The sequence below is a fragment of the Patiria miniata genome, unplaced genomic scaffold (assembly GCF_015706575.1).
Source record: "Patiria miniata isolate m_02_andy unplaced genomic scaffold, ASM1570657v1 HiC_scaffold_1, whole genome shotgun sequence".
Classification (NCBI taxonomy): domain Eukaryota; kingdom Metazoa; phylum Echinodermata; class Asteroidea; order Valvatida; family Asterinidae; genus Patiria; species Patiria miniata.
Genome location: NW_024037047.1, coordinates 33,845,504 through 34,282,048, shown reverse-complemented (window position 1 = coordinate 34,282,048; position 436,545 = coordinate 33,845,504). Strand labels below are relative to the sequence as shown.

The window sequence follows — 436,545 nt, the reverse complement described above, 5'->3', positions numbered from 1 at the left end:
CGAGCGCTGAAAGAAATTACTCTGTTTTAGAACGAGAAGCATTAGCTTGCGTCTGGGCATGTGAAAAATTCCATATTCACCTTTGGGGTCGAAAATTCACATTGGTTACTGACCATCAAGCTCTAGTTACCTTGCTGAAAAAAGGTTCAGATCGCCAATCAATGCGCATTGCACGTTGGTCCGCAAGATTGATGAAGTATAATTATGATCTTAAGTTCAAAAGAGGTCAAGAAAACAAAGTAGCAGACGCACTATCAAGACTACCAGTTCCTGCTGAGACACAAGACTTTGACTCAGATGACACAGTTATTTGTCAAATTGCACTTGAAAATATGTGTAAATGTGTTTCCATTCGGAAATTACTAAACTGTACAAAAGAAGATGGAGTATTGAGAGAAGTTAGAAAATACATTCATGCTGGTTGGCCTAACAAGTTACGTAATATGAATCCTGAAAACATGTCAGTGCTCAAACCGTACTTCACTATCAAAGATGAATTAACAGTATGCGATGATGTTGTCATGAGAAATGGCAGAATTGTAGTTCCTAAGGAATTAAGGGGTTTAATGCTCAAATTAGCTCATGAATCTCATCAGGGTATGACACGCACTAAACAACGGTTGCGAGAATTGTATTGGTGGCCAGGTATGGATACACAAGTTGAACACATTGTTAAATCCTGTGTAACGTGTCAATTCAATGACAAGAGTGTAAAACAAACAGCCGCCCCAATGAAACCTATTCCCTACCCTGAGAGTGCATGGAGTAAACTTGGAATAGATATCGTAGGGCCATTTCAAAAGGGACCAATAGAATGTAGATACGCTATAACACTTGTAGATTATTATAGCAAATGGCCAGAAGTGTGTTTTACATCGAATGTAACAACTAAATCTGTGACTACATTTCTGAAGACAGTTTTCAGTAGAGAGGGTTACCCAGATGAAATAATCAGTGATAATGGTGTACAATTTACCTCTGCTGAATTTAACAACTTTCTAGATGAAAGGGGCATAAGGCATTGCTATACATCGTTGTATTATCCACAAAGCAATGGAGCAGTTGAAAGGTTCAATGGGGTTTTGAAAAACGCTATCCAAAATGCTGTGAACAAAAACAAGCCATGGAAATCTACAGTGTATGAATACTTAACTGTTTATAGGGCTACACCACATGCCACAACAGGTGTTGCTCCTAGTGTTCTTATACATGGTAGGCATATGCGAACAAAATTAAATATCTTGGGTTTGAGAATGCCGGTTCCAAAATTAGATGATGTCCAAACAAAGGTCCGTGGAAGAGTACTGGAAAAACAGTTCAAGTACAAACAGTATGGAGACAAAAAGAAAAATGTCAAAATCGTAAAGTTCCAAATTGGAGACTTGGTTAGAGTGAAGAAACCAGGATTTGTAGTAAAAGGTGACAGGAAATATTCTGATCCAATCCAGATTATCAAGAAAATCAGTCCATATACCTATGTTACTAGTGATAACAGAAGATGGAACGTAAGCAAACTCATCAGGGCTAGACAAACGGATCACTATGATACCTCTCTTCACTTTGAGTTGGAAGAAAATGAACACCCGGTTATTCAGACAAATAACACAGGACCTACCACACCACACAAACAGTTAAGACGCAGTGAAAGAGTGAAGCAAAAGCCAAAATGGACCAAGGATTATCTGATGTATTAAGTAGTTTAGTATTGATTTATTTAACATTTAAGTCACTTTAAAGATTTGAATGCATGAAGTTTAATTTTTAAGACATATAACTCAATCAAGTGTTGCAATGGCACAGTTGTAAAACTACCCAGATACTTTTCAATATATTGCATAAAACGTAATTTGGTTTTGGGTTAATTATAATGTAAGAAATATTTTGATAACAATTTAAATTATTTATTATGATCAAACTTTAAAACAACGAAATTGGAAATAAGTTTATATTACAGGACTTTTATTTTAAACAGTTAAATGATTTTTGCGCACCTTTTCTTTTTGACGTGACGGGGAAATGTAATATCTATTTATATGTAAATTGTGGGACTACTTTATTTAATATCCTTTCGCACATGATCTGGCTTGCCCCTATATAAAGGGCCACGTGAGAAAATTAAAGTTGTTGAGTTTTGTAACACCTATCGGCCGGTATTCTTGTTTCGTTCTTTGCGTTCATTCATTTATTACTACTACTACTACGATACAACAATTCTATCTACAAATAGAACATGATCCACAACTTGATCCACAAACTCCCTTCTCAACTTAATCCCCCTCCTTCTCAGATATCCACAACTCGCTTAGCCTTGGTCAATGCTCTCGTCGTTATTCGTCCCGTACGCGGTCAATCGTCGGCATACATGTATATCCTCACGCGCAATGCACATGCATGTAAAAATACAGCGCGAACAGCGACCTCACGCGGCCACCATTTTTATATGCAAATCAGTTGGGGACGATCGAGAGCCTTGGTTCAATCGTCCATGTGAGGTTTTGGGGGTGGTGCTCATTATGTTAATAGCCTTAGCTGACCTTAAATGTCGTTTTCTTGTTGGTCGATCGTTGCGTGGAAACTTGCATAGTGAAACGTGGCACCGTACATAATCCATACACGTACACGTTGTGTGTCTCTGCACACGGCACCAATGCACAAAAACTGTGGTTCTTGTCACGTCCGCAAAAGGCGAATAGCTGCAAATAATTTGATGACGTCCGGATTTACCAAGGTGTGATGGGACACTCCACATGTTAGCCCCGCCTACACTTATCTGTAGGTCGTGCGCTAGAAATCCAGCGCAAAATAAAGAAAAACATGAGCTTTTGCCGACGATTGAACCAGGGCTCGAGATCGTCCCCAACTGATTTGCATAAAAAAGTAGTGGCCGCATGAGGTCGCTGTTCGCGCTGTATTTTTACATGCATGTGCAAAGCTTGAGGATATATGCCGACGATTGACCGCGTACGGGACGAATAACGACGAGAGCATTGACCAAGGCTACAACTCGCTCCTCCTCATCACCAACTCCCTCCTCACAACTCACTCCTTAACTCACTCCTCCTCCTCACAAAATCCTCAAAACAATGCCCGATTTACCCCTCACCTACTACTCATCCTGTTGTTCACAATATGGCAATTATTTAACACACCTAATTTTTGGTCCATTCCAATGACATTACCACAGTTAAGAAACTTACACTGTACCTATTTGTGCATGAAATTCATGTCGCATTGTGTCCTAGTTCTTACCAACAAAAACATCAAAACACAGCACATGACAAAAGTGCAAACGAATTTGATGAAAATACCTTATTTTTTAGCTCAATTATCAACCTTCTAGGCATCATAAATATCTCAATATACATGTAATAAAGAAATTGCACAAATTAAAGACAATTTTACATAATTGACATTTTCTCAGCAGCCCAATGTGCTGTTTATATGATTTTTTTTGAACATGTATTTGGAAGAAAGACTCTCAACTTAATCTGAGATTTAAAACTTAAAACACACAAGTCGCGATTTTGAAGAAAAAAAACCTACCACAATGCATCAGGGTTGCATTTTTTGGGTCACCCTGTATAGGAGGCTATTCACCCATTTTTTTGACTGGGGGAGACCGTAAAAGATCGACTGAGATTAATAAAAAATATTCATTTCCGCCCTAAATTTGCCTTTAAAACGTCGCCATCAATCGAATATAAAATGCAATACTGAAAGTGTGTGTTTACAAAGTAGCCTGTAGTTAAATAAATAAAATAAATCAAATCAGGAAACAAAACGAAAGAAATGCCCAAATGCATTGTTCTGTTATGACACATTTTGTCTTTTCAGTATTTGAACTAAAAACCTCTCAGCTTTAAGCCGATATATAAAACATAACAACATTACAGATTGCGTTTTTGAAAAAAAAGGCAATTGTGTCAGAGTTCCATTTTTGGTCACCCTGTATAAGAGGCTATTTACCCATTTCTTTGACCGGGGCGGAAACAAAACGAAAGAAATGCTGACATGCATCGTTCTGTTATGACACATTTTGTTTTTCATTCGCGTGCACAAGTTTCTTTTTTACATTACATGACTGAGTGGCAAAAGGAAAACCTGTGACACTATCACATGCCAGCCGCAAGTTACAAGTTATAAAGAGGAAACGATAAATAATTGGGTGATTTGATATCAAATTCGAATAGGTATACATGTGTGTAGTGTTACTTATTCGCGCAAAAGCAGATAATCTAAGTCGCGAGCGTGCAGCGAACCACGCGAAACACCATGATGCTACTCAAGCAACAACAGGTACAATTTCAGCCAGCGTCTTGGAGGTACGTGTACTTCCTTCTGATGAGTGTGGTTTTGCTGAGTTGCATTCCTCGAGAAGTGACTCCTCTGTTTCTGACTAAAGGCTCAGCTAGTCCAGCCAGCGAGTTCATTAATATCACAGAAGGCAGTACACTGTCTATGAACTGCTCTGCCTCAGGCGAACATTTACATCGATTTTGGTGGGGTAAGTCAAATGGATCCGAAGACACTAATTGGCTTACCCAGAATTCCATCATTCAGACAAATGATCCCCGAGTTTCCATTGCAACTCGCTCGTTTGGCGAGCACAGTGCATATTCTTTGCAAATAACCGACATCACCGAATCGGATGCTGGAAGGTACACTTGTTACGCTACGTGGGGCGGTGCTAACTTGTTTGGATACATCTTCGTGTCGGTGCAGTACTTTCCGGTAGAAAACCCGATCTGTGCCACGATTGAAAGCGATGAGATTTCAACCGAAAGCATCGCCGTGTGGTGCGACACTGCGATCGGCAACCCTGAGGTAACCATCACTTGGAGAGTTGACCATTCTGACAAGGAAGGCACAGGTAGCGTCTACAGCACAGAACTTCCGCAGAACGAACGAGTAAGGAGTGTTGTTAAGCTCGGGCAGCACCTGCAGAATCAAGTCTTGGTATGCACGGTGACTAGTTCTGCATTTCCAGGACAGAATAGGAGTTGCTCTATCGGTCCTATCTTTCTAAATACCCCAACCGCCACTGGTCGAGTTCCAACAGCTGTTACTGTAGCTGCAGAGACTTCAAATGTCCCAAGTTCCAACGCTGGCATAATTGCAGCGGCACTGCTCACCCCTATCTTTATGATTGTCGGCTGTGTTCTGGTGATGTGCATCCTGAAACGGAAGAGGCATCGAGAACTCGAGAGTGAGAACACAAATGCAGGGATCTCCGGAGATAGGAGCGACGATGCGACGACCGGTGCTGCTTCTTTAATCCCTATCACAGTTACGGAATTGGTGCATGGGGCCAAGGGGGAAACTACCGCAGTGAGTTTGAAGCAAGGACGGAAATCGCAAAACTCCCGGGTCAAAGTTCAATTGGACACTTCTTGCGGATTAGTCACTTACGCAGACGTACCACAAATGGATGGGAGTGTGGAACACGGTCTTAGTGTCGTCCCGGACGACAATGTCTGCGACTTCGTCACTAAGGGGACACAGGACGATGACGCCGTGTACGAATATGTCAACTATAGCAGCAGCAGCGGTGTCATGGGGACTAAGGGAGGTGACACCGATGTCGTACCGGAAAGTGACAATGGCACTTCAAAGCCTGGAGGCACTCCATCGACGACTGGAAGATTTGATGAATTGATGGTGGATAATCCTATCTATCATCACTCAGCCGTGAATTAGAACAGAATGTGCATGGCTGATTGTTTCCTGTGAAAAAAATCATGCAGATCCAAAATTACCGTCTGCACGATTAGTCACTCAAAGATGGCCCAGTAAGACTGATCATAAAACCGAATTCATAATCGAATACAAATAAACGATACCAACCAGCAAACCAGGAAATGAAAAATACCGAGAATTTTATTTCAAATAAATCTTTCATCCACTTGTTAAATGAGTGATTGTCTTGACTTGACTTAATGCTGACAGCAGTTGGGAGACGACATAACCACTCAGCCATTTTTGAGGCATACTTCGATTTTAACACAAGTTTGAAAACAGTAACCCCGGCCACATATGTACACGGTAAAAATGGTACCTAGACTTTATACATTTTTGGGGTACTTACTTTTTTTCTTCACATGTACAAGGCATGTGTAATTTGTTTTTGCACAGTATGAAAGCCTGTTAGTAATGTCACGGTTACGCGTAGGGTAATTGCTGCCTAACGTGGTAAGTCCGCTTAATGATTAATCAAGTACAGATCTCATTGGCAATTAAAAGGGGAAAACAATCAAATGAGCACGAATTGAAGGCAATATTTACTGTCAAGATGTTTTCCAATGATTTAATAAAACTTAATCTTATTTGAGTAAATTGTAGATAATTAGTGAAAGAAATTAATACTATCCGGATATCAGCCAGTTAAAATATTCTAAGTTTGAGTAAAATATCTGTCACGTCAAATTAGTTAAAGGATGTTAACAAGTATTATGCTAAGACACAAAAGCTATAATAAAAAGCATATACCACAGCTTATGCCAAAGAATACCAGTGGTGGGCCACCAGCGACAAAAATATCAAGAATGTTTGGCAATATGTGTAGTATGCCAAAGATATGCTCAGCTATCACAGTGTAAATGTTCTACGTGTAAGCACTGTATCACTATATCAGTACAAATATTCAACTAAATCTGCAATGATGAACTATAGTAAATGTATTTCACATCAGCTTACAAGAATATCGTCAAATATTGAAATATGGTTATCTCACTGTCTTGCTTTGAACAAATATCAACACGTCCAGCAATATATATACCCAGATGTATGTACCCAAAATAATTATGGTGTAATACAGTTTAGGATATGAGCTATTCATGAGTTCAATCTCAATTATGAGCTATGGGCTTAATTATGATATGAGTAAAATATACTCTGAGTAAGGTGCACTCTTGAGCAAAATGTAGTCTGAGTTAATCATGAGTAAATAGTAATCTGAGTTATGAGCAAATAGTACTCAGAATTATGAACAAATAGTAATCTGAGTTATGAGCAAATAGTAATCTGTGCATACCCGCTCTCTCCACTTATAAAAGTCAACCTGTGTAAACAACACACAGAGCGAATACATAAATAGTCGTCGAGACCGTACATGAAACAGCCGTATGCTTCACGTAAACGTCACGCGATTAATCTTCACACAAAACTTCGCACACAGTTTCCCAGAAGTGCTTCACAGAAAAAATGTCCAAAATGACAGATTCTGATTTTGGTTTGAGTCCACACTCGGTCCACATGTTCTATGAACCTGCATTAATAACATGGTTAGCTCAAAATAAGGTATTTCGATGAATGAAATGTGCAAATAAGTGAGATTTGCAGAGAAAGTGGAACTAGTAAGAGGGGTATTTACTCCCCCCCAATTTTTTTTTGTAAAGACTGCCCTTTTCCATTCAAATTACCTTTTTTTTCACCACCGCTTACCCCCCCCCCCGCATTTGTAAAGAGTTCCCTTCTTTTGTTAACAAATGCTTTTATTCTGAACAGTAATATTGCCCTTTTTGGTAAGGTCACCAGTGGTTGAATATAAAATGTCCTATATATGAAAATCCTCTTTATAGCATGAATACCTTTCATTTAGACTTGCATTGTGAAAAAAAGATGGGGTTTAAAGAATAAATGGTCCAAATATCAATAAACAGGTTTACAAAGGTCATTTACCTCTCAAAGGTCACCAGAGGTCAGATATGAAATTTTTCCACATCTGATCATTGTTTTCATTGTATGAAGACATTTGGATCTGGATTAATACTGCAAGCAATCTCCCGTTATGGGATGTATATATTGCAGGCTTATGACATAGACTTTGGTCAAAGGAAAGTGAAGTTTTGAAGAACAAACGTTATGAATAGAGTGTAAAGTTCATTGACCTCTCAAAGAACAGCAGAGGTCAAATATGAAATGCCTTTGTATCTGAAAATTTTCTTCGTGGCATGAAGAACCAGCATACGAAGTTACATACTTTCATCACAATTTGCACAATCCTTTAGCATATTATGGCTATGCTGCGCCACTATCGGTTCTTTGTTAACAAAAGTTTCCCATGATAAATATCGGAAATGTAAAAAAGAAAAACATCCAGAATTTATACAGTCACAATACAATTATACAGGACGTGTCAAAAAGTAACCACTGTGCACTGCAGACTGTCAGATTGGTTCTGTTTGTAATCTAACCAATGAGATTACCTTTGTGCTGGTCCCAGAGGGCCAACCTACAGTCCTCTTTGTACCTATCTCACTGACTCACCCAGAGGGCCAACCTACAGTCCTCTTTGTACCTATCTCACTGACTCACTGACGGACTGGCACCTCTGAATACGATTTGTTAAAGCCTCACCTTGGCCCCCAAATATCACTCAGATGACTACTTTGACTACTTATACCAAGTTTAAGGGCAAGCTAAAGGGGGCTTGCCAGTTGTCTTGTTTTAATATTACTTCCTCGTCTTAACATTTAACATTATAGACAAAAAGAGCTTCACTTTGTAGCAATGTATAACCAAAGCTGCTGTAAATATAACTGCGTGGTTCGGTAACTTTCTTGACAAGCGGGTAAGAGGATTTCGAAACAGTTGCAGGATAATTCTGCCAGAATGGGAACTGAATTCATGTTCAGTTGTATGTACTTAAAAGGTATTTATTTATTTGTTTATTACATTTCTTTACCCACGGTATGTCCAAACAGTTTAAAACTGGTTTCCATTGGGGCCCTGCATACAATAAAAAAATGACTACAAATATGTATATATATTACGAATACAATACAATACAATTCAATAGAATGAGAAAAAAAGTATTAGTGTCGAAGCATGTAGCAGCTGTTTGTGCACAATGTACGCATGAACGGTGGACTTTGCAAGGACATACACGAAAAAAAATTATGATGTTTTTTTCAAATTTATTTCCTGTTTGGCATGTAGTTTATAAAATTATCAAAACATCTATTCAAGCAAAACATGTAACGTATACATTTCATCAAAAAACAAAAGTTTAAAATACTTATTCTTGTCTATTTGCAGACATTTCATAAAGCCCTAAGTATTTTAATGATTTAAAGAGTTTATTTCCAAAGCGCGCTATTTGAACAACGTGAACAATTTCACGATTATGAAACTTTGCAGAATAAAACTAGTATTACATTCTGTTTCTCAACTTCAGTTTTCGCTTTATTACTTTTAAGTAGGGGAGGGGGAGGGTGGGATTCTAAATAATAACAAAATGGCGTCTTTTGCGATTTGGTAAAAAATCTTCATTAATGTTCATGCTTTTGTTGCACCGATTTCGTCAGCTTATTACCTTACTTAAAAGATTATTATCACAAAATATAATTACTTCATGTTTAGCCAATAATCATGTGGTTTGGCAGATTTGCTGATTGCGACTAAAAATATTTTTTTCTTGAATAAAGTGTAATTATTTGGATCTCATTGGTTTTTGTGTTTTGTTTATTTGTACATGGACATAATTAGATGCAGTAGTGCAATGAGAAGACAATATTGTTTAAAGTATGGCCATCCCTTTAATTTCTTAACCTGGCTTCTTTGGTTTGATGAGAGCCTGTAGTTTCAGCTTGATGGGTCAGAGCAGGGTTTAATGATTGGATTGAGTCTTGCGTTGGGTTGGGCTGGACTTGTTGCTGGGCTGTGCTGGTCTTTGACTTGGTTGGATGTGGGTTGTATGTGGCTTGGATGGGATGGGCTGGGATGGGCTGCCTGGACTTCGATTGGCTGGGTTGGGTTGGGTTGGATTGGGATGGGCAGTGGGTTGGGCTGGGTTTGGTTGGGTTGGGCTGGGCTGGACTGGGTTGGGCTGGGCTGGGCTTGGTTGGGTTGGGCTGGGCTGATCTAGTATGGCTAGGCTTGGCAATTCTCGTCTTGGCCGGGCTGGGCTGGGGCTCCGTTCGGTTTGGCTTGTGCAGGCTCGGCTTGGCTCGATCCGGTACTAGGTTTTCTTAGTGGCAAGGTTTACGTAGAGATTAATTCTGCATTGCTCTGTCTCAACATACATGCTACAGGGAGTTTCGTGGGGAAAATTGAATGAGAAGGTCTAACAAACCAGTTTGGTATTCTAAATATAATGGTGGGGTTTCCTGCTACATGGGCGCGAATTGGCACAGAATCTGAAAAAAATATTTTCAATGAGGAATATTCTGCATTCACATTTCGAACGGAAAAACCCTAAATAAACTTAACAGTGTCTTCCTCGAAAACGTGATATCTGAATTGTTTTGTTTTGGATATCAAATTAAAGATGATTTTTTTTGTCTTTCAAATACTCAAAAATATCATGAAAACAGCACATCCTGTTGTTGAGAGTATGCCATTTTTTTTTAACACACCTCTTTGTTGGTCCATTCCAATGGCATAACCACAGTTAAGGGATTTACACTGTACCTATTTGTGCATGAAGTTCATGTAGCGCATTTCAAAACGAATTTCTTGGAAATACCTCATATTGTAGCTCAATTGTAACCTTTCAGCCATCACAAATATCTCAATTCATTAAAGAAATTGCACAAATGAAAGACAATTGCATAATGGGCGAACAGTATCATGTTTAACTGTTTGAAGCACCATTGGAAAGGAGTCAAAATCACTTCTTTTACATAATTGGCATTTTTTCAGCAACCCAATGTTTCAGCAACCCAATGTTTCAGAACATGTATTCGAGAGAAAAAAACCTTAGCTTAATATGATAATCAAAACTTAAAACACGCAGTTAGCGTTTTTGAAAAAAAAAACCACAAATGTATAAGAGTTCCTGGGGGGGGGGGGCTCACCCTGTATAGGAAGCTATTTACCCATTTTTTGACCGGGGGACCGTAAAGGACCGACTGAGTTTAACAAAAAATATTCATGTACGCCCTAAATTTACTTTAAAAACGTCGCCATCAATCAAATATGAAATTCAACACTGAAAGTGTGTGTTTACAAAGCAGCCTATAATTAAATAAATAGAATAAAAAAAATCAGAAAACAAAACGAAAGAAATGCATTGTTCTGTTATCACACATCTTGAGTTTTTAGTATTTGAACTAAAAACCTCTCAGTTTTAAGCCAATATGTAAAACATAAGAACATTACAGATTGCATTTTTGAAAAAAATGGCAATTGTTTCAGAGTTGCATTTTTGGTCACCCTGTATAAGAGGCTATTTACCCATTTCTTTGACCGGGCGGGGGGGGGGGGGGGAAGTAAGACCGTAAAGGATAGACTGAGATTAACACAATATATACATATACGCCCTGAATTTCCTTTTATTATTAAAAACGTCGCCATCAATCGAATATGAAATCCAACACTGAAAATGTGTTTACAAAGTATCCTGTAGTTAAATAAATAAAATCAATAAAATGAGGAAACAAAACGAAAGAAATGCTGACATGCATCGTTCTGTTATGACACATTTTGTTTTTCATTCGCGTGCACAAGTTTCTTTTTCACATTACATGACTGAGTGGCAAAAGGAAAACCTGTGACACTATCGCAACTTGCCAGCTGCAAGTTACAAGTTATAAAGAGGCAATTATAAATAATTGGGTGATTTGATATCAAATTCGAATAGGTATACATGTGTATTACAGTGTATAGTGTTACTCATTCGCGCCACAGCAGATAATCTTAGTCACGAGCGTGCAGCGAACTATACGACACATCATGATGCTACTCAAGCAACAACAGGTGCAATTTCAGCCAGTGTCTTGGAGGTACGTGTACTTCCTTCTGATGAGTGTGGTTTTGCTGAGTTGCATTCCTCGAGAAGTGACTCCTCTGTTTCTGACTAAAGGCTCAGCTAGTCCAGCCAGCGAGTTCATTAATATCACAGAAGGCAAGACACTGTCTATGAACTGCTCTGCCTCGGGCAAAGATTTATATCGCGTTTGGTGGGGTAAGTCAAATGGATCCGAAGCCACTAATTGGCTCACCCAGAATTCCATCGTTCAGACAAATGATCCCCGAGTTTCCATTGCAACTCGCTCGTTTGGCGAGCACAATGCATATTCTTTGCAAATAACCAACATCACCGAATCGGATGCTGGAAAGTACACTTGTCAAGCCGTATGGGGAGGTGCTCAATTGCTTGGATACATCTTCGTATCGGTGCAGTACTTTCCGGCAGAAAACCCGATCTGTGCCACGAATGAAAGCGATCGGATTTCAACTGAAAGCATCGCCGTGTGGTGCGACACTGCGATCGGCAACCCTGAGGTAACCATCACTTGGAGAGTGGACCATTCTGACAAAGAAGGCACAGGTAGCATCTACAGCACAGAACTACCGCAGAACGAACACGTAAGGAGTGTTGTTAAGCTCGGGGAGCACCTGCAGAATCAAGTCTTGGTATGCACGGTGACAAGTTCTGCATTTCCAGGACAGAATCGGAGTTGCTCTATCGGTTCCATCTTTCTAAATACCCCAACCGCCACTGGTCGAGTTCCAACAGCTGTTACTGTAGCTGCAGAGACTTCAACTGTAGCTGCAGAGACTTCAACTGTAGCTGCAGAGACTTCAAATGTCCCACATTCCAACACTGGCATAATTGCAGCGGCACTACTCACCCCTTTCTTTATTATTGTCGGCTGTGTTCTGGTGATGTGCATCCTGAAACGGAAGAGACATCGAGAACTCCAGAGTGAGAACACAAATGCAGGAATCTCTGGAGATATGAGCGACGATGCGACGACCGTTGCCGCTTCTTTAATCCCTGACACAGTTACCGAATTGGTGCATGGGGCCAAGAGGGAAACTACCGCAGTCAGTTTGATGCAAAACTCCCGGGTCAAAGTTCAGTTGGACACTTCTTGCGGATTGGTCACTTTCGCAGACGTACCACATATGGATGGGAGTGTGGAACATGGTCTCAGTGTCGTCCCGGACGACACTGTCTGCGAATTCGTCACTCAGGGGACACAGGACGATGACACCTTGTACGAACATGTCAACTAAAGCAGCAGCAGCAGCGGTGTCATGGGGACTAAGGGAGGTGACACCGATGTCGTACCGGAAAGTGACAATGGCACTTCAAAGCCTGGAGGCACTCCATCGACAACTGGAGGATTTGATGAATTGATGGTGGATAATCCTATCTATCATCATTCAGCCCTGTATAAGAGCAAAAGGTGCAGGGCTGATTGTTTTCCGTGAAAAAAATCATGCAGATCCAAAATTACAGTCTGCACGATTAGTCACTCAAAGATGGCCCAGTAAGACTGATCATAAAACCGAATTCATAATCGAATACAAATAATCGATACCAACAAGCAAACCAGGAAATTAAATGAAAAATACCGAGAATTTCATTTTAAATAAATCATTCTTCTACTTTTTAAATGAGTGATTGTCTTGACTTGACTCAATGCTGACAGCAGTTGGGAGACATAACCTCTCAGCCATTTTCGAGGCATAGTTCGATTTTAACACAAGTCTGAAAACAGTAACCCCGGCCACATATGTACACGGTAAACATGGTGCCTAGACTTTAAACATTTTTGGGGTACTTACTTTTTTTCTTCACATGTACAAGGCATGTGTAATTTGTTTTTGCACAGTATGAAAGCCTGTTAGTAATGTCACGGTTACGCGTAGGGTAATTGCTGCCTAACGTGGTAAGTCCGCTTAATGATTAGTTAAGTACAGATCTCCTTGGCAATTAAAGGGGTAAAACAATCAGAAATAAGCACGAATTGAAGGCAATATTTACTGTCAAGATGTTTTTTCAATTATTTAATAAAACTTAATCGTATGTGAGTAAATTGTAGACAATTAGTAAAGGAAATTAATACTATCCGGAAATCAGCCAGTTAAAATATTCTAAGTTTGAGTAAAATATCTGTCACGTCAAATCAGTTAAAGGATGTTGACAAGTATTATGCTAAGACACAAAAGCTATAATAAAAAGGCTATGCTACAGCTGATGCCAAAGAATACCAGTGGTGGGCCACCAGCGACAAAAAAATCACTCAGAGATATGCTCAGCTATCACAGTGTAAATGTTCGACGTGTATATAAGCACTGTATCACTATATCAGTACAAATATTCAACTAAATCTGCGATGATGAATTACAGTAAATGTATTTCACATCAGCTGACAAGAATATCTATCGTCAAATATTGAAATATGGTTATCTCACTGTCTTGCTTTGAACAAGTATCAACACGTCCAGCAATATATATAGCCCAGATGTATGTACCCAAAATAGTTATGGTATACAGTTTAGGATATGAGCTATTTATGAGTTAAATCTCAATTACGAGTTATGGGCTTAATTATGACATGAGTAAAATATACTCTGAGTATAAGGTGCACTCTTGAGCAAAATGTAGTCTGAGTTAATCATGAGTAAATAGTAATCTGAGTTATGAGCAAATAGTAATCTAAATTATGAGCTAATAGTAATCTGAGTTATGAGCAAATAGTAATTCGAGTTATGAGCAAATAGTAATCTGAGTTATGAGCACTGTGCAGACCCGCTCTCTCTACTTATAAGAGTCAACCTGTGTAAACAACACACAGAGCGAATACATAAATAGTCGTCGAGACCATACATGAAACAGCCGTATGCTTCACGTGAAAGTCACGCGATTTATCTTCACACAAAACTTCACACACAGTTTCCAAAAAGTGCTTCACAGAAAAACTTGTCCAAAATGACAGATTCTGATTTTGGTTTGAGTCTGCACTCGGTTCACATGTTCTATGAACCTGCATTCATAACATGGTTAGCTCAAAATAAGGTATTTCGATGAATGAAATGTGCAAATAAAGTGAGATTTGCAGAGAAAGTGCTACTTACTTCTTTACGAAGGGAACTCAAGTAAGAGAGGGGACAGTTTCGTACAGTGTGCCGAAGCACGTCGCGTAAGATTACAGTACTGGGCCTACATATCCGGCATAATATAACAATTGACAAACATTGTTTCGCTATTATTATGACAGGAATATTCAAATGCAATGATCGTGATTCATCACAAATATTGATTAAATGTCTAATAATTTGTATGGAGATAGATCAATTATATTTATGGGCTTATTTTACCTATGCGCATGCACGGCATGGTTGCAGTAATGTGGTCGCAGCGTTACACGGAGACGCTGTAAACAGTAAATAATAGACTGGTCTCAAGGAGGAGTGAAGTCTTGTTTCGAGTCGGATCGCCACAGTAACATCATTAATAACTTATGAAAAAGAAAAAAAAGTGTAAAAGTAGTAAGTGTTATTTCTTTTGCTTTTGTTATTTATGCTTGGTGGTTCTTTATAGGCTTTTCTCGTGTACCTAAACATGCCACATCCATAAACCTAAACAAGTCGTGTTATTAAATGCGTGAAAAAAAATAGGTGTTTTAGAGAATAGGCCTATGCACAAACTCTAAACACACCTTTTGCTGTGTAAGGTAACATGCATGCGTCGGAACCCCTCTCATAGGCGTAACCAGCGGGGTCGGGGGGAGGGAGTAAGAGGGGTATTTACTCCCCCAATTTTTTTTTGTAAAGACTGCCCTTTTCCATTCAAATGACCCTTTTTTTCACCACCGCTTACCCCCCCCCCCGCATTTGTAAAGAGTTCCCTTCTTTTGTTAACAATTGCTGTTATTCTGAACTGTAATATTGCCCTTTTTGGTGCCATCGGCCGTCTTTTTTTTGCGCATGTATCGCCCTTAAAAGCACCATATTATTGTCCGTTATAGTTGGGCATAACCGTCGGTTTTGAACAGCGACCCCACCGAAAAATGAAATCGTTGGTTTTGAACAGCGCCCTAATCGACAGATGGTTCCAGCCCCCCCCCCCCCCCCCCCCCCCCCCCTTGGCTTGGCTGGGCTGGGCTGATCTGGACTGTGCTGATCTAGTATGGCTGGGCTTCGCAATTCTAGTCTTGGCTGGGTTGGGCTGGGCTGGGATGGGCTGGTCTGAGCAGGGCTGAGCTGGGGCTCCGTTCGGCTTGGCTTGTGCAGGCTCAGCTCGGCTCAATCCGGTACTAGGCTTTTTTAGTGGCAAGGTTTACGTAGAGTGTTTTACGGATACACCATGTGAAGTAAATATCCGGAAAAAGTGAAGTGACTCTGAAAAGAACTGACGGTGAACACGGGATAGGGCCATTGGGGTTTTTTTTTTACATTCCTTGTTACGCTTTATGACGGGGTGACCATTATTTCCAGAGATAACTGGAGCTGCAACCTCCTATTCAATACTTGCAGTTGCAGCCTGTAAGAAACGCAGAATGGAAAGGTTTAACACACCAGTTTTGTATTCTAAATGTAATGGTGGGATTCCTGCTACACGGGCGCGAATTGGCACAGAATCAAGCCTGAGCCTCGTCATCACAACACTGCGCTGCAACAACCAAGTACAATTTATGAAGCACATAGACAACAAAGAACAATACAAACCTCGAACACGTGGGATAAGACATGAATTAGACATGAAAAAAAATGTGACAAGTTAACCCGTCTCAGTGGAAAGTTTTTGAATCATGCATATTTTATTTGCTCAGTCATGTATATTGACAAATAAAACCGGATACGTATACGATCGACAGATAACAGAGCAGAACCAGGAAATAAACATTATTCATAAATACCTCAGACAGTTTAGCTATTCCTATTGGTCGAGAGCCTGTCACGTGGCCGGTCTTAAACGGATGATAAAGACATGGCTAGCTGGTCTTAAACACTTTTCCAGTGTCACAATAAAATGTGGACTCCTAAAAATCCAGTGCCTCTTACCGTTCCATTGGTTGAACTTTCACCGTACTACGGTGGCTCATATTCGCCAATTTGTTGCGCAAGTCCCTTTTCCTTATGGCGTTATATCGCCGTACTATTGCGTTATATCGCCGTACTATTGCGTTATAACGCCGTACTATTGCGTTATAACGCCGTACTATTGCGTTATAACGCCGTATTTTATTGCGTTATAACGCTGTATTTTATTGCGTTAAATCGCCGTATTTTATTGCGTTATATCGCCGTACTTTGGCGATATATCGCTATACTACTGCGTTATATCGCCGTACTATGGCGTTATATCGCCGTAGCTTTGCGTTATATCGCCGTATTTAATTGCGTTATAACGCCGTATTTGTTTGCGTTATACCATTTGGTTACTACGAAAGCCTACGAAAGCCTACGAAAGCCCATTAGCGCCACTGCAAGTATATATGTTGCAGATTATTTAATTTGTTATAACGGATTATTAATTCGTTATTACGGATTATTTAATTTGTTATTACGGATTAGTTAATTCGTTATTATACAAATAACGAATGTTTGTGAGTGCGATGGTAAGAATAATTTCATGAGGTGACAGGTTGAATGTTCTATTCCACGAGGCGAAGCCGAGTGGAATAGAACATTCAATCCGTCACCGAATGAAATTATTCTTTCCATCGCACGAACGTAAAACATTCGTTATTTGTTTTATACAACACCAGAATAAATTCTCGTCTTTTGATTGGTAAATTATAAACTACAATTTATTTTGATTTTAAAGATGTTGAACTACCCCTTCACGAAAATGTTTGAACCCAACGCTGTAGCGCTGGCTCTTTGGAACAATACGCGCTACGCTGAACGCGCACACCAGCATGCATTTTGCACGCAAATACCGCGTCATGGAACAAGCGCAAAGTGAAACGGTATAACGCATGGGTATAATGCATGGTCGCACCGTGCATTATACCGAATAATAATATGTCACGTGATCTACAATTCACCAATCAGATGACGGGGATTTATTCAGGTGTTGTATAAAACGGATTATTAATTCGTTATTACGGATTATTTAATTCGTTATTACGGATTATTAATTCGTTATTACGGATTAGTTAATTCGTTATTACGGATTACATTTTTTTTCCAAGAGGGGGAAAACATATTTCTCAACATATTTTTTTAGAGGGGACAGGGACATTTCCCCCCCCCCCCCTCCAACCCATTAAATGTACCGCAATATTACATCGCGCCTCTTTTTCTTTCCTTTTTTTTCTCTTTGTTTTCCTTTGGGGGGGGGGGCAAGCCCCTCCTCGCGCCGCCCATGTCCAAAGCCTTCTATGCAGTCGTATCATTGTTGCGGCTGCCAACAGAAAAAAATGGGAAACGGATGATAGAGGTCACTCCAATGTCTTTTGAGTCTGAATTTATATCATGAGTGTAGAATAATAGTTGCAATATCCTTCCTTTGCACTCCTGTGACTTTGTTCACGAAAAGCTGGCGTTTTTTAAGAATATAAATGATAAATAGTGATAAATTTGTATACAAAGTTAACTGACCCATCTCAGGGTGCCAGAGGTCTGATATGCTACTCCCACATCTGAAACTATTTGAATGGAAACCCATATATCTGTAATACATGTGTGAAGTTTCAATTCAACCTGTTAAAATGATTTGTTGTCATGGTCATTAAAAAGTCGGCACTCTCGATCTCATGCGCACTCTCATGTTAATTAAGCATGGTCAATGTGATGGAAAAAGTTCACATTTAAGTCGACCTGTTTGGGTAAATGGACATTTTGCGACGAGAGTATGCCCTATTTACGTAAACTTTGTGTCAAAATAACCACAGGACATCCAAACAACTGTCAGAGAAACTTGGCGGGATTTAAAAAGTGCATTGCGACGATATAAGGAAAAAATGACCATGGAGGGGGTTGCACTCCCTCCCACTCCGTATTTCGCGCTGCTCTTAAGATAATTATTCTGACCTAAAATCACTCTTTAGTCATATTTTCATATTTAACGAGTGCCAAGGCACCAACACAAGCTGGTTTTTATTTTCTCCTCTACCGTTGTGTCGCAAGGGTATGAGCGAAAAAGAAAAGGTTGGGGTAAAGACCACGCCCCCCCTTACTACCAAATCATTTTGAAATACCTTGCTGGACTGTTAGTGAATGACAGTCTAAAGCATCCTGTAAAATCATGGCACCTGGTATACTGTCATTTTCAAGAAAAGTGGTATTTTTGTATCAATTTCCAACGCTGGTCGGCCGACCAGCGTTGGAAAAAACTGGCCTTTTTTCAAATACTGGCCCCAATTGACCATCGCACTTGTTTGCAATCGATTACACACCTATGAACGGGTACAAGCCAGCTAGACTGGTTCCCTGACCTTACAATTCCCCAATGTATGTAAACTGCTCTGTTTCTTCTTATATGGAGTCAGGGAACCAGACTACAGGAAAATGATGTTTTTCTTGGTTTTTATAGCATTTTCGAACCCAAAACCTCAAAAAAGTCAGCGTAACTATATTTGCTATATATTTCCAACCCCCCAATTCCATCCATTTCTGAAAATTACATCAAAAGCAAATGATGAATATTCCCTTTAAATGTAAAATTTGCCGCATGTCGCCAATGGGCCTTTGTCTTATCTGGCGAAACTTAAGACCGGCTATTCTGTGATCAGGGTCGATGATATTTGTTCTCGAAATTTTGCATTTTGATTAAACCCTATCCAGCTATCAGTGCATTCTGATCACGTATGTGTGAGTACCAGATTTATTTCGTAATAACGAATTAACAATCCGTAATAACGAATTAATAATTCGTAATAACGAATTTATAATCCGTTATAACAAATGAATAATCCGTAATAACGAATAAGTAATCCGTAATAACGAATTAAATAATCCGTAATAACGAATTAATAATCCGTAATAACGAATTAAATAATCTGTAACAAATATACTAGCAGTGGCGCTAATGGGCTTTCGTAGTGTAGCATTACAAAAATGGCGACGTCACTGTTGATTTTCGGCGTTAAGAGTACGGCGATATAACGCCATAGTACGGCGATATAACGCCATAGTACGGCGATATAACGCCATCGTACGGCGATATAACGCAATAAAATACGGCGATATAACGCAATAAAGTACGGCGTTATAACGCAATAAAATACGGCGTTATATCGCCATAGTACGGCGAGTTAACGCCATAGTACGGCGATATAACGCCATAAGAAAAAAGGACATGCGCAACAAATTGGCGAATACGAGCCACCGTACAATCCTCATGTAGGCATGCGCAACACTACAAGCGAGTCATAATTTTATAGTTCTAAATTCAAAACGCAACGCCCCAGGTGCGTTCTGCGCGACATCGCGCAGAACGTGCCACGCGCGCGTCAATCTCCATAAAAGGGTTGTTTACGTCTTAATCGCCAGCTGAACACTTCATTATTTTGCTAGAGGGATGTTTAAAAAAGCATGAAGTGAACTTCTTGAACAAAATCGGGATTTTTGATCGAACTTTTTGATATTTTTTTTTACCGAAAAGGTATTTATGAATGGGAATAAATATGTGCTCGGTCGGTATTTATCACTCTGTTTAAGACCGGTTAGAGTCTGGGTGCTGATAATTACCCTCGCCTCCGGCTCGGGTAATTATCAGCACCCAGACTCTAAGCGGTCTTAAACAGAGTGATAAAAACCTCAGGAGCACACATTTATTCCCTTATTAAATGGACAATGATGAGATTATTTCAAATAAATTGCTAACAAGAACGCGGATGTACCTCGACGGCGAGCGAGGAGAAGGACACGCGCGCGCGCAACTTGGATCTCCTCTGACATGCGCAGACACCGCCACCGCCGCCGCCGTCTTTATTCCATCTTTTCAGCGTGTATTATATCTATAAATAGAACTTGATCCACAACTTGATACACACAGATCCACAACTTGATCCACAAACTCCCTCCTCAACTTAATCCTCCTCCTCCCCACAGATCCACAACTTGCTCCTCCTCATCACAAATTCCCTCCTCACAACTCACTCCTTAACTCACTCCTCCTCCTCCTCCTCACAAAATCCTCAAAACAATGCCCAATTTACCCCTCACCTACTACTCATCCTGTTGTTCACAATATGGCAATTATTTAACACACCTCATTTTTGGTCCATTCCAATGACATTACCACAGTTTAGAGACTTACAATGTACCTATTTGTGCATGAAATTCATGTCGCATTGTGTCCTAGTTCTTACCAACAAAAACATCAAAACACGGCACATGACAAGAGTCCAAAGAATTTGATGGAAATACCTTATATTGTTAGCTCAATTATCAACCTTTCAGGCATCATAAATATCTCAATATACATGTAATAAAGAAATCGCACACATTAAAGACAATTGAACAATGGGCGAACAGTGTCATGTTTATTGTGAAGCACTATTGGAAAGGAGTCTAAATTACTTTCTTTTGCATAATTGGCATTTTCTCACCAACCCAATGTGCTGTTTTCATTATTTTTTTAGAACATGTATTTGAAAGAAAAAGTCTCAGCTTAATCTGATATTCAAAACTTAAAACACACCGATCGCGATCTGGAAAAAAAACCCGCAATGTATCAGGGTTGCATGTTTGGGGTCACCCTGTATAGGAGGCTATTTACCCATTTTGTTTTGACTGCGGAGACCGTAAAGGACCGACTGACTTTCACATAATATTCATTTCCGCCCTAAATTTGCCTTAAAAACGTCGACATCAATCGAATATGAAATCAACACTGAAAGTGTGTGTTTACAAAGAAGCCTACAGTTGAATAAATAAAATCAATTAAATCAGGAAACAAAACGAAAGAAATGCTGACATGCATCGTTCTGTTATGACACATTTTGTTTTTCATTCGCGTGCACAAGATTCTTTTCTACATTATGTGATTGAGTGGCAAAAGCAAAACCTGTGACACTATCACAACATGCCAGCCGCAAGTTACAAGTTATAAAGAGAAGCGATAAATAACTTAATATCAAATTCGTATAGGTATACATGTGTGTAGTGTTACTTATTCGCTCCACAGCAGCTAATCTTAGTCACGAGCGTGCAGCGAACCATGCGACACATCATGATGCTACTCAAGCAACAGCAGGTGCTATTTCAGCCAGCGTCTTGGAGGTACGTGTACTTCCTTCTGATGAGTGTGGTTTTGCTGAGTTGCATTCCTCGAGAAGTGACTCCACTGTTTCTGACTAAAGGCTCAGCTAGGCCAGCCAGCGAGTTCATTAATATCACAGAAGGCAAGACACTGTCTATTAACTGCTCTGCCTCGAGCAAAGATTTATATGGAGTTTGGTGGGGTAAGTCAAATGGATCCGAAGACACTAATTGGCTCACCCAGAATTCCATCATTAAGACAAATGATCCCCGAGTTTCCATTGCAACTCGCTCGTTTGGCGAGCACAGTACATATTCTTTGCAATTAACCGACATTACCGAATCGGATGCTGGAAGGTACACTTGTCACGCTACGTGGGGAGGCGCTCTTTTGTTTGGATACATCTTCGTATCGGTGCAGTACTTTCCGGCACAAAACCCAATCTGTGCCACGAATGAAAGCGATCGGATTTCAACCGAAAGCATCGCCGTGTGGTGCGACACTGCGATCGGCAACCCTGAGGTAACCATCACTTGGAGAGTGGACCATTCTGACAAGGAAGTCACAGGTACCATCTACAGCACTGAACTACCGCAGAACGAACGCGTGAGGAGTGTTGTTAAGCTCGGGGAGCACCTGCAGAATCAAGTCTTGGTATGCAAGGTAACTAGTTCTGCATTTCCAGGACAGAATCGGAGTTGCTCTATCGGTTCCATCTGTCTAAATACCCCAACCGCCACTTGTGGCATAATTGCAGCGGCACTACTCACCCCTTTCTTAATGATTGTCGGCTGTGTTCTAGTGATGTGCATCCTGAAACGGAAGAGGCATCGAGAACTCGAAATTGAGAACACAAATGCAGGGATCTCCGGAGATAGGAGCGACGATGCGACGACCGGTGCTGCTTCTTTAATCCCTAACACAGTTACGGAATTGGTGCATGGGGCCGAGAGGGAAACTACCGCAGTCAGTTTGAAGCACGGGCGGATATTGCAAAACTCCCGGGTCAAAGTTCAGTTGGACACTTCTAGCGGATTGGTCACTTATGCAGACGTACCACATATGGATGGGAGTGTGGAACATGGCCTCAGTGTCGTCCAGGACGACACTGTCTGCGACTTCGTCACTCAGGGGACAAAGGACGACGACACCGTGTACGAACATGCCAACTATAGCAGCAGCAGCGGTGTCATGGGGACTAAGGGAGGTGACACCGATGTCGTACCGGAAAGTGACAATGACACTTCAAAGCCTGGAGGCACTCCATCGACGACTGATGAATTGATGGTGGATAATCCTATCTATCATCACTCAGCCGTGAATTAGAACAGAAGGTGCATGGCTGATTGTTTCCCGTGAAAAAAAAAAATCATGCAAAACAAAAGTTAGAGTCTGCACGATTAGTCACTCAAAGATGGCCCAGTAGGACGGATCATAAAACCGAATTTAAAATCGAATACATGTACAAATAATCGATACCAACAAGCAAACTGCACCCGATTTCATGAAACTCTTTGTAACTTCCGATGCATTGCAGCGATGCGACACGTCGTATCCCTACGATGCGTCGCAGCTGCGACGCGTCCTGCGATCCATTTCACAAAACACGTCGTAAGTGCGACGCGTCGTAGGTGTATTTATAGCACAACTCGGTGACTGTTTTATGTATTAAGTCAGCGTACAGTAAATAGTCGTCTGATATACAAAAAATAGTCGTCGGATCTCAGCTCGAAATTTGTTAAACCGTAAAACAAAATGGCGGCCGTGCGATGCAATTTTGAAGGAAAACAAGCTCTCATTGGACTGTATAGCTACTTTGAAATTTCAACTTTCAATATTCCGGTCTAATTCATAGTTATTCAATGAATTTTCTATTTACAACTTTACACACATTGCCTCGGTATTACAATCTCGTTAATGTAATGTTCATGGCATAAAACTGGCTTAGAAATTACTCTTCTTATTTTGCGATGACCACTAGACACGTCGTAACTTGTGACGTGTTTTAAGCCGTTGTCAAGGAACTTACGACGCGTTCAACACGTCGCAACTTTCGTGAAACGGAAGATACGACGTTGCGACGCGTCGCAGCGCTTCGTGAAATCGGGTGCAGGAAATAAACTTAAAAATACCGAGGATTCCATTTCAAATAAATCTTTCATCCACTTTTTAAATGAGTGATTGTCTTGACTTGACTCAATGCTGACAGCGGTTGGGAGTCATAACCTCTCAGCCATTTTTGAGGCATAGTTCGAGTTTAACACAAGTTTGAAAACAGTAACCCCGGCCACATACACGGTAAAAATGGTGCCTCGACTTTAAACATTTTTGGGGTACTTACTTTTTTTTCTCCACATGTACAAGGTATGTGTAACTTGTTTTTGCATAGGGTAATTGCTGCCTAACGTGGTAAGTCCGCTTAATGATTAATTAAGAATAGATCTCCTTGGCTATTAAAAGGGAAAACAATCAGAAATGAGCACGAATTGAAGGCAATATTTACTGTCAAGATGTTTTCCAATGTTTTAATAAAACTTAATCTTATTTGTGAAAGAAATTAATTCTTCCCGGAAATCAGGCCGTTAAAATATTCTTAGTTTGAGTAAAATATCTTTCACGTCAAATCTGTTAAAAGATGTTGACAAGTATTATGCTAAGACACAAAAGCTATAATAAAAAGCCTATGCCACAGCTTATGCCAAAGAATACCAGTGGTGGGCTACCAGCGACAAAAATATCAAGAATGTTTGGCAATATGTGTAGTATGTCAAAGATATCCTCAGCTATCACAGTGTAAATGTTCTACGTGTATAAGCACTGTATCACTATATCAGTACAAATATTCAACTAAATCTGCAATGATGAACTATAGTAAATGTACTTCACATCAGCTTACAAGAATATCGTCAAATATTGAAATATGGTTATCTCACTGTCTTGCTTTGAACAAGTATCAACACGTCCAGCAATATATATAACCCAGATGCATGTACCCACAATAATTATGGTGTAATACAGTTAAGGATATGAGCTATTTATGAGTTAAATCTCAATTATGAGTTATGGGCTTAATTATGATATGAGTATAATATACTCTGAGTATAAGGTGCACTCTTGAGCAAAATGTAGTCTGAGTTAAAGGGAATATACAACATTTGCAAACATCGAAAAATAAAACTACCAAGTTTTTGCGAAATACCTTAATAGGATGTTGGTAAATGACAGTCTAAAGCATCCTGTAAAATTATGGCACCTGGTATACTGTCATTTTCAAGAAAAGTGGTATTTTTGTATCAATTTCCAACGCTGATCGGCCGATCAGCGTTGGAAACAACTGACTTTTTTTCAAATACTGGCCCCAATTGACCATTGCACTTGTTTGCAATCGATTACAAACCCATGAACGGGTACGAGCCAGCTAGACTGGTTCCCTGACCTTACAATTCCCCAAGATATGTTAACTGCTCTGTTTCTTCTTATATGGAGTCAGGGAACCAGACTACAGGAAAATGATCGTTTTTCTTGGTTTTAGTAGCATTTTCAAACCCAAAACCTCCAAAAAGTCAGTGTAACTATATTTGCTTTATATTTCCAACCCCCCAATTCCATCCATATCTGAAAATTACAGCAAAAGCAAATGATGTATATTCCCTTTAATCATGAGTAAATAGTTATCTGAGTTATGAGCAAATAGTAATCTGAATTATGAGCAAATAGTAATCCGAGTTATGAGCACTGTGCAGACCCGCTCTCTCCACTTATGAGTCAACCTGTGTAACAACACACAGAGCAAATACATAAATAGTCGTCGTGACCATACATGAAACAGCCGTATGCTTCACGTGAAAGTCACGCGATTAGTCTTCACACAAAACTTCACACACAGTTTCCCAAAAGTGCTTCACAGAAAACTTGTCCAAAATGGCACATTCTGATTTTGGTTTGAGTCCACACTCCGTCCACATGTACTATGAACCTGCATTCATAACATGGTTAGCTGAAAATAAGGTATTTCGATGAATGAAATGTGCAAAATAAGTGAGATTTGCAGAGAAAGTGGAACTAGTAATGTGGGGTATTTACTCCCCCCCCCCCATTTTTTTTTGTAAAGACTGCCCTTTTCCATTCAAATGACCTTTTTTCACCACCGCTTACCCCCCCCCCCGCATTTGTAAAGAGTTCCCCCTTCTTTTGTTAACAATTGCTTTTATTCTGAACAGTAATATTGCCCTTTTTGGTAAGGTCACCAGTGGTTGAATATAAAATGTCCTATATATGAAAATCCTCTTTATAGCATGAGTACCTTTCATTTAGACTTGAATCGTGAAAAAAGATGGGGTTTACAGAATTAATGGTACAAATATCAATAAACAGTTTTACAAAGGTCATTCACCTCTCAAAGGTCACCAGAGGTCAGATATGAAATGTTCCCACATCTGATCATTATATTCATTGTATGAAGACTTCTGGATCTGGATCAATACTGCAAGCTATCTCCCGTTATGTGATGTATATGTTGCAGGCTTATGACATAGACTTAGGTTATAGGAAAGTGAAATTTTGAAGAACAAACGTTATGAATAGAGTGTAAAGTTCATTGACCTCTCAAAGATCACCAGAGGTCAAATATGGAATGTCTGTATATCTGAAAATTTTCTTCGTGGCATGAAGAACCAACATGCGAAGTTTCATGCTTTCATCACAATTTGCACAATCCTTTAGCATATTATGTCTAGCCGCACCACTATCGGTTCTTTGTTAAAAAAAAAAAAAGGTTCCCATGATAAATATCGGAAATGTAAAAAGAAAAACATCCTGAATTTATACAGTCACAATACAATTATACAGGGCGTGTCAAAAAAGTAACCACTATGCACTGCAGACTGTCAGATTGGTTCTGTTTGTAATCGAACCAATGAGATTACCTTTGTGCTGGTCCCAGAGGGCCAACCTTCAGTCTTTGTACAAACCTCACTGACTCACTGACGGACCTGTAAATTAGACTTGTTTAAGCCTCGCCTTGTCTCCAAATATCACTCAGATGACTACTTTGAATACTTATACCAAGTTTAAGGAACGAGCTAAAGGAGGCTTGCCAGTTGTCTTGTTTATTATTTCCTCGTCTTAACATTTAATATTATAGAAAAAAAGAGCTTCACTTTGTAGCAATGTATAACCAAAGCTGCTGTAAATATAACTGCGTGGTTAAGTAACTTTCTTGACAAGCGGGTAAGAGGATTTAGAAACAGTTGCAGGATAATTCTGCCAGAATGGGACGAACTGAATTCATGTTCAGTTTTATGTACTTAAAAGGTATTTATTTATTTGCTTATTACATTTCTTTACCCACGGTATGCCCAAACAGATTAAAACTGGTTTCCATTGGGGCCCTGCATACAATAAAAAAATTACTACAAACATGTATATATAGAAGTAAAATACATTACGAATACAATACAATTCAATAGAATGAGATAAAAGTATTAGTGTCGAAGCATGTAAAAGCTGTTCGTGTACAATGTACGCATAAACGGTAGACTTTGCAAGGACATACACGAGAAAATCATGTTTTTCAAATTTCTTCCCTTTTTGGCATGTAATTTACAAAATTATGAAACCATCTATCTATTCAAGCAAAACATGTCGTATACATTTCATCAAAAAAAGCAAAAGTTTAAGATACTTATTCTTGTCTATTTGCAGACATTTCATAAAGCCCTAAGTATTTTAATGATTTGAAAAGTTTTTTCCAAACGCGCTATTTGAACAACGTGAGAAACTTCACGATTATGAAACTTAACAGAATAAAACTGGTATTACATTCTGTTTCTCAACTTAAGTTTTCGCTTTATTACTTTTAATAAGTAGGGGAGGGGGAGGGTGGGATTCTAAATAATAACAAAATGGCGTCTTTTGCGATTTGGAAAAAATCTTCATTAATGTTCATGTTTTTGTTGCACCGATTTCGTCAGCTTATTACCTTACTAAAAAGACTACTTAATCAAAAAATAAAATTACTTCATGTTTAGCTAATAATCATGTGGTTTCGCAGATTTGTCGATTGTCGACTAAAAATATTTTTTTTCTTGAATAAAGTGTAATTATTTGGATCTCATTGGTTTTTGTGTTTTGTTGATTTGTACATGGACATAATTAGATGTAGTAGTACATTGAGAAGACAATATTGTTTGGCCATCCCTTTTGATTTCTTGACCCGGCTTCTTTGGTTTTATGAAAGCCTGTATACGTAGTTTCAGCTTGATGGGTCAGAGCAGGATTTAATGATTGGATTGAGTCTTGGGTTGGGTTGGGCTGGACTTGTTGCTGGACTGTGCTGGTCTTTGGCTTGGTTGGATGTGGGTTGGATGTGGGTTGGATGGGATGGGCTGGGCTGGGCTGCCTGGACTTCGATTGGCTGGGTTTGGTTGGGTTGGATTTGGATTGGCAGTAGGTTGGGCTGGGCTTGGCTGGGTTGGGCTTGGCTGGGCTGGGCTGGGCTCGGCTGATCTGGGCTAGGCTGATCTAGTATGGCTGGGCTTGGCAATTCTAGTCTTTGCTGGGCTAGGCTAGGCTGGGCTGGGCTGGGCTCGGCTGATCTGGGGTGGGCTGATCTGGTATGGCTGACGGGCTTGGCAATTCTAGTCTTGTCTGGGCTGGGCGGGATGGGCTGGGCTGGGGCTCCGTTCGGCTTGGCTTGTGCAGGCTCGGCTCGGCTCGATCCGGTACTAGGTTTTTTAGTCGCAAGCCGTACGAAGAGTGTTTTACGGATACATCATGTGAAGTAAATATCCGTAAAAAGTGAAGCGACTCTGAGAAGAACTAACGGTGAACACGGGATTGGGGCGATTGTGTTTTTTTGTTACATTGTTTGTTACGTTTTATGATGGGGTGACCATTATTTCCAGAGATAACTGGCGTTGCAACCTATTCAATACTTGCAGTTGCAACCTGTAAGAAACGCAGAATGCGAAGGTTTAACACACCAGTTTAGAATTCTAAATGTAATGGTGGGATTCCTGCAACACGGGCGCGAATTGGCACAGATTCAAGCCTGAGCCTCGTCATCACAACGCTGCGCTGCAAAAACCAAGGACAATTTATGAAGCACAAAGACAATAAAGACTATACAAACCTCAAACACGTGGGATCGATATCAACAATGGAAAACAAGGAATCAAACATGAAAAGAAAGCCCGTCTCAATGGAAAGTTTTTGAACCATGCACATTTTATTTGCTCAGTCTTGTCTATTGACAAAGAAAACCGGATACGTATACGATCGGCAGATAAACAGAGAAGAACCACGAAATAAACATTATTAAATGGACAATGATGAGATCATTTCAAATAAATTGCCAACAAGAACGCGGATGTACCTCGACGGCGAGGAGAAGAACACGCGCGCGCGCAACTTGGAACTCCTCTGACCTGCGCAGACACCGCCACCGCCGCCGCCGTCTTTCTTCCATCTTTTCAGCGTTTATTCTATCTATAAATAGAACTTGATCCACAACTTGAGCCACACAGATCCACAACTTGATCCACAAACTCCCTCCTAAACTTAATCCTCCTCCTCCTCACAGATCCACAACTCACTCCTCCTCATCACAAACTCCCTCCTCACAACTCACTCCTTAACTCACTCCTCCTCCTCCTCCTCACAAAAGCCTCGAACAATGCCCAATTTTCCCCTCACCTACTACTCATTCTGTTGTTGAGAATATGCCAATTTTTTTTTAACACACCTCATTTTTGGTCCATTCCAATGACATTACCACAGTTGAGGGACTTACACTGTACCTGTTTGTGCATAAAATTCATGTACCGCATTATGCCTAGTTCTTACCAACAAAGCACCAAAACACGGCACATAATATGACAAGAGTGCAAACGAATTTGATGGAAATACCTTATATTTGAGCTCAATTATAAACCTTTCAGGCATCATAAATATCTCAATTTATTATAAAAATTGCACAAATGCAAAAACAATTGCACAATGGGCAAACGGTATCATGTTTAACTGTTTGAAGCACCATTTTACATAATTGGCATTTTCTCAGCAACCTAATATGCTGTTTTTATGGGTTTTTTTAACATGTATTTGAAAGAAAAAACTCTCTGCTTAATCTGATATATACAGATCGCGATTTTGAAAGAAAAAAACCCTCAATGCATCAGGGTTGCATTTTTGGGGTCACCCTGTATAGGAGGCTATTTACCCATTTTGTTTTGACTGAGGGAGACCGTAAAGGACCGATTGACTTTAACATAACATTCATTTCCGCCCTAAATTTGCCTTAAAAACGTCGACATCAATCGAATATGAAATTCAACACTGAAAGTTTGTGTTTACAAAGAAGCCTACAGTTGAATAACTATAATAAGGAAACAAAACGAAACAAATGCCGAAATGCATCGTTCTGTTATGACACATTTAGTTTTTCATTCGCGTGCACAAGTTTCTTTTCTACATTATGTGACTGAGAGGCAAAAGGAAAAACTGTGACACTATCACAACACGCCAGCTGCAAGTTACAAGTTATAAAGAGGAAACGATGAATAATTGGGTGACTTGATATCAAATTCGAATACATGTGTATATTGTTACTTATTCGCGCCACAGCGGCTTATCTAAGTTGAGAGCGCACAAGAAACCACGAGACACATCATGATGCTACTCAAGCAACAACAGGTACAATTTCAGCCAGCGTCTTGGAGGTACGTGTACTTCCTTCTGATGAGTGTGGTTTTGCTGAGTTGCATTCCTCGAGAAGTGACTCCACTGTTTCTGACTAAAGGCTCAGCTAGTCCAGCCAGCGAGTTCATTAATATCACAGAAGGCAAGACACTGTCTATGAACTGCTCTGCCTCGAGCAATTATTTATATCGAGTTTGGTGGGGTAAGTCAATTGGATCCGAAGACACTAATTGGCTCACCCAGAATTCAATCATTAAGACAAATGATCCCCGAGTTTCCATTGCAACTCGCTCGTTTGATGAGCACAGCGCATTTTATTTGCAAATAACTGACATCACCGAATCAGATGCTGGAAGGTACAAATGTCATGTAACGTGGGAAGGCGCTATTTCGTTTGGATACATCTTTGTATCGGTGCAGTACTTTCCGGCAGAAAACCCAATCTGTGCCACGAATGAAAGCGATCGGATTTCAACCGAAAGCATCGCCGTGTGGTGCGACACTGCGATCGGCAACCCAGAGGTCACCATCACTTGGAGAGTGGACCATTCTGACAAGGAAGTCACAGGTAGCATCTACAGCACTGAACTTCCTCAGAACGAACGCGTGAGGAGTGTTGTTAAACTCGGGGAGCACCTGCAGAATCAAGTGTTGTTATGCACGGTGACTAGTTCTGCATTTCCAGGACAGATTCGTAGCTGCTATGTCAGTCCCATCCTGTTAAATACCCCAACTACATCTAGTCCAGCTCCAACAATTGTGGAAGTATGCTCAACGCAAACCATGCTTCCTACTCGCGCAGTCACCAATGAAACTCAGACGGGGTACATCGTGGCTGCAGTGGGAATCCCTGTATCGTTCGTTGTCGGCTTTCTGGTTTCCCTGGCGTGCATAAGGAAGCGTCAACAGACAGTCAAGAGGCGAGGGAACGATCCAAAAGGGGAAATGGCTTCACCCGTCGGGGGAAATCAACGACCAGACACGGAACTTTCGGTCACTCCGTACACGGTAACAACAATGCGAGACGATGGCGTCACGGGGACAAGAGTCTCTGATCAAGAGTACGAAACGCGGATCGGACACGGAAAAGACACTGACAACGCCGCCTACCAGCAGGTGGATCGTGATATCGGCGAGAATGAGGTGACGAGTAGTTACCTGGAACTGCAATAGACCGATCCACTAATAAGCCCCTCCCCATAGCAGGCGCAGTTCTAGAACCAATATTTTTTTGGGGGGGGGGGCTAGCAGGGTGGATCCAGAATTTTTTTTCAGGGAGGCGTGCTGAAATGCAGACCGGTTATTTTCTCCAGACACTTAGGCCTCCGAAAATCAATAGGGGGGGGGGGGGGGGGGGGGGGGCTCATGCCATATTTTCAATGGGGAGCGCAAATAAAATCCTAAAATCATTCACACTATATTAACTACAAATGCACCCTTGTCACGACTATTTCTTTAGGGGGAGACCATTCGCATGTACATCATTTTGCTAATGCAAATTCTTTTTACGGAATTTATTTTTTTGGGGGGGGGGCTAGACAAAATTTTTTGGGGGCTAAAGCCCCCCCCCCCTAGCCCCCCCCCCTAGAACCGCGCCTGCCCCATAGTAATTTGACCAATTACAGCCACGATTCAAGTTTGACATGCGTACGCGTGCAGGTGCGTATGAGACGCGCACGTCTGGAACACGCATTTAGGCATCGGTGCACGTGCGCGGTGGGCGGGGCCTAAATATTTGGTATATTAATGAAGTCATCAACATAACACATACCCAAAAGGACTTGTTACTCATTGTTCGGTTCTGTTGTGAATTTGCGTACAAGCATTGCATACGCTGTGTGGACTTCCGAACAAAAAAGGTCCACATAAACCAGGTAGCAGCAACGATGTGTGGACTTGCCCACGTCCACACAATGTTTCCCCATTTCTGGAAAACAGCTTTAGAGGCATTTTTCGGTTAGGTTTATCGGTGGCAGAATGAAGAGAAACACTAAAGGGAATCATAGAATAAAATTGGGTTGAAAGAGTTTTCAGAGTTTGAGAAAATGAGTTTTTTTCACTGGTTTTTCTTAACTACACGAAGGCAATGGAAAGTCCACACAAGGTATGTAACGTAAACCTGGGCGAACCTTTGAAATTACATTCATTTCAAAAGATTCTTCGTAGTGGTGCGGCATAGGGACAGAATTGTGCATTTGTGATAAAAACATGAAACTTGGCATGTGAGGTCTTCAAACTATGACAACAAATTCAGATATGGAGGCGTTGCATATCTGACCCCTGGTAACCTTTGATGGGTCAATGACCTTTCAATGCCCTATTGTTCTTGAAAACATCACTTTCCTATGACCTAAGTCTGTGCATAGTCTTCATACAATGTAAATAACGACCAAATGTGAAAAAAAATCACAATTGACCTCTGATGACCTTCCAGAGGAAAATGACCTTTATAGTGTTAACTGCACTTACTCTATTTATAGTTATTAATACGATTTACCCTTTAAACCTCAACTTTTTCAAATCCAAGTCATCATGTAAAGTGGCTCATGCTATGAAAATAATGTAATGTGTAGGGAAACTCCTATCTGACCTCTGATGACCTTCAAGGGGTCAATGAACTTTGCGTATCCTATATAAGGATAATATTAAGAGGAGTAACTATTCAAAACACCACTTTTTATTACCCATATTTAAATTGTGGGTATTCTTGCCATGGTATGAATTTTCAGATATCCACACATTTCATATTTGACCTCTGATGCCCTCTGCGTGGCCAACGAACTTTGTATACTCTGAATGCCGTTATTTATCATCTTCCAAATGCCACTTTTTCATGACCCAAGTCTAATTACAGCAAAAGGCGTGTATTTGAACAATTATTATACATGTCATGAAGTCAGATCGCAAAGAATTTTCGCAAGACCTCTGATCTAAAGTTTCCTTTTAGTAAGGGCAGACGCGAAAGCATATAAGTGGCACATCGGACAAGCATCACTCTCTAACAGTGACCATTTGGCTTAGTAAAAAGGTTAAAAACGTAGTTATCAAAGTCCATCTTGATACAGCAGGGTGTAATAAATACACAAGATGGAATATTGCTTGAAGCATGTACATTTTCTATTACAAAACGGACCCACAAAATGTCTTTTGGAATCTCATCATATTGCGTCTGCCAATAAAACAAAGGAGAAACGAGGTCAGAGGTCACCTAAAAATTGTTTGTGGGGTCTGAATTCATAACATGACATTAAACTTATAGGTGCAACACCGTTTTTTTGGCACAATTGAGGCTCGGGTCACCATGAAATGGCGTTTTGACGAATAAATATGATAAATAACGGAAACGAGGAAATACAAAGTTCATTGACCTCTTCGAGGGTATCGCTACCTCAAATATGATGTCCCCACATCTGAACATTCTTTTCATGGCACAAAAAGTCAAGTGTAAGACTTGGGTCATGAAAAAAGGCATTTACAATTGTGTAAATCGTGTTAATATCTATAGGTAGGCTTTGGTTTTACAAAGGTCACGACCTCTCGTAAGGTCACCAGAGGTTGAATATAAAATGTCATATATATGAAAATTCTCTTATAGCACGAATACCTTTCATTTAGACTTGAATCGTGAAAAAAATGAGGTTTTAAGGATAAATCTTACAAATATCTATCAACAGGTTTACAAAGGTCATTTACCTCTCAAATGTCACCAGAGGTCAGATATGAAATGTTCCCACATCTGATCACTATTTTTATGATATGAAGACCCATGACATAGGGTCATAGGAAAGTGAAGTTTTGAAGAACAAACTTTTTGAATAGAGTATGTAAAGTTAATTCACCTCTCAAAGGTCACCGGAGGTCAAATATAAAATGCCTTTATATATGAAAAAAAGTTCGTGGGATGAAAAACCAACATGCGAAGTTTCATGCTTTTATCACAATTTGCACAATCCTTTAGCATATTATGGCTTTGCCGCGCACTAATATCGGTTCTTTGTTGACAAAAGTTTTCCATGATAAATATCGGAAATGTAAAAAAAAAATCCTGAATTCATAGTCACCATACAATTATACAGGGCGTGTCAAAAAGTAACCACTATGCACTGCAGACTGTCGGATTGGTTCTGTTTGTAATCGAACCAATGAAATTACCTTTGTGCTGGTCCCAGAGGGCCAACCTACCGTCTTCTTTGTACAAACCTCACTGACTCACTGACGGACCTATAAATTAGACTTGTTTAAGCCTCGCCTTGTCCCCAAATATCACTCAGATGAATACTTTGAATACTTATACCAAGTCTGCCGGTTGTCTTGTTTATCATTTCCTCGTCTTAACATTGAATATTATAGAAAATAGAGCTTCCCTTTGTAGCAATACGTATAACCAAACATGCTGTAAATATAACTGCGTGGTTAATTAACTTTCTTGACAAGTGGGATAGAGGATTTCGAAACAGTTGCAGGATAATTTTGCCCGATTGGGACGAACTGAATTTATGTTAAGTTTAATGCACTAATAGGCCTAATAGGTATTTATTAATTTATTTATTACATTTCTTTACCCACGGTATGTCCAAACAGTTTAAAACTGGTTTCCATTGGGGCCCTGCATACAATAAAAAAAAAATGACTACAAACATGTATATATACACAAATACAATACATTACATTACGAATACAATACAATGAGATAAAAGTATTAGTGTCGAAGCATGTAACAGCTGTTCGTGTACAATGTACGCATGAACGGTAGACTTAATTAGCAAGGACAAAAATGCAAAATCGTGATTTGTTTTTTGAAATTTCTTCCCCCTTTGGCATGTAATTTATAAAACCATCAAAACATCTATTAAAGCAAAACATGTAACGTATACATTTCATCAAAAAAAGCGAGAGTTTGAAATACTTATTCTTGTCTATTTGCAGACCTTTCATAAAGCCCTAAGTATGTTAATGATTAAAAGAGTTTATTTCCAAAGCGCGCTATTTGAACAACGTGAGCAACTTCACGATTATGAAACTTTACAGAATAAAACTAGTATTACATTCTGTTTGTCAACTTGAGTTTTCGCTTCATTACTTTTAAGTAGGGGAGGGGGAGGGTGGGATTCTAAATAATAACAAAATGGCGTCTTTTGCAAATTGAAAAAAAATCTTCATTAATGTTCATGCTTTTGTTGTGCCGATTTCTTCAGCTTATTACCTTACTTAAAAGATTACTTAATCAAAAATAAAATCACTTCATGTTTAGCTTATTATCATGTGGTTTCGCAGATTTGCTGATTGTCGACTTCTTATTTGGATCGCATTGGTTTTTGTGTTTTGTTGATTTGTACATGGACATAATTAGATGTAGTAGTACATTGAGAAGACAATATTGTTTAAAGTATGGCCGGCCCTTTTAATTTCCTAACCGGGCTTCTTTGGTTTGATGAGAGCCTGTAGTTTCAGCTTTATGGGTCAGAGCAGGGTTTAATGATTGAGACTTGGGTTGGGTTGGGCTGGACTTGTTGCTGGGCTGTGCTGGTCTTTGGCTTGGTTGGATGTGGGTTGGATGTGGCTTGGATGGGATGGGCTGGGCTGGGCTGCCTGGACTTCGATTGGCTGGGTTTCGTTGGGTTGGATTTGGATTGGCAGTGAGTTGGGCTGGGCTCATGGGCGGATCCAGGGGGCCAAAGGGGCCCATTGCCCCCCAAAACGAGTCCATTTGTTTTAAATTGACTTCGCAATAAAGGCAGGCAATGAGTACCGCACCATCTTTTCCTCAAAAAAACATTGGTTAAAGTGGTCAGAAATTGCCTCAGATCGCACCACAGAGCATCTAGAATCAAAAAAAAAAAAATGTCGGGGCCCTGAAGCGGGCCCCGAACCCCAGGTCGTAATTTTGTTGGACACACTTTTTGGGGGCAAAGTGTTTTTGGCCACCCAACAAATTGTGTTCTGGATCCGCCCTTGGCTGGGCTTGGTTGGTTTGGGTTGGGCTGGGCTTTGCTGGGCTGTGCTCGGCTGATCTGGGCCGTGCTGATCTAGTATGGCTGGACTTGGCAATTCTAGTCTTGGCTGGGATGGGCGGGATGGGCTGAGCTGGGGCTCTGTTCGGCTTGGCTTGTGCAGGCTCGGCTCGGCTCCATCCGGTACTGGGCTTTTTTAGTGGCAAGGTGTACGTAGAGTGTTTTACGGATACACCATGTGAAGTAAATATCCGTAAAAAGTGAAGTGACTCTGAAAAGAACTGACGGTGAACACGGGATTAGGGCGATTGTGTGTGTTTTTTTTTCATTGCTTGTTACGCTTGATGACGGGGTGACCATTATTTCCAGAGATAACTGGAGCTGCAACCTCCTATTCAATACTTGCAGTTGCAGCCTGTTAGAACGCAGAATGCGAAGGTTTAACACACCAGTTTTGAATTCTAAATGTAATTGTGGGATTCCTGCTACACGGGCGCGAATTGGCACAGAATCAAGCCTAGAGCCTCGTCATCACAACACTGCGCTGCAACAACCAATGTCAATTTATGAAGCACATAGACAATGAAACTATACAAACCTCGAACACGTGGGATCGATATCATCAATGTTAAACAAGGAATTAGACATGAAAAAATATGTGACAAGTTAGCCCGTCTCAATGGACAGTTTTTGAACCATGCACGTTTTATTTGCTCAGTCATGTCTATTGACAAATAAAACCGGATACGTATACGATAGACAGATAACACAGCAAAACCAGAAAATAAACATCATTAAATGGACAATGATGAGATCATTTCAAATAAATTGCTAACAAGAACGCGGATGTACCTCGACGGCGAGGAGGAAAACACGCGCGCGCGCAACTTGGAACTTCTCTGACATGCGCAGACACCGCCACCGCCGCCGCCGTCTTTATTCCATCTTTTCAGCGTTTATTCTACCTATAAATAGAACTTGATCCACAACTTGATCCACCACATAGATCCACAACTTGATCCACAAACTCCCTCCTCAACTTAATGCTCCTCCTCATCACAAACTCCCTCCTAACAACTCACTCCTTAACTCACTCCTCCACCTCCTCACAAAATCCTCAAACAATGCCCGATTTACCCCTCACCTACTACTGATCCTGTTGTTGAGAATATGCCAATTATTTTACACACCTCATTTTTGGTCCATTCCAATAACATTATCACAGCTAAGGGACTTACACTGTCCCTATTTGTGCATGAAATTCACCCAGTATAGGAGGCTTTTGACCCATTTAAAAAAAAAAAATTGGACTGGGAGGAGGAGACCGTAAAGGACCGACTGACTTTAACAAAATATTGATTTCCGCCCTAAGCTTTCCTTTAAAACGTCGACATAAATCGAATATGAAATCAACACTGAAAGTGTGTGTTTACAAAGAAGCCTACAGTTGAATAAATAAAATCAATAAAATCAGGAAACAAAACGAAAGAAATGCTGAAATGCATCGTTCTCTTGTGACACATTTTGTTTTTCATTCGCGTGCACAAGTTTCTTTTCTTCATTATGTGACTGAGAGGCAAAAGGAAAACCTGTGACACTATCACAACATGTCAGCCGCAAGTTACAAGTTATAAAGAGGAAACGATAAACAACTGAGTGACTCAATATCAAATTTGTATAGGTATACATGTGCATAGTGTTACTTATTTGCGCCACAGCAGTTAATCTTAGTCACGAGCGTGCAGCGAACCATGCGACACATCATGATGCTACTCAACCAACAGGTACAATTTCAGCCAGCGTCTTGGAGGTACGTGTACTTCCCTCTGATGAGTGTGGTTTTGCTGAGTTGCATTCCGCGAGAAGTGACTCCTCTGTTTCTGACTAAAGGCTCAGCTAGTCCAGCCAGCGAGTTCATTAATATCACAGAAGGCAAGACACTGTCTATGAACTGCTCTGCCTCAGGCAAAGATTTGTATCATGTTTGGTGGGGTAAGTCAAATGGATCCGAAGACACTAATTGGCTCACCCGAATTCCATCATTCAGACAAATGATCCCCGAGTTTCCATTGCAACTGGCTTGTTTGGCGAGCACAGTGCATATTCTTTGCAAATAACCGACATCACCGAATCAGATGCTGGAAGGCACAAATGTTACGCTGAGTGGGGAGGCGCTAACTCGTTTGGATACATCTTCGTATCGGTGCAGTACTTTCCGGCAGAAAACCCAATCTGTGCCACAAATGAAAGCGATCGGATTTCAACCGAAAGCATCGCCGTGTGGTGCGACACTGCGATCGGCAACCCTGAGGTAACCATCACTTGGAGAGTGGACCATTCTGACAAGGAAGTCACAGGAAGCATCTACAGCACAGAATTACCGCAGAACAAACGAGTAAGGAGTGTTGTTAAGCTCGGGGAGCACCTGCAGAATCAAGTCTTGGTATGCACGGTGACAAGTTCTGCATTTCCAGGACAGAATCGGAGCTGCTCTATCGGTTCCACCTTTCTAAATACCCTAACCGCCACTGGTCGAGTTCCAACAGCTGTTACTGTAGCTGCAAAGACTTCAACTGTAGCTGCAGAGACTTCAAATGTCCCACATTCCAACACTGGCATAATTGTAGCGGCACTACTCACCCCTTTCTTTATGATTGTCGGCTGTCTCCTAGTGATGTGCATCCTGAAACGGAAGAGGCATCGAGAACTCGAGAGTGAGAACACAAATGCAGGGATCTCTGGAGATAGGAGCGACGATGCGACAACCGTTGCCGCTTCTTTAATCCCTGACACAGTTACGGAATTGGTGCATGGGGCCAAGAGGGAAACTACCACAGTCAGTTTGAAGCAAAACTCCCGGGTCAAAGTTCAGTTGGACACTTCTTGCGGACTGGTCACTTTCGCAGACGTACCGCATATGGATGGGAGTGTGGAACATGGTCTCAGTGTCGTCCCGGACGACACTGTCTGCGACTTCGTCACTCAGGGGACACAGGACGATGACACCGTGTACGAACATGTCAACTATAGCAGCAGCAGCAGCGGTGTCATGGGGACTAAGGGAGGTGACACCGATGTCGTACCGGTAAGTAACAATGACACTTCAAAGCCTGGAGGCACTCCATCGACGACTGGAAGATTTGATGAATTGATTGTGAATAATCCTATTTATCATCATTCAGCCCTGAATTAGAGCAAAAGGTGCAGGGCTGATTGTTTCCCGTGAAAAAAAAATCATGCAGATCCAAAATTACAGTCTGCACGATTAGTCACTCAAAGATGGCCCAGTATAAGACTGATCATAAAACCGAATTCATAATCGAATACAAATAATCGATACCAACAAGCAAACCAGAAAATTAAATGAAAAAATACCGAGAATTTCATTTCAAATAAATCTTTCATCCACTTTTTAAATGAGTGATTGTCTTGACTTGACTCAATGCTGACAGCAGTTGGGAGACGACATAACCACTCAGCCATTTTTGAGGCATACTTCGATTTTAACACAAGTTTGAAAACAGTAACCCCGGCCACATATGTACACGGTAAAAATGGTGACTTTAAACATTTTTGGGGTACTTACTTTTTTTCTTCACATGTACAAGGCATGTCTAATTTGTTTTTGCACAGTATGAAAGCCTGTTAGTAATGTCACGGTTACGCGTAGGGTAATTGCTGCCTAACGTGGTAAGTCCGCTTAATGATTAATTAAGAACAGATCTCCTTGGCAATTAAAGGGAAAAACAATCAAATGAGCACGAATTGAAGGCAATATTTACTGTCAAGATGTTTTCCAATGATTTAATAAAACTTAATCTTATTTGAGTAAATTGTAGACAATTAGTGAAAGAAATTAATACTATCCGGAAATCAGCCAGTTAAAATTTTCTAAGTTTGAGTAAAATATCTGTCACGTCAAACCAGTTAGAGGATGTTAACAAGTATTATGCTAAGACACAAAAGCTATAATAAAAAGCCTATACCACAGCTTATGCCAAAGAACACCAGTGGTGGGCCACGTGCCAGCAACAAAAATATCAAGAATGTTTGGCAATATGTGTAGCCAAAGATATGCTCAGCTATCACAGTGTAAATGTTCTACGTGTAAGCACTGCATCACTATATCAGTACAAATATTCAACTAAATCTGCAATGATGAACTATAGTAAATGTATTTCACATCAGCTTACAGGAATATCGTCAACTATTGAAATATGGTTATCTCACTGTCTTGCTTTGAACAAGTATCAGCACATCCAGCAATATATATAGCCCAGATGCATGCACCCAACATAATTATGGTGTAATACAGTTATGACAGGAGTAATATATACTCTGAGTAAGGTGCACTCTTGAGCAAAATGTAGTCTGAGTTAATCATGAGTAAATAGTAATCTGAGTTACAAATACAAATATACAAATATTGATTATGTCTAATAATTTGTATGGAGATAAATCAATTACATTTATGGGCTTATTTTACCTATGCGCATGAACGGCATAGTTGCAGTAATGTGGTTGCAGCGTTACATGGAGACGCTGTAAACAGTAAACAATGGACTGGTCTCAAGGAGGAGTGAAGTCTTGTTTAGAGTCGGATCGCCACAGTTACATCATTAATAACCTATGAAAAAAATTAATAAGTGTAACAGTAGTAAGTGTTATTTCTTTTGCTTTTGTTATTTATGCTCGGTGGTTCTTTATAGGCTTTTCTCATGTACCTAAACATGCCACATCCATAAACCTAAACAAGTCGTGTTATTAAATGCGTGAAAAAATTAGGTGTTTTAGAGAATAGGCCTATGCACAAACTCTAAACACACCTTTTGCTGTGTAAGGTAACATGCATGCGTTGGAACCCCTCTCATAGGCGTAACCAGCGGGGTCGGGGGGGGGGAGTAAGAGGGGTATTTACTCCCCCACTTTTTTTTGTAAAGACTGCCCTTTTCCATTCAAATGACCCTTTTTCACCACCACCTACCCCCCCCCCCCCCACATTTGTAAAGAGTTCCCTTCTTTGGTTAACAATTGCTGTTATTCTGAACTGTAATATTGCCCTTTTTGTGCCTTCGGCCGTTATGGGTGTCTTTTTTTTTTGCGCATGTATCGCCCTTAAAAGCACCATATTATTGTCCGTTATAGTTGGGCATAACCGTCGGTTTTGAACAGCGCCCGCATCGACAAATGAAATGAAATCGTTGGTTTTGAACAGCGCCCTAATCGACAGATGGTTCCATTCCCCCCCCCCCCCCCCCCCGGCTTGGCTGGGCTCGGCTGATCTGGGCTGTGCTGATCTAGTATGGCTGGGCTTGGCAATTCTAGTCTTGGCTGGGCTGGGATGGGCTGGGCTGAGCAGGGCTGAGCTGGGGCTCCGTTCGGCTTGGCTGGTGCAGGCTCGGCTCGGCTCAATCCGGTACTAGGCTTTTTTAGTGGCAAGGTTTACGTAGAGTGTTTTACGGATACACCATGTGAAGTAAATATCCGTAAAAAGTGAAGTGACTCTGAAAAGAACTGACGGTGAACACGGGATTGGGCCATTGTGTTTTTTTACATTGCTTGTTACGCTTTATGACGGGGTGACCATTATTTCCAGAGACAACTGGAGCTGCAACCGCCTATTCAATACTTGCAGTTGCAGCCTGTAAGAAGCGCAGAATGCGAAGGTTTAACACACCAGTTTTGAATTCTAAATGTAATGGTGGGATTCCTGCTACACGGGCGCGAATTGGCACAGAATCAAGCCTGAGCCTCGTCATCACAACACTGCGCTGCAACAACCAAGGACAATTTATGAAGCACATAGACAATAAAGACTATACAAACCTCGAACACGTTGGATTAGACGTGAATTAGACATGAAAAAAATATGTGACAAGATAACCCGTCTCAATGGAAAGTTTTTGAACCATGCATATTTAATTTGCTCAGTCATGTCTATTGACAAATAAAACCGGATACGTATGCGATCGACAGATAACAGAGCAGAACCAGGAAATAAACATTATTCATAAATACCTCAGACAGTTTAGCTATTCCTATTGGTCGAGAGCCCGTCACGTGGCCGGTCTTAAACGGATGATAAAGACATGGCTAGCTGGTCTAAAACACTTTTCCAGGATCACAATAAAATGTGGACTCTTAAAAATCCAGTGCCTCTTACCGTCTCATTGGTTGAACTTTCACAATCCTCACGTAGGCATGCGCAACACTACAAGCGAGTCACAATTTTATAGTTCTAAATTCAAAACGCAACGCCCCAGGTGCGTTCTGCGCGACATCGCGCAGAACGTGCCACGTGCGCGTCAATCTCCATAAAAGGGTTGTTTACGTCTTAATCGCCAGCTGAACACTCCATTATTTTGCTAGAGGCATTTTTCCAAATGCATAAAGTGAACTTCTTGAACAAAATCGGGATTTTTCGATCGAAGTTTAGAAAAGGGATGGCACTATCCCATTCAGTGACACTTCTTCTCTGGTGACTTGTATGGCTTAGTATGGGTTGTAAGCATGACTGAGTCTTTGCCGGTTATGTCCGAGTGAAATGTAGAGTGGGCGGACATAAGAGATTAAGTGACTATGATAGGTTGGGTAATCAAATGTGATTAAAGGTGCGAGCAGAGGATTATGTTCGCAAATCCTCTTGTTAGCAATAGCATGCTTTCGTGCCTTGCTGTTGGGCACTCTTCAGTTGCAAATAGGTGATTCAAAAAAGAATCGAGGCTGACTCGCGGAAAAGTTGTGATTGGTTATGTTCCAATCATGTATCGTAAGTTTGAAGTGTTGTGGTTACAACCATGTGACTTTAGTTGGTTTCAACTTGTTCCTCTAGTGAGGAGAGCAATTGGGTTTGGTTAGTTTTTTGGAAGAGCCGGAGTAAATCGGGAGTGGGTTTAACTCTTGATGTTGTTTAGGTAGTTACTTCCGGATATGATTTATGGCTTTTCTGAAAGCAACGAATTATGATTCGGGAAATGTTTCCGCACAGTAGTTTGTTGCCTTGGATTATGTTCCAGTGGTTGTTTATTGCTCGATTTAAGTGACGGTGTGTTATGGTTGGGTTGTATGTCGTGGTGAAGACAGGTGGAGTTTGTTTTGATTTTTCTTCATCCTGAGATTGTCTATGTTAAACCTGTGGGCAAGTTTAAAATTAGTGGCTTCCGGGTATTTTCTAGCGTTTCACTAGAATATGATTTCGGATGCCAATTGGTGGTTGAAAGGATGGTTTTTAGAGCGTATATAATACGTTACGCATTATTAATGTAAATTGTAGTCTTCACTCGAAATAATTATTGATGCTGCTTACGAGTGATTGCGGTTTGGTTTAGCAGAAGTAGGTAAGATGTCGAGGCCTTGTCCAAAGAGCAAATATTTCGGTTTGCGATGGTTTTGCTTTGGATAGGTTGGTTATGAAGCATTGATATTTTGTTCTGCTAATGAGCGCAAAAGATTGGAGTTGGCTCGTTTGGTTTTCGATTGCATTTGTGAGAGAAATGGTTAGATTTCAGTTGATTTATTGGTCTCTTGGTTTCTTTGTTGGGTTTCCTTCTTGCCATGGTAGTTGAAGGGTTTGTGGTTGAATATAACGAATAAGGTAAGATGGGGTGGGTTATATTCCAGTTTATTTATAATAATAATAATAATAATAAAGGCAAGCTGATGGATATTTCTCTTTTGAGAGGTTGTGTTGGTCCTGAAAAGGACCGTTTGGTTTAGTAGTAGGAGACCGACTAATATTGTCGTTTTCTTTTGATGCCTTTCGATGGTTGATGGGGTCTTGTGAAGAAACTCAGTAACTGCTGAGCGGTGGTGTGATCTTGACCCTCGAAAGTAGCAAGCTGTTCTTGTGCTGAGCGTCTTGTGTTGGTCAGCTGGGCCTCGGTGTAGTGTAGTTGGTGCTGGTATTCCTCAAGTGTAATTCTTGTAAAGAGCAAGGACGTTCTCTTCTGGAGATTGCTCCAGCGATCCTGGAATGAACTCTGATATTTCAGAGATCTGTGTGGACGTGGTGGCCGTAGTTTAACCTCGATATAAGGTGGTGGGGTGTTAGTCTCGACTGACCGGGAAAGGAGTCGTATTTGGCGGGTGATGTGACCCTTGGCAGATGTCAATGTGTTGACGTTTGCTGACAAGAGTTTCACCAGTTTGAATTTTTCCTCGGATAATCTGTGTGAGACCGTGGTTGGTGTGGATCTTGATGTAGACGGGCCAGAGTCTAGTTCACAGGATAGAAGGAGTGATTCGTCGTCGCTTGGAATGCTGGTAGGAGACCGTTGTCCGCATGGAATACCGGATGAAGTGGAGCTGGATGGTGATGGAGGCGGCTGGCTGGACTTGCTCTTCTTGGACTTGCTAAGCTTCGACATCTTGAGAAGTGATGATATTTTTTTTTACCGAAAAGGTATTTATGAATGGGAATAAATATGTGCTCGGTCGGTATTTATCACTCTGTTTAAGACCGGTTAGAGTCTGGGTGCTGATAATTACCCTCGCCTCCGGCTCGGGTAATTATCAGCACCCAGACTCTAAGCGGTCTTAAACAGAGTGATAAAAATCTCCGGAGCACACATTTATTCCCTTATTAAATGGACACTGATGAGATCATTTCAAATAAATTGCTAACAAGAACGCGGATGTACCTCGACGGCGAGCGAGGAGAAGGACACGCGCACGCGCAACTTGGTACTCCTCTGACCTGCGCAGACACCATCACCGCCGCCGCCGTCTTTATTCCATCTTTTCAGCGTTTATTCTATCTTTAAATAGAACTTGATCCACAACTTGATCCACACAGAACCACAACTTGATCCACAAACTCCCTCCTCAACTTAATCCTCCTCCTCCCCACAGATCCACAACTTGCTCCTCCTCATCACAAATTCCCTCCTCACAACTCACTCCTTAACTCACTCCTCCTCCTCCTCACAAAATCCTCAAAACAATGCCCGATTTACCCCTCACCTACAACTCATCCTGTTGGTCACAATATGGCAATTATTTAACACACTTCATTTTTGGTCCATTTCAATGACATTACCACAGTTTAGAGACTTACAATGTACCTATTTGTGCATGGAATTCATGTCGCATTCTGTCCTAGTTCTTACCAACAAAAACATCAAAACACGGCACATGACAAGAGTCCAAAGAATTTGATGGAAATACCTTATATTTTTAGCTCAATTATCAACCTTTCAGGCTTCATAAATATCTCAATATACATGTAATAAAGAAATCGCACACATTAAAGACGATTGAACAATGGGCGAACAGTGTCATGTTTTTTGTCAAGCACTATTGGAAATGAGTGTAAATTACTTCATTTGGCATAATTGGCATTTTCTCAGCAACCAAATGTGCTGTTTTCATTATTTTTTGAGAACGTGTATTTGAAAGAAAAAGTCTCAGCTTAATCTGATATTCAAAACTTTAAACATACAGATCGCGATTTGGAAAAAAAACCCGCAATGTATCAGGGTTGCATTTTTGGGGTCACCCTGTATAGAAGGCTATTCACCCATTTTTGTTTGACTGGGGAGGCCGTAAAGGACCGATTGAGTTTAACATAATATTCATTTCCGCCCTAAATTTGCCTTCAAAACGTCGACGTAAATCGAATATGAAATTCAACACTGAAAGTGTGTTTTTACAAAGAAGCGTACAGTTGAATAAATAAAATAAGGAAACAAAACGAAAGAAATGCCGAAATGCATCGTTCTGTTATGTCACATTTTGTTTTTCATTCGCGTGCACGAGTTTCTTTTCTACATTTATTTATATGGTGAGTGGCAAAAGGAAAACTTGTGACACTATCACAACATGCCAGCCGCAAGTCACAAGTTATAAAGAGGAAACGATAAATAATTGGGTGATTTGATATCAAATTCGTATAGGTATATAATGTTACTTATTCGCGCCACAGCAGTTAGTCTAGGTCGCGAGCGTACAACGAACCACGCGACACATCATGATGCTACTCAAGCAACAGCAGGTGCTATTTCAGCCAGCGTCTTGGAGGTACGTGTACTTCCTTCTGATGAGTGTGGTTTTGCTGAGTTGCATTCCTCGAGAAGTGACTCCTCTGTTTCTGACTAAAGGCTCAGCTAGTCCAGCCAGTGAGTTCATTAATATCAAAGAAGGCAAGACACTGTCTATGAACTGCTCTGCCCCGAGCAAAGATTTATATCGAGTTTGGTTGGGTAAGTCAATTGGATCCGATGACACTAATTGGCTCACCCAGAATTCCACCATTAAGACAAATGATCCCCGAGTTTCCATCGCAACTCGCTCGTTTGATGAGCACAGCGCATTTTATATGCAAATAACTGACAGCACCGAATCAGATGCTGGAAGGTACAAATGTCATGTAACGTGGGGAGGCGCTAACTCGTTTGGATACATCTTCGTATCGGTGCAATACTTTCCGGCAGAAAACCCAATCTGTGCCACGAATGAAAGCGATCGGATTTCGACCGAAAGCATCGCCGTGTGGTGCGACACTGCGATCGGCAACCCTGAGGTGACCATCACTTGGAGAGTGGACCATTCTGACAAGAAGTCACAGGTATCGTCTACAGCACAGAACTACCGCAGAACGCACGAGTAAGAAGTGTCGTTAAACTCGGGGAGCACCTGCAGAATCAAGTCTTGGTATGCACGGTGACTAGTTCTGCATTTCCAGGACAGAATAGGAGTTGCTCTATCGGTCCCATCTTTCTAAATACCCCAACCGCCCCTGATCGAGTTCCAACAGCTGTTACTGTAGCTGCAGAGACTTCAAACGTCCCACATTCCAACGCTGGCATAATTGCAGCGGCACTACTCACCCCTTTCTTTATGATTGTCGGCTGTGTTCTGATGATGTGTATCCTGAAACGGAAGAGGCATCGAGAACTCGAGAGTGAGAACACAAATGCAGGGATCTCCGGAGATGGGAGCGACGATGCGACGACCGGTGCTGCTTCTTTAATCCCTAACACAGTTACAGAATTGGTGCATGGGGCCAAGGGGGAAACTACCGCAGCGAGTTTGAAGCAAGGGCGGAAATCGCAAAACTCCCGGGTCAAAGTTCAGTTGGACACTTCTTGCGGATTGGTCACTTACGCAGACGTACCACAAATGGATGGGAGTGTGGAACACGGTCTAAGTGTCGTCCCGGACGACACTGTCTGCGACTTCGTCACTCAGGGGACACAGGACGATGACGCCGTGTACGAATATGTCAACTATAGCAGCAGCAGCGGTGTCATGGGGACTAAGGGAGGTGACACCGATGTCGTACCGGTAAGTGACAATGGCACTTCAAAGCCTGGAGGCACTCCATCGACGACTGGAAGATCTGATGAATTGATGGTGGATAATCCTATTTATCATCACTCAGCCGTGAATTAGAACAGAAGGTGCATGGCTAATTGTTTCCCGTGAAAAAAAAATAATGCAGATCCAAAATTACAGTCTGCACGATTAGTCACTCAAAGATAGCCCAGTAAGACTGACCATAAAACCGAATTCATAATCGAATACAAATAATCGATACCAACAAGCAAACCAGGAAATAAAAAATACCGAGAATTTCATTTCAAATAAATCTTTCATCCACTTTTTAAATGATTGTCTTGACTTGACTCAATGCTGACAGCAGTTGGGAGACGACATAACCACTCAGCCATTTTTGAGGCATACTTCGATTTTAACACAAGTTTGAAAACAGTAACCCCGGCCACATATGTACACAGTGGCGTCACCAGACTTTTCAGTCTGGGGGGGCACAGGGGGGGCACCAGCATTTGATGGGGGGCACTTAGGTGGATACGGATCGCCGTCCTGGGGGAGGGGTCTAAGGGGAGGTCCCCTTTGAAAATTTTCGCATACGGAGGATGGGCTAGATGCAAAATGGTGCCACATTTGATGCTAAATTCGATCTGAAGATATCTCCAGAAATTGCTATTTAACCAACTCAGATGATGGGAGTTGAATATAACAAAATATATATATATTTTTTTACCAACCCAAATCTCAGATGGGGGGGCACTCGGGGGGGCACTAGGTTTTCCAGGGGGGGCACGTGCCCCTCCTGGCCCCCCCCCCCCTTGGCGACGCCACTGTATGTACACGGTAAAAATGGTGACTTTAAACATTTTTGGGTTACTTACTTTTTTCTTCACATGTACAAGGCATGTGTAGTTTGTTTTTGCACAGTATGAAAGCCTGTTGGTAACGTCACGGTTACGCGTAGGGTAATTGCTGCCTAATGTGGTAAGTCCGCTTAATGATTAATCAAGAACAGATCTCCTTGGCAATTAAAGGGGAAAACAATCAAATGAGCACGAATTGAAGGCAATATTTACTGTCAAGATGTTTTCCAATGATTTAATAAAGCTTAATCTTATTGGAGTAAATTGTAGACAATTAGTGAAAGAAATTAATACTATCCGGAAATCAGCCAGTTAAAATATTCTAAGTTTGAGTAAAATATCTTTCACGTCAAATCTGTTAAAGACACAAAAGCTATAATAGAAAGCCTATGCCACAGCTTATGCCAAAGAATACCAGTGGTGGGCCACCAGCGACAAAAATATCAAGAATGTTTGGCAATATGTGTAGTATGTCAAAGATATGCTCAGCTATCACAGTGTAAATGTTCTACGTGTATGTAAGCACTGTATCACTATATCAGTACAAATATTCAACTAAATCTGCAATGATGAACTATAGTAAATGTATTTCACATCAGCTTACAAGAATATCGTCAAATATTGAAATAATATCTCACTGTCTTGCTTTGAACAAGTATCAACACCTCCAGCAATATATATAGCCCAGATGCATGTACCCAAAATAATTATGGTGTAATACAGTTTAGGATATGAGCTATTTATGAGTTAAATCTCAATTATGAGTTATGGGCTTAATTATGACATGAGTAAAATATACTCTGAGTAACGTGCACTCTTGACCAAAAGGTAGTCTGAGTTAATCATGGGTAAATAGTAATCTGAGTTATGAGCAAATAGTAATCAGAATTATGAGCAAATAGTAATCTGAGTTATGAGCAAATAGTAATTCGAGTTATGAGCAAAAAGTAATCTGAGTTATGAGCACTGTGCAGACCCGCTCTCTCCACTTTTAAGAGTCAACCTGTGTAAACAACACACAGAGCAAATACATAAATAGTCGTCGAGATCATTCACGAAACAGCCGTTTGCTTCACGTGAAAGTCACGCACAAAACTTCACACACAGTTTCCCAGAAGTGCTTCACAGAAAACTTGTCCAAAATGACAGATTCTGATATTGGTTCGAGTCCACACTCGGTCCACATGTTCTATGAACCTGCATTCATAACATGGTTAGCTCAAAATAAGGTATTTCGATGAATGAAATGTGCAAAATAAGTGAGATTTGCAGAGAAAGTGGAACTAGGAAGAGGGGTATTTACTCCCCCCCCCTTTTTTGTAAAGACTGCCCTTTTCCATTCAAATGACCTTTTTTTCACCACCGCTTACCCCCCCCCCCCCGCATTTGTAAAGAGTTCCCTTCTTTTGATAACAAGTGCTTTTATTCTGAACAGTAAGGCCAAGTCGGTCTCTGGTCAACGCACGCGTCGATTTTAATCAAGCGCGTCAATCTTTTTTTTTCCAAAATGTTCCGCGGTAGCTCCAACAGCGCCCTCTATTGTCGCACCACCTCAATTAATTTTTACCAAAGAGCACCAAGGAATGGGAAATTGCACCAAGGCAAATGATCGAGAGCACCAAAGCAAATTATGGAGGACACCAATGTACAAGAGGACACCAAATAGCAAAAAAAATAGTACCCCACCTTGTCTGTACAATCCAAGCTTGAAGAAAAAAGAAAAGAAAAAAAAACAAAAAAGAAAAAATAAGCCGCATCCCCGCGTCAATTCGGGAACTTTGGTCTGACCAGAGACCGAATATTTTTTTTTTTGGCCTAATATTGCCCTTTTTGATAAGGTCACCATTGGTTGAATATAAAATGTCCTATATATGAAAATTCTCTTTATAGCATGAATGCCTTTCATTTAGACTTGAATTGTAAAAAAAGATGGGGTTTCAAGAATAAATGGTACAAATATCAATAAACACGTTTACAAAGGTCATTTACCTCTCAAAGGTCACCAGAGGTCAGATATGAAATGTTCCCACATCTGATCATTATTTTCATTGTATGAATACTTCTGGACCTGGATCAATACTGCAAGCTGTCTCCCGTTATGTGATGTATATGTTGCAGGCTTATGACATAGACTTAGGCCATAGGAAAGTGAAGTTTTGAAGAACAAACGTTATGAATAGAGTGTAAAGTTCATTGACCTCTCAAAGATCACCAGAGGTCAAATATGAAATGCCTGTATATCTGAAAATTGTCTTCATGGCATGAAGAACCAACATGCGAAGTTTCATGCTTTTATCACAATTTGCACAATCCTTTAGCATATCAGGGCTATGCCGCGCCACTATCGGTTCTTTGTTAAAAAAAAGTTTCCCATGATAAATATCGGAAATGTAAAAAAGGAAAACATCCTGAATTTATACAGTCATAATACAATTATACAGGGCGTGTCAAAAAATGACCACTATGCACTGCAGACTGACAGATTGGTTCTGTTTGTAATCGAACCAATGAGATAACCTTTGTGCTGGTCCCAGAGGGCCAGCCTTTACAGTCCTCTCTGTACCTATCTCACTGACTCACTGTTGGACTGGCACCTGTGAATACGATTTTTTAAAGCCTCACCTGGGCCCCCAAATATCACTCAGATGACTACTTTGAATACTTATACCAAGTTCAAGGGACGAGCAAAAGGAGGCTTGCCAGTTGTCTTGTTTATTATTTCCTCGTCTTAACATTTAACATTATAGAAAAAAAGAGCTTCACTTTGTAGCAATGTATAACCAAAGCTGCTGTAAATATAACTGCGTGGTTAAGTAACTTTCTTAACAGGTGGGATAAGAGGATTTCGAAACAGTTGCAGGATAATTCTGCCAGAATGGGACGAACTGAATTCATGTTCAGTTTTATGTACTTATTAGGTATTAGTGTCGAAGCATGTAACAGCTGTTCGCGTACAATGTACGCATGAACGGTAGACTTCGCAAGGACATACACGCAAAATCATGATTTTTTTTTTTACAAATTTCTTCCCCCATGTAATTTATAAAATTGGCAAAACATCTATTCAAGCAAAACATGTAACGTATACATTTCATTAAAAAAGTGAAAGTTTAAAATACTTATTCTTGTCTATTTGCAGACATTTCATCAAGCCCTAAGTATTTTAATGATTTGAAGAGTTTTTTTCCAAAGCGCGCTATTTGAACAACGTGAGAAACTTCACGATTATGAAACTTAACAGAATAAAACTGGTATTACATTCTGTTTCTCAACTTGAGTTTTCGCTTTATTACTTTTAAGTAAGGGAAGGGGAGGGTGGGATTCTAAATAATAACAAAATGGCGTCTTTTGCGATTTGGAAAAAAAATCTTCATTAATGTTCATGCTTTTGTTGCACCGATTTCGTCAGCTTTATTACCTTACTTAAAAGACTATTTAATCAAAAATTAGAATCACTTCATGTATAGTTTATTTATGTGGTTTCGCAGATTTGCTGATTGTCGACTAATCATTTGGATCTCATTGTTTTTGTGTTTTGTTGATTTGTACATGGACATAATTAGATGTAGAAGTACGTTGAAAAGACAATATTGTTTGAAGTATGGCCATCCCTTTTAATTTTCTTAACCCGGCTTCTTTGGTTTGATGAGAGCCTGTAGTTTCAGCTTGATGGGTCAGAGCAGGGTTTAATGATTGAGTCTTGGGTTGGGTTGGGCTGGACTTGTTGCTGGGCTGTGCTGGTCTTTGGCTTGGTTGGATGTGGGTTGTATGTGGCTTGGATGGGATGGGCTAGGCTGCCTGGATTGGATTGGGATGGGCAGTGGGTTGGGCTGGGTTTGGTTGGGTTGAGTTGGGCTGGGCTTGGTTGGGCTGGGCTGGGCTTGGTTGGGCTGGGCTTGGTTGGGTTGGGCTGGGCTGATCTAGTATGGCTAGGCTTGGCAATTCTCGTCTTGGCTGGGCTGGGCTGGGGCTCCGTTCGGCTTGGCTTGTGCAGGCTCGGCTTGGCTCGATCCGGTACTAGGTTTTTTTAGTGGCAAGGTTTACGTAGAGATTAATTCTGCATTGCTCTGCCTCAACATACATGCTACAGGGAGTTTCATGGGAAAAATTGAATGAGAGAGTCTAACAAACGAGTTTGGTATTCTAAATACAATGGTGGGATTTCCTGCTACACGGGCGCGAATTGGCACAGAATCTGAAAAGATATTTTCCATGAGGAAAATTCTGCATTCACATTAAATTAAAACGGAAAAACCCTAAATAAACTGACCAGTGTCTTCCTCAAAAACGTGATATCTGAATTGTTATGTTTTGGATATCAAATTAAAGATAAATTTTGTGTTTCAAATACTCAAAAATATCATGAAAACAGCACATCCTGTTGTTGAGAGTATGCCATTTTTTTTAAAACACCTCTTTGTTGGTCCATTCCAATGGCATAACCACAGTTAAGGGATTTACACTGTACCTATTTGTGCATGAAGTTCATGTAGCGCATGTGTCCTAATTCTTACCAAAAAAAACACCAAAAACGAATTTCATGGAAATACCTCATATTGTAGCTCAATTGTCAACCTTTCAGCCATCATAAATATCTCAATTCATTAAAGAAATTGCACAAATGAAAGACAATTGCATAATGGGCGAACAGTATCATGTTTAACTGTTTGAAGCACCATTGGAAAGGAGTCAAAATCACTTCTTTTACATAATTGGCATTTTCTCAGCAACCCAATGTGCTGTTTTCATATCATTTTTTTCAGTACATGTATTTGAAAAAAAAAAACCTTAGCTTAATATGCTAATTACAACTTAAAACACGCAGTTAGCGTTTTTGAAAAAAAAAAACCCCCACAAATGTATCAGAGTTCCTGGGGGGGGGGGGGGGGTTCACCCTGTATAGGAAGCTATTTACCCATTGTTTGACCGGGGGACCGTAAAGGACCGACTGAGTTTAACATAAAATATTCATGTACGCCCTAAATTTACTTTAAAAATGTCGCCATCAATCAAATATGAAATTCAACACTGAAAGTGTGTGTTTACAAAGCAGCCTATAATTAAATAAATAGAATAAAAAAAATCAGGAAACAAAACGAAAGAAATGCATTGTTCTGTTATCACACATCTTGTGTTTTCAGTATTTGAACTAAAAACCTCTCAGTTTTAAGCCGATATGTAAAACATAAGAACATTACAGATTGCATTTTTGAAAAAAATGGCAATTGTTTCAGAGTTGCATTTTTGGTCACCCTGTTTAAGAGGCTATTTACCCAATTCTTTGACCGGGGCGTGGGGGGGGGGGGAGGTAAGACCGTAAAGGATAGACTGAGATTAACACAATATATACATATACGCCCTGAATTTGCATTTATTATTAAAAACGTCGCCATCAATCGAATATGAAATCCAACACTGAAAAAGTGTTTACAAAGTATCCTGTAGTTAAATAAATATAATCAATTAAATAAGGAAACAAAACGAAAGAAATGCTGACATGCATCATTCTGTTATGACACATTTTGTTTTTCATTCGCGTGCACAAGTTTCTTTTTTACATTACATGACTGAGTGGCAAAAGGAAAACCTGTGACACTATCGCAACTTGCCAGCTGCAAGTTACAAGTTATAAAGAGGCAATTATAAATAATTGGGTGATTTGATATCAAATTCGAATAGGTATACATGTGTATTACAGTGTATAGTGTTACTCATTCGCGCCACAGCAGATAATCTTAGTCACGAGCGTGCAGCGAACTATACGACACATCATGATGCTACTCAAGCAACAACAGGTGCAATTTCAGCCAGCGTCTTGGAGATACGTGTACTTCCTTCTGATGAGTCTGGTTTTGCTGAGTTGCATTCCTCGAGAAGTGACTCCTCTGTTTCTGACTAAAGGCTCAGCTAGTCCAGCCAGCGAGTTCATTAATATCACAGAAGGCAAGACACTGTCTATGAACTGCTCTGCCTCGAGCAAAGCTTTATATCGAGTTTGGTGGGGTAAGTCAAATGGATCCGAAGACACTAATTGGCTCACCCTGAATTCCATCCTTCAGACAAATGATCCCCGAGTTTCCATTGGAACTCGCTCGTTTGGCGAGCACAATGCATATTCTTTGCAAATAACCGACATCACCGAAACGGATGCTGGAAGGTACACTTGTCGGGCCGAGTGGGGAGGTGCTATTTTGTTTGGATACATCTTCGTATCAGTGCAGTACTTTCCGGCAGAAAACCCAATCTGTGCCACGAATGAAAGCGATCGGATTTCGACCGAAAGCATCGCCGTGTGGTGCGACACTGCGATCGGCAAACCTGAGGTGACCATCACTTGGAGAGTGGACCATTCTGACAAGGAAGGCACAGGTAGCGTCTACAGCACAGAACTACCGCAGAACGAACGCGTGAGGAGTGTCGTTAAGCTTGGGCAGCACCTGCAGAATCAAGTCTTGGTATGCACGGTGACTAGTTCTGCATTTCCAGGACAGAATCGGAGCTGCTCTACAGGTCCCATCTTTCTAAATACCCCAACCGCCCCTGGTCGAGTTCCAACAGCTGTTACTGTATATGCAGAGACTTCAAACGTCCCACATTCCAACGCTGGCATAATTGCAGCGGCACTACTCACCCCTTTCTTTATGATTGTCAGCTGTGTTCTGGTGATGTGCATCCTGAAACGGAAGAGGCATCGAGAACTCGAGAGTGAGAACACAAATGCAGGAATCTCCGAAGATAGGAGCGACGATGCGACGACCGATGCTGCTTCTTTAATCCCTAACACAGTTACGGAATTGGTGCATGGGGCCAAGGGGGAAACTACCGCAGTGAGTTTGAAGCAAGGGCGGAAATCGCAAAACTCCCGGGTCAAAGTTCAGTTGGACACTTCTTGCGGATTGGTCACTTACGCAGACGTACCACAAATGGATGGGAGTGTGGAACACGGTCTTAGTGTCGTCCCGGACGACACTGTCTACGACTTCGTCCCTCAGGGGACACAGGACGATGACGCCGTGTACGAATATGTCAACTATAGCAGCAGCAGCAAGTAGTGGAGGTAGACTCCCTGGAACACTTTGACCTTTGGCATAGAAATATGTAAAGGTCACATACAGATGTAAATATGTAGATACAGATATAAATATGAATTAATGGGGTTAGGAAATTCTGGCACAGTTTGACCTTTTGTATGGATGGGATAAATAAGGAATTGATGAGGGTAAGGAATCGGGTACAGTTTGACCTGTTCTATGAGAAAGATTCCATATATGTATAGGGGAAAATATAAAAAGTTATAGTACAATTTGACCTTAGCCCTAACAATACAGTATACATGTAGTTATGTATCTACACGTACATTACATGCGGTTACGCAACCCTAACACGGCCACCTGTGGCCGCAGTAGTTAATCCTCTCGGATCAATAGACTGTTGACGTACACGTAGGTGGCCGGAAGTGAGAATCAATCCCAGATAATCTTTTCGGACAATGGACTGTTGACGCACGTGCGCTCTCGTGTGGCTAGTGTGTAATCTGTCGGACAATAGGACTTTAAGCGACCGGAAGTAATTATTGATAACTCCGTGCGGTTCTATAAAACGATCGATATTTCTCGAAAGGGGCCACCGTAGGCCGTGGTGTGAGGCATAGTGTTTGATAAATCGAAGGTCCAAGATAGCTAATAATCCATGCGTATGTACGGAAATTGGTTGTCGTTCCATGATGATACGCAATTAATTATCTCCGTGCACCTATATTCCTTTTGTTATTCGATACAATACCAATGGCACTATTCTACACTGCCACTAGAATCACCCAAGTAAAATATATATCTGTGCGCGGTGATCGTAGAAATGGAAGATTTTGGCGTCAGACAGAGCGAATGCTAGTACACTTGCACCTGTGACATTCTACTGTATACATTACACTCGTCCGATCGGATGTCGCTTTATCCATGGAAGCTTATTGATCGATTAGGCTCTATATCTTTAAGTCTACAGATGCGCGTACAATAAGGAATGGATTCATTGGTTTAAAAAGCGTCATTATAGCCATAACAAAAACGTTGGTTTTTAAAGGGACACTACGGCATGGACAGTGCCCGATTGAGCAATGCTTCTCGAATGATGTTTATCGGAAAGAGCATTGTATAACACAACCATCGTTTAAATCTGGGCGTTTTGATTTATTTCGTGCAAGAACGAATTTCAGGGTTCCCCATTTGCAACCCCACCCCCAAAAGAAAACAACCCAAGCTATATAGATAAGTAAAGTGCTCGCCTTTTGCGGACGTATGAGAAACCACATTGGCGTTCGACAGGAAAAACGTATGCGTACACCGTCGTGCATCCGTTTCTCAACTTCAGTTTTCGCTTTATTACTTTTAAGTAGGGGAGGGGAGGGTGGGATTCTAAATAATAACAAAATGGCGCCTTTTGCGATTTGGAAAAAAATCTTCATTAAAGTTCATGCTTTTGTTGCACAATTATTGTCCCTTCGCACTAAATGCTTCATCGACAAGCCCTGTTATGATAATTTAAAATGCCCTTTGATTGCTCAAACGTAAACGTGGGTGCAGAGGTGCGAAGCGTGGGCCACTTAATTCCCGTACTGATCGCGTCGTAAGACCTGCAGGTGTCAACAGGAATAATCTGACATTGATTACCAGAGCAATGTAATGTAATGCTGGGATTCCTGCTACACGGGCGCGAACTGGCACAGAATCAAGCCTGAGCCACGTCATCACAACACTGCGCTGCAACAACCAAGGACAATTTATGAAGCACATAGATAATAAAGACTATACAAACCTCGAACACGTGGGATCGATATCAACAATGGAAAACAAGGAATTAAACATGAAAAGTAAGCCCGTCTCAATGGAAAGTTTTTGAACCATGCACATTTTATTTGCTCAGTCATGTCTATTGAAAAAAAAACCCGGATACGTATACGATCGGCAGATATACTGAGCAGAACCAGGAAATCAACATTATTAAATGGAAAATGATGAGATCATTTCAAATAAATTGCTAACAAGAACGCAGATGTTCCTCGACGGCGAGGAGTAGGAGAAAACGCGCGCGCGCAACTTGGAACTCCTCTGACATGCGCAGACACCGCCACCGCCGCCGCCGTCTTTTTTCCCCATCTTTTCAGCGTTTATTCTATCTATAAATGGAACTTGATCCACAACTTGATCCACACAGATCCACAACTTGATTCACAAACTCCCTCCTCAACTTAATCCTCCTCCTCCTCACAGATCCACAACTTGCTCCTCCTCATCACAAACTTCCTCCTCACAACTCACTCCTTAACTCACTCCTCCTCCTCACAAAAGCCTCCAACAATGCCCAATTTTCCCCTCACCTACTACTCATTCTGTTGTTGAGAATATGCCAATTTTTTAACGCACCTCATTTTTGGTCCATTTTAATGACACTACCACAGTTAAGGGACTAACACTGTACCTATTTGTGCATAAAATTCATGTACCGCATTGTGTCCTAGATCTTACCAACAAAGCACCAAAACACGGCACATAATATGACAAGAGTGCAAACGAATTTGATGGAAATACCTTTTTTGTTAGCTCAATTATCAGCCTTTCAGGCATCATAAATATTGCAATTTATTGAAGAAATTGCACAAATGGAAGACAACTGCACAATGGGCGAACAGTATCATGTTTAACTGTTTGAAGCACCATTTTACATAATTGGCATTTTCTCAGCAATCTAATGTGCTGTTTTTATGGGTCTTTTAACATGTATTTGAAAGAAAAACTCTCTGCTTAATCTGATATATACAGATCGCGTTTTTGAACCCCCCCCCCGCAATTTATCAGGTATGCATTTTTGGGGTCACCCTGTATAGGAGGCTATTGACCCTTTTTTTTTTTTTTTAAACTGGGGAGACCGTAAAGGACCAATTGATTTTAACATAATATTCATTTCCGCCCTAAATTTGCCTTAAAAACGTCGCCATCAACCGAATATGAACTCCAACACTGAAAGTGTGTGTTTACAAAGTAGCCTATAGTTAGATAAATAAAATAAAATCAGGAAACAAAACGAAAGAAATGCCGAAATGCATCGTTCTGTTATGACACATTTTGTTTTACATTGGCGTGCACAAGTTTCTTTTCTATGACTGAGAGGCAAAAGGAAAACCTGTGACACTATCATAACATGTCAGCCGCAAGTTACAAGTTATAAACAGGAAACGATGAATAACTGAGTGACTCAATATCAAATTCGTATAGGTAAACATGTGTGAAGTGTTACTTATTCGCGCCACGGCAGCTAATCTAAGTTGAGAGCGCACAAGAAACCACGAGACACATCATGATGCTACTCAAGCAACAACAGGTACAATTTCAGCCAGCGTCTTGGAGGTACGTGTACTTCCTTCTGCTGAGTGTGGTTTTGCTGAGTTGCATTCTTCGAGAAGTGACTCCTCTGTTTCTGACTAAAGGCTCAGCTAGGCCAGCCAGCGAGTTCATTAATATCAAAGAAGGCAAGACACTGTCAATTAACTGCTCTGCCTCGAGCAAAGCTTTATATCGAGTTTGGTGGGGTAAGTCAAATGGATCCGAAGACACTAATTGGCTCACCCTGAATTCCATCATTCAGACAAATGATCCCCGAGTTTCCATTGCAACTCGCTCGTTTGGCGAGCACAATGCATATTCTTTGCAAATAACCGACATCACCGAATCGGATGCTGGAAGGTACACTTGTCGGGCTGAGTGGAGAGGTGCTATTTTGTTTGGATACATCTTCGTATCGGTGCAGTACTTTCCGGCAGAAAACCCAATCTGTGCCACGAATAAAAGCGATTGGATTTCAACCGAAAGCATCGCCGTGTGGTGCGACGCTGCGATCGGCAACCCTGAGGTCACCATCACTTGGACAGTGGACCATTCTGACAAGGAAGTCACAGGTAGCATCTACAGCACTGAACTTCCGCAGAGCGAACGCGTGAGGAGCGTCGTTAAACTCGGGGAGCACCTGCAGAATCAAGTCTTGGTATGCACGGTGACTAGTTCTGCATTTCCAGGACAGAATCGTAGCTGCTCTGTCTGTCCCATCCTGCTAAATACTCCAACCACATCTAGTCGAGTTCCAACAATTGTGGAGGTATGCTCAACGCAAACCATGCTTCCTACTCGCGCAGTCACCAATGAAACTCAGACGGGGCACATCGTGGCTGCAGTGGGAATCCCTGCATCGTTCGTTGTCGGCTTTCTGGTTTCCCTGGCGTGCATAAGAAAGCGTCCACAGATAGTCAAGAGGCGAGGGAACGATCCAAAGGGGGAAACGGCCACACCCGTCGGGGAAAATCAACCACCAGACACGGGACTTTCGGGAATTCCGTACTTGGTAACAACAATGCGAGACGATGACGTCACAGGGACCAGAGTCTCTGATCATGCGTACGAAACGCGGATCGGACACGGAAAAGACACTGACAACGCCGCCTACCAGCAGGTGGATCGTGATATCGGCGAGAATGAAGTGACGAGTAGTTACCTGGAACTGCAATAGACCGATCCACTAATAAGCCCCTCCCCATAGTAATTCGACCAATTACAGCCACGATTTATGTTTGACATGCTTGCAAATGCGTATGAGACGCGCACGTCTGGATCACGCAGTAAGGCATCGGTGCACGTGCGCGGTTGGCGGGCCTAAATATTTGGTATATTAATGAAGTTATCAACATAACACACCCAAAAGGACTTGTTAGGCCTACTCATTGTTCGGTTCTGGTATGAATTTGTGAACCTTGAAGTTACATTCATTTCAAAAGATTCTTCGTTGTGGTGCGTCTTAGGGACAGAATGGTGCATTTTGTGATAAAAGCATGAAACTTGGCATGTGAGGTCTTCATACCATTACAACATATTCAGATATGAAGGCATTGCATATCTGACCCCTGTTAACCATTGAGGGGTCAATGACCTTTGAATACGTATTGTTTTTGAAAACATCACTTTCCTATGACCTAAGCCTGTGCATAGTCTTCATACAATGTAAATAACGACCAAATGTGAAAAAAAATTACAATTGACCTCTGATGAACTGCACTTACTCTATTTATAGTTATTAATACGATTTACCCTTTAAACCCCAACTTTTTCAAGACCCGAGTCATAATGTTAAGTGGCTTATGCTATGAGAAGAATTTAATATGTAGGGAATCTCCTTTCTGACCTCTGATGATCTTCAAGGGGTCAATGAACTTTAATTGCGTATCCTATTTAAGGATAATATTAAGAGGAGTAACTATTCCAAACACCACTTTTTTATTACCCATATCTAAATTGTGGGTATTCTTGGCATGGTGTGAATTTTCAGATATCCACACATTTCATATTTGACCTCTGATGCCCTTTGCGAGGCCAACGAACTTTGTATACTCTGATTGCCGTTATTTATCATGTTTGATCTTCCCAATGCCATGACCCAAGTCTAATTAGAGCAAAAGGCGTGTATTTGAACAATAATTATACAACATGTCATGAAGTCAGATCACAAAGAATTTTCGCATGACCTCGGATCTAAATTTTTCTTTTATAAGGGCAGACGTAGACGCGAAAGCATATAAGCGGCACATCGGACAAGCATCATTCTCTAACAGTGACCATTTGGCTTGGTAAAAAGGTTAAAAACGTAGTTATCAAAGTCCATCTTGATATAGCAGGGTGTAATATATACACAAGATGGAATGTTGCTTGAAGCATGTACATTTTCTATTACAAAACGGACCCACAAAATGTCTTTTGGAATCTCATCATATTGCGTCTGCCAATAAAACAAAGGAGAAACGAGGTCAGAGGTCACCTCAAAATTGTTGGTGGGGTCTGAATTCATATCATGACATTAAACTTATAGGTGCAGTACTGTTCTTTGGCACAATTGAGGCTCGAATAAATATGATAAATAACGGCAACGAGGAAATACAAAGTTCATTGACCTCTTCGAGGGTATCGCTAATTCAAATATGATGTCTCCACATATGAACATTCTTTTTATGGCACAAAAAGTCAAGTGTAAGACTTGGGTCATGAAAAAGGCATTTACAATTGTGTAAATCATGTTAATATTCATAGGTAGGCTTTGGTTTTACAAAGGTCATGACCTCTCGTAAGGTCACCAGTGGTTGAATTTAAAATGTGCTATATATGAAAATTCTCTTTATAGCATGAATACCTTTCATTTAGACTTGAATTGTAAAAAAAGATGGGGTTTGAATAATAAATGGTACAAATATCAATAAACAAGTTTTGAAAGGTCATTTACCTCTCAAAGGTTACCAGAGGTCAGATATGAAATGTTCCCACATCTTCCCACTATGTTCATGATATGAAGACCCATGACATATGGTCATAGGAAAGTGAAGTTTTGAAGAACAAACGTTATGAATAGAGTATGTAAATTATATTGACCTCTCAAAGGTCACCAGAGGTCAAATATGAACACTCTAAAAATTAATTTGTCATTTTGACTAAAAAAAAAATGTCCAGTGATATGTCTCGTACGACTTACCTAAATTAGTCACAGAGTATTGATGACTAATGACTATAGATTAGTCAATAGTCAGATCCAGACTAGAAAATATAGTCATATGACAAGAATAGAAACCTGCTTGATACGACTAATTTGTAGTCAAGCGACTTGCGCGATTTGTAACTGAATTTCTGACTAATCACACTTTAGTCCAGACAATATCCACTGAATTAGCACTTTTTTGTGTCCGTTCTAGTGTCCTTAATGGTACACCATAATGTGTACATCTCCGAGTCACAATATATGGGGTCACAGCTGACTTGTATCTCACTCGTTGTGCAATTGGATCACAGGGCCAGTGTTTAGCTCCTTGCATCTAACGCTGCATGATCATGCTCACATCTGCAAAAGAAACACACAGAGAAAATCTTTCTTTATTTGTTGCATATTATTTATTTTTCTCCTCGTTTTTTTTTACTCAAAATTTAATGTCCATATTTCAAAATCAACAAAATTGTGGAATGTTCTTAATCATGTAATAGTTCCCCTCCTATCCTTAGTATAGGAATTGGTACATGAGTTGTTTGGCACAACAAACTCACTAGTGTGTTGCAAAGAAATTGCACAACGACATGGCTGATACGAATGTATTAGGCCTATAACCTACCGCATACGTTTTTGCAGCATAAAGATGTGCCTAAGTACAAGCATAAACTTTTGTAAGAGTCTCACTCGGTATCTATAGGCTACAGCTTATTCTTACTGATTCAACCCACTTCCCTCACAACCGTACTCTCATTTCATAACTCATGTCAATTAACAACTTCATACGAAATCATATTTTTCCTACCTTCGTCATGGTTAAAATGGAGGAAGGAAGATGTCCGTTTAATGGCTGCCTGACAAACTGAGTGTAACATATCCGTATACACGTACGTACGCCTAACATAGCGTCATCGATCGAGTCCAGTCCGTAACTAATGTACATTAGTCAAAATGACAACTTATTTTAGTCATCACTGACGGCAAATTAGTCTTCCATAACAAATAATTAGTCATTCAGCAATTACTAAACAAAGTTATTCATTTTGACAAACAAAGAGGCTTCAATGACGAATTAATTTTTAGAGTGAAATGCCTTTATATATGAAAAAAAATCGTGGGATGAAGAGCCAACATGCGAAGTTTCATGTTTTTATCCCAATTTGCCCAATCCTTTAGCATATCGGGGCTATGCCGTGCACTAATATCGCTTCTTTGTTGACAAAAGTTTTCCATGATAAATATCTAAAATGTAAAAAAAAATCCTGAATTCATAGTCACCATACAATTATACAGGGCCTGTCAAAAAGTAACCACTGTGCACTGCAGACTGTCGGAATGCTTCTGTTTGCAATCTAACCGATGAGATTACCTTTGTGCTGGTCCCAGAGGGCTAACCTACAGTCCTCTTTGTACCTATCTCACTGACTCACTGTTGTACTGGCACCTGTGAATACGATTTTTTAAAGCCTCACCTGGGCCCCCAAATATCACTCAGATGACTACTTTGAATACTTATACCAAGTTTTAAGGGACGAGCAAAAGGGGGCTTGCCAGTTGTCTTGTTTATTATTTCCTCGTCTTAACATTTAATATTATAGAAAAAAAGAGCTTCACTTTGTAGCAATGTATAACCAAAGCTGCTGTAAATATAACTGCGTGGTTAAGTAACTTTCTTAACAAGTGGAATAAGAGGATTTCGAAACAGTTGCAGGATAATTCTGCCAGAATGGGACGAACTGAATTCATGTCCAGTTTTATGTACTTATTAGGTATTAGTGTCGAAGCATGTAACACCTGTTCGTGTACAATGTACGCATGAACGGTGGACTTCGCAAGGACTTACGTGCAAAATCATGATTTGTTTTTGAAATTTCTTCCCCCTTTGGCGTGTAATTTATACAATTATCAAAACATCTATTCAAGCAAAACATGTAACGTATACTTTCATCAAAAAAAGCGAAAGTTTAATATACTTATTCTTGTCTATTTGCAGAACTTTCATAAAGCCCTAAGTATTTTAATGATTTGAAGAGTTTTTTTCCAAAGCGCGCTATGTGTACAACGTGAGAAACTTCACGATTATGAAACTTAAAGCTATAGTCCATCATTTGCAGCCATCCGAAAAGTAACTGGCGTAATTATTGTTGAAAAACAAACTTGGTTGAAAGATTGTAAGGGAACTAAACTCCCTGTGAAATTATTCCTTCTGAAAAGCTGTCATTTTGAGGTAATCAACTAAAGAAGGCATTTCCAACGGAGATTCTTAAGAATCACCGTAGGAAAATTTAAATTAGTAGTTCGTTTTGTTATTCAGCGCAGCGCGCACAAGTATTGGTACGACGCACACGCGCGCGCGGTTGTCATAATTCGTCGGATCAGTGCGCTACGTCGCGTATAGCTGCTCTTCAAAACAATTCAAAACATGATTCAGTAACTTTTGATTTGAAATTAAGATCTTAGAATGCTGTTTTTCTCGGAATGTACAGCTGAAGCTTAGCTGAAACTTCATCAGGTTAGTTGTTCAGTATCCTTCATTAGATTTTGAACCCTTTTGTTGCTTCAAACGAACAAAATGCACAAATTACAAATGAAAACTAGTATTACATTCTGTTTCTCAACTTGAGTTTTCGCTGTATTAATTTTAAGTAGGGGAGGGGGAGGGTGGGATTCTAAATAATAACAAAATGGCGTCTTTTGCGATTTGGAAAAAAAAATCTTCATTAATGTTCATGCTTTTGTTGCGCCGATTTCTTCAGCTCATTACCTTACTTAAAAGACTACTTTATCAAAATATAAAATCACTTCATGTTTAGCTTATAATCATGTGGTTTCGCAGATTTGCTGATTGTCGACTAAAAATATTTTGTTCTTGAATAAAGTGTAATTATTTGGATCTCATTGGTTTTTGTATTTTGTTGATTTGTACATGGCCATAATTAGATGTAGTGGTACATTGAAAAGACAATATTGTTTAAAGTATGGCCATCCCTTTTAATTTCTTAACCCGGCTTCTTTGGTTTTCAGAAAGCCTGTAGTTTCAGCGTGTTGGGTCAGAGCAGGGTTTAATGATTGGATTGAGTTTTGGGTTGGGTTGGGCTGGACTTGTTGCTGGGCTGTGCTGGTCTTTGGCTTGGTTGGATGTGGCTTGGATGGGATGGCTGGGCTGGGCTGGGCTGGGCTGCCTGGACTTCGATTGGCTGGTTTTGGTTGAGTTGGATTTGGATTGGCAGTGGGTTGGGCTGGGCTTTAGGGTGGATCCAGGGGGGGCCAAAGGGAGCCATGCCCCCCCCCCCAAAAAAAAAAACAACCCCGAATCCTTTTTTAGTGACTTCGCAATAAATGAGTACCGCACTGTCTTTTCCTAAAAAAACATTGATTAAAGTGGTCAAACAATATTACCTCAGATCGCACCGCAGAGCATATAGAATCCCAACAAAAACCTTTTTGGGACCAAAGTTTTTTGGCCACCCCAAGAAATTGTGTTCTGGATCCGCCCTTGGCTGAGTTTGGTTGGTTTTGGGTTGGGCTGGGCTGTGCTCGGCTGATCTTGGCTGGGCTGATGTAGTATGGCTGAGCTTGGCAATTCATGTCTGGGCTGGGGTGGGCTGGGCTGAGCTAGGGCTCCGTTCGGTTGGCTTGTGCAGGCTCGGCTCGGCTCGATCCGGTACTAGGCTTTTTTAGTGGCAAGGTTTAAGTAGAGTGTTTTACGGATACGCCACGTGAAGTAAATATCTGTAAAAAGTGAAGTGACTCTGAAAAGAACTAACGGTGAACACGGGATTGGGGTGATTGTTTGTTTTAGATTGTTCGTTACGCTTTATTTGGTTACTATTGTTTCAAGAGATAACAGGCGTTGCAACCTCCTATTCAATACTTGAAGTTGCAGCCTGTAGGAAACGCAGAATGCGAAGGTTTAGCACACCTTTTTTGTATTGTAATGGTAAGAAGCCTGAGCCTCGTCATCACAACACTGCGCTGCAACAGCGGTCTTAAACAGAGTGATAAAAACCTCCGAAACACACATTTATTCCCTTATTTAATGGACAATGATGAGATCATTTCAAATAAATTGCTCACAAGAACGCGATGTACCTCGACGGCGAGCGAGGAGAAGGACACGCGCGCACGCAACTTGGAACTCCTCTGACCTGCGCAGACACCGCCACTGCCGCCGCCTTCTTTATTCCATCTTTGCAGCGTTTATTCTATCTATAAATAGAACTTGTTCCACAACTTGATCCACACAGAGCCACAACTTGATCCACAAACTCCCTCCTCAACTTAATCCCCCTCCTCCTCCTCACAGATCCACAACTCGCTTCTCCTCATCACAAACTCCCTCCTCACAACTCACTCCTTAACTCACTCCTCCTCACAAAATCCTCAAAACAATGCCCAATTTTCCCCTTACCTACTACTCATCCTGTTGTTCACAATATGCCAATTATTTAACACACCTCATTTTGGGTCCATTCCAATGACATTACCACAGTTAAGGGACTACCACTGTACCTATTTGTGCATGAAATTCATGTAGCGCATTGTGTCCTAGTTCTTACCAACAAAAACACCAAAACACGGCAAATAATACAATAAGAGTGCAAACGAATTTGATGGAAATACCTTAAATTTTAGCTCAATTATCAACCTTTCAGGCGTCATAAATATCTCAATATATTAAAGAAATTGCACAAATGAAAGACAATTGCACAATGGACGAACAGTATCATGTTTAACTGTTTGAAGCACCATTGGAAAGGAGTCAAAATCACTTCTGTTACATAATTGGTATTTTCTCAGCAACCCAATGTGCTGTTTTTATGATTTTTGTTGAACATGTACTTGAAAGAAAAAACTCTCAGCTTAATCTGATATCCAAAACTTAAAACACACAGATCGCGATTTTGAAAAAAAACCCCGCAATGTATCAGGGTTGCATGTTTGGGGTCACCCTGTATAGGAGGCTATTGACCCAATTTTTTTTGGACTGGGGAGACCGTAAAGGACCGATTGATTTTAACATAATATTCATATCCGCCCTAAATTTGCCTTAAAAACGTCGACATCAATCGAATATGAAATCCAACACTGAAAGTGTGTGTTTACAAAGAAGCCTACAGTTGAATAAATAAAATCAGTTCAATAAGGAAACAAAAGGAAAAAAACTGCTGAAATGCATCGTTCTGTTATGACACATTTTGTTTTTCATTCGCGTGCACAACTTTCTTTTCTATGACTGAGGGGCAAAAGGAAAACCTGTGACACTATCATAACATGTCAGCCGCAAGTTACAAGTTATAAAGAGGAAACGATGAATAGCTGGGTGACTCAATATCAAATTCAAATAGGTATGAATGTTTATATTGTTACTTATTCGCGCCACAGCAGCTAATCGAAGTCGCAAGCGTGCAGCGAACCACGCGACACATCATGATGCTTCTCAAGCAACAACAGGTACAATTTAAACCAGCGTCTTGGAGGTACGTGTACTTCCTTCTGATGAGTGTGGTTTTTCTGAGTTGCATTCCTCGAGAAGTGACTCCACTGTTTCTAACTAAAGACTCGGCTTATCCAGCCAGCGAGTTCATTAATATCAAAGAAGGCAAGACACTGTCTATGAACTGCTCTGCCTCAGGCGAAAATTTATATCGAGTTTGGTGGGGTAAGTCAAATGGATCCGAAGACACTTGGCTCACCACGAATTCCATCATTCAGACAAATGATCCCCGCGTTTCCATTGCAACTCGCTCGTTTGGCGAGCACAGTGCATATTCTTTGCAAATAACCGACATCACCGAATCAGATGGTGGAAGGTACACTTGTCTAGCCGAGTGGGGAGGTGCTTTCTTGTTTGGATACATTTTTGTGTCGGTGAAGTACTTTCCGGCAGAAAACCCAATCTGTGCTACGAATCACAGCGATCGGATTTCAACCGAAAGCATCGCCGTGTGGTGCGACACTGCGATCGGCAACCCTGAGGTCACCATAACTTGGAGAGTGGACCATTCTGAAAAGGAAGTCACAGGTAGCATCTACAGCACTGAACTTCCGCAGAACGAACGCGTGAGGAGTGTCGTTAAACTCGGGGAGCACCTGCAGAATCGAATCTTGTTATGCACGGTGACTAGTTCTGCATTTCCAGGACAGAATCGTAGCTGCTCTGTCAGCACAATTCTGCTAAATACCCCAACCGCATCTAGTCGAGCGCCAACGGACTTGCCTCCTACTCGCGCATTCACCAATGAATCTCAGACGGGGTACATCGTGGCTGCAGTGGGAATCCCTGTAGCGTTCGTTGTCGGCTTTCTGGTTTCCCTGGCGTGCATAAGGAAGCGTCCACAGACAGTCAAGAGGCGAGGGAACGATCCAAAGGGGGAAACGGCCACACCCGTCGGGGAAAATCAACCACCAGACACGGGACTTTCGGGAATTCCGTACTTGGTAACAACAATGCGAGACGATGACGTCACAGGGACCAGAGTCTCTGATCATGCGTACGAAACGCGGATCGGACACGGAAAAGACACTGACAACGCCGCCTACCAGCAGGTGGATCGTGATATCGGCGAGAATGAAGTGACGAGCAGTTACCTAGAACTGCAATAGACTGATCCACTAATAAGCCCCTCCCCATAGTAATTTGACCAATTACAGCCACGATTTATGTTTGACATGCTTGCAAATGCGTATGAGACGCACACGTCTGGAACACGCAGTAAGGCATCGGTGCACGTGCGCGGTGGGCGGGCCTAAATATTTGGTATATTGATGAAGTCATCAACATAACACACCCAAAAGGACTTGTTACTCATTGTTCGGTTCTGGTATGAATTTGTGAACCTTTAAAGTTACATTCTTTTCAAAAGATTCTTCGTAGTGGTGCGGCATAGGGACATAATTGTGCATTTTGTAATAAAAGCATGAAACTTGGCATGTGAGGTCTTCATACCATGACAACACATTCAGATATGGAGGCATTGCATATCTGACCCCTGGTAACCTTTGAGGGGTCAATGACATTTGAATACCTATTGTTTTTGAAAACATCACTTTCCTATGACCTAAGTCGGTGCATAGTTTTCATACAATGTAAATAACGACCAAATGTGAAAAAAAAAATCACAATAGACCTCTGATGACCTTCCAGAGGTCAATGACTTTAATGTTAACTGCACTTACTCTATTTATAGTTATTAATTCGATTTACCCTTTAAACCCCAACTTTTTCAAGACCCGAGTCATAATGTTAAGTGGCTTATGCTATGAGAAGAATTTAATATGTAGGGAATCTCCTATCTGACCTCTGATGATCTTCAAGGGGTCAATGAACTTTAATTGCGTATCCTATTTAAGGATAATATTAAGAGGAGTAACTATTCCAAACACCACTTTTTTATTACCCATATCCAAATTGTGGGTATTCTTGGCATGGTGTGAATTTTCAGATATCCACACATTTCATATTTGACCTCTGTTGCCCTTTGCGAGGCCAACAAACTTTGTATACTCTGATCGCCGTTATTTATCATGTTTAATCTTCTCAATGCCATGACCCAAGTCTAATTAGAGCAAAAGGCGTGTATTTGAACAGTAATTATACAAAATGTCATGAAGTTAGATCACAAAAATTTTTCGCATGACCTCTGATCTAAATTTTTCTTTTATAAGGGCAGACGTAGACGCGAAAGCATATAAGCGGCACATCGGACAAGCATCATTCTCTAACAGTGACCATTTGGCTTTGTAAAAAGGTTAAACACGTAGTTATCACAGTCCATCTTGATAAAGCAGGGTGTAATAAATACACAAGATGGAATATTGCTTGAAGCATGTACATTTTCTATTACAGGCGGACCCACAAAATGTCTATTGCAATCTCATCATGTTGCGTCTGCCAATAAAACAAGGAGAAACGAGGTCAGAGGTCACCTCAAAATTGTTTGTGTGGTCTAAATTCATAACATGACATTAAACTTATAGGTGCAATACCGTTCTTTGGCACAATTAAGGCTTGGGTCACCATGAAATGGCGTTTTGACGAATAAATATGATAAATAACGGCAACAAGGAAATACAAAGTTCATTGACCTCTTCGAGGGCATCACTACCTAAAATATGATGTCCCCGCATCTGAACATTCTTTTCATGGCACAAATGTTGGACTTGGGTCATACAATTGTGTAAATCGTGTTAATATCCATAGGTAGGCTTTGGTTTTACAAAGGTCATGACCTCTCGTAAGGTCACCAGTGGTTCAATATAAAATGTCCTATATATGAAAATTCCCTTTATAGCATGAATGCCTTTCATTTAGACTTGAATCGTGAAAAAGTTGGGGTTTTAAGAATAAATCTTACAAATATCTATAAACAGGTTTACAAAGGTCATTTACCTCTTACAGGTCACCAGAAGTCAGATATAAAGTGTTCCCACATCTGATCACTATTTTCATTGTATGAATACTTCTGGATCTCGATAAATACTGCAAGCTATCTCCCGTTATGTGATGTATATGTTGCAGGCTTATGACATAGACTTATGACATAGACTTAGACTAAGTTCATTGACCTCTCAAAGATCACCAGAGGTCAAATATGAAATGCCTGTATATCTGAAAAATGTCTTCATGGCATGAAGAACCAGCATGCGAAGTTTCATGCTTTCATCACAAATTGCACAATCCTTTAGCATATTATGTCTAGCCGCGCCACTATCGGTTCTTTGTTAAAACAAGTTTCCCATGATAAATATCGGAAATGTAAAAAAAGAAAAACATCCTGAATTTATACAGTCACTATACAATTATACAGGGCGTGTCAAAAAAGTAACCACTATGCACTGCAGACTGTCGGATTGGTTCTGTTTGTTATCGAACCAATGAGATTACCTTTGTGCTGGTCTCAGAGGGCCAACCTACAGTCTTCTTTGTACCTATCTCACTTACTCACTGTTGGACTGGCACCTGTGAATACGATTTGTTAAAGCCTCGCCTTGGCCCCCAAATATCACTCAGATGGATACTTTGAATACTTATACCAAGTTTAAGGGACGAGCTACAGGGGGCTTGCCAGTTGTCTGGTTTATTATTTCCTCGTCTTAACATTTAATATTATAGAAAAAAAGAGCTTCACTTTGTAGCAATGTATAACCAAAGCTGCTGTAAATATAACTGCGTGGTTAAGTAACTATCTTGACAAGTGGGATAAGAGGATTTCGAAACAGTTGCAGGATAATTCTGCCCGATTGGGACGAACTGAATTCATGTCCAGTTTTATGTACTTATTAAGTATTAGTGTCGAAGCATGTAACAGCTGTTCGTGTACAATGTACGCATGAACGGTAGACTTCGCAAGGACATACATGCAAAATCATGTTTTTTTTACAAATTTCTTCCCCCATGTAATTTATAAAATTGGCAAAACATCTATTCAAGCAAAACATGTAACGTATACATTTCATCAAAAAAGCAAAAGTTTAAGATACTGTAACATTTGAGCAATTGACATAATTTGTTTTGACTTGGCGCGCCATAGAAAGCGATAGACGCGCAATTAGTTTGTCGCCGCCAGCGGGCTAGTCAGTTGGTGAACGCGACTCGTGCTGGAAGGACCAACCAAGCCTACCGGAGCGTCAATCCAAGGAGGCGAAAGGGCGTACTGCAGTAGGTATATGTGCCTACCTACCTTTAGCGTGGGGCATATAGCGGAGCCATAGGCGCGACTGTTGGCCGGACGCCTCGAGGGACGACGTACGCTAGCGAGCGTACATCTACTGAGGCGTCGGTCCGAGCACTGAGGCGCAGGGCTGCTGTAGGTACCGCTGGAGGCGTTAAGACTCATCGAGGAGTTACACGCTCCATATAAACCAGGCTCACGAGGAGCCTACCCCTTGGAGGCCCGAGGAGACGAGAGGCGTTGCCGAGGGAACAACTGTGCGCGACATTTAGAAGTGCATAAATGCGGCACTTGCGTGGTGAATAAGTGCAAACTAGTGGCGGCGGAGGCGCTATACACTCACTGGAGGCGCTATACACTCACTAGAGGCGCCATAGCAATCACTTGAGGCGCTATTAGGGCTTATTCACAAGTAAATCACTCTAATCATAATAATTGATCTAATAAAATAAATCAGTGAAACCTTCTTTCTTTTGTCATTGCGTCACAGTAATTTGTACATGTTTGTCAGTCTGTATTGTCTGTCTGGAAGCCAGCGATCAGTGAGTAGACTGAGTATACGTGGTGGTATATTTCCAACCGAACGGACCTGCACCTCGGCGCTGTTAGGGTTACTCGCCTTACCCGCGAGTGTTCGCCGAGGACAACCGACCTGGCAATAGTAAAATCCGCCACAAATGGTGGCAGCGGTGGGATTTGTATGCTCAGCTTATTACTGGACGCTTGGAACATTTTTTTGTGTGTGCACTGACCTCTTTACGAGCGTACGTGTAAACAGACTGATAACTAATCTTGATTGCATAATCAAATTTGGAGTTGATCAAGTGTTGCGAGTGATTAGACAAAGTTGGACACTCCGATTTTTGCGGAGGACTTGGAAGGATAATTCTCAGGACGCTGACACTGAATGGCCAAGGCCAAGTGTTCGGACGAGATGAGCAGTAAACAGAGAGAAAGCACGAATACGCTGACAGGCGAGCGTCCTGTGCCGATATTGCAGGAGGAAATTGACCTACTGCGTATGGAAGTCCAACTGAAAGAGGATCAGTTGGCAAACTCGATGAGAGAAAAGGAACGTGCCGAGACCCGGTTGGGGCAATTTCTGTCTCAATCCCCGGGGTCTCCGGAAGAAGAACACCACCAACGTGGGTGGATACACAAAAGGCCCGAGAGGGAAACCAAGGAAATCGAATTTAAGTATGACTTAACGCGTGACATGGAGACTTCTGGTTATGGTTCCATGTTTGGGCGCGTAAAACAGATGCAGCGAACCGGTACGGAGACAGGCCGGAACACATCTACACCGATGAGAACGATGATGAAGAATAAAACATACTTGCCACAACCACAGTCGACGGCACAGACACATCCGACTACTGATCGTGGAGGAGCTATAACGCCTCCGGTGGAGGGCACTCCAGAGAGTGGAGGCGCCACCCCCACAAACGACAAACACGGTGATGTGATGGAGGGCAGGCCAACCTCTCCTAGCACCCCGTGGCCATTGAAGAGAGAGGAGCGGATTCAATCGTCACAGGAGTGGCAGGACCGATTTGGAGGAAAAGCCAAACGACCTAATATTGTTCCGGATCGATTCAGCGGAAAACAGCCCTGGATAGATTACAGGGAACACTTCGAGTCTTGTAAGCGAGTAAATGGCTGGAATGATGAGGAAGCTGCAGCGTTCCTGGCCGCAAGTTTGCAAGGATCCGCTGTGAAAATTTTGACTAATCGCCAAGGGGAAGGACAAGCCCGGCGATACAAGTATACTGAACTAATTGGACTACTCGATACACGTTTTGGGCCGGGGCAGATGGCTGAGAACTTCCTTATGGAACTGAGAAACCGTCGCCAAGGCCCAAAGGAGACTTTACAGGAACTTGGAGAAGCAGTCCGCGAGTTGGCTACCCTATCATATCCGGAGTTAACGGAAGACAGTAGGGATAGATTGGCTCGTGGACATTTTTCAGACGCAATCGCCAGCCAGAGCATTCGGGAGGGAGTTTTCCGGTCAAGGCCGTCTTCTCTGAATGACGCAGTTCGTGCGGCGCTGGCGACGGAGAATTTTGAACGGATTGAGGAACAACGATGTGGAAAAAAGGACAAGAAATGCCGCATGGGGCGAGATGAGGAGGAGTACCGGGACACCATCATAGCTGATGTGGTCGACCATCTGAAGCAATACTACAAGAATATGAGAGACGAGCAGGCAACTAAGGAAAAGTCACCTCAGCCTGAAAAGAGAAGAGACACACGCATATACCACCCGAGGCCGCGTAGGATAGCCAACCAGGATGACAGGTGTTACGGGTGCCAAGGAAAGGGACATTTTGCAAAGGATTGCACAAACCCAACTACCCCTGCACGGAGGCGCTCGGGAAACGGCCGCCAGTCGACTCTGCGACCCAAGAGGAGGCTGGGCGAACAGAAGGGTCAACCGACAATGGACTCAGAAGTTCAACAGGACAAAACTCATCTCAACCCTGACGACAAAAGAGAAATATTTGCACCATTGGTTGTTCCAAAGCAGGGACTTTACGTACAAGGAGAGTTTCGGTCAGTCACTATCCCGTTCCTGGTGGATACCGGGACGACGGACACAATAATCTCGGAGGAGGTTTACTGTCAGATACCGACAGAGAGACGCCCACCGTTGGAGCAGGATGGCATCCGAGTCGTGCAGGCAGATGGTAGTGTCATGGAAACAGTAGGTGTGGCAAACATGGACTTGCGTATTGGAAGGACAGCGTGCCCAGTACGGGCAGTCATTGCCAAAGTCAAAACCAAAGGCATACTCGGGATGGACTTTCTGCTCCCAACTGGAGGGACACTGGATTTCAACAAGTGTGAACTTTTGCTTCACGGAGAACACATACGGTGCACAACTAGATGGGGAACTACCTTGCATGCCAGGGTGGTTGTGGCAGAAACGACTGTCATTCCGCCCGGACACGAAGCTCTTGTTCAAGGAAGAGTGACCCGTGATTTCGAATCAGGTGACCTGGGGATTATAGAACCGATTGAAGGAGGTGGTGAGTTGGCGCAAAAAGGCTTGATTCTTGCAAGAACGTTGGTAGATCCCAAGGAGGGAGTACTTGCCTTGCGGTTGCTTAATCCGGGCAGCCGAGAGTGCATGGTTCGGTCGGGCACGACAGCCGGACGCCTCACACCGGTGGTAGAGAGAGATGTGCTGCAGGCACATGCAGTTGAACCAGGAGATGAAAACAAGGATGTACATGTCCCCGGCCACCTTGAGGATCTCTGGAAACGCAGTGTGGAGAATCTGGATCCCTGTTATCACTACGCAGTGGCTCGACTGCTCACTGATTTTGCGGATGTATTTTCGGAGGGCGATCATGACATTGGGAGAAATGATTGGGTGAAGCACCATATCGACACGGGAGAAACACGACCTGTCAGGCAGAGGCCCCGCCGGCAGCCATTGTGCAAGCAACAGGAGATTGACCGACAGGTGCAGGACTTGTTGAAGAGGGGACTGATTACGCCATCAGACAGCCCCTGGGCCTCAAATGTGGTGCTAGTAAGGAAGAAAGATGGAAGCCAACGCTTTTGTGTAGACTATCGCGGACTTAACGAGACAACTATCAAGGATGCGTACCCAGTTCCTCGCATCGACGACACCCTGGATGCACTGTCAGGTGCGAGGTGGTTTTCCACCTTAGACCTCGCATCTGGCTACTGGCAGATCGAGCTCGATGAGGATGCGAAGCAAAAGTCAGCCTTCGTGGTGCGCGGGGGCTTGTACAGCTGGAGGGTCATGCCCTTCGGCTTGTGCAATGCCCCTGCCACCTTCGAAAGGCTGATGGAAAGGGTCGTATCCGGACTACAATGGGAGACTTTACTCGTATACCTCGATGACGTTATCGTGTACGGGAGAAGCGTCATGGAGGAGATACAGCGCCTACGCGAGGTGCTGCAGAGATTTAGATTGGCTGGATTGAAGTTGAAGCCGAAAAAGTGCTTTCTCTTCAAGGAGACCGTGAAATATCTGGGACATGTGGTTTCACCAGCCGGAGTTTCCACTGACCCGGACAAAATCGAGGCTATTAAATCATGGCCTACCCCGACAGATGTGAAGGGAGTGCGAAGTTTCTTAGGACTGGCCTCCTACTATCGCAGATTTATAAAGGGATTTGCAGATGTGGCTCGCCCACTCCACCGGCTCACAGAAAAGTCAAGGGAATTCCTTTGGGATGATAGCTGTGAGGAGGCATTCGTGACTCTGAAGAATCACTTACAGGAGGCGCCCATCTTGGCATACCCGGACCCAACAGGTGACTTTGTACTGGACACGGACGCCAGCGGGGAAAGCATCGGAGCAGTCCTGTCGCAGATACAAGAAGGAGAAGAACGGGTAATCGCTTATGCAAGTAGGACTCTTTCCCGTCCTGAAAGGAACTACTGTGTGACTCGCCGGGAGCTTTTGGCAGTCGTCTTCTACCTCAAGCACTTTAAACAGTACTTGTATGGGAGAAAGATTACCATCCGTACTGATCATGCCGCATTACGATGGCTGGTCAACTTCAAAGACCCGGAAGGACAGGTAGCCCGCTGGCTACAAGTGATTGGAGAGTACAACTACGAGATCATTCACCGCCCAGGCAAGAGACATGGCAATGCGGACAGTTTGTCGCGCAAGCCTTGTAGTCAGTGTGGCCTGGCGGATGATGTTAAGACAGAGGTTGGAGCCAAAGCTGAAGTAACTGACGTTCTGTCAGGTGAAGACAGTGTAGAACGAGAGGGGAAAATGGTGACCAGGTTGTTGCAAATGGAACCAACCATAACATTGAAGGATATCGCCGAGGCCCAGCTCCGGGACCCCACACTTTGCGGGATTGTTAACTGCAAGACAGGATCAGAAGAACGTCCGGACTGGAGCTATGCTCAAGCACGAGGCATAGTGGGCAAGATATACTGGGGGCAATGGGAACGGTTGGAAATAAGGGACTCAGTGCTGTGCCGACGTTGGGAGTCGCATGATGGGCGAGATATTGAGTGGAAGGTGATCTTGCCACGAGAATACAGGGAGGTTGTCCTGGAGGAGCTACACGCAGGTGTGACCAGTGGACACTTTGGGGTGGAGCGTACACTGGCGAAAGTGAGGACCAGATATTATTGGGCTGGGATGGCGGCGGACGTAAGGTCATTTTGCCGAAGATGCTTGAGGTGCGCCCAGCGGAAGTCCCCGCCCAGGAAAAGGCGGGCACCTCTTCAACAACACCAGGTGGACATGCCCATGGACAGGGTTGCTTTGGACCTCGTTGGACCATTACCGGAGAGTGAAAGCGGAAACAAGTGGATCCTCGTTATAGGGGAATACTTCACGAAGTGGATGGAGTCATATGCCCTTCCGGACAGCACTGCGGAGACAGTGGCAAAGGCCTTCGTGGAGAATTTTGTGTGCAGATTCGGAGTTCCGCGCGAACTACACTCAGACCAAGGAAGGAATTTTGAATCAGAAGTATTCGCAGAGATGTGCAAGATCCTTGGAATTGAGAAAACCCGAACGGTGGCCTACAACCCGAAATCCGACGGGCTTGTGGAGCGATTTAATCGGAGCTTAATAAACACTGTTTCAATGATGATAGACCCTACCAAGCACCAAAAGGATTGGGATAAACAGTTGGCGTTTGCTACATGTGCGTACCGGTCTGTTCCCCAGGAGTCAACAGGAGAAACTCCTAATATGCTCATGCTTGGGAGAGAAGTCAGGCTGCCAGTTGACCTTACCACGCAAACGATTGCAGTGGAGGGCAGGGGTCCCAATACGGACTATGCGGAAAACCTACGCCATCAAATGCAAACTGCCCACGACCGGGCGAGGCAGAAGCTTGGGACCAGTGCGAGACATCAGAAGAAGACATACGATAAGAGAACGGCAGGAACTGGTCTCGAGGAAGGCCAATTTGCATGGTTGTACGTCCATGCTAAGAAGAAGGGAGTTTCCCCCAAGCTAACATCTCGTTGGGAAGGCCCATATCTGATACTCACGAAATTGTCGGACGTAACTTACAGGATCCAGAAGAAGCCTAGGGGAAAGATGCAAGTAGTGCACTTTGATCGACTGAAACCCTACCAGGGTCCACAACTACAACCTTGGGAGCACCGCCCAAGGAAGGAGGTAGCAAATGAAGGCGTGACCCATGGTGACCAGGCAGTACCGTTGCATGAGGCTAATAATCGAGATAAACCAGAGGTGACTCCAGTTCAGGATTCCATTGGGGGTGGAAACTTAGAAGGAAGCTCCGAAGCTTCCAACAACTTGGCCCCTGAACCACCAGTGATGGAGGATAGTGACCAGAACAACGGCACAGCGCTTCCGAGACGTAACCCGGCTAGGATACGGAAGTTACCTTGCCGTTTCCGATAGGATTGCCAAGAGAGAGAGAAGGAATAAGGACTGTAAATAGCTGCATGGAGAAAGCAGAACTATAGTGTTTATATTTGATTGCAACTTATTTTGTGTTTTTGTGTGTTTTCCCCATTGCAGTCGAACAATGGAGAAGCCCAGACGGCAGGAAAAGAGAACCTTTGCCTGTGAGGAGTGTGAGGAGAGGTTCAACCAGAGGAGGAGCCTCTACCGACACATGCAGATAGCGCATGGTCCAAAGTTGTATTGCTGGTGTTTGCAATGCGACTTCTATTGCAACAGGAAAGATAACATGAGGAGGCACTACCGTCAGGAACATCCAAATCAACTTACTGAAGTGGAATCAATCTTGCTGGAGACGGAAACAGAAAGGAAGGACCGCAAACGCAAAGAGACAACATCAGGAGGGACAACACATCACCGTAACCCACCAAAGAGGGTTAGCAGCGCACATACCGAACGCGATCTTGGAGACGCCACCAGTTGGGAAGAGGTGGGAGAGATGCTGCGAAAGGAGAAACGGACGAGAGCACCGGCGGCTTGCAGCAAGTGCCCAGAGGAGCAACCGCACACGGAGGTGAAGCGAAGGAGAGTGGCTGACACGCCAGTGGAATCTCCTTGCACCGTCGAGGACTTTAGGCACGTCCAGGAGGAACCCTTGAATCTGACATGCCCCCAACATCCAGTGCCCCTGCAGAAATCTCATTGTCACCTGCTTCTTTGTCGCTGGTGATAGAGGAAACAGCGACTCCTCGTGGGCCACCTAGGACAAGTGGCAAACCCCTGGCATTGTTAGAGAGGATGCGCCAGGAAAAAGCAGAGGATGAAGCCAGCAGCCATCCCGAGGACTCGTCGGAAACCGAGTCACGCCCCAACGCGGAACCAAGAGAACCGCAGTTCCGGCCGGTAGAACCAATGGCCCTACAAGATGTCCTCCGAGGTCACGTCACCAGAGTTACAGAAATTAGCACTCAGACAACCTTCCAGGATGGGACCAAAGTCAGCGAAACCCGGGTAGAGCGAATCTACGAAGTCAACTTTGACCAGCTATTCGAGAAGAAATAGTCTTCAAGGCCAACCCTACCAGATGTTGCAGATCTTCGATTTCCACTTGTTTTGTTGAAGTTACTAGTTAAAAGGAAAAGAAATGTTTTTGTAGAATAGATTGTTCCCTAAAAATTGTTAGTCAGAGACTTGCCTCGTTTATATAACGTTTTGATAAACTAAATTTATGAGGAAACAGTGTCCTAAGTTATGAGACACTATGAGGCGACATGGGGCACTTGATGTTAGTCTACTTAAATTATTGATGGCGAAAAAGTGAGATAATTTAGAGACGTCGCCATGTTGTGTTTAGAAGCCGATCATTTTGAATAAATAAGTTTTTAGTGTTACTAATTTTGCCCTGCTAATTTCCTTTGTGCATAATTAAGTAGCAATTGCTAATGTTTGTAGTGATTTGTGTCAGCTGATTCTGAACGGGACGTTCAGGCTTAGAAGGAAGCTGTGTAACATTTGAGCAATTGACATAATTTGTTTTGACTTGGCGCGCCATAGAAAGCGATAGACGCGCAATTAGTTTGTCGCCGCCAGCGGGCTAGTCAGTTGGTGAACGCGACTCGTGCTGGAAGGACCAACCAAGCCTACCGGAGCGTCAATCCAAGGAGGCGAAAGGGCGTACTGCAGTAGGTATATGTGCCTACCTACCTTTAGCGTGGGGCATATAGCGGAGCCATAGGCGCGACTGTTGGCCGGACGCCTCGAGGGACGACGTACGCTAGCGAGCGTACATCTACTGAGGCGTCGGTCCGAGCACTGAGGCGCAGGGCTGCTGTAGGTACCGCTGGAGGCGTTAAGACTCATCGAGGAGTTACACGCTCCATATAAACCAGGCTCACGAGGAGCCTACCCCTTGGAGGCCCGAGGAGACGAGAGGCGTTGCCGAGGGAACAACTGTGCGCGACATTTAGAAGTGCATAAATGCGGCACTTGCGTGGTGAATAAGTGCAAACTAGTGGCGGCGGAGGCGCTATACACTCACTGGAGGCGCTATACACTCACTAGAGGCGCCATAGCAATCACTTGAGGCGCTATTAGGGCTTATTCACAAGTAAATCACTCTAATCATAATAATTGATCTAATAAAATAAATCAGTGAAACCTTCTTTCTTTTGTCATTGCGTCACAGTAATTTGTACATGTTTGTCAGTCTGTATTGTCTGTCTGGAAGCCAGCGATCAGTGAGTAGACTGAGTATACGTGGTGGTATATTTCCAACCGAACGGACCTGCACCTCGGCGCTGTTAGGGTTACTCGCCTTACCCGCGAGTGTTCGCCGAGGACAACCGACCTGGCAATAGTAAAATCCGCCACAATACTTATTCTTGTCTATTTGCAGACCTTTCATCAAGCCCTTAGTATTTTAATGATTTGAAGAGTTTTTTTCCAAAGCGCGCTATTTGAACAACGTGAACAACTTCACGATTATGAAACTTAACAGAATAAAACTGGTATTACATTCTGTTTCTCAACTTGAGTTTTCGCTTGATTACTTTTAAGTAGGGGAGGGGGAGGGTGGGATTCTAAATAATAACAAAATGGCGTCTTTTGCGATTTGGAAAAAAATCTTCATTAATGTTCATGCTTTTGTTGCACCGATTTCGTCAGCTTTATTACCTTACTTAAAAGACTATTTAATCAAAAATTAGAATTACTTCATGTATAGCTTATTTATGTGGTTTCGCAGATTTGCTGATTGTCGACTAATTATCTGGATCTCATCGTTTTTGTGTTTTGTTGATTTGTACATGGACATAATTAGATGTAGTAGTACATTGAAAAGACAATATTGTTTAAAGTATGGCCATCCCTTTTAATTTCTTAACCCGGCTTCTTTGGTTTGATGAGAGCCTGTAGTTTCAGCTTGATGGGTCAGAGCAGGGTTTAATGATTGGATTGAGTCTTGGGTTGGGTTGGGCTGGACTTGTTGCTGGGTTGTGCTGGTCTTTGGCTTGGTTGGATGTGGGTTGGGTGTGGCTTGATGGGATGGGCTGGGCTGGGCTGCCTGGACTTCGATTGGCTGGGTTTGGTTGGGTCGGATTGGGATGGGCAGTGGGTTGGGCTGGGTTTGGTTGGGTTGGGCTGGGCTGGGCTGGGCTGGGTTGGGTTGGGCTGGGCTTGGTTGGGTTGGGCTGGGCTGATCTAGTATGGCTAGGCTTGGCAATTCTCGTCTTGGCTGGGCTGGGCTGGGACTCCGTTCGGCTTGGCTTGTGCAGGCTCGGCTTGGTTCAATCCGGTACTAGGTTTTTTAGTGGCAAGGTTTACGTAGAGATTAATTTTGCATTGCTCTGTCTCAACATACATGCTACAGGGAGTTTCGTGGGGAAAATTGAATGAGAAGGTCTAACAAACCAGTTTGGTATTCTAAATATAATGGTGGCGGGCGCGAATTGGCACAGAATCTGAAAAGATATTTTCAATGAGGAAAATTCTGCATTCACATTAAATTAAAACGGAAAAACCCTAAATAAACTGAACAGTGTCTTCCTCAAAAACGTGATATCTGAATTGTTATGTTTTGGATATCAAATTAAAGATAAATTGTGTGTTTCAAATACTCAAAAATATCATGAAAACAGCACATCCTGTTGTTGAGAGTATGCCATTTTTTTTTTAAACACCTCTTTGTTGGTCCATTCCAATGGCATAACCACAGTTAAGGGATTTACACTGTACCTATGTGTGAATGAAGTTCATGTAGCGCATTGTCTCCTAATTCTTCCCCAAATAAACCCACCAAAACGAATTTGATGGAAATACCTTATATTTTAGCTCATTTGTCAACCTTTCAGCCATCATAAATATCTCAATTCATTCAAATTGCACAAATGAAAGACAATTGCACAATGGGCGAACGGTATCATGTTTAACATGCTTGAAGCACCATTGGAAAGGAGTCAAAATCATTTCTTTTACATAATTGGCATTTTCTCAGCAACCCAATGTGCTTTTTTCATATTATTTTTTTCAGTACATGTATTTGAAAAAAAAACAACCTTAGCTTAATATGATAATCAAAACTTAAAACACGCAGTTAGCGTTTTTGAAAAAAAAAACCCACAAATGTATCAGAGTTCCTGGGGGGGGGGTTCACCCTGTATAGGAAGCTATTTACCCATTTTTTGACCGGGGGACCGTAAAGGACCGACCGAGTTTAACAAAAAATATTCATGTACGCCCTAAATTTACTTTAAAAACGTCGCCATCAATCAAATATGAAATTCAACACTGAAAGTGTGTGTTTACAAAGCAGCCTATAATTAAATAAATAGAATAAAAAAAATCAGGAAACAAAACGAAAGAAATGCATTGTTGTGTTTTCAGTATTTGAACTAAAAACCTCTCAGTTTTAAGCCGATATGTAAAACATAAGAACATTACAGATTGCATTTTTGAAAAAAATGGCAATTGTTTCAGAGTTGCATTTTTGGTCACCCTGTATAAGAGGCTATTTACCCATTTCTTTGTCCGGGGCAGGGGGGGGGGGGAGGTAAGACCGTAAAGGATAGACTGAGATTAACACAATATATACATATACGCCCTGAATTTGCATTTATTATTAAAAACGTAGCCATCAATCGAATATGAAATCCAACACTGAAAAAGTGTTTACAAAGTATCCTGTAGTTAAATAAATATAATCAATTAAATAAGGAAACAAAACGAAAGAAATGCTGACATGCATCGTTCTGTTATGACACATTTTGTTTTTCATTCGCGTGCACAAGTTTCTTTTTTACATTACATGACTGAGTGGCAAAAGGAAAACCTATGACACTATCGCAACTTGCCAGCTGCAAGTTACAAGTTATAAAGAGGCAATTATAAATAATTGGGTGATTTGATATCAAATTCGAATAGGTATACATTGTATTACAGTGTATAGTGTTACTCAATCGCGCCACAGCAGATAATCTTAGTCACGAGCGTGCAGCGAACTATTCGACACATCATGATGCTACTCAAGCAACAACAGATGCAATTTCAGCCAGCGTCTTGGAGATACGTGTACTTCCTTCTGATGAGTCTGGTTTTGCTGAGTTGCATTCCTCGAGAAGTGACTCCTCTGTTTCTGACTAAAGGCTCAGCTAGTCCAGCCAGCGAGTTCATTAATATCACAGAAGGCAAGACACTGTCTATGAACTGCTCTGCCTCGAGCAAAGCTTTATATCGAGTTTGGTGGGGTAAGTCAAATGGATCCGAAGACACTAATTGGCTCACCCAGAATTCCATCGTTCAGACAAATGATCCCCGAGTTTCCATTGGAACTCGCTCGTTTGGCGAGCACAATGCATATTCTTTGCAAATAACCGACATCACCGAATCGGATGCTGGAAGGTACACTTGTCGGGCTGAGTGGGGAGGTGCTATTTTGTTTGGATACATCTTCGTATCGGTGCAGTACTTTCCGGCAGAAAACCCAATCTGTGCCACGAATGAAAGCGATCGGATTTCGACCGAAAGCATCGCCGTGTGGTGCGACACTGCGATCGGCAAACCTGAGGTGACCATCACTTGGAGAGTGGACCATTCTGACAAGGAAGGCACAGGTAGCGTCTACAGTACAGAACTACCGCAGAACGAACGCGTGAGGAGTGTCGTTAAGCTCGGGCAGCACCTGCAGAATCAAGTCTTGGTATGCACGGTGACTAGTTCTGCATTTCCAGAACAAAATAGGAGTTGCTCTATCGGTCCCATCTTTCTAAATACCCCAACCGCCACTGGTCGAGTTCCAACAGCTGTTACTGTAGATGCAGAGACTTCAAACGTCCCACATTCCAACGCTGGCATAATTGCAGCGGCACTACTCACCCCTTTCTTTATGATTGTCAGCTGTGTTCTGGTGATGTGCATCCTGAAACGGAAGAGGCATCGAGAACTTGAGAGTGAGAACACAAATGCAGGAATCTCCGAAGATAGGAGCGACGATGCGACGACCGGTGCTGCTTCTTTAATCCCTAACACAGTTACGGAATTGGTGCATGGGGCCAAGGGGGAAACTACCGCAGTGAGTTTGAAGCAAGGGCGGAAATCGCAAAACTCCCGGGTCACAGTTCAGTTGGACACTTCTTGCGGATTGGTCACTTACGCAGACGTACCACAAATGGATGGGAGTGTGGAACACGGTCTTAGTGTCGTCCCGGACGACACTGTCTACGACTTCGTCCCTCAGGGGACACAGGACGATGACGCCGTGTACGAATATGTCAACTATAGCAGCAGCAGCAAGTAGTGGAGGTAGACTCCCTGGAACACTTTGACCATTGGCATAGAAATATGTAAAGGTCACATAAATATGTAAATATGTAGATACAGATATAAATATGAAGTAATGGGGTTAGGAAATTCTGGCACAGTTTGACCTTTTGTATGGATGGGATAAGTAAGGAATTGATCAGGGTAAGGAATCGGGTACAGTTTGACCTGTTCTATGTGAAAGATTGCATATATGTATGGGGGGGGGGGAATATAAAAAGTTATAGTACAATTTGACCTTAGCCCTAACAATACAGTATACATGTAGTTATGTATCTACACGTACATTACATGCGGTTACGCAACCCTAACACGGCCACCTGTGGCCGCAGTAGTTAATCCTCTCGGATCAATAGACTGTTGACGTACACGTAGGTGGCCGGAAGTGAGCATCAATCCCAGATAATCTTTTAGGACAATGGACTGTTGACGCACGTGCGCTCTCGTGTGGCTAGTGTGTAATCTGTCGGACAGTAGGACTTTAAGCGACCGAAAGTAATTATTGATCACTCCGTGCGGTTCTATAAAACGATCGATATTTCTCGAAAGGGGCCACCGTAAGGCCGTGGTGTGAGGCATAGTGTTTGATAAATCGAAGGTCCAAGATAGCTAATAATCCATGCGTATGTACGGAAATTGGTTGTCGTTCCATGACGATACGCAATTAATTATCTCCGTGCACCTATATTCCTTTTGTTATTCGATACAATACCAATGGCACTATTCTACACTGCCACCAGAATCACCCAAGTAAAATATATATCTGTGCGCGATGATCGTAGAAATGGAAGATTTTGGCGTCAGCCAGAGCGAATGCTAGTACACTTGCACCTGTGACATTCTACTGTATACATTACACTCGTCCGATCGGATGGCGCTTTATCCATGAAGGCTAATTTATCGATTAGGCTCTATATCCTTAAGTCTACAGATGCACGTACAATAAGGAATGGATTCAGTGGTTTAAAAAGCGTCATTATAGCCATAACAAAAACGTTGGTTTTTAAAGGGACACTACGGCATAGACAGTGCCCGATTGAGCAATGCTTCTCGAATGATGTTTATCGGAAAGAGCATTGTATAACACAACTATCGTTTAAATCTGGGCGTTTTGTATTATTTCGTGCAAGAACGAATTTGCGACCCCACCCCCAAAAGACAACAACCCAAGCTATATAGTTAAGTAAAGTGTTCGCCTTTTGCGGACGTATGAGAAACCACATTGGCGTTCGACAGGAAAAACGTATGCGTACACCGTCGTGCATCCATTTCTCAACTTCAGTTTTCGCTTTATTACTTTTAAGTAGGGGAGGGGAGGGTGGGATTCTAAATAATAACAAAATGGCGCCTTTTGCGATTTGGAAAAAAATCTTCATTAAAGTCCATGCTTTTGTTGCACAATTATTGTCACTTCGCACTAAATGCTTCATCGACAAGCCTTGTTGTGATAATTTAAAAGCCCTTCGATTGCTCAAACGTAAACGTGGGTGCAGAGGTGCAAAGCGTGGGCCACTTAATTCTCGTACTGATCGCGTCGTAAGACCTGCAGGTGTCAACAGGAATAATCTGACATTGATTACCAGAGCAATGTAATGTAATGCTGGGATTCCTGCTACACGGGCGCGAATTGGCACAGAATCAAGCCTGAACCTCGTCATCACAACGCTGCGCTGCAACAACCAAGGCAGTTTATGAAGCACATAGATAATAAAGACTATACAAACCTCGAACACGTGGGATCGCTATCAACAATGGAAAACAAGGAATTAAACATGAAAAGTAAGCCCGTCTCAATGGAAAGTTTTTGAACCATGCACATTTTATTTGCTCAGTCATGTCTATTGAGAAAGAAAACCGGATACGTATACGATCGGCAGATATACAGAGCAGAACCAGGAAATCAACATTATTAAATGGACAATGATGAGATCATTTCAAATAAATTGCTAACAAGAACGCAGGTGTTCCTCGACGGCGAGGAGTAGGAGAACACGCGCGCGCGCAACATGGAACTCCTCTGACATGCGCAGACACCGCCACCGCCGCCGCCGTCTTTTTTCCATCTTTTCAGCGTTTATTCTATCTATAAATAGAACTTGATCCACAACTTGATCCACACAGATCCACAACTTGATTCACAAACTCCCTCCTCAACTTAATCCTCCTCCTCCTCACAGATCCACAACTCGCTCCTCTTCATCACAAACTCCCTCCTCACAACTCGCTTGAGGACTCACTCCTCCTCCTCCTCCTCACAAAATCCTCAAAACAATGCCCAATTTTCCCCTCACCTACTACTCATTCTGTTGTTGAGAATATGCCAATTATTTAACACACCTCATTTGTGGTCCATTCCAATGGCATTACCACAGTTAAGGGACTAACACTGTACCTATTTGTGCATGAAATGTATGTAGCGCATTGTGTCCTAATTCTCACCCCAAAATACTAAAACACGGCTCATAATATGACAGGAGTGCAAACGAATTTGATGGAAATACCTTATAATTTAGCTTATTTATCAACCTTTCAGGCATCATAAATATCTAAAATATTAAAGAAATTGCGCAAAATGAAAGACAATTGCACAATGGGCGAACAGTATCATGTTTAACTGTTTTGAAGCACCATTGGAAAGTCAAAATCACTTCTTTTACATACATGTTATTGGCATTTTCTCAGCAACCCAATGTGCTGTATTTATGTTTTTTGTTGAACATGTATTTGAAAGAAAAAACTCTCAGCTAAAACTTAAAACACACAGATCCCGATTTAAAAAAAAACAAACCCGCAATGTATCAGGGTTGCATTTTTGGGGTTGCCCAGTATAGGAGGCTATTTGTTTTTGACTGGGAGGGGAGACAGTAAAGGACCGACTGAGTAAAAAATATATTCATGTACGCCCTCAATTTGCCTTAAAAACGTCGACATCAATCGAATATGAAATTCAACACCGAAAGTGTGTGTTTACAAAGAAGCCTACAGTTGAATAAATAAAAAAAGGAAACAAAACGAAATGCCGAAATGCATTGTTCTGTTATGACACATTTTGTTTTTCATTCGCGTGCACACATTTCTTTTCTACATTTATTTATATGACTGAGAGGCAAAAGGAAACCTGTGACATTATCACAACATGTCAGCCGCAAGTTACAAGTTATAAAGAGGAAACGATGAATAACTGGGAGACTCAATATCAAATTCGAATAGGTATACTTGTGTATAGTGTTACTTATTCGCGCCACAGCAGATAATATTAGTCACGAGCGTGCAGCGAACCACGCGACACATCATGATGCTACTCAAGCAACAGCAGGTACAATCTCAACCAGCGTCTTGGAGGTACGTGTACTTCCTTCTGATGAGTGTGGTTTTGCTGAGTTGCATTCCTCGAGAAGTGACTCCACTGTTTCTGACTAAAGGCTCAGCTAGTCCAGCCAGCGAGTTCATTAATATCACAGAAGGCAAGACACTGTCTATGAACTGCTCTGCCTCAGGCGAAGATTTACATCAAGTTTGGTGGGGTAAGTCCATTGGATCCGAAGCCACTAATTGGCTCACCCAGAATTCCATCGTTGAGACAAATGTTCCCCGAGTTTCCATTGCAACTCGCTCGTTTGGCGAGCACAGTGCATATTCTTTGCAAATAACCAACATCACCAAATCGGATGCTGGAAGGTACACTTGTCACGCCCAGTGGGGAGGTGCTTACTTGCTTGGATACATCTTTGTATCGGTGCAGTACTTTCCGGCAGAAAACCCAATCTGTGCCACGAATGAAAGCGATGAGATTTCAACCGAAAGCATCGCCGTGTGGTGCGACACTGCGATCGGCAACCCTGAGGTAACCATCACTTGGAGAGTGGACCATTCTGACAAGGAAGGCACAGGTAGCATCTGCAGCACAGAACTACCGCAGAACGAACGCTGCAGCTGCAGAGACTTCAACTGTAGCTGCAGAGACTTCAACTGTAGCTGCAGAGACTTCAAATGTCCAACATTCCAACACTGGAATAATTGCAGCGGCACTGCTCACCCCTATCTTTATGATTGTCGGCTGTGTTCTGGTGATGTGCATCCTGAAACGGAAAAGGCATCGAGACCTCGAGAGTGAGAACACAAATGCAGGAATCTTCGGAGATAGGAGCGACGATGCGACGACCGTTGCCGCTTCTTTAATCCCTGACACAGTTACGGAATTGGTGCATGGGGCCAAGAGGGAAACTACCGCAGTCAGTTAGAAGCAAAACTCCCGGGTCAAAGTTCAGTTGGACACTACTTGCGGATTGGTCACTTACGCAGATGTACCACATATGGATGGGAGTGTGGAACATGGTCTTAGTGTCGTCCCGGACGACACTGTCTGCGACTTCGTCACTCAGGGGACACAGGACGACGACACCGTGTACGAACATGTCAACTATAGCAGCAGCAGCAGCAGCGGTGTCATGGGGACTAAGGGAGGTGACACCGATGTCGTAACGGAAAGTGACATTGACACTTCAAAGCCTGGAGGCACTCCATCGACGACTGATGAATGGATGGTGGATAATCCTATCTATCATCACTCAGCCGTGAATTAGAACAGAAGGTGCATGGCTGATTGTTTCCCGTGAAAAAAAAAATCATGCAGAACCAAAGTTAGAGTCTGCATGATTAGTCACTCAAAGATGGCCCAGTAGGACGGATCATAAAACCGAATTTATAATCGAATACATGTACAAATAATCGATACCAACAAGCAAACTGCACCCGATTTCATGAAACTCTTCGTAACTTCCGATGCATCGCAGCCATGCGACACGTCGTATCCCTACGATACGTCGCAGCTGCGAAGCGTCCTGCGATCCATTTCACAAAACACGTCGTAAGTGCGACGCGTCGTAGGTGAATTGATACCACAAAGAGTCGTCGGATCTCAGCTCAAAATTTGTTAAAACGTAAAACAAAATGGCGGCCGTGCGATGCAATTTTGAAGGAAAACAAGCTCTCATTGGACTGTTTAGCTTCTTTGAAATTTCAACTTTCAATATTCCGGTCTAATTTATAATTATTCAATGAAATTTATATTTACAACTTTACACACATTGCCTCGGTATTATAATCTCGTTAATGTAATGTTTATGGCATAAAACTGGCTTAGAAATGACTCTTCTTATTTTGCGATGACCACTAGACACGTCGGAACTTGTGACGTGTTTTAAGCCGTTGTCAAGGAACTTACGACGCGTTCAACACATCGCAACTTTCGTGAAACGGAAGATACGACGCGTCGCGAGTTGCGACGTGTTGCACGTCGTAACTCGAGTTGCGACGCGTCGCAGCGCTTCGTGAAATCGGGTGCATGAAATAAAATTAAAAATACCGAGGATTCCATTTCAAATAAATCATTTCATTCTCGCCGATAACACGATCCACTTGTTCGTATACGACGTTGTTTAAATCTTCTGATCCTCTGCTCCCTGCGATGTCATCGTCCTGAGACGTCGGCGTCATCGTCTCCTTTGGAATTGTCGTTACTGAGTACGGAACGACTGCAAGTTCCATGTCTGGTGGTTGATTTCCCGCGACTGGTGTGACCGTTTCCCTCTTTTGATCGTTCCTTCGTCTCTTGACTGTCTGTTGACGCTTCCTTATGCACGCCATGGAAATCAGAAAGCCGACAACGATGGCAGGGATTCCCACTGCAGCCGCGAAATATCCCGTCTGGATTTCATCGGTGCCTGCGCGAGTAGGAGGGAAGTCTGATGAGTGACAAATTCCACCAATGAAAATGCCTGATGTCGGGTGCGCTGCATCTGAGGAGGCTCTCGTGGTGATATCTGAAGCAGAGGAAGTCACAGCTGTTGGAGAAATAGAACAGGTCTGGCTCCGGCCCGGAAATGCAGGACTCTTGACCGTACAAACCAGGACCTGCTTCTGCAGCTCTCGGCTAACTTGGTACAAACTCCGGACACATTTCCGTCCGCTGGTATCCGTGCTCATTTCAGCGCTGGTGACCGAGACTACTTGGCCAGTCTCTTCATCCGTCCAGGTGATGTTCACGCCGGGGAAAGCATGCTCAGTCTTGCACAACGCCAAAGTCTGATTAGTGCAATTGCCCGTTGACCAGCAGTTAGGGATATCATTTTGGAAACCTTTCAAAGACACTGTCAACGCACCGTTAGCGTCTGTCATTGCGTTGTTATATGTACTTAGCTTCCATCTAGCCAGGCAAAAGTAATGTCTGGCGTCCGTCACTGCTACTGGACTTATTCGAATAGTGTAATTACGGTAATAAATGTTATTCCTGGTGAAGTTTGCGCTCCTAGATACAGAAACACGAGAATCATCCGTCAGTGTACCTTTGTTTTTGGTCAGATGCACAACACCGCTCTCACTTTCTTTTCCCCACCAGACTTCCCGCAACATGTTCGTTGAGACAGAGCAACGTAGAAGTAATGTTCCACGACCGTAACAGATCCAGTTGGTGGTCTCGGTGAGCTCCGTGTCAGTATCACAACGCCGTCGCCCAAGCCTTCATTGAAACCAAACAATGTCGCAAAAAGAAAGCATCCTAAAACAACTTGCACGTGAGACGGAATGATCACAGATGATTGATTCCGTGCCATATTCACCGCTAGGTTCCCCGATTAAGATGTTGCAAATCTCCACCAAATGTCTCTTTCCGAGCGGTAAATTACTGGAAAGAAGCCGACTGTCCAGGAAGAAAAAGGCTCCGCTACTTTCTTTGTATATATCTTTGTGATGTACTGTCGTACGTTCGTATGTACAGGTTTTGGACTGTGTTCACGTCGGGCCTTTGCTTTTTCTCTATGGACAGAATGGTACAATGCCTGAAGTATGAGCATGGACTCTGAAGACTATATGTAACGTGGTCGGGATACTTACTCATTTGAAATGATATAATCGAATGAGTATTTTCTCATAATTTTGCAAATTACATGCCTGACAGGAAAGGACATTGAAAAAAAATGATGATTTAACGGATATTGTGCGTAAACCTTATCAGTCAGCCGATCACGCTCAATTGACTTCGGCCAAACCGCAAGTCCCATCATAAGGAATAAGTTAACCATGTTAACCGGACCATTTTTTTTCCAAGAGTGTGTATCTAATGTTGTTGGGGAATGGATAGGTCGATACACAATTTGGTTGAGGACTGTGTTTACCGTGAATGTTTATTCCACAACAATATTTTAATACACATTGATTGATTGAACTGGTTACAGTGAACTGAGACAAAGAGAACTGGGTGAACCGAAATAGACTAAGAATGGAAATGGAACGGAATTGGAATTGAAACAGAATTGAAACAGAATGAGATACTGCTAGTGGAGCAGCACGTATATACTGGTGGAAACAGGAAGTCTTGAGAATAAGAAATACTTACGAATGGGAAAACTTAGTCATATCGTGGTTTCCTTGAGTCTCAGAAAAATGACTAGGAATGAGTAATATGGTTCCTCAAAACAATGATCTTGAAAATAACTTGGTCTTACTAAGAAACTGACCAAAGACTTGTGTGTGGGCAGTGAAGGTCATTTGCTCTGTATAAAAGTATAGGGACTACACATTGCATAGGTACTGTGTGGGTGTATGTGTATACAAGGAAAACAATGAGTGATGCATTCAAGAGAATTAATCATTAAAAAGTTCCACAGGAACATTGATAATTAAAGTGTGATAATTAACTAAAAATTAATACGAATTGATAATTGAGGATTGATAATCTGAAAACGCTACAACTTCATGTAAATATCTGCTCGGTCACCATGGCGTCTGCATATTACATCCCTATCCCCTGATGAGATTATGCATGCAGTATATTCCAACAGATACAGAACCAGAATAAAATGGCCGGTTTCGAAGAGCGCTCCAATGTTTGTAAACTTGGTACCAGCCCAGCCCCCCCCCCCCCCATTTGATTTTACGGAGGCCAAGTGTCCGTTGAAATAAAACATGTCGACATCAAGTTCAGAACGGATGTGCCCCCCCCCCCCAAAAAAAATCTTGATACGCTGCTACACCAACGGAAGATGCCTTTTATTGAGCAAGTGCCCCGGTGATGCGACTGTAACCGGTCAGTCCAAAAATTCAACCCCCAAAAGTGGGTGCAGTACATTTTGTTTTCGTCCTTGACAAATGTATATAAACAGGCAATTGTTTTCAACTCAAGTTGATCAGTATGAAACTGTGCCACCCCTCTAAGTAAGTCTCGTGACCAAAATGTAATCGCCCATCGGGATTACGTCATTAGCATTCTATCCGATTCTCATTTCTAACCCAGGCTTGTGCTGAATGCACATTATGCAAATAACGTGTTTAGAAGATTTCCACTCAGACTCCAGCCCTATTGTTACATTCATGCCTCGCTGATCACCATGGTACAGCGACCTAGCGTGCACGGGCTTTATCTTAAGCTGTTGTTTCGGTGCTGGGCTAGGCCTTCATTACTGTCGTTGTGCTCCTCACGCTCACTGCATGCAACTCATTACACTGTTCAAAATTATCATTTTGGCTCTGTATGAAATTGTTTATTATCATTGAACGTGCGCATTGTGTCCAATTTATATTGTATTAACGAAGACATCGTTACCATTTTCTCCAAGATCAACACCAAGAGGGGCGATGTCTTCAAGAGTAGAAAGAGGTACGTTACATGTCTCTGATTAATGTACATGTGTAGAGTTTTGTCACCTGAAACAGAGAACTCCTTAAATTTCATTGGATGTTAAAAAACGTTTACATGGAAGATAAATTACAGCAGAATTAAGGTTAACGAAAATGATTATTTAATTCAATAATAATGCAATGCAAATAGGAATTTGACACGTGCAGTGACATTGTGTTCGCACGTGTGTTAATTTGCATATAGGAATTTATAATTTACGTGCAGTGACATTGCGTTCGCACGTTGAGTATAACATTTGCATAGAAATTCGTCTGAAATGGGCAATGACATTGTGTTCGCACGTGGGGAGAAAATACAATTTCGAAAGAATTCGTCAGACACGTGCAGTGACATTGTGTTCGCACGTATTTGCATAGGAATTTGATACGTGCAGTGACATTGCGTTCGCACGTGGAACAGTTGAAGGGTAGCATTCCAGTAGAAGATTTTTTTTTCCAAATTGGTGTCCCTGAATAATTAAACTCACTAATTTACACCAGTATTTTCAATGATAAACCTGTGACAGCGTCTCCTTCATTGTCATATTGACTTGCAGGTCTTATGTAACTCCCTTTATGGAGAAAGTTAAAAGACGTTCTCCACCTCAGTCTCAGAAACTAAAAAATAAATTGAAACAATATAAAACCTAGTCAATATTCTGTGCAAAACGTTGGTGCAAGTCATGCAAACAATTAATTCGGTTTTTGTAGGTCAAGTTGGGAGGAGTGCAGACGCTGCAGGCGTGCATTATGCAGCATCCGCAAAGCAAAGCAGCTGCTGGATCTGTAGGAGTGTTATGATAATGTTAGTTATAAGCATTTAGATTCGTCGAAATATTCTCATAGGCGTTTCGAAACCTCCGCACCGCGTTCTATCGCTTTTACGTTCGACAGTAAGGCATATTCATACGTAGCCCCATAAATGTGGCCTATTTACTGGACTGCCTCCGTAAACATAGGCCACACATCCACATGTACAAAAATCGTGTCGACGGAGCCAAATTTTGATTTTCACATTTAGGCTTAGTTTGTAGGTTTTTTTTGCTTTAGAAGCATACTCACCCTCTTTATAGGCTAATCAGAAAGTGCTGCCTTTTTCAGATGTATATTTTTCGTGAAATTTCCAGATTCATTTTTACACGTTTGCGTATCAAAATTTCAACATGAAATTTCACAAAAATTAGACATCTGAAAAAGGCAGCACTTTCTGATTAGCCTGTAAAGAGGGTGAGTATGCTTCTAAAGCAAAAAAAACCTACAAACTAAGCCTAAATGTGAAAATCAAAATTTGGCTCCGTCGACACGATTTTTGTACATGTGGATGAGTGGCCTATGTTTACGGAGGCAGTCCAGTAAATAGGCCACATTTATGGGGCTAATTCATACGTAATGTTCGGCAAACACGTGTGTTTTTTTGTGGCTAGACCGGAGACGGTTTGGTACGAAGACCATGAAGGGACATGGGAGTTATTAAGGGTTTTTTTTTCATAATACTATTACGTATGTGATACTGTCACTTGAATATTATCACGTACGTAGGTAATATTATCACGTAGGGCCCACGTGATAATTATTACGTACGTAGGGCCCACGTGATAATTATTAAGTACGTATACACAACGTATACTCGTTTAAGGATACACGTATTATCACTTACATATGCAATACATGTACGTACGTAATATGTACTTATTTATCAGGTATGTACGCAATAATAATACTAATATTGCGTTAGTACGTAATATTATATTATCACGTACGTATGTGATCAATTATATGTATCACGTACGTACGTTATGATTGTCATATGTATAGAAGTAGGCCCTGAATAAGAACAATATGTTCATCTCCTCTTGGTCTTCGTACCCACGTATCCACATATCCGCGTACCTGCGTAATCGCGCGATTTCGTGTCCCATACTTCGAAGTGATAAAATCTAGGGAACTGTTTTAGCAAAGTGCAATGAACAGTGTTAGGGAAAATGAAGCAAACGAAAATTAGGGAGCAAGCATAGCCCGCTGCGAGCATGCGCACTTTGAGCCTGCAGGCACTGCGATGGGGAGTTTAGAAGTTTTCTAAACAAATAAATAAAAAAAAAGTATAAAAATAACACTAACTTAATGCAAACGAAAATCAGTCTAATGATTAACACTGTCCCCCTAAACTTGAAAGTACTGGTGTATTTTATTTTATATTCGCTATTAAGAAACTTCACTCGCAAATTTATAGTCGATTTTGTAGTTGATTGAGAGTCATTTTGTGATGTTTTATCGATCAACTGGAATGCTGCCCTCTATACGGACATTGGCTGGTACTTTGCCCAACTCAAAACAATAATTAAACAAACTTAGTAAAACAACTACAGAAAGTGGCAATGCCTGGTGTGTTGTCCACCAACGACGATATAATTTCTTTATAATTGTATAAAATGTTTAAGAACAAACAAGATTCATAAAATCTAGGCCATCGGCAATTAACAGTCACCATGCCTGGTGCAGTGTCACTTGTAAGGGATACCCTCTTCGGTGCATATTAGTAGCGCCGATTTCCAAGAGGCCCCTTCCTTCAGAAGGACTTGAACATTAAAACTTAAACCATTTAAAAAAAAAACACGGAAGGACGTTACCACAGAGAAAATGTTGGTTAATAATTAACACTAATTCCTAAATGAGCTCTCTGTTTAGGTGACATATACGCTCTTATAGTAACACTAAAAGGTCAAAAATGTGGGATTAACAGCGTCTGTAAAAGCGCCGCATTGTCTATACTTCGCTAGTCTGTGAGCAGTGAGGGCACAGTTGACAGTTGACCATATTTTAATGATCGTAGTAAAATCAAAAGTCATAACTTTGGTTAATTATACTTTGCATAAATTTATATAAAAGACATTTTTTTCTGTGAAGAGCTTTTAAGCTCGGTCCATTATTAAGTATTTAAAGATAAAATTATCTGTGAGTAAAAGAATGCTTACAGAGAGAATGACTTTTGGGGGAAAAACTCAAAAGTAGATTGTATTTTGTTTCATTGTAAATGTTGCATGTTTGATTTTTTGCCTTTGTGTGCATTGCTCTCTGTGTGGTGTGATTTTTTAATGGTATCCGTCTGTTGTCTCTGACAATAGACAAAATTAAAAAAGTTTAAATCAAATTAATCGTTGCGGCTACAAAAATGTCAAATCGTTAAGCAACTTTAAAATGTTAGGCAGTATGGGAATAAATAATACCCACCCGGATATTTACTTGACTACGCGTATGACGAAAACTGAAAACAAACTTCAAATCGGTCCAAAATAAATTGTAGCGAAAATCACATCGTCAGCGATTTTTTTTTCCGAAAAAAAAACAAAATCACTCCGCTTTCTACGTGTAGGCCTACACGCTAGGAAAATGATGAAAATAATGCGAGGAAAACATCACAGCGTTAGTGAGAGTAAAAATACCCGAAATCAGTATAATTTTTATTGCCACAAAGTAAACAAAATGGGTTATGGAAATAACAATCAAAATGACGAAAATAACGGCATAAAAATTAATCATCCGCAACGAGAGAAGTAAATACATGTACATGTACTTGCCTCAAAAAGTCGGAAAGCGAATTTTGGCAAACGGTGGGAAAATGACGGCAGCAAAAGAAAATGAAATTGACGAAATTACGAGAAAAAATATCACACCATAATGAACAAAATATCTGTTTAGAAAATGACTGAATTTCAGTTATATACAGCGGCATTTCAAAAACATCAAAATTGTTGGCATTGTCGAGAAGTGCCTTCAAAAAGACTTAACCCCCCCCCCCCCACCACCAAAAAAGGGTACAACTTATTGGCAACCTGCCGTTATCGGTGTCGGCACATGTTTGTGTGCATTATGACAAAAGAAGATCATGTCTGTTTTTAAAAATAAAAAGTGGAAACATGGGTAGAATCGTTTAGTTTCTATTTGGTAACAAGTGGCCTTAGTACAAGTAGGCTTAGACATACTGCTTTGGAATGTTTCACTTCAGTAACAAATGGGCTAGGCCCAGCGTTTTCGTAACCCTGTTCACTTAGGAAAGAGTTGCAGCTTTCTTCAAAGAAACTGATGATCTAAAAGTTGAGACTGCATGGATGAGCTAGGCTGCTTTGTCTGGACGAAAATCAACCCTCCAAGGCTCCAACAGCCTCATCACACAGAAACTCGAGGAACCGGAAGCAGGGAGGAGGACCGACAGATGAACGGATGGCCTGCTTGCTAGGCTACCCATTACTGATTCTTGAGGTTAGTTTACATGTTGGCCTCCTCTTCGCAGGATCAATCAAGTCACAGAACTCATCAAAATGGGCGATCTGACTCTGTTATAATGTTCTTCCACAAACAACGAGTTCTGGTAGCAGGCTTTGCTTTGTGGGGTTAATTCAATGTTTTCTTTCCCCTTTCTAGCCCTGGCACGAATACAGCTCAATAATTCAAATGTTTTCTTTTGTATCCTTTCAGAAAAATGAGGACCACTGACTGATGAGGGAATTGCTTTACTGAGATTAATGAGCCTGCCTGAAGACATCGTCAGGGCTCCAACAGCCTTATCACACAAACTCGAGGAACCGGAAGCGGGGAGGAGGACCGACAGATGAACGGATGACCTGCTTGCTGGGCTTCCCATTACTGACTATCAGGTTTGTGTACATGTAGCCTACTTAAACAGAAACAATCAAGAACTAATCAAAATGGGCGATCTGGCGCTCTTCTATATTCGTCCACAAACAACGAGTTCTGGTAGCGGGGCTTTGCTTTGTGGGGTTATTCAATGTTGTCTTTCCCCTTTCTAGCCCAGGCACAATTACAGCTCAATAAATTGAATGTTTTCTTTCGTCATTTGAATCCTTTCAGAAAAATGAGAACCACCGACTGATGAGGGAATTGCTCTACTGGGATTGATGAGCCTGCCTCAAGACATCGTCAGGGCTCCAACAGCCTTATTAAACAGAAACATGAGGAACCGGAAGCAGGGAGGAGGACCGACAGATGAACGGATGACCTGCTTGCTGGGCTTCCCATTCCTGATTATTAGGTTAGTTTACATTTAGGCCTCCTTTTAACAGGAACAATCAAGTCACAGAGCTAATTTAAATGGGCGATCTTACTCTGTTATTATGTTCGTCCACAAACCAGTTCTGGTAGCAGGATTTTGCTTTGTGGGGTTAATTCAATGTTTTCTTTCCCCTTTCGAGCCCTGGCACGAATACAGCTCAAAAATTCAAATGTTTCCTTTTGTTATTTGAATCCTTTCAGCAAAGTGAGGACCACTGACTGATGAGGGAATTGTTCTACTGAGATGAGGCTGAGCTTGGCTCATGACATCGTCGGGGCTCCGACAGCCTCATCAAACAGAATCCCGAGGAACCGGAAGCAGGGAGGAGGACCGACAGATGAACGGATGACCTGCTTGCTGGGCTTCCCATTACTGATTCTTGAAGTTAGTTTACATGTAGGCTTCCTCTTAGTCACAGAACTCAAAATTGGTGATTGGCGCTTTTCTGTGTTCCTTTCACATCGAGTGCTGGTATAGCGCTGTGTTGCTTTGTGGGGTAAAAATCGATGTTTTCTTTCTCCTTGCACATATTTCTTAATAATATTTCATATTTTTTTTTCGTCCTTTGAATCCTTGCAGAGAAATGAGGACCACTGACTGATGAGAGAATTGTCTTACTGAGATGAGGATGAGCCTGCCTCAAGCCATCGTAAGCTGGGAGGACCGATGATGGACTGACACCGCCTGCTGGCCTGGCCATTACTGATTCTTGAGGTGAGTTTACTTTGAAAACGAAAAAAGACCAGGGTATGAGGATTATAATTTGTTATTCCTCTGATTGTAGTTTGTCCCTCCTACGAAATCCACAGTGCTTGATTTCCTAATATATGTATTTTTTTTTAATTTCCTTGGTTATTTTGTCATGTTTAGGACATGAGGACCACCAAGCTTGGACGAGACTGGACAATGACGAAGCTGCTCTACTGGACAAGGATGCCCTCATCGGAAACTTGAGTTAAAAAAACTAGCTTGCACAATATGAAATGATAAATCAGACTGCATAATGCAACGTCATTAATGTTATACATTAAGGCAACAACACTAAAATAAAATGAAAACTAATTTTGATTTCATTAAATTATTTATGCCTCTTAAATAATCTTAAACCGGATACTGCAACAGACAGTTAACAATGGACAATAATGGAAACTTGCTGAAAAATTATTGTAAGGTTAATAATTTGTCACTGGCTTTTTAGCAGTGACATGTCTGGGAGAAGGGATGTTCCTTTGATCTGTCCTGGGTCATCCAAAATTATTGCATCTTTAAGTTAATAATTTCATACTCCTTACCTTTAATGCATTCAATTGGATCTTCTCGGTAAGTTATTAACGAGGTCTTGCCTAAGGCTTTCTATCAGCTTTTTGTTCAGTTGACAATGGAGAATTTTGCTCTATAAATTTAATTTGATATTGAAAGTGCATTTTTAAGAAAACCAATTTAAGTAATATGTGTTTTGAAAGATTTCAAAAAAGATTAATTTATTGTTTAAAAACTGAAGAAATGTAACAAACTTTATTTAAATTTAACGTTTTTAACAAGACGTTGGTTTAACTAAAACGTGACTTCCTTTCCATTGTATATTTATTAGAAAACACAAGAACGTTTAATTTTTAGGAAAATTTAAAGATAAACTGTTTAGGAACTTCTAGCCATCAAAATGCATTGCAACAGGTATAAGTGACACTCAAATTACATTTGCGTTTGTCCTTTTGTGATTTATTTCATTGCACTTTTTTTTACTTGTATTTTTTACTTCGTATGCACAATTGTTTTTCTTGGTGGTTTTGCATGTCTTTTCATTTTCTTATTAATAATTAACTAACCTCACAAAAGGATCAACGCAATTATATCGAGTGTTGAACTTGCCTCGCATCAAATATTTTTTTTCACATAAAAGCTAAATTAAACAAAATATAGTCCTGAAATGTTTCAAAATAATCTGGGAAATTTTTTTGGGAGGGGGGGCATTCCCAAGTTTTATCTTCCCTTTTTAAAATCTTATTCACAAAATGGCGAAATACAAAAACCTGGCTTTACCGTGTACAGTCATGTAGTCGTTGCTTATGTAATAATCATCTATGATATTATAAAGTGATTATTAATTTCTCAAATTTATTGGCCTTCTGCCAAACTTTTTTCCTCATTTGGAATCTTTTGTATTTGTTTGTATGAATTGGTTAAAACATTTGTATGTCAATAAGACTAAGGAATTAAACAAAATAAATAAAACTTGAAAGATGTGAGACACTTGATATCCTTGGAAGGTTGTCAGTATTTTACCTATTTTTGTTTTAGTTGTTGGCGGGGAAGGTCAAGCTACTACAAAAGTAAGGGGTGATTGGGGGCGGGGTGCACACATACAGGCACGTCAGGGAATATAAAATAATTAGGTGTTTTTGTAAGGGAAATCTTTACTCTTAAACGGAAATTAAAAAAAATCTCCTAGGCTCCTAGGTTCTACCTTTTAAGATTGTCCAACAAAAATACCCAAATTTGCATACGCCGGACAAATCACAATTTGCATGCCCCCATGGGCTTTTAAAAGGAACTTTTGCAAATGGGAAAGACACTTTGGAAACATCCAATCAGTTTGAATATGCTTCATGAATGTCTGAATAAACGAGCACATTTTTAAACGAGGAAATAATAAACAAGACTACAGGCAAGTCTGTCGCAAACCAACTTGGTATAAGTGGTCAAGTCATCGGACTTACTTTGGGGGCCAAGGAGAGGCTTAAACAAGTCTAATAAAGGATGAACATCTTGATCGTAACAATACAGTGTTTAAAGTGCGACAAATGCAATTCGAATGAAAATCAATGTGTATTTTTCGCGTGTAAAACACTAATTTGTTGCGATCATATTATTTGTTATAATGGGACTGTTTCTCATGATATTCAATACCCCTCTGTTTACACATCGTGGAAATTAATTGCACGAAATTTCAGTTTAATACTTCTTGTATTTCTTGATTTATTGATCGGAAACTGAGTTGTTATTCTTGTTCAATAGTGCAGCATCCGCACTTATATTCTTTTATTTAATAGAGGGCGCGCCACATAAATAGTGGTCTCGATAATAATCCACCACCAAACTCGTTTGGGGACAACAACTCCAGAAATAAAAGATGTTTTACATTGAATTCTCGTCTAGTGATTCGTCATTATGTTTAACAGAACAACATTTAATTTCATAAGAAAACGTGAAACAATGAAGCAATATTGACCGTAACAATACAGTGTTTTAAGTGCGACAAATGCAATCCGAAGGAAATCAATGTGTATTTTTCGCGTGTAAAACACTACATTGTTACGATCATATTATTTTTTATCGTTAGTCAGTTTCTCATGATATTCAATACACCTCTGTTACACATCGTGGGAAATAATTGCACAAAATGTCAGTTTAATACGTCTTGTATTTCTTGAGATATTGATCGGAAACTGAGTTGTTATGAGTTGTTTTTGTTCAATAGTGCAGCATCCCTACCGATATTCTTTTATTTAATAGAGGGCGCGCCACGTAAAATAGTGGTCTCGATAATAATCCACCACCAAATTCGTTTGGGGGGCAACAACTCCAGAAACACACGATGTTTTACATTGAATTTTTGTCTAGTGATTTGTCATTATGTTTATCATTACGAAATTTAATTTCATAAGAAACCGTCAAACATTGAAGCAATGTTGACCATAACAATACAGTGTTTTAAGCGCGACAAATGCAATCCGAATGAAAATCAATTTGTATTTTTCGCGTGTGAAACACTACATTGTTACGATCATATTATTTTCATTATGAGACTGTTTCTCATGATATTCAATACCCCTCTGTTACACATTGTGGGAAATAAATGCACACAATTTCAGTTTAATACGTCTTGTATTTCTTGAGTTATTGATCGGAAACTGAGTTGCTATTTTTGTTCGATAGTGCAGCATCCGCACCGATATTCTTTTATTTAATAGAGGGCGCGCCACATAAAAAGTGGTCTCAAAAATAATCCACCACCAAACTGGTTTGGGGGGGGGGGGGCAACAACTCCAGAAATACAAGATATTTTACATTGAATTTTCGTCTAGTGATTTGTCATAATGTTTAACATTAGGAAATTTAATTTCATAAGAAACCGTAAAACAATGAAGCAATATTGACCGTAACAATACAGTGTTTTAAGTGCGACGAATGCAATCCGAATGAAAATCAATGTGTATTTTTCGCGTGTAAAACACTACATTGTTACGATCATATTATATTTATTATGGGACTGCTTCTCATGATATTCAATACCCCTTTGTTACACATCGTGGGAAATAAATGCTCAAAATTTCAGTTTAATGCATCTTGTATTTCTTGAGATATTGATCGGAAACTGACTTGTTATTTTTGTTCAATAGTGCAGCATCCGCACCAATATTCTTTTATTTAATAGAGGGCGCGCCACATAAATAGTGGTCTCGATAATAATCCACCACCAAACTCGTTTGGGGGGCAACAACTCCAGAAATACAAGATGTTTTACATTGAGTTTTCTTCTAGTGATTTGTAATTATGTTTTACATTACGAAATTTAATTTCATAAGAAACCGTCAAACATTGAAGCAATATTGACCGTAACAATACAGTGTTTTAAGCGCGACAAATGCAATCCGAATGAATATCAATGTGAATTTTTCGCGTGTAAAACACTACATTGTTACGATCATATTATTTTTATCGTTGGACTGCTTCTCATGATATTCAATACCCCTCTGTTCCACATCGTTGAAATTAATTGCACGAAATTTCAGTTTAATGCATCTCGTATTTCTTGAGTTATCGATCGGATAGGCTGAGTTGTTATTTTTGTTCAATAGTGCAGCATCCGCACCAATATTCTTTTGTTTCATTGAGGGCGCGCCACATAACATAAAAAAGCGCCACTTTCGAGCTCCATTGCATCCAAAATGCTCAAAATCGGAAATCCCAAGTCTGGGCCAGAGGTTCATTGCCATATTTTTTCCAATTCCCCAATTTTATGCCTCTCAGAACTCTCTGATATAAAATATTTTGAGTGTATAACTCTTATTCATGAGCTCGGCGGATGGGTTTAGGCCTATTAACAGGTGTGCACCCTTACACGTCAATTTCCTTCAATATATAAACCCCCATTCTTTGGCGGTTCCTGTCAATTTTCAATAACTGTGTTTACATCTCGAACGGCCAGACGTAGGTCGGATCAGCGCGGTGAGCAATGTTTGTGTAGCGCGCCCTCTTTGTAAGAAATTGTTGCATGACGAGAAAATACGGAGTGTCCTTCATACTGCGATTTCCTTAAATTATATTTGATTCAGTTTTGGCGGTTCCTGTCAAGTTTCTAGATTTTCTTGTCAAATACCAAGACAAAATATTACAGGAAATTTCAATGCAAAACAATGTGTTTATCTTGAGTTCCCAATTTCACAATAACTGTGTTGACATGAGGAGAAAATAGGGAGTGTCCTTCATACTGCAATTTCCTTAAATTATATTACATACATTCTTCGGCGGTTCCTGTCAAGTTTCTAGATTTTCTTGTCAAATACCAAGACAAAATATTACAGGAAATTTCAATGCAAAACAATGTGTTTATCTTGAGTTCCCAATTTCACAATAACTGTGTAGACATGACAAGAAAATACGGAGTGTCCTTACGGGTGCAACAGTGCATTAAAATTCCCATAGACACTGGTGCTAAATGCCCATACTTCTACATTCTTTTTAAAAAATACTCAGAACTCTCACATGTATTTAAGCTGCAGAGAGAAATGGCGATCAATATGTCATCTTTTATTTTATTTTCAATTTTTGGTGGGTTGACCATTGACTCGTCGAGAAATTCTCACCCAATTCTCAGAAATTTCATTTTTTGGCAAAAATTGAACAAAATGCAAGGGGTTAGCCTTTTCTCAAAACAAGGCAGAAATTCTGAATGCAAGATGCAAGAGGATGCAAGAGTAACATCAATCAACACTCTAAGACACATAATTTTGAAGATTTGGGCAAAAATCGTCAATTTTTGGAGAAAACAAGTTATTTTTTGAGCGATTTTACCTTAATTTTTCGACAGAATTTTCACTTCAATAGCACATCTGTCCAGCAATCGATTTGAATTGCGTTCTAGGGGCCCTGAGGGCATCTTTCTAGCAACTTTCAAGAAATTTCATTTTTTGGCCAAAATTGATTAAAATAGTCAAAATCTGCCAAAAATTGATTTTTCTCAAAACAAGGCAGAAATTCATCTGGATGCAAGAGGAACATCAATCAATACTCCAACACACATAATTTTGAAGCCTTGGCCATAAATCGTCAATTGTTTTAGGCAAAAAAGATATTTTTGAGCGATTTTACCTTAATCTTTCGACAAAATTTCCCCTTCAATAGCACATCTGTCCAGCAATCGATTTGAAATGCGTTCTAAGGCCCTTCAGACATCTTTCTAGCAACTTTCATGAAATTTTATTTTTTGGCCAGCATTGAAAAAAATGCAAGGGGTTAGCCTCACATTTTAAGCCAAAATCGGCAAAAAATTGACTTTTCTCAAAAAAAGCCAGACATTCATCTGGATGCAAGAGGAACATCGATCAATACTTTAACACACATAATTTTGAAGCCTGGGCCAAAAATCGTCAATTGTTTAAGGAAAGAAGTTATTTTAGAGCGATTTTACCTTAATTTTTTGACAGAATTTCCCATTCTATAGCACATCTGTCCAGCAATCGATTTGAAATGCGTTCTAAGGCCCTTCAGGCAACTTTCTAGCAACTTTCAAGAAATTTCATTTTTTTTCAAGGTTGGCCAAAAAATGAAATTTCTTGAAAGTTGCTAGAAAGATCCCCTTAGGGCCTTAGAACGCATTTTAAATCGATTGCTGGACAGATGTGCTATAGAATAGGAAATTCTGTCAAAAAAATTAAGGTAAAATCGCTCAAAAAATATTTTTTTACTAAAAAAATTGACGATTTTTGCCCAAATCTCCAAATGTATATGTGTTAGAGTACTGATTGATGTTCCCTTTGCATCCAGATACATTTCTGCATTGTTTTGAGAAAAGTCAATTTTTGGCCGACTTTGACTAAAAATGTAAGGTTAACCCCTTGCATTTTTTTCAATTTTGGCCAAAAAATGAAATTTCTTGAAAGTTGCTAGAAAGTTGCCTGAAGGGCCTTAGAACGCATTTCAAATCGATTGCTGGACAGATGTGCTATAGAATGGGAAATTCTGTCAAAAAATTAAGGTAAAATCGCTCTAAAATAACTTCTTTCGCGTCAATCCCATCAAGTTAGCATTTCCCCACTCGACGTGTACCTTCCAGTATCCGATGAGGTGATGTCAGTTATTTGCAAAGAATATGCGCTAAGCTCGCCAAACGAGCGAGTTGCAATGGAATCATTTGTGTGAACGATGGCATTCTCCGTTAGCCAATTAGTGTCTTCGGATCCAATTGCCCCATCAAACTCGATGTAAATCTGTGTCCGAAGCGGAGCTGTGCATTATTGCCTTGCCTTGCCTTCTTTGATATGAATGGACTCACTGGCTGGCCTAGCTGAGCATCTTGTCAGGAGGAGGGGTATCACTTTTCCAGGAAAGCAACCCAGGTCACACTCATCACCAGGAAGTACGCGTACCTGCAAGACGCTCGCTGAAATTCTACCTCACCATTACCTCCATTCCGACTCACGTGAGATTGTATTGTTTAGTAGCTAAAGGTATGCCACAATTGAAAGAAAAGAATGCAATTCCTGCCTGCGTGCCCCTATAAAAGGCCCAACCACAGGCATGCTCACCAGTGTATTTTTAGTGGCTATCGCGTGTACATCGGTGCGTTTTCACGCAGCGCTCTAGCCAGTCACATTGAAAGTTGGACCACGAGCGTGGCCAGTAGTGTAGCAATGGCAGATGAAGCCATATTGCATATTAACCCCTCGGAAGACGAGGGCCTCATGGGTCAACTGGATGACGAGTTGTCATTTCTCACGCAGCTACCAATAGCGGAGACTGCATGCTCATCTTTAAGCAAACCAACGCCACCGGCGCCAGCAGCTAAAGCCAAGAAGCGAACTGCTAAGCGTAAGAATATAGATCAAGCAAATTCATGTACGCTGAACGAGCCGCCTAGTGCCGCGAAGAAAACTAGCAGCGACGATTCGGACTTGCACAAAGCAGTTTCTAGCTTGCAGCAAACAGTTGCTACTTTGACAAATGCGTTTTTGCACCGCAGCGATTCCGGTTCTAGCCATTACGCTAACCGCTTTCCAACTGAGGAAATATTAAGCAAGGGTGAAATCCCTGATGATAATTTGGTGGCATTAAACCTTGCAACGGAAACGGGCAATGACAACGCAATTGTTGGCAATAGTTATGTACATGTACCTGAAAAGGGCATAGACACTTTCACTGAAGGTGATTTAGATAACCTGTTGTGCGATACTGGCAACCAGGATGACTTGCTGACCGAAATGGCGGCCTTAATTGAGGGTGACGAAAAAGAAAGTTCAGCCCTAAATGACCAATTGGCTAAAACAGTAAATGCACTTGCTCAAGGCAAGATAAAGCCAGAAAAACTAGAAGAAAAATTGGGCAAATACAACAAACCAAGCAACTGCGGTAATCTTTGCCTAACTAGAGTGAACCCTGAGATATGGTCAATCCTAAAACCCACAACACGTGCAAGGGATGTTAAATTCCAAAAGGTGCAAAGCTCTTTTGTACGGGCATCAATAGCCATCGCAATGGCCACTGATCAAATGCTAAAAGCCAGAAATAACAATGAGACTATTGATACAGCTCAGCTTATTAGAATGCTGGTTGACGCAATTGCCATACTTGGCTCGGGCAACGCCCAACTCAACTTGCGCAGAAGAGACAGTATCCGACCTGATCTCAACCAAAAATATGCGGCCTTGTGCTCATCGCAAGTCCCGTGCACTAGTCTCCTTTTCGGGGATGACTTAGTTCAGTCATGCAAAACTATAGTGGAGACAAACAAAATAAGTTCACAGATGTTTGTAAATGACCCCAAACGTCGTAATACTAGACAGTTTTCAGGCCGTGGATCATCCCACCGTGCGGGGGACTTTCGCTCACGGGGTTTCCCGAAACAGCATTACGGCAGCCACCAGAGGGCACCTTATTACCCGAGAGGCCGAGGCTACTATCGTCGAGCACAGAGTCAGGGCCAGGGTTATTACCGTTCCGGCGGCAGCAGCGGTCATGGCAGTGGCAATTACCACCAAACCCCAAGCCAATCCACCAGCACCGGGGCCTCGACAGCCAAGAAAACGGTGACCTAGCGGCACCATTACAGTTGGTAAGTGAGTATACATCACCTATTGCTGGAAGATTGCAACAGTTTATCCCTGCTTGGGAAAACATAACCTCTGATGAATGGGTGCTAGATACAGTTGCACATTGCCATATCGAATTTAATCGCACTCCGGTCCAGGCAAATGAACCTAAGCTTATTCAATACTCTGACCCGGAGGCGCAACTGATTGACGAAGAAATTCAAAAATTACAAGAAAAAGGAGCGATTATCAGGGTCAACCCCTGTCACGGACAATTTTTGTCCAACATTTTTCTTCGACCAAAGAAAGACGGCTCAATGAGACTCATTATCAATCTAAAAGCTCTAAACAAATTTGTCAAATATCACCATTTTAAAATGGAGACCTTTGAATTTGCACTGACATTGATTCGGACAAATTGCTATTTAGCATCAATAGATTTGAAGGATGCATATTTTACGATACCCATGGCCCAGGAACATCAGAAGTTCTTACGGTTTCAATGGCGAGATAAACTGTGGCAATTTAAATGCTTATGCTTTGGGCTTGCTAGTGCACCTCGTATCTTTACAAAGGTCATGAAACCACTCACATCAACATTACGTAATGCTGGCCAAATTTCGGCAAATTATATTGATGATTCATTACTTATTGGTGACACATTACAGGAATGCACCAGTAACATTGCAGCTCGTTGTGCACTGACAAATGAACTTGGGTTTGTGATTAATCAATCAAAGTCACACTTTACCCCAGTCCAAGAATTGGAGTTTTTGGGATTCACCATTAATTCAGTAGAAATGACAGTGCGTTTACCGCCTCGCAAATTATCAACCGCGGTTGAGGCATGCCATGAACTCATAGGACAGTCGAACCCGACAATTCATCGGGTGTCACAGGTCATAGGAAAACTTGTGTCATGTTTTCCAGCGGTCCCACTTGGGCCTTTATATTACCGAAGTTTGGAAGTGAGCAAAAACATCGCTCTGAAAAAATGTCATGGAAATTACAAGGCCAAAATGCCTCTCACTGCAAGCAGTAAGTCCGATTTGCAATGGTGGATACAAAATTTACCATATAATTTTCGACCAATATTACCCCGTGTAACAGACATCGAAGTGTTTACTAATGCTTCCCTCATGGGTTGGGGAGCCTCTTGTCCAAAGGCTAACATTCAAACTAATGGCCGTTGGAATTTGCATGAAGTAAGGTTTCATATTAACTATCTAGAACTCCTTGCGGTTTTTTATGCTCTAAAGTCATTTCAAACTGACATTCAGAACAGAACTGTGTCCATTGCAATGGACAATGTCACAGGAGTTTCATATATAAACCACATGGGAGGTTGTCATTCAGCTGAACTGAATGACTTGGCCAGACAAATTTGGTTTTGGTGCATCCAACATGACATTTGGTTGATTGCACGCCATATACCTGGTGTACAAAACACTTGTGCAGACACCTTGTCACGATCCTTTAAGGATAATCTGGAATGGAAACTAGATGCCAATATTTTTAACAAAATCATATCAACATTGGGTGTCACACCAAGTATTGATTTATTTGCGTCCAAAGCCAATTATCAATTTAAGCCATTTGTGTCATGGCTGCCTGACCCAGAGGCAGTTGCATGTGATGCGTTTACAATGTCTTGGGCGAACGAAATATTTTACGCATTTCCTCCTTTTGCTGTCATTGACAGGGTATTGCAGAAAATCGAGGTAGACGGAGCCATGGGAATACTTATATTCCCATTATGGCAAACCCAACATTGGTTTCCCAGAATGCTGCGCCTGTTGATAGCTACGCCAGTAACACTACCAAAGACATACGGGTTGTTGAGACTACCACACGATCCACACAGTCGCCATCCACTAGAGGGCCGAATGACAATGTGTGCTTCACTCTTATCCAGCAGTCGCTCCGATCAAGAGGATTTTCGAAGGAAACTATTGACATTATCCTCCAATCATGGAGACCGAGTACCAAGAAGCAATATGCATCATCCATCGAAAAATGGCTACGTTTCTGCACTAAACGGGCTGTCGATCCAGTTCATGCGACTGTAACCGTGGCAATGGAGTTTCTCACCAAGTTAGTTCACTCTGGGGCAAAATACAGCACTGTTAATACAGCACGGTGTGCATTGTCATCACTGCTTTGGTCAACGTCTGACAATAAAACAAAGTTTGGTAGCCATCCTTTGGTTATTCGTTTTATGCGAGGACTATTTAATTTAAAACCTCAGTACCCTCGTTATTCACATACATGGGATGTTGGTATTTTACTTCGATATGTTAGTAAGATGGAACCATTACAGTCTATTGCATTGAAACAATTGACTTACAAACTGATTTGCTTATGTGCACTTACCACTGCACAGCGGGCTCAGACTTTGAGCCTATTCGACATATCTAACATGAAGGTTAGAAACAAACAAGTTTGTATTAAAATAACTGATTTGATTAAAACATCTAAACCGGGCAAACCTCAACCACAAGTTATATTGTCAGCATACCCGCATGATAAAAGTGTATGTGTTATGCGAACCCTCTTAGAGTATCTGAAAAGGACAAGAAGTTTTAGGGGCTCCAAGTCAAAATTATTTTTAAGTTATACAGTGCCGCATAAGGAGATAGGCACTGCCACTGTTTCCCGTTGGTTAAAACAGTCATTAACTGAGGCGGGCGTAGATGTGTCCGAGTTCAAAGCACATAGTTTTAGAACTGCCTCAACCTCGGCAGCCGCCAATAAAGGTGTACCAATTAACTTAATTTTGCAGACGGCAGGTTGGGCAAGTTCAACAACCTTCGCCAAGTTTTATAACAGAAGTGACAGTATTTTATGCTCAGAAGGAGCACAAAGTCAGTTTTCTCAGGCAATCTTAAGTCAAAAATGATTAGCCGAGCATATGTTGTGTAATAAAAATGAAATGGGTCAAGGAAAGTTTTCTTCCATTAAATAGCACGGTAAAGTGCTGATTCGACTCATGAAACAAGTGCCAGTTTAAATATGGATTTATACTGAACATCGTCAAGAGACAAAGATAGTCTTGATTTGTTTATAATGAAGTGAATACTACTTTAGTCAAAAGACAAATTAGTCTTGATTTTGTTTAAAATGAGAATTATACTGTGTTCGGTTGTCAGAGGACAAACTAGAATTTAACTTTGTTTATTATACCGTGTATTGCCAAGAGACAATTTAGTCTTGGCGTAAAAGTGTGTATAATGAGATTTATACTGTATGCAAAGTCATGTACTTTTGTCAAGAGACAAATTGTTTCGAAGTTATTAATAATGATGAGCTAGAATAAGCTCTAGAAGTAGAATGCAAAAATAAAATCTAATATATCCGATAAGGAGTACTGCAAAATTTCTCTGTGCAGTTTCTTGTTTTAAGGGACTTGATTAACATTACACTGTCCCGCTTTAAAGTCTCACGTGAGTCGGAATGGAGGTAATGGTGAGGTAGAATCTCCCAATTAAACGAGTAAAGTGATGTTTAATTAGGATTCTACCGATACATTACCGTAATAAGGAGTCACGTGACTCCCACCCAATGTGCCCAAGCACAAGTTTTGACTCCGTCTCTTTGCTCAACCCGCCCTAGTATACGGGACCAGTGTAATTTGTTATAATTACTTTAAATCACTGGTGAGCATGCCTGTGGTTGGGCCTTTTATAGGGGCACGCAGGCAGGAATTGCATTCTTTTCGTTCAATTGTGGCATACCTTTAGCTACTAAACAATACAATCTCACGTGACTCCTTATTACGGTAAGTATCGGTAGAATCCTAATTAAACATCACTTTACTCGTTTAATTGGGAGATTATACCTGACGTTGCTTGAGTAGCATCATGATTTGTCGCGTGGTTCGCTGCACGCTCGCGACTTAGATTAGCTGCTGTGGCGCGAATCAGTAGCACTATTAAATCAAGTCACCCAGTTATTCATCGTTTCCTCTTTAAAACTTGTATCTTTGTGCTTATGTTGTGATAGTGTCATAGCTTTTCCTTTTACTACTCAGTCACATAATGTAAAAATAGAAACTTGTGCACGCGGATGAAAAATACAATGTGTCCTAACATAACAATGCCCTTTGGCATAAATTGATATAACTGAATGCACTTTGTATAAACACAGAGTTTTAATGTTTGATTTCACGCTCGATTTAGGGAGATTGTTTATTTATTTTTTCTTAAAGGCAAGTTAACATTGTATACACTGTAAAAAGTAAGTTCAGTTATTAAAAACAATCTTGCTTTCAATTTGTAAACATGTTTAGAAAGCTACCAATGTTCAAGTGCGAAACATAATCCATCATTACTCTAACATGTTTAGTATTTAAACATGTTTAAAAACTGAGAGCAAGAAAGTATTATATGTGGGCAAATTTTGAGTAAGTACGAAAGACAGCAAGTTCGGGCGAGGACCATTAGACAACTAGTGGTTGGTTGATTTGTGACGTAACTTGCGCCTGCGCACTATCAGCAACTTGCAAACGCCTCGTCAGATGATGGTCAAAATCCTGGCTCCCAGTTGTGCCTACAACACACAGACTGCACGTTAACTAGGACTATTTGCAGAAACAAATTTTATTCTCCCAATCTGAGTACCATACATTTGACACTTCATTCATTTCCAAAGGAAATCTGGGTAGAAATGTGATCGGACACTACATTAAAGGGAATGTACATCATTGGCTTTTGCTGTAATTGTCAGAAATGAACTATTTGAGGGGTTAGTATAAAAGATCAAATATTGTTACACTGACATATTTGAAGTTTTGTGTTCGAAAATGCTGGAAAAACCAAGAAAAACCACAAAGTTCAAGTAGTCTGGTTCCCTGACTCCACTAAAGATGAGATGGATCAATTTATAGATGCCGGAAAATTGTAAGGTAAGGGAACCAGTCTAGCTGGCCTGCAGACGTTCATGAACATGTAACCAATAGCACACAAAATTTGGACTGAAACAAAATGGTAAATTTAGAGCAGTAGTTGAAAAATAGTTAGGTTTTTCCAACGGTGGTCGGCCGACCACCGTTGGAAATGTACACAAAAATACCATTTTCTTGAAAATGACTTAACACTAGGTGCCATAATTTTACAGTATGCTTTAGACTGTCATTTACCAACATCCTAGTAAGGTATTTGGTAAAAAAATTGGTTGTTTTGTTTTTCGATGTTTGCAAATGTTGTATATTCCCTTTAACATTACAATAAAAACTTATGAAAAGCTCTCAAAAATATCTTTCAGGGCTAGAAGTCACTTTAATTTTTGTAGCTGATCTGTGAATTTGGAATCTCATAAACAAATGTCTTCGCAACAAAAAAGGCGATTAATTGACGAGGACTGGTTTCTCGATCATCATATATCGGCCTCCTTCATACCTTAATATATTCCGTTTCCTGGAGGTCATACAAAAGTCCAAGAACCTAAATACATTCTGTCGTGTTATTCTTCACCTTAAATACAAAAGTGTAACATTTGGTAAAGAATAAAGGTTCTCTTCTTGGTTATAATTTTTTTATAGCGTCAAATTGACATGCATACCTGTATGATCAGGATAAGTTATAAAAACCACATTGCTTACATTCTTTCAGGTTGACATTTGGGCAATTCCCCCGAATTTCAAGTCTCAGTGAAAAAAAACTTCACAAATCCAAATGCCAGAAATGAATCATGTGTATCATTTTTGTTATTACGGGGAATGGTTCCCATAGGGTTTTTACACATTGTCAAAATGTTTCCAACATCAATGACCCCTTACCCTAATTTCCCTAATCCAACCCCCATGAATTCTGGTGTATTTACCTTTTGGACCATGAGCCTCTACAGGAGTTGTGACATTAGGGAGAAATTGAAATGTCTCCTCAATGTCCGGTGTCTCCCTAAGGTATAAACTTATGACGAAAAATGTCTCCTTTAGGGTACATTATCAAGAATTAAGCTTACTAGCTGTATTTCACTGAAATATAGCTTATTTCTTACAATGTTCAACAGCACAGCTGTTATTTTATAAACAAAAGCACAGAAAAACATCAATTTGTCTGAGACATCCGACACCATGGTTTTTTCGAGCCAATTTTTCTTTAGTTCAGCAAAAAATTATGGATGAAGAATTTAATTTTAAAATCACTGTAGTAACTAGACGTTTTTGAGACTTTTTTCATAACTAAAATCCACTCTATGATTATAACATTTATTATGCACACTTTTGAATTGTCCAAAATGTACGTCCAACACCATTTTCAGGTTTCATAAAGGGTGTCACTCACACTGCAAACTTCATTAAAATCATTACATTTGCAAAAAGTACTTATCACAATAGTGAAATATGATCTGGGTAAAAACCTTCAAATATAAAAGCTCAGCTAATCTTTTGTCTGAGCTTAATATCTACACAACTTGAAAACTTTCTTGATTACAGCAGAAAATAGTAACAAAAAACATCTCAATGCTAGAAAAACTTGCCAAATTATAAAAAATTTGTTTGCACTTGCAATTTCGTGCCTACTTATGGCAGACCAAAAAAAGAGTTAACAAAAAAATGGCTAAGCTCATATTTTGTCTGAGGACGAACTCATTATCTAGGCAACTTAAGGAACTCTTGCATAAACAGAGAAAACACTTTAAAAAAGATAGACATCATGACACTAGAACCAATTGCCAAATTAATGGAAATGTGTTTCAAACTATGAACTAATGCATATTTATGGCCGGCTAATAACACTTGCTGCCCCACTTCCTTGGGGAACACAAAATCAGGACAATTGTGTCAGTTTCAACAGTTTCAACTGATTTTGTTTTTCTGTGACACGGGGCTTCAGGGGACATGCACGATGCTTGTGCAAATCCAAGCTCATCCTTTAAAAATGGTCGTGAACATGCAAAAGCCTTTTGCTTGTGTTTGTAAGATATTACAACATACAATATCCTGTCCAGATACATGTATGTACTTTAAGGTAACCATTTAAAAATTCAGATATTCAGTCCAATCTTAGAAGATGAAATGTTCCAATGACTTAAGAGCCGATAGTTGTGTTGGATCATTACATCGCTGTTTCGTTGACGTCATTGAGTTGTTCATCATCAGTGAAGCTCACAACGGATCCTGGAAGCTGGATGATAAAATGAAAGCAGAAACCTTCACAATTTCTTGTAATTTCACAAAATATTTGCTTAAACAAGGACAGTGACTCACCAAAGAATTTGAACCAGAATTACTGACCGAAATGTCATGCCATGTTTAGGGCTCCTGATTCATTCTCAGCTACACTTACATGCAGGGAATTCAAGTTTGAGTCCAACCCATGAAGACTTGCTTTAGTCCCTACCCGATTGTGTTCATACAATTATCTGAGGTTGCCCCACCTCTACAAGCTAACACTTCTTCTTCATCTTCTCAATATTTTTTTTCAGGCTGGCATATTACAGTGCATAGGGCACTCTCTTGTGGAACCCTTAGTTCCATTACAAGTAATAATAAGTTTTGCTTAGCTTATAAATATACAAAGCAACATTTTGTTGTCTCTGCTGAATAGTTTCATGAGATTAGGCCTAGGTTATGACACCTACCTCTGTTACAGGGGTTTCCTCTGTGGTAGTTGGCGGAGTCCTCTTTTGGAACATCTGCGTCTGCTCTGGATCACCAATCTCAGCGTCCTTCTTGAGAGCTGCAGAACTCTTCATGAGCATGGTTGGCTGTGCCCACATCTCAGCATCGGCAGGGCTCACTGTTGGACTGGCAGGGGGAGGTTCATCACATGATTTACCACCCATGGAGGAAGCTTCAGCCAGTGCAGGCCAAGCATCTGCAACAGCATTAGAGCGTGCAAGACCCGACCAGGGCCTGTTCTTCTTGAGGCCTGATGAAGAGGAGCTTTGAGAGCGATTTGAGATGACAGAGAGTGGTCTTCCTGTTGAAGAGTCATCCAGATGGCTGTGGCTAGCCTGGTTTTCGTCCTTCTCGTCAGAATCTGTCTGATCTCCACTGTCATCTTCAAACACAGGGTTTTCAAAGGCTTTCTGAGTGTAGACACCTATGTATGGCACCAGTTGACCATCATCTGGATCCGGTAATGGTTGGATTTGAAATCTGTTGTAAAAGAAAAGCAAAAAAATAGTTAGTGGCCTGACGTTTCGACCCTGGCAGAGTCTTTCTCGAAGGCTAAATGACAAGACTATAAACATAAACAGGTACATGTATACATTACTGATGTAACAAAAGCAGTCAAGTTGAAATACATAATGCAGAGGAAAAAACACAGAAAAAGCAGGCGGCTGAACAGAAAGGAGGGTAACAAAAGGGAGGGGGATTGGGGGAAGGGGATGGTTGACCACAAGAGGTTGGGAACACAAAGGACAAAGTCAATGATGGGGAGAGGGAGAGAAAGGTAGTTAATTGGTGAATGAGGCAGACTGGAGGGGGGGGGGAGCTTATCTGTGGTGAAAAGGAGAAGGCAAAGACAAAAAGTTATTAGTCATTTCCTTCTTGGATGTTCAGACCATGGGGTTGAATGGTCTGGAGACGTCTTATCCATAATTTCTCTCTACTCAGACGAACAATCTCTCTGTGGTTTCCTAGTGCCTCAATGCCCTGTAAAATCATGTCAGAAATTGAGTGATTAGGAAAATTGAAATGATGTCCTATGGGTGTATCCAGCTAATGGGTGTTGACTGTGGATCTGTGGCCGTAGAAACGTCTCTTGAGTGTAGTTCTTGTTTCACCTATATATTGAACACCACAAACTTTGCAAGATATTAAATAGATTAGATTAGTGGTGGTGCAGGTGACATGACCCCTTGTCCTATGGGTGGTACCACCGGTATGGCTGGTGAAGGAGTCCGATTCTCTGATGTGTTGTCTACAGACAATGCATTTGGAGGTGTTGGGACACCTGAAAGTTCCCTGTGGCAAAGGGGGGTTAACATTATCATTAAAGGGGGGGACTTCTGCCCGGACAATGATATCCCTGAGACTGGGTGGCCGTCTGTAGGCAACTATGGGTTCTTCTTGTACAGCACGTTGAAGTCGATCTGATGTGTGAAGAATATGATGGTTAGAACTGGTTATTGTATGAATGGGGGGAAGCGAGGGGTGGAAAGTGACAACAAAGGGAACTTTCTCCTTGGAACTCTGTTGTTGCACAGGTCTTTTTGAAAGTACTGACTCCCTGGAGCGAGCCTAGACTTTGTGGATTGCTCGATGGACTGCCAGGGAGCTATGACCCTGGGAGACGAGGTGTTTCTTAAGTTCCTGTGAGTGGTGGATGAAATCGGAATCATTAGAACAGATTCGACGGAGTCTGAGGGCCTGACTGTAGGCTATGCTGGTTTTGCAGTGTCGGGGATGACAGCTGGTTGAGTGGAGATATTGGTGTTTTTCTGTGGGTTTAACAAAGAGATCTGTGATCAAACCATCATCCGTCTTTAGAACCTTGACATCCAGAAAGTGGGTATCCTTGGTTGAGTATTCGGTTGTGAATTTGGTGGTTCTATGGAAGGAATTGATGTGATTAATGAATGCTGTGAGGCTAGATTCATCACTGGTCCAGATGAAAAAGATGTCATCAATATAGCACCACCAGACCCAGGGACGGCACGGGGCTGACGCCAACATGCACTGTTCAAGTTGGCTCATGAATAGGCAGGCCATTGATGGTGCCATCCGTGTACCCATAGCGGTGCCATGTACCTGTAGGAAATTCTTACCCATGAACGAAAAATTGTTTTTAGTTAGAACATGGTTCATGAGGGATACTATATCAGAAATGGGCGGTGAGTCGTGACTGCTCTTAGCCAAAGCTGAAGAGCAGGCAGCAATCCCTTCATCTTGGGGAATGTTGGTGTACAAAGAGGACACATCAAAAGTACCGATGATAGCTGTGTTGGGGACCGGTAAAAGAGTACAAACTGGTAAGTTGCGATTAAAGAGGAAAGAAGGGGAGACCTATCAACAGCAAAGTATCTCATCCGTGGTCTTCCCCCCAGGAATTGCTAGGTTTACAAAGAATCTCAAAATCTCAAATAAAGTGTATATTGGACAAAATTATTCATGAGTAAGTAGATGGAACCTGGAGGTATGGCATATAACACCTGGAGGTCAAAATAGTGATTGTCAACAGGACTTACAGCACTTTGCACTTACTTTTTGCTGTGCTTTTTCTTGTACAAGTAGAAGACCACAGCAGCAACGATGAACAAACCAACCAGACAGCTTACCACACCAATTATAACTTTGACTCTGAAGAAAATACACAAAATGATAAACGAATACATTGTAAAGGCTTAAACTGTCATGACTGGTCAAAATCATCAGTTTCAGTGGAACCATAAACAAGCAAGTAGTCACTGTTTCATGAAGGGATGGGCATCTCCATTCGGATGAAAAGACGTTTCGATATAATCGCAAGAGAAGTTTTTCTTATTTTAGAATTGCAAAATGTACCACAATGCATCTACTCTATGCAATATATATGATTCTTAGAGGGCTTAACTTTCTAATGAACCTAGCAATCATCATTGAAACTGTGGTTAATTCGTGAAAATCATCAGCAAAGATGCCCGTCTCTTTGAGAAAACGAAATTCTAGTTGACCTACTTTTAAAATCTAGTGTGCAGTGTGTTTTGCCATAGGGAGAGGGCACGCATGTTTGGGTGCATGCGTCTGAAATGTTTCAAAGATGTCTGTCCCTTTGTGAAAATGGAAATCTCACTTGTTCTGCATTTACTCCCTTTTGATCAATACATTTCGTGCACAGCACGTTAGCGTCTCTTTGTGAAAACGCAAAATGCAATTATGAAGATGTTTGCCCCTTACAACATTGATATCATTAAGATGTTACATAACTTTTGCTTCTTAAACCAAGTCAGAGAAATTAAGAGCAATGCTTTAAAGCAAAAAGGCCACAAAAAAAAATCAGAACTGAAAAAAGGTCATTTTTGACATGCCCTTCTCTTAGGGAAAACAATGACAAAAACACCAAAAGCATCCTTCTTTTGAGTGAAATGCCAGGAAATAAAATAGTGAATAAAAAGTGCAAAACAGCATCCTGATGACGTTGATTTACATGATTGCTTTTATCAGGTTCTTGGTCTGAATATATCACAAAAATTGAAATCTCCGGAGTTTAGAATTCAACTTCTTGACTTGATGATATTTTTGTTTATTAAACTTGAAGGACAGAGAGAACTTAAAGTTCTGTAAATGTACTCACACAGAAACTGAATTAAAAAAAATATTGGTGTGTATTTACTCTCCGAAACTTAAACACTGGTTTTTGAAAATACTGCTGGATACAATCGCGGTACCTACGCTATCACATCACAAAATAAAAACAGTAAAACACAAATAATTTGTTTGATATTAATAATGCTGACCTCCAGTTGAGGTCATCACAGAGTGGATCAGACAATGGACAAGCGCATTCAAATCCATTGAGGCGATCATAGCAGACGTATGGGTATGCACACAGCGTGGACTGGCACTCATCATAATCAATCTCGCAGATGTCACCAACCCAGCCGGGCTGACAGTGGCAGGAGTAGGATTCGAACCCACTGCTACGTGCAGGGGAGGTACAATTAGGATCCTCAACCGGTCCTGTGTGCAGAGAAGTACATGTAGCAACACAAATAAGAAGAATCACTATGTCTGATCAGTGATTGATATGAAACCTGCAGCTGATTTTACAAATCAATGTGCAACTTATGTCAGGAGTACGATCGATTCAACAAATTAACATATGTTTGATCAATTTCATGAAATTAGAGGTAGCTACACAACGTTTGAAGTTTTTCAAACATATTGGTGAAGATAGTCACAGGTTTGAAGATTGCTATTAGGTACGATTTCACATCAGTAAGACAACAGTCACTGAATCAGTTCTGCCCGTCATTTTGAAAATAGTTTTGTCGTACTGTCCAAGTTCTGTTACAGGTAAAATAGCTTTCCATTACTGTCTTAAAAAAAATAAAGCTGTGAATTTCTTGAATAAATCTTGATATTTTTGGACAATGAGGGCACAATAATCATAATTAGTCAGTAAAACGAATTACTTTTGGCTTGAAGCCATAACTTATGCCACTCGAAGTGAATGTTAGTACATCATAATTTCTTGTGAAATTTGTCATAATTCAAAAATTTGTTCAATTTATCCCTAACCCTCCAGGGTATGTTTGCTAGAACCCTGCCAAAATGCAACACTTGACTAAGTGACAAACCTGCCAAATGTAGCAAGATTCATCAGAGGAAAATTCTCAAGGCCACACTGCCTCAGAGTCCATGGTCGCTGCACGCAGCAGCATACAGCCGTGGCATTGTTCAATGGGACTACAATCCCGGCCAAAATGGTTGGGACACTAGGAAATACCCTTAGCCTCCAACGGTCACCAACTCCCCTGCTCCCCCGGTCAATGTTGTTCTCTTCAGCGGATGGAGCACACACCGCGCAATGAGAGACAACATTGAACGGGGGCTAGGGGGTTGGGGGCCCAGCGAGATTTGGCCAGGATTGTAGCTCTCACTGTCTCAGAGCTGCCATTCATGCACTGGTGTTGGTAGCTGAATGCATCAAAGAGCACCAGTTCTTTTCTACCTGATGTACTGTATTGCGTCTGGCAGGGTTAGGGTTAAGTAATTTATTGAACTGCAACACAAAGTAAAGTTTCATGAAATCGGCTACTGATCTTATTTAATAATCTACAAGTACAAGCAATTCCAAAATACCAATTCTACTTTCTATTGTAGAGCCTCCCATATGGAATGCTGTGCCTTGAAAATGTTATTTGAGTCTCATTCATGTCCTGTTGTTTCATTGCATAGTGACAGAATTCCCTCAGTCTACCACAAGGACAGGACAAGCTGTACTCATGAAGCAGTATAAGCAAAAGGAAATAAACAGAAATGGCTGAAGTTTTGTGTGAGCCACCCACCTCTGCAGACCCCCTCATGGATGCAAGGGTTGACCAGCACAGCAATCTGTACCTCCAGTAGCTGAGACACGGCTCCAGACAGGTCCTCTGCCAAGACAAGGAAACTATCCCTGCCATGGTAGTTGGGGTTTGGAGCATAGGTGAATGTGGATGTCGTCCAGCTCAAGTCCTCCTAAATAAAAAGAAGTTCTCATTCCAATGTTACAATGACTCTGAAACCGAAACTCGCATGTCTCAGGTGATGACCACTGAAATGGGAATGTTTTTGATAAATGTGTGGCTTGACCTCAGAAAGCCTGACTTGTGATTGACTTGGTATGACTTGTGAGTACTTGTGAGAGCTCTGTGATTCAGAGGGGGCCTTAACTGCATTGATAGGGGATGAGACCAGACTTGATTTTTTTTTACTCGGCAAGTAGACAAAAATGTGGGACTTACAAAATAAGATTGGTGATATGATTCAACTAGTTCGATGAGAAAGGATGGTGAATGCATAATTTGATGACAGAGTGATTTGTCTAGGGTGATTCCATGGGTCTTTAGTCAGACAGAACCAACTACCAGTATGTTGCTAGAGCAGCAACAATAACACATGAGCAGGATACCTCTATATCGTGTAATAGCAGCTCTCAGGCAAGTCAGCGACACCTGTCTAAGTACAGAGGTCCAGCCTGGTTTAAGCTACCCCAGGAACTATTCAATTCAACAACTGCACCAAAAAGTCTCTAGTACTCGGTAAGAATCAGTGAGGTACATGTATCAGTAAGGTACCGCTGGCAAATAAATCTTACTTTAAGCACAACAACGTGACAGACAAACCTAGGGGGGCTTGAAACCTTGACATTGTCTCCAGCATCAGCAGGAAATTGTATGCCCCTTATTCTTGGGGACAACAGCTTCATATAGGTCTGGTATTTGGCCTCAAGAACATCAGATTGTGTAACATGAGATCAAAGTTAATGGTTTGGACATTGGAGGCTTTTATGTAATGAATCGATCCAGTAAGCCCCGCCCACTGTGCACTGGGCAAATTAACACGTGCTCCTATCGAATGCCACGCTGCATTTTCCTGCACGCATGTCGGACTTTTGTGCACGCACGTCGGACATAAATCACGGCTGTGATTGGTCAGAACACCATGGGCGGTGCTTACTGGATCGATCCATTGTGGAACCAGTGGCTATAAACCAAAGCTGGAGTTGGGGGCCAAGGTTTCAACAACCTCTTTAATATCACAACTTCTACCTCACTATGGGGCAACTCAATCCCACAAGGAATGACTGGCTCTTCACTGTCTACAGAGGGCTCACTGCAATTCTGAGTGGACGGCACAGTCTTGACTTGGCTTGTCAGTGCCAGGGTGCCATACGTCGGGGGCCTGGTTACAATGGTCAGTTCATCATTGGTGTCAGCATCGTATGCTCCTAGCACAGCACTCAGATCCTTGTAGGCAACATTGGACCCCGTGTTCTGCTCAACAGTAAACTGCATTTATAAAAGTTAAAACATACGGGTAAACTTTCAAATCATTAGTAAATGTGGAAAGGCAAATTTTAATGTCATAAAATTTGCATAAATCTCTTCAAAATTTTAAATAAATTGCTACAAGTGTATTTGTAAAGTCAGACTGTTAAAATTAGCCCAGGTTGGAATCCTCCGTTGTGTACACGCGACGGAGTCCAGGGTATGAACGTCTGCTGCCATAGCAAAAAAAAATATAACACATTTTTTTCATATTTTATTATTTTTTTATTATTTTTATTTCTGTGACAAAATTTTTGCTAATTTGTTTTTTTTTATTTAGTGTATATTTTCCTTACTTTTTTGTTCTGTTTTGTTTTGTTCAGTTTTGTTCTGTTCGGTTTGGATTTTAGTATTTTGTTTTGTTTTTTATTCGGTTTGGCTATGTTTGTTTTTGTTTTACTTTGTTTTCCTTGTCTTGTCTTGTTTTTGTTTTGTTTAGTTACGTTTGTTGTTTTGTTTTACTCTCCTTTTTTGGCTCTTCTTTTTGTTTTTTTGTTTGTTTGTTTTGTTGTTGTTTTGTGTTTGTCTAAAGTATATTGTGTCTTTTTTTATCCATTACCTTTTAGCTTTTAAATATATATCTATATATGCATATCCAATGAAATCGTCTACTATCACAATTCACAGTGCTCGTTTCATCTCTATATACATATATTATTTGTTTTTAGTTTGTTTTTAGAACATCAATATATATTCTTTATAACGATTCTTTTTGAACATATTTGTTTTTTATATATATATATATATATATTTTTTTTTTTTTAAATAATTTTATAATATGTTTAAACCAGTCCTGTAATTGGCGTTGTTTTCTGTTGTTGGATGTGGATAATAAATAAATAAACAAAATGAATATTTTTACCTGATGGAGGAAGCTGAAGTTTTGTTTAAATATTCCTTGTGTCCAGAATTATGCATACGCTGGGTCTAGACAAGGTAGATATGTCAATGGGCGATGTGTTTAGTATTTAAAGAAAATAAACCGCAGATCCACGCTTTTGTCGAAAACATCCTCAGTATGAGCATGTTGTGTGAAGTTGTGAACACTTACGCGCGCGGCTGCGTACATGGCATAGTAACTGTGTTGCACGCACACGTAATCAGGCGCGGTTCTACAACCAATATTTTTGGGAGGCTAGCACGGTGGATCCAGAATTTTTTTCAGGGAGGCGTGCTGAAATGTTGACCGGTTATTTTTTCCAGACACTTAGGCCTCCGAAAATCAATTGGGGGGGGGGGGGGGGGGGGGCTCATGCCATATTTTCAATGGGGAGCGCCAATAAAATCCTAAAATCATTCACACTATATTAACTAATGCACACACGTCACGGCTATTTCTTCTTTAAAGCGAACTGTCACAAAAATTAAATCGAATGAACTGAATGAGTTTAACTGAGTGAGAAGCTGAAATTGAATGAACAGGTTGAATGAAATAGAGTGAAGAACTGCTCAGGGCAGTTCTTGTATACTGGTGGAAAACTGGATGTCTTTGAAATAAACAAAACATGTAAGTTTACAATGGGAAGACTAAGTCATGTCTTGGTTTCCTTGACTCTCAGGAAGGTGACTATGAGTGAGTAATACCTGAAAGCAACGATCAAGTAAACCACTTGAAAGCAATGATCAAGTAGCGCCACTTTACACCCTATTAATTGCTCCACTTACACCCATATTTTCAATGGGGAGCGCCAATAAAATCCTAAAATCATTCACACTATATTAACTAATGCACACTCGTCACGGCTATTTCTTCTTTAGGGGGTGACCGTTCGCATGTACATCACAATCCTTCTTTTTGCTAATGCAACTTTTTTTTTACGGAATTATTTTGGGGGGGCTAGACAAAATTTTGGGGGGCTACAGCCCCCCCCTAGCCCCCCCGTAGAACCGCGCCTGCACGTAATTCTTCACACGGGGAGATCGTACTGAAAATGTTTCTGACAAGACCATGGATCTGCAGTTTATTTTGAGTCAACACGTCCTCCATGGACATATTTACGTTTTCTATACCCAGCGTAGACATAATTCTGGACACAAGGAATATGTAAACAACATTTCAGCTTCCTCCAACAGGAAACAATAATTTGTTTGGCTGTGGTAGTAGAATTAATACCCTAGACATCAGTCATAATGCAATGAAGACGTTGTCCAACCTGGGCTATGTAAATATAAGAGTTTGCAGTGATTTGCGTGTTAAATGCCATTTTTTGCTGTGGAGACGAGTGAACTCAAATCAAATTTAATAGATATTTATTAAAACTTGTAAAAAAAATCAGCAATAAGGCCAAAAAAAAAAATAAGTCGGTCTCTGGTCAGCGCGCACGTCGATTTTAATCATACGCGTCGATCTTTTTTTTTTCCAAAATGTTCCTCGGTAGCTCCAACAGCTCCGCACCTCCTCAATTTTTTTACCAAAGAGCACCAAGGAATGGAAAATTGTACCAAGGCAAATGATCGAAAGCACCAAAGCTAATTATGGAGGACACCAATGTACATAAGGACACCAAAAAAGCAAAATAGTACCCACCTTGTCTGTACAATTCAAGCTTGAAGAAAAAAAACCAAAAAAAAAACCAAAAAAAAAAAGCGCCGGTCTGACCAGAGACCAGATATTTTTTTTTTTTTCGCCTAAATCAAATTGATAATTTGAAATTGTCAATTTCCCAATGGCCTCTTTTAGTTGATGTGATAATGGGGACAATGCACATGCGGACCATTATAAAAGTTTGGGGCTAGAAAATGAGGGTTATCAAAAATATTGGTGTGAGCTATAAGATGAGATCATGGCTTTTGCATCATTTGTTTACAACTGTATGAATTTCTGTAAGGAAGCATAAAAAAGTTTAAATGTAAAGAAACGCACATGTGATGAATCCCATAAACCCCCATCTGATTATTAGGAGCATCACCACAAAAACATGTGAAATAAAAAAGCAAACATTATCATTATTTAATTTACCAAAGCAATGCGTCCATTGCCAACAACTTGGCCATTTTGTGCACTGTATAACACAGGATTATCATTGACTGGTCGGACTTCAATGGTGTGATTGACAGTGGTAGACAGAGGTTCTATCTCATGGAAGGTCTGTACCTCCCTCACTGAATAAATAATAAAAAGAAAAGAGAGAGAGAAGAAAGTCCGTAAATGTATCACTTGTATAGCACCATTTATAATTCTCTAAAAATGTATACCACAAATTACTGAACAAAATCACCAATTCAGCACACATAAACCTTCAAGCGCAATTCTACAGGGGGAGGGGGGCTTTATGGCTAGCCCCCCCCCCAAAAAAATGTAAAAGTAGTAGTCGTAAAGAGGGGGCATTTGTGCACTATTAGGTAATACAGTGAACATGATTGTAAGATTTCATCACGCTCCCCATTGAAAATGTGGTATGAGCCCCCCGCCCCCAATTGATTTTCAAAAGGCCTAAGTGTCCGGAGAAAAAAAAAACGGTTTACATTTCAGCACGCCTCTGGATCCACCCTGCTAGCCCCCAAAAAATATAGGCTCTAGAACCGCGCCTGATAACCGTAGTCATAAACCCATCATGAAATTTTTTAATCGGACATGCTGTGCAAAGGAAAATTTACTGCATTTTTCAGCTTTTCAGAGAGAAATGTGTCTAAAAACAAATATACATTCCAATGACTTCCCATGGCTTTTCCTTTTACAACGTATTTTTGAATTACTTATATTTTTTTCCCCTGTGTTTTGCACATTTTGCATTGATAAAAATACACATTATCAAACAAAAGTCTTGGCAAATTGTTTGGGCAGATATTATCTTTCAGAAAACAACATCCTGTAGAGACTCTTACCATTGATTTGCAGAGTGAAAGTACCATAGCAATCAGTACAAGGTGTATAGCTGAATTCACCGGTCTCTGTGATCACTGCTGTGCCTTGCTTGTCACTGTGACTACCAAGCTCAAAGACCAAAATGTCATCTTCAAGATCAGTGGCCTGGAATGTGTATGACAGAGTTCCTGGAATAGAATATAAAAGCAAGAAAAATAACAACAATCAATATTTGACATTCACTAACATTTGCTCTGCCAGTGACGTGTAATATTTGCATTGTTTATAGAGTATATGTGATGTGATCAAGCTACATGAGTCGTTTGTCGGGAATTTGTTTTTGGAGATACAGGCCAAAATAGGGCCACTTCATCACATCACTTCATCACATCTCTTGGTGTTCCAACTTCCATAATTAGTGAAATAAAGATGGTATCAGCATGCGGGTTTCACAGCAGCAATGCTGAGATTGTGCTCTTTTAAATCTGTAATAAAAATGTTTTTGACCGGGGTGGAAAAACCACTCATTTAGCTTGATCGTATCACATATTACATCAAGTCTGAAATCAGAAAAGGTGACTTAATGAGTACTACATATATATTTTTTTTTAAATAACCCTAGTAAAATAATACAACAGAACATTTGAGATATACAGTCTGTAGACCTATAAAAACAAAAAATACATTTAGAGAAAAAAATATTTGAAATACTAGCACCTATTTTAATAATAACTTATATATGCTTAAAAAATTATTGTTTCTCAATACAATGCTGTTTTTCCTATGTCATTAGAACATCTACATCCAGAGATATAGATATTTAAAGATATAGTCCATCATTTGTAATTTGTGTATTTTGTTCATTTGAAGCAACAAAAGTGTTCAAAATCTAATGAAGGATACTGAACAACTAACCTGATGAAGTTTACTGGATCATGTTTTGAATTGTTCTGAATTGCAGCTATACGCGACTGATCCGATGAATTATAGCAACCGCGTGCGCGTGTGCGTCGTGCCAATGCTTGCGCGCGCTTCGCCGAATAAAACAAACTACTAATTCAAATTTTCCTGCGGTGCATCTTAAGAAGCACTGTTGGAAAGCCCTTCTTTCATTGATTACTTCAAAATGACAGCTTCCCAGAAAGAACAATTTCACAGGGAGTTTAGTTCCCTTACTATGTTTCAACCAAGTTTGTTTTAATAATTACGCCAGTTACTTTTCGGATGGCTGCAAATGATGGACTATAGCTTTAATTGAAAGGGATCATATGTCAATGTGGTTCAAGTTGCAGCAACGTGGATGAAAGGAAATTATCATGCCAGCAATGATGGCCAACTTACCAATTGTTCTTGGCCAATAATATTGAGATAAAACCTACATGTATGATTAATTGATTATGTAATTTGTTTATATAATCATTGGAGCATAAGTTTAGGTTGTATGACAAAGAACAATAGGTAAGCTGGCCAACAGAGAGACTGCTGGCATGTTAATCTCCTTTCATCCACTTTTGTTGCAATTGGACCACATTGACATTCCTTTCAAAAAGCTATAGTCCATCATTTGCAGCTATCCAAAAAGTAAGTGGCGTAATTATTGTTGAAAAATATACTTGGTTGAAATATAGTAAGGGGACTAAACTCCTTGTGAAATTATTCTTTATGGCAAGCTGTCATTTTGAAGAAATCAACGAAAGAAGGCCTTTTCCAACGGTGCGTCTTAAGAAGCACAGTTGGAAATTTCCGTTAGTAGTTCGTTTTTTTCATTCGGCGAAGCGTGCGCAAGCATTGACACAACGCACACGCGCGCGTGGTTGCTATAATTCGTCGGATCGGTGCGCCACATCGTGTAGCTGCAATCGGCTCAGTAAGAACGTGTCTCGAACGCTGAATTCAGGCCCAATTCAAAACATGATTCAGCAACTTTTGATTTGAAATTGAGATCCTAGAATGTTGTTTTTCTCAAATTATACAGCTGAAGCTGAGCTGAAACTTTATCAGTATAGTTGTTCAGCACCCTTCTTTAGATTTTGAGCACTTTTGTTGCTTCAAACGAACAAAATGCACAAATTACAAATGATGGACTGTACCTTTAAATGTCTACATCTCTGGATGTAGGTGTCTAAATGAGATAGGGAAAACAGCATTGTGTTGAGAAATAATCATTCTAATAAGCGTATTTAAGTTAGTATTAAGCAAAACAGGCGCTTCAATTAAAAAAAAAAAATTCTCAGGCCAAAAAAAAAATATATTCAGTCTCTGGTCAGACCAAAGTTCTGGAATTGACGCGGGAAAGCGGCTTTTTTTTTTCTTCTTCAAGCTTGGATTGTAGTTGTACAGACAAGGTGGGGTACTATTTTGCTATTTGGTGTCCTCATGTACATTGGTGTCCTCCATATTTTGCCTTGGTGCTCTCAATCGTTTGCCTTGGTGCTCTTTGGTAAAAAAAATTGAGGTGCGGCAATAGAGGGCGCTGTTGGAGCTACTGCGGAACATTTTGGAAAAAAAAAGATTGACACGCATGATTAAAATCGACGCGCGCGCTGACCAGAGACCGACTTTTCTTTTTGGCCTAAACATATCATTTTTTTATACACACTGTATTGCTATGACATCATTCAGACAACAAATGAACCATTATGAAAACAATTTGCTTAGGTTTTTTGATAAATCTCACTTTGCTATGCGATGATCAATAGAATACAATGAAAATATTCGATGTAAGTATTTGTAAGTATAGTGGAAACATTTAATTGATCAAAAAGGTAAAGTTACCTTCATCCTCATTCATGAACATATTCTCTACCAAGTTTGTGATAACTGGTGGGTTATTGGGGATGGCGTCTAAGACAACAGCAAATGCAAAATGAGTCTCATGGCTGAAGTATGTCGTGTTGGAAGGAACTGACTCTTCTTGCAAAGCGCGTCGCTTGCGACCTGGCTCTGAGGAAGACAAGGCTGGAGCCTGTGTGGAACAAACCTACAACGTGAAGGGAAAAACACTTTGTGTTAGCCATATGCTTATGAAAACAGATATTGACAGAAATGGATCAGATATGGATCAGATATGCAAGCATTGCCTATTGACGCATATTGTGGAAGGTCTCTGGCATTTTTGAAGGGTAACAAAGTGCATCTAAAAACCAGTAGTTGAACACTCAATACTGATATCTGTTGTGTTATCTCTAGAATGGAAATGGGAGGGTAATTAAAGGGGCTTCATTAAAGTCCAGAGTTGGGAATCCACTGATGCTTGCATTCCATAGCAAGTTGGAGCGTGAACTACATCAGTTACCATAGTTCAACTATGGAGTACCGAAGTGAATATGTCACGTGCACAAAACATGTGTGAAAGACATGAGCGCGTGATTCAGCCCGTGAACCAGCACGCGCGCGTACTGAATTTGTAGCGCGAAAACGTGCACTGATGTCACAAATTCGCATTCGCGTTCGCTCCGAGTATGAACCAGCCTTGATAATGTCCAGTTTGACAAAAGTCTGTAGACTGGTTGTTCAAGCAGACAGCTATCACACATGCACATTGGTATGGAGAGAATAATTAATGGTCCAACAGCTGTTTTTGCTCCAACTCCATTTGTCTGGATCGTACAAATGAAATCATATTATACCTTTTTCAAAACTCAAAGTCCTGAAAGGTTCTAAAGAGTGGTGTTCCATTTCGTCTTTTAAAATAGACTTGGCAAAAGACTGGATTTTGGATCATGTTGCCCTAATGTAGCCAATCCCTGGCAAGCTGCCTACAACTCAACAGCAAGCTATAAACAAGATGGACCACTTCCAGTTGGGGAATTAGCACCCAAACCTGAGAATTTCTAAGTAAACCTCAAGCGCACATTACAAAGGACAGAGTGTCGAACTCACGGAACTAGATTTGATTCATCTACCGCCATGGTGGGTTGCCTGCACTTGCCATGGCCTGGATGCCTGGCCTGGATGCCTGGCCTGGATGCCTGAATTGGGCCAAGACTACTTGAAATAAAGACAAGCGGTCCGCGGAACTAACTTTGCCATGGTGGGATGTCTGCATGTGCCATGGCTGCCTGACTTGGGCCAAGACTACTTGAAGTAAGAATAACCGAGTGAAACCTTTAAACTGCAAGACCAACCTGAACATTCACTTGGTTTCCATCATCAAGGTATGCAATTTGATCCACATCACTGCATGTCTTAGCTGCATCTTGCCATTTAGAGTGATCTACGCAAAGATTAGGAGGACACTTAAATAGAACTCATAATTGCATATACCACAAAACAGGGTGGGGAGGTGGCTCAAGGAATCATTACCAAACATTTTTCAATATAAACAAATAAAAGAAGTAAGCAAATCAATAAAAATATGAAAATTGCGAAAAGTGGACATCAAGTCCATGAGTCCAAAGCTCAAAGAAATTATTAAAGAGATGTTCTCAATGACAAAGGGCCTCTAGGGTGGAAACCGCAGGCCCTCTGATTTCTACGATGTCAGTATGTCAGGGCATGACAGCTGTTCAGGAGATTGCTGCAGCAGCTTTTATTTCTTATATGAAAACTTGAAAAAAAAGGACATACATAAATCCATCTGTGACTTCAACACTTAAACAGCATTTATCAATAAAGATCAGATTGTGTTGGCATCGCTGAAATACCAAGCAAATAATCAGCTACAAGTCTCAGTGTCCAATTCCCTGGTATGCTAAGACTTACCTCTGTTCCAGTGGATAAGTCTAGGTCTTGTCTCTGTCCAGTTCCCCGATGTGCTAAGACTCACCTCTGTCCCAGTAGATAAGTCTAGGATTTGCCTCTGTCCAGTTCCCCGGTGAGCTTAAACTTACCTTTGTCTCAGTAGATAAGTCCTTGTGTCTCTCCAGTTCCCCGGTGTGCTAAGACTCACCTTTGTCTCAGTAGATAAGTCTAGGTTTTGCCCCTGTCCAGTCCCCCAGTGTGCTTAGACTCACCTTTGTCCCAGTAGATAAGTCTAGGTTTTGCCTCTGTCCAGTTCCCTGGTGTGCTTAGACTCACCTTTGTCCCAGTAGATAAGTCTAGGTTTTGCCCTTGTCCAGTCCCCCAGTGTGCTGAGACTCACCTTTGTCTCGGTAGATAATTCTAGGTTTTGCCCCTGTCCAGTCCCCCAGTGTGCTTAGACTCACCTTTGTCCCAGTAGATAAGTCTAGGTTTTGCCTCTGTCCAGTTCCCTGGTGTGCTTAGACTCACCTTTGTCCCAGTAGATAAGTCTAGGTTTTGCCTCTGTCCAGTTCCCCGGTGTGCTAAGACTCACCTTTGTCCCAGTAGATATGTCTAGGTTTTGTCTCTGTCCAGTTCCCCGGTGTGCTAAGACTCACCTTTGTCCCAGTAGATATGTCTAGGTTTTGTCTCTGTCCAGTCCCCCAGTGTGCTTAGACTTACCTTTGTCCCATAAGATAAGTCTAGGTTTTGTCTCTGTCCAGTTCCCCAGTGTGCTGAGACTCACCTTTGTCCCAGTAGATATGTCTAGGTTTTGTCTCTGTCCAGTCCCCCAGTGTGCTTAGACTTACCTTTGTCCCATAAGATAAGTCTAGGTTTTGTCTCTGTCCAGTTCCCCAGTGTGCTGAGACTCACCTTTGTCCCAGTAGATATGTCTAGGTTTTGTCTCTGTCCAGTTCCCCAGTGTGCTGAGACTCACCTTTGTCCCAGTAGATAAGTCTAGGTTTTGCCTCTGTCCAGTTCCCCAGTGTGCCGAGACTCACCTTTGTCCCAGTAGATAAGTCTAGGTCTTGTCTCTGTCCAGTTCCCCGGTCTGCTAAGACTCACCTTTGTCCCAGTAGATAAGTCTAGGTTTTGCCTCTGTCCAGTTCCCTGGTGTGCTTAGACTCACCTTTGTCCCAGTAGATAAGTCTAGGTTTTGCCTCTGTCCAGTTCCCCGGTGTGCTAAGACTCACCTTTGTCCCAGTAGATATGTCTAGGTTTTGTCTCTGTCCAGTTCCCCGGTGTGCTAAGACTCACCTTTGTCCCAGTAGATATGTCTAGGTTTTGTCTCTGTCCAGTTCCCCGGTCTGCTAAGACTCACCTTTGTCCCAGTAGATAAGTCTAGGTTTTGCCTCTGTCCAGTTCCCCGGTGTGCTTAGGCTCATGTTGATCATTAATGGTCCCTGCAACTCTGTCTGACCAAGACTGGTGATATAGAAGGTTGGTTCATACACAAAATGTATCCTGGAATTCAAAATGACAATGTATTTCTAAATTTAAATTGTGTTGACACATCTATTTCCAATCCTTATTGTCCACTGTCTTTTAGGTGGTAATAATATCTGTTTATGCTAACCGTCACAGGAAAAAGCAAATCGATGGTAAAGTATGCAACCAAAATGACTACTGGCTTTCTATCCGCTCCGTTCACAAGTACCCCCTCACCGGCAAAGAAAGTACAGTTGGGGGTGACTGACCGATGCCATCTTGCCTGACTGCAATTTTGCGGTGATGTGCGGCCGTACCAGTGCGTGTACATAGTACAAATCCCCTGGTGTACGTGCGTCACACACAGGAAACTGTGTGCATCCACCAGCTAAATGTCCCGCCCGTACGTCGTTGCTAGGTAAAAGGGAGCCCTCTTTCGTTTGCGCATGGAGCCCATAGGACAATTGTACCGCTATATTAACAATTGTATAATTTACCTGATATTCTGAATAAAGTCTTGGCAGTTATTTCCATGAATGGTCTGCTAACAAAAATTAACAGTTCAATACCGAGAGGACATTTTCTATACCCATACAAGAACAAGAACGCAGACAATTATGAAAGAAAAAAAAACGAACAAATATGAGACTAGTTTTAGAGAAAATTTCATTCTTTAGTTGTATTGAATTTGTCTGATCACTTTTGAAGGGAAAACACACAGTGTGCAGCAAACCAACCTGTGCCTAAGCAGTCTTGATGTATATGGGATGGTGTAGAGTGGATTGGTGATGTATGGTTTATAATCCAGGGCAGCATCCGATGTGAATTCCTGGTTGGTTCTATTGACATCCAGCAGACCTAGGATGAGTGAACCACCCTGGTGTAGACCTGATATAACACAAGTAAGGCTGGAAGTTCAGATAGTCCTCTACCACCATTGACAGTCCTCAATCTTCATTTTGTTCAGATGCCATAGGTGGTTATAGGTTACATTGTGATAGCAGGTGAAGCAGATAACAGTATGGACCCCTTGCACAGTTGCATCTGACATCACACCTTGTATGTGATGTACGCATTCCATGGGAGATAGTTCCTCAGAACTTTTTTCAGTACAATAATGGCACTAACTATGTACAAGGTGTAATAAAACAAATACATGTACAACTTAGTTAATCGTAGTGTTGGCTGATTTTGATATAGGCCTATTCCCTCCCTTTCACATCAGGGCCCAATTTTATGGCAGAGTCAATATCACTAGTCAGATTTCATCTCCGTAATGTTGGCTTCATTTGGAAACATCTCAATCGTACAGCCACTGAGCAACTCATCCATGCATTTATAACTTCACGCTTAGATTGTTGTAACCCCCTCATGTATAACCTGTCACAACACCAAATCATCAATCCTCAGCCTCATCACCTTATCCAGACGCACCACTCAGATTGCTACAGCTTGCTGTTTCCTGCACCAACCACTCTTGGAGAGACTGGTCTTTCTCACGCGCCGCTCCCGAACTCTGGAACAATCATTTGTCAGTATTTAAATCTTCTCTGATATCCCAAAAGTTTGCCTCACATTTGTTTGTGTTTAATGAGTTGGTATTCATTATTCTGTCGCTGATTTGTGTTAATCAAATTCAATTTCATTTTAAATTGTAATTGTCTTGGTTATTTTGTGTATTATGCGCCATGAGTGTCTTGCTTGGTGGATACCAGCGCCTTATAAATGTTCATTATTATTGTTACAATATGCAGGGATTTTTCGCTAATGGTAAACAGAGCCACAAAATTGGGCCCAGGAGGTAGTCAAATCAGTCCACACCATGGGATCAGTCAAACCATGTTGTATAATACCTACCTCCTTTTGTAGCCACAGTGAAATCAAAGTGGTTATCTATGGCCCTCTTCCTCCTTCTCTGGCTTGTTGGTGATGTCAGAACAAGGTCTGTGCCATTGGCTGATGTCATCATCATATCACTGTCTCCTGTTGATCAGGATAATGCAAGTTTGACGAATGTTTTCCAACATTTTTAAGTGACATAAACTATTTTTGATCTTTACCTGGCAGAAATCATTAAGCTGACTTACTTCACTAAAACTCTCAAATGGAATATAAACAAACTAAACAAAGAAGTGTTTTTCCCAAAGACTATTATACGGGTCACATTCTGCCGGGAAGTGAGTCTTGCAATTATTTGTCTGATAAGGGGGCTTTCCATAACAACAAATTGATACTTTACATTGCCAAGTAAAGATCTTTCTTCTCCATCCACCTCAAACATTGCTTTCCTGTTAAAGGATATTCCTAGAACCTCAAGTTACACCGGAAGTTCTTAGCTAATGTTTTGTTTTCCACATGCATGCAGCAATGGCAATGGCCTGATATATCTCATACTGGTGTTCAAATACTGACCTAATACTGTAGTAGTTCCTGCTGATACTGTGACACATAACATAGCTGGGTTGCACATCTTTGTCCAGGAATACAGGCACCTAAAATAGCAGTAAAATACAGAACAGGCACAGCAATTGTTTAAACAAGTCCATGTATGGTGAAGTCCTTCCATCAAAGCCCACAGTTGAAGGCCGCTTCCACAGTGGCTATGGCAGGTCAACACATGTCTATAGGTAGAGGCTGCAGCTGCTTGCATAGGCGCATGTGTGATCGTAAGCCATAGCCAAGTCATTTGGATACGGCTCGAGCCTGGAGTCAAATGTTTCTAGTCCAAGTCACAATCTCAAGTCACTTAGTTTGACGATGACCCTCAAATCATGAAGAACTTTGCAAAAATATTTCAAAGGACAAATGGTTTATATTAGGGGTTTAAGAGACTTGTAGAAGAAGCCATTTTTATAAATGTTGTAGCATTTGATTCATAAAAGTCAATTAGTCCCAATCAGCAGCCCTTGTGAAACTTAAACCCCAAATTATAAACGATTTGTCCTTTGACGCCATTTTACATATATATTTGTACCATTGGATTTCATTAAAGTCAAGTCCCAATCAGCAGCCCTTGTGAAACATGACAGCGTAACATTATCAAGAAAAGTTAGCAACACCTACTTTATACTGTACCACTAACATTGCATACACAAGAATCTGTGCTAAATGAAGTCTACGCAGACCATGCCAAAAAGTTCAGACGGTGTGTTATCAGCAGTCTGACAAAGTTTCATTGATAGGCAAGTCATTTCATGAACCCTATAAATTAAATTTCTTGAATAAAGTCTTGATCATGTATCATTCTTTGATTCAAATGCAACCGGCCCACAGACTTACTTCCCAGGTTCCATATTGAACTTGGCCGCTTTCTCAATCATTTCCCCTTGGCTGGAGTCCTTTGGTGCCTTGAAGTCAGTGATGTTGAACCTTTCTTCCCCGTCACCAGCACGGACAATGATCATTCCATCCTCTATGGTCACTGAACCAGAGGAGTTGCCTCCAACCACCATGCAGGGCACAACATCATCTAGGAGCGACGCTGAACTACTCACACAGTATTCTATATAGTAGGTTTGGAAGGAGATATTGAAACCTTGAGGAAACCTTGAGGAGGTTTAGAAGCAGAAGGGGAGACATGGGGCCACTGCCATGTACTATGAGACATTAGGATTGTTGACAACCGCTACGAGGGAAATGGAAAACAGGTACCTCGTTGTCACATAAGTCAAGTCAATCATAAGTCCAACACTAGTGCTGGTCAAGTCAATCTGAAGTCACTTCATCATGACTTCAAGTAAGAATGGGATGAACAGTTTCAAAGAAATATCTTTTGTCACAGTGCCTTTGAATAGCTTGTGACTTGACTTGTGTCTATATGACTTTGTACCGACTTGCAATGGAGTTGTGTGGATTTGTGATGTACTTTACTACAATGCTGACATTGATTGATAAAGGAATCTTGTTCTGAATTACCCGACCGGGGAAGGGGGGGGCGGAGATTACATCATTTCAATTGTCAAGAGTATGACATTAATTAGAAGAGGTGTTCGGTATTGCTATAGGTATATTGTTATTTTCTCTAGTATCATACAAGTTAGATCCCATTTTTCAACTGATATAAATGTGACAGTCTACCAATTGCGCTGTGGTCCACTGGTTATGGTGTTTGACTCGGGTTCCGTGGTACATGGGTTCAAACCCTGACGGGGAAAATGGTGCTTGTGTTCTTGGGCAAGACACTTTACTACAATTGCCTCTCTTCACCAGGTGTATAAATGGGTACCTGTGAAGGTAGAGACTAGAATGCGCTGATCTCGAGCTGCTGCAAAACTAATAAGTGGCGCATCCAGGATTTGGCTTGGGGGGGGGGGCCTCAATTTTTTTGTTCAAATTTTTGAAAAGTTAATTTTTTTCAAAAAATGTTTCCCAAAATTTGGCCGCAGAAAAAAAATGGGTTTTCTTTTTTTGTAGGTGGACTTTTTTGAAGTTTGTGGCGCCACTTACACCCTATTTTACTACTCAAAAATAGGCCACATACATATCACCAAGGTCAAAAATATTTGTAAAGCACTTTGAGACCTTTGGTATAAAGCGCTATATAAGCACATTATTATTATTTATTATTAATTGCAAGATGTCCTACCGTAGCGATTAATAGACTCATCCTGTGGTTTGGACCAGGAGGTACCAGTCTTTGTTGGGTCTTCGCTTTTCTCCACATCGGGTGGGTAAACATCCTCCTCAAACTTCTTGCTAAACATGGAGGTGGTGTTGACATCATCAGCAGTGGGCTCTTCCAGAAGGACAGTCACACCTAGAAAATACAAACATGTACGGCCATCAACAAAGGTCTCCTTAGTAAATCAATACATGTGTGGTCCAGTCTGGACATCACAATTAGCCTTTGATATATGATGGACACAATAGGAGAGTGCTATTTGGTTAAAGGGAATATACAACATTTGCAAACATCGAAAAATAAAACTACCAAGTTTTTACAAAATACCTTACTAGGATGTTGGGAAATGACAGTCAAAAGCATCCTGTAAAGTAATGGCACCTGGTGTGAAGTCATTTTCAAGAAAATGGTATTTTTGTATACGTTTCCAGCGGTGGTCGGCCGACCACTGTTGGAAAAACCTAACTACTTTGCAACTACTGCTCCAAATTTACCATTTTTGATTCAGTTCAAATTTTCTTTGCTATTGGTTACATATTCATGACGGGTGCAGGCCAGCTAGACTGGTTCCCTTACCTTACAATTTTCCGGCATCTGGAAATTGATCCATTTTATCTTAAGTGGAGTCAGGGAACCAGACTACTTGAACATTTTTGTTTTTCTTGGTTTTCCCAGCATTCTCGAACAAAAAACTTCAAACATGTCAGTGTAACAATATTTGATCTATTATACTAACCCCTCAAATAGTTCATTTCTGAAATTACAGCAAAAGCCAATGATGTACATTCCCTTTAAGGATGAATCAAAAAAACATTTTACCAAAACAAAAAGCTCCCTTACTACCGTGTCAACAGTAAAGCAAAAAGGATACCGGGCTGTCTTCCTGAACTTTATTTGCATTGGATATGCATGAAATATAAAGTATCATCAAATACTAATGATGTGTATCGAGGCCTTCATTATTGATGGAATTTCGGTTTCAAATATTGATAGCCTTCGGAGTTACCTACTGTGATGGAGTACCTCATTAGATATATAGCTGCCAGCCTAGTTGATTGTTGGTCTGTCTGTCTGTATGTCAGTCTATCTCTACCTACCATCACATTCTAAAATGGTTTCCAAGCCTGCTCCATTGATAGCCTTCAGAGTCACATAGTATGTAGTGTTGTGATGCAGCAATCCTGTCAGGTTGCTGTTAGTAGCTGTCTGGTTCAACCCAACGTTGACAAAGTCTTGCAGGTCTGTTGCGCCTTTGGATGTTCCTATCGCCCAGTGATGCTCCTAAAAACACAATTTCAGATATTATTGCGATGGGATCCATGCATGCATATAGTGGTCTGCTTTTGGAAAAAGTACCAATTTTTACAGTGAATGGTGCACAAAGTTTTCTAAGTTTTGCACTGTGTACTAATTGTTTGCAAGGCCTGACTCTAGAACAGCAACGGTATGAGCTCCCAGCATGGGTGTGATCCTTGGCACATGGAAACATGACACTATGACTTCTGACTAGCATCCCATCAACAGACAGTGAATGATGGAAAGATTGCCATCAGTGCAGTCTTCTGGAGGTTGGAGCTTCAAACTCTGCTCCGGCGAATTTCTTTGCTTAAACTTGTATCCCTAAGCAAATGCATTTGTAAATACACTGTTTAATTAATGAAGTGGTATTCCGCTAATCATTTTACCTTGACCATGCTCTCCATGTCGATGAAAATCCACAGCACACTGATGGTAGAGTCTGAAGACTGAAATGATGTTGGCACATACTCGTTTACATTGACGTCCAAATAGAAAAAAAGATCCAGCTTTGGTGGTGTGTCATCGATGTAGAAACCATTGGAGGATGCTGACACCGATTTCCCATTTCCTAAGAAAGTTTTCACTGGGGGGGGTTGCCAAAAAAAAAAAATCATCCACTAAAATTGGCTCATGTAAAATATGGTATCAGAAATAGTCAAAAGAAAAAAATCTACTGCATCTTACTATAATTCCAGGAATCTCTGTGCATCAATCTGTGTTTCCATTATCTCCTGAACCAGGCACTGTATGAAGTTGAAAATCAGCAGGTGTATTGCTCAGCACCCAAGAATATTCAGTGTCAAGACTGAAGTTGTTTGGATGAGCGATTCTCAAAGACGCTGCAAAAAAGGCAGCATTTTCGGAGTGCTAGCTCATACAAACGTGTATAATATACAGACACGCACATGCAAATGGTGGTTGGCTGTATGGGCTCGACCATTTCTTGAAGGGGGAAGATCACTCAACGGTGAGGTGGGCCTCCACCATTTTTTTGAAGCGGACGATCACACAACGGTGAGGTGTAGATATGGTGCGATGTTATACCGGCACTGCACTCTATACCGCCACGTTTGCGGGTCTACCAGAGGCCAAGCAATTTGCCCGTTCCAAACAGGCACGTTTTGAACGGGCACTGCACTAGATAGGTAAACTACGATAAGAAACTGTCTCTAAACAACATGTGATGGATAAGTACACTTGGTAACAAAACATGTTCTTGAGTAAGTATGTGACTCTTGCTGTAAACAGTCACAGGGAAGTTATATTACCCTTTGGGGAAAATCTCTCAATTTGAGGATTATTCCATTTATCCCACCTGTCAGGAAGAATGGGAGTGATCCCTCATCTTGGTTTGAAGGTGGCGTTGTTGCATTAGCATCATTGTCAAGGGTGGTATTGGATAGCTCCAGTCTTGGCAGTGTCAGGTTGGCCAATGTGAAGGTGATGGGAACAGCATCCAGGGAACATGAGGGATCACACTGGTAACGATCACACGGATGGATGCAAGGAACGCATGGCCTGGCAATCTGTACAAACAGAGAGTGTTTCCAAGACAGGCATACCATGAGTAACAAGAACATTGATTGGTGATATTTGGGGTTGGTTAGTGAAACAAGCTACAGGTTTATCAACCTGATCTCTGATATGGGCCTCTATGCTCAAATCCTATATTTAAAGATCCTTCACTGTCTGATGTTGGTCTGTCTGTCTGATGTCTGTGTGTCACATTTTGCGTAAAAGGCCTAAAAACTCTGATTATGTGGTCATCCAGTATATGGAGGTCCTTATTAAACTGGTATATGTGACTGGCTCTACAAAAAGGTCACAAGAAAGTCGCACAAAAGTGAAATGAGTTATATACATGGTTTGAAAGCCCACAATGTAAGCTTTTATTTGGTATATAACAGAGTTCCATAGTCCCTCCTGTTCTGGAGATATGACGTATTTGCATATAAATTACTTCCTTGGAGTTCATATTACACAACTGAGAAAACAGGCTTTGAAATAGATGGCTGTGTTGTAGACCAACAGAATGATACATACAAAATGGTTGTTTTTTCCACTTTGTTCATCAAAACCAACATTTCTGTGAATGAACCCTGAAACTTTAGGTATTAAAGATGTCATTCATGACAAAAAAATAAAAATCACATTTTGACAAAATGTTCACCCTCTCCATGTTGAGCGGGCCATTACACCATAATGCACAGCGCGACTTAATACCCTTTTTTATGGAGCCGGTCACATATATAGGTGATGCGATCAAGCTAAATGAGTTGTTCGTCGACCCTGGTAAATTTTTTTTTTTAAGAGATTTGAAAAGAGCACAATCTCAGCATTACTGCTGTGAAAACCGCATGCTGATACCATCTTTAGTTCAAAAATTATGGAAGTCGGAACACTAAGAGATGTGATGAAGTGATGTGATGACATGGCCCTATTTTGGCCTGAATCTCCAAATGAAAGTTCCCGACAAACGACTCATTTAGCTTGATCGCATCTCATATACATATATGCACCGATTTCACTGTCCTCTGAAGTCACGGTTGGCACAGGAAAACAAATTTTGTTTGTTTTGTTTTGGTTTTTCAAGTTGGCACATATGTTTCTTTGAAACTTTGAATAATTAAAACATTACAACATGATCTTGGTTCTTTTGGTTCTTGGTTGGTTTTTCTCCTAAACACTCCGCATGTGAGTTTATACAGGAGGCCAGAATCACCGGGGCAAACCCCTTATCTTAGTGATAAATATCACTGGGTTCTTTTACGTGCATTGCATTACACAACACATGGGACCTACGGCTTTACGTCCCATCCGAAGGACGAAGCAGTAATGGTTAAGTGCCTTGCATAAGGGCACAAGTGTCCACCCCGCGGGCTCAAACCCACTCCACTGTTGCCTCTGAAACACCAGAGCATGAGTCCAGTGCTCTTAACCGCTAGGCCATGATACTCCATGATATCTATGAAAACACTCTAAAACATTTCTTTGAGACTTTGAGATAGTTAAATATTACATTATCTCTATGAAAACACTCCAAAAAGTATATGCATTTCGAAAACCTGACTGTATAATGAACCCCTTCTCAAAAATACATCAATTGAGGGCGCACTGACCAGCTAGCGGGTGCTGTGCGAAGTGCGGCATCCCGCTAGTGTCTTAAAAGTGGCCATCATCAAAGCACCATCATCAAAAGTATAAAGTTTTATTATCTCTGGAGTGACAGATTTGAAGCTGCAGGCATACCCATCACAAAACCCTTTAAGATACTCAGAAATACTGAAACTGGAAATTGTCTGGAGAACAAAACATCTATTGAAAAGGGTACAGGTCACGCCTGGCCTTACCTCTTCAAATGGCACAATATCTGTGGCTCCTGCTACTGAGCCGACACCAGCAAAGTAGCGTGAGACAGGACTGGTTCCAGCCCTGAATGGTGCTCCGTAACGACACAGATTGCTCTGATCAGGCGGCATCCTATATCAGAAGAAAGCGGCAGAGTATTCTAATGAATGTAATGGTCATAAATGCTGTGGTAAAACCAGTTAACAAGACTAGGCTTCCTGAGTCATGCTGGACCATTGCTTTGTAGGATGACCCTTACAGTACAGCAAAACCTTTAAAGGAATAATAAAAATAAAAATAATAATACTAATACTGAAGTCTTTTATGGCGCACGTATCTACCAACAATTAGGTACTCAAGGCGCTGGAAATGATGTCTATTATTAGAGACAGGTAAATAAAGTACATGAGAAATATGAGAACCATTATGTAACACCTTTATAATAGTTTACAAGGTACTGCGGCACATTAAGCTGCCACTGCCAGAAACACTGGGGCAAACCCCTTCTCTTAGCGATAAGTGTTACTGGGTTCTTTAACGTGCATTACACAACACACGGGACCTATGGCTTCACGTCCCATCCGAAGGACGAAGCAATAATGGTAAAGCGCCTTGCTCAGGAGCGCAAGCAACATTTTCCCCCAGTCAGGATTCGGACCCATGTACCACGGCACACGAGTCGAACACCGTAACCATTGGACCACAGCACCCCATGATAAGGGTCATCCCATAAATGTGGGGCCCAAAAGTGTAACATTGTTGTGTCCCTGTTACACCTGACCTGTGTAATTTGCCATTCAAGTATCATTAAAATTGACTTCCAACTATTCTTTATTTTTGTAGGTTTTCTTTATAATCACTCTTGAAGATAGAAGGCACAGAATGTGTCCGATTTCTTATTTTAATAAGATGTAACAGGGACATAAACAAAATTTGAACCCAAATGACCGGTAACTGAGTTATTCAAAGCACACTGTAGAAAACCCAGAAAATGACAAAAGTGTTTGAAACAGAACAAGAAAGTTGTACAGACCTCAAATTTCTAAGTGTTGCTGCAACAGCTGGAGGATTGAAGGGGTCTGGTAGCTCAGCGATGTAGCTGTCTCGATTGAAGACATGAAGGATGAGCTTAGTAGATGAGGACAGGACCGGTATGCCAGTCAGTGAAGACAGGAGTTTACCATCGATGTACACTTCAAAGGACCATTCATCCTGTAACAATAGAAATCCATCACAACTGAGATTTTCCTGAGTGAATTTGTTTTCTGTGAAACAAGAAGATGTAACTTTGCATATAAAGTTTTGCCCTTCAAGCGCACAATTCTTTAAGCTATACTAAGTATAGTTTATAAATATACTAAGTAATATCTTGCAAGAAAACAATTTACTGGCTTGCTCTGGTGGGACTCAGACCCACAACTTGCTGATGCATGAGTGAAATGTTTTAAGACCTGAGAAATGAGAAAAAGCCCATCGCAATGTACTCGTGACAAATGTAAGACAGCGGGTCATGAAGTAAGAAGCACATGTGAAAAAAATTAAGCGCATCCACAAAGAAAAACCCAAAATGAATTTCAATTTGTCAGGAACAAGGGTTAAAAGAGATGTGTGAGATAATTTTTTTTTTGCACAATCGTTACATACGTATCTACTCTGTAGGATTGCAATTAGCCAGCTGACCCCAGCAAACTCATTGTATGTATAATTAAGCAGGAGGTTGTGGGTTACAGTCCCATCCAAACAAGTTTGTGCATTTCTTCACACAAGCTCTCAAAAAAGAAATAATGAGCATGTTGATGGACAGAAATATACAATTTTATAACACCTCACCCACAGATTCTTTGTCATGATTGGCCGAGAGCGAGTCACATGATACTTTCTATTTTTACTATCTTTCTGTGCACGGCCAAAAGTACTATACCCGTAGCAACCAAAGTACTATACCATTAGCAACCAAAGTACTATTTCCACGGTGCGGTATTTGTGTGCAAATGCATGCTTGTGTGCGCGTTGCGCGTTGCACGCAGCGCGTTCTGTTCCATAGAGAGCGCGCCGCAGAGTTGGGTTCAAACATTTCGCGAAGGGGTAGTTTGGAAGAGAGAAATACATTTTCCTCCAGTTTTGTATTGAAATTGAAGTATATTTCAACTGTGTTCAGATTTAAATAATTTAAATATTATAACCAAGCAGAATCTGTGGGTGAAGTTTTATAAAACAAATATTGAATGCTTTATCTCGTGGTGAAGTAAAACTAGCCTCCCTCGGTGATCCATGGAGCATTCTATTTTCTCACGGCTTCGCCTCGGGAAAATAGAATGTCCATGGATCACCTCAGGAGGCTAGTTTTACTACACCACTCGAAGCATTCAATATTTGTATACTATTGTTCACTTGTAAAATCGATGTTTCTTATAAGCGTGTAAAAGTCTCTATTAGCACAGTAATAATACCTCATTTGCATCAAACGGCATGACTCTGATGTGGACTGAGAAATGATGCTCCTCCATTGATGGATCAAAGTCAAGATCTATAACCTCCGATGTCATTCGCCAGGCATCCTTCAAATAACGACACCACAGAACAGCTTGAGATGCACTACCATCTAGAAAAGAATAGGCAGCCTCTGTTTCAACTTGGTGTGTGGTACATTCATTCGAATTTCCTGATGGAAATTGTTCATAAAGGTTTAATTGTTACTTGAGGTAAGGGGTCACAAGAATGAAGAGACAGAAAATATGAACAAAAAAGAGTAGATAGTCATAATTATTGATGAGGATCACCAGAGCACACAAAGAAATGTAGACAATAACTAGATAGGGCTTAATGGATTAGAGTTGGACATGTCAGACATAAATCACAGCTGTGATTGGTCAGAACACCAGGGGTGGGGCTCAATGAATTGGTCTATTATCTTCATCAAATCAAATTAGGTTCTGCCCTTCACTGACGTTTAAACACTGTATACTCAGTGTGTTACCTCCCGAGTGAAAGTTGGAAAAAATCACTCGGGTGGGACTCGAACCCACGACCTCCTGGTCGTGGGTTCGAGTTCGAGAAAAATAAATAAATAAATAAAAATTCCATCTTATAATAGTCTATTATCTTACTCGGGTAGAGTTGGACATGTCTGACATAAATCACAGCTGCGATTGGTCAGAACACCATGGGGCAGGGCTCAATGGATCAGTCTATTATCTTACTTGGATAGATTTGGACATGTCGGACATAAATCACAGCTGTGATTGGTCAGAACACCATTGGGCGGGGCTCAATGGATCAGTCTATTATCTTACTTGGATAGAGTTGGACATGTCTGACATAAATCACAGCTGTGATTGGTCAGAACACCAGGGGGTGGGGCTCAATGAATTGGTCTATTATCTTCATCAAATCAAATTAGGTTCTGCCCTTCACTGACGTTTAAACACTGTATACTCAGTGTGTTACCTCCCGAGTGAAAGTTGGAAAAAATCACTCGGGTGGGACTCGAACCCACGACCTCCTGGTCGTGGGTTCGAGTTCGAGAAAAAATAAATAAATAAATAAAAATTCCATCTTATAATAGTCTATTATCTTACTCGGGTAGAGTTGGACATGTCTGACATAAATCACAGCTGCGATTGGTCAGAACACCATGGGGCAGGGCTCAATGGATCAGTCTATTATCTTACTTGGATAGATTTGGACATGTCGGACATAAATCACAGCTGTGATTGGTCAGAACACCATGGGGTGGGGCTCAATGGATCGGTCTATTATCTTACTTGGATAGATTTGGACATGTCTGACATAAATCACAGCTGTGATTGGTCAGAACACCATGGGGCAGGGCTCAATGGATCAGTCTATTATCTTACTTGGATAGATTTGGACATGTCGGACATAAATCACGGCTGTGATTGGTCAGAACACCATGGGGCAGGGCTCAATGGATGGTCTATTATCTTACTTGGATAGAGTTGGACATGTCTGACATAAATCACAGCTGTGATTGGTCAGAACACCATGAGGCAGGGCTCAATGGATCGGTCTATTATCTTACTTGGATAGAGTTGGACATGTCAGACATAAATCACAGCTGTGATTGGTCGGAACACAATGAGGTGGGGCTCAATGGATCGGTCTATAATCTTACTTGGATAGAGTTGGATGCCGCAAGCTCGTTGTGATATCCATCTCCCACTCTCATCATCAGACACACTGTCCCCATCTTCGTCCATTTTCTGGATAGTCCAAGGGACGGGACCCATTGTGGTCAATGAAGCGCTGGTCACTTCAGCCATCTTACTGATTGTGACCTCGCTGGTTGGTGTGGCTTCAAGTGACCTATTTGTGGTGCTGGCAAATGTTGAGTTGTCTTCAGATGAATCCAATATCCCCAAGAAATCCTGGCAGTCACACTGAGGACACATAGACTGTTGAAAAGAAAAATGTCTTAAGAAGTAATAAAAGATAAAACAAATTTCAGTAGTTGTTTGTAATAACAAGATGCATTCTAATTCTGGTGCATTCTTGGCAAATTCCATTAGTAGTTCTTTTTAATTCGGCGAAGCGTGCGCAAGCATTGACACGATTAAACTTCATCAGGTTAGTTGTTCAGCACTTTTCTTTAGATTTTGAGCACTTTTGTTGCTTCAAAAGTTGCTACAATTCAGCGGTTCAGTTCGCAACATCAAGTAGCTGCAATCGGCTGAATGAGAACGTGAATGCTGAATTAGGGCGCAATTCAAAACATGACTCAGCAACTTTTGATTTGAAATCAAAATCCTAAAACATTGTTTTCTCGGAATGTACAGCATTCACTGAGCTAAAAGTTCATCAGGTTAGTTGTTCAGCACCCTTCTTTAGATTTTGAGCACTTTTGTTGATTCAAACCAAATAATACACAAATTACAAATGATGTACTCTACCCTTAAACCATGGTATAAATAAACAGTCATACCCCCTCTATCTGGTTGCCTCACTTACCTGGTTGAAGGGTTGTTCATAACAGCACTGACAGATCCCTTCTTGCCAGTTCTCCCGTCCACCAAAGTCATATTCCCCTATTGCTCCATCCGGGCCATCCCAGAATAGAATGCTGGTCACACTGTGCAGGTCAGGTGGGGCAGCTTTCAAGTCAAACTATCATTTCAGAAGAAAAGGTAAAGGAAGTCTTCTGGGGTATTCGGCATAGCAAGTCATTTCCATTGTGTGTATGTGAGAGTACAAGTCAACTCTTCACAACTCAATTTAGTCTTTGGTTGAGTCATAAGCTTTTTACAAGAACTGCACAAAGGCATTCCTTTCTCTTTGGTTATCAAGTTGCATGCCTCCCTTATATGTGACTGATATGAATAATTTGACAACAACTCTAGTATTCAGAATACATTTGCAATGGTAAAATAAGTAGAAATTAAGCATACTAAGTATAAAAGAAAATGTATGTGAAAACAGAAATAAAAATGAATTCAATAGCCTTTTTTATTCATACATTGAAATGAATAGAAATTGAAGCAAATTCTTTGCAGGAATTGTTGGGGACACAATGAACATCCTGGATGGCATTACTGATTTTCATGCATTAATCACGCCACTAATGTCATGGTTGTAAGGGGCTGATATTTCAAGGTTTCTTGCCGAGTACTGACCTCATATTCTGAGCTCCTTACAATCTGTGCATTGGTGACGTAGGCTCCAGACAGCATACGAGGCCCTCTAGTATCTCTCTCCATAATCAGCATCACACTCTCATCAGATGCATGTACCTGGTTATCAACAGCAATGGGGTTAAAATGAACGGGTCTTGAGATGTTTGCCTGAAAACACCTCAGAATTTTCTATTGATAAATAAATACACATATACTTAAACATTTCAAGATTTACACCGTGAAGTCAATAAAAAATGAAGTTAGCAGTGACACTGTGTGACGAAATATCTCTTTTGTGAACTTTGTGTTTCAAGTAAACGTTTAGAGTTCCACTTTTCACGCATCTGTGCTTCAATGCATACATAAACCCCACAACTTGTTGGAATACAGCAGTCTCTAGATGAGAAACAGAGTTTACTGATCACAATGTTATCCTTGTAAGAGGGTATCTGTCTGAAAGAAATGAAAGAACGGTACCTCACATGACAAGCTTTATTTGACGGTGTGCCACAAGGGAAACTCTTGAGGGGAGGGATAAGAGACCAATTACTAAGCTTTGCCCTGTGCATATTTGACCAATCATAAACATTCCCGTAATTTTCGGAATATACGCCGCGCGGAGTAAAAGTCGCAGCACGCAAAAATCTGCAAATTAAGATTTGAAGTCGGCGTATAAGCCGCACCGGCGTAAAAGCGGTTTCAATGTTGTAAGGCCTCCAAATTCTGAAGTCAAAAAGCTCTGGACCAGTTTCATTTGCACTACGAAAGCTATAAAAAGGGCAACAAAAGTTATATCAAATCATTTACAGACGATACTCTTACAAACAAATATGGAAATTGATGATGAGAAATAAACACCGGGAATTGCTGCCGGCTGGCCCCTCCAGTCCTTGGCCTAAAAGTCATGTATGGCCCGGCAGCCTGCACCGGCGAATGACTACATTTTCCCGCAGCACTTGAGAGACTTTGCAACCCACCCATGTGTCGTCTGACTGGAGCGCTACAAATCTTGCTTTTTGGCAACAGATGCTGATTTGTTTTGTCCTAAGAATAAAAAGGTCCTTTTTTACAACAAAACTTACATATCAAATTGTTGTGATTACTAACAAGTAATAACGTCAAAAATTTAAGTTTCGATCGTAACTTTCTTGGAAAACAGTCAAAAAGGATGCTGACATTTTTATGGATGAATCCATTAATTTTGTTAGGGGTGATTTAGCCCCCGTTTTGAGTTTTACATCGTTTCTTGAATACATTTCAAGATAAAAATTATATTGTGACGTTGAACAACTGATTATCGAATAAAGAAATGTTTTGAACTCCACAAAAAGTATTAGTTGTCATTTTCTTTTTTTAAACAGCTAAAATATTGGTAATTATTGTTCCCAAGAAAGGAAACCCCCTTTATTACCACAAATGGTGTGGTCCATTGGGAATGCATGCAGCATGGCATGCAGCAGTATCATGTACAGTCGGTTGTGGAAGACAGCTTTTACTCACGCATGGTCAGCCGGCCTGTCGTACTTTTTACCACTCAGTATATTTTCGAGGAACGTGCTTTCGGTCCGTTAATGACTTTCTTAATTGATAATTCATTTCAGCAACAGATCTTTTCTTATACCAGTACATTATCTTCAAGGCTCGGCGTATAAGCCGCCCTGCTTATAAGCCGCAGTAAACATTTTCATGGGCAAATTCAACATATAAGCAGTGGCTTATATTCCAAAAAATACGGTAAATGGGGGTTTGCGTTACACCATGTGAATGAAAGATATCTCTTAGTGAGTTGTGTGGTTCTGAGAAGACGAACTTGTGTGTTTAACTCAACGTTTTGAACAGTGTGCTCTGCTCATCATCAGGAGTCTCCTGATGACGAGCAGAACATACGGATCGAAACTTTGAGTTAAACACACTGGTTCTTCTCAGAACCACACAACTCACCAAGAGATATCATTCACATGGTGTTATCGCAAACCTCCCATTCATTGATCATGTCCACTATATGCAAACCCTTAAGTCTTATTTAATAACAAATATGATAATTGTCTGACATGCATGCACAAATGTTTGACATGTATGTCACGTTTAATTCATACAGTGTGGCATTAAAGAAGCTCACGTGATGTTGCCCATGTGTGCAGTGGATGGGGAGTAATAGATACGTCAATCCAAGGGCAATGCAAGTACATGTACGTAGCCCACAACTCCAAATGTAAGGTTAAGGGCATGTGTAGTGAGTCCCACATATTGAGCTTTAGTGAGTGGTCGCAATAACTTCTGTTCCCCCACTGAGTTCATACAATTACTGTCAGAAAGAAGTTTCTTGAGCCTACCTGCTGTGACTGATACTCCAGGTCCCACTTCTTCCTGTTCATGTTCCAGAGTCCCTTGAAGTCCATCGCTGACCACTGTGGATCAGTGAAGGGAATGTCTCTCAGTGGACAGGGTGGGCCCTCTGGGTTGGGCAAGTGTAAGATTGTGCCTGAAAAAGTCAAGTCAACATGAGTTTATAGGTTTAAAATTTTAGTAAGGATATTAGATACTGTCTGTTTATGAATCTTATAGACTCACAAACTTCCCCTCACTGATGAAAAGACAGAGATATGACAGCAATGTTATAGTCGAGTTGCGTCTGAGTCTCGAGTCACTTTGAGTCAGAGTCCAAGACTCAAGCCATTTGGTTCAAATCTGTCTACGAGTCTGGCCTTAGCTGTTTGAATTTCAAAGTGCTAAGACATGAAGCATGGAAACTGCAAACAACGTGCATCCTCCTCAAAGCCAACGTGGTACACATGTCTATGGCTATATCAGCACGTCCGCCTACAGGCCTATGCAGGGATCTAGCCATAGTCGCAGCGGAACCATCAGCTCAGAGCCAGATTTGCTGGTTCATTGCATCAACCAATGCCTAAGGTAGCACAGAATACCAGCATTATTTCTTGGTGCTCTGCCCAATAATGATCTTGCAGAAATAGGTCCATGCGAAGTGACGTATGCTTGTTGAAAGTATGTTTACTCAAGGTTTGTACATGTATGTTGTGTGAAATAGATGTGCATAGACACGGACACACATGTCAGTGATACGTAAGTGGCGCACTGTTGTGGGAAGTCTGGGAGGGATGATTTTAAACAAAAATAACACCACCTAGAAAGTAGTGTTGATACAGTTCATGTGCTTAACGTTCTCTAGCATTGCTTTAACGTTACTTCCAGAAAATATACATCGGGACCCATTTCATGCTTACTGTTGGTGAAAGCAGCCGAAAAGTCCTTGCTTACGGTAAGCCTTTTGCACGGGTTAGCAAGGAATTTTGGCTTCTGCGCATGAGTACATCCTGTACCTAAGGATCTTGTGCTTACATGGTTAGCACAGAATTATTCTGCTAGCCCGGTTAGCACAAAGTGGTGATCATAAGTGCAGAATGCTGTGGTTAGCAGAACCATGAAATTGGGCCCAGCATTATGTTTTTTAAAGTAAATTTTGTTTTGGTAGAAAAATGCATGACTCGTGAGTCACGTACTCAGTAGCGTCAAGTCTGAGTCATGATGGTCAAGTCTGAGTCTGAATCTTCTGCCGATTGTGACTCGAGACTGACTTAAGTCTGAACCCCAGACTCGAGCCCAACAGGGTTGACACAAAGATGCTGGGTTTGTGCACATTCCAATCAGAAGTTGAGTCGATGTGCCTCAAAAAGTCATCTCAATGCTTCTCAGTCCTGGCTCCCTGCTGTACATATTGATATACTTGGCAACTAGCAATGCAACCATGCATGCTGTGGAGTACATTCCAAAGTTGAGCGGTCAAACCCGGGTTAAATGAAGTTAGTCAAATTATGCTTAACCATGGTTCACGTCTAAACTTGCTGCACTATTCATGCAAGAACATGAATTAAATTATGTAGCAATTTCTATTTACCAGTAACTTGGGTTCTGTTGCCGCTGTCTGTCATGTCCATCTTGAAGTCCATGCCATCAACTACCAGTCCTGCTGTTGGCTCAGACGAGTCAACAAAGATGGGTCCTACTTGGGATAGGACACTGTCTCCTGCATGGTTAACTACCGACAGCTGAACAAAATAGGGCTGGTTTGTCTGTGCAGAAAGGAAATGGTATATGATCAGTGGTGATGTTTTAATGGTGAACTTTACAAGTACAACCCAAATCCAGCCCTTGACAATTGTTTCAATGTCAGGGATGTAGTCCAGTCCTTCACATGTCCCTGCAAGTCCATCACGAGTCCTCAAGTTCCAATTCAAATCAAACTGCTCATGGATAATGTACGCTTAAAGGGAAAATACAACATTTGCAAACATCAAAAAATAAAATTTCCAAATCATTTTGAAATACCTTGCTGGACTGTTAGTGAATGACAGTGTAAAGCATCCTGTAAAATCATGGCACCTGGTATACTGTCATTTTCAAGAAAAGTGGTATTTTTGTATCAATTTCCAACGCTGATCGACTGATCAGCGTTGGAAAAACTGGCTTTTTTTCAAATACTGGCCCCAGTTGACCATCACACTTGTTTGCAATCGATTACACACCTATGAACGGGTACAAACCAGCTAGACTGGTTCCCTGACCTTACAATTCCCCAATATATGTAAACTGCTCTGTTTCTTCTTAAATGGAGTCAGGGAACCAGACTACAGGAAAATGATTGTTTTTCTTGGTTTTTATAGCATTTTCGAACCCAAAACCTCAAAAAAGTCAGTGTAACTATATTTGCTATATATTTCCAACCCCCCAATTCCATCCATTTCTGAAAATTACAGCAAAAGCAAATGATGTATATTCCCTTTAACCACAGGTCACGTTTAAACTTGCTGTCGGCTCAGACGGACACAAGAGATAGGTCCTACTTGGGGGGTAGTACAGTCTCCTGCATGGTTAACTACCGATAGCTGAACAACATAGGGCTGGTTTGTGAGTCACGGGTCATTCAGGACAATCAAATGCTCATTGAAGGTGCATGAATGTGCAGGGACATGGGCGCAGAATGCTCGCGCGTTAATTGACCTATCGACGTTTGCGAGTTAGCCATGCTCCTCGGACAACCCTATGGGATTGTGTACGCTACGTTTCCTTTGTTTCAGACTTTGCCGGTTCCGCGTCCATTTGTATATCATGTAATTGGACAATATTTCACAAGCTGCGTCGATGCAATTCTACCGCGATAGGTCAATTACGAGCAGAATGGGCGTTTGCGTAACACCACATAACATCACCTCAGCAATTTGACCCCGAATGACCTTTGAACTGGACTACTCCATTGACATAACTAACTGGCTTATAATGTCAATAATTGTTTCAAAACGCGAAAGTAGAATCCATGACAAAGTCAGAATTGGGAAAGTATTACTGACGATTCAAACACATATGTTTCAAAGATGCGCACATCGATAGCTTAAAGATATACTCTCAATACAACTTTCAAGATTCACCCTGAAAAAGAATAAAAGATTTTTGTTTTTAAATTTATATTTTTCTAGCAACACAATCTTGCATTGGCCCTCGTTTAGTTATGGAATAATTACTTTACAGTTTTGAACTATTTGCTGTGAGAATCGATAACGGGGGGACTGGGAAACAGCCAGAATCAGTTTGTTCACAAAAACAACCAGACGCCTAATGACATCACGTTTTGTTCACATTTGCACTTTCCTATGGGAGCCAGGCAGGGACCATTGGCTCCCGTCCGCACCTGGCTCCTATAGGAAGTGCACATGTGAACAAAGTGTGACGTCATTAGTCTTAGGTCTATGCCTACAAAAACATGGTCAACAGAACACAATTCAATAGTTACAAACCCTAATGTGGTTTTTTTAAACTTAACTCACAATTAGGTTCAAGTCCACGAATGTGAAATCCTGAATATCTGGGCCGAGTACCAGCCAGTCTTGGTTGGCTACCGCAGTAAGGTTATCCTCATCCTCATTACATGCTGCAGCTTGCACAAGGCGGAGGTTGTAGGACTTGATTCCACTCTCATCATCTCTGTAATCCTCCCACACTACAGAGACAGACTCAGTGCTGTCAGTATAGGCAACGGGCTGCAAATACAAGATTCAAAAGTCACAGACAGGTAATTCAGTGTGAGTGTGATTGGTGGGTTTTAGTCAGTGCATGAAATATTGGCAAGGAATAAAGCATAGTTGCTGCTTTATGTGTCAACAAAGAGGCGCTGAAAGATGCTGCCAATTTCTACATGATTCTAGATGATGATGCACGAGACATTGATGATACATATGTTCTTATTATTTACATAGGATTTATTAAGCTCTGGCACCAGAGCTTCAACATGTCACTCTGTGGTTGGTCGGTCCCCGAAAAATTGACCAAAAAACCGAACCTCCTACCAAATTTTAATCGTCACAAAAATGCAAACAAAATAAATTAAATACTTAACAACAAAAATTGTGTCACACTTCGTGAAGCCATTTATGAAAATGTTGTAAATGTAGGTGAGATATGTGCAGTAATGTTACAGTCATGTGGTATCTCACGTGGTATATAGCGCGCTATATTTTTTGGGAAACTTAGGGGGCTTATTTTGGTCATTAACTGGTGCAGTAAGGAGACCGGTGCCCCGTCCGACGTTCAACGTTGAATAAGTAGCCAGTTACTTAAATGACATTCACACTACATATACATACTAGTACAGGCTGCGTTAACGCAGACCGTGTCAGGCAAGGATATTTCATGCAAGACTTTCCAGCCAGACAGCCTGGGACAAGTTCGCGCAAGGACTATAGTTGACCAATGGTTAACCATAGTCCGACTAACGCTTGCCCGAACTCTGTCTAGTTGACGGTGGTTGACTACACTAGTCGACTATTTGGCACCAACCTACTGGGGCTGGTTGCATCGCTGGTAACCAATAGCCGTGCGCATTCATAACGCTAGCAAAGTAGCAGAGAGCCAGGATCCAGAAGTTTTGCGATGACATTTTGACCAGCGTTTGACTAGAGACGTTCGCACGTTGCTATCAGTGCGCAGGCGTAAGGTACATCACAAATCAACCACTAGTCGACTAATGGTCCTTGCCCGAAATTGGCCCAGAGCTTATTGTGCACTTGCACTTGTTTTTGTTAAAAAGTGTGCACTTGTTTTTGTTAAAAAGTGTGTCACTGATTACTAAACGTTTGAGTTCAGCAGTGGTGATAAATGATTGGAACACCTTAAAAGTTGAATTTCATGCACACTGGGCATAAAAAACACTTCACTTGTTTAAAAATCACTTCATGTAAAATTTAAATTGAAACTGGGCATATAGCTTCTGGAAGATTTGAGAATGACCAACCAGCCCCCCCCCTCCCAAAAAAGAGAGAGAGAAAAAAAAAGCCTTTTCATTACCCTCATGAGCGTAGCTTACATGTAAGAGAATGATCCAGCATGCAACCAAGCCTTAATGGCAGGATATGCGACAATGCAGCAACATGATACACTGATCTCCTGATGACTTACCATGTCATAGAAAGGTCCAACACGCAGCCTACCCTCAATAGGTGGTGTGATATCCACAGAGAAGTAACTAGTGGAGGCGTTACACTGTCCTCCTTCGTTCATTCCTAAAAAGACAGGAGCATGAACAAAAACATGTTTTTTCTGTGCTATTTATATAAAAGAAAAAGAGGGGTTTATTATTAAATTACAGAAATACATTTTGATTTTCGTTTTGAGATTGGAAGGATTTGGAAGGATATGAATACATGTATAAGTGGAATTATGCACTGACCACAACTCATGGTCAGCGTTGGTCCATGACCCCTATATGGGAGGTCTGGATCCCCCCGCTTCCTGTTTCCAACTACACTCCCTCTTGAGTCATGGCAACAGATAGGCAATTCATTGGGGAAATTTCAAAGAAATAAGTATATACATGTATATATAATAATATGCAAGTCTCTGTTTGGATGTTTGTTTGGATGTTTGTTTGGATGATGGGATGTTTGTCCGGGCTTAAACTTAGATTTTGTCAACCTTAAGCGATTGCGACCCTGGGCCCCTCCCTACGGGTCCTCTCTCCGACGCACATACGTACATACAGGGTATGTACGTGCATACATTCACGCAGGTATATGAATGCATTCACGCTCTCACACTGTGACTGCATCTGATATGGGAACTCCCAAGCTACACGCCAATTATGACTATAGAGGTCGCTGCTCATAATGGGTCTGTATGACAACAAAGGCACAAATTTCGAGGCGGGCGCAAAAGGATCGCAGTTGGGGAACAAATTCTCATGGTAATCAATCGCTACATTCAGCAACTCTATGCGTTCTACAAACCGCCAAAGCTGGGTAACTGCCCAGTATTGTTATAATGTGCCATGAAATGGGTTGATATTGTTGAGGCAAGTGAGATCAGCTTCATTCTGAGACAATTTGCTTTCATTAGACAGAAGTTAAACAATGCCCTATGATGCACAGCCAATATTTTACAACTCAACCTCTCTCTAGTTGGTTCTCACTCAAGCTACTCTTGTACCCTGAACAAAGAGTTACAATATTCACCCACCCACAACAGTGACATAGTAGGATCCTTCCTGCGTCAGATTCAGACCCTTGAACTCAAGAAAGGTGTCTTTGCCTACAAAATGCATCGACCTCTCGTGGAATGTAGTCAGGGCCCGTGTTGTCCCCAACAGCATATCCAGGCAGTCCATATCTTCAGGTGGGATGGAGGAAGTGGATGGTTCACCCAGACCAACGTAGTACAGCAGGATTGGGAAGGTGGATTGAAATTTAGCCCACATGAGTTGCACCTCTGAGACAGAGTTTACATACTCTGGGACTTCCACCTCACTTCCTGAACAGATATAAAAACCAATAAAGAGAAATTTAAAGCTGGTGTGCATTATTACCAGATACACAAAAAATATCAAAAGCTTACCCACTGGATGCTGAAAACAAATTAAAGCATGAACTAGAGAAATCAAGTTCTCAGTTTGGGAAATGTTTTTTTTTTCCTTTTTCAATGCAACATTTACATCTACTCAACCACAAAGAAATATACAAACCATTCTGGGTGAGTTAAATAACATGTCCCTTTGGACAAGTCCTTATCTCCAACAAAAATTGAAAATGTTACCAGCTTTTTCTCTTCAGCAAACAGTCGGTCTGGATATTGACCGTAGTCAGTACGAGTTCTCAGTTTGGGAAATGTTTTTTTTTTTCCTTTTTCAATGCAACATTTATATCTACTCATTCACAAAGAAATATACAAACCATTCAGGGTGAGTTAAATAACATGTCCCTTTGGATAAGTCCTTCTCTCCCACAAAAATTGAAAATGTTACCAGCTTTTTCTCTTCCGCAAACAGTCGGTCTGGGTACTGACCGCAGTCAGTACGAGTTTCACTGATATTCAGCCATGCATGAAAAGGATCCAGGCCTTCCTTTGTGACTACCCCAAAACACTACCAACACAATGTTTCCTAATATTTTAAGGAGATAGTTATTGAATGGCCAGCACACTGCTAGACTGAACATTTCAAAGTAGCCATGGTAAGGCCACAGTTTACTGCTGTCCAAAGGGCCTTTGAATTTAACTTGTTATGGTCTCCCAATGTAATGACCACCCCCAATAACTTTGGATCGTTCGAAATACGCAGTGGATAAACTGGAACCAGACTAGGTCTCCCCAACTCTCCTTTTGTGGCCGTTGAAGGAGTACTTGAACACGGAGCCCATACACAAGTAAAGGTTCAGACAAATATAACCAAGCAATTTTGAGCTCTGTCATATGTAACCTTGAAAGTGCTTGCACTACCAACTTGTTCGTACAAGGTTAGTGAATGTCTGATGTTCGATGTCAATTTTACCCTCTGCTTAGATATCCTAAAAATGAGAGAAGAAAAGTCAAAACAGAGAATAACCTACCAAGCACTGTGCTGTCCATACCAACACTGATCCCTGTTGATGTCACCTCAGCTGTAGCAAAGCTAGCACTATATCCCCTGACTGTTACGTAATATGTTGAGTCTCGTTCCATGCTGTTGAGGTTAGTGAAAGTGACCGTTGTGTTCTGTCCAACATAAGTGAAGGGCACCACGTTGTCTCTGGTCTTAGGGTAGCGACGGTCAGTTCCAACCGCGGCCTCGTAGTAATCCACAGTTTGCTCTGTGATGTGGTCTTTGGTGACTTCAGAATTTCCTGAAGGGGATTCAGGCCAATGAATGTAGGGAAATCAAGTCAAAAGTCAAAAGTCTAAAGCACTATACAGTTGAAGACTGCTACAATGCACATCACTGTACAAAACATCCTCTTTGGCTTCCAAATTTGAGGTACAGATAAACCAAACATTTCGGAATTTTTGTCCATTTTGTCTGACACAAAATGCTTCTCTAAATTTGGAGGTCAATAATACTTGAAACTTTCACCCCCAAACCACCCTCCCCCCTCTGGATCAGCGCCTAGGTATAGTTTAATTATTTCTGTTCTAGTTTTTTTTTCAAGCTACTAGTGACGTGAGTTCGAGCCCTCCGGCAGACACTTGTGCTCTTAAGCAAGGCACTTAACCATTATTGCTTCGTCCTTCGGATGGGAGTTAAAGCCATAGGTCCCGTGTGTTGTATAATACACGTAAAAGAACCCAGTAAACACTTATCGGTAAGAGAAGGGGTTTGCCCCGGTGTTTCTGGCCTCCTGTATAAACTCCCACGTGGAGTATTTAGGAGAAGAACCAACCAAGAACCAAGAACCGATCTGGTTGACTTTAGCTTAAAATTTAAACCCTAACAGAAGACTGTCCACCTTCAATCTGTCAACACCTACCTGTGTGATGGATAGTTTCTTTAATCGGCATCCCTTGTCCAAAGCCCTTCCAGCTTGCTGATATCCTATCAGACTCCTTCTGGTAAGTCAGATCATAGCCCACTAAGAGGCCATCATAGACCTGGCCAGGTATCAAGGGATCACGCTTGACAGTGATTCCATCAGATCGGACTGTGACAGCCAGGCCCAGGGCGTTAGTAGCCCGCACCAGGGTGTAGTAGGTCTCACCATCGGTCATTCGAATGTCTGTGTTGGTGTCTGAGGTTCGCTCTAAGTCAAAAATAAATCCATGCAGATGCAGAAATTAAACTTAGATTTATGACCAGGAAGTTACGGCCTTAATTAAACAAGTACAAAGAAGTCAATAATATTTCCGCCCATTGAACATCCATTTTCTTCTGAATGTCAAACTTTGTGTGACATAAAATGAAGTATTTTCATTCCGATGCATACTGATAATGAAGGAGTGAAAAAATAGGGACTTAACCAGTTCGTGCCGGAGGCCGTGTATACAAGCAAAAGTTTTCCGAAAGTCAGATGGAATGACTGAAAAACCCGCAACAAATGAGGCCGGAAAATATCTATCAGCAAGCCACAGCCTCCGACTCTCTAGCCCCTGGGTGATGGCTTCGACCCACCTGGCATTGCAGTCGAGTGAATATTAAACCCGTGCCTCGGTCCGTTCTTGTCAAAATAAATCCGGCGTTAACTGGTTAAGACTTATTATGTAAATAGGGGCCGTATATTAAAGAGACATGGCTATATGGCTGCTTGTGGCAATAAATGCTAACAATTGACATCCAAAACTAAAAGATAATGCTTTAAGAAATTAGAGTGGCCTGATATTTCATCCTAACCAAGGACTTTTTCAGAAGAAGTCCTTGCTGTTTTGCTTTTCCATGTATCGCATTTTCATTTTGAAAATTCCCCACAAATGCCATTAAACGCCTTTCTTTTTCATTGTCTCAGAAATTACTGAGTTATTTGAAAAGTTGGTTTATACGGGTTCCTGATTCCATAATGTGGAACCGGTTCCTGACATCAGCAGTCGGGTACCCGGGCACCCGGTTCCGATGCACACCCTTATTCTTTCATCACATTGACATAAAATTCCTTTATCAAAAATTACGTAATAGGGAGAGTCAGGTTGGCGTAGCGGTACTTTCCTCACCTTCCACAGCTGTGACCAGGGTTCGAATCCCGCCCGGGTCAATATGTGGATTGGGTTTTCAGTCCCTGCCTGATTCCATGGGTTCTCCCCAGAACATTCGTCTGAGTTTTTCCTCCCACCTCTAAAACTGTAATTTCTTCTCATTCAGTTCTCTCTGCAGGTTTCTGCAGGCTTTCGAGCTTACAGTGCCTAGGGCACTATTTGGAGAATCCTTGGTTTCAGTATCAGAAGTAATAAATAAAATAAAATAAAAAATAAAATATTAAAACAGCCAGTAATGGTAGAACAGCATGAGAGATAACATATTTGTTTACATGTATACTGAAATGGTCTTTAAGCAAAAAGCGATTTCAGTTCAATGGCAAAGTCGCGTTATTACCTAGAACATTGCTAAATGGTTGAATCTCCTGCCCATCAATTCTGTAAATGGCCCATTCATACTTCTTCATTGGACACGGATCCCCGCTAAAATCCCAGGATGCACTCATCTCATGCAGCGAGGTCTGGAAGTCTGAGTCTTCCAAGTCTACATCGGTGACTCCATCTTTGACCTGGAATGGTCTGAGAGGTTGAAGTCCTGCACTGAACCGGCTGACGTAGATGCCATTGGACACGGCGGTGCTAGTCAGACCGGCTTCATTGTAGCCTCTCACTGTGGCATAGACTCTAAGGACACTGCTCAGATCAATGTTGGTAATAAGCACCGAAGTCTGGTCCTTGGACACCTCATAGAAAGGTTTGATCTGAGACCCTCCTGGTGTGGTGCCCAGGGCAACCTCATACTTGGTGATCATAGTGTCTTCGTCGGTGAACGGCTGCCATAGGATCTGCAGCTGGGTAAGTGATTCCAGACACTCCCCGTCCAAGCTCAAGCATTCCTCTTCGCTTGCACACTCCCATTCTGGTTGGTTTACAGGATCACTGAAATTGAAGCTATACACACCAGATAGCTCCACTACAAGGCCGTATGTTGGAGGTGTATCATCAATCTCAATAGGACCAGAGAATGCCATCGTGCTTTGGTTGACAGCATTGAAGGCCTCCACAGTGACATAGTAGACTTGGTTGTGAATCAGATTCAGATCTGTCAAGTATAAAGTTATCCAATTATTGTCAGCACATATATTTGAGACATAACCATGAATACCATATTAACAATCAGCAAATGAGGGTTTCATTTTGCTCTGCAAAAACAATGCAAATGCGTACGTGTATTCGCTGCAGATGATTTTTGCCGTGACGTTTTTTAACCATCATGCCGCGCTTAAGTTGTTTGCGTATGTTCTACTTGCGTGTTGCATTTAGGGTGCACTTTCTAAATTCAATCCATCTCATTTCGTTATGTTTTACAAACATGCACATGAATTCAAAATTTCTGCGCGCAGGACGGCTTCAAAGTATCTCCGCGAGTAAGAATGAGGAGTTAGCGCTCTATTAAGTAAATATAGCTCGATGGTGAGAACCAACTTCCAGTGGTATTTTAGTGAACACCATCACAAGTATGGCCTCAAGTGATTCATAAATCCATTTATAAATCCAGCATGATGTAGCTGGGGATAGATTACAACAAAGGTCACAGTTTATTTGAGTAGCTTGTAACTTGTAACTTGGTACTGGATGACTTGTGAGGACTTGAGATGGCTCAACTACACTACTGACATTCAGCAATTTGGGGAAAATCAATAACACTAATTTGGAAAACTGTGATTGATGACAGCACTTTCTTGGAGGTACTCGCAGAAAGCTTCCATTCAAATGTTTGGTTTCAAATGTCTGTTGCTCACTTGCTGTAACACTGTAGTGAGTGAGGTAGCCAGGCAGATCATCCGACTGGAACACGTCTTTTTGTCCCTGGGCCGTCCCAACCAGAAAAACCACATGATCAATGCCAGACTCAGCATCCAAGAAACCAGTCCAACTACACAAGAGGGCGCTATTGGCATGGATGAAGGCAGGACACTGAACCTGAATGGTAATGGCAGACAGGAAAAGGGCAGCTGTTAGTTGGCTGATGCAGCGTTAAACAACAAGTCATCTGGTGAGGAGGTGCTTCCAAGATTTCATATGGATTGGCTGTGATATACCAATCCTTATCTAAATTTGTATTACTGGGAGGGAGTTCTGAATTGAGAAATCATGACATGTTTCAGACAATGGAATTGTCTATTCCCGGCAGTATCAATTTCATCGTGCCTCTGGTTTTATTCTGTACTCAATTCCTTTTTTGGGCGCAAACTCTTTTACGTGCATGGCCATGTTAACAGAAGTAGACAGTGACTGGCATTCTTTTTGCAGATCCAACGGCACCCCACCCCCACCCTTTAGTTTTTCTATATCACATCAAAAACATTTTCGATACACTTTTCTTGTTTAAAATCAACTCATCTCCCAGAATACTAAGTCGTCCACAGAAGCTGATATATATATTTCTTGAGACTGAGCACTTGTTCCGTATAAACAAGGAGACTGTTAGAGCATTTAATGGTGGTCTACTTAAAGTTTAGTGGGAGAACGTTCAGTTTGAGACATCTTAATGTTAACTGTGAGATCCTGTATTACGCCGTGTTTTGATTGTCATAGGCAAGAGAGTAAAAAAAAATCCATACCTGTCCAACAGTAGGTGGAGTATTATCAACGATCAAGCTGGTGGCATAGACAGTTCTCCTTAATCCAACACTGTTGACTGCTTCAACACTCAGAACATTAGGCACTCCTAGATCAAATGAAAATGTAATGAAATTAAAGTGCGTAATATGGTAGTCATTTGTCTACAAAAGCATAATGACTGACAGCACAAGTCACAAATTTATTACTTCATTTACTGCAATAGTATACCCAAGGAGTGTACTACCAATTAAAAACTGGTTTCCATTGGGGCCCTGCACACATTACCAAATAGTAAATCCAATGAAATCATAGTATGATACAAGAAGATAGGGTATTGCACACAACACAATAACTATACATCATTCATAAATACCTCAGACAGTTTAGCCATTTTTATTGGTCACGACCCCGTCACATGGCCGGTCCTAAATGGATGATAAAGACATGACTAGCTGGTCTTAAACACATAAAATGTGGACTCCTAAAAATCCAGTGCCTCTTACCATTTCATTGGTTGAAAGTTCACAATCCTCACGTAGGCATGCGCAACACTACCAGTGAGTCAGAATTTTATCGTTCCAAATTCAAAACGCAACGCCCCAGTAACGTGCCACGCTCGCGTCAATCTCAATAAAAGGGTGGTTTACATCTTACTCGCAAGCTGAACACTCCATTATTTTGCTAGAGGGATGTTTCAAAAAGCTGGAGTGAACTTGTTGAACAAAATCGGGATTTTTTGGAAGAAATTACTTGATTTTTTTTTTTGACCGAAAAGGTATTTATGAATGGGAATAAATATGTGCTCCGTCGGTATTAATCACTCTGTTTAAGACTGCTTAGAGTCTGGGTGCTGATAATTACCCTCGCCTCTGGCTCGGGTAATTATCAGCACCCAGACTCTAAGCAGTCTTAAACAGAGTGATTAAAACCTCTCGAGCACACATTTATTCCCTTATTGAAAACAAGATATGATAAGGTGGACTCAAAGAAACTATATGCATTCATTTAATCCAATCTAAAATTACACTATAAAGCATAAACAACTTGAATTTAGTTGGGGAAACCCCCCCCCCCAAAGAAAAAAACCTTTGGGTAATAAAAATGTATACATTCCCATCTGGCTCCAAATTGGAATGGGCTGTATTAACGAGTCGGCCATATTAAACTGAAAGCGAGGTAAAGATTTTATTTTGGAACTTGCGAAGAGACATGAAAACAATGACATGAAGTAAATTACAAATTTATACTAGTCTGCTCTGATGAATAATTTTAAATTTTGAATAATTTAAAAGTCGTGATTAAATATAGCGTCATGTTTTAAGCCACATTTAAAAATAAATGAAAGTGAGGCTGGAATGCATAACTAGTCTGGCACCACCCCATTCAACAGTTCACAATTTATAAAATACATGCAGGGAACATGACCAAAATGGCTTCCTCATGAATAAGGTCCATGGCAACTACTTTTAGGATTCAAGCCAGCCGAATGATTCGACACCCAGCAAGAACTGTTGAATTGTACCTATGTTTGCAGGAGTCATCAGCGCTGATGGAATGTAGGATTTATCAGTTGCAGTCACAGGGAAGACATCTCCACTCCCTGGATAGCGACCCACGGAGAAATAGGTAGTCATGATGTCACTTTCTCCTTCACTCACATCCCACATGGCATCGATGGAGTCTGTGTTAGACTGATACAGGTGAAGTCCACCGTCTAAACTCTGTTCAAAAAGCAAAAACATGCCATGGCTGAATGTGAACCTTGGACACTTTTAATGTGTCTGTTTAGTTTGTAGATTTGCTACTTACCTGCAAGGGCGGATCCAGAAGACATTTTTTTTGGGGGGGGGGGCCCAAAAAACTTTGGTCCCCCAAAAAGTGGGTCCAAAAAAAATACTGTGAGGGGTTCGGGGCCCGCCTAAAAAAAAAATAAATATTGGGTTCATTTTTTTTGGGCGGGGGAGGGCATCCCCCCCCCCCCCCCCCCCGGATCCGCCCTTGCTTACCTGCACCTGATTTCATTCAACTCATCGTAACGTACAATGCATCGCAGCACTGTGACATGTCGTATCCCTACGGCGTGTCGCAGCAGCAATGCGTCCTGCCATTCATTTCAAAACATGCCTCAAGTGTGACGCACTGTAGGTGTATTAACAGCACAACACGACGACTGTTATATGTATTTATTCTATGCACATTAAAAGGTGGTCTGATATTCAGCAAAGAGTCGTCGGCATAGCTGCCAACATTTCAAAATCCCAATTAGTAATCAACCTGTGCGGTCATTTTCAACTTCTCGTTTTATCAAAAGCTTTACCAACATCGAGTACAGGTACATGGTTTACATGTACACATACATGTGCATACCCTTCTTGTTGTGAATTATAATGTACTGTAGGCCAAAAGATAATTAAAAAAAAAAAAAATAATAATATTTTTTTTTTTTTTTTTTTTTTAATTAATTTTTTTTAATGTCTGTATTTGTTTGTTGAAGTCAAATAAATAATAACATCAATAACATGTGGGCATATTTTTTTGGAGATGCATGCTATCGATGTTGAGTTTCGAGTTCGTATCATGTTTTTACACACAATGATCTATGGCCACCGTATGCAATAGAAATATCCCGCCAACATACCTTGCAAACGCATGCTGATTTATCTTTTCTGTCCGTTGTGACAAACTCAAACTCTATTACTGTACCAATTATTCCAACCATACTCTTATTAAATTCCATGATTAAAATCTCGCACTGATGGGTCTCATCCCGGCAATAAGCGACTAAATGTGCTCACGATCGTCACTGAAAAGTACTCACATACAGTACACACAACCACACATCCACGAGATGCACACAAATGACACACCATTGAAAAATATTTTTAGTCTGGTCCTCAAGTACTCCACTGCGCACACTGCATTGATGTCTATCAGGTGCTTGACTGCATTCTTATTAGACTTGTCACCAGTCCATCCATTATCGCGACATTTCGCCAGAAGTTTTCGGTCAAAAACGATACTTTACATTTTTTTTTTTCGTTAGGTAGAAAATGGGAAATTCGTAATGTTTTAGTGACAAATCGTATTTTCGTAATTTAACAAACAATTCGTAATAATTACGAAAAAATTGTACTAGTTGGCAGCTATGCGTCGGGTCTTTTGAAAAGTTTTTTACAAAGTAAAACAAATGATGAACATATGATGCAGTAAAAAGGTGGTTAAGTCTAAGAAGAAGCCCCCAGGCATCAGGTGGTTAAGAGATACCAATTGTTGCAGGCCAAAAGTGCATTTTATTACTGAGGAATTAGTGAACTTTCAGAAACTGTGAAATTAAGGAAAGAAGTGTTGTGGAGGGAGAGGGGTCTTCAGAGAGATGATTGACTGATGCACAAGTACCAGGTACCCCTAAATGGTCACAATGAGAAAAATGGGGCTCACACCATTGAGAGGGACTCTTGAATGAATTGCTGATGGCACCTGGGCCCAATTTCATCTCTGCTTACATGTAAGCATGAAATTTGCTTAAGCACAAAAAAAACCTTGCTTAACATAATCATGTTACCGGCCTAAACTCCATGCGATGTACATTGCTTGTGACTGTTATTTATCTGTTGTTTACTTAGCATAACAATCGCATCAAGTTTTGGTGGGTAACCTGATTATATTAAGCAAACTTTTTTTGTGCTTAAGCAAATTTTATGCTTAAACAGCTATGGGTTCGTGCATATTCTGATGAAAATAAGCCATGTGAACTTTGCACGTGGGAAACTGTTCACCCAAGTGGTGTGTCCTTTGTGTAATACTGGGGCTCTTGTAAGTGGTGATGAAGCACCATCTACGCTGCTGCATGGAGGACATACTCTGCACAAAAAGTGAGAATACTGATAATGATTTTGGATTCCAGGCAGCCAAGATAATCCACTCACCAGGCCTATGCTTGCATCATACTGGCCCAGGTCAGTGATCATAATCTCTGGTGCAGTGATGTCCACTGTGAAGCCATTGGAGGTGGATTCTAAGACATTGTCTGCATTGGTGATGGCTCGTAGTGTGCTGTAGTAAGACACTCCATGCTGCAGGGGCAGAGGGGACTGGGCCTTGCCTTTGCCTGCCAATCCTACATGTACAATCAAACAAAAGATGACACTGCATGTCTCAGTACAGTGAAACGCCGCTATAACGAACACAGCTATAACAAAGCATTGGCTATAACCAACATCCCCTTAGGTTCCTAAAATAGCAAATTTTATAGGTTTTTCCGACCAATTTCAACAAGTTCCATTCAATTTAATGCCTGGCTGATTCAATGTAGATTGAAATTGAAAGATCACACAGATCGTCATTCGACAATAAAAAAAAAATCATTCAATTTCATGATCAGAGTACGCCATCATCTTTTAGCTTCGCTACTTCCCTGTAAAGGATGCATTCAAATTAAAAGAATCACAACGTTCATTCAATTTTGTCTAAATCAGGAGTAGGGGGTTGGTCGGGCATTTGTTTTCATTAATGGGTAAATGTAGTTCCAATAACTTCAAGCATCTTTTAAGACATTCCTGCACATCTGTGTTCCTATAAAAGTTTGGGCTAGTATCTCGGCATATATAATATCTTCAATCCGTATATGCAAACCTCTCTCTTAAATTTAGTGTTCATGCAGACAAGATGGCGGCCTGTGAAAATTACCGTAGGGTACAAAATGTGGATAGGGAGAGACTGATCGAGGCATAAAAGAACAACAAGGCCGATTATCTAGAGCTAGCGGATACTCTGGGAATCAAGAGAGCGACTGCCAGATCCATCGTGGTCAATTATCTACTCACTGGTCACCGTCAAAGACGGCCAACAGGAGGGGCTCACAACATCAAGATGGACGAAGAAATGAGGAATGAGCTTCCAACACCTGCTAGACTTCAACCCCTTCTAACTCTAAAGCAAACGAAAGAAGACCAAGAGCATGCCCTCCCTGACAAGCTGCCTGTTTCTTCCAGCACTATTGCTCAAGCTTTGGATGGCATGTTGATGACCCTGAAGCTAGCAGAGGAGGTGCCTGAAGTAAGGAACTCCCGACGTGTACTTAACATGGTGGTTGAGTACAGACAGTGGTTTCTACACCATGGTGTGTTAGCCTACTGTGTCTTCATCGACGAGACAGGCTATGTTTGGATAAGACGTTTGTTCGGACAAGCCCTTCACGGAGCCCCAACTAGAAGAGTGTTCAACATGGTCACAATTGCAAAGTAACTTTTGCAGTTTCTGGTGAGGTCGGACCAATACACCATCTTATCGAGAACATGTTTTTCCCAGGATGAGCCGATCTTTCTAATCTACGATAACGTCCGCCCACACGTGAATGCACAGCTGCCACCAGGTGCCCAACCGCTGACCCAACTAAAACAACTCCCTCTCTACTCGTCGTTCTGAAATATGACAAAAATGGCCCACTCTGCCTTCAAAGCTGGAGTCGAGAGAAACCTAGCCCTCCCAGAGGGGCTGCAAAGAGTGGACGGAGCTGAGTTTTGAACAAACTATCCCACCTTCACTTTTCCCGTCCAATATGTCTCAGTATATGTTTTCATCATACGTCACAATGTACAAAGACTGCCAGTAGGATACACTTTGTGTGCGAATCAAATATCCTTCACAACTGAAATTACCACCTGTCAACCCTCCAGTGAGTTACGTGACAGGGACTCAAGGAGATGAGCCTGTGCACCAGACATCTAGGTAAATACAAACATCCATCTCATCCAAGTATTAAGTAACAGGCAACACATTGGCAAGCATACCTTGCACATCGTCATCACTGCCAGGCACTATTCCATCAGAGGTCATAGGTTGGATGTCCTCGCCCCCAGGTGTTGTACCCACTGCCCATTCATAGTGAGAGATGCCATGCAGTTGACTCTGTGGTCAACAAATACAAATATCACTCTTTTTTATATTCCACCATTGATGCATACTAATGATAACTCTGCAATTAGTAATTACCATTTTAATAGCAACATGTTTCTGAGCAAAATCAGTTTCAAGGACTAAAATCAACACAGAAAATTCATTTTGATGAAAATTCAGTTCACTATAGTGGAATCTGGCGACAAGAATTAAAAGCTTTTACTGCGGCGGAACTGCGGTGGTGTCACACTCACGCGCATGCTGCACGCTTTCTTAAAGACGAGGTATTCCTATTGGTCGAAAGAGCTCAGGGGGCGTGAGTACTACCGGAGCATGACTCGAGTGAATCTTGTGCCACCGCAGAAATGGATGCCACCGGATTTGTCTATAGCTTAGATCATATAATGAGGAATCGAGGAGCTATACAATTTGCTTATATAACAATTTGCAAATATAACAATTTGCATATACACATGTAACAATTTGCATAAAGCAATATGAAGTTGGGAACTATTCCAATACATAAATGAAAAAGGTATATGGAACATATTTATTCAGCAAGACTTTAAAAATGACACATAAAAAGAACAAGGTAATACTGAGAAACGTTTTACCTCAAAGTCATCAAACCAGATGGAGACTGTTGTTTTTTCTTGTTGTGCATCTATATCCTGTACCATACTTGGGCCATCAGTCACATAACCTACCAAAAAAAACGGGCAGATTCAGTTGTATAATGTACTCAAACAAACTAATGCGAAGCTGTGAACTTTACTAAATCTGCAAAAATGTTAACCTACCCGTACAAGTAAACCACACTGGAATGTCAGGCACATATAATGTCAGGCCAAATTGCAATGTCTCGGTCCTTAAGCTAGCACTTACAGGGAATATACACAATTTTGATTTTGCTGTAAGTTTCAGAAATGAATGGATTGGAGGGTCAGCATTTTATAGCAAATATTATTACACTGACTTGGTTGAAGTTTTGTGTTCGTAGATCCTGACCAAAAAAAAAAGCAACCAAGTTCCTGTAGTCTGGTTCCCCGACCCCACTTAAGATGAAACAGAGCAATGTATGGACGTCCTTGAATTGTAAGGTCAGGGAACCAGTCTAGCTGGCTTGTACCTGTTCATAGGAGTGTAATCAATTTCAAAGTCATGTACATCAGGTACGCTGTGTTAGATTTTGAGTAGATTTGATGTACATGTATGGTTAAGAGTACCAATATGTCAGGACATTTTTAAAAAGTATTTTTAGAAGTCCAAACAATAAAAACAAAAGAAGGGAATAATTATGTCTATGGAAGCATAGTAAAACCAGACTAGGTGGGCGTGTTCAGGCATTCAAACCGTGGACGAAAAATGCCAGAGAACATAAGAGAACAATATGGTCCGCAATTCCCAGCATTCTTCCGCGATTGAGGTCGTGTACAAAACATATGGGAGACTTCCTAAAAAGTTAAGGTACAAACAAAAGAGGGACAATAGTATGTCCCCGATCGACGGTGTGAATACGACTGGGTGTATGTGTTCTACATAACCCCAAGGACCAACACACAAAGGGAGAACAACATATCCTTTTAGTCCTCGGGAGTTGGGTCTTTTGTTGGAAACGGTCCTCTGTAGTAAGTTTGTGTGCTTAGTCTTTGGGAGAGTGTTATATTACAGGGACAAAGGGAAACACAAGGCATTGTCCTCTAGAGTATGGGCTCCGTGCACAAGTACCCCTTCAACGGCCAGAAAAGGAGAGTTGGAGGAGACCTAGACTGGTTCCTGGTCCATCCACTGTGTATTTCAAATGAGCCAAAGTTATTGGGGGGCGGGATTAGTCAGGGAAACCATCCCAAGATGAATTCAAATGTATTCATGTGACGACGACACCTGATGCTCAAGCGAAACGTCGCTGTGGCTAACAGCTTTGGCACATTCAGGAAGTCGTGCGTACTTCGCGCCAACCACAACAGTACATTACGCACAAGCTCTGTGACCCATCCAAGGGGCTCTCAAAAGTGGTAAAAGGGCGCCCTCTTTTGCTGGCGCACGGAACCCATAGTAAAACACAACTGTCTGCGTGTGTTTGTGTGTCTGATTGCCTCTTGGTGCTTCAAACAATAATATTTGCTCCCTTAGACTGCAAATACCACAACTGCAGAAAACAGGTACAATTTTGAAATTGAAAGCAGATATCACTTTTTCCTAAATTACAATTTGAACAACCAACCTGTTTGATCTTCCTCCACCACTCTGATTGGTGAGGAGCAAATGACGTCACTGAATGCTCCTGCACCATTCTGACTCTTGACACAAACATAGTAGACGGGCTGACAATCCACAGTGACTGCCTCATCACTGCATGTTGATGGGTCAGTAAGTTGGAGATTCAGGTCTGATAGAACACAGCTTCTCTTAGAACCCAGGGAGGTGAACTGTCGGATGTCTTCAGAATCTAGAACAAAAATATCATTTATCAAGATATCAGACAACCATCCTCATATTTTCCAAACACAAGTCCTCCAGTCACAAGCTATTCTTCTGAGCTATGACAAAAGGCATCTGTTTGAAGTATCACTTACCCTTATTGTGATCCATGGACAAGGTTTAAAAAAAATGATGTTTGGGTTCATTAATCCATAACTAGAAAAGTACATAAAAGTAAATAAAGTAAAAATATCTTGAAAAGCACTAAATGCAGAATTTCTTCCAAAAAACTAGGGGGCCCTTTTGGGTGTCCTTCTTTTTGGCTCGTCCTGTATGATCATTCATCATATCAATCACAAGAAAAATATGAATGTGAACAACATGTCAGGCGCATTTGATCTTGTTTAACACAAACTTAACTATCTCAAATAGATACACTTAAAACAGTGTTTTAAGCCAATCAGCCGATATATCTAGCTTGTTGTACACAAAGCTAGCTGTACACCAAAACGTTATACTGACTTGGAGCAGTTCCCACAGCCACCCAGTAGCTCTTGATGCCACTCTCTCCATCTACAGCCAGCCAGGAGGCTTGGATGGTGCTGAGACTGTTCTGATACAAATATTCATTGATGACTTCTTCCACTTCTCCATCTAGATTGCCTCCACGGACATATCTCATCTTTAATCAAAATCAAATGGATCAAAATCTTTTACATACTACAAAGACACATTAGTATGTAAGACTTTTGTCAAGTACAATGAAAATGATAATCATCACTTCCAAATGGTTGTCTCTTGTGTCCAGATTAATAACAAGGTTTCCCTCTCATGACAACTATTCATTGTGAGCTGTAAGCTCGTCACGTAGGCAACCAAAAGCTAATTAAAGTCATAATCTGCACAAGTCAGTTAGCTCTAACAGAACTCCCAATAGCAATGTGCATTAGTTTTTACACCAATATTCCAACATGTGAACAGCAAAAGTCAATGCGTCCAACATGTGTCCAGTGTCTTGACAATGTCCTGATGATGCAACTCTCTCTTACTTCTATCAATAATTAAATAAATACAGTGTTCAAACTTGAAATTGGCTCCCCTTTAAGATAATGGCTGATCCAGTTTTGTTGTAAATAATGAGAGCATTATTTGTTAAAAGACACTTTTCTCTGAACCCAACACCTCCAGATACTCCCACTAATAACGTGGAGTGTCGTGGCCCCACGATCGTGGTCTGGAGCATTGAATTCATGGTCTGCGAGTAATTCTGCAGGTTGTGGATTTGAGTTCAGCCTGGGGTTATGGTGCGAGTGTCCTTGGGCAAGGCACTTTGTCACTCATTGCTTCTCCCAACCCAGGAGTAAATGGGTACCTGTGAGGGCAGAGATGGCTATTGTGGTTGATTTTAGCTGGTTTGCGCCAAAGTGGCAACATTGAGCTGTATACTCCCCAGGGAGTTGAGATGGTATTTGGAATGTTTCGCTGGCCCAATGAGCAAGGTAATAATTATGCAGCGCCTTGAGTACCAATAATGGTGGATGCGTGCGCTTTATAAATACCCATTATTAATATCTTAACTTTACTCACCAAAGGAGGGCTAGGATCCACCTTGATACCACTGGTTTCATGAGAGGCAACTAGTTTGGCTTGGTTCCTGGCTTTGACTCGCGTCACGTACAGAGCCCCTGGTTGCAGTGTCAGCCCAGCTTGTACATGGGATCGAGCCGTGATGTCAGTAATCAATTCAAAACTATTTGGATTTTTGTCTGAAAAACATAACAAGAAAAAACAGGGAAAATACCATACCGTGTCACACCACGGATCCTCTACACAAAAATAAATGACTAATCTGAGCTTGTGTACAAAGTGAACAACGAATAGAACATGTAGAACAATGTGTGCGCACACGCCCTACAGCTAGCTGGCACCCTACAAATTTGACTGTGCAGTCGTGCATGCGTGCGTTCGCGTCTTGCATATGCGCACGAACGACGCCCGAGTGCCGTATCACGCATGTAACCAGAATTTGGGGAAGTCGTTTATCCTTGTGTAGAGGATCCGTAATAACACCCACTCATCTTGCTGTAAAAACCAAAAAGGAGTAGTAGCTAATATTTAATACTGCAATGTTTTCATTGGATCTCAGAAAGCAGGACTTACCCATCGGGAAGATCTTGTGTTTGTTTCCTTCTTTCATCTCATAGATTGCCAACTCAAAGGACTCGATGCCAGACTCATCATCAAAGTAGTCCCAATGCACAGCAAGATGGTCAGAATGCGACTAAGGAGATGAAGGTAGAAAATGACACAAATATAACATGGTTTGAGGATGGACAGTCAACATTAGCTCCCTGAGGTATTGGAAGTAGACAAACTAGGCAAAGGGAACTAGTTTGTCAACTTTCAATGCCGACGGGAGCTAATATCAGTTATCCACCCGAAATAAACCATGTTATATTTGTTTTACTATACCTCATAGGTATCCAGTTGCCAAATTTTCCTGTTGCAGTACGCACCTCGGCATAAAATCTACGAAGAAACTTGTTCAACCCACCAGAAGAATATTGCTCAACCTCAGAAAAACTTCACTTCTTTTACAATGCAGTAATTCCAAAGACTTTCAACTGCATTGTGGACAACTTATTCAGTCCACCATATTATTCAGTTCAGCATCACTGAGCTTAGGAAAACGCTGATTAACATTTAACAAACGCTGATTGCATTATATAATGTGCATTAAATGAAGGTTTCTACTTCAGTAATTGACCATCATCGCTGTATGTACTCACTAACAAAATGTAGAGCCATTTGGTACAGGAAAGAAGCCTTAACTTGCAATTATGATTATGCAACTCATCTGCAAGTCAGTATCTTGACCAATCATCAGCCAATCGTCAAGGGTTTGGGTGTCAGCTCCATTAAGATCTCATTTACCACATAATTTAATTTTAAACCTAATCTAAATGATGATAGTCAGCATCTTTCACCACCTCCATCCCGTCTCCCAGAATTTGCAGCATTGGAGGAGTCAGGTCTACCAAGAACCCATTCATTTGAGTATCAATGTGATTCACACCTGGATCTACAAGGTCATGTTGACTCACCTGGAAGTCAGCATCTTGACCCACCATCGGCCAATCTCCTAGTGTTCTCAGCATTGCAGGAGCCAGGTCTACCAAGAACCCATTCATTTGAATATCAATGTGATTCATACCTGGATCTACAAGGTCATGTTGAGTTACCTAGATGTCAGCATCTTGACCTACCACCAACCCATCTCCTAGTGTTCTCAGCATTAGAGAAGTCAGGTTTTCCAAGAACCCATTCAGTTGAGTATCAATGTGATTCACACCTGGATCTACAAGGTCAAGTTGACTCATCTGGAAGTCAGCATCTTGACCCACCACCAGCCCATCTCCTAGAGTTCTCAGTATTGGAGAACTCTGGTCTACCAAGAACCCATTCATTTGAGGATCAATGTGATTCACACCTGGACCTACAAGGTCAAGTTGACTCACATGGAAGTCAGTATCTTGACCCACTACCAGCCCATCTCCAAGAGTTCTTAACTTTGGAGGAGTCAGGTCTACTAAGAACCCATTCATTTGAGTATCAATATGATTCACACCTGGCTCTACATGGTCATGTTGAGTTACCTAGAAGTCAGCATCTTGACCCACCACCAGCCCATCTCCTAGTGTTTTCAGCATTGGGGAAGTCAGTTCTTCCAAGAACCCATTCATTTGAGTATCAATGTGATTCACACCTGGACCTACATGGTCATGTTGACTCACCTGGAAGTCGGCATCTTGACCCACTACCAGCCCATCTCCAAGAGTTCTTAACATTGGAGGAGTCAGGTCTACCAAGAACCCATTTGTCGGAGTATCGATGTGATTCAGTGCCTGGTTGATGGTGCGTAGGTTGACATAGACCTGGTCCTTGTGATGGAGATGGAAGTGATGCCACTCAATGGAGGATGTCTCAATGCCCACTGCCTCCGTCTCATGGATGACTTCAAAGTCATTTGTGTGATTGGCACTACACAATGTGAATAAAATAAAATTATCAAAATGACAAATCCCTCATTAACCACCCAAAAACTCAATACCGTGGTGCTTACATAGTGCTTTATACCAAAGTCTCAAAGCGTTTCATAATTACCCCTGTTGAACCAGTCACGAGACCATTTTTCTAAAGCAAATTGCATTCAGCCCAATCCGGTCTTTACCTTCACAGTTACCCATTTATACTTGGTGGAGTGAGGCAATTGTAGTAAAGTGTCTTGCCCGAGAACACAAGCAACATGCATGTTCCCCATCAGGGTTGGAACACATGTACCATGGCACACGAGTCAGACACCCTAACCATCAGACCACAGCACTCCAATCAGTTATATCGCAACTACCTTCTGCTAGATGTGTATCTACACATCTATCGCATGGGTAGCCAAATAAATTCAAACATTTCCCTCCAAAAATAATAACTTTTTCATTCAGTATCAAAGAACAGCAACTTTCTGTAACATCAACTGAAAGTCCAAATCCTTTCAAGCTAATCTTCACCTGTCATCATGCTTGCGATAAACAGTAACCTGGTAGTCTTCGATACCAGACTCAGGATCAGAGAATCCTTGCCACTGAGCCTCCACTGTGGCTGGGCTTGAGGAGAAGTCTAGATCTGTAGGTCCTGGCAGCAGGCCGTCATAGACACTGCCTTTTATCGGTGGAGTCAGATCCACAGTCACTGAGGAGATAGAAGATACCAATATATCAATATATGATCCAGATCGCAATAATTGAGGAGACGTCCAAATCTGCAGGTCCTGGCAGTAAGCCATCGTAGACACTATTTTGTATCGGTGGTGGAGTCAGATCCACAGTCACTGAGAGGATGAAAAGAGACATCACTTTATGACCCATATGACTGATTATATTAATATTGTGATGAGTCATCAACTAGGCCTATACGTTTTATACATTAACTCTTTCAGTGCCAAACTCGTACATGTACGAGGTATATTTGTTAGTCCAAAAGCGTCAACCTCGAACATGTACGAGGTAATGTCCGTGCTTAAAATCACCAAACCTCGTACATGTACAAGGAGAGTAACATGTTATCAAAAGGGGGCGCTCTCGCTCTTTCTAATGGTACCAATTATATGCATGTACGACCTGTATTTATTGTTATATTCGAGTTCTTGTGAGAGGGCGTCACACTGAGTTTCGATTTGTTGACAAAATGGCGGCGCCCATAAACCGAGCTCGCATGTTATCTAGAGAGAAAATCAGTGTATTTTTTCGCCGATTTGGACAGGGTAATGGATTACTTTTTTGATTCAGAATAATCCATGGATATTTCAGAACTGGATGGTGAGTCAGAAGACGAACATTGGGATACCGATACAAATGATAATGATAGTGCTAAAAGTGACAATCATGGCAATATTTATGATAATGAACAGAGTTTGTATGAGGAGGGGTATCAGACGCGACACACGTATATTCTGCAAAAGTGCGGAATTCCCCTGTGTTCAGGAGAGTGTTTCAGGGTTTATTACTAGGTGCATGACTAATATTGACTTTTGAAGGTAACAAGAATATACCAGAGAGCAAGATACAACAAGTTTGGTGATTACAACTTATTTACTTTTTTTTTTATAGAATTTTGAATAATTAACAAAAAAGCTCGAAGTTGGGCGCTTTAGGGTTAAACTTTTGAAATGTCGCGGGCACTGAAAGAGTTAATATGAACTGTATGGTGACATTCTTTAGTGCTAAGTCACGCATGCTGGAATATCGGAATCCAATTGGCCAGCACTGTTAGTGGGCGTGGCTTAAAAGCCCAAAGCCAACGGTCAGCCACCCAAAGCCACCAGTCAGCCACCCAAAGCCAACGGTCAGCTACCCAAAGCCAACGGTCAGCTACCCAAAGCCAACGGTCAGCCACCCAAAGCCAACGGTCAGCTACCCAAAGCCAACGGTCAGCCACCCAAAGCCACCAGTCAGCCACCCAAAGCCAACGGTCAGCTACCCAAAGCCAACGGTCAGCTACCCAAAGCCAACGGTCAGCCACCCAAAGCCAACGGTGTATCAGCCACCCAAGCCAGCAGTCAGCCACCCAAAGCCACCGGTCAGCCACCGGTTAGCCAACCAAAGCCACCAGTCAGCCACCCTAATCCACCGATCAGCTACCCAAAGCCACCGGTCAGTTACCCAAAGCCACTGGTCAGCTACCCTAATCCACCCCTCAGCTACCCTAATCCACCCCTCAGCCACCCTTACCCACAGGTTAATCCACCCAATCCACAGGTTAACCCACCCAATCCACGGGTTAATCCACCCAATCCACAGGTTAATCCACCAAATCCACAGGGTCATCCACCCTATCCACAGGTTAATCCACAGGTTAATCCACCCAATCCAAAGGTTAATCCACCCAATCCACAGGTTAATCCACCCAATCCACAGGGTAATCCACCCAATCCACAGGTTAATCCACCCAATCCACATGGTCATCCACCCAATCTCATGATGATTATGATAACTGTGATTATGAACATAATGATGTCAAAACCATATTACAGACACGTCCTTATATCAGCAGATTAAGATTGGCAGTACACTGAAAAGGTAAATGATTAAAACACACGAGAGTGGCAATTTTGATGACGGTAATAGTGATGATTGGTGGTGATGAAAATAAACTAACGGCTATAATGACAAAGATGTTGATGGTAATTTGACAGTAATGGTGATGGTATAGTGATGACAATGATTATTAAATGACGATGACAACAATTACAATTGTGACAATGGTCACAGTGACAATGTATTGACAATGACAATCACCTCCATCTGACGAAGCCGACACGTTGAGTTTATCATTTCCTCCATGGAAGGCTGTAAGTGTCGAGTAGTACGTCTCCCCATGCTGTAGGGTCACATAGCCAGAGCAGGCACTGTGCTCTCGACGAGACACTTTGACAAAGTCTACCACGTTTCTCAGGCCAGGCTGGGTGCCTACCACCCACAGGTAGGAGAAGATTCCAGACTCAGGGTCATACCAATTGTGCCAATTGGCACAAATCTGAGCAACAAAGCAGGGAAATATCATGAAAATTAGACATAATCCACTAATCAAGTAAAACTTAGAATTCTTTTATAGCAGATACAGTACGTAATATTGAAATCACTTTTATTTTGTCCGGACTCATGTTCAAATCAATCACTCTCTAATTACACACTCCCTATGGTATTAGTCTGTGTCCTTTAACTATGAGTGGATATGTGCACTCCATATCTGTACATTAGTATCATCACGGATCCTCTACACAAGGATAAACGACTTCCCCAAATTTCTGGTAAGATGCGTGATACAGCACTTGGGCGTCAAGCGTGGGCGTATGCAAGAAGCGCACGCAGGCACGACTGCACAGTCAAATTTGTAGGGTGCCAGCTAGCTATCGAGCGCATGCGCATTGTTCTACATGTCCCATGCATTGTTCTATGCGCGGACGCGGCATATCACACATATGTAGACAATCCTACAGATGAGACGTTTATCCTTGTGTAGAGGATCCGCAGTATCATTCACTCAGTCAGTCCATTTACCTCATTTCTGTCTTTGGTAAACACGAGATCTTTACCAGCGTAGGGTCCATCAAACAAGTCTCCAGCAATTGGCGGAGTGTCGTCTACGAGAATTGGTTCATCAGCATGGTCTATGGTGCGCAGGTCAACTGAAGAAGACACAGGCATGTATTAACATAAACAAATATTTTATAACCCGATTTCTTTTTACAAATGCACAACAATTCCGTGGAGAGGCGTTGAACTACGCCCTTTAAGTTGGTCATGTAGACTGTGTATGTATTATTAAGCACAATGCTGGACTTACATGTGTACTAAACAATTTGCATTTCTACCGGTACGAGGAGCAAAACAAACTTTAGTCCCATAACACAGGTTGCACATTGATTTTTATCAAAACACTAGCAGACTAACTCCTTATTCGTTGCATAGAATACCTTTCGGCAACCTCGTTCCCGTGGGTACGAGATCTTGCTGCGCCATGTTGTTTCCCATCATGCCTTGCGCGATCTCAACCCCTGGAATTGTGTAATTTAAATGTGTCAAAATATGGCACATTATACAATGTAATTGGGCTGCAGTTTATCCGTTTTATGCGCCGACACCATCTTTAATATGTTGAAAGTTGTGTTTTTGAAGAATCAATGCTTTCAAACATAAGGTTTGGACAATGCGTTATTTAGCACAGATTTGTACTAAAAGGTACCGGTATGTACCCCTTTCGTCCCTTTACAACCGCAGATACAGGGTTTTTTTTTACGAAAAACGAGGCTGCCATAATCCACATCGTACAGGCATCGCGCAGTTTTGAATATTCGTACGTGTCTGACGTGCAAAGCACGCGAGTGCATTGTGGGCGCGCCCAGCGTGCAATCTTCGAAATGCCCACGAGACAGTACGCTCTGAATAGCCAGTCAGCATCCTTTACGTGTACATCACGGCCGGGGGTTAGTGAAGGAACGCGCACGTGCCCATGGAGTTGAGGCTGACCTTTTGGACACGTCTTGGGTACAGACATTTTGAACAAATGTGCATGCTTGTAGAATATACTGAAATTAGATGGAATGGAATGCTCTTAATGCAACAAGAGTATACAACAATGCTGCTAAAGCAGGGCTCGAATTTCACGAAAAGCACTAGACAGCAGGTCTAGTAACTGAAGAATCTTACTGGACCTGAACTATTTTTACAAGACCTGTGTCATAAATAAGAAAAAACAACATTTTGCACTATGTGACAAGAACAGACAGAGCACAGATTGCAAGAAAAGGTTTACGAGTCACCCGTTTCGTGTGTGTACTTGGCTAGTTTCCCTGGAAAATTAGTCTAATTCTCTTGGGGGGGGGGGGGGGGGGCTGGTACCATATTTCAATAGGGGGCGCTTTCAAATTCGACGATTATTAACACTAGATTACAGAATGGTGTACCGTATTTTGAACAGGCGGACATTATACCAATAAAATTTTGGGGGGGCTTTCACAGGGGGGGGGGGGGGGTTCGACTTATTTTTTAGGAATTTGTATGATAATTATTTTTTTTTGACAGAGCTGGGGAGGGGGGGCGGTTTGGACCCCCAAAACCCCCCTCTGGATCCGCGCCTGTCTTGCCAGCGGGCACGGTCTTTTTTTTTTTAAAAATCTGGGAACTAGACAGTACAACTAATTCCCATGCAGTACATAGATTCTGCTTGTCTTCCCGCAGTGAACCTGGACGTTTCATAGGGAAAAACGTATTGCTACCAATCTAAGTTGTGGTGGCGCGACATCGTGCGCAACATCGTACCAACGGAGAATCAACGTACATGTACTGTATGGGATGTACGTACGTTTGTCTGCAACTGGCATGGCATGACTAGCGCGTTGGCCACGCAGCTTCGTTGCGTTTTGGCACGGCACAGGGAGTTTTTTTTCGGTAATTGTAATCAATCAAGTAATGAACTCAAAGCACGCTATTAATCAGACCTCAACTGCTAGTATATTTGGGCATCATTTTGTTTATACAGTGCAAGAATAAAACACTTGACAGCCGGACTAGTGCAGTCACACACAGCACTAGACCGACGCTGAAATCACTAGACACGGCCCACGGTCCAGTGGATATTTCGAGCCCTGTAAAGTAACGAACACAAGCTCAGTTTCATAAGTATGGAAAAAATGCATTGTTCATGCAGACCAAATTCAAGATTTTGAGTGTATCAGCTTCATTTATGCATTGGTTTCAAATATTAACCCAGATATGCAAATAGCCATTCAAAAGCCATGTAGAAAGTTGAGCTTTTCAGCAGGCTACATTGTGAACAGCGAGTTAGCTCTCTAGTAAGTTAATAGAGCTGGATGGGTATCCCATGCTAAGCAACCAGTGTTGCAGTCGAGTACTTTTTTCCAAGTACCGAGTACTGCCAAGTACTTACGTTGCCGAGTACGAGTACGTGTATACGTACTTCTAAGTACAAGTCTCTGAGTACAAGTACTTGTACTCTGGAGCATGAGTATGAGTACGACTATGAGTACGAGTACTTGTACATGTGTATTTACGAGTACGAGTACTTGCATTTCAGAGTATGGGTACAAGTCCTAGTACATTGTGCTTGAAGCCAAAACTTAAGTGTTATGTACTTGTGATAAAAGACGTGCCCAAAGGACGTGCACAGAGAAAACTTTGATTTTTCCGCAATCAACCATTTATAAAGTATAATATGGCCATGGTTAGCCAAGCTATAAAGGCCTATCATATATATTTTTTTATCGAGTATTGCTATTGGAGTACGAATACCTTGATAATAATGAGGGCAATTCCACGGTTACTCACGTTACATTTTTGATGTACTTTTGAGTTTCCTTGGGCTGTAATTACCTTACTGAAAAGGTTTAATAACTGTTATCCCCACGGTAAATAGAGTAGACCTAGACCTACCTAAGCACCAAAGATGACATCCAGAAAAATATGTTATGTATGATAAACAAGACGGACAAAATTGGTTACTCACGCTACATTTTTCGTAATGTGAGTAACCAATTTTTCTGCATCTTGTTTATCATACATAACACATTTTTCTGGATGTCATCTTTGGTGCTTAGGTAGGTCTAGGTCTACTGTATCTACCATGGGGATAACAGTTATTAAACCTTTTCAGTAAGGTAATTACAGCCCAAGGAAACTCAAAAGTACATCAAAAATGTAACGTGAGTAACCGTGGAATTGCCCATGAGTACAATTTTGAAATGTCAAGTTCGAGTACTTTGCTGCATGAGTACAAATACCGTCAGTCTGAGAATGAGTACTTTGACATTCGAGTACAAGTACGAGTAAGAGTACTCTAAAAACGGTACTCAAGTAGTACTCGAGTAGAAGAACCGAGTACGAGTACTTCATCTACATAGATTATGGCAGTTATTAACCTTATGAAAGTTTTTCTTACCATTGTTGACTGCTCTGACTTTAACCCAGCAGGGTATGCCATTGGGTATCTTGAAGTCCATGTAGAGCTGTTCAGCCAAGATGTGAGCCTCCCAATCACGCAGTGATATATCCCTGGGTGTCCTGCCTGCTGCTAGGTGATACTCAAACAGATGCGACTCAGGATCGCTGCTCAATTTCAAACAAAGAAAGTGAAGAATGTTATTATTATGGACTCCAGCAAAAGAATCCCTTGAACACTGACAAAAGGAGAGATATGACGAACACTTGAATGCCACCGCCGTAGTAATTAGTTGTGCAACTTTGTTGTTTGTTCTTAATGTAAGAACACAACCTTAACAGGCTTTCTTTTTTTTAAACCACAGACGGATTTAAACCCACAACCTCTTGCATAGTGCAGAATACCTACATGTACACCCAGTGTTGAATTGTTATTAAGAAATTTAACTTTGGGATGGCGTGAATGAACACATTTTCAATTTAGCGACAACTTTCAACAAGTACCAACTTAGTACACCCACAGCAGGTAACGCGTTAACGCAAGTAACGCATTAACACGGGTTACGGCACCTCGAGAGTAAAGAAACCGAAAACCGTGCACGCGCACAACCAACAGTCTTGGTCATAAACACAAAAATAATGAGATGTACGATTCGTGGGATCTCACTCTTTTACTCTTTATTTGTACCGTGTTTTGAAACTTGTCACTCGGTGTACATGAAATCACAATCATCACGACAAATCGTACAACTGAGCAGAATTTTGCAATGCAATGGGGGGGGGGGGATTTAATATGCAAATTAGACGCATGCACATCCATGTCATCATATTGGCTATTTCAAAGAACATCACTTGCAAAGCTGTGATACATGCGTGGCATGGAAACAGTATAATACACCCAGATAGAATGGGCCGAGTAAAATGTCCATCAACCAACCCACCCACAAAATACCCACCCACCCAACCACCCACCAACAAAGCTGCCGGGGGAAAAATAAGAAATGGTCTTCTAAAGATAAACAGCCCAAGGTGTCCGAATTTAAATTCACCAGTTCTTCTCTGTACCATACATAACTACATGTCAAAAAATAGAGATACACATTCATAGTACTACTGCAAATTCCTAACTGATTGATTCACCACTTGATTCACCACCGGACTAACTTCAAGTTTTGTTCAAAGTTGGAAAAAAAATTACTCACGTTGCGTTAACCTTCAATCCAATTCTACCAATGGACGAGTCATAGGTGATGTCATTGATGCTGTAAATGATGGGCGGAGTATTGTCAATAATCAGAGGGGTGCTGTGACACACAGTGAGTGCCATTGGACCGCCAAACTCTACCTTGTTGAGAGCACGTACACTGATGTAATATGCACCATCTGTTGAGCAAGATAATTTGCACAACTCACTATTTGACCCATGCTGTGGAAATGAGTCTGAAGTTTTAAACTTGATTGGGGAGCATACAATAGGACTTCCTTTGGTATGTATTGGGCTGTAGTCAGACATTAGTTTGTGAGACATTAATATAGCTGACTATTAACAATTGTTACAAGTGATTTTCTTGCACTTTCAATATCAAAATACTGCTTGCTTCAACGAAAAGCTTCATTTTAACTCCCAAGAACCAAAATCTGGGGAGCATATGAAATATCTCTTAAAAATAAGTTTGTTTCAAATAACAAAAGTGTATCACTGTGATTCAGTGATTGCAGTGTTGTTCAGTGTGATGTGTCATGGCCTAGGGGTTAAGAGCACAGCACCGGACTCATGCTCTGGTGTTTCAGAGGCAGCAGAATGTGGGTTCGAGCCCAGGTCTGGACACTTGTGCCCTTAAGCAAGACACTTAACCATTATTGCATCGTCCTTCGGATGGGACATAAAGCCGTGGGCCCCGTGTGTTGTGTAATGCAATGCACGTGAATGAACAAAGTAAAACTTATCGCTAAGAGAAAGGATTTGCCCGGGTGTTTCTGGCCTCCTGTTAAAACTCCCCCGTGGAGTGTTTAGGAGAAGAACCAACCAAGTACCAAGCAGATTGACATTGACAACGAGACCCTGATGATGGGTCCATTCTGACTGATCAAACAGATGAGCATGGAGATCAATAAAGAACACTCAATGAAACCCCTTGAGGAGATAGTTTGACTATACCACTCAAAGTGGTCAATAGTTGCATTATATCATGGTCAATTAAACAATGCATAATACTGTGACCATTGATGAAGATTTACCTGGCAGATTGACATTGACAACCAGACCCTGGTGAGTCCACTCGGACTCATCAAACAAATGAGCATGGGCATGATGAGGATCAACATAGAACACACAATGGAACCCCTTGGGGAGATAGTTTCACTATACCACTCAAAGTGGTCAATAGTTGTATTCCATCATGTTCCACTAAACAATGCATAATATTGTGACCATTGATGAAGATTTACCTGGCAGATTGACATTGACAACCAAACCCTGGTGGGTCCACTCGGACTCATCAAACAGATGAGCATGAGGATCAATATGCATGCTGACATCATCATCACAGACAGCGTTACCAATGGACCAGGTGTAGCCATGGATACCAGTCTCATTGTCATGGATACCTTCCCAGTTGGCTGTAAAGAAACGCAAATGTTACATAGGAAGATGTCAGTCGAGCCAAGGTTGAGCTGTGGTTCAGCTACATGTCTACCAGGATAGTACAGTGATTTGGTGGCACTGTGAACATGTAGGGACAAATTTCTTGGTTGTGCCAACAATGAGGCAAGAATCAATGCTAACTAAGGCAGAAAATTCCAGCCTAGCTTTTTTTGAGTTTTGCAATTGACTGAAAAGCAGTAAATTTCAAACTAAAACCCAATCCGAAACAGATGTTTGTTTCAGGCGTCACGCGAGGGTCATGATGGGCTGCGGTTTAGCATTTGATTAGCCCAGCTGTCGTGGCTAACCTGTCTGCCTTTACCCGAGTTGATCTAGGTGAGCTACTCGAACGCAACCATTGCTTACAAGGTAAGCGCAGAGTTTCTTGGCCAGCATCTAAGCAATTTATTGTGATACATGTAGCGTTCTGTGATTTGTAGGGCCATGAAATAGAGCTTATGGTCGTACCAGAAAGCACATACGCTGTTGCAGAATGGTATTGCATAATGGTAAATATAATATGGACACTTGATCCTGATAATAATTTTAAAAACTGTAAAATTAGTGATGTAAAAACTATTCACCAGGTTAAGCTAAGACAAAATATGGAGTGTCATTGCCGAGTGGTTAAGAGCACCGGACTCAAGCTCTGGTGTTTCTGATCAGCAGAGTGTGGGTTCGAGTCCCGGTCTCGACACTTGTGTCCTTAAGCAAGACACTTAACCACTATTGCTTCGTCCTTCGGATGGGACGTAAAGCTGTAGGTCCTGTGTGTTGTGTAACATACGTTAAAGAACCCAGTAACATTTATTGTAAGAGAAGGCCTTTGCCCCGGTGTTTCTGGTGGTATGTTTATCTTCAACCATATGAAGGCTGCACTTGCAAAGAAGAATAATATTAAGTTCGCCCCTTTTTGCTATGAGGCACCATCCATCCTTACCTGCCATGAAGGTATTGCTTCTTGTATACAGCATGTCAACAAGTTCCTCATGACCATTAAACACAGTCATAGAACCAGGACCATCAGTGATATAGCTGTAATTAAATCACAAGATGATGAAGAACAGAGTAAATGTCACAAAACACAACTACGGTACATTCATGATCAGACTCGCCTTCTTTGACGAGACATACACAAGATATCTGCCCAGATACAAGGTACAACTGAACATTCACATTTTGGAAGAGCTATCAACCTGTCACTATATTGTAATTAGTGAAGAATTTGAATGATTTTTCATGAAGTGAAGTACCTTCAACAAGTCATTGTACAGTGGCACACAGAACAGAATTAGTTAATACTCAAAACTAAGACTATTTTAAAAAGTTTCAGGTAATTATGAATGTTTCAAATTTCATTTCTGGTATGCACCTGTGTCATACACAAAAGCACTTTACTTTATTATAAACGATATAAGCCTTTGACAGTAACTGAATTTATGTTACTGTTATACAGCATAACTTTGTCAACAGCGACATTTTTTACTCTAAGCATCACTTGAAGCAGTACCTACCGATGGTTATCCAGCGGTGTGTCTTCAATGCATCGTCTCTCCCATTCCTCTGGTGTAAACTCCACACACGGTTCATGCACCACCTCATCCCTGGTCCCATTCACAATCAGCCCAGGGTCTGGTGTAGTGAAGTCCGTGATGATGCCGACGGACGAAATGATGTTCTCGTACCCCACGTAGTTCAGGAGCTCTATGTTGAAGTAGTAGAGGTTGTTGTGGACGAGTTGGAGTGATTCGTGATTGAACTCTACAGCATGGCCAACACCAAGCCGCTCATAATGGGAGAAGAGTCCGGACTGAAAAGAAGGAGAATTGTCAATGATAATATCCACAAAAAGAATACATATCCTCAACAAGAGAGGGGTGTGGTAGATTTTCCTTGTTCTTCTACCTTTTTAATCCGGGGTTAGAGTCCTGCCCATGCTTTACAAGGGACTGAAATGAACTGAACATGTAGTAAAACTGAGCCTGGGCCAACATGTGGATTGGGTTTTCAGTCCCTACCTGATTCCGTGGGTTTCCCCAGAATATTCTTCTGGGGTTCTTCCTCCCACCTCTAAAACTGTAATTTCTTCTCATCGTCTTCTCTCTACAGGTTTCTCCAGGCTTGCGAGCTTACAGTGCCTAGGGCGCTCTTGAGAAATCCTTGGTTTCATTACCAGAAATATAATAATAATAGCAATCCAGTCGAACTCTAACACCGGGGTTTGTTGGAATCTGTTGGAGTAATGAACTAGTAAAGTGATGTTACTTTACATGGGGTTCAAAGGCATACCACCAATAATCATAGTTCAACTATTATTGTGCACAGTTTACCATATGGTCTTGGAATTTGCAGCAGTGAGGAAGGTTCCTAGTAAATCACTCAAGGGGGTTAGGGTTAAGCAATATTTGGTTGAAGCTAAACTGCCTGTGGGATCCATGGTTTCATTACAAAAAAAGGGTAACAATAAACTCATCACAGTCAGCCTATCGGATTGCATGGAAACAAAACAAGAAGCAATTAGAAAAAGGAAACTGCTACAAAATGAAAAGAACCAAACTTGCCAAAATATATGAAAAGCCACGATGATTTTAACACAATAACACTTGTACTACTCATTGGTCCATTAGGTGTTCAACAGACTGAATTACGACACACAGGCAGGTACAAATGATTGTGTAACACTTTATATTTACCTCATGAACTTCGACCCCATGACCCTCAATCTCCTCCAGCAGTTCACATGTGAAGTCCCCATAGTCGTAGTTGATACTCAGACATTGGGTTTCTGGGAGTGCCAGGCAGTCCCGTGCACAGAAGTTGGGGTTGTTATGAATGATGGTTGACGTTGGCTTGGAGATGAGGCGGCCTTTTTTGGCAGCGGTGAAGTAGTGAAAGTCATTGACTGTTTCAGGTAACAAGGGTAGGCACGTTTAATTTGAGAATGGAATTAGGAGGTGTCCAATGAAATTCACTTTTTAGAAACTCTTTATAAGGAATCTGTGTTCCTGCTGGATTTGATAATAATAAGAAGCAACAGTGGCTCAAAACACTACTGTTACCATTTCCCTGCAGTTCTTTCAAATATTGCTCTTTGTATTATATTCTCAGTGGTATGCTACAGTATCTTCCAGTGTTGCAGTCGGGTGCTTTTTTCCGAGTACCGAGTACTGCCGAGTACTTAAGGTTACCGAGTACGAGTACTTGTACCTCTGAGTACAAGTACGAGTACTTCCAAGTACGAGTACTTGTATTCCGAGTGCAAGTACGAATATGAGTACGAAGTACTTTTATTTCCGAATACGGCCATACGGCAAATGGTTCATTGTGCGTAATTGGCCCAGGCCCAGTCAGACCGATATACAGACCCACTCACGGCTAGCTGTTTAATGTGTTTGTCCAGACGTGCCCATTTTTTTTCCAAGTACTGCTGTTCGAGTAAGAGTACTTTGATGATCGAGTACAATTTCGACATGTCAGGTAAGAGTACTTTGCTGCCCGAGTACAAGTACTATCATTTCCAGTACAAGTACTTTGACAATCAAGTACGAGTGCTCAACAACAAAACATTACTTGAGAACGAGTACCGAGAACGAGTACTACAACACTGGTTTCTTCTAACTTTCAAGGAATAACCACAGCACAATTGACTTCACCCCACATTTCAATGCCATAGCACAAAACCTATTTCAAAGGAGTTGGTAAGCATCATCAATTTATATCCCCTGCATGTGGAAGGAGAGAATTAAATCTTGTAGATTCTGCTCACTTGAATATCCAAGGTGCTCCCTCTCAGTGATATCAATGGTATTCCATGGTACAATCTGATCGCCCCAGATTTCAGGGCCGAACCCAACCCCTTCCTTCTGCATCAAGATGACGGAATCATCATACACCACGGCCGATGCGCGGAGAATGTACGGGTGACTGGTGGAGGTGAAGTCTGGTGTGATGCGACCCGTCGGCAGGGTGATGTCAAAGGTCGGCAGGCTGCAGGTAGCTGTGGAAGTGCCTCCACCGTTGTTCACGGCATAAACAGTGAAGTAAAGAGGATGTCCTCCTAGAAGAATCTATAAACAGAAACAAAAACATTCAAGAAAAACGTTCAAATTTCAATACCCCAAAATGTACATGTTTAATTTGTGTTAGCAAATACTATCAACCATAAGGGAATACGGACTAAACAATTTACAATTTTTTGAGTAAATTTATACTATTTTTAATTTTTAATTAATTTTTCCTATAGTAAAGTACAGAGGGCAAATAGAAAATTGCCATAGGAAACATAACAGTGTCCACCAAAGATTTTATGGCACAGCTGTCATTTGTTATTATTATTATTATTATTATTATTATTAATCATTTCTGGTAATGAAACCAAGGATTCCTCAAAAGCGCCCTAGGCACTGTAGCTCGCAAGCCTGAAGAAACCTGTAGAGAGAAGACAATGAGAAGAAATTACAGCTTTAGAGGTGGGAGGAAAAGCCCAGAAGAATATTCTGGGGAAAACCCTCGGAATCAGGCAGGGACTGAAAACCCAATCCACATATTGGCCCAGGCGGGATTCGAACCCGGGTCACAGCGGTGGAAGGCGAGGAAAGTACCGCTTCATTACACAAAGTTTCAAAGATACATGTAGCATCCATATAATTTCCCTTCAAATCGACGGAATACCACAAGCATGTCTCTCATTGAAGCCCATAATGGGCTTTCATTAATTTCCATTAATTAATTAACTGAAATGACTTAAATTAGAGGAATAGTCAATCCATGTACCGGGTACACACTGCAAAAACTGTAGTGTTAATTTAACACCATTCGGTATCTATATAGGACAACATCAGTAAAATTTAACACCAGATGGTCCTATATATAGACACCAATGGTGTAAATTTAACACTGCAAATTTGCCAACACGGTTGGTACTACATGATATCAGTATGCACTTTCATGCATGTTCACCAGCCATATATACCACATGCACACACCAGTTACAGTCAGTAGAAAACACCCTGTGCTTTCATTATAAATACGAGCGATAAAAACTTGTAAAATAAACAACCGAAAAACATTTGTTTATTTCAGAATAGGAACCAAGTTTTTATTGTGTGAATTAAGTCGTTGAACCCTTTAATTTGGATCATGTCAGTGAAAATGTTGTCGTCATCATCTTTGGCCCAGTGTTTTAAACTGGTTACCAATTCTTCCATTGATCATTGCAGCCAATGCAGTTATGGCAGCAGCAACCAGTGATGATTTTGACCTTGAAGTGACGTTGAAGTGCTAGGTCTTCACATAGTTCTTAGGTAGTTCTTCACAATGCTTATAAACATTTTTTGACATCCAAGTGTAGTTTACAAGCATTTTGAGTAAGACAATTTGACAATATGAAATGCGTTTTCTAAAAGTTTGGTAATGTTTGGTATTATTGTACAAATCTGCATGGAAGCTATGGGGATGTTCGGTATAGCCAAATGTTCAGTATAGTCGTGTTCATTATAGCGACATTCTACTAGATAATCATTTGTTTTTCAATATAACATTCATCCAGAAAGTGTACTACTTTATAATCCAGACTTCAAAATTTAGCAGATGACAACTATTGAATGAAGTTCACAAATATCAAATGATCTCAAAACAACATATTCCTACACCTATAACTATCCATACAAAATTCCCAGACGTACGTCTCAGTCAATAAATCAAGATTTCAGACCTTGGGCACAAACTTTCCCTTGACCTAGGGTACTTCTTACTTGTGAAATGATAGCTGAGGGTCCACCAAACTCTGTCTTAGAGACCACATCGCTGCCTCCAGGTGCCGTCCCAACCTGATAGAAGAACGTCACCAAGCTCTTGTCATCAGCTGCTACCATCTCCAGCTGGAAGGCTGGCTCTGTGTAGTCTAGTCCAGGAACCTGCTCAACACCACACAGATTGGTGCCTGCTGCACTCCTAGTGGATCCAGAGGCATCCTTCATGGGACAAAAATGTTATTAACAACTTTACCGAGTTTCTTAATAAAGAAGAATGAGTGTTGAGGCAATAAATTACATACAGCGACGTAAAGTGGACTCTGACATTTATGCCAGAAATTTGAGGTACCGGTATACAGGTATATATGTACATATAACAATCAACCTTATGCCTAACAGCCATCTTAGGGGGGCAATGCCTTTTTTTTGCTAGGATACACATGAGTGAATATTGTGTGCATTGACTGGTACTGAATTGAAATAGCAAAAGATGCCCTCTATGATGGCTGCTATGCATAAGGTCCATTGCAGGAGGCTTACATCCCTGTAAATACTTGGAAGTACTTTGAACTTTTTCTCTGAATAACTTTGAATGGAATTACTCATGCAAAGCTTCAAAAACATGATACGGGGACAAAGATGTTATTGTTTGAAGGCGAATCAGAGAAACCACGAACAGTTAGAATGTTTTGAGAGAGACACCGATGTTTCAAGAGAGACACCAATGTACATGTACAAACTGGAACAACTAAAGTATGGAAACAGTCTAGGAATGCCTGATGTTCCCATATACATGTAATAAGCTTGTACGTGCATGTGTATTTAACACATTAGTATACATTGTAATGGGATGAGCATATTCAATGATAAATTCATAAAACCATATAGTGCTTTAGGCATTTTCTGGCCACTACAGGGAGTAATAGATTTGGTGGTTTCTGGCAATACAGTGACTAAAGGGTTAAAGCCAGAGTCCATCATTTGCAGCTATCCAAAAAACGACTGATGTAATTAGTGTTGAAAAACATACTTGGTTGAAAGATACGTGTAGTAAGGAGACTAAACTCCCTGTGAAAGTGTTCTTTCTGGCAAGCTGTCATTTTGAAGAAATCAGCAAAAGAAGGGCTTTCCAGCGGTGCTTCTTAAGACGCACTATAGGAAATTTAAATTAGTAGTTCGTTTTGTTTTTCGGCGAAGCGTGCGCAAGCGTTGACACGACGCACACGCGCGCGTGGTTGCTATAATTCGTCGGATCAGTAGGCGACATCGTGTAGCTGCAATCGGCTCAGTGAGAACGTGTATCGGATGCTGAATTCAGGCCCAATTCAAAACATGATTCAGCAACTTTTGATTTGAAATCGAGATCCTAGAATGCTGTTTTTCTCGGAATAAACAGCTGAAGCTGAGCTGAAACTTCGTAATGTTAGTTATGCAGTACCCTTCTTTAGATTTTGAGCACTTTTGTTGCCTCAAACGAACAAAATGCGCAAATTACAAATGATGGACTGTACCTTTAATAACAGCCTGTTCCAGGCAGGACATCACATGTCAAGCCACAAGTACGGACACAATTGAGAAGGGAATGCCTTTGGCAACAATCCACTTGAATAGGCTGTGATTTGACAATGATGGACTTCATTTATTTGTTATTGACATGTGAGTGACATGTGAGGAGTTGAGTACAACTCTGGATTTTTCTAAAGAGAACAGGAAGATCAAGGTTTTGAGTTGACCAAGAGGGATGACCAAAAAATAGCACAGATGTAATAATCATTGTTTACCACTGGTGTTGAGTATGCTTCAATCTCCGGAGGTGATGTATCAGGCTGCTTGGTGTGAATATCAAATATATTACTGTGTATAGTAGGAGCTGTGTAGCGCCATAGTTCCTTCTTGAACAGAATTTTTTTTCCGAAGAAGGGGATTTTCAACGTCACCAAAGCTTTCAGACGAATGATCAGAGGAATCATATCAATGTCCATCTTTAATCTGAAAATGTAAAGGAAGAGAAGTAGGAGAGGTAATTCTCAATATATGTTCCTGTCTTCTTTGTTTAATTTCTTTAATCAGTTCGCACCGGATGACGTGTATATCCGCAAAGGCTTTGCGGCACTCGGAATGGATGACGGATAAACATGCAGGGAGCGAGGCCAGAAAATATCTGTACAAAAGTGCATCAGCGATAATTATATCAATTTTGACAACTGTAATATGTTCGGTGAATCTAAAACTATTATTATTGCTACTACTTGAAGCATTCCCAAACCACAATGACCAAGTGTTCAGTGTATTACCCTTCAACCGTTTGAAGTTAATCATTGCAGATATGTGGATCGCATTTTCAATCTCAGCCAGAACCACATGATTTTACTGGGTTGTTTCATTCAAGTGTCCCCACCATCATGTGAATGTGCAGAACGAGGAGACAGGTTTCATGTTTTACACGATAAGAATATATTGAATTGAATTGAATTTGATATCTCTCAAAAATCTAAGAACTTCTGTGATTTGCGTTCCCTCTACAGGAGTTTTAAGGATTGCTTTTACTTTGTATTATTCCTATCACGGTTTGATAAGCAGGGATAGGTAAATTATCAATCATTCTAAAAGAAGAGCTAGTGTTATCCGTCACTGACTTCTGTCAAACTCCAAATCTGTCCCCTTTTTACCCCTGGCCTTCCGTCAAACCCCCTAAACAAACATTCATACAATATTGGATGGCTTTGAGGGGCTATAAGAATTTATCTTCAGGTAAACTTGAATCCTCGATCCTGATTGGTCGATCCATAGCAACAAGCCCTGCTACATATAACCATGTAGCACGGCCTCGGTCCATACCGCACTCCGCTACAATTCCGTACAACACGCACGTGCAATAGGATAACCGCTGAAAAGTTTGTGTACAGCGTGCGTGTTCCATCTTTACTGTGCGTCAAGTTTGCTTGAAGATAAATTCGTTATCACGCTTGCGTTCGTGGAACACGGAATAATGTAATGCATCTGTGTCCCACATACTACGAGGCCGAACACAGATGCACTTCATTATTCCGTGTTCCACTCACGCTCGCGGGATAACTTATGATATTGCACGAGCTATAACAATACTGCACAAGTCGAAGACGAGTGCAATATTGTTATAGCGGGATAACTTATGATATTGCACGAGCTATAACAATACTGCACAAGTCGAAGACGAGTGCAATATTGTTATAGCGAATGCAATATATTCTTGTATCCCCCGAAACAAAGCCATCCAATATTATTAGAATTATTTATATCAAGCTGACTAGCTTCATCTGCAAGAACTTCAGGACACTGCCTTTATTTCTCAAATTTTGTTCAACTATTGCGCCGCTCGAAGCTAGTTGTGGCTGCTGACAACAGTGCGCGTACACCTTGCTAGCGCTGTGTCCGCGTTCTACTCCCTGTTTACTGGTTGACTGTGACTTTCTACGCTCTAGATTGTGCGGGAACCAGCAAAAATGCCCGGATGACTCCGATATCAATAACATTGCAGTCTCCGGGTACTTTATTGACAAAATATGGCAGTCATTCAGGTACTTTTTAACGGAAGCATACAATACCCTGATTTATTTTTACCACTGGAAGCCTGATATAAATAATAATATATATTATCCTGGGGTCCGACAGGCGTGTTAGAATAATTTATCTGAATTTCCCATGGCTTATATTAAAGGATACTTAAATTGCTCATTCCCACCTCACTTACCCAACATCCAGTGGGAACTTGGAGAAGAGAATCTCAGCCACAGTCGGGAAGCTAGTGTGTAGAACATCAGCAGTCAGTTGCAGCTCACCATACAGGATGAAGCCAATAGAAACAGCACCCTTTACATATGCACCCACCATAGGTGTTATGCCACCCTAAAAAGACATCAAACACTTCAAATTAACTCCTTTGTGTCAAAGTAAAACTGTTCCTGAACATCATTGAAGCAATTAGACAGAACTTGTTAAAATGGCACTATGTCCTGAAATCCCCCCAAAAGTTATGTTTTGGATTGTTTACAAGGCCTATTTCAAACATCTGGTTGAAAGGAAACCAACCTAATGTCTTACCGTTCCCGAGAAAAGACGAAAAAAAACCCGCTTGTTTACATCGGACATGACAGAGTACGAATACGTTTTTCGTGTCGTTCTCATGTACGCTATACACGTTGTGTGTCTCGGGAACAGCACGCAGTGACCAATCACCAATGCAAGAAATTTTGGTTTCTTCAACGTCCGCAAAAGGCGAACACTTTACGCGTACGAATGAAATCACAACTAGCATCCAAACAGCTCGAATTTATGGGGTTGCAAAAGTGGACCCCGAAATTCGTTCTCGCACGCATAATACAGGAATAACACAAAACGCCCAGTTTTGAAAGGATAGTTGTGTAGATGTTTATATCCTACTTTTAAAAGTTATTTCCGATTATCATCATCTCGTTCAAAGCGCGTTTTGTGGCCCAATTGGGCTGTTCCAGGACATAGTGTCCCTTTAATATACTCAGCATGCTAGCACACGCTACACTGACCACAGTTTTGGGTCAGTAACAATACAAAAGCAGGGTTTGACTTTAGCGGTAGCCTGCTAGCCAAATGCTAATTGAAATGTATTCAACTTTTGCTAATAACATTTAACGCTTACCATGAAGACACATTTCATGTTCATGTTTGCATTTATGCCAAGTATGAGCCACCCCTCAACTTCTTTGGTAACATAGGACAGGAAACAAATGACCGTACACCAAAGTTCATGCTTGGCAGTGTAAGGGTCAGTTTGAAAATTATCAAGCTATTTTTGCCTAAAATTTAGGGGCATAAAGGACAAGATGGGTCTCTAACCGCGCGTCTCGCCTGCTTGCGTGATTATCTTTAAAGAGTGACCTCTGACTTTAGTGTCCTCAGATGACCTTTGACCTTGGTATGTGACCTTTTGACATCATTATCATATGAAGGTTGCCATGTTGCATTATGACTCAAGTTTAGTTCCAGTTGGAATGTAACTTTTCAAATGAGACAATTTTACATTTTTAGCCCGTTTTACAACTTGACCTCAGAAGACCTTTGACCTTGGTATGTGACCTTTGACATCAGTATCACATGAAGGTTGCCATGTTGCATCTACGACCAAAATTTGGTTCGAATTGGACTTCCAACTTTTCGAATGAGACAATTTTTTTGCAACTTTAACCAAAATACCACATACGTACATACGTGTAGACGGACATACATGTACATGCATGGTCTTTTTCGTGAACTTCGTTCAGGCGAGACAAAAAGTATATGCATGGTGCCAATCTGTTATTTACTATTTGAAAAGAAGCCTCAAGTTATGAAGCTGCAGGAAGATGTTCATCCCTGATTGATGTGAAATATTTTATTTATCTTTTCAAGTGTAATTTGGATCTAATGACAAGACCTTTGCAATAATGGACTGGGAATGAAATAGTCTCAATTTTCTAATACTACCTGTGCTTTCATGGACACGAGGCCAACAGACACTGGTATCTTCATGTCAAAGAATCCTCCTGCTTCAATGGCTGAAACAAGATGGAAAAGACATCAATACGTGTGAGACAAATGTTAGCACTTCTACCATTAAATTTTATAAGAATTTCATGCTTAAAATTTGTAAAAAGGTCCTTTTCCATGTTAATTCCATGTTGTAGAGTCAGTGTGAGTCAGCATATGCAGCACCACTCAGGGATCAATGATTGTCAAACAGAAAGACTAGGTATGCCATGGGCCAAAATCTGCCTCACCCACCCACAGAGTTTGAGCGCCGTGCGACCTGCCACTTCCGAGAATAAGCCCAGACAAACGTCCAGACAAACATCCAAACAAACATCCGAACAGAGACTTGCATATTATTATATAGATGTTAATTTTTGGCCCACTTGTGATCAGACAGATATTGTTGAAATAGTTGAAATAGCCAGTGAAACACAGCTAAGCCCAAAAAAACAGTCTCCGGTTTTTGGGGGTTTTTTTGACTTTTTTTTCCATCAAATGTCGGCTGATGACTGTAAATGGTGCCAGACTAAATTTACTCCAAAATATATGGGAGTCCAGAGAGGCTACATAAAACTTATACTCGATCGTAACCCATCTAAAAACACGTTAAAACTGTGCAGCAGCAGGATTCCAGTCAAACCAGTGAGTTTGGCGGTTTTAAGACATCATTTTACATTGAAAAAAAACTTTTTCATTTTGTTGACGTGCATGGCTACGGCGACGCGCGCGCATACCAGAAACCAGAGACTTTGGGGGGGGGGGGGCCTAATAATGAGATTTTTTTACTATTCTTTCGAACTTGAGCTAGTTGGATAAGGACCTATAACTAGGTGACTTGGCTAGTCCAATCATTGTTGACTTGCTAGGTTTGGATCAAAATTCAGAGTCAAAGTAATCAGTCAATCTTTGCTTAATCAATTCTCAAACATGCTCTATGATGGTACTTACTAAATTCTAAGTAGATAAATCCACCGATTGGTATGCCCCAGCTAGCTTGCAAAAACTTAGCATGTCTTCTTGGGAAAGGAATGGTCCCACTCAGAACGACATCAAATTGCTTAAAGTTGTCATCTGCCTTGCCATTGATGATAACATCAATGAACTCCTCAATCTTCCAATGAAATGAAAAATAGGATTGCAAAATAAGGGTTTCAATTTGCTGGACCTAGCAAAGAATCAAAGCTCACAACGGCAACAAGTTATAGGCAAACTGGAAGGAATTTTGGCTTTTGTGTAGTTGTGTAACCTATGACTTAAGATTCTGTGCTTTACGAGTTAGCACAGAACTTTCAATGCTAAGCAAAAGTAAACCAAAGAAGGTTTTTTTTATATGAACGTTTTATCCAATAATGAGTCATGCAGTTTACAGAAACTAAACAAAGAGACATGAACTTTAACCCTTACTCCCTAGTGTCTTTTACTAAGGACTGGACCAAATCCGCCAAAAGCCATCACTGACCCTGCTTCACATAATGCATTAGGACCAAATCCGCTGAAATCCACAAGCCCACCACTACTTGGTACGCATGGATCGCCTACCAATATCCCCCAAAATGAGGAATTGTTTTTGATGAATTTGGGAAGATTAGGGGCAATTCCACGGTTAGTCACGTTACATTTTCGTAACGTGAGTAACCAATTTTGTGCGTCTTGTTTATCATACATACATGTAACACATTTTTCTGGATGTCATCTTTGGTGCTTAGGTAGGTCTAGGTCTACTCTATCTACCATGGGGATAACAGTTATTAAACCTTTTCAGTAAGGTAATTACAGCCCAAGGAAACTCACTTACATTTTCGTAATGTGAGTAACCAATTTTGTGCGTCTTGTTTATCATACATTACACATTTTTCTGGATGTCATCTTTGGTGCTTAGGTAGGTCTAGGTCTACTCTATCTACCATGGAGATAACAGTTATTAAACCTTTTCAGTAAGGTAATTACAGCCCAAGGAAACTCAGAAGTACATCAAAAATGTAACGTGAGTAACCGTGGAATTGCCCTTATGGTTTTAACTTACAAAGGTCCTAAAGAGAGCACGCAGGTCTTTCATCAATTGAACCACAGTGAAAGGGTCGATATTCTGAAGATCCAGCATTGCTTCTAACTCCCCTATGGTCATGTTGGCAATACGTCGGCCAAGAGCATCCAAACCTTTCTCTGTTTGAGGTCAGGGGGTCAACAAAATTAATCCAAATTATGTAGCATAGGCGGAAGTGTCTACTAGTAAGGATGTGAAAAAAAACTCCCAATAATCTACATCCCTTAAAGCTTTATTACATACTATCACAAGACATTTCAATGTATAACCTGCACTCCAATACTGCAATAACTTTAAATTAATATACTCTTGTGATAAAAACTCTATAATGATTGCCCCCCACTGGTTTTGATGCGTAATGGCTGACCATCCAATTGGAACCTCTTAAATGTTCTGAGTAAAAATTCATAACTTATAATCAGTACGTCAATATTTCAAAGGAAACATGGTAAAAACCCGTGAAATTTTAATCTGTACTTTAATAATTATTATTTTTTCTAATACTAATCAATCTGAACAGCAGGGATGTATCAATGTGATGTATGGCATTATCATCATCATCAGTCTCCAAATCCAGCTATGGTACGTTGAGCCACCCACGCCAACCGATCAGTCGAGATGAGCCACAGGGCAGGGGCTGACAGAGCACGGTCAGCCTCAAGCTGTCGCACCCAGGTATTTCGGGGGCGCCGCGTGGTCGTGACCAACCAGGATCAAGATTGACTCCTGTAGATGCATCAGCGAACAGCTTGAGGGCGGCGTGTGCTGGGGTGTTGATAGGGAGTCGACCAATGTAACCAAAGATGGAGTTGCCATGATGATATGATGGAGCGATGATATGTATGGCATTATGGGACAAACTATAGCCCTTTAAATGCATTTACAAGAAAATGTTTTGGCAACAAGCTTAAGTCTCTGGAAGGTTTCTTGCAGAGGGAAATCTCACTTTGGTAAACTAGTAATGCATGTTACTTTTTTGGGGTAATCTAGCTCCTATAATTGAAAAGTACATACGTGTTAATCCTCCACCAATAATGACATCGCCCTGCCATGTGCCCGAGTCAGCGCCAGGACTGAGACTAAGGTCAAACAAGCTAGCTCCCCCTGAAACAAAACAAGCACACCACTTGGACTGTATATCATTAAACGTGCTGCCATGAGTGGAATTGAACCTGTAACCTTCCAAGCGGATGTCATACATCTTAATAGGATTTACCAAACTTCGGGTTCATTGCCTGCTTCAGCTTCATCTCAGTTTGGAGAATCATTTTAAAGCTCTTCATGTCTAAACCAAATGGAAATGGTCTTAACTGTGGTCTCATAGGACTTGATGTTGCTTGGGCACAACATGGATACATACTGAGCTGAATCTCCAAAGACAGGGGTCTAAAATCTCCTGAAGCAAAACTGGAGACAAAGCCCGAGGTTAACAGATGAACCCCATATAATAAGGGAATAAATGTGTGCTTTGGAGGTTTTAAACACTTTGTTTAAGACCGGTTGGAGTTTGGATGCTGATAATTACCCAAGACGAAGTCTGGATGCTGATAATAGCCCGAGCCAAAGGCGAGGGTAATTATCAGCATCCAGATTCAGCTAGTCTTAAACATAGTGTTTAATACCGACCAAGAACATTACCCTTTTCGGTAAAAAAACTGGTCCAAAATTCAAAACAAGTCAAAAATTATAATTGTTAAACGATTTCGATCAACAAACCTCCCCTCTGGCTATGCAATGGTAAGGCCCTCTGGTAAACAACTCCTTATCAGGAGATTGATGCGAAATTAACGGAAACCTGCTAGCCAAATGCTAGTCAAAACAGGGGCGGGTTAGTCAAACTATTCCTAAGTAGCCAGGCTGGCGAGTCAAAAAATGATTCGGATACGGCAAAAATGGAAGGAAAGGGAGATAAAACACAACATGCGGCTAGTGAAAATGCCCGCGGGCTAGTTAACGGTCTGTTTCAGTAGCCCGCCTGGCTAGTGAATAAAAAAGTTAAGGTCGAACCCCGTACACAACGCAGATGTACCGGTGTAGTGTGAATTTAGGACCATGAAATACTGACTCACTGATGCGTATGTGTGTGATGCGTATGCCTACGTGAGGATTGCGAGCGTTCAACCAATAAAACGGTGCTGGCACCGGATTTAATAGGAGTCAAAAATTCGTGTGACACTGGAAAAGTGTTTTAGCCCAGCCAGCCATGTCTTTATCAACCGTTTATGTCTTTATCATGATGGGCTATCAACCAATAGGAATGGGTAAAATGTCTTGGGTATTTATGAATACATGTTTATCACTCACTACTCCATTCATCTTTTAGTATTACCTGCAGTCACTGAGAGTGACAGGTCCCTTCTCCTTCTCCCGGTAACAGGAGTTTCATCTTCATCACCAAAGATGAGAACACCCATGGAGCGACGGCTAGCTGTACCTGATTCAGCAATCCCTGTAACAATGACAAAGCTAGACTGAAATATCCATACATACCTCAAACAGTTGGGCCATCAGCTTAATCATCAGAAATACAAACCTCAAGTTTATAACTGCTTCATCGCACTTTTATCCTCCATGGACTCCGTACATAGAAAGATGTGGGATGATTACAGGGAGGGACTTGAAAACATTGCTGCCATACTCCTCGAGTTCACAAAAGTAGACACAGGTTTGAGTATACTCGGAATAAAATTAATCAATCTTCATTTGTATTGTACTCGGAAACCAGTACGTACACACACTGTGTCTCACCCAAGGAGCTCTCATGAGTGGCCCAAAACCGCCATCTACTGTCCATACATGGAGTCTATTGAAACAAATACGTTTTCCCAGGGCTACAGCTTTCCATATAATTTTATGTCTCATATTCATACCCCCAGCGACAAGACTCTACAAATGCAATCAGGTTCTCACTTTTGCTCTCTCTCTCTCATAAAATCTATTTGAGAAGATGCTCAACTTACAGCAGTAATAGTATTGGGCAAAACCTTCAACTAAAATAAGGTAGGTTCCTCTTTAGGACCCCTCTGAGCTCAACACTTGGTTATTAAAACTAACGTTTGTAGCTTTATCTTAAATTCATTTCAGACTAACAAGAAGAATGAAACTCACTGGGCTTGACAACTTTCTCCGGCTGCAGTTTAGTCATGGCGTTATCCTCCGCTGAATACGAAGTGGAGCCTCCACTGAGAATGGTCTTAAAGTAGGCCCTGGCCTTGTCTATAGGATTAGCTGTCAGGTCTTCGGTGCTGTCCAGTTCCTCAGCAGATTCACTAGCATTACATGGAGTACACCAAAGAAATTTGTGACAAGAATGATAGTTAATGGACTCTTGAATACATCCAAATCAGGCCAAGGGTTTGAGATGTGATGGTGAAAGGCTTTCAAGTAGAAGTAGGTAAAGAACCTACAAAGCTGAAACTACCTTATCAAAAATTGCCTAAAACTTCCCCGAAATGACATCCTTTACCTTGTGAATGACTGTTATTCTTGCGTTTGTTACATTATCAAGGACCTTTCTTGAAATTCTTAATTTTTAATACAACAATGTATTTTGAAGTGATTGACTCCTTTAAAAGGTGGAGTAGATCATTTGCAGCTACTTGTATTCATAAACTTACCAAATTATTGTTGAAAAGTTTACTTGGTTTAAAGATAGTAATGGCACTAAACTCCCTGTGAATTTATTCCTTCTGGCATGCTGTCATTTTGAAGAAAACAATAAAAGAAGGTTGTTTCCAAAGATGCGTCTAGTGACACATTGTTGGAAATTTCCATTAGCACTTGGTTTTGTATTTGGGCGAATCCATGGATGGGTGCTCGCTAGTGTTGACACGACGCGTGCATGCGATTGCTATTATATGTCGGCTTAGTGCGTATCATCGCGAAGTTGCAATCGGCTGCATGAAAACGTGTCTCAAAAAATGACTTGCCAACTTTTGAAATGAAATCGACATCCTGGAATATTGTTTTCTCAGAATATACAGCATTCACATAGCTAAAACTTCATCAGTTGTTAAGCATCCTTCTTTAGATTTTGAGCAGTTGTTGCTTCTAACGAAAAAAAAAAAGGACAAATGACAAATGGTCTACTCTACCTTTAACCTTACACATACACGTACTCTCATGGGATGTGTCATTTTGACTAACACTTTTGAAATGAAAGAGCTTAGTTCTGATTAAACTTTGAGTTTTAAGTCCACTCACAGGTCGTCCACACTTCTTCGCTTCCTCCTTGTGGTGCTGCCTCCTCCTTGATCATCACAATGAGATCCTGAGAACATCTCATCTCTGAGAATGACGATGGGTTCAGCACATGCACCCTGCCAGCACAAGCTGATGTCTAGATCCACATCATAGATAGTATTGTGGGGCCGCTCTACATCATACCTACAAGCATATAGACAATTGTCGAGGAAATTTCAAGTTAAATGTAGCATAGAAACAATCCTGGATCCTGATTGGTCGATCCATGGCAAGAGTAGTGTGATATTATCCTCATACCATGGTAAATATAGCACTCTGTGTATCGCACTATTCCAAGATGCACGTGTACAGTATGGCTTTACGATAGAGAACAGACACACAATGGGAGAACAAAAGATCCTTTCAGTCCTCGAGCGTTGGGTCTTTGTTGAAAACGGTCCTCGATCATATGGTTATGTGCTTAGTCTATGGGAGAGTGTTATGTGTGACCGGCTTCACAAAAAAGGGTATTAAGTCACGCTGAGCATTATTGGGTAATGGCCCGCTCAACATTGAGAGGGTAAACATTTTGTCAAATGTGGTTTTCATTTTGCGTCATAAATGACATCTTAAAGACCTACAGTGTCAGGTTTCATTCTCAGAAATGTTGATTTTGATGAACAAAGTGGAAAAACAACCATTTTTGTGTGCATCGTTCTGTTGTTCTACAACAAAGCCAGCTATTTCAAAGCCTGTTTTCTCAGTTGTGTAATTTGAACTCTAAGGAAGTAATTAATATGCAAATACGTCATATCTCCAGAACGGGAGGGGCTATGGAGCTCTATTATATACGAAATGAAAGCTTACATTGTGGGTTTTCCAACCATGTATATAACTCAATATAACCTTTTTGCGACATAATAATCTTTTTTGTGGAGCTGGTCACATATTACAGGGACAAAGGGAAACACAAAGCATTGTCCTAGGGCATATAGAAATTCACGACTGTGTGTTTGCATGTGTGTAATTGGATAACCACTGAAAAGTGATCACAGCATGCAGGTTGCATCTCTACTGTGTATCATGTTTGCTTCAAGATATATTTGTTATCCCACTCGGCCTTAGGCTTGTGGGCCACAGACGTATTACATTATTCTGTGTCCCACTTGCACTCGTGTGATAAATAGAATCAATATTTACACTCTAACACTACATCACAAATCAAGTTTGTACAAAGAGCACAGGTGAGTAAAACCTAGCTTTTGAGCAGCTGCTGCAGAGACACATCTGTTGAATCTGAATGTAATCTGTTACCACACAGACCAACTCTCATTTTCAAGCTTGTGATTCCCTTAAAAAAGGCTAATCTTATCTCAAGCATTTTGACACTCAGGTCTGCCATGAATGTTGCAACTGTGTACAGACAACTCCCCATCTTCATTGCACGTATACCTGCCCTCTTTTACAAAACCTGGGGATGATCAACCTTACCTGATCTTCAGAACTCCCAGCTTTTTCTCAAAGGAATGAGCTGGGGAGATAAGAAACAAAATAACCATAAACTTAGTCATTACACTCTAGCAGGGATCTCAAACCAATATTCAAGTTCCAGCTGAAAGATTCTCTCTGGAAAAAGTTCACTTTGAACAGAAACAACATTGGGAACAGTTGCATATATCCTGAAATAATAACAGTCTCAGAGTGAATGCATGCTGGTGGAAAGTGTTCCACTGTAAAGTAGACAGGAGAAAACAAAGGGAAAGTTTCATAGCAAATCAGTGAGTGGTCCTCATCATATATATCACAGGGTTCGACTTTAGTGGTAGCCCGCTAGCCAAATGCTAGTCAAAACAGCGGCGGGCTAGTCAAACTATTCCCTTCAGTAGCCCGGCTTGCGAGTCAACAATTACTGGGCTACAGCAGAAAAGCAAGGAGGAAAAATACATCCTTAAATTCAGAAAGCAAACCTGTATCAATTTGTGCCTAATTGTATAACTGTTTAGGGTTAAATTATTAGATCTGTTTATTTAAAACACTGACAAGATTTCCTCAGGATACACGTTTTTACATGTGTGCACATCGTTGTTTATGAGACACTCAATAAAAGAAAAACATGCGGGCTAGTGAAAATGCCCGCGGGCTAGTTAAGAGTCTATTTCAGTAGCCCGGCTGGCTAGTGGAGAAAAAAAATTAAGGTCAAACCCTGATATCACTGTCTCAATTAATAACTAATCTGTGGGACGCTAAACTATTTTGAAAATTTTTAGTTACACTCATTAAAAATGTTCATGAAAAAAGTGTCTCTTTGGAAGCAAAAAGGTAGACAATGGAATGTTCTTACTCTGCAGTAGTTGTATGCCAATCGTCTCAACGTGACTCCATTTCTCAAATCCAAATGAGAAAGTGCGAGCACACGGATCCAGCTTGACCCAGACAGAAAATGACCTCTGAACTATGCCCAGGTCAAAGTTCAAGCAACAACCAACCCCAAGGCATGACTGATCCAGGGAACAGAATGGTGCGACAGCTGATGGTACAGCAAGTGAACTGCAGCCTGTTTAAAAACAAAAAAAGGTGTCACTAATTATGCTGTATTACAGAATTTATGGTTAAAATAATCAAAACTCTGCCATTGTATTTCTGGCTCAAACTAAACATTTGGATCAGTATTAGGTTCTGCCTTTCACCGATTATAAACACTGTATACTTAGTGTGTCACCTCCTGAGTAAAAGTTGGAACCAAATCACTCCAACCCACGACCTCCTGCTTTCTAGTGCAGACGTCTTACCACCCAACCCCTTAACCAATATAACTCTTTCGCTACGGCGAGCCGCTGACGGCGGCTCATACTGGCAGCGGCTCGGTTGCGTCGCTATGAATAAACAGGATGTCCCCATGACGTGGGCCATATCTACATAATTTATATCGTATAACCTCTGACCCTAGTTCGAGCCGCTGCCAGCGGCTCTCCGTCTGGCTGGGGTGCACTTTTTGTTATTGTGAGCAGTTTGTTTACGGAGATACATTCAAAGATGGCGGCGCCCACATCGACGCTCGGCTGAATTTTCAGCTTTGAATTACATCCAGTTGGGACGAAAAAGGTAAATTAAATTCCGTAGCGAAAGAGATAATATACATATATTGAGTGGATCAGCGTGGAATGGGAGGAATATTATCGCAAGGTAAAATCTGGACTTTTCCATTTCGCGAGGCGAAGCTGAGTGAACTGGAAAAGTCCAGGTTTTACCGAGCAATAATATTCCTCTCATTTCACAATTGAAAGCCACTCAATATTTGTTTTATATAACTGACATATAGATCTTTGTCATTTGATATATTTGAACTTTTATTTTGATACAAAATTGGTGAAAAATGTATTTCTCTCTTCCAAACCACCCCTTCACGAAAATGTTTGAACCCAACGCTGTAGCGCTGGCTCTTTGGAACAATACGCGCTACGCACAACACTGAACGCGCACACCAGCATACATTTGCACATAATTACCGCGTCATGGTACAAGACTGATCCTAACTGTTGAATAGTATTTCCCATTCCCCATGGGCGGACAGTACTTTTTGAGCCCCGATGTGAATGGCAGTAATAACGAATGACACATGATGTGAGTTCTACCAATCAAATGACAAGGATCTGTATGTCGGTTATATAAGAAAAAATATGGGCAAATCATCCAGAGGCACCATCAGCCTACAATCATTCCAACTTGATGTAAAATGGGGAAACTGGGAACTTGGAGCTTAATCCCTAAAGTTCATAAGCTTGCAGCTTTGATCCAATGTCCATTAACTTGCCTGTGGTTGCTGGTGTGATTTGCTCTGGTGGACCGCTGCATGGTTGAGGTAGGAGAACATCAGCGCTGACACTCAGACGGTTCACCACGAGGCCGCTAGCATAATCTCCAATATCGCCTACTCAGAAATAGTGATAAAATTCTGTATTAGATTGCATAAACATCACAAGCGTTTTCTATGGTCACAACATTAATTTTTAAATGAACCACATAGAGAAACTGACTAGGTGAATTATAATAATTTAAAACAATTGTCACAAAATTAAGTTTGATTTGCTAGACAGAGGCAAATTCAGGGTGGTCAAGGGGGTCCTGAAATCCTTTTTTGTTCACAATTCTTTGGCCAAAAAAGTTTAAAGATGCTTTCCACACGCACCCAGTGTGCAGTTCCCTCATGCATCCAACTATCAGGCCATTTTAATCACCTCCAAAACTAATTTACTCCACCAGGGCAGAAGCATTAATCCATGCCAGCTGGATTGTAACATCCTCGCACATTCAAAAGGGCAGGGGACAGGGCCTTCTCGATCAGTGACACTGAGAAGGCCCTGTCCCTGAGTGTCTGGTCCTCAATGCTGGAATTCCTTATCACACAACATCTGTAACATCAGCTTTTTTGACAACTTTAAGGGTAGAGTGAAAACTAATCTGTTCTCTCCACGTTATCTGTACCTTTATGTTCTGGAGCTGTCCTTAGTCGCGCGTTGTAACTTGCGAAAATGTGCGCTATAATTATTAAGACTTACCCAAGTCTTGAGCCCACTCCAAAGTTCCGTTTGGGTTACAGAATGGTATCGGTGCTGTGAAGTCCTGAAGGATGACAATGTCAGGAGCACAGCCTCCAGCGATGCAGAGTTGCAGAGAGAAGGAGAGGAGCAAGTTACGGTTGTCTGTGGTCTTGTCGATTGTGAAGGTGAGCAAGACGGCATCACTCAGTCTTTCCCTTGTCACTTTACCCCACTTGTAACTGCAGACATTTCAGATCAACCCAGTAATGTATTTATCAAAAAAATTGAGTATTTGAAAAGTAAACTTCCTTAGAGCAGGGCCCAATTTCACAAAATGCTACGACGTTGCGACATGTCAACTCGTAAAAGTTGTACGATCCATTTCACGAAACTTGCGAAGTGTTGAATGCGTTGTAAATTCCTTGACAATGGCTTAAAACACATCGCAAGTTACGACAAGTCTAGTGGGCATCGTAAAATAAGGAGAGTAATTTTCTTGGCCAGGTTTATGCCATAAACATTACACAGACAAGATTATCATACCGAGACAATGTGTGTAATGTTGTAAATAGAAAATTCATTGAATAATTATGAATTAGACTGAAAAATTGCATTTGAAATTTCAAAGTAGCCATTCAGTCCACTGAGAGCTTGTTTTCCTTTAAAACTGGATAACACTTCTGCCATTTTGTTTTACATTCGAAAAGCTTTTTCGAGAGGAGATCTGACGACTCTTTGTTGAATATCAGATGACTATTTACTGTACCCTGAAAAAATACATAAAACAGTTACCGAGTTGTACTATAAATTTATACACCTACGATGCGTCACAGCTGCGACGCATTGTAGGGATAAGATAATAATAATAATAACACATTCTTATATAGCACATTTCAGGACCGCTGGAGCTCGCAATGCGCTTTACAATTCACAAACAATTGAAAATATAACTAAGGAAAACAACTTTCAAATAAATGTGTCTTAAGGCTGGTCTTAAACAATTCCAGGTCACTTATAGATCACAGTGACAGTGGGAGAGAATTCCAAAGTCTAGATGCGTCGCAGCGCTGCGATGCATGTAAGTTACGATGGGTTTCATGGAATCGGGTGCAGGTTTCAATATTGACTTTCAACAGAGTGTAATTTTATCTTGGATTGCATTGAATATTCCACAAAATAAACTACATACCTTAAAAGGGTGACATTGTAACTCCAGTTCTCAAATCCAACACTCAGTTTGAAATCACAGGGGTCTACAATCAGCCAGGCCCTCAGGGTGCGACTAATGATGCCGAGGTCTACTGCTAGACAACACTCCACCCCTAGGCAGGATTCTGAATAGTGACATACACCTCCTGACGGAAGTGTGGGCAGAGAGGGGAGGTGTGGACACACTACAGGAAACAAGAGAGAAAAATGGGACATTGACAATGGTTGAATGAGAATCACAAGGGTAATTTTGAAGTGTTTATTCACTGTCTGAGAAACATGAGGCCTGATTCCAGTTCATGGAAATGTAAAATTAAAAATGAAGGAATTTGGAAGCGTGGACAGAAAAAAAAAGGATTGTAAATCACGATGGCCGCAACATGATAATGGTCTATACATGTCAGGAAGGCTTCCACTCCCCAGTGCCAATCGCATGGTTCTCTGATTTTGAGTTACATAAGGGCTTTGTAAAGCTTTGAAAATGTCACTTAACACATGTCACTGAAAGCGAAGGCATTGTGTGAAATCTTATCAAGGCAAGCTTTGGATGCTTAGGGCATCCCAGTGATGAAGAAACCGACCCACTAATGGGCACCTCATTTAGCTATATCACTCAATATTAACTTAAAGCCCTTATACAGGTCATGGGACAATGCTAATGCCCCTACCTCCAGACTGACTAGGCTGGATCACAGGTGGGCAAGGTGAGGCCGAGACTAGACGAGATGGTAAGCCAAGAGTCTGAGCCACAGCCTCAAATCCAGCATCCAGGCTTCCGAGCTGAGAGATTGAGGTTATACCTAGCAGTAATAAAACAAACACTGCGTTATTTGATGTCAGTGAAACACAATATCAGCTTATACCACAATGGGCTCCGTGCACAAGTACCCCCTCAATGGTGAGAAAGGGAGAGTGGAGAAACTACACTAGGAGAGATATTTGAACATATTGCTGATTATGCTTGACGCTCATGCAAAGATGCTATGGCTTTCTGAGCATTCATAATCAAATTAGTCGTGCGTACTTCATGCTATACACGCATGAAACAGTACACACATACTGAAATTTGTATCCTTGTGGAGGCATTTCTTTGTTCTCGTGTAGTGAAGTTTTTGAGTTTGAGAGTGAAGTTTCAAAAGCTTTTATTTTAACCAGAATTAATTTCCTTGGCTGAAATTCGGACTTAATATCCCTTTTCTAAAACTCTTCCATTTGCCACAAATCAATCCACCTTGGAAATTCCTAGTTTTTGAGTAAAATCCATATATCTATTTTGTGAAAACCTTGTGGAGACGTATTCATCTATAGAAATTGCCCTGTGGAGACGTATACAATCTTTTGTTCCCTATTGTACACACGTCTCCCGAGGGCACGGTGTATCATATCACGTGTACAGGGTTCCTTATGGGGTAGGAAACACAATAGAACAATGGACCCCACGAGGAAGTCTTTAGAAATCCATCTGCCCCATTAGGGAAATGTTCTGGATATTGAGATTTAAATAGGTCTCTCTCAAATAACGTCACTTCGTACAAATTGTCACCTGTATCGGCATTTTGGGAGTCAAATTTTCAAAACACACATCTGCTGCACCGTATTTCGATGATATTTCAAGCAACATACTTGATGGATGATGAATCGATGGATCGGATGGATGCTTGATGGATCAGCTAAACTACTTAACCAGTTCACATCGTGTAATGTAGTGAGCTTGTCAATAACACATGGATAATAGTTGTTGCTTCGATGCTTGCTTGGTTTATTGTGTCTCAGTACATCTCAGAACATCACATGAGGTTCTATGCTTATCAAAGGGCTACACTGTTCTAGGGTGCAATCTGATCCAAGTTGGGGCCTTATTCATTATTCATTTAGTAAGTTGGGGTTTATGTATTCCAGTGTGGATGAGGTAATGTCTGGGTCTGGGTGTGTGGTTTCAGAGCACGTGGTGCCTATACATAGCTTTCATGCAAGGATACTACACATCGGATGACGTGTATACACGCAAAGGTTTGCGGTATTCGGAACGGATGCTGGATAAACATGATACGTCACTTCACGGTGCCACCACCGATGTACATGCAAATGCAACTTGTCCTATTAGGTTCACTTAAGCATAATCAGTATATTGTTGGTGCACCCTAATGTGGCGAGGCCCCCAACGTGGCGCACTTTGATTTTTCGCCTCTAGTGCCTTGTTAGAGCAAAATTGTTACCTCAAATTTCACAAAATGTGAAATTTCATCAAGCTCTAAACATTCCTGTTCATAAATCTTGATACTGAGTTATATTGATCATGATCATGAGTTCTATGACCTCCTCATCAGGGAGCCTTAGAGATCAAGACCCAGAACCCAACACTCAACAGGGACGCTGGGTACGACCTGCCCACCATCTATGACGATCTGCTCTCACGTGACTGCCCCTAAGGTGGTCAGGTGAGCGGAGGGATTATGCCACAATGCTAAATGAAGAGGTCGTGACGACCTCGCAAGCTACATCATGCTTAACAAAATCAGAAAGGTAACTATTATTTCTAAATTTGTTGTAATTTGTTTTGATATGGCAGCAGAAGTTCACACCCTGGACGTCAGTCATAATGCAATGAAGACAAATAACAATGCACTGAATAGATAGGGTAGCATATCACATGCATTTAGCTAAAATATGGCCCCTCAACATGAACACAAAAAGTCTGGAAATACAGCCGAGAGAAAAGTCACAAAATTCGAGCATTTTAACTGTATATTTTGTTAAAAAGGTATTTGTTAATTTCAATTACTGCTATTCCCTAAATCATAATCAACTTTTCCACTCCAACAACCAGTGGAATTCAAATAAACATTCCATGAAGGCAATTTAGTCCTACCTGGTAGATTCTTCCAGGAGATGGTTCCGTTGGGGTAGCACATAGGAAGAGGGGATACTGCAGTATCTAAGATCATGAGTTGTCCTGTACATTGACCATGGATGCATGCATCTATGGACAGGCTCATTGATATCTCACCATCCATGAGCTCCAAGGTGTACCTGCATTGGCAAACACATATTCATAAATACCTAAGACAGTTTACGCATTCCTACTGGTCGAGAGCCCTTTACGCGGCCGGTCTTAAACGGATGATAAAGACAAGGCTAGCTGGTCTTAAACACTTTTCCAGTGTCACATGAAATTTGGACTCCCATAAAGTACGGTGCCTTTTAACGTTTCATTGGTTGAACGTTCACATTCCTTACATATGCATGCGCAATGTACTACCAGTGAATCGGTGATTTCATGGTCCGAAATTCACACTACACCAGCCCAGCTGCGTTTTACGCGACATCGCACAATACGCGCGATGCGCACGTCAGTGTCCTTATAAGGTAATGAGTTGCGGAGGGGCATTCCCTATTATAGTCGAAGGGGTGGTTTGTAAAACATGAAGTAAAATTGTTAAACAAAATGGTTGGCAACGTCTAGTTTTTACTTGTTTTGATTTTTGGATTGAAAAGATTTGTTTTTTTGACCGAAAAGGTATTTATGAATGGGATTCGCCTCGGGAAGCCCGTCTGGCTAGTGAAAAAAAGTTAAGGTAGTGATAGTATAAATGTTGGTACTCAAAAAGGCTCTTACAGAGTGCTAGAGACTTACAACTTACACTACGCATAATACAAAGATAATAAAACAAAGAACAGCTGATTTCATCTGGGATAGCCCCTAGAGCCAAATGTAGAGGCTAACTCCCAGTTTAGACTGGCGTTCAAGAGCCGAGCAAAACTAAATTCAGTCAAGATTTAAATGAAGTAAATGAAAAATCTGATGTCTGAAACAATTAGGAGTGACTAGACGTGCTTGATGGTGCAAAATTGACTGTCAGTCCTTCAGAAAGGGGAGTGATTTTTCAGACGTCCCTCTAGTCATGAGCCGAACTCAATGCCAATGTATGCAAATGTTTGTAAATTATTATTAACCGTACGACATATCCCAAAATGCTGGCTTGTTGCCAACATAGCCATCTTAAAAAAACACCCTAGACCTGGGGAATGTTTTGGCAGTCACAACCAAAGTTGCCCAGTTTTTGGGCAATTACAGGCCCTAGACATTTGGATGCTTTTACGATGTGCGTTTTTGATGTCAAAAGGCTACGTCCTATAACCGTCATTTTACGCAAATTCCCAGTCTGCTCATAACTAACGTGCGCACGTCGTGCGACCGTCCCCTTGCACGTTCTTGCGCCTACAATGTATGTTTGCATAACATGGCAGGTATAGTATGCAGCGTTTTCATATCGGGTGTTTCGGACAAATGCCAGGTTTAAGTTTTCTTAAGATGTCTATATGTTTACTAAGATTGAGTGTTCATTTGTTTGTACACTCTTCTCCAGTGTATTACTAATTGTCCGCCTGAACCCAAAAATCTATTTGGGTTGCCTGCACTCGCTTCTAATCTATTGGTTCGACAGGACTCTGGAACGTATATCCGAACCAGCGGTTATTTCCATTGGGGGCCCATAATCTCATACACAGAACACACAGGTTGAAAATCCCATTCAAAGGATATGGCCTTAGTGATGATATCAATGGACCTTTATACAGTGAATGCATTTAACAATTGTTTTGTTATACCTCTGTCTTGGATTCTTTGGATTGTGTGGTAAAAATCACGAAAAAAAACGGCAGTAACACAACACTCATGACAATCAAATGTCAACTCACATGCATGTCGCGTGCTCGAAACAGCTGATCGTCTGCTAGTTCGCTGCTCCCACTCATGTGTGAAAACATGGCGAAAATAGCGAGGGTACCAATAAGCATTTCATACCGTACGTACCGTACGTACCGCACGTTCAAAGTCATAGCATACTCCCTGTGGTACGTGATATCCCACAGGGAGTGTGCTATGACTTTTTATAAACTGAAAGCGTGATCGTTCTAGGCCAATAAAAATACAGTATTCAAGACAGAGGTATAACAATCTCTAATATTTGCATTCTTGTATTTGGAATACCTCATATCAGCAAAATGATCCATTAAACCCACCGCATGATGTTTTGATCAATCACAGCCTTGACTAATGTCTGACAGAAGAAATGGAGAGACTGTGGCATTGGAGAGACGCACCTGTTGCTCCCCACATACAGAGTGGGCCGGGCCTAATGGATCATTTGATTCTTAATTAGTAAAACCAGTTTACCTGAGCATGGCAAAGTTTCCAATAGTGATCTCCTGACTTGTATCAAACTCCAGGTGTGAGAGGGATTTACTGTACTGCCAGTTGCCAAACTGTAGCGTCAGCTGGCCCAGGCATGGATCTATCACCATAGAGGTACTGAATGAGTGATGGAGCGGTCCAAGGTTCACATCCAGGCAGCAATGTATGCCAAAGCACGTGTCGAGGATAACACAGTGAGCCAGAGAGGTCATGTTACTGGGAAGCTGCATGCTGGGACAATCTGGAAGAAAATGAGGTTGCACCGTATCATTTGATTGAATGGTCCAAGGTTCACATCCAGGCAACACTGTATGCCAAAGCAAAAGTTGCGTAGGCCACAGTGAGCCAGGGAGGTCAAGTTACTAAGAAGCTGCATGCTGGGACAATCTGGAAGAAAATGAGGTTGCACCGTATCATTTGATTGAATGGTCCAAGGTTCACATCCAGTAAGTATTGTATGCCAAAGCAAGTGTTGAGGATGCCACAGTGAGCCAAAGGGTTCAGGTTACTGGGAAACTGCATACTAGGACAATCTGAAATGAAATGCGGTTACACTGTAACATTTGACTGAATGGTCCAAGGTTCAAATCCAGGCAGCATTTTATGCCAAAGCAAAAGTTGCGGAGGCCACAGTGAGCCAGGGAGATAAAGTGTCTGGGAAACTGCATACTACGACAATCATGAATAAAATGAGGTTACACTGTATCATTTGATTGTATGATCTAAGGTTCACATCCAGGCAACACTGTATGCCAAAGCAAGTGTTGAGTATGCCACAGTGAGCCAAAGGGGTCGGGTTACTGGGAAACTGCATACTAGGACAATCTGAAATGAAATGCAGTTACACTGTAACATTTGATTGAGTGATCTAAGGTTCACATCTAGGCAGTTTTTGCCAGACAAAGCTAGAAGCTTAGTGTATTACTGTATAGATTCTCAGGGGCACATATGCACCATTTGGAGACATGTGTGGCCTAGTGGTTAGGGTTTGTAACTCATAATCAGAGGGTCAGGGGTTTGAATCCAGCTTCTGGTCATATGCTGTGTCCTCCGGCAAGCTACTTTAACCCCATCTGCCTCTCTCCACCCAGGAGTATAAATGAGTTCCGGTATTAGCTGGGGAGTAACCTGCGATAGACTGGCATCCCATCCAGGGGGAATAGAAATGGAGATAAAATGGGGGTGGGGATCCGGGGCTGCTTCATCAAATGTTGTATAAGGAATAGATTACAAGAAACCTACTGCCATAAGACTGAGGCCCCATGGGGTTGAGACACGGTTGACTGCTGAAGAAGTCTGGGTCGATTCCAAGCTGTGATAGAAGGGCTAGCGATGCTCCCTGGATGACCTGTCCTGATACTGTCTCTATGAAACCGTCCACTGGAGAAAGAAAACACCAAAGAAAGTGACAAATTTAAAGTTGCATTGTGTTGTGAGGATGAGGACTGTGAGTTATTAAATGTGACTTTTGCTAGTCACATCTTATTGAATTTTTAGCCATTCAAACTGTGTCTGAAACTGTCATTCTGTCTAGGTGTATGTAATAACGTGCCAAAGTGAACTGTGAAATAACAGATCTTACTTTGGATAAAAGGGCCTTGAAATACAGAACATTACCAATATCAACAGGGATAGGCTTAACCTATTCACGCGATGCCTGCACTAATCTCCAAAAGGCAATCATAGACGATAAAAGGCAAACATAGTTTAATCCCTTAGAATAGGTGACCCATGAAACACCTGTCTGTAAACTCACCAGATAGACTGTAACTGCTGAAGCGTGAGTTGCATATAGGGATTGGGATGTTATGCACTACGTCGATGTCACTGCACAGTCCATCTATGCAAAATTCTAGCACCATGCTCAACATCAACTCTTGAGTATCATTCGGCTTGCTGATAGAGTATCTGGAAGGGGAAATATAGTCATACCCTAATCAAAACCTTGCTTGTGTGTTTATACCTGAAGCCACACCTACTAACACTGATTTAATATCCCTCTTTTAATCTTTGCTGATGAAATTACTTTTGCAACATTTACTCAATATTCTGCATGCCAATGGACTACAAGCCCTCCAAAATATTATTTCAGACAACAACAGCAGTGCTACAATCTGTAAACTCACAGAATTTGTGCTCAGTCGTAATTAATTCGTCTTTCGGGACAAACAAACTGCATGGCCCCACAATCCGCTCCGTTCACAAGTACCCCCTCACCGACAAAGCAAGTACAGTTGGGGGTGACCGACCGACGCCATCTTGCCTGACTGCAATTCATTGCCGCGAAGTGCGGCCACTGCGTGTGCATAGTACAAATCCCCTGGTGTACGTGCGTCACACACAAGGAACAGTGCGTGCCAACCAGCGAAATGTCCTGCCCATGAGACGTCGTTGCTAGGTAAAAGGGCGCCCTCTTTCGTCGGCGCACGGAGCCCATAGGCGAGCCTATCCATTTCTCCACAGTTTCCTACAACCCTTATTACACTTTCGCTACACCGAAGAAATTTTCAGGATCTGGCCACTCGGAAAAGAAACACTTAAACATTTTTCATCAAAGTTTGAATGAAGTCCACCTCACTAAACTCACTTTGGAGCACTCTGACCAAGTCAATTTTCTGGACACCACTGTCAAGATTGACAGGAGTGGCTCCACAACCTCAGTCTACCAGAAACCCACAGATTGTAACAGTTATCTCCATACTTCCAGTGTCCACCCAACCCAAAACTACCAGGTCTCTAGTATACAGCCAAGCATTGCACCACAACCACATCTGCTCTGACTCAGAGGATCTTGACAACCAGCTAGCCAATCTCCAACAATCATTCTTGGATTTGGAATACAAGTATGACACATAATTAATGAACGTATTCTAATTCGATGATCCTATAACACTTTGAAGTACTAGAGTTGTGACTCTTTCTGTGTCCTTTCTCCATACTAAGACAAAGCATGAAAGGACACAAATTTAATATCAGAAAGAAGGATAGAAAACTGTTGCTAAAAATATCAATTTACCGGGCCACACATTAAGCCAATTCAGAGAAGCTGCACTCCAACAGGTTCAAATCAGGGGCGGACAGGGAAACTACACTTGTTCATAGACTACACCATATTCAACAAGGCAAATAGGGATCGTGGCTTTTTGTCACACTGCACCATTGATAATTTCAACTCAGTGATGTCTGTGAGTTCAGAGAGTCATGGCCTAGCAATTAAGAACACCAGACTCATGCTCTGGTGTTCCAGAGGCAACGGAGGCGTGGGTTCGAGCCTGCCGGGTGGACACTTGTGCCCTTGAGCAAGGCACTTAACCATTATTGCTTCGTCCTTCGGATGGGACGTGAAAGAACCCAGTGACACTTATCGCTAAGAGAAGGGGTTTGCCCCGGTGTTTTTGGTCTCCTGTATAAACTCCCACACGGAGTATTTTAGGAGCTGAACCAACCAAGAACCAAGAAGAAATGTCACAAGCAACAAGCTAGTGACTATGCAGTGCTCAAGACGTAGATTTTTCATCTCTTACCTCAGATTCATTCCTGAAGCAATTGCGACAGTCATCTCTTCTCCTAAAAAATAAAAAAAAAGTATCAATATTATGCTTTAGCATCTGTTAATTCTTAATTTTGACATGATTACTTTCACAAAAATTAAATTCATTACCAAAATACCTCACACAGCCATGGATGTACAGGATGGGAGGGCACAACAAGGGCAACTGGGGTTCAGAATACAAAAATATTTACAGAATAAGCCATTTGCGAGTCACCTACATGTATACCCTTTGGGATTTAACATTGAAAATATCTGGTACACTGACTTGCTCAGAATGCTTGGCATATATTAACTTTGAATTCTCCAGTCCAAAGAGACAGTTGCTAATCACATGATTCGGGGCAAGCTCTTGCATAGTTACGTAAGAGACACTCAGCACTAATACATTGTTCACAATGGGTGAGAATGGCACAAAGACACCAGACCATGCTGGAGCTGGGGGTTGCTAACATAAGGCTTGCTCCGAATCACGTGATATAGTAACAGTCTCTTTAATTGGCAGAATGCAAAGTTGAAACGTGCAAAGCATTGGATTAAGCCAGCGTTCCAAATTTTATTCAACTTTAACCTGCAAATGGCTTATTGAAAGAAACCTTTTAGTATGCATAATTTTCACTTGAATATGAAATGTGTATCTTAAATTTCAATTTGAATCACCTATACAACTAAATATTGTAAGGAAATCATAATTCAAACTAGATGCAAAAATACAGGGTTTTTTTTAATCTGTATTATCTTATAAAATGAACTTGATTAGCAAAATCTTCAATATCTACCTCTTCAATTAAATATCTACGCCACCTTAAAGATTTGGTTATCAATTTTTAAAGGTACTCTGACTCGGTAGTTGACATCAATCCCTTATGTGATTTGCCAGCCCCTTATATTGATACCCTCATAGACCACTCTTTGAATAAGCCTCTGTACTGATGACGTCATACTCTGTGTACACGTGTGCTTTCTTATGTTAGCCTGGTGGGGATGACAGTTTAGTAGCCCAATAGAAAAGCGCACAAGTAAACAATTCGTCAGTAACACCACGAAGTAACACCCATGTACATACCAGTAAAAACTAGCAATCGGAGAAAACGGCATCTAAAGTTGAGCACCTCCTAAAACAACACTTTGCGTCAAAACGGCAGAGTATTTTCAGTTGGATTTCTCGTTGTGGACACGATGAATTGAATTTATTAAATCTGCTGTTTTTCACCCATTTGTGTATTAAATCAACAAGAAATAAGAGAAAAAAGGTGAGTGTTAGTTCGTGAAACCGGAAAAGCTGCAAAACTGTTAGTTTTCGTTTTCACAAAGTAACACTCTTCAATGTATACATCACAAGGAAAGTGCAACTTCAGGTCAGTGCGCGCAGGCTCAAACAAGTAGAGTGTTACTTTGTGAAACGTTATTGCTCACATTTGAGCAGAGTGCGCGCCATGCATTGCAATGGTAAATGGAACTTGAACGTTACTTCTTGAAAACGAAAATTGTCACTTTTGTGCAAAAGTTGCCATGGATAACTAGAGTAATTTTTAAAGTAAAGCTCTTGCAGCTTTGAAACTATTTGCAATGGTAGGCCTTGATGAATAATGTTTAAAAATGTAAAAAACTGAAAATCGAAAAAGTTTTGGTTTAACACGTGGAGTGTTACTTCGTGGTGTCGGTGACGAATTAAAGTGTGACATCATCAGTACAGAGGCTTATATGACCAGAGACACAGCCAGCTCTTACCCCACTGATAGCTAAAGACAGAGCCATGGAAGGACCACTTCTCCAGACCCAATGAGAAGGTGAAGTCACAGGGATCAAACTCGAATGATGCCGTGGTGGAAACTTCAGCTATCTTCAGGTCCAGTTCCAGGCAGCATCGTAGCTCTGTGCAGGTCTCACCAATCACAGTGCAGTTGCCTAGGATACTAGTGGAGCTGGCACAGACATCTAGAGAGAAAGACAAACAAGTGATTGATCCATTCCAACCCGCACACTGGGCATGAGGGCACGAGGGCAACAACAAGTGCACCTCCCCACTGCTACGCTACATGTTCCCGGTGTGAACTTCATACACAAACAGACTGTTTCCCAGCCCCCCGAAAATATTGGAAATCAGCAAATATTGAAGCTCGATCATCACCTCCGAAATTGTACTTTCATGGTACGGCCTCTTGCCATTTTGCAATAGGCTGGTTGCAGGCATAACATTACCGTTGTGATTTTCAATTCAGGAGGCGAGACTCAGACCTGTACACATCATGCATATCCTTTGCATACACCAGGAGGGATACCTCCTGATGTATGGAAGATTTACAGCCAGCTAACTGTCCCCAGTTTTGAAGTCTGAAAAACAGTCATCAAAAGGTTACACTGCAGTGATTTAATTTATTTCTGGAACAGTGAGTTCTTTAGTGAGTATCTTTTTTGACTTATTGCCATATCAACACAGTTGTTGACGGCTTTGCCTCAGGTGCTTTGCATCCCTTGGGTGTTAAATTATCTAACAGTATCTCATATATGGCCGTGTGACTCTCGACTGGTTTTGTACTGATTTCATAAAGAGTTATATAAAATCACCTCTCAATAACAAAAAGAGAACACAGTTAATTTTGTAAGTGAGAACTTTCTTGCGCCTGTTCTGAATGCATTTTAGCTGCACATACCCTGTGTGTCATAGCTGCATGCGTTTCCTGTCAGGAAGCCAGTCAGATTAAGATGATGTAGGGCTGCATCTATGGCAAACTGACCAACATTACCACCAAGGTAACTCAAAAAGCCTGACACTGAGCCATCACCTGAGAAGTGGAAAAAGGTTACAAAATGTAACACATGCATCAGAATATTCTTAACATGAGAGTCACGGTTCATGTACACACATACTGAAATTTGTATCCTTGTGGAGACATTTCTTTGTTCTCGTGTAGTTAAGTTTTCAAGTTTGAAAGTGTAGTTTCAAAATGCTCTCATTTTAACCAGAATTAATTTCCTTGGCTGAAATTCGGACTTAATATCCCTTTTCTAAAACTCTTTCATTTGTAACCGATCAACCCACCTTAGAAATTCCTAGTTATATATTTATTTCATTCCTAGTTATATATTTATTTCATGAAAACCTTGTGGAGACCTTGTATTCGTCTATAGAAATTGCCTTGTGGAGAGGTATACAATCTTTTGTTCCCCATTGTGTGCATGTCTCCAGAGGGCACAGTGTATCAGATCATGGTTCTTTATGGGACACAATAGAACAATAGACCCCACAAGGAAGTCTTTAGAAATGTATCTGCCCCATAAGGGAAACGTTATGGAGTTTCAGATTTCAACAGGAACAAAGGAGAACAAAAGAGGAGGAAAAAAAAGGTCTGCCCCACAAGAACCAGTATGTGCGACCATGTGTACTATGTGTACTATGTGTACGTGTAGGCAGCGTCATGGCCTACATGGAGTGTCATGGCCTAGATGGAGTATCATGGCCTAGCGGTTAAGAGCACCGGACTCATGCTCTGGTGTTTCAGAGGCAACAGTGGCGTGGGTTCGAGCCCGGGCCCTTGTGCCCTTGAGCACGGCACTTTACCATTATTGCTTCGTCCTTCGGATGGGACGTTAAGCCGGAGGTCCCGTGTGTTGTATAAGGCCCAACGCACGTAAAAGAACCCAGTAACACTTATCGCTAAGAGAAGGGGTTTGCCCCGGTGTTTCTGGCCTCCTAGTTATACTCCCTTGTGGAAGTCCTTAGGAGAAGAACCAACCAAGTACATGTACTTCCAGATCAAGTCACAAGCTGTTCAAATGTACCATAAGATCTTAGTTATTCCTTCTCAGTCATACTGAAACAAAGTTAGGAAAGTAATCACTAAAAAGCAACAAATATAAATTGAAACTGTTGCAAGTGACTTGGCATCACAATGCAATATGTGAACTTTACTTCTGACCAATGACAATATATCACAACAACCCAAAGTCACTGGCCATAGAAGTGTGCTGTGAACATACCAGGCAGAGTGAATGTATCGTTGGTGTTACACAGCGGTATGGGCAGACGACTGCCAGCAAACACTGTCAAGGTGTCACATGCTCCATCTAGACAGAGGACTAGGGACAAGTCTATCTCAAACTGCTTGTCTTCGGTGATCTTAGCCACTCGCCATCTATATGTTTAAATGCAAAAGAAGGAAATGTAACGAAGTTAAACTATTAGGAACTAGTGGTGTGCATTTACGGGTAGTACAGGAACCGGGTACCCTATTGAATTAAAACACGGGTACCGGGGTACCCGGAAGAGAAACCCAACCCCTAAATTCAAACCCTGGAAGTTGTCTGAAGGGCTTTATAGGTTTACGCTGTAAACTGCAACTTTCCCGAGCATCATCTTTTGCATGTTAAAATGCACTTAAACGTGAAATCTTGTTTGATTTTCAATATAGCCTGGTTTAATTTTGGAAATTCTCAAAAATGGCATTCATAACCTTTCATTTTCATTGTCTGGGAAGTAACTGAGTAATTTGTACAGTTGGTTACGGGTACCCGATCCTGACATCAGCGGTCAGGTTTCTCAGGTACCTGGTTCCGATGCACACCACTATTAGGAACTGTCACCAGAGTGTTCAAGTTGAAGCAAAGTACCAGCTGCCAACAACTTTGCGATTGATTAGATTATACATTAATTGCCATTAATCAACTAATTGCCATGTCATCATCATCTTGCACTAGTCCTAGCTTCAACCACTGATGTTATATCGTGTGCTTGGACACTTTGATTTCATTGGTCCAGGATGGTCACGTATCTGGACAATAAAAGTGCATCTCATACACTGAGGGTGATATCGCAGTGCGTTCATTGCACGCATTGCGCACATGTGTGGAACCTGCTGGCGCGCTAGCTTTGTGAAATGAGAACTGCAACGTCAAACGCTCAGTCTCATGTCCGGCAGGACATCAACACCGTCAGTTATCAAAGGTTACATCGCAGTGACTTAATTTGATTCTCACACAGTAAGTTACAATCATTTGTCTTTTCGAGTTATTGGCACAAATCAATTGTTGACTGCTGTGATATGGGACATGCCGTTTTTAACCCCCACATAGCACCCTCAACTTCGCCTTGAGTGCTATGTGCCCCTCGGGTGTTAAAAAAGTGTCTCTGTTGTCATACCTTACAGTCAGGACACTATTCACAACTTCCTCCATGACATCACCCAGTGGGTAGTGGAACAAGGTGACACTACGTTCCCACTTCTCAAAGCCCACAGACAGGGTGAAGTTGCAAGGATCCAGGATGACCCAGGCACTGACGCTGCGAGTCGTTATCTTCAAGTCCATCTCCAGACAGCATCGGATGCCCAGGCATGAGTCAGTGACAGCGCAAGACGGGAAGTCAGGGAGCTGGGCGACATCAACGGCTGGACAGCCTTGAAGAAAGAGAATCAATTACAACTATTACAAATGACAGTGACGGTGACAATTCAGCCTGTAATAGGTGACATTGCATGTGAGGAAGTCAGGAAGCTGGGTGACATCAATGGCTGGACAGCCTTGAAGAAAGAGAAACAAATAAAAATGTTACAAATGACATTGACAGCGACGATTCAGCCTGTAATAGGTGACATTGCATGTGAGGAAGTCAGGGAGCTGGGTGACATCAACGGCTGGACAGCCTTGAAGAAAGAGAATCAATTACAAATATTACAAATGACAGTGACAATTCAGCCTGTAATACAGGTAGGTGACATTGCATGTGAAGAAGTCAGGAAGCTGGGTGACATCAACGGCTGGATGGCCTTGAAGAAAGAGAATCAATTACAAATGACAGTGACAATGACAATTCAGCCTGTAACAGGTGACATTGCATGTGAGGAATTCAGAATACTGGGTGACATCAACGGCTGGACAGCCTTGAAGAAAGAGGATCAATTACAAATAAATTACAAACGACAGTGACAGTGACAATTCAGCCTGTAATTGGTGACATTCCATGTAAGGACGTCAGGAAGCTGGGTGACATCAATGACTGGACAGCCTTGAAGAAAGAGGATCAATTATAAATATAAGAAATGACAGTTACAGTGACAATTCAGCCTGTAATAGGTGACATTTCATGTGAGGAAGTCAGGGAGCTGGGTGACATCAATGGCTGGACAGCGTTGAAGAAAGAGAAAAAATAAAAAATGTTACAAATGACATTGACAGCGACAAATTCAACCTGTAATAGGTGACATTGCATGTGAGGAAGTCAGGGAGCAGGGTGACATCAACGGCTGGACAGCCTTGAAGAAAGAGAATCAATTACAAATATTACAAATGACAGTGACTGTGACAATTCAGCCTGTAATAGGTGACATTGCATGTTAGGGCGTCAGGAAGCTGGGTGACATCCACGGCTGGACAGCCTTGAAGAAAGAGAATCAATTACAAATATTACAAATGACAGTGACAGTGACAATTCAGCCTGTAATAGGTGACATTGCATATGAGGAAAACAGGAAGCTGGGTGACACCAATGCCTGACAAGCTGGAAAAGACTGGAATCAGTGACAAATAACAACAGTGACCGTGACAATGTACACAATGTACAGGATAGTTTTGGAGATGCTGACAGATATTAAAAGACATTATAAAGAACAAACACAGCTAAGTCACAATAAACAGCAGGTTCAGAGAGGAACATTACAAAATTAGTAAATTAAACTTTATTGTAACCTAAAATTCTGTACGAATTTGTATGGTACACAACACCAGCGAATGTCAACACGTCAGGGGTCTTTCACGGTATGTCTGAATGGAGGAAATACCTTCAGTGACCTGGTTTTGAACAAAGTTTGTTCTTCAAAGTCCTGCTCTTATTTGGCACCTTTTAGGTTATTAATTATTACTGGCAAATAACCGCATCAAACTTACCACTCCTCAAAGTGCCTGGTGTTCCCCTGTCACAAGGTGCACTCTGCAGATATTGCTGCAGTGGGGTTAAGAGCAGAAAGAGATTACACTCACTTTACAACATGTATTTAGATAAAACTGTTGTCAGTATAGTGAAATTACAATTCGGGCGATTCACAAATGCAGTGCGCCACCAAGAGTTTGCCACGGAGAGTTCATTTTTCCCAGTGCATTGTGGGAGATGGTCGACAAATTCGCAGCGCGGGACATTTGAAATTGTTAGTTTTTCCGGTCAGTAGTTTCGTAAGCGTATGATTCGAGTATCTCTTTACCCTTTTGTTTTCTTTTTATCAATATGGTGTTTTTTTGTAAGGCGGCAGAACGCTATGCCCAAATCTATAACAAATTAGCTCAAGTTGTCTACTGACACTCATTCGAATTGTTCATGTTTTGTCGACCGTAAACTTGACAAATAGACTCTCCATGGCAAACTCTTGGTGGCGCACTGCATTGTGAATCGCCCGAATTGGATACTGAAAAAAAGCTGCAGGTGGGTGTATTATATGAAGTAAAGTAACCATATTGTGTTGTGCCAATCTGTGTCTAGATTGCATTTCTCCCTTCAATAACCAGATACAGGGACAGATCCAGGTTTTGCTCAAGGGAGCAGGGGTTAAGCTATGATTGAGTATTCATATACGTGTATATGTAAGACAGTTTACCCATTCCTATTGGTCGAGAGCCCGTCACGTGGCCGGTTTTCAACGGTTGATAAAGACCGGCTGGCTGGTCTTAAACACTTTTCCAATGTCACATGAAATTTGGACTCCTTTGAAATCCGGTGCCTTTTAGTTACTGTTTATTGGTTGAACGTTCACAATGCACACAAAGGCATGCGCAATATTACCAGTGAGTCGGTATTTCGTAGTCCTAAATTCACACTACACCGGCACAGCTGCGGTCTACGAGTTATCGTGCATTACACGGGACGTGCACACCAATCTCCATATAAGGAGTTGTTTACGTCATGGACACTACCATTATACAGCTACAGGGTTGTTTCAAAAAGGTATTTATGAATGGGAATAAATATGAGCTTGGCCAGTATTAAACACTCTGTATAAGACCAGCTGGAGTCTGGATGCTGATAATTACCCTTGCCTTCATTAGGGTAATTATCAGCATCCAGACTCCAACCAGTCTGAAACAGAGTGTTTAAAACCGGCCAAGCACACATTTATTCCCTTACTGAAGTCATGCGCCCCTGTTAGAGGTGCTCTGCATTCTGAGGCATATTTAAGGGAACATGAGGATTATGTGTGACGGATTTTGGACTAGCCACTTTTAAACTATTTTTTTTACGCGCCCCAAGGGGAGGGGTTACCCCCCTAATACCCTCATACATGTAGATCCTCCATTCCAGTCAATTCAATCTTATCAAGGCGGTACACTACCCACAATCTTTGCAATTCCTTTATAGGATTTTATGAAAGAGATTAGCCATTACCAGTAACCTTGGATAGGACAGTGGTGTAAAGCCAATGCCACAACTGATTCAAACTATGCACACTCACACTCAGGCCAAACTTCTCCAGCACCAGGTCAATGGCAAAGTTTCCAATGCGACCGCCTAGCTCTCGTTTGAATCCCTCCACTGTGCCATCACCAGGCAAGGTGAATGATGTGGCATTAGTATTACACAGGGGTATAGGAACCCAGACGTGGTCAAGTATTGGGTTCATGGTGCAGGTGTCATCAATGCACAACGTGAGACTCAAAGTCACAGAGAAGACTTTCTTGGCTGTCAGCTTCTCAATGGAATAGCTGCAAATAGCAAATGTTACAAATTTGAAATACTAGGGGGCCAAATCACACAAGACAATTTTCACAGGCATTGCTTTCTTTATTGAATTCCTGCATTAATACAAGGCACAAATCATTTCATATTGTTATCCTTTGACAACAATAATAGTACAGTGTCATATTTTTCTACACGGATACTCTACATGGAGTTCAAATAAAAATGTTGTGTTTTATCTTGAAGTCGTATTTTCGATCCGCTTTTACAGATTAACAAGTGTTACAAATTTCAAAGGTTTAATTTTTAAAATGTGGTAACTTGAATTAAAAATCATCAGAACTGATAATTGTTTTCTTCAAATCTCTAATCCTTAAAGGCGATTCTTCAGAAACTGAACCTCAATTAATTTTTTGGGAAAAAGAACTTTTTTTATGTGATGTAATACAAATGATTATTGTTCATTAAAGTGTTGCTAGTAAGTAAAGATGCAAATTTCTTAAGAAGTTTCATAAGTTGGTCTTTTCGTGCATAAATAAGCATAAATATAATTACACAATGACACACACATGACCGATCAAAATGTCACACACGTGACCACAGAATAATTCCCATTTAGTAAAACTAAAGCAGAGGTTGTACATTGTTTATGCATTCTGTAAATCACAAAAGACTAGTCTTACTCCAAAATCAGTATGGTCGTGTGTCCTTAGAACTGTGGAGAAAAGCGTGAATATCCGGTGTGGGTCGGATAACATTTTTACATCTGATGTCGCACACGTGACCAAACTTTGATGACCCCTCCTACTATTTTCACACAATTTGTGAAAGTACAAACTCTACTCTGAAGTAGGGAGTGAAAAGTACTAACCTGATGAATCAGTGAACGTAATATGTCAGATGTAGTTAACAAGGGTAAAGCTTAAAAATCAGACAAGCCCAATTTTATGTCACACAGTTACCAAAGAATGGCCCAGAAACAGAAGAAACATAACAACCAAACCCACCTCAACATCACAGCGTTTCCAATGTTCACAGTTTCCACTTTTCCCCAGGTGTAGCTGAAGAGAGTGATGTTCAGTTCCCAGTTCTCAAAGGCCACATACAGCTGGAAGTTGCAAGGGTCGACTTCAATCCTTGCACTCAGCATGAGTTCAGTGATGACAAAGTCAAGATGGATGCAGCATTGGATGCCGAGGCAGCGATCGTCAATGGAGCATTGGATGACATTCTCCAGAAAGGGTAGGGAGATCATTGGGCAGTCTAGTAAAAAAACACGACAACAAAAAGGACCAAAGGTTTGGATATAATTACTGGGACCACACTTTGCTGTCAGAAGCAAGTGATAAATTTCTCTGTTTGATAACTATCTTTTTATAGAGATGTGCCGGTTATAAAAAAAAAGGAATAAGCCTCTGTACTAGTGATGGAGACTATCGTATGTCAACTCTAGTACGTCGACCAGCTGAAGAAGGACGCAGCGCAACAAGATACCGCTGAGCTGAGGACGCTGATGCTGGACCAGGATGCGTGCAATGCTCCCGAGAAGGTGTCGGCTGAAGACGACCTCTCACACCAACGCATCAACTAGAGATGACGTCACACTTTGTTTTACACCTGTGCCTTTCTATGAGAGCCTTGTGGGGACAACAGCTTCATAGCCCCATAAAAAAGCAGACAAGTAAACAAAATGTGACGTCATCAGTACAGAGGCTTATTGTAAAAGTGTTTTCTTGACGTTTCAGATGGTATAGTCTGTCTTGAACTGAATTAGATACTTCTCAGACAATGAAAAGGAAGATTTTCAATGATATTTTGAATGAAAACCAATCTACATGGAAAACCAAAACAAATTTCATGTTTATGTGTATTTTAATGTACTACAGACAACGCTCACGAAAAAAGCCATAAGGCCCTTCAGACACCTTCAGTTTTGATAAGACCGTCTTTTACAGGTACCCTGGTTCCCATATTTTTCTTCAATAGGGTACCCGGTGTCACGGTCTCACTTCTCCGGCGTGCCAGCTTCTCCAAGTTGGAAATTTGGCTTCAACACGCATGCACAAATTGCGCAGTAGCGTTCACTTTCGCCAACTTTATATGTGTGTGACGAGTTCTTTGGGGTTGTACTGGTGTACGTAAGAAGTTAGGATGTTTGTGTGTATACGTCACAGGGTACCATCGAATCCAGACCTAGGCATGGTGGGCGCGCAATTAACTCCCAACATCCACCTAATAACCAAAAAGATTTGAAGGATGCACATTTATTTTAAACAGTGGTTGAACTAGTTGCAAATTGGACATGCATGTGATGGACCACGACCGAGCAAGGAACACGCTTCTTAATTTTTCCTCAATGCACACGCAATGACGATGGGAACGCAACTTCAGAATGCTTGCAATATGACTTGACCCACAGGAAGTGTTACATAACGCAATCTTGGGTGTCCCTCACTGTGTGGACCGGTAAACTTTACAACAACACAGCCCGAGGAAAAGTAAGCACAGCGGACACGTGAGCATGAATAGTGCTCATGTAACGTGCACTGTAATGTGCTCAATTATCCGCCAAATCCACCCGGAGAAGCTGGCACGTCGGAGAAGTGAGACCGTGACACCGGTTCCCATACTACCTGCAAATGCACACCATTAGAAGTCAGCAGTTCAATCTGAGCTCAACAATGTGAGCTCAACCAATACCAGGTCATGATTACAGTAATATTAAGTTCACCACTGACTGGGCCACGTTTCAAAATTTGTTTGCCAAGTAGAAACTGATCAATTAAAAACCGACTTACGGGTGCCGGTCGTCATCTCTGAAGGCAACTGGCATGCCGTTCCAATGATCATATCCTGAAAAAATGACAGATCAATAAGAACTAAATAAAGTCTATGCAGTGAGGAAAAATAATTCAACAAGATTGGTTTAGGTATAAGAAAGAAAATATGAATATTATTATGTAAGAAATATATGTATGGATCATGCAGACACACAGACATATGAGGTTTTGGCAAGAAACATCATACAAATACTGTTGAAATAACTCTTGCGAATCAGTCTCAGTGGCATTTGGCTGTATATCAGAAGTTGGCTGGAAAATGTTGCCTTTTGCGAAAATCAAAATTTTCGGGCAAAAATAATCCCGGCGCAAAGTGGTTAAGACACTAAATCCCCCTTAGGTGCTCCAATGTGTCAATCTCACCTGTAGATTGAGTTTTGTCAGAACCAGCTGGATAGCTGCCTGTCCCACATTGTCTCCTAGCTCATTCAGGAAACCTTTGACTGAGCCATCCCCAGGCAAGGCCAGGGAGAAGTTGGCATTGCACAGAGGTATTGGGATTCTCTGGTCAGCCATGATAGGGAAGTCTGTAGCGATGCCATCGATGAGGAGAGAGAAGGCCAGATCCACTTCATACTCCTTGGTGGCGTCAAGCTTGTCAATGGAAAACCTGGACAAAATGAATCCAATTTGGTACTTGTTTGTTAGAAGTCTTCAAATTTCACTGTTAAAATTGACTGAAAATACAAAACGGTCAAGATTTTGTCCTCAGTATAAGTCTATGGTGATCACAACAAATTATCACATCAGGAACTTCTGAAAAAGAACAGAGACACGTAAATCAGTCTCAGGTGACAAAATCAAAATTCCCAAAAATATGGAGGGGGGAATTTCAAATCAAGATACTGGAAGATATCAAGATATCTCTTCTTGAAAGAAGTGTGGTTCTGTAAAGAACTGGTTGGTTGAGTGAACCTGTTCTTTTCAGAACCACACTTCTTCCAAGAAGAGATATTTTTCCACATGGTGTTACCCGCAAACTTTATAATTTATCTCATCTGCCATGCAAAGCTTCAAGTCATATATACTTGAATGTACCTCATAAAACTCTCATTTTTTTGAACAGAAAGAACTCTACTGAGGTCATACAAACCACAAAATTTAACCCTCAACGTTATAATTTTTTGGGCAATGTTTTATAGATGTCACCTGTGATGTAAGTGAGGGTATCAACTAATTGTCTACAATGATCATTCTGGTGTTAAATCTAGTCTTTTGATCTCTTTTCACAGGTTTATAGGTGTAGATGTCGCAGTTATGAAGCAAACTCAGAGCAAAACACTTCTTGCACTAGCTTGAAATATACTGTTTTTATATAAACTCACCTGACGCTCAGTGCATCTCCAATCATGAAACTTTCCATCATTCCCCACTCGTAAGAAAACAGCGAGACATTGAAGAACCACAGCTCTAGCCCAACAGACAGCGTATAGTCACAAGGGTCAATGATAAACCAGGCCTTGGAGCTGATCTGGGTCACCTTCAAGTCTAGATTCAGACAGCAGTGGAGACTCGTGCAACGGCTGCTGATGTGACAGGACAAACTGGGAAGGCTGTCAGGAACCTGCACAGGACAACCTGAAACAGGAATTCAAAATGTAGGAGTTAAAGCTGGAGTCCATCATTTGCAGATATCCAAAGAGTAACTAGCGTAATTCTTGTTGAAAAACATACTTGGTTGAGAGATAATAAGGGGACTAACTCCCTGTGAAATTATTCTTTCTGGAAAGCTGTCATTTTGAAGAAATCAACAAAAGAAGGCTTTTCCAACAGTGCTTCTTAAGACGCACCGTAGGAAGTTTAAATTAGTAGTTCGTTTGGTTTTGCGGCGAAGCGCGCGCAAGCATTGGCACGAAGACACGCGCGCGGGGTTGCTATAATTCGTCGGATCAGTGCGCGACATCGCGTAGCTGCAATGGGCTCATTGAGAACGTGTCTCGGACGCTGAATTCAGGCCCAATTCAAAACATGATTCAGCAACTTTTGATTTGAAATCGAGATCCTAGAATGCTGTTTTTCTCGGAATATACAGCTGAAGCTGAGCTGAAACTTCATAAGTTTAGTTGTTCAATACCCTTCTTTAGATTGTGAGCACGTTTGTTGCTTCAAACGAACAAAATGCACAAATTACAAATGATGGACTATACCTTTAAACAAGAGTACTCATGCAAATGTGATAGTTTTCAATGGAAGGTTTCAACCAGGAAAACTGTAAATTGCACTACGTGAAAACTTCCAAAACAGGATTCACAAGTCGTCATCAGTCAATCACAATTCAATCGGTCTCAGATTTCAGTGATAAGCTACTCAAGTGAGCTGTAGGAAAGCACTCATTTGCCTTTGAGATTCACTTGTCTACAAGTCTGTGATATTCCCAGTGTGCCATTTACTTACATTTGTTAACTTCTTCAGAAATACTTGCAATGTCAAGTCCAGTACTGAATTCAGGCTGTGTTTAAAATTACTATTATTTCCAATGGCTGTGGCAAATCATTATTTTGCAACAATGGCAAAAATAGAAGCTGTAGCCATAAAATATCAGTTCAGACATTGAGGAGGCTATGTCATGGGAAAGCTATGGCAAAGATGCCCATTGACAACATTTTGGTGGTATCCTTATGTCAGTTTCTTTCAAAATTAACACTAACAGTCCTGAAATCTCCAACTTTAATATGAAGTTCCACACACCCTAGGGGTTTAGGGTTGATACAAGTTAAGTATTAAGCATGACTGTCAGAAAAAATGTTTGAAGTCTTTCTATTGCAGTACAAAATGTCAGTACTTACTGTCACTACCAGCCGGGAGTGCTGAAGGAAGAGAACAGGTGTCTCTGGATAGGAAGTTCTAGGAATAAGCATGAAGAAAACACACACTTAAATCTACTCACATCCATGATAACAATGAGATTTCAATTTTTTGACAACGTAACTGGCCAACTACATTCCTCTTTTTTCAATACAGTTGAATTTGGAGCACAACTTGTTTGTCTAAAGTATTCACTTTTGCAGTTAGAAAAGAGAGAAAATAAGAAGACAAACTGACACAAATGTGTGAATGTGTTTAGTATGGACTCTGTGCACAAGTATCCCTCAATAATACAAAGAGACAGTTGGGAGGGACAACTGGGAGGGACTCTTGAACATATTTATGATGCTGATGCTCACATGGAGACACTATCAGTATAAATGATGAAGCGCCATGTACGCAAGGAGTTGATAAACCCTGCGCAGCGTTTACAAAAAAACTTTGCAACAACTCGTCAACTGCTGCCCTTTGGGCAGCAGGTACTTTCCCGCACTACGCAAGACCCTATTCATAGCAATACAACAAAAAGCCACGTGCCAGACAGTGTCCAGACAGTTGCCAGACAGTGCACTTAAAAGATAATTGACTGGCGGCTGTGGTATGCAGTTATGAAGGGAGATGACTGTGTCAAGTTACAGGTCTTTGTTGATGTTTCAATGAGACTTGGCAGGAGGCCTGGTCGAAAGTTTGTTGACACGGCCTGGGTGTAGCCCTGGCTGCAAAGTTCATTGAACCAGCTGATTTGGCAAGGGTTGAATGAGGATTAGATAGGAGGTGAACGTTATTGGCCCTAAAAAAAAAAATTTATTCAAAAAATTTGGTTTATACCTGGGGCCCAAAGGGCAGCAGGTCACTCTGCGCAAGGTAAATCAATAACAGACCCATAAATGTAAGTCAACAATCTCACCTTCAGACCCAAATTGTCTAGTACCAAGTCTACAGCTGCATCAGTGACGTTGCCCGCTAAGCTCTCCAGGTAGCCAGATATGGTACCATCCCCAGGCAGGGTGAAGGTGGCATTGGGATTGCAGATTGGTATGGGTACATGAGCTGCCTGCAGCAGGTGGATGGGTCGACAGGTGCCGTCTAGGCACAGGGTTACTGACAGGTCAATCAGGAACTCCTTCTGCTCACTGAGCTTGTCAACATTATATCTGCGCCAAAAATATAGATTTTCAAAAGAATTAGGGAAATTATGGATTTTCACAGATTGAAAAGGCTTTTCTTAATTTCTTCCATGCATGCAAGGGCATTTACCCTAACCCCATAAGGGTTCCACAATAGTGACCTGGACCTTTGACCTGTCGGCCCCAAAAGCAACAGGCTTCTTAAGACTATCAAGAACAACCCACAAACCAAATCTCAAGTTCCTAAGTAAAGTATTTCTCAAAGAATTTCTCGGGAATTTGGGACCCTATTGTCCTCTATTGTTCAAGGTCCCCTATTGAATGCAGACACAAACTCGCACGCACATACAGGGGGATAAAAATAATAAAATGAGGCAACTTTGTACCAAACAATTACCCATGCAGCCCCCCTCCCCTGCAGTGCCAATACATATATGCTGCTGTGAAGTACTTAAGATGAATTTCCCTGTAAATCAAGTTAATATTGATACAATGTTATATCAAAACCCATTGATAACATTTCTTCCAGCGACTTTATATATACCAGTGCTGTAGTCGAGACCACTCACAAGATCGACCAGCCACAAGTAATGGGTACGAACAATGACAAAGGAATGCCTTTATTGCAGTACATTTGAATAGCTTGTGACTTAAATTGAGACTGGAGGTTTTGTGTTGGTCCTGTGATGATCTTGTGATGGTTTTAAATAGTGGGAACTCGACTACAACACTGATATAGGGCTCGTTCAATGACGGCCATCTCTGTAGGATAAATGCAAATGCGTATTTTACGTAATCTAGCATGCATTGCGCAGTGTTGAAAAAGTTCCAAACACACGCGCTGTTGCTCGAAATGTGTTTGAAATACGACGCAGCCGATGCGCGTTATGCAAGTTGATGCTCAAAATGCTGATGCACGTGGATGGTCTGTAGGAAATGACGTCATTTGAACGAGACCTATATATGTACTTACTCTATGCGCACAGAATCACTGATATCCAGCACTTTATCCACTCCCCAGTCGTATTCAAAGAGCGTCAGATTCTTGGACCAGGACCCCAGCCCAACAGACAGCTGGAATTCACAGGGGTCTAGGAGGGCGTAAGCGGTGGTGGACAGCTGAGTGAAGATCAGGTCAAGGGAGGCACAGCATGTCAGGCCCAGGCAGCGGTCATCCACTATACAGGTCAACAGGCTGGATGGAGGTGGTGGCCTTAAGAGCGGACATTCTGAGGAGAAAAAAATAATGTAAAAAATAACAAATTACAGAACATCTGTGATCTGTGATCTACGATGATGCATTGGCCATAAAAGTGATTACTGTGCCTCATTTTTGAAAGCTGCAAGTACTCATTGAAAGAAATCAAACAATTTAATTTTCCCAAACTGGCACTATAACATAATTAATTTCATACATAACCAATAAAACAGGATTGATTATTATTTTACAAGATACAACGTAATGGACAGGCCACTTACTGTTTTCACTTGGTGCAAGTATCTCCATGTCACATTGCTGGTTGCTAACATATCTCTGCAAAATTAAAAAACAGTAGGTTTCTGAACATGACATAACAGTCAATAGTCATAAGTCGATACCTGCAACAAACATTTTGATAATTTCCTTCAATTTCACAAAAAATAATCTGTCAGGATGCTGTGTTTAAGAATGGCACAAGCTTGTAGAACACACAAAATCTAGCACTTAAAGAATGGAAGAGATGAAAGTAACAAGTTCATGTAGTATGTATTGCAGGTTGCAGAGTGAGAGCATATCTGTGGACTCTGTGATGAGTAACCACAATTGTTATTTATATCAGGCTTCCAGTGGTAAAAATAAATCAGCGTATTGTATGCTTTCATAAAAAGTTCCCGGATGACTACAATAATAAGGAACCGGGTTGACTACAATAATATTATTATTGCAGTCATCCGGGCATTTTTGAAGGTTCCCACTTGATCAAGAGCATAGAAAGTCACAGTTGTCAACCACTCAACAGAGCGTAGCGCGCGCGTACCGTCGAACACGGAACTTGCCGCGCGCATGTCGCGCGCAGAAGGCCAGGTATACACACACTGTTGTCAACACTAGTGGCAGCTACAAAACGTTTGATGTAAACGAAAAAGATGTAATGAAGACAGTGTCTTGAATAAGAGCATCTTGCGGATCAAGTCAGCCTGATATAAATAATAATAATAATACTGGATGGCTTGTTTTCGGTGGATACAAGAATATACTGCACTCGCTATGACAATATTGCACTCGTCTTCGACTCGTGCAATATTGTCATAGCTCGTGCAATATATTCTCGTATCCACCTCAAAGCCATCCAATATTATATAATTACTTGCAGGAATTACTGTTGGGTAAGGGTACTTGCTTCCATTTTCGTGGTGCACCCATGCCCACTGAATGGATTGCTAAATCTATGGCCTCCGACACCTAAAGTACAACCTAAACTGTGACAAATAGAGAGTTAGACGGACTCTTTGCTGTCACATTACACCAGGCACTCACTAAAGATGCAATGAGTGTGAGACATTAAGATTAAATATTTTTTGTATGTCACATGCAGATGAATGCGTGCACGTACAGGCTGTTTCCAAGGTGTATTTTCAAGGTGTGTTTGTGTGCTTATTGCAAGTTGAAGTATTTTATGTAAGGGATATTTGGTCCATATTTCAGCCCAGGAAATTAATTTTGGTTACAATCAGAGCATTTTGAAACCAGAATATCACACTCTAAAAGTTTAGTTCACGAGCAAAGAGATGTCTCCATAAGGATACAAATTTCAGTATAAGTGTGTACACACAGGATTCTCAGGAGTGGTCAAGAAGTGCCATTAACTCTTCATGTACCGAGTCCAGACTTCTACCAAAGGCATTTCATTTTCTCCTTTTTTAGAATACAAGTTGTAATTTTCCTTAACTCACCTGGATTCCAAGTTTTCGGAGACCAGCCTGGATGGCCAACTCCCCTACGTTCCCTGAGAGATTCCGGGAAAGACCTGCAAAGCTGCCATCCCCAGGCAGCTCAAAGGAAGCATTGAGATTACAGAACGGGATAGGGACCAGGGAATCCTGAAGGACTGGTGTGGTTGTACAGTCAGCGTCGATGCAGATGGAGATGTCCAAGTTGATCTGGAAGGATTCCTCTGCATCTAACTTGTCGATGGTCAGACTGTGAAGAATAGACAAGAAAAACCAACTGAATTATTATATTCACTTTCTGAGTCTTACTGCCCATAATGAACCAAATCCTTACATAAAAGGTAAATTTTAAATCGAAGAATTATAGTTTTAAACACATTTATCCACAATTCAAATTTGTGTATCTAGTAAATATATCAATTTCACAGATACATGTATATTGTTTTAATCTGGCATAATGGAAATAATAACACCTCACCCACAGATTCTGTATCTCGCTTGGCCGAGAGCTAGTCACATGGTATTCGCTATTTTGCTATCTTGCTGTGCACAGCCAAAAGTACCATACCCGCAGCAACTGAAGAACTGTACGCACAACAACCAGTATTGTGTGCAAATGCACACGGGCGTGTGCGTTGCGTGTATTGTTCCCAAGCATGTGCTAGCAATACATAGCTGGGTTCGAACACTTCGTGAAGGGGTAGTTTGGAAAATTGCTAGTTTTCAACTTATTTCATATTCAATAGCAGTACATTTTATATTAATCAGTTCTCGCTTAAAATAAAAAATCAAGCCGAATCTGTGGGAGAGGTGTTATTAAACAAATATTGACTGCTTTATCTTGTGTGTAGTGAAACTAGCCTCCCTCGGTGATCCATGGAGCATTCTATTTTGCCCTCGGCTTCGCCTCGGGAAAAATAGAATGCTTCATGGATCACCGAGGGAGGCTCGTTTTACACCACTCAAAGCAGTCAATGTTTGTATACTTGATGCGATTAACATTGACCAAAAAAACAAACTTGGCTCTATGCATGAGGCGTATAACAGTCAGTATTCCCTTTACCAACCTGAAGGAGACAGGTTATTATACCAATACAGCATGGTTTGAGGGGAAGTAGTGGGAATTACTGGTCCCGAGGTGTAGGTCAGCTTGACTACCTCCCGACGCGAAGCTTCGGAGATAGTCAAGCTGACCTACATCGAGGGACAGTAATTCCAACTATTTTCCAGAAATAAACCATGCTGTATTTGTTTTACTACACCTCATAAATATTTAGTAGCCTCACTGCATTTTTAGTAGCCTCCTTGCCTTGTCGATAATGACATTCGAAGATTTTGCATCTACATGATATTCAAGTTCTTCGTCAGTTCATGAAATAGTCTAGTGCCAACACTCTTTAATGTGTCTTTACTGCAGTAGTTACAAGGACTACAACAACAGACTGGTTCCGTTAAGATTACATGTCACAGACTACATGTCTTCGAGACAGGTTCCAGAGGGAATTTCTGGTGCTACAAGACAAACAAGACTACACGGCAGCGAGCGGGATACTCACCGGGATGAAGTCACCTGGGCACGTATCCTTTTTACTTCCCTGACGCGCGGCGGAATCTGCCAATGGCATGCTCCAAATTGATCATGAATATTTATGAGGTGTAGTAAAAAATAAGTATGAGGCATTATGCATGAGGTACACCATGCACCATCAGTATTGCCTCCAACATACCTTATAGTTACTGCCTTGCCAATGTCGACCTCTTCCTGCTGACCCCACTGATAGGACAAGATTTGCAGATCCAGACTCCAGCTGCCTAGACTGACTGACAGCTGATAGTTACAAGGATCAAAGATGAAGGAGACCTGGGTACTGATGGGACTGATCCCTGAGATGGGAAGCTCCAGACAGCAATCGAACCCTAGACACTTCTCTGGAAGGGTGCAGATCAGGTTTCTCGGAAGGTGGGGAAGTCTGACATCCCTGGGGCAAACTAGACACAAATGTGAAAAAAAGGTTACCTTTATTGCAACCATCTACATAAAACAGAGCTTTCTGGTAAACAAATTAAGAAATTAACTCAAACAGCAATTGAACCCAAGACTCCATCCTGGAAGATGTTTTAGCTGAATTTGATATGTCTATAACCCAGAATATGAAGCCAACGAAAGGTTCCACATTAAATGTTTGGTTAGGTTATTAAAAGTAATAATGATAAACACGACCACCGTTTTAAAATTCTGTCCATGGATCACAAAATGGTTAAAGTATTCTTTCAGCAAAATAAAAACAAATCACACAGGGATGAGTGTGAATTGTTTTCGTTTTGCTGAAAGAACGCACACCTTTCTTTGTGATCCGTGGACAGAACTTTAAAAACGGTAGTTGTGTATAAAATTCCGTAACTTGAAAAGTGCATGAGTGATTTGAATGATTTTTGTACTAAAGGAAAGCTTATGAATTGGGCTTTCATATCCTAGATGCTGAAAGTGTTACATGCAGAACTTCAATAAAACAATGGTCCTGACATTTGGGTTTTCTTCTTTTTTTTTACTCACCCTGTGTAATAAAACATAAATTTTTGGGCAAAACTCAGGAAACAAATAAAAAGCATCTTCTGGAAGGTTTTATACAAAATAATGCCATTGAATCTTTCACTAAAGAAGACAGACAAGGTTGCCAGAAATATTTCAGGAAATAAATGCAGAAATATATATGCATGTCATATTGTCAACAAATTGTTCCTATTACAATATCAGCATCAAAAGTAAAATATTTGAGTAATGCAGCAGACAAAGAGAAGTATTACACACACAAAAGTCGGAATACGACAGAATTATGGACTTACTTCTGTGCCAACCATTTTGCGTGACTTGTGGACGGACACATGGCATGCGACTGATGAATTCCTACATAACAACAGGTGTTGATTGAACAGGTCAATGATTAAAAGGGCAATTCTGGGGTTTTCCTCCAGTAAACAGAACCCTTAACGTAAATAGGGGGAGTCAGGTTGGCGAGTGGTGCTTTCCTCGCCTTCCACCGCTGTGACCAGGGTTCGATTCCAGCCTGGGCCAACATGTGGATTGGGTTTTCACTAGAATATCATCCTGGGGTTTTCCTCCAGTAAATAGAACCCTTAACATAAATAGGGGGAGTCAGGTTGGTGTAGTGGTGCTTTCCTCGCCTTCCACCACTGTGACCAGGGTTCGATTCCAGCCTGGGCAAATATGTGGATTGGGTTTTCACTAAAATATCATTCTGGGGTTTTCCTCCCACCTCTGAAACTGTAATATCTTCTCATTGTCTTCTCAGGTTTGTCATATAGGGCGCTTTTGGTTTCATTACTAGAAATATTAAATACTGATAATAATAATATCTATTAAGACTCGAGGAATAAGCATACGGTGTGCCAGTGTCAATAACATTGGCAACTTTGTAACAAAGTTGATTAAGACATCAATTTGGCACAGCGATACTTTCAATGCATTACATCTCTACATTCAAGTGGTCCTTCCCACTTAAGAAAATATGCACTGAGGTTCAGTTCTTCCTTCAAGATAAATAACTTTATCACAGTTACTTAATCTAAATCTCAAGCTGCTGCTAATTAAAAACTCTTTCTAAAAGACTTACAGATAGCCCTAGGTGTTCAAGAATAGCATCAATTGCTGATTCAGCAGCGTTCTGCCCAACCATCTGCAAGAAGCCTTTAATAGTCCCATCCCCTATGGAATGAAGCAAACACATGTGAACATTCATTTTTTTAGTAGGTTTCAATGTGTGGTGTTTTCACTGTACAAGTATCTGTATGTCTTATTATGTGGCGAATCTTTTTGGCTGGTTTTATTCAGTTCCCAAGCAATGCTGTTCACATATCTTAGGAAAATTCCACTACTAAATATTTTAACTGTACTCATTTCTGCAAGACTTTCTGCATGATTAGTTAAGACAGATTTTTTTTCTTTTTCAATTCACAAGTAGATTTCTCAAGGTCTGCCAATGCTGCTGGTGTTATTAAAATAAGTAATACAACTGTACAGGGACGGTACTTTGCAGTCAACTCATTTAAGCCAGTGTGGGACACATTGTATACTGTATTGGTTCATGCACACATACGGTATTAAAGGGAGTGATACATAAAACAATGAACACCGTGCATAAACCTCTTTCAACGGTAAGAAAGGGAGAGTTGGGGAGACCATAATTGGTCTTCGCTCGTACCCCCCGCGCTGCAAACAGGGCGCTGGAAAGGGCAGACGAGCTTCACAGAATCTTGTGAAGGAAGTTGGGATGGCATTCTGTGTAATATATCATGACCTAGTATGGATAAAGCATCTGGCTGCAGCTGTAGACCGCAGTTACCCAATTCGCGCAAATACTATCCGAAAAGTTTGTCATAGAAATGCATACACACCATACCGGATGTGATTTCTTTTTCATTGCGCACCATGTGGACAAATTTTGAGCATCGAATGATATGCATTTCGACCCTTCGTGAATGCGAAACGGAGCCTGAGCAACTGACGGGAGTTGAAAATTAACAAAACAGAGAAGTTTTACAGATTCTCCTACATTATGCTTTTCAACCAAAAAAGGGCGCCGCATTTATGAATGGGAATAAAAGAGTGATGAATGACTCAGTCTTACGGCCGTTTCAAACCTTGCAGGGTCGTGGTCGTGATGACTTGCAGGTCTAAGGTCACGCAAAAACCTATCCAATCAGAGCGTTAATTTGTCAGCCCTTCCCAGCGTCCTGTTTGCAGGGCGGGGGTACGAGCGAATAATTGGTCGTGCATATGCCTACTTCACGATGTATGCACGTGACCCAGGATGCACACGTGGGGTGTCCCATCCATGTAAATGTCTGTACATTAAACATAATAGCACCTGACTGCCAGCACATGACAATGGCCCTCAAGCATCCTTCAATACCAGCACTCGGTGTTATTTTCAATATGGTCAAATTAAAAGCACTTGAAAAGCATTACCTGGAAGCGTCAATGTGAAATTCTCATTGCAGAGTGGTATGGGCACCCGCGTTTTCTTGAGAATATCAATAGAGGGCGTGTTACAGTCCGAGTCTGGGAGGCACAGGGACAGTGCTAGGTCCAATACAAACACCTTGTCCTCAGTCAGCTTGTCAATGGTGTAGATCAGAGTCAAGGCTTTACCAATCTTCAGCTCTTCCTGGGTACCTGGTAAAAAATATGAAACAGTTCATCTTTCCAACCAAAATATTAATAAAGCGGGCCTCAGGTCGATATGCGATTTGCTTGCGCCGCAACCATAGAGCTATATTAAATTACTAGAGCGCTAACTCGTCATTCTGCACACGGAGACGCTTTGAAGCCGTCCTGGGCGCAGACATTTTGAATTCATGTGCGTGTTTGTAGAACATAATGAAATTAGATGGATTGAATTTTGAAAGTGTACTCTACAAGCAACCCGCAAGTAGAACATACGCAAACAACTTAGCGCGTCATTGACGGTTAAAAAAAACGTGACGGCAAAAAGCATCTGCAGCGAATACGCGCACGCATTGCGCTGTTTGCGTAGAGCAAAATGACACGCTCATTTTTTGATCGTGCGTTTCGGTTTTGGGCGTATTGGCTTTGATAACGCACCGGTATGGAATACAAACGCAGATATGCAAATAGCCGTACAAAAGCCGTACAAAATTTTAGGTCTCCATAGGTTTGTGCACAAACATGGATGCACCCAGCAGGCATTACTTTGTACACGAAGTTAGCGCTCTAGTTATTTATTATAGCTCTATGGCCGCAACAGAACCATCAGCATCACAAGTCATGGTCAGGTCACAGAACTTACAAAATCATGTGATTATCGTGGAACAAGCAGCATCTCGACACAGAAAAATTGCAATCATGCTCATGTCACCCATGATTCCACGACAATTCGCAATAAAATTGCGCGCACGACGTCATAACTTCACACTGGTCGACTGCGATTGTTTTCCGCCTGTTGGAAACATGTTCCGTCGTGGCGTAGAAGTTGAAATATTTCTACTCTGCGACTGTTGATTTTTTTGAGCGCTGACTGATGTCAATCGTCTTAATATCATAACAGTTACTCTCAGATCGTACAAAATTGGTGACCGAAATGTTCCCCAGGGTTGTAACTTAGTCACAGCTTGATCCTGAAAAGTCAGTCACCGACTGTTAGTCATAACTGCCTTAACCAGTTCACGTTGGATGACGTGTATACATGCAAAGGTTTTGTAGTATTCAGAATGGATGACGGATAAACACGAAACAAGCGAGGCCGGAAATATCTGTCAGCGACCCGCTCGCAGCGAGCGAGGCCGGAAATATCAGGGTGTGCTACCCGCAGATGATGGCCTGAACCTGTCTGGCATCGAGGTTCGTGAAAAACAATCCCGTGCCTGGGTCTGGTCAATTTCAAAATAATCATGGCGCGCAGTGGTTAAGATAGAGTCCAGAGAAAATTTGAGGGAAATGTAAAGTACTCTTCAATGAAACATTTTGCACTAAATTATAGCTTCATAGTGGCCAGTAAAGGGGGACTAATCTCAAAGTGCAAACTGGAACTGAATTTACACACATACTGTAAACGTATTACAGGCACTCACCCCAATGGTAGTCAAATATGGTGAATGTCAAGGACCACTTTCCCAATCCCATGGACAGCGTGAACTCACAGGGGTCTAGAATCAGCCACATGTTGACTGATAATACAGTGATTTCTAGATCCAGTTCAGTGCAGCATCGTATGCCCAGGCAGCGGTCTGAAAACTCACAAGTCACTCCACTGGGTAGTGGTGGTAGGCTCACATTGGTGCATACTGGATAGCAAAAAAAGTCAACAAAGTGTGAGCAATGAACCAAAAGGAATTTAAAAACCTGGAATAAAGCAGGCACTGTAGTAAATCTAGAAGATTACTTTGGCACACTCACTGACTGTGCTACATTTAAAACTTTTAGCCATCGATCTTTGCTACAAAGCTTCCTGAATCCTTCAAAATCTTCCACTCTGTAGATTACCAAGAACATATTCTCTATAGAGTACCGAAGTATGACATCATTTTGAACCGGGAAGTGTAGTGCAAACAAGTGGAGTACGCGCGCGTGTTGGTTCATGGGCTGAATCACGCGCTAATGTCTTTTACACACATAATTGTGCGCGTGATGTATTCACTTCGGTACCTATAGTAACACTTTTTACCAGTTTGCATCAGATGATGTGTATACACGCAAAGGTTTTGCGGTATTTGGAACAGATGACGGATAAACACGCAGGGAGTGAGGCCGGAAATATCTGTCAGTGACCCGCCTGCAGCGAGCGACGCCAAAAATATGAGTGTGCTGGTCGAGGGCGATGGCTTCAACCCGCCTGGCTTGAGGTCGAGTGAAAAAGAATCCCGCGCCTTGTTCCGTTTTTTCAAAATAGTCCTGGCGCAAACAGGTTAAGGCATATAAAATCCAATAAAAAGTCCTGATGATTGTTGGGCTCTACCTTCCTCAATCCTTTCAAAGCTGTTAGCTTTACGGATCTTCCCGGACACCCTGTGGTGCGCCACTTCTCCAAGCCACCACACACATGTGACGTCATGCGCGTGTGTGTCCTGACCATGACAACATTGAACGCCCAGCGCTTGGAGATGGAACAACGCATCATCTACAAGCTTGGAACGCTCAAGCCAGGAGGTTTGAATGTGGATTTTTCTGCATTCAAACAGTCATAGCTCCAGGGATGTGATTGGTCTGTGACAAAAAAACCTGAACATTTTATGCATGAAGTGCAAACTCCGGCGAGCGCGAAGCGCAAAGCCATTATGGCATGGGGTCTGGGGCCCGCTTAAGGGCCCCGAAAAATTTTTGATTTTAGATGCTCTGTGGTGCAATCTGAGGCAATTACTGGGCACTTTCCTCTGAAATTCTGAAGCAGAATTTGTTTTAATTTTATGAAGAATTTTTTTTTATTTGTTAAAATGTACTCTTGTTCTAATAAAGTTTTTTCTGTACTCAAAGTTGAGAACCATGCTGTTCTCCCCGGGATTTTTCAAACCTTTGGGGGAATTTTTGTTGTGCTACAACAACCTACAAAGCCACGCCGTGGGTTTGGGCGTGCTTAAGGGCCCCGAAAAATTTTTGAACTTTAGAAGCTTTCTGGTGCATTTTAGAGCATTTCAGAGGAGATCTTGTAATATTTTTGTAAAAAAAAATCAAAATTGTAAACTTAAATCACTTCTGCTTCCGATAACATGCCTTTCAAATAGCGTCGGTAGTATTGTTGGAAAAAAATTATTTCACCATTTCTATATTTGTAGTAAAGCAAGGAATCGTTTATATTTCATGTATTTTGTGCCTGGATTATTCTCATTTGCGCCACAAAAATTATCAAGACTAGCCATCAAAAGTGATTAAAACTTGCCTCACCTAATTAAAAATATATTTGAGGTGGGTCATTCCACAATTATGCTTAACGTACATCACGGCCGCTAGCGCCGCAAACGTTCAGTCTGGCCGGCCGTACATCGCGCCGTACACACGGCCGGCCCGGCGCAGTATCAGTGTGCATTGCTGCAATGTGTACGGCCCATCCCACGTGGCGGAAAATTCTGCAGGACTGCAGAAACATGCTACGATGTTTCTCCACAGGTTCGAGTTTTGCAATCTCGTCATTTCAATGGAAAGTACATACACAGAAAATGAAGATCACGTTCTGTGAATTCATTTGCAGAAATCCTCTTTTTCCATCGATGGTTGTTTACTATTTTTACGATCCAACTTCGGCCGATTACGCACGGAAAACGAACCTGTGAGTACTTGCAGTAGTCACTGGTTCCGGTCCTTCATCATAGCATTGATTCTGTTATCACGCGAAGGGTACCAGTGTACCATGCTGCACTCGTCTGCACACCTGACCAGCGCAACACGTGCATCTCGAGTACCGACACAGGAACTAGACCTACATAACCACACCCTCGGCCCCGAGCGGAAAATCACATAATCGCACTAATGGCAACGCATGGTCTTCAACTTCGTTCTCACATTGGGTGTTCAATATGTGCGTGCGGCATACATATCGATCAACGAAGTTTATGTCCGTAAGTAAATTTCAGATATTTCGGCAAGCAAAACTCATTATGAATAATTAATTAGCACATTCTACCCCCCTATTTTCTCAACGGATTCACACGATTCACGTTGGTGGACTTTTGAGGCCCAAAAAAACGGATTTCCGGAAAAAAACGGAGAAATCACATCCCTGTAGCCCCGATGAAGACCCAGCGGGGCCGAAAATTCAGCCAGAATAATTCCCGGTGAGCACTGCTTTAACTTTTGTTTTCATCACTTAGGCCTATACTTTTCTTCAGTGCTACGCAGTTCCGCTTCATTTTGTGCGTGGGTAAGGGTTGGTTTCCTATTTTAATTTTGTTTAGACGTCAAAAACAAACATTTTTGGAGGAGACCAAACTTCACCTTCTTCATCAGGTCTTATCAGTGCTGTGGTGTCACACGGTCCATCATTAATCTTATCTCTAAGCCCAATGAACTCTAGGAGAATATTGACAGCTTGCTGCCCAGCACTCCGGCCGACTTGATTCACAAACTCCCTCAAGGTGTCCCCTCCTGTGGACAAAAAAAGTCAGGTTTTTAGGGCATCAGAACCACAGTACTGTATATGTACTGAGGAAATGACATTTATAAGCTACGATCTCGTGCACAAAGAAATTTAGTAAGGGTTTGAATAATTATATGTCACTGCCGCCGTATGTCTGGAGCATTCAGAATAAAATCAAGCTTACATGTAGTTTCGTAATTCACTACCTGATGGAGACATGTGTATAATAGGGAACAAAAGATTGTATACGTCTCCACAGGGCAATTTCTATAGGTGGATACGTCTCCACAAGGTTATCACAAAATATATGGATTTTACTCCAAAACTAAGAATTTCCAAGGCGTGTTGATATGTCGCAAATTGAAGTATTTGATGTAAGGGATATTCAGTCCGAATTTCAGCCCAGGAAATCTGGCTAAAATAGGAGCATTTTGAAACTACATTTTCACATTCTAAAATTTTAGTACACGGAAAAAAGAAATGACTCCGCAAGGATACAAATTCCAGCATGTGTGCACGCATACTGGAAATTGTATCCTTGTGGAGACATTCCTTTGTTCTCGTCTATAAAGTTTTCGAGTTTGAAAGTGTCGTTTAAAAATGCTCTTACTTTAACCAGAATTAATTTCCTTGGCTGAAATTCGGACTTAATATCCCTTTTCCAAAACTCTTCCATTTGCGACAGATCATCTTGGATATTCATAGTTTTGGAGTAAAATCCATATATCTATTTCGTGAAAACCTTGTGGAGACGTATTCATCTATAGAAATTGCCCTGTGGAGTTGTATACAATCTTTTGTTCCCTATTGTACACACATCTCCAGAGGGTACGGTGTATCAGATCATGCATGCATGTAAAACAGTGTGCACACGCAGAACGTGTCTCCCACAGATAGCTCTCATTTTGATTTGCTCACATTTTGATTTGCTATAGTATTCATGCATGGAGGGCATGTAATGTTCAGGACTTTATTTCATTTTAATACCACTAAGATACTAATAACACCACATTTATATATCACCTTAATGATTAATAAAACAGACAAGATACTCTTGTCTGGAGTTGCAATTTTCAATGACCCTGCAATATCTACTGATTCAGGGAAAGCATCATAAAGCCTTTTTTTCATGAGCACTCCCGAGGAATACTTGCTGTCATTACTACAAAGAATCCAATGAAACTCCTATTCCTACCTGGAAGGGAGAATGAGAAGTTGGAATTGCAGATTGGAATGGGAACTCTGTAGTCCTGGATGATGTCCACATTAAAGACGCAATCATCAGCGCTCTGGCAGATAGATGCTCCAAAGTCAATCTCAAACACCTTCTCCGCGTCCAGTTTGTTGATGGAGTATTTCAGGGCGATGGGACCTATGGTTTGCTGTTCTGGTTTTCCTGTGTGGTTTAATGGACGTCATTTGTGAAATGCTGACTACTGACATGTGACCTGACCCCAAACGAGTGGCCTGAGCTACTTTTTGAGTAAAAGGTTTAACCAGTTCTTGCCAGATGACATGTATACCCACAAAGGTTTTGTGGTATCCAGAACAGATGACGGATAAACATGCAGGGAGCGAGGCCAGAAATATCTGTCAGTGACCGGCATGCAGCGAGCAAGGCCAGAAGTATGATTGTGCTACCTGAGGGTGATGGCTTCAACCCGCCTGGCATGAGGTCGAGTGAAAAGCAATCCTGCACCTTGTTCTGTTCTTGTAAAAATAATCCCGGCGTGAACTGGTTAACAGAATCTTACAACTGAATGTCACAGGAACGGCCAAGCTTTCAACCACATAAAGCTGTATGATATTGAACCGACTGATACATGACAATGGACAGCAAGCTATTATTATGTACAACTTTACTAATAACCTTCTTCCCAGCTTCTTCTCTTCATATTTCACTTCGGTTTGCGATACTCACCAGTACCATATCAGATCATGCAAAAGGTATGTTCCAATCATCCGCACATTACATTCCTTATAACACCTTACGTTTCTACAGGCCACGTTAGTGTAATGGACTTGATCAGTCTATAAAATCACAGTTCTCTGTGGGCGATTTAATGTCAGTTTCAAGAACCATCTTTTGTCTCATTATGTAGCATGGTATCTTTGTCTTTCTCCATCCAGATAATTTCGCTCCTTCTTTCCTCATATTATTGATTTAGTCTCATTATTTGATAATGTCTTCGACCCCAGTTGTCTGTATGTTCATCAGTCTGTCCGTGGCTATTGCTTGCTTTATTGCACATGTATGCATGCAACTAGCTAGCTCAGCTCAGTCCCAAGCGTGCGCGTGCAACACGTATTGTATATAAGGTTAGCCATTGTACATGCGTTATTATAGACCAGGCACGTGGCCGTTCTTGACCAATGAAATTACAGTATCCAAGCACACGATATAACAATTGGACAATCAGAAGTTTTGAAAATTGCAAAGTAACCTTACATGGTTCACAACCATTCACAAATTATATTCGAGAGGATCTGTATTTTAAAGATGATAGACTCACCCCATTCGTAGCTCAGCAGCAACTTCTTGTACTGCAAGTGCTGAAAGGCGACGTAGAATGTGAAATCACAGGCATCTATCTCCACAAAGGCTTTGAAGGAGCGGCGGAATTTCAGGTCCTCTATGTTGAGCTCCAGACAGCAGTCCAGACGGAGGCAGTTCTCAGTCAGGGAGCAGTAGGCCACTTTTGCCAGCTCTGGGGAGAATGCCGGCAATGTGAAGAACCGGCATGCTGTACAAATCAGAACAAGTTTTCAAAACTTTAATAAGTCCAATTTTGTCTTTGGCCGTTACAGGGTCATTTTCAAAAAGGCTACTATGCATCATCATTTCTCTGGGCACGGGGAGGTTTTACACAAAGACTGTTTAACAGTTAAATGTTAAAACCTGGTTTTTATCACAGATTTGCAGCAAATTTGCTCGGCACTTTAAGATCTATATTTCTGCAGATTGTCAAACCCCCAACCTTCTCAGGCCTAAATCAAAGTACTGACCACATAACATTGAATTTTCACTCCATACCTATAGCAAGCCCGGATCCAGTGGGGAGGTTTTGGGGGTCAAATCCCCCCAGCTCTGTCCAAAAAAAAAATCATACAAATTTCTAATAATGTGAAACCCCCCCCCCCCTCCCCCGCTGTGACACCCCAAAAAAATTATACTGTTATAATGTCCGCCTGTTCAAAATACGGTAAACCATTCTGTAATCTAGTGTTAATAATCATCAAATTTGAACAGCATTTGATTTTACGGAGGCCAAGTGTCTGGAGAAAAAAACCCGTGTACATTTTCAGATTTTTTTGCGGATGAAAACCCCCCTGCAAAAATTCCTGGATCCGCCCCTGTATAGCCTTTATTTAATGCTTCATACACACCAGGGTTGAAGTACTCATACTGGAGTACTACTCGAGTACCATTTTTAGAGTATTCGTACTCATACTTGTACTCGAATGTCAGAGTACTCGTACTCGAGCTGACGGTACTTGTACCCGGGCAGCAAAGTACTTGAACTCTACATGTCGAAATTGTACTCGATCATCAAGGTACTCGTACTCGAATAGCAATACTCAATAAAAAAAACAAATGTACAGCTTGACTTACCACGGCCGCACTTCTTATTTTATCAATACTTTCAAATGATTGGTTTCGAAGAAATCGACTTCCTCTGTGTACCATCTGGATGAACAGCTAGCCGTGAGTGGGCCAATTACGCACAATGACCCATTGCCATATGTGCGCACACCGTAGTTTTTATCACATGTAATTAACACATAATTTTCGCCTTCAAGCACAATGTACTCGGACTAGTACTCGTACTTGTACTCGGAAATATAAGTACTTGGACTCACACTCGTACAAGTACTTGTACTCTGAGACCTGTATTAGTACTCGGTTGGCAAAGTACTCGGACTTGAATGGTGCTCAGCAATCTAAGTACTCGTCAGTACTTGGTACTCCGAAAAAAGTACTCGACAACAACACTGACTCAAACAGCATCTGGTGTTCCTAACAACTGATTTTGATAACTTTCTGAATGATGCAAAAGACCAAAATACTTGGCTACGGTTTCCAATTTAAGCCTATAGACCTTTATCATGTTGCCACCATTTCAGTCATGTTCCCTGTATCTAATAACAGTACTGAATGATACTGGTTTTTTGTGCAAAAAGGAACCAGACTATTTTTCCTTTCAGCTTGCTTTGGTTACGTTGATGTGAATGAGAAAAATCAAGATGGCCGCAAAATGATAATGGTCTCTTGGAGTGGCCGAAGCCATTTCCCATAGACACTTGTACAACTGCTGGCCTTAGCCACAAGATTTGTATGCAGCCTTCCTTGAGTTATTCTACTAACTTCTATCATCCTGCGATAGCCTGGCTTCCATCTCCATCCTCGTTCCAGTGGTTGCAAGTTGCCTCTCCTCCAGTGTAGCTATCAGCTGCATTTTACTCAAACTGGTGGGCGTTGGGCATGGCTCTTTACCGTCCAATAATTCCTTAGGAGGGATAATGATGGGTGTAACTTGTACAACTTGCAACAATAAAAGATTGATCTGAATTATTTAATGCAAAGAATTGATCAAGCAGGGGAGACTTCAAACGCACTATCTTTGTGTGACCAGGGGAACACAGGATCTTCAAGTTTAGATGGAAACTGTACTGCTTTTATTCCCCAGTGGACTCATGGCAGCTGAGTGCAGCCAGCGCTGTAAAACTTTCTTCAAATCACAGGACTTTTCCAACATATGTGTGCTCTTGTTGGATTGAAATATGTTTCAAATATTTCACCGGTTACATATGGACAAATGTTTCTTGTGGTTTATTCAATGATGACGCTCCTAGAACACAGAAACTGAAATAACAGGAGCCTCCAAACAGACTAGTACGTAGTTACTTGATTTTTGAACAGACCTCAACACCAACACACTCCCCAGACAGTGTACAATCATTGTCTGCTTTGATGTAGTCAATGTTAATTTTTACACACCAGGGTTGCAAATGGCGCCTGAAGCATATGCTTCCAATGTTGGTACAAAACCTACGGACTATATTTACAACAGACAATAACTGTACAGGGCGAGTCAAAAAAAAAAAGGGAACTTAAAGTCAGGACCATTTTTTTTTAATGAATTTCTGCATGTAGCACTTTCAAGATCTAGGATATAAAAGCCCACTTAACGAGCTTTCTTTTTAGTACAAGAACCAATGTTACGGAATTTTAAACACAACACAACCACCATTTTAAAGTTCTGTCCATGCATCACAAAACAGGTTAAGTGTTCTTTCAGCAAAACGATATACATACACCCCTATGTCTGAGCTTACCTTTGGTATGCCAAGCGTTTCCAGGACAAACTTCAATGCAGCCTCAGTGCCTGCCTTCAGTAGCTCCTCACCCGTCTCCTTGAGTAGATTCTTCAAGGCAGCGCGGGAGAAATACTCGTCCAGGTCAACTAAAATCAGACAAGATTTTTTTCGAACTATGGTCTATTTCAGGGTTCTAATTTTCAGTTCTTGTTTTTGGTTTTTTTTGTTTATTCACTTAACCCTAACTCCCTACTGTCTTTTACCAAGTACTGGAGCAAGTCCACCAAAATCCATTAATCACACTGCTTCCAATGCATGCTTTGCTTTAGGCCTCCAGGACCAAGTTCTTCATACTCCATCAATATTTATTCAAATCAGGCCTGCCAAACCAAGTCCCCAAAAATCCACCAAAATGGGGGGAAGGATTTTGATGAAGTTGGGGAGGTTAGGGTTATTGAGTTTGGGTTTTGGCACTGTCATTTGCTTGTATTTTGTGTTCTATTTGTAGTTTTTGAGAACAATTCAATTTGCTTGTATCTTTTTTTTCTATTCTTAGTTTTTGAGAAAAATTCCGTAGGGGCAGATACATCAGACCTATTTTAGGAATTCCCAAATTAATGTTTACATTTTTAAAAACAATGTATATAGTTAGTTTTTAATATAAATCAATATAAATGAACATGTAACTTCTTGGATCATTAACAATCAGCATATCAACCCCTTACATTTTAGCCAAAATTTTTGCACACTTTTTAGGTTTGATTGCTTCAATATTGTTCTGTTATAGTTTTTCCTCCTGCTTACTGTCTGGCCATGTGATGGTTCCATTGGGATGACAGATAGGTAAAGCAATAGCAGCATCCTTCAACACCTTGATGAATGGCAAACAATCTGCATCACCAGTCGTTGGGCAGAAACCAACAGACATGCTGACCAGTAGCTGAGTCCTGCTCTTCTCAATGCCGTACCTGTGGGGGATATTAAGGGCAGAGATAGGCCGGAATATACAATGGACTAATTCAGAATTATTATTTATATCAGGCTTCCAGTGGTAAAAATATATCAGCGTATTCTATGCTTTCGAAAACAAGTACCCGGATGACTGCAATGTCAGTAAAGAACCCGAGTGAGGACAATATTACATATGAATTCCTTTGGGGAACTAACCCACCGGGCCAGTTTTTATGTGCAACCTCTATGAGAGAACGCAGCGAAAAAATCATTAAAAAAGGGCCTTTTTTCACATCTGTCGCCACCACTTCATTATTAGACAGGGTATACCTTAGATCTCACTACAGTGTGACCCTAACAATATACTCTTTCAGAAAATGAAAGAAAAACTGAATAAAACACTGATTTTCACTCGCGAATTGATGTTAAACATTGCATTTTCAGTCAAAATTCTCCCTGTTTTGTGTGTAAACCACGCGTTAAGCCAAGAACTGGTCCATTAACATCATCATAACGTTAAATAGCGCCACCTGTGGGTTTAGATCTCTTGAGTCATTTTTCTTCGTCTCGTCAGCTTTCCAACAATATAACCCTTATTGTGATTGGTTAAGGTTTAGGCTCGCGTGTATTCATTTACTAAAGAATTGTACATCTAAACTCCAATAAAATTTGCCGTTGCTCAATGGCTCAGCGCGTAGGGTCTGTTTATTGTACACGTGCTAGGCAGCGCTTCTGTACGTATATACACAGAGCCAGGGAGCTCTTACACGTATCTCTATGTGTCCAAGGTCATCTGGCTGTGCGTTTTGGCCAGTTTACATGGGGTCCTTTTGACCACAAAGGATTTGATATGCTTTTCATACTGTCCTCATCCGGGCATTTTTGCTGGCTCCCGCACGATCAAGAGCGTCACAAGCACTGTTGTCAACTAGTCCACAGAGCGTAGCACGCGGTACCGTCGCGCCTGCACACGGACGCAGCATGCAGCACTAAGGCATACGTGTAATGCATTTTAGAGCGGCACCAAATTTACTTCGGTAAGAGAAGAATATTCCATGAAATTTGAGAAATTAAGACAGTTTCCTGAAAGTCTTTTGAATTACGTCAGCCTGATATAAATAACAATAATAATATTGGATGACTTTTTTCGAGGGATACAAGACATTATACAACACCTGAATAAATCCCTGTCATCTGATTGTCATCTGATTGGTGGATCGTTGAATTATTCCCCGTCATTGAATTATTCGTACCAACACACGGCGCGCGCGTGGCGCGCAGCGCACAAGTACTATTGCACTGTGATTAGAAGTACCATTGCACTGTCACTGCACATGTTGCCGAAGGTGGCGCTGTGGTGTTTAAATTCGCAATAAAAGTTCTGAACTTATTGAACTGTTTAAGTTCTAAACTAATATGGAAAAGTTTTAAATTGAGATAAATTGAATATGATAGTTCTCAACCTGTTGAACAGTTTGCATAAATTAAATATGATAACTCTGAACTTTAAAATAAGAATTAAAAGATGAAAGGTTACTACCTAAGATGCAGCTCCATATCATCCAAAAATGGAATGTCAAAGGGCACTGGCACGTCCCATTCTTTGCCTGGGGAGAAAACAAGAGTGTTTGTTAATAACTTAATTCCAAAATCAGCTTTTTTTTCACGTTTTTTCTTCACCTTAAAAAAGTCAAATTTTTCGAATTTCTAATGCATAAAAATCAGGAGTTCGTTAATTTACACTGAACAAAAGTATAGACTTACCAAATTCGGCATCCAGGATCTGAATGGTGTAGTTCCAAGAGTTGACACCGAGTACAAACTGGAACTCGCAAGGATCAAAGCGCATGAATGCCTTGAAGGCCAGAGATACCATGAAGAGTTTGACGTTCATACAGCACTCCACGCCCAGGCAGCTTTCATCTATCTTACAGTAGACATTTTTGGGTAGTGAGACTTGTAGTAGGGGGCAGCCTACAAAAATAGGAACGATCACATTTTTTCCATCACGGTGTTGAAGTTGCAACAACTTGCCTTGCACTTACAAAGACACATCATCATCATCAGACACACTGCACTCTGCTGTAAAAATCACCTGGCATTAACAAAATGTAAGGTTAGAGCACACGCGCTTGTGTGACTATTAAAGAACTTTGACAAAAGTGTCATCGGGGCTTCATCATTATGATTCATAATTACCAAGGGCCGGTTCAGGACCAAAAGCAGACATCACGGCAGGTGATCGCACTGCACATTTGCAAATGTTGAACACATTTAAAAGGTACTAGGGATTAAATTTTGTGACTTTTTTTTGTTTGAAACAACAAAGTTGTTCGAAATCTTGAGAAGGGTACATAACAACTAACATGTTAAAGTAAAAGCTGGATGGATACTATACATGTTGAGAAGACATAGTATTTTATGGTCTCGTAAATGGTTTCCGTTGCCAGTGATTCCGATTAAAAAAAACCTCTTTTTTAAAAGCACCACAGGCACACTTTTCTTGAAACCAAGTCTGATAATTTGTTTCTTCCCAACGATACCATATCAGGTGGAATAACCAACCTTTCCTTCACTTTGAGCATGATTTTTTCTCATCAAATCGGTTGGTTTGTCGAGCATGAAAGTTCGTTTCCTGTCCCATTATTTTATCAAAAAAGATTTGATTACAGAGCTCGTATCAGGAGCTTGCGACACCATCACGGTGTCTTTATCAACTGGTGCTGTTTAAACAACAAAATTGTTCGAAATCTCGAGAAGGGTACATAACAACTAAGGGGCCATTCAAAATTTTCGATGTTTTTAAATTTCGATTTTTTTTTTTTTTTTTTTTTTTTTTTTAAATGTTTTTGACCCACCCACCTGAATTTTCGATCTAAAAATTTAGATTTTCAATTCAATAAAAAAACATAACAAATGCAAAGTTTAGTGACGGCGGAATTCAGCTGTAGTCCGTATACGGTACCTTATCATGACCCGTCACGTGACCAAGCTTGGTCACACGACAAGAGGCGGTCGTACACGTGACCCAGCTCGTACCCTCCATCTCTGTTCATATGGGGATGGTGCCTGCGGTTGGTTTCTGTCCGGACTATTACCAAATTTGTTCCCATGTGCCTTTAACTCTGGTGTATTTTGCTGCAAATGTTTAATGACATTAAAACTTGCTTTGCACTCTCAAAACTATGAAACAGCCTCAGGTACAACACACACTGCTGACAAACAAACATAAACCACGCAGACGAGCAACTTGTACTTACGATCTTCGGGTTGTTTGTATCGCTGGAGTAGAGTCTTCCTGTCTCCCTGTGAACTGAGACCGCGCTGCTGGAGCTCAATCCTCAACATATCATTGGACAAAGAATCGGGTAGCACGCACGGCTTGTCACTCACTAGTTTCTGCAGGTTTACAAGAGAGCAAGATTTGGGAATTTCATGTTATACATTGTGCTACTCTGTGAAATTGTTCAATGTACTTCCACTGCAAGACATGGAATTCGCTAATGAGAGGAAAATTAAGCAGATCTGTGTTTGACAAGTTCTCATCATGGAATTATGCAGGGTACCCCCCCCCCCCAAAAAAAGAAGGTAACCCACAAAGTGATAATATGAATCCTGAATGATTGTGGCTATCAATCAACAGGAGTTCTGTTTTGTTCATGTTTCCGTAAAGTTAAATGTCCCTTGAACTTTTGATGGAATTGTCTTACGTCTGAGATGTGCTCTTAATGTTTTACCCAAAACTGTCCCAAGAAGGTTTTCAAGTACCATTTTCAAGACAATGTTGCTCAGTGGTGCATGACCAGAGGCATATTAATGCATTCAATATTACAATGGAAAGCTTACTGCCCTAGCTAATTTATGATGACACCATCATAATGGTCATGAAGTTAACAGATTACAATATTGGGAGTATCAAGAATGGGGGGAAAAAATACATTTCTCTACATAAATCATAGAGCTATAATAAATTACTTGAGCGCTGACTTATGTACAAAGTGATGCCTGCTGGGCGCATCCATATTTTTGCACAAACCTATGAAAAACTCGAAATTTTGTACGGCTTTTGTACGGCTATATATGCATATCTGCATTTGTATTCCATACCGTTAAAACCAAAACGCACGATCAGCAAATGAGCTCTGCGCAAACAGTGCAACGCGTGCGTGTATCCGCTGCAGATGCTTTTTGCCGTGAAGTTTTTTGAACCGCCATGACGCGTTTAAGTTCTTTGTGTAAGTTCTACTTGCGCGTTACATTTAGAGTACACTTCTAAAATTCAATCCATCTAATTTCATTGTGTTGAACTACAAACACACACATGAATTCAAAATGTCTGCACCCAGAATGGTTTCAAAGCGTCTCTGCGCGCAAGAATGAGGAGTTAGCGCTCTAGTATTTTAATATAGCTCCATGATATAAATACACAATTTGTCAATGGTAATGGCACTATGTAACTAGTGGGTCAATATTAGAATTCAGGAGCAAAGATATTTTTAATGAAAAATACAAAATTCACATTTGAACAGATTTGCATTGTGAGTGCGTAAGAAAGTGCTCAGCTTTGCCTTATACCTGAAATTTATTTTGAAAAATTGTGAACCAATGAATCTTTTTTTACTCAATAATCCTCAAAGAATGAATGCTTTAGACCAGCATACTCACAACAATCGTCTTGACAACTGTCAGTAAGTCATCTGCTGTTTTCTCCAGTCCAATCTTACGGGCAAATGCCAGAATGGAGCCAATCTTCAAATTCCTCAGAGTGAAGTTCTTGAAAGGAGAACCCGAGCCTATTTTTGGCTCTGGAAGGCCAAGTGTTTCCTGGGTCTGCTGTCTGTTGCCTTGAAAACAATAGTGAAGAGATTGTAAATAATAACAACAACAGAAATAAACATGTAGTCATCAAACATAGATACAATGGGATTTATGTTGTTCACACATCATCCTTGGCTCCTGATTTTTGTGTACAAAATGGACCGAATATTGTTGTTGAATAATGACAACAGAAGAGTGACAAGTGGCTAGCATTTCTCCAAGGAATAGATGGGGAAAGCCATCCATTGCTGTAGGTAGTACACATAAAAACTGTGTAATTACACAATTCAATAGTCAGCATGTGTTCAAAGTCGTGTTTTAGTAAGTACCAGGGTGTGCAGGGTGAAAAGTGGGTACCGGAGCACCAGCAACTTAAAATCACTGTACCGAACATTCGCTATTACGAACAATGTTCGTTATAGCGGTGTTCCACCGTATAAATATAATAGAGCATGACTTATTCACAAGTTATTCTGTTTACCTGGTGATATTGCTTGATTAAGAGAAGATGTTCGCTGTGGTGGTCTCTTGCTAGGGTCAGGTCTATCGGTGGTTGTGTCAGGGGGAGGTTGGCGCTTTGGACTGGTGTCCTTCGTCTCTCCATCCTTAATATCGCGTCCAAGCAAAGTACCTTCCTTCACTGTCTCTCCCTGTGGAACAAGATTCAAGTGTAGGTTCTTATTATGCAGTCTTTATTAAGTTTGTCGAACATAAACAGGAACCACATTCCAAGCCCCCCCCCCCCCCAAACAATGAATGCTGGGTTTTCCGATGATTTCTGAACATGGAGGTATATAACGCCTTGTCCAGATGGTAAAGTCACTAAATTTAACAAGATTCCCCACTATGGGTGGATTATAAGGCTACTCAGCAAGTTACAGACTGTTGAAAATGTTGACTCAGCAGGCGATTTCACAAAACTTACGCCGCAATGGCATAAGTCCACTTGCGCCACAATTTATTGCAAAAGTTGCGCAACATCCACGCTGCGCAACCTTTCAGTTATGACAACTAACCTATCGCGGTAGAATTGCGTTAGAATCGCGTGAACGCAGCTTGTGAAATATTTGCCCATTACATGATATACAAACGGATGCATAAGTGCAACAACTGAGACAAACAAAACTTAGCGTACAAATATTCCAGAGGGGCGTCTAAGGGGCATGGCCAACTCGCAAACGGAGATAGGTCAATTTCACAAGTTTGATAGTGCGTAAGTCCGCAACTTGCGCAAACAACTTATGTCGTAACTTGCGCAATCATTTTATGTGGCTTTAGTTGTGGCGTAGTGACTGAAAATGACCTATTTTACCAACAAATCACGATCATCATGGCACCTTTTATTGCACAACTTATCAAGGTTGATACAAGACCCTCACAGCTTTGTGTTTCAAGTAAATGAATTGCTATTTTAGTCATGACCGAGCATTTAGAGATGCCGCATGATTCCGAAGAAAGTCGGACAAAATTATTTTCAAAATGGTGGGCGGAGGTGATGCAACGACTGTTACATGAAAGAACAAGAACAAAATCACACACAAACAGCCATTGTAAATGCTGTTATTATTCTTGTCCAAGATGATTAGATTATTTATAACGTTGCCCAGCTACTCCATGTTTCGTGAAATTGATTGTAAGTTTATTGCGTAGCTGCGCAATAAATGTGTTGTCCTATGCATTGCATAATTTAAGCACTGTTTCGTGAAATCGACTGCAGGATGAAATCACAGCAAAGTGGTATTTGAATGATTTGGGGTTAATGGTCAAATAATATTATTGATTATGTATGGTCGCGTCAGTGCAACAAGGTCGTAACTCGATTCTGCAACAAAGTCATATATCACGCGAGTACATTGGCTTTGTGTGTACATCTGGGTTATTTTAAGTTTGAGATACAACCTTTTGACATTCTGCAACTCGCGTTTCACATACGGCCCATTTGAGGAGATACGACCTTGTTGCACAGACACGACGGTATTTGATTAGAGTGTTATATTACTGAGTGTTATTAGAGAGTCAGGTTGGCGTAGCGGAACTTTCCTTACCTTCCACTGCTGTGAGCCGGGTTCGAATCCCGCCTGGGCCAATATGTGGATTGGGTTTTCAGTCCCTAGCTACCTGATTCCGTGGGTTTTCCTCAGAATATTCCACTGGGCTTTTCCTCCAACCTCTAAAACTGTCATTTCTTCTCATTGTCTTCTCTCTACAGGTTTCTTCAGGCTTTCAAGCTACAGTGCCTAGGGCACTTTTGAGGAATCCTCGGTTTCATTACCAGAGAGAAATTTTAAAAATAACAAAAAACATTACTAGGACCTACCTTCCATACCAGCTTGTAATCATCACAGACTTGAGTCCATTTTGGTAGTGCCAGGGGCCTCTTGGCAAGGTAGTTACTAGGGTCCACATAGCCCTCCTTAGCAGCTTCATCAGAAGCTGAAGGATCGTCATCAAGGGCGATGTCTAGAATGGCTGCCAGGCGGTTAGGTTTAGAGTTCTTCATGGACAGGTGGATGTAGTTGGGTGGTGTGCAGGTTGTAGACCTGCTGACTGTACCCATGACGGTACCAGCTATCACCTTATGGATGGACAGATTATAGACCAGAATGAAGAGATTACAAAGAGATCATAAACAAAATGTGCGGCTTGTCACCACAAAATGAATATAATGTTGGATAAGTGAGCTACTTGGAATTCTGAGGAACAAGCACCATCCAGTGGTACTTAACTTTTTGAGTTGTCATGAACCCCACCCAAGGATCCCTCTGTCCAAGTTGCATGAAAATCCATCAAATTCTGTAGATAAAGAAACATTTGAAACACATTCCAACAATGACCTCTAATGACTCCTACATGACCTTTGACCTCAGTAATCTGTTGACGAATTGTGTCTTCCCATCCAAAGGTCACTGCATCCTAGATTCATCAACATCAATGAAAGCACGTAGAAGTGAAAACTTTTTTTTTCAAAAACTTCTAAACTTTAACATACATACAGAGATACGGTTAGACAGGGACACGGGGATATAGAATTTAGGGCTGGTAAGTGTCCCCCAAACCTCTGTTTAGGCGACACAAAAATGGATTAAAAAAAGGTTTTCTATAATAGAATAACAAAACTAAGGGAAAGGTATAGGAGGAATCTTGGATTGAGGTTCACCTAAAAATGAAGAAAATAGGCCAACCCTTTGAATTGTGGCTTTGTCCCCTTTAACTGCATAGTTACAACTTGCAACTTTAAGCTCATTGCATGGTGACCTGTCACTGACAAAAATGACTGAAATGATTCCATCCAAAATGAGGGCCCACCAACGACAACCCGTGTACCAAATCAAGTCTCTTTTCTACTTACATTCACTCCCACAGTTTCGGAGATGGTGCGATTGGGCTCGATGTTGTCAATGAAGATCTTGATGTTTCGGAAGGCCCCACCACCAGCTACCAGAGTCACCTGGTTGGGTTTACCGGCACTCTTGAATAGGACGCCTGAAAATGGTGCCACCAACTAAAACAAAAACCAACAAAGTATTTGGACATCAAAAATATTGAGATAACTCTGGGAATGGAAAATGAAAGACTGTATATACCTCCTTTTACTATAGTAACCTATCATTTTTATTTTCATGTTTTCTTGATTACTATTTTTTACAATTTTAAGGGTGCCAGGATAAAGGTCTTTTGAAAGACAACACAACAAAAAGATAAAAGTAACTAATGAAAAACTAGACAATGCACAAAGCTGATAATAAGCTGTTATTCTGTGCAGCAATGTCGCCAACTGGGTTTGAATAGGTCTCTCTCAGATAACGTCACTTCCTACAGATCGTCACGTGCATCTGCATTTTGGGTGTAAAATTTGTGTGAGGTGCATCGGCTGCGCCGTATTTCAAAAAAATGTAGAGCAACAAGCGCGCGTGTTTAGAACATTTTGCACACTGCGCGCACACGCACCCGATGGTGTTGAATACGCAGTTGTAATTTTCCTACGAAGATGGCGTCCTACGAGAGAGATCTATGAGGAATAAATGTGTGCTTGGCCAGTTTTAATCACTGTGTTTAATACCAGTTTGGGGGCTGGACACTGATAATTGCCAAAGGCAATGGTCATTATAAGCGTCCAGTCTCCAAACTGGTCTTAAAAAATAGTGTTTGGTACCGGCAAAGCACATATTTATTCCCATTCATAAATAACTTTTTGGTCAAACAGTCAAAACAAGTAAAAAATTATAAATTTCAAACGATTTTGTTCAACAAGTTTACTTCATGTTTTATTAAACACCGTTTGTGCCTCTCATGAGTAATCATAAACAACTCCTTATATGGAGATTGGTGTGTGTGTGTTGCGTGTACTGCTCGCAGAATGCAGCTGTGAATTTAGGACTATGAAATACGGTTTCATTGGTAGTATTGGGCATTCTTACTTGAGGATTGTGAATGTTCAACCAATAAAAGGTACAAAGGGACCCGATTTCATAGGAGTCAAAATTTCATGTGCCACTGGAAAAGTGTTTAAGACTAGCCAGCCGGTGTTTAATCAACAATTTAAGACCAGCCACATGACAGGCTCTTGACCAATAGGAATGGGTAAACTGTCTTAGGTATTTATGAATTGAATTTTAATCACTGTGTCTAGAGAACATGTAATCACTTAATTCTACCGAGAGAGTAACATTTAAAATGCAAGGTATATCACATATAAATTTCTACATGCAATATAGGGTCATATTCACTTCTGTCTTGACGGAACAACAGTGTAAAGTGGTTTGCTCAAGGACAGCAAGGTTCAATTTGCAAATGCTGGTGATTCAGAATAAAATACGCACCTTTGTTCCTGCTGAAATTTCCAGATCTACACCTTGATTCTCATAATATCCAGCCGAGTCAGTCGGGTAGAAACCTCCTGATGCACACTCCCCTGAGCCAGGTTCTCGGTATTTCCTAGGAAATCTCTCGTGGGCCTTAGGCCCAAACAGTTTCATGACAAGAGCTTGAGATTTTTGGTAACTGAAAAAAAAATAAACATCACGTCTTTGTTTTGCAACAGGCTTTCACACAAGAGCCAAGCTATGGCAATACGGGCAATTCCAAATACCGCGCACCACCAAGAGCTTGCAACAGAGAGTTAATTTTTCGCAGTGCATTGTGGCAGATGGTTGACAAATTCGCAGCGCGGGATACTTGAAGTTGATATTTTTTCCGGTCAGTAGTTTCGTAAGTGTATGATTCAAGGATCTGTCTGATCTGTTCTTTTCTTTTTATCAAGATGGTGTTTTTTAATTAAAGGCGGCAGAACGCCATTCTCTGATCTTTAACATATTACCTCGAGTTGTCTACTGACATTCGTTCATATCGTGGCACGTCGGTCATGTTTTGTCGACCGTTAACTTAAACAAATGTGTTTAACTTGAACATGTTGTGTTTGTTGGTCCTTTATTACTGTACTTTGGTTGTATGTTTGTCCATAGGTAAGGGCACAAAAGCGTTCTGCTTAACCTTGTACCTAAATGTTTTCAATTAATCTTACACTTTATTAGTAATCACTGTGTACATAACTATCATATATTACTACTGACTTCTTTGAAATTTATACATGATTGTACATTTATTGTAATGAATGACATCATTGAAATAAATGTTATTAAAAATGTTACAGTTGACTCTCTGTGGCAAACTCTTGGTGGCGCTCTGTATATGAAATTGCCCTTATTCCGATCCTTACACCAATTAAAGACATCTATAACACTGAACGTCTCAGTAAAGCCCATGTACAAGTGCCATACAGTGAATGCATTTAATTAAACTTCACGTGATGTACAGAAAAACATGTTTGAATATGTGCATCTTTCATCTATGTTTATGTGATAGGACACAATGAAAAGTTTGGGGCCCAAACGCGCAAAAGATCAATGTGTGTGAGACAGCTCCATGGCTTGCCCAATTGACCTAGCGGTTTGCATGCCCCATGGGACACGCTGGCCACGTGCACTCACACAACTGACCTCTAGAAAGAGAAATTCATCTTCTTTACAAAACCGCTATTCCCAGTGTGCTCTGACATTGGGTTCTCAAAGGTCTGTCACAAACGGTCATTTTCTGTTCCGTTCCATAGGCAATTGCCTCATACCCCACATTTTCATTAAAAAAATTATCAGTGGTTTTTCTGCGTTTCCAAGCCAGACATAGATAGACTTAAAGCCAGAAGAATGAATTTTCATAATCTGCAACCCCCAGATTTGTGCGACTGTCCGTTCTGAAGATACAAGGAATTTAGTGTAAAAATGTGCTATCTTTGTGGTCATTTCCCCACGTTAAAGCTTGTGTGGACATTTCCGGTTGAGCAGATGCGCGCTACTTTTCATTATGATGCACCCAATCATATGCACATTCAGGAGTTTGTAGACAAGTCCTCACAATCACAAGTCACCCACTCTCAAGTCAAGTCACAAGCTACTCAAGTGAACTGTTTACTAAAGACACTATTTATCTGACTTGTTAGTGACATGCAGTTGTCCTGTGATTGATAAAACTACAACCCAGTACATGTGGCGTAACATCGCAGTATTAGTTATCTCGCGAGCGAGTGGAACATGGAATAATGTAGTGCGTCTGTGTCCCACATACCACGAGGCCGAAGTATGTGGGACACAGACGCACTACATTTTCCGTATTCCATGAACGCGAGCGTGATAACAAATTTATCTTCAAGCAAACTTGACCCACAGTAAAGTTGGAACAAGAACGCTGTACACAAACTTTTCAGCGGTTATTCTATTGCACGTGCGTGTTATACGGAATGGTGCTCGCATCTTAGAAAAGCGCAATACGCGGAGTGCGGTATGGACCGAGGTCGTGCTACATCGTTGTATGTAGCACAGCTTGTTGCCATGGATCGACCAATCAGGATCGAGGATTCAAGTTTACTTGAAGATAATATGTTGAATGAATGATCTGGGCCTAATTTAGTGGAGTCAGTAAGCAGAAAATATTGCTCAGCAAACTTCTTGCTCAGCAAACTCAACCAAGAAGCAGTTAAAAGAAACATTCATCACGTTCATTTTGGTGCTTAGTAATCTTGAGTGTTGAGTTGTACGTCCACACACACTCACCCTTCCTTCAGTGTCTGATAGGCTTCTTTGACAGCATCAACAGTGCTGAACACAAGGTCGTACAGCTCAAAGAATGGTTGTAGGAGAGTCACGATGGGCTGTATGGGTTCCATCAAATCTTGGAAGATGGACTCAATCTCATCTTGGACTCGCCTCCTCAATGTGCGCTACAGTGGTGAGAGAAAAACATAATGTGAAACAGAAGACTGAAATGACAGAGATTGGATCGGCCAGGAAGACAATTGTGGAGTGTGTGTAGACTGTTTGAAATTTGAGTTCAAACCAAGCCAAGGGATCTTAGTTCTTGTGTCCGTCAGCAGGACACCTTGCTACAATTGTATCTCTTCATCACTCAGGAACAAACTGTTGCTCTTGTGGCAGAACTGATCGTCGTGACCTTAGTTTTGACCACACATAAAATATGGTTGTTGAATAATCAAACATTAAAAAAATTCCCACCCTAGCTTGTAGAATTGAAGCAACTTTAAAAATACTATGGAATTTGGTGAAAAAAATTTGAGTATTGATCATCAGACGTTTTAATTAATGGTAGATAAAATATATAACAATTGGGGATGCAAATTGGATGACCATTGTAGCCAATTGTTTGTTTTGGCAGAACTTGTTATATCAGCATGTGACCGGACTAATAAAAAAAAAAAGGATTTTTCAGTTAGAAATATGCGAGTGTTTTATGATTTACTTTGGTATTTTAAATTTGGCATTTCATGTGTTTTCTAATTTCAATTATTAAAAATGTCCAAATGTAACTCTCTTGTCAAAAAAGGAATATTGCTCTTGCAAAGAAGGAAATTATTCTTCATTTCATGCATCCTGAGAGTTACTACCCTTACCGAATCCACTGCTCCCCCTGTCAGCTTCTTGATGGGATCTGAGGAACCCACAATCTCATCCACCCAAACTCTAAGATCTCGTCTGATGTTGCCGAGATGCTCCTTTAATTCTTTGAGCATATCACCGATGACCTTGGGCAGATCAAACCAGTAGGGTCTCTGACCTGGAAAGCAGATGGAATGCATGGAATGATTCTGGTCCTTGCTTTTGCCTTGGTTTTTTTTTTTTTTTTTTTTTTTTTTTTAAATTGCAACGTTTATATGTGACCAGCTCCCACAGAGTAAGTCTTAACGTAGAAAGGGTGCTAACTCTGTAAATGCAACGAGGACTTTTGAATCATTTTGCTGGGTTGGGTAACATGTGTTTCTGACATCAGTGGCACACCAAGGAGTGCCTTAGCATGCCACCTTCAGCAGACACCTGATGCAGCAAAATTAATCCTTGGAGACTTCAATCAGTGTACCCTCTCTGACTGCTTACCATCTTACCATCAGTAAGTCGACTGTCCAACACAAAATCAGGCATGCCTGGACCTGTGCTTTGGAAATGAACTAATTTCAGTAATAAGAGTGTCTCACCTTCCTTGAAAAAGTTGGCTTTCTCCACCTCTTTCATGGCATTGATGATTTCAGTAATTGCAGTCTTGATGCTATGAAATAAGGAAGAACATTCAAAATTGGATGATCTGCCTATAATTATAGATATCAATAAAGATGCCTGTTCATTTAATAGTGGGAATGTGGGAGAATAAACCCTTGTTCTGATGACATCACACTTTGTTTATGTGTGCGATTTTCTACGGGCTATGAAACCGTCGTCCCCACCAGGCTCCCGTAGAAAAGCACAAGTGAAAAAAAAGCAAGACGTCATCAGTACAGAGTTTATTTTGCAGCTTCACCTTGTGACGTGACCAACTCTGTATACAGTGGAACACCTTTATAACAAGGTCCTTGGGACTTTACAAATTACCTTGTTATAACAGGTGCCTTGTATTATCAGTATGGAAAACTAAGAAAAACAGAGGCTTGGGACCTAACATTTTGCTTGTTATAAGCGGGATGTTGTATTAACAGTGCTCTTCTTATGAGGGTAGGACTGTATACCCAGGGTCAGCACGTTCCTGGTGCACATGACCCTTGCTCACAAAATGCACGGATGTTGTTCATAGAAAGTGACGTACCCAAAATGCTTTGCAATACCTGCAATTTTGTGAAAGGTCTTAGCAGTCACCAGCCAGTGCACAGCAGTACTTATACAATTTACACCAGTAAGGGAAAAAAAAGACTGCAAACTCACTTGAGGACTCCTTTAAAGATGTCTCCGATGGTTTTCAGTGGTGACTTGAGTAGATTTGCAATGGCATCTCCAATTGTAGTAATAGCCTTCCAGATTTGCTCTGCTGCCCAGGGCAACGTGACTGTGATGGCTTCATTGACGGCCTGTACAGATACAAATCCATGTCAAGATCCATTACCTCTACTCCTTATATTGCATTAACTAGTTCACGCCGGGATTATTTTGACAAGAACGGAACAAGGCGCAGGATTACTTTTCACTCGACCTCAAGCCAGGCGAGTTGAAGCCATCACCCTCGGGCAGCACACTCGTATTTCTGACCTCGCAGTGTGGCCTCGGGTCACTGACAGATACTTCCGGCTTCGCTCCCAGCGTGTTTATCTGTCATCCGTTCCAAATACCGCAAAACTTTTGCCTGTATACACGGCCTTCGGCGCAAACTGGTTAACAAGTGAAATTGATCCTTCATAAACCAACAAATACAATCTCTTTAGCAAAAAGACCAGCACCCGATTTCACGAAGCGCTGCGACGCGTCGCAACTCGAGTTACGACGTGTAACACGTCACAACTTGCGACGCGTCGTATCTTCCACTTCACGAAAGTTGCGATGTGGTGAACGCGTCGTAAGTTCCTTGACAACGGCTTAAAACACGTCGCAAGTTACGATGTGTCTAGTGGTCATCGCAAAATAAGAAGAGTCATTTCTAAGCCAGTTTTATGCCACAAACATTACATTAACGAGATTATAATACCGAGGCAATATGTGTAAAGTTGTAAAAAGAAAATTCATTGAATAATTATGAATAAGACCGGATATTAGCATGATTAGAGTTGAAATTTCAAAGAAGCTATACAGTCCAATGAGAGCTTGTTTTTCTTCAAAATTGCATCGCACAGCCGCCATTTTGTTTTACGTTTTAACAAATTTCGAGCTGAGATCCGACGACTCTTTGTTGAATATCAGACGACTATTTACTGTACGCTGACTAAAGACATAAAACAGTCACCGAGTTGTGCTATAAATAGACCTACGACGCGTCGCACTTACGACGTGTTTAGTGAAATGGATCGCAGGACGCGTCGCAGCTGCGACGCATCTGAAAGTTACGACGCGTCGCAGCGCTGCGATGCATCGTAAGTTACGAAGAGTTTGGTGAAATCGGGTGCAGACCAATTTTGGAGCTTCTAGATACTCCTTTAGATGCAGTTTAAGTCCTTTGATAAGAGATACACATGTATCAATGATTTTCCCACAATGTCCTGGCTAAATATTGCCCTGAATACACAACATATTGTTTGCTATCAATGTGACAAGTAGTTGGTTTGCTTTGCAACTTCACGACTGACATTTCTTGTTTCATCAGATCAGATGATCCAAAATTTACGTCAATTGATCATCAATGTGTGTAACAGGACCTTAATTGTTTCTTTAAAATACTATGTAGCACATCTGTGTTTATATAACCGACATACAGATCCTTGTCATTTGATTGGTGGAACTCACATCACGTGGCATTCGTTATTGCTCCCATTCATGCCGCGGCTCAAAAAGTACTAGCCGCCCATAGGGAATGGGAAATACTATTCAACAGTTAGGATCATGATGCGGTATTTGTGTGCAAATGCATGCTGGTAGCGCGTACTGTTCCAAAGAGCCAGCACTACAGTGTTGGGTTCAAACATTTTCGTGAAGGGGGGGTTTGGAAGAGAGAAATAAATTTTCCTCCAGTTTCGTATTGAAAAAAAGTTCAAATATATCAAATGACAAGGATCTATACGTCAGTTATATAACACAAATATTGAGTGGCTTTAAATTGTGAAATGGGAGGAATATTATTGCTCGGTAAAATGTGGACTTTTCCAGTTCACTCGGCTTCGCCTCGTGAAATGGAAAAGTCCAGATTTTACCTTGCAATAATATTCCTCCCATTCCACGCTGAACCACTCAATATTTGTATAATCATATACCATTCAGCCTTTTGCCTTGTGGCAAATTGAATGCAAATGTACTACATTATTCTACATTCCACTTGCGTTCTTGGAATGACTTCAAGCAAACTCAGACACAGAAAAGATGGAACGCTGTAGACAGTGGTTATCGTATTACACATGTGTGCAGCAGGAATAGTACGATTCAAGTTCGCTTTAAGTTAATATTAGTTATCCCGTGAGTGCGAGTGGAGCACGGAATAATGTAGTGCCTCTGTGCCCCACATACCAAAAGGGCGTAGGCCGAGTGGTACCTGGGACACAGACGCACTACATTTTGCCATGTTCCACGACTGCGAGTGGGACAACAAAATTATCTTCAAGCAAACTTGACGCACAGTAAAGATGGCACACGCATGCTGTACAGGAACTTTTCAGCGGTTATTTTAAAACACGTGCGTGTTGTACGGAATGGCGCGCGCATCTTGGAATAGCGCAATACGCGGAGTGCAGTTCGGACCATGGCCGTGCTTCATGGTTTAAATATAGCACGGCTTGTTGCCATGGATCGACCAATCAGGATCGAGGATTCAAGTCTACTTGAAGATAATTATTATCATCTGGGTTTAGGTCAAGTCCACACAATCCATCAAAGTTCATCACAAGTCATCAAGCCCGCAGTCAAGCTACATTGGTATTTCACTGAATGGTTGCCAAGGCATTCCTTTGTCATTGTTCCTCCCCTGTCACTTGTTATCTTACTTGTGAATGACTTGTGATTTGGTTTGTGATCTGCGTTTGATTTGACTTGAGACAAGACTTGTGAGGGACTTTGTGATGGACACAACTACAACTTTTCATAAAGACCTGGTAGAATTCCATGACATCTGTCTTGATATCACTGAATAACTGAGTAGCCTTGTTGACCACATTAATGACACCTCTGAAGGATGGTGGTAGCTGATCAGGATCAAACTGAGACAGTCTGGATACAGCCTTGGTAGCCACAGATCTCACGTTCTATGTACAGAACATAAATCATTCAAAACGTTACAAGACAATCCTCATAAGCAGTGTAAGCGAATTAATACACCTTTTTTTTAATTATTTTATTCAGATGAAACCAACAACACACAAATATAAGAAACAAAGAGCAGTTGATTTTGTCTGGTATAGCCCAGAAAGCCAATTGCAGAGGCTTATTTCCATTGAGATCCCACCTGTTTAAGACTTGCGTTCCAGAGTTCTACCAAACCAAATTTTTATAAGAACTCTTTGACAATGAAACAGGTTGGAGCTTCTAAGTGAATCAACTGTTGCAGTTCTTCAGACTGATTCCTCAGATAAGTCAATCGAAAATCTATTTTGGCCAACCGCCGAGTACATGTAGCTCCTAATGCTATTCGGTTACACACAACTCCAGATGCCAATCTGAAACAGGTGTAAGGACCCATGCAATTTAAGGTAGCGTCCATCATTTGTAACTTGTGCATTTTGTTCATTTGAAGCAACAAAAGTGCCCAAAATCTAAAGACGGGTGCTGAACAACAAACCTGATGAAGTTTTAGCTCGGTGAATACTGTATATTCTGAGAAAATATTCTAGGATCTCGATTTCAAATCAAAAGTTGCTGAGTCATGTTTTGAATTGGGCCTGAATTCAGCGTTCTCACTGAGCCGATTACAGCTACGCGATGGCATGCACGAATTAAAGCAATGTCGTTCTGTCAAGGCTTGCGCGCGCTTCGCCGAATAGAAAAATGAACTACTGACGGAAATTTCCAACGATGCGTCTTTATCATTGGAAAACGACAGCTTGCCAGAAAGAAAAATTTCACAGGGAGTTTAGTCCCATTACTATCTTTAAACCAAGTATGCTTTTCAACAATTATTACGTCAGTTACTTTTTGGATAGCTGCAAATGATGGACTGTACCTTTAATCTACAGCTGCCTAGTAAAATTACATGCTTAGCCAATGAGCTGAGAACCTGTCACAAGTAAATATATGAATATGACACGTTATGTCATATCAGGGCTCTATTTCAGGCTTAGCGGATTGATATGCTAAGCAAGAAATAGCTGACAATCCATAATATGCACTCAACTTTGCAGGGCATTTTGGTTGGTAATTCTTTTTTCTGCAAGGCAAATAATTGATGTGTCTAGCAGCCCCACTAAACTGTCTTAGAATGCTATGAAACAAAAGCTGGAATTCTGAACTGCTTTTTTTCACAAAATATGTTTTAAGTGTATTACATTGTAATACAGCCTGCCAACTATGTCTTACATTGCATACTTACAGTAATGCTACTGGGGATGTTCTCCAGAGCTTGAACAAAGTCGTCAAATAGCTGAGAGATGCTTATGTCACCGTTGAAGAGACCAACAACAATGTCCACTGCCCTGCGGATGTTTCCAATTACTTGCCCAACGATGAGATCGTATGCTTTGACAAAGTCACTAATGCGCTCCACGCCAAACTCCTGATTGAAACAATACATAGCATCAGATGACATTATGGCCAAACATATAACGTATTTATGTATTTTGTTTATTAAGAAAACAATTCGCATGTGAACATTTATGCGACCAAGTCTTGCGTCTTATCGCCCATTGATTTGACTGAATTTATAAACGCGTGCAACAGTCGTGCAACGAAAAAAAGGACAACTAGACTATGTTCTTGTTATACATTGTCTTAAATAATGGTCTTGTTATACATTGTACTTGTCACCTTCTTAAATTTTTATTGTCTTTTTATCATTCATTACATTAATCTATAGGTCCTTCATATGCCATTTTTTCCTTAACACGTATCTTTTGCTTGATTAGTTTTGTTCTTAGGTTTTAATGCTAATGTGCTTGTAGTTATATTATTTGATTATTAATAATATTAGTGTAACAATATGTAATTTCTAAAGGTTTTTCATATTTGTGATTAAATTTTTGTTTTTTGTTTTTTGTTTTGTTAATGATTGTTAACTCTTTCGCTACGGCGAGCCGCTGACAGCGGCCCATACAAATTGTACAGGTCGTACTGAAAGCCGCTGGCAGCGGCTCGGTTGCGTCGCTATGAATAAACATGATGTCCCCATGACGTGGGCAATATCTACATAATTTATATCGTATAACCTCTGACCCTAGTTCGAGCCGCTGCCAGCGGCTCTCCGTCTGGCCGGGGTGCGCTTTTTGTTATTGTGAGCAGTTTGTTTACGGAGATACATTCTAAGATGGCGGCGCCCACATCGACGCTCGGCGGAATTTTCAGCTTTGAATTACGTCCAGTTGGGACGAAAAAGGTAAATTAAATTCCTTAGCGAAAGAGTTAAGCGCCTTGAACGTCTTTTTGAAGGATTTGGCGCTATATAAGAATATTTTTATTTTATTATTATTATTATGTTTGTGGACAAACACAGGGCTGTTTCGGTAACTTTTTGTGACACGTGGACATTTAAGTTTTAGGTATAGGTAATGCTATCATACATGTAAATGAGATTTGGAGGTTTGAATGAAGTCAGCAAAATAAGTAAGTTGCACTATGGTCCAATCACAAACTTAACCACCATGAATGTTGCCAATCCATCTAAAATATGTGACAATGTGATACAAAAGATACGACAAAGCTAAATGTACCTGCAGTATGTTGAGGTTATAATCAATGTAGCCATTGAAGCAGAATCGAGCCCGGGCAATGTCCATTGAAAACCCAACAAGCCCAACGACAACTGTGGCATAAGCCTCGTCAAATAGATCCACGCTCAGGTGACCACTCAGTGGAGCTGTCAGACACAAACAGAAAAGTCAAGTTTTCATTTGTTTTGTACAAGGCTTATGTTTTCGTAAAACACAATTGACATCATACCTCTGTAATTATGTCACTCACACGTCAAATAACAAATTTTAGTGACTTGTGACCGATTGTAGCGTCCATCATTTGTAATTTGTGCATTATGTTGGTTTGAAGCAACAAACGTGCTCAAAATTTAAAGAAGAATACTGAACAACTAATCTGATGAAGTTTCAGCTCACTGAATGCTGTATATTCCGCGGAAACAATATTCTAGGATCTCAATTTTAAATCAAAAGTTGCCGAGTCGTGTTTTGAATTGCACCCGAAATCAGCAGCCAGAACATGTTCTCATTCAGCCGATTGCAGCGACGGGATGTCACGCACTCAACTGATGAATTATAGCAACCGCGAGCGAACGTGCATCGTTTCAACTCGCTGAACTAAAACAAACTACTACAGTCGGCTCCCGTTATTAAACCACGGGACCGGCCAAAATGTTCGTTGTATCCGAATTTCGTAATATCGTACAATGTTTCCCGTCCATTGTTCACCTTGAATTGGCCCTATTGTGCACGCTTGTGAACGTACGTAATGTACCAAATGACTTTTTCTGTTTGAAAATGAAAGCAATTAAGAACATGCTCTCTATGTGTCATTTGTCAAATAAAAAATAATGTTTAAAATGTATCATTGTGTCAAGTGAAAAAAAATATGTTTAATGTACGAAAATAAAATAAAATAAACATTACGAAGATCTGACGTTTCATTGCTTGATCATCGATGAGGAAGTCAACGGCGCACCACCTGGATCACTTCGATGTTCAAAGTAAGTAATCTCTCCAGCACAAATTGTGTCATGGAGAGACATTTAAATTGTATTGTCCTTTCGTCTTGCAGATTTCAATGTGACAATGTGATAAGCGTTTTCAAGCACATGGCCGAGAAACCTTTGCCATTTACGTTCCAGATTTTACGGTCCGTCCGTGATCTGAGTAAATTTTACAAATTGGTAGAGCGCCCTCATGAGTCAGCGTCCTAATGAGTGATGATGTCATAATCTTACATCGTGATTGGATATTAACGTCTGACGATTTCAACGTCACGCAAGCGGACAAGCTCATTGGCGTGCACCAGTTCATTTATTCATAGCTTTGCATATGTATGCATAATGTCCAGCGTTGATGGTGATCAGTTTCTTATCGTCCCAGCAGGTTCCTTTTTTAAAAGTTACGAAATAGCTTAACTTTTTTTGTGCTGGTGCAAAGGCAAAGTTTTGATTATAATTTAATAAATAATTTAAGAAAATATTTTTTGGGGAGGGGGGAGTAATTTATGGGAGGTCGTGAATAATTTTAAAATGAAATTACGTTTTGGAGAATTTTGGGATAGTCTAAGATTGTTTAATTTATTTTGGATTTGTAATGGGGTTTTTTGTAATTTTTGTTTAACCTTACATTTTTTTTTTTAAATCAAATCAAATCTGTGCCGGGGAGGGAGAGGGTAAATTATGTTTTATTTAATTTCCAATTTTTTATAAGGGGTTCTATTTGGGGGAGGGGGATTATTTTTATTTGCTCCGGGTAATAGGGTGGGAGTTCATTATTTTTATTCGAGTCGGGATTCAAATCTTTTTGAAAATGTGGTGGCTCTGAAAAGAGCCGTTTGGTTTGATTTATCTGGAAGGTGATGTTACACCTTGAAGAAGTCGTTATCTTCCGCTGTGACATCTTGTCTTGCTGCCTACTGGAGAGGTACTGCAGGATTTGTTGTGAGGGACAGCCCCTTACGCTTAACCTTGATCGAAGTCATGATGTATCAGTAGTCAGCTCAGAAGTATCAAAAGTCAGCTCAGAAGTACGATAATCGTAATGATCACTTGTCATATTCTACACCCCTTATATCCAATATCTGCCCGACTCGATGACAAAAGACATTGTAATTACGCTGGACCAATCTGAGCTCTTGTTTCCCTTTCATTAATGCAAGCCGACAGAAATAGGTACATATTGGAAAAGGTCACGTCTTGGATGAATGTCACAATGGCGATGTGCAAGTGGTGCGGGTGACTGGCACTCGTCATCGGAACACTTTGATGATGGGCCTTTGTTGTTAACCGGCAGAATTAGGTACAAACTGGGAAAGCCCATTCACAAAGGTCGCAGTACGTCTTTGATTAATGGCACAATGGCGATGTGCAAGTGGCTCGGGTGACTGGTACGCATCTTTGCAACACTGCGATGACAGGCCTAACCGCAGCGCGAGATTAACTTGACTGTGCGCCGGCAAACCGATTAGCACCTCCATCTGAATACATCTACGTCGGCAACATGAAACTACTCACACAAGACGGACACCTGCTGATTACTAATACATTGTACTGCTTTCAAATTGAACGGAAAAAAACGTGAGCCAGGATTACCTTTCGTTATAAATGGGTCGCTAACAATGCATTTTTACGCAACCGGGTCGCCAAAACCTTTCGCTTTAACAGGAATTTCGTACTGTCCGTTTTCGTCTTAAGCGAAATTTTCCCCATAGACTTGTGCACAATGGTATTTGTTTGTAATAACCGGAATTTCGTTCTAGCCGTTTTCGCTATAACGGGAGCCAACTGTAGCAGTAATTTCCAAAAATGTGTCTTTTGTAAATGGTCTTCTTTTATTGTTTTCTTCAAAATGACAGCTTGCCAAAAAGAAGGGAGTTTAGTGCCGTTACTATCTTTAAACCAAGTATGCTTTCCAACAATAATTACGTCAGTTACTTTTTGGATAGCTGCAAATGATGGACTGAGCTTTAAGAATGGGTTATGGGTCACTAATTAGCCGTGCGGTCAGGAATTATTATGTTTCTGTTTAAGTACAACTCTAGTATGTACCTTTTCTGTAATAACACACTGTCCCACATGTGCTTTTTCTTACTAAAACATTAGGTTACAAAATTCTACACCCCCCTTCACAAATTAACACCAAAAAAATGTGAAAAATGCTTGAAATAGTCTGAAATACGTACAAATCTTCAAGTCGAGTTCATTCTTAATAGTCAAGCCAAACTCAGCCCCAGTCTTGGGACTGCCGATGAGCTTATTCCAGTGGATGGAGGGACTGGCCAACTTGAATTCAATTCCTTCCCAGAATCCTCGCCTCACGCGATGTCTAGAGGGCACACTCACTGCAGTGGTTGCTACGTCTTGGGAGGAGTTGACGGCAGAATATCTAGAATGAAAATAACAATGGTATTTACAAATATCAGATAATAATATATAATAATGGATGGCTTGGAGGTGGATACAAGAATATATTGCACGAGCTATAACAATATTGCACAAGTCGACGACGAGTGCAATATTGTCATAGCGAGTGCAATAAATTATAACACCTGCGTAGATCATTGTCATTTGATTGGAGGATTGTAGGTCATGCGGCATTTATTAATCAAACCACTGCACGGCCTACGTCATAGACCGAGCATTTTTGGTTCCATTCATGGTGCATTTTCGTCCCACCCCTTTTGATCTATTGCACGCTAGATCACATCATGCCTTTTATACAGCAGTACAAAACGCCCTCCATTGACAAGGCACTACCATTCAAGCACAATGGCAGATGTTCCAAACAATTTTGTGTTGTAAGATGGAATTTTGCGTCTGGGTGATATAAGTTAAATTAGGTTTTGCCCTTCACCGACGTTTAAACACTGTATACTCACAACACTGAGTGTACAGTGTTTAAACGTCCGTGAAGGGCAAAACCTAATTTAATTTTGTGTTGCTTAACGACAAAGATATTGTGGAATTAATTCATGCCTCTGACACTACAAATACAAATTTAGAAACAAATTAAACTTGCTGTTTGCGAACCAGAATCTTATGCGAAGTATGCTGGTTCTTCTTTGGAAGTAGTAGAAGCTTTAATACAGCCATGCAGAACTTGACCAGTTTGTATAGCGATTTTATGGCGGTCTAAGGAGAGACGACAGAGCGTTTTATACAAAGAAGTCCATACAAGCAATCCGTTATGGGCTTCATCGCCACTTTCTCTCGACAAAGGATTAGGACGTAACAAAAACTGATACTTTTAATAAAGAGAGCAACAGGGTCTGCAAGACCATGATGGTTAAGCTGAAGCAGAGGGGCTGTAAGTGGAGAAGATATGGCAAAGATCTTAGATTCACTGGACATAACAACTCCTGACGGCCTTCATTTTGATATCATGATCTATTTTCCAAATTGAGCAGAGAAAATCTCCGCAATATGAAGGCTTCTGACTTTGTTCTTCATGTTGATGAACAAAACCTCTGTTACATTGTTCATCGTGATACACTGACCAAATCCAGACATGAAAACGAATATGAAGGCTTCAGAGGCCATATGTATGAGATACCAGGGTATCTCAGTTGTTGGCACATTCTGAAAGTAAGCCTTCATTTTCACAGTGTTTTATTGTTCAAATCGTCACCGTTTTGACGAAGTGACACATCTGTCCGAAACTGAGATTTTCTGAAATCTGAGATTTTTGGGATATTCTATAATATTATGATGTCCTCTACATGATTAGCAAATTTCGAGACACAACATTCCATCGTTCATTAATTACGCTAATTGCACAAAGTGTTGAAAGTGCTACACACTACGTTTTTCGTTTTGACGAAGTGACGGATCTCTATGTGTCACTTAGTCTCATTGATCTTACACGTGTGCTATATTTAGAAATATGAAGCCTCCACGATTTGCATTTTGATGAAGTGACGCACCTGCATTCTAAAATGTATAAACTTAAATACGGGCACGCACTGTGTACAAACATATGCCAAATTTGTGTGAAGAAGTAGATTTTCCATTTTGACGAAGTAACGGATATCTTTAGTAATTAATATTTTCTAATTAAACACGATTTTGTGAGCAGAGAGAATTGTTTTTGGCTATTTAACTACTGGGCCATTGTCTCAGTTATATATTTTTCAATTCTGGGGGAGAAATGTACACAAAAATGGAAATTGAAAAATCCACCAACTTCAAACGCAATTTTCTCAAAACTCAGTTTTGCATCTGTGTGCATATATGTGTCACTTTGTTAAAACGGTGACAAAATGTGGGCATAACAGTATTCCTACTCACTCTTCTGGGGTGACAAACTTGGAGAGATTTTGGTCACCGCCCATCGGGTGATTCTTGTAAAGCAAGGATGCCTCATATCTGACATGCTCATTCTCATCTTCATCTAAGGCTGACTTCAGCAGAATCCCTGCTGCCTGTGAAGATAGGACCAGGAGACAATATCATTGCGCTACTTGAACACAGAAACTCACTTAGCACAGCATTATGCCAACAAACAGGTCATCACCTGAAATGTCATACGAAGACCCGATACAGAAGCGCCCACTGATTGGTCAAAATCTAGAGGTCAAGATAAAAACTCAGAAAAATGTAAGGTTTTAATGTAAAGCTGTGTGAGCATTTATATTTCACTCTTGAAATGATCTTTTCAACTAGAAGTGTGCAATCTGGGCCAAAGTGTCCCAAGAACACATTGCAAAAGTTGGCCCCCTGAGCAACTATTCTGGATATATAATGTTAGGTTAGACATAAAAGGGTATACAGTGAAATGCCACTATATCGAACATCGCAGGATCCACAGAAATTGTTCATAATAGCGATCGTTCGGTATAGCGATTTTAAGCTGCTGGTGCTCCGGTGCTCACTTTCAACAAATAGCGCCCTTCAGAACTTCACCCTGCATGCCTGGGCTACTGAAAGATGACTTTGAAAATGTGCCAACTATTGAATTATGTAATTACACAGGTTTTGAGCTTACTACCAACAGCAATGGTGGCTTTTCCTTTCTATTCCTTGGGAAAATAATAGCCACTTGTCACTCTTATGTTAACAATTTTCAACAACAATGTTTGGTACATTTTGTAGACAAAAATCGGGAGCCAAGGATGATGTTCAGCATTGCCGAATGTTCGGTATAGCGTTGTTCGGTATGGGGCCCGTTCCACTGTATACAGTCTGGTCATTCTACAGGATAAACATTTTGTTCACCGTATCATGATGGTAGTCCCTCATGGAGTGTAAGCCAGCCCTTTTCAGCAGTGGATGAGTAGCGCTGTGGTTGGTATAGCTCTGGATGTGGGGGAAGGAGCAATGCAGCCCAGCATTGCCCAGAGCTTCAATCAATGCCACCGTGTCATGGTGAAACTCCTCTTGGTCATCCTCAGTCAGAGACGTCAAGGTCTTCTCATAGGCCCAGGGATCTAAGAAGGTCAGAAATGAAAGATGAGTAGTTTATCATTATTAGGTTTTTGCCCTTCACCGACGTATAAACACAGTATACTCAGCGTGTTACTTCCCAAGTGAAAGTTGGAAAAATCGTTCAGGAGGGACTCGAACCCACGACCTCCTGCTTTCTAGTACAGACGTCTTACCACTAGACCACCGGTCTTGCTGGATCAGTTGGTTAGTTCGAATCTGATGTACATGTAGCAGTGGGTACTGCATTTAATTATCATAAGATGGAATTTGCGTCGGGGTGATGTAAATCAATATTAGGTTTTGCCCTTCACCAACATATAAACACTGTATACTCAGTGTGTTACCTCCCCAGTGAAAGTTGGAAAAATCACTTGGGAGAGACTCGAACCCACGACCTCCTGCTTTCTAAATAGTTTAGTTTAACAGTAAACCCTGAGGGTATTTTGTGAACATGTTGGGCCCAACACTACAACCTGCAACACTTGCCAAAATGAGCAGCCGGGCCGGTCTAACAAATTACAACAGGTCCAAGTTTTTAAGCCAAACTGTAGAGTCTATAGTCACTAGATACATCAGGATACATGGTGATAATGTTTGCTGACTCACTATGTGATAATAGATCATGTTTCAGTAAACTCAAAATGTAATTTTCCAGCATATTCTTGGTTTGACAGGTTTCCACATCTTTTCTAAAGAAAATGTTGACCAGTGACCAAGACATTTCCAAAAAGTCTGGAACAAATAAAAATACCTTTAAAGGGAAAATACAACATTTGCAAACATCAAAAAATAAAACTACCAAATCATTTTGAAATACCTTGCTGGACTGTTAGTGAATGACAGTGTAAAGCATCCTGTAAAATCATGGCACCTGGTATACTGTCATTTTCAAGAAAAGTGGTATTTTTGTATCAATTTCCAATGCTGGTCGGCTGACCAGCATTGGAAAAAAATGGCTTTTTTACAAATACTGGCCCCAATTGACCATCGCACTTGTTTGCAATCGATTACACACCTATGAACGGGTACAAGCCAGCTAGACTGGTTCCCTGACCTTACAATTCCCCAATGTATGTAAACTGCTCTTTTTCTTCTTATATGGAGTCAGGGAACCAGACTACAGGAAAATGATTGTTTTTCTTGGTTTTTATAGCATTTTGGAACCCAAAACCTCAAAAAAGTCAGTGTAACTATATTTGCTATATATTTCCAACCCCCCAATTCCATCCATTTCTGAAAATTACAGCAAAAGCAAATGATGTATATTCCCTTTAAAAGTGAGATTATCATTGGAAATGTGGTTTCTGGTAAGGAACTGCAAATTACCTACAGATAATGTCAAATCGCCAACTGAACAAGTCCAAATATTTTAATATTCACATACAAAGTAACTGCCCGTTGAAGTTTCTCAACCACAATTAAACCGTCACTCCCTCGGCATTTTTGCTAGGATGCAACCTCCAAAACCCTCCGTTATTTCTTGAATGTGGGCCTTGTCTGGAGGGGTGACGACTGCCTCAATCCTGCAAAATCCTATGGCAATCATTGTCAATATATTGAGGCAGAGCCAGCAATTTTCTGGAGCTAGTGCAGAGGATTTCAGGTATAATCTAGGGCTAAATTTATGCACAGCTGAGCAGAAACAACACAAGGTCCAGCCCAACACCTTGACACAGTGCATGCTCCCAAATCAGTTACACACTTTTGCCATATAACCTCAATCCTGCAAAATGATCCAAATTCCTCCATTTTGCAAACAGGATTTTGGAGCATTTGGGAAGGTTAGGGTTACAGAAATGTGTTTGTAACTGACCGTGCACACCAAGTTTATCTTCAATCTTGCGGACAATGAACTCTGCTTGAGATTTGTATCCAGCCTTCCATCGGTGACCAGCCAAGGCACCGAGTACCAGCACAGCAACCCTCTGTATCTCAGGGTCTTTTAGGGATTCTGTAACAAAAAGATTTACAATAATGGTTCTTTCAATGAGGATCAGCCAGTATGGATCAAAGGATATGACAGTCCACACAAATTGTATATTATTCAATGTTGTAGTACTCGTACTCGGTACTCGTACTCGAGTACTTTTTGGAGTACTCGTACTCACACTCGAATATCAAAGTACTCGTACTCGAATAGCAGTACTCAGGGGAAATAGTGTAGCTATACCACAGACTTATTTTATCGATACTTTCAGTTTGAAATGGTTGATAGGCTTGTGGAGAAATCGAAGCTTCTTGATTTTCCTCTGTGCACGTCTGGACAAACACATTTAACAGCTAGCAATGAGTGGGTCTGTATATCGGTTTGACTGGGCCCAGTTATGCACAATGAACCATTTGCCGTATGGCCGTATTCGGATATACAAGTACTTGTACTCGTACCCATACTCGTAAGTACATGTACAGTACTCGTCCTCGTCCTCGTACTCATAAGTACAAGTACTCGTACTCAGTTTAGTAAGTGCACCTTTTTTCTTTAAAAGCATTGTGCCCAGTAGAGATGGGGCTACTGGGATTACAAACAAATTAAACCACTGGATTATCTGGGTTAAAATGCAGTTTCATTTTGTTTGTCTTTCAAGACAGGAAAGATTCCAAACCTTACCAGGGAATGTTTGAGGATGAAAGGCGATGTCTTCTACAGTCTCTAGGTAATGCTGAAAACAAATTATCAAAAATGAGAATGGATTACGATTAATTTTGGACACTATCATCATTCAGAGATGCCACAGGGTCTGCTTGAAAAAAACGGGAACTTGGTCTGCTTGAAAAAAACGGAACAGCTGCTTGGAAAAAACAGAACATAAATTTTTGTAAAAAAGCCACTCTGCCACAAAGTCCCCGTTGTCATCTTTATCTTGTAGCTAAGCCCAGTTCCATTTATGCTTTGTTTTTGCTTCTATGTTCTTTAAGCTGTCGGTTCGTTCAATCACTTTGCATTTTTCCATACTCCTATTATTTGTTCTGCCTACCCGAATTTCCAACGTACTAATATTTGACACAAAACATGCACGATTCCACAACACTGTCGGTGTACATGACCTTTGCACTACGCGATGCGCGCAACGAAAACATGGTTGGTACCCGGCGTCTTTTGTATTCACATATATCACTGCAATCGGAAACCACCGATACTCTGAAATGATAGACTTATTTACAGGCTGAATGCTACGTGTGCTTAGCACGGTGAAGCATGCGTGAGGCGCCGTTGTACACTGCGTGCAAGTAGGCCGCCTGTATCGTATGCAGGCTCGACAACAACAAAAACTTGTTTTTAAGACTACTTCAATGAACAACGTGCCGTGCATACGTGTGCCTAAATAAACTAAACTCAAGAGCGCTAATGAGGTAAAAAAACAATGCACTTTTTCTTCTCTTTTTCCAGTTATTTTGACAGCAGGAAAAAACAGAAAGTTGGGAGATTTTTTTAAAAACTGGAAAAGCGGCATCTCTGATCATGTGGAAATTTCAATGCCATATAGACAGACAGCAATTATATTCTAAGAAACAACTAGAAAGGAGTCTATACACTACCTCTGAAATAGTGTTTGTGAAGCCAGCAGAGGCAATGAGTAGTCTCTCTACCAGCTCCTTGTTTGGTTTTGGAGACAGGAGGATGAGATCAGTAAGGAGCGACTGGGAGGCATCAGTGTGCATCTCAGCAACTGCATCCAGCATGTTCAGCCTGTCCTGCTTGTCACGAACACGTCTGAGAAAAGAAATGGTTACAACCGCACAAAATCTTAGAATAGTGCAGGAGTAATGAAGCTGTGAACATACATCCTTTAACACTAAAGCGATAGTCTTAGGGCTTGCAATGTTGTAAACCATGTGCATAAAACGACCTGCTGGTACCGGAATTTAAAGCTATAGTCCATCATTTGCAGCTATCCGAAAAGTAACTGGCGTAATTATTGTTGAAAAACATACTTGGTTGAAAGATAGTAAGGGGACTAAACTCCCTGTGAAATTATTCTTTCTGGGAAGCTGTCATTTTTAAGTAATCAACGAAAGAAGGCCTTTCCAACGGTGCTTCTTAAAATGCACCGTAGGAAATTTAAATTAGTAGTTCGTTTTGTTATTCGGTGAAGCGCGCGCAAGCATTGGCACGACGCACACGAGCGCGCGGTTGCTATGATTTGTCGGATCAGTGCGCGACATTGCGCAGCTGCAATCGGCTCAGTGAGAACGTGTCTCAGACGCTGAATTCAGGCCCAATTCAAAACATGATTCAGCAACTTTTGATTTGAAATCGAGATCCTAGAATGCTGTTTTTCTCGGAATATACAGCTGAAGCTGAGCTGAAACTTCATCAGGTTAGTTGTTCAGTACCCTTCTTTAGATTTTTGTGCACTTTTGTTGCTTCAAACGAACAAAACGCACAAATTACAAATGATGGACTATATCTATTTAAGACTGTTTTTGAGTTGTGCTTGAAAATGGCTTGTCCCTCTTCTTCCCACACAAGTTCAAACAATTAATTAAAATGAGAACACTACCTGGACATGATGAATTGCATACCTGGACAGTGGCAGCTGGTACATTGGAGACACAATCTCTGCCAGTTTCTGAGCGTCAGGCACCGAGTGTAAAGTTTGAACTAGCTTCTGGTAACAATGGGTCTGTTCATGGGATCCTGTGAATGACAAAAGGTAAAGACAATATCTCTTAAGGTTGGAAGAGATGTACTCTATTGGGTTTATTTTTGACGCTTTCAATTCTTTTACTGTATCAGGATAGGGTTTAAGGATTAGTGCAACATTTCTTTGGACACTAGGCATTTACCTAGTCTTGCTTCAAAAGCTAGTAATCAATTGTGGATCACCTAATGCGGGCGCTGTGTACTGTTTGTTACGCAGTTTCTGCCCTCCCACATGAAATATTTGGAACCAACTAGCGTCTTGGGAATTCAGCATGGGAAGGGTAACTTTTTAACCAGTTCACGCCGGGATTATTTTAACAAGAACAGAACGAGGCGATGGATTACTTTTCACTCGACCTCAAGCCAGGTGGGTTGAAGCCATAACCCTCGGGCAGCACACCAATATATCTGGCGGGCGGGTCGCTGACAGATATTTCCGGCCTCGCTCCCTGAGTCATCCATTCCGAATACTGCAAAACCTTTGCGGGTGTACACGTCATCCGGTGCGGACCGGTTAAAAAAAAACTCCTAGACTTTCCAAGGGAACCAATCAACGACCTCAAAATGAGTCACATGTGTATTACACTGTACAGTGCAATAGCACTCCATTATCGATAACCTAACGTCTTGGATAAAGACTGACATTTGCCAATCATTTGACCATATTTGTCTCAATAATTTCCATTGAATTGCAGGCTACATGTCATGCACCTATCGCAGTTTCTTTTTCCCTAACAGTTTTCATGTCTTATTTTTGCCTCTGCATCATACCTTTCATAGGTGCTGTCCTCATGCATGTCAAGTTGCCAGCAATCTCTTCCTTCAAGGATGCCATATCAAAGTTCAGATGGTCATCTTGCGGCTAGCATCAGAGTGAAAATGAAATATACAGCTCAGTAAGGTCTAATTCATGTAAGGATACAGAAGAAATAACAAATAAGCCACCTCTCATCCATATTCTGTGTGTGTTTCAAAGACTTGTACAATGAAGTGCTCTTCAAGTTTCTTCCCCCATACTACCATAATTGTGAAACAACTTGCAAAGATCTTGCTATTTCCCTTCTTATAAGTTATCACAGTTTTAACGTAACATCAACAGATTCCTTTTCTCAATTAAAACTCTTTATATATTGTTAGTATTGTTAACATGTGGTAGCCACTGGCTGTGTGGTTGGAGATTTCCATTACAAAAAAGCTTACTAATAACCTGATCTCATCAAATTCTAATTCTTAGTTAGTAGCTCTAATCAGTATGTGGGGTATTGCTTACATTTGTACATCGGTGTGTACGCATTCATCCATACATCCCAGGTTTGTGACCAAAAGTGTGATTTGTGACGCAACTAATTAAATACTGGTCATTATCAGCATCCAGACTCCAACCACAGATCCTAGACACCAGGATAAACGACTCGGCCCAACTCCTGGTTAGACGCGTGATAACGGCCTGTACTGGTGGCAAATACCATGAATACTTTTCAACAAAGACCACTGCGCGCGGTGGCTTTCAGATTTGCAAGGCTCTGCGCCCGATCTGGCCTCGAAGTCTGTCAAGCCAGCGAATTATATTTTTGAATATTCATGAGTCTACGCTTTCGGTCTTTATTATTGAATTCTGATAAGTAATGACTACATAGCCATGGTAATGCCGAGCACAATATCTTTAGCTTTAAGATGAACAATGATATGTCGCTTTTGTTTCATCGGTTCGGCATCACATCTCTCTAAACCTTTTTAATAAAAGCCCCATTAAAAACGAAATTTTGGTAAACGGTGTTCTCCTCGAAATTTGACGTTTATTTCCCGGGTAAATACTTCATCTATGACGACAAAAACTGCACAATACCATCTGTTATATCCTGAAGTATTTATTTCTTAAATAATTTGGAACAATTATATCTTAAATAAGAAGTAGTTTTGCTTACAGTTTTATGAATATTTCCGTTTTAGATGTCATGCAAAAACCCAACACAATGGCATACCTGGAAAATTCGCGATTGCAAGCCAACGGGTATTAATGCCCGTCATCACGCGGCTAACCAATTAAGGCAAGTCCGCTCAGTGCATTTTGTACTGGAGCTCAGAACAGTTGTTTATCCTGGTGTCTAAGATTCGTGCTCCAACCGGTCTTAAACAAAGTGTTTAATACCGGCCAAGTACATTTTTTTCCCATTCATAAATACCTTTTTGGTCAAATAATCAAAATGTCTCGGTCCAATTAAAACTAGTCCCAAACCAGTCAAAAATTATACATTTCCAACGATTTTGTTCAACAATTTTACCTCATGTTTTTCAGGACACCCCTCTAGCAATATTATGGTATGTCCAGTCTCACGAGAGTCGTAAACAACTCCTTATATGGAGATTGGGACACGCGTCGCACATACTGCGCAATGTGGCGCACAACGCAGCTGTGCCGCACAACGCAGCTGTGCCAGTGTATTGTGAATTTAGGACTATGAGATTCTGACTCACCGGTAGTACTGCGCATGCCTACGTGTGCATTGTGAACGTTCAACCAATAAAACGGTAACTAAAAGGCACCGGATTTCAAAGGAGTCAAAAGTTCATGAAGTGTTCAAGACAAGCCAGCCGGGCTTTATCAACCATTTAAAACCAGCCTCGTGTCGGGCTCTCGACCAATAGGAATGGGTAAACTGTCTTAGGTTTTTATGAATGGTGAATAAAGAGCATGTGAAAATGACATAAGAAAGATAATTAAATTGAGTTCATAGCAGTGTTGTAGTACTTGTACTCGGTACTCAGACTTGAGTACTACTCAAGTACTTTTTTTTAGTACTCGTACTCGTACTCGAATGTCAAGGTACTCGTACTTGAAATGACGGTACTCTTACTCGGGCAGCAAAGTACTCGTACTCGACATGTCGAAATTGTACTCGATCATTAAAGTACTCGTACTCGAATAGCAGTACTCCGGGGAAAAAATGTTATAGCTTCACTTACCATGGCCTTATTTTATCAATTCTTTCTGTTGGAAATTGTTGATTGGCTTGTTGAGAAATCGAGATTTCCTGATTTTCCTCTGTACAAGTCCGGACAAACACATTTAACAGCTAGCTGTGAGTGGGTCCGTATATCGGTCGACTGGGCCTGGGCCAATTCGCACAATGAACCATTTGCCCTATGACCGTATTCGGAAATGCAAGTACTTGTACTCGTACTCGTACTCGGAGACCCGTTCTTGTACTCGGAGGTACAAATACTCATACTCTTACTTGGCAACATAAGTACTCGGCAGTACTCGGTACTCGGAAAAAAAGTACTCGACTACAACACTGGTTCATAGTACCTTCCTGAAGTGAATGGAGTCAGTGACAATATCCTCGTCATCAGGTGGTCCAGTAGGTGACTGGTAGTAGGACTCTCCAACAAAGGTCAGCTGTCCTTCAGAAACAGTCTGCATCTCAGGAAACTCTGAGTGTCATTCAAACAATAGAAATCAATGAATACCCTGTGTGTGGTTTGAATTGTAGTGACAAGTCATATCTCAATACGACACACACGTATGTCAAAGACTAACCAACACACCTTCTCACATGTCTCAAGCCCATGAAGGGAATGTACAACCCTGTAGCCAGCGTTCCCATAAGCTCAACAATGACCAGTCATTACAAGTATGTTGGGCAACAAACTAATTTGGGACTGAGAAACATTTCTGACAACTTTTGTTTGAAAATACACCATGATGTATGTCATTTTGGTGCGCTAAATACGCTGCGCTGTGTCGAGATGTTACTTTTGGTGGACTGTTTACTGATGGATCCTTTTTTTGTCAAATTTAAAAACAGTCCACCAAAACTGATATCTTGTAGCACAGCGTATTCAGCGCACCAAAATGACATACATCATGATGTACATGTACTGTTTCGTGATGCAAAGCATTCAATCTCCCCTCCATCCCAAATGGTCGAGCCGAATGTAGAGTTGACCTGCTGAGGTCACGCGAAGAACAGCGCACACGCAATGTACGTAAGCACATGAACATGACCACTGTATTCGGCGGATCGGCAACGCGAGGCTGGTGAGTAAAAACTCAGATTTTCCACCCAAAAAATTGTCCCATGATCCAAATGTCAATCGTTCTAAAACATTTCAGAGTTATAGATCAACCAGCTCAACTTTTTGGGTGGATTTGTGTTTCAGAAAGTGGAATTTCAGACAAAGGTATTTTGTCTATCATCAGACCAAGGTATTTCGTCTATCAAAGGGCATTTCCAAAAGCCACAGCGTGCTGACCGACCCCGAAAAATCACCATGCTAGAAGGCTGACGGAGAGAAGCCTTCTAATTCTAGAAGTAAAAATATTCCAAACATTATTTACCAATATCATCTCCTGCTTGTTCCTCCCCATAATGCCGATGCTGAAATCTGTGTCAGGGTCAGGAATGATAAAATATGAGAAAAAGCAATCAGTCTCCTTGATCATGTTGTCTGTTGAACAGAACTATCTCAACGGGGGCCAGACAAGTCGACCGTTGAGACAACTCGACTCGGGACAAGTCGACCGTTGAGACAACTCGACCGTTGAGACAAGTCGACCGTATGTGCGATAAATGGAAAGACAAGTCAACCGTTCAGACAAGTCGACTCGCATGTTTTGGAACCTAGTTTTGGGTATAGTAGGCCCTACCGTTTTTTTTTACAGCGGCTGATCGCCGTTTGGGAGTGATGACATGATAACTATGATATAACACTAACAGAGCCGATATAGCGCAGCGTCGGATTGTCCATGCACATCGCCGTTCGTTTTTTCCGGATCTGTGTGCGCATTTGCCGGTCAACTTGTCCATACCGTGCACGGTGCCAGCCCTGTGCGCCCACTTTATCCCATCCCCGGTCGGTCATCGTGGCCGTACCGTGCACGGTGACATCGTTTGTGCCGGGCCTGTGCGCCCACTTGCCGCGCCGGTCGACGTGCCCGCGTGCCGGGCCGGGCCCGGTCCTCGCGGGCGGGGCGCACCAGCCCGACGGCCACCGGATGGGAGCGCCCACTGTACATCGAGTATGCCCGCGCCGCGCCAGTGATCGGTCCTGCCATGCATTTTTTTCTGCTCCGCGTTTACATTTCCATTAAGTCGAGCTGTCTCAACGGTCGAGTTGTCCCGCGTCAAGTTGTCTCAATGGTCGACTTGTCTCAACAGTCGAGTTGTCTCAACGGTCGACTTGTCCCGAGTCGAGTTGTCTCAATGGTCGACTTGTCCGACATTCATCTCAACACATAGATTTAGGCCTATCACTATCAGTAATAATAATATGACAAATTTACTATTACTATTAGAAAATCCTAGTCGTATTACTCAAAGTCTAGGGCCCGTCTACAGGACTAAACGTCTGTATTCAAGGCCCTACACATAGCTAAACTCCGTGCTGAAACTCCGTGCTGAAGCACAGACAGCGTTTAGGTTTAGTCCAGTGCGTAACATGCTAGCCCGACTGCGTCTGGCCATACAGTACTATCGCAAGCTCTGTAGTACGGCCAGACGCCCGATGCTTCCACAGAGACTGAATTTTTTTGGCCGCTGATGTAGCGATTTTGCTACATCTTTTGATCGAGATTATCTTTTCATCCAGGACACAAATTTCCAAAGTTAAGGTTCTTAGTCGTAGAGCAACTCATACCTTTTCGAAAAAACGTTCTTTGGTCTCAATATTTTCATCCATCTGGCCACAAGACGAATTTCAGTCATCATCTTCCACAAATATCGTCCCGAAAATGCTCCCCATGCGATTTCAAAATGGCGGCCGTGCTGTAATGTATGCATTATGCGAGCGCGCTTGGGCAAGATAATGAATATGCATTATTTAGTACATGACCTCGTGTTTGTATGGCCAGCCGCGCCGAGTGTCCGACAAATGTCATAAACTATGATGCATATTCATTATCTTGCCCAAGCGCGCTCGCATAATGCATACATTATAGCGCGGCCGCCATTTTGAAATCGCATGGGAAGCATTTTCGGAACGATTTTTGTGGAAGATGATGACTGAAATTCGTCTTGTGGCCAGATGGATGAAAATATTGAGACCAAAGAACGTTTTTTCGAAGAAAGTGGATTGCCTGAGGTAATGACGGCAAACTAACGTTTACTAAAGGTTTGCCGGCGGCAATCCATATCAACAGAGGGCGCTGTACTCTTTAAGATAGCTCTGAATTATAAGATGTATTAAATTCCCATCAAAGGTTGTGTAGCACGTTTGGTGTAGTGGTTAAGCAGAAGCTCTAGTGAGCGGGATGGCTCGAGTTCGAATCCGATCACCGCCACATTTTTAAGGTTTTTTTTCCCATCCCCAAATAAATAAGAATATTTTTCTTTTATTATTTTAATATGTCTCAAACATTTTATTGCAGAGTATTACATTTTCTTTTTCAGATTTGTGGCTCTGGAGGATTTTTTTTAAAAGGGAAATAAAGTCCGAAATTATAAAATGGTCTGAATCCCATCTTGTGAATACGAGGTTACAACGATAATATTGGCATGGAGCCAGACTAAAATTTGTCAGCGGAAAATGTTGAAGTACAAAAAAACAGTAACTGCGCATGTTCAGTGCATATCCGGCAAACTAACGTTTACTGTAGTCGGAGTCACGTTTGTAAACACATACATATGTGCATTTCGGACTGTAAAAGGGAATCGGGAACCAGCTTGAACTGGTATCCGCCATAAAAGCTGTGCTAGTTCCTGACTCCCTATTATCGTTTGAAATGCACATGTGTTTACAAACATGATCCAGTCTCCTCATTATCATAATCGATGCATCGCGCGCGCTCGGTAACGGAATCGCACTCGGGATACAGGGACCATCGAATGTACGCTGGGCATGTAGAAGAAATCCCGTCGTTCAAACATTAAACACGATCGGGAATTTAACGTGTTCAAGATCGCGAGGGGAGCTCTCCGAAATGAACGGAAAATTTCACTTTTTTTCCGGATCGTAAGTAAACTTCAGTACAACCATCTTAATTATCAATGTCTACTCGTACCTCAGGTGGCATATCTAGTAATTTGGAGGCCGTTTTGAAGGTGAAATCTGATGTTTTTTGTTGGAAAATGTTGGTTTGGGACAGTGACAGGATGCGGTTGTCCAGGTCGCGGCATTAGCTTGGACCCCACTATCGCCAGACCATGTCCAAATGTTAAAAAAAGGCGATAAGTTGGTTCCAAGTTACTCGGACTACTCTACGACTAAGAACCTTAACTTTGGAAATTTGTGTCCTGGATGAAAAGATAATCTCGATCAAAAGATGTAGCAATATCGCTACATCAGCGGCCAAAAAAATTCAGTCTCTGTGGAAGCATCGGGCGTCTGGCCGTACTACAGAGCTTGCGATAGTACTGTACGGCCAGACGCAGTCGGGCTAGTAACATGCATGATGGGGCCGGGCTACTGTACACCACGTACATTCTGACAGCAGTCATAGAGCAAGGCCACTAGGGCCTACTGACCTTTTGTGATGAGGGTGAGGAAGTAATATCTTTCCCGTTTACGCAGAATGAAGCACATGTCCAATTTAGTTCAATCATGACATAGTTTAATATCATGGTAACCGATCCCTTGACACAACAAGCATGACAAAACTACGTTGTTTTGATCAACAAGCATGCAGTGTGTCAACTTCAAAGTTTTCCGCTATTAAGTTCCACACCTAGACGCTTACGTATAATTTATTCACGTGGCGAATTCAGGAGCCAGACTAGACTAAACACCTTTCTTTATTAGAGGGCGGCAAACTATTTTATCGGTGGCTGGCTGATGATACCGTCGGGAAACACAGATCATCAATGGTTTGATCTGGATGTGGATCAGTGCTTTGGTTAAAAAATGATACTTATGAAAGGTTATCCATTTCTTTCGCGAAATTCTTTGAAATTACGAGATAAAAGTAGGCCCTACATAAAAGGACATTGCGCGAAATTTTCAAATCTGTATGAATGCCGAAGTGATTATTTATTTATGTATTTTTGGCAAATACAAACAAACAGTATACATGTACAGTGGTACTGACATACACAAATGAACGTATTACATGTAAATTTAAATACAAAGCCAAGGGGTGACCCATAAAGCTGTTTATAAAAAGGCTTGTTTCCATCGGGGTCCTTAAAAACACTAACACAAACAAACATACAAGTACATTATAAAAAGTTCAATTACACAGAAAATAGCAAGTGATCATTAAAACAATGATCAGTAAAAACTCATCTGCTTAAAAAAACTACTGAGAAGAGAGATGTTCCTTCACTGCCTTTTTCAATTGAGGATGATTGTTGGAACATTTGATGCTGTTGGGAAGTAATTCCTTTCATGAATTCCGGTATAAATGTACTGCACACCGGCTGTTTTATTCTTGGAACAACAAAATTGGTGGAACTGCCTAGAATAATTATGCATAGCTGAAACCTTCCCAAATTTATGACAAAGGCAGTCAGGTGCCATTTCATGAACAAATGATTCAGTTTCACAAGACCCCCTTGATGTTTTTCTTAATCATTTCCTAAACATTAATTGGATAAAGTTTTGTAAACCCTCATAAATGATCGAAATTGAATTATACAGTTTCTTTAAATACCCTTCCTATAAAAGAATAACGAAAGAAAAATCGAAAATGGCGTCCCAAATACTAATAGAAATGGAATGTTAGTGAGCAGGAAATGGTGAATATAAACATCCTACCCTGGTGCTGATTCCCTCGGAGCATCAAAGTGGTCGAGTATCTTGACCATGGATGGGAGCTGCATAGCTGGGTGATAGTGAATCTCCTAAATGTACAATAATAGACAATGCATGATGCTAGTTGGGCTTCCAATGAAAGTGGGCTTCTTAGATAACCCTTCTCTACCAGTTCAACATTTGTTTTTGCTGACGAATCTTCTTTTTCAAACATTACTTCTTTCTGCTTTACTATATTTTCTGTTGTTATTTTGTTACGTGGACGATCAATATCTTCCAGCTATTGCATCATGTGAAACATAATTTGTGAACATTTTGTATTCAATTTTTAAAAACAAGTTATTTTGTGTTTTGGGGGAGAAACGTCAACAAACTAGCCCCCCCCCCCAGGTACGAGTGAGTACATGTACCGTGTTTTATATACATGTGTACCTTTTGGTGTTTGGATTTGCCGTAAGGTATTGGATGAGTCCGTCTAGTCTTAGTGAAGACAATAATGCCATCGTTGCCAGGAGCCATCTGAGCCGTGTAGGACGACTCGTGCTGACCCTCATGACCTGTCTCATTGCAGTCGTAGCTCCAGTCGCTTCCCAACACCTGTTTATTTAATTGATGAAACTGAATTGGTTTGAAAGAATGTGCTTGCTGTCAACAAACATATTTGACGTATTTAGGTGTAGCTATTGTCATGGGTGTCGCGAAGGGGGCAAGGGGCCGGTGCTTGTCCCCCCCCCCCCCGACAAACAGAAAAAAAAGAAAGAAAGAAAAAGAGGCGCGAAATCATATTGTTGTTAATTTAATTGGTTGGGAGGGGGATGTCCCTGCCCACCCTTCAAAAAAATGATCAATCAGGAAAATGCTGGAAAATATAGGGATTTTGTGGGGAAAAGTTTCTTTGCCCCCTCCAGAAAAGTTCTTGGCGACGCCCATGGCTATTATTGATTAAAAAACCCTTATTTTGTGTGTGTTTCCATATCTCTGTCAAGGGTTCCCTTACACACTTTTCAGTGAATATGGAGGTATGGAAAGGGTATGGGGCAGGGAAAACTTACATTTTGTTTATTAATATTTTTCTTAAGGAAACGAAAGTGCCAGCACCTAAAAAAGAAATGTTAGTATTGTATATGAGTTTGGGGGCAGCACCAGAGTTGTTTACATGATCATGATTCGGTGTAGCGTAAATATCCGACTCCATAAAATATGGATTCATTGGTAGTATTTCGCATGCGTAAGTATGATAATAGCCCATTTATAGGTCTATATATATGGGAAGTGACTTGTCACGTGTTAAGGATCAACCAATAATTGGGAAAAGGATTCCGATTTTCATAGGAGTCGGATTTTCATATGAGACCGGAATGCAATAAGCGCAACTGATTATAACTGGCATATAAGTTTACATGTTTTCTTCAATTTCTCTCATATACCTGTTCTTGTGGAGGATGTTGCAGGTTAGCTGCCAACAGGCTGACCAGACCTTTCTTGACACCTATCACGTGATCATCCTGGTCACGTGGGAAGTATATCTGGCCAATCGCTCCATTCTCGCTGATGTCAAATGAAAACCTATACAAGAGAGTTTAGATGCACGCAATAAACGATTTTAGCCACGCCCTCCCCAATATTGTAAACCGGACGAGTACGTTACAGCAGCAATCAAATTAATTGCAATTGTAGTGCGTTCATTGCACTCTTCCAACGGTTCTTCGCGTTGGTTTAGAGATTTGCATTTGGTCTTTGAATTATTTCTGTAGGTGCGCAAAAGCTATAATGTTTCTGACAAACTGATGTACGACGGAACTGCGTCAATTATACTCTTTTGTTATACTTTCGAACCCAATTCGTTGAGTGTAGCGCGCTATTGAAACCGCGACGTAGGGAACTTTTCGATGCCTGTTTTGCAACCAAACTTTGAAAACTCGAAACAGAAATTCAATTTGTGCTCGTTTTGTTTATTTCCGTAGGGCTATGTTTATTCATCTAAGTTTACACGGTTTACACGGGCGTATGGCCCCCTCCATGGCTTGCCTCTTCATGCGTCAATACTGTTTCCCCCGCATCATCCCCCTTCACTTTCACACTCTTTTGTCCGTTCCCACTCCCTGTGACCTTTGATCCTTCCCCTTTCTTGGCCCTCCCCTATTTACACCAGACCCCTTGTGGTTTGCCATCTCCCTTTGTTTCTTTGTTCTCCCATCCACCCTCCCCTGCATCTTTCCACACCTTTCCCACCTAATCCTCCTTTTGTGTTTCTTCTTTCAGCCCTGCATGTTTGTGTGCACCCCCATGTTAATGTATGTACCTCTGTCATTTCTGTTTTAGCCTCTGAAGAAGAACTTGCTAAGTTCGCAACGTCAGGCCACATTAATTTTTAGATTTACACGGTTATGTTTTCTGAAAGTATCCGGGCAATTTTTTTTGTCTTTCTTTTTTGCCATCTTGCACATAGGCACATGTTCACGACTCTAAAAATTTACACAGGGTGGGAGATGTAGTTCCTTGGCCCTCGGCCAAATGAAAGCACTTTTGTTCTTGATGATATCCACCCAAATGTCAGTTCAGTGTTTGGTCGTTCTGAAAGTGACGTATAGTCCGGTGGAGGGGTTTAGAAATTTTAAAGATGTATTTTTGTGTAATTTGTAAATCTTTGCTATAGTTGTCGGGATTTTCAAACCATAAGGTATATGTTTAACGAACAAAAGACACATGGTCCAATGTCTCTTTAACGAGTTGGACTTCCAACAGTTTTAGTTTTCAATTTGTATGTTTTGTTTGAATATTACAAACGTGTTTGTTTGTTTTTTCAATCTGGTCGATCCAGCTTCGAAAAAGAAGCCTTTTTAGTTTCATTTTGAAACGGGAGCGCTAAAGAAAAAATTCAGTTTTCCGCCCTGGGGAAACAAAATGTCAAGCCACAAAGTACCATTTGTAAAGTAATTTATACACATAATCGTGAAAATAAGCAGATGTTTCTTGCACTGCTTTATTAAGAAGAGGATAACTTCTGTATTGCTTGCCATCAGTTCTTCATCAACCTTTGCATGTAGGCAAACGACATGTGCAGGTCTCAGAATGAAAACTTACCAGTCAGTAAAATCTCTCTCCTCGCTTAGATGAACTGAAAAGAAACAATTCAGTGACACTCAAATTAAATCGGAGAAGAGATATGCCAATAAATATAGTTTTCAAAGATTATGTGGGCATTTTCAATGATGCTGATGTAAAAGTTCTCGTTCAATTCACAAATACATTTAAGCCTGCGGTCAAAGATTTGGTTGAAAAATGTGGCATTTTTTAACACTGATATCGACGTCTTATTAGGTCTTTATAAGTAACATTAAGTAAAGTCTGTCCCGAGCCAATATGGCCCAATCAGGCCGGCGTTATCTCCGGTTTCAGTTGCATGAAACGACTGAAAATATCTGTTTACCGGTCCCCCTGGAGCTGATGCTAGTCCATAGCAGGTTACTCCCCAGCTAATGCCGGTACCCATATATACTCCTGGTTGGAGTGAGGCAAGTGGGGGAGAAGTGGCTTGCCCAAGGACACAAGGTATGGCCAACAGCTGGATTCAAACCCCTGACCCTCTGATTATGAGTCACAACCCTAACCGCTAGGCTACACCTCCCCAATAATTATTATATAAGTATGTTGTAAGAAATTTTATGTAGGGCAAAAACATCTGTTAGAAATGCTCTTCACTTGCAATGGTAAATGTTAAGATTTTGAGAAGATGACCTTTAAATGTGTCTTCATTTGAACTATTCACACAAAAATCTGTATCATCTAACATTGATATGTCGGTTGTTGAAATAAAGTACAAAACAGACCTTATGTTGTCCGATATATCACGGATCGAGGGTATAAAATAGAAGATATAATGTTCATAACTGTTCATGCTCTTCGTGGAATTCGATTTTGTTCTAACGAACTTTGACAAAATAATGAGTATTTAACGAAAGAACGTCGGTATGTCGGTATGTCGGTCTAGTACCTTCACACAGCTCAATAATGACACTCAAATCTGCATCTAATAAAATTACTTATTTAGACAACGCACAGTCCGGTTTTTAAACTTCTTTCTTACACAAATTTTATCAAAATCTCACTCTATTTCTACGCGCACCTGTCTTGGGACTTAATCCAATGCAATCAATCCTCTTTATTGATAACCATTATGGCTTCTAATTATATTCAATCACAGTTGCTTGACACACTGTGAAAAGAACAGTTTGGGGACTTTCCAGACTCTTGAAATATTATAGGGGTACTGTTCGAGCTCTTTATTCCATGAAATTGTTTGTGTACTGTCTTCTTAGCAACGTGTAAATGTCGCCTTAGCAACGTGTAAACAGAGACCTCCGAACAACAGAAAATGCACAATAAGAATGTTTTCCCCTGTGGCATATAATAGTATGACCTATGAGAGGTGCGCCAAGTCGTTTTGGCGACATTTGAACTCAGTCATCCTTTCGCCTGAGGGTGAAGCTAGTCTGGTTCCCAGACCAAAAGATTCCGACTATTCCTGATGAATCTTAGGTCCGGTAGCCTCCGGTAATACAATGTATTACAATTTAGGTCACGTGACTAAAACGGGAGGAATTCCTCCTTTTTCCGAAAATTTCCGAAGTTTGCCGAAGTCGTTCGTCGACAATCGGATAGCGCCCGAGTATTTCCGAGTATATAATATAGGTTTAATTAACTGCTAATTACTTATTAATTTTATTTTAAATGAGTTGATAATTAATATTCATTGTTTCATTTAGAAAACTTGAAATTCAACGACGATTTTGTGCATCAAATATATTCGGATCGTACGGGCGAACTTTTTGCTGCGTCATGTACAATTTTGAATTTGACGACCGTTACCGAGATTTTCCAAAACTCAGTCTTCATTCGGCTCCGCCTGCTAACAGTGCTATTTGGTTCCGTAAGTTTGAAGATTCCAGATCAACATTACTCAATGTTATCTTACAAAAACATCAAGCTGTATTATCATAACTGTATGATATTACGAAGCAAGTGATTTATTTAAAGATTTGATCAGAACATTCAAAGCTACAAGTGATAAAGCGAAATTGGAAACGAAGCCGCGCTTTGAAAAAGGGCCATTAATGTCGTCATGTTTATTTTTAGCCACGGAGGCTGCCTGACCTACAATTCAAGACGTGAGCGTCGGGAATAATTGTCAGGTCTGAGAACCAGACTAAGGGTGAAGCCGGAAACTCCGGTGGCGTGAGATCCCATTGTTTACTAAGACCTTGTCAATATAAAATTAACAAGAACCCTGGAGGTAAAAAAAAAATCAAAATTCACTGTAGGCGGGTCACATGCTCCGTCAAAAAACAAACTTTAATGGAATCAATCCTGGGTGTTTTTTTTTTGGTACCTCGTTCCTCCTGGCTGGTTACGACCACCGAGTGAACCCGGAGGTAAATCTCCTGAAGCTCGCTGCTATTGTTGGAACTTTTCACCAATACGAAGCCAATCTATGATAACATTAAAATATAAACAGCATAAGTTAATTGTTAATAAACCGTGTAGCGCCATCTCATCAGAAACTTAAGCTTTTTTCTTCATCTAGCAGGGTACAAAGTGTGAAAAAAGGTCGACAACTTTGACTTAGGCCAAGTTCGGGCAAGGACCATTAGTCGACTAGTGGTTGATTTGTGACGTACCTTACGCCTGCGCACTGATAGCAACGTGCGAACGTCTCTAGTCAAACGCTGGTCAAAATGTCATCACAAAACTTCTGGATCCTGGCTCTCTGCTAGCGTTATGAATGCGCGCGGCTATTGGTTACCAGCGAAGCAACCAACCCCAGTAGGCTGGTTCCAAATAGTCGACTAGCGTAGTCAACCACCGTCGACTAGACAGAGTTCGGGCAAACGTTGGTTAACCATTGGTCAACTATAGTCCTTGCGCGAACTTGGCCCTAGATTACCGCAGTGCAGCGTTATACAGGGTGAGTCCAACAAGAAAAAAGCGGAACCCAAACCCCCAAAAAACTTTTCATATTTAAAAATATATATATATATTATGTGGCACCTAAACTAATAATGACTGGAAAGTCAATTTTAGAAACTACTTTTAGATGGAAAAATTCTGAAATTGCTCAATCCGTTCAAGGAATACACCATTTAAACACACTGACCCTAAAACCTGTTTCATCCAAAAAGTAAGTTATTGTGTGTCTGACTGTTTGGAACAAAAAAAGCAATTTATTGTATGTTCTGACTGTTTGGAACATCAAAGAAGATGACACAGGATACTTGTTTCAACAACTGTCGACAACTGTAGTACACAATATCTTTATTTACAACCCTGCTTAGGCAAACAATATGATTTAGGCCCAAAAAAAATAAGTCTCCGGTTTCTGGTATGGAGCTTGCCCAAAAAGTGGTGCGGCGACGCGGCTTTTTTTTTTTTTACCTGATTTTTTTTTTTACCTGATTTTTTTTGCCTTAAATGTCGGCTGATGACTGCAAATGGTGCCCGACTAGACTTAGTGCAAATACATGGGAGTCCAGAGAAGCCACTTAAAGCTTATTCTCGATCATAAACCCATCTAAAAACACACGTTAAAACTGTGCAGCAGCAGGATTCCAGTCAAACCAGTGAATTTGGCGGTTTTGAGACATCATCTTTCCTTGAAAAAAAAAACCTTTTTCATTTTGCCGACGCGCATGGCTACGGCGACGCGCGCGCATACCAGAAACCGGAGACTTTTTTTGTGGGCCTAACAGCTCTATCTTTTTTTAACAAAACAAATCATGGTCACAGGCCCAATGCCGGAAAAAAAACGAGGAAATATGCATTCTTATGTTATTTAAAAAAATATTATTGTTGCCTGGCGCAACAAAGTATCAACGAAAATACATAATCACAGGACAAAATAATAAGGACAAACAAAATAAGGAAATGTGCACAGTATTATCATCCGGTTGCGTGCAGACAATCTTGCAAATGTCCTTGAATAAACTTACCAACATCCAGGAAATAATTCGAGACAAGAAGACAAACACATCTGGTCTAGAGCTTTCAAACAAAAGTTTGTTAGTGGCCTAGAAGTAAAGTACTCAACTTTTAGATAGATAGTTTGGACATTAAAAGTCCGGGAGTCCATTGGGGATTTCCAGTCAATTTCCGTTTTTATTGTCTATGCCTAATGTCTACTTCAATCCTAAAACAGTTATACAAATCTTTAGTTATTGGCTCATGTATTATGTCTCCAAAATTAAAGCAAACTGTAGAAAGACTTATTGTACACGGTCGTGCGGTACGATGTTTAATCCAAGATCCTTGTCCTTACCATATTGTCATATATGATAAATACATTGCGGTCAGAAAAAAATGGTTACCAGGGTACCAGGGTACGGATTAGTGTAAATTCACATGGTCGGCTTTTTTAATAATATTTGTTTACATCTGACGCGAAAGCCCATGAAGACTTGCCTATTCGTATTTCCATCAGCGTATAAAGCTTTCAAGTTATTAGCTCTTATATTATATCTCCAGAATTAAAGCAAATTGTAGAAAGGACTCATTCTACACGGTCGTCCATGACAATTTTTAATGCAAGTACCTTGTCTATACCATATTGTCATATATGATAATTACAAATACTGTAGGCCTAAGTGGTAAACATTTTACCGAATTACAACATACATCTGCAGTCAAGTATATACCCTCCTGTGGAAACATGCATTGTGGGCCCTGCTGTTATTGGTCAAGTTACCCATTGGTTTGTTAGAAGTATACCAGGGGAAATGGAAGAAAACTTTGACCGTTTGTGACCTTTTAAACAGCAGGTGTGTCTGTGTTTTTTTACGAACCGCAGAAACAAATGAAGCGAAATTCGAAAACGCAATTCAACAAGTTTATATTTGCATAGTAGCAAAATATGTGTTAATTTTGTATTAAACAGCTTCTTTTTATGTTTTACGTCACTCTATACTAACATTATAACATCCCTCTCCCACTTTGTCTATGTACAAAAGACACAGGCTGAGAGAAACCACGTCCGGCTCACACAGCTGTGCCTACTATGCTCATCCCCCTCACCAGTGTCAAAGCTGAAAAGTCCATTGTTTACAGCACTTGCTGATCAACCAGAACAAAAGCACTTGCCAAATAATTGTGTCCTTTTGCATATACAGAACAACAAGCCACGTCACCCAAAGACAATGCCACTTGTAGAGTCAATGACATGTTTTGGTATGCCTGAGGGCAATAGGTGTCACAATCGCTGAAATTGAGCCAAGAGTTGATGCCAGATCTTGTTGCTAGTGGTTTACATGAATATCAATTTTTTGGGGGCGTTAGCTGTGACACGTGTCTTGACGCAGAGTTTAGTTCATTCTCTTTGCATACAAAATAATCGTTCTCTTTGCATACAAAATTGCCATGAAATAATTGCACCATCAAGATCTCCAGAATTTACTCCCGGCTGAAAACGATGAACTTAATCCGGCACGGGGGTTTACCCTCCCTCCCCGCCCCCTTGAATGTTTTTATAATAGCTCAAAACGAGCTACAATAGCCCTATCCATTTTCAACAAAACAAATCATGGTCACAGGCCCAACACCGAAAAAAAATAACAAGGATATGCATTATTATGTTATTCGAAAATTCATTATCTTTGCCAGCATGTCCCCACAAAGTATCAACGAAAATACCTAATCACAGGACAAATAATGACAAACAAAACAAGGAAATGTCTGCGAATGATAGATGTTCGGGCCTATATAGACGCTTTAAAAATCACATGGTTGCGTAGACTCTTCAAAGCAGATTCTTCAGGCTGGTCTATATTGTGTAATTTGGTTTTTGGCGACACTCGTCTGTTTTTATTGGAAGGTGGCTCTGCTAAATTTGCTGGTACACAGATAATTTATAACGCTTTTTGGTTGGACGTGTTTACTTCATGGTCTAACTTTACTCGGGTCCACGTGCCCACAAGCAAAGTGGAGGTGCTTAAGAGTTCTCTTTGGTTCAATGATAATATTAAGGTTGGTGGGAAGTGTATTTTTTATAAACATTGGGAATGTAAAGGAGTTAGATTTGTTTGTGATCTTATTGACGAGAATGGTAATCTTCTTTCTCTCCACGATTTTAAGAATACTTATAACGTACACACCAACTTTTTAGAGTATGGTGGGGTGTTGAGCGCTATTAAGTCATCGTTCAGGGATATTATGTCGGAACACTCTCATATAAAATCTCCCTTTGTTCCGTTCAACCTTGAGGTACTTTTACATGACCAAAAGGGATCGCAAAGAATATACAACGTTTTAGTTTATTCTAAACATGTAAAAAGAAAATTTGTGGACAAGTGGAACGTCAAACTCAATACCGACTTTGAAATATCGAAGTGGTCTTCAATTTTCAAAATTCCTTATTTTTGTACTGTTGATATTAAACTAAGATGGTTTCAGTTTAGATTAATCCATCGGATCCTAGGTACTAATTTGTTTCTGTTTAAGATCAATAAGAAGGACACTAATCTGTGTACATTTTGTAATAATGAAGAGGAGACATTAGTCCATCTTTTCTGCACCTGTCCTCATACTATTTCATTCTGGTCCTCAGTATTTTCATGGATAAAGGAGAAGACCAATGTTTCAATTGCAATGGATAATGAAGTTCTTTTATTCGGTAACACTTATGTTAACAGCAAAATGATTAATTTAATACTGTTGATCTGTAGATTCCATGTGTACAAAATGAAAATGAATGAGAAACGCCCCTCACTTCTGGTTTTAAAAAGAGACGTGAAGAACTACTATTTGATGGAAAAGCTAATGTTTTACACTAACGGAGTCAGCTTCAAATTCTATCAGAAATGGGACAAATTCTTGATATTAGGCCAAGTTTAATTTATTTTATTAGAATTTAAGTCAGTATTTGCTTTATTTACATTGCGTGTACGTTTATTGCATGTATGCCAAGAAAGAGAAGAGTGAACAATAAATAAGACTCCCTGGGAGAAAAAAAAAAAATAAAAAAAAAAGGAAATGTGCATTTTTTTGTGAGTCAAAACCATGTTTTATTTGCCTGGCTCTATCGAGCACAAAACAAATTCATGGTCATGGGAACAACTACAATGCATGCTGGGAATCAAATGGTGCCATTGGCTGAAAAAGCCATTACCCAGTAGCAACTGTACTATTTTGTTATATATTGTATTTATTCACTGAAAAATCGATCATAATACTGTAGAGTGCCAGGGCGGTTTTGGGAGCTATTCAGGGCATATTAGGAAAGGCGGTGTTGGGCGATATACAATTTGGCGTCCAAGGTTACCGCTTAAAGGCGCTTTATGTCCACTTTTGGAGAACAATCACCTCTTTTTTTCTCTTAAAAAAATAATAATTTGCCCCAATAGTTCAGTAACTAATGATTATTTAAAGAGGTTGTGGAATGCTCGAAGACATTTCCGTCATTTTTTGGGTATATGTAGCCTAAGGTGTGATGGAATAAAAACGACTATTGTATCTGTCATGAAATGAGTTCAAAGGTTACTTTTGAGAGTTATTTTTTAGGACTCGTTTATGCTACTCTACATCGGGAGTCCTGTTTATTACGTCACGATTTACTGTGTTTTGTTTGCTGCCCGCAACGACGACTTTTACACAAATTGCACGTTCTGGTCGAAACAGGCATGACAGGACTTGAAAAACAGCTCTCAAAAGCACCTTTTGTACTCATTTTATGACAGAAACAATAGTCGTTTTTATTTCATCACACCTTAGGCTACATATACCCGAAAAATAACGGAAATGTCTTCGAGCATTCCACAACCTCTTTAATGTATGCATTGTATGTTTGTATGCAAGAACTGTCAAATCCCAAAACCAAGAATACTGTGCAGAGGAGGGATATCCTTTAGTCTATGTAGCGCCCCACAAACCCCTGCATAATACACTGTAGCACTCTAAACTACCAAAGCACTATATTATCGACATTTCTGATTTGATTATTGATGACCACAAAAAACCTGTTTACCTAAATTTTAATGTTTTTGAATGAAAGATGTTCAAGTCCCTGCCTAAAATACTGTTTTTCACCAAAAATGGGGAAAATGCAATAAAGGTTCCTCTTGTGGTCAGCGCATTAAAAACCAAATGACTTCATGTTGTAGAATTTCGGCCAATCAACATTTCTGCAAATGTTCAGGATAATTTGCCGTCGAATACAGGATTTAGGATGGGATGTGCCCCCCCCCCCCTCGGTCCTGAGAAGACCCCAAAATACCCCGGTCCTTGATACGATGAAGGTGTATGAGCCCGGAGGTTTTTTCTAACACTACTTTCAGAGTAGTGTTATCCGGTTGCGAGCAGACAATCTTTCAAATGTCCTTAAATAAACTTCCCAACATTAAGGAAGTAATTCGAAACAAGAAACCAGCATTACTTGGGAATTTCCCTTTAAATTCTGCTTGAAAAATTACATGCAACAACATCTCGTCGATAGTGCTTTCAACCCAAAGTGCTGATGGCATGGAAGTAAAGTACTCAACTTGTTTAGATAGATAGTTGGCACATTGAAAGTCGGGGAGTCCATTCAGTGGCGGTTCCAGACTCTAACATTTGGCCGGGGGCAATTGGGGGAAAGGAAATAAGTTTAGGGGCGGGGCAGTAAAACAAAAACTCAAGCCTGTGTACGCTCGCGCGTAGCCAACGGTCCGCTTATGAGCCACTAGAGCAAATTATACTATTTGGGCTACGAACAAAGTGATAAGACAGGGATCAAAAGATAGAATTTTAAAAATGATCATTTTTAAATTCTCCGTACATTAACTTCCAGTCTGATGACGTCATCATTTTGAAACCTTGCAAACTTATATGTAGTTGATAAATTTTGGTTAAATTGGGACGGATGTTTTTTTTAAGTTGAAGAAAGGAAACTCTATTTGATGAACCACTAGAGGGCGAACTTTGAAATGATGACGTCATAATGTTATTTGTGTGTCATTTATTCCGTTCTAACACTACCATAATTTATTTGCTGATAGTAAAGAGCTCTGCTTTTGAGTTGTATTCATTATTTTATTGGACTTCCGGTAACACCGGAAGTGAAGGTCAAGCTGTTTTGTGACCGGGAATACAATTGTTGCCCGAGGCCTCATTTATATCCGCACGCAAAAAGCAAACGCGATACTCTATTTAGTTTCAAAGATATAGCTAAAACTATTTTCACCAATTTGGCACTTAAATTGCTTGTAATTTGATACCTGTTTTTTTTTTATATCTTCGGACGGGGGTTCAAGTTCATACCAGGTTTTTATCATAATCGAGTAAATCGTTGAAAGAAATTGGGTTCGTTTTGATTGCAAGGCTTCTGTCTGTATCGTTAATTTACCCAACGTTGACCTTCTGGTTGACCCGGAAGTAAAGGTCATGTGAGTTTACGAACACAAAAAAAAATGTTATTTGATCACAACGTATGAACATAATTGGTTATTTTGTTTGAGACCAATGTATTGGTCATTTTTTTAACGAAAATCAGTTGTAATTTTACACCCGATGACGTCATCATGACGTCAGAGTAAAATGAACCACAAGGGATGAGGGTCGATGTATGTTGATAGTAACAAATTCCTGCCATATACAGTTTAGGCCAAAAAAAAAGTTTCCGGTTTCTGGTATGGAGCTTGCCCAAAAAGTGGTGCGACGACGCGGCTTTTTTTTTTTTTTTTTACTTGACTTTTTTGCTTCAAATGTCGGCTGATGACTGCAAATGGTGCCCGACTAAACTTAGTGCAAATATATGGGTGTCCAGAGAGGCCACATAAAGCTTATTCTCGATCATAACCCCATCTAAATACACGTTAAAATTGTGCTCGGCAGAATTCCAGTCAAACCAGTGAGTTTGGCGGTTTTGAGACATCATCTTTTATTGAAAAAAAAACTTTTTCATTTTGCCGACGCGCAGGGCTACGGCGACGCGCGCGCATACCAGAAACCGGAGACTTTTTTTTTTTTTGGCCTTATAAAATCCTTTTTTTTTTCAAAAAAAAACGGGCCTTCAAAATGACTCCGTGAATGTTAACTTTTAAACTGAGGTTTTATCACTGGTGATGTTTGAAGACAATTGTAACGACGATTCTTGAAATCGCATTTTTTGGCGAAGGAGGTTTTAGGGTCATGTGTTTAATTGGTGATACTATTTGAACGGATTGAGCAATTTCAGTAATTTTACCATCTAAAAAGTAGTTTATAAAATTGGATTTCCAGTCATTATTAGTTTTGGTGCTACTTTCTTTAAATATGAAATATATTTTTAGAGGTTTGGGTTGTTAAAAATCCAAGTGGTGGAAATATGCCTAATTTGCATAAATTCAAAAGGCCGCTAATTACATGATTTTCATATGATTTGGCGCGGCCATAATAGTATATAGGCCGTTATGTACTTTTGCTTTTTTTGTTTAAGAAGTAATTTTTGCCATATTTGGAAAGAGTTTACCTCCCTAAGCCGGAAATGCATTGAAGACATTTTTTCCCAGCTGCCGTGTGGCGGCCATCTTGGATTTCAAAATGGCCGCCATTTCGAGCCTAATTTGTATCATAACTTCGGACTTGATTGTCACATGAAGTTTATTTTGATGGCAAACCCCATGTTTTTGATACCAAGGAACCTGAGTACATTATTGTTTATGGTGTACTCTTAATGGATGGCAGCCATCTTGGATATTTCAAATATATGGCCGCCATTTGCGGCTTATTTGCATAATAAATTTGGACTCGAATGGCGTACGAAGTCAATTTCGGTGGCAAACCCCATACATTTGATACCTAGTAATCTTAATGACCCATTGCTGATGATCTATCCCAGATGGATGGCAGCCATCTTGGATTTTTTTTCAAAATAGCCGCCATCTTGGATCTTATTTATAATAACATTGCACCTGAATGTCCTATGAAGTCCATGTATTTGAATGAATGCAAGTAAATCACTGTGGACGGGGTACTTACAGTTGATGGCAGCCATCTTTGATATTTCATAATTGCCGCCGTTCTGAACTATTTGTATAATAAATTTGGACTTCCATGTTGTATGAAGTCACTATTGGTGGTGGCAAAGCCCATAAATTTGATACCAAGGAATCCAATTAGCACATTTAAGCATCCCAAATGGATGGCAGCCATATTGGATATTCAAAAATAGCGGCCATCTTTGATTTCATTTAAATAATAAGGTGGCACCTGAATGTCGTATGAAGTCCATTTTGGTGGCAAACTGCATATGTTCTTGATACCAAGGAACCCAAGTTAATCATTGTTGATGGGGTACTCCACTGGGAGTATACCCCATCAACAATGATTTTCGTGGGTTCATTGGTATCAAAAACATGGGGTTTGCCACCAAACTGAACTTCATATGACAATTAGGTCCGAAGTTAGATACAAATTAGGCCCGAAATGGCGGCCATTTTGAATTCCAAGATGACCGCCACATGGTAGATAGAAAAAAATGTTACCAATGGATTTCCAGCTAAGGAAGGTAAAGTCTATCCAAATAATTATGAGAAAAATTCCTTCTTTAGCAAAGAAAAATGCAGTGGCCAAAAATATGACATAATATGCTATCTAGTAATAACTCTCGTCCTAAGTTGCTTTTCGGGGTACTTTAAACAACATTTTGTCATTTGACATTGGGGCCATTCAGTGCCAAATCAACCCCCAAAACCTTTAAATTTGAAACCCCAACCTCTTCAAATTGGATCATATTTAGTTTATGGGGTAATTTCGGCTGAAAAGCCGAAATTTTAAGTTTGAGCACCATCGGACAAACAGTTTTCGCGCTACCGCCCAGGCAATTTTGGTCAAAATGGACATTGCTGCCATTTTTAAATGACCATATTTCTATAATGTTTGAGCCAAATGTGTTAATCTTAATTTCTTTTGAAAGGTTACATCATGAGAAATCCAAATTTACCATTTTTTTTTCATGTGGGGGTTATTTTAAGTAAAATGACATTTTGACCTTTAATTTGACCTTGAATTTGACCTAGTGGATCACCCGACATTGAGACAAACTTGGATGAAAATTAAACCCCAAGATGTTCGCTACAAAATATCAAAAAATTGGGAAAGATATTTTTTTGTTCGGTTTTTGGCTCATCTCAAAGTTGGCATACGCGTTGCAAAATGTGATATCCCTATGCAGTGTACTAGTGGATTTAAAGTAGGGATTTTTTTGTCCCTGAAATGTGTTAAAATTATTCCTTTTATTTTCTGAGTTAATTCATCAATCACTAATTTGTTTACGGCCGTAAAGTGTTATGTAACTTCGGAGGTGGGTGCTAGGTGAATTATGCAAATCGTAATTCCTTTTCCCTTTGTTGCATACCAATTCCGGGCTTGCAGCCATGCGGGAGGGGTATAAAACCATCGCCCACGTATTTTCGGATTGAGGTTTGCGGTTTTTTGGTTTATTTCTTTCCCGTATATATAATATGATTTTTGTGATTTGTAACTCCTGTGTTGAATCCTCTGTTCTCTTGAGTTATTCCTTGAGTTTTGGTCCGAGTAGAGCGGCACAAGGGTTCGCTCTGCGACACAGGGATATCACATTTTCCAACACTTATACCCCATAGGAAACATAGGATCTCATAAGGTACCTCGGACTGGAATGATGATGAAATCAATGTCAAAGGACAAATTGTTGTTCAAAGTACTCCAAAAAGCAATGCAGGACAAGAGTTATGGCCAAATATAAAATCATGTAATTAGTGGCCATTTTGAATTTATGCAAATTAGGCATATTTCCACCACTTGGATTTCTTTCCTTTTTTAAGGAACCTTATAGCAATGCACCATGGTGTGAAATTAATTTATGTACATGACTGGACTTGGATTATCAGGGGAAATGTTATTGTGACATGTCAACACATGACAGCCATAATTTTAACTTTAATCTATGCAAATTAATAAATGGCATTTATGCAAATTATTATCGGCATATCGCACATTTGGGAAACATAGGGATATTGAAACTTACCAAGGTCTAGAATAATGAGTAAATTCGCCTGATGATCGCCACGCAGTGTGCGTGTGCGTGAAACCAATGGTAGCAGAATAGACTGAACCTATATGTTATATATAGATTCATATATATATCATATTGCAGATAGCATATATATATTACAGCATAATAAATGAATATAAATCATCTACAGATCTTTTCTGAAGTCAATGGGCATCTCAATAATAAATTAAGATCAACTCTCTGTGTTTAGTATTAAATATATTGTTGCAGCATCACTAAATATTCCATTATAAAGTAGCAAAAAAAGTGGTACTGGGTGTGGTTAAGAAACACATTAGAAAACTACTTTCCACCACTCGGATTTCTAAAGACTTTTAATATGTTATAGAGGAGATTTTTCTGAGTAATAACCTTTTAAATGGTTTCTGTTGCAATTTGTTTGAGGTTATCCCTTAATTTTTCACATAATGCCTGTACTACAAGGCCGGGTTTTCAAAAGTTAACTTGGGCGTGCAAATCATTGAAATCTTCAAGAGCCTGGAGATTTGTTGCAATTGTAATTACTGGGGGGGGGGGGGAGTACAGTACAACATTTAGACTTAAAAGTCAGTTCAATTCGATGCTCCAACGTTGTCAGATTTTCGATAAAGAATGATAGAGATAGAGTACTGCAAAAACCAAAACAAACCATCAAATTTACAAACAAACGAACAAAAACAACGACAACAAACCATCGAATAAACATCATCATTCTTTTTCAATAGGCAGAGAAGGTATCAAACAAATTCCTGTGGCGTTTGAAAACGAGTTCATATGAAGTAATCGCAGTCCTCGTGGAGAGATAGAAAAAAACCAGAATGTTTGGCTGCTTCCATGCATCGTGTAATCGAAGACTTTTGCCTATCCCAATCCTTAATGATTTAGAGAAACAGACGATTATTGGGCGTACGGGAAAAAAATCCCACATGGTTATATACAGGCTAGAAGTGATGTTACAAAGCCTCTGATCTCGATCTCTGACATTTAACCTCATGTCGGATCCTAAAATGCAACCTTGTTTATACAACATACTAGACAATTGAGAGTGAAAGATTAATTTTAGAGTGAACAATAATTGTACACAGGAGGGAAACTCTGAATAACAAATGACCAATGCGTGACTTTTTGTTTACTCAAGTTGAATGGTCTCGATACCTTAGACTCGGCCTGCAGCGTCCGAACCATCTTCAGTTCCGTGGAGGAATGGAAGGTGTAGACGTACTCGGTGTCCGGTTTGAACCGGATGAAACTGGCAAGGACCGGACTGAACCAGCTAGTGCTTATGGAGAGTACCAGAGCTAGCTTCAGCATGGTGACTCCAAACCGAAGATTGGTCCTCCCTGCCGGCAAGGCCATCTTGGTGGATGGCCTGCTTTGGCAGCAGAAAATCCGAATTCAAATATTTAAAGTTCTGAAATTAAAGAGAAAAGACAAATCTTGAAAGTGAAAAACTACAACCCAGTGGTCAATTTCGGGATAGAATGAAGTCCATTTGGAGCTCGCGTAAGGCCCCCTCAAGGCAAAAGGGTGTAACTTCAGTCTTGGCCTTTTTGAGATGAAGTCACTTCTGGGGTTATTTGGGGCGCTGTTTTCCTTCAACGAACCCTCAAGTCCATATGTCCTTCCTTTTCAGATGTATCTCGTGCAAAATTGTGAATGTTTGGTTCAGTTTCTTTGACAAAAGGGCGTCTGTTGAGATATATTCTGGTTTTTTTGCTGGATGTGACCTCATGTCAAAAGGGCATAAAAGATACATCCTTTTGCCTTGTTATTAGGTATACATTATACGCATAGTGGAAGTGCAATAATAGTGCATTTGGATATGCTTTCTCAAGATTCATCCTTTTGCCAAAATAATCCTTTTTATTATATTTGTTATACTTCATGGAAAAAAATGGCGCAAATTTCTGGTTTAAAATTGCCAAGGACAAGAAACTGACATTTCTAATGTATGTTTATTCACAACTCGTGGTAGAAACATTGGTTTAATTTGTGGTAAAATAAAAAAAAAAACAGAGGACCTTGAAATTTGACACTGATTTTTCTCGAAATTCTTTTTTTTTTCCTTCAAGTTATACCCTTTTGCCTATAGGGGTTCTAATCGTAATAACATGAATAGAAAGTAGCAATCACAGTAATTGTCCTTGAATTTCCTTGATCTGAAAGCCCTAGTACTGAAAGAGAGATGCGCGAGGTCATGACGCGCCATTCGCAGAAAATGAAACAAAATGTGAAGTAATTGGTTGAATCAAGGAAATACTTATTAGTCAGACGAGTAGAATAATGGCTTTCGAAGTGGATAACGCAACTTTCGTTGGGTAGAGGGGTTCTGCCCCATGAGAATCCAGGGACGGGAAATTATAGTCTACTTACAAGGCGCCAGGCTGTGGCGGATCCAGGATTTAAGAAGTCGACGGGTGTCGATGTAAGACTCCAAGGTTTTAGGGGGGGGGGGTAGAAGAGGCGTTGCAGTTATAAGACTAAAGACCTGAATCAATTAATCGAGATTTTCAATAACGCGTGTAACTTTATTCAGGGAACCTTGCAAGGGTTATGCCAATAATTAACGTTGGTAAGTCGTGGGGCGGGGGCGGGGCCGGGGCGGAGAGGGGGGGGGGTTGGCCACTTAACCACACAAACTCCCGCCTGGATCCGAGCCTGTTATATAGCCCAACATTAAGCCATATTTTTTTCAGGGGCCCAATAAAGGATTTTTTGTCGTATCCAAGTTGGTGAATAATACGGACAATAAACCTACACATGTAGCAATAGGTGAAGAAAAGGGGGGGGGGGCGCCCGATAGTCCAAAGGTCTGATAGTACGAATGTTCTTTAGTCCGAAGGTTCGATAGTCTGAATGCACGAAATTTCCATAAGAGGGGGTTCGTTAGTCCGAAAATGAAATAAGGTTCGTTAATCCTAACATTTGATGCAATAGTCCGAAGGTTCATAATCCGAAGGTCCAATAGTCCGAAGGTTCATTTATCCGAAGATTCATAGTCCGAATTTAGAATAAGGTTAATCAGTCCGAAGGTTCAATAGCCCGAATGTTCATTATTCCGAATTGACAATAAGGTTCGATAGTCCGAATCGGCAATAAGGTCCGATAGTGTCATACTGACGAACCGTATTGCCCATTCGGGCTATCAAACCATATTCTCAATTCGGACTATCGAACCTTATTGTCAATTCAGACTATCAGCCTTATTGTCAATTCAGACTATCGAACCCTACGGTATATTCGGACTATCGAACCTTATCATCTATTCGGATTATCGAACCTTATCGTCTATTCGGACTATCGAACCTTCGGACTATTGCACCTTCGGACGACTAATGACCCTTCGGACTAAAGAACAATGGGACTGTCGAACCTTCGGACTATCGGGCTGTAACCAAGAAAAAGACACCTCTGGATAGCCACCGAGTAAAGATTCTTCGAGAAGTAGAACATAATACAGAAACTAAAGAGGACTACTCCTAAATCAACTACAATACACGTACAGACATTCCCTCAATAAGCAGGATTGTAATTTGTAAATATTGGAAATGCCACATAACATTTGACAATTCGTGCGATGGTCTTCTTACCTTTGATCGCTGCTTTCAACGACGACGATTGAGACGGACAACAAAGGAAAATGGCCTGTATTTTTACAAATAAAGTTTGAATCAAAAAAGGAAACCCAAAGTCAGGACCATTTTTCAAATGAAGTTCTACATGTAGCTTTTTTAAAATCTAGCATATGAAAGCCCAAGTAATAACCTTTCTTTTAGTACAAGAATCATTCAAATCACTTAGGCACTTTTCAAGTTACGGAGTTTTAAACACAAACACCGTTTTAAAATTCTGTCCACGGATCACGAAAAAGGTCAGTGTTCTTTCAGCAAAACGAAAACAATTCATCCCGTGTACATCCCTATTTGAATTATATTCGTTTTGCTGAAAGGACACTTATTTTTTTGTGATCCATAGACAGAACCTCGTTTAAAATTCCGTTACTTGAAAAGTACATGAGTGATTTGAGTGACTCTTGTACTAAAAGAAAGCTTATTGATTAGGCTTTTTATATGCTATATTTTGAAAGTGCTACATGCAGAACTTCATTGCAAAAATTGTCATGTCATTTGGGTTTCCTTTTGTTTTACTCACCCTTTACAAACTCAGGAGACAAAACGGTACACGTACTTACAAGTTCCCTCAATAAAACCACTAGCTTCTACTGTAAAAAGAATATGTTGCGGTCACTTTACCGTGAATGTGACAGATGTATCATTATTAAGGAAGTGCTCTAAACAGGCAAAAACACGTGAGTATGGTGGCCCTGAAGGGACATCGCATATCGCAAACGTGTGCGCATACGTATGCGATGTCGCGAAATTTATCGCGAATGTGTGCGCACACGTATGCAATGTCGTGAAACAATTCGCGAATATGTGCGCACACGCATGCGATGTCGTGAAACAATTCGCGAATATGTTTCGCATACGTGTGCGCACATATTCGCGATAAATTTCACGACATCGCATACGTGTGCGCACATATCGTCACCGTTTTCACGAACAGCCACATACTATATATATTATGTTGATTTTGAAGGAAAGTGTTTTCGAGATAATCGCAAAAGAAGTTTCTCATATTTTAAAACTGCAAGAAATCCTACTTTGCAACAACTTTGTGCAGCAAGAAAACCATCACACGATTCTACGTGAGCTGAAGTTTTACATAAACCCGGTAATAAGACTTAATACAGCAGTTAATTAGTGAAAATTAATTAGTAAAGATATGTGGCTCTTTGTGAAAACGCAAATTCACGTTTCCGACATATTGGCCCTTTCTGTTCATCGTGTATTTCCATAGGCGCGCGTGAGTACGCGCGCGCAGCTGAAAATGTAACAAAGATATGTGGCTCTTCGTGAAAACGCAAATCTCATTTGACCTACTTTTACGTATTTCTGTGCAATGGGTTTTGTACGCGTTCAAAGGGCCAAAATGTATGTGGCTGTTCGTGAAAACGCAAAATGCATTTATCGAGATTTCTGCCCCTAGCAACATTAATGTAACTTAGAAATTAATGATGTTTTGCTTACAGAAACATGTCAAAATGGTTAAGTACATTGTTTTAATGCGAAATATTGAAAAAAATCAAAATCAAAAAATTGTAATTTTGGACATATGTGGCTCTTCGTGAAAACGGTGACGATATTCGCGATAAATTTCGTGACATCGCATACGTGTGCGCACATATTCGCGAATTGTTTCACGACATTGCACACGTGTGCGCACACGTTTGCGATATGCGATGTCCCTTCAGGGCCACCATAGTTTTCAGTCCAACTAACGTTTTCGTTACAGTCGAAGTTGAACATAATTATTTGTACTTACCCACCGTCTTGGTCGATAATCCGGCACAAACTTTATCGGGAAGTTGGTCTGCTCATGCAGCATCAGTTAAATTTCACGTCTAATGGACTACACGAAGCGTCCTTCGTATTCCCGGGAACTACGCAGGCGCATACATTACGGCTGAACGGCGTGTCATTTGTACCATGATGCACGTTGGCCTGCATAATAAATTATTTTCGGCGCACAATGGGGAATATTCGTCATGCACATTTGCAACGAGAGTTTTCAGATGGCAATATTTTTTCTTGCGGACACGTTTCTCCCAACGTTTTTCCAATCAATTAACAAAGATAATCTTTATTACAAGGGTCTGTCAGTCGCTATTTGTATTATGATCAATTCCTCCCAACAGTTTGAGGATGCTGTTGCGGATCCGAGATTTTTCAAAAGGGGGTTTGGCTGGGGTGTTGAAGTCCAAGATACCTTCTTTGGGGTGGTGGTGGGGTGGTGGTGGTGGCGGTGGTCAGGGAGGGGGTTGGGGGCTTGGGGGGTTGGATGGGGGCTGGGGATTGGATGGGGGCTGGGGGTTGGCTGGGGGCTGGGGGTGGGCTGGAGGTTAGATATGGCATTTCAGTCAAAACATAAACATACCGATGTTTGAAGCAGTGAATTTAGATATTAAAATAGAGTGATGAGGTAATTCAGGGAATTGGTCTCAAGTAAGGTCCAGAGCCTAGTCGTCTTCGGCTGTATCGCTATATCACTGACTGTAACGTGTGTCTAAGCTAGTTTAAGTCTGACAATGGCCAACTAAGGATACCCCATCACCCAAACCATGGAGGAAGAACTGGGCTAAATTCGCCCTGACACTGTGTATATATTATGCATGAAAAGCACATGGCAGATCTACGGGGGTGGGGCGTTTAGGGGGTCTAATCATACAGAAAAAGTACATGCCTGCTCTTAACCCCCCCCCCCCCCTCCGAGCTCAAGCTGGAATCGCCCCTTAAATGACTTGCAGTAAACAATCATTTTGAATCGATTGAATATAATTGTGTGCCCTCTGGGACCTGCTTTACTAGGCGTGTCTTGCCTTGTCTTGTTTCTATTATGTAAATAATTACTTGTGGCACTTGTCTGTCGCGGGGGGGGGGGGGGTAGGGGTGGGGAGGGTGTGCCGATCCGCAACTGTGTTGAAGTATAGACTGAGCTGTCATGGGAACAAACACATGATGTTCTTTAAAGGGAGTGTACATCATTGGCTTTTGCTGTAATTTTCAAAAATGAACTATTTGAGGGGCTAGTATAATAGATCAAATATTGTTACACTGACATGTTTGAAGTTTTGTGTTTGGAAATGCTGGAAAAACCAAGAAAAACAAGAATATTCAAGTAGTCTGGTTCCCTGACTCCACTAAAGATAAAATGGATCAATTTATAGTTGCCAGAAAATTGTAAGGTAAGGGAAACAGTCTAGCTGGCCTGCACCCGTTCATGAACATGTAACCAATAGCAAACAAAATTTGGACTGAAAAAAAGGTAAATTTGGAGCAGTAGTTGACAAATAGTTAGGTTTTTTTCCAACGGTGGTCGGCTGACCACCGTTGGAAATGAATACATTAATACAATTTTCTTGAAAATGACTTCACACCAGGTGCCATAATTTTACAGGATGCTTTAGACTGTCATTTACCAACATCCTAGTAAGTTTTGTTTTTCGATGTTTGCAAATGTTGTATATTCCCTTTAACCAACATCTGCCGAAATTTCATGCATCTGCTTTGCACAGACCCCCCCCCCCCTAACATAAACATGTAATCTCTTTCACTTCACTTTATTAGACGTCCTTTTCTGCTTAGCAGCTCCGGGGATAAGGTTTCGGTTGGCAGTAGTCCAGGCCTACTTGAATTGTACAGCACTTGAAAAGTGCCATGGCCTATCGGTTAAAAACAGTGCACTAATGCTCTGGTGTTTCAGAGGCAACAGTGACGTGGGTTCGAGCCCGGGCCGGGACACTTGTGCCCTTAAGCAAGGCACTTGCTTCGTCCTTCGGATGGGACGTGACGCCGTAGGTCCCATGTGTTGTATAATAATATAATGCACAATAAAGATCCCAGTGCATCGCTAAGAGAAGGGGTTCGCCCCGGTGTTTCTGGCAGTGCGATTATCGTCAGCACTTGTAAGGAAGAGGGAGTGTGAAACAAACAGCTCAGTGGAATTCCAGTTCCCAAGTTCCCATATTGAAGTTAGTTCTGCTTTTACTTTGTATTATACATGTAGTTTGCAGCTCCCGATCTCGTGCATATAAAGTCATTAAGGTATTTAGCCAGTGGCGTCACCAGACTTTTCAGTCTGGGGGGGGGGGGGGGGGGGGGGGGGGCACCAGCATTTGATGGGGGGCACTTAGGTGGATACGGATCGCCGTCCTGGGGGAGGGGTCTAAGGGGAGGGGGTGCCCCCCTCCCCTTTGGAAAATTTTCGCATACGGAGGATGGGCTAGATGCAAAATGGTGCCACATTTGATGCTAAATTCGATCTGAAGATATCTCCATTGCTATTTAACCAACTCAGATGATGGGAGTTGAATATAACAAAGTATATATATATTTTTTTTACCAACCCAAACCTCAGATGGGGGGGGGGGCACTCGGGGGGCACTAGGTTTTCCAGTGGGGGGGGGGGGCACGTGCCCCCCCCCCCCCCCCCCCCCCCCCCCCCCGTTGGCGACGCCACTGTATTTAGCATAATGTCATATCAACAGCACTATATCAAAACTATTAGACACCAACGAATATACAAAACACATCCAGGAAATAAACATAATAGTCGCATAACGGATGTAGGATATGTGTGTGCTATCATTTTATCAATCTACTTCACTCTTGATGTTAAATACAGATCTGCTGGTCTTTACTCGAGACGCTCACAAGTTCAAAGCCGTGTGAACAAAAAAAGCAGTACACGACCAGTATTGGCCTAGTCTGTATACATCTTTGTTTCAGCGTGTGTGAGCTAGTTTGTCAGTAGGCCTAATAACCATCAGATGATGAAGTCTGCACTAATACATTTGAGCCAGTTTGAAGTAGATCTGGGTGAACTTTCTTCGTGAAAAGAAATACACTCCTTCCGTGGGAGAGACGGTCAAGTCAGCCCAACAACCCCAAGAATTCCAATTTCCAGAACTGTCGCACACAATCACCTATTGAGTGGTATTATGTGTTAATCTTTTCAGAGGATTCGATTTTGGTTTCCCGCATCTGGAGATAAACCATGCTTTCCTTCGGCTGTGTTATCGTCATCATCTTGGCTGCCCATTTACCACAATCACAGTAAGTCATTCCGTCCCAAGTGCGAAAAAAACTCTGATATTTTTTCTTGATGAAATGTAAGACTCTGGAATTATTGTCAACCCCACTTCTACAGCGGCTGTATACATGATTAAATGGGTGGTCATTATGCGGTGATATTTTCTTAAATATCAGAATGATTCAATTTTGTTTCAGCGGAATTATAGCAATGGTGTTTAAAGCAAGGAGAATTTAAAGTGAGACATTGTTTTATTTATTTATTTTATTTCTTTCTGGTAATGAAACCAAGGATTCCTCAAAAGTACCATAAGCACTGTAGCCCGGAAGCCTGAAGAAACCTGTGGAGAGAAGACAATGAGAAGAAGTTACAGTTTTAGAGGTGGGAGGAAAACCCCAGAAGAATATTCTGGGGAAAACCCACGGAATCAGGTAGGGACTGAAAACCCAATCCACATATTGGCCCAGGCGGGATTAGAACCCGGGTCACAGCAGCGGAAGGCGAGGAAAGTACCGCTACGCCACCCTGACTCCCCATATTTTCAGAAATTCTTGACGAATACCGTAAAATACTGTAGGCCTACCAAATTACAAATCGTAAATGAACAGAGTTGCGTCGGCTCAAAGTTGCAAAAGAGGAAATTCGTATTGTTACATTGTCGGTCAGAAGATGAGTACTGAAGTTACAAGATTACATATGGATTTACCCAAAATAATATCCTCCCTATTTTTTTTTCATTTTGCTGTACGCAAATCTCAGTATTTCTGAAAATATGGATAAATAAAGTTTTGTTGTCGTATTTCCTCTTCACCAGTGTTGTTAGACCACATTTTAAGCCAGAGTTTTGACATGCTTTCTGGAAACTTCTATCTATACAAAAATTCAAAGGTATTATATTCATGATAAAAATGTGAAAACCATATTGACTGAAAATGACATTATAAATTGTACACAAGGGGAAGTGTCTGTGGATACGGATGCCCTCAGCGCTACACAACGAAGTGTGGATGGTTTGGCTGGAACTGGAAGCGCTGTACCAAATACAGGTGAGCAAGTAAATACGGTTGTCACGCGTGCTGATTATGTGATACTTGTAAAGCAAGAAAACCCGTCTCTTGATCTCTGGATTGTGACCGATTAAGGGGTGTGCGCTGATTAAACGCAACATGGCGCACATGCATGCTGTATAGGATGCATACCTGCAAATACATTCCCATAGACACTAGTGCTAAATGCCCATACTTCAAAATTCTTTTAAAAATACCCAAAACTCTCACAGGTAGTCAAGCTGCACAGAAAAATGATAATCAACATGTCATCTTTCGTTTTCTTTTCAATTTTTGGTGGGTTGACCATTGACTTTTCGAGATATTTTCACCCAAAGAAGACGACCCCTAGTTTCCCCAAAGCGGAAAAGTAGCAATCTTGAAAAACGATACCTCCACAACACGGCAAAATAGCACGACTTTCGAGCCCAAGAGCATCCAAAATGCTCAGAATTGGAAGCCCCAAGTCCGGGCCAGAGGTTCATAACCATATCTCTTCAATTCTCCAATTTTACGGCGCTCAGAACTCTCTAATATAGAATATTTTGTGGGTATAACTTGTATTCATGAGCTTGGCGGATCGATTTACCGGTGTGCACCCGTAATGAAAAACCCGCGTCATTATGACGGAACAACGTTTCATACAATTGCGTGATTTTTCTTTTAATAGGACGTGACAGCAATACGCTTCACACGCTTTCATAATTCAAAAATTAGACGCATGTCAACAATTACACTTGATGTTGAACATCCTTGAAAAACAAAGTTATTTATGATAGCGTGGCGTGTCCTTCAATATCTGAAAAATTGAAGTTCGTAAACCAACGTTTGAATTTGCGAAATTGGACGAAAATTTATATTTTTCTTCGCAGGGCATAAAGGTCTACAAAAAGGTGGAGGACAAAATCTTCCTGATCCAAATTCCATATGTAAAAAAAACCTATTTTTTTGGACACAACCATTATTTGAATTTTGCCTAAAATACTAATTTCAAAAATTGAAGTCCGTTGTGATGACGAGTTAGTGACACACTACATGTTTGAACACGGTTCACTCTTACAAGTTGTACGAGAGGGTCACGTGATATACCAGCAGTGCCAACGCGCGACCGGTCACGGAAAAGGGGAATCCCCACATTCCATCTATGCATCACCTTTGACCGTACTGCGCATGTTGCTTCAGCGAATGGAACAATTAGAATGCACAGACAAAAAGAGACCAGTACAGAGTGCAGTCTCGCTTAGACTTGACTCAAGTCGGAATTGCTTTAAGTCGGAATCTTAAAAGAAAAAAAAGTAGCGAAAATCACTTAGTTTACGCCTTCCCAGATGCCCGACAAGGTACACTTCAGCGCGCGTTCCACTTCAGTGCCGTATAACAATGCGCACACACTGTATGTACATTGTACAACACGCGTATTTCACGTACATTGTACACATGTGTGTGCATGTATTGCAGAGCATGTGCATACATGTAGTGCAAAAGTTATGCTGCATCCGAATCTGTTGTCTAGAGCTAGGTCTAGGTCTTCGCTCCATTAGAAATACGCGGAGACGCGCTGACAATAGACGTAGCCGTAGCTCTGGAAGCCCGTTTCGGACACGGCCTTAGCTGCATCACTTGAAAATAACATGTACATGTACGTTTTTAACATGATGGTCCGGATTCGACGCATGAGGGCGCGCGTTATGTACTGTTAGGACGTATGCGGTAAGCGCTGTGAGTGGATTTACTATAGGCACAGACCGAGCGCAACCCAGACTTGGCCAAGTCTAAGTCTCGCTGGGCATATGACTGCAAGCCATATCGGGCTATACTGACGCCTGTTCTCATATAAGGATAAACACCATCAAAAGTTGCCGGACAACGAGCCTGCCTGACCCACTACAGGTAAAAAAATCCTCAAGTATTCCCTTCTTTTTCGTGCGTATTTTTATTGTAAGAATTATTGCTAGTATTGTTTAGGACTAAATTATATGCAGTATAATATACGTGTTGATATATTTTGCAGATTTTTTTTCCGACCAAATTAACTTTAGGTTTTCCTGTCCAGTTTCATACCTTGTTCAGTCGGTTATGCAAAGCTTTAAACAAAATCGCATTGAAATTTGATTTAAATTTTACGAAAGCAACTCTATTATGCTCAATGAAATCGGGAAAATGTTTTAGGTCAAGATATAAAATGACAGGACATTTTCGAAAGATTTATGAAGTAATGTACAGCTATTTCAAAGAAAACTACGACTGCTTGAGCAGGAAAAATGAAATATGCATAACATAACTTTGAAAGGTGTAAAGCGTCGAAGTAAGAGAAGGAAAAATATGACCTTTTAAAAAAATTATATGTTTTTAAAAATAATTATATGTTTTTAAAAATAATTATAGCACGTCGCCAGGGGTGAACCTTCAGGCTTTATGGGCTTCGTGTGCCAACAAGAAAGGACGTTTTTTTAAACCACTTTTGAGAGCCCCGTTAGACTTGGCCCAAGTCTGGGTTGCGCTCGGTCTGTGCCCGCCCCGTAAGCCTTCATCACGTCCCCCTTAAGCGTCGAATCCAGACCACCATGTTAAAAACGTACATGTCATTTTCATGTGAATTCAGCAACCCAAACATGGTCAATCTCCTAAGGCTGCGCTAATTACGCATGCCGTACGTGTACGGTGCGGTATGCGTTCTGTCCACACCGGCGCGCCGGTGTGGACAGAACGCACGACAGGCCACCAAACCCAGCTACATCTATCGTAGTCTAGTGATTGTGTCTGGCACAATGCAATTTCTATTTATAAGATTTGCAAGAAAGAAAAAAATGTTATTTTCCTGAATGTTGGGGTTTCTATGATGGGTTTAGTTAGTGCATAAACGAGTGGAGGCGTTAAATTATTGTAGGCCTAGCCATTATATTATTGGTAAAACCATCGCAGAAGTTGAAGTTGTGGAACACTTTCAGTTTCCGTAACTTTCCTTTTCAGGTCTGAATGGACACAATGCTTATCATCAGTTGCTTTATGATCGTCTGTCTGACTTCAAATTTAAAAATATAAAAATAAAATAAATTGTAATGCTTATGAAAATAGCGCTTTCCATCGTATCAACAGTCTCAAGGCGCTTTACGACCATTTGCGTCAAGGTAGGCATATGATATAGTTGTCCACATAGCTGCATGTTCAATTTTATTCCACCCTTGTTCTTATTATTGTGTTCACTTTTTCCCCTCATAAAAAACTTTCAATTTGTGTGGTTTATCTCAACCCTCACGGGAAAAGCTACTTAAAAAGGGGCGGTTTTAACCCTTAGTGAGTACTTGTAAACATGACCCTGTGACGACCTGCATTTGTCCCTTGTCGATGATGTCATTGTTTATTATAAGTCTTGGCATTAAGCGCCGTGGACGGCTCCTGCGTAAGTATTTTCTCTACGAGAGTCACTTCCCATTTTCCACCGGTGGAAAATGAGTGCGCCCTCTTGTGACCCGACACTGCAGTGACCACGCTCCACGAAACTTGCAGCCAATCAGGGATAAGGGTAGGGTCGAACAATCAAATCACAGTTAAAGGGGCGGGGTTTAGGACAACCAATTGTAAATGATATAAAAGTATTTGCTGAGTTAAATAAAGGAGAGAACTGGTTTGGAATTGAAACAATACAGACGTGTTCCGCGTCTCCCCCCCCCCCCCCCCCCCCCCTCTCTCTCTCTCTCTCTCTCTCTGTTTTCAAATAGTATCAGCACTGAGGGAGATTGGAATCCGGTGTCATATGAAAATCGGACTCGTATGAAAATCGGAATCTTTTTCCCTTTTATTGGTTAAACCCTCTCACGTGACCAGTCCCTCTCCTAATTATCTATGCATGAGCATGCGCAATACCACCAATGAGTCCGTATTTCATAAAACCTAAATTCATGCTACACCGGCACTGTCGCCACGCTACCCATTGACAGACTGGTGCTGATTCCAAGGGGATATAATTGTATGTAAATGATAAAGCGCTCGGATGACAGCAAAGGTCTGTTACAGCACGTTTTATTTTTGGGTCGCTTTTGCATCGGGACCAAAATAATACGCCCGTCATTTAATTTCAAACCGCAAATATTTCGAAATATGTGAAGTTACAATGTATTAATGTGGAATTTTTTAATTAGTTTAGTTCAATGTCTTATTCTAACTTCAGCACTTTAAAATCGAAATCTATATCGGGTGAAATTTAAAACAAAACACGGGAAGAGCATTTTTAACCTTGTGAAAGTACACTGAATTTGCACCAAACCCCTAGGGGTAGGGGTGTATTTACCCCCCCCCCCCCATATTTTGTAAAGATTGCCCTTTTCCATTCAAATGCCCTTTTTCACCAGCGTTTAACCCCCCCCCCAACAAAAAAAATTGTAAAGAGTGCCCTTCTTTTGTTGACAAGTGCCCTTTTTTCTGAACAAGTGCCCTTTTTAAAGAAAATACGTGTCTACATTTCAGCACGGATGTACAAGTGCCCTTTTCAAGTAATCCGCCCCCAACAAAAATGACCTTGCTATATACGCCCCTGTATACCACTCATACTAGTAAATTAGCGTTCTAGACAAAAACGCGTAGGGCCTCAACGGGAACAATTTGTTTTAATGTGTTAATTTACAGGCGTAGTTTTCCATGATTCCTGGATTTCATCCATGTGTTGTTGAATGTCATCTTACTTATCCTTTTTTTTTCAGGGCCGCGGTGTGTCCCTATGGGTGAAAGCAGCGTTATATGTCAAGTTGTTGGAGAATAACTTCTTTCTTTTCTTGTTTTGCTACCCGGCGGAAAAAACCTCGAACCCATTTTTTTTCAAGTGACGTCGCAATAAAGGCAGGCACTGCATACACTGGACCACCATCTTTTCCTTAAACAAAATTGGTTAAAGTGGTCAGAAATTGCCTCAGATCGCACCACAGAGCATCTAGAATCAAAAAAAAAAAAAAAAAAAAAATCAGGGCCCTTATGCGGGCTCCGAACCCCTCGCCGTAATTTTTTACCCACTTTTTTTCGGGGGGGGGGGAATTTTTTTTGCCCCCCCCCCCAAAAAAAACCCTTGTGTTCCATCCGCCCTCGAGCTGAATATGCTTCTTAGATCAGCTTGCTTTTTCTTTTATATACCACATCTGAAAAGTTCAGATGTCATCACAAGTTCAGATTTTAGAATTTTACTCCCTAGTTTGCTGACCACTATAATATCAAATTAATATTTTGAATGTATTAATTTGTATTGTTCCGCATGAGACAATCTTTGGTGTTTGTACTCTTCGATGTATAGGCCTACAAGCACTATGATTAAGAGCTGCTTAAATCCAAGCGTTGTTCAAACCAGAACATTATTTTTGCTTTGTCGATCTTCGTATCATTCATGCAATGGTTAAATCGTGTTGCTCGTTCATAAGTTATAAATTGAAGCTTGAAATTATGTATTGTTTGCAATAAGGCTTCTTAATGTTAAAACTCATGACATAATTACATTCATTTATGTAAAATAGCTATCACGCCATAAGGTTTAGTTGTGAACAAAGTTATGCACGTAAAATATAAAAAAGTGTGGTTTAACGATAGTGTAACATATAGATTTGGCTATAGTCTTTGGAAGGTTTGACTATAAACTATATGTTAGGATACGGTAGCTGTGGCTAAGAACGGAATGAACGATGACTATGAAGAATACAAGACACACGGAGCTCGGCTATAATTATGGAGAAATTATTTTATTCTCAAGAACTCAATTAAAACCAGGTCTTGTATAATTACAGAAGTAGGAGACGGAAGACAGAAAATTGTCGATGAAGACTGGTCAGAGCATAGGGCGCGAGTTGACTCGCGGGCGAGTTGACTCGCGGGCGAGTTGACTCGCGGGCGAGTTGACTCGCGGGCGAGTTGACTCGCGGGCGCATTTAATGAAAACAAACAACCCAAAACAAAATAGCCTAGGCCTACTGCCAGTTTTCGTCAACGAATCAAATGCTTTTTTACTTGTTTCTGTAATAAATGTATAAATTGAAATTTGTATGGTTCTATTTTATTTTAATAAAAAGCGTACTTGTATTTACCTTGGACATCTCTGTAACCTTTGTTGCTTTTTTTTTTACTCCTAGAACTATGAGGCTCCACTGTGGAGCCTCAGAGTTCTTAGCCCCATAAATGTGGCCTATTTACTGGACTGCCTCCGTAAACATAGGCCATCCACATGTACAAAAAAACGTGTCGACTTTGCCAAATTTTGATTTTCACATTTAGGCTTACTTTGTAGATTGTTTTTGCTTTAGAAGCATTCTCACCCTCTATTATAGGCTAATCAGAAAGTGCTGTCTTTTTCAGATGTTTGATTTTGTGAAATTTCATGTTGAAATTTTGATACGCAAACGTGTGCAAATGTATCTGGAAATTTCACGAAAAATGGACATCTGAAAAAGGCAGCACTTTCTGATTAGCCTATATAGAGGGTGAGAATGCTTCTAAAGCAAAAAAATCTACAAAGTCAGCCTAAATGTGAAAATCAAAATTTGGCAAAGTCGACACGTTTTTTGTTCATGTGGGTGTGTGGCCTATGTTTACGGAGGCAGTCCAGTAAATAGGCCACATTTATGCGGCTACATAGTTCTAGGAGTAGCTTTTTTTCACAAAACAGATCCACCCTGTTTTGGGCTGCTGTTTAGTGTTGGCCTGCGAAGCAACTTTTACTAATTTCATGAATTTGCAGCGCGAATACTTGCCACGACTGCTCCGCAGAGCGGAGCATCATTGTTCGGGGCCGTATCATAAGTCTGACGCCTCATAGGTCCGACGCATAAGGCGTCGGACTAGTAATGAGGCTAGTCCGAGTAACTTGGACCCAACTTATCGCCTTTTTTAACATTTGGACACGGTCTGGCAGTATCGCCAGACTATGTCCAAATGTTAAAAAAGGCGATAAGTTGGGTCCAAGTTACTCGGACTATAATGAGGCATAACAATGTACATTTATTTATTCAGCCTCATAGGTCCGACACCTCATACATGTAAGTCCGACACGTCATAAGTCCGACGTCGGAAAAACGAAGCGTATGAGGTGTCAGACCTACATGTATGAGGCATCACACTTATGAGGCACCGGACCTGTGAGATGTCGGACTATTAAATGGGCCTTTATTTGGTTGGGGGATGCGATTTTGTCGGACCTATGAGGCGGCGGACCTTATTGGACTTATGAGAGGACCCCATAGTTCTAGGAGTATGGGGATATGCCATGATGTCACAAATTCACATTCGCTTTTGCTTTTGCGCCGTACTTGAACCGGGCTTAAAGATGACATTCCATAGCTTGACATGGACGTGAAGTGATTTTGTTGTTGGATGTTTCATTCAAAAAGTGAACAACTATTGCTAGAAAAAAAAAATTAAAAAAGGATGCATGTGTCAGGTTGAAACTTGAAAATGGCACTATCTATAAGGGAAATGGAGAACACAACTTAATTTGTACAGATCATCCCTATACCTAGTCCCAGTAACTGGGTCGCTAGAACTCCTTTTTTGACATTTGGGATGTTGGTCTGTCTGTACGACAGACCAACATCCCAAATGTCAAAAAAAGGAGTTCTAGTGACCCAGTTAGTGCATGGGGCTACCCTATACCCATCAGATATCCTTAATTGTATGTGTATGACCCGGATATTCGTTTCTTGTACAAGTTTATTTTTACAGCAAGAAAAGGGTAGATGGGTAAGTACATATTGATCAAGGATGGGAAAGGATTGCTGAGCTTTGCTTCAGAGAATATCTTCTGTTATTAATTTAATTATTAGGACGATAGTTTAGAATGGAATGAACTACTACATGTGTAGTAGCTCATGCTGACCACACTGACCACAATGTAGGGCCTAAGACCCTCAGTGGTGGTTGTTGCTAGGGCAACCAGTGGGCCTTCCTTGTACAACTGATCTGATCTGATAAAGGGCAGTGCACTGAAAGTGCCTGGTCAAACGCAGTAGCTTTGAATTCAAATACATGTAATGGTCAAAATCATATTCAGGATTATTCCTATCATACAGGGATAGAACCTGCTATCGGTGTTGCACAGGATGGACTGGAAGTACATCAAGTGGCTGCACAACCCGTAAGTTGACTGTTTTGACCAAGTTTTTTAGAAAATTTTGGGTTTTTTTCTAATTTAATTGCCTCAGGTGTTATTACAGACAGGGCTCTGGAGTGCTCTGAAATGTGCAAAACTAAATTAGGCCAACTTTACTCACATTAGCCAGCAAATTTCTCCAAAAAATTCCACTGGGCAAAGGAAAGGTCCTCAGTATTTCACCAACCAAGTTTGCAGACTCAATTCAATGTTTGAATTAAGGAGATTTTTCTTCAATATTTTGCACATGAGAGGGAAGTCAAGTGATTTCAAAATGAGGCTAAAGACTAGACTGGTACAGGTCCGACCATGGTCCAATTGTTTGAAAAGACCAACTTCTTCATTCAGTGACATTAGTCTGGTGGCTGACTGAGGAGAAATGTGTAGTAAATTGAGACTTGTTCTCGGTTCATGCCAAATGTTTCTTAAATTCTGTTGGCATGGTTGATTGATGCAGCGCTGTTGGTCTGGTTGTTTCAGGTGCCAGTCTGTTTTCTGGTATTGCATGTTTTCAATACCTTAAGTTTTGGGACTCTCATTACACAGAATTGAGAGTCCAAAATTATCGGACTAGTGTTATATTATATGCTTTAGCTTTAAACAGCTCTGGAGTGTCATATGGCCTAGTGGTTAAGAGCACTGGACTCATGTTCTGGTGTTTCAGCTAGGCAACAGTGAGGCGGGTTCGAGCCCGGGCCCGGACACTTTTGCCCTTAAGCAAGGCACTTAACCATTATTGCTTCGTCCTTCAGATGGGATGTTAAGCCGGAGGTCCCGTGTGTTGTAAGCCTAACACACGTAAAAGAACCCAGTAACACTTATCGCTAAGAGAAGGGGGTTTGTGTTTCTGGCCTCCTAGTTATGCTCCCTTGTGGAAGTCCTTCCAAGTAACCAACCAAGCTCACACACAAATGTTCATCAAATCAATTATGCCTGTAAGTATCATGCATTCATTGATTTGTTTTCTCATTTCTTACCAAGCCATTTGTTTTGGCCATACTGATTCGTGTCCCAATGGAGGGGATTGCACACGTCCTGACTACTGCAGCAACTGTAACCGAGGCTTCTACTCTCCACGATGTAATCGTAAGTTGTTATGACAGAAAGACTTCTTGATATAACTTGAATATTTTGATCATAGACTACTGACATCAGACTCTTTTTCTCAACGGATAGGCCTAATGAACAGGAAATCTCTGACAGCCATGCTGGGAGGATTCAACATGATCATTCAGGGAATTGAAGTAGCCAGCCAACTATCTCACTTTGGTTAAGTCAGTTTAAATATGTATTCATAAATACCTCAGACAGTGTAGCTATTCCTAGTGGTCGAGAGCCCGTCACGTGGCCGGTCTTAAACGGATGATAAAGACATGGCCAGCTGGTCTTAAACACTTTTCCAGTGTCACAATGAAATGTGGACTCCTAAAAATCCAGTGCCTCTTACCGTTTCATTGGTTGAACGTTCACAATCCTCACGTAGGCATGCGCAACACTACCAGCGAGTCAGAATTTTATAGTTCTAAATTCAAAACGCAACGCCCCAGGTGCGTTCTGTACAACATCGGGCAGAACATGCTACGCGCGCGTCAATCTCCATAAAAGGGTTGTTTACATCTTACTCGCCAGCTGAACACTCCATTATTTTGCTAGAGGGACGTTTCAAAAAGCATGAAGTAAACTTGTTGAACAAAATTGGGATTTTTTGAACGAATTATTTGACATTTTTTTACCGAAAAGGTATTTATGAATGGGAATAAATATGTGCTCGGTCGGTATTTATCACTCTGTTTAAGACCGCTTAGAGTCTGGGTACTGATAATTACCCTCGCCTCCGGTTCGGATAATTATCAGCACCCGGCTCGGGTAATTATCAGCACCCAGACTCTAAGCGGTCTTAAACAGAATGATAAAAACCTCAGGAGCACACATTTATTCCCTTAATAATAATAAAATGAGTGGGTATATATGTAAATGAGGCCCCCTCATTTATAGATCACAATCTCTCCCCCCCCCCATTCTCTTTTTGTACATTAAACAAATTTAACCAACAGGTCTCCTTCACACTTAAAGTTAAATCTTTGCTCTACCCTGGTAACCCCTACTTGAAAGTGGACTGACCCCTGAGCCCAGAGGGTTCAGTGGTTTGGGGTGGTGTGGCCTAACATGCCTTAGTGCTATTTTTCCCACCAACTAAGCCGCTGTTTCTTCTGTTCCCTCTCCATTTCAGGTAGGAAAAGTTACTTTTATTTACATCTTATCCTTAGTTTTCACATACAAACAGAAGTGGAAATTGTATAGATTAATATAGATGTTAGTTTGTTTGACTTTGATTTCAGGAAGTATTGTTTTATTGTAGTTAAACTTGGAGAAAGTTAGTGACTTTCATAGATATTTCCACTATGTGAAACAATGGTTGCACTGGTCCGAAATGGCCTTATTCTGGATCAGAGTAGACTTTTTATTCTTTATTTTTCGTTTTACTGAAGTCAACTGTGATCAAGTAGCTAGAGTTAAAGGGAATATACATCATTTGCTTTTGCTGTAATTTTCAGAAATGGATGGGATTGGGGGGTTGGAAATATAAAGCAAATATAGTTACACTGACTTTTTGGAGGTTTTGGGTTCGAAAATGCTATAAAAACCAAGAAAAACGATCATTTTCCTGTAGTCTGGTTCCCTGACTCCATATAAGAAGAAACAGAGCAGTTTACATACATTGGGGAATTGTAAGGTCAGGGAACCAGTCTAGCTGGCTCGTACCCGTTCATAGGTTTGTAATCGATTGCAAACAAGTGCGATGGTCAATTGGGGCCAGTATTTGAAAAAAAGCCAGTTGTTTCCAACGCTGATCGGCCGATCAGCGTTGGAAATTGATACAAAAATACCACTTTTCTTGAAAATGACAGTATACCAGGTGCCATAATTTTACAGGATGCTTTAGACTGTCATTTACCAACATCCTATTAAGATATTTCGCAAAAACTTGGTAGTTTTATTTTTCGATGTTTGCAAATGTTGTATATTCCCTTTAATGAAAGTTCATACTTCATAGATTTGATTGACATTGTAGTTTGATTTGACTTTTCCAACTTGTATAGTATTTTTTAGGGAGAAAAGTCGCCTTTATATTTTAGTTTTCTGAGACAGTGCCTTTTTCACTGTACAGTGAAGGGTATACTCAGACAGCATGGTCCGAGCCCTGGGTGGACATTCCTTTAGCCATATGGTAGGATAATTAACTCCATGCCCTGGGGGCTGGTCAGTAGAGGCTGAGGACTAGGCTAGCCTTTGTTTATGTCTCCCAACATAACAAACCCCTTTTATTTCGTTATCAGAGGCAAGTGCCAGGCTATGAGAGGTTCTAGAATCCAGACTTCTTGTTTCATAGGAAAGACTATTGTTTATATTAGTCTCCTGTCTCCTGAGCTAGGCTGAAACTGTCTTGTTAGATTGTTATGTTTTTCTTTATTTTGGTTTAAGTGTATATAAAGTGGCTGGAAAGAGTGTCACATTTGCCCCCCCCCCTTTCTTGTCAATATAATAGTCTGTTTTGGTTATTTGGCCAAGTTCTGACTTGATAACAGACTGTCCAGTTCTGAGTCGAAAAGAGCTAATAAATATTATCTTGTTTATAGGCCTATTTGATGTAGAGTAATGGCTTAAGCAAATGCCTTGGATTTATCCTGTTAATTGTTTCTTTATGAATGTAAAGTTTCATTTCTCACTTTTATTGAGACTGGATATTTGGTAATAGTTGTGTTTCCAATCAACACTGAGTTTTTAGTTTTTGCTTTATGTAGTCGGCTCGATCAGGATAAGTTTCAATTGTTAGGAATTTACTTCTTTTAGTTCTTCCATGACACCTAAGTTTATCCTATAGTTTTGCTTTATCAGGATTATATTAACCATGTAGTTAATGTAAACTCTTTTGATTTAGATATGTTTGGTTTAATAAATAAGTGCTATTTTTCCCACCAACTAAGCCGCTGTTTCCTCTGTTCCCTCTCCATTTCAGTCGGTTATAAAGAACAAGAGTCACCATCCTTTACAAAGTGTCAGAAGTGGGATAACCGACATCACAATGAATGGAGAGAAGGCAGCGGGAGGAGCTGGGGCGGCCCCTGTGCTAAATCAAGTGGCGTATGTGCCATTTGACTTCAGGGTGGGAGTCTTCGTCGGGCGCCCTCAAAGCCCAAATGACCCCCATGTGGAAGAGTGGGTGAGAGATATGAAGTCCCTCTTCCAGTCATGGCAGACCCCAGCTGATCAGCAGTCTCAACTCCTGTTGAAATATCTGTCGGGAGAAGCTAAGAGAGTTGTGTTGGTCATGGAGCCAGACGAGCGAGAGGACAGCCAGGTGATCTTGGAGCGACTCCTAGAAGTCTACGGAGATAAAACACCAATTTCGGCGCTTCTTCAGTCCTTTCACAGTAGGAAGCAGAGAAGAGAGGAGACTGTGAGGGAGTTCTCCCTCGCTCTTCTAGAGATCGCCAGCCGGATTAAGAAACGTGACCCCGAGGCCCTGGCCAAGCAGGATGAGATGCTGAGAGACCGATTCATCCAAGGTCTCCAGAATCAGGAAGTTCTGAGGTCCCTCAAGTCAGATCTTCGGCGGAAGCCAACCCTCAAATTCAAAGACGTACTGGCTGAAGCGCTTCAACTGATGGCTGACCATGAGGAGAGTGTCAGTGTGCACACTGTGGCGTCACGCTTGGAAAATCCTCAGCCTCCAGCACTTTTGCAGACCTTACATGAGGCTGTACAGAGGACCGTCGAGCAGCAAAAAGAAATGGCAGAAATGGTGGCTGCCATGAGGAAAGAGTTGAATCAGTTACGCGTAAGTCATTCACCCAGTGGAAACTACCAGAGCAGGCCAAGACGACAACCAAGATGGGATGACCAGGGGAACCCAATCTGTTTGAATTGCAACAAACCAGGTCACATGGCTCGGGAGTGTCCAGAGAACAGAAGGCAGTATGTGACCCAACCTTTCCAGAGCCAGAGCCCCCAGAAGCCAGCACCTTTAAACTAGGATGTTCCAGTGTCGAGGGCCAGACACTGGAACACCCTAACATATCTCAACAGAGGTCCGTTGCACCGGATGAGGCCGTTGGAGACTGTTTATATATTGACGTTGATATGGAAGGAGTTATTGTTCCCAGCCTGTTGGACACAGGATCACAGGTCTCCACTATTTCAGATGAGCTATTCAAAGAACACTTCCATAACAACCTCAACTCTAACAGCCTGGCTAACCCATTCATCCGTCTTGTGGCAGCTAACGGCCTAGACATCCCATATCAAGGAGTAGTTGAGCTTAACATCAGCCTGATGGGATGTGACATTGAGAAAGCAGTGTTCTTTGTTCTTAGAGAGTCAACTGCAACAAGTACATGTATCATTGGCATGAATATACTCTGCAGGTGCCAAGATGTCCTTTTCAAGAACCCTCACTCCACCCATTTCCAGTCCAAGCCACAATCACGGCCGATACAGACGTGGCAGCGACTCCTGAAGACAGAGGAAGCAGATACATGTATTCCCATTTCTCGTGCCAAAGACAGTGACGACCCAGTTAGCTTTGTGTATGCTGCTAACCCCCGATCCATTGTAATACCAGGTGGTACTGAAGTCGTAATCCCTGGGAGTTTCCGTCAGTCCACATCCAGAGAAGGTCCAGTCCTAGTTGAACCAACAGCTGCAAAGTTCCTACCAAAGCACTTGATGGTGGCCCGTGCAGTTTGCATGATCCGTGATGGTCGCGTTCCAGTGAGAGTTGCCAACCCTAACCAGTGGGACGTAAAAGTGCACCACGGAATGCGACTAGCCCAATTGAGTGATGTCACTGAAGTCCTCCAAGATCAGCCATCCTCACTGGAGTTAATAGAACTTGGACTTCATGAAGTAGAGGTGCGTCTTGAAGGGGAGCCAGATGCATACCCCAGGGTAACCCCTGTCGAGGAACTCCCGATACCAGTGAATGTTGACAGAGAAACGTTATCCACAGCTGAGTTTGAGCAACTCAGCTCTCTTCTTCATCAGCATAGAGAGGTCTTCTCTAAAAGTGACGATGACTTCGGTAAAACGACGACTGTCAAACACACCATCCCCACCACAATGGATAGACCCATCAAGGACCGTTATCGCAGAATTCCCCCACATCTCTATCAGGAAGTGAAGGACCACCTGACAACACTGCTAGGGAAAGGGGTGATACAGGAAAGTACAAGTCCATGGGCGTCCCCAATAGTGCTAGTTCGGAAAAAGTGCGGTGGACTTCGCCTATGCGTGGATTACCGACGGCTCAATTTGGTCACTGTCCCAGATGCATACCCCCTCCCCAGAATTGACGAGTCTCTTGATGCCCTGCATGGTGCAAAGTATTTCTCCACTATCGATCTTGTGAGTGGCTATTGGCAGATAGCTATGGACCCAGATGATCAGTCTAAGACGGTGTTCACCACACCGATGGGTCTATTTGAATTCAATAGAATGCCCTTTGGCCTTACTAATGCACCAGCAACATTTCAACGGTTCATGGAGCGATGCTTTGGAGACCAATCCTGCGAAACCCTGATGTTCTATCTTGATGACATTATTGTCTTCTCCCCCGATTTCACATCACATCTACAGAGGCTCGATATGGTGTTATCACGACTCGCCAAACATGGACTGAAAGCCAAACCATCGAAATGTCATCTACTGAAGAAGTCCATCAGTTTTCTTGGTCATGTGGCATCAGAAAATGGTATCCAAACCGACCCGGAGAAATGTCTCGCGTTGGAGACCTGGCCAACTCCGTCAACCCCAAAGGAAGTGAGACAGTTCCTTGGCTTTGTCGGATACTACAGGCGTTTTGTGAAGGATTTCTCCAAAATTGCACAACCACTATTTGCCCTGACTGGTCAACCTAAGAAGAGCAAGAAACCTCAACGACGTCTCCCCTTCCAATGGACCCCAGAATGCCAACAGGCATTTGACAAGCTCCGGCAATGCCTGATGTCCCCACCAGTACTTGCCTACCCCGACTACACAAAACCGTTCCTTTTGTACACAGATGCAAGCAACCAAGGCCTTGGAGCCGTCCTATCTCAGAATCAGGATGGAAAGGAAAGGGTCATTGCCTATGCCAGCAGAGGGCTGCGCAAGACCGAACGCAATGACGCCTACTACAGTGCATTCAAGTTGGAGCTCCTTGCCTTGAAGTGGGCTATAACAGATAAGTTCAAGGAGTATCTGATGGGAGGGAAATTTACAGTGTTCACAGACCACAATCCACTAGTACACTTGAATACAGCCCAACTACGAGCAGTAGAACAGCGTTGGATTGCCCAGCTGGCAAACTTTCAGTTCGACATCAAGTACCGTCCTGGGAAGAATAACGATAATGCTGACGCCCTCTCTAGACTTCCACACCCTGAGGTAGAAGAAGACCATGAGACTGACGAGTGGGAAGGTCAAGTTACGGTTGCAGTTGTGAAGGCTTGCTTCAATGGTCTCAGCCCTAATAGTGTCCCTACCTCTCCACTGAGTTTGCATGTCATTGAAACTATGCCGGGTTTAAGTTCAGATGAGTTGTCCGCATTGCAACATGGCGACCCCAATATTGGCCCGGTACTGCAGTACATAGTACAAAACAGACGTCCGAGTACAGGGGAGCGTGCAAGTCTTAGTCCAGTGTCCAAGCGGATCCTGAGTGAGTGGAAGAAGCTTCAAGTTTCCAACGGCATTCTCTACCGGGTTGTACAAGATCCGAAGCAGCTCGAGGAGAGGAGACAAGTTGTTCTTCCTTACAGTCTACATGAGGATGTCTTGCGGGAGCTGCATGATCGTGCCGGTCATATGGGAGCTGACCGCACTCAGGAGGCAATTCGGCAGAGGTATTTTTGGCCGAAGATGTCTGCTCAAGTCCAGGATTGGTGTGCTGCCTGTCAAAGATGTTCTTTGAGGAAGCAAGGAGAGAAAGCCAGGGCCCCTCTTGTCTCCATCAAGACCACTGCCCCTCTAGAGCTAGTGGCCCTGGATTTCTTGACCTTAGAGCGATCGTCAGGTGGCTACGAGCACGTGTTGGTCATCACTGACCATTTTACCAAGATGACGGTAGCCGTACCCACCCGTGACCAGACTGCGACAACCACCGCGAAGGCTCTGTGGGGAAAGTTTATAGTTCATTATATGATGCCCGCCAGAATACATTCGGATCAAGGTGCCAACTTTGAATCAAAAACAATCAAGGAGCTGTGCAAGTTATACGGTACTACGAAAAGCCATACAACCCCGTATCATCCAGAGGGCAATGGGTTGTGTGAGAGGTTCAACCGGACCCTGCTTAATCTCATAGGTACTATGGAGGCTGAGAAAAAGCGACAGTGGGCAGACTACCTCCCAGAACTCTGCTTTAGTTATAACAACACCTGCCACTCCTCCACTGGGTACACTCCACACTATCTAATGTTTGGTAGGCATGGGAGACTCCCTGTTGACTCGATGATTGCCCCCTCTGAAACTGGAGGCAGTGTGACCTCGGACGACTGGGTGTCCAAACATCACCATCGCCTACAGTTCTCTCATCGCATCGCCAGAAAGACCCTTGATTCAGCAACTGCTGCCCAGAAGAAGGCTTTTGATAAGAAGGCAAAACATCTGCCCTTACTTCCAGGAGAACGAGTCCTTGTCCGACTGAGAGGTCTAAAGGGGAGGTCAAAGATACAGGACCGTTGGGAATCAACCCCATATGTAGTCTTGCGGCAACCTAATTCGGATGTGCCTGTCTATGAAGTAGAGCAGGAAGGGACAAAGAAACAGAAGGTTCTTCATCGGAATGCACTGTCTGTGTGTCATTTCAAACAAACCCCAGTACCAGCAAGTTCTCCTTCAGCTGACCCACCTCCCAACCCAGACTCATCGGATCCCTCATGTGCCAGCACCCTGAGTCCAGAAGCCCCGGTCTTTCGTGCGAGAGGTTGGCTAGTGACAACACCCGCCCCCAAGCAAACAGGATGCAGAATATTGCCAACACCACCGCAGGCAGTATTGGCAGAAACGCCAGGAGAGCATCCTCGGAGGAGACTTCCTTCCCCACCGATTCAACCAGTGTCCCCTGTCCCGGAACGTCCCCCCATGGAGACGAGTCTCCACCCATCTCAACCCGAAGTTCCAAGCCCAGCCATAACACCGAGACCAGACTCTCCCATTCCAAAACCAGTGCCAAGACGTTGCTCCAGCAGGAGTACGCGAGGGAAGCGTCCGGAACGTTTGTTTTTTGAGAACTTTAAGTAGATTATTGAACACTTAGGGGATGTTTTTCGATTTTTCTGATGTCGTTCGGATATTGGCAGGGACGCCAATCGATTAGCGTTGGAGGATGTAAATGAGGCCCCCTCATTTATAGATCACAATCTCTCCCCCCCCCCATTCTCTTTTTGTACATTAAACAAATTTAACCAACAGGTCTCCTTCACACTTAAAGTTAAATCTTTGCTCTACCCTGGTAACCCCTACTTGAAAGTGGACTGACCCCTGAGCCCAGAGGGTGCAGTGGTTTGGGGTGGTGTGGCCTAACATGCCTTAGTGCTATTTTTCCCACCAACTAAGCCGCTGTTTCTTCTGTTCCCTCTCCATTTCAGGTAGGAAAAGTTACTTTTATTTACATCTTATCCTTAGTTTTCACATACAAACAGAAGTGGAAATTGTATAGATTAATATAGATGTTAGTTTGTTTGACTTTGATTTCAGGAAGTATTGTTTTATTGTAGTTAAACTTGGAGAAAGTTAGTGACTTTCATAGATATTTCCACTATGTGAAACAATGGTTGCACTGGTCCGAAATGGCCTTATTCTGGATCAGAGTAGACTTTTTATTCTTTATTTTTCGTTTTACTGAAGTCAACTGTGATCAAGTAGCTAGAGTTAATGAAAGTTCATACTTCATAGATTTGATTGACATTGTAGTTTGATTTGACTTTTCCAACTTGTATAGTATTTTTTAGGGAGAAAAGTCGCCTTTATATTTTAGTTTTCTGAGACAGTGCCTTTTTCACTGTACAGTGAAGGGTATACTCAGACAGCATGGTCCGAGCCCTGGGTGGACATTCCTTTAGCCATATGGTAGGATAATTAACTCCATGCCCTGGGGGCTGGTCAGTAGAGGCTGAGGACTAGGCTAGCCTTTGTTTATGTCTCCCAACATAACAAACCCCTTTTATTTCGTTATCAGAGGCAAGTGCCAGGCTATGAGAGGTTCTAGAATCCAGACTTCTTGTTTCATAGGAAAGACTATTGTTTATATTAGTCTCCTGTCTCCTGAGCTAGGCTGAAACTGTCTTGTTAGATTGTTATGTTTTTCTTTATTTTGGTTTAAGTGTATATAAAGTGGCTGGAAAGAGTGTCACATTTGCCCCCCCCCCCTTTCTTGTCAATATAATAGTCTGTTTTGGTTATTTGGCCAAGTTCTGACTTGATAACAGACTGTCCAGTTCTGAGTCGAAAAGAGCTAATAAATATTATCTTGTTTATAGGCCTATTTGATGTAGAGTAATGGCTTAAGCAAATGCCTTGGATTTATCCTGTTAATTGTTTCTTTATGAATGTAAAGTTTCATTTCTCACTTTTATTGAGACTGGATATTTGGTAATAGTTGTGTTTCCAATCAACACTGAGTTTTTAGTTTTTGCTTTATGTAGTCGGCTCGATCAGGATAAGTTTCAATTGTTAGGAATTTACTTCTTTTAGTTCTTCCATGACACCTAAGTTTATCCTATAGTTTTGCTTTATCAGGATTATATTAACCATGTAGTTAATGTAAACTCTTTTGATTTAGATATGTTTGGTTTAATAAATAAGTGCTATTTTTCCCACCAACTAAGCCGCTGTTTCCTCTGTTCCCTCTCCATTTCAGTCGGTTATAAAGAACAAGAGTCACCATCCTTTACATATATATATATATAAGGTGCACGTATCCACCAGGACTTGTGCTCAAGGTGCTACGTCATTATTACCCCTGCTCATTGGGCCCATGAAATATTCCAAATACCATCTCAGCTCCCTGGGGAGTATACAGCTCAATGCAGCCTGTTAGGCGCAAGGAAGCTAATTCAATCACAATAACCATCTCTGCCCTCACAGGCACCCATTTACTCCTGGGTGGAGAGAAGCAATGAGTGGCAAAGTGCCTTGCTCAAGGGAACACGCACCATGACCCCAGGCTGGACTCGAACCCACAGCCTGCAGCTTTACCCGCAGACCACAAATCCAATGCCCTTTTATAACCATGAGGCCACAGCACTCCGCAATATGTGGTGTGTTGATCACTAAAACCATAACTTAATATTTCACAAACCTGAGCTTACTCCTACTCGGGGTTTGGTTTTATATCTAGCTTCAGTATCATTTAAATTAGAACCCCCCTGTTCAAACCCAATGAAAATTAGCCTCGTAACTGTAAGATTCGATATCCTTGAGGCAGAACAAGTACCAGTTTTGAGCTTTAGTCTCTCAACTCAAGGGCATACAAATCTCCTCTAGCCAAATAAGCCATAAATGGATTCAAGATTTGAAAACAAAGTGTGTTTTTTTAATATCTGAAAAATGTGTACTTGATTGTAAATTGAAATCAAGTCGATTTCAAGTTACTGTCAAGTTTAAAGAGTGCCTAAAGAGGGGAAGTGCGGCCTAGCGGTTAGGGTTCGTGACTCATGATCAGAGGGTAAGGGGTTCGGGTCCAGCTACCGGCCTTAGTTGCGTCATTGGGTAAGCCACTCTTAACTGGACAGTAAAGGCACTCTTAACTGGACAGTAAATTGAAATCAAGTACAAAAACCCTTCGCGTGCGATCGCAGCGAATGGGGGTGAATTGGGGCCTTGATGTGCGACTCGAACCCACAATCTCGCGGTGCAACATCATGACCCTATCGCACTGCTCTCCAAACCCTGGAAAAAAATTATATACCTGCGTACGTATCATAAAAGTATTGTAGAGGGCGCTAAACAACCATGTTTGTGGATATGTAGTTTGGGAAAAGAAAATTTGTGGACTGCGAGGGGGTGGGGTTGCACGACCCCTACGGGCCCCCTCCCCCTTGGCTATGCTGATGACCTTTTCCTGAGTCACGGCATCCGGAATAAACCCGTAACCATGGTCACTAATGTAGGCTAACAAGTTGTCAGTGGGTGGGCGGACTGGGAGGGGGCAACATGTTTTGGTGGGGGGGGGGGGGCATTCTATATGCCCCTCCCTCTCTGGCTACGCCGCTGGCCTTACCCTGTTTAATCACTCCATCTTGAATAAAATCTCACCCATTGCATCAGACTTGGGTGCACGTCTCGATGATTCAGGAACACAATTCTTATTTTTGGTGTTCATAGGATGTACAGCTATTTCAAATTGCCTTGAAGTGTTCTGCAGCACGTCTTCTGACCAGAAATGTGACCGATGTGATGGTGACTATGGCATGAGTGATGACAAGAGACAATGCATAAGTATGTATGTCAACCATAGGTGGCTGTAGTAGAGAGAGAATTGGGGTATGGGGAACATTATTTGCTCCTCTAAGGGCTGTGCATTTTTATACAGTTGAACTTGGATTCAGTTGAATATAGAATATTTGAAACAGACCAGAAACTGGGAATAAAGCTTGATCGAGAATAAAGCTGGTCCACTGAATGAGATTTGCACAAACAATGAGCTTTTGAATATTGTAATGGGCGTGAAATTACTGGTTCAAGTACTAAATGACTAGAGACTAGACAAGAATTCTGACTTCATGGAGAGATCGTGCCGTTCTTCAAAGAACAATAATGGTTGTCGGCACACGCTGTGCCTGATGCTTACAATCGAATGCCTCTCTAACAATGAGGTAGAGCACCAGTGTGCATTGCAATCGAACGTTGAGTAAGACGCGCTCCTTATTCTAGACCGGGCCAGAACCAGTCACGATGTGAACACCGATCCCTGACTGCATGGGCTCATTTTTTGTATCGTTCGGGCGCGTACAGGGAAATAACCTGCTATCGGTGCAAGGAGCTAGCGCATCATAACAAAATGTCTCTTGCAGTGCTCTGATTAGTCATAAACCACTGCGCCAAATATTAATCTTAATCACAATAATCCTAGCGTCTTGACCTAGAAAGCTTATTAAAGTTGTGTAAGTCATTTCAGTTTAAAACAGTTATTCATAGGCCCCATTATCAATACATGCCCAACTGTATTGGCAATTCTTCTCAATGGAATACTAGTTGTTGACTGGGAACTTATTTCTTATCTTACACAAGTCCTATCAATTAAGGTATGAGAAAAGAACCTGCATTTTATCAGAGTGAAGAATAAAGCGTGATTACTGGAAATTAATCATGACTATTATTTTCGTTACAATATTAAGAACATGGTGTGTGCATCATTTTTAGAGCCTGTATTATTATTATTATTATTATTGCATCAGACTTGGGTGCATGTCTGGATGATTCAGGATCACAATTCTTTTTTTGGTGTTCATAGGATGTACAGCTATCGCAAATTGCCTTGAAGTGTTCTGCAGCACATCTTCAAACCAGAAATGTTACCGATGTGATGGTGACTATGGCTCAGCGCGTGGATCAGCCTATAAGAAGAGTGATGACATGAGACAATGCATAAGTATGTATGTCAACCATAGGTGGCTGTAGTAGAGAGGGGATTGGGGTATGGGGGACATTATTTGCTTCTCTAAGGGCTGTGCATTTTTATACAGTTGAACTTGGATTCAGTTGAATATAGAATATTCGAAACAAACCAGACAAGCATTACATGTACTAGCCAGTTGGAAACTGGGACTAAAGCTTGATCGGGAATAAAGCTTGTCCACTGAATGAGATTTGCACGAACAATTAATGAGCTTTTGAATATTGTAATGGGCGTGAAATTACTGGTTCAAGTACTAAATGACTAGAGACTAGACAAGAATTCTGACTTCTTGGAGAGATCGTGCCGTTCTTCAAAGAACAATAATGGCTGTCGGCACAGGCTGTGCCTGATGCTTACAATCGAATGCCTCTCTAACGATGAGGTAGAGCACCAGTGTGCATTGCAATCGAACGTTGAGTAAGACGCGCTCCTTATTCTAGGGGAAGCTCCTCACCGGGCCAGAACCAGTCACGATCTGAACACCAAGCCCTGACTGGGCTCGTCTTTTGTAGCGTTTGGGCGCGTACATAGTGCAAGGAGCCAGCGCATCAAAATAAATGTTTTGCAGTGCTTGCTTGGTCATAAACCATTAATTGCGCCAAATATTATTCTTAATCACGATAATCCTAACCTCTTGACCTAGAAAGCTTATTAAACTTTTAACAATTTATTCTACCATTAGTTTATCATAGACCCTATTATCAATATGTGGTCAACTGTATTAATAATAATAATAGTGGATATTTATAAAGCGCACGTATCCACCAGGACTGGTGCTCAAGGCGCTACATCAGTATTACCCCTGCTCATTGGGCACATAAAACATTCCAAATACCATCTCAGCTCCCTGGGGAGTATACAGCTCGGTGCAGCCTGTTAGGCGCAAGGAAGCTAATTCAATCACAATAACCATCTCTGCCCTCACAGGCACCCATTTACTCCTGGGTGGAGAGAAGCAATGAGTGACAAAGTGCCTTGCCCAAGGGCACACGCGCCATGACCCCGGCTGGACTCGAACCCACAACCTGCAGCTTTACCCGCAGACCACGAATCAGTGCCCTTAACCACGAGGCCACAGTACTCCACAATTGGCACTTCTTCTCAATGGAATACTAGTTGTTGACTGGGAACTTATTTCTTATCTTACACAAGTCCAATCAATTAAGGTATGAGAAAAGAACCTGCATTTTATCAGAGTGACGAATAAAGCGTGATTACTGGAAATTAATCATGACTGTTATTTTCGTTACAATATTAAGAACATGGTGTGTGCATAATTTTTAGAGCCTGTATATCATTTATTTCTCTTGTCTTAATGCCTATTTGTCAGAGCAATGTTCATGGAGGAGTAACAGCAATGCCTGCTTCCCAGGATCCTGCACAAACGGCCAGTGCAGATGCAGCAGTGGCTTCTCAGGAACTGACTGCAGAACATGTGAGTGAGAAATCAGTAGAGGTTAATAATAACTGGTATGGAGGTGAGATCGTGTCTAGCAATAAAATCCTGTCTCACTTTTATTTATTTGTTTGATTTATTTTGTATTTACTACTTCTGGTACTGAAACCAAGGATTCCCCAAATAGCGCCCTAGGCACTGTAGGCTCGAAGGCCTGAAGAAACCTGTAGAGAGAAGTGAATGAGAAGAAATTACAGTTTTAGAGGTGGGAGGAAAAGCCCAGAAGAATATTCTGGGGAAAACCCACGGAATCATGTAGGACTGAAAACCCAATCTACATATTGGCCCGGGCGGGATTCGAACCCGGGTCACAGCGGTGGAAGGTGAGGAAAGTAACACTCTTGAAACAACCTGACTCCCCAAGTTCAATCTCCTTCAATTTCCTTTCAAAGACAGTCTTGAAGTCATTTCTTTATATCTGAGCCAAGGAAATATGTAACTGTCATACAAGAGACCCAAGAATGTACTGTGCAGCAGAAAGTGAAGAACACTTTGCTGTTATTTTATGGACAAAAATAGAAGATCATGAAGATGCTTTGTTGCCACTTTTGATGGGACACACCCACAGACATATAAACGCAAAGACCGCCAGTCGTGCGCGTAAAACTGTGATTTGACAAAGTATGGGCAAAACGTTTGTTGATGCAACGCACGTTCAATGCTAATACACATTTAGTACAATACATACATGTACATTTACATACGGAACATAATAAATTGTTGAGTTAAAAAAAGGTTGTTTTACTCACAATGTGCATTAAAAAGTTGTGCAGCTTATTGTATTTTAATCTACCTCAATCATACTTAGTACACAAGGGATTTTTTTTACAATTGAAAAATAACTTCATGGAATTTTTTTACTGAAATAGTTCAACTGTGTGTAAGATCCCTATACCAAGAGGTGATTTAATTTGCCCATAGTTTGGATTTTAGTTGGGCACTGCGCAGATCACGGTATGTGCGTGTAGTTTCGAATAGGACCTGGCGATCAGGCTATGTGTTTGTGTCTGTGGACACACCACATAGAACACGCTGGTTTGTGTGTATATTGCAAAGCATGCTCGATTGATTGTATTCCAAATGTACTCAGAGTCATAGGGCTTCGTGTGAGCATCAGTTTATCATCGGCATTGAGTTCTCTGCAGTTTTGGCACTCTCCCATTCTTGTGGTTGAGGGGCAATGTGAACGGATCCCATTGCATTATCATCTGCGTTGAATACTTGCACTGGTCAAGCACCAGACCTATCAATCATTCAGGTGCCTATGGCGAGCAGCTGAACCCACTTCCCCTAGACCCCTGCATTATTGCTACATGTAGCCATAGCCACAGCCTATTAAACTCTTGTCTTGCATTGGGCAGTAGTCAAGCACCGGACCTATCAATCATACAGGTGCCTATGGCAAGCAGCTGAATCCACTTCCCCTAGACCCCTGTATTATTGCTACATATAGCCATAGCCACAGCCTAACTCTTGTCTTGCAGTGGGCAGCAGTCAAGCACCAGTCTTATCAGAGCACCGTGCCACTTTGGTCAAGGGGAAAACAACTAGGGAATCTCCCTCTGTCCAGGGCAGTACAGACACTGTCTACACCAACGTACGAGACTTCACAAGCATCAGAGCCAACTGGAAAAGTTCTTACCAGCCTACGGGACTACCAGCCTATAGTGGCGGTGGACATCCATACATTCAAAGCATTCGGTTTGGTGTTGTAGGTGCTAGAGTGACCGCTGCTGTGAATCGTAAGTCAAGTTACAATTCTCCATCAAACAAGTACGACAGCACAATAAGCTCTGGCCCTCTTGCATGAAAGTCTTGCATGAATTGATACAATTACTCACTTGGTCCTGATTGCGCTTTTTGAAATGAGGATTTAATTCCCATTTTGTTGAAAGTCACAATGCAAAATAATAGTAACCTTCATAATGCAAAGGTCTATATCCCCTGGAGACTCATTAAACTGACACAGGGCCAGAGGCAGGGGTGATGTATAGTCACAGGTAGAAGCCCCCTTTAAAATTTTCGAAGTTCGAAGCGCACAAAAATACCATGTGACTATAACATTACCACAAGTATCTTGCCTCTAATCAGAAAAGTTCATAAACAATATAATGTAACAAATTGTTACCCAAAAGTTTCGGCAAGTATTTAATGTCTTTTGTTTGCTGTTTTGGACAGTTACAGTTTGGTACTTACAGGTTTGTGGGTGAGTTTGGGGGTTCGTTTTTGGTCACTTTTTGGGGGGACCGACCAACCGAAACCCGAGTGACTGGTAGAAGCTCTGTTGCCAGAGCTTAAAAATCCGATTCAGATCGAAAGCGACACACCCAGAGACACCCATTAAGTACATGTGCCTTCTTTTGACTCATTACTCCCCATATTTGCAGAGTCAACAAAGTGGCATATCTAGGGTCCAGTTTTGCAGTAGGGTATTTGTTGGAGGGGGTGGAATGAATGGGTACTGATCATGGTCAGCTTCAAATAGACAATAAAGGTTTTCTTCTCTTAATCGGGGGGGGGGGGGGGGGGGGGGGCAGGGCAGGCATGTACTCTTCGTATTCCCTTCAGTCTTTCTTTAGTTATGTTTTTGAACCAAACATTCCTACATGTATATGAATAAATTTACAAGCTATTGTTTAGGCCACACGGAAATCATATTTTGTACAACCTTCACATTTTAATAAGGTTAATATTTTATCTTTAATCAATACCAGAAAATAATATTGTGATTTTATACAAATAATGAATGTTTGTGAGTGCAATGGTAAGAATAATTTCATGAGGTGACAGATGAAATGTTCCATTCCACGAGGCGAAGCCGAGTGGAATGGAACATTTCATCTGTCACCGAATGAAATTATCCTTTCTATTGCACGAACGTGAAATATTCATTATTTTTTTTATATAACACCTGAATAAATCCTTGTCATCTGATTGGTTGACTTTTAATAGCCAATTTATTCAGGTTAAAAACTGTTTGAAAGTTTGACAAGGAAGTTCATCATATTTAATTTATGCAAACTGTTCAACAGGTTGAGAACCATCATATTCAAGTAATCTCGATTTAAAACAGCGCCACTGCCAGCAGCGGTGACACCGTGCAATGGAAGTTCTATTCAACATGCAATGAAACTTCCATTGCACTGTGCGCTGCGCTGCGCGCCGCGCGCGCTGTGCGTTGGGACGAATAATTCAAAAACATGTCATCAATGATCCACCAATCAGATGACGGGGATTTATTCAGGTGTTGTATAAAAATCAATATTAGGTTTTTGCCATTCACCTACGTATAAACACTGTATATTCAAATGTGTTACCTCCCGAGTGAAAGTTGGAAAATATCACTCGGATGGGACTCGAACCCACGACCTCCTGCTTTGTAGTGCAGATGTCTTACCACTCGACCACCGAGCTGATGGGATCGGTTGGCTGGTTTGAATCTGATGCATTTAGCAGGGGTGCCACAGTTAACCTATTCATAGATGAATTTGCTTCAGGGTGATGTAAATCAATATTAGTTTTTTGCCCTTTGTGTTTTTTTCATGCATTAGGGGGTTACCGTATGATATATTCAGTGGGCTCGCAGGCTTGTACAACATCGACAACTCGTAATTCTTTCAATCAAAACAATCCGGCAACATACCTGGTATCCTGTCAAGTGACATTCAACTTGAACTACAACTCCTGGACACCAGCTACAGGAGATGTGTAAGCCCATTAGAAACACGTAGTGTGATCAGAATGCCAAACATTTTACTTAATGATAACAACTTTTTGCCTGTGCTGTGATGTTTAGAGCAACATTCACATGTTTTAGATAAAAAGTTGCATGAAAATAACCTTTGAAGTAAAGAGGTTTAGGACAGATCGTTGGGGTAAGAGAATACAATGTATCTTGAAAAATCAATTTTTTTGGATAATTTGAGTGTAAGGACTCAGCAAATTTCATTAGCTGCAAAATTCGAAACACATTTTTGTAATGCTTTAATTCATACAGGTTTATCAGTTGCATTATTATCAAATTCTCCAGCCTGTAGAAATAATTTTGTTCAGAAAGATATTATACATGATTAGGACAGTTTAGATTGTTTCAGAATATGCAAGAATTACTCTGTTCAAACATTGAGCAAGGAATAGGAGTTAGAACTCTTCGGCGATTTACATTTTTGACCATTAACATTCCAATCCCTCGGGAATGTCCGTAGCTACAGCACTGTGACCGCAATCCTGGACCATTCATTGCGAGACTGCAAGCGGCCTTTGAACACGATGATCGTCACCGCCTTTTCATTTAGTAACCAACAACCTCCCTATAATCACGTTTTTAGATTTTCACAACTGCGCAGTTGTTAGATGTGAGTAATGAAATCAAGTTCTCGATGTGCAGTTGTTGGCCCTTGAATGCGCTATCTGTTCCTGTTATTTGAAGATAAATCGATTTTTTTCCCGATAAGTTATCATGTCTTTTTGATTTTTTTATTGGCAATACATCATTCATGAAATATGACATTTTGGGAAATTTCCTAAGGTTTCCGACGGAAGGGATATAGAGCATATTTTGTTTGTCATGAAATGATTGTTTCAGTTATGTTGTCCACATTGTGGGCCAGTCTTTAGCCAACTCTGAACAAACACTTTCAAAATCATTCAATTTTGGATGTATGACAAGTGCGCCTGCGTAAAATACCATGGTGCTATCCACAACGCAATGCAGACTCTTTCTTCTAGCATTAGTGAGCACGGATCTCAATAGGGTAGTGAGCAACTGAATAAGCTGGCCGCCAGGTACTTTCTATTGTTGCTTTCGAGCGCAGTGACGATCATAATCACTTTGAAGTAGGGGAGTTCTGACTCCTTCAGTTCCTTGCTCCATGGTTCAAATGACAACATTGCAGTGGTATATAGAATCAGTTTCAATAGACCATTATCATGTTGCAGCCATTTGATTTTTCCCCCATTCAGATCAATGTAACCAAAGCGAGGCTGGAAGGAAACATAGCCTGGTTCCTTTTTCCACAAAGACATTATTATTCTGTACTGTTATTGGATACAGGGAACATGACTGAAATGGTGGCAGCATGATAAAGGTCTATCAGCTGTTTTCTTCAGATTGTTATATTTTCATGTCTAAAGTATGTGTGTTTGTTTATATTTCTTCATTTGTATACTACAGCCTGAGGTATGATGTATATTCCACAAGTGGCGGGTACATGAAACTCTATGACAGGGACCATTCAAACAGCATCATCACACGACACTACAATGGCAGGACAACCTCCGGCTATTCAACTTTCACCTTTGACTTCGATGACCCCTACCACTGTGTGGATGTTGGCAGTGGATGTAGAACCACTATGCTGTATGCAGGGAATGATGTTACATCACAGGTTAGTGTGGACCAAACATAATCTAAATCCTGAATGGATAAATGGCATGATGGGTTTATGGCATAATAATAATGTAATACTAATATGGTGCTTATATAGCGCCTTATACCAAAGGTCTCAAAGTGTGCTTCACACTAATTATTACCACTGTTCATCAGGCCATGAGACCACTTTGTGCAGCAGCTTGAGATCAACGCATTTTGGTCTCTACCTTTACAGGTACCACAAATATCATGGGTGGAGTGAGGCAATTGTAGTAAAGTGTCTTGCCCAAGAACACAAGCACCATGTTCCCAGCCAGGGTTCGAACCCACGTACCACGGCACGTGAGTCGACCACCGTAACCATTAAACCACAGCGCTCCACACCTTATCTAACTAGCACCTTTGATCAAAGACTCAAAGATTTGCACTGGGAGACTGCCAACCTAGGGCTGATAGCTCAATAGTCTTGAGACCTAATGACATCACGCTTTGTTTACATGTGCGCTATTCTATGGGAGCCAGGTGGGGACGCCAGCCAATTGTCACCACCTCGTTCTCATAGGAAAGCGCACGACGTAAACAAAGCGTGACGTCATTATGTCTAAGGCCTATTTTGGTCGAGCGCCAGCCACATATGGTGTTCAGCAGATCAGGGGTCAAATCCAGCTTCAATGTCTTCGCTCAAGTACATAATCCACTAAAGTAAAGTGGACGAACCTGTGTTAAGAGGAACGGAGTGCCCATCTCTCTTTCGTTAGCGATTGGGCCAGACTCGTATGCTGCTGTGGGGGGGGGGGGGGGGAGGGGATTGCCACACCTCCTCCACAGCGAGTTTGTTGGGTTGAGAGGAGTAATTGAGGTAAAGCGCCTTATACTCATCAAGGGCACAACACTCATGGCCACGGCGTGGCTCGAACCAACAACCTCACGATTATGAATCCTGTGCTCCACCGCTAGACCACACAAACCCACAATCCACTAAGCATATGCCTTATGAATTTTGATCATGGTTTTTATTGTAAACATAAAATTGCTCTTGAAAATAGGAAAATACAATTGGATATATATTGATGTATATGGGTCATTCTATAACTTTAGTTTCCAAAGAGTGCTCTTTTCCAGTATACAAATATTGAATGCTTCGAGTGGTGTAGTAAAACTAGCCTCCCGAGGTGATCCATGGACATTCTATTTTCCCGAGGCGAAGCTGAGGGAAAATAGAATGCTCCATGGATCACCGAGGCAGGCTAGTTTTACTTCACCACGCGATAAAGCATTCAATATTTGTTTTATAACACTTCACCCACAGATTCTGCTTGGTTTTAATATTTTAAATTATTTAAATCTGAACACAGTTGAAATAAACTTCAATTTCAATACAAAATAGGTGGAAAATGTATTTCTCTCTTCCAAACCTCCCCTTCGCGAAATGTTTGAACCCAACTCTTTGGCGCGCTCTCTTTGGAACAAAACGCGCAACGCGCAGACCAGCATGTATTTGCACACAAATACCGTGCCGTGGAAATAGTACTTTGGTTGCTAATGGTAAAGTACTTTGGTTGCTACGGGTATAGTACTTTTGGCCGTGCACAGAAAGATAGCAAAAATAAAAAGTATCATGTGACTCGCTCTCGGCCAATCAAGACACAGAATCTGTGGGTGAGGTGTTATAATCTCTATTAGCACGTTACTTTGTAAGTTACCATTCAAATGTAGAATGCTAAGTTCCAGTTGTTACGGTGTTTTTGTACAATGGTATATGGGTTCATACCCTGCCAGCTAGGAACATGGTGTTTATGCCCTTGGGCAAGACACTGAAAGGGAATGTACAACATTTGCTCTTGCTGCAATTTTCAGTAGTAAGTGGATTTTGGGGGTTAGAATGTTATAGCAGATATTGTTAAACTGACTTGTTTCATGTTTTGGGCTTGAAGATGCTGGAAAAACCAAGAATGTTTTTCCGATCTAGAGAGACGTTGATTAGAAGTTGATTTCCAAGAGTGCACGATACCCCCGTCTTCCCACCCAACTATCTTTAAGACCGGCCACGTGACAGGCTCTTGACCAATGGGAATGGGTAAACTGTCTTAGGCATTAATGAATAAATGTTTGGTTTCATGTTCTTCACAGGCAGAGATAATTGTCACCTGGCAAGGCTGGGCAGACAGTCTCGCTGGCATCAAGGAGTACGAGCTGCAAGTACGTCAGCTATCTGGTAGCCATGGCAATCAGATGACGGAAGTCTTTGACAGTCCAGCCGTTTATAGTGGAGTGACCGACTCTAGTCAGAACATCACTTTGCCCCATGTTGGTACGTTAAGTCTTTTTGCAAATCGAGCGTTAAATTTGTTATCATATCATACCTTGTTACCATATTTTCAAATCCTTGACAAATAATAAAATTCAAGTTCATTTGAGCAAATCTTGTAAATTTTTATATTTCAAAATGTAAAGTAAAGTCTGTCCCGAGCCAATGTGGCTCATCAGGCCGGCGTTTATCTCCGGTTTCAGTAGCATGAAACGACTGAGAATATTTCTACTCCCCCTGGATGGGATGCTAGTCCATCGCAGGTTACTCCCCAGCTAATGCCGGTACCCATTTATACTCCTGGGTGGAGAGGGGCAAGTTGGGGTGAAGTGCCTTGCCCAAGGACACAATATATGACCAGCGGCTGGATTCGAATCCCTGACCCTCTGATCATGAGTCACGAACCCTAACCACTAGGCCACACACTCCCCAAGAATGTACCTTGTACCTTTCAAAATGTACCTTGTACTTTTTTTCACAACGAATTGCATTTGGAAGGGTTATTTTGTATTAAGCCTCTTTCAAAAAATGTGTTAAGAGAATATTGTGTGCCTGGCCAGTTTAAAACACTATGTTTAAGATAGCTTGGAGTTTGGATGCTGATAATTACCCGAAACGAACCATTCATTCATAAATACCTTTTAGGTCAAAAAATAAAAACTTTTCAATCCAAAAGTCAAAACAAGTCCAAATTTATAAATTTGTTCTGTTCAATTTCCAACACTTTCAATACACCTTGTAAAGAAGAATATAAGACAAGCTATATCTTTTCCTCTACATCTGTACAGGTGTGTACTCCATCGTCCTGAGTGTTTTTGACAATACGGGCAATGTCGGACTCAGCAGACGCTTTGTGTTCTTTGATGACGATCCACAAGATGTCACCCTTCAGGATGATTCCTCTCTGCGCGTTGTCTCCGCGACTGCAGAAACCAACTACGAGTGGATGACCAGTCTAGACTCAAGCGGAGGGATGACATCCGTGCAGCTTGATTGGACGAACCGATTTATGAATGCACCTCATCACAACCAAGGATTGTTGAAACCAATTGGCTCCTATGTTGCTGGTACCATCGATTCTGGTGAGTTGGCAAATGTTGCTTTGATGTGAGGCGGTAATCATAAGTTCTATTATATGGGAAACAACAAGGTAATTTAATAGATTTTCTTCAAATATTTCTTCTTCAGATGTTAACAAAATTGTGAAACTGTTAGCAAAATTGAGAAACTGCCAACAGTAGCTCATCTGATAGAGCAATGCTTAGGTTTCCCAAAAGTTACAGGTATAAATCGTGCCCTTGTCAATTTTACTCATCTCTTGTAACGTATAATGGAGCACGCGCGCCTTGCAACTTTTTGGGGCTTTCTAAAACACTACACCTGTTTGAGTTTCTCCTATAGATTATGACCAGAACTTTGGGCTGCGTGGCCGTGCAGACATCCCTAACTCCCTCGGTGTGACAGAATTCCGCGTCGTACACGACATCGACCACAGCGGTGGCAGAACCACTGTCATCGTGAGTGACGACAACTCGGACCACTGGAGTAGTGAAGGCACAAACACACAGGCGACCTATGACCTGACCCTTGTTGATGGTGATTCCATTCGGTTCTGGGTGGAGGCCAGGGATTTGGCTGGTCACTTTGTGAGAGACAGTGTGTTGGTGCACGCTGATTCATCCCCGCCTGTGATTGAAGACTTCTGGCTGGTACGGGATGGGGAGGTGAATCTAGCCGTTCATAATTCAAAGGATCTGGATAAGATGAGGTAGGAATTCTATGTTATTTTTCATTAGGTGATGCTAAGATGATCTGCGATTGATTAAGCTATACATAACAAATAGAAAATACATCTTGCACCTGCAAAATGTATTTTAAAAATTACACAGCTATGCTTAGATTTACAAGCGTTTAAATATTTCTTGATCGAGCCGATGCAAATTAAGGAATGCATTTTCTAAGACCCCTGAGACGAAATGATTTGACCCTTTTTTTCACATGTGTACCTTCTGAAGAGATAGGAGTGAGGTGGATATGAGGGGCCCTACCTACCGTAGCTTCCACAGGAATGCACGTGTATAAACAAACTTTGTGTCTTTTTATCTCAAGGCTATGTTTCTTTCATTTTTCCACAGTGTTGAATTCAGGACATATGACATTCACAGTGGTATACAAACCATCGAGTGGCGTCTCTTTGACAACCACACTGGCACAGAGATGGCACATGGCAGCCGGAATTTGGCGGCCATGAAAATCAACAACACGGTAATTCCTGAACGCCAAACTTTACAGTTGTTTAATATTATAGTGTTGTATTTTGTGTCAGACTTGCATCCCATTTGCAATTGTAAATGTATGGCTTGACGCAGGAAAGTTTGCTGTTATTGTTTGCTTTTTTACACAGGACACTGAGAAATGTGATCCTGTCAGCTGTATGTGTGTCCCACTTGGTGATTGTTATGCTGTAGACTATGGCTTCCATCCAACAATGCACATTGGTACCCATGACTATGATTACTACATCACCCTGACGGTGACCAACCAAGCAAGTCTAGCAACTACTCAGACAATCAAGGTATGTTTATTCAAAGAAATTCCAAATAAATGTTGTAATGCAGTCCAAATATTCAACTGAACTCAAATCCTTATTGCTGATGAATCACAGATAACGGTGGATGCCTCTGCTCCTCAAGCTGGTGTGGTGCATGATGGGATACCTGGGTCCAATGAGATAGACTATCAGGAGGGCAGTGACCTCTCGGCTCATTGGGAGGGCTTCTTTGACAAGGAGAGTGGGGTCAAGTTCTATCAGTATCTGTTTGATGACTCCTGCAGGACCGGCAATACAACAGTCGGCAGTGCCAGCAATGATGTAAGTTGGATGTGGATTGGTGGTTTGTCCTTGATATAAGCAATACTCAAATCTTTAGTATCCCATTGTGATTCACATTGCTGTGACTTCCAAATTGTAATCCTTCACACTGCTTTGACATAACTTTACAAGTCAGTCCTCCACTTCAGCAACAAACACTTTTAAATTGGGGAAAAGTTTTTTTAGAAAACAGTTATACCAATTTAAGTATCGTTTTGGTTTGCGGTAACACCATGTGGTAATAACTACTGCTTAGAAGATATTTAGTTCTGAAAAGAACTTGTCCTGCTTATTATCAACTACGCTAAGTAGTTTTTTGTTCTGACAAGAACAGTCCTGCTGTAAGTTCTAAACGAACTTGTCTTTGGTATCAACGTTTCGACTAGCCTGCTCTAGTCATCGTCAGGAGACTGACCAGGAGACCGTGAGTTTTACCAATTATTAGGATTTCATCATTTTTTAAGATGACAAGGACAACCTCCACATATGCCAGTTGGACAGCCCCCTCGCCTGGCCAGTATTACATCACTGTCATCGCTTACAACCGTGCCCTGGACCCCTCGAAGGCCGTCTGTTCTGACGGTGTCGTCATCGATACCAGCCCTCCAGAGCTGACCCAGATTGCTATCAGCTATGCTCGGATGTGGCCTGGTCTGGCCAAGGATGCTGAGGGTCGGGTGTGGTTCATCAATGAGCATCGCCGGAAGATGGAGCTGATGAATGCGTCCAGAGACTGCAGGTAGGCACATGAGACTGGAGCAGTTGAGCATTCTGATAAGACTCATGCTTCTTGACACTGACCTTTACTAAGTCATCTACCAAATCAGGTTCAAGATAATGATGCTTATGTCCTTCAGCACTACATTTTAATGCAATCGCCCCTCTCCAACCTTCCGATTTGTACCTATGCAAAGTTTGGTGATGAAATCTTATATTTGATAAGTATACTTCAGTTGAAAGCCTTGTGTATTCACGTGAGTTTGGATTTTCTTGCGCACAGTTCCATGGCCGCTCTGGTAGATGATTTGTCAGTTTATCCTGAGATAGCTGGTAGCAATGACTCTTCAGCAATACTACAAGGAGACCTAGACTGTGTCTGGATTTCGCCCATTGAGCAGAAGTTCTTCCTTCCGATAGACAAACATGTACGTATATATGATCTGCTCAGCAGGGCCCAAATTAAGCAGCTCAGAGACAATGGGCCGAATACATAAAAACTAGCAATTGCTTTTTCTAGGCTTTTGCTTACATTTTTATACATAAAAATAAGCAATTGCTGACAAGTAAATGCTTGTACTGTTAAGCAAAAGTAACAGCTTGTTTCTTGCAAGCAAATACTTCCCAGATGAGCAATTGCTTAAAATGGATACATAAAAACAAGCTTTTGCTTTGCCATTAAATAAGCATTTGCTTGTAGTGTTTCAAGTTTCCCACACGGTAGGTTTTGCTCTTGCTTATCAGACAAGATCAACTGTTATCATCATTTGTTTGCATCTGTTTTCTTTGACCTGTGTTTTCATGTTGGCTACCTTCTCTTCAATATTTTTTTCTCATCCATGTTTTCCTCCAGTATTTGTAGCAATTGATGCTTTGACATCAAGAAGTGCCCTCACTTTCTTTTCCTTGCTACTTGGTGTGTGGGGATAAAAAGCAAAACATGCGTCCATAAAAAGCTTTTACATTACGCACGCCTCATGCGCATATCTGGACAGATAGTGCTATTGTTCAGAACTTATGCATTTGCTAGGCAAGCTTAAGAAAAAGCTGTTAGTCAAAGCAAAAGGTTATGTATATGTTTTTAAGCAATTGCTTTTACTTTTGCTTCTGCCTGATAAGCTTTTGCTTTAGCTCGGTACTTCTTCTCATAAGCCATTGCCAGTTTTTATGTATTCGACCCATTGTCCCAAGGTGGAAAGTAATTCACAGATATCTGGATGAGGACAGTTCACAATGAAGGTGGTGTTGACGCTCTCTCTTGTAACATTTTACATACATGAGGATGCGGCTTATGTAAATATACTCCATAAAAGCAGTATACTGTAGTACTGTGAAAGAGATTTGAAAACAAAAACCATTATTAGATGTAGTAATTGTGGATGGTATTAATGTCATGTTGTCAATGACAGTTGACCATCTCATGGACTGGAGGAATCGATACAGAGAGCTCCATCTATGACTATGAGATAGGTCTGAGCAGTGACCCCTCAAACCCGACCCCTGACCTGGTGACCTTCATGTCAACATCAGGTCATGATCACTTTGTGATGTACCATCCTCATATCAGCCAGGGAGCTGTGTTCTTTCTGGTTCTGAAGGCCATCAACAAGGCTCAGCTATCTACCTTCAAGGTATGTAATGGACTGACTGTTGATGAGAATTAGCCATAGGCTGAATTACTCGGCTGTGGATGGCAAGTACACACATATGGAAGGTAGATAAAGTGTAAAGAATTATCCTTGTCTAAATAAACCCCCAAAAGCTTCTAGACTTGGACAGCATGCACTGTAAATGCCTAATTGTTTAATGTACTATGGCTATGTGTGACTCGGAACCCAATTGAGTGTTGAGAGGGAAGGAGCAACATATTGGCTCGCCAAAGAAACAGCAAGGAACAGTTTTTAACAGTTTTAAAAGAAGCATTTGAAAGTATGCATTAACATAAACTTTGTCACATTTGGTTATTTTGCCTGTTGCAGGTGGTTGGTCCAATAGTAGTGGATACCACTCCGCCCATGTTTGTTGGGCGTGTCTCTGTCCATGTGGAGGATGAATACTTGATTGCTGAATGGGGAGATGATGGCTTCATTGATGATGAGGATACCAGCCTGAGATACCAAGTTGCCATTGGTGAGTCAGTCAAACATAGATGGTGTCCATAGTGCCCCACTCATGTTTGTTAGGTGTGTCTTTGTCCATGTGGAAGATGAATATTTTATCGCTGAATGGGAAGATGTACTTGGTTTCATTGATGATGAGCACACCAGCCTGAGATACCAAGTTACCATCAGTGAGTAACTTAAACCTAAGAAAGTGTTGGTAATTGGCCCAAAGTACCCCACCCATGCATTTCCAGACTTGTATTTGAGTCACGAAACATCGAGTCCGAGTCCGAGTCACCTCTCCCGAGTCCGAGTCCCGAGTCATGCAGGTCGAATCCGAGTCATGAGACACAAAGGTCAAGTCGGAGTCTGAGTCACGAGCAACTTTCATATATACAGTGAAATCTCGATCAGCCAAATCTGAAGGGAATGGATAAAAATTTCGAAAACTTTACGCAAAGTTCCTAAAAATCCCAAAAGTTCCCAAATATACTTCAAATATACAAATTTTCTGACCTACCTTGAAATAGGGCTGTGCCGAATATTTGAATATTCGAATATTCGATCGATAATCAAATATTCTAATATTTATTTTCGAATAAGAATATTCGGTGGTGATATGCAATGAAATAAAAAGGTGGAAAAAACTTTTTTTAACAACAAAATGTATTCTCAAAGTTAAGTTTCAAGTTGCTGCCAAAAACCCCCATAAAAGTAGCTTGTATATATGCCAAGCAATAATGCCATACATATATTACTTCTGCTTTGGGAGTGCTTGCAGTAAAGCCAACCCATTTTTTTAACGCCGGACTGCAACACCAATCGCTGATGCTTCCGACAAGATAAACAAGACATTGTGTCTTTCATGTCTTCACAAAACACTTCCTGACACCTTTTCATATCAAACTTCTAGCATGAGTAGTAACATTTCCGTTGTCCATATTTTTGTTTGTTGTCCTATTTACAATTCCTATTTTCAAAAGAAAACCGCCGCTGTTTTCCCCGATGCGGTCCTGGCAAGTTTCCCCACGCGTTGGTGTTACATGTGCATGTGTGCAGCATAGGAAAATGCAGCGTGGCATTGGAGAGGAGCACGTGTTAATTTGCCCACGTGCGCTGGGAGGGGCTTACTGGATCGGCTATTGACATCGCGAAAAATGGAATGCCAACATCGATGTAGAAGACCTCTGCAATCTCATGCAAAGAACTTGATTTCTTTTTTCTGTGTGGGCCTTTGTATTTTCCGTTTTCATGTACTTATTTTGAGGACGTACTGCTCGCACAGGGTCGCACAAGAAGCGGTACATTACACTGATACAGCGAAGCCAATTCCCCCCAAAGTTTTCCATCGCCTGTTCAATCATGTCGAATGCACGTGGTTATAAGGAATCGCCTTGCACGCAGTATGCTGCCCACAGCACGTGGCGGTGTTGTAGAAAACTTGTCATGAACCCCAACATTACATTAAAACGTTTTAAAAACCTTGGTTCATTTACGTTACGGAGTCTGGGATTTTTCTAAAAGAATTTCTTGTTTACTTTTAGGGGTAAATTTATTATGGCTGTTAAATGTTCGCCTCAATGCCTCCGTAATTATATACATGTACATGTACAAAATAATCTAGTTCTCTCAACTGATCAGAGCACCCTTTTATCGAACACATTTTCGTTCGCTGTCCGTCAGCTTTGTTCGCTGGGTTAGTCTGGTAATTGCACCCAATATTTGCACAAATAAAACATACATAAACACTTCAAAAACTAGTTCAGCAATACTTTCAGTAATAATAGCAAGAACCTCTGGCTTATGTCCTCCAAGTCGAGCAAAACGCAAGAAAAAGGGCAGACAACAGAGAGGATTTCAAACTCAAAAGAGCTCTCATTTATTTCGCCAGACAGACTTTGCGTTCAACTCACCACACCGCACCGTACCCCTGATTCCCAGCATAGAAAACCACAGCTAGACAAAATGTATCAAAATTTTGCAAGTTGGAATATCCAAACCTTTTAGTGGCCTATCTATTAGAAAGTTATCTCCAGAGCACGCACTTAGCCAGACAAAAGAACCGGGTCAGCGCACCTGTGCCAACAATGCGCCCGCCAACAATGCGCCCGCCAACAATGCGCCCGCCAACAATGCGCCCGCCAACAATGCGCCCGCCAACAATGCGCCCGCCAACAATGCGCCCGCCAACAATGCGCCCGCCAACAATGCGCCCGCCAACAATGCGCCCGCCAACAATGCGCCCGCCAACAATGCGCCCGCCGGAGCTCGGCTTATAATACATCCCCTGTGGGCAAACAAGGAAATACTGCTTTGCACGTGTCAAGCTGGGGCGTGTGTATGCCGCGCCCACGCCCATTATTTGCATTAACTTAAATATGCATTTACAATTCAAAGACCCATATTTCATTGAATAAAGACATTACATATCATAGGTTTTTTTCTTGGAGTTTTTGGTTGTTGAGAGTAAGTTTATTTAAAATGATATAAAATCATTTCCTCAATTCTTGGTGACAAAAGTGCGAGTTATTACTATAAAAGTGATTTTTTTAATCTTCAATACTGTGACTAGGAAGTACACCGTTTTGTAGACTTCAAGAAGCTTCCAGTAATAGATATGCTCGGTTCCTGTCTGCGAGTTAAGGGTCGGAGAGTCACAATAGCTGACGCCACCCGCCTTGTTTGGGGTTCACGGCTAAATACGTCCCCCATGCAAACAAGGAATCCTTCACTGTAGCTTCTCTGGTGATTATTAATCTTTAAATTACTGACGACTGAAGAACAACTGATTGTTGTCAAATACTTGACCTACCTGTGAAGAAATCATACATGGCATGCTGACGTGCTCACGTACGTTGACTACATGTACAATGTACATGTGTGGCATATTTTTGCTTTTGAGGGAATTTGGAATGGCCAAATAACCGAATATTCGAATATTCGATCGATTGGAAGGTCGAATATTCGAATATTCAATTATTGGAATCATCGGCGGCGGAACACTTTTAAAAGTGGGAGGGCAAGGTCCAGTTACTGTTCCCGGAGCAGGATTACAGCAAAATCAAAGCAAATGGGAAAAGTGTGAAGTTGGTCCGAAGTGTGACCTACGTAATATCTGCTAACCAAGGGCGGATCCAGAACACAATTTTTTGGCGGGCCCAAAAAATTGTTAGTCCCCCAAAAAAGTGGGGGGAAAAATTACGGCGTGGGGTTCGGGGCCCGCTTAAGGGCCCCGAATTTTTTTTTGATTCTAGATGCTCTGTGGTGCGATCTGAGGCAATTTCTGACCACTTTAATCAATGTTTTTTTGAGGAAAAGATGGTGATGTACTCATTGCCTGCCTTTATTGGAATGTCACGTAAAAAAAAAAAAAGGTTTCTTTTTTTGGGGGGGGGGGCATGGCCACCTTGCACCCCCCCCCCCCCCTGGATCCGCCCTAGCTGCCAACCTATGCATGTGGACTATTCCTACCGGTATATCCCTATTTTTCGTATCATTTTTCTAATTTTGTTTCGCCATACTCACTTAGGTATAAGTCCTGTTGTCAAATTGCACTACCAACCAGGGGTGTAAATCGCTTTTCAAAAGTGGGGGGGGGGACATACCTTGATCAGAACTGATGCGAGCGTGAAGCGCGAAGCTCTTGAGGCGTGGGGTTCAGGGCCCGCTTAAGGGCCCCGGAGAAAAATTGGATTCTAGATGCTCTGTGGTGCGATCTGAGGCAAAAGTGACCACTTTAACCAATATTTTTTTAGCAAAAGATACATTGTAGTACATAATACTATTAATTGGGCCCGATAAATGAGACACGTGTTCAAAAATCTTTTTTACCTCCTGTATCATTTTAATTAACCTCGTTTTTTAAAATCGCTCCTTGGTAAATAGTGGGGGGGCAAAATAGCTACCTATTAAAAAGTGGGGGGGGGCAACTGCCCCCTCTGCCCCCCGGTTCCGCCGCCGGTGATTGGAATTGACTCAGCCCTACCTTGAAATGTCCAGCTTTCTAGGCTCATGACGTATGGGAAGATTTGCCAGGAAAGTTGGAAATAATAACCATACTTACATGAGTTAGAATGGAGATTAGGTGATTATTGTCATGTTTTTTTTGTGCTGATATTTTCCATTTCCGTTAAAATTACAAGCAACAACTCACCTATCACAGCCTATAATCCTTTATGGAACAAAAGATCCTCTCAAAATGACAATTTGATCAAGCTGAACCCAAAAACGTTTTTTTTTTATAGTGCAACTCCTTGAGTGCACAAAATCTTTTTCGTCGCGTCATCTGATTTGTGTAAGATGGAATAGTTGACCTCCAATCGTTGACCTCCAAGTTGCCAGGCTAAACCAAAACGCCACCTCCGGGCAGCGACTATTTGTCAATACGGGCGATTCCATATAGTGCGCCTCCAAGAGTTTGCAGCGCGTTGGCCAATCACAATGCGCGAAATCAGTCGACCTTTTCCAAACGGGCGTTGGGTCGACAGATTTTGCGCATTGTGATTGGCCAACGCGTTGCAAACTCTTGGAGGCGTACTATTGGGAATCGCCCGTATTGGTCGGTTTTGTCTGGTACCCAGGTTATATTTTGTGTAAAGGTTAACAAAATTGACATGTGGGAGATCATTGGAAGGGACATTCGAACGCATTGCTGATGACACCTGAACATTGCACACTCTATGGCATTACACTATTATGCTTGCCGACCAGTGGTCACCACCTTAACAGAATATTGCCTATTAACGGAAGGTTTTTCTGTACTGTAATTTTGCCTTTCATTAAGCATGTTAAGCAGTTTACTGCAGTTTTATTCATTTTCATTAAAAAAAGAATTGTGTTCAGAATTTTTCAAAAACATTCTTTGATAAATTCTTTTTGTTTTGTTTTTTCTTCTAGGGGGTAGCCCAGGTGGCACTAAAACTCTTGATTTCCAGAAGGAGAAAGCCTACAGAATTGGTCCTTGTTTGTCCCAAACATCATGTGCTGCATTCTCATTGGCTGACCTAGACTGGCATCTCCATGGAGATCGTGACTACTACGTGTCAGTCAGAGCTCAGAATGGTGCTGGGTTAGCTACAGTGGGGACCTCATCCGTTTATAGACACATCGTGCAGTTACCATCTCTGGGTGTTGTATTGGATGTTGCACCCCCTGGCGAAGAGGTGCATGTGGATTTGGGGGTAATTATGACAAATTCACAGTAAATATTGTTTTCATTAGTTTGAAATCTTTTGTAACTGCCATTAGTAAATGCTGAAAGAATGCTTACAGCCACTTCAATAATTTTATGTTGAGTAATTGGATCATATCTTCAAAGAATGGATATAAAAAGTATATGTTCCTCCGTACTTTGAAAATTATTAAGCATTAGTTGAGCAACAACAAATAAGCCAAAATGGTTTTTGTAAGAAAAATGGTGGGGTCCATTGAAAAATATGTCTGGTGTGTTTTTGTAATAATTGCTGAAAACCAGTTAGTGGAGTTAAGGCATCAAATGAAATGATTTCGTATTGATGAATAGCAAACTGAGAAGAAAAATGTTAGGAATTTAAAATTAATTTCCAATGAATAGTTGTTGAAAACCAATTAATGGAGTTAAAGCATCAAGTGAAATGATTTCACATTGATGAATAGCAACCTGAAAAGAAAAAAAGTTAAGAATTTTAAATTAATTTCCTGTTACTGACTGCCAGCCTATTGTCTCAGTAACACAAATGTCTCCCTAACAGGTGGCCAAAGACATTGATGTTCAGATGAGCACCGCAAGCATCTCAGCTCGTTGGTTTGGTTTTGAGCATCTTCATCTTGATATCAACTATGAGATTGCAATCGGATCAGAAGGAGGTGCTTCTGATGTCAGCGATGGTTTCACTGATGTGGGCAATGCAACCTTCTATCGACTGGATGGACTAGATCTCATTCCACTTATGGTAATTGGGACAGGAATTCAAAATAGTGGAAATTTTCATGAAACACTGGAGCTTGAAATTTTGGGCTCTCTTTTTATTTACCTTCGCAAGAGCCACTGACATCTCCTTATGCCTTTTTGTTTGTTTCAGTTTTCCGTATTCATTGAGGTATTTTTTTGTATTACTGCTAGACCTATTATGTGACCATCCGTGCTAACTCTGAAGCTGGTAGTGTCAATGTTACCTCAGACGGTGTCAAAGTCATTCAGGAGGGTCAGGTACTGAAGGGAGCTGTGATCAAAGATGGACTCGGCTGTGATCAAGATGAAAGTAAGACCCATGGCTTATATTTCTGTGGTGTGACATTCTCGCTGAAAGGATTTAAGTATCTTTCATTGGCTAATATTTACTCAGGCCTTTGATCTTGATAGGACATCTTTCCCTGATCCTTTCCCATTGCTAAACGTCCCTGATGTTAATTAACCATCTAAATGTGATAAAACCCTCTGTAGACAGTGTCTTGCCTCCTTCTTCCAGTGTCTTTGCCTCAAGGATTATCTATCACTCATCTGTTGCTGTTCAACCCTATCAGGATGACATCACCTACCAGTTTTCTTCCTCAGACATCTCAGCTCATTAGACCATTTCTCAACATCTCTCTTTACTCACTGTTTCTTGCCTCCTTGCAGTGTATGTGCCACCAAGATCATCCCATCACCCATCTGTTGCTGATTGGTTCTGTCAGGATGACGATAACATCACCTACTAGTCTTCTATGTCACGTATCTCAGCTCGTTAGATTATCACTCAACATCCCTCTTTCACAGATTCTTGCCTCCTTCTTGCAGTGTCTGATGTGCCACCAGGATTATGCCATCACTCATCAGTTGCTGATCCATTCTGTCAGAATGACAGCACCTACAAATCTTCTATGTCACTCATCTCAGCTGACCATGCATCCCTCAACATCCCTCTTTACTCACAGATTCTTGCCTCCTTCTTGCAGTGTCTGTGCCATCAGGATTGTCCCATCACTCATCTGTTGCTGAGCCATCCTGTCAGGATGACATCACTTGCCATTCTTACCTCACTCATCTCAGCTCATTATACCATACCTCAACATCTCTCTTTACTCACGGTTTCTTGCCTCCTTCTTGAAGTGTCTGTGCAACCACGATAATCCCATCACTCATCTTTTGCTGATCCATTCTGTCAGGATGACAACGACATCACCCACTAGTCTTCTACGTCACTTATCACAGCTCGTTAGATCATCCCTCAACATCCCTCTTTACTCAAAGTTTCTGGCCTCCTTCTTGCAGTGTCTGTGCCATCAGGATTATCCCATTATCTGTTGCTCATCAATCCTGTCAGGATGACATTACCTACCAGTCTTACCCCATTTATCTCGGGGGATTAGACCATCCCTCCACATCCCTCTTTACTCACAGTTTCTGGCCTCCTTCTTGCAGTGTCTGTGCCATCAGGATTACCTCATTACTTATCTGTTGCTGAGCCATCCTGTCAGGATGACGTCACTTGCCAGTCTTACCTCACTCATCTCAGCTCATTATACCATCCTCCAACATCCCTCTTTACTCACAGTTTCTTGCCTCCTTCTTGTAGTGTCTGTGCCGTCAGCATATTTCATTACTCATCTGTTGCTGATCACCCTGTCAGGATGACATCACTTAATTACCAGTTTTACCCTACTTATCTGAGCGCAGACCATCCCTCAACGTCCCTCTTTACTCACAGTTTTTTGGTCTCTTTCTTGCAGCGTCTACGCCACCAGGATTATCCCATCACTCATCTGCTGCTCAGCAACCCTGTGAGGATGACATCACCTACCAGTCTTCTACCTCAGACATCTCAGCTCGTTGGACAATCCCTGAGATGCTGCAACCCTTTGTGACTGGCGTCTTCTGGGCAGTTGAACAAGAAATCGAAATATACTTTGGTAAACCTGAAATCATTTGCCTCTGAGTTTTACTACAGACGTGTAATCCTTACTGCTTGAATTGATAGTATTGGTAATTTAGTTTGTAATGTTTTAAAAGAATCAAATTGTCAAAAAAAATCGAGAATTTTTATCTAGTTATTATTTGAGCAAAGGAACCACTACAAGCTACTGTTTTTACTTGGTGTCTTCACGTATAGTCACTGATTTTGTAAGTTATGTTACCTTTTCAGAATGAAGTATATTTCATTTCCCACAGATGATGAGAACACTACGAGGGAATGGATCCCAGTGGTTGATGATCAAGATCTTGGCATGGCATTCCAACATGTTGGAGCTGGGGTTGGGTTGCATGGTGGAGGTCATTACAGATCAAAGGTAAGAATTAAAAATTGTCATGATGAAACACAGTGGCTTAAATCCGTGTCGGTGATAGGGGGATGGGAGATAAGTATAGGATGAGTATAAATCTGCGATTGGAAATTTGAAAATGGGGGGGGGGGGGGGTGGCGCTAGACACCACATGATACTGGGTTTGCTGTTCTCACCACTAAGATATCGGGCTATGATCCAATTGCCCACCACCCCCTTTGCAAAAAAGTATACAACCATTGAGTGGCTCAGCGTGGAATGGGAGGAATATTATCGCAAGGTAAAATCTGGACTTTTCCATTTCACGAGGCGAAAAAGTCCAGATTTTACCGAGCGATAATATTCCTACCATTTCACAATTAAAAGCCACTGAATATTTGTTTTATATAACTGACATATAGACCCTTGTCATTTGATTAATTGAACTTTTTTTTCAATACAAAACTGGAGGAAAATGTATTTCTCTCTTCTAAGCCACCCCTTCGCGAAAATGTTTTAACCCAACGCTGTAGCGCTGGCGCTTTGGAACAATACGCGCTTCGCGCAACGCTGAACGCGCACACCAGCATGCATTTGCACACAAATACCGCGCCATGATCCTAACTGTTGAATAGTATTTCCCATTCCCCAAGGGCGGATAGTACTTTTTGAGCCGCGGCGTGAATGGGAGCAATAACCAATGTAACGTGATGTGAGTTCCACCAATCAAATGACTAGGATCTGTATGTCAGTTATACATGTATAATAGGGGAATTAAGCCCCCTTGGTGCAACATCATTGCAATATGTGCGGTTGTTTAAAATTTCACAATATGGTTGGGCAAGACAAACTTTATTTAGGTGAAGTGTGAAATTTAGTTAGAAAAAAAATATAAATATTGTAATACATTTGGTTTTATTCTGGCAATTTATTTTGCAGGTTCAGTTTTGCCACGTTAACGTTTGCTTCAAACCCGTCGTCACTGATGGATTCTGGGTATTATCCCAACCTCCTGAGGTCGGTCAGGTCACAGTCAGCGACGTTGAAGCTACGCCAGGCGGGACGGAGATCCGTGTGGTCTTCCAGCCTTTTGCCCACGGTTACGTCCGTCACGACGACCCGCGGGAACTGATGGATTTCTATGAGTGGAGCATTGCTGAGGATGGTAGCGATGGAGCCTTGCTGAGTCAGTGGACAAGAATCCAAGATTTGGTGGTTACTGGGGACGTGGTAAGTTCTTGTAGCAGAAGGGAGTGGGAGAGAGTTACTGAACCCGAAGACAAAGAATATAATAGCTGATGCAGCAACCCTAGATTAATCTTTTCACAGGAGATCATGGTGCACAAAATGGAATTATTTTAATAGTACTTAGATGAAATCTGGTTTTTCTTTTAGGACTTAAGACTAACCAGCTTGCCTCATTTTAGGCGATTAGGTGTTTTGTTTTTGTTTTTAAAGGGCCCCTATTTTATGACAGGAAGGCTCAAAGATAATTGATTTTTGTAAATGTGATGACAAAAAGTTTTCTGCCTAACCTTAAGTCTTGCATGTCTTGCTGAACAGGCACGCTTTACAGCATCATACAGTGGATCCTTAGACCTAGATGTCTGTCTGCAGTTATCAGTGAGAGGCTACAATAAGGCTGGTCTGTCATCCATTGCTAGCACTGAGATTGTGGACTGTGATAACGTGAAGCTGATTGTCCCCCATACTGTCATTGATGCTGATCGTAAGTACATGTTGACTTCCCCCAGGGATTTCTGTTGGTCTGAAAAGAAGAGATTGGGTGGGCAAAACCAATTTTTTTGAAGAAATGCTATAAAAGTACAGACTTGCAGCAGTTAATAAATAACTAATTTACTGCTGAAAATGATTAGGAAAGTTGAACGTGCATGAAATCCACAGTACAGTGGAGTCCCCTAATTAACGTGTCGCACTTTGGCGGTTTCCCCCGACTTTCCTCATGCAGTGTTGTCAAACCTCTTTAAGCCGTGTTCCCACTGGACATTTTTCCATGGCCACGCCTCGGGTGTTAGGCACCCGTCGGGTGTTCGAAACGTCATATCCCACATCATGCGCCCCTCAGGTGTTCATAACGTCATATCCCACATCAAAGCAGTAAACAATTGTTCTGTTATAACTCTGTCTTGGATTCTTTGGATTTTGATGTAAAAGTCACGAAAACAAACATCAGTAAACACAACAATCATGACAATTGAACGTCAACTCACTTGCATGTCGCGTGCTCGAAACAGCTGATCGTCTGCTAGTTAGCTGCTCCCACTCATGTGTGAAACATGGTGAAAATAGCGTGGGTACCAACGATACAAGCGTTTCACACTGAACATACAGAGTCTTAGTACGTGATATCCCACAGGGAGTGTGCCATGACTTTTTATAAACTTAACACGTGATCGTTCTGGGCCAATGCAAATACAGTATTCATGACAGAGGTATAACAATATAATTTATCACAAAAGTTATCCAGGTTTGATAACAATTTAGGCACAATCAGTGGATTTGTGTTATCAGTCAATTGTGCCATCGGTCGATCACTGTTTCTTATTTATGAAAGATTGTTTTTAGAAAGAGAGGTAAAGTCTGAGATTTTCTATGGGGTTGATGTTCAAATGCAGTCCTGGGTGATAGAGTGACAGCACAAATCCACCGATTTCACCTAGCAATAACACTAGACTTAAGTGTAGATATCCCAAAAGGAAGACCTGAAGACTATTGTTACCTGATAACAACTTCTTGCTTTGTAACTTTTAAACAGACGAAGTCAACATGGAGCAGAATGCTATGTGGCCGGAACCAGACAAGAACTACATCTCATCTACGTCCTCATTATCCGCAGTCTGGCCCACATTACGCCACAGGGACTACGTCTGGGCAGCCATTGAAGACACTGGATCCTTTGGAAACTTGGATGATGGTCTGCAGTTTCCTTGTGATCACCCGAGGAGCATCACCTGTGGGAATACCAGTAGGAAAGATTGAAAATGAAATCAGTGAAACCTTGAATTCATATAAAAAGTGCACCCAGGATTTATTGAGCAAGAAAACATCGGGTTTTAAAGTAAACGGTTGGGAAAAACAAGACATATTGTCAAATAGAAAAGCAAAGTTATCTTAACTGCGGTATGACTATTTTCTTTGATGAGAAAAGTGAAAGTTCTGTTATTCTTGTATATATCTTTTAGATAAAGAGTTTGTTAACGTTCCTGGTTTGGTCCTGCATCATGGCAAGCGTTATCGCATTTGCATCCATGCTGATGAAGTGACATTAGAGCATGAGCTTTGGAATGAACTGTTGCCTGCTGTGTCCAGCTGTAGCGATGGTGTTGTCATAGATACGACCCCACCGACCCCTGGCTCTGTATGGATTGGATGGAACCAGCATCAAACCTATCAAGTAATTTCTGTAATCATTTTTTCCTCTTTGTTCTTTACACAATCCAGGAAATCCACCTTCCCACCAGTATATGTCAGAGAAATCCAACTTTTTTACTGGGTAACCTTTTAGAAAACTAATGTTTTCTCGCTACTGACATTATCATCAAATATTTGACAAAGTTTTTGGTATAAATGCAGGATATTTTTTAGCATGGGTCCATTGTTTTGAAATAGATTGTTCAGGAAGATGTGGTAGTCATAACTTTAGTTTGAACCTTACTTTTCCATGTTTGTATTTTCGACAGAGTTCCAGCTCAGAGTTAGTCCTACAATGGGAGTCCTTCACTGACATTGAGGAACATGGTTTGGCTAGTCATCACTCAGGGGTCAAGTACTATGAATATGCCATTGGTAGGAGCATACATCCACAATCGTTTCGTGTCTGTATTTTGTGGTTTTTGCACCTGTGGGCATGGACTGCGGTAAATGCTCTTAGGCCAATTGTGATATTTTCATGGCAGCTCTGGACCCTCGGTCCTATTTTTTATTTCCAAAAGTCACTTTCATCTTAGATTTTAGTTTATCCATGTGAAAATTACTTTTAATTCTTTCTTTGTAAGGCCAAAAAAAATATAAGTCTCTGGTCAGCGCGCGCGTCGATTTTAATCATGCGCGTCGATCTTTTTTTTTTCCAAAATGTTCCGCGGTAGCTCCAACAGCGCCCTCTATTTCTGCACCTCCTCAATTTTTTTTACCAAAAAGCACCAAGGAATGGGAAATTGCACCAAGGCAAATGATCGAAAGCACCAAGGCAAATTATGGAGGACACCAATGTACATGAGGACACCAAAAAAGCAAAATAGTACCCCACCTTGTCTGTACAATCCAAGCTTGAAGGAAAAAAAAAAAAAGCTAAAAAAAAAAAAAAAGCCGAGTGGCCGCGTCAATTCCGGAACTTTGGTCTGACCAGAGACCGAATATTTTTTTTTTTTGGCCTAACTTATACAATTGTTACATGTTGCAGGTTCGATGCGAGGTGGCAGTGATGTGGTAGAATTCACTCGTGTTGGAATCACTAACAGCGTTATCGTACACAACTTGAGATTACAGAATGGACACACATACTATGCCACTGTTAGAGGTAAACATTCAATACACGTCTTCTCCAAAGGAGGAAAGATGGGCATAGGTGCTTTGATTTTAATGTTTTGTTTATGTTGTGTGAGGTTCAAGTCAATTTCAGATCTTTCAGGTCAGGCATCATAAGATCTAAATCTTTCTGGTGAAGTGTTATATATCTGTGGTAACATGATCATGGTCACAACCAAACAAAAATTAAATCTATCTGGTAAGGTTTTGCACTTTTGTAACAAATACGTTTTTGTACACTGACATGTCACATACATTATTCCTTTTGACCAATTGTTCTTTCCTTTATACGTTTCTTTTGACTGATGTTTAATTTTCCAATCAGCGACTGATTTTGTTGGTCTGTCATCACACGCCATGTCAGACTCAATCACCATTGATATGTCGCCTCCTGTCTTCAGTGCTGATCACTCACTGGACATTGGAGGCAGCTTCATCCGGTCTACAACTTCCATCTCAGCAAGGTAGAGTAACACATTTTCGTTCCGTCACCCTTCTTAAGAGACAGGCATGTCAATTATGGAGAAAAAAAATTGAAGAATATTGCAGGACAAGTTCTTCTTAGTTTAAAAATGTGAAAAGTACATTACAATAATAAGGGATATAGCTTCAGTTTGCGGTAACACCATGTAGTTGTGTGTATAGTTTCACTGAGAAGAAAAGTTCCGATAAGAATTGTCGTGCTAGTTCAAAAGGAACTTGTCCTGCTTATTATCTACTTTCGCTAAGTACATTGGAAGGTGGTGGGACTTCTCGCAAAATCACTGAGGCTGAGTGAGATAAGTTTGGTCTCAACGTTTCAACCGGCCTGCTCTTAGCGAAAGTAGATAATTCGTCACCGTCACAACGAAGTGAAACTAACATCGAAAATCTATATTTTGCGATTTCAATTTTTTGTTTCCTAATTGGTGATTATTTACACATAATCTGTCACCTCAAGAAGCTACTATTCACAGAGTAAATTAGTTTTGTCAAAATATTAATTAACATTAATTATCATTTGTAACTTAATGGGTCGAAACCGGAAAATGCGTTTTCAAGACGTGCACTATACCATTCTTTTGCCTGTAAGCAGCCTGCGCACTGCGCGTCCAAAACGGATTTTGCGTTTTTACGAAGTAACACAAATGTCATGTGATATGTGCGACCCACTTCTGGAATTTTCACAAAGTAACACTAAGCCCATAGCTAATACACTAATAGAAAATATTAATTTTCAGGCTTAAGCGATATTCAGAGCACCATTTCAAAACATAATCAACTTAAGTCACTTGTATCTCAAAACACACATTTTCCACTTTGCGGGGTTAAAGTCACTCCGTGGTGACGGTGACAAATAAGCAGGACAAGTTCCTTTTGAACTAGGCAACTAGCAGGACAATTCTTATCGGAACTATTCTACTGAGCGAATGTACACACAACTACATGGTGTTACCGAAGCAATATCGATACTCCACCGTGCAAAGCCTAAAATTTTAGAATAATAATAAGGCAGTGAAAACCCATCACATGATTCGCTGAGAGGTATACCCTTTGTGACCCTAGCAATTATCATAAACACAGTGGCACTAAGCCAAAATGAAGTAGTAAAGGATGCATTCCCAGTGTGCTCGTTTCGAGTTTCACCTCGAAAAATAGATTTGTTTGTTCGATTACAATTTTCTAGTATCTGTTACTTTTGAATGATATGTTCAATGAAGAAAATCCACCGATGTTTATTTATTAAATTATTTCTTCACATAAGTTGAATTTTCACACCAGTTTACTTCTTTTATTTCTTTCAGTTGGAAGAATGTCTTCTCAGACAAGGAGAGTGGTGTAGCATATTATGAGTGGGCTGTGGGTTCACATCCAGGTCATGCAGACTTCATGCCATTTACTAGAGAGAATACAGAGATAGGAGTCAGTGACCCTTCACGACCTTTGCACCTTCATGAAGGTCACTCATACTTCATTTCTGTGAAGGTAAACTGTCAGAGATTTTATTGTTTGTGTTGGTCTAATACAAGGGTGATAACAGATCTAGATTTGCAATGTATATTCATGATCACAACTAAAGTGGTTTTTCGAAGTCCGTGGTTTATGTGATTGTTCTTTTTTTTTAGGCCATCAATACTGCAGACCTGATCACACTGAAGAGTTATGGAGCATTTACAGTGGATGCAAGCCCGCCATTGGCTGGCCATGTCTTTGATGGGAACCCAGCGGATGCCCCGGCCAATCACAGAGACCGAGACTTCCAGGAGGATCGCAGAGTGATCAGGGCATTCTGGGAAGGGATTCATGACCCGCACAGCGCTATTGTTGGTTATTCCTGGAGAGCTGGGATGTGTCCAGGGTGTAGCAATGTTGTGACTGAGCAGCATGTGGGATTGGACACTGGTAAGTTTCAAAGAATATTTGTCAAATTAAGATTGACGAGATTTGTCTCGACTTTGCCACCTGTTGCCTGTATTGCAGGGAGTCAACTGTGACCGTGAACAACTCATTCTCTCACGTACACACACCCCCCAAGCCTTACCTTACATATCTACTGTGGACATTCCTTAAGCCGTGTCCGTACTGGACTTTTTTTGGGGAAGGTTTTACCGAGACGAAGGTAAAATGAGAAATGGTCAAATGTGACCACTGTCCGCACTTGGACTTTCGACACGGGAAAATTTACCCAGACCGCGTGGGAGAAGTAACCAAGCTGTCACAGTGTCAGTATAATGACTCACCGTACACAGAAAACAAATTGCCGATCACATTTTCAGCCGCCGATATGCACAGTAATATTACACACGCCATTTGCATGCGCAACATAATCGTTTACACGATATTATTTCATCTTGACACGCTAAATCTTGACGAAAAGGCCTATAATTCTGACGCATTTGTGATGCACGTCGTCGAAGCCATGCCGCTGTACGATGTTCCGTGCGCGCGGCAGCAGCGCCATCAGTATTCGTTGGTTCCCATTGCATGCTTACAGAATCGAAGCTATGATGTGGGCCAGGAACCAGTGACTACGGCCTACGTACGGTACCGGACCATGATGTTCCGTGCATGCCTACAGTAGCGTATCAGGACAAATTTGGATTGTAGAAAATAACATACATCGGTGGAGAAAGAGAATTTCCCCAAATTAATTTTCAGAACGTGATCTCTCTTCTCTGTGTATGTATTTGTCCGTTGAAATATATATTTTAACGAGATTCTACCGCTCGGACTTGATGATACACCGCAGCGTGTTTCTACAAAATGTTCGGCCACTGCATGTGCAGGTTCGTGCGGTGTCTATATGCATAACAGGGCGCTCGGGCCGGATGTACGCTTTCCTGAGCCGCTTTTACCGACTCGCACTGTCCGCACTGGACTTATCGTCTCGGGAAAAGTGACCTGGTCAGTTTTCCTGGGCGCGTGGGAAGTTTTCCTGGGCAGCAGTTGGCCAGTAAAAGTAACCGCTGGACTCAGGAAAAGTAACCGAGAGAAAAAACGTCCTAGGCTGTCCGCACTGGACTTAAAATGGGAAAAGTACCCATAGTCTCGGTTAGTTTGACCAAAAAAAGTCCAGTGTGGACAGGGCTTTAGTATTCGTGTAGTTAAGAAAAACCAGAGAAAAAAACTACCTTTACTCGCACTGAGAAAAATCTTTCAACCCATGTTTTTGTGTGTGATTTCTTTGAGTGTTCCTCTTCATTTTGGGTTGATGAACATAACCCCAAAAATGCCTCTAAACCTGTTTTCCAGAGAGGGGGAAACCTAGTGTGGACATGTGTAAGTCCACACAATGTGTGGACATGTGTAAGTCCACACAACGATCATGCTTCCTGCATCCTGTGGACCTATTCTGTTCACAGGTAACAAAAAAAAAGCATGTAAGGTTAGAGCAAAAGTGTGTAAACACCTTCAATCGCGAACCCCCTATAGTCCCTCTTTTGTTTGTACCTTAACTTTTTATGAAGACCTCCCATATGTTTTGTACACGATCGTCAATCATGGACCTTCAAGGAATTGTGGACCCTATTGTCCTCTATTGTTTAACATCCCCTATGGAATACAAAAACAAAACCACATACATCAGTGTGTAAACACTTTCAAATGTGGCCTGGCCTACACTGCGTTATGGGGAAGTTTTTTATCGTTAGGCTAATTAGGACCGAGTTGTGGGGACTTGCTGGTGTCCCCACAGCATCTTTTGGTCCCAACAAATACCATGTACAGACGAGTGTTTGTCCCCACAACTACGGAACAAGACTGTGTGAACCTTTTGTCCCTCTTTTGTTTGTACCTTAACTGTTTAGGAAGACCTCCCATATGTTTTGTACACGATCGTCAATCATGGACCTTCGGGAATTGTGGCCCCTATTGTCCTATTAAATGCAAAAACAAATACGCACATAGCCCTAGGCACATATACTTGCGAGGAAGACCTTAGTCTCCCTTCTTTTGTTCTCCTTTGTTCCTATTGAACTCCGTAGCGTTTCCCTTATGGGGTACATGGATTTCTAAAGACTCCCTTATGGGGTCTACAGGGTGGTTAAAAAAAAGGACACCCATTTTTGACAGCAATTTTCACCTACTTAATGCACTTATTTTAAATATTTTTTTTCACATAGTAGTAAAGTATAGGCCTTTAACCATGCATGCATGGTGAAAAAAAGCTTAGTCAAAGTCACAGAAATAGTGATATTATGCTAATTTGAATACAAGTCACCAAAATCAGTCTTGTCCCAGGGTTATTCTATGTAAATTGGACGTTTTCATTGTTCATAAAAATTAAAAAACCTTCCCGTCAAAGTATATTTTGTCCCGGTAACTTTTATTGAAGCTGTCCAATTATTCATGTCCGTGTTAAGATCATCTACTCAATGAGCTGTCGGCTTAAGTTCATTGCTCCATAACATGACCTAACATAATTATCAAATGCCATGCCCTTTCAAATAAAGCTCCAATAGCTGAGCTCAGTCAAGCGAAGGGAATGTATACCTCCATGGACAAACAGGTTTTGCACATGAAATGTTCAAATTAGCATAGCTCAACGACAAAATATGCAAATGCAATGATTTTTTTCGTCATATTTGCTTAAAGGCCAGTACTTTAATAGCTACTAATCAACAGTTACAAGTAATTTTTAAAAATTGGTGAAAATTACTGTCATATGTGGGTGTCCTTTTTTTGAACCACCCTGTATTGTTCTATTGAGTTTTGTAGCCTAGATATAATGATAACCCATCTAAGCATTGATGTTCATATATTCCTTCGCAGATGTCCTTGCTGAAAACCTGAACCTAGTGCCAGGTCTGACCTACTACGTGACAGTGACGGCTTGCAATGCTGCTGACCTTTGTACCTCAGTGACGTCTGATGGGGTCACGGTGGATGACTCTCCCCCATTGCAGGGGCGTGTCAATGATGGTGGTCCTGGGGGTGGTGATATCAGCTTCCAATCGTCAAGGTGATCACAAATACAAAAACTTTCTAAACTGGAGAAGACAAACCCCAACCGCCCAAATCATTGAAAGTCACAGTGCTTAAAGCAAGAAAGAATACTGATGCAGGCTGCAAGGCGGGGGGCAGCCAGTTGTTTCGATTGAATTAAGATGCTCGATTGAAACATGTTCATCTAGATAGCTCCACTTCAATTTAAACTCATTAAACTGAAATTTGTCAAGTCCCATGTTAGCAGTCTCCTTACAAGTCCATCAGTTCTGGACAGGGATAGGTGGTTAGTGGTTCATTTGAGTTTTATTTTAAGAATTTTGACAAGTGTTGGATTTGAACCTGTGACCAACAGGATTCTGTACTGGTTGCTCTGCTGCCCTTTTTGGTAGCTTTTCATATTTAAGTGTACTGTTTAGGATCTAAAGGAGCAAATTGAGATATATTTGCATTATCAACATGTCATTACTTGAGGTGTTGTTATGATGTGTTCCGTGTTCTTGTTGTTCATGATTCATTAGGCGTCAGTTGCGAGCCCATTGGTGGGGCTTCCATGATCCTCACTCGGGCCTCTCCCACTACGAATGGCGCGCCGGCACGACACCAGGAGCTGCAGACATTCTCCCCTCTACACGCATTGAGCTGTCAGAAGATGCTCTGATATTCCTGTCAGCAGCTGACCAGATGCCAGCTGGCACTGATATCTACATCACAGTCCGTGCCTTTAACCGGCTTGGTATGTGGAGTCGGGCTACATCTAATGGGTTCCGTGTGGACTCTAGCCCTCCTGATGTAGTGGATGCACCCGCTGTGGATGTGACTCAGGGGATGGCTGTCAGAAACACTCAAGTAAGAACCCAAAATGATTCACAATTAAAAACGGCCATTTTGTTTCATTCTACATCTTGGACAACCCTGTACTTGCATTGCACTGAATAGACTATTAACCCATTCGCGCTGGAGGCCGTGTATGTACGCAAAAGTTTTGTGGTATTCGGAATGAATGACGGATAAACATGTAGGGAGCGAGGCCGGAAATTTCTGTCAGTGACTCGCTCGCAGCGAGCGAGGCCGGAAATATGAGTGCACGCTGCCCGAGGGTGATGGCTTCAACCCCCCTGGCTTGAGGTGAACATACATCCCGCACCTGGTTCCATTCTTGTCAAAAAAAATCCTGGCGTGAACTGGTTAAGTAGAAAATAAGCAGAAGGACATTGTAGCAGGGGAAGTGGCGTTTGCTCTCTTTTGGATCTCATGACAACATTTAGCAACAGGAACTGACAGATAATAACCATACACAAGTACACAAGAATGTCCATAAGTTATCCTTCCTTTTGACATGTTTCCATTTAAAAAAAATTGAACAAAACTTGGAGCAGGTTTGAACCTGCAATCGTCAAATTGCTATTCGGTGCTCTACCAACTGAGCAATCTTGCCCTATATTGGTGGTTCCCCATTTTCTCAATATCTTTGTTTAAAGGGGGCTTGTCAGAAGCCAGAAACCAGTATATGCCATGTTGCCAGGGATCACGCCACATGCCATGATGCTAGCAACATAAGCAATGCTGCAAACATGGGAAATATATGGGCATAACTCAGAGAGGATGCAGCTTGTTATAACAAATATTCAATAAACCATAATTGGACATTTTCCCATATAACTAACTCTAGACTCATGGGACCGAAGGATTTCCATGCCCCCTATTTTCAGAGACATATTCTGCAGACAAGAGAGGATAAAATTAGAAACCTTTTGTGTTTATGTTTAACCAGTTAGTGCCAGAGGATGTGTAGGCCTATACACGCAAAAGTTTTCTGAAATTCAGATTGGATGACAGATAAACCCGCAACGAGTGAGGCCGGAAATATCTGTCAGCGACCCGCTCGCAGTGAGCGAGGCCGGATATCTCAGGGTGTGCTACCTGCACATTTGGCCTGAACCCGTCTGGCATCGAGGCTTGTGAGAAATAATCCCACGCCTGGGTCTGTCACTGTCAAAATAAACCCGGCTTCAAACTGGTTAAACAAGATTAGTCTTGCATTTATCCGTGATAAAATTGCTTTTGGTTTTTTTGCGATTTCAAATCTCTGTTTGAAATTAACCTGTAACATTCTTTGTTTAGGTTCTGCGGGATCTGATTCACTTTTCCTGGAAGTTCAGTGACCCTGAAAGTGGTATTAAAGACCAGTACGTATCAGTCAGCACACATCACAATGGAGATGTGAATATTCCATCAATAAAGGTAAAGTTTTTATCTGTATAAAAATATTCATGGGTTGAGATGGGAGAGGTGAAAATGAAAGTACAAAGAGTGAGCTAAGTTTACCAAATATAACCAACATAATGTGCAATCGGTCTAGGTAACAATTTTAAATACATACAGGGTGTATCAAAAAAGGAAACCCAGATGTAAATGTCAATTATAACAAATCTAATAAATGTTTTCAAATAAGTTAAAGATAATGCGAAATGTCAATGTGTCCTCTTCCCAATGATACCTTGATTATGTGTCTGTGGCCACGGATGACTGAGCATTCGTTATTCTGTCAAGAGTCAAAACCTGTACTGGGCCAAGTTTTACCTAGCTATTAAGATTGCTGGCTGGTTTGTTGTGCAAGGGTTGAAATGGACTAGACTTCCTGCAGAGCTTTGGGTGGAAAGAGGTGGTGGCCACGTTGAAGGCATTGGGCCATGAGGGGTAAACTTCACGTGCTATATAAATTGTTTTAAAGAACAGGATGCATTCTTTCTTTAAATAAAGCCGTTCTACGTGCCCAGAATACCAGTTACCCAGAGTACCAGGTACTCTTTTTCACAAACTTGGCCCAGTGCAGGTTTTGACCCTTGACAGAATAACAATGATTGCTCAGTCATCCGTGGCCCCAGACACACAATCAAGGTATCATTGGAAAGAGGACACATTGGTGTTTTACATGATTTTTAACCTATCTGAAAATATTAGGTTTTTTTTGTAGTTTACATTAATTTTGTAGTTTACATTTGGGTTGCCTTTTTTTTTTTAAACACCCTTGTACAGCCGTTCCACCTTTTTGACAGTTGGAAGGTCGACCATTTGTCACTTCGCATTCCGCTGTTTGTCTGAATTGGATTGCAGTGTATGTTTATTAGCAGCAACTTAATGGATCTGATTCTGGTATCATTCGAAGATTGCAGGGAGTGAGTTGGACTACACCTTCACCAATCTGACATTACATGAAGGCAGTCGTTACATCGTTACCGTAGTGGCTTGTAACTTTGCTGGTCTCTGCACTCAGGCCAATACGGAATCCTTTTTGGTAAGTGACATCCACTTCACAATCCCTGATCATAACCACACATGTACCTCCACCAACTTGACCTTTCATGACAGATTTTAGTACTTCTACATTTAATCTCTGGTAGACCTTTCCATCCATCAGAGTGATCGATTCAGTTCTTTGAGTTGCCATACACACATGCCATAGACTGCTTATCTCTGTTGTCATCAGTCGTCATTATTACCATTTGTGTTATTTACAATTTAGAGGTAAACTTGTGATCACATCACTAGAAAATTTTGTACCTGAAATTTTTTGACCGAAACCTTGGTCTCTATCAGCAGTATGACCCGGATGTTGCATCCTTGATCTTACAGACACGTGATCCCAACACCGCGTCATAGACTCCTGGGAGTTTGTACCTCCCCCGGTCCAGAGAAAGTTTGAAGGCTCTTATGTAGGCTGCCTCCTTCATCCCCCTTTCGAAGTATCATGCGTCTCTGTCTAAGATGTTTACTTTAGATATGTCTGCAGTGTTATTGATGTCTTAATTTATCCCCACCCATAATCCTTTTTAACTAGTTCTCTCATTAGTAAGATGGCACTGTACCATCATTTCTTGTATCATTTCTCTTCCTCAGGTTGATGGCAGCCCACCTTCTGTTGTGACTTTTGCCATTGGCACAGAGAGTGCTGCTAACTTGCAGCGTCATCACATCATCTGGATTGATCCAACTGAACCGGCTGAAACTGTGAGTTTATGATATTACTGTTCAGTCTTTGACAGTTTTGTAGAATTTTCATAGCATTTAGCTTTCAGTGAATAAAAGAAGACAAAATGCTGAATCACTGTTGCTGCTGTTTTATTGAAATTCTTGTGAAAATTCGTACTTAAGAAAGTACACCTGTTATGTTTAAATGAGAAGATATACAGAAATTTATAATTGAAAAAAGTGTTTAGGAAGTTTGTTGAAGGGAAAGCATTTGACAGACTTAACTAAGTATAGTACCAGTTTTGGTTTGCTGTTTGCATGTTGAAATCTCCAAGTAGCAACGGCAGTTTCCACATGAACCTCAAGTTCCTCTAATCAATAATAGGATGTCTTGTGCCCTACATCAGAGACTGTCAGAATCACACAAAGAAGACAACTGTCCCTTGAATCCTGCTAAAATGTTTGTGAATGTGAATTTTTTTTTTGAGTTATTGTGGTATGATTCATACAGGGTGGTTAAAAAAAAAAGGACACCCACATTTGACAGCAATTTTCACTTATTTTCAAAATTATTTTTAACTGTCGATTAGTAGCTATTAAAGTACTGGCCTTTAAGCAAATGTGATGAAGAAATCGTTGCATTTACACATTTTGTTGTTGAGCTATGCTAATTTGAACATTTCATGTGCGAAACCTGTTTTTCCATGGAGGTATACATTCCCTTCGCTTGACTGAGCTCAGCTATTGGAGCTTTATTTGAAAGGGCATGACATTTGATTGTTATGTTATGTAATGTTATGCAACAGTGAACTTAAGCTGACAGCTCATTGAGTAGATGATCTTAACACTGACATGAATAATTGGACGGCTTCAAAAAAAGTTACCATGGCAAAATATATTTTGGTGGGAAGGTTTTTTTTTAAAGAGGTTGTGGAATGCTCGAAGACATTTCCGTCATTTTTCGTGTATATGTAGCCTAAGGTGTGATGAAATAAAAACGACTATTGTTTCTGTCATGAAATGAGTACAAAAGGTACTTTTGAGAGCTGTTTTTCAGGTCCAGTTTCGACCCGAACGTGCAACTGTGTAAAAGTCGTCGTTGCGGGCAGCAAACAAAACACAGTAAATCGTGACGTAATAAACAGGACTCGTGTATGCTACTGTGCATCGGGAGTCCTGTTTATTACGTCACGATTTACTGTGTTTTGTTTGCTGCCCGCAACGACGACTTTTACACAGTTGAACGTTCAGGTCGAAACTGGACCTGAAAAACAGCTCTCAAAAGTACCTTTTGTACTCATTTCATGACAGAAACAATAGTCGTTTTTGTTTCATCACACCTTAGGCTACATATACCCGAAAAATGACGGAAATGTCTTCGAGCATTCCACAACCTCTTTAATTTTTATGAACTACGAAAACGTCAAATGTACATAGAATAACCCGTGGACAAGACTGATTTTGGTGACTTGTATTCAAATTAGCATAATAATCACTATTTTTGCGACTTTTACTAAGCTTTTTTTCACCATGCATAGTTAAAGGCCTATACTTTACTACTATGTGATAAGATATTTAAAATAAGTTCATTAAGTTGGTGAAAATTGCTTTCAAAAGTGTTTTTAACCACCCTGTATACTAACCTCCAAAACAGCCTGATGGAACAGACTACGCCACCGACTCAATCAGCTCTACCACGGAGAGTCCACCGACCACCCCATCTCCTCCACGCTACCACTCTGGCTGGATGACGTGGCTTGAAGACCCCCGTACATCCCTGGGTTCCTTAGCCCTTGCCTGGCTGGGATTTGCTGATGTACACTCTGGTATCAGCCACTACTTGGTCTCTGCCGGACGCACGTACAGCGGCTCTGAACTCACTCCGGTACCTTTGTGCTTTATTTGGAATTCCATGTCCAGCATTATATGGCTGTTATTGACAAATGAAAATTTTTCAAATAATTGCATAAATAGTTCAACATTGATCTGCCCCCCCCCCCCAAAAAAAAGTGTTAATCATTTGTTGACCATTTTATTCAATTGTATTTGAACTTTCATTGATGTGTTCTGTTTGTTGCATCTCTGGGCAAGTTTGCACAACAACCATTGTGGTCAACCAATGGTTGGTTGGTATCAAACAGGGCGCATGCGCTGTAACATTAAAGTGCGAACGACTCTAGTCAAACCATTGTCAACATATGGCGGTCACGAGTATGTTTGGATTGTTTACGTTCTTTGACCTGTTGAATGAACCGGAAGATATCTCCGAGGCCCACCAGTGGGTAGTACAACTCGCTACGGTTTAACCTTTTGTCAATGGTTCCCTCTGCACTTAAGTAACAAAACGAGGCTACTGATAACCAGTGATGCGACCAGCCCCAGTAGGCTGGTTCCAAATATTTGACTAGCGTAGTCCAACCATCGTCCAGTAGCCAGAGTTCGGGTTAACTTATTCGAACTATGGTTAACAGTAGTTCTTGCACAAACTTGCCCTTTGATTCAGTTTTCTATGTCAAGTTTTCTGTCAATTGCAAGAATCTGAAGCGCTCTTTGCTCTAGATGACTCTTTTGAACAATCCAATTCTGGTTTTGTGTGGTTTTCGAGAATGTTATATTTTGTTCAGTTTATGGAACTCTTGTGTGTCAAAAGTGAAGTAAATGACAATTTTGTTTTCCTAAGAATGGACCGGTTCGTGTAAACCACAGCAATGACGGCATGTCATTGGATGAAGGCATCGCACAGACAGCCATCATACCACTAGAGGGCAGTATAACAGACCCATCTCATCTGTATCTCTGCATCTCCATCTGGGCTGTTAATGGGGTAATGAGTTGTAATTGTTATGAATCTATACAAATGTAGATTAAAACACGTTTGGTTGGAAAAGTGTAAAACCTCTGATTTGCAAGTGTAACATTCATTTGAAATGTTACTTGTAATTGGTCTCAAGTCATCTGGGGCCATCGTGCAATTTTATAGATTCAGTTCAAATTGAGATCAGCCATTTTGGAAAATATTTGACATTATCATAATCCTCAAAGGAATGTATCTTTTCATAATTTATGAAAGGATACATTCCTTTGAGGTCTCTATTAAAATAATCATGTATGAACTGAGGAGAACTTGTGGAGTATTTAAATTTTTGGTCATATTTTAAAAAGTGAAACAAATCACAATATTTGTATTAACATTTATTCTCCATTCAACATGAAACAATACCAAATGGTGAAAGCCGAGGTTGATCAACTCCAGTTAGAGGTAGAGTAGATCATTTGCAGCTATCCAAAAAGTAACTGACTGAATTGTTGACAAGCTTACTTGGTTTAATGATAGTAATGGCACTATTACAACTCCCTGCGAAATGGTTCCTTCTTGCTTGCTGTCATTATGAAGAAAATAATAAAAGAAGGTCATTTTCCAAGGATGAGCCAAATGTCACATTTTGCAAGTGTTGACACGACGCACACCTGCGCGGGGTTGCTATTATTCATCGGCTCAGTACGCGACATCACGTATAGTTGCAGTAGCCTGAAAGAGAACGTGTGCCGCATGCTGATTTCGTGCGCAATTTAAACATGACTCAGCAACTTTAGAATTGAAACCGAGATTCTAGAATATTGTTTTCTCTGAGTGCACAGCATTCATAGAGCTAAAACTTTATCAGGTTAGTTGTTAAGCACCTGTCTTTAGTTTTTGAGCACTTTCGTTGCTTCAAACGAAAAAATGCACAAATGACAAATGATCTACCCTTCCTTTAAGATGTTAAATGGGCAAAACCTTATATTGATTTACATCACCCTGACGCAGATTCATCTCGTGAAAAGATGTTACTGGTCACAAAAACTTTGTCTCATTCTAGAAAGAGGTTTGGTTGTAACTTGATCAATGAAAGTATAAAAAGATAAACTACTTTTTGAATTCATATTGTTTTTAATATCTCTCTAGGTTGGGATACCAAGCAGCCGCCATCATTCCACTTTCGAAGCCACTCCTACTCTACCAGACGAGGGCTCCCTTGTCCTGCTGCGACGCTGCTTCCCTACAACATGCAAGGGCCATTGTGCGTGTGCACCCATTGATAAAGCATGTAATCCAGACCAGTCTTGCACTGATGTCACTCACAGTAAGTTTAGGTGTATAGGCCATTCCATATTCACTCCAACCAGAGGTCCTATATGGCAATCGACTCGGATTTGGCTTAAAAAAACCTAGAAGTACCTTTCTGTGTATAATGAACACATGCAACAATTTAAGCACCATCTCCTAAGGGTTTCTGAGATATGGCCTTAACAAAGATTGGTGCCATGCCCACTTTCGCACACGCATAAATTTATAGGGTTTTTGGAGGCTAATATCTTGGAAATGAATCAAGGATTTGTGCTGAAAATTGCTACCAAGGGTAGCAACTATTGGCACAAATCATCATTATGAGGTTAAAAAATTTCATTTGTTTAACCTGGTATTAAACCGTGTTTACTCATTGAATCCTTGACACCATAGAGTGTTGGGGTGGTTGAGGGGTGTATAAAGAATTGACAAGTCCGGCACTTTTGGGCGGTACAGAGACTAATGTGTTAATCCTTAGAACTAGATGGAGATCCAAGAACAAGGTTCTCGGTTACCCTCAGTCTGTCATGGGCTCCATGCACAAGTACCCTTTCAACAGACAGAAAGTAGAGTTGGGGGCCGGTTCTTAGTCCATCCACTGCGTATTTCGAATGATCCAAAGATATTGGGGGCGGGATTAGTCGGGGAGACCATCGCAAGTAAAATTTGATTGTATTCACGCGCTGACTACGCCTGACGCTCACGCGAAGACACTGTGGCTAATAGCTTTGGCACGTTCAGGAAGTCGTGCACACTTTGTGCTCTAACCAGTAGAGTACAGTACAGTATGCACACGCTGTGTGTCCTGTCCACGATGCTCTGAAAAGTGGCAAAAACGCGCCCTCTTTTGTTGGTGCACTGAGCCCATAGTCAAGCTTTATAGTTAGCAGAGACGCTTTTTTTCGCAGTGTACATGTATTTCCATGAACCAAAGCTGAAAAGTAACATGCCAACTGATGACAAAGTATGACAATTTTGTGAGATGATGATGATAAAGGCGCAACCTCGTACCCAGGGTGTCGAACAGTACGCGCCCATCACTACCTGCTCTCTCACCCTGGTATTGGATCATTTGCATGTGCAAGATTTTTGCACACGTATGTAAATTAGTCTCCCTGTGGGCGATGTATTCTGGGCGCACGTAATAGTCTGGTTCCGAATTGAACTTCGCATCTTCGTCGCATTCATAACGTAGTCTGTGTGGTCTGGAACTAGATTTAATAACTTGATTGGAAAATTCATGCAATACAAGGCCGGCCATGTAGTCTTCGGTGTGCAAATCAATCGTTGCCGATTGCTGATGTTGAAAACAAAGGTAAAAAGAGGCGAATCTATATTTATATCGACAACTTGTGAACAGAAATTTAACCAGACATCGTCACTTCAGTACTGCACCTCACATCTCCTCTTGTTTACTTATTTATTACGTGGTAGTGTACTGGACACTCTATTAGTAAATAGTACATGACATATTAATATGAGTGTAACTCAGACAATGTCACTGTCAGACAGAGACAGTTCAGGTTGCTAACATTATTTAGATTAGGCATTTTTGGGGGGCTACTACTACTAAACTACTGTACAAGTACAAGTAAAATCTACATCCTGGCAAATTAACAGCTTTTGGCCCTCGGTGCAATATGCAGTAAATCAGTTACAGCTCAGTGTTAATCTCAAACCTGCACAGTGTCGGGCATTATGGGAACTGTTCAATGGACATGATGTGTTTGTCATTCTTCCCACAGGCAAAAGCCTTATTTATCAGCTAGCTGTTTATATGCTTGGACATAAACTAAACATAAAAAATCCAAAACTTCTGGTAGTCACTCCTCTGAATGCCATAGTTCAAGATCAAGCCTCAAAACTTTCTAGCATTGGGGTCCAAGTTGGTATTCTTCGTGGTCATATGACTGGGTCTTGTCCTGATCATCAAAGTGATGAAGAAGAAGAAGAAGAGACAAACCGCATTTCATCTACAGATGTTTGTATTGCTGGGAGCACCGAGGAGCAACTACGCAAAGCAAATATTGTCTATGCCCATCCTGAAGCAGTTGTGTCATCTCGTCCCTATTTACTGTCTGATGCAATCCAAAATACCGTGGTTGCTACGGTGGTAGATGAAGCACATTGCATAGTAGAATGGGGTCTGGATTTTAGACAGGACTTTGCAAAGTTAGCCATTTTAGCTAGCCTATTTCCACATACTCCAACAGCTGCAATGACGGCAACCGCTCCCCAAGATTACAGAGAAGCCATAATTAAATCACTTTGCTTGAAGAAGCCAGTAATTATTAGCAGGAACCCCGACAGAGAAAACATCATGTATGCCGTAAAGAGTCGATTGCCCTCTACCCATGGTGTTCAAAGTTACTACGACATACTCTATCCAATAGCCATCAAGTTGCTTGAAGAACGCATCTGTTATCCATCCACTATCATTTACATGAAACTAAAGTACTGCGGCTATGCACACAGGCTATTTGAAAATGTACTTGGAGTTCATCAGTACTATCCAGAAACATGTGCTGGTCCAGATCACAGATTGTTCGGTCAGTATCATGCGCCCCAAACTGAAGAAATGAAACAAGTTCTGCTCAAGCAACTGTCATCACATCAGAACACATGCAGGGTTGTGTTTGTAACATGTGCAGTAGGGATGGGTGTAGATGCCCCAAGTATTCGCCATGTTGTACACATTGGAGTGCCACATACAATGAGAGCTTACTTTCAAGAGACAGGACGTGCAGGACGTGATGGTTGTCCAGCCACAGCCACTATGTACTTCAACGGTTCAGATATAGCAAAGAACAAGGCAGGCATGCAACAAATTATGCGGGAATTATGCCGAGGAGATAAATGCAGGAGAGCAACTATTCTTCAACATTTCGGGTACAAGCCAAGTGTCACACAGAGAAGTGTCCATGCCTTGAATGTGATATGGAATTATGTCTCAACCTCCTATATGATGATGGCGACTCACAGTAGGATTTGCATGAAATGTTGTATTGCACAATCTTTCTGTACATGGAAAGTAAATCAACATCCGTCATGATCGACCCACACTAGCAAAAACTTGTCTTGTATCATCTCTTTATTGTCCACCTTCAAAAACCAATCCCCAAAAATAAAACAAAGTACACGTAAAAAGATAAGCTCCCAATTATGCAATTGCAAGGAACACAATGATTATTACATGATGCCAATCAATGTGTTTCTAGTCACACTGAAAAAAAAAAAATACATTTGGCGTTAATGGTGTAAAAAGTCAAATTGATTATTTTTATTTGCTCTTATAAATGTTTTGTCTTACAAGAACTCTGTTGTGGGATGATGGTCATGAAAGGTTTTTTCCTTTCTTTTTCAAATGTTCAAATGTTTTCGTAACATTAACATCTGTGTTTGTTGCAATGTTTGTAGGCTTTGCTACACAAAGGCATTGCCCGACCAAAACAACTCTTATTTGCAAAAAAAATCTATCTTGTGTATTTTAATTAATAAGAAAAAAATTGGACAGGTTACTGGCACACTTGTGTTTTTTGGTTTGCCTTTACAATAAACCTTCTTGGATACATTTGACATGTTTACGAATCCATGAGCTTAACTTGTCGTGATTGACATTATTGATCACACAGAAGGGGACCTTTGTGAAAGTGCTGTGTAATCTTCCTGCCCTGAAGCTAAATGGCTGTAGTTTACTCAAATCTTTAATGACCTGGTATTCATCCTTTGCAGCTGACCTATGAGTGTGTTTCACTGACAAATTGTGTACACTGGTATTACCAGCAAAATTCTCAGAAATTTTCTGCAGACCTGCTTGCGCTTTTGAGATTCGTTGGATAGCTTTCACAGTTTTATTTGGTCCCATGCACTGTATTTGTTTCTTGCTTCTCTGTTGTAAATCTCTTGCATTAAATCACACTCCATATTGTTGCCAGGACCTCCTCTAATACTACAGAAACGTCCCCACAAAACTCTTTGGGCCATTTGGGGAGTTAAAAGTGCTTCCACCTGAGCAATAGCAACTAGCGTTTCTATAGCATATTTTTTCTTTTTCTGACCCATTGCATAGAAGTACAAAAGTAGCCTTTTCATGTTTATCAGGAGTCGACTTCCATCTCCCTCTTTAGTTGTGTCAATCATTTGTCGGAGAAACACATACATGTCAAGCAAACACATCCCATAAGATCTAACTCCATCTAAACGATTTACTGTTTGTGAAGGTGATGATGTTTCATCATCAGGTTTTGACACTTTTACCGAAGACGGTTGCAGATTCGGAGTGGGAGGAGGTTTTGGAGGGTTAGTGATCTGGGACGTGTGTGCAGTGACTTGTATGTTTTCCTTCACCTTCTCAACCACCACTTCAGCATTATCTTCAGGCTGTCTTACTGTGTAATTATGATCAAGGGCAACTCTGCTGCACTGAACCAATCTATCTTTGGCAACTATCATCTGCTCAGACTCATGACTGACTAGTACATACTGATCCACAAATTCAGTAATAACCTTATCAAAATACAGCTCTGTGTGAGCTTGTCGTTCTCGCTGTAGTTTTGTAGGGATGTGCTGGGTAGGTTCAGATGAGATGTCTTTCATTCCCCAGAATTGACAAGCAGCATTCAGAAGGTATCCCTTGCCAACAGTCAGAAACAGCTGCTCACACGCTTCATAATTTTTGTCAGGAGTTGTCACATTGCGCCTTCCAATCCTCTCCCGAAAGTACTTCAGAGTACCTACATCGTGAGCTGACTTGTTGCTGAACAGCACATCGAAAGCCATCTGAAAATATTTGTGTAAAAAAAGAAAGCAAACAATCTGTTAGAAGTGGGAATGCAAGGGTATTTTAAAGGTTCAATAAAAAAGTGAGTTTTCCCATACTGTGGGCGTGGAAAGATACTTGGTTTTTTTTAAGAAAGTATTCAGGCTTATGGCATTTGGAACATAAACACACATCATTTTCAGTGATTGCAAGTGGGATAAAAACTTCATCTTCAGTTCAAGCAAAAATAGTACAGATTATATGCACACTGAACATGAGCTTTGCTGTGGTTATCGTAATCACATGTATGCATGATATAGAGTGATATGGGCAGTGATATTTTGGGATTATATCGCCACCATTGTTATGAACTAACCAATTAGGATTGAGGATTCAACTTGATTTGAAGATAAATGCAGAATATTGTTAAGAATTTAAGCGGTTTAAAAACGAGAGAAGGAACATCATCATCTACAAAATGTACGTTTTTTGTTTCTATCCAAAAATTAGAAAACTTCTAAAACAAGGTCAGGAAGGCTGCAAATTTTGTTGTCATGGGTGCTTTTTGGAAAGTACAGGAAAATGCATAATCCAAAACGTACATTCAAAAAAGCCTTTTTAGCATGCCAAATTTCACAGACGAAGGGGTACAGATGATCGAACCGCTGTCTTGCAGTGTGAACTCCAGCCCTGAGATCCTTTGCCCCGGCAAGCCGGACTCTTGTCAGCTGGTCACCACCAACAGGAATGTGGACGTGCTGTAGCGGATCAGCTGGATCCACTTGCATCATATGAGATCCTGGCTGGTCTGGTCTTGACTGAACATTCGGACATGAAGCTGGTGTATCAGACTTTGCTCCAGTTTCCTGTAACACATATTTAAAAAAAAAAAAAAAAAAAAGGTAAATGCCATATTTGCTTTTGCTGTAATTTCCAGGAATGGATGGATTTGGGGTTAGTTTTTTTTATAACAAATGTTGATACACTGACCCGTTTTACAGTTATGTGTTCATAATGCTGGGAAAACCAAGAAAAAAGTGCTGTTCGTGTAGTCTGGTTCCCTGACCCAACTTCAGATGAAACAAAGCCAAAAGGATTTTTTTCGAGAAGGGGGCACATGTTTTTCCCCCAAAAAATTTCTTTATTTCACAACACATTCTTGTTTTATCATTTTTAGAGGGGGGTGGGGCAGGGACATTTTTATGCTGCCATACCACAGCTGGTACATGTGTACATGATTCTTCCAAACACACATGTACAACAGAAGCAGGTTGATTCTTTGTGTTTCAAGGTTTAGTCTTTGTGTAGAATCACCATACAACACCCAAATTTAAATGTTTTGGTTTTTGTGTGTTAAGGAAGGGCAGCATGCATTATTTTATATTTGGCAATAACTTACGTTGTCAGTGCCTGAACAGATGACAACACCCTCGTCTTGTAGATCTTTGGTATGGACATGATCATGGAAAGTAAGCTCGTCAGCTCCCAACATGCAGAAATCCGCATCCCCATCTCCCTGAGAAGAACAAGCATGCAATTTAGGTTACTTCAAAACTCAAAAGTAGAAACTTCTCATTGAATCAATTTCAATTGTAACCTTTCCAAAAAAGAGAAAATCACCCTATCCCTCACACTTTCCCCTCCTCAGGGACCCAAAACCTGTAACAACAATACTGTAGACACTGTTGTGCAAGTTCCAAATTTCCTTAAGGTTCTTAGTATTTGCTAGTGGGGGAAAATTGCACTCTAATTAAGTTATGTTTGAACCAAAACAACTATACTTTATCATTTAGTCAGTGAATCAGCACATGTATGATATGTACGAGATAGATTGGATACGTCTGTACATTTGTCAAGTCTTATTTACAGCTATTATGATCAACTATCTATGTGTGTAAGTGTCATTATTTTTTCTTTAGTAACATTTAAAAAAAAAAATGTTTTGGGTTGTGGTTGTAACAAATACATGGCCGGTGATTATTCCATTTGTATGAGACAGCAGGATTTTACTTTCGAAACATGCTTCTAACTTGTTCACACTTACTTCAGTTTGCTTTTCAACCAGTGGAGTTGCAGATTCTTTTCGAAATATATTATGGACCCATTCTTCGTATCTGCTAAGGATCTGGACCACTTCCCCATAGTTATTCTCGTTGTATGGGAGAATCTCTTGGGTAAACAGGGCACTCTTCTCCTTTGTAATGTCACTGTACTTGTGCTTGATGTGATGTGGTATGACCGACTTCATGAAAGCCAATGCAGGACAGCACTCGACAATGTCTCTTGCCACCAGAATCTTGTAGCTCTTCTTCAGTGTGTTGATTTCATCCTCGTTAGGCACGAAAGATGAGATGGGACACTGCTGGAGTGGTCGGGTTGGTTTGTCATCAGGCAGTTGTTCAAATGATATCCTGTCAAATACAATGGTGCTTGCAAAGTAATGTAAGTCAATGTTCTTTGCATCCTTCGTCATGTCATGTCGCAGAACCCGGAGGTCAAAGTTATCTCCAATAATCTGGAATTTGCTTCCCTTCTTGACCAGTTCCATTGCTTCCTCGTTGAAATGACCACCGATTTTGTTCAGCAGCACATCTTTTTGTGTGAAGGACTGGCATACTCCCACCCGCTGAAACTCCCTGTAGATCTGTTTGGAAAATAAATATTGAAGAAAAACCCTGTATGATTGAATGACTTATTAAGATTTGGATAAAGTAAATATAAAGCCTTGATCTGGGGCTGATGATCCTCTTAATACAAAATTCTGGATTAAAAAAAACATTTTGAATTTGAATTAACAAGACTTGACTGTAAGGTTTCAAATACATGTAGCTGTTTTCAGTGTGGATTTCTTTTGTACAGACTGTATAACCATGGAGGTAGAATTATGGTTTTCAGAAATTCACCCACCATTTTACACAAGCACCACTTGAAGGGGACCGGGGGGGGGGGTCCTCCACAGTGTCTCAGGCTTTGGGGGCAAAAAGCATATTTCATTTGTGGATTTTATTTGTGTTCATTATTGAAAACAAAGTGCCTGCTGCAGGAGTTATAATATTTTCCATCTTGAATATTTTCACTTGAGTGTCATGGAAAAGTTTGCATAACATTACATGAAGAATACTCTCACTCTGGGGTTTTGTTAGAATTTACCATGGTCGCTGGTGTTAATATAAAATAACAGAAATTGAAGAAAAAAATTGACTGAAATAGTCCTGGCATTGTGTGAAAGTGATCTCTTTTACCAATAATTACAACTTAGCAACTATTTCCCATATTCCCAAAGTTTCATTTACTGCACAGAACTATACAGCTTCATGCAGTTGTCACCAACAGAATTTCAAAATAAAACTAAGTGATTTTATCGGCAATTGATTTCAGAAAAACAAACAAACAAACTGACCTCCTTCTTGGCTGCTGATCTACTTAAAAGGATCGTGAACAGCTGCTGCAGTCTTCCAATGCGACAACTCCTCTGGTACAACAGCATTCCATATGCCATGCAGATAACCGGTACTTTGGCATCCTCGAAGACATGTGAATCATCACTAGCTGTTGTCACAAGGACATCAAGTAGAAATGGACACCTGAAATGTACATTACTGCAATTATTTTTCACTTTTGTGAGTTTTATTTAAAGTATAATATATGTATATGCCTGTGACTGAGTTGGCAGTTTTCTGTACAGTTTTTACAACACAATAGAAATTTCGAATTAACTTGAACTGAGTCAGCATTTAAAAGGAAGTGCTTAAATGTTCACATGTTTGTTGGGTGGGTTGGGTTACAGAGTTGATCTGTTCTTTATCAATTCCTTCTAGTTCTAACAGGAACATATCATGCATTATTTGTTGAGGGGTGTACATAGGGATGACAAAGAGAACTGATGCCACCTACTGTTTATCCATCTCCTGGAGGATGTCTCTCCAATTGAAGTTGGAATTATCTGAAAAGTCGCATTTCCTGAGTATGGAACAACGCTGCAGACTGCAGCAGTTTGCTTTCACCTCTGCCAGACTCAAGTGCTTCACTGCACTCTGTATGGGTTTTATCCCCCACATGACGTTTGCAATGGAGTCTGGATCTCTACTTGACACTATTGATGACAAGCCGTTGAATTCTTCCAAGCTCAGCAAGCGCTGATTTGAACTTGTGTACTGAAATTGAATGAAATGAAGAGAAAAAGGATGTCAAAATTGATTAAAAAGGCAACTGCATAATACTGTTATTGACACGGGTATCAACAACTTCCATGTGACTGACTCACTAGTGCTCCACCATTATTGTGAGGCACTCAGCAGTTTATTAACCAGGGGAAATCAAAAGATCAAATTTTCATGACCCTTGATCCTGAGAAAAGTTGTTCTGCAAAAGCTGCAAGTTTTTTTGATGAACTCAATGCAAATTTTGCCTTTTGTTTTACATGATTAACTAGACATCTACAGAAATATGATTTAGGACAACACTTTGCAAATTGTTTGTTTCCAAATAAAAAAATGTTTCCATATTCAGATTCAGAATTCTATTTCAAAGTGTAATTAACCAGGATCTTCCAAACTGTAGTGACTATAGGCATTGTCCCCTGTCATGCCTGTAATTCAGTTCCCCCTCCCTCCCCCACCACATTTTAAAAAAAGTTGGCGCCAAGGTCATTAACATGTCACACACTATGCACTCATCAATTGTTTCCTCCATCTTCCCCCCCCCCCCCGGGCTGCCCCACCCAAGACGTGGGGGATTGTCACTTTTGAAGTTACAAAATGGGGGGAGGGGAGGTGGGAGAGCCGGGGGAGGGGGGCAGGGGAATTTGATAGGTGCAGATATAAACAATGTCAATGTATCATCAATATTATTAATCAATCGTTATCAAATTAAAATAAAAGCACAACACAAGCAATTATTAAGGTAGGCCTAGCCCCTTTTTTTTTTGAGAGTTAATATAAATGTAAATAAATCCAAGAAAAAAATCCCATACCCGTGCGAGACCAGTCTTCGTTGTGGTTTGCCCATAAGTTGCGCACTTATGAGGCAAAGGCCTGGGACTTGCCGCTTCCGACGATGGACAGGCTTTCGGGGCAATTGGCCTTGGGGGACGGGCGCGGGCCTGGGCACCGATGTTTGGCTCAAAAATCCGCCGTTTCGCAGTAGGAACACTCTGAGCAGGAGAAGTCAGGAACCGTTTGCTACGACTGGTACGACTTAGTGTCATTTTAGCGATGTTCACACGTGCCTCCTCCAAAAACGTAACCATTTTGTGCACCTTCGTTCCACAACTTCGGCAGAGTATGTCACCAACCAAGTCGCTCAAACCCGGAATGGGTACGTTGAGTTGTGACAGCAATTGCGGGAAATTCTTTTTTCGTCCAATGACTCCCCATAAGTGCGTTCCATTTTTGTCCCTTTTGGAGCACAGCATGCAAGTATCAGATTTGACTGGGGTACTTTTAGTTTTACAGGGACTGGGCGTCACCATTGTAGAAACTCGGCAAGACTTTCTGGGCTAGAAAAGTTGTAGGCCTACCGTGTGTGACTTTCAGACTATTTCGCGCGCAATCTAACTTAACTTTTAACGAGCTTAAAAAGAAGTCACCAACTGTACGGTGTAATTCTTATAGATGAATATCAGAGCACAAGTACAGAGTTTCCTATCCAGGGTTTACTATTGGAAACGAGGTTGGAAATAAAGTAAGCACTGGGGACGAGGTTGATAAAGGCATGGGTTTTAGAGATGTGAGCAAACATCTTTAAGCAGAAAAGTGATAAACATCAGTTATGATAGTAAGGAAATGATGACATGCAGCTTGATAACTATTTAAGCAGGATTCAAACCAGTGCTGTTAAACTGTTATGTTATTTTGATTGTCTTGACCCATTCTTTTACGATGACTTGAAGGTAACCCCAACACTGAGATAGAAGTTTTGGATGTATTGGATCTGATGAATGATGATATCAATAATGTGATTGATATTGATGATACCGCCACTCAGTCTATGGCTGCTGCAGTATGGCGAGTCACTGAGCAGAAAGGACTGGATATTAAGTGGTGAGACATGTGATTTATATCGATTATGGAATTGATATCTGTGAACCATTTACTATATAATTCTTGAGTGACTATGCATCTTTAGAAATTGATACTTGGTAAACTTTTACCCAGTTTAATAGTGGTGGCCACTGCTCCTTAAAGGGGTTTTTGATATGTCGTTCTATGATTGACGTTTATGATTTAATTGCAGGATTGAATTTTGAAACTAATTTACTCAGGTCTGTAAGATCTTTCCAACAACTTTACTTCATGTTTTTCGAAACACCCCTCTAGCTATGCTATGGTATGGCCCTCTCGCGAGAAGTAAAAAAAAACTCCTTATATGGAGATTGGCGCGCGTGTACCGCGTGTACTGCGTGATGTGACGCAGAATGCAGCTGTGCTTGTGTAGTGTGAATTTAGGACTATGAAATACTGACTCACTTGTGGTATTGCGCATGCATGCATGAGGATTGTGAACGTTCAACCAATAAAACTGTACTGGCACCAGATTTTAGAGGAGTCCAAATTTCATGTGAAATTTCAGCTGGTCTTTATCAACCGTTTAAAGCCGGCCTCGTGACTGGCTGTCTACCAATAGGATTGGGTAGACTGTCGTAGAAATTTATGAATTTATAATATTTGCAGGTTCGAATGGAGCATTGGTGATGACTCTTCATCAGATCCTGTGGGAATCTTTGATCCAGTTCAGGATAGGTTATGGTATGATATTGGACAAAACAACCAAACTATCATCACACTGGATGAAGGTAATGAAATCCGTCCAATTTATAAGTCAACGTTATAAATAATGAAAAAAAAAAGTTTTTTAATAAATGTTGTACATAATGTACTAAATTGTACAGGGTGAGTAAAAAAAACGAAACCCAAATAGCAGGATCATTTTTTGAATGAAGTTTTGCCTGTAGCACTTTCAAAATCTAGGATATGAAATCCAAATCTCTGAACTTTCTTTTAGTACAAAAAAATCATTCAAATCACTCATGTACTTATCAAGTTACGGAATTTTGAACACAAACACCATTTTAAATTGATCCACAGATCACAAAAAAGTGTTCTTTTAGTAAAACGAAAACAATTCATGTACAACGATTCATGAGAATCGTTTTCGTCTTGCTGTAGGAATATACGTGTTTGCGATCCTTGGACAGAACTTTAAAACAGTGTTTGTGTTAAACATCCCGTGACTTGAAAAGTACATGAGTGATTTGAACTATTCTTGTACTAAAAGAAAGCTTAATTACTGGGCTTTGATATCCTAGATTTTGAAAGTGTTACAGGCAAAACTTCATTCAAAAATTTGTCCTGCTATTTGGGTTTTGTTTTTTTTACTCACCCTGTATTGCATTGTATCTGTTCCCTGATGAATCGATCCATAATCCATATATTGCTCGGGCGGTTTAGGGCACAACAGGGACTGATTGGTTATTAAAGTTTCTTATAAAATGAGCAGAATGTCAACCTGACCTTGCTTTTTCCCCCTTTTTTTGTTGTGTACAAGAAGCAAAGAAACTAATGTTAATATCTGTTATAGATCACAAGATGGAGAAGGGAGTCACATATCATGTGTTCATCAGGGCCTGGTATAATCCTACTACATACGCAGTGTTCAGATCAGATGGCATCACCCCGGATATCACACCACCAAAAATATCAACAGTCAGAGGTGCAAAGGTATGAGAATTAGAGAGTCAGATGTACAAATGGAATCTGACAAAACCAGGCAATATATCCTTTCTTTGGTTCTTTAACAGTGCTCTTTCTTCTAATAATGTGAGATCATTGAGAATACACAAGCCATAATTGCAGTTTTATCAAACCTCTTCAGCCAATCATTCCTTCAATATTGTCAAAGTACCTGAATGAAATACGTTTTTGTTCCAGATAAAAGATCTTGCCAGATTTTATGCCAGGAAAGACACTGATTACTTGACGGATCCTAACGTCCTCTTTATCTCCTGGAAGAGAGTGTTTTTAGACGACGCGATGTCCCACTACCAGGTGTCTCTGAGTACCTACCCAGGAGGTAAGTACACTCAAATCTCACCAAATCAACTCAAAGACTCACTTTTTGTCTCGCCTGAATGAAGTTCAGGAAAGAGACTATGCAATAGCCCTGTCCGCACTGGACTTTTTTTGGTCAAACTAACCGAGACTATGGGTACTTTTCCCATTTTAAGTCCAGTGCGGACAGCCTAGGACGTTTTCCTCTCGGTTACTTTTCCTGAGTCCAGCGGTTACTTTTACTGGCCAACTGCTGCCCAGGAAAACTTCCCACGCGCCCAGGAAAACTGACCAGGTCACTTTTCCCGAGACGATAAGTCCAGTGCGGACAGTGTGAGTCGGTAAAAGCGGCTCAGGAAAGCGTACATCCGGCCCGAGCGCCCTGTTATGCATACAGAGACCGCACGAACCTGCACGTGCGGTGGCCGAACATTTTGTAGAAACACGCTGCAAGCGGTAAAATCTCGTTAAAATATATATTTCAACGGACAAAAATACATACACAGAGAAGAGAGATCACGTTCTGAGAATTAATTTGCGGAAATTCTCTTTCTCCACCGATGTATGTTATTTTTCACGATCCAAATTCGTCCTGATACGCTACTGTAGTCATGCACGGAACATCATGGTACGTCCGGTACCGTACGTAGGCCGTAGTCACTGGTTCCTGCCCACATCATAGCTTCGATTCTGTAAGCATGCGATGGGAACCAACGAATACTGATGGCACTGCTGCCGCACGGAACATCGTACAGCGGCATGGCTTCGACGACGTGCATCACAAAATGCGTCAGAATTATAGGCCTTTTCGTCAAGATTTAGCGTGTCAACATGAAATAATATCGTGTAAACGATTATGTTGTGCATGCAAATGGCATGTGTAATATTACTGTGCGTATCGGCGGCTGAAAATGTGATCGGCAATTTGTTTTCTGTGTACGGTGAGTCATTTTACTGACACTGTGACAGCTCGGTTACTTCTCCCACGCGGTCTGGGTAAATTTTCCCGTGTCGAAAGTCCAAGTGCGGACAGTGGTCACATTTGACCATTTTTCATTTTACCATCGTCTCGGTAAAACCTTCCAAAAAAAAAGTCCAGTGCGGACAGGGCTAATGACTAAGTCTGCACAAGTCATGTATAGTGTGTACATGTATGTGGTATTTTGGTTAAAGTTTCATCAAATTGGTCTCGTTTCAAAAGTTGAAGTCCAATTGGAACCAAACTTGAATCATAAATACAACATAGAAATCTTCTTCTGACATTGATGTCAAAGGTCACATACCAAGGTCAAAGGGGATCTGGGGTCAAGTTGTAAAATAGGCTGAACATGTTAAATTGCTTTCATTTCAACAGTTGAAGTCCAATTGGAACCAAACTTGGGTCATAGGTGCAACATGGCAACCTTCTGTGATATGTGATAATGAAGTCAAAGGTCACGTACCAAGGTTAAAGGTCATCTGAGGTCAAGTTGTAAAATGAAGAACCAACGTGCGAAGTTTCATGCTTTTATCACAATTTGCACAATCCTTTAGCATATCGGGGCTATGCCGTGCCACTATCGGTTCTTTGTTAAAAAAAGTTTTCCATGAGAAATGTCGGAAATGTAAAAAATAAAATAAAAGCCCTGAATTCATACACAGTCATAATAAAATAAAACAGGACGTGTCAAAAAGTAACCACTATGCACTGCAGACTGTCAGATTGGTTCTGTTTAACCGATGAGATTACCTTTGTGCTGGTCCCAGAGGGCCAACCTACAGTCCTCTTTGTACCTATCTCACTGACTCACTGACGGACTGGCAGAACGTATTGGTCTCATTTCAAAAGTTGAAGTCCAATTGGAACCAAACTTGGGTCATATACATGCAACATGGCAACCTTCATACTGATTAGTCACTCTTTAAAGATATTCGCGAAAGCAGGCGACGCATGGTTCGAGAACCATCTTGTTTCCTATATGAGTCACCCTTGCTCTTTAAAACATGTACTAGCAGGACTAGAGGTCTCTGTGATGCGTTCTTGTCATGTTTTGCCTGACTTCAAAATGTAAAAGACGTAAACTATCTTGTTTCTCAGGTGAAGATATTCGTCAGTTTGCTGACCACACCTTCCCGGCCAGTGTGTCCTCCACACAGTTCACCAATCTGAATCTAAAGAGTGGACTGCGATACTACAGCAACGTACGAGCATTCAACAAAGCTGGTCTGCACACGCTGAAAAGCAGTGATGGCTTTGTGGTGGACACAAGGAGGCCAGATGCAGGCCTTGTGTTTGATTGTTAGTTTCTTGATTTCTTTATGCCAATCTCTGGGGTTAGAACATTTAAGGTGTCTCACGCTCTTTTTGTAGAATTCTCGTTTCGATTGTTTTATAAGTCTTGAAACCTTGTTACGCAGGAATCTCCAAAGGTAAGTTTTGCCATCCACATTAAACTTATAGGTGCAATACCGTTCTTTGGCACAATTAAGGCTCGGGTCACCGAGAAATGGCGTTTTGACGAATAAATATGATAAATAACGGCAACAAGGAAATACAAAGTTCATTGACCTCTTCGAGGGCATCACTACCTCAAATATGATGTCCCCACATCTGAACATTCTTTTCATGGCACAAATGTTGGACTTGGGTCATACGATTGTGTAAATCGTGTTAATATCCATAGGTAGGCTTTGGTTTTACAAAGGTCATGACCTCTCGTAAGGTCACCTGTGGTTAAATATAAAATACCCTATATATGAAAATTCCCTTTATAGCATGAATGTCTTTCATTTAGACTTGAATCGTGAAAAAGCTGGGGTTCTAAGAATAAATCTTACAAATATCTATAAACAGGTTTACAAAGGTCATTTACCTCTCAAAGGTCACCAGAGGTCAGATATGAAATGTTCCCACATCTGATCATTATTTTCATTGTATGAAGACTTCTGGACCTGGATCAATACTGCAAGCTATCTCCCGTTATGTGATGTATATGTTGCAGGCTTATGACATAGACTTAGGTCATAGGAAAGTGAAGTTTTGAAGAACAAACGTTATGAATAGAGTGTAAAGTTCATTGACCTCTCAAAGATCACCAGAGGTCAAATATGAAATGCCTGTATATCTGAAAATTTTCTTCATGGCATGAAGAACCAACGTGCGAAGTTTCATGCTTTTATCACAATTTGCACAATCCTTTAGCATATCGGGGCTATGCCGCGCCACTATCGGTTCTTTGTTAAAAAAAGTTTTCCATGAGAAATGTCGGAAATGTAAAAAATAAAATAAAAGCCCTGAATTCATACACAGTCATAATAAAATAAAACAGGACGTGTCAAAAAGTAACCACTATGCACTGCAGACTGTCAGATTGGTTCTGTTTAACCGATGAGATTACCTTTGTGCTGGTCCCAGAGGGCCAACCTACAGTCCTCTTTGTACCTATCTCACTGACTCACTGACGGACTGGCACCTGTGAATACGATTTGTTAAAGCCTCACCTTGGCCCCCAAATAATATCACTCAGATGACTACTTTGAATACTTCTACCAAGTTTAAGGGACGAGCTAAAGGGGGCTTGCCAGCTGTCTTGTTTATTATTTCCTCGTCTTAACATTTAATATTATAGACAAAAAGAGCTTCACTTTGTAGCAATGTATAACCAAAGCTGCTGTAAATATAACTGCGTGGTTAAGTAACTTTCTTGACAAAGAGGATTTCGAAACAGTTGCAGGATAATTCTGCCAGAATGGGACGCACTGAATTCATGTTCAGTTGTATGTACTTAATAGGTATTAGTGTCGAAGCATGTAAAAGCTGTTCGTGTACAATGTACGCATGAACGGTGGATTCGCAAGGACATACACGCAAAATCATGATTTGTTTTTGAAATTTCTTCCCCCTTTGGCATGTAATTTTTAAAATTATCAAAACATCTATTCAAGCAAAACATGTAACGTATACGTTTCATAAAAAAGCGAAAGTTTAAAATACTTATTCTTGTCTATTTGCAGACATTTCATCAAGCCCTAAGTATTTTAATGATTTGAAGTGTTTTTCCCAAGCGCGCTATTTGAACAACGTGAGAAACTTCACGATTATGAAACTTAACAGAATAACACTGGTATTACATTCTGTTTCTCAACTTGAGTTTTCACTTTATTACTTTTAAGTAGGGGAGGGGGAGAGTGGGATTCTAAATAATAACAAAATGGCGTCTTTTGCGATTTGGAAAAAATATCTTTAATTAATGTTCATGCTTTTGTTGCACTGATTTCGTCAGCTTATTACATTACTTAAAAGATTTTAATCAAAAAATAAAATTACTTCATGTTTAGCCAATAATCATGTGGTTTCGCAGATTTGTTGATTGTCGAATAGAAATATCTTTTTTCTTGAATAAATTGTAATTATTTGGATCTCATTGGACATAATTAGACATAATTAGAGGAAGTATATAGTACATTGAGAAAACAATATTGTATAATGTATGGCAGTCCCTTTTGATTTCTTAATCCGGCTTCTTTGGTTTGATGAGAGCCTGTAGTTTCAGCTTGATTTGTCGGAGCGGTTTAATAATTGGATTGAGTCTTGGTTTGGGTTGGGCTGGACTTGTTGCTGGGCTGTGCTGGTCTTTGGCTTGGTTGGATGTGGCTTGGATGGGATGGGCTGGGCTGCCTGGACTTCGATTGGCTGGGTTTGATTGGGTTGGATTTGGATTGGCAATGGGTTGGGCTGGGCTTATGGGCGGATCCAGGGGGGCCAAAGGGGGCCATGCCCCCCCTAAAAAGAATCCATTTTTTTAGTGACTTCGCAATAAAGGCAGGCAATGAGTACCGCACCATCTTTTCCTCAAAAAAACATTGGTTAAAGTGGTCAGAAATTACCTCAGATCGCACCACAGAGCATAGAATCCCATAAAAATTTCGGGGCCCTCAAGCGGGCCCCGAACCCTACGCCGTATTTTTGATGGACACACTTTTTGGGGACCAAAGTTTTTTTTGCCAACCCAACAAATTGTGTTCTGGATCCGCCCTTGGCTGGGCTTGGTTGGTTTGGGTTGGGCTGGGCTGTGCTCGGCCGATCTGGGCTAGGCTGATCTAGTATGGCTGAGCTTGGCAATTCTAGTCTTTGCTGGGCTAGGCTGGGCTATGGCTGGGGCTCCGTTCGGCTTGGCTTGTGCAGGCTCGGCTCGGCTCGATCCGGTACTAGGCTTTTTTAGTGGCAAGGTTTACGTAGAGTGTTTTACGGATACACCATGTGAAGTAAATATCCGCTAAAAAGTGAAGCGACTCTGAAAAGAACTGACGGTGAACACGGGATTGGGCCATGGTTTTTTTTTTTACATTGCTTGTATCGCTTTATGACGGGGTGACCATTATTTCCAGAGATAACTGGCGTTGCAACCTCCTGTTCAATACGTGGAGTTGCAGCCTGTAAGAAACGCAGAATGCGAAGTTAAACACACCAGTTTGGTATTCTAAATGCAATGGTGGGATTCCTGCTACACGGGCGCGAATTGGCACAGAATCAAGCCTAGAGCCTCGTCATCACAACACTGCGCTGCAACAACCAAGTACAATTTATGAAGCACATAGACAATAAAGACTATACAAACCTCGAGAACGTGGGATTAGACATGAATTAGACATGAAAAAAATATGTGACAAGTTAACCCGTCTCAATGGAAAGTTTTTGAACCATGCACATTTTATTTGCTGTCATATCTATTGAAAAAGAAAACCGGATACGTATACGATCGACAGATATACAAAGCAGAACCACGAAATAAACATTATTAAATGGACAATGATGAGATCATTTCAAATAAATTGCTAACAAGAACGCGGATGTACCTCGACGGCGAGGAGCAGGAGAACACGCGCGCGCGCAACTTGGAACACCTCTGACATGCGCAGACACCGCCACCGCCGCCGCCGTCTTTATTCCATCTTTTCAGCGTTTATTCTATCTACAAATAGAACATGATCCACAACTTGATCCACACAGATCCACAACTTGATCCACAAACTCCCTTCTCAACTAAATCCCCCTCCTTCTCACATATCCACAACTCGCTTAGCCTTGGTCAATGCTCTCGTCGTTATTCGTCCCGTACGCGGTCAATCGTCGGCATACATGTATATCCTCACGCGCTATGCTCATGCATGTAAAAATACAGCGCGAACAGCGACCTCACGCAGCCACCATTTTTATATGCAAATCAGTTGGGGACGATCGAGAGCCTTGGTTCAATCGTCCATGTGAGGTTTTTGGGGTGGTGCTCATTATGTTAATAGCCTTAGCTGACCTTAAATGTCGTTTTCTTATTGGTCGATCGTTGCGTGGAAACTTGCATAGTGAAACGTGGCACCGTACATAATCCATACACGTACACGTTGTGTATCTCTGCACACGGCACCAATGCACAAAAACTGTGGTTCTTGTCACGTCCGCAAAAGGCGAATAGCTGCAAATAATTGATGACGTCCGGATTTACCAAGGTGTGATGGGACACTCCACATGTTAGCCCCGCCTACACTTATCTGTATTCGCATACTAGGTCGTGCGCTAGAAATCCAGCGCAAAATAAAGAAAAACATAAGCTTTTGCCGACGATTGAACCAGGGCTCGAGATCGTCCCCAACTGATTTGCATAAAAAAGTAGTGGCCGCATGAGGTCGCTGTTCGCGCTGTATTTTTACATGCATGTGCATAGCGCGTGAGGATATATGCCGACGATTGACCGCGTACGGGACGAATAACGACGAGAGCATTGGCCAAGGCTACAACTCGCTCCTCCTCATCACCAACTCCCTCCTCACAACTCACTCCTTAACTCACTCCTCCTCCTCACAAAATCCTCAAAACAATGCCCGATTTACCCCTCGCCTACTACTCATCCTGTTGTTCACAATATGGCAATTATTTAACACACCTAATTTTTGGTCCATTCCAATGACATTACCACAGTTAAGAAACTTACACTGTACCTATTTGTGCATGAAATTCATGTCGCATTGTGTCCTAGTTCTTACCAACAAAAACATCAATACACAGCACATGACAAAAGTGCAAACGAATTTGATGAAAATACCTTATTTTTTAGCTCAATTATCAACCTTCTAGGCATCATAAATATCTCAATATAAATGTAATAAAGAAATTGCACAAATTAAAGACAATTTTACATAATTGGCATTTTCTCAGCAACCCAATGTGCTGTTTATATGATTTTTTTTTTGAACATGTATTTGGAAGAAAGACTCTCAACTTAATCTGATATTTAAAACTTAAAACACACAAGTCGCGATTTTGAAGAAAAAAAATCTACCAGGGTCACCCTGTATAGGAGGCTATTCACCCATTTTTTTGACTGGGGGAGACCGTAAAAGATCGACTGAGTTGAATAAAAAATATTCATTTCCGCCCTAAATTTGCCTTTAAAACGTCGCCATCAATCGAATATAAAATGTAATACTGAAAGTGTGTGTTTACAAAGTAGCCCTGTAGTTAAATAAATAAAATAAATCAAATCAGGAAACAAAACGAAAGAAATGCCCAAATGCATTGTTCTGTTATGACACATTTTGTGTTTTCAGTATTTGAACTAAAAACCTCTCAGCTTTAAGCCGATATTTAAAACATAAGAACATTACAGATTGCGTTTTTGAAAAAAAGGCAATTGTGTCAGAGTTGCATTTTTGGTCACCCTGTATAAGAGGCTATTTACCCATTTCTTTGACCGGGGCGGAAACAAAACGAAAGAAATGCTGACATGCATCGTTCTGTTATTACACATTTTGTTTTTCATTCGCGTGCACAAGTTTCTTTTTTACATTACATGACCGAGTGGCAAAAGGAAAACCTGTGACACTATCACATGCCAGCCGCAAGTTACAAGTTATAAAGAGGAAACGATAAATAATTGGGTGATTTGATATCAAATTCGAATAGGTATTCATGTGTGTAGTGTTACTTATTCGCGCCACAGCAGATAATCTAAGTCGCGAGCGTGCAGCGAACCACGCGAAACACCATGATGCTACTCAAGCAACAACAGGTACAATTTCAGCCAGCGTCTTGGAGGTACGTGTACTTCCTTCTGATGAGTGTGGTTTTGCTGAATTGCATTCCTCGAGAAGTGACACCTCTGTTTCTGACAAAAGACTCAGCTAGGCCAGCCAGCGAGTTCATTAATATCACAGAAGGCAAGACACTGTCTATGAACTGCTCTGCCTCGAGCAAAGCTTTATATCGAGTTTGGTGGGGTAAGTCAAATGGATCCGAAGACACTAATTGGCTCACCCAGAATTCCATCATTCAGACAAATGATCCCCGAGTTTCCATTGCAACTCGCTCGTTTGGCGAGCACAGTGCATATTCTTTGCAAATAACCGACATCACCGAATCGGATGCTGGAAGGTACACTTGTTACGCTGCGTGGGGCGGTGATAACTTGTTAGGATACATCTTCGTATCGGTGCAGTACTTTCCGGCAGAAAACCCGATCTGTGCCACGAATGAAAGCGATGAGATTTCAACCGAAAGCATCGCCGTGTGGTGCGACACTGCGATCGGCAACCCTGAGGTAACCATCACTTGGAGAGTGGACCATTCTGACAAGGAAGTCACAGGTAGCATCTACAGCACTGAACTACCGCAGAACGAACGCGTGAGGAGTGTTGTTAAGCTCGGGGAGCACCTGCAGAATCAAGTCTTGGTATGCACGGTGACTAGTTCTGCATTTCCAGGACAGAATCGGAGTTGCTCTATCGGTTCCATCTTTCTTAATACCCCAACCGCCACTGGTCGAGTTCCAACAGCTGTTACTGTAGCTGCAGAGACTTCAACGGTAGCTGCAGAGACTTCAAATGTCACACATTCCAACACTGGCATAATTGCAGCGGCACTACTTACCCCTTTCTTTATGATTGTCGGCTGTCTGCTAGTGATGTGCATCCTGAAACGGAAGAGGCATCGAGAACTCGAGAGTGAGAACACAAATGCAGGAATCTCCGGAGATAGGAGCGACGATGTGACGACCGTTGCCGCTTCTTTAATCCCTGACACAGTTACGGAATTGGTGCATGGGGCCAAGAGGGAAACTACCGCAGTCAGTTTGAAGCAAAACTCCCGGGTCAAAGTTCAGTTGGACACTTCTTGCGGATTGGTCACTTTCGCAGACGTACCGCATATGGATGGGAGTGTGGAACATGGTCTTAGTGTCGTCCCGGACAACACTGTCTGCGACTTCGTCACTCAGGGGACACAGGACGAGGACACCGTGTACGAACATGTCAACTAAAGCAGCAGCAGCAGCGGTGTCATGGGGACTAAGGGAGTTGACACCGATGTCGTACCGGAAAGTGACAATGACACTTCAAAGCCTGGAGGCACTCCATCGACGACTGATGAATGGATGGTGGATAATCCTATCTATCATCACTCAGCCGTGAATTAGAACAGAAGGTGCATGGCTGATTGTTTCCCGTGAAAAAAAATCATGCAGAACAAAAGTTAGTGTCTGCACGATTTGTCACTCAAAGATGGCCCAGTAGGACGGATCATAAAAACAGAATTCATAATCGAATACATGTACAAATAATCGATACCAACAAGCAAACCAGCACCCAATTTCATGAAACTCTTCGTAACTTACGATGCATTGCAGCGATGCCAAATGTCGTATCCCTACGATGCGTCGCAGCTGCGACGCGTCCTGCGATCCATTTCACAAAACACGTCGTAAGTGCGACGCGTCGTAGGTGTATTTATAGCACAACTCGGTCACTGCTTTATGTATTTAGTCAGCGTACAGTAAATAGTCGTCTGATATTCAACAAAGAATCGTGGGATCTGAGCTCGAAATTTGTTAAAACGTAAAAATGGCGGCCGTGCGATGCAATTTTGAAGGAAAACAAGCTCTCATTGGACTGTTTAGCTACTTTGAAATTTCAACTCTAAAATTCCGGTCTAACTCATAATTATTCAATGAAATTTATAGTTAAAACTTTACACACATTTTCTCGGTATTATAATCTCGTTAATGTAATGCTTATGGCATAAAACTGGCTTAGAAATGACTCTTCTTATTCTGCGATGACCACTAGACACGTCGTAACTTGTGACGTGTTTTAAGCCGTTGTCAAGGAACTTACGACGCGTTCAACACATTGCAACTTTCGTGAAATGGACTGAGATACGACGCGTCGCGAGTTGCGACGTGTTACACGTCGTGACTCGAGTTGCGACGCGTCGCAGCGCTTCGTGAATCGGGTGCAGGAAATAAAATTAAAAATACCGAGGATTCCATTCCAAATAAATCTTTCTTCCACTTTTTAAATGAGTGATTGTCTTGACTTGACTTAAAGCTGACAGCGATTGGGAGACATAATCACTATGTACACGGTAAAAATGGTGCCTAGACTTTAAACATTGTTGGGGTACTTACTTTTTTTCACACAAAGATTAATTAAGAATAGATCTCCTTGGCAATTAAAGGGGAAAACAATCAAATTAGCACGAATTGAAGGCAATATTTACCGCCAAGGTGTTTTCCAATGATTTGATTAAACTTTATCTTATTTGAGTAAATTGTAGACAATTAGTGAAAGAAATTAATACTATCCGGAAATCAGCCGGTTAAAATATGCTAAGTTTGAGTAAAATATCTTTCACGTCAAATCTGTTAAAGGATGTTGACAAGTATTATGCTAAGACACAAAAGCTATAATAGAAAGCCTATACCACAGCTTATGCCAAAGAATACCAGTGGTGGGCCACCAGCGACAAAAATATCAAGAATGTTTGGCAATATGTGTAGTATAGTATGTCAAAGATATGCTCAGCTATCACAATGTAAATGTTCTACGTGTAAGCATTGTATCACTATATCCATACAAATATTCAACTAAATTTGCAATGATGAACTATAGTAAATGTATTTCACATCAGCTTACAAGAATAGCGTCAAATATTGAAATATGGTTATCTTACTGTCTTGCTTTGAACAAGTATCAACACGTCCAGCAATATATATAGCCCAGATGTAAGTACCCAAAATAGTTAAGGCGTAATACAGTTTAGGAAATGAGCTATTTATGAGTTAAATCTCAATTAAGAGTTATGGGCTTAATTATGATATGGTTAAAATATACTCTGAGTAAGGTGCACTCTTGAGCAAAATGTAGTCTGAGTTAATCATGAGTAAAAAGTAATCTGAGTTGTGAGCAAATAGTAATCTGAATTATGAGCAAATAGTAATCTGAGTTATGAGCAAATAGTAATTCGAGTTATGAGCAAATAGTAATCTGAGTTATGAGCACTGTGCAGACCCGCTCTCTCCACTTATAAGAGTCAACCTGTGTAAACAACACACAGAGCGAATACATAAATAGTCGTCGAGACCATACATGAAACAGCCGTATGCTTCACGCGACTAATCTTCACACAAAACTTCACACACAGTTTCCCAAAAGTGCTTCACAGAAAACTTGTCCAAAATGACAGATTCTGATTTTGGTTTGAGTCCACACTCGGTCCACATGTTCTATGAACCTGCATTTATAACATGGTTAGCTCAAAATAAGGTATTTCGATGAATGAAATGTGCAAAATAAGTGAGATTTGCAGAGAAAGTGGAACTTACTTCTTTACGAAGGGAACTCCAGCAAGAGAGAGGACGGTTTCGTACAGTGTGCCGAAGCACGTCGCGTAAGATTACAGTACTGGGCCTACATATCCGGCATAATATAACAATTGACAAACATTGTTTCGCTATTATTATGACAGGAATATTCAAATGCAATGATCGTGATTCATTACAAATATTGATTAAATGTCCAATAATTTGTATGGAGATAGATCAATTACATTTATGGGCTTATTTTACCTAAGCGCATGCACGGCATGGTTGCAGTAACAGTAAACAATAGACTGGTCTCAAGGCGGAGTGAAGTCTTGTTTCGAGTCGTATCGCCACAGTAACATCATTAATAACTTATGAAAAAGAAACAAAAAGTGTAAAAGTGGTAAGTGTTATTTCTTTTGCTTTTGTTATTTATGCTTGGTGGTTCTTTATAGGCTTTTCTCGTGTACCTAAACATGCCACATCCATAAACCTAAACAAGTCGTTTTATAAAATGCGTGGAAAAACTTAACTGTTTTAGAGAATATGCACAAGCTCTAAACACACCTTTTGCTGTGTAAGGTAACATGCATGCGTCGGAACCCCTCTCATAGGCGTAACCAGCGGGGTCGGGGGGGGGGGAGTAAGAGGGGTATTTACTCCCCCCCCCCCATTTTTTTTTGTAAAGACTGCCCTTTTCCATTCAAATGACCTTTTTTTCACCACTGCTTACCCCCCCCCTCGCATTTGTAAAGAGTTCCCTTCTTTTGTTAACAATTGCTTTTATTCTGAACAGTAATATTGCCCTTTTTGGTAAGGTCACCAGTGGTTGAAAATAAAATGTCCTATATATGAAAATCCTCTTTATAGCATGAATACCTTTCATTTAGACTTGAATTGTGAAAAAAGATGGGGTTTAAAGAATAAATGGTACAAATATCAATAAACAGGTTTACAAAGGTCATTTACCTCTCAAAGGTCACCAGAGGTCAGATATGAAATGTTCCCACATCTGATCACTATTTTCATGATATGAAGAGCCATGACAAAGGGTCATAGGAAAGTGAAGTTTTGAAGAACAAACGTTATGAATAGAGTATGTAAAGTCCACTGACCTCTCAAAGGTCACCAGAGGTCAAATATGAAATGCCTTTATATCTAAAAAAAAAATCATGGGATGAAGAACCAGCATGCAAAGTTTCATGCTTTTATCACAATTTGCACAATCCTTTAGCATATCAGGGCTATGCCGCGCACCAATATCGGTTCTTTGTTGACAAAAGTTTTCCATGATAAATATCGGAAATGTAAAAAATCCTGAATTCATAGTCACAATACAATTATACAGGGCGTGTCAAAAAGTAACCACAATGCACTGCTGTTGCGGGTAGGAAAGTTTTCCAGTTCGTTCGTGACGTCATAGGCGTGGAATTTTCTTGGTCAACAGAGGGCGCTCTCAGCGCGCCAGCATTGTCACATATTTTTGTCAAGTTTGTAGAAATCCGTCAAAAGGTTCCTTTGATTTTGCATCATTATTCGATACGCCCAATGTTGTGAGTACTTATAATTGTTTAGAGATTTAGAAAAAGGGTTAAAGATAATTGTGTATAAAGGGGGGTAATAATTATGGTCATTAGATATAGTTATTTTGGGTCAACTTTTGGGGATAAAATTTGGGTAGAATTAGCGATGCACGTTTTATACACGTTTACTAAATAATGCACGTGACACATGATTCTCACATCAGTTTCATCAGTTTATATGGATTACTGTCAACCAAGGTTAATTTTGGAGACTTGGATATTAATTTTAATGTAAACATTGATGTACTAAGGCACATACATGTAGTTTTTAATGAGGAAATAATTCACGCTAGACACAATTTCATGAGTTTGGGGATCAAATCAGTCAGTTTAATTCATTTAGTTCATATTGTAATTGATTCATTTATATGCAGGTACATTTTGACATAATTTTAGAGACTTATTGTATTTTTTGGTTTTATATTAATTGCAGATTGAACCGCATCCGCATTCAACTTCTGAGTGTACAAAACCCGTCACACATTTTGCTATTGGTACAATACATGGGAAACAGTTAAATCGTCATCAAAGGAGTCCTTTTTTGTTGTCATCCGTCACATTAAGTTCAATAACAGCGTCATAAATCGACAACATGAGTACTACGTCACCAAGTCATGAAGATGATGTCAAGCCGGAAGATTCGGCCAGTCAGTGCAGCCATACGACAAGCACCTCATCCAGCAGAAGAGCCAGAATGGAGGCCATGGTGAGGAGTGCTGCACTTCAAGCAGAAGTTGAAGCTCTTAAAGAACAACAAGAGCTTGAGCTACAGGAATTGAGGCTCCACCAAAGGAGAACTGAGCTTCAAATGAAAACCAAGCTCAGCTGTGCAGAAGCGGAGGCAAAAGTTTATGCCCAGTTCGATGACGAGAAAACAAGCCCAGTTTCTCCATCTCAGTCAACACCATCTCCCCCTGATGAAGACTCCCCATCGCAGCCCGATCCATCACCGCATGATGATGATACAAGCGGTGACACAGTCCCATACCCCATTGAAGATCATCAATCGTCAACGCCGCAAGAAACGCCACCCCCTACCGAAGCCATCAATGAGATGTTGCGACAATCAAAGCAACAGCAGCAGAGCCTCATTGAGACATTGCAGTTACCGAAAGCAGAGCTGATGTGCTACGAAGGAGATCCCCTCAAGTTTTGGGAATTTTGGAGAGCTTTCGAGGTGAATGTAGACAGCACGACAATAAGCAACGCTGCCAAGCTGACAAGACTTCTTCATTACTGCAAGGGGGAAGCACGCAGAGTGATTCAAGCATGCTCTGTGATGGAGTCGACACAAGGTTATGCTCGAGCCAAAACCTTGTTGAAGGAGAGATTTGGAAACAAATATAAAGTTGCTGATGCATGGATGAAGAAAGTCACCCGAGGCCAAACAGTGTCACCCCATGATGGAAAAGCCATCAGAGAAATGGCAGATGAGCTGAAAGTCTGCTACGAAACCCTCCAGGCTATGGGCTACGAAAATGAGATAGCACACCAGAGTTTTCTGAGAGACATTGTTGAGTGCTTGCCCAACTACTTGCGCTATCGATGGGTCCGAAAGGTCAGAGACCTCGAAAGGAAGGAAGATCGAATGCCAAAGGTGAAGGATCTTGTGGCCTACATAGATGATGTAGCAGAAGAGGAGAATAACCCTGTGTATGGTACATCTACTTGGGAGAGAAGCCGTGATGTTCCTCAGAAAAGACGCACACAGCCGAGACAGAAGGGGTCCTTTGCAGTGGCATCTGTACCAGAGAGAGTAGTCACCAGAGAGTGTTCTCTATGCAAGGGAGAACACACCCTATTTGGTTGCCAGCAGTTCAAGGCAAAATCACCACAAGACAGGCTGAGTTATGCCAAGCAAGAGAGATTGTGCTTCAACTGTCTGCGCAGAGGTCACATGACATCAGCGTGCAGGCTGAACAGGACATGTACTGTTTCTGGTTGTGGAAGGAAACATACGAAATTCCTTCACATCCCGCAGACAATGCAACAGCATGAAGAAGCAGCGTTCCAAGCCAACACATCACTAGATGCCCCGGTACAGAATGGCTACATTGATTCAGCCGCTGAAGCAAGTTGCAGTAACGTCACAGGGGCCGGCAGGACCGTGCTGCCCATTGTCCCTGTTCGAGTGAAAGCTGCCGGCGGCAGTGTCTTCATCTGCACCCATGCATTGTTGGACACTGGTTCGACAAATACATTCTGTACAGAACACTTGGCACGACAGCTTGGAGTTGAAGGGGCAAAACAAAGGCTCAACCTGACAACACTTGACAAGATGGGCAGCTCCATAGACACCACAAGAGTGAGCTTGATTGTGGACTCGGGACCAGCCACAGACCATATAGAGTTGCCAAATGTGTTCACCAAACACAAGATCAACATTCAGAGTACCCACATGGCCAAGATGGAAGAGATAGCTGGACTACCCTACCTGCAGGGTATTGACCTACCGTTTGCAGGCGAGAATGAAGTTGGACTCCTGATTGGTCAAGATATTCCGAGAGCACTGATGCCTCTCGAAATAAGAAGAGGAAAGGCAAAGGACGGACCCTATGCTGTGCGAACGGCATTGGGATGGTCGCTACATGGCCCAGTGAACAAAGTCGGCACAACAGAGCAGAACACTCATGCTACCTCTACCTTCATTCAAGGAGACATCGGCCTGGAAGAACAGGTTCATAAGTTTTGGAAGCTGGAGGCATCCGATACACTACATGATGAAAGAGGCATGTCAGTGAACGACCAAAGAGCTCTGAAGATGTGGAAAGGTGGAATAAGCATTGATGGAGGACATTATCAGTTACCAGTGCCATTCAAGCGTCATCCTCCATGCCTGCCAAATAATCGGTGGTTAGCAGAACAGAGGTTGCAGAGTCTTGCAAGAAAGCTTGGCAAAGATGACAGTCTCCGTCGTAAGTACCAAGAAGGCATCGAGGACTTACTCAAGAAGGGGTATGCTGAGGAAGTAGAGAAACAAGAATGTCAGTCTGAAGATCAGGCTATCTGGTATCTTCCTCACCATCCAGTTTTCCACCCCATGAAACCCGACAAACTACGCATCGTGTTCGATTGTGCAGCTAAGAGCGGAGGTGTGTCTCTCAATGATGAAGTTCTGCAAGGGCCAGATCTGACAAATAAACTTACCGGAGTCTTGCTGAGATTCAGACAGGGACCAGTCGCCTTCATGGCAGATGTGGAGGCCATGTTTCATCAAGTTCGAGTACCAGTGGAAGAACGAGATGTGTTGAGGTTCCTATGGTGGCCATCCGGGGACATGACTCAACAACCAAAGGTGTATCGGATGTGTGTGCACCTGTTCGGCGGGACCTGGAGCCCCAGTTGCTGCAATTTTGCACTGCGCCAAACAGCCGATGATAACCAAGACCAGTTCAGTCCTGAAGCTGTAGAAATTGTGAAGCGCAATTTCTATGTTGACGACTGCCTGGTTTCCGTCGAGTCTGAAGAGAAGGCTGTGAATCTATCGGATGAGCTGAGAAATCTGCTGCAAAGAGGCGGATTCAAATTGACCAAGTGGCTGAGTAACAAACCAAGTGTCCTGAAGTCCATCCCTACTGAAGAACGATCCAAGCAGTTGAAGGGTCTTGACCTAAACCTTGATGCTCTACCTGTTGACAGAGCCTTGGGCGTCAGCTGGGATGTTGAAAGAGACTGTTTGGGATACAAGTTGTCACCTAAGGACAAGCCCCTGACGAGACGTGGGCTATTGAGCATTGTGTCATCAATCTATGACCCCCTGGGATATGCCAACCCGTTCATCCTGAGAGCGAGACTGCTACTCCAGGAGCTGACAAGAATGAAGCTGGGATGGGATGATCCAGTGCCAGAAGAGCACCGACAAATATGGCAAGGTTGGTCAGAAGAGCTAGCAGAGATGAAGGAGTTTGAAGTTAACAGATGTGTGAAGCCACATGGCTTTGGCACAGTGACAGAATACCAGTTGCATCATTTTGCAGATGCCTCAGAGAAGGCTTATGGAGCAGTGTCCTACCTTGTCATGAAGAACACCAGCAGTGAGCTACACAGCAGTCTGGTGATGGCCAAGTCTCATCTAGCGCCATTAAAAACAATGACGATACCTCGTCTTGAGCTTGCAGCAGCGACCCTTGCTGCTAAGCTTGATGTTGCAGTGAAGAGAGAGTTAGATGTACAGGAACTGATCTACTCGACATTCTGGACAGATAGCACCATTGTGCTGCAGTACATTCGAAGTACAGACTGGAGGTTTCGCACATTTGCAGCCAACAGGATAGCTACCATACATAATGCATCAGAAGCAAGTCAGTGGCATTATGTAGACACAAAGTCAAACCCTGCTGATGACATATCAAGAGGGATGTCAGCCGGTGAGCTTAAGAAGAGCACAAGGTGGCTACAAGGACCAGAGTTCCTCCTAATGCCACAAGAACACTGGCCAAAGGAACCACAAGTTATGGAACCCCTAAGACAGAGTGATCCGGAGCTTAAGAAAAGCAAGGAGCAAGTGCAGATATTTGATCTTGACAAGGCAGAACAAGCAATCATCAGACACGTTCAACGACAAGCCTACACAGATGAATACCAGACACTGCACACAACCGCCAACCCTGTGAAGAAATCCAGTCCTCTCTACAGACTGGACCCAAAAATCAACAGTGAAGGAGTGATGTACGTCGGAGGGAGATTGAAGAATTCCAAGCTGCAGACACAAGAAAAACATCCCGTCATCCTTCCAAAGAAGAATCACATTGTCAAGCTATTGGTGAGACACTTTCATGCTGTATCGGGTCACTCAGGGAGAGAGCATGTAATGTCATTAATGAGACAGCGGTACTGGGTGATCGGAGGAAGAACCACAGTACGACAGGTGTTGCATGATTGTTTTGTGTGCAAACGCCGATCAGCTTCACCCAGCATTCAGAAGATGGCCAATCTACCTGAAGACCGAGTAACCCCTGAGAAACCGCCATTCAACTACGTAGGAGTAGACTGTTTTTTGCCATTTTTGGTCAAGCAAGGCCGAAGTCAAGTGAAAAGATACAGCTGTATCTTTACCTGTTTGGCGATTAGAGCAGTTCACATCGAAGTTCTGCATTCTATGGAGACCGACTCCTTTCTCAATGCCTTGCAGCGATTCATGGCCAGACGCGGTCAACCAGAACTTATCAGATGCGACAACGGCACCAATTTTGTCGGAGCTGAGCGTGAGCTGAGGGAAGGGATCAAACGATGGAACAAGCAGCAGGTCCATGAATATCTTCTTCAAAAGGGGATCAGATGGAAATTCGACCCACCGGCAGCGTCCCACATGGGAGGACCCTGGGAGAGACAGATCAGAACAGTCAGGAAAATTCTGAACACTGTAATGAAGCAGCAAGTTCTGCATGACGAAAGCCTATCAACCATGATGTGCTTGGTTGAATCAGTGATCAACGGACGCCCACTTACAGTAGTATCTGATGACGCGAGAGATCCAGAACCCTTGACGCCAAACCATCTTCTCCTGTTGCGTCAGAACAGCGCATTGCCAGTCGATGTATTCCAGAAGCAAGACCAGTTCAGCCGTAAAAGGTGGCGACATGTGCAGTATCTTGCGGATGTCTTTTGGCGCAGATGGATACGAGAGTATCTACCCACACTGCAGCAGAGAGGCAAGTGGAACGAGCCAGTACGGAACATTGAGGTCGGAGACATCGTTCTCATTGTTGAGGATCAACCGAGAAACCAGTGGTCCTTGGGGAGAGGAGTCGAGATCTACGCTGGTGAAGACAAGCTGGTCCGATCGGCAAAAATAAAGACAAGGTCAACCACACTCGTCAGGCCCATCCACAAGCTATGTCTGATGGAGTCTGCAGAAGCCAAGGAGAGATGAGGTATCAACCTTTATATTGGAGTGCTTTACACCAGTTTTGGAGTACGGAGTAGGCAAGAGGAGAGTATCAGTGTGTCATTTGTGGAATTTGCACATGTAAATGATGTCATGCATTGAAGTATGACAGAGGTGCGAGCCTAGCGCCGCCTCTTTTTTGAGCCTTTGAATTGGCCACACTCCACCCTACATGTATCAGGCTGAATCGCACACACGTGGAGCACCGGAACAAGTCAAGAGAGAAACAGTCATCTCGGACAATCGAACATTTCTGAGTTGGACTGCACAATCTTCGAGAACATTGCAAGACATTTTTTATCCATGATTGACAATGATCAGAGTGCCACTTTAAGTTTGTCAAATCTAGTGATTTTCAGATTTATGTAAGTTGCATTTAAATGTTGCTTAATTGTGTTATAATTGTTGTTATTACTGCATATGATTACTGCCCAAATTAGATCTCATCTTGAAATTCTACTGATTGTGGTAAAACATTTTCAAGACACCGTAGGTATGTGATTTGTATTGCATGTGACAATGTTGCCAATCTCTGAAAATAGTTTGGATTTGATTATGCATGGTTTGAATTCCTTGTGAAATTTGCTACTGCTGAAGAGAAAGTTACAGTGGAATTCTGAGTAGATGAAGCACAATATGCATGTATTTCTATCAGATCTGGAGTCAAGTTGTAAAACAAGCAGTTTTTCTATTTGCAGTTAATTTCCCCATGATGGATCAGTTAATGTTCAGCGTATTATAGCCACATGTTAAAATGTTCATGTTTGTTATTACTAAAGTAGCAGTTTTAGAAACTAGTTCATAGTTCAAGTTAAAGGAGCAACATAGTTCAGTGTAATTTTAGTAAATGATCATAATTTAGTATTCTCATTTAAGGGGCCGGGATGTTGCGGGTAGGAAAGTTTTCCAGTTCGTTCGTGACGTCATAGGCGTGGAATTTTCTTGGTCAACAGAGGGCGCTCTCAGCGCGCCAGCATTGTCACATATTTTTGTCAAGTTTGTAGAAATCCGTCAAAAGGTTTCTTTGACTTTGCATCATTATTCGATACGCCCAATGTTGTGAGTACTTATAATTGTTTAGAGATTTAGAAAAAGGGTTAAAGATAATTGTGTATAAAGGGGGGTAATAATTATGGTCATTAGATATAGTTATTTTGGGTCAACTTTTGGGGATAAAATTTGGGTAGAATTAGCGATGCACGTTTTATACACGTTTACTAAATAATGCACGTGACACATGATTCTCACATCAGTTTCATCAGTTTATATGGATTACTGTCAACCAAGGTTAATTTTGGAGACTTGGATATTAATTTTAATGTAAACATTGATGTACTAAGGCACATACATGTAGTTTTTAATGAGGAAATAATTCACGCTAGACACAATTTCATGAGTTTGGGGATCAAATCAGTCAGTTTAATTCATTTAGTTCATATTGTAATTGATTCATTTATATGCAGGTACATTTTGACATAATTTTAGAGACTTATTGTATTTTTGGCGAGCTGCGAAGCAGATGCGAGCCTATGTAATACCAATTTCCGTCCGTCTGTCCGGGCGCCCGTCTGTCCGTCCGTCCGTCCGTCCGTCCGTCCGTCTGTCCGGCCGTCCGCGTTCAGATAAAAATGTTGAAGTTTTTGGTTTTAGTTAACTTGGGGAAAAAAATTAAATGCAGTTGTCATGTATCATCTCTAGGCCTATAACTTCAGTTAGGTTCATATCATTGCAGTAAATTTTATGATTTTATTGAGGAACTTTAATTCAAGGAAATGTTAAAGTTTTTAATTGTTACATGTACATGTATACTGGTATAACATGTACATGTGTGTATACCGGTATAACATGTACATGTACACTATGCATTTTGGGGATGTGCATGAGCTTCTGGTTTGATCTTTTAGTTTATGGGGTTGGAGTAGGGATGGGGTAGGGGAGGGTGGGGTGGGTTGGGGGATAGGGGTTGGAGTTAGGGTTTGCGTGAGTAGGATGAGTAGGGGAGCTAGGATGGGTGGGGTGGGGTGGGGTGGGTTGGGGTGGGGTGGGGAGAGGGGTTGGAATACTGGGTTTGGGTGGGGTGGGTATTTGTAGGGGTGGGGTGGGAACTTGTAGGGGTGGGGTGGGACAGGTAGGGAGAGGATGGGCATGGATGTAGGGGTTGGGTTAGGAGGGGGTTGGGCAGGGGGCGGGATATAGGATCGGAGTAGGGGTTGGGTTGGGGATGTGTAGGGATGGGTTGTTGTAGGGGTTGGATAAGGGGAGGGGGCAATATATAGGGATCAGAGTAGGGGTTGCATGGGGTCAGGTGGGGATGTATGGGTGGGGGAATGGGGTGGGCGGGATATGGGAATTTGAGTAAGGGTTAGGGTGGGGATGTGTAGGGTGGGTAAGGACAGATAGGGGAAGATAGGGTAGGTGGGTGTAGGGGGTTGGGGTAGGGGAGGGTACGGGTCAGGAGAGGGGGAAGGAGATAGGGATTGGAGTTTGGGTGGGGTTGGGATGTGTAGGTGATAGGGTGGGGATGGTTAGGGGAGGATGGAATGGGTGTGGGTAGGGGGTTGGGAGGGGGAGGGGGCGGGTTGGGGATGGGGTAAGGTTTTTGGATGGGGTTAAGGTTTGGGGGAGGTGGTGATGGTGCTGTGTCTACATGTACATGTATACCCATTCTTGTTCTGCATTTGTGGCGACTACACAAGATTTTTCCCATGGTAATACAAGTATGGGGAGCAGAAAACACTGTTGGGGCTGCACAAATCCACAACTGGGTCCTAATTACCCTAACAATGGAAAACTCCCCCATAATACAGTGACGGCTAACCTATATACACATGTATTTATTAGGTAATCTGGTGACTTTTTATGTTGACATTTAAAAACTGACCCCTACACCCTGGCACATCAACAAGAATCCTGATCCCCTTCCATCATGCCCATCCCCAACCCTACCTTCAGCCTCCCTTCCTGCCTTGGACAGCGAGCCATGGCGGCTTCGCCGTTCTAGTTTGGTTTTATATTAATTGCAGATTGAACCGCATCCGCATTCAACTTCTGAGTGTACAAAACCCGTCACACATTTTGCTATTGGTACAATACATGAGAAACAATTAAATCGTCATCAAAGGAGTCCTTTTTTGTTGTCATCCGTCACAACTGCAGACTGTCAGAATGCTTCTGTTTGTAATCGAACCAATGAGATTACCTTTGTGCTGGTCCCAGAGGGCCAACCTACAGTCCTCTTTGTACCCATCTCACTGACTCACTGTTGGACTGGCACCTGTGAATACGATTTGTTAAAGCCTCACCTGGGCCCCCAAATATCACTCAGATGGCTACTTTGACTACTTATACCAAGTTTAAGGGGCGAGCTAAAGGAAGCTTGCCAGTTGTCTTGTTTATTATTTCCTCGTCTTAACATTTAATACTATAGAAAATAGAGCTTCCCTTTGTAGCAATGTATAACCAAAGCTGCTGTAAATATAACTGCGTGGTTAAGTAACTATCTTGACAAGTGGGATAAGAGGATTTCGAAACAGTTGCAGGATAATTCTGCCCGATTGGGACGAACTGAATTCATGTTCAGTTTTCTGTACTTATTAGGTATTAGTGTCGAAGCATGTAACAGCTGTTCGTGTACAATGTACGCATGAACGGTGGACTTCGCAAGGACATACATGCAAAATCGTGATTTTTTTTTGAAATTTCTTCCCCCTTTGGCATGTAATTTATAAAATTATCAAGACATCTATTCAAGCAAAACGTGTAACGTATACATTTCATCAAAAAAGGCGCAAGTTTAAATTACTTATTCTTGTCTATTTTAATGTATTTTAATGATTTGAAGAGTTTTTTTCAAAGCGCGCTTTTTGAATAACGTGAGAAACTTCACGATTATGAAACTTATAACAGAATAAAACTGGTATTACATTCTGTTTCTCAACTTGAGTTTTCGCTTTATCACTTTTAAGTAGGGGAGGGGGAGGGTGGAATTGTAAATAATAACAAAATGGCGTCTTTTGCGATTTGGAAAAAAAATCTTCATTAATGTTCATGCTTTTGTTGCACCGATTTCGTCAGCTTATTACCTTACTTAAAAGACTACTTAATCAAAAAAATAAAATTACTTCATGTTTAGCCAATAATCATGTGGTTTCGCAGATTTGTTGATTGTCGACTAAAATATTTTTTTCTTGAATAAAGTGAAATTATTTGGATCGCATTGATTATAGTGTTTTGTTGTTTTGTACATGGACATAATTAGATGAAGTATATATTACATTGAGAAGATAATTGTTTAAAGTATGGCTATCCCTTTTGATTTCTTAACCCGGCTTCTTTGGTTTTATGAAAGCCTGTAGTTTCAGCTTGATGGGTCAGAGCAGGGTTTTATGATTGGATTGAGTCTTGGGTTGGGTTGGGCTGGACTTGTTGTTGGGCTGTGCTGGTCTTTGGCTTGGTTGGATGTGGGTTGGGTGTGGCTTGATGGGATGGGCTGGGCTGGGCTGCCTGGACTTCGATTGGCTGGGTTCGGTTGGGTTGGATTAGGATTGGCAGTAGGTTGTGATGGGCTTGGTTGGGTTGGGTTGGGCTGGGCTCGGCTGATCTGGGCTAGGCTAATCTAGTATGGCTGGGCTTGGTAAGTCTTTGCTGGGCTAGGCTGGGCTGGGCTGAGCTGGGGCTCCGTTCGGCTTGGCTTGTGCAGGCTCGGCTCAGCTCGATCCGGTACTAGGCTTTTTTAGTGGCAAGGTTTACGTAGAGTGTTTAACGGATACATCATGTGAAGTAAATATCCGTAAAACGTGAAGTGACTCTGAAAAGAACTTACGGTGAACACCAGTGTTGTAGTACTCGTACTCGGTACTCGTACTCAAGTACTACTCGAGTACTTTTCTTGGAGTACTTGTACTCGTACTCGAATGTCAAAGTACTCGTACTCGAAATGACAGTACTCGTACTCGGGCAGCAAAGTACTCGTACTCGACATGTCAACATTTGTACTTGACCATTAAAGTACTCGTACTCGAATAGCAGTACTCGGGGGAAAAAAATGGTACACAGCTTTAGTTACCATGGCCTTATTTAATCGATACTTTCCGTTTGAAATGTTTGATTGGCTTGTAGAGAAATCGAAAATCCTGATTTTCATCTGTGAACGCGCGTCCGGACAAACACATTTAACAGCTAGCTGTGAGTGGGTCTGTACAACGGTCTGACTGGGCCTGGGCCAATTACGCACAATGAACCATTTGCTGTATGGCCGTATTCGAAAATACTCGTACTCGTACTCGGAAGTACTCGTACTCGTACTCGGAAGTACAAGTACTCGTACTCGGAAGTACTCGTACTCGTACTCGGAAGTACAAGTACTCGTACTCGGAGACCTGTTCTTGTACGCGGAGGTACAAGTACTCGTACTCGTACTCGGCAACCGAAGTGCTCGGCAGTACTCGGTACTCGGAAAAAAAAGTACTCCACTACAACACTGGTGAACACAGGATTGGGGTGATTATGTTTTTTTAAATTGTTTATTACGCTTTATGACGGGGCGACCATTATTTGCAGAGATAACTGGAGCTGCAACCTCCTATTCAATACTTGCAGTTGCAACCTGTAAGAAACGCAGAATGCGAAGTTTTAACACACCAGTTTTGTATTCTAAATGCAATGGTGGGATTCCTGCTACACGGGCGCGAATTGGCACAGAATCGAGCCTAGAGCCTCGTCATCACAACACTGCGCTGCAACAACCAAGTACAATTTATGAAGCACATAGACAATAAAGACTATACAAACCTCGAACACGTGGGATCGATATCAAAAATGTGAAACAAAGAATTATACATGAAAAAATATGTGACAAGTTAGCCCGTCTCAATGGAAAGTTTTTGAACCATGCACATTTTATTTGCTTAGTCATGTCTATTGACAAATAAACCCGATACGTATACGATCGACATATAACAGAGCAGAACCAGGAAATAAACATTATTAAATGGACAATGATGAGATCATTTCAAATAAATTGCTAACAAGAACGCGGATGTACCTCGACGGCGAGGAGAAGAACGCGCGCGCGCGCAACTTGGAACTCCTCTGACCTGCGCAGACACCGCCACCGCCGCCGCCGTCTTTATTCGATCTTTTCAGCGTTTATTCTATCTATATGTAGGGATCTGGGAATTCCCCTTTAAGAAGTTACGTACGAGCCATAAGCATGATGACGTCACTGACTCGTGGTTGCTAAGTGCGTTCGGCAACTACATAGTTACAACAAAAACGTTCTTATAATTTCTCAAACTTTATGCTTACTATTTTATTGGGCATGTATAAGTTAGCAAAATACATTTATAGTTTTCTCATAATATTAGATCACTCCTGAAATATGATATTTTACTAAAGTAAATCTGGGTTTTTGTGCTTCAGACTTCTTCGGGCTTTTCCGGAAGTAAGTGGCCTACGTGCAGGATTGGCACGTCCTGTTCCTTGTTCTTCGGACCATGCCGTTGCATGATGTGAGCCCAATTCACATCAAAAACCATCTTTTGTGAGCTAAAATCTGAAGGCCCATATCTGAACAGCCCATCAACTGAAGTGAAGTGCTGTATAGCTGCTTTCGGAGTCATTTAAGGAAAGATTTGAAGACGTCGGGGTGAGAATTTAAGGCATTTCTTTCGACACATTTTGTACCGAAATTGTAAACAAACTGAAGTTACATGTACGTGTATTGTACGTATAGTGTGTACGCTGTGACATGCAAACTTTAATACACAGCGTCTGCTTTTCTATTTCATTATGCAGGGTTTTTATATTCCATTGAAATATTGTATCTCAACTGGATCATCAATAAATCAACCAATCAACTAATGACAGAAACCGATGATGATTGTCCACGCTTGGTGATTGCCTCCCATCCTCCTTAACTGGTGGACGAGTCTCCCCCCTCTGAATAAGACAGCAGGGCCGACCACTACATATTGTAACGAAACATTGGACATAGTGCCAGTCTAGGGTACTGGTGCCCGCATCGGTGGTCTCCGCGCTGCTACTGTCTATGCACGCGCTGCCCGCGGGTATAAAAACGTGCGTCAGCCGCGCGTGCGATACTCACTCACTCACTGACTCACTCACTCCGTCAGTCACAAGCTGAGTCACAAGCAGAAGCGCATGACACGAGTTATTTCTTGGGTGAGTCGTCAGCCAGTTTCATGCAGGTCTGACAGCGCTGCGATTGATTATCCGCTAGCGAGTTAATCTAGAAGAGGGACCAACCGGACGGGCTGCCTTTACATCACTAGTTGGTGAGTTAACTGGCCAGGAAGAGTTAGAATAAGCAGCCAAGATTGTGTCCACGTTAGAGTTAGCGATAGACGCCTATATAGGAGTCGCCTGTCAAGGCGCACACAATAAAACACCATTGTTACGTTATATAAAGAGGACTGTGACTTAATCATTGTCTCCTGTGAGTTATTGAGCCTAATAGGGTGAGAGTGATTGAGTGCGAGTATCTCTGGTCCACTGCAATGCCTGGGGGTATACTTCCTCCAAACGAAGTAACGTCCCGGGTTTCCCGGTAACCGCTCATCGGGAAAGCCTAATCCTGTCAGCGTCCGTCCGGCGGCATCTCACGGCTGGAGGCAGGGACGAAGGGTCGGCGGACCGCTACAATATAAATAGAACTTGATCCACAACTTGATCCTCACAGATCCACAACTCGCTCCTCCTCATCATAAACTCCCTCCTCACAACTCACTCCTTAACTCACTCCTCCTCCTCCTCCTCCTCCTCCTCACAAAATCCTCAAACAATGCCCGATTGACGCCTCACATACTACTCATCCTGGTGTGGAGAAAATACAATAATCCTGTTGTTGATAATATAATTATTTAACACACCTCCTTTTTGGTCCATTCCAATGACATTACCACAGTTGAGGGACTTACACTATACCTATTTGTGCATGAAATTCATGTCGCATTGTGTCCTAGTTCTTACCAACAAAAACATCAAAACACGGCACATGACAAGAGTGCAAACGAATTTGATGGAAATACCTTATATTTTTAGCTCAATTATCAACCTTTCAGGCATCATAAATATCTCAATATACATGTAATAAAGAAATTGCACAAATTAAAGACAATTGAACAATGGGCGAACAGTGTCATGTTTATTGTGAAGCACTATTGGAAAACGTCGACATCAATCAAATATGAGATCCAACATTGAAAGTGTGTGTTTACAAAGTAGCCTACAGTTGAATAAATAAAATAAGGAAACAAAACGAAAGAAATGCCGAAATGCATCGTTCTGTTATGACAGATTTTGTTTTTCATTCGCGTGCACAAGTTTCTTTTCTACATTATATGACTGAGAAGCAAAAGGAAAACCTGTGACACTATCACAGCATGTCAGCCGCAAGTTACAAGTTATAAAGAAGAAACGATAAATAACTGGGTGACTGAATATCAAATTCGAGTAGGTATACACGTTTATAGTGTTACTTATTCGCGCCACAGCAGATAATCTTAGTCACGAGCGTGCAGCGAACCATGCGACACATCATAATGCTACTCAAGCAACAGCAGGTGCAATTTCAGCCAGCGTCTTGGAGGTACCTGTACTTTCTTCTGATGAGTGTAGTTTTGCTGAGTTGCATTCCTCGAGAAGTGACTCCACTGTTTCTAACTAAAGACTCGGCTTATCCAGCCAGCGAGTTCATTTATATCAAAGAAGGCAAGACACTCTCTATGAACTGCTCTGCCTCAGGCGAAAATTTATATCGAGTTTGGTGGGGTAAGTCAATTGGATCCGAAGACACTTGGCTCACCCAGAATTCCATCATTCAGACAAATGATCCCCGAGTTTCCATTGCAACTCGCTCGTTTGGCGAGCACAGTGCATATTCTTTGCAAATAACCGACATCACCGAATCGGATGCTGGAAGGTACACTTGTCACGCTGAGTGGGGAGGCGCTATTTTGTTTGGATACATCTTCGTATCGGTGCAGTACTTTCCGGCAGAAAACCCAATCTGTGCCACGAATGAAAGCGATGAGATTTCTACCGAAAGCATCGCCGTGTGGTGCGACACTGCGATCGGCAACCCTGAGGTATCCATCACTTGGAGAGTGGACCATTCTGACAAGGAAGTCACAGGAACCATCTACAGCACTGAACTACCGCAGAACGAACGCGTGAGGAGCGTTGTTAAACTCGGGGAGCACCTGCAGAATCAAGTCTTGGTATGCACGGTGATTAGTTCTGCATTTCCAGGACAGAATCGGAGTTGCTCTATCGGTTCCATCTTTCCAACTGTAGCTGCAGAGACTTCAAATGTCCCACATTCCAACGCTGGCATAATTGTAGCGGCACTACTCACCCCTTTCTTTATGATTGTCGGCTGTGTTCTGGTGATGTGCATCCTGAAACGGAAGAGGCATCGAGAACTCGAGAGTGAGAACACAAATGCAGGGATCTCTGGAGATAGGAGCGACGATGCGACGACCGTTGCCGCTTCTTTAATCCCTGACACAGTTACGGAATTGGTGCATGGGGCCAAGAGGGAAAACTACCGCAGTCAGTTTGAAGCAAAACTCCCGGGTCAAAATTCAGTTGGACACTTCTTGCGGATTGGTCACTTTCGCAGACGTACCGCATATGGATGGGAGTGTGGAACATGGTCTTAGTGTCGTCCCGGACGACACTGTCTGCGACTTCGTAACTCAGGGGACACAGGACGATGACGCCGTGTACGAATATGTCAACAATAGCAGCAGCAGCAGCGGTGTCATGGGGACTAAGGGAGGTGACACCGATGTCGTACCGGAAAGTGACAATGGCACTTCAAAGCCTGGAGGCACTCCATTGACGACTGGAAGATTTGATGAATTGATGGTGGATAATCCTATCTATCATCACTCAGCCGTGAATTAGAACAGAAGGTGCATGGCTGATTGTTTCCCGTGAAAAGAATCATGCAGATCCAAAATTACAGTCTGCACGATTAGTCACTCAAAGATGGCCCAGTAAGACTGACCATAAAACCGAATTCATAATCGAACACAAATAATCGATACCAACAAGCAAACCAGGAAATGAAAAATACCGAGAATTTCATTTCAAATAAATCTCTTATCCACTTTTTAAATGAGTGATTGTCTTGACTTGACTTAATGCTGACAGCAGTTGGGAGACGACATAACCACTCAGCCATTTTTGAGGCATACTTCGATTTTAACACAAGTTTGAAAACAGTAACCCCGGCCACATATGTACACGGTAAAAATGGTGCATAGACTTTAAACAGTTTGGGGGTACTTACTTTTTTTCTTCACATGTACAAGGCATGTGTAATTTGTTTTTGCACAGTATGAAAGCCTGTTGGTAATGTCACGGTTATGCGTAGGGTAATTGCTGCCTAACGTGGTAAGTCCGCTTAATGATTAATCAAGAACAGATCTCCTTGGCAATTAAAGGGGAAAACAATCAAATGAGCACGAATTGAAGGCAATATTTACTTTCAAGATGTTTTCCAATGATTTAATAAAACTTAATCTTATTTGAGTAAATTGTAGACAATTAGTGAAAGAAATTAATACTATCCGGAAATCAGCCAGTTAAAATATTCTAAGTTGAGTAAAATATCTGACACGTCAAATCAGTTAAAGGATGTTGACAAGTGTTATGCTAAGACACAAAAGCTATAATAAAAAGCCTATGCCACAGCTTATGCCAAAGAATGCCAGTGGTGGGCCACGTGCCAGCGACAAAAATATCAAGAATGTTTGGCAATATGTGTAGTATGTCAAAGATATGCTCAGCTATCACAGTGTAAATGTTCTACGTGTAAGCACTGTATCACTATATCAGTACAAATATTCAACTAAATCTGCAATGATGAACTACATGTATAGTAAATGTATTTCACATCAGCTTACAGGAATATCGTCAAATATTGAAATATGGTTATCTCACTGTCTTGCTTTGAACAAGTATCAACACGTCCAACTATCCAGCACGTCCATATATAGCCCAGATGTATGTACCCAAAATAATTATGGTGTAATACAGTTTAGGATATGAGTTATTTATGAGTTAAATCTCAATTATGAGTTATGGGCTTAATTTTGATATAAGTAAATTATACTCTGAGTAATGTGCACTCTTGAGCAAAATGTAGTCTGAGTTAATCATGAGTAAATAGTAATCTGAGTTATGAGCACTGTGCAGACCCGCTCTCTCCACTTATAAAAGTCAACCTGTGTAAACAACACACACAGCGAATAAATAAAAAGTCGTCGAGACCACACATGAAACAGCCGTATGCATGCTTCACGTGAAAGTCACACAAAACTTCACACAAAACTTCACACACAGTTTCCCAAAACTGCTTCGCAGAAAACGTGTCCAAAATGACAGATTCTGATTTTGGTTTGAGTCCACACTCGGTCCAAATGTACTATGAACCTGCATTCATAACATGGTTAGCTCAAAATGAGGTATTTCGACGAATGAAATGTGCAAAATACGTGAGATTTGCAGAGAAAGTGGAACTTACTTCTATACGAAGGGAACTCCAGTAAGAGGGAGGACGGTTTCGTGCAGTGTGCCGAAGCACGTCGCGTAAGATTACAGTACTGGGCCTACATATCCGGCATAATATAACAATTTACCAACATTGTTTCGCTATTATTATGACAGGAATATTCAAATGCAATGATCGTGATTCATTACAAATATTGATTAAATGTCTAATAATTTGTATGGAGATAGATCAATTACATTTATGGGCTTATTTTACCTAAGCGCATGCAGGAACCGTGGAAGAATGTATGTAACATAATTTAAGGAAATTGCAGTGTGAAAGACACTCCCTATTTTCTCGTCATGTCAACACAGTTATTGTGAAATTGGGAACTCAAGATAAACACATTGTATTGGAATGAGATTTCCTGTAATATTTTGTCATGGTATTTGACAAGAAAATCTAGAAACTTGACAGGAACCGTCGAAGAATGTATGTAATATAATTTAAGGACATTGCAGTATGAAGGACACTCCGTATTTTCTCGTCATGTCAACACAGTTATTGTGAAATTGGGAACTCAAGATAACACATTGTATTGCATTGAAAATTCCTGTAATATTTTGTCTTGGTATTTGACACGAAACTCTAGAAACTTGACAGGAACCGCCGAAAATGAATAAAATATAATTTAAGGAAATCGCAGTATGAAGGACACTCCGTATTTTCCCGTCATGCAACAATGTCTTACAAAGAGGGCGCGCTACACAAACATTGCTCACCGCGCTGAGCCTACCTACGTCTGGCCGTTCGAGATGTAAACACAGTTATTGAAAATTGACGGGAACCGCCAAAAAATAAATGTAATATATTGAAGGAAATTGACGTGTAAGGGTGCACACCTGTAAATAGGCCTAAACCTATCCGCCGAGCTCATGAATAAAATTTATACCCTCAAAATATTTTATATCAGAGAGTTCTGAGAGCCATAAAATTGGGGAATTGGAAAAAATATGGCAATGAACCTCTGGCCCAGACTTGGGACTTCCAATTTTGAGACTTTTGGATGCAATGGAGCTCGAAAGTGGCGTTTTTTATGTTATGTGGCGCGCCCTCTATGAAACAAAAGAATATTGGTGCGGATGCTGCACTATTGAACAGAAATAACAACTCAGCCTATCCGATCGATAACTCAAGAAAAACGAGTCGTATTAAACTGAAATTTCGTGCAATTAATTTCCACGATGTGGAACAGAGGGGTATTTAATATCATGAGAAACAGTCCAACGATAAAAATAATATGATCGTAACAATGTAGTGTTTACACGCAAAAAATACACATTGATTTTCATTCGGATTGCATTTGTCGCGCTTATAACACTGTATTGTTACGGTCAATATTGCTTCATCGTTTTTCGGTTTCTTATGAAATTAAATTTTTGGCGTCGAGGGCTGTGCAAAAGTGAGACAAATGATCGGTTCGGACTGCAACTGCAGCCTATCTCCAAGTATTTCTCCGGTTCTCACACAAGACACTGTTGAGCAAGAGAAAAACAATATTTTGTCTAAATCTTCTGTATTTTTTGTCTATTTATCATGATAAAATTCATCTGGCAAGAATTCAATTTGGTACGTTACTTAAGTTTTTAGATATTTTGTCCTCCAGGGCTATCGTTTCTGTGCAAAAGTGAGGCAAATGGTCGGTTTGGACTGCAACTGCAGCCTATCGCCAAGTATTTCTCCGGTTTTCACACAAGACACTGTCGAGGGAGAGAAAAACAATATTTCGTCTAAATCTTCTGTATTTTTTGTCTATTTATCATGATAAAAATCATCTGGCAAGAATTCAATTTGGTACGTTACTTAAGTTTTTAGATATTTTGTCCTCCAGGGCTATCGTTTCTCTGCAAAAGTGAGGCAAATGGTCGGTTTGGACTGCAACTGCAGCCTATCGCCAAGTGTTTCTCCGGTTTTCACACAAGACACTGTTGAGGGAGAGAAAAACAATATTTCGTCTAAATCTTCTGTATTTTTTGTCTATTTATCATGATAAATCATCTGGCAGGAATTTAATTTGGTGCGTTACTTAAGTTTTTAGATATTTTGTTTTCCAGGGCTATCGTTTCTGTGCAAAAGTGAGGCAAATGGTCGGTTTGGACTGCAACTGCAGCCTATCGCCAAGTGTTTCTCCGGTTTTCGCACAAGACACTGTTGAGGGAGAGAATAACAATATTTTTTCTCAATCTTCTGTCTTGTTTGTCTATTTATCATGATAAATTATCTGGCAAGAATTCAATTTGGTACGTTACTTAAGTTTTTAGATATTTTGTCCTCCAAGGCTATCGTTTCTGTGCAAAAGTGAGGCAAATGGTCTGTTTGGACTGCAACTGCAGCCTATCGCCAAGTGTTTCTCCGGTTTTCACACAAGACACTGTTGAAGGAGAGAAAAACAATATTTCGTCTAAATCTTCTGTATTTTTTGTCTATTTATCATGATAAATCATCTGGCAAGAATTCAATTCGTTGCGTTACTTAAGTTTTTTTCAGATATTTTGTCCTCCATGTCTATTGTTTCTGTGCAAAAGTGAGGCAAATGGTCGGTTTGGACTGCAACTGCAGCCTATCGCTAAGTATTTCTCCGGTTTTCACACAAAACACTGTTGTGGGAGAGAAAAACAATATTTCGTCTAAATCTTCTGTATTTGTTGTCTATTTATCATGATAAGTCATCTGGCAAGAATTCAATTTTGTGCGTTACTTAAATTGTTAGATATTTTGTCGTCCAGGGCTATCGTTTCTGTGCAAAAGTGAGGCAAATGGTCGGTTTGGACTGCAACTGCAGCCTATCGCCAAGTGTTTCTCCGGTTTTCGCACAAGACACTGTTGAGGGAGAGAAAAACAATATTTCGTCTAAATCTTCTGTATTTGTTGTCTATTTATCATGATAAATCATCTGGCAAGAATTCAATTCGTTGCGTTACTTAAGTTTTTATATATTTTGTCCTCCAGTGCTTTCGTTTCTGTGCAAAAGTGAGGCAAATGGTCGGTTTGGACTGCAACTGCAGCCTATCGTCAAGTGTTTCTCCAGTTTTGCACAAGATACTGTTGAGGGAGAGAATAACAATATTTTTTATCAATCTTCTGTCTTGTTTGTCTATTTATCATGATAAATCATCTGGCAAGAATTCAATTTGGTACGTTGCTTAAGTTTTTAGATACTTTGTCCTCCAGGGCTATCGTTTCTGTGCAAAAGTGAGGCAAATGGTCGGTTTGGACTGCAACTGCAGCCTATCGCCAAGTATTTCTCCGGTTTTCACACAAGACACTGTCGAGGGAGAGAAAAACAATATTTCGTCTAAATCTTCTGTATTTTTTGTCTATTTATCACGATAAATCATTTGGCAAAAATTCAATTTGGTGCGTAACTTAAGTTTTTAGATATTGTGTCGTCTAGGGCTATCGTTTCTCTGCAAAAGTGAGGCAAATGGTCGGTTTGGACTGCAACTGCAGCCTATCGCCAAGTGTTTCTCCGGTTTTCACACAAGACACTGTTGAGGGAGAGAAAAACAATATTTCGTCTTAATCTTCTGTATTTTTTGTCTATTTATCATGATAAATCATCTGGCAAGAATTCAATTCGTTGCGTTACTTAAGTTTTTATATATTTTGTCCTCCAGGGCTTTCGCTTCTGTGCAAAAGTGAGGCAAATGGTCGGTTTGGACTGCAACTGCAGCCTATCGCCAGGTATTTCTCCGGTTTTCGCACAAGACACTGTTGAGGGAGAGAATAACAATATTTTTTCTCAATCTTCTGTATTTTTTGTCTACTTATCATGATATATCATCTGGCAAGAATTCAATTTGGTACGTTACTTAAGTTTTTAGATATTTTGTCCTCCAAGGCTATCGTTTCTGTGCAAAAGTGAGGCAAATGGTCTGTTTGGACTGCAACAGCAGCCTATCGCCAAGTGTTTCTCCGGTTTTCACACAAGACACTGTTGAAGGAGAGAAAAACAATATTTCGTCTAAATCTTCTGTATTGGTTGTCTATTTATCATGATAAATCATTTGGCAAGAATTCAATTTGTTGCGTTACTTAAGTTTTTAGATATTTTGTCCTCCATGTCTATTGTTTCTGTGCAAAAGTGAGGCAAATGGTCGGTTTGGACTGCAACTGCAGCCTATCGCTAAGTATTTCTCCGGTTTTCACACAAGACACTGTTGTGGGAGAGAAAAACAATATTTCGTCTAAATCGTCTGTATTTTTTGTCTATTTATGCTGGCTGAAAGAGTCCTGTGCAAGTAAAATATAACTCGAACAGCAGGCTGCTTGTTAGGGGCCATTCAAATTTTTCAATGTTTTAAAATTTCGATCTTTTTTCCAAATTGTGGGTGGGTGGGTCAAGCTAAATAATTGAAAATAGAAATTCACTTTCCATGGAAAAAAAAGAAAAAAAAAACAAAGAAAGATAGATCTTTTGACTTGCCTGAACTACGCGCAAGCGTTCCGATATCGCGATACGTGTTTCTTTTCCAACTTTGTCCCCTGTAAATGTACTGTACATGTACGTCATGTCTGTGTATATAGACCCACTGTGGCATGAGAGGGAGGTGGTTTTTCAGTAGACTTTTGGACGCCGGGCGTTTGTAGCGGTTAGGCCGTGTAGAGGCAGCAGGGTACCAGGTGTACTAGATCGGCTCTATAACACGCCGCGGGCGTCGATTACCAATCGCTATAAAAACTGGACTATTCAACCACTGGACTTCAAGACTACGAGGACCGCAGCCTGTGATGTGATGTCTGCCCAAACCTTATGTTTTTTCTAACCTCGCTCGTACCCCTACCCTGCAAACAGGGCGGGGGGGGGGGGGGGGGTACGAGCGAATGCTTTTCTCAGCTACCTCACGTGACAGGCACAACCTAGTGTCACATGTCATCCACCTCATCCAGAAAACGACAAAACCACGGTCATCTTTGTGGCTTCCAAAACTGCAACCTGTCATTCCCAACAGCATATCAGCTGGCAAAACACAAGAAAACTGGAGGTCACCAGTGCAAAAGAGGAAGACCAACAACTTCACGCCGTCACTGAACTAGACACACATGTACATGGGTATATGTTCATGTTCAAGTATATGTATTAATCGAAATTAGGGGTGGGTGGGTGGGTCAAAGTAATTTGGAAAAAAAGTCGAAATTTTAAAACATTGACAATTCTGAATGGCCCCTTAGCCCCATAAATGTGGCCTATTTACTGGACTACCTCCGTAAACATACATAGGCCACACATCCACATGTACAAAAACGTGTCGCACTTTGCCAAATTTTGATTTTCACATTTAGGCTTAGTTTGTAGGGTTTTTTTTGCTTTAGAAGCATACTCACCCTCTTTACAAGGGCGGATCCAGAACACAATTTTTTGGGGGGCCAAAAAAATTTTTGGTCCCCCAAAAACGTGGGTAAAAAAAATTACGGCGTGGGGTTCGGTGCCCGCTTAAGGGCCCCGAAATTTGTTTGGATTCTAGATGCTCTGTGCTGCGATCTGAGGCAATTTCTGACCACTTTAACCAATGTTTTTTTGAGGAAAAGATGGTGGTGTACTCATTGCCTGCCTTTATTGCGATGTCACATAAAAAAATAAAAAAAATTGGTTTTGTTTGAGGGGGGGGGGGGCCATGGCCCCCTTTGGCCCCCCCCCCCTGGATCCGCCCTTGCCTCTTTATAGGCTAATCAGAAAGTGCTGCCTTTTTCAGATGTCTAAATTTTGTGAAATTTTATGTTGAAATTTTGATACGCAAACGTGTGAAAATTAATCTGGAAATTTCACGAAAAATAGACATCTGAAAACGCAGCACTTTCTGATTATCCTATGAAGAGGGTGAGTATGCTTCTAAAGCAAAACAACCCCTGAAACTAAGCCTAAATGTGAAAATCAAAATTTGGCAAAGTGCGACACGTTTTTGTACATGTGGATGTGTGGCCTATGTTTACGGAGGTAGTCCAGTAAATAGGCCACATTTTATATTTATGGGGCTAGCTGCTTGTCAAACCCACGAAACTTTCTCGAGCAATAAATGTAAGAGTGGTGTTCCAAGCCAAGGTCTCAACGGCAAAAAGGCCGCACAAACGCATCGCTGCGCCATGCAGCGCGCATATCAGACCACATGGGCTGTTCCGTCGTTCCGGTTATATCCCCCTCTGGATTATTACAAAGTCAGCTTACATTAAGTAGGTTTCTAAATAATGTTGACGGCAAATCATATGAATTCAAAGAATAAACTAACCGATATAATAAATTCAGATAGTCACGGTGTCTGTTTCATTCCACGGGGTACCCCAGTACCATAAGTAGGGAAGAGCAGCCGAGGAATCACTACCACAGGCTATTAGCCTGGAACAGCAGGAAAAGTGCATGTCCCGCGTACTAAATAAATAGACTTTCTTCAAGTCGCAAACCCAGCTCCCCACAATATATTATGTGCCATGTTTTGGTGTTTTTGTTGGTAAGAACTAGGACACAATGCGCTACACAAATTTAATGCACAAATAGGTACTGTGGTAATGTCATTGGAATGGACCCAAAATGAGGTGTGTTAAATAATTGCCATATTCTCAACAACAGGATGAGTAGTAGTTGAGGGGTATATCGGGCATTGCTTTAGGATTTTGTGAGGAGGAGGAAGAGGAGTGAGTTAAGGAGTGAGTTGTGAGGAGGGAGTTTGTGATGAGGAGGAGCGAGTTGTGGATCTGTGAGGAGGAGGAGGATTACGTTGAGAAGGAAGTTTGTGGATCAAGTTGTGGATCTGTGTGGATCAAGTTGTGGATCATGCATGTTCTATTTGTAGATAGAATAAACGCTGAAAAGATGGAATAAAGACGGCGGCGGCGGTGGCGGTGTCTGGGCATGTCAGAGGAGTTCCGAGTTGCGCGAGCGCGTGTTCTCCTACTCCTCGCCGTCGAGTTACATCTGCGTTCTTGTTAGCAATTTATTTGAAATGATCTCATCATTGTTCATTTAATAATGTTTTTTTCGTGGTTCTACTCTGTTTATCTGCCGATCGTATACGTATCCGGTTTTCTTTGTCAATAGACATGACTGAGCAAATAAAATGTGCATGGTTCAAAAATTTTCCATTGAGACTGGCTAACTTGTCACATATTTTTTTCATGTCTAATTCCTTGTTTCACATTGTTGATAGCGATCCCACGTTTTCGAGTTTTGTATAGTCTGTATTGTCTACGGTGCTTCATAAATTGTACTTGGTTGTTGCAGCGCAGTTTTGTGATGAGTACGAATACGAGTACTTGTACTTCCGAGTGTGAGTACGAGTATTTTCGAATACGGCCATACGGCAAATGGTTCATTGTGCGTAATTTGCCCAGGCCCAGTCAGACCGTTGTACAGACCCACTCACGGCTAGCTGTTAAATGTGTTTGTCCGGACGCGCGTTCACAGATGAAAATCAGGAATTTTCGATTTCTCCACAAGCCAATCAAACATTTCAAACTGAAGTATCGATTAAATAAGGCCATGGTAACTAAAGCTGTATACCATTTATTCCCCGAGTACTGCTGTTCGAGTACGAGTACTTAAATGATCGAGTACAAATTTCGACATGTCGCGCACGAGTTCTTTGCTGCCCGAGCACGAGTACCGTCATTTCGAGTACGAGTACTTTGACATTCGAGTACGAGTACGAGTACTCCAAGAAAGGTACTCGAGTACTTCTCGAGTACCGAGTACGAGTACTACAACACTGTCGTTCACCGTAAGTTCTTTTCAGAGTCACTTCTCTCTTTAAGGATATTTACTTCACATGATGTATCCGTAAAACACTCTACGTAAACCTTGCCACTAAAAAAGCCTAGTACTGGATCGAGCTAAGCCGAGCCTACACAAACCAAGCCGAACGGAGCCCCAGCCCACCCAAGCCCAGACAAGACTAGAATTGCCAAGCCCAGCCATACTAGATCAGCACAGCCCAGATCAGCCGAGCACAGCCTAGCCCAACCCAGCTCAACCCAAACCAACCAAGCCCAGCCAAGGGCGGATCCAAACCAAAGAAGCCAGGTTAAGAAATCAAAAGGGATGGCCATACTTTAAACAATATTGTCTTCTCAATGTACTACTACATCTAATTATGTCCTTGTACAAAATGACAAAACACAAAAATCTATGAGATCCAAATAATTACACTTTAGTCGACAATCAACAAATCTGCGAAACCACATGATTATTGGCTAAACATGAAGTAATTTTATTTTTGATTAAGTATTCTTTTAAGTAAGGTAATAAGCTGACGATATCGGTGCAACAAAAGCATGAACATTAATTAGTTTTTTTTTCCAAATCGCAAAAGACGCCATTTTGTTATTATTAAGAATCCCACCCTCCCCCTCCCCTACTTAAAAGTAATAAAGCGAAAACTCAAGTTGAGAAACAGAATGTAATACTAGTTTTATTCTGTAAAGTTTCATAATCGTGAAGTTTCTCACATTGTTCAAATAGCGCGCTTTGGAAAAAAACTCTTCAAATCATTAAAATACTTAGGGCTTTATGAAAGGTCTGCAAATAGACAAGAATAAGTATTTTAAACTTTCGCTTTTTTTGATGACACGTATACGTTACATGTTTTGCTCGAAAGATGTTTTGATAATTTTATAAATTACATGCCAAAGGGGGAAGAAATTTCAAAAACAAATCATGATTTTGCATGTATGTCCTTGCGAAGTCCACCGTTCATGCGTACATTGTACACGAACAGCTGTTACATGCTTCGACACTAATACCTTTTAAGTACATAAAACTGAACATGAATTCAGTTCGTCCCAATCTGGCAGAATTATCCTGCAACTGTTTCGAAATCCTCTTATTCCACTTGTTAAGAAAGTTACTTAACCACGCGGTTATATTTACAGCAGCTTTGGTTATACATTCCTACAAAGTGAAGCTCTTTCTTTCTGTAATATTAAATGTTAAGACGAGGAAATAATAAACAAGACAACTGGCAAGCCCCCTTTTGCTCGTCCCTTAAACTTGGTAGAAGTATTCAAAGTAGTCATCTGAGTGATATTTTGGGGCCCAGGTGAGGCTTTAAAAAATCGTATTCACAGGTGCCAGTCCGTCAGTGAGTCAGTGAGGTTTGTACAAAGAAGACGGTAGGTTGGCCCTCTGGGACCAGCACAAAGGTAATCTCAGTGGTTAGATTACAAACAGAACCAATCTGACAGTCTGCAGTGCATAGTGGTTACTTTTTGACGCGTCCTGTATAATTGTATTGTGACTATGTATGAATTCAGGGTTTTTATTTTATTTTTTACATTTCCGACATTTCTCATGGAAAACTTTTGTCAACAAAGAACCGATATTTGTGCGCGGCATAGCCCTGATATGCTAAAGGATTGTGCAAATTGTGATAAAAGCATGAAACTTCGCATGCTGGTTCTTCACCCCATGATTTTTTGTTCAGATATAAAGGCATTTCATATTTGACCTCTGGTGACCTTTGAGAGGTCAATGGACTTTACATACTCTATTCATAACGTTTGTTCTTCAAAACTTCACTTTCCTATGACCCTATGTCATGGGTCTTCATAACATGAAAATAGTGATCAGATGTGGGAACATTTCATATCTGACCTCTGGTGACCTTTGAGAGGTAAATGACCTTTGTAAACCTGTTTATTGATATTTGTACCATTTGTTCTTTAAACCCCATCTTTTTTTCACGATTCAAGTCTAAAGGAAAGGTATTCATGCTATAAAGAGAATTTTCATATATACGACATTTTATATTCAACCACTGGTGACCTTACGAGAGGTTTGACCTTTGTAAAACCATAGCCTACATATATGGATATAAACACGACTTACACAATTGTAAATGTAACTCTTTGTGCCATGAAAAGAATGTGCATATGTGGAGACATCATATTTGAGGTAGTGATACCCTCGAAGAGGTCAATGAACTTTGTATTTCCTCGTTGCCGTTATTCATCATATTTATTCGTCAAAACGCCATTTGTTTGGTGACCCGAGCCTCAATTGTGCCAAAGAACGGTATTTCACCTATAAGTTTAATGTCATGTTACGAATTCAGACCACACAAACAATTGTGAGGTGACCTCTGACCTCGTTTCTCCTTGTTTTATGCACAAAAGAATCATCAATGCACGAAGAATCTCTTGACATGAATGTAACTTCAAAGGTTTACAAATTCATACCAGAACCGAACGATGAGTAAGTCCTTTTGGGTGTGTGTTATATTGATGACTTCATTAAAGGGGCACAAGGTCCTGAAATCCCCGAAAATTTTATGATTTGGATCGTTTACTTATCCTATTTCAAACATCTGGTTCAAAGGAAACCAACCTAATGAATGTTTTACCGTTCCCGAGAAAAGACGAAAAACCTTGGTTGTTTACATCGTACACAACGGAGTACGAAAACACTTTTCTTGTCGTTTTCACTTTCAGTCAATGTACGTACGATATGTTTATACACAGCACCGTGCTCACGAACAGGTCGAATTTTTGGGGTCGCAAAATTAGACCCCGAATTTGTTCACAAAATACAGGAATAATACAAAAACGCCCAGTTTTGAAAAGAAGTTGTGTGGATGTGTATATTCTACTTTTTAAAGTTCTTTCAGATTAATATCATTTCGTTCAAAGCGGGTATTGTAGCCCAATTGGGCTGTTCTAGGACCCGGTGTCCCTTTAATATACCAAATATTTAGGCCCCGCCCACCCCGCACGTGCACCCATGCCTTATTGCGTGTTCCAGACGTGCGTGTCTCATACGCACTTGCGCGCGTACGCATGTCTAACATAAATCGTGGCTGTAATTGGTCAAATTACTATGGGGAGGGGCTTATTAGTGGATCAGTCTATTGCAGTTCTAGGTAACTACTCGTCACTTCATTCTCGCCGATATCACGATCCACCTGCTGGTTAGCGGCGTTGTCAGTGTCTAATTCCCTGGGTCCGATCCGCGTTTCGTATGCTTGGACAGAGACTTTGTTCCCCGTGACGTCATCGTCTCGCATTGTTGTTACCAAGTACGGAATGACCGAAAGTTCCGTGTCTGGTGGTTGATTTTCCCCGACGGGTGTGGCCGTTTCCCCCTTTTGATCGTTCCCTCGCCTCTTTACTGTCTGTTGACGCTTTCTTATGCACGCCAGGGAAACCAGAAAGCCGACAACGAACGCTGCAGGGATTCCCACTGCAGCCACGATGTACCCCGTCTGAGTTTCATTGGTGACTGCGCGAGTAGGAAGCAAGTCCGTTGGCGCTCGACTTGATGTGGTTGGGGTATTTAGCAGAATTGTGCTGACAGAGCAGCTATACGATTCTGTCCTGGAAATGCAGAACTAGTCACCGTGCATACCAAGACTTGATTCTGCAGGTGTTCCCCGAGCTTAACAACACTCCTCACGCGTTCGTTCTGCGGTAGTTCTCTGCTGTAGACGCTACATGTGACTTCCTTGTCAGAATGGTCCACTCTCCAAGTGATGGTTACCTCAGGGTTGCCGATCGCAGTGTCGCACCACACGGCGATGCTTTCGGTAGAAATCCGATCTCTTTCATTCGTGGCACAGATTGGGTTTTCTGCCGGAAAGTACTGTACCGATACGAAGATGTATCCAGAGGAGTGAGCGCCTCCCCACTCGACGTGACACTTGTACCTTCCAGCAGGCGCGGTTCTACGGGGGGGCTAGGGGGGCTGTAGCCCCCCAAAATTTTGTCTAGCCCCCCCCCCAAATAAATTCCTTAAAAAAAAAAATTGCATTAACAAAAAGGAGGATTGTGATATACATGCGAACGGTCTCCCCCTAAAGAAGAAATAGCCGTGACAAGGGTGCATTAGTTAATATAGTGCAAGGGCGGATCCAGGAGGGGGGGCCAAAGGGGGCCATGGCCCCCAAAACGAAACCAATTTTTTTTTTATGTGACATCGCAATAAAGGCAGGCAATGAGTACACCACCATCTTTCCCTCAAAAACAATTGGTTAAAGTGGTCAGAAATTGCCTCAGATCGCACCACAGAGCATCTAGAATCCAAAAAAAATTCGGGGCCCTTAAGCGGGCCCCGAACACCACGCCGTAATTTTTTGGACCCACTTTTTGGGGGGACCAAATTTTTTTTTGGCCCCCCAAAAACAAATTGTGTTCTGGATTCGCCCTTGCTATAGTGTGAATGATTTTAGGATTTTATTGGCGCTCCCCATTGAAAATATGGCATGAGCTCCCCCCCCCCCCCCCCTATTGATTTTCGGAGGCCCAAGTGTCTGGAAAAAATAACCGGTCAACATTTCAGCACGCCTCCCTGAAAAAAATTCTGGATCCACCGTGCTAGCCCCCCAAAAATATTGGTTCTAGAACCGCGCCTGCCTTCCAGCATCCGATGTGGTGATGTCGGTTATTTGCAAAGAATATGCACTGTGCTCGCCAAACGAGCGATTTGCAATGGAAACTCGGGGATCATTTGTCTGAATGATGGAATTCTGGGTGAGCCAAGTGTCTTCGGATCCATTTGACTTACCCCACCAAACTTGATGTAAATCTTTGCCCGAGGCAGAGCAGTTCATAGAGAGTGTCTTGCCTTCTTTGATATTAATGAACTCGCTGGCTGGCCTAGCTGAGCCTTTAGTCAGAAACAGAGGAGTCACTTCTCGAGGAATGCAACTCAGCAAAACCACACTCATCAGAAGGAAGTACACGTACCTCCAAGACGCTGGCTGAAACTGTACCTGTTGTTGCTTGAGTAGCATCATGGTGTGTCGCGTGGTTCGTTGTACGCTTGCAACTTAGATTATCTGCTGTGGCGCGAATAAGTAACACTATACACATGTATGTACCTATTCGAATTCGATATTGAGTCACCCAGTTATTTATCGCTTCCTAGTTATAACTTGTAACTTGCGGCTGGCATGTTGTGATAGTGTCACAGGTTTTGCTTTTGCCACTCATATAATGTAAAAAGAAACTTGTGCACGCGAATGAAAAACAAAATGTATCATAACAGAACAATGCATTTCGGCATTTCTTTCGTTTTGTTTCCTTATTTAATTGATGTCATTTATTTAGCTATTAAGGGCTACTTTGTTATCATACTTTTTCAATGTTGGATTTCATATTCGTTATGATTTTTGATTTCATATTCGTTTTATTTACATATACATGTATATATTGTGTTAATCTCAGTTGATCCTTTACACTCTTACCCCCCCCCCCCCCCCCCGGTCAAAGCAATGGGTAAATAACCTCTTATAGGGGGCCTACAGGATGTCCTAAAATGCAACTCTGAAACAATTGCCTGTTTTGTTTTTCAAAAACGTGATCTGTAATGATTTTATGTTGAGATATCGGATTTAATCTGAGAGTTTTTTCTTTCAAATACTGAAAAAAAAATCACGAAAACAGCACATTGGGTTGCTGAGAGAGGTGGAACCAATTGATCCAACGCTCTTCCATGCAGCGCCCCTGCGACCCCGGCGGGTTACGGGCAAACTTTCCGCAACATGTACGTTGAGACAGAACAATGCAGAACTAATGTTCCACCATCCACAACCGTTACAGATTCAGTTGGTGGTTCCTCCTGCGAGCATCGTGTCAGTACCACAACGCCGTCTCCCAAGCCTTCACCTAGGCTGACAATACTCATCAACAGAAACACATCAAAACCAATTCGACAAAAGATAAATCAAGCATGAATCGCTGGTTATGCTCCATATTTGGCAGCTGATTTGGCGCCAACGCAGAGACCGTTGAAATGTTGGGAATGTTTACACGGTTTCAAGTCATTGTTAATGGCTGGAGCCGCGACTGTCCAGGAAGAAAGTGGCTCCCTGCTCTCTTTGTATTTCTCTTTGTTATGTACTGACGTCCGTTCGCATCTGCTGGTTTTGGACTGTGTTCACGTCGGGCCGGCCGGCCTTTGCTTTTCCTCTGAACATGAAGTGGTCGGAAAGGTTTCTCATTTGAAATGATCTCATTAACATTTTTATATACATGCATTCGTGATTTTGATTTGGGGTTTGATCATTTAGGCCTACGTATTCAGTTTGCTTTTTTGCACGGATGGTATGATTGAACCAATAACATTTGCTCGATTCAAAAACTTTCAATTAAGACAATACCTCTCTGAACATGAAGTGGTCGGAAAGCTTTCTCATTCGAAATGATTATCGAAGGCTATTTTTATATGCATATATTCCTGGTTTTGCTTTAGCGCTTGATCATAGGCCTACGTATTCAGTTTGCGTTTCGCAGGGATGGTATGATTGAGCCAATACAATTTGCTCGGTTCAAAAACGTTAGATTGAGATATGGACTTATTATTTTTATGTTTGTTTCTTTGTTTCACTTTGTTGGTATCGATCCCAATTGTTTTCAATTATTGTTTTCTTCTCATGTGCTTCATTAATTGTTGTGGGTTGTTGCAGCGCTGTGTTGTGATGACATCCCTTGATTCTGTCCCAATTCGCGGCCGTGTAACAAAAAGTCCCATATTTTTTTCAGAACACCAAACTGGTCCTGAAACCTTTGCATCCTGCGTTTTGCACAGCCTATAATTTCCTGACATGTATTTGGAAGTTGCAAGGCAAGCAGTGTATGGGAACATAGCCGCCCGTCAAAGACTCGAACAAATGCAAAGTCACTGACGCCCCCATTCTAATTGATCAGTAACAATACTGCAAGTTCTTGTCAGATAGAGTCACTTCTCTTATCAGGAAAAGTTGCTTCACATAATGCATCCGTAAACCTTTCCCCTCGCGTCAATCCCATCAAGTTAGCATTTCCCCACTCCACGTGTACCTTCCAGTATCCGATGTGGTGATGTCGGTTATTTGCAAAGAATATGCGCTAAGCTCGCCAAACGAGCGAGTTGCAATGGAAACTCGGGGATCATTTGTGTGAACGATGTCATTCTCCGTTAGCCAATTAGTGTCTTCGGATCCAATTGCCCCATCAAACTCGATGTAAATCTGTGTCCGAAGCGGAGCAGTGCATTATTGCCTTGCCTTCTTTGATATGAATGGACTCACTGGCTGGCCTAGCTGAGCATCTTGTCAGGAGGAGGGGTGTCACTTCTCCAGGAAAGCAACCCAGGTAAATCACACTCATCACCAGGAAGTCCAAGACGCTCGCTGAAATTATACCTGTTGTTGCTTGAGTAGCATCATGATTTGTCGACTTAGATTAGCTGCTGTGGCGCGAATAAGTAGCACTATTAAATCAAGTCACCCAGTTATTCATCGTTTCCTCTTTAAAACTTGTATCTTTGTGCTTATGTTGTGATAGTGTCATAGCTTTTCCTTTTACTACTCAGTCACATAATGTAAAAATAGAAACTTGTGCACGCGGATGAAAAATACAATGTGTCCTAACATAACAATGCCCTTTGGC

General features: G+C 41.2%; 8 protein-coding genes and 2 long non-coding RNA genes across 11 annotated transcripts; 9 read left to right on the top strand and 1 right to left on the bottom strand.

Moving 5' to 3' along the window:
- Positions 1 to 46,510: 46,510 nt before the first annotated feature.
- On the top strand, positions 46,511 to 47,149 carry LOC119733144 (protein CEPU-1-like). The gene has a single exon (XM_038206720.1). The coding sequence runs from the start codon at positions 46,511 to 46,513 to the stop codon at positions 47,147 to 47,149; it is 639 nt and encodes a 212-aa protein (XP_038062648.1).
- Positions 47,150 to 59,030: 11,881 nt separating this feature from the next.
- On the top strand, positions 59,031 to 60,230 carry LOC119733133. Its single transcript, XM_038206711.1, has one exon. The coding sequence runs from the start codon at positions 59,031 to 59,033 to the stop codon at positions 60,228 to 60,230; it is 1,200 nt and encodes a 399-aa protein (XP_038062639.1).
- A 7,443-nt stretch (positions 60,231 to 67,673) lies between these two features.
- On the top strand, positions 67,674 to 68,846 carry LOC119733128. The gene has a single exon (XM_038206705.1). The coding sequence runs from the start codon at positions 67,674 to 67,676 to the stop codon at positions 68,844 to 68,846; it is 1,173 nt and encodes a 390-aa protein (XP_038062633.1).
- Positions 68,847 to 92,782: 23,936 nt separating this feature from the next.
- LOC119729079 lies at positions 92,783 to 97,487 on the top strand. Its single transcript, XR_005271183.1, has 2 exons — positions 92,783 to 93,273; positions 97,312 to 97,487. It is a non-coding gene; the product is annotated as an uncharacterized LOC119729079 (long non-coding RNA).
- Positions 97,488 to 98,575: 1,088 nt separating this feature from the next.
- LOC119729072 lies at positions 98,576 to 99,318 on the top strand. The gene is made up of 3 exons (XR_005271182.1): positions 98,576 to 98,745; positions 98,941 to 99,075; positions 99,232 to 99,318. It is a non-coding gene; the product is annotated as an uncharacterized LOC119729072 (long non-coding RNA).
- A 7,394-nt stretch (positions 99,319 to 106,712) lies between these two features.
- Positions 106,713 to 110,056, top strand: LOC119729056. Of its 2 annotated transcripts, none has more exons than XM_038201563.1 (2): positions 106,713 to 107,692; positions 109,372 to 110,056. In XM_038201563.1, exon 1 carries the CDS (start codon positions 106,842 to 106,844, stop codon positions 107,673 to 107,675), a length of 834 nt encoding a protein of 277 aa, XP_038057491.1. In that variant the 5' UTR covers positions 106,713 to 106,841; the 3' UTR covers positions 107,676 to 107,692; positions 109,372 to 110,056. The 2 variants fall into 2 exon arrangements, with proteins under 2 accessions (XP_038057491.1, XP_038057497.1); XM_038201569.1 differs by having other exon boundaries at positions 106,713 to 107,696.
- A 3,691-nt stretch (positions 110,057 to 113,747) lies between these two features.
- Positions 113,748 to 311,133, bottom strand: LOC119733124. The gene is made up of 133 exons (XM_038206700.1): positions 310,988 to 311,133; positions 306,314 to 306,527; positions 294,515 to 294,614; positions 292,210 to 292,243; positions 290,553 to 290,691; positions 289,558 to 289,722; positions 289,129 to 289,214; positions 284,777 to 284,823; positions 283,745 to 283,869; positions 281,206 to 281,296; positions 280,314 to 280,428; positions 279,327 to 279,501; positions 278,398 to 278,449; positions 277,603 to 277,740; positions 275,580 to 275,791; positions 274,653 to 274,786; positions 272,549 to 272,751; positions 269,383 to 269,528; positions 268,050 to 268,232; positions 266,617 to 266,769; positions 263,819 to 263,961; positions 263,101 to 263,171; positions 262,522 to 262,685; positions 261,668 to 261,834; positions 259,385 to 259,565; positions 257,914 to 258,066; positions 256,882 to 257,139; positions 255,046 to 255,214; positions 254,412 to 254,590; positions 253,007 to 253,145; positions 251,511 to 251,720; positions 251,287 to 251,353; positions 249,600 to 249,763; positions 248,814 to 248,941; positions 247,843 to 247,984; positions 245,990 to 246,220; positions 244,672 to 244,872; positions 243,335 to 243,484; positions 240,481 to 240,693; positions 238,859 to 239,065; positions 237,504 to 237,595; positions 236,716 to 236,776; positions 235,599 to 235,860; positions 233,875 to 234,121; positions 232,420 to 232,474; positions 231,914 to 232,169; positions 230,721 to 230,967; positions 229,795 to 229,852; positions 228,334 to 228,586; positions 227,372 to 227,618; positions 226,967 to 227,021; positions 225,176 to 225,431; positions 223,945 to 224,194; positions 222,392 to 222,446; positions 220,650 to 220,905; positions 219,491 to 219,645; positions 218,164 to 218,295; positions 217,241 to 217,447; positions 215,484 to 215,526; positions 213,716 to 213,867; positions 213,202 to 213,339; positions 211,942 to 212,200; positions 209,635 to 209,795; positions 207,434 to 207,565; positions 206,746 to 206,950; positions 205,575 to 205,795; positions 204,830 to 204,946; positions 203,360 to 203,572; positions 202,510 to 202,549; positions 201,040 to 201,222; positions 199,945 to 200,105; positions 199,166 to 199,285; positions 197,851 to 197,940; positions 196,816 to 196,955; positions 195,741 to 195,903; positions 194,748 to 194,818; positions 193,000 to 193,154; positions 191,051 to 191,258; positions 189,270 to 189,488; positions 187,283 to 187,583; positions 186,210 to 186,418; positions 185,031 to 185,326; positions 184,457 to 184,551; positions 183,321 to 183,491; positions 182,075 to 182,255; positions 180,874 to 181,040; positions 177,477 to 177,604; positions 176,715 to 176,952; positions 174,429 to 174,609; positions 173,658 to 173,904; positions 172,024 to 172,144; positions 171,451 to 171,629; positions 170,386 to 170,545; positions 169,667 to 169,891; positions 168,057 to 168,145; positions 167,337 to 167,454; positions 165,474 to 165,664; positions 163,070 to 163,268; positions 161,547 to 161,653; positions 160,725 to 160,905; positions 159,320 to 160,024; positions 157,770 to 158,039; positions 156,876 to 157,148; positions 155,512 to 155,802; positions 154,456 to 154,559; positions 152,829 to 153,041; positions 150,905 to 151,079; positions 149,322 to 149,470; positions 146,989 to 147,105; positions 146,327 to 146,482; positions 145,494 to 145,773; positions 143,809 to 143,960; positions 142,392 to 142,570; positions 141,361 to 141,490; positions 139,326 to 139,536; positions 138,397 to 138,593; positions 137,809 to 137,992; positions 136,676 to 136,846; positions 135,370 to 135,592; positions 134,503 to 134,582; positions 133,948 to 134,073; positions 132,828 to 132,978; positions 131,984 to 132,126; positions 130,068 to 130,156; positions 128,716 to 128,920; positions 125,961 to 126,128; positions 125,095 to 125,237; positions 121,857 to 122,096; positions 120,612 to 120,783; positions 119,058 to 119,280; positions 117,826 to 117,921; positions 115,254 to 115,773; positions 113,748 to 114,796 (listed from the first exon to the last, which is right to left on the bottom strand). Exons 1-133 carry the CDS (start codon positions 311,131 to 311,133, stop codon positions 114,728 to 114,730), a joined length of 22,719 nt encoding a protein of 7,572 aa, XP_038062628.1. The 3' UTR covers positions 113,748 to 114,727.
- A 12,848-nt stretch (positions 311,134 to 323,981) lies between these two features.
- On the top strand, positions 323,982 to 394,506 carry LOC119729047. Its single transcript, XM_038201550.1, has 44 exons — positions 323,982 to 324,058; positions 335,339 to 335,452; positions 336,468 to 336,605; positions 337,963 to 338,067; positions 339,573 to 339,830; positions 341,640 to 341,796; positions 343,262 to 343,475; positions 345,590 to 345,770; positions 346,556 to 346,849; positions 347,169 to 347,535; positions 347,903 to 348,032; positions 348,172 to 348,342; positions 348,433 to 348,639; positions 349,104 to 349,378; positions 349,640 to 349,784; positions 350,766 to 350,987; positions 351,336 to 351,486; positions 356,355 to 356,638; positions 357,188 to 357,388; positions 357,559 to 357,697; positions 359,148 to 359,327; positions 359,587 to 359,705; positions 360,618 to 360,908; positions 361,242 to 361,407; positions 362,455 to 362,664; positions 362,882 to 363,093; positions 363,380 to 363,485; positions 364,099 to 364,215; positions 364,549 to 364,687; positions 366,008 to 366,188; positions 366,329 to 366,605; positions 369,474 to 369,663; positions 370,169 to 370,496; positions 371,772 to 371,891; positions 372,817 to 372,945; positions 373,548 to 373,658; positions 375,274 to 375,504; positions 376,300 to 376,443; positions 377,566 to 377,743; positions 388,377 to 388,527; positions 389,158 to 389,279; positions 390,065 to 390,204; positions 390,415 to 390,556; positions 392,612 to 394,506. The coding sequence occupies exons 2-44, from the start codon at positions 335,425 to 335,427 to the stop codon at positions 392,815 to 392,817; spliced, it is 7,857 nt and encodes a 2,618-aa protein (XP_038057478.1). The 5' UTR covers positions 323,982 to 324,058; positions 335,339 to 335,424; the 3' UTR covers positions 392,818 to 394,506.
- Positions 378,850 to 381,303, top strand: LOC119729040 (ATP-dependent DNA helicase Q1-like). Its single transcript, XM_038201537.1, has one exon. It carries the CDS (start codon positions 379,505 to 379,507, stop codon positions 380,777 to 380,779), a length of 1,275 nt encoding a protein of 424 aa, XP_038057465.1. The 5' UTR covers positions 378,850 to 379,504; the 3' UTR covers positions 380,780 to 381,303.
- Positions 394,507 to 403,525: 9,019 nt separating the features above from the next.
- On the top strand, positions 403,526 to 409,598 carry LOC119733116. The gene is made up of 2 exons (XM_038206696.1): positions 403,526 to 403,696; positions 404,160 to 409,598. Exon 2 carries the CDS (start codon positions 404,319 to 404,321, stop codon positions 409,596 to 409,598), a length of 5,280 nt encoding a protein of 1,759 aa, XP_038062624.1. The 5' UTR covers positions 403,526 to 403,696; positions 404,160 to 404,318.
- The last annotated feature ends 26,947 nt before the right edge of the window (positions 409,599 to 436,545 follow it).

What these genes read in the sequence shown, in the direction of transcription:
- LOC119729040 (XM_038201537.1), top strand. Translation starts at nt 379,505, where the DNA reads ATGCTTGGACATAAACTAAACATAAAAAATCCAAAACTTCTGGTAGTC.
- LOC119729047 (XM_038201550.1), top strand. Translation starts at nt 335,425, where the DNA reads ATGAGTGATGACAAGAGACAATGCATAA. An exon ending in TGGCTGTCAGAAACACTCAA is followed by an intron (nt 370,497 to 371,771) that starts GTAAGAACCCAA and finishes TTCTTTGTTTAG; the next exon opens with GTTCTGCGGGATCTGATTCA. An exon ending in TGAATATTCCATCAATAAAG is followed by an intron (nt 371,892 to 372,816) that starts GTAAAGTTTTTA and finishes TATCATTCGAAG; the next exon opens with ATTGCAGGGAGTGAGTTGGA.
- LOC119733133 (XM_038206711.1), top strand. Translation starts at nt 59,031, where the DNA reads ATGCTACTCAAGCAACAACAGGTACAATTTCAGCCAGCGTCTTGGAGG.
- LOC119733144 (XM_038206720.1), top strand. Translation starts at nt 46,511, where the DNA reads ATGATGCTACTCAAGCAACAGCAGGTGCTATTTCAGCCAGCGTCTTGG.
- LOC119733116 (XM_038206696.1), top strand. Translation starts at nt 404,319, where the DNA reads ATGAGTACTACGTCACCAAGTCATGAAGATGATGTCAAGCCGGAAGAT.
- LOC119729056 (XM_038201563.1), top strand. Translation starts at nt 106,842, where the DNA reads ATGGCGGCCTTAATTGAGGGTGACGAAAAAGAAAGTTCAGCCCTAAAT.
- LOC119733124 (XM_038206700.1), bottom strand. Translation starts at nt 311,133, where the DNA reads ATGCCATATCTAACCTCCAGCCCACCCCCAGCCCCCAGCCAACCCCCA. An exon ending in TATCGCAAGCATGATGACAG is followed by an intron (nt 173,905 to 174,428) that starts GTGAAGATTAGC and finishes CACATTGTGTAG; the next exon opens with TGCCAATCACACAAATGACT. An exon ending in ACACAAGATCTTCCCGATGG is followed by an intron (nt 171,630 to 172,023) that starts GTAAGTCCTGCT and finishes TATGTTTTTCAG; the next exon opens with ACAAAAATCCAAATAGTTTT.
- LOC119733128 (XM_038206705.1), top strand. Translation starts at nt 67,674, where the DNA reads ATGCTTCTCAAGCAACAACAGGTACAATTTAAACCAGCGTCTTGGAGG.